The 576,716-nt window shown below is 31.1% G+C and overlaps 33 protein-coding genes, 4 long non-coding RNA genes and 1 pseudogene across 78 annotated transcripts; 14 read left to right on the plus strand and 24 right to left on the minus strand.

The window, feature by feature from the left end:
* Nucleotides 1–31,503: 31,503 nt before the first annotated feature.
* LOC116766143 (low-density lipoprotein receptor-related protein 6) lies at nucleotides 31,504–43,388 on the plus strand. The gene is made up of 23 exons (XM_032655842.2): nucleotides 31,504–31,819; nucleotides 31,889–32,112; nucleotides 32,344–32,534; nucleotides 32,604–32,894; nucleotides 32,977–33,158; nucleotides 33,332–33,561; nucleotides 34,012–34,182; nucleotides 34,472–34,705; nucleotides 34,989–35,130; nucleotides 35,517–35,678; nucleotides 36,073–36,217; nucleotides 36,558–36,685; nucleotides 37,019–37,172; nucleotides 37,464–37,738; nucleotides 37,957–38,190; nucleotides 38,332–38,470; nucleotides 38,811–39,086; nucleotides 39,283–39,468; nucleotides 39,806–40,159; nucleotides 40,427–40,579; nucleotides 40,945–41,056; nucleotides 41,340–41,536; nucleotides 41,991–43,388. Exons 1-23 carry the CDS (start codon nucleotides 31,729–31,731, stop codon nucleotides 42,280–42,282), a joined length of 4,563 nt encoding a protein of 1,520 aa, XP_032511733.2. The 5' UTR covers nucleotides 31,504–31,728; the 3' UTR covers nucleotides 42,283–43,388.
* Nucleotides 43,389–47,233: 3,845 nt separating this feature from the next.
* Nucleotides 47,234–49,308, plus strand: LOC116766259 (dolichyl-phosphate beta-glucosyltransferase). Its single transcript, XM_032656062.2, has 6 exons — nucleotides 47,234–47,598; nucleotides 47,664–47,838; nucleotides 47,919–48,127; nucleotides 48,300–48,514; nucleotides 48,773–48,910; nucleotides 49,025–49,308. The coding sequence occupies exons 1-6, from the start codon at nucleotides 47,527–47,529 to the stop codon at nucleotides 49,218–49,220; spliced, it is 1,005 nt and encodes a 334-aa protein (XP_032511953.2). The 5' UTR covers nucleotides 47,234–47,526; the 3' UTR covers nucleotides 49,221–49,308.
* A 59-nt stretch (nucleotides 49,309–49,367) lies between these two features.
* LOC116766258 (programmed cell death protein 6) lies at nucleotides 49,368–51,877 on the minus strand. 3 transcript variants are annotated; one of them, XM_032656060.2, is made up of 6 exons: nucleotides 51,721–51,877; nucleotides 51,531–51,591; nucleotides 51,329–51,435; nucleotides 50,663–50,931; nucleotides 50,493–50,588; nucleotides 49,368–50,066 (listed from the first exon to the last, which is right to left on the minus strand). In XM_032656060.2, the coding sequence occupies exons 2-6, from the start codon at nucleotides 51,584–51,586 to the stop codon at nucleotides 50,055–50,057; spliced, it is 540 nt and encodes a 179-aa protein (XP_032511951.1). In that variant the 5' UTR covers nucleotides 51,587–51,591; nucleotides 51,721–51,877; the 3' UTR covers nucleotides 49,368–50,054. The 3 variants fall into 3 exon arrangements, with proteins under 3 accessions (XP_032511951.1, XP_061378798.1, XP_032511952.1); XM_061522814.1 differs by having other exon boundaries at nucleotides 51,738–51,855; XM_032656061.2 differs by having other exon boundaries at nucleotides 49,368–50,588.
* Nucleotides 51,878–52,199: 322 nt separating this feature from the next.
* Nucleotides 52,200–54,434, plus strand: LOC116766458 (uncharacterized). Of its 2 annotated transcripts, none has more exons than XM_061522827.1 (2): nucleotides 52,200–52,337; nucleotides 52,627–54,434. In XM_061522827.1, exon 2 carries the CDS (start codon nucleotides 52,845–52,847, stop codon nucleotides 54,009–54,011), a length of 1,167 nt encoding a protein of 388 aa, XP_061378811.1. In that variant the 5' UTR covers nucleotides 52,200–52,337; nucleotides 52,627–52,844; the 3' UTR covers nucleotides 54,012–54,434. The 2 variants fall into 2 exon arrangements, with proteins under 2 accessions (XP_061378811.1, XP_032512193.1); XM_032656302.2 differs by having other exon boundaries at nucleotides 52,202–52,337; nucleotides 52,672–54,434.
* Nucleotides 54,435–55,020: 586 nt separating this feature from the next.
* On the minus strand, nucleotides 55,021–56,280 carry LOC116766269 (large ribosomal subunit protein uL15). The gene is made up of 5 exons (XM_032656074.2): nucleotides 56,186–56,280; nucleotides 55,951–56,014; nucleotides 55,583–55,680; nucleotides 55,355–55,507; nucleotides 55,021–55,185 (listed from the first exon to the last, which is right to left on the minus strand). The coding sequence occupies exons 1-5, from the start codon at nucleotides 56,186–56,188 to the stop codon at nucleotides 55,057–55,059; spliced, it is 447 nt and encodes a 148-aa protein (XP_032511965.1). The 5' UTR covers nucleotides 56,189–56,280; the 3' UTR covers nucleotides 55,021–55,056.
* A 903-nt stretch (nucleotides 56,281–57,183) lies between these two features.
* Nucleotides 57,184–62,359, plus strand: LOC116766268 (protein SPT2 homolog). 2 transcript variants are annotated; one of them, XM_061522835.1, is made up of 9 exons: nucleotides 57,184–57,392; nucleotides 57,683–57,856; nucleotides 57,959–58,181; nucleotides 58,832–58,942; nucleotides 59,627–59,935; nucleotides 60,113–61,018; nucleotides 61,119–61,239; nucleotides 61,420–61,508; nucleotides 61,586–62,359. In XM_061522835.1, exons 1-9 carry the CDS (start codon nucleotides 57,333–57,335, stop codon nucleotides 61,672–61,674), a joined length of 2,082 nt encoding a protein of 693 aa, XP_061378819.1. In that variant the 5' UTR covers nucleotides 57,184–57,332; the 3' UTR covers nucleotides 61,675–62,359. The 2 variants fall into 2 exon arrangements, with proteins under 2 accessions (XP_061378819.1, XP_061378820.1); XM_061522836.1 differs by lacking the exon at nucleotides 57,184–57,392 and having other exon boundaries at nucleotides 57,736–57,871.
* Nucleotides 62,360–63,122: 763 nt separating this feature from the next.
* On the plus strand, nucleotides 63,123–66,724 carry LOC116766492 (7-methylguanosine phosphate-specific 5'-nucleotidase). 3 transcript variants are annotated; one of them, XM_032656355.2, is made up of 6 exons: nucleotides 63,123–63,225; nucleotides 63,517–63,718; nucleotides 63,802–63,961; nucleotides 64,054–64,116; nucleotides 64,607–64,736; nucleotides 65,171–66,724. In XM_032656355.2, the coding sequence occupies exons 1-6, from the start codon at nucleotides 63,175–63,177 to the stop codon at nucleotides 65,504–65,506; spliced, it is 942 nt and encodes a 313-aa protein (XP_032512246.1). In that variant the 5' UTR covers nucleotides 63,123–63,174; the 3' UTR covers nucleotides 65,507–66,724. The 3 variants fall into 3 exon arrangements, with proteins under 3 accessions (XP_032512246.1, XP_061378768.1, XP_032512247.1); XM_061522784.1 differs by lacking the exon at nucleotides 63,123–63,225 and adding an exon at nucleotides 63,232–63,390 and having other exon boundaries at nucleotides 63,483–63,718; XM_032656356.2 differs by lacking the exon at nucleotides 63,123–63,225 and adding an exon at nucleotides 63,232–63,390.
* LOC116766491 (phospholipid-transporting ATPase VD) lies at nucleotides 66,440–99,742 on the minus strand. Of its 2 annotated transcripts, none has more exons than XM_032656352.2 (16): nucleotides 98,560–99,742; nucleotides 76,118–76,322; nucleotides 74,853–75,674; nucleotides 74,127–74,266; nucleotides 73,672–73,807; nucleotides 72,997–73,203; nucleotides 72,385–72,607; nucleotides 72,040–72,284; nucleotides 71,598–71,807; nucleotides 71,134–71,224; nucleotides 70,692–70,843; nucleotides 70,256–70,379; nucleotides 69,755–70,017; nucleotides 68,835–69,022; nucleotides 68,410–68,541; nucleotides 66,440–68,334 (listed from the first exon to the last, which is right to left on the minus strand). In XM_032656352.2, exons 1-16 carry the CDS (start codon nucleotides 99,366–99,368, stop codon nucleotides 68,277–68,279), a joined length of 4,005 nt encoding a protein of 1,334 aa, XP_032512243.1. In that variant the 5' UTR covers nucleotides 99,369–99,742; the 3' UTR covers nucleotides 66,440–68,276. The 2 variants fall into 2 exon arrangements, with proteins under 2 accessions (XP_032512243.1, XP_032512242.1); XM_032656351.2 differs by having other exon boundaries at nucleotides 73,672–73,816.
* Nucleotides 99,743–100,107: 365 nt separating this feature from the next.
* On the plus strand, nucleotides 100,108–101,990 carry LOC116766142 (rab GDP dissociation inhibitor alpha). Its single transcript, XM_032655841.2, has one exon. It carries the CDS (start codon nucleotides 100,237–100,239, stop codon nucleotides 101,566–101,568), a length of 1,332 nt encoding a protein of 443 aa, XP_032511732.2. The 5' UTR covers nucleotides 100,108–100,236; the 3' UTR covers nucleotides 101,569–101,990.
* A 151-nt stretch (nucleotides 101,991–102,141) lies between these two features.
* LOC116766141 (beta-alanine-activating enzyme) lies at nucleotides 102,142–106,044 on the minus strand. Its single transcript, XM_032655840.2, has 6 exons — nucleotides 105,634–106,044; nucleotides 104,695–105,530; nucleotides 103,746–104,613; nucleotides 103,338–103,653; nucleotides 102,721–102,984; nucleotides 102,142–102,596 (listed from the first exon to the last, which is right to left on the minus strand). Exons 1-6 carry the CDS (start codon nucleotides 105,861–105,863, stop codon nucleotides 102,210–102,212), a joined length of 2,901 nt encoding a protein of 966 aa, XP_032511731.2. The 5' UTR covers nucleotides 105,864–106,044; the 3' UTR covers nucleotides 102,142–102,209.
* A 3,138-nt stretch (nucleotides 106,045–109,182) lies between these two features.
* LOC116766183 (protein kinase C-binding protein NELL1-like) lies at nucleotides 109,183–144,153 on the plus strand. Of its 3 annotated transcripts, none has more exons than XM_032655922.2 (18): nucleotides 109,183–109,319; nucleotides 125,636–125,743; nucleotides 134,197–134,347; nucleotides 135,432–135,708; nucleotides 135,800–135,955; nucleotides 136,037–136,165; nucleotides 136,271–136,364; nucleotides 136,746–136,937; nucleotides 137,175–137,294; nucleotides 137,527–137,666; nucleotides 138,657–138,777; nucleotides 139,229–139,468; nucleotides 139,765–139,872; nucleotides 140,260–140,402; nucleotides 140,886–141,035; nucleotides 141,357–141,527; nucleotides 142,232–142,281; nucleotides 143,142–144,153. In XM_032655922.2, the coding sequence occupies exons 1-18, from the start codon at nucleotides 109,256–109,258 to the stop codon at nucleotides 143,242–143,244; spliced, it is 2,517 nt and encodes an 838-aa protein (XP_032511813.1). In that variant the 5' UTR covers nucleotides 109,183–109,255; the 3' UTR covers nucleotides 143,245–144,153. The 3 variants fall into 3 exon arrangements, with proteins under 3 accessions (XP_032511813.1, XP_032511815.1, XP_032511816.1); XM_032655924.2 differs by having other exon boundaries at nucleotides 142,232–142,252; XM_032655925.2 differs by lacking the exon at nucleotides 142,232–142,281.
* Nucleotides 144,142–146,807, minus strand: LOC116766185 (tetraspanin-9-like). Its single transcript, XM_032655927.2, has 6 exons — nucleotides 146,659–146,807; nucleotides 146,332–146,526; nucleotides 145,303–145,479; nucleotides 145,035–145,127; nucleotides 144,616–144,735; nucleotides 144,142–144,440 (listed from the first exon to the last, which is right to left on the minus strand). The coding sequence occupies exons 1-6, from the start codon at nucleotides 146,704–146,706 to the stop codon at nucleotides 144,303–144,305; spliced, it is 771 nt and encodes a 256-aa protein (XP_032511818.1). The 5' UTR covers nucleotides 146,707–146,807; the 3' UTR covers nucleotides 144,142–144,302.
* A 1,129-nt stretch (nucleotides 146,808–147,936) lies between these two features.
* On the plus strand, nucleotides 147,937–155,468 carry LOC116766321 (uncharacterized; annotated as a pseudogene).
* Nucleotides 155,454–159,176, minus strand: LOC116766586 (tetraspanin-9-like). 5 transcript variants are annotated; one of them, XM_032656493.2, is made up of 6 exons: nucleotides 159,028–159,176; nucleotides 157,372–157,456; nucleotides 156,987–157,178; nucleotides 156,445–156,699; nucleotides 155,922–156,053; nucleotides 155,454–155,674 (listed from the first exon to the last, which is right to left on the minus strand). In XM_032656493.2, exons 2-6 carry the CDS (start codon nucleotides 157,447–157,449, stop codon nucleotides 155,627–155,629), a joined length of 705 nt encoding a protein of 234 aa, XP_032512384.1. In that variant the 5' UTR covers nucleotides 157,450–157,456; nucleotides 159,028–159,176; the 3' UTR covers nucleotides 155,454–155,626. The 5 variants fall into 5 exon arrangements, with proteins under 5 accessions (XP_032512384.1, XP_032512387.1, XP_032512381.2 ...); XM_032656496.2 differs by having other exon boundaries at nucleotides 157,372–157,451; nucleotides 159,028–159,174; XM_032656490.2 differs by lacking the exon at nucleotides 159,028–159,176 and adding an exon at nucleotides 157,834–158,914.
* A 264-nt stretch (nucleotides 159,177–159,440) lies between these two features.
* LOC116766139 (tudor domain-containing protein 3) lies at nucleotides 159,441–165,225 on the minus strand. Its single transcript, XM_061522698.1, is given in 9 exon segments — nucleotides 159,441–161,695; nucleotides 161,914–162,028; nucleotides 162,288–162,907; nucleotides 162,910–163,432; nucleotides 163,434–163,496; nucleotides 163,675–163,856; nucleotides 164,408–164,798; nucleotides 164,907–164,991; nucleotides 165,084–165,225. Coding segments are annotated over 9 exon segments (2,058 nt in total). The 5' UTR covers nucleotides 165,119–165,225; the 3' UTR covers nucleotides 159,441–161,651.
* A 189-nt stretch (nucleotides 165,226–165,414) lies between these two features.
* LOC116766140 (copper transport protein ATOX1) lies at nucleotides 165,415–166,283 on the plus strand. Its single transcript, XM_032655839.2, has 2 exons — nucleotides 165,415–165,593; nucleotides 165,763–166,283. The coding sequence occupies exons 1-2, from the start codon at nucleotides 165,585–165,587 to the stop codon at nucleotides 165,970–165,972; spliced, it is 219 nt and encodes a 72-aa protein (XP_032511730.1). The 5' UTR covers nucleotides 165,415–165,584; the 3' UTR covers nucleotides 165,973–166,283.
* LOC116766138 (POC1 centriolar protein homolog A) lies at nucleotides 166,245–168,772 on the minus strand. Of its 2 annotated transcripts, XM_061522700.1 has the most exons (7): nucleotides 168,483–168,772; nucleotides 168,181–168,399; nucleotides 167,779–168,104; nucleotides 167,625–167,709; nucleotides 167,422–167,541; nucleotides 167,251–167,349; nucleotides 166,245–167,112 (listed from the first exon to the last, which is right to left on the minus strand). In XM_061522700.1, the coding sequence occupies exons 1-7, from the start codon at nucleotides 168,615–168,617 to the stop codon at nucleotides 167,029–167,031; spliced, it is 1,068 nt and encodes a 355-aa protein (XP_061378684.1). In that variant the 5' UTR covers nucleotides 168,618–168,772; the 3' UTR covers nucleotides 166,245–167,028. The 2 variants fall into 2 exon arrangements, with proteins under 2 accessions (XP_061378684.1, XP_061378683.1); XM_061522699.1 differs by having other exon boundaries at nucleotides 167,251–167,541.
* Nucleotides 168,773–169,640: 868 nt separating this feature from the next.
* LOC116766177 (exportin-5) lies at nucleotides 169,641–178,806 on the plus strand. 4 transcript variants are annotated; one of them, XM_061522801.1, is made up of 20 exons: nucleotides 169,641–169,707; nucleotides 169,923–169,985; nucleotides 170,131–170,276; nucleotides 170,722–170,881; nucleotides 170,963–171,181; nucleotides 171,268–171,438; nucleotides 171,553–171,717; nucleotides 171,836–171,964; nucleotides 172,140–172,382; nucleotides 172,804–172,910; nucleotides 173,113–173,254; nucleotides 173,573–173,756; nucleotides 173,996–174,159; nucleotides 174,624–175,307; nucleotides 175,463–175,691; nucleotides 176,058–176,206; nucleotides 176,493–176,648; nucleotides 177,033–177,287; nucleotides 177,564–177,737; nucleotides 178,292–178,806. In XM_061522801.1, the coding sequence occupies exons 3-20, from the start codon at nucleotides 170,146–170,148 to the stop codon at nucleotides 178,442–178,444; spliced, it is 3,615 nt and encodes a 1,204-aa protein (XP_061378785.1). In that variant the 5' UTR covers nucleotides 169,641–169,707; nucleotides 169,923–169,985; nucleotides 170,131–170,145; the 3' UTR covers nucleotides 178,445–178,806. The 4 variants fall into 4 exon arrangements, with proteins under 4 accessions (XP_061378785.1, XP_061378784.1, XP_061378786.1 ...); XM_061522800.1 differs by having other exon boundaries at nucleotides 169,649–169,707; nucleotides 169,926–169,985; XM_061522802.1 differs by lacking the exon at nucleotides 169,641–169,707 and adding an exon at nucleotides 169,733–169,772 and having other exon boundaries at nucleotides 169,926–169,985.
* A 417-nt stretch (nucleotides 178,807–179,223) lies between these two features.
* LOC116766192 (leucine--tRNA ligase, cytoplasmic) lies at nucleotides 179,224–184,702 on the minus strand. Its single transcript, XM_032655945.2, has 12 exons — nucleotides 184,518–184,702; nucleotides 184,197–184,406; nucleotides 183,750–184,121; nucleotides 183,133–183,377; nucleotides 182,078–182,976; nucleotides 181,756–182,014; nucleotides 181,315–181,679; nucleotides 180,864–181,132; nucleotides 180,441–180,695; nucleotides 180,161–180,370; nucleotides 179,650–179,887; nucleotides 179,224–179,455 (listed from the first exon to the last, which is right to left on the minus strand). The coding sequence occupies exons 1-12, from the start codon at nucleotides 184,518–184,520 to the stop codon at nucleotides 179,247–179,249; spliced, it is 3,534 nt and encodes a 1,177-aa protein (XP_032511836.2). The 5' UTR covers nucleotides 184,521–184,702; the 3' UTR covers nucleotides 179,224–179,246.
* Nucleotides 184,703–185,891: 1,189 nt separating this feature from the next.
* LOC116766245 (recombination repair protein 1) lies at nucleotides 185,892–190,371 on the plus strand. Its single transcript, XM_032656038.2, has 6 exons — nucleotides 185,892–186,051; nucleotides 186,644–187,484; nucleotides 187,559–187,699; nucleotides 188,828–189,391; nucleotides 189,548–189,725; nucleotides 189,916–190,371. Exons 1-6 carry the CDS (start codon nucleotides 186,025–186,027, stop codon nucleotides 190,055–190,057), a joined length of 1,893 nt encoding a protein of 630 aa, XP_032511929.2. The 5' UTR covers nucleotides 185,892–186,024; the 3' UTR covers nucleotides 190,058–190,371.
* A 6,573-nt stretch (nucleotides 190,372–196,944) lies between these two features.
* Nucleotides 196,945–199,491, minus strand: LOC116766403 (histone PARylation factor 1). 2 transcript variants are annotated; one of them, XM_061522946.1, is made up of 6 exons: nucleotides 199,154–199,491; nucleotides 198,612–199,063; nucleotides 198,214–198,362; nucleotides 197,910–198,139; nucleotides 197,344–197,597; nucleotides 196,945–197,107 (listed from the first exon to the last, which is right to left on the minus strand). In XM_061522946.1, the coding sequence occupies exons 1-6, from the start codon at nucleotides 199,290–199,292 to the stop codon at nucleotides 197,048–197,050; spliced, it is 1,284 nt and encodes a 427-aa protein (XP_061378930.1). In that variant the 5' UTR covers nucleotides 199,293–199,491; the 3' UTR covers nucleotides 196,945–197,047. The 2 variants fall into 2 exon arrangements, with proteins under 2 accessions (XP_061378930.1, XP_061378929.1); XM_061522945.1 differs by having other exon boundaries at nucleotides 198,612–199,490.
* A 307-nt stretch (nucleotides 199,492–199,798) lies between these two features.
* Nucleotides 199,799–208,220, plus strand: LOC116766620 (uncharacterized). Its single transcript, XM_032656533.2, has 2 exons — nucleotides 199,799–200,185; nucleotides 205,207–208,220. Exon 2 carries the CDS (start codon nucleotides 205,229–205,231, stop codon nucleotides 206,093–206,095), a length of 867 nt encoding a protein of 288 aa, XP_032512424.1. The 5' UTR covers nucleotides 199,799–200,185; nucleotides 205,207–205,228; the 3' UTR covers nucleotides 206,096–208,220.
* LOC116766621 (uncharacterized) lies at nucleotides 204,162–209,490 on the minus strand. The gene is made up of 2 exons (XR_009752931.1): nucleotides 209,428–209,490; nucleotides 204,162–204,549 (listed from the first exon to the last, which is right to left on the minus strand). It is a non-coding gene; the product is annotated as an uncharacterized LOC116766621 (long non-coding RNA).
* On the minus strand, nucleotides 207,628–209,198 carry LOC133319253 (uncharacterized). Its single transcript, XR_009752930.1, has 2 exons — nucleotides 209,064–209,198; nucleotides 207,628–207,696 (listed from the first exon to the last, which is right to left on the minus strand). It is a non-coding gene; the product is annotated as an uncharacterized LOC133319253 (long non-coding RNA).
* On the plus strand, nucleotides 209,088–218,732 carry LOC116766619 (rab proteins geranylgeranyltransferase component A 1). Its single transcript, XM_032656532.2, has 9 exons — nucleotides 209,088–209,249; nucleotides 210,146–210,344; nucleotides 210,607–210,733; nucleotides 211,038–211,281; nucleotides 211,501–211,723; nucleotides 212,604–212,953; nucleotides 214,084–214,199; nucleotides 214,978–215,100; nucleotides 217,891–218,732. Exons 1-9 carry the CDS (start codon nucleotides 209,201–209,203, stop codon nucleotides 218,023–218,025), a joined length of 1,566 nt encoding a protein of 521 aa, XP_032512423.1. The 5' UTR covers nucleotides 209,088–209,200; the 3' UTR covers nucleotides 218,026–218,732.
* LOC133319252 (uncharacterized) lies at nucleotides 211,059–212,143 on the minus strand. The gene is made up of 2 exons (XR_009752929.1): nucleotides 211,938–212,143; nucleotides 211,059–211,774 (listed from the first exon to the last, which is right to left on the minus strand). It is a non-coding gene; the product is annotated as an uncharacterized LOC133319252 (long non-coding RNA).
* Nucleotides 218,733–219,202: 470 nt separating the features above from the next.
* Nucleotides 219,203–221,293, minus strand: LOC116766442 (inosine-5'-monophosphate dehydrogenase). Its single transcript, XM_032656282.2, has one exon. It carries the CDS (start codon nucleotides 220,970–220,972, stop codon nucleotides 219,437–219,439), a length of 1,536 nt encoding a protein of 511 aa, XP_032512173.2. The 5' UTR covers nucleotides 220,973–221,293; the 3' UTR covers nucleotides 219,203–219,436.
* Nucleotides 221,294–223,347: 2,054 nt separating this feature from the next.
* LOC116766402 (GATA zinc finger domain-containing protein 14-like) lies at nucleotides 223,348–224,386 on the minus strand. The gene is given in 2 exon segments (XM_061522904.1): nucleotides 223,348–223,496; nucleotides 223,499–224,386. Coding segments are annotated over 2 exon segments (927 nt in total). The 5' UTR covers nucleotides 224,312–224,386; the 3' UTR covers nucleotides 223,348–223,382.
* A 3,124-nt stretch (nucleotides 224,387–227,510) lies between these two features.
* LOC133319247 (uncharacterized histidine-rich protein DDB_G0274557-like) lies at nucleotides 227,511–228,600 on the minus strand. The gene has a single exon (XM_061522963.1). It carries the CDS (start codon nucleotides 228,526–228,528, stop codon nucleotides 227,593–227,595), a length of 936 nt encoding a protein of 311 aa, XP_061378947.1. The 5' UTR covers nucleotides 228,529–228,600; the 3' UTR covers nucleotides 227,511–227,592.
* Nucleotides 228,601–229,591: 991 nt separating this feature from the next.
* On the minus strand, nucleotides 229,592–230,458 carry LOC116766401 (putative uncharacterized protein DDB_G0282499). The gene has a single exon (XM_061522896.1). The coding sequence runs from the start codon at nucleotides 230,456–230,458 to the stop codon at nucleotides 229,592–229,594; it is 867 nt and encodes a 288-aa protein (XP_061378880.1).
* Nucleotides 230,459–231,236: 778 nt separating this feature from the next.
* LOC133319261 (uncharacterized) lies at nucleotides 231,237–232,781 on the plus strand. Its single transcript, XR_009752939.1, has 2 exons — nucleotides 231,237–231,324; nucleotides 232,431–232,781. It is a non-coding gene; the product is annotated as an uncharacterized LOC133319261 (long non-coding RNA).
* On the minus strand, nucleotides 232,623–396,767 carry LOC116766156 (CD151 antigen-like). Its single transcript, XM_032655879.2, has 9 exons — nucleotides 396,623–396,767; nucleotides 367,514–367,533; nucleotides 343,890–343,912; nucleotides 263,210–263,337; nucleotides 240,920–241,129; nucleotides 237,742–237,933; nucleotides 237,012–237,185; nucleotides 235,440–235,589; nucleotides 232,623–235,144 (listed from the first exon to the last, which is right to left on the minus strand). Exons 5-9 carry the CDS (start codon nucleotides 241,055–241,057, stop codon nucleotides 235,001–235,003), a joined length of 798 nt encoding a protein of 265 aa, XP_032511770.2. The 5' UTR covers nucleotides 241,058–241,129; nucleotides 263,210–263,337; nucleotides 343,890–343,912; nucleotides 367,514–367,533; nucleotides 396,623–396,767; the 3' UTR covers nucleotides 232,623–235,000.
* Nucleotides 241,285–250,362, minus strand: LOC116766155 (sorting nexin lst-4). Of its 3 annotated transcripts, XM_061523015.1 has the most exons (4): nucleotides 250,198–250,362; nucleotides 245,162–245,296; nucleotides 244,555–244,658; nucleotides 241,285–243,342 (listed from the first exon to the last, which is right to left on the minus strand). In XM_061523015.1, exon 4 carries the CDS (start codon nucleotides 243,325–243,327, stop codon nucleotides 241,657–241,659), a length of 1,671 nt encoding a protein of 556 aa, XP_061378999.1. In that variant the 5' UTR covers nucleotides 243,328–243,342; nucleotides 244,555–244,658; nucleotides 245,162–245,296; nucleotides 250,198–250,362; the 3' UTR covers nucleotides 241,285–241,656. The 3 variants fall into 3 exon arrangements, with proteins under 3 accessions (XP_061378999.1, XP_032511769.1, XP_032511767.1); XM_032655878.2 differs by lacking the exons at nucleotides 244,555–244,658; nucleotides 245,162–245,296; XM_032655876.2 differs by lacking the exons at nucleotides 244,555–244,658; nucleotides 245,162–245,296; nucleotides 250,198–250,362 and adding an exon at nucleotides 243,978–244,163.
* A 28,031-nt stretch (nucleotides 396,768–424,798) lies between the features above and the next one.
* Nucleotides 424,799–427,355, minus strand: LOC116766397 (ornithine decarboxylase 2-like). Its single transcript, XM_061522816.1, has 9 exons — nucleotides 427,159–427,355; nucleotides 426,968–427,085; nucleotides 426,720–426,851; nucleotides 426,512–426,632; nucleotides 426,231–426,404; nucleotides 425,798–425,929; nucleotides 425,626–425,727; nucleotides 425,276–425,496; nucleotides 424,799–425,196 (listed from the first exon to the last, which is right to left on the minus strand). The coding sequence occupies exons 1-9, from the start codon at nucleotides 427,340–427,342 to the stop codon at nucleotides 425,058–425,060; spliced, it is 1,323 nt and encodes a 440-aa protein (XP_061378800.1). The 5' UTR covers nucleotides 427,343–427,355; the 3' UTR covers nucleotides 424,799–425,057.
* Nucleotides 427,356–431,141: 3,786 nt separating this feature from the next.
* On the minus strand, nucleotides 431,142–433,932 carry LOC133319219 (ornithine decarboxylase 2-like). The gene is made up of 10 exons (XM_061522819.1): nucleotides 433,878–433,932; nucleotides 433,506–433,704; nucleotides 433,315–433,432; nucleotides 433,067–433,198; nucleotides 432,859–432,979; nucleotides 432,580–432,753; nucleotides 432,147–432,278; nucleotides 431,974–432,075; nucleotides 431,624–431,844; nucleotides 431,142–431,544 (listed from the first exon to the last, which is right to left on the minus strand). The coding sequence occupies exons 2-10, from the start codon at nucleotides 433,687–433,689 to the stop codon at nucleotides 431,406–431,408; spliced, it is 1,323 nt and encodes a 440-aa protein (XP_061378803.1). The 5' UTR covers nucleotides 433,690–433,704; nucleotides 433,878–433,932; the 3' UTR covers nucleotides 431,142–431,405.
* A 3,503-nt stretch (nucleotides 433,933–437,435) lies between these two features.
* On the minus strand, nucleotides 437,436–440,238 carry LOC133319218 (ornithine decarboxylase 2-like). The gene is made up of 10 exons (XM_061522815.1): nucleotides 440,168–440,238; nucleotides 439,796–439,994; nucleotides 439,605–439,722; nucleotides 439,357–439,488; nucleotides 439,149–439,269; nucleotides 438,868–439,041; nucleotides 438,435–438,566; nucleotides 438,262–438,363; nucleotides 437,912–438,132; nucleotides 437,436–437,833 (listed from the first exon to the last, which is right to left on the minus strand). The coding sequence occupies exons 2-10, from the start codon at nucleotides 439,977–439,979 to the stop codon at nucleotides 437,695–437,697; spliced, it is 1,323 nt and encodes a 440-aa protein (XP_061378799.1). The 5' UTR covers nucleotides 439,980–439,994; nucleotides 440,168–440,238; the 3' UTR covers nucleotides 437,436–437,694.
* A 4,597-nt stretch (nucleotides 440,239–444,835) lies between these two features.
* On the minus strand, nucleotides 444,836–505,721 carry LOC116766576 (ornithine decarboxylase 2-like). Of its 5 annotated transcripts, XM_061522881.1 has the most exons (11): nucleotides 505,064–505,721; nucleotides 447,576–447,624; nucleotides 447,204–447,402; nucleotides 447,013–447,130; nucleotides 446,765–446,896; nucleotides 446,557–446,677; nucleotides 446,272–446,445; nucleotides 445,839–445,970; nucleotides 445,668–445,769; nucleotides 445,318–445,538; nucleotides 444,836–445,238 (listed from the first exon to the last, which is right to left on the minus strand). In XM_061522881.1, the coding sequence occupies exons 3-11, from the start codon at nucleotides 447,385–447,387 to the stop codon at nucleotides 445,100–445,102; spliced, it is 1,323 nt and encodes a 440-aa protein (XP_061378865.1). In that variant the 5' UTR covers nucleotides 447,388–447,402; nucleotides 447,576–447,624; nucleotides 505,064–505,721; the 3' UTR covers nucleotides 444,836–445,099. The 5 variants fall into 5 exon arrangements, with proteins under 5 accessions (XP_061378865.1, XP_061378863.1, XP_061378864.1 ...); XM_061522879.1 differs by lacking the exons at nucleotides 444,836–445,238; nucleotides 445,318–445,538; nucleotides 445,668–445,769; ... (5 more) ...; nucleotides 447,204–447,402; nucleotides 447,576–447,624 and adding exons at nucleotides 452,006–452,294; nucleotides 452,375–452,595; nucleotides 453,227–453,328; ... (4 more) ...; nucleotides 454,688–454,805; nucleotides 454,891–455,088 and having other exon boundaries at nucleotides 505,064–505,715; XM_061522880.1 differs by lacking the exons at nucleotides 444,836–445,238; nucleotides 445,318–445,538; nucleotides 445,668–445,769; ... (6 more) ...; nucleotides 447,576–447,624; nucleotides 505,064–505,721 and adding exons at nucleotides 452,006–452,294; nucleotides 452,375–452,595; nucleotides 453,227–453,328; ... (5 more) ...; nucleotides 454,891–455,088; nucleotides 459,596–459,916.
* A 45,015-nt stretch (nucleotides 505,722–550,736) lies between these two features.
* On the minus strand, nucleotides 550,737–563,297 carry LOC116766206 (troponin I). Of its 18 annotated transcripts, XR_009752919.1 has the most exons (12): nucleotides 563,177–563,276; nucleotides 562,100–562,139; nucleotides 560,882–560,899; nucleotides 560,373–560,501; nucleotides 560,168–560,291; nucleotides 558,659–558,759; nucleotides 556,485–556,528; nucleotides 555,711–555,852; nucleotides 554,811–554,828; nucleotides 553,353–553,394; nucleotides 550,946–551,359; nucleotides 550,737–550,873 (listed from the first exon to the last, which is right to left on the minus strand). XR_009752919.1 is itself a non-coding variant. In XM_061522923.1 (11 exons), the coding sequence occupies exons 2-11, from the start codon at nucleotides 562,112–562,114 to the stop codon at nucleotides 551,309–551,311; spliced, it is 684 nt and encodes a 227-aa protein (XP_061378907.1). In that variant the 5' UTR covers nucleotides 562,115–562,139; nucleotides 563,177–563,285; the 3' UTR covers nucleotides 550,737–551,308. The 18 variants fall into 18 exon arrangements, 17 of the variants coding, with proteins under 17 accessions (XP_061378907.1, XP_061378909.1, XP_061378908.1 ...); XM_061522923.1 differs by lacking the exon at nucleotides 558,659–558,759 and adding an exon at nucleotides 559,908–560,008 and having other exon boundaries at nucleotides 550,737–551,359; nucleotides 563,177–563,285; XM_061522925.1 differs by lacking the exon at nucleotides 558,659–558,759 and adding an exon at nucleotides 558,960–559,060 and having other exon boundaries at nucleotides 550,737–551,359; nucleotides 563,177–563,284.
* Between the last annotated feature and the right edge of the window lie 13,419 nt (nucleotides 563,298–576,716).

Genomic DNA, 576,716 nt, shown 5'->3' on the forward strand with positions numbered 1-576,716 from the left:
AAAGTTTTCAAAGATAATCTAAAATAAATACATCTAGAGTAAAATCCCATAAATTTTATATGAACTCACGTCTAATAAATTAAGATCTGTGAGTAATGAAATTTTACCGTCTTAACATAAATTTTATATCTTTTTTCTAGAAGATATCTTCATTATTTTAAAATATTTCTTATACTTAATGTAAAATAAAATTTATGATTTTGTAAAAAAAATATATATTTTTTATTGCATTTTCCCCTTATTGGCATATATAAAAAATAATTTGATTTATATTACATAGCTGTAATTTTTAACGTATCTTACAAACAAAGCCATTAATTCTCACATAGCTGTATAGATAGGAAGTGAGTATCGCTTAAAGTTCACCTCATATTTATTCCACATCTCTCCCGGAAAAGGAAACTATACGTACCGACTCAAAACCTCAGCGTTGCTGTATTCGAAGCCTACTTCCTGCGCAGTTTAAAATTCATATTTGAAAACCAATGTCACAGCTGTCCTAAAAATATATAATTCTTTATCTGTATTGTATATGAATAACATTTAAATAACAATAATGTATAATATTAGTCCGTTATTTACTTAAGTTTTATAAATCATTTCATTGCAATTAACGATATTCTAATAGAATATAAGTAAAATTAATAGGTTCATACATTTTCATATTCTATTAAATTTATTCAACTAAACCTCAATATTTAGATAAATTATCTTTATCGATGTCCCGGCATCAAGTTAGTGTTCTTAATTAAATATTTAGCTCTGGACTCAGATTAAGACGCGGCAAAGAATTATTCTAGAAAATACGAATAAATATGTACGAAATTGCAAATTTTTTTGTTTATAAAAATAAAATAAAAAAACAATTGTATACAGATGTATTGTTATTTTATAAATCGAATCGCATTTACTTTGATATTTATACGATTAACTTAACACTTTATCAGTCAAGTTAAGATTTGGCATATTTTTTTTATAAGAATACAACATTTCAATAACGTAACTCAGTTCATAAAATAAAATGATTACAAAACAAAACAGAATAATCCCGCGGTACGCTAGCGACTGTTTGCTGACTCAGGAACTCGGCACTAATTTGTCACCCCTCATTACGTTATCTTACTAACATTTCGTGATATTTTAGTTCCTGTTGTTTCCGTTTTAGTGTATTTGAGCTGTAAAAAGGTTTTCCATGTCGCGTTATGATTTATGTTATAGCTCTGCCCGCTGGGAATATAAACGCAGCTTCATATTCTCTATCGTAGATTTTTAGATGTTTTATAGTTTATTATTTAGTAAATATATTACTTTAAATCATGATTACGTTAAAGCAACATTGTATGTGAAAATGCTAGTTTAATATTCTATATTAAAATTTACGCCAGAGAATGATATACACATATTGCATCAAATAAATTGTGAACACAGACATAATTGTTAACGAATTGCTGTTATGAATGCCCTAAAATAAACTGTTATTATAAAATATTTATTTGAAGAGATACAATCAATTATCAAATTTAACATTTGAAATTTATTTTATATAAAGAATTCCGTTCAAATAACGTTAAAAGATAAAGTATTTGTACAATTTTTATATCAAAGAAAAATATATGTACATATCGAACTATCTCTATTTGTTAACATTATTGTTTGAGACCAATAAATAGCTATACCGTTAACATTTTAATTACATTCAGTTGACTTTATTAAAACGCCTCACTACGTGACAGATTTAAAAGACTATGCCTTGTAATACATTTAATCTATTCAAACCTGTTATTCGTTAAAATTAGAAAACAGACTAGTCCATGTCCGGACTAGTCTATAACTAACATCCACAATATATGTGAGACAACAGTCTAAGGAAATCAAATCATGTATGGAATATTCAACGTTTAAATCTGATACGTTTTCAGTACACGTATGATAAGTTTTATTCACAACTCCCTGTTGCATACTCACATGAATACAGTTGGCGTTGCATAACAATACACGAAACATTTAAAAACGCACCTGCACTGGCTCGTATTTATACTGTTTTTTATTTGATCGGTTTGCGGATGATGACATTTATGTATATATTTTTTTATAATTGTATAAAAGCCATTACCTTCTTGCTGCTTTAGAAATGCCAAATTTTCTTTATTCTTTCCTGTTCCTGAACATTTATTTGAATTATAATGAAAGAAGGTCCTTTAAAAAGTAATATTATGCTTTGTAGAGCGCTTTTATTCTTTATTAATATTTTGTTCATATATTAATGAGTAAAGATGTAATATGAAATAGACAGGACAAATTTTAAATTTTTTTACGCTTTCAATGAAGAATATTTTAATATATCCATGCCATTTTAGGACTTACTTGATTTGATACTTTAGAAACAATTCCCATGATATAACCTTTTACAAAATAAGGAGACTTTGTTTCTTGTTCAATAAACAGTTAATAAATTTCAAGGATCCTAATAGAGCCATTTCAATCGGCACACTCCTAATCCTTTCTGCATAAAATGTCATTAAATTAAATACGCAATTCCAATAAGTGCTTCGTCTTGAAATAAATCTATATATTTTGTTCGACTGAGCAATAAATTTGGTTAGAAAAGACTGGGAGTATTTCGATTGATGCCATATATCTTTTTGCCAAAATTAATGCATAGTTTAGACATTCCATTGACCGTGACGGGCATGGCAAAGACGATCCAAAATCACACATTTTATTCCTTAGGGACAATTGAAGTCGGGTTTATTGACACTTTAACTGTACTGACATAGCAAAATATAATATTTTTACATGCTTTCTTTATATTGTGTCCAAACGCAATTTCCACGAAAATCAAAGATTTCTTTACATTAGTAAAAATCTATGAACAACACGTCATAGCACTGTATATGTTACTTTATTTTATTGACTATAATTTTTTTTATCATTTCACGTCATTTAAAAGCCACCGTAATGTCAGATAGTCAACAAGAAGCAACTAGTGGCCGTAAAAATTATTTAAAATGTCTCATTGTTCTGCTAAAAGTTTTTATACAAAAATTTGCATATATTCTATCGGTGAAAGAAACTGAAATTGTGTCAATTTAAATTCAGTATAACATTAAAAATATTATGTCTTAGAAAAATGTTACAACTATAACGTTAGACGTTCTGTTATACTATAAGACTGAACGGAGGTCTTGATTCGATCTGAAAATAGTGCAACAACAAAAATTAATATCCATCAATTATCAGTAATACTAAATCGTTGACTATATATTACCTATACGTGTTTAATTAATTCATCATATAGCTTATCTTTACTCAATTATTGTAAGGTTACACACTTTAATGCGTCCGCATTAACAGTTCAGAAAGTGCAAACTAGTTCAAAAGCAAAGTTTTCTAATTACTTTAATGCAGCACGCGTTCCTACATAATGTTTTAATATATCTTTCAGTATACTTGGATGCACAAAGTTGTTAAATGTGTATTTATGTTCCCACAAGGTAAAGCATTGCTATGACACTAATGTCGCAAAACAATTAGATAAAGAATTGTGTTTCGTTCTCGTCTGAAATTACAAGCAAAAACTATTTGCGGTTTACTTTAACATTAAAATGGTTTAAACAAGATATATATATATATAAATAGTTATATCACCATAATGTTCTGTTGCACTTTTTTAAAAACAAAAACATGAATTTGAATTGAAAAAGTTATAAAATAAAATTAATTTCATAAAAAGTTCTCTGAGGGATGAATGAAGGTAAAAATTACATTAACTTGCTGGCCGTAATGGAACTATTACAGAAGTTATTCTAAAGGTCTCAAATTTTACATTTTAATAATAAACATCACCTTGCTATTTACTCTAAGCTTCACACAAGTCGAAAAATTATATACAGACCAACATTTTTAAGACAAATTCAGAAAATGCTTTACAATTTCAACAAGTAACATGCGTTGAATAGAAACAAATGTATACTTTCACGTATTTCAATAAGCAGGTTTTAAATAAATACACAACCGTATTCGTATTAAAGATCATAAATTATGTTCTCATTTTCAATAGCGGCGCCTCGAAACTGGGTCGTAACGGCAGGTGGGAAGTTGGACATTTCATACTGACTTGAACAATACAGAAATATATTTTTACTTCAATAATCACTAATATTACTTTGTGTTTAATAATAAGAAACCTAAAGTTGCGGCATATTAAAGACCTAATAAAATACGATGGCACAAAAAAAACGATCTGTATTCGCCATGTTGGATTTCGTTATTTCGCGTAGCCTGTAGGTTTATGATAAATCCCGCGGTACCTCATTCGCAAATCGTTTGATCCTCTCAATCTCCGTGACAACGGGGATATGGTAACGTCTATAAAACCTTTCATTCTAGCATGACTATTATATAAACATGTAAACGCAATACGATCTCATTAAATAATAAATTTTCATTTAAAACTATACAATTCCTTTGAAGAAATTTTCACAACTAAAATATTTACTTAAAAGTTTCTCCAGAAGTACTAAACTTGAACAAATTTCGGTTGCAAAATGAGAAACTCTTTATTCTGAGAAATGTATTGTTTCTAGGAATAATTTAAAACGCATTCTTGGACGAAAATAAAACAAAATGAAATATAGCTACTCACTGCGCAACTATAAAACTGAAATTTGGTTAGAATACTCTCACCATAGGAACAACCAATATTTATATAATAAAATCTCTTCCGTATAATAAACAGGTCAATTAGAACTAATTTGTATAGATTAAAAAACGTTTACAATCCTAAAATAATACCTGTTTATTTGTTGATATGTAACACAAACAGACGTACAATAGTTTCTGTATTGACAATTATGAGGGACTCTTTGTGAAAAGTCCCTTTGCCACGTTAATACATTAATTTCGTTCGCGGCGCTGGCTGCCAACTATCCCCGTGTCTATTGCCACATATGGTTAACTTGATAAACGATGGAACCTAGCGCCTTTAATATCTCCACTACATTTATGTGTAACATCCATACCGAATTTATGAGCCCTGTTGGACAGATTGTGTCTTTCAATCAATACTTATTAAATTTACTGTATGTGTATTTATTTTCGACGTTCATTTATAATATTTTATTTAGCAAATTTTTATTCGTTATTGAGTTTTTCATATGAATAAAGTTTTAAACGACCTATTTTTGTACACTTTAATAACGTTTCAACATTATTTTTCTTATTTATTATCTCTAATATCATTTCTGTAACTGTATGATTTTCTTTTTTAGTAATAATTACGTCTGGAGAGTATTCGTGTTAGTAAAAATGTTGCAGAGCGGCATGCCAGGAATATTTATGACCTGACAATTATACGAGCCACGTACTTTTGCTTACCACGAATATTAGAAAGTTGGAAATATGACAAAAGAATATATAAAATGTAAGACGTTGTACATAACCTAGTACAAAAGACACGCGGAACAATAAGAGAAGTTGCCAAGAATTGCCTTCGTACCGCACTGAAATTGTAACCAGAAATGGAATGCAAATATTGAAAACGGGAGCTATGCAGTAAAAGCTTTTTATGCGGCAGCACGCTTGAACTAAAACACCTCCTACCTACTGTTATTCATTCCCTCCATTAAACATTCATTTTTATAATGCGAACAAACGATTTGCGAAAAGACATACCGATTTTACAATTTTAAGATCATATAAAAATGCTTTCAGCTGCAAACAATGTTAAATATCGAATGATTCGCCAGCTATAGAAAATTAATTCACTTTTATATTGACTAAACTTAATGCGAGATGGACAATTAATGTTGGAACTTAATTATTGTGAGTTAAAACATAGTTAAATAACTTTGAAAGAAATTAAACAATTTGATCCATGTGTAAGATGGAAAATAATAGCTAATAAAAACAGTATAATTCAATGAATTGTGCTATATGTTTGAAAAATAGAATCTTATATTCATTATGTTTTTTTCGTCTTCATTGTATTTTTATTTATATACAAGGAAACATCATAACTAATTGATGTGATGAGTCTCGTCATATTATAAGTTTGTACCGAGTGAACGTTATTTATCACAAAAAGTTTTCCATCAATGAAACCAGAATGACGGAAGTCAGTCAATCAGAAAACCCGAAAGTAAATGAAACTAATATTTTTCGAATATACTACTCGTGCTTTATTTATTGTTAAAACTACATACTCCCGACGTTTCGGTTACTTTTCAGCAACCGTGATCACGGGCTGGCGAGATGTGAATGTCTGTCCAACTGACAGACATTCATTTAAATGAATAAAACTCGCGAAAGTCTCGGATCTCATTAACACGAAAGTAACTTAGAGGAACAATGTAAAACATCGATATTCGTATACTCTATAGTGAAAACTTTACGTTTCAAGCAAGTCGTTTGTTGTACTGCAGTTATTCGAGGGTGAAACGATTTTATTTTTATAACGACGATTATCTGCTTTCGATATTAGATTTTGATAGCATAATATGTCAAAGTTCATTAATTACATACGTAAGTTCTGTATACTATTTATTATATACTGATGTCTGATGAAAAGAAGTTGAATTTATAACTACGATATGACAACGTCTTGGTTATGACTTAAAAATAATTATGTATGTCAGACATAGTGAGTCATAAAAGTAAAGATTACCAAATTTTATATACCCTAAGAGGGCTACGAATATTTCTAACTTCATAATGAAGGAACAATCTAAACCTATAGCTGTATTAAACATTTTTAATTAATTTAATATTGTGATGATGTACCATGAATAAAGTAAATCATATACATTGAAAATTTATCTTTTGTTGTATGTACCTATTGTACTGATTATTGTACTGGTTTCTGAACAAAAATTCGATAATTTCAAAAATTTCTTTATTGTACCTCGGATTTTCTGAATTTCTTTTTTGAAATTAATAACTTAATACTACTTCAACATACAAATATTAAATGTATATCATAAGATATTACAAAATAATGGTTAAAAAATTATTAAATAATATCACAAATAATTCAAGTTGTATATACAATACCGCATTTTATAACACTCGACTTGATCTGATTTATTTTATACAAAGACCTCGAAATGTTGGACTCGAAATTTAAAATTATTTATATGTAAAGGTTTTTTTTTTTAATTTGTATCTCATATCAATTCCAGTGCAATGAGAAATAAACATTGGTATTACTATGAAAGAACGTTACAATTTATATCTCGTAAGATTTTATATAAATGCGTTTTGTGTTCCGTTGAATAAGAAAAACTCGAGGCGATAATTCTATCACCGATTCTTAGATTCGCTTTAAATTCTCTCGAAGAGAAACCATGGAAAGATATGAGCTACAAATTTAGACCCGTGTCTTCGCAACCGTCACATGTCTGCCAGATTTATACCTACCTAAAAGAAAATGTCGTTGGCAGCGAACGCTTTTATTGAAATTGGGTGCATTACCATAATAATATTAGAGGGATTGGCAGCCATCGGCGAAGTGTAAAATCTTAGTATACTACCCCCTGTTATCTCCTCAAAGTGCCGTAATTTACATACATTTCTCCTTTCGTACCATTGTGCAGAATTCAATTACCCAATCTTTTATATTTCGAGCTTTGTTACATATCATTTCGGTATTGGCTTCTCCAATCTGAACGATGAGATGCTAAATTGTTACGTATTCTGACATTTTATATAATCCTATCCGGGTTTCTTTTATCTGGGATTTACTATATTTAGATGTTCTGTAAAGAAATCGGAATATTTCTTCCTTAGAGGTAATTTATTGCTTTTCATGATTTATAAAATATAACTTTTACCCGCGATTTCATTCTCTTTTCTATATTTTATGAGAGGAATTGTTGGTCTTGTAAGAAAATGAATATTCCCTTACGGCAGACTCTTTATAATACTTCTACTTCAAAAGAAAGCATGAAAACTAAATATGAAGAAAGTTTCTTAATTAATTATGAACAATCCGCTAGTGTTCTAGTTTTTATTAGATGAAAAAACAAACAAGCACACATTAATTTTATAGATAAATATTTTCATATGTTTAACACTCGCGTTAAAAACAGTCCTATGATACAGAATCGTAGGATATTGTTCTGTAATATTTAGAAATTAAAAAGTCTTCTTCTTAATATATATATATAAATATATAATATAATTGACAAACTTATTGAATCCACGTTATCTGAGTAAATGTTAAGTTTAAAATTTTAAAAGTATATCTGTAGGTGTTACAAAAGTTTTCTTAATAACAAAATCAGAAGAATCCAAATGAAGAAAATAGTTATTAGGGTTTGTCATATTTAAAATTCAAATTTTATTAAAAAAAAAAAACCAGAATGGTTCATTACACATCTCCGAAAAGTTGTCAGCTTGAGTAAGGAACATAACGATGAAAAACTATAGAGAAGCAAAATATGTTAATGCCACAAGGAAATCACAATAGGCCAAAAAACAAGCGGGAACGGAATGCGATCGTATTTCATAGAGGTCTGGTCCACGTCACGCCCTCTCCATCCCTCCATTACTCATAACCAACCAAAAGGAGACGGAAAAAAGAATAAACACAACTTACAATGGAACAAATGGCAACACTTTACGTGTCTCACAATTTAAACGTCCTCGGAAAAATGGGATCCTAGGTAATGTAACTATTTGTCTTCGTTAAACACATTATTTATGATATGAAAAAAACCCGTAATATTTAAGGGATGTGGATGTCTCGGTTACACACATCGTCAAGTTTTCATTTAATGCTATCAATTAAATATATATTATAAATATACATTCGGTATAATGTTATAACGACCCCAATAAGTTTAAATCTAAATTAGTGCGCTATTGTTACATCGTGAGGGTATTTTCAATTAATTTCTACAAAAAGAGCAATTCGATCTAAACACAGCGGCTTCACACGTTAAAGCTATATATCATATTTCTAAATTTGTATTTATAAAATGACATACAATTGACACTAATCAAATTTAATGAGACATAATCTTAAACTAAAGATAGACCTAAATAAATCATACAAATCTTCCATGTAACATCCGCATAATAAAAAATTTATCACAATAAGTTCGGGATAATGACACCTCTTTTTCGATGCATAAAATAATCATACTGAATACGAAGAAAGCATATTATAAAGGTAGAAGTAAAATAGTGAACTGATAAAGGTTCACTCACGGGACTATAATAAATACATAACCTAAAAATTATAAGTAAGGTTATAATTTAAGGATATCATTTTTTTAATCCAGAACAATTTTATTATGAAAGCACAATAATAAATTACTTAAAAATGTAGTTTGGTCAAACAAAACAAGGCAAAATGCCAAAAGCGAACATGCGATATCTTTTGTATTGTATAACAATATAAAGTTGCAGACGATATTATAAACCCTTAGTGTTCTTACAGTGCAATGTAAGCTGCAGCGGCTGCAAAGTTATGTTTGTCTCGAGTTGTCCGGCTCGGTGACAAAGAAACAATAGCTGACCCGGATATTTGAAGTAAAGTAGGCAAGTCTTGTTTTTGGCTACAGCTTCCCAACTGGCTAACAAGCCCGGGATTATGATCAAAAACTCTTTGCTAAAGCTCAATATTCTCGGATTCTCACTATTGATTTTTACATTTAATACAGCATTTTAACTTTAAAGAAATATAATCATCAATCTAAAATATACAATAAAAACGTTATATTACGTAAATACGTAACTTAAAATAACCTCAAAATGTTTCAAAAATTTAACTTACAATTATTTACATCTGAACTCAACTGTAAAAACAATCAGATGACATGCAAGAACTAAACAACAATAGCGTCAGTCTACAAAACATTGTTACGTCGTGTTTTAGAATTCCAATGAGATTTTGTATGCCTCAACTAGACCGTTCGCACAGAAGCTCTGAGAACCGAAAATTAAAAGCCGTCACTTGCACGGATCGAGAAGGTTAGTGAAATAAATTAACTATCGTGTTCCGTTGTGCTGTTCCATTTTCTTAATAGAATTGATTACAAAGCAAGGATGTATGTTGAAATTGAAATAGCTAAACTGATCTCTACAATTACAAGTGATTTTGAATTATTATTGATTTAATAAATTTAATAAATGCAACTCCTAGTAAAGAATTATTTGATAAAAGTTCAAACGTCAGCTCTCCATGAAAGTTAATGGGCGCTATTAGAATTGATCCTATCTCATTATATTAATTTTAATTGTAATCCCAAATCAGTTAATTGATATCTCTCAAAACTCAAAACCAGAATAGTATAGGGTTTCATATTATCGAAACAAACTGTTAAACTCAAAACCGGAATAAAAGTTGCCTTAGAAATAATTAAGAAATAATTTTCATGAATTACAAATATGAAGTCAATACTTATCGCGTCCTGTCTACTATGTAGGAAAATGTTAAAAACTTTTAATCCAATTAACGTCCACACTAGTTTTAAATGTTATCCCATAACAATAGACTTCTTTTCTCTGTCTTATACCCTTCTCTGTACTAATTTTATTTAAAGAAATATTTTTTTAAATACCTTATGTTTTAGTTGTAGGTACAAACCACTAAATTAATTCAAACATCTATTTACACCAAAAAGACAAACAACTTTTAATTATATTTACATATTTTGAGTATTATATTTCTCTATAATATTTTAGCTAAAATATTAAGACTTTTATATGTTCGAAGTGTGCTTGTATACTGCAATTCTTATTGCTCGTAATGTTGCCAGCCGCTCGCCAAATGGTGCCAACAAACACAAAAAATAATGTTGTCTCATATTAGATATCGAATATAATCTAACAATGTCATTGAGTTTCAAAAACTGAGAAAAATTTAATTTCTTATCTATGATCAGGATTATAGTTGAAGATATTGTTATTTAAATATTCTTATCTCTTTATTTAGGAATTCGGATCTTAATTCTAAATTCTATCCCTTAACATACACTTCAAATTAATTATTAATAGCAGAGATAATCCTTTACATATTAATTTTGTTTCCTTCAGTCAGGTTTGGGGTTTCCTTTCGGCATATGACCTTATAAATATTAATTTATTTTGGTATACCATGTAGTTCTCATCGCTATCTACTGGGACCGAATAAAAGAAATAAGGTAAAACACAGAAATGTTCTTAAAATTATTGGCCTACAAGATTCATGTATGTAGACATTATAATTATTCTGTCTGTGAAAAACTTAATTATGATCAAACTTTTGATGAAAAAGATGCTTTATAGAATTTTCCGATTTCGTAAATTAATATTTAAAAAACAACAGTAAAGCATCCCAAAAAGCTTTCCTAAGTACTAGAGAATTAAGAACGTTTGACTTGTTTACAATTTTTTTTATAACTTATATATGACAGTAAAAATAAGTAAAATAATACTATAAGAGCGAAATAAAGATTTCATATCTATAAAAATTTAAGACTCTTGTTTTGTCTTGGAGCCAAGTCACGCGTCGCTGACCCACTGCTTCAAAAAGCTCCGGATCATGACATATTTCCCCTCTTGACGACTTCCAGACTTGTTAGAGAGCAATTTCGTTCAGATGGCGACTCATTTAGTTTATGTTGGACATCTGTTATATTTACGAATCACAAGCTTTGTTCTTAGAAATCGTATTTCAAACGAAGTGATTCTAAAACAATCACGGTTGATTTCATTTAAGTTATTTTGCTATTTAAATGTACATACGTGGATCACTGACCACTTACGTAATTAGTCTTCACATATTCCATATTTGGAATGTATTCCATCTAAATGTTTTAAATAAATAATAAAAACGAAAACCATAAAAACTGTATTTAACATAAAACGAATTAACAGTAAAAGAATGTTATTCCCGTATTATTCATGGAGATCACAAAGTGATATTTCAACTCGGGAACAAAGAGATTTGAAGTGAATATTGTACACTATTTTAATATCTTGGACGTATTGTGTCATTGATTGCTTTCTTGGATTTATATTTAACATTGTATTCAGCAACATTTAATAATGTTGTAATATAAACATTGTCAGAGTTTCAATATATAATTCATTAAATAGCCTAATGCCGTTTCATGAAACAGATGGGGTTTAATATAAGAAATTTATTTACAAAAAATCAATATTTAATCTGAAACATTCATAAAGCCTTTTGATAAAATTGACATCCTAAAACCCAAATTACTTATTCATTTTAAATGCAAATATTGAAGCTGAAGTCTTAGGATTGAAATCATTTCGAAATACGAGGAATAATCTCCATTAAATATTGTAGAGGTACAGTCTATAGGCTTGGATACATTTACATGATTCCACTCTTAAAATGTCTATATACGGGAGGTATATTCAACATCACTATGAAAATATATATTACGGATTCGTGTGACAAATATGTTTAATAATTAAAATCATAACAGTTTTATAATATAAAAAATAATAAAAATCTTAAACAACCAAACAAACACAGTGAAACGTAGAAATGAAAGGAGTATCGTCTTTGCATTTCATAATGGTTATTCAAAGGCCGTTATTGAAATTGCAAGCATTGAAAGAGTGCTTTGATGAAGAGAAAGGCATTGGAGCCTTACAAATTGCAATTCGTATTGTGTTCATTTTGCCACCTTTTAACTAAAGGTACAATTTAGAATTCAAAATAACATCAATACTATTTGATTACCTTTGTTGAAAATGTTTCTTTAGATTTATAACAGTATATATTATATTGGTTAAGAAATATCATAAATCTTTGCAAATATTATAATATTGAGGATTATAAGAATGTTGAAAAATATCGTGCACTCACACGTCTACCCAAGTCACTACAATAGATTAGTCACTGGTCATTAACATAGCAGTCGCATTTTTTTTGTTTAAAAACAAACATTTACAATTGTCAATACTTTCAAAAAGCGAAATATTGAATAAAAAATTAAAGACCATCGCCATGACCCAACTGATATATGGTTGATATATGATTTAGTGAGTGACGTTGCTGGCCGTTACCATTATCTCGCCGTGGGCACTAAACGATTCCCTCAACCGCACCACCTACGTGAGATTAGATATAGGTCACACATAAGATTAGATATAGGTCACAAATAATGTGTTTTTAAAGATATGTAATGTACATAAAGAAAATTTACGTAGTTTTCCTAAAAACTTTGGTTATCAGTTCACTTCACTTTATAACTGCTTTGAGAAATATATTGATAAATAAATATAAAAGTAAAGAATAGAAGAATTCAGAGACGAAATCAATCATAGACCATGCAATGCACGTGATATCGAGTTGTAGTCGCATTGATATTTACGCGATCGTACTTATTCTAGGCGATGAAATAATTGTTAATAATTTTAAATTACCGTCATATGGAAGTAATGGTTTAATAATTTCTAACATTACTTTCGAATGTTTATAGTTAAATCAATTACACTATATCTCACATAATATAATATTTTAAAGGATTATCGGCTGTTAATTAACTGCAGGATAAAATTTTGTAATTAAAAAAAGTATTCGATCGAAACGGCTTAAATATTAATTTTGTTATTTCAACTTCAGTATCCCTACTGTTTTTGCAATTAAATAAATCGAATCGACGTAAAAAACTTTCCATAAAATGTCATCGGTGAGATTTAAACCGGACTTGAGCTTTATAAAATGAAACTACAAAATGGAGTTAAAGGGATGAAGTTGTTGGCTAGTTTTCAAGAATAGCCAGTGATTTGAAGTTGACAATAAATCAGGTTATGTACAAGTTCCTCGCCACTTTGTTTCTAATCCAGAACTAACAAATACTCACATAACGAAAGTATAAACTCAATCATAGTATACCCTTTGACGCCACAGCGACAGGTTTATGATTAATGTTGGACCGATAGTTCAGCCTAAAATATTGTGAAGCTAAAATTATATAAATAAAAAAAAGGTAATAAAAGTAAAAAACATCATAAAGATAATAATACGATCAAAAAGAGGAACCCTAATACTCAATTAAGTCAATCAGATAAAGCATAATTGTTTCAGGACGAACAAAGAGTTTTATTCATTTATCCTTATTTTTTGATGTTGTTATTGTTATCAAATCCTCTAATACAGCAAAATGAAATGAACGTTAGCTCAATCAATTCAAAATCCGTACGTTAAGTCACATTTGTACACGTGACACGTAGCGTGGCCCGAACAGAGTCTTTTTTAAATTATAATCCGTTACGCGTGGGTGAATTTTATTCCCGTGTTCACGCGTACTTCGACCGACGTAATTTGTTCAAGTTTTAAATATTCACATTTACTGGAGCTTATTCTTATTGTCTTCATTTACATAATGTTATATTTTGCATGAACTGCCAAAGTTTGTATTTGACTTGCTTCTTTCTAACTTTTCGATTTTGTTTCTATAACAATTTAAATTCAGTTTCTTTGTGGCATCAATATTGAAACGTTGCTTTTAATATTATTATTTAACTTAATTTACTGATCGCTGCTGGACCCATAATCTTTAGCATGAAATATATATTTTTAATTAACTTCTCCTTCAAAGAGTGTTGGTTTTCATTTCCCTTTCTCGCAAATGTGAAACCGGTAGCGGTAATCAGAAAAAATATGACACAAAAATCCAAGCATCCTGTCTTGCAACCCGAAAGTTCCGTATCAAAACAAAAGTCAAGCGTTCCCAATTTTATGGCAACAGTTGTGTTGATTTATTATGTAATCACTTATTAAAATTAGTACTGAGACGAATCCTTTTAACTTTAGAATATTATCTCGATACACCGACGTAATTCTTGCTTAATTCACTAAACCCGTATAAGGTATTTTAACCATGGCCATTTAACAATAGGTCTAATATTGTAAGATATATATTTTATATGTTCAATAAAATTTCGTGCCAGATTATATTATTCAAGGTCAAAAAAAAGTACGTGAAAATATTACGAGAAATAAAAGGATAGTAAAAAGTTTATCTTTAGATTCCATTGACTCGTTTCATCACTAGTTTAAGTGGAAGCAGATATCAGGATATTATATTATTTCTTACTTGATAACTCCTTACAATTCTAAGAACAAAGATCTTAACAGATGGACGGGCGGACAGAGGACACAATAAATGTAACTGTTTTTGCCAAACGACGAAAAGAATCCTTGAAATATACTAACAATGAAACGACTATCTTATTCATTATGAAATACTGCCTTATATAGTTGCAAATTGTAAAATACCTTAAAAGTGTAGTTTATATGAAAAAGGTAGGTACGTGTTAAAATTTTAAGAAAAATCTGTTAACGAGTAATGTTTTCTACTCTTCATTATTTTGTCTTAAATATATTTATTCTTAATTAATTGAACAAATCTCCTGACGATTAAAATGTATTACATTTTTGTGTAAAAGAAAAGAAAAACAAAGGAGGAAGATATACTTATTTAATTAAAATTATTTTATACTATATTATAAAAGAAATTGCTATTATATTTTGTTAAAAGCTTTGAGCATTTTGTTAATTAATTAAAACTAGTTTTGAAAAGTTATTTATGACAAAAAAAACTTTCGAATTTAAAAGTCCGAGCATGTTAAAAATAAATTACTCTATATTGATTGTTATAAACAACTTACACCGATTAAAACACCTACCCACATACATTATAGACAGCTTTTCTCACAGATATGGTATTTCCACGGTGTTCACTTTAGCTGGAATTCAGTGACATATCTTTATCAAGCTGAGAAGAACATATCTCGTCTGCCCGTGATCACGGTTCCTGCAAAGTAACCGAAACTTCGTTGGTACGCAGCTTTTATATATAATAAAATACGAGAAGTAATCCGAATAATATTCCATTAGTTTCATTTAAATGATTACTCGCGAAAGTCTTAGATCACATTAGCTGGGAAGAAGTTTTCATTGGAAATTAATTAATCAAATTAAATTATTTTTACAATTTTCGATACATAATTTTTATATTTAAATGTAGATAAATTAATATTGACATGCAAAAAAACATAAAGCAAAATATTTCCTGATAATTTTCAACGTTAGCCTAATCTTTTAAATTCACATATCCACTCGAGATACTATGCCTCTTTTTCTAATTTTGATGCTGTCTCTGGTAGCTGATTACTTTATTATAACTACTCTATTACATATATGAATATATGTGTGTGTCTGTGTATACTACTTGACGACCGTTGAAACAAAGTTAGACCGTTAAAGACAAAATTTAAATTTTACACTTGGAAAACTGTATTTCCGTTCTATCAACATATGTACGTGTTACAATTCCAACAGCGCGAAGGTTTGTAAGCGAAAATTTTTATACTTCATTTATTTAACTGCAAATTCATAATTCTAAGCGAATACTAAGATCCTATAGGTTTTGATCCTCTTGAAAGCTTTGGAATAAACGGCCGTGAACAGCATATAGAGCTGTCACATGGATCTACAAAATGTTAAATTCAGCTCAATACCTTTGAGTGTTTCTGAGAAACGAGGTCTCCAGGTGGACAACAAAGCTAGGGTAAATATTTTTTGTTTTTATATTAAAATAAATACAAGTACATTAAATGGTTTCTGGTAAATTTTCATTTAAATACTAATCGAAACCCGTTTTTGTTATATTGTATATTATCTGTCACTTGTATCTGTCACAATATTTTATGTTTACTAGGTATATTTTAATTTCAAAGGTCTTTGCTTAGAAAACAGTAAATTGGTGACGTGTGGATGTCTTTGCTTTATTCAATTTAACCGCACTTCAGTCAAATATTAATTTTTAGACATAATGGATTATATATTTTTTATAAAAATAAAAAATCTTACAGACTTTCATTGTTATTAAAACAAATGACCTATTTCTTCGAAGTTATCTTCTTTCTAATATAGTTGTTCGTCTTTTTGTAATATATAATTATAGAAAACGTATAAAATCATAAGTACATTTATAATTTTATACTTAATATGAGCACAGCATAACGTTTTATTATAGACTTGATAAAAATATGACATTGATAAAGATGTAACAAAAACTGGAAGCAATATATGTATGTATGTGTATACGTGCGTGCGTGTGTGTGTGTGTGTAAGTGCGTGCGTGTGTGTGTGTGTACGTGCGTTTGTGGATTCGTATTTCTATCCCTTTAAATATAAAAATAATCCTCAATTAAGCATGAATTTATCCATTAAGATTTATTTTCTCATCCTTGATATTGATAGTCCGAATAAAGTAAAACTTTCCGGTAACTCTATAAGCAGCGCGACCATCTATTCGTAGCTGTTTTAGAATATGAGGATATAGCTTTTGAATATGAATGAGAGTTGTAAAACTTTGTGCACCGTATCTATTTATTTATAGTGAAAGTCTTTGCGTCACGCTTGATAACTTTGAAATGCAAATGTATTTAAATTTTTGTCTCAATTCAATCGAAACAGACAAAAAAAATTAATAAACTATCGGACAGGAGATACAGAAATGTGACAGAAACAAAATTTAAACGTCCAAACTATTCAGGATAAGGGCTTATTTAAAAAAAAAACTGAACACTACATATAATAACAGGAATCAAATCTCCGTTCTAAGTGATCTCGAATTTCAGTCGATTTGACAACACAGTTATGGTACCCGTGATTAAACGACCAAGAAAATCCATTTTTTTTCTTTATAAAAGAGTGAATGTACATTCTGACATTAATTTTCGATATTTTTAGTTGAACTTCATCGGCTTTTAATTTACCTTTTAACGGATTATTGGATACTTAAGCGTCTACAGATATAATTTTTGAACTAACTCTATTACAAACCATTCATATACATATAAAAACGTGTAAAGTAAACTTATACTACAAAATAATCTAGTTCTGTTTATAGGTTTTCATTTTCACATACCTGAAGCGACTAACAGTTCACTGCTTCATGCCGAGATAAAATATGCTCGAATGTGAAATTTTGGAATGTTTTCCATCGAAATCGCTGAAATATATAAAGGTGTACAAAAAAGTTCCCGCCGTTTTAATGAAAATGGCGCGGCGAAGAGTGTCCGTTTGCTTTCGCAGAAGATAACCGGCCTAAAAAGATAGTTGGACATTCAAGAACAACGTAACCTAAAAATATCATTGATTTTATATTGGTAAAATATAATTTTTACAAGTTGAAAATGTCGAAATTTGAGCCAAGTAAGGGTCATTTACGGGAAATATTAGTTTTCTTCCTTAATTTAAAGAGATCTATAATAGATCGCTCGTTGAAGCATATGGTGAGGGTGCTTTGAGTGGGAGAACGTGTCGTGAGTAGATTTAAAAGTTTAAAAACGGTGATTCTGACATAGAAGACAAAGATCGCAGTGGAAGGCCAAACATTTACGAGTATGCAGAATTGGAGGAAATTATTGCAGGAAGATTCATTTCAAACATAAAAGGAACTTGCTCTAACATTAGAAGTCACACAGCAAGCATGCTCACATCGTATAAAATCATTAGGAATGATTCATAAACAAGGAAACTGGGTTCCGTAGGAATTATAGCCGAAAGATATTGAATTCCAATTATGCTTAAATGAAATACTGCTAACTAGACATAAAAAAGGTTTTTTACATCGTATCGTAACTGGTGATGAGAAGTGAATATATTATGACAGTCCAAAAAGAAGAAAATCATGGGGATTACTTGGCCACGCGTCAACATCAACAGCAAAACCGAATATTCACGGAAAAAAACTTATGCTGGTATTTGGTGGGATCGGCTAGGTGTAGTGTATTATGAGTTGCTTAATCCAAGCAAAACAATCACTGTCCTCTACCTCTATCGAACATAATGAAATTGAGCCGAGCTCTGAAGGAAAAATGCCCTCAATACTATATTCTAGACACGAAAAAATTGTTCTCCTGCATGACAATGCTCGTACACATGTTGCGGCTCCCATGAAAAAGTATTTGGAAACACTTGATTGGGAAGTGTTATCCCACCCGCCATATTTACCAGACATTGCACCGTCCGATTATCACCTGTTCCGATCCATGGCACATGCTCTGTCGGCGCAGCGGTTCACATCTTATGAGGATACCAATATTTGGGTTGATTCGTAGATAGCCTCAAAAGAGAAGGAGTTCTTCAGTCGTGGGATTCGAATGCTGCCTAAGAGATGGGAAAAAGTAGTTGCAAGTGATGGGCAATATTTTAAATTAATTTATATTACCGTTCTTTTTTAATAAATATTAAATTTTTGATAAAAAACGCCGCAAACTTATTTGTACTCCTAAGAAATAGCTTTCTTGTTTTCAACTTCCTCGTCTCCACTGAAATGTAGATCTAATAAAAAATATATTATAACATATAGAAAATCTTATAGACAAAAACTAAACCAGTCCATTAGATTTCATCGTGAACATTTGACATTATCCAGAATTTTATACTACTAATATTATAAATACGAAAAATCTCTTTTAATAGTAATGTAGACTAATGTTTTACTCATTTTGTTTGGAAATAATTTATTCTTAATTCATTTAACAAATCTCCTGACGATTAAAATGTATTACATTTTCGCATAAAAGCAAAATAAAGCAAGAGACAAGGTTCCGTATTTAAATAAAAATATTCTTAACTACCTTATTTCACTAAAAGCTTTAAACATTTTTGTACTTAATTAAACCGATTATTGTTAGTAATTTATAATAAAAAATAAAACTTTTTATATTTAATATTTCAAATATGTAAGTGAATTTTCCATATGTTATAATAAAAATAAATAACGTACCTATATCCATCGAAGACACCGATGTTATCTTGTTATAGCGCCATAGTGTTCGTCTGACCTGAGATTCTATTACTTGAATTAGTTGAAATAAAAAGATAATTACTTGTTATAATTACTGCTACACTTATAGATATTTATTTTTTTATATTTAGATGTAGACAAAGTATTTTTAATTATACATCAACTTTTATTAAACTTATCAACGGTTTACCGTCCGACTGACCATACCGTTTCATTGGGATCTTCATTCACAAGTCTTAATTAACGCAATCGTACTGTCAGTATTTAATTTGACTATTAAGATGGTTTTAGGCACAACATACCCCCTCGTTGCTTACACCCTGAACATGAACATAAAAGACATATCTGGTTAACCTGGAATTCTTTTGAAACGAAAAAAAAACCGAATGTAAAGGTAAATGTTTTTAAAAACAACGCTAGAAATCATAAAAGTCATTTAAGGCAGCGACGCCACATCCTTTGAAAGGATTCCACGAATTCGTACGAGGGGAAGTGACGTCAGTTTGCATTGCTCGCCATCTTTAACGAATTTTCAACAAGACCCTCGTAAAATGTTTGTACATATGTCCAGAATGTTTCTATTATGTGTATTTCTATCCCAGATATCTTTTTAACACATTTCAGATGTCATTTAAGATGGGTTAACATAAATATTTTGTACATAAACTCAATACACAATGAATATTCAGAAGATTAAAAAATAACAATATTGAATTGAACTTGGGGCAAGATATGAAATTATTGACATATTACAAAACAAAACACTGGGAAATTTGAGTCTGACTTAAAATCTGAGGTGAGGAAATGAAAAATAACATTTACATACATATAAACTATAAGATAAATATTGAAAATACTTAGCGTATGTAAGGGAAACTAAACTAAATCTAACTAAGTATTATAAACATGTATTACGTACGAAACATATCCCATTTCACATTCAGACTAACGTAAATATAATAATTTGTGAAGACCTTTCGCTAATGTTTCAAAAACTTTTAGGTCAACGTAGTACCGTGGCGATGTAAGCTTGAGGTGAACATATTGATGTACCGTTTACATCAACATAGGTCCTCAATTGAACATAATTTGTTAGTAAGTTTATAATCGATTAAAATTATTTTATAGCAATATTATCAGAAATTTATTATTATTTCATCTGTCCTATATTACACTGCTTCATGACTCTGTGCCAATGGGAATTCTCCGATAGGTTTTGATCCCTTTGCTAACGTCAAAATATGCGAAATAAACGGAGCATGAACAGCTTTATCTTTAGTAGCAGCAGACCTGAGTATTTGATATTAATTTCGGATCGTTACCTCTGAGTGTTTCTAGGAAACAGGGTTTTGATGGACGGACAACAAAGTGATCCGATGCGATTATTTTGATAACCACAGACTTTTTAAATATACAAACAATTTTTTTACAATCTATATATAGATTGTAAGTGATTTCCACCTATATATTGAATCATCACGACATCTCTGGAACTATAGGCGTAGCGACTTGAAATTTGGTAGGAAAATATTTTGTGGAGTCAAAAAAAAATATCAATGATGTATGGATTTGTGTCAAACATGATAAACAAATAATAAGTATTATCCATTATTAATGAGATCTAAGACTTTCGCGAGAATTCGTTTAAATGAAACTAATATTTTTCGGATTACTACGCGTATTTTATATTAAAAACTACAGACTCCCACTTTTCGGTTATTTTGCAGCAACCGTAATCACGGGCAGACGAGATGTGAATGTCTGGCAGTTGGTCTTGTTACTTATCATCTACTGCCAACGATTTCTTAATTTTCTGGCGTACCACTTCTGGCGTACTACATCCCAATTTCAATAGAGAAGATGGCTGGAATCTATGCAACACCTGAGACCCCCTTCTTAAAAATATAAAATCCCATGCCCGTCGCCACACCGCAGGACCTCGTGACACCGTAAACGCATTCAGCCGGCATCCAGAGTGGTACGCCAGAAATTTAATATATCGTTGACAGTAGATGATAAATAACAGGACCAACAGACAGACGTTCACATCTCGTCCGCTCGTGATCACGGTTGCTGCATAAGTAACCGAAACATGGCAGTATGTAGTTAAAAATAACAAAAATACGCTTATTAATCCGAAAAATATAGGTTACATTTCATTGAAAACTTTTTTTTAATTTGTTAATTTATCGGTCTATTTATTGGACATTAAATCTTATTAATATTTATTTTAGTTTATTGTTTTGTAAATATACTTATGAATTATATTGGTTGAATATTCTTTGTAAATATTATTGTTGATAATATTTATTTTTTTTTTGTCAATATTCGAATTATTTTAGGTATTAAATTGAAATAAATTAATTATTTGTGAATACGTAACCTGAGTATGCTCATATTTTAGAAGCTCGCTTTAAATAAATGACATTTATTTTGACACTTTTTTTGTATCAAAATAAAAATATAATCAGACAGCTGTCACGATGTGGAATTAAATCATTTATTTCTTGGTAAAATTTTATCTAATTAGTTTTTCTATTTCAACACATACATTTTGTATTCATTACATTTACATTTTGTTATTTTCCCCATTTAATTTATCATCTTGATTTTAATAATTTAACTTATGAAGTAATTATCGGAACATTCATTTGATCTCCATTCAATAATTATATCGTGATACTTAATTAAATTTAGAAACATCTGTTTATTTTCTAAATTTGATTAAACATAATATTTTTGATTGGATTTGTCAAAACATTGAAAATTGATACATTTATTTATCATTTATTTATCGTTATGATGATAATTTTATATTTTTAACTATTTTTCATTTAAATTCCATCACTATATCAACTTAAATTCTAATAAAATTTTGTTTATTTACGTTTTATAATGATTATTCACCAATTGATATTGAGATTCCTCTAAAAGTTGCACGTATTCTTGGTGATAGCACGCGTCTTTTTTCTTCAATATCTTATATATTATATGGCACTATGTCAAAAAGTGCTTTTATTAGAAATCAGATCGTGATTCATGTATCCAACAACTGGCAGAGGTTCAATTATTTTACTCAGCAAGCATCTGGTAAGCCTTATGGTACTAAACGTTTGTACTTCGAGGACACGTCGAAGCCTTATACACAAGAATCTCTTTGTGAAGTTAAAGCGACCACAGAGTTGTTTCCATATCAGTTTCAAGTATATCAAGATGGCTGTCTCAGGGCTACGTTTGGTGAAGCATTAGATGGAATTAATAGATTCAGGCTTACTGGAAACTACAACAACAGTCATTATGACGTTTCAGTTCCATTATTTGAACCAATATTACTCAACCATCAAACAATCTTAATCGAAATCTTAAAACATAGACCGAAGATGTAAAAAATTCGTCTTCCTCTCAATTAACTTCTGACACAACGTTCTTGAGAAGTGATTGATGTACTTTTATAACTGAATTATCAATACGATCAGAAAGTGGAACAAAATGAACAAAAAGATTTCCTACCGCAATCACAGCTAAACAATTGAGAAAAGCTGCTTCAAAATATACAAAACTCCATAGAGCAGCGGCTAGAAAGTATAATGAAAGTCATCCTGAAATCTTAAAACAAGCCACTCAAACGTATCGTCAAACTCATCTTGATGTTGTAAAAAAAAAATTATAAGACTTACAAGAAAAAAAATCCACAAGTTTAACGAGCAGCTACTGCCATATATCATGAAAAGAGATAAAAAAATAAATTATTGCCCTGGACTTCTAAACATTCGTCCGGTTTTAAGTACGATAGTATAATAAATTATTAGAATGATAAAATTATCAATCGTGGTCCACGTTCTCCTTGCCAATCGTGTCGTGTTCTGAAATGGAAATATGAAACTCAAGAAAAAAATCCTGAACCCTTACACAGCCTTTTGATTCAAAAGCATCCGATATCAGAACATTTTCTGAAAAATTCCCGTAAGGATAATGGATGTTTCCAATTGACATCGTTTGGAGCCAATTTGGTAAGACAAGGAAATTTTATGTAAACTTTCAAAGTTCAAGAACAGGTTTATCACAAAATAGGCAGCTTGAGGTCTGAACCTAACCAGAAGCCTTTTTTTCTTTAAATATACTTTGTTGGTTATGTATAATGTAAAAGACATCCTTTGAGGAATTTATCCTGACGTTTATCCAGAGTTAGTTCATCAACTGCAGAAGTTGTTATATCAGCATAACAAATATCTCCAAGATTTCAAGACTAAAATACGTTCAATTCCTAAAGCTCAAAAAGACTACAAAGTAATAATTAATGCTGATATAAAACCGGCTGACAACATAAGGGCTGTTTGAATGCTCCTCAGGCAAAAGAAGGTGCAGTTCCCATTGATGGATAGAATTTCTAAGAAAGGTCTCTTTTTTGGACAATACTTTGTTATTCACACAGTAGAGACAATTAATTGATGCGAATCTGTGAAACACAACGCTCTTATAATGCTTTACAATATTGTCTGATGTCTGTTATGTTAAAAATGGAGATCAACATATCTAAATGTGATGAGACGACTAAACTGCCTCTCGATAAGAGAGTATCCGCTTCAGAATTTTACAGATATAGGATTATGGCGCGTGAGAATGAAGTGTGTTATTTATTTAGATTTCGCAAACTTTTAAATCATTTTTTAATTGACATGTCTGCAAAGGTTGAGACTGAACTTAACTTAACTTAACTTCACTATATTTGTAACAACCAAAAAACACTGAGGAGTGAGGAATACGTTCACTTGAAAGATGCTTTGTCAAAAAATAATGAACAATTATTATCAACGATGGGAAAGTTGGTTGTGTTGCCTTAGGTTTCAGTAGGTCATATCTTTGGTGACACGAGGTGTCACATGTACACCATAGAATGACAAAAACGTGGACTCCCTCATGTTCATATTCTATTATGGTTAGAAGAAAAAATGACACCAGAGTTTATTGACCAAATTATTTGCGCTGAGTTACCTGATCCAGAGATAAATCCAGACCTTTATCAAGTTATTACAACTATGGTTCACGGTCCATGTGGATCTTTCAATTTAAATTCACCCTGTATGGTTGATGGTAGCTGTACAAAAAAATTCCCCAAGGCATTTTTAAAAGAAACTCAAACAGGAAAGGACGGATATCCCAAGTATCGTATACAATCCACGATATACGATACCAGCAGACAGATGAATTAATTTAAAACTTAATGGAGTTGAAATCGACAACTGATGGATAGTGCCGTACAATCCCGTTCTAACCCATAACTTTGGGATTCAAATTAATTGATAGTTATAACTCTGTAAAATCCATAAAATACATCTCTAAGTATGTAAATAAAGGATCTGACCAAGCATCGTGTACCGTTCAGGATTTTGATGAGGTGACGAAATAGCAGGCGGAGCGTACATCAGCAGCTCTGAAGCAGTCTGGCGAATATTTGGTGTTTTAGTATCATGACAGGTTCCCTGCGGGAATGCAACTTGGTGTACATCTTGAAAATGGTCAAAGAATTTATTTTACTAAGCAAGATGTGGTTGACAAAGTATTTAAAGGAGAAAAAAAGGTAAGGTTATTTCAGGTTATTTAGAAGTCAAAAAAGATCAAGTCTTAGGTAGAGTTTATACCGTACATCCAGGAAATACTGAAAGTTATCACCTGCGTCTTCTGTCACTTGAGATTCGAGGTCCTACATTACTTTTTTGCTTTAAAAATTGACGATGGAGTTATTCATCCAACATTTCAAGCAGCATATAGAGCATTTGTTCTTCTAGAAGATGGTGCTGATTGGTATCACACTTTGGATGAAGCTTGCATCTCTGATTCGCCCTAAAAGATCCGTGAGCTGTTTGCTATTATGTTAGTTTTTTATTATGTTGACTACTCATAAAAATTATGGGAGAAGTATCGAGATTATTTTTCGGAATATATTAAAAGAGAGAAGAACGAGACGGTGGAAATGGTGAGCTGTTACTTAACGTTATTTACAACAAATGTCTCATACTACTTGAGGATATTGTTAAATCAATGTCTGAAATAACACTTCATCAGCTCGGTTTCCACTCTACTATCCGACTTGGAAAGTTTATTGACACTAATCGTAAATATTTGCATGAATTGGCTTACAACACGTCTATTGAAATAGAGTTGTAGTAGAAACTGTTCCTAAATTAAATCTAGAACAAGAAAAAGTTTGAAATGAAATTTTAAATTCGATTGCATCGGATTCTGGGCAGTTGATTTTCTGGATGCCCCAGGTGATACTGGAAAAACGTTTTTTAATAAATTAGCTGCTTTCGAAGATCAGGAGGTAAAAAAAATAACTATAGCCGTTGCTTCTTCAGGAATTTCTTGCGACTTTGATAGACGGAGATAAAACAGCTCACTCAGCCTTTAAATAACCAGTCAATTTAGGTTATTCTAAGTCTCCAGTTTGTAACATCTCTTCAACATCTCTCTTCATATCAGTCTTCAAGTCAAGGTCTTACACAAAAATGTCTTAAAGCCTGATTTTCACCGGAAAATATGAAGGAAATGTTTATCAAGTTTTCAATCTTGTTTAGTGTTTATTGATTGGATAGATTTATAAACTGAAAAATTATTTATATAATAAACAACATATTTTAATAGTTTTCAGGTTTATTGTAAAGCTAAAACTTTGAACAATGTGTTTTCTGAATTTGAATATACGTTTTTAATATACAAAATTAGTGTTAAAAAAAAAATTAAAACTGAAAATAATAACAGTATAAAAATAATAAGTAATAACTATGTAAAGCATACTTCATAGATTTAAATATAATAAGTGTTTATTTAGGATTAGTTAATAAAGAAAAGATTAGTCAAATTACTGTCTTTTTTATATCACGACGGAGTATTGATTGATGCCTAGGTTTAAGTTGTTCACATCCGATCTATATTTATATGGTTTTGATATGTGTAACAAATTCTAAACCTGATGGCATTGATACTCACGTCGATCAATGACGTAGACCGTGTAACATAATGGGAACGCATTGTACGAAGCAATACCTCCATGGCGATGTGGAAAGCTGTGTTATTTATTGTTTTAAATCATATAATTGATAAGACCCCCAGTGGTCAGTCAGTGTGCTTATTTTGAAAATCCGTTCATGATAAATAATTAGATAATTAGATCACACAATTAATATTACTTTTATTTGGCAGGAATTCTATATCACACGAAGCGGGCGGGTAACGACTAGTATACGTATATCGTTTATAATATCTTTGACTCGTAAATTATGTTATATTTGCAATATTTAAAATTTCAAAGGTCTTTGTTTAGAAAAACCTAAACTGTTCACGTATGAATGATATTTTTTGTTTATTTCTGCATTTTCTCCCAACATCTACACTTGCATAAATTCAATCCGTTGATACAAGTTCATTTGATAGCGAGCAAAATTTCCTAACCATTGTTTGTACAATAATAATAACAAAACATCTATTCATTTATTTCAATTATCGAGATTCAAATTTGTACAACATTTAGAAATAAAATCCCGATTCAATAAACATAATGGGTATTCTAATAACCACACCAAAAGAGAGACAAATATATGAGGTCGGTGAAATTCTCATCAACGAACAATTAATTAAATCATCATCAGCATCATTGACATTGACTTAGTTTAATATGAACAGGACACGAACGACCTCAATTACACCGAACTCATAGTCAAACTACCAATCCAATTTAACGTTCTCACTAGTCCCATATGATAATTTTTAATTACAGTTGTATGCATTAGTCTCACAAGACTGAAGAGAAAACAACAAGAAGATACAACAGACAATACAGATACATAGAACAATATATTATCCCGTTCATATGTATGAAATACAAGTATCTTATTTCATTTTCGCTCCTAACCAGAATACCGGTTTGGGTAAATAGTACCCACTTCGTTAGATACGTCTACCTTGCACTAATATCACTGGTAAATCAAGATATCTATAAAATATAAAACAATATATATGATATAATGAATAATTACAAATCAATTGAGAAGGTAAATTGTACCTTTAGGACACATTTAGGACAGGATTTGAGTAATAAAATACTTCTTTATCTTTAAAAATGTCAGGCTAGTAGCACTTATTACTGTTAGAGGTAAAAAAAAATCGGGGTTTTGCAACTATCTGTGTTAATTAATGTGCGTAATGTTGTTGAAAATAGTATTGTTTATTTTCCAATGGAGATGTTTTAATTTTCAAACTATATACTTATTCATGAAGTATAAAAGTAAATAATAAGGTACAGACAGAGCGGAATACGCTTAGATGTAGCGTAATACATAAATATAACAATAGAAATCTTTATTATAAATATTATTACACCAAAGTTATTAAATTCGGGGTCTATACAGTTGCGAAATTCAATTACGCTTATTACTTTATAATATTAGTCAATTTTTTTAACACTGTTTAATATAGAAATAACATGAATTACTATATTCTAAGTATTTGTATAATATGTAATTAAAAATCGTTTAAAAACTCAACCTAAGGTGGGTAATTATAAGTCTACTTTAAATTTGCTTTTTAAATGTGTAAGAAGATTTTTTTTTATAATATCAAAATAATCCTAAATCAAAAAGTTATTTAGCCATTAGGATTTTATTAAAACTTCATCCTTGATATTGATAGTCTGAATAAAGTAAAACTTTCCGGTAACTCTATAAGCAGCGCGACCATCTATTCGTAGCTGTTTTAGAATATGAGGATATAGCCTTTGAATATGAATGAGAGTTGTAAAACTTTGTGCACCGTATCTATTTATTTATAGTGAAAGTCTTTGCGTCACGCTTGACAACTTTGAAATGCAAATGTATTTAAATTTTTGTGTCAATTAAGTTGAAACAGACGAATAAATGAAATGAAATGGCTATAAGCTATCGAAGAGAAGATGCACGGATGGAGCAGAAACAAAATTTAAAAGTGCCTTGCCTACTACTTACACTATATCACTTTTTTTGCGAGTTTTATTAATTTAACTAATAACTTTAGAACTCACACAAACAGCCTAATAATCTTTTTATACTTTTTATGTGCCCAAAATTTACCACAAATTGTCTCAGTATAAAAACAAAATTTGTTTATTTCAATGATAACTCATTTTCACCAAAAATTCTGAAGCAGAAAGACAGTAACAAGTAGTAAAAGGGGTTCCTAATTCTACTTTTTATTTTACAGTTCTTTTATTTTTCCAATTCCAAATCCCTTACTTTGCTGTTTTTCGTTGTGGCATCTAAATTCGGTTCATTTATCTTCACCACAAAAAAAATTAGAAAGGTAGAAATGTTCCTCAATATGTCAAGCGAGGACAAAAATTAAAACTACAATAAACAGCGACATGGAGCAATATGATACAGGAGTCAAAGGATGCAATTTTTCCAGCCTTATTAAGCTATAAGCAGGGAATAATATGATTGTAATTTTTATTATAAATGCTAAATGAGTTACTATTTAAGAAGTCCTTAATGCATATCTAAGGCGACGTTTGCAAAACTTCTTAAGTATGTTAATATTATAAGTAAGCTATGTTTATTTTGAGAGCTTATACGGATAAAGCCAGAGAAATTTCACTAATTCATACGAAATTCCAAAGTTAACGAACTGAATATTATTGGCCTTCTTTGTATACTTAGCATTATGCAGAGTAAAATACCGTATTGTGTAAACATAGTAATACCCCTGAGTTTTGTGTGAGAGAAATGTCACTATTCCTCAGAGAGAGCGAATTCTTCAGCTTTGTTGTTTTTATTCGTATTTCAATGGCTTTAACCTTCTTAATGCAAGCTATTTATGAAAAGGACTTATGAAGTAATGAAACGTTAAAACAACATTTAATCTGACGTCTTAATTGGAAACAGTGAAAAGTAGAAAATTATTTTACTACTTCCATAAAATTTATACATAAAACTGTTTATAATTAAATACTTTATTATGAACGATAATCAAACTGGCCGAATAAAATAACCGTTCAGATTCATGAAAAAAATATAGGAAAAAAGCAGTTTTTTTTTACTATTCACAACCTCCTTCAGATTTATACAAGTCCATATATTGTCTAATATTTATTTATTTTTCCCTCCTAAAGGGACGCATAGGAAGAAGTGTAATCAATCATTAATCAATTAAAATTAAAATGTAATTATAAGACAAAGTTCATGAGTTGTAACGACAACGATCGTTATAGTAAGTTTCTTAAGATTTCTCTTTTTCTTTTTGATATATTAATCTGCACACGTTACTAAACAGAAGATAAGCAATTTTCTTAAAAATTATGCGTTCGGAACGTATAAAGAGGCTATAAATACATCCGCTTTGTACATGTGGAGTGTATATATCCAAACAAGACCTATGGGATTCCTTTTTTACTATACTATCTTCTGCAATAACTTTGTTAGAAAGGACTTTGCAACTGGGGCAAGAGAGAACCCAATAATGTGCCTACAAAAGTTTGTACGAAAACCATTGGTTGGCCAACACTATCAATAGTCTGTCTGATATGACTACCGTCAATTTGGGGATACATGTATTAAAAAAATCGTAGATATTGCTTATTTATCCATAAACTTTCACCTTTATAATATGTAAGTACTAAGTACGTGAATACGTTTTAAGATTAAGAATTAAGGAGCTAGAAAAGACTTATAAGTTGTCTAAGTGCCTGTTTTTCTGACTGGTAAGACAAAATCAACCTATAACATAAAATTTTAAGCTGCTTGACAAAAATATAAGAAATGACATTCTTGTTTACGCCAAATGTTGTAGTAGGACTGTCTTTGCACATTGATAAATCAAGCAGTAGCTTTCAAATCAAATGCTTTACTTTTTACATATTTTGTAGGTTTGTAATATGTCAAAGTTTCATATATATAACGTATTACAATTTCACATAAAAACTAACGTTTCGCTAATTCTCTCAACCACTATAATAAATAAAAACTTTAGCCTTCTGATGTAGTGAGGTTAACATTTGGATGCAATTATGGGTATATATGTTATACGAAACTAGCTCGGGGTCTTTGTCAAAATATTTACCTTTTCCCAGTGAAACATTTATCCTGGAAACCAAATGACTTCGATTTTTCTATATTAAAACAGATTTTTTGAAATAAAAAACATATTTCTTTAGAAAATGAAACCGTTATTTCTGTTTCAAACCACCTAGTGGACTCTATTCGGAGTAAAAAATAAATCTAAGATTTTAATAATGAAAAATAGGATGACGTAAAAATATGAAGCGACAGAAAAAGTATTAGAGAGAGGAAAATATGTAAACATTGAACTTTTTAAAAATAAAATATTAGTGCTATGGAGTATTTTAAGGAACAATGACAAACCATAAGATCCATGATATTTAGCCCGAGGCTAAGGTTTATACTTTAAAATGTTGCAGAAATAAGCTGCCACAAGAGCAAACTTTGTATAGGAAGAGATGCTTGCTTTTTTTGCATGCATGGCATGTTCTAAGATCCGGAAGCTCTTTTTAATTTATTAACTTATCTAAAGATGTAAAAGAATATTCTTTTAAAAATCGGATATTTCTTTTCTAGTTTTATGGGTGCATAATAGTTTTTAATTATTGTTGTACATAGCTTAAAGATATATCTTTTTTTTGTTATGGCAACTTCATTTAACTCAATCTTAGCATTCAAATATTTTTTATCTGTGCGAACAAACTACTTTGTTGATTTTATATAAAGATCTAAATCTAAATATTAAATTACAAGTTTTTTATGCCGAAACAATGATTTCACAGCTTTTATCTAATGGTTAACTTTGTTATTGAATTTGTTGCTCGTGTAATACCTGTCTGTGCCTTAAAAGTTACGGTGCAATATTAGTTTTAACTCATGAGGTGTTCCGCGAACAGTTTTTATTTGTTTTCATTATGACGAAACGCCGAAGAATAGTTCAAGCTGACAAAATAATACAAAATGTTATTAACGTATTTTGTTTATTGATGTTCCTACAGTTAAAAGGTAAATTTATATCTTTAGATATAGACATTTCAATCAGAGATAATAATAAACACAAGCGTTTCTCACCAGGTTACTATTCAACCACAAATAATCCTGTGTTGTTATATTCTACTGCATCTGACATTCGAGTTGCAAACACTTCAAAATTGGGGAAAATAAACGTTATAATAAAAGGCCTAGAGCAAGGCTCTGCTGTAGACTTTCTCCATAAAAAAAATACAATATGCTGGTCAGATCAGACTGCGGAATTGATACAATGTATGGAATACAACGACACCCATTCAGGAGAGAAGGTGAGGTTTAGTTTCTATTGGGTTCCTGAGCCTTCATTTAGAAACCAATTAATTTACATTATATATGAAAAGTTAACTAAAAATGTATTATAAAAATATTCTATTATAATACTGAATTAAAACAATGATAAACATCATAAAAAAAATTTAAATTTGTTGAAGAGCATCTATGTAGTTCTATTTAACATTAATATTATAGCAAACAATTTAACACAATCCTTACTATTTCAGATAAGAATAGTTTCAGAAGGTATAATTACTCCTACTGGTATTGCATTAGATTGGTACACTAATAAAATGTACTGGACGGACGGTGAAACTAATAAAATTGAAGTGATTTGTATTGAAAATAAATATAGGAAAGTACTATTTTGGTCAGATGTCGACCTTGCAAGAGCTATTGCTCTCGTTCCAACAGAAGGGTAAGCAGATGAGTCATTTTTAATAACAATAAATATGTTTTCAAAATATTATATATGAGTTTCTTCTAGGCTTATGTTCTGGACCGATTGGGGAGAAATACCTAAAATAGAAAGGGCTGGTATGAACGGTGATCCGGCCACAAGGAAAGTTATAGTGAAGGATAATATATTTTGGCCGAACGGAATCACAGTGGATTATAACAACAATTTAATATACTGGGTTGACACTAAGTTACAATTTGTTGATGTAATGGGTTTCAATGGTGAGAATCGGAAACGGGTTGTTAAAGATGGCTTGAAGCATCCTTATGCTTTGGCTTATTTTGATAATAAACTTTATTGGACCGATTGGAAGAAATGGTGAGTTTTGAATTATAAATGTATTTAGAAACTTATAAATTTGATCGGGAAATACAATTAACATCACATACAACTTCCACAGGTCCATATATACATATGACATAGCTGCAAATAGTTCTCTTAAAGAAATTATAAAATCCGACCATGTGCCGGTAGACATCAAGGTGTACGATGAGAGTCGGCAAGTGATACCTAATGGAGAGTACCCTTGTAAAAACAATGAGAAATGTTCACATCTGTGCCTTCTAGCTCCTAATTCACCTGGTAGGATGATGAATTTATTTACCATGAAAACATGTTCTTTAAGAATATTTTTGGCAATAACTTTTTATAGAATGTATCACTTGTTACTTGCTTATTACAAACTAATCAGGATCTGTTATGTGAAACGCATATCTACACCTATATATTTTTTCAATATAACTTCATGGTCACAGGCTATGTGTGCAGCTGTCCAACCGGCGTAAAGTTAAGGGAAGGCAGCAACACAACCTGCTACAATGGACCGCAGTCATTGCTGTTGGTGGCTCAGAGATCGATCATATCAAAAATATCCCTCGACTCACCGGACTACACGCCTTACTCGTTACCATTGAAAGATCTTAAGAGAGCTCTTACAGTTGATTTTGATCCCAAAACTGAATATATATATTGGGCTGACAGCATGGTATAGTAGCAATAAAATTATTAATAAACATAATGAACATCAATCAAGTTTTATTTGTAAGAATTAATTATTCATTAAGATGTACACACTAATTAACAACTCAGTGCAGATAAAGAAATGATCAGGTAAAATTTAAATTGACTGAGTTTTTTTAGTAAAAGAAACATATACATGTATGTTTTTATCTTTGTATTCGTTTTGATAATGATGAAAAAACCTCATAATCCCTACATTTACTTTGATGTTGGTGGGCTTATGTACCATTTGTTCTAAAGCTTACTAATAACTTATTGTATTATAGTAGAAAAAAAATTACTAAATCTTATATAAAGTCTTTATATTGATGTGATGCAGATTTAAAGAGAGAGAACAATAATTATTCATTGTTATGATATTTTTTATCTATGTTATCTATTATTTTTACTCTATGCCCTATATTTATTATTACAGTCCAAGACAATATCTCGAGCTCGTCTGGATGGCAGCGACCAATCAATAGTGATCCATTGTAGCGGTGTACCGGATAGTATAGCCATAGATCCGCTAGCTAGGAATATTTACTGGACTGATCCTATATCTGACACTATAACTGTGGCCAGGCTGGATGGACAAGCTAGAAAAGTAAGATAAATAAATATTAACAAATAACTACATCAAAATAAAATTTAGCTTTAAAATTATACATTATTGTAGCACTTAGAAAGAGGTATGTAAATGTCTTTTTTTTATTTGAACTGAAGTTTAGGCTAAGGACAAAAAAAGAAAACTTATATGTTTTGTGATAACGATTTTTAGGTATCTAACAATATTGAAAAATTCCAAAATCAATTATTATCTATGGTCATAGTTGACAATCGTTCGATGTTTAAATATTCTATATTATTATTGTCACTTCGGTTCTCATTGCCAGGTTATAATTCACGACGAGCTTTACGATCCTCGCGCGATCGCCCTACATCCGGTGGCCGGGTGGATGTTCTGGTCCGATTGGAACGAGAAGAAACCTAAAATAGAACGAGCCAACCTCGACGGCACAGGACGGGTGTTGCTAGTCTCCGAAAAACTGATTTGGCCAAATGGCATCGCTCTGGATACGGAAAAAAATAAACTGTACTGGGGTGACGCGAGAACACATAAAATAGAGGTTGATTGATTATCCTACTGCCATTTTAAATTGCCTTTTATGGCAAAAGCTACTGAACGGATATTGATGAATCTTTTCAAGGATGTAGTTTAAACATCTGAATAACATAAACATAGCTTATATTTTTTTAACTTCTTCAAGTCACTGGAGGGAGACGGCTTGAGAGGTGTGTTTTGTATAAAGTCACGTATACCAGACTATAGATGGCGCTGATAATTTTTTTGCTATATCTAATTAATTTAAGTTTTATTACCATTTTTGATACAATAACTTTTTTTCATAGGTCTGTAATATGGACGGGTCCGGAAGGCGTGAGCTTCATGGGAGTGACATTCTTCATATATTTGGACTCACCCTTCTGGGTGATAATCTGTACTGGACTGATATGCAGCGACGCACATTGGATAGGATCAACAAGGAAACTGGTAATTATAGCATTTTAATTTTATGAGCAGTTTTGATTAACTTCTATACCATATACTATGAAACTAACACTTCAATATGAGTCACATTGTCTATGGTCAATACATGTCTCTGTTATCTAACAAGGAATAACCGGATATCTAAAATAAAAACCGATACAATATATTTTTATTTATTTTCTATGATGTTCAATAATTACAGGTAGAGTCTATTATATTGGAGACTCTCACAGGGCATGAGAAGAACATAACCGACATTCCTCTCTGAAACATAATTATGTAAACCACAATATTCTTATACATTAAGTTACCTTACCAGAAGAAAGAAATAACTTATATATAATGGGTGAAAAGAATATATAATACTAATCAATAATGGCAACTTTTAGGGTCGTCACGTCAGTCGGTGGTGGAGCAAATGGCGAACATGATGGGTGTGCGTGCCGTCCGTTTGGGTCCGCTGGCCAGCCGGAACCCATGCTCGGCTGAACACGTCTGCTCACACCTGTGCTTCAACCGACCCGACACACACGTGTGCGCCTGCCCTATCGGTAAATATATTCATCACCACCGCCCTAGGGGCCTAGAGGATCACCTATATCTGGGCATAGCTCATGATTGATTACAATGACTCAAAATATTATAATTAAATTAACCCTAATAGATCTCTACAACCACTTTCCTAAATAAATGGTACAATGAAAATAGTTATACACCTTTAGTAGGAGATAAAACTAATATTTTTCGAATTTACTAGCTAGCATGTAATATGTTGCTACATAGTAACCGAATCCTCGGAGGTAATGTAGTTGTACAATAATAGAAAACGCGTCGTACATCCGGAAATATTATTTTTATTTAAACGAATACTCGCGGAAGTCTTAGAGCTCACAATAGAATATCGTTCGAAGTTCGTTTAATCTGAATCATTCATTGTGTTTGAAGGTCTGGAGCTGGGAAGCGACAGGAAGACTTGCATAGAACCAGAAGCGTTCCTCTTGTACAGCAGGAAAAACATCATCGGACTTATAAGTATCGACAATGAGAACAACGACGCGGTGCTACCTATAAAGGAGCTGAAGGAAGTCAGGTACAACCGAATATCAACCTTAACGCTATATATATAAAGTCATTCGACTCTTGTGGTCAATGTAAAAATTTGTGAGGCATGGATGTTTGTTGTTCTTTCAATCAAATATTACTGAACAGATTTCGATGAGATTTTTCATCTATGCCACTCGAACCTCAACATAACATACGTTTAATAAAACCTCCGTATATTTCCCACGCCACAAGGAGCTCAATAGATGGCGCTGTCAGCTGGTTTCTATATCTGCTTTAGGAATACATTTTTAATTCCATCTTCACGCGGAAGAAGTCCTGTTCATAAACTAGTATCGAATAATTCTTATTAATACGTTTGTTTTCAGTGCCCTAGCAGTAGACGTGTCCGGTTCCAAGTTATACTGGTCAGACAGCAAAACAAAAACAATAAACCGATGTAATATAAACGGATCCAATATGGAGAAGATATTAGAGTTCATGGGTCTTGTTGAAGGTAATTTTTTTCTCATAGATATATATATATATATATATAAATTACAAAATCTATATGAAACGACGCTAATTATGAATAAGAGTGATCTTTTCTTTTGTTTTGATACTTCTGGCTTCATAGATTTTTAGCCATAAAAAAACTATAAAATATTGAAACATGTATTGTATGAACAAAGCAACATGACCTCTAATAACATCAATACCTGACTTATATCCCATATTACTCCGTGTCGTTACCAAAACAGCTGGCATTAATTTAGCTCTGACATATTTTAAAGAAACAATATCCAACTAACCACGAGTGCAGTTGGCAAATCATATATGTATGTATCAGGTGTCGCGATAGACTGGTCGGCTCAGAACATCTACTGGACGGACACGGCGGCGCATCGCATCGAAGTGGCCAGACTAGACGGGTCCAGCAGACGGGCGATCATGTGGCAGGGGCTGAAGAAACCTAAGAGCATCGCACTCGATCCGCGGAAGGGGTGAAAATAACTAGCACTATATAAAGTCGTCCGTTTGAGCTGCCTGATCCCGAGAACTGCTTGGACATCCGGTTGATAGAGAAATTTCCGTCCGCTTGAAAAGATTCGATTATAAAAGCTCACAAAATTCGTATCAATGCAGATTTAATTGATCTCCCTTTGTTATATCTTTACTATAATTATAAAAAAATATTAAAAATAACCAAAATATATGCTATTAATTTTAACATTTCAAATATGGCGTAACGTATTTAATTGTATAATTTATATATATTTTTTTTAATTTTTCAGCTACATGTACTGGTCGGAGCTGGGATCCAAGACTATCAAACGGGCCACAATGGACGGGTCTTCCCCTATAGTTCTGTTCGAGCAGGTCGTTAAAGTCCACGCGCTCGCCATAGACTACGAGAAGAGAGCCATCTACTGGGCGGCACTGGACTCTATGGTCATTGAATACGCATTCCTGAACGGAACCGGGAGGAAGGTGCTAGTCGATAACATACCCATGCCGTACGCGCTGGCTCTGTACAACGACCGGGTGTTCTGGGGAGACTGGAATACAGGTGCGATATAGAATATACATATACAATTAGTTCTGTCAATGAGAAAAAATAACTTAAAATATAATTTTTAAGAAATATAAATTAAAATGAAACTAATATTTTTCGGATTTACTACGCGTGCTATATTTTTGTTAAAACTACATACTTCCAACGTTTCGGTTACTCTTCAGCGTCTATATACTATGATTATACAGCATTGACATAAAACAATTTTCCAGGTCTCGTGGAGGTGGCGAAGAAATCGGACGGATCAAGTCGTAGGACCATTCATACACAGTTGGATTATATATCAGATTTGAAGGTTTACCACAGGGGCAGGGACAACCTGTCCAACCAATGCGGGGTGGACAACGGGGGCTGCTCGCATTTATGCTTACCTTTGACGAACAACGACTATAGATGCGCTTGTCCGACGCATTACAGGCTCAACAGAGACAATCTCACGTGTTCCGGTAATGAGCCTCGTCACGTGTACAGTTATTATTGGAAATATTCATGAAATTTAATATTTTAGGGAATTAAAGATCAATTTGAACTGCTAAACTAATAGTAATCTCTTCCTGTATATGTATAATGTTATTGTATGCTTCCAGAGCCTGAAGAGTTCTTGTTGTACGCTCAGAAGAACGCCGTGGGTCGGCTACTAGCTGCCAACAGCGAGTGTAGTGACGCCTTCATCCCTCTGACGGGGCTCCGGAACGTGAAAGCGATCGAGTACGACCCCATCAGCAGGTTGGCTATAGGGAATAATCCTATTTATATATATAATAACAATTAGCCCGAGACGATAAACACCAGTTCCAAGAATACTTCCTTATAAAACTAGTTACATACCGCGGGCGCGTATTTAATCCGAAATCGACACAATCGATTCACTCAACTGTAATGAAACGTTAATGCCCGTACTAAGATTTTTATCAGATATCCTTAGAAGAGAGTATATTAATTATTATGGCAAGTACATTCTTTTATATAAGAACCTTCAAGTAGCACAAATATTAGTCGAACACATGATTGGTCGGTAAAGCCGTTCGAAGTAGGGGTCTCGTATATATGGATATAAAATTTTCAGACATCTCTATTGGATGGACGAAGAAAATCACTCAATACGAAGAGTTCCCATATCTTATTCTGCGACATCAGCAGTCACGGACTCTACGAACGTCGTGTCCGATCTATCGAGACCCTTCCACATGGCGTTGGACGTGCTAGGAAGGACTCTGTACTGGACTTGTCTCAACACAGACTCCATCAACGCCACCTCCATAGAAAACAACTCGTCATCCGGCGTCATAATACGAGGAGACAATATGATGCCCAGATATTTAGCGTTCCATCAAACGAAAAGGTAAGCGGAATAATATGCAGCTTGGTAAATGATTTAGAGAGAACTAAATATACTAAATCAAACATTATAAGGAACATGTGAAGCACGAAACGTGAAGTGACTTGTATGGAGAAAAAAATATGTAATAATTATAAAAAGGCTTCAGGAAGATCATTAATATACCTAATAATTAATAATATATGTCACAATATTTCAGGTTACTGTTCTGGAGCGACGCTGGTCTGGGCGGTATATTTCGGTCGTTGGTGGACGGGTCGGAGCGCGCACAGTTGGTTCGTGTGGACAACGTGACCGCCCTCGCTCTGGACATGGGCGGTGCATCCGCCCTGTACTGGGCTGTGGGAAGACAGATACACGCCGTGGACATTGATGGCTCCAACAGGTATGTCCGGATACTGGGATAGTAGTATTCAAACGAAATTTTCTGTATCAGGTATGGTGCTAGTGTTTTTAATTATAAACAACTAGGGACTCATTCATTCGTCTTAATAAAGTAATATCTACACCCGCTGATTAAATAAATAGAAGCTTTAGAATTTTACCAATGTTTGTGGGATGGCGGATGTCGAAAAAAACATCCAAGTCGTCTTAAAACAATATAAGGCGGACCACCATCAGATATAATAAAAAAAACATTATTTACAAAACACAACTAACTAAAGTATTTGATTAATTTAATAAGAGCTAAGTATAAAAATATATATTCTTTGTATCCACAGACGAGTCATCTGGCAGGGCGGGGCTGTGGGTGCTCTGGCTGCGTACGGCGGCGCGCTATACCTCGGCGGCGAGCGTGTCCCGAGCCGGCTGCCGTTACACCGGCGCGACGCTCCCGCGACGCCGCTCGCCCACGTGCAGCGGATACTGTCCGCGGTCAGTGTACACCGCGTCCCACGCGACCACCCCTGCTATGGAGCGTGCGGCGGAGCCCCGGCCACTTGCGGCAGGGACGGGGTCTGCGGCTGCGGCCTGAGCTGCTCCGCCCGGAGACACTGTGACCCTGATCACTTCCTGTGCGGTCGAGACAACGGACCCACCACTAATAGCGTACAGTGTATACCCATGGAGTGGAAGTAAGGGAACCTAAATATATACATACGTTTATACTTGTGAGCTCGTAAAAATAACAATATCGGAGTCACAATCGTCATGCGGAATATAAAAAGTTATTTAAAGCATTATACAAATATTATTATTTTTAAATCTACAGTTTTACAATATAGAAAACAAAACGTAATTTATTATTTAAAAAAAAGTCTAAATTCAAAAAATATATTTTTCATCATCATTGTACAGACTATGTCTGTTATGATTGATTATTTTTAATCTGTTGCATGAAGGTGTGACGGTCAACGCGACTGTCTCGACGGGTCGGATGAATCTCAGTGTGACAGCTGTGCGGGGCTCCACTGCGCGGACGGGTCCTGCGCCCCCGCACTCGGCGGCTGTCTCACGGGCGCGTACTGCACACACGCACTACCAGACGCCTTCCGGTACACCAGAATCTATTCACCATGCACACACATTACACATCTTAAACATGACTCAGATCTTATTAATTGCATCATTCCTTACTTGAATCGTGTATCGTAATTTAATTGGTAGTCTTAAAGTCCAGGCGATATTAACAGACAGATAACACGATAATTTGTTTCTGATGGCGACAGATTCCATATTGGATATTATAATTTAGCTAAGAATACTTTAAATCTGAATTTTTAAAGTCAATTTCGCCTATCACAGGGCGCACAAAACTTAAAACACAGATTAATAACCACCACCTAACTTTCAATAAAGCTCCGTACTATTTTAGTAATTTAAAACGTAATTTGTAATATCAATTATATAATACGCATAGTTGTGACGACCGTCTTTGTCTGCCGGCCGGTCTACTGTGTGACGGCCGCTCTCACTGTGAGGACGAATCAGACGAAGCCCCCGCCGCGTGTGGATACGTTCACAAAGATCAGGTGTGAAATACAATTGCTGCATATTATTAACATTTATATATTTTCTTGATATAATCTCCAATTGGTAATAAAACCTCCTTTTATAATTTCTCGTGATATGTCGAAAAAGGTTTTATTTCAACTCAAATGATATGTAAATAAACCAACTAATGAACACCTCAGAGTGTTGTTGTGTGCATCATAGATACCGTGTATGTGCAATGTTGTCACTGTTTAAAATATCAATAGTTATTATCTATCAACAGAAAAATAACATTGTTTTTTAAAAATGTCTTATCTGTAGATGGTGTCGGTGGGTGCGAGTGGTCAGTCGCACGCGTTAGTAGTGTGCGGATCGGTGGTAGGGGCGGCGGTGGTGGTGGCCGCTCTGTGGGCGGGCGTCAGGCGGTACTCCAGGGCAGGGCGACACCAGCCTCACCAGAGAACACTCGCACTCAACAAGCCAGCCACCCGACCCAGGACAGATGCGCCGTCATCCGAGTCAGTACATATAAAATACATTAAACATCCACTTGTATGAAAAGTGGTGCTATATAATGAAAAATCAAGGAAACTTGCACTTTGTATATTCTAAAACACACTAAAAATAATCTGTGTGGATTTTGATGAAACTTTCCAGTAATGTATCTTAAACATCAGAACAACAAATACGATATAATGTATCTCTTTGCTCCGTGTAGTTTAAACGTGGACACATCACGACAGTTGTATGTAGTATCAAGTCACGTGACACAAACGGTACGTGGCGCTGACGTTTGGTCAATGTCTATCGCAATTTCTGTATGAACGCAATACTAATTGAAACGCAGAAACAAACGCGGACAAAACTAGTTATACATATTCATATATATATAATATGTTACGGAAAAAAACTCATCTAAAATAAACTAAGTCAAAAGACAAAACAATTGAAACTAATCATTCCTTTTATTAGTTCGTTTCTCAGATTGAGCGCGATGGGCACTGCTTCGGGATGCGGATCCGGCTCGGGCTCGGGCTCGGGCTCGGGCTGGGGCTCGGACAGTCTTTGCGGACGATACCCGCGACCTACCGCCAACCCTCCGCCCAGTCCGGCCACGGCCTCAGGAGGGAGACGACGCGCCTACAGGAACTATAGGGCTTCGAATAGGCCTCCGCCACCAACACCGGCCTCCACTGACGCGAACGAATCAGAGAACGAACACGCGAGGGCGCCACCACCCTCGCCGGCGCCCTTGCTATACTAGATAGAATTATTTAATAATTTTCATATTGAAAACACAACCCTCATAGAAACAATACACGTGTAGCTACGGGAACTTTATACAATAACTACATGGACAGCACTCACTTAGACTTTTAACCGAATAATGTAACTTTATTAATACATATAACTGTATACGGACTGGTAAAACATAGTCAAAGGATAACATTCACCGCACATGAATATTCTATATTGAATTTAAGTCGCCCTACAACGATACAAATACATATCTCTCGTGATTGTTTAAAAATTAGCATAAGACATGCGTCTCATGACTGTTATATAAAAATAGATTTATGAAGAGTAAATTTATTTCATATACTAAGTAAGTTAGCAAAGGATTACTTTTAACTGACGAGGAATTGACAATTTACTGTAATTTAAAAAATGTAAGCCGCATTTGACTTGAGTAACTTATGATTATGTAAAGTTCTTAATATTATCTGAATGTTTGCTTCTCTATTGTTTTTTGTAATATGTGGCTAAGCTAATCACAATCCCAGCTCATTAATTTAATTAATTAATTAATATTTTTTTTGGTTGGTACGTTACTATAAAGTATAAATACTACATTGTTATGAAGATTAAAACGATTTTCATATATGTGTTGCCATCTAATAAATATAAAATGTAAATTTCAACTTGGTGCTATCCCACTGTTCGTGCCTCAGTAACATAGTTAGTGACGTGTAAATAAAAGCTTTATACGATGTAAATAAGGTTGCAATTAGTTTGTAGCATAAATATGAAAAATTTTCAGCCGACACTCAGTTATAATAAATTTAGTATAAGTAACAAATTATTGTTGATATAATTATAAAGCTGTTTGCACACGGTTAATTCCTTAAGTATGAGTGGGTTAATCAAGCAATATTCCTAATTAAGGCAAAATACAGAGTCGAATTATTTCAAATGTTGTATATAGCTAAGTGATGTCCGTAGACTTGGACTTTTTAATGATAATGATTTAGTTTAAGACTAAATGTAAATTATTTTCTCTTATTTCTTTTTTTTTTTGGATGACACTATAACATACTAATTATGACTGAATTGAACCTTTTTTAGTAATAAAACTTTTGTACCTGTTAATTTTTTTTCTCAAAACAGTTCCATTTATCTATGCATATAATAAAATCGTTCACGGGGTCTATTCTGTACGTTGAAAATAAATGAGAATAAATCCCTATAGGGGTATTCATCATTCATTCATTCATTCATTCAGCCAAAAATATAATTTTGGAAATTTTTGTCTGTCTGTTGTAAACTTATAACTTAAAAATTACTGGACGAATTTCAATAAAATTTTATATGGGGGTTGCTGATCACCTGATGCAACATTTAGGGTACCTTTTACCGCGGGGAAATGCGTCATTCCCATGGGAATATTTATAACTACTTTGAAGCAAACTTATGTAAAGTTACTTGCATTGAACACTTAATGGGTTTAATAATGACATATTGTATTTAATTAATGTACTAATTTCCGTGGAAAAATTCAATCCAATCGGCCCAGTGGTTTGAGTTTTTATACCAATGGCAGCGCCACCTACCGGAATCAGTTGTAATCATACCGAAAGCTAATTAAATACATATACAAGATAATTAAATCATATACAAGGTGGTTAAAATCTTACAAAAGATGCAAGTTTTAAATTGTATTAAACAGGAATTAAAAATCGATAGACAGTTATACACCACAGCGAAGTAAACAAATTTATATTTTGAGACCACGCCGACTACAGTGTCACCTACCGGGTCTAATAGTATAGCATATAGAACTAACTCAAAACTGCTACTTACATAGATGAAACTTCAACCAAATCAGCCCAGCTGTTTAATACCTTACATACCAATAGCAGCGCCACCTAGCGGGTCAACTGTAATCGTCCCGAAAACTAAACAAATACTTATAGGTACATACGAATTACCAACATAATTACGCCCGTTACTCCTAGGCCTTACCAATGATTAGCAAATCACTATTTGAAAGTTCTACGTACCGTGCGTCCACGTACACAGTACGTACGTACGTACGTACGTGAACTTGTATGTGGAAATTTTGTATTAAGGTACTTTTTCTACGCGAACAAAGTCGCGGGCACAGTTAGTTTTTAAATATAAACATAAATATAAAATAAGAACAACTATACGTTCGATTACAAATGTTTATAATTAAGGGTTCTAACTGCAAATAATACGTTATTTTAAAAAACAAAAGGGGGAATTTATACAAATAGTGATAATTTGTATTTCGTACCCAGAAGCGGTAGTGCAACGCTAATAAAATATATTTTAAAAATCGTGACGTAAGGTTTTACAAAATATTTTATACCTTAAAAAAAAGTGTAAGATTATAAGTTTTCTAACAAGTGATTTAATCGTAAGAGAATAGATTTGTCCTCGTAGAATTCTCTAAAAAAAGGGCTTTCAAAACCTGCTTATTCGAATAAAATACTAAAAATTATTTAATGAAGTCTAAGACTTTTGCGAGTGTTCATTTAAATGAATACTAGAGAAAGTTTTAGACCTCATCATATCAACCGAAACGCCGGGAGTATGTTGTTCTTTAAAAATAATAAAAAACGCGTAATAATCCGAAAATATTAGTTTCATTAAAGAAAATTAATTTAAAATTATAAGAGTATTTCTTTTTATATGGAGTTAATTAAACCTATTAATGACTCTGACAATTGTTGTACAAATCGAATCGTTATTGTAATGTGAATGAGCGAGTTCTTGTTTGAGACTCCTGGTGAATCCCACATCGATAAAATTAATCTTATGTCTTGAATATTCTTTCAAAATTTATTTAAAATGCTGGCTATGCAGTCCCTGGCCAAATTATTAAACGCACTGCAATTACATGCAAAATATTAATTACCGAGTGATGTCGTATCATTTTATTGTTTTAAAATTATCTGTTTGATATTTTAATATTATTTGATACATGACTGATTAATTCAACATAAATAAAACAGCATTGATTTAGAAAATCATATTTTTATTTTTATTTAATCATTATATCACCTTTAGCCGCTATCAAAGCTTTACTGCGCGGCACGCCATCAATGCAAGACAGCACTGTCTCCTGCATTTGTGGATGATGTTTCCACACATGAATAATCTTTTCTAGGAGCTGGGTTTTGTTGATGATGAAGTCCTTAGTCACTTCTCTTTTCATAAGCTCCCGCACCTTTTCTATTGAATTCATATCGGAGCTATTACCCGACCAATCCAACAGAGGGATATTCTTTTCTGCCAAAAAAGCTTTAACTGACCGAGCAGTGTGACAGGGAGCCCCATCTTGCATGAAATTCCCCATTTGAAAACCTTTCTCTGAGCTGCGGAACCAACCGATTTTCTAAAACTTCTTTTTACTGGTCTTGCCTTATTATTCCTTGCACGACGTACAGACGTTCAGTGCCCTTGCCGCTGATGACTGACCAAATCATCACTTTGGTAGGATGTTTGACTGTTGGAATGACGCAGTCAGGATGAAACTTTTCTCTAGGACACATACCGAGGCACATACCGAGCTTTATTCTGTAATATTTCGAATGTGCTTTCGTCACTGAAGCAGACCTGTCAATAACAGAAAAAAATATAACTCCAGAAGTGCACACCTTTGTCTTGCCATTGTTTGGCTCACTTCAGTCGCTTTGCTTTCATTGCAGCTGTTAACTTGGGCTTGGCTTCCTGGCGGGGCGTCAGGCTTTAATCTAATTCCTTCAATTTTCTTCGAATGGTCCGTTCAGAGGCATTTACGCTAGCATCCTGGAGTTGTGATTTTATCACCCTTGTAGTAGCAAATCTGTTTTCTAGACAAATTTTCTTCAAACATTTCTCTAACCGTGGAGTGAAAATTGGTTTTCTACCGCATCTTTTCTTTCTTTTCGGGCTTAATTCCTCCCCCGACTCAATTAACTTTTTTATGCGTCGTACACTAGCTTCAGAAACTTTCAATCTGCGTGATATTTCCCGGTTCGAAAATGTTTTCCCATTTATAAGAGGAATCGCTTTTTTACGCGGTGAAAGGTCGCCCTTTGTACCCATAATAAAAATAGTCCAATATTTATTTTAAAACACTAATAAACCAATAAATTTATGGTAAAAAACTGTTAAACAAACAATCACAGTCTATAAATCCAGAAAGTCCGTACCTGACACAATTTCGATCGCGACCGGAACAGATTTGTACTTGTTTACGATCATGTATCGCTTAATTTTTTTTTTTTGTAAATGTTTTTACGGCTTATGTATCACTTTTTCGACGCAGTGTTACCATATGCTAAAAATAAATACACATAGATTTTCTAAAACAAACCTTTTAAATATAAATCAATAATAAGTAGATAAAATACATAACTACTGCAAAAAAGCTCTTATGAAACATGAAATTATTAAAAACAATACAATGCGTCTATTAATTTGGCAAGGGACTGTAAAATCGTTGTATATGAGATTTCAAAGGAGGAGGAATTAGCGTGAATTGAGAAATTTTCAAGTCACTTATAAATCATGATGAATAATGTAAAGTAAGTAGTTCGTAAAATCGATAAGGGCTTAGTTACACAGAATTTAAATAATATATTTTATAATTATAGTATTGCTAAGTATGCAACATCAGGATGGAATAACTGTAGAAGTAACTTTAAATTAACTTTTTGGTATATCTGTTGCTAAAACTTTTACTTTGACCGCTGAATATTATGGAACAACGGAAAAAAAATTAAAGAAGTTATGCAATTTCCTATTATTTTGATTAGTTTTTATGCTATATTTGTTCCTATTTTATGTGTGACGGATTTGCTTGGTAAAAATAAATTATTTAAACCATAACCAAAAACTACAGGCAGAGTTTAACTCAAATAACTTTTCAACTCACTAATCATCTACTATTCTCTAATCATTTCTCACAAGTCAAAGACGTGCTGTTGTTATTTGTCAAAACGACATTTGACAAGTAACAACAAGGCACTTTGATAAGATCCGTTAAGACTTAACTTTGTCGGTGTGATAAAATATAAGATATTGAAATGTTATACACTTATTTTTAAGAAAAACCCGTAAAACTAAATATTTTAAGTACTTAAGCGTATTTTCCTTAACTACATACACATCTATTTTTCATGAATTTGACTTTTATAGCATCGTAATCTATGGAATTAACATTACGTGGTAGTTTAAGCCAATAAAAATAAACCAAATATATTGAATGTAATCAAATATGGAATTCCTTTCAATCTTATACTCTTTAATAATCTACGGACTTTTAGCAGTGGTTGCACTGCTTCTTATTGTAAGTTGATAACTCTTTTATTTCCTATGTGTATGTACCAATAAGTAATATTGAGGTGTTTTCAGTTGGTCCTGGTCATTTTTATTACAACTTCTCCATATCCAATTGTTGAACGTTTCAAAGAAGAAGAATATTACTATGACCCTGTTTCGAAACAAAAAAATAAATTTCCTAGTATTGAGACTCCTCACAGCGTGAATCTTAGTGTAATTGTACCCGCTTACAATGAAGAAGAAAGATGTTAGTATTGTACATATGAGTATATATTAAAAAAAAAAAACATTTTTTCAAATTAATTCTATTAATCAATTTATTTTCAGTGACCCCTATGTTGGATGAAGCTTTAGAGTTTTTAGAAAATAGGGTTAAAGAACATCCTTCATATAAATATGAGATTATTGTTGTGAGCGACGGCAGCACAGATAACACAGTGAAACTAGTTCAAAGTTACGTTGAAAAATATGGTAGTGACAAACTGAGATGCTTAGATTTAATGAAGAATAGAGGAAAAGGTGGTGCCGTGAGATTGGTAAATTAAGTTATGAATAATCATTAGTCATATTTATTAATTACCTAATAAGGATATTTTTTTTTCTAATTAAAAATTAATTATGTGGACCAAATGTGGTATCCATTAACCTGTCACACCAGTAGATCTAAAGATAAGATTAAAGCATGAAACAAGATTATTTCATCTACAGGGTGTACAAAGTGCGAGAGGAGCTGTTATACTATTTGCAGATGCGGATGGTGCATCAAAATTTGAAGATTTAACTAAACTGGAATTAGCTCTTAAGAATATTACTAAATTGGACCCCATAACACAATCCCTGGAAATAACTGACAAACTAGCTGTGATTATCGGTTCGAGAGCACATTTAGAAAAGGATTCCCTTGTACAGAGAAGTATATTTAGGTAATAAAAAATATCATCAATTATAAATACTGAATGAGATCTAAGATTTTCGCGAGTTTTATTCATTTAAATGAAACTAGTATTTTTCGGATAAACTACGCGTGATTTATTTTTGTTAAAAACTACATACTCTCGACGTTTCGTTTACTTTTCAGCAACCGTGATCACGCGTAGTTTATCCGAAAAATACTAGTTTCATTTAAATGTATAAATACTGAATTATATAAATTATTTAATTTAACAATTTCTTCTCTATAGGAACATTTTGATGTACGGATTCCATTTCCTAGTATGGTTATTTACCGTCAAGGGTATTAAGGACACACAGTGCGGTTTTAAACTGTTCACCAGAAAAACGGCACAAATGACCTTTCAAAGTCTACATGTTAATAGATGGTAAGACAAACGATTATTTATGGTATAATTATTATTATAAAACATCCTAATGAAAACAATTTCCCCGAAATTCACTCCACAATGTGGAAATTCATTCAAAATTTTTATATGCAGGGCATTTGATGTAGAACTACTGTATATAGCACAACAACTTAGAATTCCTGTAGTCGAAGTTCCGATTACATGGACTGAAATCGATGGCTCCAAAATAACACCAGTCATATCTTGGATCCAAATGGGATGTGACCTCACAATGATTTGGATAAAATACACAATCGGTGCTTGGAAGATCAAATACGAAACAAACTAAATAAGCACAACATTTAAATAGATTTAAAATATCGCATTTTATTTATATATCTTCCGTTTTATTACTAAGAAATATTATATGAAAGATATGGATTTTATTTATTAATAATTAATTCATAGGACCTAAAATAAAATTAAAAAACGAACACCATGTAGATATTTTATTAAGGAAACAGTATACAACCTAACAGATGTTATATATAAACAGAATAATATAACAATCACAATAAAAGTCTACTTGGTAAAAAATTAAAACAAGATTTTTTCTAGTTATACCATAGACAATATTCATCAAAGATATATGGACTACGTGTATACAGTGGAGCATCAAGGTTCATTGTTTGAGCTCAATTTCGAATGAGCAAGGAGTTTGAATGACGTGTACTTTTTTTTTAATTATTCAATAAAATCATTAAAAATTTAATATACAATTTGGCAATTTTGAATTTATAGAAATAGAACTAATATTATAAAATAAAAAAAACTAATTCCAGATTAATGCAATTATTAACAGAACAGAGGAATGTGATAAACATAAATAAAATAAAATAATAGTTTAAATGACAATAGTAAAAACTTAAATGCGAATAAACGATTCAACTACTTCAGGATTACATATCATGTATCATGCAAAAGTGGTTTCATAGCATGGTTCAGAGTTTACAGGATTACTGTAAATTGCATAAAAATTTAAATATTAAATTTGCACATGTGGCATGGAGATTCCAAAAAAAAAATCAGAATCGTTTGAGAAATCACTACTTATGCATTAACAAAATTAATTCATCGTTTTGGCCATTTATTTACCTTTCGGAGGAAATCTGGCAACTGAAGTCTACGGCCAACACTGGACGGAAGAGAAATACGCGGTTAGATCTTATAGGGTTATTCACATTAAACAAATCTCCTAGACTATGTTAGACATGCATTCGTTCGTTTCTCAGACATTACTGTGTGCGTTTTTAGTTGAAGTAACATTTAGTCTTAACGCTTTAGCCAAGAAAGTTATGTCTCAAATCTTCTTATATATAATTATTCTCATATTACCGTAACCTTAAATATGTTTGCATCTCATACAAGCAACATGAATATAAATCCTATGTAATATATTAAAATACAATTATAAAAATACAAATTTTTGAAACGAAACTTTGCTTTTAAAGCAAAGCATAATATGTCTATACATTCAATAGCTTATAAAAATACAATAAACACAGAGCCATAGCAAAGTACAAGTAGAAAATGTCTTATGTATGCGAGACACCATTTATACCTTTAAGCCGAAGACCATCTTAAGAAACTGCTCGTAATGTATAGTTATAACTCCATCTTGATCTGTGTCATATTGACGAAACGATGATGTCAGCATCTAAAAAATGAGAAAAATAATTGAAACAGGACTACATAAGAAGAAAATATACTTAAAACACTCGTTGAACTTACGTATAAAGTGACACAAGCCTGGATGAAATCATCAAAGAGTATTGTACCTCTGCCAAAACGATCAAATTTCTGTACCATTGTACTGACGACATCATCTGATAATCGATAGCCGAATGCACTAAGCGCATTCTTGAGTTCATCCTTGTCGATATTACCAGAATTATCACGGTCGAATGAACGGAAACAGTTCTGCCAGTCACTCACATATTTCCATAGGGCTCCAAAATCATCAAATGTTATTGCGCCTCTATTGTGTTTATCAAACATTCCTGTGATATGATAAAACATATGTGAATAGGTAATATATAGAGTAAGTACCTTAACTAAAACTTAATTTTATCCTTAATAACACCAATTAATAAAATATTTATTTTATTGGAAATTTATTTTTCTCTTATCAGTATATCTTATGATTCATAACTGCCTCTTAATAACAACGATTCATCATTCACTATAATACGAACTGGAAATTTCTAGTACAAAAACATATTTTGAATGATATAAAGGAAGTTATACATGTGAAACCACAATACTGTACTTTGATTAATAATAGTAAGATTGCAAATGGTAGTAATAAATTAATAACATTTTATCAAAATTTACTATCAAGTAATATTCTTATAAAGTATACATATATGTTTACATAGTCAAATAACTGCAACTTACCTATCATAAGCCTTACAGTTTCTGGATTAAATGGATTCCAAGTTCCATTTGATAAAGCTTGTTGTAATTCATCTGCAGATATGTAGCCACTCCTATCCTTATCGACTCTGTATAAAAATGTTGGTATATATATATATTAGTTCTCAAAACAAAGTATAGAAAAAAGTGATTCGAAATATGTAGAAAAGTTACATCGATATACCTCCTGAAAATATCCCAAAGGAATTCTCTACTTGGCATTGGTGATTGGAATGCCATTTTCTCTGAAACAATAAAAAAAAATGTCTTGTTTTAAGCTGATGTTTAAATTTGGATATTACTTTTAATAAAGTAGTATTGTATTATTTTATTCCAAAAAATATAATTAATAACAATATGCGTTTTATATATACCCGATAATTTCACTGACTCGAGAACTACAGATCACAGTAAAGTATAAAAAAATTAACTTCTCCAATTTTTTTTTAAATTAAACACAAAGCAAACAACAACTAACTAGTTGCAGATCTTCGTTCTGGTTTTACAGTAACAAACAGACATCAGTATTTTCCCACACGTCAAGGATAAAAGAAAACCGTTTGGAAATCAGGAGAATACAAAAATGTATTTAACAAAATAAATTATAAATTATAAATTTCATGACTATACAAACTATAAAAATACAATATTATATATCATAAATATCAAGCGCTAAAAACGATTATAAAATAATATTAAAAATAAAAACATATGAGTTAGATTGATATCGGTTTGGAAGACATATAAGAAAATTATATATAATTTTCTGGATTTAAAGTACAAATTAATAATTAATTTCTAATAAGGAGTATATTTCTTAACATTTGGCTGAAAGGTTGTTGACATTCCGTTATTATTCTTTAAAAAAAAGGACAAGACATTTATCATATTTTCTTTGATACTAAAATGGCGGATGTCTCAAGCGACGACCGAAAAGTAAAGTTAACAAAAAATGGCAAAGTTGTTAAAAGACGGTTGCGAAATCCAGAAGGTAATTTAAAGGTTTAATATCTAAATTTTATAGAATCTATCTTTCACCATGTACCATTCATTATTCTCTTATATCCTTTGTTTAGTTTCCAAGTGTGTTTTGTATTTTTGACTCTTACTACATTTTAGATACGTAAGACTATTTCAATGTAATATTTGTTTTGAACTAAGATTACAGTTTAATTTTAACAATTCCTGTTATACGAAATTTAAGTGTTTCTGTACAATTGACAAGAGGTTTTTATATATACATATATATTGCAAATGCTCATTATTAATTTTGTTCGCAGTGAATAAAATTAGAGAAATTTAAGTATTATTATGAACATTTTCAGAATGGCATAAACAAAAACAAAAACGTTTGCGAATAGCTGGACTAGAATACATAAATGCTAATGGTAAAGTCGTTCCACCGAAACAGCCAGGGCCCGATTGCAATTGCCGCCGAAAATGCTTTCAAAAAGTCCCAGAAGACATTCGTCTCAAAACTTTTCAGGGTTTTTATTCCATGAAGACCCACGACGAACAGAATGCTTACCTCTTCGGTCTAATGAGACAGGTTGATGTAAAACGGAAAAGAGTCAAATCAAGTAGTAGACGTACCTGTACCTTCGAATACTTTATAAGGGTGAAAGGACGAGAAACCCAAGTATGTCAGACAGCTTTTAAAAACATCCATGCCATCACAGAGAGGAAAGTTAGAGTTTTATGCAAGAAGATGGATGATGGAGTCATGTTTCCCAGTGACAATCGAGGAAAAAATAGTCACAGAAGGTCTGGCGAGGTCCGGCTCCCTAAAGGTGTCATTGACCAAATTAAAACTCATATTTACTCAATTGTGCACACCCATAGGTTAAAAGATTTTATCAGGCTCGACAAAATTGCAGGTTTAGAAATTAATATATCAAAAATGTGGAAAGATTACATAAAGACATTTGATCCTGAAAATATTTCAGCTACTATGCCCAAATCTAAAAGAAGTCTGGAAGGTCAGAGTGAGCAAACACAGACAGCTCAACATGTACATCCCCAAGAACCTTTCGGTTCCATTGCCACATACTCTGGAAGTGGACACCTCGTTAATATAGGTGACAACTATTTTGAAAGTCAATATCAAACTGCTTCAGCTACTTCCAATGCATCAAACTTCTACCCTGCCCAAAATGGCTCTCAAGGGATGGGAATAATTTTGCAATCAACTGTCACTAGAACTACTCAACCGACAGCATTTATTTTACTCCAAACAAAACCTGAACCTCAACAAGAGAATTCTATTGCTATCAGCAACACTCCATATAACCAGAATGAGTTTATGATGCAAGATAAAGTAGATAAAAGCCTGATTACAGATAAAAAAATAAAAAAGGAAAGAAAAAGAGGTCCACTTGTGAAACAATGGAGATACACAAATATATTCCATGATGAAATAAATGGTGCAGCATTAGCGGCGATTAAAACACGACTCGGTATGTATTATGCTGAGAGTGACGCCGCAAGGAAAAAAGCCAAGGCTCGCCCCCAAGAAACTGTTCAGACACAAACCCCTGACCAGAATCACGTGCGGACGGAAAACCTTATAAGGACCGACAATCAGATGAGGACCGATGTCACATTTGTCACACCGATCAGGCCTTCACATGAACCTATGAGACCCATTGTGACAATATACACATAGTAGCTAACGAGTCTACATAAAATTACATAGACTGATAAGACTCAAATCCTCAAACTGACATCATGTTGTATGAAGTAATTTTGTGTTTTAGCCACATAGAGTAGATTGCCATTTACTGAAGCTTTTAATTATTAACATTATATACTGAACAAGTGATGATGTTAGCGACAGACCAGTGGTTTGTGCCGGTTTAACTAATTTAGTTTAAGTAACAATTAACAGTCACTATATTTAAGATACTTCTACTTGATTTATTTATATTATTGGTAGTAAAAATCATGACATTTTTATATTATGGATTAAGATCAAATAGCAGTTATTTAAAATTAAACATTTACTGTGTTAAATAATTTTAATTATTATTATCATTATAAGGAAATAGTGTATTTTTATTTAATATTTTAAGTAAAATGCTAAAAAGTATTAATGTATTTCATTGCCCTTGTCTGTTGAATCAAAAAACAAATATAATTTCTTAATAAGTGTTCCAGTTAATTATTTGATTTTAAAACATAAGGAGAATTTATAAACAATTAGAAAAGCAATTAGTTTGAAGTTTGAATATAAATTATAAGTATAATACAGTTTACTAAGTAGTATCGAAAGTTCATTTTTTTATTTCTAACATTGTTCAATGTAATAAGTTTTTAGATGAGCAAGAATCCACATCACACCTACCTTTGAAAGATTTAAATTATTTCTGCTCAAGTGCTGGCTAGCCCTTTAATGAAAAGCATAGAGAGTATAATTTAGATATTTTTTATTAAAGTACTGGCTATATGAATAACTTGGCTTTCTGAATTAAAGAGGAAATATTTCAATCTTCTGTATGTTGTTGAATATACAATTTCAGAACATGCTTATACAGTAAATTCTGGAAACCATATTTACAAGTGTTTATATACATTAGTAATAAAGAGTATGTATACATTTTAGTATAGCATAGTAATTTTTGACAATTTTAATACATTGCCATCTGCATCATCTGAATGGGTGAATGATAAATACATTTGGAGTTTTTTTAGAACTTTATTTTACACTTAAATTACGCGGACAATACACACACTCCTCCGGCAGCTTTGATCTTCTGCTCAGCTGTCTTTGAGAAGAACTTGGCCTTAACAATGACGGGTTGCTTGGGTAGTTTACCCTTGCCGAGAAGCTTGTAGTATCCCTGGAATAAAAACATATTAATCATTAACAGTAGAAAATTAAAATTATGGAATATTATTCATATTTTTGTTAACACTTTTCCTCTTAATAGATTATTAATAATAAATTACAGTATCTTTAATGGTTCAAAATACTTATACATTATTATTTATCATAGAAAAAGTACTCACAGCTTTGACAATGTTGATGACGGGGACTTTGCCATCAGTAGCATTGGCGTACTTGAGTCTAGACTGCTCAGACACTAGTGTCCACAGTTTGTCCAAGTTGAGAACAGGGCAGAATTCCTTGTTCCTTCTCAAGTGGTAGTTTCTCATACCAAGCTGGAAAAATAATAACAATAATAAAGTTTTAGTTTTAAATTTCGTATTAATTTAGGTAAAAAGTGAAGTTATTACCTTGCCAAAGTATCCAGGATGATATTTGTCCATGTTAATTCTGTGGTGGTGCTCACCTCCAGCGTTACCGCGACCTCCAGGATGCTTGCGGTGCTTACCTGTAATGTAATCACCATTTAACAATGTTTATACTGAACATATTTCTATTCATAACCATAATTCAAACAAAATTTAAATGCCGGCTTATATATAGAACAAAACAATAATAAAAGGCATTATACAATGTTCTTCATTTAATGAATATAAAACATATAAAATGAAAACAATATCCCAAAAACCGCGCTTCTCTTTTGATCCTGACAGAAAATGTGTTGTAGAATTTATGTTTTAATTTTTTTATATATATAGCAATTAAAAAGTTTACTAACCAATGCGTCCGTGTCCATGGCTCACATGTCCTCTTAACTTCCTAGTCTTCTTCTTGGAGGTGGCCTGCAGAACGACAAAAAGGTTAACATTCTCGTATTAAAAACCTTTATGGAATGGAAATATTTTGATCGGCAACACATAATTCACTACAATTACACAAAACTGCAAAATTTTTTAAATATGTTTGATGGATTGTTAAGAAAATTTCAGATAAACACGATTATAAACACCAACCATATTTCCTGCTTTCAACAAGAACTTTACAAAAGGAAAGAAAGATGTCAAATTGCGCCAAGTGTCATAAAATAATTGTTGCCATAAGTGAATTTATTATTTTGGTATATACACATGAGAAACCTATTAATGCAAATATAGATACAATTCAAATTCTAATTTAAGTATAAAATACTAAAATAAAAAAAAACTTATCAGAATAGTAAGATGCTAAAAATAAAGATACATTTTAAATTAATATACTCTACAGACATAGAAATACGAGTCGTTATTTTATATCTTCAAACGCATATATAAATTTTTTAAATACTCTCATCCATTAAAATGCAGTACTTCAAGCTGCTTTAAAATATATTTTTAATAAATGAACTTAAGTATGTATATTACGTTCCAATTTTTTTTTATTTACAAAATCATGATTATTCCTTTTTTTTACAATTCATTACTTTATTAACATTAATATTTCATTTATATGTATTCAGTATAACTGGATGGATATTTATTTCGTGTCTATCCCGCGTGTACTCATAGTGACTGATGTTATGTAGCTGAAAATAAGGTGGGAGCAATAGATATTTTCTAGGTTACTAGTTACTTACTATAACTTAGTTCACTTTATTCGCCATTCTAAATAACATATAAGAATATGTATCTCATACTTCATTGAGAGCCCACTTGTTGAAGTGTAAATTAGCCTTTTGTTAATAATATTAAGTACTCATGCAAGTCCATTTTATTTTATTTTATTAATATTCGAAGTTCAGTTTATTCAAAGTCAATCAATATATAGATATGTACTTATCTTATAATTGTAATCTTTCTTTTAAATGAAAATTGTTTTTGAAAAGTTAAATATTGTTATGGATGAATAGTAGTAGATATAGACGTTTATATTAAGTTAATATTATAAAAATCGGCAACGACATTTGCGGATTTCGGTTTTTTTTGTTACGGTTAACTTCACTTGTAATTGACATAATTTAATGGGGTAGTAGTCTGTGGTCAGTACGTTTCCAGAAAATGGTCGGATTGTGTGTCGAGCCCTGACACGTATTTAGTCAAAACTCGTAAATAAATGTTGGAAAAGTTTGTGGTCATGATATATTGATTGAACCCACCTTTCTAGAAATATTGAGAAACATTGAAAATGGAGTTCCGTGAGACGCTTTTAGCCGCTCAACGAAATCAACAACAAAAGTCATCTGTTGTAAGTTTTGGTTCTTATATTACGACTTATTAGCATTTTTCAAACGATTGATAAATACTTATTTTGAAGTACTTTTGAGTTTTAATTCAGTGTATTTTCTGTTGAACCTGAAGTATTTTCAAATATAGTTCTCAGCCCATGAAATAAAAGTACGATTGTTACTTTTATCCTTGTGCGACAATTAAATGACCAACAATTATAATAATATGCTATCTGTGTACAGTGTTTTATTCATTTGCAGGTCAATTGTTAACATTTTTACAATAACTATTGTCTCTCTAAAATTTCAGGGTAACACATATTATAAAGCACGTTTTGACCCTCCAAAGAAAGAAAATAAGCCGAGAGATAAACTTTCAGCTAATATACAAAAATTTTTGGCGAAAAAAGAAGAAGAAGAGAGACAGAAACAATTAGAAGCACAAAGAAAACGAGAGGAGCTTCTAGCTATGAGAGACCCCAAGGTTAAAAAATCTTAAGTACATATTATTCTACAAACAAAATGTATTTCATTAACAATATTATGGTGAAGCAGGGTTTTTAATAACTTTATACAAATATTATAGGCTTTAAGAAAAATACAGAAAACATTGAAAGTTATAAAGTCTGCAAATAAGTCGGTACTAGCAGATGCTATTGACAGGGAACATACAGCCGTTACCCTGGAGGGTCCAGAGCAGCCTGACCAAGATGACTATGGATATGAGTCTCAGGAAGCAGCTGCCTTATATGAGAAAATGATGCAAAAATATAGTAAACTGCCGGAACAACCAAAATTTTCATCTAGCGGTAAGTGTTGTATTGTCAGACCTCACAAATATTATTCTCTTGACGTAATTGTTGGAAGGTTGGCTTTCTGTTATCTGTAGGTTGGATAAATAAACATAGGATAATATTAACATAGTACATAAAGATGAAAATATTGTAAAAATGGCACGGTGTCAGTTAATTATTAGAGAATTTTACATCAACTAATTATTTGCATTCACAATCCAGCTTTCCCACACTTTTGACCACAAACCGACACCTTTGACCACAGGATGTTTTTATTATATGAATGATTGTTGGCACATTTTATTATATAAGGTAATTTTTATATAAAAGCCTAATGATTTAATAAGTATCTTTTCTCTGAAGTATAAAATAGGCATTAAGGGTAATAAATTTTTATAACTCTCTAATCACAAATTTTAAAACAGCACTATCAGTACTTACATATTATGTTCTCGTAAACACCATTGTTTTTGGACCTCAGTTTTCACTTAAAGTGCTAAAAAATAAGGATCACACATTATGGTGTTTCCATTTACATTGAAAAAATTATCACCCTAACCGACTTTAGGTATACATAATTCTAATTGTACTACTTAGTCATAATTTTTGCATGTTTTATAATGTTATAAACTGGTTTTTTTTAATAACAAATATAAAATTTTCAGGTAACAATGTAAATAAAGACATAAATGGTACTCGGGAAAGAGTGAAACATGCTCTCCGTCATGAAGATGATCCAGTCCCTCATAAGAGACGACGAAGAACTGAAAATGGAGGTAACAATAGTTGATAACAGAATAAAAATTGTTCAATAGTACTATTTATTCAGGTCACTGTCCATTTTAAAGTTATCTGGTGCATCTGTATTTAAATTGTTTGTTAACATCACTCTGTAAGATCTACTTATTAGTAAAACGATATATTGTGACTGAAACACGTCTTTGTTTTGTATGTATTTAAATTATTTGAACTTAGAGCACCAAGACATTCAGTGTTTTAAGACAAAATGAATTTTTGACTTCATTTTGATCTTTGTGTTAATATTTTTCACATATATTTTTCACTAAAGACAGTCGAACCCGAACTGTCCATTATGTGCTTGATATCCGTAGATCAACTTTAAGGCTTTCTATGTAATATCTAAACCGAATAAGGTCTTCTCGATGACTCACTGTATCCTCAGAAATAAATGTGCTTAAATAATTTATCAGGTTGTTGTATTCTAAAATTTAAATTTGCTTACTAGACAGGAGAATTTTCAGTTTTAATAATGTTCGTATTATTTTTACAATTGAAATCTGTTTTTATTATTGCATAAAAAATAACTTAAATACAGGTTACATTTGAATTGCAAATATTAAAGTTGGTTGTTAACTGATGTACTTAAAAATATTTTGAGTCTTACCATACTTTATAACTTTTACTGTAAAAATTACGTTGCTCATAAATTATTATTGCAGACAGAGAACTCAGTCCGCCGCAGAGATACGAACCAGAGCCAAAGAGAGATGAAAAATCTGACAGACCCAAAATAAAGAAACCCGCCCCACCACCAATGGATTTCAATCAGTTGTTGAAACTAGCCGAGCAAAAGAAGAGCGAGCCGATTGAATTGGCAACAAAGAAGGTTGCATCAGAGCCAGAGCCAGAGCGGCCAATGACCAAGAAACAGAAACGAGAATACGAAGAGGAAATGGCGAGGCGACAGCGGAAACAGATGAGATTGGAAGCTGAAAAATCAGGAGGACGGAAAGTTAGCCACGGAACTGGTAAGAAGACTTGTGTGGAACATATTTTGTGTATCAGTAATCACGATAATAGTGAAAGAGAATATTGACAAAAGAGGTTTAATTTCATTGATTGAGAATTAAATTAAATTGTATAAATAACTTATTATTAATATCTATAGAAATATGGGAATTTATTCTGCTTTTAAAATTTTTTAGTTGTAAAGGAAGAAAAAGCATCAGAGAGAGACAGAAAACCACAGCCTCCTGGACTTGGTCGAATCCCAAAATTAAGTGACAAATTGTCAAGTACTACAAGAACTGAAGTTAAAACACATGACAAGGAAAGAGAAAAAGATAGACGTAGTAGCGATAGAGACAGAGGGCGAGAAGAATTAGTGAGAAGAGAAAGAGAAAGGGCTAGAGAAGATGCACTACGAAAGGATAAAGAAAGATGTAGGGAAGACGCCATAAAGAAAGATAAAAGTAAAGTAGACAAAGAAAAGATAGAACGAGACAAATTAAGATTAGACAAAGAAAGATTAGATAAATTAAAAGCTGAGAGAGAAAGAATTGACAGGGAAATGGAAAGATTAAATAGAGATAGAGAAAAATTAGAGAAAACAAAAGCGAAGCTAGAGACGAAAACTGTAGATAGAGATAGGCATTTAGATAGATCAAAGTTAGGTTCCAAAGAACGAGATGTTAAGAAGAGTATAGATTTGAAATCACAAAACACATACAGGATAGACAAAAACTGTAATGAAAAGAGACCAGTGCAGCAAAGAAATAGCGACAACAAAATGAATGGTCAGAGTTCACAGGGAAAACCAGTGCCAAAACTAGGTAAGGAACAAAATGTAAATAGGTATGATATTAAAGATAAAGCTTTACTTAAACAGAGACCAGTGAATGGTGTTCCAAGGACGGGGGAGGCGAGTAGGGGCTTACAGAGACAAGCTGATGAGAAACGACCAAATGTCAACGGAAAAGTTGCTCCAAAGATGACAAACAGTTTTGATTTCGATAAACATGTCAATTCACTTGGTAAGAATGGCACTAAATATACAGTCGGTGATGTTAAGAGGAAGCCAAATCCTAATGATATAAAGAAGAAACAGAAACGTAAGTACACAGACAATATAAAATATATTATATATTATAGACAGATAATATAAAATATATTGAAGTAATCTTCAAGCTTATTGAAATGTAATATTTTCAGGTCGAATGGTGGACTCAGATTCTGAATATGACTCCGAGATGGACGACTTCATTGATGATGGAGATGAGAACATGGATTACTCCAAACACATCAAAGAAATATTTGGTTATGATAAATCTAAGTGAGTTATATTACTACCATACTGTTGACTATATATATATATATATAATTAGTAATATGTGAAGCGGCCCCAAGAAAATTAATAAATTGAAAGACATGTGCCCATTAAATTATTTGATATAAATACTTTTTTATGACAATGAAGAAGTTTTTAATGTTTTTTAATATTTTCTCTTTCTAGATACCGAGACATGGATGACGATGATGATCCGATGATGGAATCTAGTTTTGCCCGACAACAAAGAGAGGAATATATAAGCAAGAAAATTGGTAATATTATAATTTAGGTCTGCATGATATAAATAAAGTATGATTTAACATTTATTAATAATGACATATAATTTAAGGTATCATGGAAGATTTAGAAGATATGAGAATGGAGGCAATGGAAAAAAGCAAAAAGAAGAAATCCAGGCGGCTGAGCGATGATGACTGATCAGAATTGATTCAAAATACATTGGACCAATAGATTTTCTTTGATAATTTTGTACGCCTCAAAATGTACATATGATACATTTATAAAGCTGAAATTACTTTTGTTCTGACAGCACCAAGCAAGGAACTAATAACTAATCTGTTGCTTAATGAGCTATAAAGAATGAATTAAAATATTATAGTCGCCCTGTTGTAAACTTTTTGTATAATAATCGTTGATAAGCATAATCATGAATGACCTACAGTATGGGTTTGCACAAATGTAACATATGTTATAGATACATTACAAAATAAAACTGCCCCCTTATTATACATCATTAGTTTATTGTAATGTTTTAATTTTTTTGGTTTGCGAGTTGTAAATAAAATTAAATTATTTGTGATAAACATATTAGTGTAAGGAATAAGGTTTTACTGCTCAGCAATGTAATAAAGATGTGCGGAATAATATTTTGTTGAATATAAATTTACCTTCATTTACACTAAATGCATTTTGCTGAATTCTTAACTTTATTAATTATGGACACTTAATATTTGCTTTATGTATAATAATATTTAGATTTAAAAGTATGTATTAAGAAAATTATTTCATTAAGAGGTAAAACAATTTAAAATATATGGGAATGAAAAATATAATATAAACAAAAAAAATAATGATTAATAAATTTATTACGAGCATATAACAAGTTTCTTTTTATTTTTTGTTACCAACTAAGAGAGTAATTGTCTTCTTTATTAAGATAATTGGGCATTACTATTTCACAATAACTCTGGCCTCTGTACGAACTATAGAGAATTTTGTCGACATTTTTAATCTATATAATTTTGCAATTATCCCCGAACAACTAACTTAAAACTTCTGATAAGAATGATAATAAAATGGTGACCAACTAACTACCTACTCGTTTTTATCGAGTCAGTAACATATTACTCACTTATACTCAAAAATTTCCTTTTTACTCTTTTGTAGATGATCAAGTATTTAAGAGAGTATTAAATCCACATTCGACTCTATACATACAATTGTTTTCTTTTATTAATTATTTGTATAACAAGCTAGACTTCGCACGATTCTTATTATTTTTATATGCACTTCTGAATTAAAAGTTATTACTTATTATACATAAAAGAATTATCTTTTTCCAAAAACTTAAATTTATATAGACGGGGGGATTTAATTAAAATAGATTACCAGTAACAAAAATATATAAACTGCAATAATAAAAAATAAGATTATAATTACTCTTTTACCCGTATCTATTTTCCTTTTTTCTTATGAGTTAGTTATATCTATTCATTTATTTGTATTGTCTAAGATCATCAAATAAAAGTATCCATCCAAAATTATTAAAAAAAAAATGGCTGATATTATTAAAAATTTACATTTTATATATTAATATTAACCATGGACTAATACTTTTTCTTTATTTCAGAAATACTAATTACTGTATATATTCTACGGCAGTTCATATTTCCGTTTAGATACCTTTATAGAATTCCAATGTCAAATATGTCAAGATTTATGTGTGAACTTATTTTGCAACACAGAAAAGTACGTAGCTAGCGTAGCCTCGTAGGTGTAAAATAAGAACGTGTATTTTTGAAGAATTGAAATTGTAAAAATAATTAGTGAGAGTAATTTTTAACTAAGGATCTAACACTTAAATAAATTATATAGCTCATTTTATTTATATAAATTTTTAGAGAAATAAATAAGGTAAATGTCACCAATTTTGAAATCATAAGAACGCTTATTAATTTATTTCGACTTTAAGATTTCATAATAACGGGAGTAAATTTATTTTTCAGCTCCCTTAATAATATTGAAAATATTTCATTTTAGTTAACTATGAAAATGTTAACAAGTATTGACGATATACCTGAACTGTGCAAGGAGAATGTATACATTAAAGACAAAGAAAGTTTATTAAAGAATATCAACAAGATCATTGCTGAAGGCCATAAGAAATTGCAAATTTTGACGGATTTCGATCACACATTAACAAGGCATGATGTGGATGGTGTACCCGTGCTTACTAGTTTTGGTGACTATACAATACACACACAAAAATGACTTATATAATCTAGTGATAATGTACATTTCATGAGTTTTTTTAATATTTTTTAGGAATGTTTAAGGAGTGTCCCTCAGTACCCCAAAAGTACAAAGATGATGAAACAATGTTAGCCAATAAATATAAACCAATTGAAGTAGATGCTAATATGAGCATTGAAGATAAAGTGAAACACATGAAAGACTGGTACATGGCCTCACATAATTTAATGAAGTATGTATAAATATAATACAGCCGATATAAATGTTAAGAAGATGTATATTTATATTTAAAAACGAAACTTATATATATATATTTTATTTCAGGGGTCTTAAGTTTCCTAGGAATGAACTTATGGATATTGGTCATAAGATGGTTGGATGTTTCCGGTAAATAACATTTTATATTTCTGTTACAACTTTTATAGGATACATGCTGTTTTACTACGTAATACAACACCATGTATTTAAAAATTTAATTAATGTCTCTTCTGCTGAAACTATGAGAAAAATATAGTTATTTCCATTAACAAAAGTTCCTTTATCCTAATTCAAATGTTTGGGTATTGTAATGTGTGTAAAACTAGAAAAATATTAAAGATGTACCAATTGTGAGTTTTAAATTTAACTTTAGCCATAATTAAATCTGAAATGCTGTTCTGTGCTTCATGTAGCAATTTTAAACATAATTTTTTTTGGGTTTTATGACATCCAATTTCTTCTGATTGAGTAACAATAAAAAAAAGGTTTAAAGCATTATATACATACATTTGAAATTTTACTAAACAAATAACTTATATATTTTTAAATTTCAATTAAATTCAAGAGAATGAAGGTAGAACTGCAGTTTAATATATTATTCCCTTTTAATTTTTTAAAGGAAAGGTGTCAATGATTTGATTTCTTGGAGCGAGTGTCACCAGGTGCCTGTGCTAGTGTTCTCAGCTGGTCTCGGCGAGTGTGTCGTCGCTGCTCTTCAGGCCGCTAAATTCTTACTACCTAATGTCAAGGTTTGTATTAAACACATTGTTTTTTGACATTTCCTCCAACAATAGTTTTATTCCCAAGGGTTTTCAATGTTTTTTTATGTCATTTTTACTCATTTCTGATGCATATTGAACCAGCTCTTGAATGTGTATTCTGCTGTGAGGTTTATCATTTACTTTGGTAGTTTTCAGTGGATTTTGTAACTGAGATAAAATGGGGAACTTTTGTTGCTTATATTACATTAAATATATTTAGATAATTTAAAGGTTTGAAAGTATTCAATGTTACAAGTTTTCTTGACGGAACGATTCAGTGCGCATGGTTGGAAGTTCTCTCCCGAGTACACTTGGGGGCACTTAATTTGAAAACATTGTTATTGTTACTGTAAAGAGTTTTTCTTATTGAGACCATCAAAAGTGACCAGTTTTTGTTGCACTAATATAGTCTTTTGTTCCAGGTGATATCCAATTTTCTTGCAATGGATGAAAATGATAACATAGTTGGCATTCAAGGTGAAATAATACATACTTATAATAAAAATGAAACAGCTATAAAACATACAGAATATTACGGTATGGTTAAGGAGAGGAATAACGTTCTGTTAATGGGCGACAATATCGGTGACGCGGGTATGGCAGAGGGGATGGAGCATTGTGATGTAGTCATCAAAATAGGATTCCTCGGCAGAAACACAGAAGCCAATCTACAGAACTATGTGTGCACGTTTGATATAGTCGTTGTTAACGAACATACTATGGATATAGCCAATGCAATATTAAAACTAGTGCTGTGAATTTTATATTATTCTTATATTATATATTTTAGTGTTGTTGATTTAAAACGTTCATTTTTTATTTTTTTTTTGTTAAATAGGTTTTATTGATAATCTGATCTAACTTATACTCGTGGAGGAAAATGCATGTCCAAGGTATTTGATACCCTAGGAAGCATCGTTTAAAGTGATTTTTTGATAGTATGTAGTATTGTCTGCAGTCAACTTTTTTTTCATTAATATGTCAAGAAACAAGTACAAACAACTTTTTTTTTGTTATGAAATACTATTTCAAATTTTTATGTACATTTCTCATTTATAAGTATAACTTATTTTGAGATTACGGTTTCTTTGTGGTTTTAAAATTTTCTGTTGAATTGATATTTGTAAGGTAATAAATAATTGTCTGAACATATTTTAACTAAACTTGAAAATGTTTTTGGTACTTAGCCTTAGTACTGGTTCCTTTAAATGAAAAATGTGCTTTACTTTTTTTATAACTTTTTTTTTTTATTAAAATTGTAATGGGATATTCTTTGTCGGAATAAAAAAATATTCATTATTATACAAACTCTATGTTGACTTTTTATCTGATCTTGTCCTCTGTTTTAAGATTGATGCAAAAGTATGTAACGTTACAGCTTATCAATGGATCAACCGATTTTGATGCAGTTTATGTAATTTGAAACCAATTTAATTGCAGTGGTTTCTAGTCGTATTTAGTTGATATTGATTCAGCATTGTAAAAGTATCAGCTCTGTATAAATACCCGTTGGTGCTTTACATGACAGCTTAATCTTTATATGATGAACAATGCCTAGTTATATTCTGTTTGATAAAAATAGTTATATATAGTTCAATGTTGACATTTCAAATGACAGTTCCTTTGATGCAGGTTTGGCGTTTTTGTATATATTATTTAAAACTAATAGACAGGAAAATAAAACAAGGATGAAAAAAGAAATTTAGTATCTTGTTATTATTAAAAACATGTATGTATGTATGCATGTATGAATATAAATGTATTTTCTAGTCACCGCTGTGATTGTTTGTATTCTCTGTAATTTAAAGTTGGCCGTGTGATAACATTGCAATATATATCTGTGTCATAGATTAGCAAAGCATGCCACTGGTATAAAGATATCAAAACTATCCCGTTACATTGTTTTCTGTGATAATGTGCACGATTCCTCTGTTATATAACATTTCTATATAATGCAATATAATTGTTTATTTGAATTTTTAATGTTTTCCCCCTGAAAATATTATATTCTATAAATGTATAGGCTGTACCCTGATGAGGCCTGTGCCAACATCAAACGGTCTCCCTTACAGAAACTGATTCGTTACATTTTTATCAATGACACCAATGATTTATAAGGGCATTATAAATATTCTGTAGTATTGTCATATATGACTTTTAGATCACAACTTAAGATATGACGAAATACTATTCGTTGGTAAGACTAGAAATAAATTAATTATATATTGCGTCAAATTTAAACTGTAATTTTTAACATAATTACTTTTATATAAATGCCATTTTGATCATCGCCATGATTTTAGATATAAATTAATTTGTATTTCAATCTCTATAATATATTTATTTAAAGACTGAATCATAAATGCCTTTGTCTGTTAAACATAGGAATATTAAAAAGAGACTTATGGCAAGATCTACGTCTCGGACGAGCTAGTTTGTCGGAATGACTGGAAAATACATAGTACATCATATCCACCAGTTTAGTTTAAAATCAACAAATTAAAAGCTCTAAATAAACAACAGTCTTAGAACATACAAGGTATTTACAAGAATATTTATTAAATATAAAAATATCCTACTGTACATATAACAATTATTATCAATGTAGAAATATATATCTGTTATGTATGTACAACTAGAAACAGTATTAAAAATAGTCAAATCTTTAGGAATCTACATCTAGGCAGTGTCGAGAGAAATACACAGGCACGGGCACTACACAAGGCACTTGTAAAGAGAGTTAAACAAATATATATATAAGACGTTACAGTTCGACAGACGAAAACAAAAAGCGTCATAAATAACCAGACTATTAAATGTAGCTGGAATGTATGCTGACCTCAAGAAGGGTGTATTTCTCATCTTAAATCCACATCCGGTTACTTCAAGATGATAATGACAAAAGGCAGATTTTAGTAACACATAACTTTTGGTTTTGAATTTTACGTTGTTTTAATCTGTGGCAAGACAAATGTAGATAACGAAGACGTTCCAACGAAGCACCGGATATGAACGAATAATGTAAGGTCTAGACACCACCAGTCACCGACAAGGCAAGTACGTTAAAAGCTATGACACGAAGGAAGCCAAATGTCTAATTCATAAAAATATAATTTCATTAATTTAATATTATATGTGATACTAACGAACAACACCGACGAGCTCGTCTGGAACCGGCGACTGACGCCGGAACTCGGACTTAGGGTCGGCGAGGCGTCGGTAAAGAATAAGTACCATTGAACGTTGAACACATTAGACCGTAAGGAGTTCTACTAACACATACATTGGCAGATCCATCGGACGCGCGGCTCCGAGGCGCCGTCCATAGGCTCGCTAATAAAATACTCGATATAAAAGTCGCCGACAATGGAAGGCTCGGCCCGGGTCCGACTAACAAACCGACGCATTGGTCCCGCGGTATCGTATAAAAGCACAATATATTATCACTACAATTACAATACATTAGTTTCTAACGACAGATCACAGCCTAGTGGTTAATGTCAGAGGTGTTGGAGGCCGTCCCCCGCGTCACGTGATGGCCGTCACGTCCGGCTGAGTCTTCTGCAGCCCGTCCTCGTCCGTGGCTCTGGAACAGGTTTACGAACACTATGAATATCAACAACATTATTGAAATGCGTGGCGAATTGTGTGTGTACGTTACCTGTAAACGTGTGCGGAGGCGGAGGGCGTGTGGTAGTGTGCGGCGTACGGCCGGGCCCGCCGCCGCCTGGCGAGCACGGCCCGCCCGAGAGCACCCGGACGAACGGAGTTACGGATCGCGTGCCATGTTAATCTGGAATATATACAAATATGTATTAACATCCATATAATAATGAGCTCCCTTCCAACCTCTAGAGTATAGATTACCTTGAGTGAACAGGTCGAGATATGAAGTTAAAATAAGACAGACAAAACCAAGATCAACAAACGCCATTTAATACAAACTGTGGGACTATGGACGTGGTAAAGTAATGTAACTTTTAACGAGAATTTTCTTGAAGTTGGAGAGGGGGGAGGAGGGGGAGTGTCGGTACTCCGTATTTTATTTAGTTTAGTCTGAGCTAGCGGCTGATGTAGTGACCATACCTGGGCGCCAACGCCGCCACCGTAGTGACGATGACGACCAGCCAGTAGACTGGGTCGACGAAGGCGTGATGCATCACGAAGTATGTGGAGGGTAGCTTGAAGCAGGAAACACACACCGTCTGGTAGACCAGGGTCAGCAGGAAGAACGAGCCCAGGGAACCCGTCAGGGCCAGCAGGTGGATCACAGTCTGAGGGGTCACATGACATACATATATAAGGGACCTTCATAATATATTATCATGTATAATGTATACAGTCTGGGGCCGCCTCAAACAAGACTATGTGACGTGTTAAAGGTACTTTCTTTTTTAATTTATCTGTCGTATTGAATAAAGCTAAAACAAGAAACACTATTGTAAGAACACTTTATGGAGTGTCAATCTTGGCACGAATAAGAAGAGCTTCGGTGGGATACAAAATCTATGCAAACCGACGCTCATTCAAAAGCGGCCTTTGCCTTACGCTTGTATGTACCCCCACATTGCTTCGTAGACACAAATCCGTCTCAATATCTCAATACACCCCCCACGTGCTGCACCCGTGCTTTGGTTGAGGTTTCCCGTACAGTGAGAAGCTTTAGTGCCGTGGCTTTAATAGCGAAAACTCATTGAAATGTTTTGTCAACATCTTTCTGTAGTGCTGTATCTAACGACTCACGAGTGTAACACACCACACTTTCTAAAACTTACAAGTTTCTTAAAAAATAGCTGCATGTAATATACAAACGACAAACTTTACAACGTCCACTTATTTGACGGAATCTAAATCCGATCCAAATGTGTCATGGCAACTTTTTTTTTAATTCCCCAATCTTTAATCCCATATATAAAACCTTCACAGAGAAAAAAAACAAATAATATTGTATTAACCCACTGTCATAGTTATAATTGTAGATACGGAATATTATATCAATATCTAACCCAGCTCCTGGTCTCTATGGCGACGTACACCAGCATGATGACGAGGCAGCAGGTCATGTTACAGAGGCCGAACAGCCAGAGGTCTACGTCCGAGTCCCAGTAGGCCTGTTTGGCGGTGAAGAAGATCACGACGCTGATGTACACCGACTCCGCCAACACCAGCCAGTACGAGTGAGCCCTGTAGGACAGGCCGCGGCGACACGCGCTGTACAGCCCCGGCCGCTCCGACAGCAGGCCGCTGGGAGCTACGCGGTCGTACGCACCTGGGATGTACATACATATGTCTGACGTCACTACATAAAGCACCTACTTCAGTTGAAATACATTGAGACTGAGATTTCCATTGAGTTCTTATTCTACATATAATATTATAGTAGAGAATACACAAATAAGTTAACTAGTAGGTATGTATCTGATATCTACATAGGATGTATGTATATAAGTGTCAGTCTGGCACGAGTCTAGGATCTCGTCCGTGTATATGTTCGTTTACACATATACCTATGACTATGGGCGGGAAGGCTGTGAAGGCGAGGTTGTACGCCATGAGGTGGAGTTGGTCGATCATCACGGACGAGGAGTAGCCGCAGTACAACTGGTACCAGAACACGAGGAACACGAACGTCTGTAACATTACACGGCTTATACAGGTGTGAGAGATAACGACCGAGTGGAAGAACGGAAGAGATGTTAAAATGCGGCGAAATATAGTACTATACCGATACAAGTTAGCAAAAATATTATTTGGGGTCACTTGCAGAATAATTTACACTCGTATTACGCGCACACACAAATATACATATATATATGTATACATGTTTGAATCGTAATTGGGTGATACAAACAGTATTTTATTAGAAATATGTTATATCACTAATATATTTTAGATGACTTTAGCCGGCACTTCGATGTAATACAGAATGAATTGAATACTGACAGCGTTCTTAAGGAAGAAGTAGAGTATCATCCTGGCGAGCCTGTCGTAACACCAATGACCGTGGACGAGCAGCAGGCGCTCCACGAACTTGAAGCGGGGGAGGGCGAAGTCCGAGGCCATCACCGCCTGGCGACCCTCCTGACCTGAGAGACCTGGGGCACACACAAACATCATCAGCTCATGAAGAACACGGCTGGAGGTAGATCTCCTGGAAACTCTGTCGCCATATCCGGTCTTAGGGCTTCTAATTACATACAACATGAATAGGAAGATATTACGTAATGTGATTTTGTAATGGTAATTTTTATTTAAATAATCTTTATTCGTATCAGATCTACATTAGATTGCGATATATTTTTATACTATTATAATGTACATGAGACTATTTAATAATACCTCCGTCACAGATGACGTGTTTGTATGTCTCCTTTCGTTCACTTACCAACACCAACATCGGCTGTCTGAATCATAGACACATCATTGGCACCGTCCCCTATAGCTAGCGTCGTAACTCCGAGTTCTTCTTTAACAGCCTGTTAAGTTTAAACTATTTGTAATTTTTTAAGTATATTTATAATTCACTAAAATAGTTAATGCCTGAAACATGCGAGGACTGAGCAAAACCCAACAATTAAAAAAGTATCTACTACTAGGTACTGCGCGAACTGTACACACATGCACGCTCACACGGATGTCACATACATGTATAAGGACCCACGCACATGTATGCATACACACTACCGCACACATCGACAGTCGTGTACGGTGACTCACACACACAGACACAGACCAACCTTGACGACAGAAGCCTTCTACATGTATGAGGACACGCGCACATGCATGAATACACATACAACTACACTCTCTTATAGTCGTGTACGGTGACTGACACACACACAGACCAACCTTGACGATATAAGCCTTCTGTAGCGGCGTGGCCCGACAGCAGAGTACGGCGGAGCAGCGCCTGGCCAGTGAGAGGAAGGGCGCCACCAGGCCGGAGCGGCGGTCGAGGATGTAGGTGAGGGTGCGGCCGTCCACCACCAGCGCGCGACCACCGCCGCCCTCCACCGCGCCGCCCTCCAGGTAACTCTTGATAGTGGACTCGGCGTGCTCCTGATGGACGTTATAGGAGCTTATAAAAGGTGTACTAAATCTTTATAGCTAGTTCTGTAATCTATGAAATTGATATTCTGAAATAAAAAACCTCTATGTGGGCCATTTTTTAATGTCTATGTTTGATTGTTTCTTTTTTCTCGAATATTCTCCTGTTTTATCATGTGCTGTAAGACTAACCAAATAGTATTTAATTGGTATGTAATTGTTAGAATGTACCACAGCCCCTAACCTTGTCCCTCGACATGAGATGCAGCAGTCTGTCGCTCTGTGAGAACAAAGCCGCTGAGTAAGCTATGTTGATGGCCGTCTCCGGCTTGTCTCCGGTCAGAACCCATACCACGATACCAGCGTCGAGTAACGCCCGAACAGTGCGTGGAACGTCCTCCTGAAGACGATCCTCGACCCCCGTCGCCCCTACTAAGGTTAGCGCGCTCTCTAACCTTGCCAGCGACTCTCGCATGCGTTTTTCTCGACCTGGAATTTCGATTGACATTTTGTTTACGAACAATTTTCTCGAATCTAAAATACTGACAGTATTATTTATATAGTTCTTGGGATACTTTTTTTATATTACCTTCGCCAATTTCGCTGGCCCTGGTGTGTCCAGCCAGCCATTCCTCCCACAGAGCGGGTTGCATCGTTCGTTTTGCCATGACCAGTGTGCGAAGACCCGCTCGTGAGTACTCCAGTAATAGCGACTTGGTTCTTTCCAAGGCGGCCGCTTCTGCAGATCCGGCTCTCATGGGCGCCAGTGCTCCCAACACCATACTATCCGCTCCTTTCACGTATAAAACTACCTGTAACATTAATGTACTTTTTGTAACTAAAATATATCTTCTGAGTTTACGTAGTGAATGCTACCGGCTTGGCGAGGAAAGAAAATACTCATAATAAGGATCTACGGATTCGAACCCGGGACATCCACGGCATAGAACATTTGTTGAATAATGAACTTGTTTTAAATCGATTATTGATATACATGTGAGGGAAATTATCACAGGCTGACTTTATTACTGGTTTATTTGATTTGTACGTTTTATTACCTGGGGAGTGATTTTTAATTTAATTTAGCTAAGATGTAGTCATTTTTCATAGAGGATAGTGGACGAAATGTTTTAAAACCTTGGGTTAGAGCAAGAAAGATACGAGGAAGCAGTTAGTCTATGTATCTTTACAATGCCATTACCTGTCCTGTAGGTGTTCTCAGGGCGACGGACATACATTTCCTGTTGGAGTCGAATTGTTGGACCCTGACCACCTTCAGCTTGGACAGTTCCCCTCGTATCCCCAGCTCCACTTCATCCACCGACCGTCCTCTTAACTCGTAACCGTAGGCTAAGGCCGCCTCCGCTAAGGCCAACTCATCCGGACTCTCAGCCTCGAAACGCGCCAGCTATATTCATTCCATCAATTTATTTTACATGCAAATTAATTCGCGTTTTTAACAAGCACTCCTAAGACGAATGTGTTTCAATTAGTGCGATTAAAGCTGCGATATTAATATTATGAACTTGCAAGTGTTACAGCGCGCTGTGCGGATGTTTTATGTACTTTCACGGAAAAACTTCTGAACAGATTTTGATGAAACTTTCCAGTGATGTAGGTTAGGTCTTAGAGAATATCTAGGTTTATAATTTATAAAAAAAATAGTGGGTCTTATATGAAAAAAAATCACATATGTTATATGATGGCGCCGCCAGTTGGTTGCCATATCTATTTTATTTCAGTAAATAAAAGCTATTTCTGGAACCAATTTCGAAGACGAAAAACTAGTATCTAATGAATAAACAAAATATTGGATCCAAGTAAAGCTAGCTATCAAAATATAGCTTTATAAAGTATGGTTAATGTTGTTTTTCACCTGTATTTCAGCCGACGTGCTCGGCTCGCTGATGCTGTCTTCCCGACTGCTGAACGGTAGTTTGGGAAGGCGGAGACGCAGCGGGGAGGTGGTGGAGGGCGGCGGGGACGGCGTTGTGGACCGAGATTCAGTTAATCTAGCGTACCTCCAAACCAATCGTATTTAAATGTAGACGGTTTTTTTTTTTAATTTAGTTCCAAAGCGTAAGCGTTCATGCAACCTCGTCGATAAATTTCGAACCGCGCCAAGATAAATGAAATTTTGGTTCGAATTTCACGTATTATATATATATTGAGAGTTGTATAACTTTTATTGCGGTATCTCTAAAATATTAACCCTCATAAAACGTCGTCGATGTATTTTGAACGGCGCCAAGAGGAACGGGTTGTGTTCCATTTTCAAATACAGTATATATAGCAGCTGTAAAGCGATTTGAACGTTCAATCGATACTCACTTATCGTTTGATCGGAGCGTTCCGTTCCTCGTCGGCTTGCGCACGTGCTCGCTGCTCGTGCTCATCTGCATAGCGTCCACGTGAGGCTGGCTCACCACCACCGTGTTGCAAACAGCCAGGATCAAGAGGAACTCGGAGACCTTTGTTTTAAATATAGAACGAAATTTGAGTATCGAACATATTTTGTATAAGACAAAGGTGATGTTTTTTAAATTTCCATTCTCATACCAGCATTATACTTTATACCGTTTAAAAAATATATACTTTAATAAAAAAAAAAGATTACTTTTATTAAAGATTCATTTTATTCCAGTGCAATTTTATCGATTTCCGTATATTTTGGTAATTACGAAAAAACAATTTCATGGCAATACGTGAGGTACAATCATGACGCATCTGCTTTGTTCTTGTAATCTTCGTTTAAAATTTTAAAGGCCCCGATAATATTAGTATGAGTTCTTTATATTATTGTTTAAAATAAACCGTCTTCGCCTTTAATTGTGATAATTATCAGTATTGAGTATCACCTTACACTTCCATTTTAAAAGATATTTGTTAGTAATACATTCCCATTATCGGCTTCGTGGCCATTTTGTGTAAAAAATTATACTATGGCTGTAATATTCGTGTTTACTCATTAATTGTCGATGTTTGTAACAATAAGAAGTTTTTCTAATGTAACTTGTACGATTTTACAATTAAAAGAGATGTTGCTATATAAACTACCTTATGCGTGTGTTGAGGGTCGTTGCTGTCTAGAAGATGTTGAAGCAATCTTCTGTTGGGTGAGACTTTTGTTATCGGAGTGACGATGGGCGGTAAGGAGCTGGAGGGCGCGGCATCTGGCCCGGGCGGATGGTCGTAGTCAACCCCGCCGACCGTACACCGCCTGAAGACCATCTTATTCTCGGTCAAGGTGCCGGTCTTGTCGCTGAACAAATAACTGACCTGCCCCAACTCCTCCGTTATGTTCAACGCCCGGCACTCAGTCCGCGTGTTTGTAACCGAATCATACATCTCAACGTCCTGATGTATGTGGTAGACTTGCAACAGCTTCGTCATTTCTATAGTAACGTATAGCGACACCGGTATCATCACTTGAAGGACTATGATGTACGTCCAAAATATCAGCAGGCCTTCGTAAGCTGGTTTCTCTGCGTACGGTATGAAAGGCGTGTATTTCATGACGGCTGGGTTGTAGAAGTCCAACCACACTTTACAGCCAACAGCACCAGCACAGCAGAGAAACAGCAACACCAGAACACACCAGATAACATCGGTATTCATTTTTTTCTCTAACTTGGAACATTTGTATCTCGGCCCGCCGTTGTTGAGCATGGCCTTTGTTTCATGTCCCGCGTACACGACGATGCCTTCAATGTAATCCGTGTTCTTGATTGTGCATTCTCTCAGCAGGAGGTTATCAGAGTTTAGCGGAACTCGAGTACCGTCCGGGTGTGATATAGTCCCGTTGAACCTATAAATCTTCGTGGACGGCCGCTCCACCTCCACGGAGCTACGGAATTTCATAGGGGAAAACTCCAATCGCTGAAAAGTAAAATACGAAATTTTCTTCAACTCAAATAATAATGAGAAGTGACGGTAACATGAGCAAGAGTATATATACAGGTTATTTTTATTGTAGTCATTAAGACGGGGTCTAGAAAGTTTTCTGATGACACATTTGTCGCGGTGACGATTACCGCGATGGCTTAAACGCAGCTTGATGACGCGAAGTTGTAGTGACAATATTTAAACTGATGTTAAACACAGAGCCGGTCGACGGTTCAATGATCATCTAGTTTACGGGCTACATCCCACGCGGTATTGTTAGAAAACATACCGCGATTCTGTTACTAAATATAATAAAATTATCACAATGAACGAACAGCGACAAATTTGTATGATTACATGAAAGTAAATCAACGATAAAGACGAGTGGAGTCTGTCTAAAATTCTATAGTCCTAATGGAGCTAAACAAAATCCTCACCTTGTCTTTGAACCCAGGAGCTACCATACGTTGTTTGAGATTCGTTTCACCGTCCAGGTTGCAGGTGTCAAGGTAGCACAGCCCTGACTGGTTCGAGGAGTGCAGCAGGACCATGTCCGCTGGCACTGCCTCGTTGTTGGACAGATGAACCAGGTCTCCAACTCGAACATCCCGCCATTTGACACGAACGTATCTCTCAACCGATCTACCAAGAAAAATATCATTGAATACACTAAACGATTTAAAAAAACCTATATTTACATTTTTATATTCGAGTTTAATGTCGGCAGCGTGTAGTACAGGCTTAATTTATCCAAACAAAGAAAGTATAAAATTATTCTCTCGAAAGAAGATCGCATTATAATTTTTGTACGCACATTCGGTTTATTCTACATTTTAATGTTTTTTTTTTTAGATGGAAGTAATTTGTTTACTAACATGATTTAAGGCTTTATTGTTATATATGTATACTAGGTACTAGCCCCGGCTACGCACGGGATCTTTACAAAATATATAAAATAGCCTATTTAATTTTGAGAATGATTAAACTTATATTATGATAACTTTCAAATGGTACGAACGATTTAAATGATTTAAAAACTAATTTACAGATACTGATGTAGGCTTGAAAACGAAGTAATTTATATTGATAAAATTTAATACCCTGTTTATGTAAATAGCTTTTCAATAAACGCTTTAGGAATGCCAATTTTTAAAAGTTGTAAAATGAAACTAGTATTATTCGGATATACTACGCGGATTTTATTATTCAAAAACTACATAATCCCAAAATCGAGGTGTGAATGTCTGTGCCCGTGATCACGGTTGCTGCAAAGTAACCGAAGCGTCGGGATTATGTAGTTTTTAAATAATAAAATCCGCGTAGTAAATCCGAATAATACTAGTTTCATTTAAATGAATACTCGCGAAAATCTTAGATCTCATTAAGTTGTAAAATGGATATAGTATGTTATCCTTAACGTATAAACATACGCCACTGCAGACTTTTCTGTAGGTCTATATAAGATACACAATTCCACCATATATTATTTTGTTATATCTCAAAGACAGCGTTTTCGTTAAAAGATATCAAATGGCTCACGTTTTCCCAACATCTTAAACAAATATCGTTAATGCACACCCAAGTAAATACAAAAAACTTAACAAATTATATACTAAAACCTTCCTCGAGAATCACGCTATCGAGTGGTGTTAACTACTTATTAATCGGTGCAGTAGTTTTTCCGTTAATCGCGAACAGACAGACAGACAGACAGACGCGGCGAGGGACTTAATTTTATAATATGTATTGATATATAACTTCGCCGTGAACCACCGACCAAACTCAATTTATAAAATATTTTAAAATCACATGCTTAAAATAATCTGATATATCTCGTTAAAAAAAAATGCAGTCTTTTAAAGGTTAAACATACAAAATATTAATATTTTCCTTAAACTTGAATCAAATGTATTTAGTAAATACCCAAATGGTATTCACTCGACCAGTTCTTTGAACTGTTAAAAGCTTTTAGAATTATTGAAGGTATGTGGAAACAGTTTTCTTTTGAAATTCCTAGGGCAAGAGAACACTCGAGGTTTATCTAAGTATGAGTTAGTGTTAGCCACCTGAGATGAATCAGAGTTGTAAATTGATATAGTTTATTCATGAGCTGCTTACATACACTGCGAGAATTAATATTTAACAGAGATTATTCTAGATCGTGAGTAGAAAAATACATTTCTCATTGTATGAAACACAAACTTAGGTATAAAGTTATTATAATTTCTTAACCGACTGTGCGAGACGAGGTTATGTTTGTTATGTTATCGTCAGTGTACCGAAGTCAAGAGTGCCTGGATGAAGATAAATATCGTGAACCAGCAGGTTACAGAGGTCGCAAAAGAAAGCGAGTAACAATTATTGCGATGCTTATAATGCTCACACACTTTCAGTTGCGTTTAAATTCAAATAAAATGGATTTATTAAATTTTTTACCAGTTTTTCAAACACTATTAAGAAGATATTGAAAATCCTATATACAATGATGTACATGTGTGTGTGTATACACATACACATATAGAATATATACTGTATATCCGAAAGTTATTATCTTAGGGACTCAAGTATATTAATAAACGTAGCAGATGAACATCTCTATTGATTTACTCTCCTGATAAATAACACGTGGGGTATAGTGTTCAGATAAAGTCAGTAGCTACTTAAAACATATTACGTATACATACATGTATGTTTATAAGTTTTAACATAATAAAGTAGAATATATAAAAAAAATGAAATTTTTGTTTCGACTAATTTTTAAATTTCGACCAGAAATAAATAATTAAAAAAAATATAATAACGAAGGTTGAGGGCCGTTTGTTTTCAATATTTGATGAATTCAACTTTCTCGAACTGGGTCGTATTCAATGTCAAAGAACAAAGGAATCTTGAATCGAAAGTGTCTTCCCAATACAGCTAGCCATCTTGTTTGTTATTAACAAAATGGTGAAATGGAAAGCGAAAACCAATCACTATTTGTTTACGGTACGTGACGTGGGAGATTTAGCTATATTGTTCCTAACATTTACTTTCATTGCTTTTGTTCCATTGTTTATACATGAATGGCTGATTTGATAGTTTACAACTAGGTTCCATTTTTAAATAGCTATAGATTTGAGATTATTTTTTTTGACATAAAACCTTTTTTGATTCACGTTTATTCGAACGTAATAAATAATTCATTATGAATACAGGTTGACGGAGCTTTACTGCGGGTTTACTATTGGACGAGAAAATGAAGCGGTCAGTTTGATTGGCAAACAAAAATGTAGATTAAAGCGTACACAATAACGATCAATTCGCATAGATCTGATGGATATGCGACAGCAAAAAATATAAGGTAATATTGAAACTGAAAACAACAAGTTCAAGTACGTCCATGACTATAAATAATTATACGTCTAAGAGACAAAAACTCGTATTTTATACAGCTATTATCTGAATGATACAAGAATTTGATCTGATGATCATGATTCGATCAAAACACGAGGCTCGTAAACATGGTTCGCGAATCGGACGTGAATTATTTACAAACAGAAACACCGAAATATCTATGGAATATTTTCGACAATAAACCTCTTTGGTATAAATAAATATCAAACACTCGAAAAGGTAAACCGTGGGACGCTTCATAAAAAAAAAACATTGTACATTTTTAATACCAACCCAATCACTGTCAGACCGCGACCTTCGAGTTTCATTATGGCATCGATAATTTGCTTCTAATATCCGTATTTAAAATTGTATGCTTACATATACTTCCAATAAATAACAACATGGAACCGATCTAATGAAGTTTATATTTTGATTGGATGAGCACTCCTCGTGAACACGAACAGCTTAAGGGCAACCATTTAATATTTAAGACCAAAATTATATTTACTGCCTTGGCTTTCGTATAACAGAATTATATATGATGTTGAAACTATTTATAGAGCACTAAGAGTATTAATTGATGTTTAAAATTGATTATCGTTAATTAAAGATGTTAACAATAACTGGCCAAGTGCGAGTCGGACTTAGGATTCCACACCGCTTAGAAAAAATAACAAAATAAAAATGCACCCGTTTAATGGGAGACCTTAATTTTACCCTTCAGTTTAATCGATGTCAAAGAAGGAGGTGTTTTATTTTTCAATTCGACTGCCTGCGATCCAATAACTCCGTAATTTATGAACTGAACGGAGTATTTTTATTATAATGAAATAATCCCAAAGGTGGTCTATGATTAAGAAAGTTCTTACTTTCCTTCTCATCTTTCTGATAGTGATGTGTGAGAGAAATCAACCTGAAGAAGGACGTGGAATACTTCGGAATACCAAAAAAACAAAAAGTTGTGCTTAGTAAATTTATTTTTATTTTTTTAGATGTGTGATTAAAGGAGGTTTAAATAGTGATAATATTCTTTGTTGTAGCGGGAACAGAATATATATTAAAAATAAAACTGGTCAACTGACACGGTTCATGAGATAAATTCAAGTGATAGACGGATGGTCAGTGGAGCCTAAGGTCGGATTAAATACAAAACTAGGACGGAACCCTAATTGAAATGCAGTTTAATGATGCCTTTCTTAATAATCACCATAATTAACTGTTTATAAATACTGTTTTTGTTTTTATATCGAATTATAGCTAACAATAGTATGTACAAATCCTTTATATTTTCTTGTATTTTTGTTATAAATGTTATAAGTTAGGTTCATTCAACAGGTACTCGCGTGTCGTTCGACGGATATCATCGTAATGTGACGTCTGATGTTGGATTTGACCGATCACTTACAGTTACTCAATGGAACAAAACTTTGCAATTTATATACAATATATATATATATATATATATGTGTGTGTGTGTTTCATTATGTTCCCTATAATAATATATTTAGTCCCGCATAAATACATATCCTTGGTATATATCTCAATTAGCATAAAGTGACGTATTAAGAACAGTAATAATCTTTACAACCAGTTACCATAGTCACACTAAACACAACGCGTTTACCGTTTTTCATTCAATAACTTAAAATATAACGTGCGAACAGCGAAGATTGACGAATGAAACACTGGTAAAGTTCAGTCTATAGTGTCCGCGAAGACATACAGTTGTTATCGTTAACACTGGTTTTCATTACGAACTATTCTAAATAACTACTACTATGAATTGATATGAATAAAAAACAGCAAAATGTATTCTAGTTTGAAAATACGAAATCGTGGTATGGGATGATTGTAACAAGTCGGAATGCACTTTCTCTGTATTAAATCTAACTCAATCGAATCATATCTGATCAATTTGTAGGAACGATGATTTTGACGTCAGTGTCTCTCGGTCAGAACCTACAATGTGAAGGTCAAAGCATTCACTAACGGCCTCACCTCCAGCATCTGAACGATAGTTATATTGAATATTTAGATCTCAAATAATCATTTAAGACTTGGAATACCAGAGACAATTATTTTAGCTTGACATTTCCATACCGTATGTTATGCTTTAAACTACAATGTTCGTCTTAACCTTTGGCCTGTTTTCAAAAACGGTGGCCTTGTGAGTGACCTTGATATATATAGATTTATATATAGCAATGTTTAGTAGACGACAAAAAATATAATACAATTTCCTCACAACCAGTAGAAGGGTAATTTATTTATGATAAATAACAGGAAACATTATTAATATTGAAATAAGTTATAAAATTATTTATTGCACTTAATTAGAAGTATTTAAAACGAAATATTTTGATGATTGAAGACATTTATATATATATATTTATTTATTTATATATTTAAAAAATATATATATAAATTTATATATTATGAGTGTCAATCCGTCCACTGGGCATAATTAAACAAGTCCACAATTTAAAATATATTAAACAACGCAAAGAAAACAGGTTTTTAAAATTCACGCTAACTTTTGTATATGTAAAAAATAGCAACAAAAATTTTGTCTTGAATATTTATAGAGACAGTGAAAACGATTGGTGTGATGACAGATTTACATACATATTTTAGTTTCACTTAAATAAATTATTAATTTTATTATTTTTTTATTGGTAAAAATAATACTTTACAATACTATACAAACATGTCCATTTCTGACATTCTAACGAAAATTTATTAAAGCATAAATAAAGAAAAAAAAAACAAAAATAAAAGTATATTATGAGTTTTTTTTAATATAAGATATGTTACTTGAATTCCAGTTGAATTAAACGTCATTAAATTTTATTTTAAGTTTAACACCCAGATTCCAGAGCAGCACTGGATTAAAAAAAAAATTAAATACCGAACAAGAACTATAAACGAAAAATGTTGTTTGAATGCATGTTGCAAACATAATAAAAATGGTACTTTTCATTGCTGTTTATCGCGATTTCGCGCCTTTGTAATGCAATATATAATTCTACGAATATTTAAAAAAAATATCAAAATATGATAAATAAATGAACTTATATAAATATGCGACCAAATATTTTAAAAAGGTCATTGAAATAGCTAAAATAATATTGCATTTCTCTTACATAGGTTGTATGTTAAAACTTATTAGTTATTACCCGTAAAAAAAAAAAAACGAAACAAGTCTCATTGAACGCCAAGACGGGTATTTTTTGATATCTTCTTTTAACTTTGTTCCCTTAAATATAGATGTATTATATTATATAATTTCAGTTTAGTATATCAGTGTAACATCAATACAGTGTTATAGTTACGCCTTCCTAGACACATATAATAAATCGTTGTGTGACGGATGCCATGTGAATGAACCATATAACCTCTTTCGTAGTTTCTCTATACTAAAATGGTATATATATATTACTGATAAGGGGATTCCCCGGGCACAGAAATAAAATATTTATTATCCTACACCTTATCTGTAGACTATAAACTAATGTAATACATTAAAATAATTAGATCATTCTATGGAATTCTAATTAAATTGTATATATAAAATAATATAGAAAACCTTTTTTGTCACTGAAATATTGTGAGACAAAGAAAAAGTTACATTAAAAAAAATAGGAAGTGATTTAATTTGTTACGTGATTGAATGGAAAAAAAAGTTATTCTGTATAAAAGAGATATTACATATTATTTTCTATAATATAATTCAATTTGTTAAAAATGAATGTAAAGTTTACTCACAGATTAATATCAGTGTTACACGTTAAATTTAACGTTTAACCATTAGTAGTTAATGAAACAGAATTGTAAATGAACCTTGACCTAAACATAATTCAGGTGGTTCCCATAGCGGTCAGGAAGTAAGTCAAGGATTTGGAACTAGTTAATCCGTTAAATTTGACTTTAACACTGTGGGATATTAAGCGGTTGGTTTTTACGTCACTAATATTTATTTATATATCTTTAACATTTATTAATTTGACATATTTACAGGCATATATACGTATGTACTATGTTACAATTTATATATATAAGTACATATATATATATATATATATATATATATATATATATATATATATATATATATATATATATATATATATATATATATATATGTGTGTGTGTGTGTGTGTGTGTATATATAAAATAAACTAATATGTACGTCTTCGATTGGATTTGTTTTAAAATCTTGGTTAACAAAACGACCTGATAGTATTTGTTAATTACAAAAGCCAGCTATTAATATATAATATAAACACGCCTTTCCATGGAGGCATATTTTTTTAAAGCCAGGACTTATTTTAAATACAAGAAATTTATGCATGAGCATTACGCTTGTTATAATTTTACATCGTCAAGCTAAACATGAAGTGTATCCCCATTCTCATACAAACTTGCTTAATACTGCACGTATTTACTTTGACGGCGCTAACCTAAATTATGCTAAAAAAAAAAAGTAGTTTTAAAACGATACAAAAGCATGAACTATACACAAATTCGGTTAATACTTTTTTTTTTTTTTGTAACGTTTTAATGGCTTTTTCACTCTGTGCACATTGGGTTAACCGTCACGCGATTGTCCGAACTCCGAAACACTTAAAATTTTTTGGGAATTCAGTTTTCAAATTATATTCCATAGCAGTAATTGAGAATTCTGTTATATGACAACAAACGTCTGTTTTTGTTGTCCAAATAATCGTTTATCAAATCACAAATCTATCCGAGTTTCAATATAAACATTCTATGTTTGAAACGTAAAAGAATTTTTCTTTACACTACACTCCACTCCACTGGTATGTAGTACAGGACAGAATTACAATTTGAAAAAAAATATTCAAAGACAAAATATTAAATATTTATTATAATACATATATTATTTCCATCTTTATACCTTTACAAACTGATTTGACAGATTATTATTTGTTGTTTGATCTTACGTTCCTACATATATTTGTGTGTGTTAGTTGATGACGTATGTGTGCACGCCCACGGGCAGACCCAATACACACATGCTCAACGTCACCATTACAACCCACACACTCGTTGTGCTTTATATTAATATATATATAATATAACAAAGTCGGTTTTGTTTCACGACCTAGTTATTATTTATAAATCAACCTGGCTGTATCGTAAGTAATATACATTCTGATATAATACCTGAACGTTTATAATTACATACACACACGTCCACGCGCACACACACACACACACACACATATAACAAACATCATTAAGTACATAACATAACATTATAACAAGTGCCATAACCAAAAAATAGCCAATAATTTTTAATAATTTATTACTGTATTTATTGTAGACCAAGGACTACTGACTAGTGAGTACTTCGCTCGTTTAACGTTATTCCTAAGTGTGTACTATCCAAGATCCGCAGAGGACATTGCATATTTCACGTACATAAATTATATTATTAATAAGAATTTTATATTTCAAATTATTCTCGTAGACGTCGTTTTTATGTTTTGTAAAAAGGTCGCATATGAAGCAAAAATAATAGTTCTAAGATTACAAGTAATGAATCCTGGTGTTACATTGAAAACATTGAAAAATAAACTAAAAAACGAGACATACACAACAGTTTAATTATTTCAGAAAACCGACAGACTGTGTGTTGCGTGTGAGTCACGAATATTCACGGGCGTACAATATGTTTGTTTTAATATATCATGTTTCTTGTAATGAAGAAAATTTCATGAAAAAGTAATTTGTACTTTAAAACGTCAGATAAAATACGGTTTTTATGTAAATATACATATAGGAACGTGTCAAATCTTGGATCTTGTTAACGTAATCAGTAGAACCAAGTGTGATTTCAATAAACACATCAATCTTATAGCACGTTGAGACATAAAACTATGAGAATAATCGAAATACGTTACCAATAGTACATCCAGTAAATTGTATTGAATTTTTTCTTCGTCATGACTGTATCAATTGTACATTATTTACGACAATCTAACAATGTGTCCAACTTCAATAACGCGAAATTGATCAAAACCAATTGCTACAAATATATCGGACCGAAGAGGAAATATAACACAAGACGTTTAAGAAAAGTAAACATAACATATTCTTGAGAATATTAATGATAATATAGATAATTATATATAATTAACATATATCACTAACTGCAAAATCCAAATTGCGACCTCTAGGAAATCGTGTGGAGCCTCTTCACAAATCCAGCTATCGTGCCCAAACTGGAGTGGCGAGTAAATCACCCAATACATTCCAACCGTCCTATAGACACGAAGGTTAATTGGGTAGAGCGGCTACGACGCGGTATCCCGGACGAATCAGGTTCTAACCCCGTTGGTGACGGTCAATGTTACAGTTTAAATCCGTTAATTGAATTACAGTTTGATTAGACTAGAATGTACCATTAAATAGGCTTCAATCTGTTGTACATTATCAAAAATTTGTATGAATTCAAACAATTTCTACATTAAACTGACTCGTAAAATATTTTTCCCTGTCACACACTTATGACTAATAAGAACTTTCACTCGGGACCGAGTCGTTGTATATCGTAAAACGTGATATTTATTTTCGAGTATCTTTTAACGACATTAATCTTAATGTCTTATAATAAAACGGTAGTTAATGTAATCAATTATCTCATACAAATATCGGAATTGTTTTGACATCATTCTAATATCAGAGTTACTAGGAGGTAGATTTTGTCGAGTCGTTAAACTACCGTTATCTATTCGCTTTCATATTTGTATATATCAGCGATATGGTAAAACTCGTCTCAGTTTAAAACTGTGACGGATGAACCGCGATCAATATATTCGGACTATAGTTGAATATATTTTTAAACAATTATTCAGATACAACCTTTTTTTAAATTTATCTTTTAGTTATGTATTAACAATTAAAAATATATAATATTTGAGTGAATTGTATTTCTTGTTTTATATTAAATGATATATGTAACAACCCACGCAAATAAAGGGCTGTTATAAGTCCTGTGTCGACGTCTGTATGTCTGTCTGTAGCATCGTAGCTCTCAAACGGATCAACCGATTTCGATAAGTTTTTGTTCATTTACCAACAGGTTCTTGTGACGTGGGTCCAGTGGTGTTATAGTATAAGTTCTTCTCAAAAATAGAAATATGAAAAATTTCTATAGACAATAATTAGGTTTGAGAGTTTTAAATGAGTAGAAATAATAACTAATTTCACTATAGTCCACATACATATGTATATGATGCTTTTGATATTTACGAATAAAAATCCGTCGTACCATATCTGGTATATGGAGCGTTACTTGCCTTAACTTTCTAGTATCACGTAAGCAACTAAATGCAAACCCAGACCTACTGACTCCACGAGTGTCCACAGTTCGTGACTCATGTACGGACGTCGTCACACAAATTTATACTACATTCATTACACGGATTCGCTTGATATAACAAGTTTATGTTTAGGTTATATTTTGTAGAAATTAATGGAAATGAACTATCTGCCATACTTTTATCAAGTATTCAGTTTTAGCAAGGTTACTACGTACTTAAAATACATGTTTTCATACGTTTAACTTATCATGTGACCTAGTGTAGAATATTTTTTTAAATATCATGAATATTTGTGTGCGTGTGTGTGTTTTAGATATTTTTGATAGAAAAGTATAAAAACGCAAATGGACTTATAATTTTTTATTAATAGCGCCCAATTTGTTTGGCTGACCGCGTTTCGTTTTCGTATAAAATCTTACAATTATATGAGAGAACAAGAATAATTAAGACAAAACTAACGGAGATTTTTCATATGATATTCTTATTGTTAGATAAACTTAAGTATATACAATTCAATCATTTAATTTCCTTTCTTTATACGTACTTCTACTGTACGTGTGTACGTCACTGAACTCCTAAACGGCTGGACCGATTTGAATGAATTTTTCGTATGCATTTGGGTGGCGCCCCACATGGTTTAGATTCACAAATCAGACTGGCAATCCGTATCTAGGTTATTTAAAATGAAAAAGCAGCAACGTAGGCTATATATATTGTTTTAACACGCTTTATACATTTCTCTCTGAGCACAACTCTGATGTTCAAACGGACGGTGCCAAAAATATTACATTTATATATATCATAGACAAAATCTAATTTAAGTAAGTCTAATCTTCGATTCCTCGTTTTCTGTTCTAAAATATTAAAAGTTCTGCTAGTGGACTGTCCTATTGAAGACAGTTCAGTGGCAATATTTAAGTAAACATATTAAAATATTTCATGAAAAACATGAATTGTTACTGCACTACTAAATTTATAGAAATTTTATATAGATATATATGAAGTTACAGATAATTTGTTTTTATGACACCTTTTTGTATGGAAGAAGTGAAGCCCAACAAGTTATGCCAATGGCGTTTCAGTCTATTGATACTCATTAGTCTGTACCTACATAAAAACTGTTTTAAGAATATATGTATATATATATATATATATATATATATATAAAAGTATTTATTTCTGGCGACGACCTTATCAAAAACAAAACTCGTCACCCGCTGTGTGAACGACCAAATAAATATGCACAAATAGTTCGTTTCTTGAAACGTAGCCTTATTTGAGTGTCAGAATATTATTTTTATTATAAAAAATCAACGTAAACCCAGCCGGATATAAATTTATATAAAACGAGAGCAAAACATCAGGAAGTAACGAAAGCGTCCTCGACTTTATCTCAACGGCACGTCGGAAAAACTATAACAATAAAGCGCTTTAAACAATACTTTTCATAACAGATAAAGCGCAATCGAGCGCTGTAACAACAAATCTTCAGTCAGAGATAAGTTGTATAGTGCCCCAACCGGCTTCAATGTCGACCTACAGTTGTCACAACTCGAAACTAATTATCATACAATAAAGGCACAATAAAACTAATAAAAAATCAATTAAATTCCGATAATATTTATCAACATATATAATAGTCTGAGCTACACAAATATAGATCTCCGTACATACAATTTCAAATTGTATAAGCAATTTCTGTTCTTATATGCGGTAGTTTGAAACGCTCTGGATCTCTGCCAATGTTATTCCACCTCTACATCATAATGCAGTTTTGCGTTATCTGAATTGTACAAACGAATTTTAAAGGTCAAACGCGGGTTGGAAATAGTTCGGCATAACATCGATATCATTCGTTATATTTAATATCAACATGTAATAAGTAACTCTGTTCTTATTATTGTCAGCTAAAAAGGCCTTCGTAGCCTATTAAGATCATTAAACTAAATAACTAAATGTCTGGTTCACTCGCGGACCAATAATAATGATTTAGACATATTATTAAGAAGAATGACAGGAATTATTCTTTTATTGTGTAGTCATTTAATTTATTATATTATATATAAGTATGCATAATTTCAAATAGAAAATATATAGCGGGATCTGAACCTGTTAGATCCGGAGTATTACTTTGAAGCCGCTCTACCAACTAAGCTGTCGTGCCTTGACGTATTTTTAGGAATTTAATGACATTGATTTGAACATGTTGTAATGTAATAGCTTTTTAATACACTTCAAATACTTCTGCTACTTATTATAGATAGATATCTATCTATCTATCTATCTATGTATCTATTTAGACGTATTATCTAGATATACACATCCCGGATTGCAGATAGCTGTACATATTACGCGTGCCAAAAACGTAAAATACAAGTCCACGATATTGAATTCTAAATATAAACATCCTCTTAGAAATAATAATGTCTTCACAAAGTCAATACATGGATGGCAATTGAAAAACTAATTGGCGCAGATTGAAGGTGACACACACATAAAGGCTGGTTACATTATGATGAGGCTCTCGCATATAGCTATTAAATTAATTACAGAACTTAATATACATACAAACATAATGTAGACAAAACTATTATTACATAATGAAACTATTTTGTTTTAATTTGAATAGATGATTTTTCAAACACGATATCATTAAAATGAAATTTATACAAATTGCAGATGCAGATAAAGTACCAACACTTTATATAAACCCTATACTATATGTTCATTAAGATATATTTGCATATAAATAAGTTGTTATTGAGCAATTAAATTCATAAGCGAAAATAAATTTGTCAGAAACAGCTGATCGTAAAATTTATGAAAGAAGGATAACACAAGTATGTACGACATGAGATGTGTTTGTACATACATACATATTAATCGCTGTAATATAGCAATCAAACCGAAAAACCACAAAAACTTTGCATCGACCAGATTTTGTTTTTCATATATTTAAAATATGATGAATAATTATTGTCTATCGAGAAAGGAAATAAACAGAAAAATTACAATGACAATTTTACAACCACCGGTCGACTTTATTTTTATATAGTAAACTTTTATTATTATATAAAATTGATAAGATACTAATAATCTTTGTTTATTAGAAATAACAATTGACTTATCATTAAAAAAAAACACAATTAGACCTTTCAAGGAGATTGAAATGAATGCATAACTATCACACAGTCTGCTTATTACAAGTTCGCATCGTCACTCAATACGGAACGTTAATAGTTTTTCATTAATTCCTCGCAGTATAGTAGGTTATTTAATCAGTAACGTGAAACGTCTCGGATGCGGTGTTACGGTACAAAACCTGGAATAAGCATACTTTGACTTGTAAGATACGATGAGGAGAAAGTTCTGTTGAATACAGAAGTAGAATAATAACAACGTTGTTACATTTCAAAGAAATTAAACCTTATCAATGATTCAAACAATCGTCGGCTTTTCGAGTCCGGTGTCCGGTTACAGCGACCTCACATATAAAACATTTAAATGCACAATCAATAGGTTTAAAGTTGGGAATATTTGGTGTCGCGGCTCGACTGGTACAAGACAGATTTTATGAATGAAGCTTTCTGTTCTCTTAGACGTAACATTTACGTTCGAAATACAATAAACCTTTGTATATTAATATTATATATTACATAAAATTATATGTTATGATCATAAAGGGTCTGTTTGTTTGAATACTGTGATACTAATTCAGGGAATTCACAAACCGCGAGGATATTAGTTTTTTTTTTAACTAGATTCCATTGAAGCGTGTCGCTGCTTCTCTATATGAAACAATTACAACATCACAGCCGTAACCTTTGAAGCACGTACAGGATATAATGAATGCGAATTGATTAGCAGACTAAGTCTGTTAGAGGCAATTAACGCTTCAGCCCTCACAGTCAGAGCTGGCTATTGGTCAGGTATTACCAACTATTACCGCCCGATAACAAATATAAAGAAATATCGTTGCTCTAATTAACCTGTTTGGAAGTCAACGACTAAGCCGGAACCTAAATACATTAGGGAATTCCCGTTCGGACCCTCTCACTTTTATCGTCATGACGGATTGGTCGCAGGTGCAATATATAGTATCGGCTTCACCCACTTCAAAATAATTACATTTTACTAAACTTATAAATATTTTTTATTAATGTAAATATAATATCACGATTTCAAATATAAGTATATACATGTATATACGTAATGTTGGGATTTTTCGTATTTATTAACCAGGATGTATGTGAAATAATAGATAGTGATATCAAAAAGGAAAATTACTTCTTAACTAAATTAAACATATATATTTTTATATTTCTTAACAATTCTACTGGAACGGATATTGAGTGGAAAAAACGATGTCTTTTTAAGATAAAAAAAGTTCTATACTTTTCTTTATAATGATTATCTTATCAAAGACTATTCGGTTCATACAAAGTAATTTTATCTTTTCATGAATATTATTTTAAAATGTGATAATTGGTTGTGTTGATTATTTTACTGTTATTATACAGAAACGTCTCTATAATGACATGTTCATGTCACAGTCATTATAAACGTGGCAGCCATGTATGTACTCAAAACACTTTGAGAGCAACAGCTATAGAACTCTATAAGATCACTTGCAGGTAATGATTGGCAATTTGCCATAATTTAGTTACGTTAACATTACTCTTACGTTACTATAAACCGCTCACATTCCGCTTATAAATTTTGTCTATTTTAAATCTGACCTATATTGCTAACAGTAATTTATTCTAGATGTTGTTTTAAATATAGACGGTTCAAGCGTCGCATTTTCGTATATTGAATTTGAAAATGTTATAAAACTTTTTAATTATTAGTTATGTAATTTGTAATGGTGAATTTCAAAGGATTCGAACGTTGTTCTGCCTTTCATATAAAGTAAAATGATCATAGCATTCCATCTAAATTTTGTCTTGCAGTTATTCAAAAATGATTAATGACTTATGTATTCAAGGTTTTTTTTGTGTGCTAATGTTTGACCTTAAAAATCATTTGAGCTGGTATCAACAACGACAGAAAAAGATTCAAGGGTTTTGGATTCAGTATACACAACAACGTACTCTATCAACGTAACGTAATCAGTCCATAATAATTCTGGGAATATCTAATTATGGAAATAACATCATAAAAACCACAAGATACAATTTTAATAGATGTAATAAATTAATAATTACTGTGAATCGGGAAATCATAAAAAAAATACAGTCAATTATAATAAAATATTAATAAATAATAAAAATAGTGTAAAAGCAAACAACTTGTTCTTAATTCAAACCATTTCATGAACCTTCAACTTAAAGTCCGGCCTCGTTCAAGCTCACACTAACCTCTGCCTACATCCTGTATAAACGGCTCCAATGTTTAAACACGATATCCGACACGCTCACCTCCATTATACGTCTAATCACTTAGTGGTTAAATCAAATAGATATTAATTAATTGTTCTAATAACTATTTGATGACTAAATACATTATAAAACATCACATCAGTACATTAAAATGGCTTAAACTGAGTTCTATACACGCTGTATATATATCTATGTATTATAAATGCGACCGAAAAATTCGTTTATTTCTCTTTTATACTTATACTTCGTTAATATTCAGGACGAATTTAATGTTTGCGATCTTTGAAATGTGATTTTAAATTAGTTAAAACCAAAAAAATAAATTAAATCATATAAGTATAAAAATATATAAAACAACTCCTACTATTATAATTTCACATATATCATTAGAAAAACAGATTTCGATTCAAGTTTATCTTAATGCTTGTACCATAGTGCAGCCTTTGATTTTTTTATCACACTCATATACTATAGTGTATTTTTGATCAGTTGTTTAGTTAAATTGTATGTAGCACTTTATAGAAGCAATTCGTATTTAATGGCATCGAAACTAAACGGAACTGCTTCTCGGAGCTCCGAATATAAAACGTGAATACAATGACGCGATGACCTCAAGAGCCTCAAGTCACACGCGCTGGGCCACTTTACTGTCCAAAGGACACGCTTTCACCTCTCCCATGTATTAGAATTTTCATTTATATAACACCAATAACATTTAAATGAAACTGATATAATTTCGGATATACTACGCGGATTTTATTATTCTAAAACTACGTAAACCCGACGTTTCGGTTACTTTTCAGCAACCGTGGTCACGGACAGACGAGATGTGAATGTCTGCCAATAACTTTTATTGCTTATATTTAATAGACATCACTTATGATATAAATTTTAAACATTACCAATATCAAGTGAGACGTATGAAATCTCAAGACGTAGTCGGATTCAGTTAGAGGAAATGTATATCCTTGTATTTAAAAATGCCTGTTTCTATACAAATTATATGCATGAAATATAAACTACTTATACCTAGAAATAATATTGGGTCATTGTTTTATAAACATACAGTACAGATATATAATTATATAACAATTTTGTTCTGTACGAATTTCATTAGATAATAATAATAATTACGTCACACGTGTCTAACAATAAGATGTTTTAAAATGTTTACGTAGTGAAGGAATCCTTGCAATAGTGGTAATATATTTTTCTTACGTAAAACACCTTGTTCCTTCCACAGATGCTATTGATTGGTATTAATTTACATTAATTACTATAAATCGATTGCTTTTTATTTTCTTACATCACAATAATATCTCGTTTTATTGTAATTTATAGAGTAGCTTCGGTATAACTTATTTGCATGTATGGAGATGGAATATGTTGGCGTCCATTGATGTGAATACAAATTTCAATTTTATTACTTAGAACATAAAGTTGATTTTTATTACGATTCGATTACGCAATGTTATATATATACTTATTATATATGTAGGGGATGTATTTTATATATTTAAATAAATTTTAATTCTTCAAATAAGCATATATACAAACGGTCTAATGATTCAAAAAGTTTCTTTTACATTCTGAAATGCAATGCAACTTGTGTTTTTGAATAATCAAACTCATTTTAAATAAAAAACATATGTTTTATAATTATTTTAAATACAATAGTGTATTCCGATTTCCAAAGACGAATACACGAGTAATTTTGAATATATTTAGATAAAGTAAATATAAAATCAAAATATATATTAAATTTATATTTACAAAATCAATGTTTCAAACATAAGCTGTCCATATAAAACGTAGAAGTTATTACAATGAACTAGTTTCGTGGCTAGAAAACAAAATGCAATTTTTGATCAGTGTTGCCACCTGCATATTTCTCTTTCAATTTTGGGGTAATTTCAACACAAATTTTAGTTTCATATCTTATGAGGTTTACAAGATTATGGATAATGTAATTAGAGACGAGAATCTATAAGCAATTTTATAGAAAATGTAATGATTAATATTATATGGAATAAATGTTTGGTTAAGATAATGCGATAATGACAAGGTACTATGTTTAACAGCGACCTGCAACCCCTACCCCGAGTTTTCACGTCGAAAATAAATAATCAACTAAATCCTCACACATGTTAATAAAAACATTTGTTATGAATGAAAAACTCGACCCTGCCCGTTTAGTATGACGGTACGCACTCGTGGTAAGATTGCAGGTTACTTAACCAGAACACAAACAGTACTGTTACATCACAGTTTAATCCGATTTCTGTTAAATGAGATTATGCCACGTACATCTTTTGCCAGCATTCTTTAGACAGGGAGTTCGCGGTATTTTTCCTGTAATTTCTTATTTATATTGCATTTTCCTTATAATTAATATCTACTATATTTTGCTATGTTAGTGTTCATATTTCCTGTAGGAAAATCCTTATTTTTGTAAGCAAAGGTTTAGATTTGGTTCCAATCATACAAATGGTGGACATATTTCTAGTAAAATATTCTTCTTATAAATGCCATAATGCAATTAAAAGGATGTAAAGAAAGCGTTAAATTATTTGCTTTATTCTATACAAGTCATAAAAACATCCGACATTTTAAAACACAAGTCATCATTTGTGCTAATGCCCTAACACTGAGGTTATAAACGACTGCCAGTAATTAACATTATTAAAAAAAAAAAAAGAAACGATGAAAAAAAATATTCAGCTTCGACAGATTATAAAATAAATAAATAAATGACAGTTTGATGGCGTGTTTTTGTTTTTTATGTTTCACGAGTTCCAAACAACGCCCACGTGTGACCTTGACCAACGAACCATTTCGATGGCCACATAGCCATTCCGAAATTTTAAATATTAACGCCCATAATCAATGTTGGCACTTCACACATTTATGTATCAACTATGCATGGAGGGCGGAGAGGCTAGTTAATAATTCAAGATATTGCTCTATAATAATGGGTTTCCTACCGTCCTTGGAAAACCAGCGCAAGCCATAGAAATCTTTTTCTATAGGAAAATAAAAATATACTAATATTCAAAAATAAGTTATTGTGCACCCGTTATCGCACGCTTGGATGAACAATGTGTTCGGACGGATGATTGTGAAATAATGCTTAAAATACTTCGTATCGTGTAAATTTAATATCATTATTAATATATATATATTATATAATGTATTCACATTTTATGTATTCCCTTCCACTAGCATTCCACTACTTACTGTATGAACAGTCCACCTTACTCAAATACTTAGAGACACATTTCTATGATTTTAAATTATTTTTTTTTAACACCCACGCTTATTTTTTTATTGGTAGGTAGGTATTTTTTTATTGGTAATAGTATGTTTACAAAGCTTTAGAGTACGTCTTGAAGGATTATTTACGGTTTGTTTAGAACAATGTTGCAAGTCACTGATTGATAAAAAAAAAATTGTTTAGAGCTCTTACAATAAATATTATCTTTCCAGCTTACAGTGGATTTATGACCGGATGTATTAAGTCACTCGCTGATATATATTTGACATATTTCATACCAATCATATTTGTACATCATTACACTAAAGACTTAATCGACTGACACGTCTACAGTTTCCAATATTACCGTTGTAGCTGCAACGGTAAAGACACGTAAGAAAAAAAAAAAAAACATTCACAATGAAAACTCTCCTAAAAAATAATACACGTTCTTTATTTTGATTATTTTGTAAATAATAATACAAACACGAACCAGTGTTCGTGTAAAATTGATTACAGCAAGAATAATTTATAGAGCCAATCTTTGAATCAATGGAACTAGTTACTATAACCTTTGTACTTAATATTTATTAATGCATTTTCTTTACTTCCGTGGTTCTCGTGTCATTGTCAATATTTAATACAGCGACTTATTAAACGCGTGGACTTTCCTGAATGCTTAATTAAGTTTCGTTGTATTGGTTGTTCGTAACACTTCAATATGTTTGATAATGACTGACGGGTTGTAACTTGCATGTAACCTCGTGTCTACAATCTTATCTTAAATCTATACAAATATCATTATCGTTGTAATCTAAGCCTTTAGGTTTGGTACGAAAGACTGTTACTGAGGTGGTGTATTCACCGCTTACGTCAATTTTATGAACAAAAATGTCAAAAATTGCCTTTTATATAGATAACACGTTATATTACTTGTGGTTTTAGAATCAAAGGGACTATACTTTAATCTAATCTAATATTTATAACTAAATACAAATAAATCACTGTAACTTCCAATGAGTCATAGAATATTCATTAACTCCTGTATATATGAAATTAAAACTCGTTTCTTGGAAAAGAATCGCATTTCCAGTAAAAGTATGACAAGTTTTTGAAATACTAAGGTTTAGGTTCGCGTGTTATGTGTACCTTATGTGTAATAATTTTCATTAGAACACTATCCGCTTGTCATAGTAACTATTTAATCAACTTATATGGGTTCACATCATTTTTTGGCTGCAATAACTTATATGTCATAGTAAAATTTGTACATATATATAAATATTATAAATATACCAGACAATTATATTAAAAAAATATAGCTTTTTTAAGTTATCTACTCGTAAAAATCGTAACAAATTATTATATTATACATTAGTTATAGACTGATATAAGCTTACGAATAATCCTACGTATAATGAGGTCATTGACAGTGGTCTTAAATTCATTCATATTAATGGTTTCTCGTCTCACAATATGTTAGTACGTTGTAATCGAGAAACTATAAAAATCGTGTTTACTTTACTTTTTGTAACTAACCTGGACCTTGGATATATATTTGCTTTGGTACAAAATGTAATAGTGTTATAAACGCAACAACCTTATAAATTCTTTCAACGAATACGGTTTTTTCTTAATTTCGATTATTGAATGGCGCTAATGTAAATAGATTAATTATACATCTTAAAAATATGATTATAATTAACATGTATTAGTGTATAATCTGTCGAACTTTAAATTAAAAACTCATTCAATATTGGATTTATATGACAATTCATTACCACTAATAATAATAAAAAAAAAACAAATGTTCCATAAAGTCTTAGTCATAATGTTTATGACATCCGACTAACGAAACTAGCACATTCGGATCCGGCCTTCAAAATTTTACACGCACTTAATCCAATACAAGCAAACTAGTATGTTTGAAGGATTATCATATATGGATTTGACGTAAACAATTTTGTATACACAGAAAACGTCGAGCCATTTTATAACGTCAACATAAAGAAAGGTATTTCAGTAGTTCTTTGAAAAAAATTACTAATTACATTAAAAATTAATTAATAAAGTATTAGCAAGTTATAGGAAAAGTCGCAAAAAATCCTTTTATATACATTGGGTAAATAAAAATGTAAGGATTTCTTTTTTAATATTTTCTGTTATCTGTACATTGTCATATATTGCACGAAGTGTTAGAATATGTTTATAACCCGGGATTTACACTGGCGTACGATTCGCGAGACGAGGCACGAGCACATGGTGACAGTATAAATAGGCGATCGAGAGTGTAAATTATCGTTCTTATTACTAGCGCATAGAGACTAAAATCGTTTGTAATTAATACTCTCAAGCAACTATTTAAACTGTCACCTTGCGTTTCGGCTCGTGCCTTGTCTCGCGACTCGTACGCTAGCGTAAATTCCGGGTTAGATTTACCGATAGACGCTATAAAAGCTTTGTAAAAGATAACCTATAAGTACTGTATGAGATCCGTGTTATATATATATAAGTAGTGAAAGTTTGAGGTAGAACATAAGATATATCAATAAATTGCTTGGTTATGCAAATTAGAACGCTCTTACTAGACTGGAAACATGATAGAGAAAACCTTTAAGACAAGTTTGTGTCGTCACACTTCATACGGAACGTTTCCAGTATTTCTTTCAAAGTCTCACGGTCTCACGCTCATGGCAGTATTATATTAGGAACGGTTCGTATGTATTGGCACTATGAAAACTTGTGGTAACGTTACTGATACAGAATAGTACCTATTACGATTTGCTTAGATAGGACTTTAATTAAGCGGATAGTAATTATAACATTCACTAACAAATATTTACAAATATTTTGCAATACTTTAGTTTATAAAAAGATTTAAGGGATTAAGTAGTAGCTCAAGTCTGTGGATTCAGTCACATGTTGAAGCCACAGAACTAAAGGAAGACCTTTAAAATATATGTAAAAATGGCGCGAAACGGTTCGTTGTGTTTTTAAATACAGAACATATAACATTTTTTTTTACATTTTATCGTTAAAGTAAATTAAATAATTATTTACCCATTAGGCTTATCAACTTTATCAATAACGTATTTAAAAGATACCAACTATTTACAAATTACTTCCAACTTTTATAGATGATGAACGATTAATAACTTTAATAGTTAATAACTCGATTAAAACTCGCAGTAAATAATATTTAAAAAGATCATACGTCACAAACAATACAGACATGAATAATATCATAGTGTGATTTGGAAGCCTGTATTAATAATCATGTACAAGAGCAGCCATTTTAAAATGTAACTCAATACAAATAAGGTTGTATTTACAATGTTGGTATATTGTAAGTTCTTAAAAGTAAAGATTCTTGTGCAATATATTTTTCATTCTTTAATATTTCCTATGTGGTGTTTAGAAGAAACTTTGTATTCTGTTTTAAGTGAAATTCAAACAATAAGTGACAAAGACTTAAAAATAATACAAGAGAATAGAAAGGAAAATTGTTTGTAAGTACTCACTTTTTGTAAACCCTGCAGAATGAATTATTGATCCTCTTATCGGAGAGATGTCTCCGACGGTCTTCGAACAAGTCCTTTATAGCGGTCACTCCGAGCACAAACAACACTGGTAGCATCGCAACTTCCTTGCCAAAAGCGTTGATGGCCGGCACCCAATTTAATAACACAATAAATATAAAGTAAACATTGGCAATCCTATGAAACTGTTCGAATAAGTTTTTTGGTAAGAAGGAGAGCAATGTGTATTTAGTAGTCCTGATTTTGTTGTTGCACCTTTGTCCATTCGGGTGATCTTTAGGTGGTGTCTTGTCTGGTACCAGATGGTTTGGGATAACAATGAGATGTCTGTTATCAACAGCCGGTTGTTGGCGGCGCATGAGCCAGAACACAGCTCTACGCCACGGCGCTACCACTGAGGCTCGCCGGAGGGTGTAAATGGAGTCCGACCTCGAAGCCTGGCGGGAGTGATGACCTTTCACCGACGATAGCCGTGGCTGAGCACTTGTTGGAACTGGTTCCCGATGACCTGGTGGTAGTATAAAGTCAGTGCGACTACCGGTCCGACTGTGGCCGGGGCCGGGGGCAGCGCGCTGGCCTTCTCCAATCTGTCCGTGTGACAGAGCGCGCTGGTGCCCTCGCATTGCCGATTTGAGTGGCGGCCGTGTGCTGGTCGGTCCGGCCAACATTGGCTGTCCTCCATGACTGATGGATCTCGAGTGTCCTTTCACTTTCGGAAAAAGGTATGTTTGTTCTGGCGCCCCTGGCAAACTCGGTACCGAAGGAGTTTCTCCACTTCCTTCTGTTGACATTTTTATTCATTTGAAGGTCTTTCAGCTCCTTTTCCGGTCTCATTTAAAATCTCGGTATCTAACACACCTGAATGTTTATTATTTTTCTGCCGATGCTCTCAATATAACTTGGAAGAATGTTTCGTAAACCTGTAGCATATGGTTTGAAATCATCTGATCATTATTTCACACATTCCTAACGTTCGACTTCGCAAATACACTCAAACTGTCATTCGAATTTAAAAGCAATAAAATTAAATTCATTGTATTCGTATAAAGAAGTTGGAATAACAGTGACCGTCTCGAAAAATACAATCATATGGGAAGTGTGCACAAGACAAACTCAAAAATAAGCAAATAGTCCAACCGACTGACTGACACAACTGACAATGACACGATCACAATTTTTAGTGAGGTTGTCAATGCACTGAAGTTGTCAAAGATGCAAGTGTGAATGTCACACCCTCGAAAACTAAAGTACTTACTACACTTATAGTCATAAATACTAATAAAAAAGTTACCTCACATTTTTGTATATAATATATGCTGTGTTGTTTTGTTGCAAATTTATAAAAAGTTTTTATAACAAAAAATAATTATTTAAGTTTTTTGTATTGAAATTAAAAAATATATCTTTAAGATTATCAAATAGCAAATCCTTTAAAAAAATATATAATTTTGGTATGTCACATATAAACATGATCTATGTTATGTAAAAGTAATTTTAATCTGTGTACTTTTGCAAAATTTAATAATGTTGGCATTACCTAAAAATCAACTCGTCGACGTCACCGTGTCCGACATAATCGGTTTCTTTAACTCCCGACATTTTGACGTTTTCCTCTAATATTTTATCTTACAAGAACTAGTTAAAACACATCAAACAACTATGGATGAAGAATATGACGCGATCGTTTTGGGTACCGGCCTTAAGGAATGCATTCTAAGTGGAATGTTATCGGTGTCGGGAAAAAAGGTTTTACACATTGATCGTAATAAGTACTACGGTGGTGAATCGGCATCAATTACTCCATTAGAAGAATTGTTCGCGAAGTTTAACGCACCTGCACCTGATGAGACCTACGGCCGAGGTCGCGATTGGAATGTCGACTTGATTCCAAAATTTCTGATGGCCAATGGCTTATTGGTAAAACTACTGATCCATACGGGCGTCACCCGGTATTTGGAGTTTAAATCTGTAGAAGGGAGTTATGTATACAAAGGTGGTAAGATATCAAAAGTGCCGGTCGATCAAAAGGAGGCGTTGGCTTCTGATCTGATGGGAATGTTCGAAAAGAGGCGTTTCCGAAACTTCTTAATTTATGTTCAAGATTTTCAGGAGGAAGACAGTAAGACCTGGAAAGACTTCGACCCCAGTACAGCTAATATGCAATCCCTCTATGACAAGTTTGGTCTAGATAGGAACACGCAAGATTTTACTGGCCATGCACTGGCTCTTTATCTGGATGATAATTATTTGCAGCAGCCGGCCATCCAGACTATCCGTCGCATAAAGTTGTATTCTGATTCCCTTGCCCGGTATGGAAAGTCTCCCTATCTATATCCAATGTATGGATTGGGTGAACTACCTCAAGGTTTTGCACGGCTTTCAGCCATTTATGGAGGCACCTACATGTTGGATAAGCCCATTGATGAGATAGTTCTTGGGGAAGGAGGTAAAGTCATTGGTGTACGTTCTGGCAATGAAATCGCCAAATGTAAACAAGTCTACTGTGACCCCAGTTATGTTCCTGAGAGGATTCACAAAAAAGGAAAAGTTATTCGGTGCATATGCTTGTTAGATCATCCCATTACCAACACAAAAGATGCTTTGTCTACCCAGATTATCATTCCTCAGAAGCAAGTAGGAAGAAATTCCGACATCTATGTTTCCTTGGTTTCTTACACCCACCAGGTGGCTGCTAAGGGTTGGTTTATTGCTATGGTTTCGACCACTGTTGAGACTAATGACCCAGAGAGTGAAATAAAACCTGGTCTAGACCTGTTGGGTCCAATTAGACAAAAATTTGTCTCCGTGTCTGACTATTATGAGTCTACTGATGATGGAAGTCAAAGTCAAATCTTTATTTCAGAATCATATGATGCGACTACGCACTTTGAAACCACTTGCTTAGATGTCCTAAAAATTTACAAACGCGGTACTGGAGAAGATTTTGATTTCTCTAAAGTGAAACTGGAATTGGGCGAAGAGGAGCAGTAATAATTGTTCTCATTTGTATATTGCTTGTTGAAATTCATATTTGTTTATAACGGCGAACATGTTCATTAGGGTTTCGGAAATTATGAATTTGCGCTTAATTATTTTGCCGCAGAGTTAGTTCAGTAGAATGCTCTGTAATGCGATACTCCCAGCATCTATTATTTTTACCAAACTCCAAACGTAAGAATTGTTATCTATAGGATATTTTCATCTTCTAAGGATGCTTTTATAATGTTTTAAGATTTCAAAGGCATGTAATGATCTGCACAATGAGGTGTTCAGTTAAACTGCATTTTGATGCATTCCATTCTGGTATTTGATCAACTTGTAACCATATCATAATAAGTAAAATGTCAATGTACGAGTGCTCATTATACTCTCAATGTTCTGTGTAAGATCATGAATAAAGTTCATTATAAAAATACAGGTCTTTAGATAATATACCTCACATTTCTATGAAGTGGTAAGAAAAATAAGAACATTCAAGTTTATACTCTAATAAATTCACATTGGCATAAACTAAATTTAATCTGAGCGCAAATAATTATGGTAATTAAAAAAAAAAACAACGAATAAGTGAAAACAATCAACAACGGTATTTTTTATTTATATGTGTCGTTATACTTAAATAATTTAAACAGTCATATATTCATAACATATTTGATGCAGAATACGTGATCGTTTCTACATCCGATAAATATATAATCGCCATAAATTGCTGGTGTCGAAAACGTTTCATTGGGGAGTTTATACTCTGTGAGTGTTATGCCAGTGTCTGAATCTAAAATACACAATGTCCCGTTATTGGCAGCTGTCAATAGTAACTTGTCGCTCAATATTCGCGGGGTTGCGTATATAGGTGACGATAATTCCGCCTTCCACTGCAAACTCGGCTGAAAATTCTTAACGATTAAACTGTATACTTTGTTATCGTGACAGCCAAATGTCATTTGCCATTTGAGTTTATCTAATTCCTTGATACAAATCGATGAAAATATATTCCCTTTTGCACCTTGATACTTCCAAATCTGTAAATAATTTTTTTTTTGTATTTTACATCACATTTTTAAAAAATGGTGTCGTCTTTATCATTATATTATTACTTAAATACGTAACAACAGTTATATTATATCTAAATTAATTCAAGCTCACTTTAATTCCTTTCTCCACGGTCCGACAGTGTATGGTACCGTTAACTTCGGCGATGATAACGTATTTATCACCGTCATACAGCGCAGGCGCTGCGAACACCGGACTACTAAGTGTACCCCTCCACACTATAGACTTAGTCTCTGTATTAATACTAGCATAGACGGCAGATAATGTACCCAATAGTATGAACTTATTCTTAGCCAGCATCAAATCGGCCGATATAGCTTTATCGGATACTTCGATCACGTCCTTTACATGCCCTGACTGAAAAAAAATTAAGTTACAATATAGTTAGTTTACTTACGACAAATATTCATTAAATTTACAGTTCAGAATAATACAAGGCTAAGAGAAAGGAAACGTATATTTAATTTCCGTACAATAACAATAGGAGCGTGACTCGCAATATTTAGAATAGGCATTATTTCAAGAGGATAATTTTTGTTTTTGTAACAAATTAAAAAACAAAAATCCAGTAAGAATCGTAAATGAAGTAGACATTAAACAGGTAATAGACGACAAGCACCGAGTATATGATACAATTTAAATATTAATGAGTCTTTGATATCACTTTAGGAATTTTGATTACGGCGTAATAAAATATCTGTAAGACTTACGTTAATATCAATGCATCGTACTTTACCGTCGTACGACGCTATGTACAGGCAGCCCTTGCAACATACGCCTTTGCTCTTTATCATAGAGCCAATATTTATTCGCCATTTTTCTTTACACGATTCTAAAGTAAAGCAAATAATGGTTCCGTCGTAGGAGCCCACCACACCACAAGGAGTTGACAGCGGCGCTTCATTATAACAGACCACTGACGCTTCAACTCTAGATTTCAGTTTTATACTTCCTTGACAAGTTCCGCTGATGGCATCAATGACAACAATCATTCCCGAATGACTCCCAACCGTTATGTATAGATTGCTGGAATATTTTAAAAATATATGTAAATAAAATATGTGTATACAGTTAATACTGTAGTCAATGGAAAGTAACAAAAGATATTAAAAGCTTACAATTTATGTTGGAATAAAGTAGGGGAAGCATCAACACATTTACCAGTGTCAAACGTCCAAAGCAAAATAAATTCCATTGGATTTTGGGAATTCATAATTTTCACAGTCTTTTTTTGGCTCCCCGATGCTATGCTCTCGGTGTAGGAGGCTGACCTTAGCCTCTTTTTGGATTTAATTTCCTTAAGGCCTAATTCTTGCGAGGCTAATTGCATAATGTCATCTATTTTACGATTATGTGATAACAAATAAGGCAGTATGAATTTTCCAAATTGAGGGCATGCCAGGGATAACTTATTGCACATTGAAACGGCCAAGAAGGAAGTACCCCCAACGGAAAAGAAATCGCTTTCCTTGACCTGATCATAAGTAAAGTTTTTGCTCAGTGTAGCTTTCAGTTCTTTTAAAAACAAAACTCTTAAAGAGTCCAACGTTGGAAGAGTCTGTGGTGACTTTTCAAACATTTGTTGTAATATTTTTTTTGAAATCTTTCCATGAGGATTCGTTGGTATGCTATCAACTTTAATAATTTTATCAGGCCAATGTTTTTCCTCTAGTTTACATTTAAGGAAGTCCGACAGCTCTTGACTGTTTAATGTTTCTGATGCAAAGTACACAACCAACAGCATAGGTTTGGGCAGCCAGATGCAGGAACATGACTTCACTCTGGGACACATCATAATTGTTGTCTGAATTTCCTGTAAGCTAACTTTTTGGCCAAACCTCTTGATAACATCATCTGTACGCCCTCTATAGTAAATCGTACCATTTCTCACTTCGCCAATGTCTCCAGTATCAATGAATTTCAATGAATTTGTCTCTTCAGTTCCAACGGATTTATTTAAAATCAAACATTTCCTGGTCTTGCTAACTGAAATTATTATTATAATAAAAACATATTTTTTTGATAGTTATAAAGATAAATTACTTAATAAAATAAACTTTTAGTTACCTAAAACAATTTTTCCAGTGTTTTTATTTTTGTTAGTGGGTTCAACAATTATTTCCGTTTCCGAGAGACAGTTACCTAAGGGTATTTCTCTGTCATTAAGTATTCTGTTCAGGTCTAGTTCTGCAGCACAGGCCCAGCATGACATTTCTGTGACTCCATACAACATAAATATTCTTGTCTTATTAGCAATATCCTTTAGCTCTCTTAATCTGTTGATGCCACTAAGAGGCTCTCCGCCCAAAGCTAACACTCTAAGTGTAGAGTTGGCACTAAATATTTTATTTTTTATATCAGCATTTGAGTTTTGAAAGAATTTTGATGGTGTTGTCTGCCAGAATGTAACAGAATCCTCACAATTGTCTCCGAAAAGAATGTCTGCTTTCTCTGGAGCTATAAGAAGAGATGCTCCATTCACACATGCTAGAAGTATTTCTATCATCGATGGATCAAAAGTTAATGGAGTGGAGAAATATATAACATCAGAGGAATTTATTTCAAACATCCTTGTGAGATCGTCTATGTTTGGCTGGATACATTGTATGGGCACCTGAATGTGTTTTGGTTCTCCAGTACTGCCAGATGTTGTTGCTATGTAAGAATGATCAGGGGTATATTTATAACTGTGATAAGAGCCTCTATCCTCCAAATTATAGAAACTCACTTCTAAATTAAAAATTGTTATAGTTTTTTCTGGTTCCTTGCCACAGACATTGAAAATGGTATTTTTTTCTATTTCTTTAATTGTTATCAAAATCTTAATGTTGACACTATTCACTACGGATTGAATGTCTTGTGATGGGTTTAAAAACATAAAAGTTGTACTGCATTTATGAGCTCTGAAACATATTTAGATTAATATTATTAATGATCCCGATTGTTTCAATAACAATGTTTATTTGCATATATTTGTTTACGTATCACAACACGTAAAAAACTTACGCAGCAATAACGCAAGGGATAATAATATTTCTATCTGAAACAAGCCCTATGACACCTCTTGAAAACTTAAGTTGTTGTAGGTTTTGAGATATATATTCACATGCCCCATATATCTCGGAATAAGTGTAGTGTCGATATATTCCATTATCATAAATTCTTAAGGCTATTTTAGATGGATATCTAGCACAAGTTTGAAGAAAAACATCATAGTACCCGTTTTTACGTTTCATGAGAAATAATGTTAAAAGTCGTACTGAAGAAGATATACAGATTAAAATTTATGTTATAAAAAGTTTATTTAAATAATTTATGCAACTTTCATTGTTATTTATAACAGGTATTTGAAATACAAGATATATTGAAAACACAATTTGTTAAATTTTCAAAATGTTTGTTTTTATTTTCGAAATTTGACATCTTAATGTCATCGTTTATTGTCTATGATATGTATATTTTTAATAAGTACAAATCAATCAAAGGTACGATCATATCCAGAAAAATGCAAATGCTAGGTGCATGCATGTATAGATAATCCTCATTAAATAAATATTTTCATTAAGACTAACAAAATGAGAGAAATGTTGTAAATATTACTGTATTTTGTTATGATTGTGGCTATCGTGTGTCAGCCTTTTAGTAACATTTATTAAGAATTTAAGATAGACAACAATGTTTTTCGGTTTTAAAATACATGTTTAAATATTGGAAACGGTATAAAGTTTTTTAATACTTATTTCTCTGTAATTTATAATTCAAATTGAAGGAAAATACTCTCGGGAGAATATCCAGATTGCCACTAATTAGAATGTATATAACTTTTAATTTTATAAACAGTGTCCTAACATGATAAACTTTAATTTTAATTTAATTTAATTTATTTTTTGTTAATACATTTAACGTATATACAATTATATTATATTCACACTATATACAAAAATAATTAAAAGTTTTTAAAAAACATTTTTCTTGAAGCATCTTACTAAATAAAGATTATTCTTATTAAAATCAAAAGTATTTTTTTGTTTACTTAATGCATTATAATTATAAACATTCGTAATTTTAACATTTAATACCTAAAAATACTTTTAAATATATCTATAATCGCATTCCTATCAACTTTATTAATATTGCTGGATCTACTTTTGAAAACTTTTTGAATATGCAAATAGAAAGAAATTTATCATACAGCATTTTACATCTTGATACATAAATAAAATTAGAAAATGATATTAAAAAAGCATAAATATATTTCGAGTTATGAAAGTATAATAACCTTCTTTTACGTATCTGAAGCGTGGTAATGGGTTATGACGTTGAGAAGAGTTGGTCTTTCTGCAAGGAACTACCTACGTATAAGCCAAGCTCCATTTAATTCGGGACAGCAGTTTAGCCAAGAACATGTTGAGCGACAAACAGGCAGAATTCATTTCTAATTGATTAGATTAGAATGGATGCTTCATTTGGGTCATCTTTGATTAAACACACATCTCATTATAACTTTAGGTGTTTAATGATGACGTTAGAAACTTCTATGACGTGGATATTTATTTGTCCTTTAATAAAAAAAAAAAAAGAATAAACCAAGGTTTAAAGACAAATAATATATTGTAATAATATTTACTAGTAGTAGACTATGTAAGGGTAATTAAAAGCCTTAACAAAACAGGAAGTTTTGGTCGAGAATTTTCCGATAATTTTAATTACCCTTATCAATTTTTTTCCCTCTACTTAATAGCTTGTGGTGTTTGAATGTGCGTGCTTAATTTCATATGCTTTATACCTATTCCTTCGTTATTTTTACGCTATCACGAAGAGTGTATCAATAATAACAAAATAAAACGAGAAAATATTAAGGTGGAACAACAAGGGCTACAAGAGAAGATTGTACTTACAGTTACTTTATAGTAAGAGAAGACAAAGTGTTAACAAAATTTTTTATAACAATAAGCAGAACAATTTAGCGTTAAGTCCTGTTAAGTTATAAAGTAATACGTCTCCAAGTGTAAATGAGAAATTTAGATTTCTTGTAAATGCTTCCTATAGAGGGTTATAAGAATTTAAATGAAACTAGTGTTATTCGGATTTACTACGCGGATTTTATTATTTAAAAACTACATAATCCCGACGTTTCGGTTACTTTGCAGCAACCGTGATCACGGGCAGACGAGGTATAAGAATTGTCTTGAATATTAACTTATCAAAATATTTCATTGCTCATGTTTTTTCAGTATATGTTTTCATTTAAAGTTAGTAAAGATGAAAGTTGTAAGGATGGAGATATCTTGTAACTTTAATAGGAGTTTGTGGGGTCAACACTCCGATTTAAAATGGAGAGACTTTGACACTGTGAGTCAAGAGGTAGAGTACGGGAACTTATACTAAGAGTTAGCACCCTTATAACTTTTTAATAGCAATGGACATCGATAACAATTGTTAAGAAATTTTATCGGTCTCTGCAATTGTGCATTTTATTTTTGCCATGTTATTAAATTTCTTCAACACTTATGTAAGGGGAAGAGTAATAGTTAAGTTTCCGATTTAATATATTTTTATATTTTCGCGTTGGTGGTTCGCCAACTTTTGTAATATTTTACAAGTTAGACCATAAATTAATATAATGGCGCGATTATAATTATAAACTGAAAAAAAGTAATAATTGTGTTAAATTTCATTATGTTATTTAACACAAGAGAACCTATTGTAATATTATGATATCTATAAAACATAATATAATATAATATATAAATATATATCGTACAATTTTCTGTATAATGTAGAAATGTTTTTTAAAAAATAAATTCGTTTCTATTACTTTCCAAGAGTATTTGCAGCAGGCCATAAATAACTACAAATTGACTTTAGCGAGCATTTTAAAACCGCTGTAAAAATTATTCCAAGTAAGTAGTTGCATCAACAGTCAACTGCCAGCTTGGTTTGATTAATCTGAACGCTTTAATGTGCCCGCTCTACTTCCACCTCGCTAGTCGTAAAGTTATGCTGGATTATTGCCATTTATACCTTAAGTAAGAAATATTTACGACTATTTTTTAGGAATACTTTTTAATGAAATGAAACAAGATAGGCGTTTATTTTAATTAAGGAGACGATCGAATACTGCATAGCATAAAGCCATCGGTAGTGAATTATACTTTTCAATTATATATACTGTCATTCAATAAATAAATTTGCTAAGGTATAAGATACAGTGTCAAAATAGGATAGTGTCAAGTTAATATCTTCGTATGGACTTGAAGTTATCTTAATCTTGGACGACTGTAACTCAGCCGGCACACAAAATAAAGTTGCGCAGGCCTCTGCGGCGGTGATGACCTAAAATGTATTCGGCAAATGAACAGTCCCAATCAATTAGGGGCGGTCAGCGATCCGATCGGAAAGAGGGCAGCGCGGGCGCTCTCACAGAAAACTTGGGAAAATGGAAATGGTGGTGCGGAGGACAGAGGGGGTTCAGGGGTGAGGGGTTCGAGGCGAGTGAGGGGTGGGGGTCTGCCGGAGGGTGCGTGAGGCGCGCGCGTGCATCGATCGCGCGGGGCGGCTGGAACACGTACGGCTCAGTCCGCCGGGGCGGCCGGCGAGAGCGCGCGTGTGATGCGCTGTCGCTGAGATGGCCGGCGCTCGGGCGCTCGTGGCCGTCTGCTGCTGCTGGTGGTGGCTGACCAACGCAGCCGGTGAGTTCACTACATCTATATACAAATCATACACTTTATAGAGATATTCCCCGCTATCAGCTGATCGTGGCCGCTGAATGAAAGAGACGAGTTCTCCTCGTTTATCGCTCGTACTATGTATATCGAGTGAGGGGTGTGACGATCAGCTGTTCTGTAAATCTTTTTCAGTGAATGTTGTCGTGTGTAATTATACAAATGAGGTTTTGTTAGATGCCTTATCCGTGATCACCGCACGCCGTGTGATCTTTTCGAGGGTCCAAGTTCGTTAAGATGCACCTCATGTTTATATCGATTTTTGATAGTTAGATATATTTTTTTCAGGATTATGTTCTAAAAATATATATTATTTCGATCATCGATAAAACCTGAAAAATATCAATATCTAAGATAGCCAATAGCGGTTCGATGTAGTTAGTCGGTTGAGTAATTTCATACGGATATAACCAAAGTCGGAATTCAGAATTGAGTTACATAAGTAGCCGGTGTGTGAAGCTTGTTGGCGCACACCGGGTCGTCTGCTGGTATGTCCCGACCGCGACCACTACTAAACAAACTCATTACGTCATTACATCTGAGTAAATATTGATTATCATCACGCCACTTTAATCGCGATAGAACAGGAGCATCCGCACCTGCCCGCGTCTTATCGTTGCGTTCATAAATATGTTTTTAACATATATATTTTTAAATCGAATGCATTCAATAGTAATGATTATTTAATATAAATATTCATGCGTTAATTTAGACTCTTTTTTAGAGTATTTGGAATAATGAGTTCGTTATAAACGTAATTAATACATTTAGAATGTACTTATATCTTATCAGTTTCGCCAATTCAATGTGGCGCGAGATCTGAACACGCTGTAGATTTAGAAGATAAAAGAAATTAAATATATACGTATTTATATAGTAATGTAAATTTATATATATAGAAGTTAAACTATTTATTTTTAATATGTAAACATAAAAATGATTCTCATCTTATGTAATATTGGTAACAGAATAATTGGTAACAGCTTTGAGTGAATTATCATAAATATTATTTCATGGTCCCTGAAGTTGTGAATTTAGGTCTCCTAATAAAGAGTTCAACGCGTAGCGCTTTTGGCGTTACAGACCTCTAATATTTCTAATTTTTTTTTCTTTATAATATATAATTACATCATTCAAAGCTAGCTTCTATACAACCTTAGATATATTCGCTTTACATGATATAATTTATTTATTACTTCAACACATTTAGTCTATTAAAAAATCTATTAAAATAATAATATTTACAAGTCCAAAGTAATCAACGTGTTTCGCGAGTTGTCCCGTATCAATTCGGGGTTGTCACTTCCAGACGTTTGTCAAGTCGGGTCATCGAACTCCGAACCTATATGTAGGACAGGCCATTTAGCGTCTTAATGGCCTGTCCGGGCTAGCTTGTTGGCTTACAACAAACGCGATTCTATGACTTGCCTATCAAATACACGAAAGGGTTAAAAGACTTTCTCAAAAATAATCTCACTCACACTTTAATTGGTCCTTTTTCGTAATTTAGCATGAAGCTGTTTTTTGTATCATTTATACATAATATTATCTATATATTCTTTATTATGTATTGATATTAAAACAAAAAATATAGGGATTTTTGAATTGATAGACAGGTTTACCGAACTTACTTACTTTTGTACTAAATAGATTTATAGTGAATAGTATTTGAATCAAATGGAATAATATTTTTTATGTTAAATAAAAAAAAAATAATGAAAGAAACGTAAGTAAATAATGGGCAATATTAACATGTTTAAGTCGAAAACATTCTATGTCATACATGTAGGGCGGAGGTGGTACTGTTTTTAGGTCATGTAGCTGAGACTCATTTGGAAGTCGGCCAGCACCTGCAGGTACCATCGAGCTGTAGGACTGATTACCCCATTGTACATTATTAAGACCTATAAGTAATATAATCCGTAATTAATGAACATATTATTGAACGTTACTTTTAAACTTAATTTAATATTAATTCCTTAATGATTCTAATAATGGAAAATAATTTATAAATTGTACAAAATTACTATAAGGAAACTTTAGGAGCTAAATAACTATGTATAGTGTCAAAAAAATTCCACGGATTTTGTTACATCTGTTTATAATTTAGGACTGTTGAACTCATTCATATAAATATTAAATGGCTCATGGGTTTGCGGTTGTATGTAGCATGTTGTCCCTCCCGAGAAACGATCGCGCCCGCCTTATATAAGGTACTCCTCATTGAAATTATATAGCTGTACCCCGCTCTCGTCGCATACAAAATTTATATTCCATTACCGTCTCATCGGCATAATTTTCTTATTCAAAGAAAATTTCTCCTTTATCTAAGATGTTTTTTAAAGTATGACGATTTAGATTAGTATTGGATTTCTGCTCTTTTTATCCGTCGTTATGATTGGGTAAAGAAGCTACTTCCTGGGAGCTCATGAATAAAATTAAATATTGATATAATAATAAACGTATAATTTACGTAAATCTATAACACCGTGTTTATGGTTTGGAGTTAAATTAACTCAGTGTTATAGATTCAGTGACTTCCGATATATACTGTAATGAAAAATATTTAATAACATAAAATTGAAACGAATTATCTTCTAACATATTTCGTAGGGATTGGTGAGCTTGAATTAAATACAAATCCTCTATATCTCGTAACAAACTTATCTGAGTACATCCTTAAAGTAAATTTTAGTCATAAAATCTTGTATGCTTATTATTATTACATGTGTGTTACATAAGAACGCAGCATCACGATAAATACAGGGCGTCTTCAGTTTTTCATTCATAAAATTTATCATATTAAAGTTTTAACGCTGGTTATAAAATAAAAAACGGCAAACGCTTCGTATGCAGTGTGACAGTGCGTATTTGCATACTCGTGGCAAGGATAGTGGATGTTTCTACTGACTACAAACGATTAAACGAACAGCGTCCCATGAATTGTCCGCATATCTTATCAAATAAATCTGTTTAAGAATTAATCCGGTGTACGATAACAAATTTAACTACTGCACAGTAAGACTCGGGTCACACAAAACGTTTTGAAGATACATAAAAATCTTTAAAATTATTAGTTGGAATAATAGTTGGACCTTTTCTTCCATGTAAGAAAAAAACTAAAAATAATTTTTATCACATGTCTTATAAGTGGTAGCAATTCCTTTAAAATACTTTATTATTATTTTTATATCATAAATATTATAATGAGATTGTAAAATGAAGGTCGTCAGTGATCTTTCAGTAAATATTGATAGTCGAGATGTTATCTAAAATCAAATCAAACATTTAGTTTGACTTCAGCGAGCATATATTTTGTTAATAGGTTTATTTTGCGTTTGAATGTTATTAATTTTTTAATTAATGAGATCTGAGACTATCGCGAGTATTCATTTTAATAAATCCAATACTTTCGGATTACCACGCGTTATTCTATTATTTTAAATCTAGTCCTCCCGACTTTTCGGTTACTTTGCAGCAACCGTGGTCAGGGGCAGACGAGATGATATCTCATTTTTTATTTAAATTTTTAATTAGGTGAATCAAAGTCATTATTTTAAGTGTAGATGTGATAACTATTCTCGAAATATGTAGAATTGAAGTATTTAGTAGAGTATTGAATTAAAAAATATATACGGTTGTTGTAGACACAAAATAAATGAACATAATTAAATTTTTGTAACACATATCAAACAGTATAACTCTAATTTAGATGTTTTTATATATTATAACTTTTCTCATATTATTCTGACGCAATTTCCTGGAAAAATCCACCCGTGGGAAGGTCCGAAGCAAAATAAACACAAATATAATAAAATCGTATCTCCCGCCATTGAACTATTGACTGTTGACACGCGTTCTGTTGTTACTGGGAGTAAAAATTTAGCCAATAAAATTTAATAAATAGAAGATACATTGAATGATTGTTGAATAAATAAATAAATGAGCGAATGAATGACTTTATAACAATACTATTTATAGGCGTGTCCGTAGTTTAAGGTAAAACCGACTCTCAGAAGATGAACTTGTAACGACTGACTAAATAAATTCCCGTAATTCATAAACCTTGAAACATATTGGCGTTAGACGTCCTATAATAGATCAACGTATATAAAATAGCTTTTATAGTAGCAATGGGAGACAGTAAAACAAACATAATCGAGGAAAATCATTGCTGGCAAGTAAATATGGTAGAGTCATAATATTTTTTATTGCAGTTATAAAATTCTGTTTCGTTAGTTAGAGACGTGTTCGTGTATCGACTAATCAAGGTACAATGTTGGTTGTAATTTAAATTTCCAAGTGTCTTTACACTCCTTAAATCTGGTTTTGAAATCAAATATATTTATTATATATATATATATCATATATTTTATTTAATAATTAATGTCATTGTAGCATAAGATTATATGTGATATCATAATTCTATTAATTACAGTGGATTTAATAAAAACATTCTAACGGATTTGTTAAGAATCAATTATTATAGTCGAGAAAATAATTTTTTTTATAATTTACTTAATTTTTTATCATTATTAGAATAAAAAATTGTACATTTCTGTAGTTAAAATTAAATTGACGTGTTTTTCTTTCTTGAATACGTGCATGATATTAACATATATATTAGAAAAAGCATTTACAAATAAAGAAACTATCAATACGGTCAAGATTTTTTTTTTAATATCACTTACAAGTCTACCTTCTGAAAACGTTGACATGAGATAAATAAAATGACAGGGAAAAGCATTATAACATTATCGAATAAATATTTTTAAATTGAATGTTATCACGTATTCGCATACATTTTCATAGCTTTTAATAACAGTGAAAAGGTTATCTACCTTTGGAAAGCACCTGTTTTCGTTATGAGAGCTTTGAATGAAAGTAATAGCTTTGGTTATGCACAAAGCGATACATTTGCATGCAATAAATGAATTGAAATATTAGCATGCATGGTACAGTGCTTTAGTGAGGCAATCCTTAAAAGTATTACCAATATTTTGTTACTTCACTGTACATATAATCGTTATTAAGAAAAAAATAATTTACTAAGGATTTATTTATTCGTTTATTTTGTAAAATAGAACGTTTTCTTGGACTAATTCTATGTAATTCTCTTGTGCGAATATCGGTTATGTTGTGTAAGAATAGTTCGCGTGCCGCCAGCCCCGCCCTCGTCCAATGTCTTCGAACTTTCTATGTATTGAAATGATGATATAATATTATTTTTTTTATATTTTTTATTAAGTAATACATATTCAGTATTAAAAAAGTATAGCAAAAGGCAAATTTTCTTCAACACATCAAAAATTTTTATGAATATTAAGCCACTGTGTCAGCGATATTTTTTTAATCTGAGCATTATAAGAACGAGTAGAACAAATAATGAAGTCAAAGCTTACTCACCGCTTCGCCAAATATTAATATATTTTTGTGGACTCGGGGGAAAATATAAAAGCGCGTTTGCCGGTCGGGAACTCAAATAGGGGTGAAGATTGAATAAAGCTATGTATACATTATTATATCTGTACGAATGTACTATGAAAATTCATGACTAAAAACGTTTTGTTCTGAGTGGATTAGCTTAAAACATTGTATATTTATATCATTTTTATAATAGCATCATTTAATATATAAGAATATAGTAACTGTTCGTCTTTTAGTTTATCTTAATGTATTAAGTTTCCTCATAAACTACAAAAACTTACCCCTTGTTATTTTTATAACAAGTTCTTCTTTCTTTAAGAAGATACCGAGAGATGGAAAGAAAATTAAAAATAAATTTTTAGCTATTTTAAAGTATTAAAAACGATACATAACGGGACAATATTTCTAATTGGACTAAAATTTTAAAGTTTTCCATGAAACTGCAACAAAAGATCTCATTTAAATAAAACTTCATAATATTCCTGACATGCTCAAAACATTTCTATTAAACATTTTAACTAAATAAATTATATTGACGAAAATTTTAGTATTCTTAGGATTTTCTACTATCGTTATTATTTAAGCTCTTTTTAAATAAAAATATATGTATAGTTTACTTAAATGATATTGTTTTTTATTAGCTTTTTTTTTTACTGACTGCAACATACCATGTACAATTTATACCGCAACACTTCATATTGTATCCGGGCGAGTGATGTTTGCTGAAACACTAGAAAAAAAATATATATTCAAATCCATGCTGACCGGGACCGTTCGTGCAATTTTATTCAGTCCTTGGCATTGACACATTGATTAGTTTAGTGTATCTCTACATAAATAAAACATCGCCATAATGTTTTCGATTTCCATGATGGGAAGGAATAAATATATTTTGTTTTCCCAGTAACAGGTATAAGTCATATAAAAATGACGTCATTATTTAGCAATTCAGCATTTTTTTAGCATATTTTTTACACGTCTATCCTTGGTTCTATGTCGTGGCTCTGTGTGTGAGATAATCAATGAATGTTACATTTTTATATGACTGTTTTTTAATGTGTTAAGTACGTCTAATCTGCTTCAACTTATAATTTCTAAAGCCTTGAAATTGTTGCTCTTGCTTTAAGGATTAACACATAGGTGTTATATCGAAATAAACCTTTTTTTTCTGTTTAATTAAATAATAATCTATAACTTTTATGTCGAACACACAACTTAATTTAAAGCGTATTAAAAATTGGACTCCAATGTTATTACTAGCAATAGTTTTTGAAAAAAATAACAAAAAATATTCTTAACTTATGTATTTAGGATTTTTCTGGCTTGTATACAAATATTTTAAAATTCTATATAAATATAAAAAAATATCATGTTAGGTCCCTTTTTCTGTAAACATATTATTACACACATCGGGTTCATAGAAGTCTAGTATAGTTGTACTAACTACTACTAGTATAGTTGAACTAACTAGATTTATATTAGATTTGGAGCACAACGAACTTTATTGCAGCAGTTTTTTTTTTCAATACAATTTATCTACTGTGACATATACTCGTAGTACTTACCCAGAGTATATATAAAGGTTGTTTGTGGCTATCTACAGACAGACTTTTATTCTGACACACCTCTTTAGCCTCATTTAGAGTACATAATGTTTCGTATTTGTTCGCCCCTAACCTGTCCATTAGAAGATGATTGTAGTCTTAAAAAACATATATGTTATTAAAAATTCAAACAGACCCTTACTACTACTATTCACTCGATAGAGTTTTTTTTTATTTGTAACAATTATTCCATTGCATTCAAAGGACAATATTCGAATTCATATTTAAAAGTACATAGGGATACTAAGAACGGAAGGGAATTTCCATTCACAGCGTTTCTTTCTATTTATAAAAAAAATATAAAATATTTTATTGGTATTTTTAAAATTTGGTAAATTATTTCTTTTTGAATTTTATAATATTCCTTTTTGAGCTATATTATAGCATAGAACTTCTTTGCCGTTTCGGAATCGATTATCTAGTTTACTAACACCTAGTCCATTTATTTTGTACTCTATATCTCATATGTATTGCCTCATTATTCAAAGCCAGCTTTGGTACTTGTAGTCGTATTACTAAATAATAATAATTATCTATGCTGGTTTTAAGCACTATATTCAATTTATTTAATTATTTGACGTGTGACTCAATCATCCACACAGTACATTTGATTCATTAATTGTCACATATCAATAACAATATTTTAAAAATGAATTGTTGGAAATATTTATGGAAAGCTACCACGTCCCAGTAACACCGTTTCAGATGTCAGGACCGTCTCTACGTCTATGTCTTTATTGCTCCTGAAGCTTTTCTTGCTATTTATTCTTCAAAATAGACTCAAGTTCTAATAGTAATGATATGTTACTTAGTAAATAAAAAAAAATATGAAATAATATTAGATATGCATAAGCGAAATTTTATTGAGAAGGCTGTTAAAGAAGTCTATATATAAATAATTTTTGATTTAAAATTAATTTTTAAACACTATTTACGCTATTTCCGGGAGTTTTTTTTATATTTTTTGTTGCACTGTTATTTTTAATCCATTTTTATATAACTTTATATTTTACGATAATTTACTCGTAAATCATTTCCATTCCCTAAATTCTTGACGAGGAACGTAATAGTATAGAATTCTAGAAAATCCGTTCCATATTTAAAAATATATCTTACTATTTTGGAATGAGAACTGATGCAATTGGTCAAAATCAAAGATGAGAAGGGGATTGTATCTAGTGAGATGTGCGGAGACGGGTGCAGGTGTCGCATCTAGCGCAATGCGGCTCCCGCAATCTATTTTGACCTCATTCACGTTCACGGTCACAAATTATATAAACTTTAAATCATATACCAAGAACTAGTATTTCTTAACCGCACCCACTCCTCGAATACAGTTGTTTAAGTTTTACGGTGACTTGGGCGAATTTGAAATGCAAAATTTTATACCGTTTTTTTTTTTATAATACCCACTAAAATTTGTTATGACTTAATAAATTTGCGCTTCTTTAGTGCTCGTTTATAGTACATATAATTCTTATAGCTAGGCAAATTTCTTAAAAGAAAATACATGTATTTACATTAATTTCAAACTTTATAGTTTCTGACATATAATTGAGTTTCGGTTGTATAAGAATAACATATTTTAATTTGCTGCCAGAGTCAATTTATAAACCACTTACACGATTATCGCTTTGAATATTGTTAATCCTATTGAAGCCTTACTATTCTACGAACTTTATTTACATTATTTTCGATATCAATAAACGCTGTTTATTGACCAAAATATTATAGACTTTAGTAATATTAATATTTTACTAAAATTTTATCTTGTACAAGATAATAAATAGAAAATTGAAGTAAATAGAATATTTTTCCTGCTATGATCGGTCAAAAATCTTTAAATCTTGAAATTCATATATATGTCTAAATGATAATAGAAAGTTATCTTTATTAGTGTAATCCAACCCCATTGCATTCGGTGGTTGCCCGGCGACGAAGCCACGTGCTTCCAAAACTAACAAAAATCGATCACCGGCCGCTACGTACCACGTCGGTTACAGGTCTACCTTTGGTTATGAATACTTCATACTACCTTACAAACGCCTTTAATTATGAACGCCCACCCCGCAATTATGTCTTCTTTACATAGCGTAAATTGTTTATTAACAAACACAACCCCCAAGAGACCTCGCTCATTAATAAACGACAGACCACATACATACTATGTTCTGTTTTATGACTACGTGACTAAAACTTTGGGCATATTAAAAAGAGTACAAAGAACTCTGTTTGAGAAAAACTTTGTTTATAGAACATATTTTATAATAAGCTTCAAAATGTTGAAATTTATAAACATATTTTTTTCCAAAAATTGTGATATGCGTCTCGATTTCGAGAAGGAATATTTTTGTTTTATGTTTTAAAATGGCTTCTTGCTGTAGTTTGTGGACATGAAAGTCTAAACTGAGAAACTACTACTAGAGGTGAAAACCATTTTTAGTTCTTTTGCTGGCGACAACGAAAAGGGCTCTCACGACTGCAGTGACTGTGACTTTCAGCAATTTCAAAGTTCCCAAATATGAAGAGATGCGCTAAACCACTTTTACTTTTAAGCTTCTTCCCCAAATGACTTTCGCTTCACTTTAACTGGAATTGGATAAGCCAAAAGTTAAGTTACTGTTAGATTTACATGGACAAAGACTGTTTATAAGTTATTTTAACTTGTTTTATTTGTTAATTAGTTTCCTAACCCAGGCGCAGTTAAGATTAGTACAATATAACATTAATATACAGAATATCGTTTTTAATTTTGCATATTTCCATCTCTTCCACGGTTCATTATTTTCTACTTTGTGTATTTACCTTATTCGAGTGCGTCTGTTTGTACGTTCATACGTATCCTAACATCGTCGGTATAGGAAGCGGCGTCTTGACAATAGCACACGTGCGATACCTTATCTCGTGTTTGCTCTGGATTAGACACGGGCCCAGTCTCATTGCCAAGTTCAAAGTGTCAAACTTTGTACACTTAAACATATCCAACCATAACAGTTAATATTAATTTTATATTCTCATTCCCATATTCATTATAAATCCTTGAGATTTTATTACATTTGTCTTTCTCAGCTTCTATAGCTTGTGAAACACTGAAACCGAATGTACTGAATTAGAAATACTATGTAAATAACCGTAATATATATCACTTTACTAAATGCAAAATAAATCCCGATTCAAAACATATCAGTCACGAGAATGATGAATAAAAAGGTTGTGTTTGATTTCAATAAAAATACCTTTGGCGCCGGCAATCGAATAAATCAGTTTTCCCAGCCATTGGTCACTGTTATCAACATGGTAACGTGCATTATGCAGCCATGCGGACATGATCTGTTATCTGCATACGTGCAAATATAAAGCTATAATATTTCATACGGTTCTTGGCCACCGGATGTTTTTTACAGGCGGCAAAGGGTAAGCGAAGGACGATTTGATATCAGACATTCAAATGGTATGTCCGAGCTTAGAAGCATTATGGCAATGTTATCTATGTATTACACTATTCACTTTTTTTAATGTGTTACATTGACTTGTAACCAGGATAACTATTGAAAGTGGATTTAAAGTATGTATAATCTAATTGGCGAATGATATCACATTTAGAACAGTATTTCGGTAAGTATTCCAAGTGGGGTATATGGGTACTGTAGAGCACGGGGAGTGCAGTGGCGCGTGTCCACCACCTGTCATTACACCGGTTCAATCCCACCCTCCCCGGCGCCTCATTAACGGACTTTATATTCCAAAATCCCGAACCAAACACATTCATCATTCCAAGATTTACCCGAATAATGAATACTATTTAAATAATTCAATCGTTTGTGGCGTCTTTTATTCATATTGTGACGATAGTTACAAGTTTGAAATATTGACTTGTGTAACTACGCTTCGTATTTATATTGACTTCTGTAGTTGTGCTATTTATAAATATATATGTAAATAAATCGTATAAAAGTAGTTTTAATATCTGATGTTATGAAATGCTTTCATTTAAATTAATTAGTTTCAAAGCCCGTGACTACTGAAGCCGTATAAATCAGAATTAACGGGTTATAAGGTCATTTATTTTACATTTAATACTTTTTACGTTATCTTAACAAATAAATAAAATTGAGAAATTAATCGTACCAACAAAACTATTAAATATTAAGCAATTTTTTATAACCGCTTATTGTAATAATTCCTTCTTTAATAGAATTGATGACTAAAACTAGTATCACTGAGGGCTTGGATTAACTAAGAGACTTTTACATAAATAAAATCGATTCCGTGATAAATTTGTGCAAGCAAAATTATTCACATCATTCATATCAAGATATAAATATCATAACATTCAGACAATGGTGTTTACAATAATGGTGTATCCTCTGCGAGTATAAACGTTAGTGATGTACTTTATTGTGTTATCGACGATAATTTTTATCAAACCGTCATCAAAACGCCTCGATACCTATGACTCACCTCCCTGTTAAATAAATGAGATGCTCGCTTATTTCGTAACATCGCGTGATAGTCATACGACACTATAATGTTCCGTGAACTAAATATTACATTTGTCTTTCGATTTTTTTCTCGGTATTTGGTTTAAAATGTGTAATTGTTTATAAATGTATATTATGCTGGCTTCGTTGTTGTCGATAGCGGTTTTTTCTTCTTGAATTTTTATATAATCCAGAGGACCTTCTATCCATTTCAAAGATTGCGTATTTATCGTAAATATATATACCTATATATATTGAATGACCTGAAAATTAATTTAAAAAAAATTATATAGCTGACGGTTTATTTTCGACACATCAAAAATTTAACGTATAAAGGCAGTTATGTTGACTTCTAGAAGTCGTTTGAATAAAAATTTGTAATATTGTGGTGCGACATGTCAGGCGGGCAGGCGGGCGGTTCGGCGTGACATATGCCGCGAGCGACCCCTCTGATAGCTCTTTACAATTAGTTATAACATAAGGTCCTACGTCACATTCCTTTTATTCAAGGTAAAGCATGTCATAATTTAAGTTCAGATGTCTTTTTAATATGAACATAAAATTATATATTGAAGTATATAACTTATATACGTTAAGGAAGTTCTTATGAAGAGACATATATATTTTTGTCTCTATTTTCTTTAAGTAACAGAATATTTTATTATAGCCATTTTGTGCTTTATAAATAATTATTAACATACAATGTATTTAAGAATTCAAAAATATTTTTCAAACAAGTTAGCATAAAAGGTATATTAACCCCACTTTCGCCGATTAGGCACTTTTTCTCGCCTTTCGAACAACGGATAGGGGGCTTTTATAAGCGTGGTTTGTATGAGCAAATGTTTTAGAATTCTAAAGTATCAGTGTCGGGAGGGGAACTGGCTAACGGTATTTCTTAAGTTATTACGATTCGGTCAATCCAGTTTGATATTGCGTCATAATTTACTTATTATAAGTTCAACATTGCCGAGAGCGAATTGAATGAATTCTCATTTTTATTAGTAACCGGATACCAAGAGCTTTACCGTGGACATCAATGATTTGAAAAAATGTTTGAGTTTCAATGGGCTTTGGATATTCATTATCAAATGACCAGCATATGTTAAATTGGGTTCATCGACAGGTTTCACACGCGTGCCGTCTCGAGTTCCAAAAGGACTTCAATTAATTGATATTAACCCTTGTGTCCAGTCCGCTCGTGTGTAAAAGGGCTGTTCATTACACAGGGCATCGGATTGCAATACCTTGTCATGCAAATTGAATTAATTGAGTATTTTCGGTTCCCTGTTAAACTTTAAAGGCTTAATTACGCCAGATACGAATGTGTTAAAAACTTTAATGAACTAGTCATTAAAAATAACAAAAAATCTTTCTCTTTTGATCAGATCAGCACCGTTTTATGTTACGCAAAAAGCTTTAAATCGATTTTTATAACTCTGAATGATAAGCATTTGCAGCACCCTCTGTTGTACGAATAAATCGTATCTTAAACAATAAACTCTTATAAAGCATTTTCGTGTAAGCATAGTACTAAATATGGCTTGGTATATTACTTTTCTCGCTTTCCCCTTAAGGGAAATATTTATTGCAGCCGCAGATGGGATCACATGTGTATAATTTTATTTCAATTACTTATGAGAATATATTGAATGTCATATTTTTCAGAATTGACTGACGTTAAATACCCAACATTTTGCTAAAAGATATTTTTTTTTGACATAATTCACAATTTTCGTAGACAGTTGGAATAGTTATATAAAGAATGCTTGCGTGAGTTGGATACAGATTTTTAGTACGCTTAATATTTTGGTATTTAGAAAGGTCATGGCCCCTTTCACTAATAAGTAAAATATTTTAGGTATGTCATAAATATTTTTTATTATGTGATAAAATTTATATGATTGTTTATTTTTATAGCATATTAGTAGGTTAACTATTATATAATATATTTTGCTGTAAGGGAACTTTTAGTTTTATTCATTATTTTGTTGCTAATAAAAGGACTAAGGTCAAAGAACAAAAAAATATAGGACGAGGGTCTTCTTTAAATTCATGGAAAAGGCTTAACGAAGCTTAGCTCGTTACGCTTCGGTGCATTGACGTTTGAATATTTTACTTTCGTATTACTAAAGTCACAGTTTATAAATATAAAAAAAAAAAGAAATAAAAGCAATGGTCCTTTAATTCGGGGATCATTAGCGAAATGATATACGAGTGATCCACACCCTAAATTCTAGAGGCTTTCAACTACACTCGAATGGGTAATTAATTTAAGGAATTAACAGTGAATAACTGAAATTGTTCCGTCTCGTCGAACCGCTTACGCGAAAACCGTAATAGTCTGTAATTACGGACGTAGACAATTTGTTTGATTAATTGCTTCGCATATTATATAAAATACGCTTTGATAGTGATGATATCATTTTTGGGGTAAAGTGTAATGAAATTGATGGTTATAAATTAATTACTGCATAAAATGGCAAGCACTGTTTTAATTATCACCCTCATACTTGTTAATCCATTCATAACTTATGAAATTTAACACGGTATTGCATTTATAAGTCTTATATTGGTAAGAATATTTTCCTTATAATTTGTTTCCCTTGCAAGTAGGTTATTCTCGTTTTTCTTTTGATGGAAATCTCTCTCAAGACGAAGATTACTTTTGAAGTAAAAGATATAATTCAGCTGCCTCGAGACTTGAGTGTCCCTACAGTCATTAAACTCAGTTAGCTATAAGTAGAAAATGTATAAAATTGTCTATTTTATAACATTGTACTGAGTTCGTCTGGAACTGCACAATTGCAACATAGTACTTAAGTATATTGCGTTGTAACATGCCCCATAAAACCTGTTAAGGCTTTCAAATTCATGACTCATAGATAAGACCGTAGCTTTAAGGTGAATTAATTGGGTAGTATTTTCAGTATTTTAAAAGGATTTTTCATTTCCAATACAACCATTTACGGTAGAATCTTTTATAGTCTTTACGAAGCAGTATCACGAACAACTTTTCATTACTTAGTTCAATAGAAAAAATATAGTGGAATATATTTGAAATTACTTTAAAAAGAGCATTAACTTTGAAAACAAAGAGAAAATGGTTTCTAAAGAAATATAGATCACAAAATATGTTACAAAACATCTTCTCGCTTTGAACAAGACTTTCAGTTCGCGGACAATACATTAAAAGTGAAAATAGGGCATTCATTTGCAGCGGAGTTTGTTTTATTTTTTTCAGTACATAATATAAGTTAAAGCTAGGCTAGACAATCGAGCTGGGAGCTAGTTTACGAGGCTATACGACACACACCGCCCGGAGACAGACGCGGCGGCGACGAGGCAATCACCAGGGTTGACACTCACATAAACCATTCTATAAATTAGATCGTTATCACATAAAAACTTTTTTTTCGTCTATTGTAACTAATTTAACTACTTGACTATAATCTGTTACATTAGCAAAGATGCAGTTAATATGGAACATATTTGGGTATACATTTTATGTGCATATTAAGTGATAGTTTTGTAAACGAAAAATAATTAAGATAATATATTTTTTTAAAAATTTTGGGAAGTCTGATAAAAGTCTAGATTAATTAATTAAATTTTTGGGAAAATCTTTCGCGTCCGTCTGTTGTAAACGATGACCCTTAAATCTTTTGTTGGAAGCGTCAAGAATTAGGGTCGACTGGCGACAAGAGATCTCGACATAACAGATGCTTTATAATTGAAGTCAGTATTACGCTACTCCAATTTAGTTTTCTGAACATTATATAGGTTGATATTTTTAACTGACTTCCAAAAAGTTCTTTCACATTCCACCGCATACTTTCATATGTGCTCAAATGTTCAAGCATTCATTAATATATAAATACATATTGATAAATTTGTATATTATAAAATGAAGTATTTATTTAATTTTCTACACCCTGTTACAGATATTATTAAAATATAAATAATGGAAGACACCGATATTTTCCAATATTAATCAAACAGCTTTGCTACCCTATGCTAAATGAATTTAAAAAAAAAGTTATGTCAGTTATTATATAAAGTTAAAAGAAGACTTTTTTTTTGTTAAGTTTAAATAAAAGCAAATATTGTAAAACGTCAAATTTAACTTCTGAATCGTTCGTAGCTTGTATCAGTCTACGCGGCTACGATGTAGCGCTACGCATTATGAAAACTGATTTATTTATTTTTTCAGGGTTATAGTAACTCAGTAGTTATAGCTGTTCTGAGATGTTTGTAAAGATATGTTTGTATTGTATACTATAGAGTCGACCTACAATGTAATAGGCTCAATGTACTCCAAGGTCGGACACAGTTAAACCTAATATTTACCGTTACGATAGATCGATACTGGATGTCTCTGAAAATAGTTCATTCTCCAAATGTATTGATTAAGCCAAACTGGGACATTATGTATAAACAACAGTTTATTGAGGAAAAGGAGAATGTAGTAAATGGTATTATACAGTAACATAATATTTATGTTTTACTATAAACGTATTAAATATATATTAAACGTTTTATTAATTATATCAACGGATTAAATTAGTAATGAATGGAGATTACGGAAAGCTTAAGTATAGCTGAATATCACGTCGTTTGATTATAAATATATTACGTATATTGTAATAAAGAAAGTAAGATATATTCATAACGCTCAAAGAATATATATGTTTTTATGAAACGTGATTCTGCCTTCTAGAGTACAGTGTTGATATAATGTATGTATATCGAATGTATTTTATTGTTCCAGCCACCGAGCTAGACTTGTTGGCTGCGCTGTCGCTGCACAACACTACGCGAACCGGAGTCAGCGCTGCTCCTGGCATGCAGCCTCAACGGACCGCGTACGCCCTTGACGGTTAGTTGATTATATTGGAATTAAAATTGTTATTACTATACTATAGAAAATCACTGTAAAAATTTACATTTACATTAAAATAAGAATCTTCTGCGCTTTTTATTAAAAGAAAAATATTTTTGTAAATTTTTATGTTAAGTGTGTACAAATAAAGTTAATTACCACCAGAACTTCAAATCCTTTTACAAATTAAAATTTTCCTGTAATTAAGGGAGAAGCGAAAGCTTTACTGGCAATACTATAAAAGCTTGTGAAATTCAATCCCATAATATGCGATTGTATGCAATAAAGTGCACATAGTACGAGCGAGGCACGATACATTTTAAATGCAGTATCATTTGTATCCACAGTCTAATGGACGGTGGCACGCCTCCCTTACCTTTAATGACTTTGTAATCAAGTAACTAGACTTAGTAATCAGTCACTTGTGGCATTCTATGACGTTTTTCAACACGATTACCTTTTATTTGTTTTTTTTTTTTAATTAGTTTTTGTCAATGAATATGTTCGCGTATATATTTGAGGTTGAATATGAGTGTATTTTATTATGAGAACCATTTATCTACTGAACTTCTTATTAATTTGAGATACAAATTTATGCTTATACTCAAGCTACGAAATCATTCAGCTGTTTTTGTTAAAAATAAGTCAAAGGCTACCGACTAAATGCAACTTTAAAAAGAGGTTTTATCTAATTTTTTTTTACATTAAAGTAAGATAGATCTTATTTTACTTTTTTCTTTCTTTTATTTTATTTTAAATGAATTGTTCTTATAAACGTTGCATGTTTCGTAGCAGTTTAGATTTTTCATTAACAAGTACAAACACCATTACTAATTTTAATCATAATAGTGCAATGTCGTTAGTCAAAATTCTCACATGTCACAAAGAACATATTTTAGTAAGCTCATAAAATACCTTAAGAGGATTTTTTATGTGATGGAAAGATTATACTTCCAAGCAGAATGAAAAAAATTATAGACATTTTGACTAAATTAATATTTATAATCTGTTGTCAATTTGTTAACAAAACCTCGACAACGATAATTTAAATAGCATTAGTCTTCTTATTAAGATTTTTGTTGTACAAGTTTTTTATTACTTGCTTTCTCGTTCTTTCTGTAAATACGAAAAGTTGTAACTCACATTTAATATTAACTTGTATAAAATTTTCGAAACAACCCTTTTTTTTGTTAAATAGAAAAACTTTATGTCTTATGAAAGTACTTAAAAAACACAGACTTTGCTGTGACAATTTTGTATGATAAAAAAAAGTATTTCGTAATCGAAATAAGGACATTAACACCCAGTCTAATTTGCCCGTCATATTAATATTATTCAATATATTTAACAAATTATTCTGTTGGCATCCCTGATTATTATCCTTACTTAAATATCATATTATACAAATCTGTTCCTATTAGAAGGTTTCTTTACTCTGATATTATAATAATGTTATCTTCCTCGTTCTTTTGTTAAAATTATGTTTTTTTTTTTTACTTCCGGACATCAAAAGAGGGAGTTCCCTTACTTTATTTATAAAACATATCAAAGATGTAAGGAAATTGATAGATGTAAAGCATTCTGCTGAATATACCGCATTCACATTCAATACTCCTGACGTTTTGACAGCATGATAGTTCTTTTTTGGCCATTTGTAAAATGCACGCAGACAACCACTAACTTGGAAAGTAGTAGGTAGTTTTTTCTTTAAAAAATTTCCCCCAGCTTTAAGTAAAAAAATATTAAATTCTCCTTTCCAAGTGAGATATATTTTCAGTATCTAGTACGATTTTGACGAGGACAATTGATTGTAATCTATAAGACCGTACATTGAAACAGTCCCATTACCAATAAAGTCGTTGTAATCCGACCGGCAAATATGCCATGAGCCATCCCTTGCCGTGTCGTAATCGCCGCAACCAGTGATTAAAGCGCTGTAAGGGACGAAAATCTGTTACATTTAGACAGGGTTCACCATGTCATTTAATTTATTTATACATTTAATTTATATCTACGTATGAATATAGAGATCTATATGTAGACATACGAATTTCGAAAATCAAATATTTTTACGATAAAGTAATTCTTTTTAACCATTTTTTTTTATAAAGTATACAAAATATATAAGCGTATTTATTTAATTTTGCAAAATAATTCTATATTGTAAAATATTTGAAATTCAATATTGATAAATTTAAATTGTATTAATATATGAAAGTAACGAGCCCTGAGCACACCTCAAACGTTAACGCGCCATTAGCTGAGATGTGTAATCTCTGCTGATTGTAGGAGGGTATTCGCCCTAATTTCTAACGTGGGTTGTATGCCCCTAGTGTCAAACGCTAAGCTCCTATTGTCGGCATGGTGTGAAGACAGGTTGACTGTGACATCTGGACCAATCATACAATCTGGTTCATACCTTGTATTCAGTTTACGGATAACAATTAGATATTTCAAAAGAAAATACTGATCTACTTTCAGTAGAACCGGAGAGTTTATTTATATATACATACTAGATACCAGCCCCGGCTACGCACGGGCTTTTTACAAAAAATATAAAATAACCTATTTAATTTTGAGAATTATGAAACTTATATTATGATAACTTTCAAATGGTACGCCCGATTTAAATGATTTAAAAAGTTATTTACAGATACTGATGTAGGCTGGAAAACGAAGTAATTTATTTTGATAAAATTTAAAACCGTATTTATGTAAATAGCTTTCCAATGAACGCTTTAGGAATGCCAATTTTTAAAAGTTGTAAAACGGATATAGTATGTTATTCTTAAGGTATAGACATATACACAATCCCACCATATATTATTTTGTTATATCTCAGAGACTTTGGGCAGCGTTTTCGTTAAAATATCTCAGACGGCTCATGTTTTCTTGACATCTTTAACAAATATCGTTAATATATATCCAAGTTAATACAAAAATTTAGCAACTTATATACTAAAACCTTCTTCGAGAATCACGCTGTCGAGTGGTTAAAACTACTTGTTAATAGGTGCAGTAATTTTTCCGTTAATTGCGAACAGACAGACAGATAGACCTGGTGAGGGACTCTGTTTTATAATATGTATTGATATTAAAAAAGACAACTTGGGTTCCTTTCATTTAAAACCATTCGCTATTACATAAGAAGAAAAACTTCACTTTACTTTAAAAAGTTAATGGAATTCAAAACAAATATTCTCGACGTTTCATTACAATATCGTATTATTAATTGAGTTCTTTTTTTGGTGGTAAAAGCTGTCATCGACATACGAAGTCAGACACGCGATAAATGTTGTTTTGCGAGTGTCAAAGACAACCGAATGAATCTATTGTTGTGACAGGCGCATGGCACGAGATATCCGAACCACAAATAATATATATACTTAATCCTTACATTTAGGGATGGAATATAATAAATTTCTAAGGAATTATTTGCAACGAATTAAAAGTAAATCTATTATAGAAATAGGAACGTTCAAATTTACAGAAACTATCTGTTTTTATGGTGTAATAATTGTTTAGATTGTGAAATATTTATTGTAATAAAACAAAACAACGTATTAGTTTAGCCGCTATGAGTGACGTTAGCGCTTTCTCGGTTCGTTCAACACATCAGAAGCCATCGGTCAACGTGGCTTGGCTACGTCACTGGACTGAAGTGATTTTGTTTAATGATCCGACATAATGCTAATGCAGGGTTTGTGTTAAAAATATTATTCTAATTAATCAAATTAAATAATAAGATAGTAATATATAAAATATTTAAATTGCCTATTTGAAAAAAAAATCAATTAGATATTTCAAGTTAAATTTCATATTACATTTATAAGCCAAATAAAAATAAATTAATATAAATGTAATGCATATTATTAGAGTGCAACTGCATTTGATATATATGAGACCCTATAACAGTGTGGACACATCACAAAGGACGGACGATAAATAAAATCACGGCGGGGTGCCATTGAAAATGTTTAGGAAATGCTCCGCAAATATTTGTATATATATAAATTTGACAAGGGTGATTTAATGAAACTAAAACATCGGGGTCGTTTATGAATTGTGACAAACGATTATTGCATTCACTCTCGCCACTAAATAAAAGTAAGTTGCGATTTGAACGATTTCCGATCCTATAAATCCAGTTATTTTCTAAATTACTTATATTCAAGTAGGATTATTTATAGTGTTATATTATCATATATAATATACGTTTTGTATATTACGTTACATAAAGACTATTCAAATAATAAAGTCCTTAAAATATAATTTTTTTATTTAGCAGAACAAACTTCATTTAGAGATCTTCTTATAATTACTAGTTTTATAATTGAATATCGGAAAAAGATTTGGCTAAAATTTGTCATGGATATACGTGATTTTAAATAAAAATATCAATAAACTAATTATAGGTCTTCTATAAAGAAGACAAACTTATAAAACATGACAAAGAAATAACTCTATATTTTAAAAAATTATAACAAAGTAATCTCAGCCTCAAATCTTTCGGCGCTTGGATAGAAAAAAGATTTTGAATCATAAAAAGGAGGCATTCCACTCCTCCAATTTATTAAAAAAAATATAATTTACTCTGCCAAAACAAGATAACGGAATTCAATTTTGATGCAAAGTGAAATTTGAATTTAATACCATGGGGTGAGGGTTAACAGAGCACGCAAAAAATAACTCAAAGATTTATTTATCTTCCCTCATACCATCGTAAGGCAATTAAACAGCTGTTTTTACGAAGGCATCGCGTGTTTTCTCGTCATAAAAGGTCTCATGACCAAGATTTGCATATTTTAATACTGAAATATACCAGGACAAAATAAAAGGAAATCAAAAATATCTAGAAAGGAAATGTTCATACATCTTGGTGAAATTAATTTGCTACAGTAATTCCTCGAATATTTTTATTGTATAGGTCTGTAGAGCTTCAAATACTGTACCTTACATTGAAATTAAACTCAAAACTAGTTTACTACTTTAATCCAAAAACGATCATTTTTTTATGATGTACATAACTACATATGTATGCTTCAAAATGACTTCAAAAAATGAGAGCCTCCTTTTTGAAGTCGGATAAAAATATGATATTTATTAATACATTAATTTTATTTACTTAGACTTAGTATTTTTATGAAATTTTTTTTTTTTTTGCTTTTAAATTTAAGAGAATGTAACAATACGTTTTTTAATATTTTTTCATTGGCCTCAGTAATTATGAGAATATTAAATTCAAAAAAAATTTAATTAGCAATCATGCTATAAGTTTTTTTCTATATGAGTTAACTACAAAACAGTGAAGTAATATTTGAAATTTGACGATTTCAAATTGGTGGTGAAAATTTTTCGTATCATTGAAAACATTAAAAACTCCCTCTGCTAGTGAGGGGTCGATGCACTGTACCGTCTACGGAGTTAACGTCATCTCTCTCGGCTACAAACTTTCTTATATAATTCACTGCTCGACGTTTTATATTCTTTGGAAAACTTATCTAGAAAAATTTTATTAGGATATTTAAAAGTTACTACTTATTTACACTGCTTTATCTTCGAGGTTACGTACTTGGTGCATAATGGCTTTGAGATAGCTTTTAAACAAATATCATGACAGTTTTGTTTACGGTGTCCTTAAATCTAAGCTTAACACCAATTAATTTTATTTCCACTCCGATTTTTTCCCCTTCTACGCCATTAACCTCCCGCTACGATGGCTCTGCCACGTGTGATTTCATTATCCAGTAACCCTCCTTTAAAGTTCTTTGTATTGCGCACTTCCACGGTTTTCGAGTTACTTGAATATTCTTTATTACTTTAGTTAAATCACTTTTGTTCTATTATATTGAAACAGTTTTGATTCGACATTTTGTTTGAGCTTGTAAATACATATATTAGCAGTTTTACAGTATATATATCTGGTAATAAAAAAAATATATCCATGATCTTTATGCCATCACTGCATACCACAAGTTAATATCATAAAACTATGTACATACCGCCAAAGATTTCTTAATTTGGTAGACGACAAATAACAAGACTAACTGACAGACATCCATCTCGTCTGTCCGTAATCACGTTTTCTGCTAACTAACCGAAACATCGGTATTATGTAGTTAAAAAATAATAAAAAAATGCGTAGTATTTTTTGTTAAAAAATAACGTTTTTGTAACGTTAACAATTGGAAAAGATTTTTATATCAATTATGTGACTGATAATAAAGTAATTTTTATGTGCAATGTTTTAATAATTTTTATATAAATGAATTATTATCTTTTGTTTTCAGTAAAGGTTGTTATAGCAAATAATTCTATAAGTAATAAGATCACATTTGTTGTTTTTGGATGCTAAGTATTTATTAAGATAATGAGATCATTTTCGGACTCGACTGTTTCTGAACTCGTGTACATTCTTTTAACTTTTTGGACGCTTTTTTTTAAGCTGTTTTAAATATAGAACAACTACATAAGATTTATATATTTAAAATACCACCTTTAAGGTAAAAGAGCAAAACTCGCACGAAAACGCGAAGTAAAGGCATTTTTTAACCCCGGAGTACAATAAAGTAATCATATTTCATTTTAAATAAAAGCAAACAGTATTAAAAAACACACCTTCGTATTTATATGCAAAATAATATTTTCAATAAATAGAAAGGAATTCTGGAAAAATTATATTATAACACTTACGATTTACTTTATATATATATATATATATATATATATACCTTAAGTCATTTATTCAAACTGTTAATATATGTAAAGAGTCATTCAACCAGTAGTTCATATTAGTAAGAGAATAAATCAATAAACATGATTACTAAGTTTCATTTCCATGATTCAAAAGCTTTTTAACTATGGGGTTTTCCAATAGGGACGCTTGAACTTTGACAGCTGATTGCGGCCATGTTGTTTGAGTGACAGCTGTCAAATGCAGTGTGTTATATTCATTCCGTCCTCCCAAACCACCATGGCAGGTTACAGTGTCGAGCAGCACGTGCAAATCATAAAATTGTTTTATGAAAATGGGTCTTCAGTTCGAGCAACGTTCCGCGCACTTCGCCCGTTTTACGGTCGCGATGATCGTCCTGCCGAGTCGACTATCCGTCGATTGGTGGACAAATTCGAGTCAACCGGGTCAGTTAACAATCAGCCGGTTCCCGTGCGTCAACGTAACGCGAGATCTGCCGAGAATATCGCCGCTGTGCGCGACAGTGTCCTCGAAAACCCGCGGCAGTCAATTCCGCGTCGCGCACAGGAACTCGGCCTTTCGCAGACGACAACTTGGCGAATTTTGCGTTGTGACTTGAGCCTGCACCCGTACAAGATCCAGCTGACCCAAGAGCTCAAGGTTAATGACCATAGACAGCGCCGTGTGTTCGCTGACTGGGCATTAGAGCAGTTGGAAGTTGACGCCGATTTTGGCAAAAAAATCATCTTCAGCGACGAGGCGCATTTTTGGATGAATGGCTATGTCAACAAGCAAAATTGCCGTATTTGGGACGAGACCAATCCACACGAGGTTCACCAAGTGGCAATGCACCCGCAGAAAGTGACTGTTTGGTGCGGATTTTGGGCCGGAGGCGTGATTGGTCCGTATTTTTTCGAAAACGATAATGGTGTGGCCGTCACCGTCAATGGTGAGCGATACCGGTCGATGATAACCAACTTCTTTTGGCCTGAAATCGAGAATATGGATCTGGACAACATGTGGTTTCAACAGGACGGCGCTACGTGCCACACAGCACACGCTACGATGGAAGTTCTGCACGAGCAATTTCTGGACATGGTCATCTCGCGCGGAGGCGACGTGAACTGGCCACCGAGATCGTGCGATTTGACCCCGCTGGACTTTTTCTTGTGGGGTTTTCTTAAGTCGCAGGTCTATGCCAACAAGCCGCAAACCACCGATGCCCTCAAAGTCAACATACGCCACGCCATCGATCAAATACAGCCCGATTTGTGCGCCAGAGTCATCGAAAATTGGACCTTTCGTGTGCGCGCCACCAACCGAAGCCGTGGCGGTCATTTGAATGATGTCATATTCCATACATAATGGGGTCGATAGACCTTCCAAATAAAAAAAAATTTCGCAAATATCTTTCCTACATGTATTTTTTTTTGCATTTCAAAGATCAAGCGCCCTTAATGGAAAACCCTATATTACACGTTGGCTTCGAGCCAATCATTCTCTGAATCTAGAGCCGTAACGAAAAGGTCGTAATCGTAGCGAGCTCTGAACTCACTGATTATATCGAAATTTATTGCTCTGCATAGCTGTAATTATTGCGTTCTAAATAAATACTTGAATACATAATCCATATTTAGACTACCGGACCTGTTTTCATGGAATAAAACTTTTTCATACTACCACAATACTGATTTCTCTATACGAGTATTGTTGTATATGACAGATCTTTGTTAAAATAGCAATTAATTTTGTTCAGGGGACTCGCGGTCGCTGCAGGTGGAAGGTACGGCCTTCGACCACGCCATGGAGCTTCTGCGACGATCGCCAGAGTTCACAGTCCTAGCCGCTCTTCGACAGGAGCCGGCTAACTCGGGAACAATTCTATCCTTCTCTCACGGATACAACAGGTACAGAGCCTTGACATAAACTTGGTCGCATACTATTAGTTATATTCCATACCTACACGATAACCAATTTTTCAGATGCTAAATGAACGCTATGATACTATAGAAAATATTATAAATCGATTTATGTCGATCGATGATCTATAGATCTCAAAGGTTCGATGTGGTCCGTTCGGCGAAGGTAGAAAGTCGATATGAGCTGCGGGCGCGTGCGGCGCCCAGCTAGTGGATGTCCGTCAAACTCATCAGCCTAAGGGATTCGGCCACTGTCACCGGTAAGTTCTAGATCTCAACATCGCTGCGCGTGCACGCATGTGTTTTGTATTGACATTCGTGCGCGCGCATAGGGGAGAATCATGTATCTTGGAATGTCCTGTGCCTCGGAATGCCCTCCTCGATCCATCCGTTAACCTAATTGCGCTCACTGCTCTGCATGTCCGTATGTGTTCACGGGCGGTCGACCTGCATGTCTCCGTGTCTTATCCGCCGTCGTCCGTCTTGTGTTCTGTGTCTTGACGTGTTTTGTTCTATATTTGTCTGTCTAACTGTCCCCTTATAACCCATTTATCAATATATACCTGGATGTTGTTGTTGCTATATCGCTACGGGCCCTCGCCCTCAACAGTACTTCAGCGTCGGGCTCCGCACTTGCATTCCAAGCGACATGGGATTCAGTAATTGTGCCATTCAGTAATTCATTCTACAATGATTAGGGTTTAATATTTGTAAATCGTTTTTTGGATATGTCAGCGGGACGGTCGACGGTCGGCACAGAATCTCCCTCCAGAATTTCTATCTACGATGAATCTTGTAGATCGCGCAGTTCCTAAGGCAAACTCTGTCAGAACAAATTATGAGAACCGAACGCGATTCGTTCCGAGGTACATGGCCCCCTTCCCGACCGAGCGATATTGAGATGTAGAGCGAGCCGAGGTCCGCTCGCGGCCGGTCTATTCCCGTCTGCCGTCCGAGTATATATGTTCTTTGAAATGTTTATGTGTACCTCGGAACTGTTCGCTCGGAGGGAGGTTCCGAGAACGCGGCGACGGGTTCTGTCACTCAATTGCGTCGGGGCCTTGTATTACAGGTATCTGGAGTTGCAGTCAAGTGGTCGTCGAGATGAGGTGCGTCTTCATTACGTGGAGGCAGGTGGCGTAACGGCCCGAGTGGAGACCTTCCCGTTTCGACTCGCGGATGGCGCATGGCATCGGGTGGCACTTGCTGTCTCAGGGGCGCAAGCAACTCTGCTCGTTGACTGTCACCCGCTATATCGACGATTAATACCACCACCAGACCGGAATTTTACACAACCACAACTCTCATTGTGGGTAGGACAGAGAAATAGCAAGCATTCTTTATTTAAGGTTAGTGTGTATATTATAAGACTTGTTTTAAATGTCTGTTATATCTTATGTTGTAACATAAAATGTGGTAAATATAAAATAAAATATTCAGGGAACCCTTCAAGATGTTAGATTGGTGAGTGGGCCTCACGGCTATTTGGTACAGTGTCCGGGACTGGACTCTGAATGCCCTACTTGCGGGCAGTTCTCACTGCTACAAGCCACTGTACAGGAACTAACTTCACATATCCATGACCTTTCACTAAAGGTATTCTTTTATTTCAAATGTAATATAAATATATTTATATTCCAGTAAAGTATCCAATTCTAAGTATATCTTACTGTTTAGCTTGTTGGCGCCGAAGCAAGACTGGCGCGTTTAGAACAATGTGATTGCCAAAAATCGTGTTACTCTAATGGGACAGTGCACGCAGATGGTGCAACTTGGCAAAAAGACTGCAATCGCTGCTCTTGCGTGGTAAAATTATAAAAAAAAATAAAAAAAAAAACATATCATGTAGACGTTTTTATTATTATAGCACGATTAACGAAATAATGTTATTGTTCTCTAAATTTATTATAGCATGGTGAAATAACGTGCAGGCCAGTAGAATGCGACAGAGCGGAATGTAAAAATCCAGTGTTACATCCAGGAGAATGCTGTCCCACGTGTCTGAGTAAGCGATAATTTATAAAATTCGATAAAAAAAGTAGAGGAGATATTTTTCATTAAAAACTGATAAAGATATTATTTTTGTTTAATGTTTAAGTATAATTATTCGTTAAGATATAATATAATCCAATGGATTGAAAACATTCTTGACGACTTATGTAGTAAAATAAATACTATAAAGTGTATCGAGACAATCGTTGTCAAATTCATGTCTAACATTCTGTGCTTACCTCCAATAAAGTACGGAGGAGTACCTTTCTAATTTTTACGATATATTCAAACGATTCAAGTATCTAAAAACAATTACTAGCGAAACGCAACTAAAAATTTTCGATACATACAAATATTTTCAAGTAGATATGAATAAGATACTATGTTTCAACAGGACAGTGCCTCCTAAAGGGCACGCTTTATGAACACGGCGAGCGATTCGCTCCCAAAGAGTGCGCGGAGTGTGTTTGTCACGACGGTAATATGCAATGCGCACGCGTCGATCCCGACACAGCCTGCCCACCGCTACCCTGCGACGCCCCGGACCAGTTTACTGTACCCGGGGAGTGTTGCAAGTTCTGCCCTGGTGAGAAAAGATTATAAATAAATAGTATATGTATATATTATGATAACTTTTTATTTATGAAAATTAAATTTTTAGTTATTTAGATCAGTTGCTCCTTTTATGCATTACATAGAGACTATGAAAATGTAAAACTTCATATTTTTATACACATATATAAAATAGTTATAATAATCAGTTAATTACAAATTACAATAAATTTTACCATGAAATGTACAATGACCTTTTTTAACGTTAAAGGTGTGGACTACTGTAGTATGGGACATTCGTGCGATGAAAATGCTACTTGTATGAATCTTAATACAAAGTACACTTGTAAATGCAATCAAGGATTCCAAGGGGATGGAATCACATGTGAAGGTAATGTTTTATTCAAAATATACGTAACATATAATTCATGTCAATATATATCAAGTCGAACTCTCCCAAACGACTCCGTTGAACAGAGTTTTTATCGTTATTTTATAAAGTTTTGTTGAATGAAAGACAAAAATCTTTGCATCTGTCATGGATGTTACATGTGGAGGTATTAATATGTCCATTACAAAAACTGATCCTTACATTACACTGATGTTTGTTTTGCGTGATATAGATGTAGATGAATGTCAAGCGGCTGGTGGTCTTTACGGTCACCACTGTCATTCCAACACTCGTTGTGTGAACGTCGTAGGAGGGTACGTGTGTCAATGTCTTCCGGGATACACCAGGAGGGATAAATTCAACTGTGTTGAGGTAAACTAGTTTATAGACAAGAAATAATAACAATATTGTGTCCAAGTGGATGGTCTTCTAGCAATATTGAGAATGAATTAAAAATTTAAATTAGAAAGCAAGATTCGATTCAAAGCAGGATTCGAACCTGCGACCTCCGGTTCCGGTTACTGTCTCAATCAAGTTAGAGTTAAATATATAGAATTATTATTTTACAAACTCGAGTCTGAACACGATAACTTAATTGGTAAATCAGCTGGAACGCAATATTCCGGAGAGTCGAAGTTGGAAACCTGCTCGTGGCGATGAATTTTTCATTCTATATTTTCTAATTTTAATCTTAGTTTAAGCTCTACATTGCTTTATTGTTCAAAATATAACTATAGGACTAGAGACTATTTGTTTTTAGATATTTTACGTACTACCATAAGAATTATAATTTTTATATAAAATTTAAGGGAAACTGTAAACGATCGCTTTTGTTCATCTGCAATGGAAAGGATGTTGTAGAACAAATTGTCAATTTAATGCATTATAAAGAGAATTCCTGAACGAAATCCTTCTATATCCCCATAAAAGATTTTTAATAACACTTTTTTATGAAAATCATTTTACCTTATATCCAATAAGTGTTACTCCTGTCTCATTCGAATCAATCTATGGCCATTACTTGCTGTACGTAGACTTCTTCAAACTTCACCAAATGTTGCTATTCTCGAGAGCCCTCATCCAGCTATAGAAGCCGTATTAACTTTCTCAAATCATCGGTCCCTCGTTCTTCAGAGCTATCTACACTACTTGTCCCTAAACGCTATCTCATCCTTAGCACACTTTTGTTTTATAAGTTACGTCGTACATATATCGTCTGGCGATTTCACCGACTCATAACCAATTCATTACAATTCTGCCCGCGGTATCCACGACATTAATTTCCTGGCGGATCAATTTATTTCAAATTTGGATCACTTTATGGTATCAACTAAAATAAAGTAGGCAACATCTCTATTCTAGGTGGACGAGTGTTTGAGTGACACACATGGATGCGATCCTCACGCCGAGTGCAGTAACACGCCTGGTTCATACACCTGTCTGTGTAGGGAGGGATACTCCGGAGACGGTTATACATGTACACGTGAGTCCATCAATCATAGAAATACAAACAGTATTGAATATAACGTATAATAACAATTGAACACATCCAAGCTTTAATTTTGAATTGATTCATCGGACGTTTATTGGCAAAGTAAATAAAATTGTTTGTTAAATTACATGGTCATAGAAGTCAAGCTGGGTATCCAATATTAGAACACTCTATCAACAGGTAGTAGGGTAAATAGTATACAGATATTTTACTCAAAAAGTAATAATATAATATTATCTCTATCAGACTGTGTATTGACAAGCGATATTTCAACCATCAAATTAAAACATAAAACTAATTCGTATTGCACTATCTCAGCATTCCTTTAATAAAGGACGTTATTGAAAGATTTGATCACTTTTAATATTCACTAAATACAATTTAAATAATTGATAAGGTAATCAAATCATCCCAATTCACACATACTCTTTACCTATTCCAGCTATATGTAGCGGAGGTTGTCTAAACGGCGGTGTATGTGCCAGTCCGGAGCACTGCGCGTGCGCACGCGGTTTCGCTGGCGCTCGTTGCGAGCGGGACGTTGACGAATGCTTGCGTGCGGCTCACCCCGCAGCGCCGAGAGCTTGCGTGCCGCGAGCCGCGTGCGTCAACACCCCTGGCTCATACTACTGCGTCTGCAAGAACGGCTATAGAAGAGACCCCCATAGAGATCACTGCGAAGGTACATGCGTTATACAAACTGTAGACATCTGTATTAATGCAAAGACCACATATATATGGTATAACTTTTTATATAAATAATTTTAGAATTTTAAAGTAAAGTAAATCGTGTTGAAGAAATTAAGAGATAGAGAGCTACAGTCACACGATAAAATATAGAATACATACTAAACTCTTCCCTTTTAAAATCTTGTTAAGAAACAATATTACATAGATCCAGAAAATATAACATAATGAAAAAATATATTGCATTATAATATTATAAAGAGTCCATAGAAATAATATTTATTTTTTTAGATGTTGATGAATGTGCTGAAGGCTTTCATACCTGTCATCCAAGCGCACGGTGTGTTAACACGGACGGAGGATTCAGATGTGAATGTGATACAGAAAATTGTGAATTGAGTAAGTCTATTAGGGCTCAAAATTGCTCATTTGATGATTTATTTTAAAAATATTAGTCATAAATTGTGAAAGTAAACATATTTAGTACTTCACTATTCCTATTTTTTACTAAGCTGTTGTTTGACTTACAATGTGTGTTTGTACAGCGAGGAATTTGCCTTAATATATTACCAGTGTACACGAGTGAAACAGCTGTGCCAAATTTCGTTTTCTAGTTTTAACATCGATGGGTTTATATTACTGTTACAAAACATATCATTAGAACTACGAAAACCGAAATTATATAGCCTAAGTTTTTATTTAATAAAATTAATGCTTCCTGCATCAAAATATAACATAGAGTTCTTTATTGTGCATTTGTTATGAGTGACTCGTTTACTTCCCAAGGTTGTTCATGGCAAGGCCGCATCGTGTCTGACGGCGGGCGGTGGTCGGAAGGCGGTGGATGTCGGGCATGTTCGTGTGCCAGTGGGGTGGCTACCTGCGAGGATGCTGTGTGCGCCTGTGACACGGACAACACGTCGCTAACTGTGAGTTGAGAAATTAAGGAAGTATCTGTTATATGATTATGACGAAAAATAAATGCATCACTTACAAAGTATATAAGCACATAAGGACACTAAAACTATTAAGATAAAGACTACTGTCAAAAAGTTCATTAGTGAATTTGATGGAACTGTTCCCTATGTTATTAAAACCATAAGAATACATCGCGTTTCAGTTCTCTGCTTGGTACTGTACTTGGTTATGTACTGGTAAACATTTTCGCTACTTATCAAATATATTGTTACAAGTGGCGCCCTCCATGCTGTACTAATTAGGATATACTATAATCCTTAGAATTGTTTTTATGACTGATAGTAATTAATTACAACACTGAACCATTATAATTTTGTAATGGCAACAAGTGTCAACCTGTATTTGAAAACTATAAGGTATAAATAGTGGCTTTAGTCATTTTGTAAGACATTACTCGAAGTAGCGCCGAACAATATGTAATCTTCGTTCTGTAGTTCCAGAGCTCGGAGTCTATTCCCCTGGCTCCGTCGTCCTGCTGTCCTCACTGCGATTCTCGGTATCACTGCCGTCACCAGGAAATGCACCACGTAACCTTCCGTAGCGGCGAACGCTGGCTCTACCAGTGCCAGATTTGTGAATGCCTCGTACGTTCTAAATTGATAGCTACACTTTTTCTGTGATTCAATTTTTTTTTATTCATATTAAGTTTAAGGGTTTTTTTCGTCCGTTTGAGCTTAAATATAAAGAATAATCAAATGCTAAATTATAACAATCTGAAGAAAAAGTACCTTGAACGTTAGCGAAAATTTTTTTAAGTGTACTTAATGTTTAATTAATATTAGGATTTTTTTATAAATTCCCTGAACATCATTAATGTATTTATGAATGAACCCCAAAAAATATATATCTCCTAAGTTGTTCCTTAGAGACGTTATTCAATAAATAAGAATAAAAATCCCTTCCAGCTGGGTGAGGTGGACTGCTGGGAGCCCGAGTGCGAGGATGGTGGAGGGTGCTGCGCCTTTGACACGGGGGAAGCCCCGGGGAGCAAGACCCGGGGCGAAGGGGAGACCTGGCGCACGCCCCACCGCCTCGAGCTCGCGGGCTGCGCGCCACCACACTGCCCCACGTGCCAGGTACGTGAGCACGGACAAACGCAAACAACTAACAAAAATTCTTTCACCACGCACATTCTATAATGAAAAAGTCTAATAAGTTCTAATTTCCAAAACCATACCGTGTATATGTATTTGCTAATATAGTGACTAAACAGACCTGGCAAAAATCAGCTTCCGTGACCTTATATCTCAGAAGCCAACATCAATAATAAAGTATAGAGAATAAATATTTTAGGTGCCTTTTTACGGTTTTGGGTGAATAAGAGACATTTGTCACCTATCAATGTACCTAAAACAGAAGTGATTTGTCAGACTTCTCACTACAGGGATAAATTATTATGTGAATGAATTAGGTCTTCGCGAAACTATTCGTCGTCAAAAGTTATACATTTTCTTCTTAAAAAAGTAAAGGCTAAAATACAATTAGCCTTTTTTTAAACCCTTAAATTGTTAAACTTTTTCAACACTCAACATTTCCCCTTGACCATCAGAATGTTTTACACAATGCCTTCGCGTTTAACTAAACTAAGCAGAATAACCCCATAAAATAACCAAATGTCTGATTTACAGTTTTCAAAGGTAAGTAACGCTTTACCGCAATCCGGCTCATTCGGATTTTACCGAAATAAATCGCTTGCAATCAATCCGCTTAATCAACGACTAACCAAGCCGTGGCCGAGTTCGCTTGGTGTGAAAGTGAACACTGTTTTCGCTTGTTGCAGGGCGGGCAGTGTGCTACTTTGGTGAGCAATCTCGCGTGTTGTGTGCATCGGTAACCATCCCCACTCTTCTTACTCATTCATACGCTATATTAACATTTATTTGTGCTATATCTTCGGCTTAATTTACCATGCGACGGAAGTTAAATTGACCAAAACCCTTAAAGCTCTATTTAAACAATATTATATATATTAGCAACATATTAGTCATATCATTGTCTGAAGTCATAATATCTAATTAATTATAAGATCTTGAATCTAAATTTAAATCTTAGTTTCAAGCAGAAATATAAAAACAAAGTAATGGAAAATATCTAAAGAGCCGTTGCTAAAGAAAAAGGAAAGGCCAGTATAAAAACAGTACGAGTAATAGAGCTTTATAAATTCTTTAATTCAGTGGTCAGCTGCTAAATAAAGTCATTTCGCAAAGCTTCACTTCGCTTGTTGCTTCATAATAATATTTAAATCGTATATTCTGTTTCAATATATAGGAACATTTCATTGCATGCGAATCTTTCCTATTCATTACGCATGCCATTTTTATTATCAAAAAACTTACCTTTAAAAATGTTTTGAGCATGGATCTGTATTTAAAATTTTATTCAATTACTATCTTATATATATAGATATTTTAAGATATTTTTGTTAAATTGAAAAGTCACATTTAGTTCGATTCAACTATAATTCCCAAAATCTAATTTTGAGTATATTGTATCAGTAATAAATAGTTATAAATAGTAAATCTATTCAAAATAACTATATAGCTCTGTATCGTCACTTAATTCTAGTCAAGCTAGTAGTTACTGAACGATTTTTATAAAAGCATATACACGTATATGCTAGAGGGTAGTAGCAATGTGTGTAGTTGATAGTGAACTCCTGTGTGCGGTGTGTGAGTGTGTGGTTGACGCAGAGCTCGGCGCGACGCGGCGGCGGCGGCAGCCCTGGCCCTGGCGGCGCTGTGGTGGGGCCGCGCCCCACGACCTCACCGCAAGCACCGCGGCGCGCGGCGCTAGAGCCGCCCTGAGCGACCACGCACACCATATTTATTCTAGATAGACCTAATGTTAACCAATTGACGCGGGCGCGCCCCGCTCCCGGCCTTAACTGAGCGAGCGGCGCGCCCGCGCCCCACGCCGCCCGACGCACCGTTCCGCCATCGGAGGTTCATCCTCGTCATAGCAATATTATAGTAATCGTGTAGATCATAGAAGCGTGCCGCGACCCGCGAGCGGTGCCTGTCGGCCGGCCTGGCCTCGGTCCGTCGCGTCTGAATGCGTGCGAGGTCTAGTGCTAGTCCTGTAGTGCCTGTGCCCGAGTGACTGTGGCGACGGACCGACGCGTCGCCCCCACCGCATCTGTAATCTTCGAATTCTAAATTATTGACTAGGATCGCTTATAATTATTATCTTAGACATGTAACGTGTAGCTATTGTTGTGAGTATGGTATAGTGCCGCCGCGTCGGGGGCGGGCGCGTGTTGCGAACTCGCGGGCGGCCGCGGGTCGTCGCTCCCCGGCCTAATGTTCCAAATCTCGATAGTCCTGTAGATATTAAGTTTCTTAGGTAAGCCCGCGCACGCCCGCGCATGCCCGCGCGTTCGCGCCCCTGTTGTAATATTTTTTTCTTAATATATTATAGTTTCTGTTTGTCTTTATATATAGAGAACGTTTTCATGAATATTTTGAAAATAACCAAAAATAGGTACCAAATATAGAAGAGATATGATTGTTTCTTAAATTCAAAAAGCATTTTGATGCTTGCATGTTGTATTGTGTTCAAAAAATTACGATTAAAAAGATATCCTAATCATTTCGTTTCAATGAGTCGTCCCACCCATAGGTTAAGATAAATATTGTTACTATATCAATTATCTGGTCAATAATAATAAAATGTATGACAATAAACAATTACTTATATCCAAAACTGTATATTTCATTAGAATTAAGTATAAAAATCGTACAAATAATTTTAGTTACCCTAGTTTTATCAGAAGTACTTACAATTTGCATGTTTATAAATATCTAATGTGTGCATGTTAAAAGTTGTAAATAACTAATAAGGGGAAGACTGTGTTAAGGGGCAGGTGGGGCGAGGGGTACTATCGGGGGGGCTGGGAGGTAGGCGATACGAAGCGGCTGCTGCTTAACACCCAAACTTCGCTCCGTTACACCCGTGACCATAGTATACACAGTCGCGAAAAGTGCTACCGCCTAGAAAACATTCAATTTGTTAATACAACCTTTTAATAAAATATAATTAATTCCATCAAATTACAAACAATCCATCAACAGTATATATATGTGCTCGAATAAATAGACGTTCAAAATTAATGAATGGTATTGAAAATAAACTTAAATTACATATAATATATCATATACAAGATACCTTAACCAAAATAATGGCGCAAGCTAGCACGGCAAGAGAGTTAGCGTACATGCGGAGTTCAGCTCGCGCTGGTCTTAGACATCCCCGATTGTATAACGGTATTTCACAATGGTCGGTATTCTATAAAAAATAATATACTATTATATTGTTTATTTCATCAAAAATATTTTCCTAGAGTGGAATACGGCTATCAATTTATTTTATTATTACGACGCATAGACAACAGATTCATAGAATTCCTATGAAAACTTTTTGCTGTTTTTCATTCATTTACGTCGATATCATACTATCAAATGCAAGGAGTTATGAATGATAATCTGAAGACCTAACTTTACCTGGCAATCGCAATAAAGTTTCAGAAACGGTAGCCGGTTGAATACAACTCGTCCGCTTGTGTATAGTAAAGTAGCTATCCTTACCTTTCCTATCCCAACACGTCCGCAGCATGCGAGGGGCAGTGTATTGCGATGAAGATACCAGTCGGTATGAGAATTGACACCGCAGCATTTTAACTAAACATTTTTAATACGTTTACACTTTAGCAAATAATTAAAATTGACATATTTTTTGTCTTTAATGATTTTTTTTTTCAAAACATGTCTATCTTACAAGCTTATAGTTAAAAATAAGACAGATGCAATAAAAATTTTAATAATTCACTGTGAACCAACTCGAAGCAATACCAACCTCTAATTGCATCGAAGCAAACGCACTTCTAACAGCTATGTCAACTGGTTCAAACGCCATTGTCCTCAACATTGTAGTGTTTAAGGTGTGCTGTTCCCTAACAGCACGGGATAGACCCATAATAGAAGAAATCCCTATGGATAGCAGCATCAGACCCGACGTCACGAGTATCATCAACTGAAATAATGTCTTTCATATACTAAACAAGGAGGTGATCAGAAACAGACATTTTAAATACATATAAGAATCAAAGATATTTCTTTTTGCCTCAAAACTATAGAGAAGCATAAAGCAGTTTTTTATATTTAATGTATCCGAACCTAGGAATGTCAAAACGAAAATGGAGAAAATTTAAATTAGAGCTGTCATTCATAAATGGTACAAAAAATCCCCAGCAAAGATAAGTAAAGGATATCCTGACATGTTTACGTGAGGAAAAGTTCTATATGTTCTTCCTAGTGAGTACAGGATACGTAGATGAAACTACGGACATCTTATAAACAGCATTCTTACGATTCTAGAATACACTTGTACGTGAGAAAGGTCAGAGTCAAGCATTTTAATTTACAAGCAAAAAGCAGTTATTTCATAATTCGAGAGAAAAACAATGAGATTAGCATTTTTAACAGCTGATGTTGATCCATAAGACTTAAAAGTAAATCTCCTTATCGACGAAATCAAAAGTAAAATTGTGAAATTTCAAAGGTTATGGTGATTTTTTTTTTTGTAATAATAGGAGAAATAATTAAGTTTGATTATTAAGAATGCAAAGGATAAAAAAGATAAAGCCCTTCTAAGTCTGCTTTTACGAAATCAAGCATTTGTAAAGAGTGAATTGCAGCATATAAAAGAATGACTTATATTTACTGACCAATATTTTATTTTTACTACTAATACAAATAACAGAGTAATTATTATGTATTTTTTTCTTCAGTCTTTTATTTTTAAGGTTTCTACTATATGCTTATTATTAGGAGAAGTTCATTCTTTGAGATTCTTAAATATATAAGGATGAAATTGGTTACTTACGCTTGCCAAAAGCGATATGGACCTAGGATGGTACGGCACGAGGGTGCACAGCCAACATGTGGGAAGACATAACAGAGCTCCGGAGATAAACAGCACACTGGATCCCAGCTCGACGCCAAGATCAGTGGTCCAGAAGTAGTAGGAGATACGCATGAGACTCCAGGTTGCTGAACCGCCGAGAATAGCACCGCCACTCTAATAATTTATTAATTACCAAAAAACCTATTTGTTAAATCTGTTTAAACGAAATAATTTCCCTTTAACTAACAAATTATATTAATGTCATTATATATTCTACGTGTGTTCATTAATAATGTAATATCTTACAAGCAGTAGACCAGCACAAACAAATAATACTAATGAGCTGCTCTTCATGATGCTAATATTTCTGTTTCCTTTTTAATTGATATAGTTTTTATTAAAAAATGTACGTCAATATATGACTTTACCTGACACGACCGTTTATTTTTTTTTTTAATAATTGTTTCATTTGTTTCAAATTTATTCATAATATCATATATGAAGATTATTATAGTTTTAAAAAACACAAAAGTATATAAAAATAAATATATTAAATACAAATATTTGAATAAAATAACAATCATTCAGCTTATCTAATTTGATATTTCCGTGTCCTCAGGTTGAGATCTATGTGTACTTGTTTGCAATTCGGTCCTCGTTAAGTTACGTTCTTACAAATACTGCTATGCATTCACTTCACCTTATGCAATAAAAAATAAGACGATTTTTTTTATCATCCAATTTTACTAAAAAAAACTAAAACTCAAAACTAGGTTCAATGTACCAAATTAAAATGTAAGAAAAAATTTTTCCACTAGTTGTATATTTTCGGAAACTATTACGATTCGAGTTTTGGTATTTCATAACCCTTTTTCCATCGTTCCCAATTTCCCAGTTTCCAAAAGGGCGAATGTAGTTAATAATGTGAAATTAATTCAATGAAAACTTGTCGGTTTTTCTTAATATTTATTTTACTTATATTTAAGTTTTAAATTAATTAAACAATTTTAACAAATAGTTGGATGGCCTATAAGGACATAGGTACGTATATGTTATTTAAATTAGTATAAATAAAAATAGTGAATTTCATACATTTTTCAGTCACAATGCATTCCTGTATTTAGTCACTTGCACAATGAGACTAGTATGATTATGTGCGTGTGTATGTGTGTGTCCAGCAGTTCGATAAAAAATTTATTTTAATTTAAACAAATTTAATTAGATGTCGTGTGTTTCGAAGGATTGTAACATGATAACATATTTTTTTTTTTTATAAAATCCCCCTTTTTAAAAGACGTTTTAAGTTGACTATTCTAATATAAACGATAAATTTCGCAGACGCAAAATCATAAAGTTAAGATAAAACAATAACATGAGAGTAAACTTTTTACGCTTTTTATGGTTTCTAAGCTTGCCTTATCCCTAAAGTAATTTACGAAGAATAAAATATACAAAATAAGTTTTTATATTTGTTAAGCCAAAAGAATAGTATGTGAATGTCATTTTTTAGAGTTATTAGTTGAAATGTCTACGATGAAAAACAGATTTTTTTATTAAATCTCAATTTTCATATAGTAATTATATAAATATTCCGAACATCGATAAGGAAAGAAATGACAAGTTTTGAGTAATATTATACCAATTTTTTATATAAAATATTATTTAAGCTGTTTTAGAGATGCATCCACTGAGAGAGAGAGCGTGTGACCATTTGCTAGAACATCCGTTACTACGCACTCCACCACCCGAACCCGAGCGACCGCGGCCGCCTCGCGTACGGAAACCAAGAGAATTTAAACTTGTTAGTTACTTAATAAAATGTTATATATATATATTAGAAATAAAACTTGCTTATACTCTATAAAACGTTTCAGCCGCCAAGGTTTCCCTTGCTCTCTAAAGATTTTTATGCAACATGGTGTAATCATCAAAAAGAGGTTCGTAAAACTTTTCTCCAGTATCAACATGGTTCTGTTATGAGAAATATTTAAATATTTCAGCTCCAAATGTCCAAGCACAAAGTGGACGATCATCCGCCGGAACTTTTTCCCGAATTATATTTGAAGCCTCGAAGGCTCAACTACTACGCTCGTCAGCTGGAAGAAAATATGAACGTTAACAAAGAACTGCTGAAACGAATCAATCTCATACAAAGGACTGGGGTATGATCAAGTCGATGAAACTTAGGAATATTATCTATACTTATAACAAATCTGTAGAGAGCTCAATTCTGTACATGAAATATATTTTCAAAATTACTAACAGGGGGTGATTAGTGATCGATACTGATGCCAAAAATGTAATCTGTAAAAATTTTGACTGTATGTTCTTTATAGAAACAAAAACTACTCACGGATTTTAACGAGACCTGGTACAATTATTTTTCATAATCCTGGGCAGGTTATAGTATACTTTTCGTCACGCTACAATCAATAGGAACAGAGCAGTGAAGGGAAATGTTGGGAAAACGGGAGAAATTGTTTAATTTTTTAAACTTTCGTCTCGTGTGCAGCCTTAATGGTTAAAGCTACATAGAAATGATGTATGATGAAAAAATTGTACATAAAATAGTATAAAAAATATCCCACAACAGCATATGTCTCTCTTTTGTGGTTGACTTACAATAACACGTATAACTCCCGATAGCGTAACAGTTCGGAGCTTTCTGATTATATTTGTTTACTCTTACGTTTATAATACTCTCACTTATCCCTAATTAAAAAAAAATACATTATTACCTACCTATTCAATAAAAAAGAATTATAGAAATCGGTATAGAAAAAACAAACTTATATATGAAATACGCTAATAAGCCATCGCGCGTGAATACTGAATAATGCTATAAGGTTTATTTTTGCGTAACTGTTGCCGCGATCGACGCGGCTCCCAGCAGTAAGGTATAAAAAGGCGGGAGGCAAGCGCAAGCTTCATTCAATATGCGGCTGTTGATGAGTTCAGAGCGTTCGACTTTATTGACAGACAATAATTGATATAGGGTTTTCCATTAAGGGCGCTTGATCTTTGAAATGCAAAAAAAATACATGTAGGAAAGATATTTGCGAAATTTTTTTTTTATTTGGAAGGTCTATCGACCCCGTTATGTATGGAATATGACATCATTCAAATGACCGCCACAGCTTCGGTTGGTGGCGCGCACACGAAAGGTCCAATTTTCGATGACTCTGGCGCACAAATCGGGCTGTATTTGATCGATGGCGTGGCGTATGTTGACTTTGAGGGCATCGGTGGTTTGCGGCTTGTTGGCATAGACCTGCGACTTAAGAAAACCCCACAAGAAAAAGTCCAGCGGGGTCAAATCGCACGATCTCGGTGGCCAGTTCACGTCGCCTCCGCGCGAGATGACCATGTCCAGAAATTGCTCGTGCAGAACTTCCATCGTAGCGTGTGCTGTGTGGCACGTAGCGCCGTCCTGTTGAAACCACATGTTGTCCAGATCCATATTCTCGATTTCAGGCCAAAAGAAGTTGGTTATCATCGACCGGTATCGCTCACCATTGACGGTGACGGCCACACCATTATCGTTTTCGAAAAAATACGGACCAATCACGCCTCCGGCCCAAAATCCGCACCAAACAGTCACTTTCTGCGGGTGCATTGCCACTTGGTGAACCTCGTGTGGATTGGTCTCGTCCCAAATACGGCAATTTTGCTTGTTGACATAGCCATTCATCCAAAAATGCGCCTCGTCGCTGAAGATGATTTTTTTGCCAAAATCGGCGTCAACTTCCAACTGCTCTAATGCCCAGTCAGCGAACACACGGCGCTGTCTATGGTCATTAACCTTGAGCTCTTGGGTCAGCTGGATCTTGTACGGGTGCAGGCTCTGCGTCTGCGAAAGGCCGAGTTCCTGTGCGCGACGCGGAATTGACTGCCGCGGGTTTTCGAGGACACTGTCGCGCACAGCGGCGTTATTCTCGGCAGATCTCGCGTTACGTTGACGCACGGGAACCGGCTGATTGTTAACTGACCCGGTTGACTCGAATTTGTCCACCAATCGACGGATAGTCGACTCGGCAGGACGATCATCGCGACCGTAAAACGGGCGAAGTGCGCGGAACGTTGCTCGAACTGAAGACCCATTTTCATAAAACAATTTTATGATTTGCACGTGCTGCTCGACACTGTCACCTGCCATAGTGGTTTGGGAGGACGGAATGAATATAACACACTGCATTTGACAGCTGTCACTCAAACAACATGGCCGCAATCAGCTGTCAAAGTTCAAGCGTCCCTATTGGAAAACCCTATATATAAACGTGCTTATCAGCGCGACTTTTATTCTTTATATAGTTTATTTTTATTTCTTTTGTTGTTATTTTATAAAATAGGTTTAGTTGTTTTGGTAGTGTTTAAATATTCGTTCAAATTCTTCTTCTTCTTCTTCTTGAGGGTGCTTCTTGAGGGTCAAGCACCGCATGACCGCTGTGATATTATCGCAAGAGTTTTTCATTTAAAATTAAAATCAATGATACATCTACTTTTAATGGTAATACCAAAGGTAACGTTTTTGGAGAAGTATTGTGTTATATGTATGTATAGTGTTTTGTTGTTTCAAAAATGCGGTTTACCTCACGCACATATTTTGCTTTGGTTAAAAGATAAGGTTCGACCTAATGATGTAGACAGTTCAATCAGTGCTGAAATTCCAGATCCGATCGAAGATCCCCTGTTATACGACATTTTTAAAACTTCATGATTAGAACTCGTGGTCCATGTAGTGCGTTTAACGAGATGCTCCTTGCTTGCAAGACGGTCGTTGCACTAAAAGATATCCAAAAGCATTAGTGGATTAAACTGTAACGGGACATGATTAATACCCATTATATCGTCGCCGTTCAAGAGGCAATTGTGGTTTTACTGTTGAAAATCGAGTGTCTGGACAAGAGGTTCCTTTTGATAATATGTGGTAGTTCTGTATTCGCCTGTGTTGTCTAGAGCATTTCAAGCTCACATAAATGTAGAAATGTGAAATGGTGTAGAGTCAATAAAATATATTTGTAAGTATATTAACAAGGGCAGTGACCAAGCTACGTTTGCGTTGAGATATGAACACGTTGAAGTTACTAGATTTCAGTTAGTCAGACATATCAGCTCTTCAAAAGCTGTGTGGCGGATATTAAATTTTAACATTCACGAAAGATATCCACCTGTGACCCATCTGGATGTGCATCTTAAAGGCCATCAACGTATATATTTCAACGCCGAAAATGTTACAGAACGATTAGAGAACCCTAGACAAACAACTTTATTAGCATTCTTTTGACTTTGCAAAACTGATAATTTTGCAAAATCTCTTTTGTACTAGGAAATTCCATCGAATTTTACCTACGATAAGCAAAGAGGCCTCTTTAACCGTAGACGCCGTGGCAGGCCTGTAGAAGGCGAATCATATATTCTCAAAGAACATGTTCTTTGTGGAGTGCATACCGTTCATCCTAACAACGCTGAGTGTTTCTACTAGAGATTATTATTACAAACAGTGCGAGGACCAACATCATTATAGATTTGAAAAAAACAGACGATGTTGTTTATCCAACTTATCATTGACCCTTGCCAAGCGCGTCATTTGCTTGAAAATGATCAGCATTGGGCTGACGCTTTAGCAGAATCCTGTCTTAGTGATAGTCCCGACGGTTACGATATTTATTTGTAACATTACTCGCATTTTGTAATTTGTCAGATCCGTTCGATTATGGGAAAAATAAAAGAAAACTTTGCAGAAGACTTTTCTTCGAAATATATCTCACAATGATGAAGGCGCAACTAAAGATAATTTCCGTGTCTTGCCATAAATCGTGCCTATTGTGCTCTTCAGGAAGACTTAACAGCAGTAGGCGGTAAATCTTATATCGTCGGGTTACAGTAACGTAACATATATTAAAAAGGGACAATGCTAGGCTATGTAAAGGTAAATTTAACTCCTCGCAATGACCAGGCATCTAGATTAATAAATACTAACTAATACACAAGGGGAAAGCAAAGTTTATAGTTTAATAAATAGAATGGTGAATGAACCAGAAGCCACTAATTACCCAAAAGAGTTTTTAAATTCTTTAAATTTGCCTTATTCTTATGAAATTTGTTTAAAAATTGGCATTCCGATTATTCTGCTCCGAAATTTAAGACCACCGGAACTTTGCAATGGAATTCGGCTAAAAGTAACCCACTTGCAACAAAATGTAATCGAAGCTCAAATTTTAACAGGTTACGGTGCAGAAGAAACCGTTTTTATTCCCAGAATTAACATTTTCCATTCCAATTTAAAAGAACGCAATTCTCAGTATCGGTGTGTTCTACAATGACAATTAATAAGGCTCATGAGTAGACTTCTCGTGTTGCTGGAGTAGATCTCGGTGTCAGTTGCTTCTCGCATGGTCAGTTATACGTCGCTCTTTCTCGGGCTAGCAGTTCTAGAATTCTTTATGTTCACGTGCCGAATGGGTCAGCTTTCAACATAGTTTACCCGCAAGCTTTGCGCTAAAGTATGTTCGTTCCATAGTTACTTAAGCCTCATCTGAAAGTGATCTAAACAATATTAGCAATACATTAAGTTAATAACAAACAAGGAGTTACACGCTGACGGAGTCGCGGGCACAGCTATTAATAATAATATTCTGCGGTTCCTTATATTTTTAAACAGTATTGTGAATTGACATATTATATTGCCCTACTAAAATACGAAAGTTAATCTGTCTGTTACATCAAAACCAAAACTGGAACCATGAGGAAGGACATATGCTACTTTTTCACGAAAAACGACGGAAACGCGGACAAAGTCGCGGGCAAAAGCTAGTATCAAATAAAAGTTTGTAAGTTTTGTACAATAAATAAACCTATTTTAGGGTTTTGTGGATGGCTGATACCCCCGAGCCTACCGACACATACAATAAGCTGTTGTGCAAACAAAGACAACGTGTCTTGGATGAAATACGAAACAAAACTATATTTTTATTCGAGACTTCTTATAGCGGTTTGTGTAAACTTTATCGAGAATGTTTGACAAAAAGTTACGCTAATATTATAATTTAAGTCGAAAAATATTTATCTATATTTTTTTTTTTACTTTAGAGATCGGAACAACTCTCACAAGAGAACTGGAAAATGCTTGGCAGGACACAAAGCATAAACTCTTTTGGGTGCATCGTAGGTATTTCTTACTAATATATTTAGTTATATATTGAAATTGAAATTAAGATGATACTTTAAAATTTTCAGGCTTCCATTTATACTTTTTAAAACTGAGAAAATTGATCGTGATATCAGAGATCCTGCTTTCGACAAACCACCAAATGTAACACGTACAAAGTAAGATTATTTAAATAAATATATTGTTTGATATAAAAATAATCAATGAATAACAGACTATTTATTACTATACGGAACCTTATTAACTCTTATGATATGTCGTGTGGTATGTTATGTCTTAGTATACATCTGCTTACCAGATAAATAGGTGAAAAATATGTATTCCTTCCAATGATTAATACGAGTATATACATGTATATGTATTTTTTTGATTTTGACCATTAAACTCGATATCCTTGAGAAAAAATATAGCAAAAAGCTAGTTAATTACATTTTCCTAGTCCATTAATATTACGAATGCATGTATAATCATATACCTCTTGCGTTTATTTTTAAATCACATTTTGTGATCGGGAGCGAAGTTCTTGGTAATATCTGGTCATTGATTTCAACTTTTCAGAGTATCTTTGGAAATTTGGGTTGTTGGAGGCTCAAAGATCGGACGTGTGATTGCTGAATTATTTAACGACATTGCACCTAAAACTTGTCAGTTATTCCTTAGTCTTTTAAAAGGCGATTCTAGAGGACACGCGTACATGGGGACCAGGTTTTTCAGGTATACAGTTAAACTTAGCGAAATCGAAAATTTCCTTTCCAATTTTTCCTTCCTATGTCTGTCACGGTTATGTAATATGTTCAGGGTTGTATTACATGTTGTTGCATTCTTTAATTTAAACTCCAAACTTGACTTGTTTTTTATCTTTTTTCCTGATGTACAGTATCCATATAAGTGCGACAGGCATAACTATAGAAAAACCGAAATCTAACGTAATCTATTAGTTTAAAATAAAAACACTTCCCTGTTTCGTCAAAACTGGACGAAATTTAAGGATGAACATTATGTTTAAGTCTATCTATAAAATACGCTGTACCTGGGAATTAGTTTAGATATCAATAAAGAATATTTAAATAATGATTTTTCATTCGTTTGTATGTTTCATAAATGATTCTAGTTTCTTATATCTTAAATAAAGTTTTATTGATGTTACTGCTTTTATTATATTACATGGAGGAAATTAAGCCAAATAATTAAGGAAACCGGTGATTAATCTTAGAGTTGTACCCAATCTATACTGTCGTGGAGGTGACGTCGTCAAAGACAATGGTTTTGGTTGTTTTTTACCAGAAGGTGAAGTAGAATTGATGACAGCTGAGAACTTTAAATTAAAACACACCGTACCAGGTACTATTATTATTATTATTTATTTGATAAAACATTATTTGTCTTACTACTTTTTACCCGTTGTGTTTTTATTCACTTATATCACATGATATGATAACAGGAGTAATGTCTATGGCAGTCACCACAGACAATGAAGTTTGCGGACAGTTTAATATAATCTTCAAACCTCTACCTCAATTTGACGGAAAAAATGTCGTCTTTGGAAGAGTAAGTTATGCGTAACGTTTCGCATAAGAAGTTATATAAATTGATATTTTTTTTCATTATTTAGATTATCGCGGGTCCAACTCAAGCCCTCGAGCGCATCAGTGCTTTAGGATTGCCACTCGGCACAACCACCTCCGACTGTGTTATACGCAACTGTGGCTGGTTCACACGTAGCGGACAATACAGAGATGGCAACCCCAATACTATCAAGTTTCCGCCGAGGAGAAAAGCTAAAAAGTAGTATTATGGAATCAGGAATCTTAATTGTCTTAATCCCATTTTTACAAATAAATCATTTAAATCTTGATGTATATATAATTTTAATTTGATACAATTTTAATAAAGCGTTATATTTTTACTATTTTATGGATACAAATTAAAACAATTTTATTGAAAATCAGTATAATTTTTATTTTAAATGTTTATCTACATTTAGAAAATAAATTAACTAATGTAATACATAATGCGAGGCCAGAATGACTGACGCTCGCATAAGACAATCAACTGACAGTCAATAATTGACATTAATGTTCAAGTCGTAACAGATACGCTGTAATGTCACTCTATTTTAACGAACAAACCACAGGAAAATATAAGCGCCAGCACCTGGATGTGCAAAGAAAAGCATTATTAAACCAAAAAGTTTAACCATAATTAACAACACAAAAACAACTTCCGAGTCTATGCATAACTAGTGGTAGGAATAAGAATATTTTTTCCAAATATAAATGTCTCACGAGACGCTATTCTATTCTTTGGTAGATTTTTAAGTTTATTGTGTAATTATTCTTTAGAATTTCTAAAAATTACACATATCCAAATTTATTTCTTGTTAAAATATTTAATTCCATACCATAATTAAAGCCACCACAACGGCGACCGTGCCGACATAGGCCGCATCCTCCCTTAATAAGTCTACAGTCTTATTAAAACAACCATCCATGTACATCGTAGTTGGATTCTGTGAATACTTGCAGTCTCGTCTCTGAAATTTTTAATCCGACTTTTATAATACATCAGACAGATGTTAAACGAAAAACGAAATTGCACATTGTTAACCGTGATAATGATAATGAGAACTCGTGATACGGCGTTTTTTTTTATTTTTTTACGTTCATAGGAACATTAATTAAATCCGTGAATCCGTTACCTTCTAAGAGGTGGTAGACCAAACATGAAATGAGTTGAGCTTTTTTAGTTAAGCCTTAATAAGAAATGTAATTAGGTTTTAAAAGTACTTAAACATGTATGAAAGTAATAATAAGAAATGCTTAGTTTAATAAATTTTACGCCCTCGTTTATAAATGGAAATGTCTAATGTATGTAAATTGAACTATCATTTTCAATTTGTGGTGATAGTTTGTATCAGTTCTGACCTGTCCAGGATAAACTTCAACACAGCAGCTGTCAGGGACGTTGTCATTCCAGTCCTTGTAGCTCTTGACGCCGCAACATTGCAGTTTGGTCTGCGTTTCGTCCCAAGCGCGCGTGTACTCACGACGAGTACCGTAGTTGGGGATGGACGCGTGCATCTCTCGCTCCAAAGTCGAGAGCACCTTGACCCTGAACACGAACAGAAGGATCCCGCCCACCAGCATCACCACGAAGATTATGAACACTAGAATATAATACTGGAAGAAATAATACAATACATTTAGCACTATACTTCCTATGGATGTTTATCTTTTGAGTTCTGACTTTGTTTTATTAATTAGTGGACGATGACTTTCATAAATTTGTAAAGTCGACGTTCTACTTGATCGTAAACGGTTATCGTAAAAGACGTCTTTCCTTTATAAAATCCTTCAATAGATCATATATCTTACATATTTATACGACGGAGCTCTATAACTATGTGAAATTCCTGCTGTAGGTAGAACATTCAGATAGCCATAAGATATTTAAAAGTGAAACGTACCGTTAGCAACATACACTTGACTTCTTTAGCGGCGCCGCAACAACCCAGGAAGGATAGGATCATAACAGCAGCTCCCATCGCCACCACAACAGCAACTGACGCTATGAACATATTGTTGCTCATGAGCGTACTAGGGAAGGATCGCGACACCCAGATCCAAACTCCAATACCCAGAGCTAGCACACCCCCCAGCTGAGTAAATTAAATAGAAAATAAATAATTACTGACAACATTTCATTATTATTAGTCACGGGCTATACTTTTATTACTTATTATATGTTAAATTATTGTTAAGATGTTATGTTATCGAAAACTTCTATTTGACGTTCGGAAATAATGTGTCCATTGAGTGAAACCGAATGATTAATTTAGTGTATTAACTTACAAATGTTAAAATATTCATTGCCACCAATGAGATCTTCATACAACGACCACAGCTATCCATCGCACCGCCCATCGCCATGGCTACTCTGAAATTAAATATTGATAATCATAAAAGTTAAAATTGCTGTTACAAAAGTCATACGCAAAAATAATAAATAAAGTTAACTTCTTCTTATTTCGTTTTATATCTAAATATTATTAGTTTTATCTATCATAAACCTTAAGGATTCTATTTCTTAATTGACATAATTTAGATTTGATTTTCCTGATATCACCTTGAAAGTAAATGATTTCGACGTAAGACTAATATACACATTAAATTGTTCACACCAAGATTGGCTAACATGCGTCTTGATGTTATATATCGTAGAAAATATAAACTTGTTTCAACATTGTTATTATATTTTTTGACTTTTAAACATACATTATGTGCAAACAATCTCGAATGCCACGCTTTTCTTACCTCCAATGTGCATGACTTTGTTTACTCTGTGCTCTCACATTTCGGGGATTAACATGTAGTCCTCTAATAAAAACGTCATTCATTTTAGATTTACTTATAACATAACTTGGTTTAGATTATGCGTGTAAATGCTTCGGCTATCAATATAACAAAGACCAGTTTATAATACTATCGAGGGTAGATGAACAAAATAATATTGTCATTTAACAAAACAGTCCAAGATCATAATTAAATCAATTCTGTGTGAATGACGTGAGAAGGTTAAGGATACAAATATGACAAGTAAACTTATAGTTCAAGAATTTTTGGATTATATTGTTTTTATATATTTGTTTATTATGATGCTATTTGTTTTTCGAAAACTCTCGTGCTTTATATGATAAGATAAACATTTGAAATAGAGAACAAAGCTAAAAAGTAATGTGGTGATTTGTAAGAACGAATTGTAATTTGAAGATTACCAAGAGAATTGTGTAACGATCTCAAGAAGATACAGCGTGTGCACTCTAAAAACCTTTACGTTTACACCATCCATTAAACTGACAGGTTTATTATATTTACTAAACTAACCATAAACCAAATAGGTTAATGAAATATAGGCCCGGTAATCAATTTCAATTATTAAATCATCCTATACCATGTTATCTGAAACACGGTCAATTTAATCGTGAACACAAGTTACAACCTACATATTATATAGCATGTACATTTTATATTACAGTATTTATGAAGTTGATCTAAGTGTTAAGAAGCTCCAGCGATCCACACAGCAGCTGGCATTGTTTTGTACTTCATTGTTTTGTACTTCATTTTTCTGAATCGCAGCGATATGTGTGTCACGAACCAATAGTAATGCTTAGTGCATACATTATGTTACATATTACGCTAACGCACCTGCGGACGTTCGCTTCAAGGCAGCTCCGATATAACGCAAGGTCCATTTGGTCCCTTCTCTAGATGATATCTAAGTGAAAGTTGCATCAGATCGTGCACATTCATAGTAAATAGACTTTAATGTTGTAATAAACGGTGTCACTATCATAGCAAATCTATGATACTACTATTTTTAAGCGATTAACACCGGTCGCGCGTCATAAACATATTTGGTACATTAGTCGTTGTTGTATTCGCATATAAATAAAGATTTTGTTAAAATATCAACATTCCATTGTATAAAATAACGATCAGTCTCACCTTTATGTAATAAAGTTGCAAATAAACGATCCTCCAAGTTTCACTTATCATTACTCCCACAGCTAACGTAACTTTGGCGCGAGTTCATTGACAAGTGGCCCCGAACAAGTCAGCCGCTGACGAGGCGGTCTTAACAACTGGTTCGAGTAACAGCTCGCGAGTCAAACGAGAAACTCCCCACCAAAGACATCGGTACTACGACTCGTATAGTATTCTTTAAGTACTGACCACTAGTTCACTTCCAGATTAACCTACTTATTGTTAGATTAGTCGTTTTAATAACTTCAATTTAAAATATATATTTCTGCTGGATTAATCTTTATTTATAGATAATCAATGATTTTATTTAAGGGTAATAGGACAATGAAAGGCGGTTATTACTTATATATTTTTTACGTAATGAAAATAATGTGTTAATTAAAATGTATTTTATTGGCCTTCAAGTTATAAACTGTTAGTTGAACATAACATCAGTATAAATGTATCGAAAGCTTTACACAAACTAACAAATTATTGATACTTGAGCTTTGGTCATTATCTAACATCCTAATAAATTAGGTTTAGACCTCTGTGGAGGCGGTATCTACTTTAACAGAAAATCATTGCCAACATATTATTAAAAAAAAAAAAAAAACATAATTCGTATCGACATATCTACATACGTTGTTAAATAAACCGTGATTTACGTCTATACAATCTTTACAATAGATAAGTTAAAGGAAACAAACTATATTTTGGTAAAAAATAAAACAAAATATATTTTATATATTATACACTTTGCGCTAGAAATATAACAAAATACACTTATACAAGCTACACTACCGTTACTGTTACATACATGACCTGACAATAAATTAATTAATGAACATTAAAACTAATTCCAGTTTAATACAATCGATGATTAAACAAATTACTGTGCAGGGTTAGCGGATGCTAGTTCGCTTGGATCTTTGTCACTTATCCTTGCCCGCTATAATCACCATAGAGATGGTCCCAGACCTTTCATAAGCCACACCTGCAGATACATTTAGTGGTAACAAAAGTAAAGCACACGAGGAACAACACTTAGAGCTTGTAATTAAAATCTGTCTGTAACAAGTTTGCACAGAATCTCACGAGTTTGCACGAGTATTCACGACATTGCACGAGTTTGCATAAACATCAACAACAGTAAATCTTGCATTCAGATCTAAAATTACAGTCGTTTTTGTATATTCGTCATACATTAAAAGTTAACAACATATTTCGAATGATATACCTCACGTGTCCGACATTCTGTCGTTATGAGGTTGTTCAAATAGAGATGATGGCAATCAAATTGAATCCATACTTCCTAGCTTCTCAACATACCCACGTGTGAACATGTTGAACGCTATTTTCGTTACTGTCAGAACGAGTTAATCACATCAAAGGAAACAATCCGTCGCATAATATCCGTAACATTACCACAGCACATTTAATGTTTATAGTTGAAAAACTAATATTAAAATTTGAGCTAACACTATTATTATGTTTTTTATGCAATTGAGCTTACCAACACAATAGCTCTTCACACTAAACCATCGATTATAATGTAAGATAAATAGACAATTATCACATATGTTTTAGAGAAAATATAACATACAACACCATGTACGAGGAAATGCCTGTTGAACACGCTGTATAGTAACCAGATATGAGGTCTGCTGCACAGTAAAATGTTTGATTTGTACCAATAAGTTTTTATTATGCCGATGTTAATGAACACCTTATATAAGATTATTCCAGAAATTTTGACTTATTGGACATTTTTCTTATTTTTTTTTTTTTTTTTGTTGATAAAATCAAGTTGATTAATAACGTGAGTGAAAGCCTTTGAGCTGTCATCATCATTATCTCTGAGGAAACATTATTAATAAGTGTTAATGCACATTGCTTAGGAAACTCATTTCTAGGATGACGGCGCCTTAGTCGGGAGAATATTATGATTCACTTTCTTCGCACAAACCTGCGCAAGGCAATCAGATAGTATGGGAAAATTCTCGTTGATTTAGATTAATAGAACTTGGCAAGATAAAATGTCGCGTACTTGTAACTAAATAACGAAATTCGTATATCACCGCAGCTCAGGCGGTGTGGAGACACAGTTGACCGTTTGGCTATTGGAACTTCTATTTCTCGGAATGACAAAAATGGGCTTAATTTTTCCGTTTCCGTTAGCTAAGGAACAATTGTATGCCAGCCCAGATCTGCATCCGTCTTGTTTCATTTATGATAACAGCATCAAGGCCCTAAAACTGCACGAATTTTATAATTCGAGTCACCAATCGTTTGCAATACAAATAATTTCGTTGTTGAATACAATTTTTTTTTTTTTGTCAAATAACAACCAACATTACACTGACTCGAATACATCGACGTCGGAAAAATCACGAGACAATGAAAAAAACTACAACCTCAGTTCAACAAGTGAATGGTACGAGAGCATTACATTATATGAATTAAAATTACAGACGTTCCGCCGACAGGAAGACTTTTGTCCCCTAATACGTGTCAACTCGAACGAAAACTTATGGTAGGGGCGTCGGCTGACGTCACCGGCCGGCTGGCGGGAGGCGGGGGCGCCGCGCCGCCGCCGCGTGGTACTACGGCCGCCGCGCGAATACGCCGCGGGAGAAGCCGCCCGCTCCTGATGAGGAACAGGGATCATGAGTATCACCGTCTCCAGAAGAGTGGGCTTCATATATATTCGAAGATATTATACTTAGACTACAACATTGGCTTTATATTGGGGTGACTAAAATTAATTCGAATGTAAATAAAAGTAGTATAAATACAAGCATTCACTTAGTTGAAATAATAAAAATAAATTCAATATAACTTACTTACTTCATTGAGTTTACTTACCCTGGTTAGGATAAGGTAAACAGTTAGATTTGAGTACTTCCTCATGATTCCCGTACGCACAAAACTTCACCACAACAGTGTTCGCTGATATACCCGTTATTTCCGCTTCGTAAAACTGAAACGAATATTAATATTAAATATATTTTTATTACAATAAACTATAATGCAATAAAACAATGCCAACGAAACAAGATAGTAAAAGTAAACACACATATAGAAACAAGAAATATAGATCTCAATTATTATTATGAATTTACATCTAGAGATAAACAGCTCGCTTTAAGTTAAATAAGAAACTCAGGTAATTTTGATGTAATAAAAAAAAACACTTAAAAAAATTGTAGGTAGTTTGTAATTTAAACGTTAAAACTCACGTTATTGTCTTCCCAGTAGAGAGCCAGACATCTGTCGCCGACCTTCCAGTTGATATCCGCCACGCCAAGCATCGCCCGAGCCTGTTCATTGACAGCTGCGTTCTGGAAGCCTAACAGAGAACCAGGCAAGAATGGTCCGCCGGTACGAAGACCGCTGTACTCCTGACGGGTCCCATAGTTATACTGGCGGCCGTTGTAACCCTGGTTCATATAGTTCATATTAGAATACATTGGATTCTGTTGTTCCATGTAGCCATTCGGCTGTTGTTGCTGTTGTCGCCGCTGGTAGTGTTCGGGATACGTCATATCATTATTCCGCCTGAATGGTGGTATTTCTTGCACATTTTGGTTAGGAATATAGGCTTGTTTCTGGCTATAGAGCTCTGGGTGCGCCTGGTAGCCCCTGCCTGGCGACAATTCCTCGTTAGGCCTAGCTTGATTCGATAGTAGATTTAGATTTGCCGTGGCCTCGATCAAGTTGTCCATGGGGTTCATGTTGTTTCTATAGTTTTGCTGCTGGTTCACATGGTTGTCATTGAAGTTCGTGTCGTGCCGCATATTGATTTCGGGATACTGGTTAGGATGGTTGTGATAAGCGTTATTGTAATGTAAATTAAATTATTTGCCTGCTGCTGCTGTTGATGCTTATTCTTCTCTTCTAATTTCTTCTGGAACCTCGGTGGTTTCTCGTTCTGGGTTTGATATTTTCTTTCCTCTCTATGTGAATTGTGATAGTTATCATAGGAGTGATGTCCTCTATCCGACCGATGTCTCGGACCATCATATCTTGAACCGTGCGAGCGACTGTTTTTATTATTATTTCTTTCCCTACTGTTGTAACTCCTCTCGCCCCTATCTTCTGATGGCGTGTTATATTCGCGACGATTATTCTTATCTTTGTCTGGTACATTTGGTAATTTATCTTCTAAGAAGTCAAAGAGTGATACTTTTCCAGAAGGTTTAACAGGAACTGCATCTTCGTCATTAGACTCCTTGTTACGACCTTTTCTTTTAGAGGAATCAGCTTCCTTTGCCTTATCTTTACTTCTGTTTTCTGAATTATCCCTTTTCTGCAATATTCTCAATGCTTTATCAAGATTATTCTTAGTGTACTTCAGAGCATTTTCAGCTTGCTCTTCAGAAAACACCGGCATCAACAATCTTCTGCACATTTGCATCTAATAGTGGTTTAGTACCACCACCAAACACCTGGAATTTTAACAAATTTAGTTCAAACTTATTAATATAAATATTAATCATAGGACTTTGTTTTCCCGTTTGTTAATTGGAATGAGCCTAAAATAATTTTTATTCTATAGGCTGGAGAACTGAATCCAAATGCTTTATCCAAGAATAGAACCCACAGCTGTAAATAAAGAAGACTAACCTTCTTTACTCCTGACATCCTCTGAGCTTCCGCAATAGCTCCTTTCCTTTGAGCCTCAAACTCAGCATTGTCCTGTTTTGATGAATCTTGTATGCTTTTAAATTGTTTATCAATCGGCAATGCCTCCAATCTCTGTCCGAATGGTATCCATGGCGGTGGACCACCATCTACACCGATGCCACCTGAAGTTTAAAGAATAATCACCTTTTAAAAATCACGTTTAGTATTCTCAACTCAAATTATCTGAAGGGAAGTTAAATATTACATTGATAACTGATATTTATTAAGATGGAATATATAAAGATATATTATTTTGTGTTAGAAGGAATGGAGAAGACAAAAAAATATATCCAAGCCTGTATTTAGTGGTTCTGTTATATATAACTACATCTAAGTAATACTTGATTATTTTTACTTTTTTTTTAATGTAGATATCAAAGAAACAGTTTTTAATAAAATATATATATATATATATATTTATATACTTTGACAGTTGGAACAGTTGTTACATAGACGCTGATTGTGAATTATTTTCAATAAACATCTATACTACTTCCACAGACATATAATTTGTATAAACTATTTAACCCTCATAATTATGTTAAAAAGTGCATATTAAAATTGTACTTAAAATATTGTAAGGCATTAATTAATAAGGTGTTTTCTTATTAGAGTTGTTTAAATTATTATTAAAGAGTTATTTAAATTATTATTAAAGTTATTTAAAACTTACCTCTAGTATGTTTAGCTAGACTTCTATTAAGTTCCCATTTCTCTATCATGTGAGTAACTTTGCCACCGAGCACGGTGATGACATCCGGTGTTAGCCAGATAACTCCATGACACACTTCCAACTCTTCATTATTTATTAACAATTTGGTGCCAGGGGGAGTATTAACATTGAGATTTGATATGGGACTTGTTTCCAAACCTATACATGTTGTCTTCCCATCATGCAGAGTCAGTTTTAGCATTCGTGGGGCTGATGTTGATTCTTCATTAGCTTTTGGTGCAGCAACATTTCTTATCTTTTGTATTTGTACAACTATTGGTTTCTCTAATTTTGATGGATCTTTAGGAAAATCCTCGGGAAATGCTCCATCCCCAATATCTCTTAAATCAAACTGAAATAGCAAAGAATTCAATTAAGTATTCCACACGTCCAATGTGTGGGAAGATCGATTGTCTTTAGACGTGAAATATACGTTAATAATAATTTTTACTCTACTCACATCTATAGCTCTCCTACTTAAAATATTTACATCTTCTATTTGTCCGTTTTCGGTTATAATATCTATACCTTCTTCACTCAAATGCCTAAAAGTAGTAAAGTAGTAACACCGAAATATTAAAAAAACAAACATTATAATTTAAAATAATACTGTAATTATTTTCAAAGTGTTAATTACCAGCCCAGCTCTATTAGGTCCTCTCTGAGTGTCATGTTTTCATTTGTATAAGGAATAAATAACCAAATTTTGTATTTTAAATCCTTAAAGACACACCGTACTCCACTTGCTTAATTGTCAAACTTTCAGACAGTCTTTTTATAAAACCCGACAGAGCGGCAGAGTATACAAAATAAATAGACCATAATAGATCTTATGTTCAACGAATTTAAAATAAATACGCATTTTTGTTAAAATGAAATTATTAATACCATTACACAGTAAAAATTCAGGCTTAGTTGCAATTTTTTATCGAGTAGTCATTTAGTTAAAAGGTCAATGAACTTATGACTTACGTGTTCAGTATACGCCACTTTCTTACGTACCTACTACCTCCTTTCAAAGTCTAGATAACTTTTATCTTATAAGATAACGTAAAAAAATATCCAATATAGGTTCAAACAGACTAAATATTGCAAATTTTTCTTCGGTAGTTCCACCTGCTGCAAATAATAAATAACAATGTCTTCGGTAAGATCAAATTAATATCTGTTAATTTTGACACTTTGTTTTGCTTTGCTCTTTATGAAAGATTAACAATCTTTTATTCAAATACTACACAATTCCTTTATTCATAACATAGAATAATCAGTGACATATTAAATTCGAGTTATAGTGCAATAATATATTTTTTTTGCAGACACATATTTTTAACGTAGAAATGACTTGCGAGGGCTGCTCGGGTGCCGTCGAGAGAGTATTGAACAGATTAAAAGGGCAAGGAGTTGATGACATCTCAATCTCTCTTCCAGAACAAAAAGTATCTGTTACATCAACTCTCAGCGCCGATCAGCTGCTTGAAGTTATAAAGAAAACTGGAAAAAAGACAGCATATGTTGGAACGCAGTAAAATTTATTGTCATACTTGACTATGGTTAATGTACATAATGTACAACATGTAAATTATAAAATATTGTTATGGATCCATGTTTATGATTTTAAAGAATATTGAATTATTACCATTATTATTAATATTGTAACTAAGGAGTCATCAGATTATACTAGGTATAAAGATAATTTTATAATGTTAAAGCCAGTTTTAGTGTTATCATTTATCTATGTCAGCTTTATTAATATAAAGTCATATAAAGGAGGTCTTTGTCATAAATATATGAAACAGTATTTATTTTAATAAATATTTATTTTTATATATAAATTTTATTCATTGCATTTGAAATTAATTTATTGTTTATCAATTGGGATTCACGGCTTCCTCCAATGTGTTGAGTCGTAAATCAACAAGATCTACCGCTTCGTGTAACGCATTAAGATGATCTACAATCGCATTCACAGTGGGCAAAACATCAGCACAATCGCACTCCTTTAATTTGTTAACACCACTGATGTAAGTTTCATTCTCAACTTGTTTCTTTCTCTTACAGAACGGCTCACTAGTCTCTTTGTGACTTAGAATTTTAAAACCACTATTCAATGGGAAGCTTCGTTTACGACCTACCCATTCAATAGTACCACTTGTATAACATACATCGTCATCTCCTAGTTTGATCATACCAAAGATGTCTTCATCATTATGGAATTGAATCGACTTGTCGACAATTGATGGAATTGTATATGTAGCCGGTGTAGGAGGTTGACGAGGAATATGGCTGATATGCCCCACACTGTATGACGAACATTCACTAGATTGACAATCCCCGTGAAATTGAGAATTTGAGTTGTTTCTTACGACATTTGAAGCAGTTCTTGTCACATTCACTTGATTATCGCCAGGTTCTATCATAGTACTGTTTGCATTAGGTGCATCTTGGAAGCTGATGCTTCTTACAGAATCATGAGGATCATTATCAATGTGGACAAAAGTTTTCACAGGATACTTAGTGTTGTGATAGCACTGATACCACATCTTCACACCCTATTACGTTGATAAATAGTTAGTTATTTATATCTAGTTACTAAGCCCACAATTCTCCCTGAATTCAAGCTTGTTAAAAGCTAGATTATATTCAAATATCACAGTTTCCAATTGTCCCTAAACAAAAGGCCAAATGTCAATACTTTAATGATTATTAGAATGTACAGAACAGCTTTACTATGCTTAATATAAACTACATTAAGGCTAAGGCTATCTCTTTTGAACCAAAACTCTCGTTCTACTGGTCGAACTAACTTTAGAGGTCTGTGATCTGGGAGTCGATAATTGATTTTGTCCGACATTTTCTTTTGTTTGATTTGAAAGTTCAGTGAATTTAGTCTTCCAAATAAAGACCTGAAAAGACAAGAATATATGATATTTGCTAAGTGTATATTTAAACTTTAATAATATATGTCTTCTACAAACCAGCTTGTCATCACCAGCAGAGGTAAATTTTTGTCCACTAGGAGAGAATGCTACGGCATTGATCGGCCCAGAGTGTCCCGTTAATGTAAATATTGGATGACCTTCCAGCAGGTCAAGAATCTTGAAATATAAAGCATTATTAATATTAAATTATTTTGTGCTCAATTATAGTGCGAAAAACTTTCTGATGTTAATTCTTTTACCTTCATAGTCCCGTCTTTACTGGAAGTTAATATATAACTTCCGCTCGGATGAAAGGCAAGCTGTGTGACAGCATCATTGTGTATACTAAAATTTAAAAGGATGTTTTATTAATTGTAATATTATAAATATAAAGTGATTTAAAATGTTAGTTACCTGTAGAATTGTACAAGATTGTGTGTCCTAACATCATACAATTTAATATTTCCCTTAGAAGTACCAATAGCCACATAGCAACTCGATGGATGCCAGGCCAAATGTAACCCATGTGCGCTCTGATCTTTATATGTATTTATACATACACCAGTTTCTATGTTCCACAATTTTGTTGTTTTATCATCAGAACATGATGCTATCAGTGATCCATCTTGAGAGATGCGAGCCCGACGAACCCAATTTGTGTGACCAACAAATGAAGCCAAAAATTTTTGTTTCTCACTCGACCACAACTTAACAATTTTATCATCTGATGCTGTTATTATCTATAATGAAAAATGATTAAAATAAAATAATTTGAAAAAGTATTTTCACGAAATGTATTTTTTTCTTAAATCATGCCTTTGTTCCGTCGGGACTAAATTGAACGGATCGCACAGTCTGAGAATGCGCTTTAAATGTACCAGTACTTCCTGTTACAGTTGGTACCCAAAGACGAACAGTTTTGTCTCGAGAGGCGGAAGCCATATATTTTCCCGTTGGAGAAAATGTTACATCCATAACAGCTTCATCGTGGCCTTGGAATCTGTAACTTCGCATCGTCCCACGTAAATCCCATAACTACAAATAAATTGTATGATATAGTTAAAATATATAATCATATAAAAACAACCCTTGTAGTAAGGCATTGTTCGTTGTATTACCAATATGCTATTATCTAAAGAGCCACTTGCTAACTGTTGTTCGTTAGGATTGTAAAATAATGATGTTATACTTTTGCGATGCCCTTTAAGTTGTTTTTCTAAAGAAGGTTCAAGAGACATATAATTATTTTCCATCGCAGTTCACTATTCTATATAATTCCAAAACCACTTTTACACTTCTTATTATTTCAATAATTATAATTGTATAAAAACATATATTTTTACAATAAAATCGCAGTTATTAAAAATTCAAATTAACAAATTTGAAATTTGTGTACCGACGTACTGTCATAACAATATTTGATAGATACTATAGACGATTTTTTTTTATTTTAAAGAATTCAATTATATTTGAGTTTATAAAAACAAAATATATACGTAAATAAAAAATTCATGTGAACATAAACACAATACTCAAAAAAGATAAAAACGGTTCTATTTAGGTTTGAGCATAAGGCTTAATTTGATAGAATGAATTATTAGCTTAATTTGTTATTTAAATTTAAAATTAGCTTAATTTGTTACTCAAGCTTTAATTTATTAGAATCCGTTTATAATATTATGGGAAAAATCTATTTAGAAACTTTACAAACTATTAAAAAAAGCAAATGTTTAAAAACTCTTAACAAAATGTATATAAGGAGTATTAAATTGCAAGAAAAATTAAGTAAGTTTAATAATTTTACAAGTATTCGATCACTACTAAAAATTCAAATTAGGACATTTATTGTTTTGGACTAGGAGTCATCGATTTTATTTTAATAAGACTATGTATCAAAACAAAAAAAAAATGGTTTGTAATTGTTCACTAAAGCCTTTTCAGTAAATATGAATCTTACATCGGATTTTGTTAACTGAACTAATGGGAATTATTACACCGTACACCCCATATTTGTAGATTTATCCTTTAAGAATTTATTGCTATATTATTCTTTTAAATTTTTTAATTTATTATAATAAGCAATTACAACAACAAGTCTTTATTTATTTCTCGTATATAATTTTATATATGAGCTAGTTATTACACTTATATTTTTTCTTTAATTGAAGTTACATATTTATAAAAACGATTAAAAAAAATTGTAAAGAACAGAATGTTAAGAATTTTTTTAATCGAAACCATAATAAACCGCATTTCATAATTTAATGTGCATGTGCTCATGACATTAAAAATAATTTGGTGGTCTATGGAAATATTTTCCGATTCGTCTCTGTATCACACGAGGTATTTCTTGTTTTGAATTTAATTTTTGATTCTTTCGTTTTGTTTTAAGGACATGAAAACCCAATGTATGCCCTAAAACATACCTTTTCTAAAATTAATTGCATTGATAATTCTTTGACTTTATTAACATATTGAAGTCACATACCGGGTGCATGCAAAATTGTTTAGGTTTTTTGTCCATAAAACCTTGAAATTATTTGCAAAATTTGTTTCAGCAGTAAAAAGCAAGGACAATGAAGTGAAAATATTGTATGGGATTCTATCTTACATAGAAGTAGGTGAGTTCAGAAATCATAACAACAGCAGCTGTTTTTATTTTCATAAGATGCTCGAGTATTTCATCACGACAATGTATTTTTTTCTTTGTTAAAAACCATTTACTTTGACTTGAATTTGTTCTAATAATAGTAATATCATTTTAAGCGTTAAGAAGCTACAATGAACTCAGTAGGATTTGGAGAAAGGGAAGTGGCTTTAATAGCTGATGAATTAAGTCATGCTGTAGAGCTCACTCTTAATCCGACAGCCAATCAAGACGCCAGGAAACAGGCCTACACAGTATGTGAAAGGTATTGAAGATATAACATTAGAAAAAAATATATTTAGAAGAGATAAATATACATATATACATATTTTGGTATACAAATTTATATTAATCTCTAAGTCAATTATGAAATTTTAAAGCAATTAAGTTGCTAATCTAGAAATTTGTAATATAAATCGCCAACTAATTTTGTTAATTTGAAATAGTTTTATTACATTGTTGAGGAATCTTAATAACCGTGGGTATGTTTACATACCTTAATGTATAATGCAATATAAATATTGCATCATTTTTTCTTGTTTATTAGAGAGAGAGAGAGAAGTTGTTTCCTTATTATTATTTAATGTATATACTAAATAACTGATATTTGTATATTTTTTTACCTGTATATTTATATTTACCAATATATGCTTATATAATTATATAATTCTAAGGATATTTATTAAATTATTTTGTTATTTATATTACAGCTTCAAAGAAAATTCACCATGGTGTGCCCAAGCAGGTTTACTTCTGGCAAGTGGAACTCAATACTCACCAGTTGTAAAACATTTTGGTCTTCAACTCTTGGAGCACACCGTTAAATATAGATGGACCCAGATTACACAACCAGAAAAGATATTTATTAAGGTTAATTATAAAAATTTTCTATTAAAATTTGATAAAGGTGTCATATCAAACTTTGTATTACTTTAATGTTTTCATCTGTAGGAAAATTCCATGAAACTTCTCTCAATGGGCGGCTGGGAGACAGGTCATTTGAATGATGCATTAGCTCGTGTGATAGTCGAGATGATAAAGAGGGAATGGCCACAACAATGGCCAACACTTCTAGCTGAACTTAGTGACGCCTGTACTAGAGGACATTTGCACACGCAAATAGTCTTACATGTATTCCTGAGGCTAGTTGAGGATGTAGCAACATTACAGGTATAAGCTCAAAGCCACAAAAAAAAAACCTTTATAAGTATATACATAAAAAATGTTAATTTAATTTATTTTAATATTGTGATTAGACTTTAGAACAACACCAACGTCGTAAGGATATATACCAGGCTCTGACGAGCAATATGGCGGAAATATTCTCATTCTTCATGAGACTCATAGAACTACACGTACAAGAGTTTAGAGAGAAGACTGCAGCTGGTGATTATGCTGCAGCGGCAAGCAATGGCAGGGTTGTTCAGGTCAGAGAAATATATATATAAATATATATTTGATAATTTTTTTATATAAATATAACTATGCAACTATTTTTAGCAACCCTTATAAATGTATACATTGGATAAGTTTACTTGCAGGTTGTACTACTGACTCTCACAGGATTTGTGGAATGGGTTTCGACAAACCATGTAGTGACAAATAATGGAAGGTTACTACAAATCTTATGTATATTGCTCAGCGATGATGTCTTCCAACTACCAGCTGCTGAATGCTTACTACAAATTGTTAATAGAAAAGGCTCGGTTAGTTTATTTGTATTTAATACTCAATAAACATTTAGTAACACCGACATATATATATATATATATATATATATATATATATATATATATTTGTAAAATAATGATTTACTTATTATAGACAAAGGAGCGGAAACCGCTCATGATATTATTTAGTGAAGACGCAATCTCTTGCATCCATCGCGCCGCCGTGCAGAGTATCAACGCGGCAGATGAAGTACATTACTTGTTCCTAAAGAAGCTCTCACAGGTACCTTATTCACATTCATTATATAAAAACATTATTAGCTATACATTTTTCTATAAAATACTTTTATAAACATTGAACTAGATTGTTATGTATGTTGCCAACATACGCGGAAAATAATTCGAAGGGTAGATGGTGACATTTAAGTGTTCAAACAAATTTGTCTTTACAATTCCAGGTTCTCGCTGGTCTTGCGCAACAACTGACCTCAATGTGGAACTGTGCCACAAACGTGGACTCGTGGTTGCCCCTTCTCCTTGAGACGATGCTGCTTCTAACGTCACACCCCTCGCACACATTGGCTCACACAGCTAACTCAGTGTGGCTCGCCTTCCTTAAACATGATCAGATATCAAAACTGCCACATGTACTGGCCATGGTGCCGAGGTGGTTACAAGCGGCCACACCTAAGATATTGAAGGTATGTGCTATACAATTTGTAAGATATATAATGTTATATCTTTGACTGAGATATATAATGTTATATTCTTATTCAAACAAGAATTTTTTTTTGTTGGTAACATTTGTCTATATATTAAAAATAATCATAACCAACAAAATTAATAATAGACAATATTTTATTTATAACACATATTCTTTCATTCATTTTTCACAGCGGCACCCAGTAAATATAATTGAACGTAAAAAAAGTATTGTAGTAAATTACTGTCAGAGAAAAGAATTGAAAAATACCTAATAATTTGTCAGTTTCAATGTTTGTTAAATAGGAATATTTACTCATTATATAAGTGTTACCACACTTTATACACTCAATGCCAACATTATGCCTCCATAGCTTAATATAAATAATGTTTGTCTCTACATATAATATAATGTTTAAGGTGTGGTCCCCTCGTGAATCTGTCGGCTGTGCGTGTGACTACGACAGCGATCACGAGTTCGCAGTGTTCTTCAGTCGCGCAAGAACTGAGATGCTAGAGAGCTTCAGGTAATATCAATACTTCAAACGTATTGGTCTCTATCTATTATTAATAATCTATAAGGATGAATAATTTGTGCAAAATATCATATTTTTTATGTTCTGTATTGTAAATTAAATATTAAAGTAATATGAATATTATTGGCATTCTAAGATCATAATTTAGAAATTTTATTTATCATATATTGATGCTATATATCCACGTTTCCAGATACTGTATGACCGCAGCGCCTTTGGTGACTTGGTCTTATGTTGAGCAATGGACGAACACGGCGTTAGACAAGGTGGACTCGTGTCCGCTACAGTGTGACGTCATGCACCCGCTACACGTGGAGTGGGAGGCTCTCGCACAGGTATGAAGATTTACCGGTAGCAAAAATAAAAATTAATATATATATATTATTTAGTTATGTATAAATAAAATTAAGAGAATCAGAGCATTAAATGACGTGTTTTTAGGTATAGTGATTGTATAGTTAGTGAAATACTAGCAATAAATGTGAGTTGTGTTGTTTGATAGAAATAACCACTTAGTGAAATTCTTTTGTTTCACCTATTGTTCATACATTGTTTGCTTTTCTTATTGTTACTTTTTTCTGTATAAAAGATAAATAATATATTTAAAGCGTAGTTTCTTATAAAGTTAATAGTATATAACGATTATCCTCCAGGTCCTGGACGTGGTCCTATCTCGGCTGCTTCTGGCGGAGCCTCGGCCCAATGTGTCGGAGGGTCTTCGCGTCCTCCAGCGCTGTGTGTCCTGTGAGCCCCGGGCGCCTCTCATTCTCTCGCTGCTGTTATCTTTCATATCAGCCCTGTTTGTGTTCCTGAGCTGCGCGTACAGTCAGATGGCAGGTCTGTCTTTGTCATGATTTATTTTGCTCGTTCTGATTGTTTTTTGCCACACTTTCTGTTACACTCACAATTCAATAATTCTTCGATATATCAATATTAAAACTGTCTTTTGAAATTATATTTTTTGGACTAAGTACATGAGAGGAATCGTTCAAGGACTATGTAATAGTAAATCTAGGTTTATGTTCTGTATAGTGTAGTAAGTTAGTGACAGATAATATAAATGACGTTATGTGAAGGTCCGGGGGTCGGGTCAGCGGGCGCGGAGCTTCTACCACGTGTTTTGGACAAGATATTCGCGTCGCTCGTGTACGAGGGGACGCCGCCTGAAGATCGTAGTTCACGGAACGTAAAGAACGTGAGGCGACACGCCGCGGGGTTGTTGGTCAAACTCGGTTCCAAGGTCAGTGACGCCTCGCAGATTATTAATTGTTAGCGCCATGTTGCTGTTCTGACATTAATCATGGGTCCCTGATTTAATATCAAATAAAGAATAAAACTCCATCGACACTAGTAAGACTCGAACCTGCGACCTCTGGAACGTCTCGTCCCAGCTGACTCACAGATGAAGCCGTCTTCATTCAGCGTTCTTCCTTAGTCTCATTATTACTTACTTAATATTTAACTAAGTATCACGAGAAACGCTTATTTAAAAATTATGATCTGGAGTGAAAATAATTGTCTGTTGTATAGTCACAGACTGTCATCGAGCCGGCCCAAAGGAACCGTGACGTCAGAATTATGTGTAAACCGAGAACGTTAGTTTTTTTTTAAATAAAATAATTCAGAGCGTCAGGAGAGCTCATAGCTTATCCGATGGGAATAGAATATATTTTTGGTTTAATGTATGTATTAACGTCATTCCAGTACCCGCTGCTGCTGCTGCCGGTGTTCGGTCGTCTCCACGAGCTGACCCGCGCCGCGCTCTCCCGCCCCGACCTCAGCGCCATGGAGAGCGTCACGCTGCAGGAGGCACTGCTGTTGGTCTCCAACCATTTCTGTTGCTACGAACGACAGAGTGCTCTTGTCGCTCAAGTGATGGGCGACTGTCGCGACCGGTGGGCCGCTTTAGCCGAACACATCCAGTCCGCGGCGGGGCTGGCGCGGCTCATAGGGCTGGACGCGCCGCCCACGGACGACCCTGAGCGCGCGACCGCTCGCCGGACCTTACTTCACGCCCTCACCCTCACGCTCGGTGTCGTAAAAAGAACTCAAGTGCCGGCCGATCCGGACAAGGCGGCTCGCGGGGGCTTTGGCGCTGGCGTGACGGCTTCGGGGAATCCAGTGTGGAGGAACCCGTGCGGGGTGCACGTGCTGCCTCTGTTCCCCGGAGTGCTGGCGTTGGCTCGCTCGCTGCACGAGCTGCACTCGCCTCACGCGGCCTCCCTGCGGCACGCGGGTCACGCCCGGGCGTTGTTGCCGCCGCCGGCGGAGCGCCGCAACCTCCTAGGGCTGCGGGACGACGCGCCGTCCTCGCCCACCGGACAGCCGGCCTCACCGACCTCACCACAGGACCGTATGCAGAATCTTCTTCATACGCTACATGACAATGTGAGTAATCTCCTCTGGTTTGTTTAAACGGAATATGGATGTGAATTACTTGTGACAAGTATCATATCGCTCGAGTGTAGGGAACGTGTCACTCTATTGCTCTGCCATTGAGTCTATCTACCTATGTGTCTATATATAGTCCGTGTTCCGCCCAGGTGTGTCAGCTGGTGGGCGCGGCGGCCTCGTCTCTGGGTCGTGAGTTGTACAGCTGTGCAGGTCTGGCGCGCGTGGTGGCGGGGTCTCTGCTGGGGGCTCCGGAGCGTCTGCCCGAGCACTGGCTCCGCCGGGTGCTGCGAGCCGCTCTCAGACCACTCCTCCTGCACTGCCCGCCGGCTCACTACAGGGACGTGGCGCTGCCGCTGTTACAACATCTAGCTCCTATCAGTGTGTACCTAATACCAAATAACCTAACTTATAATACTTACAAAAGACTTACTTATAATACTTACAAAAGACTTACAAAAAACTTAACCGCATCACTAAGCAGGAGTAACCAAGCGTTGGTCCTGTAGCAAAACTGTAAAATGTTTTTTGACCGTTCGATCTAGTATAATGTTAGGTTTTCATATCATGTTACAATAAGTCCGTGTTCCTGAGTAACAATCTCATATACATTCTGCTCGTAGAGAGGTGTTTCAACAGCATTAGTGATTATATAAAATATATAAATAATTTGTATGTATTTCAATTAACATATCATTCCAGCTGTATTATTATCGTTTGTCTTAACCAGCTTGTCGCTGTTTACAGTGTTGGTACATTTAAATCAGCGCTGGGACTACGTGACGTCGTTATATGAATCAGGGAAGTTAGAAGAAGAGGGGGGCAGTGAGTCACAGGAGGTGCTGGAAGATATGCTGGTTAGACATCTCACTAGGGAACACCTTGATCTACTGAAGGTCGGTTATAATACTGACAATATATAAATATATATATATATATTTATATATAACCTTAATTGTTAATTTTTTTTCCTTATTCAATACAATTTATGTTCGGTGTATAGTTGGAATGAGTGAAATATAAAAACTACGCCAGTGCACATTACAAGTAAAACTATGTTTTCGGATTTGCTTGGCATCTTTTAAGTCATAAATAAATGTATATGTTTTTTTTATACCAAGTTAATGATTTTTGGAAAATAATGGAAGGAATCCGTGCTAATGATCTTTTGATCGCTTGCAGGTTTGTTTAGTGGAGGGCGGTGTCACCGCTGAGAGTACGGATATGGAGGATGAAACCGTAACACCAGTGAATCCTGGCCGCGCTCCGGAACAAGTTTCCGAGTTAGGAGGGATCATTATATCGGATCCCATAGCGGGACCCGCGGTCTTACACACAGTGAGTGATGTTGTGCATATTTTTTATTATTATAGAGGCTGTATTCATATAAAGCTAAGGAATATGATTAATTTTATAAACAAAAATGTGTCTGACAGAGAAAAGAGATGACATTTTACCTACTATTTTATTAAGTCATTGAAAATCTATAAGATCTAAGTTTGAATATTATTTGGACTATAACTCTACTTGTGTATAACAGATGTTCCTTGAACTGAAAAGGACGAAGATATTGATTCATAGAACTCGTATTGACACACGACAGCAACAAAATCGTTTTGTGTTTAGTTTTCCACAAATTTAAATTCAACTGATAGCAGAAGTAAATATTTGTCCAACCTGTAATATGTTACAGTATAAAAGATTTCATTAAAACATTTTCAGATTCTCCGCGCCCTCACTTGGAACGATTCCACTTCGTCTCTTCGCGCGTGTTCGCTGGCACTACCCGCTCTACGAGCGGCCTTGGCCGGTAGAGGGGCGGAGTCCCTGCCGGGGGGCGGAGGCTCGCTGGGCGGCGGCGGCGCAGCTCTAGGCGCCGGCGAGGCTGCAGGCGCTTTGGCCGCCGTTCTACACGCGCTCAGACTACACGGACAGCATGAAGCGAATCAGGCTGCTCTACTGGCCCTCGCTGTCCAGGTATTCGTGTTAAATATTCATTATATACAAGTCTTATATATTCCATACCAAGTGGTTGTGCATACGTCATAAACACCACGCGTTTATATATAAATCATGTAGTGTTTCAGATTGATTAAATATATATATTTTTTAAATATGAACAGAATTTATATACGTACTTAAAATATTAAGTATTATTTTATGTGTCAATCAATTGATCAAAATTAAATATCTGTCATCAAACATTATGTATGAATATATATATGGTTTTGATTGCATATATATTATATTCAGACCTACGAGGCGCTCCGCCCCGTGTACCCCGAGGTGTCGTCAGTGTTGTGTGCTATCCCCGGAGTGGAGCCAGTGGACGTGCAACGCCTGGACGACAAACTGGCCGCTCCCCCTCTCAGGCCCGCCAAGGTCGACAAGAGCAAGAGGGACCTGTTCAAGAAGATCGCCTCCAGGGTAACAAACAAACACACACATATATCATATACTACATTATAACCTCAGGTAGACAATAAATACTCTAAACGACCAATTTTATTTTTCCTTAGGAAAGGAGAATATGCAACGATTTAAGCCAAAGGCGTCCCTAAAATCAAAACGTATATGTTTCTGTATATTTAAATATGTATTCTGGATGGTTGATTTTATTTATTTCATGCCAACAAATCTAAATGTACACCTTGTAAATAACAACCTACATTTATAATCTCTGAAAATAACTTACAATAAGTAGATTTTATTCCGGAATGCTTTTCAATCGGAAACAGAACTTAATAGTTTAGATTTTATATTTAGTCAAAAACCCGTTTCCGATGTCGCATTTTACTAAGAAAAAATATGTTTGGGGTCTCATTATAACTATACTTGTATTCTAAAAGAAAAGACGTGGTAGATCTGAGTTACACTTAATTGAATATCTTAACGTGTATGAGAATTTTTGACATAGTTACATAATTCACTATTTGAGTTTTTACAAGTGATAATTGTATTAAAATGAATATCCTTCACAGTTGATAGGAAGAAACGTCGGACAACTGTTCAAGAAGGAGGTCTTCATACTGGATCTACCTACGATGAACATACAGAGAGACAAACCTCGCAGCGCCTTGGACACGGACGGGGCGGGACTAGAAAATCTTTTCAATACAAACGCTCCAACCTAGCAGGAAACGGCCTATGTAGTAATTAATATTAAAGAGGCGGAGCCACGCGAACTCTTTGTATATGATTTTAAGTATCCAAGATACGATGAATTATAACATTATTAACTGAATTACTGTGTCACGAACACAGTTAGGACTGAAGTTATTTTTAAGTTTTTTTTTTTTATTCTTTGTATAGAATAATTTTAAACATCCATCGGCAGTGAGACCTCGTGTCTATGGTATATATTTTTTATTGCTTCTCATAGCTCGATTCGCGTGGACTCCTTTTGCATGACAGTGCAAGCCATATCCTACTCGCTATTAAAACGTTCTACTGTGAATAATAACCGTTTATATGTTAATAAATTATATTATTAAAATATCTTTTTTATTTGTATCGTCGCACAGATAATATCCATTATTTGTGGACGTACTTAAAAAAAACTCCAGTTAGTCCGGTCCAGTCCAGTTAAGCTTGTTAAATCAGGAATTGTGTTAATCTTTAGCCTAAACAGGTTAAGTAAAAGGGGATTCACGAATGTGGAAAATAATAAACGAGATGTGAATGAAAAGTAACCGAAACGTAGCATATCCGATATATATTAGTTTCATTGAAATGAATAAAACTCGCGAAAGTATTAGATCTCATTAAATAAACAAGATTTTAATAGTGTTAAATAGAATGTAATTAACGTACGTAGCCGCTATACGCCAAATGTCATTAAAAAAAGCGTATATATAAGGAATATTTTTTAATTTTATTCTCTCATCAGGATAATAATAATGAAAGATGGACGCAAATAAATAAATAGATTTATTTTTAGTTGTCGTATGTGTACAGCAGTTGGTTGCCGACATTAATATTGGTTCCGTTATTAACCAGTTCAATTATGTTCTTGTCAACGTCAACATTGAACGCAGAGCCGGCTCCCAACACAACACACTTGGTGACGTAATCCCCTATGACGGGAATCTTTCGTGGTCCGAGGACCGGGTCCTTGTATCGCCAAATTTTAAGCGCATCCATATCTATAAGAAAATATTATTATAATTATTTATTAAAAATAAACGGTAGCTGGCATGGACTTCACCTAAATAGTACAAAAAATATTATAATAATGACTTTACAAACAAAACTTGTCACAAAGTCGCTACTCTGTACATTTTTGTATTGCTACCATTATTATTATAACGAATTATGTTTTATTTAGGGATTGTCTTACCTCGTATCCCCTTGACTTGTTTCGCCAACTTCTCCTTAAGGGAATCAAGTGTTTCCCCCTCCCCTAACTTCAGGCTAACTGTGAACAGACCCGAGCGCTGGTCGGGGTTCAGTAACACGACGTCCGCCGCCGGGGTCACATGTGTGAAGAAGCTGGCGTGAGGTGACCCGGGAGCGCATTCAGTACGAGTCCGTTCTGGAGCGTCCTCATCTACCAATTTAATTTCTATGTACTCTAGCTGTGAATTTGTTAATAAAAATATCGTTATTTATTCACTTAATGCAGCGACAAAAAGAAACTACAAAGACGATTATAGTAATACAGATTCATCCCTTTGAGATCTTTGACAGTGACTCTTTAACATTAGCATTTATTAATTGATTTTAAAAAAATATATCCTTATTTATACACAATATAATCAATAAACATTCCAATTAATAATACAAAAATAATTTAAAGAATTACTATGAAAAGAAAAGGAGAAAATACATGTACTTTGATAAAGGCTTACATCGAGGGTATCTCTTAAATACTGTGCATTATCCTGTAGTACAGCCGCTTCATCAAACGCCAATCCCACGCGGAGAGCTTCAAGGCCAATACGCTCTATGTTCTCTCTGGTCGCCTGAACGAAAGGCATAACCCTCTTCATATACTTTTTCAGATCATTTATTTCTGCTAACTTGCTGGATATTGTTTTGTTATCGGGAAGACCATTTGGCTGTAACAATATTTTTTTATTAAAAATATTACAAATATGTAGTAACCATGGTTATAAGTCAGATACTTACTCCATGCATTTCTTTAAGTGTGCTCAAAATAATATGTTGCCATTTAGGATATTCCTTGGCCACCCATATAACAGCTTTGTTCGGTTTAGGCTCCTGTTTGACGACTTCTCCTTTCTTTGGTTTTTTGACAGCACAATGATTTTTGAGATAAACTCGGAAGGAGTGAGCCGCTTCCATGAGATAGTTGCTCGCTTTCACTGCTATCTCATCCACTTCTCCAGCAACTGGCCATCTTTCATGAAGAATGCTACCTTTCTGTTAGCAGAGAAGAAAATATTTTATGCCAAAATAAAATTATTAAAAAAAAATCAAATATGTAATGTCATATAAGACGAGCAGGATTACAATCATAAATTCATTCAAGTTTCAGCTCAAAATAACTCTAATGTTAAAAAAACATATATATATGACAGTATAACTTACATTACCAAGTAGTTCCCAAACATGTTCAGCGACATGCGGGCATATTGGTGAAATGAGTTTCGCCTGGGTGCTAATGTACTGTGTTATAAGGCTCTCGTGCATGCCTCCCTCGGAACACAACTCCCTATATTTATCTCTGGCAGCCTGAAGCTCAAAGAAACCAGTTTTCAAGGCCTCCTTGAACAGCAGTTTGTTGTAGTTATCATCAGTCTGAATAATTTTTGTGTTCATTTCACTGACAAAAACTTTATCATGGAAATTGTACTCTCCTGAAAACATAGAACATAAATGATTTAAGCATTTTGGAGACATGGTGGAATAAACTATGGTTATTGGATTTCCTTAATATATTTTGTTCCACTACCTCTCAACCTAGGTTTCGATTGTCATAACATAATCAAACTTAACTAAATAGATTCAGTATAAATTATTATTTAATAATACTATCTACCTGTCCTGAAGTTTGATTTAGTGACCATGACCTCCTTCACCCATTCAATAAAAGTGTAAAGTCTTAAAATAGCGGCATCGGCTGTACTTTCAACAAAGTTAGCATCTTCAACGGAGTCTCCGGCGTCAGCTAGAGTCAGTCTCATTCCATCGGCACTGAATTTGTCGATACTCTCAGATAGTGTTAAGAAGTTTCCGTCAGATTTGGACATTTTTGCTGAATTTAACATGAGGTGACCATTTGCTCGGATCCCTTTTGGCCATTTGTCTTCTTCTTTCTCCCACATTGCACAGTGATTGTAAATATAGAACGTCAGATGATTCTGAATGAGATCCTTTCCGGACACTCTGAGGTCTACTGGGTACCTGAAACATTTAACGACCATTAAAATTCCTTACTTATTTGTTTACAAAGCTTGCAGGACAATTAGTGCCAACTTACCAGAATTGGAAAGACTTCTTCATCAGATCTAATTTATTTTTAGATATTTTCGTGTTCTTAGGTATGGGAGCGTCTTTGAAGAAAATATAATCCCAAACTTCAATCGACATCTCTTCGGGTTTAATTTTCAAATCATTTTCGACATTACCCCTAAAGCTGTCGCCTTGCAGATAATGGGATATAGTGTAGTACGCGTTGTATATAGTCGAGTCGGAGAGCGATTCGATGACCCATTGCGTGTCCCACGGCAATTTGGTGCCTAGAAAAAGCTACACATTAATTTTAGAATTCAACGGAATATGTAACTATTTCAACCACGTACCGAGACCGTAGGTACGGGAACAAGCATACTCGTGAAGCCATTTAAGAGTAGCCTGGAAGTTTTTCCTCACTTCATCGTGATACGTGTTCATTGCGGCCAAAGCTTTTTCTGCTTGGCCCTTCCATTCTGCATTACCATAATCCAAATACCATTGATTGCAAAGTGCGACAACGCATTCGTCACCGGATCTGGAAATGATTGTCTTTTCCGGTTCGTAATAGATTACAGCGGAGTTATCATCTATCAGCCTCTGTTGCAATTTTTTCTTCACATCCTGAATTTTCTCGCCTTTGTAATCACCGACCAGTAGCACGCCGTCGTAAAATCCTTTCAGGTACGCCATTTCTTTGGCCTGGGTCAGTTTATCTTTGTCATTTTGACTTTGGATTTTAAGTTTATCATATAGGAACACGGCTGTGAGGTTACCGAATTCAGGTATTTCTAATATGGAGACAGGCTTAAATGGCATGACCATATAGTCTTGGATGCCGTACTTTTCTCTGAACGGGGCTTTCTTTTGTAGGTCAACCAATGCGGCGTAATCATCGGGAGAATCAGACGGCACGCTGGTAACGATTCCCGTTCCTTTATCCTCCTTAATTGTTAACATCGGAAGCGAGTAAATTTTCTGATAGCAAGTAAATGGTGATTTCAAGGCCACACCTAATAGATCGAGCCCTACAATTTCAGCAATGATTTTATATTCGCCATCTTTTTCGGTAAATCCTTGATACGACATGTTCCGAGCTGCTCGTCTTGTACATATGAACACACCGTGTTTGACAGTTTCAAATGCAATATACTTAATTTCAGGATGGACCCAACAGTTTGTCTGGCCATACATGGTCTCAGGCCGGAGTGTTGCCGCTACAAAGCTTAAGGTTTTACCCTGAAATTGTCTAAACAAATTTACACCAATTTTAATAACATCAATTTTAATAAATAAAATAAATCCACAAATGCTCATAGACTAAACAACTGGTACTAAACTTGTCCATCTTGATATATTCGTAGTGAATATTACAATTTCTACTTAATAAAATCTTAAAACTTACTTTAAAACTTCAGGAAAAGGCTCCAAAACTTCCATTTTAATAAGTGTATATTCCTGTGGCCCAGCTCCTTCGCCAGTACTTCTGTCATGGTCCATGCAAGGTTGCTTATCTAGCGGAGAAAATATAGTATAGCGTTTGCCATACATAATCTTATTCCGTTGTTTCAGATGATGAAATTGCCACCTGATGAATGAATCATAGAATGGATTCACATCTGTTGTTATGAATTTTCTACGCCAGTCAACCTATAATGAAAACATTATAATTTTAATATCACAATGTGATGGGGTTTGCTTAACTTTAATTAATATCTGGTTGTTAAAGTAATTAAAACAAAGTTATGTATTCGTTAACTTGCTCGGTATTGTAAATAATAATATTATGTCAAGTAAAATGAAGGTAGATTATAATATTATGTTAGGCTCTGTTATTCAGTCTTGCTTCTTAGCACAATATATATAAGTTTTAATATAGCTTTATATGATACAGTACTGGAGGTTGCAGAAAAAAGATATAATTTCTACTCATATCAATGAAATTCTCGTTTAATCTCAATAAAATTACTCTAACATTGTTTTGGTTTGTTAATTATTTGGAAACTCCTCAAGTTCACTCACATGGATTCCCATCCTTTTTAAGTCAGCTACGGCACGAGGTGGGAAGTACTCCAGCCAGTAACTCTCATTAGCAAACTCCTTAATTTCCTCCTCGGGAACTCCAATGCTCTGCATGATCTGCCACTGATACTTTGCAGCTCCTGTCTTAGCCACGGCTTTGCTTTTTTTGCCCTTACTTTTATCTTTAGGGACTATATCCCCTTGTTCCTTTTCTTCTACAATTTCGTCATCGGGAAAGATTGGTGGGCATCCATATAATGCCATTTCTCTTTTAAGCTTATCAGCGCATGCTTTGATAGGCATTCCGGTGCAGTGGAAACCAAATGGAAAAAGAACCTTCCTCCCTTTTAACCTGTAGTACCTGGTGGCAAACTGATAAACAATGAATAAGCTAGCGTTAATTTAATTTGAAAAGACAATTTTGTAACTTCTCTTAATGATTCATACCTCACATTTTGATAATGAAAATGTGTGTCCGAGGTGTAAACGTCCGTTCATATATGGATAAGGAAAGGTGCACAAAAACTTCTCATAGTCTTTTCCGTCATCCGGCGCTTCCATATCGAAAATTTTTTCTCGATCCCATCGCTCCTGAACTTTCTTTTCAATCTCTTGGAGATATTCAACCTTAAAGGTTCCTTTGCGGTCAAGGGTTGCCTACAATATTAAGAAAAAAATCCATAGATAAATTCATCACGATTTATAAGAAATTGTGTTTAAAATCAAATTGTATAACCTAGGTTTATACCATATTGCATTATATTTTACCATTTAAAGTATTCTGACTTAGATGTCTCGAAGATGAAATACGCAAGGTAGAAAATTAACTATATATTCATTAAAGTTATGAATTAAGCATTAAATCTTTTTTTTCTTTTAAACTCTTGAAAGCGGAAACCTTCGGTTTCAATAAAAATTTTGAAACCTGCAACGTGCAATTAACTTGAATACGTTATGACTTTTGACTGTTGACACTGACATTTGCATGCCAAATTATACAGAAAAATCAACAATCACACACAGAGGGAAAACACTTTCATACTATGAAAGTTCCTATTTTACATAATTCTCTGTGTATGAAATTCATAGGTATATAGTAGTGTACAATGAAACTATTAAAAAAAATCCAACAATTGTCAAACAGCAAGTAATAAAAGCTGGAAACAATTATTATGTCAAGGAATATATTTAGCTTTTTTAAATGATGAAAAAATTATTTAAAGATCATTAATCTACTGACAAACTTAATTCATCTAAACTCATGAAATGTATAGCAGCTGAAAGATTATTGCAAGCATTTTGAAGATAATTTAAGTAAATCTGTATAGGCAATTGTTATTTAATCAATTCTTTGACTGTCGATTGTTTAAACTTTAACACAAAAAGTTACAAAAGGTTGAAAAAAATTAAATACTTTTTTAATTTAGTTCTACTTTAAAATTATTGAATTACCAAAGATTAAAATAAAACAAACAATTATATATTAATATCTAAAAATCTTTATTTTGCAAAAATAATAACAATAACGGTATTTATTATCTACTATAACTTGAAAGAATTCAATCAGTATGACAGTTTCATTTCATTTAATACTCATGCACGGGTAAAATTCAATATACAAAAATTCAAACAAAAAAATTTACGGAATCAGAATATTTTAAAATAAACAATCACTTACAGTACTGGAAAGATTTGTCATGAGTCCATGTCATTTGTCCTTAATCGGAGCGACCATTAAATTTCGTTTCTAGTCCAACTTCAGCTTTTAGTCTAGGTGAATTGTAAAAATATCAAATTCATTGGCATTATATTTTCTGAAAGAACATAAAAAGAACAGTTTTTCATCTTAATAGAATAAATACTTTTTATTAGAATTAAATACAGTTCATATAGTGGTTATTGGTATTTAAGTTTTTTACTTTTTAAATAAATCTATCGCTATTGTTATTAATTTTTTTTTAGTTTGGTTAATCAATATTAGTTTGAAGTTTATTTTACAGCTTAAAAAATACAAATTTTTATAAAGTCTCTATACAAAGGATAAAAACTTGTTTTTTTTTTGTTATGTATTAGAAGCAATGTATTTTTGCCAATGGCCAACAGTTAAATATGTGACACAAAATTGGCGGCATTTGTTGCGTTGTCTGTCATTGTCATTTTACCGGAAACTTCGCTTATGACCCCCTTTGGAAGACGCGCTAAGACGCGAGTGCCGGCTTAACAATTTGTTGTAATTTTTAAAATTCTGTGATTATTTGTATAATTTGTCTTCAAAATGGCGCCACGTACAGCTAAGGCTAAGGTAAGCTTTAAATTATTTAACACAATACACGCAAAAGTCAACAGAATAAACTGGTTTGCATTGTTATCGACTCTCTATATTGCACTTCAATATCTATTCGTCATTTTGATAGTTGTTTAATGGCTAATTTTGATTCTATATGTATATTAAAAAGTATAATATTTTTTTATGCGATTTATTAATGTTTTATGGCGCTAATAAATTTTTGATTATTTTAAATTGCGCTAATATTGTTATCACCGCGTGCTTTAAGCGTTGAATGCATATTCTTACAGTCCGTTGAAAATTAAAATTATGCATAGTGTACTCGATTCGAATTAAACATCGATAGTTTCCCCATCACAAGATCTTATTTAATTTACCCCTTAGAATAAAATACATTGACGATAGTTTATAATCTTTTTAACTCTAATGGCGCAATTTTAAAATTTGTAGTTCTGAAATTTTCTAACATTTAAAATTTCGATAATTTCTGCTTATAAGTGTGAAGAACATCTCTTGAAACACTATAAGAACTGACTATTTATGAAATAATTGCGAATTTTTATTTTATTTATTAAATAGTTTATACAGGAATTTAATCCCTTTCCAGAAAAATGCTGATGTTAAAGTTTCTGAGGGTGAAGTTCCAAAAAAAGGTAGAGGGAAAGCTAAAAATGTGACAGAACAAGAACAAGTTGTCCCTGAAGTTGTTATTGATAAAAATCCCTCAGTAGAAAAAAAAACAAAAAGGGGTAAAAATGCAGTTGTTGAAAACAATGATGAGGCACAAATTATAGTCAAAGATGCACCACCAGCTAAAAAGGGAAGGAAGAAGGCTGTTGAGGAACCCATTCCTGAATCAAACTCTCTAAATGGAGATAACTCGGATGAAAACGAGCCAGCAGTTCAATCGGATGATAACGAACAGAATGAAGAACATTCTGAATCAAATGATAATGCTGAAGACACTCAAGCCAGTGCAGGCAAAGGTAGGAAAAAAGTTAACAAGAAAGAACCTATAGAAAAAGAGGTTAAACCTAAAGAAACTGGCAGAGGAAAGAAAAATGTGAAGCAAGAAAATATTACAGCAAAGAAAGATGCAGAAGAAAAACCTAAAGCTAGAGGGAGAGGACGTAAAGTACAGCCCAAGGCAGAAGACGTTCAAGATAATGATGAAGTAGAAGTTAAACCTAAAGGTAGAAAGAAGGCTCAACCAAAAGTAGTTGAAAAAGTACAGAAAGCTGATGATGAAGATGATGAACAAGAAGAAATACCAGATGAAGAAGCTGAAGAAGAGAAGCCAGTTGAAGAAGTAAAGAAGAAAGGTCGGAAGAATGCTGACAAAAAGACAACACCGAAAGAAGACTCCGAACAAAAAGATGATGAAGTTAAAGAACAAATGCCAGTCAGCAAAAGTCGGAAGGGTGCTAAGAAAGATGAAAAAGCAAAAGGTATGCCATTATCTATAAGAAAAATTTAAAAACTAACTTATATTTATCAATTACACAGCAACTTAATATTTTAGGAGACACAAAAGACGATGATAAAGATGATGTAGCAGAATCCAAACCGGTTAAAGGGAAACGTGGTCAAAAGAAAGCTGAAGCCAGCGAGCTACAAGATACGGGGGAACCGATAAACAAACGTCGCCGTAAAGATGACAAGGGTAACTAATAGTTGTTTATTAATATGGGGTTTTCCAATAGGGACGCTTGAACTTTGACAGCTGATTGCGGCCATGTTGTTTGAGTGACAGCTGTCAAATGCAGTGTGTTATATTCATTCCGTCCTCCCAAACCACCATGGCAGGTTACAGTGTCGAGCAGCACGTGCAAATCATAAAATTGTTTTATGAAAATGGGTCTTCAGTTCGAGCAACGTTCCGCGCACTTCGCCCGTTTTACGGTCGCGATAATCGTCCTGCCGAGTCGACTATCCGTCGATTGGTGGACAAATTCGAGTCAACCGGGTCAGTTAACAATCAGCCGGTTCCCGTGCGTCAACGTAACGCGAGATCTGCCGAGAATATCGCCGCTGTGCTCGACAGTGTCCTCGAAAACCCGACGCAGTCAATTCCGCGTCGCGCACAGGAACTCGGCCTTTCGCAGACGACAATTTGGCGAATTTTGCGTTGTGACTTGAGCCTGCACCCCCTATAGTTGTTTATTAATACATTGACATTGTTTGGTATTATTATGATTAGGTGTGTTTCTTTAATATTATGAATAAAAGGTTTACAAAATTATGCCGTTTAGTTATTTATGTTGAAACCTCTTCAATTGGCCATTATATATTTTTAATCTGTCTACTTCATTCAAGCCACTACTTACAGCTAGATCATATTAATGTAGATTATACAGCGATTTACACAATATTACATTTTTTTAATCTGTTTTCATATTAATAAGGTTTCTTATGCTAGATTTTGTTTTCAATGGGACTGTACTAATAAAAATATTTTATTATAATTTTCTCTATATTTATTGGACGTATTCGGTTGTGATATGGTTTTACTGCATGTTATACTTAACATAATTAGTTGTTAATACATTTTGCATTTCCTTAAACCCGTCACTGCATGAGGCTGTATATGATCTCTTGAGAATAATATAATTGAATTGTTCCTACATTATGCATCTATTGTTGAGAAGTCTGCTTTAACTGTGTAAGTAATATTACTGAAGGTTATTTTATTGTTATGGTGGAGTATGTTATAACCAAATCTAACGTTTCAATGTATGTTATGTTTCTATATGTGGATGGTCGTGTAAAGTAAATGTGACGTTGTTTTCAGCCACCGAGGACAATAAAAAGAAAACTAAAGCCGCAACGGACTATGAATCTATTGATTTCTCTAACAAATCACAGACGTCTCAGGGTAAAGAGTGGAATTTTAAAATAGCCAATTGGAACGTGGACGGCATTAGGGCTTGGATGGGAAAAGGCGGATTGGACTACCTTAAATACGAAAAACCGGATATATTGTGTCTACAGGAAACGAAATGCGCTCTAGATAAATTGCCGTACGAAGTGAAAAATATACCCGGATATCACGCGTACTGGCTGTCTAGTGATAAAGATGGCTACGCCGGCGTAGGAATTTACACTACAAAGTTAGCTATGAATGTACAATACGGTTTACAAAACGAGGAATTGGATTCCGAAGGTCGGATAATAACGGCTGAGTACGAACAATTCTACTTAATATGCACGTACGTACCTAACGCGGGACGAAAATTAGTTTCACTACCCAAGAGATTAAAGTGGAACGACGAGTTCAGGGAACACGTTAAGGCGCTGGACGAAAAGAAACCTGTCATTATATGCGGTGACATGAACGTGGCTCACAACGAAATAGGTACGGCTGTTCACGTATTAAGTGACACTGAGAGTATTAATAATACGCCATTTTTGTGTGCAATTAAATATTGTTATCAATAGACAACACGTATTAAGGCGCCTAAGCCTTGACCTTGAATTTTAATTTTTTTTTTGACTATGAATATTTCAACAGATCTAACGAATCCAAAAACGAATAAGAAGAACGCCGGCTTCACGGAGGAGGAACGAGCTGGTATGACGGAGCTGCTCGGGGACGGATTCGTAGACACGTTCAGACATTTTCATCCTGAGAAAGTCGCTTATACGTTCTGGAGTTACATGGCCAATAGTAGAGCTAAGAACGTCGGATGGTAAGCTAACTTCGTATACAATGAAACTAATGGTTAGTAGTAGTAATAGTGACCGGAACACCGCAGTGTGTACAAAAACAGAATAACGCGCAGCACAACGGGAATATTAGTTTTATTTGAATTAATAGTATTCGTATTCTCTGTAAGACTCTTTATAGTCATTGTTTATACTCATTTCGTTCCGTTCCAGGCGTTTGGACTACTTCATCGTGTCAGAGAGACTTTTACCGTCTATATGCGACAGTTCGATCCGCGGCGAGGTGTATGGGAGTGACCACTGTCCTATAGCACTCTACCTACACTTAACGAGCGCCGACAAACCCAAGGAATAGACGGAACCCAACTGGCGTGGATGCATCAAGCGGGACGTCCTTGCAAACTGTAAAATATACGAATCTTGAAATTGTACTAATTTTCATATAAATAATAAATTATATATTTTTTTGTGACGTCTACGATCAACGAAGGACTACATGTGTTTATGTAACAGTTTATGTGTGTGCAGCACGAGGATGTGATCGGATGACTCGTGTCTGATAATTCATATTCCGAAGTATTATTTGATTACTGTGACTCTGAATATTTCGTCACGAGACTATTTTGTAACCATGACCCGGAAATAAAGATATATGTACATTACACACAACTTTATTATGGCCACCCTAACGGTGTTTGTTGGAATTGTAACGAATAATAATATTATGGGTAAACGTGAGTTAATGGTATCAATAAATAAAAGTTTTTATTTTCTCGTCGTAAAATTCAATTACAAATATTTTGATGAATGTTTAAACTATCGACAAATTGGATGATTACTTCTGTGTACCAAAAATATCGAAATAGAGAAAATAATTAACTCAAAACATAATAAACGCTTGATAAGACACCGTTATCATAATAGCTGACATCGTTAGCAACACTAGACAAATATGTTTTTTGTGATAATTTAAAGCTTTGCCTTAAAAGAATTAAAAAATAAACGAAAACAACTTATAATAAACATTTGTCAAAGGATTACGTTACAGTGCTTGAAAAAGGCAACAAAAAGGTTTTACTTCTGAAATAGACAATATAATATATATTAGTTTTAAGAACATCATCATTTTCTGGCACGGGAGACTAGTCTACTGTCCAATTTTATAACTAAAGACCTACATTAAATAGTTCCAATATAAACCCACACTAAAAAAAAGTAGGTATTAGCAACAGGTGCGCACACGTGTTATGGTTTACTTTTTACGTTTAGGCAAAATAGCCAAATATTTTTGTTTTAAAAGGCAATATTTGTGCAAATTTTAACTACAGAGTGGTGGCAGAGCCTAGGAGCTTTCTTTCCTGGATTTGTAAAAATTCGTACTGGACTCGATTCATTAGTCTTGAAAAACGTATAGATTAATTTATATCAGACTAGGAGGCTGTTTTGCTTCCAAAAAAAGCCCACTTAAAACTTGGTCGTCAGAACTCGGAGTAAAAGCTTCTATATCGAGTATCGTTTTTTGACTTATTCAACTATACATAAAAACGTACCTAGGAAAAAGGCCTCAACTATATTGGGACAGAAAAACTTTCACAAATTTTTTTACTCTTTTTCAAATACATATATGGTAGTAATGCTATGAAAAGATTTTTTTTTATCCAGTGACATCTTCATATATATATTTCTACTGTAGGTACGTGTGTATATCACTGAACTTCCTCCAAAAGAGCTGGACTGATTTGAATGAATTTTTCGTAAGCATTTGGGTGGCGCCCCACATGCTTTAGATTTACAAATCAGACTGGCTGTCTGTATCTAGGTTATTGAAAATGAAGAGGCTGCAACGTAACCTACGTATACAATAAGTATTGTTTTATCTCACTATATACATTTCTCATTGGGCACAACTCTGATGTTCACACGGACGGATTCGTGGTCACAAACTATTCCTTTATATATATTCGGCCGTTATAAGGGAAGTTTTTTTAAATTTTATTGCAGTCTCTTATCATAGAAAAGCGACAATCTGTCCTTACTTTTCTTACCGGAGATTAGTATAGACTTCAAATTTAATTGTGATAAAAGTATGAGATTTACGTCATGGAAGATATTTGTTGCCCTTGTTCTGATAGCCTCAGGAAGGGATTTGTTGATTTTGTCAATTGGTTTTGATTTTTTAAAAATCTTAAGCCATTTCGAAGTGTGTTTTGTCATCGACAGAACAGTGAATATTCTAAGAAACAGTTTGGGAATGCATCGATTGTAAAAGAGTATTGATTCTGTCATCACCCTTTTTGTCCTGAGGGAAGGATGTCTTTAATACTAAGACTAACGAGATTTAAAATAATCTACTGCCTGAATCTTAGGTTCACAAACCATCGATATTGGGTAACTTAAAAGACAACTAGGTGCCTATATATGGGTTTTCCAATAGGGACGCTTGAACTTTGACAGCTGATTGCGGCCATGTTGTTTGAGTGACAGCTGTCAAATGCAGTGTGTATTTCATTCCGTCCTCCCAAACCACCATGGCAGGTTACAGTGTCGAGCAGCACGTGCAAATCATAAAATTGTTTTATGAAAATGGGTCTTCAGTTCGAGCAACGTTCCGCGCACTTCGCCCGTTTTACGGTCGCGATGATCGTCCTGCCGAGTCGACTATCCGTCGATTGGTGGACACAATTCGAGTCAACCGGGTCAGTTAACAATCAGCCGGTTCCCGTGCGTCAACGTAACGCGAGATCTGCCGAGAATATCGCCGCTGTGCGCGAACAGTGTCCTCGAAAACCCGCGGCAGTCAATTCCGCGTCGCGCACAGGAACTCGGCCTTTCGCAGACGACAACTTGGCGAATTTTGCGTTGTGATTGAGCCTGCACCCGTACAAGATCCAGCTGACCCAAGAGCTCAAGGTTAATGACCATAAACAGCGCCGGTGTTCGTTGACGCATAGAGCAGTTGGAAGTTGACGCCGATTTTGGCAAAAAAATCATCTCAGCGACGAGCGCATTTTTGGATGAATGGCTATGTCAACAAGCAAAATTGCCGTATTTGGGACGAGACCAATCCACACGAGGTTCACCAAGTGGCAATGCACCGCAGAAAGTGACTGTTTGGTGCGGATTTGGGCCGGAGGCGTGATTGGTCCGTATTTTTTCGAAAACGATAATGGTGTGGCCGTCACCGTCAATGGTGAGCGATACCGGTCGATGATAACCAACTTCTTTTGGCCTGAAATCGAGAATATGGATCTGGACAAATGTGGTTTCAACAGGACGGCGCTACGTGCCACACAGCACACGCTACGATGGAAGTTCTGCACGAGCAATTTCTGGACATGGTCATCTCGCGCGGAGGCGACGTGAACTGGCCACCGAGATCGTGCGATTTGACCCCGCTGGACTTTTTCTTGTGGGGTTTTCTTAAGTCGCAGGTCTATGCCAACAAGCCGCAAACCACCGATGCCCTCAAAGTCAACATACGCCACGCCATCGATCAAATACAGCCCGATTTGTGCGCCAGAGTCATCGAAAATTGGACCTTTCGTATGCGCGCCACCAACCGAAGCCGTGGCGGTCATTTGAATGATGTCATATTCCTACATAATGGGGTCGATAGACCTTCCAAATAAAAAAAAAAATTCGCAAATATCTTTCCTACATGTATTTTTTTTTGCATTTCAAAGATCAAGCGCCCTTAATGGAAAACCTATATCTTGTACCAGCCAGGGCCCGATCTAGCTATTTAGCCCTTCCGGGCAAAGATATTATTTGCTGCCCTAACATTCATCAAAACATACAAGTACCTATACGAAAGTTGATAAGTGTTTTTATGTTAGTACCTAAGTATACTCGCACAACCTATGTATACCTTTTAAAGATTCCTCACAGAAAGTACTGAATGGACTGTACTAAAGTACAGAATGAATAATTTTATTTATATATTTATTTATCTTTCAACTTGATCGTCATCATCAACCTATTGCAGCTCACTTCTGCGTAGAGCTCTTTCCCTCTGTCTCATGGTAATCATGCCTATTTATGATGTCCTCAACATCCTATACCTAACTAAAGGAATTACTATTTGTCATCAAAATCGTTTCAGAAGTTAAGACCAAGCGATTTAATTGTTTATTATGTTCAAGCTGTTTAAATATATTTAAGTTAAGGGTCCGCATAAAAAGACACAACAACATTTATTTACAAATTTTATTCAGATAAAAAAAAATTAAGTGTGTTACTACAGTACTACAGTACTAATCAGTAATTTATTGAAATAAAGAAATTGCGAAAATTTTGTAATTTTGTTCGTTGTTTTTGTTCTGTAAAATCTTGAATAATATTAAATGAATTAATATTGCCCGTAAAACTTATGTTCTTTTGAAATCATGGCTAATCCGCATAATCTTGCTTGTGTCATGGTGGATCGGAGGTAGTTCTTAATTATTTTTAATTTGGAAAAACTTCTTTCACCACTAGCAACTGTTACTGGTAAAGTTAAAAGGATCCTGAGCGCAATACATACTGATATTTGGACTAAATGTTAAACCTGTTGCAAACTTCAAAATCTCTTGAGGATATAAATTATTGTCTTAAAACATACAAAGGACTGATAACTCCTCACAAAGTACTAATGCATTTATATCGCTTGAGTTCTCATGAGTTAAATAGCCTCCAGCTGTTCGTACAATGTTTTAACAATTCATCTTTCTGGCGTTCTCTCAAGGCACAGATGTTATATAAAAAAGCAAAGTGTTTACTGTGCTCAGAAATCTGGGAAATCTTATTTCTAATGAGTTTATTGCTGTATTCATTATATGGAAACAGACTTCATTCTATATTTTTGACGGGACTCAATTATTGGTTCGTCAACACACTCATAAGAAAATTGTTTCTTCTCGGATCGTGCACGAGGTCTAAGATCATTTTTAAAGTCTTACACCTCGCAATCAATTTCAGAAGCTAAGACTTTGGCGTAAAATACTCATCTGAACGTGAGTTTTCAAAGAAATGTTTTGTATTTTTAAGTAATTTAATAACGGAAACTAAATCAAATTCTTTATTTCGCATTAACTTGCTAACAGGATTTATACGATTCAAAGGTTCGTACCGAACTATAATAGGACATAAAAATTTAAACTGTTCAATTTGGTTCAATAAACTCGGAATTTCGTTTCGTGTGGAAGTATCAATATCTATGTTTTGGTAAGCACTAAACAATGCATCGTAAACTTGTCTTATTTGATGTCTTGGTGGCTTTATTCCTTCAATTCGACTTTCCCATCTCTTGTCACTAAATGGTTTAAGTGTTTACATTCTTCAAAAGAATTGATTTCCTTAATGTTGAAGAGGAAAATATATATATATATTGCACAGTATTTAAAAAAATATAGCTTCCACTGAGGACTTTGCCATGTCGTTTACTACTAAGTTTAAAAATGACTACTGCAATGATAGGCTAATAATTCGATCGAAATAAAATTTGAGCAAAAGTAAAAAAGTAAATAAGGATTCTACTGTTATTTTTTTTTACCTGATTGGATTCTACTGTTATTTTTTTTTACCTGATTGATAAAAATAAATCTAAAAAATCACGAGGAACTGGTAACTTACGCCCCAAAAATATGCTGTCTGTATCTGATTTATCTAATGTTGTGACTTAAATTTTGTTAAAACTATCTAGTTCTTATACGAGTACCTCCAAAATATCGAACGCAAGTATCGTAACCAGATATACTTATTGTTAGTATTGGAATGAAAGTATGTATAGATATGAGTACTTTATGCGGATCCCAAATTGAAGTAGGTTGGAAGGTATGATGATGGTACGGAAGGCTAAGGGCAAATTCCCGGCTTCCCCCACCCCTAGATCGGGCCCTGGTACCAGCAAGGATTGCAACGTTTTTTAACTCCCTATACTTTATAGATGCTTTTAAACTTTATTTGTATTTAATACCTTTCCGAATATTTAATGAAATATAAAGTTTATAGGCACGATTGAATACAACAGCCTCAAAGAATCATTGGGCCGGCGCCTGAGGGCTCAGATAGTTCACTTTTAGTTTTTAACTTTTAAGCGTAGGGCAACCAAAGGGCGTAATTTAAATATTAAATTACGTAGTTTCGTTCTCACAAAAAGTCTAATATAGGTTTCTCAATAAAATATAAAAAAGGAACAATTTAAAACAACTCGGTTAAAAAGCGGTATATAATTCTCCTATAATAACCAATAACTAGCGGAACATATGGAGATCAATCAGATACTTTGGCTTCGTGAAAATCTTAATTTGAGCGAGGTTTGTTCATAGATCCTTTATAAATCGTTAAATATTAAAGTCTCGTATACATTATAAGGCGCAAACAAGACCACGGTGTGTGACACTCGAAGAAGTAGGTAGTCAGGTGCACCCAGTTCAAATATAAACGGTAGGGTACCTATTGAAAATATTAAATATTTAGAGTAATGAGGGCTGAGACCAATTGCTTAAATAATATAATTTGGTTAGAAAATACACAACTACTTCCTTACACACTTAACACATTAGTCCATGTAAATTTAAAGTGTGAAGCCTTTTATTATACATCACCATATTAAGTAATTAAACGAAGGAAGTGGAAAGATATAGTAAAGCAATGAAGAAACGACAAAGCGTCGACAACCTTTCAGGGACACGACCTTCGAATTGAAGAAGACGAAAAAAAAGATTACACTTCATTGTTTCCAGAATCAATTCTTTCGAGAATGCTTCTACTTATACTTTACACTTTACAACATTGAAGGGATTATTTTGAGTTCCTTTTTTGAAAGTCAGTCAAATCATTATTGACATTTGAGATATAAGGCTCTAGTGTAAAATAATAAGTCTTTGAAACAGAAAACGGATTGAATTAAAATATTAACTCTTAGATTCCATCATTTTATTTTTATTACTCATTTTGTATATTTTGTTTACTTCTCTGATCTTTGCTTATTTTCTCCTAAAATAAATCATTTTATGTAACCGTGTCGCCGAAAAATTATACCTGAATGTATAATTGCGATACTTCACGATTATTTTCATGAAATTTTATTTAAATTTTTACTAAGAGTATTTCATGTCTAAAAATATTTTGTGCTATATCAAAATTACCCAAAATATCGGGTTTTCATAAAATTAAAATAATACACTGACAGACTGAAGGATTAAAATACCTAACCTTAAAACGTTAATTACTTTGACTTTGAAAGGGATAGGAAATAATATCTAGCGAAGGTTTGAAATATATTTAACACAATATAAAACATTAAACTTATTAATCAACGGCACTTCGCTTTGTAACAATCACAGTCACACACCGGCGGCACATTTTATTTTGATTCACTCAATATTGACATGTCCGGACCTTTACGACGATGTTTCATATGGACCTAAAAATGTATTCAACATTTTTATTACGATAGATTGAAGGTTAAAAGCAATTTAACATTCTTGTTTTGACAAAAAAATTATAAAAATTGGATTGCACTTTTATTTACAACAACAATAGATATGTGAAAAAGATTTGCGGATGAATTAACAATAGTATTCGAAAACTCTTGCTGATACTGATACACGTAAATATATTTTTTTTATATAAAAATTATTTATAATATTTGTGAATTACCTGAACAATTTTGCTAAATTCTTCTCTGTTCAATAGTGTGTATGCCACTTCCAAGTTCCTCAAAGCGCTGTTTTCAAGTTCCTTTATACCGGAACAGAATAACGCGACACCAGCCTCAAGACCGGTACCAAAGTCACATTCATCCATCGCTATACTGGCAAATGTTATCACAGGTTGTAATTCAGAAAGGATTTTATCCTTCTGTTCTTGAGATTTCGCTTCCTTTAAACTCTTGAACATTTTCTTAATATTATCTGGAAGAATCTTTTATTTTAGTTCTAGATATTATCAGCAGAAAATAAATTTCAGACTTATAATAATATTCCTTTGTTTCAATATAAAGAGTGTTGATGGATATAAAGTTATTCTATAATCTAGATAGGTATAGACAATAAGGATAAATTCGTTCTATGCAGTCTTCATAATTTTCCCAGTTATATTTCTTAAATTTTTACAGACATTTTGTCACACTGTATTTATCAAAATGGTTGGAATAATTTTGTTCTTTCTTATGTGTAGATAATATCAAATTTATATATATATATATATATTAAATTGCTACTTACTATCACTTTCAACCAATTTTCTATAACCCAACTGTGTTTTTTTATTATAAGGCACCACTATGCCGGCGTGATGAAATGTTCGGCAGACGGTTTTCTGCATCCTCTTTTTAATATTGTATTCATCCAAAGAGTATTTTTTTTCTTCGGCCCATTTCTTCAGTTTATCAATCAGTTTCTGACAAGCTACAGCAATGAATGGAGATGTTTTCTTTTCATTTTGCAAATACCAGCTACAGAATATTGTTTTCAATCAGAAAAGTTATATAAGCTCTTTGATTTTCATTTATTATATATTTATACATACTATACTGCTCCAAATATATTTTCAGAAATCGGTGTTATTGTGCAGTCTACTGAGCTATCATTCCTTGCTAAGAACACCGGTTTTTCTTTTGGGTCATCTCTGAAATAGCCGATGTGGAATTCACTTTTGCCTTTTTTCTTCAGAACAGCCTAGAGAAATAAAAATTATTTATATAGATATACAAAGAATTATTTCTCATATAAAAAGTCTATGCCAGAAGTCCATTCATTTTGGAACACATAGAATTTCAACAAAACTTTATTGTAGTATACCTACAATTATATAATAAATGATTTTGGGAATATTAAAAATGTAAAAAAAAAATAATACATTAACAGACACATTATATCAGAAGTCCATAAATAAAAACATATATAAGTAATTGAAAAATCACTAACCTGAAATTCGGGGACATCATAAAAAAACCTCCAATGCACCAAGTATAAGTCTTTATCCTCCAATATAGGTAATTTGCCCAAAAACAATTCATACGGACCAATAAGTTGTAGATTAACACCAGACAATAACTTTTCAATAGATTCCATTTCAGAAAGAAATTCATAAAAGGAATAGAAGTCTTCTGGCATATCAACTAAGAAGCAGTTCTTGATGACTGATTTATCCGCATCTTTATCATGATAGGAAATGCTATCTGACTTGATGAGGTATTTATTACTATCATCAGTCTTCTCAGATGCCGATGTAAGTTCCCCCTTACTCTCTTCAAGGCCTCTTTCAATACTTGTTTTGGGTTTCTCCTCTGAATTTATATTATCTTTCAAGTCTAAAGTGTTTTTAGCGATACCTTCTAGTTTTTTAGCTTCACCTAATGTTTCAGTTACTAAATTATCTGAAATAGTACTCTCGTCATCATTTTGTATTGTTGCTTCATGTTTGTTATTTTTCGTTTTACGGTAAGGTTCAAAGCGATTGTTGGTACCTTTTTTGCCAGTTTTAGTCTTTGAGGGAGGTGGATGTTTAAATTGTTTGTGATGCTCAGGGTTCTTCTGATAACAACTGACCCCGTATTTGCATGTTCTTCTTGTATCTTTCAGAGAGTCCTGGTATTCTTCTGACATTTTTTATTATCTTTTATAAAATTATACTTTTCTGAACCATTAACTGTATTTCAAACTTTAAGTTTACCAATTTTATATTTGGAGTTTATTTCCTATTATAACTTTATTGTATAATGATTTTAAAAAATATGAACGGACCAATTATAATAATAACGTCGTGGCCTTCCTTTGCAGATATTATTAAGACTGACAATTATTGACAGACACTAGACAGTTTCACTGATGGATTTACGGATGACTGAACTCAAAATCGCAATAGTGTTGTGCAATACTTTTATAAATAAATAAGTAAAAATGTTTAGCATTGCGTTTTATATAACTTTTAAAATTTGTATTTATTTAATTCTAAATATATATGTCAAAATCAATATAATATGTCAAAGATTTCTTTTTACCTCGTTACTCAGAATAACGATAATGGACATCACTAGGGCACCAAAAATCTGTATCTCTCTGGCACAGATTATATAGAAATATCAAATTAAATTTAATAATTTACATTTTAGTGAAGTAGTGTCATAGTAAGGTGGTGGTTTCAGAAATATGTTTTATAAAGTGGAATTTAAACATTTACTACCATAGTGAACTAAATAGAGTAATCTTTTTAAATTAAAGTGTAAATAAAAAGTCTTGTTTCGTATATGTTGTTATTTTTCTAAGAACATTATTTTATAAGAGACATTTCTAATGAAATTATCGATGAAAATTTGTATGTATATTAAAAAATTCGGCGCGCGTTGATCTGTTGCTTCAGTTATGATCATATGTGTTTATTATTTCAAATGAATAGGTGGTTAAAATATATTTATCTACCAAGGACATGATTATACTAAATTCCAGTCTCGCAAGATATTTGACAATTTCTTCAGGCTTCGGATTATGCTCTTTATGTGGTAAATATTAATTAATATTTAAGTACTTAAATCTTAACTTTAACACAATCCGAAATTTAATGTGACAGAATATTTTTAGTACTCAAGGCAAAAAAAAAATACATGATTTTTATGATGTCCTGGCCAGTAATAAAAGTTCCTTTAAAGTTACTTGCAAAAGAATGTGTAAAGGATATCAAAAGATCTATTCAATGTACTACAAATTCTGTCATTGTATTTTTCAATAATTTGTATTTTTATTCAAAAGATCTCTTTAATTAACAAATATTTTTTGACAGTCAATTATATTTTTATGGTTTAAAAAAATTATTGAATGAATAATTTTATAAGCAAAGAACATATAAAGTTAAGCCTGAGTAGCAAGTTTTAAATTTCGCATTCAACCTTTTCATTGTCTTCTTTTGTAGTATTGCTTTTTGGAACTATAACAATCTTCTATATCCACCAAACTCAAAGACATGACACGAAAATAAATTTCTTTATGCATTAAAAATATAGATTTCTAGAAAAATTCCTTATATCAAGATTATCTTATATAGTATACCATAAGGTATGGTATAATAATTTTCTGTATATATATATGATTCAAATTCTTAGTCAACAATCATACACTGTTGTTTGAAACCAAAATAATGTTATATATCAAATATATATGTATGTATTGTACATAAGTTTGTTATTTCTTGATTAGTTTATTACTCTACCTGTGCTCTATATTTAGTTCCATTGTGTGCACACTGAGCCACAGAACTTCAAACATTATAATAATAACATATAGAGTGCTGTTTTTGTCCATCACTGTCAGGAATTATATATGTAATAATATTATAAAGGTTTTAATACAGATTTCTGCTTTTCATAGAATATAAAAAAATTACTGGCGAAAAACAATTTTAATCTATATTGATGAATTAAAAATAAACATATTTTTCATTTGAAATTTCGTTAATTTAACTGTTACTAATTTAAAAGAATTTCTTGTATTTGGATGTACTTACTAAGCTATTGAAGAGTTCTAGATTGCTATTATATTAGTCAACAATTATGCTATATTTTTTTTAATTCTTATCTCTTCGCCTGCTGTGGACCTTTTATAGTATTTTTTTCTTTTTGTATTATTATCAATTCGATTGGGCTAACATTCTGAGCTTGGATCGTTCATGATGAAAAAAATATTAAACCTTACATACTTTAATTAAAAAACCTTTATAACTCTCTTATTAGATTAATATCTCATTCTAGCTTATAAAATATTGATGATGTTGCCATCGCATATTTTTATTTCGTTATCGTACCACATTTATTACTGAACAAATAAACATAATATAACTGTGTGTTTTAGTTTAATTAAAAATGGTATTTAAATTTCAGGGTTATATTTTTCGTGAAAATTTGGAGGCTATATATATATATAAAGATGGAGGCTACACAGCCTCCAAATTTTCAGATTTATATATGTATATATATATTTTTTTAAAGTATTCATTGATGAAATAAATTACGATTTTTTTGTGTGAATATTTTGCGTCTTTGCCAATCTGTGAAGTGAGAACTCTACCATTTTGATAATTCGTCGTTCGACGCTCTAACAAAACAGTTTAGCTTTTTGGTTTATATCAACATCCATATAAAAGATTCCATTGATTTTTATTGTCTTCTAAACATCTCGATATGTTCCAGATTGGTTACAAAAACGAATATATAATAACTCGTATCTGTATTAGGTATTTAATGACCTGGAATTTACAAATCAATTAATCGATTTTAACGAGTATAAATTCGTTAAACCGTAAAGAAAATCTGTTGAAAAGGCCAACATTTTCAATATTTATTTATATCGTACGTGTTAGCTTAGTACCGAAATTATTTGGGAGAGCAAAAAAACCTTTTTTGTTCCCTGTTGCCTCAACCGAAAGAGAGGCTATTAAGCTATTCATGTAGATAATAGGGTAAACAATAATTTATAGTACCTTTAACGCTTTAAATTATACATTTTATTGCTCTTTTTGTAATTTATTATCTTTTGAGTGTCTATTTTGAAGGGTCAATTAAGTGTTTAAATATAATTTGGATAGCAAAAGCCTAAAAAAAAACCACTTAAGACTCAGTAATCGTCTTTTAATTAGAGTAGTGAAATACGCCATGAGTCCAAATCATTCAGGAGCTTACAAAAAGACGCATAGGTACGATAAAGAATTAGTGAAGATTTTCCAACGAAACTAGATAAATTTTGTAAATACATAAACCTTTTCTTTTATATTATGTAAACAAAAATAACTGATACGTATTTGTCCTTATCACTCATCACGTAATCATGTCGAAATCCTTTGTCTTATGTAGAAGAAATACTCGTTACGTTTAAGGTATATTTACTCCATGGATATAGTACTTGATTACTATGTATTACTATTACTATATTATTAAAAGAATATGTCGGCTTTATCCTTTACATAAATAAATATTACTTACGCAATATTTCATAATTTATATAGTTCTAGATGATTTGGCTAAATAAATATTATCCCTATACATTTAAAGGATAATTATATTCAAGATATTTTTTTCCGTCCATCGTTTTGTTTCGATTATACATCCTTATTAATTTTCTTTTGTCTTATCATTTCCGCCTCGGCATACATTGATCGGATACGAATTTCTAGGGATGGGCATACGAGTACATTTTGTTTTCAAGGAGCGACGTCCAGAAATAGTATAAACGTGCATTAATGTCGATTATAATCTCAATAGTAAAATTGATAATCCTGTACCCCGAGCCAAAATATACAGCGGCGCCATTATATAATGAACTTAATTAAAAATTATATATATATATATATATATATATATATATATATATATGATTTAATTTCACTTTGTACTTGTTCGGTTTCATATATTTTTCTGTATGGATAATACTATGCACGAGCTATTTACAATAGCGTGGTATAAATATACCGCCGGGAAGATTCCGGTTCGCCATCTATTGTTTTGGAATAGGTGTTTGATTACTAGACTGTCTTTGAGGGACTAACTTACTTCCAATGATACATATAGTATAAAAATCTATTCAAGTTATACGTAGATAGTACTTTGAAATTATTTTTATGGAGTAACTACACCTATTTATAGGTGCCTTCCTATATTTAAAATTAATATTAATATTTAGTAAGTCCATTAAGATTTCTACTCGTAATAATTATATAATTAATAAACATTTATCAAAGCGCATGATAATCAACATCCCCGAAGTAAACTGAGATGTAAAATAGTTGCATTTAATATGCAAATTCGAGATGCGAAGTAGTTGTTCTTGTATTTATAGTACTTTTTTTTAATTTGAGAACAGCTTTTTTTCATTCTTTTTAAAATAACCTCCGGTCTTGTATTGTTGAAAATTCATTTTCACCTTGTTGTTAAAGTTTCTTGAATAACACCTATTCAGTGTTGTCTAAAATTTTTTTAAATTTCTATAATGAAAGATATTGAAGTATGATTAAATAACTAAGTTCGTAGTTCCTATATATATATATATAAAAATAGTCGTCAATGAATTATCTCTTAACTAATAGGTATCAAAAAGCATTTTTAACGTGATTTATTAAAATTGGTTGGTATACGAGAGAAGTGAATACGAATAATCTGTTTTTCAATATTTAGTTTTGATATACTTTAAAGGAAGTTTTATTATTTGAGGTTAGAAAATAAGAAATCTTGGATTTGCTCTATATTGAATCTTGAATATTTAAACAGTCTTGAATTGTACACTATACATTGGAAAGGCTTTTTTGAGCATATAAGAGGTGCTTATTAACCAGAGAAAGTGTTCTCTTCGTGAGGGTTGAGAATAGCAAGAGTGAGGGTAGCTTCATAGATACCAACATGCTTCTTTATTTATTATATTTGGTAAAGATATTTCGTATATATTCAGGACACGTTGGAATGTTATATCCGGTGGAGCAAAAATTAAAAAACTGTATGGTATGTCTACAATCATATATTTATTGGTGGATGGTTATCGTCGGCTGTAGTCAAAATAGTTTTGAAAAAATAACAATTACATTCCACCTTAAATGAGTACATTCTGAACATATTTTTTTTACAGTTACTAGGTCATAAAAACATTTAAGACATATAAACTTAGTTCTTTCAGAATGTACAAAAACAACTGATTTTGTAAAGCCAGTCCCATGGACCGATCTGTTGTGTGATATTTAATTTAATTTGTATCAAATATACTTTCGATATGGCGATGACCAAAGGTTTATCATGCCTTGAAACCAGACATCTGTTTGGGAAATTATATCATTCAGTGAAGACGAGCTTGGTTCTCATCACATCCACAAATCACACATCGTCCATTGTTCCTGCGAAATAAAACAAGCGACGTGTTCTTTGAACTTAGCCAAACTGCTATATCTTATTAAAGAATAAAAAAATTTGGAAAAAATTAATTTGAAGATACATTTTGACATATTAAATATATTAATTTTTTCGGTTATAAAATGTGCAAAGATTTTTGTTTAAATAATAAGAGCAACCTCACTTTAATTATAGATATTTATGAATATTAATCGACTTACAACTAACTATATTAATGACATTCCTTTCTATATAATACAATGTATAAAAATATCATAATTATTTCTCACGCTTAGAATGTAATAAATAAAAATGGAGGATCCAGACGAGAACGTTAAACATGAGATATGCAGTGTCCCAGATATGTCGGTCGGGGCTGGGCGGTGAGCGGAAATCGCTAAGCGACAACATTGTTGTTCGGTTTCCCAGTTACAGCCTCGCTACGGCTCACGAGAAAATATACAACAAAAATATCGATATTCAAACAAATTTTTTCTGTATTTCGTAAACACTATACCGACTTATCAGTTTTTGTGTTTATAGGCTACACTTCAGAGCTTATCTCGATAGGTACTACATATATCTAAAAGCTCGTATACGACACCAATAATTTGAGATTTGATAAGATTTCACTGAATTTACTGATCGATTTTCTTTTACAGGCAATGAATACTTGACCACGCCATGGAACATCAAGATGGATGGGCCGGCGAGAAGACCACAGCTGATAATAGCACCGAGCGATCGCAAGCTGAACGCGATCGTGTGCGAGTCGAGTTCTATGCGACATACGACGTCATGACCGGCGTGCGAATAGCCGCTACCCTGGGCGGCTTCTTCGCGCTAATGGTTTTCCTCATCGTTTATAAGAGCCGAAGTAAATCGGTGAAAGCCTTGAACGATCCAAAGTTAGTTGAATTAGCCGAAGCCGTGGTCGCAGAGGAGCAGGCCGTGGAGGAAGAACGACAGTTGACAGCGGCGATAGAGGAGGCGCTTTCGGAGCGCGCTCGTTCACGGCCATCTCTCGGAGGCGAGCCTCAGTGGCCGCGAACAGCGAGATTCGCGTCGTACGGCGGCGGCTATGGTAGTCTGCTAGCGCCCCCGCGGAGACTTTCCACTTTACGCGGCGATTCACTCCCCGGATCAGCGTTGAGGTTTCACGAGAGACGGTCGTCTGGATCTCGTGACAGACGCTTGAGTTCCGCGACTTGTTCTAGTTCCGGGAGTTCTTATTTGGAGAGACGCGGTTCATCGGTGGTGTGCGCTCTGCCGGAGAGACGTCTGTCGCCGTGTCCGAGCGAGCGGTTGGCTCCTCTGGCGTCCGCGGGCAGCGTGGGACCTTCATTTGCGATGGAGTGCGACCTGGTGTCCGTCGGTGCGGATTCGGTGTTCGCGGAGGACGATGACTCCACGAGCGATGAGGTGGAACAGTTCTCTACGGACAGCGGTGGAACCGATCCCGTAGCTTCCGAATGCACGGAACTGGCCAGCAGACCGGCGCTACCTCTGCGCATGGACCGCGCCTCTCACTCTCGTGAAACGTTATTCTAGTCAGTGGCGCTTGTCGCTCTGTTAAGTGTTATAGAAACATTAAAATGTCGACTTTTTTGTTAGACGACATGTCCTGTAGTATACCCGTCATATCAGAACGTCTACGATCGTATAAGTGTTCGTTGCATTTAATCGCGGTACTCTTATTATTATTCATGTTTTACGATGGCTTAATGTCTTGAATCCAGTGGAAATTTTGCATTTTTATTTTTATTATGTTATTGATGGGAAGTCCTGCGTCATGCTGTTACGTTACACAGGAAGGTCGATATTTTAATGTTATTTGTATTGTGTAAATAGTTTGTTTTGTTAATACAGTCATGTAACGCAATGTTGATGTTCTCAAGTCATGAAAACATGTAAAATGTGATCTGGGCTGTTAGTTTATAGCTCGTTGGAAACTGAATGCTTTACAGCTATTGCTTGAGGATGAATTTATAGTTTATGCTGTAAAATTTGTATTCAGTTTCTACAAAGAAACTGTCTCGCTTATCTGTCCCCCTCATCAGGATTATATATATACAAAATGACATACAAATATATATATATATGTATATATATTGTTTTGCGTTGTTTCGCATTTTTTTTTCTCCGGCGATACGAAATTGTCACGTCTTTATCGCTCCAACTATTATTGGTTTATATTACCAATGCATAAATTACACACGCTTCATTCAGGAATCTGTGATTTTTCGATGTATTTACACTGCTCGAGGGACTAACACTTTCTTCATTTTTAGTTCATAATAAAAATGTGCATCTCAAATATAGGAAAGATATTCAAATTTCATTTCGTCATCATCGTTAAGAATGCTGGTTTGTTAGTGCATGATCGAAAAAAAAAAAAACTTAAGAACGACGTCACCGTTTAGTGTTCTTTTTAAAAATTAGGTAATATAAAGAACTGCCGAATTAGTCTTTAAAAGGCGCATTATTTATGTATTTATTAATAAAACAGTAGGACCAGCGCACATTTGTATTTTTCAACCCTGTATAAGTTGCTAGTTAGTTATTGTTTAACGAAAACTCTTTTCCTCCACAGGCTGTACTAAAGATATGCAGGGATTCATTCGAAAGGATTTTCTTATGGAAAATTTAAGCTATTGACGCTAAACTGGATACTTCAAATAGACGGTACAGAATAGGACGTTTCACTTTATATGTCACAGCTGCGATAAAAATGTAAATTAGCAAGTTGTTATACGGCTCCGAATATTTCTAAAGATTTCCGTCGTCGCGTCGTACTCGACGAGCGCTGACAGCAGAATCCGCTAGTCATATTCGTGGGAAGTTGTTTATTTAATGTTAATTACTGATCTGTTTCCAGTAGGGATGTTAAGAGCGTCGAGTGTTGTGTTTAGTGAGGTTTATTGGGCTTACGATTGTTCTCTTACTTCGATATACAATTGTAGCGAAGCTCTTTGAAGTTGTCGAAGATTTTATTTCAAATTCGATCTCGACCAGTCGCGATGTGTGATTTTTTTTTCCCCAATCTAGTCAAATGTGTAACTTTAACATTTTTGTACCTCGAGCTCACGAGAGCCACATTAGTGTTAGGGCTCGTTCCGTTAAGCATAAACTCGTCCTGGGATATTCCTTAACTGTCGACAACCAAAGATTGTTATTGAGCATATTGAAGGATTTAATGTAACTGGTTTTTTGAAGCATGTACGAACTTTTTCATAGTGATCGTATAAAGTAGATAGAACTAACTCGGTAGGGTAGTCGTCGAGTCAATTTTAAAATATGTATTTTTTACTAGTGTCTCAAATAAACCACACAGAAATAGGGCTCATGTCCTTTCAATAACGAAACTTAGAGGCGGCCTAAAATAATATTGCTTATAACTATCGTAACCAATACACGGATATCACTTTAAACAAACTGCCACTCTTATTATTTAATGATAATGATTGTAACGCACACGGGGTTTTATTGATTCAAGTGTGCTGTACCCGTCTACCGCGGGCCCAGTAGATTAACTAACACAGAACGTTTTTATTACGAATTAGATTTACGTGTTAGTTCATGTAACTGTTCGTTGCTCGAATAAAAATGAGCTCCTAGTAGTCTGTAATATGTTGAAATGTATGTAAAAAAAATTGTAAATATAAAACGCAACTCAGATGTCGTTTCATTTCATGATCGCATTTTTGGTTTCCTAAATAAACACTGGCTGATCATAAAACTATAATAAAGTTAAATACGACTCAATAATAGTTACGCCAAACCGCCAAGCGGGCTAGAAGTCACAAGTGACGCTCATGGGAAGTTACATACTTTTACTAGGTATATAGATAATGGTCTCAGCGCTGTGAAGTGCTGTTTTAAAATAGAATAATTATTTTTGGTTAACAGTGACCTTAACGACAAACATTAATCGTTCCAAGTATAAATCATATTCTGAACAGTGTAAAACCAATTTTCATATGAATTAGCAAAAGCTAACAATTATAATTTTTTTAATGAATATATTGTTGGAGTTCATGCTAACAATATTTAAGTATGCATTTAACATCATAGCATAGGTATATTATGACCTAAAATTAGGAGAGCATGTACAAAGATACATGCTGAGGGATGTACTATGTTTTTGTATCGACAACAAATATTAAAAAAAAATTAAAAGTATTTTATCCAAAAAAGGGATATTATATGATAAGTAACAAACACAAACTATCTTAAATGAGTTTCCAGGTAACGAGGATATTAAATATTTACGTTTAAGTTTAGTTAAATATTGTAAGATTTATATGCAAAAATAATGTTAGAATTTAATATAAATATTTTTAGTTAGGTAACACTTTCTTCAAAATGAAATGCCATATGTTCATATAATAAGAGATTAAACAATTTCATAGTCATTATAATGTAAACTGTAATTTGTAATAATTGTTATTTATAAAAAGACAATAAATATTTTAATCAAATAAATTAATATAGTTTAGAACGCATACTAGCCACTTACTATTGTCACTGTCAGTTGTCATAAGACAGCAGTCAGAGAAAGTAAAAAATCCTTTGTACAGTTGCGACTTGGAGCCCATTTTTCAATTATTTATAAATCTGAAAATATATTAGCTGCTAAAGAATTGAAGATCAAAAATGGACGACGATTTACCTACAGACTTCCAAGTCATCGTCGTGGGGACGGGTATGGCATAAGTTTTTTTATATATTACACCGGGCGTGATGGCGATGGATAGCCTACTTTTTTATCGATCTAAGCTTTTTCTCATTCGGCGGTCATGCAATGTTGGATTCGTGACTCTTTTCTTTCTGCAAATGCAACGATTTCAATAAAAAACCTTTAAATAAAACGTAATACTTACTTATTATGTTCCATATGGCCGAAAATCACTGAATATATGTTAATATGTCGTCTCAATTGTTACACTGAGTCATTAATGAAACATTCGTCTAGTCTGCGCTGAATGAGTTTTATCGTGATGATAGTATGAAAATCTATTTTAAATGACAAAAATGCTTTAATTAATTTTCTTACTCTGTAGTTTATAATAAATGGACTTGTTTTATAAAAAGTTTTAATATTCAAGAACAAAAAATTATCAATTTTCATCTCAAAAGTCAAGTTTATCAATAGTATAAAGTGTATGAAATTACATTGATTCAACAATTATCATATTGGTTGAACAGTCCAATAAGATTAGTTAAAGTATGTGATGATTATGTTATAACAATTCAATATATTTGAAGTTTAAGCTTAAACAAACATATATATATATATATATACATATTTATATATATATGTATATATGTATATATATATATATAAATAAATAAATTCTAATTCAATTAAAATTCTTACTTTGTCTGATCTCAATTTTCAAGTATGTAAATATTGCATCTATAAAACAATTCTGCTTGTTAATTTTATATAATAAAATGTGTGAATAGATTTAAAAGGTTATACCTCATGGTCATAGAAATGCTAGGAAGACTAGGCAGTAGTTATGTTCATGACTATAATTCTATAGCATATAAATCTATGGAGATTTATATCTTTTTAAGGATGAATAATGTTTGTAGGCATGGTTGAGTCCATCGTAGCTGCAGCGTGCAGTCGAATAGGCAAAAATGTGCTACATCTAGACTCGAGTGACCACTATGGGGGTCTTTGGGCCTCATATAATTTTGAGGGTCTTCAGAAATTTATTAAGGAAATTAACTCGGACCCAAACAGGCAACTCCAGGTGTACAACTTGATTGAAAAGTGGTATATTGATAAGTAAGTCTGTCGCTATGTGGAATATCTCTTTTAATTTTCTATAATATGTAACAAATGATGTAGCTTTAATAAATTAATATTAGCATTATCTTGCTGATTTTAATTTTCATATAAGAAATATAAAATTACCTTTAATCTGATGAGTAAGTTACCTTATCAGCATTTTTTTTTAAAGTTATCATTTTAATATACATGAAGATCGCAAAGAAAAAGGTTTAATATCCTCAATTGTTATTTTTAAATGGAATTCTATTTTATAAAGAGACTCACCTCAAGAGGAAACGAAACAAGAGACTGAAGATGAAAAGACTGAGCCCCCCAAGAAGATATGGAGCCAAGCCGACTTTGCTTCCGAGTACAGGAAGTTTAATATTGACATGACACCAAAGGTTATAATACATTTTCAATTAGATTTCAATATATGTTTTTTTTTACAAGAACACGGTCATGTTATGTCAATCTGTATAATTCGTATCAATGTAAGATTTTCTATCACATTGTATAATATACGGATTTCTATCTTGGAGCAGTTCCAAGTCGTGCATTCTTTTAACAAATCAAATTTCCTTAGAATTTTTTTTTTTGCATCTGAATATGTAGACAAAAATATGCGAAATTCCTACTAACGCAATCGTTTTGTATAGGCTAAATTAAGATTTCGATGAATCAGTGAAAGATAAATTCTTGGTACAGCTGCTGTTTTCCCGCGGGCCGTTAGTGGAGCTCCTAATATCTTCGAATATTGCTCGTTATGCTGAGTTCCGTTGCGTGACACGTGTTCTCACTTGGCTCAATGACAAGTTGAATCCTGTCCCCTGTTCCCGGGCTGACGTGTTCGCTACGGAGGCTGTCAGCATCGTGGAGAAGAGGATGCTCATGAAAATGCTCACTTCCATCGTAGGGTACAATGAAGAAGAGATGGACAATGAATTTAAGGGTACGTACTATTAGCTCATTGGGTACTGATTCAGAACGGTTTATGAATTAACCAACCGGTTCCGATACTGAATCTTTTCCCAGTTTCTTCCTGGGACATAGTTTATTTTCTACAATTTAAAGTCATCTTAGACCTAAAATGAAATAAGCCGATTTTCTGTGGATCTCGTGAACGACAATTTTGCATTGACGTTTTAATTGCATACGTATTGTCTATCAGATTGGACCGACAAATCCTTCAAGGACTACCTGACTCACAAGGGTCTGACACCGAATCTGATCCACTACGTGTTGTACGCTATCGCCGGCGGTTCTGACGCTATGCCGTGTCTGGAGGGTGTTAGGGAATGCAAGAAGTTCCTGATGAGTCTCGGCCGCTATGGGAACACGCCGTTCCTTTGGCCGATGTACGGCAGCGGGGAACTGCCTCAGGGCTTCTGTCGGTGAGCATTCGATATTGATTATTGGGTGGTTTGTGCCAACTTGAAGATACGCTAAAATTTACCACAATATTATATTAATAATACTAAGATGTTCGTATTTCAACAACACTTAGGGATTGTAGTTTAGGTTTCCATATAAAAACTTTATTTTTTTGGAGAAGAATTTTTTTTTTAGACTAATTCACGGTTAAATTCCTAAAGATATTACATATACCTGGTCTGACACAGCCAATGCGCAGTTAGTTCCAATAATTTTCAAGTGAGTATTTATGTACCGAAAGCAGTTTCTGTTTTACGATCGGTATTTATCGTTTGAAGTGACGGACGATAAAAATTATATCTACTTTTCCACGTCTCGCATGATTGTAATTTTAATGGCGTCATGAGTCACAGCTAGCCACGATACGTGTAAGCTGCTTAGCCTACTGTACCAAAATAATACGAGACGAATAAATTTATATAGACTGTGGTTTGTTTTTGTTTTCTATTGTCGTATTTAAAGGTTACTTCCCGTTGCCCAAGACATTACTATATAATAATAAAAATTAAAATTAAAAACTAATTAGACTGTTTTAAACAAATATACGAAGTTAATAATAAAATGTTTTTACATTTCCACTTTAAAAAAAAAACCGTACAAAGTAACCATGAAAGTGCTGCGGTGATAGTTCATCGACCCAGATGTGCATCGTTTCGCGGATTCTAAAATAAGTTGACTTTCTACAGTTGCGTTTGTGCACTGACATTTTGTTATGCAATTAATTAATTTTATACACTACGTTTTATATTTTATTTGCATGAAACGAAATTCTGTTACTTTGTATGAGATCTAATAAATAGAACAGCAGTAAATGTGTATAACATTGGTATAATTTTCAAGATTATGCGCGGTATTCGGCGGCGTGTATTGCTTGAATCGTCCGATAGATTCGGTCGAGACTAAGACGGGTGACGAAGGGAAAGAGATCGTGGTCATCGGCAGCAAGGCCAAGAACTTGAATTGCGATCATCTAGTCATCGGTATAAACGAGTGTCCCAAGGATCTACTGTCCTCGGAGCCGAGCGAGAGCTCGGATATATCCAAGGCTATATTCATTACCAATGGCACTATAATGCCAAGCGAGAAAGAACCGCTGACCCTACTGAGATTCCCGCCGCTAGATGAAGGTGACAACCCTGTTACTGTTCTTGAAGTCGGACCAGCCACCGGCTCCTGCCCTAAAGGCCTCTGTGAGTACATTTAATTTTGAACTAAAGATTTATATCCACGTGTACTTTTATTGAATGACGCTCTTTGAATTTTTTTCCAAGACTGAGATCCAAGCAATAAGGTCGTATAAAAGAAACCTTTTTTTCTAAGTATATATCAATCTGTATATAAAATAACAAAACAGTTTTTTTTGTCGCTGTTCATACATTTTTTAGTACCGACCGAAAGCCATTTGAGACTTTTTTGACCCGAATTCCTTAAACAGCTCCTGACTTGTGAGTCATTGACTGCTAAATTGATGTAACTTTAAAACGACAGACGTTATGAATGTGACGGCTTATATCACGAAAACAAAGATTCGCGTGTTCGATTCTTGAATTAATATTTAGTTTGTTTACTTATGTAAAAAATTAAGCCCTTTTTATAGCACATCACTGGCAGCATATATTAAACCAACGATGTACGATTAAAAAGTTTGATTCATCGCGTTCGATTTTTAAACAACCCAGAGCAATGACCCCGATATGACTGTGTATTTTACAGTGTATTTTACAGTGTATTGTACTCTATACTTAAATATGTCTGCCATCATAATAAACAATTTTTATTATGATTTTCTTAGGCTTCTAAACTTGTAATTCAATTTTTTTAGTATTATGAACCAAATAGTTCGCAAATATTAGATCGCATAATATTGAATTTTTGTGATTATAGTCCCATTTTGTTGTAAAGTTGATTACTCGAATAAACGTTGTTTCTGTATAAGCAATCTATTTTGGCATTTGTTACCTTGTTACAAATTTGTACTGAAATGATTTTTTTCACTTCAAAACTTTCAATTCTGTTCAAATATAAATTTATAGATAGAGCTATTTAAAAAATACGAAAATTTTATTATTATTTTCCGTTCCCTTAATTTTCAATTTACTGTATAAGAGACGTCCAGCTTGCATATGATGATAATTTCCAATCTAATACATCTTTTTCAGAAATTACATATATCAGTATTAAAATACAATAACATTCACAACAACGGACTATTTACAAAACGAAGACGCTATTTAAAACTAGTTTATAAAAATATATCTATATAAAAATTCCTTACGCTATAAATGTTAACTGCTTAGTTAATTGTTACCAAATGTTCCAGTCGCCGTTTACTTCATAACGAACAAGGTTAAGGATGCCGAGAGTGATCTCATGAAGTACGCGGAGAAGATCTTCGACATGACTGGAGACCAGACCAAGGCTGGAGACAAGCCGACGGTAGGACACACTGATGTTATTCGGCGGAATCTTTGTATGATGCGTGCATGTTTGTTACCAACTAAGGCAAAAATATGGCTCAAACATCAGAGAAGAGTATAAGCTATCATTGCCTTTAAAAATCCATATAAATTAACTTTGAGGGCTCGATATAATTTGTATTTAATATAAAGTCACGTGAGAGATAATAGATGGCGCTGTCGTTTAGAAACTATATATATTTTGTTTCTAGTTAAAATCAACTCGGATCACGCTAAACAAGGGGAATGGAAACTTAGTATGACTGGTAAAATTTTTTAGAGTCGTAACCCTTGCTGAATATTAACAGATTGTCTCGCAAATAGTTTTAAAAATTAAAAAGTCTATTTTATTTGTCACAGTGATCAATAGAGTTTTTTTTTTTAGAAATGTTTATGCCTTAGTGCCTTGTAAGTTAAGCTCAACCTGTTTCACAGATAGTGTCCGTGGCGTGTTACTTGTAAGATATTTAAAAGAAACAATGTGTGTAACTATGTTATACCGACTGTTATCAATTTAATGTTAGTAATATTTTTATTAAGTGTTAAAAGTCTTGACCGTTGAAAACCTATCAGAATAGATTCATAATTTAGTTATTTCACTAAATACTGTCATTACGAAAGATTAAGAGTAAATCTTGGTAACATTTCCTTAAAATACCTTACTTATTTGAACTTTTAATTTAAATATTTTAGTTAATTATATAGTAACATTTATGTACTAATATAATAATAATAAAATCCTGTTTTAAATATTCCAGTGCCTGTGGTCTCTGTTCTACAACGTGAAGGATGTGAGCGCGGGAGTACGTGACGGTGTTGAGACGGTCCACGTGTGTGCCGGACCAGACGCCGGGCTGGACTTCGACCGCGCCGTACTCCAGGTTATAATTGGTCGATATTAATGTGATGCGTGAGACTATCGGTCCGTTTAGCAGTATTTGGTCGACGATTGGCTGATATTGATGCGTACCATCATATGATTGGTCGTTATACGGCACTGCGTTGGGAAACGATTGGTAGACAGTAATGTTTGGCTGCACCTGATTGGTCAGATGGTATTAATTTTCCCATTGCTGATTCTTTTGACGTTGGAGAGATTGAAGATGCGGAAAATAATAGCCATCAAATTATATGAAAGAGATATTAATTATTATTGCAAATTCTAACAAGCTGTATTCGAGGACTATGTTATATGTATCAAAAAGATTTGTTTCTGAGGCTAAGTTGTTAAAGAATGACATTTAATATTGGATTTTCAACTACTGGTGATCGCTTCATGGAAATTCCTAGCCAAATATACAGTTCATTATTGGTCGTAATTCAGTGTTGCATGATATGGTATCAGGTATGTGGGGAGGTAAAATTAAATGGAATTTGGTGCACTTCTTCATCACGAGAGGACGTACCCCAATTTTTTTTGTTGTTGATATAAACAATAATAAGTATCTGATCGGTTTACCGATTCTGTGCTGATAATCCTACTACGGCGGTAACGGTATTGAACTCTGTAATCTGCATTAGCTGAGGAATGTAATATTTTTTTTCAAACTTAGAGAGTAATTTAAATTATTATAATTAATTCATCAAAAATAACATACAAATTTAGGTATTTCAGTCTCGGTTACATTACATTTTAGAAGGCTAAGGTCTGACATGGCTGAGACTTGGATAAATGTATTGAGGTTGGTGGACATGTTTGTTAATGATATAGTCATTGATTTTTGTTAGGTTGGTAGAATTGATTCTTATTACTATGACACAACAGAACTAAAAAATTAATTATCTCTGATTTTCTCTACGGACAACTTATAAATTTTTTGTTATATAAAATCAATATTAACTTATTTGAAGAAGAATAGAAAAATATTTTTTCTGACACCATCTGCCATTGAATCTGTTGCTTCAATGTTTGTAAAAAATCGAGTTTTTCCTGGTAGTAATTTCTATGAGATGTTTGTTGTGAGATTGACTGCTTTCTTCATTCATGCATCTTATTGCTTGCAATGATTTTGTTTGAAATTAATTTTTCATTATTCTAATTGTAAAAATTCTCTACTTCGACATCATTTTTCTTGATATTCTGAACAAGTGTATTTGAATACAACTATTACTATAAACTCCATTGAAAAGGAACTGCTTATATGATTTAGAAATTTTATCATATACTAGATGTTGATGCGGTTTTGTCCACAAACTACCTATGAGATTCGCCTTATCATAATTATAAAATTTAATTCGGTTTGTAGAGATCCTCGGTTAAATCCTAACTTTGTTAAACCATGGAACTACCTTAGAAAAATTACATGACTCAGATTAAACAAATAATTTTTATTTACCTTCAATGGAAGGAGTAATGGTGTAACAAACGGTTATAAGTGAATTGAGAACTTCCTTTTTATAAATCAGTTAAGAAGTAGCATTTGTTACTTCTTAAGGCATCACAGACTTGCAAATGATATTCGGTGATTAGGTATTGTATTTGAGTATACTATTAGTATGTTATATATTCTATTTATAAGTACAGATGACACACACACAGACACATACACACATACATACATACATATATATATATATGTATAAAACAATCTCTAGTTTTCCTTTGTAACAATAATAATTGGTTTTACCACGATTATAGAACATATATTGTCATTTGTATATAATTTTATAAAACTTAAATTTATTAAAATATATTTAAATATTCTCAAAGTGAAGCACTTATTACGTGATAACAAGCAAATCGATATTAAATCGTTTTCATTAAGACAATAATTCAATAGTGATATAATATAAATGTATATTAACTATTGATAACAAAGATCTGATACAGGGAGAATATTGATAGAATTCATCAAAGTCAACATTAACAAATAAATATATCATTGTCAGTACATTTTACTATGATAAAAAAATTTATAAGATTTAAATACATTTTTTCGTAACTATGTTTTTCTTTAAAAAATCATTTTGAATGAATATCACACGTTATATTTAATGAACATGTTTCCTGATTTGTTAGACACGTACACTTGAAGACCAATCTATAGATTAAAGGTTATTCGAAATTGAAGTAATATAAAATCGAAAATAAGCTGTCGCTAGATTTGACGCTAAATTTAGTAGAACAAGTTTGAATCTAAAACTCGTTTTATATATATACATATATATATATATATAATTAACAATTTATACATAGATTAAAAAGTTCTGCCATATTTATTTATTTTTATATTAGTTTTAAATGATTTTATATATGAATTGCATAACATAACACAAATAAGAAAGATCCTAGTAAGTAAGCTAGACCAACACGCGCAAGTGACATGATTATTAAATATTGCGCAACTAAATTGTTGTTATGTTTATTTCGACAATAGGTCGCGACACAAGAATCTAAACAACGACGATCACAATGTTATACGTTGCCATGCTCACATTAAAGATAAAGATTTAAATGACCACATACAGCGAGATTAAATAATCACATTGTTTATTATAGATTTCTATAATTTTGTATCGTAATAAGTAAATTACTTGTTCATGTAAAAACATATGTTTTAACATTTTTTTGTGGAGTCCTCATAGTATGTTAAATTATTATTGTTGTTTAAAATTTGTTATGTCTTCGGTGGAGTTTGTATTAAAATGCATTTTGGGGTTATGTTATATAGGCGGAACAAATCTTCAAGAAGATCTGCCCGGGCGAGGAGTTCTTGCCCCGCGCCCCGGATCCTGAAGACATCGTCTTCGAGGATGACGTCACTCACGGGCCGGAGTTCCGCGGCGACGAAGGAGACAAAGAGTAAAGATCTAGATAATACAGCACGTCTTACAGTTATAGATTTAGCGTTTTAACTATTTCAAGGTCAATTCGATGCCTGCTGAAAATATGTGTTTACAATACTTGTAGCATTTAGATCATTGTACGCAGCTTACATCGATTATAACATATCTGAATAGTGTAGACATTTTAACTGAATATATATTGATCTCCTGTAAACACGTGCTGGTTAGCTGTAAGGTGTAATCCAACTAAGATTTTATAAGCTTTCGCTTCGATTAATGCATTCCGGCTGGTGTGGAAGGTTTGGGATACGGGACGTGCTAATATTTCGCGCGGGTTGCATTTGTTTTTTGTATTCATAGTTTTTGTATGACATTGAAAATTCTCATAACGAATTTTATTTTTATATGATGCTGGGTTATCTTGACGCGTCGCAAGAGAAACTTTAAGCTTGATTGATTGGATATTTTTTTATAAAAATTATTAATAAGTGCAATATTGATGTATCAATTGTTTTATATAATATTTTTAATATAAAAATGATGGCGGTTGGTAGAGGTCGTGCGACGTGATGTTGGCACACCAGTCATAGGCATAAAATGTATCACATACTAATTTTTTTTGTATTATTAAGTTATTTAGCACTCTCAATCGTATTTATTGTCAAATAAACTTTGCATGATGATGCAACTGCATATGATAATTCCATTAAATTGTGATTATTAGAAATTGTTGTATTTTTATTGAATTACTGTTCAGATCCTTTTAGTGCAAAATAACAAATCCATTTAACTAAGTAGTTCATGAAGCCTTGCAATACACGTGGCAATTACTTCGTGTGATACCAACGAGGTCAATGCTATTAGAACAGACTTATTTTATTAATGTCATTATAACCTCAAAACTATAATCGAATTAATATTTAAAAATGGAATGTTTTAGTCTTTTCGTGACTGTCATATATTTTACCTTGGAATTTAAAATTAGAATTTACATAATAAAACTTAAGATGGCTGTCTATGCATAATTTATCTCAGGATAACCAGATTTAAATTGAAACTTCTTGAAGAACAAAATAATAGAATAAATAAGACGTTGGATGAAGAAATATACAAATATTATGATTTTTTTTTTAATTAATACATTTCAGTTTTATTTTGATTAACTGTATTTTTAGGTTTTGAATAAAAGAAAAAGAATTCAGTGTTATTGTTAACTTTATTTAAAAAGACATTTGACTTACATTTACATAGAAACATGTGAAAACAGATAAATTGGAATACTCGGTAAGCAATAATTACATCTTCTGTATATCTTAATATTTAAGTACACAAAATAATTAACATTATATTCCATATATCTTTATATAGGTCTTAAAAATGCTGTATATTATCACATACAAAACAATGTTGTACAAATATATTATGGTGATTTTAGAACAGACGTTTTTCGTATGAGAATAGACCGTGCACATTCCCTTCCAGCTGCGCCGAATATGTTCTCTTCATAAATCTCAGATCTCCTGAGTAGCTCATCTCTCGTAACATAGATACAGAACGAGCACCAATATCTTGGCAGCTGTGTTGCATGCCTGCCTTCAGATATGGCAGGAATCTAAGAACGGAGCCCTTGTCCACTATACTACCACTCACACCTTGTGCTACTCTATGCTTATCAGATTTCTTATGGAAGTAACGGCTCATGGCTGATCCCTTCCCTTCTTTGTTCTCCATGGCTTCTAAACTGCCCATACCTCTGTATTTCTTAAGCCTTACGCCATCAGAGAAGAAGTAGTCCCCTGGGGCCTCTGAAGTGCCAGCAAGCAGGGATCCCATCATAACAGTTGAAGCACCTAAAGCAAGAGATTTAACGATATGGCCAACAGATTGTATACCACCATCTGCAATTACGGGCACATTGAACTGTCTGGCATAAGATGATACTTGGTAAACAGCTGTAGCTTGCGGACAACCACATGCCATAACCTCTTGGGTTATACAGATAGAACCACTTCCCATTCCCACTCTCAGTGCATCAGCACCAGCTTCAATGAGGTTCTTTGCCTGCATCCTTGTAACCACATTACCACCAATTACTTGAATTTCAGGATAACTCTTTTTAATATGCTTGATCATATCTATTTGGAAACTCGAGTTACCTTGTGAGGAATCAAGAACAATGACATCTACTCCATTATTCACAAGCAGATCGAGGCGTTCTTTATCCGACTCCCGTGTACCAATGGCTGCTCCTACTAGCAATTGTTTGTTGGAATCTTTGGAAGCGTTGGGGTAACTCCGTGCCTTTTTAAGATCCGTTCTCGCAATCAACGCCACAAGTTCACCGTGTCCATTTATAATGGGCAGTTTGCCTTTTTTACTTTTCTCAAGTATGTAATTAGCATCTTGCAATGTTACACCAGACTGAGCTGTTATCATTTCGTTAATGGGTGTCATGACTTCTTTAAGACTCAGTTCTGGTGAACCTTCCCTGAAATCAATATCTCTAGAAGTAACTATACCAATGAGAAAACCACCAAGCTTTCCATTTTCTGTTATGGGAAAACCAGTGAAACCATGTTTCTTTTTCGCATCTAACACATCAGCAACTGTATTGTTCGGTCCCATGCACACGGGGTCTCTGATAAAGCCATGTTTGTATTTCTTCACCTTATGCACTTCATTTGCTTGATATTCGGGAGTACAATTATGATGAATAATTCCGATACCACCACAAAGGGCCATTGCTATGGCCATGTCAGATTCAGTCACAGTGTCCATTGGCGTCGAAACCAAGGGAGCCTTGATGTTGATCTTCTTAGTGAGAGGAGAAGTCAAATCTACCTCTTCAGCAGTGAAATCTATATATCCCGGAAGCAACAGGAAATCATTGTAGGTAAGTCCTTCGCTATTCGCGAATATTTCTTTTGCAGACAGACCATCCCTCAAATCACCTTCTATATTTGACATGATTTTAGATGGAATTTATGTGAAGAACAAATTAATTATATAAATTTATTTAATTTACGTATCGCGCACTTTCAAATCACAGGTGGTACATTAAATTACATTAATACACGTGGTGAGACTATAGTTGAAATGTAAGCTATATTTCAATAAAACAATTAACTAAAAGATGGCAAATATGTTGTTTAAGTATTTAAATATATTTTTAAAGAAAGCACGTCCAGACTATAGTTATAGTCTAGCCGGCTTCTTGAAAACGTTGAAGACGAGAGGAGCTAACAACGTGTGTCAATAATTCAAATCACAAATCGTCGACCGTAGTAGTTTTTTTTTTTTACTTTGATTAAACACAGGTGTTGCCAGGTTTGGTGTAAAAAATATCATTATTTGTATATATAAAGATCAGATAAAAAGTGAAAATAATATTGATATACTTTATTTTATAAATATTTAAATATATTTTACAAATTAAGCTTAAATATATTAGAGATATATTAAATGTAGTTCAATGATTTTCCGTAACTTTAGATATAAACAGTTTCAAAATGTTTTAAGTTTATAGATACCGAAAATTTATGCTTTTTTGATATCAGCAATCAGTTGCTACTCGACCATAATGACTCAGATATTTCAAGTTTAATAGTAGAATAGAAATGTCACTATATATACTATATATATTTTATATTAACGTATTTCTAAAACATTTTATATAAAAAAATCTTTGTACACTTCCCCGTATAAATTTTGTGCAAGTTATATGATCACCCGTCCTGCAAATGTCTTAAAAAGTGATAAAAAGTCTTCGCTTCACTTTCATCTTCACTCAATAAATTATATTGTTTTACTTAGAAAAGTAAAATATTAATCAACAAAATCGTAGCTAGATATTCGTTTTTAGTTTAAATATATTTAAAACTATTGAAATTATGCCAAAGTCGAATTGCGATTGCGAACTAAAGTAATTATCAAAACATATAGACTTTTTTGCAGTATATCTATTTGAAAAAAGTACTATGTACTGAAACTAGATATCTGTCGAAAGAAGTCAGCATTCGATTTGTAAAAGCTGTGAAAATAAAAATTCGAGCTGTCATTTTGATCAAACAAAAGTCAAATCATTTATAATTATGATAAACTTTTTGGTTGGTTTGTTACCAAAGTTTTCGAATATTTCTTCGAAAGTGAAAAATTTAATAACTATTAAATTTAAATATTTACAATGCTCGAGCCTGATTTATAATTGACTTATTGTGTCTGTTTTAATTTTTACCTGTTGTGACATTTATTTAGTTACGGGTTTGGTCATAACTTTTAGTGAATATCAATACTTAGGAAAATTAATATTTTCCAAAAATATTTTTAACGTTTTCGTAAATTTATATTATTAGTTTTGGATATATTACCAAAGTTATAAAGGATTTTTAATTTCATGTCTTTCTGACATCTTTCCACTGTTGTTACTCGAAATGTAAATTGAATCTATTACAGTTTTATAATTGGATTTTATTGTTCTACAGTCAAAAATAACTTTTTCCTAAATGTAGCTGAAATATCAATCTCATACCTACGGCTTCTTCAAAATGAAGTGAATTTTTTCAGAAGTGTCTCATAAAAAATGAGAGATTTATTTTTGAGATGTGGATTTTTTAATCAGTGTTATTTAAAGCTATAATTTCTGTTAACTAGCTTTACAAATGCACTTAGTTTCTTGTTATTTTATTTTCGCACTCTAGACTTCAGATAAATGATTTGTTGAATGTTGAATATTTTTCTATTTTATTGGATAAATAAGCGAGTCAGAATAAATTTTGAATAGTTTATAAAAAGTTCTGCTTTTTTTAACAAACCGACAATTCTATTCAACACTAACATATACAATTTGGATGTCTAATTTAAAATCAAATCGTCATACAACACCGGTGTAGGTTAAAAACAACATTTAGTTCTGGAAGCTAACATTATCTGCGTTGTATAATAAACACTAATTACTTTATAAGTTGCAATTTTCCTCAAGTAAAGTTTGAGTACCGGTTCATATTTTTTTTGTGTTGATATTTTTTATGACATATCAAATGACAATTAAATGACAAAGGTTAAATGACAATTTACTTAACGTAAAAATCCCGGATGTAGACCTCAATAATTATATCTTATTATATATTAATTTTACGTTTCTATTTAAAAGCTTAATTGATAATTTTTGCAATAATTATGGCACATTTATATTTACGTATTAACTTATATTCACAACATACAATGATAAGATAAACTTTGACATCGGAGAAACGATATAAGTTATAAATTAGGGTAAAACTGGTTAGACACACATTTGAAAAAAAATTAATGCTTTGATTTCCTGCATCAAATTAAAAACAACATTCGAGTTTACGTTTATTTGACATGTAATATAAACTTATTCGTCTTTTAATCTTATATCTATTTGAAACTCGTCATTATTCTCTGCTGGCTTAGAATCAACTTCTCTTTTTGGGGCTCCCGTGTATATTTTGTCCCCAGTATATATATACCATCAGGGTTTAGTGGTACAAAGAACGGAGAATCATTGTCAGGCTTTTTGGTCGTCTGTTGGTTGGGTCTTTCTGTTGACAGCGACGTTGCTGGAGTGTATTCTGTAGGTCTGGACGTAGGATTACTTGGTGATGAATTGTGATTATTATTAGGATATACATTTTGGTTATTTCCATAGTCAGGTGTCCCTGGGTTGTTGTAATTTTGATCTTTTTGGTTCGGATTATTATTAGGATATACATTTTGGTTATAATTAGGGTTTATATGTGCGTTGTTGTTATTTCCATAGTTAGGTGTCCCTGGGTTGTTGTAATTTTGATCTTTCTGGTTCGGATTATTATATCCGTTGTCGTTACCATTATTATAACCCGGTGAGTTTTGGTTTGGTCCATTATATCCAGGTTGATGGCGGGGGTCGTTATAAGTGTTGCCTCCGTTATTTTGATGGTTTCCATTATTATAGCCGTTATGATAATTATTATTAGGTCGGTTCCCGTTGTATTGAGGTCCTTGTCCATTATTATTATTTGTCGGTCTAAATCCATTATCATGAGACCCCTGATGCGATGGGTTTTCGACTACAACTATGACGGTTTTATCACCAGATTCTGGTGGAGGGTAATTTTGTGGCGGTTTTGGTGTTCTGTGATGCCCGCCGATGTGAAAATCGAAATTGAACCCTCCCAGAATTGACTTAGCCGTATCATGAACACGATCGTGAGCTGTATGTATGATGTCCTTCAATACACTCAAATGTCCGTTACAGTTGACAAAGATCGTCAAAAATAAAAATAATTTCAGTTTCACGTCCATTTTGCACTTTATATTTGTTCTTCACTGACACAATGTATAGCGAGTAGATCGTGCGGTCAACTGATTCGCCTCATCTTTAATTATATACATGTATGTATATAGGAAACCAGTTCTTCATAATAACTATGCATGATGATCTGAAGATAATTATTAATAACAGACCAACCGAACGTCTAACAATGTCATTGAATTTTTAATTTTAAATAATTTAATAGAAATCGTCAACAATGTTAATGTTTTTAGATAAAAAATTTATCAATTGAATATTATTCTCTCATGTTGATAATAATACTACGTGATAATTTTAAATCATTCTTCATATTCTAATTTCAAAAAATCAATATATATATATTACAAGAGCGTTCTTTAAAATTTGTGCTTTAAGTTATACAGTCAAAATAAAATAGAATTTGTATAGTAATTCACTGGGACAGCGTTATACATGATTTATTTATAAGATAAGTATTAATTAACGATGCACATTAATCAAAACCTCCTCTGATATCGATATCTTCACTATTGTTTTCGCTTGTGGGACTTTCCTGGATGTCAACAGGCTTGGCTCCTTCTTCATTTTGGAAAATTTCATTAAGAGAATTTGTGAGGTTCTCTTTATCATAACGGATTGTTTGGTTTACCGGAAATAATTCTTGGGTTTCTGTTGTTGCAATGGATGAATGATTTGGATGCACTTTCAACGGTCTTTGCGTTTCCTCGGTTTTCCCGGTATAATAGGTTTTTTCAAACACTTCTTTGTTTTAGATATATCTGCTTCATTCAAAATTTTATCTCGCATATCTCTTTGTACATGAGACATGTTCGGCCTGTATCTCATGGCTATCAATTTGTTTATCATTTCATTATTTATTTGTTGTATGAGTGCGGAATTGTAGGGGGTTATTCTTTCGTTAAACCGGTTGTATGGGAACTGGTAAGGGAGACTCGATATCAAATTCTTTCTATTTATATCCTGGCTAGGGTTTAATGCTCCTGTGGGATGGTTCATGAACGAGTTTGGACGCAAATAAAAATTGTTATTTACCAACACGGGCGGTCGCATAACTTGCGATTCAGCTGATCGGAACAGAAAAATACAAATGATACTAAATGATTTAACCTTCATTTTTTTTATTAAATTGTTTTACACCGTATATTTGATACGCAAATCACCGTAGAAAATATCACATACGTTGAGATATTAAAATATAAGGCACTTTTCTTGAACGATATGTAATTATGACACAAGCAAAACAGTCGGCGTTTTAAAATCGCTTCCTAAAGTGGGTATTCGTAAAACTTTTTTTTTAAAGTGTACGTATTGGATTTTGAAGTTACTCTAGCAAAGCTTTTATATTTAATTGGTTGCATGTTTTTTCCTTCTTTTTGAATCTCATAAATGAATACGATGAATATTTAAGCGAAAATAAATAAGGATTCTGACGGAATTATAATTGAGAATCTTCGATTCAATTAAATAAAATTGTTATAATTGTAAATGTTTAAACAAACTTATTATCAAGCGTGAGATAGAATTTAATTGTTTTATGAATAAAATTAAAATTAGTTCAGCACGTATTTCTCCGAGTCTCCTTATTGGTATGTTCATGACTAACAACTACGCTCATAGTTCGAGAATGAAGTAGGTAATTATTGATGAGAATAATTAAAATTTCTTAAAGACATATAGTTTAAGTTTGCGCGTTTATACGAAACACCAAGTTGAAAAATCGTTACGCTACTGAAGCACGCGCCTAATGTTACCTACATTGAAACACTTAAAACTTTACTACGTCGTTACCAGGACAATGTTCAACAGTCTGGAACACTAATGATGGATGAAATGATAGAGTATGTGAAGTGTCTAAAACTGTCCCGACATCGCTTTCCGTCCATCGGAAGCTCTGAAATCATCTTTAAGACTCTCCGTTGCTATCGAGGATGGCCAATGGTGGTCATTGGAATAGCCGGGAAAGTCGCTATTCATGGATCAGCCCTTCGTAATACAACAGTTCTGCCCAGCACGTGAATATGAGTTATTTATTTTTCAGTTTACTTTAATGAACCTTACTGATAAAATTCTATGTCTGCAGCTAAAGCTGGAACTTTTGACGAGCGGCATATTTTGAGGGCCACAAGTCTCTACAGTTTCCTAACAAATCCATAGCTGCCCAACACTATCCATACACTACTAGAATGTTTTAGATTTTGCTTATGCAGAGGTTAGATATGGCTTGGATCGCATGATCCAATTTAGGTTTGGCCACCTTACTTATATCTACCATTGTGATTATTTTCATTTATTTATACAGTCTCCCTAGCAAGTAAGAAAAGTATTTGCCAATAATGTTCATTGATGTTTTTTTTATTTAAGATTTTTATTTGTTTATAATTGTTAAAATAGATCTTCTTAATAATAGAATATATTTAACATATATAATATCTTAAAGCCTATTTAATCCGAAACAAAATGATGTAATTATTTCAGCCATAAATGTTTACTTATACAAGTAGGTATTATTTAAAACAGTATGCATTATGTGTGAGATGACTGTATATCGCCTCAATCAATTTTCAACTAACATCGCATGCAAACGAATAAACTAACTTTTAATTTATTAATAAACGTCAAAATATTAGTTCTCTGATTAATTTAAATTCAAAATCAGTGCAATATATTAATTGCATCATAATAATGTTAATACGTGAGGGTAAAAGAAAATATAATAAGGAAACAAACAAAATGTCAAATAATAATGTATTTTTGAAAAGTTTAAATTTAGAATTAATTTAATTTTTTTTTTTTTATTTAACGAACAGTCCAGCAAGCTAGTAACAAAACAGGCAATGAGATAATAATATAATGAGGATAGACTTGCTTCGGAAGTAAAGAAATGAACAAGTACCAATAAATAAAATCAATATCCTTGTAACAGACAAACACAAAGCCGGATAAGAGATTTTTGAAAACATTCGCCGTTTTCTTCTAATCAAGGAAATTTAAAATTATTTTCAAGTAACGGGTACGAAAAATTGGTCACAATTACAACACAAAAATAATTTAAGTAGTATTTACATCGTGATTTTACAGACTATATATATATATATATATGTATATATATATATACATAATAATATAATAATAATAATAAATAAGTATATATGTATATGAAAATAAAATATATAGGTAAATAAAATACCGTTGTATGCAGATAATAGTAATATAACATTTATTTGACACTTAAATTTGCCCTTTAAAAAAATTCTTAAAACCAAATATATTTTCAATCCTTAAATCTGACGTCTAATTCGTAATTTTCATCGCCATCTGAAGGTTTCTGTTCCGTGTCTTTGGTCGGTGCTCCTTCTATGTATATTTTATCTCCAGTATAAATGTACTCATGGTGACCTGGCGCCAGTCCTGACGGTCCATCATCAGGTTTCTTTGTGGTTAATTTCATTACATATTCTGTTGTGGTCACTGGTGCTGTTGTAGCCGGTGTCGGTTCTGTTGTGAACGCTGTAGGCTTGACATTGTTCGTGTTCATGTTTTGATCATGGCTATTATAATTTGTTGAGTTTACATTGTTGTAGTTGTTATATTCATATGGATGAGGTTTTCCTTGGTAGTTGTGAGAGTCATGTCCATTGATTCCATTTGGCGTTTCATCATACTCTGATGAATGATGATGTGGTGGTGGTCCAGGTGGATGATGATGGTGTGGTGGCCCCGGTGGATGATGATGATGTGGAGGTCCTTGTGGATGATGATGAGGAGGTGGCCCTGGTGGATGATGATGAGGAGGTGGCCCTGGTGGATGATGATGAGGAGGTGGCCCTGGTGGATGATGATGAGGAGGTGGCCCTGGTGGATTATGATGTGGTGGCGGCCCTGGTGGACGATGATGTGGTGGTGGCCCTGGTGGATGATGATGTGGTGGTGGCCCTTTTGGATGATGATGTGGTGGTGGTCCGGGTGGACGATGATGTGGTGGTTGCCCTTGGTGATAATGGTGATGATCATGATGATGATGAGGAGGTGGCCCTGGAGGGTGATTTGATTGATCCTGAGGCGCTCCTGGCTGTAGTTGTGGTTGGTTTTGTGATTCACGATTTGCTCCTATATCATTATTGTATTTATAATCATTGGAATTTCCCTTATATCCATTACACTTGATAACTATCATTAATAGCAATAACACATTATATATAGCTTTCATCTTGCCACTTAATAATAAAGTCTGATAACACAACAACACGATACGTCTCGATACTGCAATCAACTGACGAAACAAACAGCATTTATTAATATATATACGTAATAAAAAAAAAACCAGTTTCAATGGGTAAAAACCAAAAACTTCGGATGTCAAGAACCTAATTGAATGTTTTTGTTTTATGTCGTAAGACATGCGGATGGTTATCTACAGTTCACGTATAAACATGGGAGGTTTCTTTGTATTTTTTTTTAAGGAGAACCAATCTAAACTTTTCATAAATTTAAACTTTGTGTTCGACTACAATCTCCAATTGTAAAGAACATTTTTCACGACTATGAACGTAATGCGACTTGGTATTAATTCAAATTACGTGAATGCCAATTTTTTAGCTTTATTTATTATTAAATAAAACGAAATGTATGTTATACATCTTTTTGGTATTCAATATTTATTTCGTGCTCATTAATTCTAACATAGCAAAAGCATCTAAAATTATTTTCATACAGTAGAAACATTGGTGCAAACTAACAAGAAGAAATTAAAGTAACGAAAAAGGTTTAGCCTTTTGTTTATTTAAAATTAGAATAAATTATATCTAGAACAGAAACAAAATTACAGTAGTAGTAGTAGTAAAAAAAAAAATGAAATTAAGAAAACTTGTAATTAGTGTTTAGGGGACGCAATTCAAATTGCCTCGTGCTGTTGTTCATAAAAATAATTTATATACACACACTCACTCATACTCACTCATACTCAGAAATTAATATTTAAGTCAATAAATATGTTAATTTAAGTTTAAAACACCGTTCTCCTAATGTGCTCTTTTCAAAAAGATATAAAAAAATAATTTTAATTGCACCGTCAGTTTATGATAAGATAGTATTCTTTACAAATATTTTTACCACATTTTTATACAATTTTTCTGCAAAATAATCCTGGAGGTCATATAGATTTGTGCTTCCTTCATAATATATAATGAATACTAGATAAAAACGGTTGTGGAAGTAATGTTAGTTTTTAAATACTATGTATATGTAGTATATAGTAAGTACTAATACTCAAGTCAATTCAATGGATCTTTATTAAACCTTACATCTATTTTAAAATCTTCTTCATCGTTATCTGAAGGTTTCTGTTCCGTGTCTTTGGTCGGTGCTCCTCCTATGTATATTTTATCTCCAGTATAAATGTACTCATGGTGACCTGGCGCCAGTCCTGACGGTCCATCGTCAGGTTTCTTTGTGGTTAATTTCATTACATATTCTGTTGTGGTCACTGGTGCTGTTGTAACCGGTGTTGGTTCTGTTGTGAACGCTGTAGGCTTGACATTATTCTTGTTCATGTTTTGATAGTAAATATAATTAACTTCAACATTTTCCTTGTTGTAATCGTTCCAAGAATTCGGTATTTCTTGGCCAATCATTAATGGATTAACTACATATCCGGGGTTATGGTTATAAACTAATGGTATGTTTTGGTTTTGTCCATAATATCCGGGTTTAGTATTCTCTCCGTTATTCTGAATGTAGCCACTGTGGTCGTTATATTTATATTCGTGACTATTTCCGTTGTGTTGGTAATTACCTTGTTCATTGCCATTGTAGAATGGTCTTAGTAAATTGTCATTAGCATTGTTATGCATCGATTCTTCAACTATCACTAAGACAACTTCGTCATTCGACCCTTGCCTTGACGGATAAAGATTTGGTTGAGAATAAAAGTTTTCTGATAGTGATATTGGTAAATAGCTCTCTGGTTTTCCCGATGAATAGTGGTAATCTTGCGATATCGGCTTGTTGTTCGGTACGTTTCCATTAAAATGAACGTCGATACTTCCATAAACCTGTGCATTATTCGAATATGCGCAACAGTTTATAATAAAGTTCAGTAGAAATAATATTTTGAAGTAAGTCTCTATTTTGCACTCCATTATGTTAGATTTGCTTCCTAGTGACACAGCGTTCGCTAGAGGATCTTGCTCTCAAATGAACTACCGTATGGCGACTTTTGCGAATATTCATATGGCTATAAAACAAGTTTCAACAGTCATTCCTATAGTCAATATTTAAACACGTAAAATACTTCAATGAAAATCAAACATGAAGATCAAATATGAAGATCGTAATTTTGTATCAATCCAAATTAAATTGTAGTATATACTTAGGAATTTACTAATGTAATATGATTACTGTAAGCTCGTCTCTTTGATGAGTTCACAGACATTTTTTCGTGTTTATATTAATGATTTGAAACGTATTGATTGTGAAAGTATATTAAAGAATAAGAATATTTTTTTTTGTAATATTCTGACCAGAGTGTAATGTCCTTATTAACAACTGGCCTTGTAAATATTTAAATATTTTTTTGATCTTAAAATAATCAAGTGTTTTTTACAAGAAAAGCGTGTTAAACGAAAATGGGCTAATTTTGGTTAGTCTCTAACATATCTAATGACTGAAGAATTGCTAAGTTCTATTACTTATTGACTTAAGGTAATTTAAATTCTGAAAAGTTAGGAACCTTGTCCTTCCTGTCTCTGTCTATAAGGAATCTGTCTCTACTCTTTCCCTTGCTGTCTATAAAGATAACCGTGTTCTTTTGGTGGCGGTAAAGTAAAGATCAGCTTCGTATTTTTTTTTATCTGACGTGATGTTTTGTTTTCGCAACACAGCTATAAAAATTCATAACAATATTGATTAAAAAACGATGTCGAATATCAACAACCGGGGCATAAAAAAAGTAAAAAAAAAATTGTATTTAATAAAACGATTTTTAACTGTACTTTGTGAATAATTTGTAAGTTTAGGTTCTATTCCTCATTAATATTTTTATACGAGAGGTATTTGACTTGTTAGTGTAATCAGTACTTGAGACTTTTTAACTTCGAAGTTGTTCCGTTATTTTAAGTTTCTCTTGGCCGTTAATACCTTAATAATATTTTCTAACATTTTTTTTCTTCTTCCAAACTTGTAATTCCTTGTGTTGTCCAAGTTATTTACAGTATGAATCGTTACAATAGCACATATTTTATTGAAACAGAGAAACCATGACTTTCAATGTTCATAAAATTCAAAGTAATCAGAAAGTTGTTTGAGTTTCGAGCTGTTTTTCAGTTTAGCTGATACACTATTTCAGCGTTTGTAACAAAAGAATTTCTAAAAACAAAAATTTGTTTTGTAACTTATTTGTTTAATAAATTCAAAGTCAAAAGTATCGATAAATATAAAAAATTCGGCTTTGAGTCCTCACTAAACCCCATATTATTTTTTTAAAAAGTTTTTTTTAAGATTTTCAAAAGTTAATATTCTCTGACCATCTTTTTGGTCAACATTTAAAATGGTGAGTAATGGGTTTATATGTATTAAATAACGTCTCTTTACAATGTCTATTCGCTTGACTATATCTCTATAATAGCTAAAATAATAAATGATTTGCTTTTTACGAACTTTTTAAGTGTCACACACTTTTAAATTTCTCCTAACTTTGACTATAACTCGCTGGTACAGGCGAGTCGAGGATAAATTAATTGGCTGAGAAGATGTCAAATTGCCATAAATTAGAGACCATTGCTGGATTGCATGACGTCAAACGTCTCTAGCCGGAATCTAAATAGAACCTGTATATCAATGAGAGAGTATTTTAATTCTGATATATTATTCGAATTTGTGATGAACAATAAAGACGGAATTTATTAAAAAAATTTAAGCATAAAAATTCATTAATCTGATATATATATCATGGTAATAGTTAAAGGTAGGGGTTCCCAAATTTATTTTGTCTATCGCACACTTTGAGAATAAATTAATTTTTATCGTCCTTCAACTACACAAAGACCCCTATAACTTATGCAAGCTAAATAAGACGCAGACCCACATAATATAACATACCTACATTTTTTCTAGGTCTCTTACAACCCCATAGGCCTGTAGCGAACATAAGGGGGCGTCATCGTCCACCTTATAGACTGGTTTAAGGTGAAGTTAATAATATTGGAATTCATAGAAACATTCAGGAACGAAAAATCTTGCAATGCGATGGTTACTGTTTAGTTAGAGTTAACACGCAATAAAGAATACAAAAAAAAACCCAACACATATATTTTAAAATAATTTTATTTCCAAATCAACTATAAGCAAGTTTGAAACATAATAAAAAGTTCAACTTTAGATGAACGCAATATTTAACTATTTGATTGTTCTGAATGTTCTAGAAAATATAACATTAAATTTTTTCAGGTTAACCTGAAGTCTGAACCTATTTTTAAAAAACTAAATCTGGTATAACGTCGGACGGTAACAAGATTATTTTTATTCATTAACAGATAACATAATATTTTCATGCTGGGTACTTCCAATATGTTCCATATAGTAACGATTGTGTTTAAATTTAAAAAAATTCAATACAATGGTCTAATGTTTTAAGTACAAGCAAATATATAACTTTTTTAAATAAATTTAATTAATTTTATTCTAAATCATATACATTAATTGTTAATATTAAAGAAAAAATAAATAAATTAAAAATTAATATTTTTAATATCTTACATTAATAAGGCACTTTTTAACTTTGGTTACAATATTAGGAGATATTCTGACTAATTTTATTATTAAAACAACATGTACAGCTAAATACAATCTTATTATTAATTAGGTTTCCTCATTGTTTCTTTCTAAATAACATTTCTAATTAGTGTTTTAATTAACATCAGTTTTAATATAATTTTTAATTACAGGAAACACTGAATATACAAATTTCTGTACAAATTGTACGTGGTACAACATACTGCACTTTTTTTTTTACATAAAATGTGCTTGATTTATTGTACTCAGATTCTAATTAGGTACCTATTGATGTGCAATAATGTTGTGTATTTCATATATATATCATGTGTGTATGAATATATATATATAAACAAAGTTCACTATGAGGGTTTTTAAAAAAACGTAAATGTAAGTAAAAGGCTATAATTTCTGAGAGTTGCCAGATACATGAATGAAGTACATAATATGTTAAGTTAATGGCAAATTTCGAATAAGTCTGGGTAAGATTATTTTTTTTTAATTGTTAAAGTAGTTTTTTTATTTAATACAATTGTACGGAATAATTATTTTGATGTATTTTAAAGAAACAGTGAAGTTTTAGGGTAGCAATGTTCTGAAGTACATTTAAAGAAACAAGAAATATGTAAATATGTTAGCGGAGTGCTGTCTTAGTAAAAATTTAGTTAAATCTTTTGCTAGTTGATTAATTTATATTTATATCACGAATATAAACTTATAGAATATCATAACCATTTCACACTTAATACATTAAGTATATATATAAATTCGGCCACGTTTTCTAAGATACGCTACATTCAAACAATTATAAAACTTAATGTATTGTAACATTTTGAACACGAACAATTTATCAGTTAAGAGATTATTATACAGATCTTCAGTCACCCTTTGATAACATGGATACAACTTTGCAGAAAAATTAAAATACACTTCATTTTCATTATGTCAAAAATCAAATATCTGAGAGCTGTATGTATTACCATAGACACAGACTGAACCTTTATATATAAATAAAAAATAATAAATGAGTAATGTTAAGAGAGATAAGAAGGCACAAAAATAAAAGTTGATAGTAAAAAAATAAATTTAATATAAAAGATATAATTTATTTAATACTTTAACAGTAAAAAAAATCTCCTAAACGGTCATCCTGAAATATATATTTTTAAGTTAAGCTTAAGAAAGTAAAATTAATGTTAAAATCGATTGTAACACAAACATAAAAATTTTATATAATTTTCTTGTATAAGTTTAAAATTTATTTACTTTAGTAAAACAAATTGTTACACCAAATCAGCAACAATGTTGAACTCGTTGTTAAAACAAGGTCTTCGAATAAATATAAGTACTAGTTAAAAAGTTGTTACATGCTAATATATAAGGTCCGTAGATTAGTCTATTATTTATGTCTATGGTATACATGGGTCTTAATGTCATTGTCAGTGTCAAATGTGCCGGTGTAGTAGCCGGCACGTAACTTGGCAATTTTTGCGAAGTGGCAAGTTTGCTTATGTACACTTAGTGCAACAAAATGTGATAACTTTTGATGGGTATCAATAACAAAAACATTTTAAGTGCTCGCAAGTGTACTCGGGAGAAACATTCAATCACAAGCACGATCATACTATGACATCTAAAAATCGCTTTCTGTGCATCTATCGTCTTACGCCAAGTTAGGTGACGGCTACTATAACAGATTAAATACTGACATTATCACTGATAGTGGATATGGTTTTCTTTTCCTTTTCGGGGTTAGAATGTAGGGGGCAAGGAGTTCGTACGCTTCTTTTACTCTGTGGTCGTTGGGGTTTGCAGCCTCGTTGCGGGTTCTTGGGTGTGGGACGTTTAGTTGTGTCACCTGCCGGTTTATCGAACACCTTGCTGTTCTTTGAAGCCGCAGGCTGAGGCCGGGGTCAGTCAATCACGTGTTTGATTCTTACGTAAAGAATACACGAGAAGAAGAAGCCGAAGATCGGTATAACTGACATACCGACTCCGACGGCGGCTAATATTATAAGATTGTCGCGTATGTGATTTGTAAAGTGGTCGATGCAACCCTGGAAATATTTTCTTACGTTTTAGAGTTGAATATCATAATAGTTTTGAATTTATAATTTGTAAGCAAAGTTGAACGTTACACTTTTATTAAAGTTATATAACAATAAAAAAACAGTACCAAAAGTGGTAAAAGAACATTCTGAATAGTCTGTCTTTTTGCATCTGTGGTCTATAACTAGTCAATATTATTAATTACTGTATTTTATTTCTTTGCAGCAGTGAACTATATATGTAGGTAATTATAAAACTAACACTTTTCACTCGTGTATCTTAAATGTTTCTATGTATACATACATTATAGTATATATTGGATGGGTGGTCCCTAGCGCCACAGCGGCTGGTTGGTGTCTTGCAGCAGGACTCCGGCACTAAGAGGCGAGGGTCGTGTTCGTGCCACACGCTCTTACGCCAGTCGTCATAACGAAACGCGCCGCAACACTTAAACTATACACACATATCCCTTTTACTTTTTTATAAAATATATGCTTCGAAATCTTGTCGGCATAATTTTAAATATATTTGTTTTATACGAAAAAGAAATTTTACAAGACCATCAGTGTTACCAACTTTAAAATGATTAACAGTAGCAAAATGTTATGCCGGCCACAGACTTTACTCCTGAATTGCACAAGTATACTGTAACGTGTATTGGAAGAAAACAAATTTCCGATATGCACAAGCTCCTGAAAAAGATTCAAATTTCAATTCCCAACTTGTGCAACTTTGCGTTTTCCTAAGTATACATGAACGTGTGGTAGCGGTTTGCATTTCGCGCAAGTTTCGGTCTTGTTTTAGCCACTGACACGTGCACGTCATTTTCGCGCCAAAATGAACGAGACTACCATGAGGCACTAGTCCGCGATATAATAGAGGAATTTATAAATACAGGATTAAGGCATGTCGTTGGCAAATAAAGAGTATAAAATTCCACCACAGAAACAAAAATGTTGCTTACTAGGTTAATTGCTCAATACTAAAAGGTGGAAACGAACGCGAACCGTGAAATAGTTGTTAAAAAAAATAAATGCATTACGTACGGACCATCGTTAAGGAAAGAAATATATTTGAAGATTCAATGCTATCCGGAGCGGGTACCTGCGATGTGTGTACGTCTAATTTATTTCGTTAACAGACTGATGTTCGAATAATGCTCTCTTTTTAATAACTAGTCTTTAGTGTTCGGAAACAGTTTCAGATTTGTTTTTCATTGTTCAGCGTTACAACCAGTAAAATCCTACGAAATGGCGCAAGCCGGTATCTATAGTTTTCGAATAAAAGTCGATACTTAAATGTTGCCATAACAAAATTACAATGGTTCAGTATTATAATTTATTATCATCAGTCGTAAAAATAATTCTAAGGATTATAGTATATTATAATTAGTACGACACGGAGGATGCCACCTGTAACGTCAGTGTACGTAATTCAATGTCTATTCTGAATTTTCAGTTGTTTTGTCGCTAAAATATAGCCAACTACTTGCATTGCGTCATCCATACTATAAGTATGTCGGCGCATGTACGCACGCTTGAACAAGTATCACTGAAATAACATTTGTGCTAGCATACTAGAGCCGTTTGTGGTCACTTCTGAAATACGTGCATTTGTGCAAGTCTGGACTCACTCAAGTATACTGTAACGTGTGTGGCCGGCATTATATTTACTCAATTCACTGTGTGCTATGTATGCAGTGCACGTTAAAATTTTTAACATTAATTAAATTGCATTATTTAATAATATATTTAATGTTTTCTACCTTCACATTTTTTGTGATATTAAAAACTTAGCGTCCGCTCTGTTGTTAAGTACCTAACTTATAAAACTATTTTATTTATTATAAGCAATGTAATTTATAATATGTAATACCTCTGTTTGCATTGTGTCAACGGCGTTAGTGACGTCAGTGTCCAGCGCGTAGTTTGATATGAAAGTGTTATTTAATTGCGACCTGAGCTCATGCTCCACTTCGACCTGATAGTAATACGCGAGTCCTCCTGCACCAGCCTCCAGGATAAACGTTATTAGCAGGAAATATGTATACTGGAATAGTAACATCAATAAACATATTATACATATAGTTATAGTTTATATTAAAAGCAGTTATTTTATTTAAAAAATAAACAGTACTGTAATTATTTGCAAAAATAAATATTATATGAAGATAATTCAAAGAGAATCTGTTTTCTTACATAAATAAAGGAGGTCAATTGTACTTTATTTATGTAGACATATTTGAATTTTTTCATAAATACTGGTTTACTATAAAAAAGAAAACCAATTTCTTAAACTGTTCTTTTTTAATCTTATATTGATTGGATGCGTAACAGCCGTGATAATTATGGAAAATATTTAACATTTTTTTCTCACGCTTGCACATGGTATATATTTTTTTTTCTGACACGGGTCTATAATGTAATTAGTCACCAGTTACGGTTTAAGATAATAAGGTCGGGCTTAGTCATAATGTAATTAACTTACGAGAAGTCGGAAATTACCCAGTATGGATTATATAATAAATGTTATGAAATTTTTCACCACTTATGAAGAGTTCCATTCTTATTTAAACGTTTTGAAATCTTTTCTCAATTAAACTTACACACAGCAAACTGGTTCTATTCTCAGTCTTGAGGCCGCAGCATCCCAGAGCACACAGCGGAAGGCCCAGCGCCCCCGCTATTATTAAAAGATAAGCTATTGCCTGGTATGTGAATGTCGGCAGTAAGGTCACGAACCGATGCCTCGATGTCACCGTCCACGCACCTACCAATAACACACCCGCTCCTGCAAACTGATGTTATGACGTAATAATAACTACCCTTAAAACGATTACTTACACCTCTAAATTATACGAGTGCTATCTTATTAGCAATAGTTTATATTACGTAGTTCCTCAATAAAATATATACCTATATTGTCGTTATATCCCAAAAGCGACGTCGTGAAATATTAAATGTCATTATACGGTCCTGTTTTTTATTTAATATTAAAATGTTTATTACAATATTCACACGACAACAAAACTGTTGACGGGAAATTATCGATCTATATCAAAATCAATTCTCTAAAATATGTTCTTTGAGTGTTAAGGTATTCCTTAAACAAAAATAAAACTCTTTTAAGTCAATCAACAAAATATTGTCGTCCACTTACGTTACAAATTATAGTATGGCGTCTATAACTTCTTTTAAACTGAAATAATTTGCTGAATTTAATTGTACTTATATAAATGTTAATAATTTGCTCGATATTTGTTTATTGCTAAGATCTTTGGGTTATTGTTCTAAGAAAATATGAACAAGATATAACAAACGATGTTATGAAAAATAACAGTCATGAATCATGATGTTTTAATAATTGTGAAGTCAAAGCAGGTCAGTAGTTAAAGGAAAGTCACGTGCACGCTGCCTAAGTACCAATATTGAAATCGCAATCGTTGAGATAATTGCTAAACATTAAACAACAAAATTGAGAAAAGAAACCTCTACTACTAACTTATAGAATAGATATTGTAAGGAACCGATTATCTAAAAAAAATCTTTATACTTGATAGCATCCTAATAGTGAAATTTCTTTATCACCTGGCCATGTCACATAAGATTTTACTTAAAATTAATGACGTTCGAACGCTTTTGACTTACTGAAGTTTTTTTTAACAAAGAGTACAATGAAAATTCTGGAATTAAAGGTACAGGTAGAATAAGATTATAAAGATCAGCGCAGATGCAATTATAAACGTAATTGTCATTTGGTTTTTGAAGTACATTCAGCATGCTCATTCCTAGTTTATTGAATGAGAAACGGCAAACGCTTCGTATGTAGTGCCGATGGAAACATAAAATAAGTAAGTGTACATTAATATTAAAGGCAGCTGTCGTATGCGAGTGTCCCCTTTTTTAAATCACCTTTAATAACCTGTTTTTATTATCAACTAAATTTGCAAATACAATAAATAGTATTAAAATCTGATCTCTCTATATCTTTACCTACTTATAATGTGACATAACCGTCATTTCATTTTCAACATAGCTTCGTTTATAAAAATGTATATATGTACAAGGTTGAATCGATTATTTCTTTATATTAACTTTATTTTATTTTTCCGATTATCAGATATATTCTTCTAAATCTAATAAAGGGGAATTGTGTGTTCAATTATTTTTGATTAAAAGGTTAATTGGATGGCACCAAAAAGGTATCTAGATCTAGGACGAAATACATAATTAAAAATTTTGGCTCTAGATCTAGGACGAAATACATAATTAAAAATGTTGGCTCCAATTTTTTACCAAACAATTATATGTAAGCAATTTTAGCAGATTTCAATAATACGGGTTATGCGACTTATAAAAAAAAACTATTTTTCTTGATAATTACGTATGAATTATTAAGTCAAAGCATTCCTATTCTGAGTCCCAAAAATTACAGCTCTTTTTATGTGAATTGCATAATAAAGGCGGTTATAACAGACGGTAAGAGGCAGCGTCGGTAAAGTCCTTGACCCTAGTATCATAGTTTAGAAGACACGTCATACTCGCTAAGATAATGTTTGTCGTTGACAATTCTAATAGGGTTATCTCATTTGTCTAACCGATTGCGGCGACGCCGAAAACAAGGATTATCTTTTTAATAAAAAGGAATTTCAGTACATTTGTAGTTAGCATTACAACACACTAATCGATATTAATAAATGTTAAATGAGTCCTTTCACATGGTACAATGCAAAGTGTTTTTTCTTTCTTCCAAACCCATGAAGTGCAAAATAAAATGGTTGAAATACAATAAGTTTAATGTCAAAATTATATTATTCAGGTCAAAGTCCTGTCAAATGATAAATCATTGTAAAATATAAAATAGTTTACGAACTTTTTAATTTACAAATTTTTAAGAATTCATTTTATTTTTTTTATTTAGTTTTATTTTAACGGAGAAATTTAAAGATTTTATAAAAAGTTTCACCTGTACACAAAAATATTATATAATAATTATAATATCCTGAAGTTTGATACAAAAAAACTACTTTGTATTGCATAATATTAAATTACTTAACCAACCGGAATCATATTGTTGATAATTATATCCTCAAAAGAATAAATTTACATTTGATGTTGTTTTTAAACTTTATTTTTTTTACTAAAACAGAGCACCATCTCTGCTTCATGAATTCAAAATTTTTAATGTGATGTAAAATGTTTCTTTTACGTCGTTTCAGACGAATATTGAACTAAGCAGCTGTTTATAAGTTGATTGTAAACACCAATAGATAAATAGTAAATAATATTACCGGAAGTAATTATTATAGATCATAGTGCATGATGAATTTATAATTTCCTCTAAGACAAATAAATGTTTGTAAGCAAGTAACACTTTCGTTGTATGAAGCTGCTAACACGTCTAAATGGCTTCATAAATTAAGACGACAGTGTTAAATAATTATAGGAGTTAACAAAAGTACTGAATAGTAAATGTTGATTGCGAGATAATCATAAAACAATTTTTGTGCTGTCAAATTGACAGTGACAATTATTTTTGTGATTTAGATTTTTTTTTAATATTTAAATTTTAAGCGAAAAAATTATTCCCCTTACTATAAAAACATTAAAAATTACCATAAAGTAAACGCATGCTTCAATTATTAAATATATTTTATAAAGAATTCCCCTCTTAAACGGGCTCATAAATACAACAAATCCTCAAATACTTTCAATAAACAAAGCGTTATTCAGCCAGCACGGCGTGATTATATTAGGATAGCTACAATAATTTAAACAACTCACCAAATATATAACATTGAATATATGTAGAACACATTTGAGGAAGTTGACACTACAACAGTCGGCATCCCTGGATTTTCGTGGCTTGACTTTTTTCTTTTTCGCCAGTAGTGCGTTTGCATCGTTTTTTTCTTTTGCCATTATATTCCACTTTCCTATTCTCTTGATACAGCATATGTGATTCAGATTTGATAAGTTTTTTTATCCCCAATCCTGAAATATAACATTAACTTATGATACTCTCTGTATGTTAATAAAATTAAGGGTGTAGCAACTTCTTATTTATATCAATGATTACTCGGAGCCAAGAGTTTGAGCAAAAAAGTAATTAATTAAGTAATATATTTAATGAATGAAAACACAATACCAAAGATTTACATTTTATTAGCAGCCTTAATAAAAAAAAAATGGAATATTACAACACTTAGGCTAAAAAGAAAAAAAATACAGAATGTCTCAAAATATTTGACGAATAATTAGTAAAAATAAAGTTTGTATACAAGTGATATAAAATATTACATCATGGAAATTGTAATAGCAAAGTATATACAGAACATTAGTATATAAAAATTAATCAGCTTTGTGTACTATTAGCATTATTTAAATTCAGTCACATACATCACATAATTCATCAAGTCCTTAAAATCCTTGGGATTATATACAACATTATAAAACAGTATATTTAGTTAATGTTAATGGCAACTATCCATTTTTATTTCTAGTCATACGTATATTTCTCACTATTCTTGGAACTGTTGTAGTGTTGTTTCCAATTTATCAACTATCTTCTTATAAAATGTTATTTGCTGCTTGAGAAATTTCTGCATTGTTGCATTTAAATCGACCGTCCTCTCCGACTTGAAGTGGTTTATTTCGGCAAGAAGGGCATATGATATGACATTATTTCTTCTAAACACTTCATTTAATTGTTCCCTTTCCATTTTATTTTCAGCTCTCAATCTCTCACACTCTTTTTTCTTCTGCACAGCTGCTTTGTGATTTGCTAATACATCAGGAAATGAGCCAACTATACCTTTGTAAAGATGAAATTTATCACCGAGTGGTTCGAAATCATATTTTGGTTGTTCCTCATACATTCTGCCTATTTCAATGTAGGCCCCGCCAGCCATTTTGATAGCTGAAGTTAGTTTTGAAGTAGAAACTATTGTGCCTTCATCTAAACTTAGTGCATTTCCTAAGTTGTAAAAAGCCTCTCCTACTTTTTGACAATCGCTCTTATAAGGCCCTTGGAATCGTTTTGTTTGTGCTATACACATATTTGTCAGAGATTTAACAGAACTATCCATGCTATTCATGAAAATGTGGCATTGTTCCGTGATGTGGTCTACTTGTGATTGAAGTAAAGCTTTTTCAGGTACAACTAATGATATACAGTAGTTAAGTCCTAATAAATTATCTCTCTCCGCTTGTCTTTTACCAGCCTTCCAACGTTTTTCATCTGTGCAAGTTAGGAAATGTTGCCAGACCTCCGATCTGGATAGTACTGGATGTTTACACATCCAATCCACAAACTCCTGTAACTGAACTCTTCTCCTCTCAATCAATTGTTCGTCATATCTTCCAGAGATCTGTTTGTCAGGTAAAGGTGGGATTGGGATGAGTGTAAATTTCTCCTGCAATCTCTCATGAAGCCAGTCAAAATGCTTATATCTTCTGGATACTTGAATATTATTAAAGGAGGGAGTCAATTGATATGCTATGAAGCTCTTAATACCCTTAAATTTGGATTCCTTTTTTGGTGATGCAACAGTTACATTATATGGTTGTGGTATGGGCGACCAAATATATGCATCCCCTTCTTGTTCTATGTATATTTTATCAGCATCTGGTACTTCAACATTTAAAGTACCTAAAAGGTAACTCTCACCGCTGACTTTAGATGATGGTGCAAATTTATTTTTTCTCACTGTGCCAACTGATGAGCCAAAGGTAGATGAGTTGTCGTCCATCTGATGGTTGAGATCACTAATTGGCATTCCCGGTAATGGTGTAAGAGGTTGATTCACTGCCTGCTTTGATTGCTGTGGGCCAGGTCCAATTTCTGAATATGTGTCATCCTCCCAATCATCATCCCAGCCCTCGTCATGTGAAGCCGCCCTTTGATAATTATTGTCGCCAGCACTGTATTGGTGATCTCCCCAATCATCTGCAGCCTGATCGTATCTTGGTGCTGGAGGAGCCATTTTTGTGGGTGCAGACTCATCTGGTGTTACTTTTCTCACATATGCAGCAGGAAATAAACCAGTTTCACCTCTGGAATTTCGCCCCTCCCACCAGCCTTCCCCTATATCTGTATTTATAAGTGTCAGTATTTCTCCAGAGGTGATAGACATCTCGGTTGTGCCTGGTTCACCAGTAAAGTCATACAAAGCCTGTACTTGGGTCGACATTTTGGACCCTTGAACCTAAAACAACATAAAAACATTAGTGATACATGAAGTAATAAAATTGTGGTTTATCTAATCTTATCTATTAAAGGAGCAAGTATTTGCAAAGGTGTGATAAACGTTCTGCTTGCTGGGTGGTTTTTATGTGATGCTTAAAGTATTTTTTATTTGAATTGGTAACGTTCCATGTTCCAAGGAATATTTCATAGAAACAATTTTATTAATACTAATAATATAAGACACCTGAATAAGACGGAATAAGAAGTCGATACTTTGTTTCTAAATTTTCACATTCCAATCAACATAATATCTTACAAATGAACACAATTCCTTGTCTTTTTAATAAAAGAAGTAAGTATTGAATATTACGTATTTGTCAAAGACATTCTTTCAACTGTAATGTTACAATTACTTAAAACTACGCTGGAAACGGTAATTAATAGTTTTCTAAAAATATATTCACGTAAAGCAAAATAGTATCAAGTTTATTGTTTTGTAAGATAATCTAAATTCTTGTTTTGTGATGGATATACATGACGTCAAGGTTTTAGAACAATGTTTTACAGTTTCCGACTAAATCCGTTAAAATATTCACATTATTTAAAAGATGCTACGTAACAAAGGTAATAAAGTCAAAATAATATGTTACTTACGTTTATTAACAAAAACCACTAATTTCAAGGCGGATACTACTTATACAGTCATCTGAATGACAGATTGATTCGCAAGAATTTGTTTTCATTGATACCACTGTTTTCCTTTACGTGGCAAACGACAACTACAATGACCCATTCTCATTGGCCAGAATGTAGAAATTTTTTTCTCCGCCAATGACAAGCCGTGTATTTTAAATCAATGCGAACGTTGCGCTACAAACCATAAACTCATGAAAATAACGCCTACTTTGCTAGCGTTGTACATAGTTATAGAAATTTGAGCGAGATGGCGTTAATAAGAAAGTGAATATAAAATAATCATTACTAACATTTACAATTCGAATGTTAGTCGTGAAGTCGTTTTTGTTAATTATTATTTATTAGTATTCAAGGAGTTTCTATTAAATCTGTCTAGATTACACTTCTCTCTGATTCTAATATAATAGAATAAATAATCATCGCGATTTCTGCTCCTAAATTCCGTTGAAAATGTGCCGAAATGTATCCACTTAATAATTTTAAATTTATCGGATGTTACTAGAATTTACAGTCGGATGTGGAACTGTTTTCTTACCTCCAATTATTTTGCTGAGATTTCGATGACCATGTGTGCACGCTGCACTGTGATAACCACTTTACAAACGATTTTGGTGTCTTAATTTTTATTTTTGAAGTAATCTTAAAAAAATTGTATTTTTTATAAGAGTATGATTCTTTAGTGAATCTATATAGTCACCTTATTTTTAAATTATAATTAATGGTATCATATAGTGACAGCTGTCCAGTTATTTTGAATATAGTGTCACAGACGAATTAACATATACATTTGCATATGATTACCATTAGGTTAATATTTTTAGTTAAATAACGTATTAAAACAAATATGGGTGTTCAAATAAACAAATATTTTAAATCTTTGAGACTTCTATATATTTTTATATTTCTTTTTCTTATATGTTTCATGAAAAATAAATATTAATTTGTCATTTTATTCAATAATAATTTTTTTAAATTTATTTTATATATTTTCTTAATTAATTTTTGAGATAATGTGTAGGAAATTGATGAATTAAAAATATGTTATTACACTACATACCATTTCGTACATAGTGCCAAATTTCTCTATATTCACTATCTTATGTAATCTTAGTGTCATAAAATAAACTTACTACAACACTTACAAACAACAATACAAACATTATACATTAATGCCGATTAAGTTGTGGGATAATAAATATCGGTACCAGAATAAGTGATCATCAATGAACAAAGAGCCTCATCAAGGCCTGCAAATAATTGGTCCAGTATCCGAAAATCTGAAACAACATGAATATTTTTTCAAGGATGTATGCGTGTATCATGTATGTATATGACTTATGTGTGTGTAATCTCACGGTCACACATAATATAATCCATTATTGAGATTCGAGAAACATTTTGGTTTGCTAATAGCCTATCACTAATACAGTTTATCAAGCAGATAGCACAATGTCTATCGCTCTGAAATGGAATTGAAGGCAAGTTTTTATAAAGGTTGTATTTTTTTAGGGTTCCGTAGTCAAATAACAAAAAACGGAACCTTTATAGATTCGTCATGTCTGTCTGTCCGTCCGTATGTCACAGCCATTTACTTCCGAAACTGTTAGGACTACATAGTTGAAACTTTGTAGGTTGATGTATTCTGATAACCGTTATTCGAATTTTGAATAAAAATTATTAAATTTAAAAATTAAAGGGATATACATGGAACTGATTCAAAAATTTTTTTTTTCGTCTAACCTATACGTGATGGGTGTCTATGGATAGGGCAATAAAAAAACATTAAGGTTCCGAAAACTATTTTTCGTCAAAATAATTGTTTGAAAGACAGACGCTTCCAAAGTGGAAAAATAAGTGTTCCCCCCTCTAACTTTTAAAATAAAAAAGTGAGAACCTAAAAAAAAAATATATGCTGTAGATACTAGATTTCAATGGAAATTGTCAACAAAAATTAGTTTGAACAAGATATCATTATTAGATTTTAAGAAACAATACATTTTCAAAAAACGCATATACAACTTTGTCGTTCATACAAACACTATGTAACACCAAGGTTTTTTTTATAGAACATCAATCAAACGCACTACAATAACTTTAATATTATGTCATCTACTTGCTGCTACAGAACCCTTCATGGGCGAGTCCGACTCGCACTTGTTTAATTTTTTTTAAAGCATGGACCTGTTTTTTAAAAAAATATCGAAGAGAAAACCTAAAAAATATTCTAAAACAAGCGTATTTTCTAAAAGTATCCGCTAGTCAGATGTCGTCGCCAGATGTACATTGAGACGCTCCAAATCTTTTAGTTGGATGTTTGCCAAATTTTAAAAATCCGTACAAAACATTCTCGATTCATTCCCCGATACGTAATGTAAATACATGTGCTGTTGGTAGCTCTTATTGCTTATTTTTTAGGCAATATTACTATGATATTTAAAGTATTTGTAAAAACACAATAATGTAATGTTGCCATTTTAAAAATAAATTCGGTTGATGTTTATGACATACTTTCGATGATCAATGGGTTTAATTAAATCGTACTTAAAAAAAAACTGAAATCCTCTTAGTTAAGTAAAATTTGTATAGGTTAACAAAAACTATAATTGTTTTGGTTTTACTTCGTCAATTGGTAATTTGTTTCAAAGATTAAAAAATATTCATAAAATAAAAACGAAATTAAGCAAGTCGTGATATATTTACTGGACTATAGTGTTGCACTAAGGAATAATAATTGTAGGGAATCCTTATTAAATTATATTGAAAATTTAAAATTGTGAAATTTTAGCTCAATTTTGTCGGTTGCACCTGTATCTTATCGTTATCTGAAGGCCAAAGAGGTGTGATTTTAAATATGTTTACATAATTTTTACATTTTCATATCCGATTGAATATGAAAGCAGAAGTCTAAGCTTTTTGATGGTAAAGAAAAGTTCGTTGTAGGAGGAATAAAGAAACGCCACATGAATGGAAAATGCATGTATATGTAAATTGTTTGGAAATGAATAGCTCGATTTGCCATTCTAAGGGACCATGTACTTATATAATATTAACTTCAGCAGGATTCTTTCAAACCTCTTACGGCTTTTAATACCTACACATCACTTGAAAAACATACCGTAGAGAGGAATTATTTTAACTTTTAATGGGATATCAACAACGTTAGTGTAATTTGTGTAAAAAATACAGTTGATTCGAATTTGACCTGATTAATTACGGGCTTGAAACTTTTTTAACTTAAAAACAAAAGAGAAAATGTATAAAACTAGCTTTAAAAGTTTCTGGTATACATCTTTATTCTGTTGGGAGATTTAAAGAGAGCTTGGGAAATAGTATAACAAAACAGCTAATACAGTTAGATCTTTTCAGGTCGAAGAAGTAAAATAAATTCACATAGGACAGAACTTAAATAAATTCTACTTTATAGTCAATGCAGATTGACAATTGAAATAAGTTAAGAAAGAAATTGAATTCTTCAATAGTATGAAAATAAGTAACTTAACAACTTTTAGTAAAATCAATGTCATTTGGACGTTAAAAAATTTTTTTTTTTTTTTTATAATTCATGTGTGTTTTATAAAATACAATATATTAAATCGAATGTGACATAATTGTATTCAGTTGTAGTATTAATTAAATCTTTGTTTCACTTAACGTCAATATTACTTTAATGAATTTATTTTGACAATTACTATGATTTATCAATAAAAAATGTCACAGGTTTGATTTCCGTAATTTTCGATTGTCACGTATAATTGTTTGTAACTATATCAGGACAATTGAAAATTAATTTTTCAATAGCAGAAGCTGGTTCATTTGTTTGTTAAAGTAAATGTCAAGTAGTTACTCAAAACTATATGAAAGCAGTTCGCTTGAAATGAAGTTTATTTTTCTGTCTTTTTTGTTAAGACTTGCGGTTTTTGTCAAAATACTTTTTCGTTTACGGGATTTTATTTCGAAGAGTGAACTAATTGTGTGGGCATTGAACTGGTGATTGAAAGGTATTGAGGAAACCTAGTTTAAAATGTATTTTCTCGTAATACAAACTCATTCTAATGAGATTTAAACCTTTCGCGAGTATTTATTTAAATATAACTAATATTTTTCGGATTGTACTACGAGACGGGATGTCGTCTGCCGGTGATCACGGTTGCTGCAATGTAACCGAAAAATCGGGAGTATGTAGTTTTTTAAAATAATAAAATACGCCTATAACCCGAAAAACATTAGTATTATTCAAACTCATTTTTTTAAGCAAATTTTTCGATTTTATTTAATGAAAAAATTTTTTTTGCTAAATAAATGTGAGTGTTATAATCATCATGATATCGTTTTACTTGTTCGGTGAGATCAGCGACAAATGATTTGAAGGAACAACGTGGCAAGAAGCTAACTCCAGTATATGGAGTTGGCGTGATCTGTTTGCTTATACTAAGTTCGCATAATCACCCTACATACGAAGAGTTCGCCGTCTCACGTTAAGCGTTACGTTATTATGTCGTGTAACAATGAAAACTTTGAATAACCATACTTTTTCGAATTTTATATTTTGTATACATGTTGTCACAGTATAAATGGAATAGTTTATAATTCCTTATTTTTAAAATCATACAAAATATTAAGTTCTACGTCTTATACAAAGTAATTAAAATCAACAATGATAAATATTGAAACTGACTAGGAAGATTGAAGTTAAGAGATCAATTAGTTTACGAGTTTGAGTTACGGTTGGTTCGGTTTTAATTATGCATTGCTCAGTAGCATTGTTAACTATTGATCGAACGCAAAGTATAAATGTTTAGTGCGCGTTTTAAATAGTGCGTGACAAGTTGATTATTTTATCTGTTATCACGATATAACTCTTTGTGATCCCTATATAGTAACGCATCCTTTTGTGGACGATCTATAGAACCTCCTTCGTGGCCTCTTTTGTTTTTCAATTAAAATAATAATTTGTCATAATTAGTAATATTACTTGAATGTTGTTAGTATTGTATTGTGTATCTAAGTGTATTCTATTTCGTATATATACATTTATTTAAAACGAAAAAGATTTATACCACCACCTTCCAGGTCTTGTAAAACCGACGTTGATCTGTCAAGAAAGTGCTAGGTACTCTTTCGGAGTGCATTTCTGTCTGCTTCCTTTCCTTTTCGTTCTAATATATAGAAACATGTACAGGGAGATTTAGTTGTAGGACCGTGCGTGTATAGCAGTAGTTGTTTACACGCATCATGCGTGATAATGAACGATTTCCTGCTCAAGGTTTAACCTGAGAGCTGTGACATGGGGTCTATAAGGGTCAGGTTCACAGACCAAGATCACCTCCTTCATGAACAAGGTCGGAGAGAACCTCGACAGAATAATGTAAACTCCTTTTAGACATAAGAATAAATTCTATATAATAAAGCCAATTGACACAACAATGTATGATGTATTCGTCTCGATGAGATTAAAAAAAAAAGCATCGATCTTATATGAAATTAAAACTTAGTAAAGTTATATTTTTATTTTCGAAAAAAAAAAAACCGAAACCGTATTTTTGTTTCCCTCATATAATATAAAAGTATAGTATTTATTGTTATTATTCGTATTGGCCTTAAATAGTGAATCCTTGTTTTATACTCGCTTATAGTTAGTGTTACATCAACTGTGTGACTTCATACAAGGTTGACTGTTACAAACTGAATACTAACAAACCATTTAATGGAAATGCAATATATGTTTTATGCCAAACGTATTATGGTTTGTTTTAGAACAACCGTTTATTTATTATCTGCTAGCGAATTGAGTAATGCAAATAATATTTTTTTACGTTAACAATAAGGTCATTAAAATAATAAGATCAATGCAAGATTTTTTTTCCGTTTTAAGGTACATTTCTCTATTATAATTCTTTTTTATCGATTACTTTTTAAAAATTATTGTTTTTTTTTAGATTTAAGTATTAAACATACCTACTGTATAGTTGTATGTTGAAATTATAGACGAAAAATAATACGTAAGTAATTGTATTTTTTTTTAATTCAAATAAATTTTATTTGTATTGTATAAATATTTTTCGCGTCGAACCTGTTGATAATTTTAATAATATATGTCGCATATTGTGCATTGTTAATTATGGAGCAAATATAGATATATATATTACCTAATTAAGTCTATAAACCATCATTAACTTACTTATATATACAACATCACATGACAGTTAACTAGAAGACACAGAACACAAACAAAATCACAGATTATTAGGAAATGTTTTCGATATAACTTATTAATAGACGCGACAGAGAATTTCGCGCCAAATATACGTAGTACCAGTACAAAGGTGACATTGAAACTGATCGTTTGATAAACTCAATACTATACAGCTCGTATAATGCGTCTTTGTGACTTTAATGTTTTCCTTATAGTTACATTACTGTTCGATTTGAGTTCCCATTACATTAGCTTTACCTACTGCGTATACAGATTCGTCTGTGATTCTTTCTCAATAAACAAATAGGCAAACAAATCTACATGACGTCATATTATTTTTGTCAACATGTTTAAGTAAGTTTCAAACACACCTTACCAAGGTAATGAGTTTATGACTCACTTTCATTCGCACGTTATATGAAGAATGAATATTTTTTTTTATATGCTTGTTTCCTATTTACATCGTGATAACCTAGTAACCCTCTTAGTAATCACTATACGTTTTGAATAATTAATTTTACATTTAAATAACAATAATAGCGAGCGGAAATTATTTCGTGGTTAAAAAACAACAAATTATCGTCAAGACTGGCTGATAACCGCGACATGGTTAGATTTTTATAACGATATTAAAATCCTTCATGCAAGAAAATTCACAATAATGAAGTGAGAATAAAAGTACTAATATTTTTTTTTTTATATTTAATAGCATTTTATATTAACTGGATATACTGCAATAATTACATATTTTTTTTAAATAAAAGTATAAAACTAAATTTGAATTAATATAAGAATATATTGTATAATGTAATTTAGAAGTAGTTCAGATGTATAATATATAATTAATTGATATAGATTTTCACTGATAGTATTCCAACTAATTATATTTTTAAATTTAATTCGGTTACAGATAGACAATGTTGATAAATTAATTTTCAGTTACATGTAATATTTGAATCTTTAGTAACGCTGTTGGCAAGGAATCTTCTCATATTTTGCCAGCATTGTTAAAAGCATCGAAACTTTTGATAGTTTAGCGACAATTTGGTATAGGTAAAGAGATACCTCGACAAGGGGCAGTGGTCACAGTACGAGGGGCACAGCTCCAGGTATTATTCTATATGTTTAGGATAAGGAAGTAGATGTAAACAAAATATTAAGTGAAAAACCGTATTCGTTATATTAATATACTTCGGATATACTACGCGGATTTTAGCCGAAATATATTAGTTTCATTTAAATGAATTAAACTCGCGAAAGTCTTAGATCTCAGTATTCGTTATAATTTGTACATCATAACAATAAAACTAATACATTTTCGGATATACTACGCGGATTTTATTATTTTAAAACTACATAATCCCGACGTTTCGGTTACTTTTCAGCAACCGTGATCACGGGCAATAATAAAATCCGCGTAGTATATCCTAAAATATATTAGTTTCATTTAAATGAATAATACTCGCGAAAGTCTTAGATCTCATTATCATAACAATATTTTCTTTTGATTTGGATTTGTACAAGCGATCCATGACCGAAGGGAAGTGGAAGAGATTTGGATTAATTCAACAACACAAGAAAACTAGCCAATTGTTAAGATCAAATAAGCGTAGAATTTCTCCGTGTCAGGCGGGTGTGGAAGCTTGAGTGACAGCAGCTTGTACAATCACAGATAACCGCCTCAAAGACACGGAACACGTGTAATATATTTAAAATAAAACTTATCACTGTATCCTTACTTTAAGTTTTTAATCGTCACACTACATTTTATATTAAAATTATCTTATGAACGACAAACGTGAAACGCCCTGTGTGTAGTGTTAGGACTTATATGCAAATTTGTGGTTGGTTTGTATTGGTTTGTAGAGTGCATTAATTATTGTTTAAACACAATGAGTACCTTAATAATAAAATAGTTGTTAACTTTGTGATATACATTTTTTTAAATAGAAACACCATCGCAGTTCGCTTTAATTCATTGTTACTCAGATCGACTGATGTTACTGTATCTACACAATACAAATATCAATGTACAATTACTGAGGTAATTATTCATTGATTGTCTTCACATGACACACGCGGAAAGAATGGTAACTATATACATATATGTACATAGACAGTTATATATATATATATATATATATATATATATATATATGTCTAGGATATATTTGATCCTTATTTTACGAATATTAAAAACTATAAATTTACTTATTTTTTACCCGTACACTACATTTACTTGCAGGGATTTTTTTGTATGCATTCCATTGATTCCAAAAATAATATTAAGAATTATCCGACGAGTGTTCCTCGAGTGTATCCAGATAGAGTTAAACAAGTGCCAGAAGTATTTTAAGTATTTGTTTATTTTAAGATTTCATTTACATTTCTGTTACACTATGAGTACTGTTACACTATAAGTATGTTTGTACGTTGGCACTTGTATGTGTACATCAGCTCAAGTTATTTAAGATCGTTATAATAGCTTGAATATTTTTTTTTATAGAAAATGTACAATTAAAGTATTGGTCACATTATAAAGAACGTGTAATCTTCGGAGTATTACATTCCAGTTCTACATAACTATATTTAATAGAATATTTATAGTAACACGACAATATAATTACTTGTTTAGTAAAAAACCTTTACTCTAAACATAAAGTTATCCAATGGCAGAATCGAGTTAGTCTTTCAATAAAACCTTACCTTTAGTGGAATAGTGGAATATTCTTTATTTATCTATGATATATTTAGATAAATTACTCGAATAAAATGTCTTTCTTGTCAGTCATAGTCATACTTCCAAATATCCGGTTTTATTTTTCATTTGCCTTAATTGAGATCGGATTAGTGATTGGGGAGCTTTAGTATCGATTGCTGCGTTAACTTCAATAGGATTCAAAGAAATTTATATTTTCAAATCATTCGGTACATTCGTTAGATATAAAAGTCGTACATCCAATCAAAGAACAAAATGACTGTTTAATTTATTATCTGGGTTTCACTAAAAATTAGGATGACGTATATTTTATATGATAACCATAAATTGTTTGAGAAAAACCTAGTGAAAGAAAAAAAATAAGTATGATCCTTGCTTTATTATTTTTCTCCCACAGACTAAATATGTGTTGTTTCGAATAAAACTCAAATTCATACGTCAGGAACAATCTTTTTGTATGGATGAATTAAGCTTTATGTTTTTTAATTTATTTGACGATGCCGGGGGATTTCGTGGATAAGCTCTGAATGAGGGGGAGTAACAACAGACGAAGTCGTATTAATGTTAAACGTAAAATTTTGCCCGTGTCTGTATTCATACATACATAATTACAAGACCATTGTATTATTTCACAACGCTAAAACATATTTAGTGAATTTAATTATAATCTGTAGTGTCAAAAGTAACGAATAAACAAACATTCATACTTAAAAAGAATCTATATTTAAATACACAATAACAAATGTGGCCTTTGACATTATATATGTAGGATTTAAAACCACTACATTGTTTTTAAAAAAGAATGACGTCAGCATAACTGACGTCACTAATGACTTAGATCTTGATTATAAAGACGTAAGCAATACATATATATATATATATAGAAAATAGTATATTTTTTAATCTTTAACTAAAAACTATAAGTAAGAAATGGATAATTTACTTTTAATTAATTTTTAATACTTCCAATTGTGTTCTTCATTGCTCCAAGTGGAAATGCACTCAAGCCGGCTTAGTGTTACAGAGTGCTTTGAAAGAGCCAATTATCAGAAATTAAATAAGCTCTGAGATATGTGAACTAGTTATGTAAATATCAAACAGATTTTTCTGATATGTGGCTTTAATAAATATCTTTTCGGGTTTTGTTCATGTGAACAGAAAATGCGACGAAAGTTTTATAATTTAAAAGTGATATAATTAGTAAATTGGGGTTTAGAAATATAAGGATTATATTAAAGGTTTTGCTTTATTAACTGATACTTTGAAACAGACACAAATATTAAAATATTAAATATAAATATAAAATAAAATATTAAAATATAAATATAAAATATTAGATTCAATTAAATGAGTAATAAACAAAACTAATATTTTCTTCGTAGACGTAAGGTTTTCTTTAAGAAAAAAATTCAACGGTCTTTGGATTGAAATTGTAGTCTTCTTTTTTTTAATTCCCATTGTTAACCCGACAAGGTCGTAATCCAGTAAGCCTTGGAAAAAGATTCGACGAAAAAAAATATTTGCATATTGCATTAAAATATAACTTATGTTTTCAGAATGTGTTTTTTAAAATATTTAATAATTATGAGTCAGATCTCAAATATTAAATCGAGAATGCTATAAATTTGGATCTCTGCCATATTTAATAAATTGAAATATGAGTGTGTTTCTTTTTCGACGGCTCTAGTAATGTTGCCAGATAAAACGTTAAACTAAATATATTTATTTATCTGTATGTCTAGTGTAAAAACTCCTTAGGATTTATTACATATTACAGTTTTTTCTTTCTCTTGTCAATTTTTAATGAGCAAATAAAGTATAAAAGGGTTTTCCTAAAAATAAGTTGTAACGTGACATCTGTCCTCGAAAGGTTTTGACGTCGCATTAAGTGGTAGGTAAGTATAACGTATTTGCCTATCTAATTTTATTTAACTAGTAAAAAACTTTTATTTTTTTTATTATTTATTATCTTCGACATACATTTGTTTATGTACCAAAACATTTTGTTTTTTTTTTTTTAATAATCCATAGATGCATTTTAATAACGTTTAAATCTTTCTTTGATAATTTGTGATTCGGCATCTTTAAATATTTAATTTAATGAAAAACTTGTTTTATTATTTTGTCTGAAATTCGACATTGAAAAAGTCAATTGCTTTTAATTTTTAATATTGATATAGTCAGCATAGTTACACTAATAAAAAAGAAAAATTATAATATGCTTACTAATTAAATATTTATGAAAATTATTTGAGGATGATAAACTATGTACATAATATAACCTTCTGAAGCTGGAACAAAGAAAATTATTTTTCGGGATTCAAGGTGAAAGCCTCACGGGCACTGAATAATTTTGTACGGAATAATGCTTTAATTTGCTATTTATTTGTTGTTTTTCAAAATAAAATTACCATGATATCAACACACTGAAAATCATTGACTTCTTTAAATCAAACCTTGAAAGTCTTTAGCATACAAGTACATCATATTTTCCACTTGTATAATTTTAATAGTATATAAGCTGAGTACAAATAAAATCGGCAAATAAAAATTAAAAACTAAACTTTACAAAACATTTCAATATTGTACACTTGTTTGAATAGATTCAAGACAACGGGTAGGATGAACAAAATTTATTTGAGCCGCCCCTACTACTGTAATAGATTTTATTTTAATATCAGAGATGTGGGCAAGTAAAATATGAAGGAGTCATTAATCAAAACAATAGTAAGGGGTTTTTGTAACTGAGTGTCCGCATCAGTCGGTTGTCGTCGCCGGTTCCGGATTAAGACGCCATCTTAAGCTGGATGTTTGCCAAATGTAACAAATCGGGATATTAATTTCATTCAGAATGGTGAAGACTGTAAATGATATAAAGTAAATATTTGTTACAAGAAAATAAGATGCATTTTTTAAACAACTATTGACTTTATAACGAATAAAAAGGTTTAAAATTTTTCACAACCTTATCAAAATTTGCATACAGAGTTACAAACAAATAGAAATGTCTGAAGTATTTTCGTTTTAATACGAGTATAAAAACGCTGGTTTATTAATGAAGTCAGGCGTATTCATAACATGGCTAAATAGAAAGTCTTAATGGAGATTCGAAAATACAGAGACTAATGAATGGGAAGAAAATATCAACGAAATACAGCCTTCTCTAATTAGTGCACAACTACACACAAAAGAGTTTCCTCGTAAATGAAGTTTAAAAGCAGATATTTAATTTGTATGCATTTTGTAAGCTAATTATGAAGTGGGACATAGACAGAAAATCTATTCAAGACAGTATTTACGACTAATCACCTACGTCATTGCGGACCTTATAATTAAATATTGTAATTTTATAGTATGTGATATTACCATATAAAATTATTACACAGACAGATATCCAGATATAAAAATACTTTTTTTATTTGTAGGAACAGATAAAAAATATACATTATGACAAAATCCTTTGCCTTAATGCATTTAAAAGCAAAACTAAATGTTAATTACGCTTTTATGTTAATTCATGACGTATTCGTGTCATGGGAAGTTACAGCTTCAGGTGGGTGTGGATATAAGTGTCATGTTGCGATGCTATTATTAATAATAGGTTTTTATGTATCTCTATTTTTTTTTTATGTTTTACTAAAAAGGTATGTCTAGAGCATGCAAAATTAAGAAAACATATCAATTATATAAAATGTCTGTTTTGTATTAATGGATATATTTGATTTGTTTTCTTTAAGGAAATTTTGAGTTAAAAATTGATTTAAAAAATCTAAATAAAAAGAATTGGATAAGGATTTGCTAATTAAATAAACGTGACGAGCGGGTAGGAGGGCAATTTGAACGTGATAATAGGGCGGTCGCAAGTTCGATTCCTGCTGTTATAGTGTTTAATGTCCTCCTCTTAATACTACGTATTAATAATGTAACAAAGCAAAAAAGAAATGTCATGGGTATCAATATTGACAATTAATTCCCTTTCCGTAGATGAAGCATCGTGTCCATTGATATCGTAATTGGTATATTATTGAAAGACTGATATATATACTGTGTACTTTGACTCAAAGAAAGACATTTTTCTTAGCTATTGTGTTATTTATTTGTTATATTATAAAACAAAGAACTTTTAGAATAAATAATTTTACTGCTGCTTCATGTAAGATCAATTCTTTACAATACAAATTAGTTAAGAATATGACTAATATTTTCGATTTACTTCGCGTTATTTATTACTTTAAAAAAACTAAATATTCTCGATGTTTCGGTTCTTTTGCAGCAATCGTGATCACGGGCAGGCGACATGACATAACGCGTAGGGATCCGAAAATATTAGTAAATTAAGAGAATACTCGCGAAAGTCTTAGATCTCATTACATTAATTACGAGTTATTAATGAAGAATTATTATATATTAAAAGTAATTTTGAATACCATTTATTTTTTTACTATATGTTGTATTTTTGATGAATGCTATCAGTGAAAATGCAGGTTTGGTTTAGCCATTGACCATTAGTCACTGAGCTGTAAAACTCATGCTTTTTAGCAGGCGCTCTCCGTTCAAAGAAGTTGTTTTAATCTAAGTGAGAAGTACCCACCGCTTCTATGATTGATTACTATTTTGTGTTTTCCCGAAGGAAATTTAATATCATTTATATATACAATGTTACAAAAGATTGCACTAGAATATGAGAATCTATACAAAAACTACATAATTTTACAAAAATTTAGTTTTTAAACTAAGAATATCAATGAAACATGTTATATTTTCTGTTGCATTTCTGATTTTTAGTTTAAAATAGCCATGAATATTATTTTTCAAATTTCAATTTGAACAACAGTGAATGTATTTGTGTTAATAAATAACTAAAATAATGGATTTAATAGTAAAATTCAAACAAGCAAGAGTTGTCCGAGATTAGATTTAGTACCGTCTAACAGTTGTAAATTTTATTCCGTTGCAAATAAAATTGAATTGTGTCACAAATGCAATTATGATGGATACTAATTAATTAGTGAGCTCAATGCGTGATGCACTAATGGATTTCGAATTGCAATTGATTTTAGTTCAGGATAGTCGTATTTGAGGTAATCTTCACGAGATAAATATCGTTTTACGTAATGCATTGTTATCTTAACCAAGTTAAATTATTCCAAAGACAAATAATTGTTAGAGCAAAACAATCTAATTGATTTTCCTTAATTTCTCTAGTTATTTCAACTTCATCCTAATTTGATTATATTCATTGTTGTAGTTTTCGTTTGATGCGTGAATAAAAAGACCGGTGTTGTTTGAAAGATATTAATAAGTGCGAGGATCTTCTTTAAATATAATGTTAAATTATGTAAAATTTTAAATAATAATATTTTTAAAGACATTTTCTTCTATCTGCATTAGTTAAGGTATGTATTCACAAAAGTATAAATGTCTTAGATTATTTTATCAAGAACAACAATATAGAATAAACAATACAACTATTTGGTTGATTAAAGGAATATAATATTAAACTCTCGAATAGTTTCGTTTTCAAATAAAATTAAATTTCTTGAATTAAAACCGAGTATAAAATGTAAGATGCGATTCAAAGTTTAAAAGTTCACAAAGTTTCTTTTATAGTTAGAGCTAAGAAGGGAAATGTTTATCGGAAGAGTATAGTTTTGAATTAGTTAAATGTTATTCGAGTTGATTTTGTTGCACAAACCTCGTAATTAAGTATAAAAGTTGATCAATGATATAATTTAATGAATGAAAAACTAACTCATACAAAATTATGGCTTTATATGTTTTTTTTTTTTAAACTATGACTTCATTGAAACTGGAATCGTGGAATATTCTGCCAATGTCAGCGTTTTTATTTGTTGGACGAATTATAATCTTGGGTACTGCGTGGAGAAAACAAGAAAGAGTTTGACGAATGATATAGAGGCGTTTATTTAATTATTATTGTTATTATTATTATTGAAAAAGACTTTAGTTAATATAAGTATACATAGAATTCATTTGTATTATAATTAAAATGCCAATGTCAAAATGTCAAAGTCAATGTCAAGTGAGGCAACTTTATCTTTTGTGTAGTTCTAGGTGCTGCTTAAAATATAACTGGAGTCTTTTAAAAAGAATCGCCATTATTCAATTAGACATTGTTTTATAATAACGCTTCTTGTTGTCTCCACACAATATTCAAAATTATATTATAAAATAAGTTCATTCAATAAAATTGTTGACATTGGCAAAATTTTCCACATTTCCAGTGTGAATAAAGCTGGCTTTATAGATACCAAAAAATTTATAGATACCAAAAATAGATATAAGATACCAAAAAGAAAAAGTGAAGCAACAAACACAATTCATAAAATTTCAACTTCAAATGAAACAAATATTCTATATCACAATAATTAAATGTACCAAATGCATTCACCCTAAAAACTATACTACTTATTAACAAAAGAACAAAATAAAAAATGTTTACTGGAACAATTTACTTGTATAAGCTTTTACTTATCTTGTGCCGTAAGTAGGTCAGATATATTATATAATGTTGAAACGGTTATTCCCGACTCATTGACCTGAAATTTTGCATATAAATTTTCTTGGCTGGCTTGCAGCTTGGCTGACAATGTATGGTTAGCTCACTCGCGTCACTCCTAATCCAGTATAGCGAAATGCCAAAGCTGGATTTAAATAATACATATTTTATGTTTATTATTTATTAGAAACCCGCCGCAGCTTTGCACGGTTTGTTTACAGAAAATAAGAGAGCTTTCAGTACAGTCAAGTCAGTGCAAAAGATTTGGAGTTTGTTGCGAACAAACAGACAGACTGGTAGACATTAGAAGCTGAGGACTTTGGTGGGGACGATTTTATTAATACAGTATTTACGTAAATACGTTTTAGATTATCATGTTATATAAAACAAACCAAAACGTATTTACCACAGGTTTTTTTTAAATATAAAGTTATATTTTTTAATTGTATTTTAAAATCTTTCACATATGTGCTTAACCAAAAAAAGCGTTAAGAATATAAAAAATGGAACACTATTATTTAGTTGTTACCTTATTCATGAACCAATGCTATAAAAAAAATTATGATTAGAATAATTGAAATAATAAAAATAATATTTTTCTAAACTAATAAGTTTCATAGGGAAAGCAAACAATAATACTTGAAATTTTAACGAGAAAACTTTAAGCGCAATAAGAACTGTCTCAGTTACCATTGAGGGAAATTATAGACCAGCGTTTACTCTGCGTGAGTGAAATTATTGGAACATATCGGAACGTTCATTCGCGGAAAATGAATCGAAGGCAGCTCTTGTCGGTTCGTTTCAAATTTGGTTAGTTAGAGAGAGGAGCTTGGACGGTGGAGGTGAGCGTTTAACGCGCGTTGCATAGGGGCATTGGTTTAAGCAAACCTATACGTGGTCGGAAGTCCCACGCACTGTCGAAGCTCCTCTCCTGCAACGCGATGGAACCGGCACCCGCACAGTGAACCCATGGAATGCTAAGAGGATTCGACTCTCTGTTTAACAGCATTGTTATAAGGAGTAGGATTCTTGGAAGAAAACATTAAAAACTTTATTCAAGAAATTGAGAAAGTTTTTTAAGTACTTTACCTCTGTGTATTTTTCATCTTATATTTATCTTGTTTTTATGTTAGCGGAATTCAAGTGGGACCAGTAGTATTTTATTTATTGTAATATTTTATTCTAAAGATATGGTTGTAAAATAAAACTTTCCTGTTAAGAACTAGAAAAAAGTCTAAAAACCCAGACATGATGTTGAAAAATGTTTAAAACATTGGCAATTTTGAATAAATTTTTGCCAAACTGGAATTTACCTACGACTTGTTGCTCGTACTCGCTGCAATATAGGTTCAGTGGCGCGAAAATATGAACGGAAACATTAAACGAGTTGTGAACTATCTCGAATACTAAAAATCTAGATTTTCTACCCATTCATAATATTTTTTGCAACATAGAACAAAAAAGCAAAAAAGGTACAATGTACATATTTATTTCTTGTACGTCAAATACCTTTAGTTATGACGTGATTATGTTATTAGAGTTTGGACTATTTTTATCACATGCAAATTATATTTTGTAAAACAATCTATACAAGCACAGTTGACTATGCACATGTTCCACTTTTAGGAACATTAATTTAACGAGTCTGTCTGCTGCAATATGGTTTTGGCTAGGCAGTGACGAATACTGACAAAAAAAATAATTATATGCAATACAATCGTAGAATTTAACATATAGTGTAAACAAAAATGTTTGCCTCGGTAGATTTTAATATCTAAGTATTATATAACAATGTTGAGTAACTCTTTGTTTGAACTACGTCTAACATATCTTCCATAGGGTGATGTCTTCCAAGTTCCAAATTGCGTTACGCAATACATTAATAACTACCCACAACTAGGTGGAAAAATTTAAAAACTAGCCTATATATTAATCTCAATTCTCATAAGTTAATATCGCATTTTATATCATAGTTATAATTATTTAAGCATCAATGCCGCAAAACACTTTAGTATCATAAATCATTTATCGTAATCGGTTAACCTATCGTTAAACTATCATATTGTAGTTTATCACTTTATCCTCTTCTTTCTTGCATTAAATTAAATTACCATATAACTTTAAATTATTTTTTACATTCTTGTAATAAGCTTATTTTGTTATAAAACAGGACACAACTTTGAATCGTCTTTGGAACCACATTTCCTTTACATGGAACATTGTCATTTAAGCCATGTCACTTACTTGAATGCAGCTTTCTAACTAAATGATGGGCTTAAATTTAGAGTTAGCTTTTATCTGTATTTTGTGACATTTTCCTATAAAAATATATTTATATTAAAATTTCGTCCTTAAAGAATACCAGTGCATTTGTTTCATATCATGCCAAAATTAAATATAGGAGTAATTTTAAAGTAAAAAAAAAAAAAATTTATATGATATTTTTGTTGTAATGTTAGGTTTCAGGTAATTAATAGGTACACGGAGTTCCAAAAATTGAACTTAAATATTTTATTAACACAATTGTTATATTTTGTTCACAGTTTTAGAAATAACTTCGAGTTGCTAATTTAGATATTGAATTAAAAATCAAGACATTTTGACACTTGTTAAAAATATTTCGTTCTGTAGTTAAGTAATAAAAAAAAGCACTTTAATTTTTCATTCTTAACTAGTAATTTTTTGCGAAAAAAAGTTTTATCCTCATCTCATCTGTGGAAAATAATTTTAATCACTTATCCGTCCGTTGGTGCCTCACATTTTTTTTTACTCACGGCAAAGTGCAGCCAGTAAAGTTCAGAAGCTATATTTTTAATTTCTTATATTTTACACAGTCCTAAAAAAAGAGATACCAATATGTTAATGATTTAAATTTACTTTACTTATAATTAGGTATTTTTTAAATTAATTGTTAGTGTTTTTCTGTAACACTTCATAGAAGTAATACATTATTCTAGTTTTACTAAACAAACATCCGCTAATTAATGTGTGACGTCATTATAGGGCTTGGTTCGTTTAAATGTTACTTTTATATCACGATATACGAAGAGTCAAATCCTTATTTATATTTTGTTCATGGCTAAGGCAGAATATTAAATGTTGTCAAAATTCATAACAGATAGACTGGGTAAATACTCTAGAACCCACTGTTTGAGGATCATGGAGGATTTGTTGGCCTATAAATCCTGGGCGGAATTTCTAAGTACAGCAAAATTTTTATTTTCGGCTGATGGATAGACAAACATTAAAATACAATCTTAAATAAGTAGGTCAATTATATATATATACATATTTGACGAGTATAACGCTTTTAGGTAAATAAACAGTTAAGAAAACGATATATGACATTATTACGTAATGTTTTCATTAGACTAGTTTTGGTGACAAGAAATTTTAAATAAGTGCATAAATGTAAAATGAAAAGAAAACCATTTAAAATTGGTCCAATACATTAATATAATTCATTATATTTTCGAAGAGCAATGCAATGGAGAAGCTTAAGAGAAGTTGAATTATTTGGTGCCACCTAATATATTCTGCTGGCTGCCAACGACAGGGCATCGACCAGTAATAGAGTAAGTTAAAATATGTCAAAGGACACGGGAATTGAATCTGGAATAAAATATCAATGAGACTGGGTATATACAACACAGTGTTCCAAACGAATAATAAACATCCTAATGCATCAAGTCGCGGTAGCTTGGGGTGACCTGAGTTGAATTCCCTCGATGCTCTTACTGTGTAAAATAGCAACTTACAGAGACATTGTCGTCTTGCGGTGTGTTAAATCACTTCTCCATATTTTCTTGCGCAACCTTAAAGGTAAGGGTGTAGAACTTTAAAATGGTCCAGGATTTAAAATCTACAAATATAGAATCTGCTGAATCTGAAACAAAAAAATATTTTTATGAACTATTAACAATGTACTCTGTCTAGTCTGGTGGGAGTTATTTGAGTTTAAATAAATCACGTAGTCGTGATGATGATAGTTGAAACTTGAAAGCAGATGTTTATTTCTTGTTTCCTAAATAAACAATCAGTTTGAAAAATCCGTGCTTCATTTTTTTTATATATTTAAATAACTATAGCTTAATCAACAAGACTCAGCCCGCAAGATATGTGATTTTCTACGAAACAATATATCATAACATTATACTCCTAATAGTGAAATTTTATATGTATTTATACATATGTTAATATGTTTGTTTACCCAGTGAAAAGTGATGAAAAATTTTTGAATCAGATTTTATTTATGCCGTTCGAAGATTTTTATCACAAAAATGTCTTAAATAAATTAAATAAAAGGAATAAATAAGCAACTTGTGTTAATTATATAAAGGGAAAAGATGGTGAACGCTTAGAATATATTTATTAAGTCTTCACATATTATACGGTTAATGCATTATTACAAATATATATATATGTGTTGTATTGCTTTAAACTATTTAAAATATTTTTTTTCTCATTAAATTTTTACAACATCTTTAATAATGTCATGAAAATTTAATTTATATACTTGATCATGATAATTTTATATATTACATAGGGTTTCTAAGCAAGATGTGAAATAATGTCTATTCTATTAACAACCCTCAACATCGTATTAGGCGACAGCTGTAGTTTGTACTACAATATTGGTAATTGTTATATAATAATTCTGTTTAATCCATTATTAATTGAGAACAGAAGAAAATTATACTGAGTGTTGCCAGATTTCTTACTATTATTTGCTGTTATAATTAAAATTGTGTATTCGTTTTAGAATTTTATTTTTTAACATAAATAACACTATACTTTTCAAATTTATTTCGCGTATTTTTTTCATTTTATCCGGTGTATCGATTACTTTGCATTGAAATGATGAAAAAAATATTTCCATTTAAATGTGCACTTGGAATCTTATCTTTTCTTAGATTTCATCTAATATATATTTTTTTATACATTTATATTAAATGAGAAAATTATATACTTAAATTGTTTGGAAATTAATAAGGATGTTGGTTATAAACTTTTGGGTAGATATGAAAGTTAATTTTTTTAATGTTACCAGTTTATAATCTGTTTACGTCGAACTTGTAAATTCTTAATTAGAATAAAAATTCAAATAAAAACTCAATTATGTACAATATATATTAACACAATACACACACAGTTAGTTTTTCAGTACTTTAATGTTAAGTAAAAGGAGAATTAGTTTTCAAACCTGTGTTTATGATAAAAGCTAAACATACAAACAAAATACATGACGTTGAAATTTTTTTTTCCACTAAAATATAAATCCAGTGTGGGCAGCAGGCCGTAAGCTTAATCTTATGGAATGATTTATTACTTCAAAGAAAATTAAAAAATGTAAAACACATTTACAATTAATAAATGTTTAATTTTCTTTATAAAATAAGGTCTAAATTTTTGAAGAAACAAAAATACATGAAGAGTATTAGAAGATTAGGATTTCTCGGTCGTAAGATAGATAATATAGGTCGTACTCCATCCTTAGAAGGAATAGTAGATAGCTTTTTAAACGATCTTAACAAGGTCGGCAACCAAACGATTAGTAACGTCAAAAAAGCTTGGATCCAAGATAATTATCTAACACCACGTTTGAATTGGCCTTTTCTCGTCTATGGTTTTAATAAAACCCTTTTGTCAATGTTAGATGCAATCGTCATAAACGTGTTGAAATTGTGGCTCGAGCTTGCGCTGTCGGCTGATCCTTCAGCGTTATTCAGGGATCGCAATAATTTTGAGATAAATCTAAAAAGACAATCGGAGCTCTATAAACAACTAAGTTTTCGACAGACATATTCTAGGGAAATCCCAAGATGAGATTACATCACTCCCAAAGACAAAGATGCCCTAAAACTAGAATAGGACTTCAATTTCATAAAAATTTATGATAGGGACACAAAGTAATAGTGTAGGGTTAGCATCAAGTAGGAAGGCCAAACATATGGGTATATAAAATTTAGGTTTTTTATCCAGCAAGACTGGAATTCTAAATCTAAGATCCATGCGATGAGCTTAGTAATGCAGAACGAGTTGCTACACATAAGAGATTTTTGCATCACATTAACACTAAAATGGCGCACTTTAATTCATGATTGGTCGCTAGCACTGCTAAAATTTTGTCTCAATACGTTCTAGATGACTCTTCCAGATCAGAGTAGTTTAGTAAGATGGGGTAAAGGTACCGAAAAAACTTGCTACATCTGCGGGGAGGCAGTTAAAACTGCTAAGCATTAGCTAGTGCGTTGTAGGGTACTCCTGGTTAGCGGCCAATACTCGCGTCGTCACGATAGGGTTTTAGAAATCATACGTGAAGTGGTTAGTCTTTCAGTGGCCAGAGCGCAAAAAGGAATAACCACAAACAAGCTATCAACAGCGTTTGTGAGAGTAGGTACTAGGCCTACAAAATCAAACGTCAAGCCTTATTCTATTATTAAAGCGGCTTGGGATTGGACTATAATGATGGATACCTATGGAAAGCAATATAACGTCCCACAGGATATTTGTGCTTCGACGTCCAGAACAGACATATTTTAATATTTGCAAATTTTAAAGCGCGTTGTGCTAATAGAGCATACGGTTCCTTGAGAAACCAATACCCCGAAAAACTATGCCATCAAGAAGTATTACGAGGTCACTAACGAACTCACTAAGAAGATGTTCGTTGTAAATTTGAACAAGGTAGAAGTGGAAGAGAGAGGTATAATAGCTATATCTTTCTACAACCTACTAAAAGACTTGGGCCTGTCCAGAACTAGCAACAGTTCGTTCTTGGAACATTCGTCGAAGGCAGTGCTAGTATAGGGTTTTCCATTAAGGGCGCTTGATCTTTGAAATGCAAAAAGAAATACATGTAGGAAAGATATTTGCGAAATTTTTTTTTTATTTGGAAGGTCTATTGACCCCATTATGTATGGAATATGACATCATTCAAATGACCGCCACGGCTTCGGTTGGTGGCGCGCACACGAAAGGTCCAATTTTCGATGACTCTGGCGCACAAATCGGGCTGTATTTGATCGATGGCGTGGCGTATGTTGACTTTGAGGGCATCGGTGGTTTGCGGCTTGTTGGCATAGACCTGCGACTTAAGAAAACCCCACAAGAAAAAGTCCAGCGGGGTCAAATCGCACGATCTCGGTGGCCAGTTCACGTCGCCTCCGCGCGAGATGACCATGTCCAGAAATTGCTCGTGCAGAACTTCCATCGTAGCGTGTGCTGTGTGGCACGTAGCGCCGTCCTGTTGAAACCACATGTTGTCCAGATCCATATTCTCGATTTCAGGCCAAAAGAAGTTGGTTATCATCGACCGGTATCGCTCACCATTGACGGTGACGGCCACACCATTATCGTTTTCGAAAAAATACGGACCAATCACGCCTCCGGCCCAAAATCCGCACCAAACAGTCACTTTCTGCGGGTGCATTGCCACTTGGTGAACCTCGTGTGGATTGGTCTCGTCCCAAATACGGCAATTTTGCTTGTTGACATAGCCATTCATCCAAAAATGCGCCTCGTCGCTGAAGATGATTTTTTTGCCAAAATCGGCGTCAACTTCCAACTGCTCTAATGCCCAGTCAGCGAACACACGGCGCTGTCTATGGTCATTAACCTTGAGCTCTTGGGTCAGCTGGATCTTGTACGGGTGCAGGCTCAAGTCACAACGCAAAATTCGCCAAGTTGTCGTCTGCGAAAGGCCGAGTTCCTGTGCGCGACGCGGAATTGACTGCCGCGGGTTTTCGAGGACACTGTCGCGCACAACGGCGATATTCTCGGCAGATCTCGCGTTACGTTGACGCACGGGAACCGGCTGATTGTTAACTGACCCGGTTGACTCGAATTTATCCACCAATCGACGGATAGTCGACTCGGCAGGACGATCATCGCGACCGTAAAACGGGCGAAGTGCGCGGAACGTTGCTCGAACTGAAGACCCATTTTCATAAAACAATTTTATGATTTGCACGTGCTGCTCGACACTGTAACCTGCCATGGTGGTTTGGGAGGACGGAATGAATATAACACACTGCATTTGACAGCTGTCACTCAAACAACATGGCCGCAATCAGCTGTCAAAGTTCAAGCGTCCCAATTGGAAAACCCCATATATTTGTTTCAATTTTGGTTGGGCAGAGAGATGAGCTTGGACGGTGGAGGTGAGTGCTTAACGCGCATTAAATTGGGGCCCCTTAAACATACACCTGGGTCACAAGTTCCAGGCACTGTGGAAGCTCCTTTCCCTGCAACGCTATGGACCCGGCACCCGCACGGTGAATCCCTGGAATGCTGAGAGTTTTCGTCTCAATCATCTATTTAACTTTTTTATGAAGTTTGTTAAATAACTTATTTTATAAAGATTTGTTAATCTGTGATTAATTTAGAATTTGACGAAGCGTGTGCAAATAATGTGTGCGTGTGCAAATAATGCGTGTGATATAAAAATAATAATAAAATGTAATAACATCGGCACAAGTCAAGTGATTATAAAATTTTAGAAAGTTCACTTGAATTCAGTGCCCATCAATGAAATCACAAACTTGTTCAATAAAATACAAATATATAAAAATGAAAAATATGTTGGGAAATGTACGTTTTGATTTATTCATCAATCACTTTAAGTAGCGCAGTGAGTGCTGCTACGAACTCAGTTGCCCGGCGTAGCACATTAAAAAACAATTTATAATTCATATGTCTGTATTTAAAGGATTTACGGTCCTAACTATATGTCCAGATCGTTATGATATGGATCAATTTAGTGTTTCTCTCAAATTTTTATCCATATAACATATACAATTCTAATGTTACTTCTGTGATGAAAAATCGTCACTGATAGGTAAGAATTTTGTCCCACATATTTATTTACTGTTAATCGGGACGTTACTTTTTTGTTTATTATTGTATCAGTTTCTTAAATAAACATCATTGTTAATTTTAGATCTAAAAAAATTGTGAAAATATTTTGGAATTTTGAGTACCACGATTATGGATTTACAAGAAAAATGTTAATATTACGTGAATATTTTTTTTTGATTATAATAATTTAACACACATATTTAAAATCATTAACATAACATTATATTATAACAATCCTATTTAAAATTTCATTATTTTATTTCATTAATCAATTTTATAACGAATGAACTTATTACCGATTATTTTTTTTTATAAAAAAACACTCAGCAGGCGAGCACGTTTAACCGCATTTGTCCGTGGCGCGCGGGTGAAACTTTCCAACCCCGATGAGTTCGTTTTGAGCAGCGTAAGCACTCTGTACGCCAACATCGCTGTTGTGTACCTGTTCAGCATTTACAGCTCCTACTCTTAGTTGTTGCCCAAGGTCAGTGTGAGGGGTTCGCCCATTACTTTCGGGTCTAAACCACGTAGTGTAATGTTTTATTAACAAGGACCTATGTACTACCCAGTTCAATTACTATATGAATTCTCCTTTATACAATTTTTTTTTTGCAATACTATAATGTTTATTAAAATGATATTCAGCCTCATCTGACCGTATAAAACAGAGAGCAACGTACGGTTTTATAAAACTCAGACAGAGCGCCTCTCTAGAGGCCTCGTTGTATCAAAAGCGACTGCATTTTTAGGTCATACTGTGTGACGAGCAAAGTAATATTGGTTCAATCGTTTTCATTCAGGTAGTTTTGAAAAATACAGGTTTCATGCGAAAAGGTGAATATTCTCTCTACTGTATTTCTGTACATATCTGACAAATCAAAAATGTTATTAGGGGCTAAGCTTCCTGTTAACACTTGAGGCAAAAGATTTTTATACTTTACAAATTATATTATATTAAATGAAATCTAAATATTTTTTTTCTCAATATAATATAGTAATAAATGAGCGAACTGAAATCGAACAGAATATTTCCAGCCAGAAATATTTTTTGTTTTGTAATAAAAATATAACGACAGAGTAAATAAATTATAAAGACAATAAAAATTTTATTTTTATAAGTTTTAACGATATTTATTTCATAAATTTTTAAAGGATAAGGGTAAAATTGTATAAGACATTCATGAAATTAACAAATTAGTAGGAAAAAAATATTTCTACGTAACAAACTGCAGCTATATGGGATGTTTAATGACCATTGTGTCTTTAAAATTACAACAATTTTTATACGTGAATATTCTTAGTTTTTTGTTTTGTATGTTATAATAAAAATAACTAGGTATGTTTTTGGTAGTTCCCAAATTTTACTTATTAACTGTTTTACAGTTTAAGACAAAATATTTCACCTTATATACAACAATTAAATTTAAAAACATGTATAACACTTTTAAAATACAGCTAAGCTTTTGTGATCTTTTACACTAGATTAAAGTCAATTAAATTATAAAAAAAACCAGTCCATATGAGGTTAGTCGCGCTTTTAACGTGTTTTTGATAATGAAATAAATGAATAAAATATTTTTATTTTTAATATCTGATGAATTTTATTTTTTTTTGTTCTTCAGTTTTTAAAAGGAGCGCTCATGTGCAAATAGTCATGAGAGAGCAGCTTCTATATGTGTCAGTTGCAAATGTTGGTTTGCTCTACAAAAGTACATTTAAAAATGTCCATAAGTACCCAATAGAAAAATACAATCCTATTTCTTTTTGTGGGATTACCAAAATAGGAGTGCAAATTTACAATATTAATAAAAAACCTTTCAAATGCCGTACTTAGTAATTAGGTATGTTACTGATGTGAGTACCAAGCATCTTTTTTGGAAAAACATAAAATGAAAATTTAATTTCAACGAATTTTTAAGAACAAGAATAAATTCAGGGTTATCAAAATAGGCTTTTGATCGCAACTGCGAGAACTTTTAATAAGTTAACGACGTTTTGTTAATACGGTGATAATGTTTCTGAAAAAGAAATGAGATTTGAAAAAAGAGTCACTCAAGTAGGTAAAGCTATCAGCCAATAGATGAAAAAGAATTACCTTCTAAATATATGTATATAATATATTACAATTATAAAGTATGGTTATTTGAGTTATGTAACATAAGATATGATTAAAACGCGAAATTAGTTCCTTACAATGACTTATTTTACGACATTTTCACTAACAAATGTCGTAAACATGTCACTGGAAATTTCCACAACAAGATTAACTTGCAGCGTGGTTTCGTAAAACCACATGTGTTTACTTTTTAAAATTTAATTATAAATAGAAACAAATATAGTCTACGATAAAAATAGTACAGAAGTGTAAAAAATTTTAACAGAAATGATATTATAATAAAATATATATTTTGAGGGCAATGCTAACATAATACTTGTATTGTAATAATGCCATGAAGGGGTGTCTCAAGTGCTAATTAGTAAATGTCATGTTGCTCTCTAATGATTATTTTTTTCAAGATTTTCCATACAGAGTTATAGATTCAATTATGAAAGACAATTTTATACTCTATTTGAAACTACATATGGAGGGCTACATTTTTTTCTACTAAAAGAGGGCCATCTTCTAGAATCTAGGTAAAAAAATACCTTTGATAGAGTAGAATAAAATTATATAATTTTTCATTTACATAGATACGCAAAATTATTCAAACTCATAAAACAAAAATATGAAATAACAACAAAAAAATGACAGATATTACAAGAACTTGGTTATCTTTTTTTGTATGGTACACATTAGAAGTTCTTTGGTTTAATAATAGCATATTGTAAGTGCTCATTATTCTGTTGTTTTCTTGGATTGATTCTTTCATTGTAACGGTTGGTTATAGTTAATATGAAAGCAAAATTCTCAAAACTTTCAGCAAAAGCTGTTAAAAAATAGTAATCCTGCTTTCTTGTGATTTACTTTCGTAATACTGAGGTATACAATGTAACGTTGTGTTCAGGAGACTATAACATTTTAAGCGCTTTCATAAAAATATAATTGAGAAAAAGTCTCTTGTGACGTTTTATAAAATCTGTTATAATAATTGCCGTGATCCAATATCCTACTTATACGAATCAAGCATTAATTTACTTACTTATTTTTTGTTAACATTTTAAATAGTTTAAATAGACTTAACATATAACACAGGATTAAGTTCTAAATATAAGGAAATAAAATTTATTTTAAAATAGTGTTTTACATACATTTTATCATATAGGGACTTATCTTTTCTGATTTATAGTTATATATTTTTTTTATAGAAATTGGATTGCTTTTGACGAATATGGAAAATAAAGGTTTTCATAAAGTTTTTCATAAAGCATATTACTTAAAGTTTCTACAAAAAGAAATTAAAAGATGTGGTTTGAAAGTAAATGTGGCATTACTCCTTCAGGGTAAAATTAATAATATAAATTAATTTCGAGTATTGGTCAATATATTTATTTACCACCCAGATTTTTAATTGAATAACACAGTTCACGTTGCATATAAGGACTAAAAGTAGGCAAGTAACATATAAGAGAAAAAGATACATTATGAAAGGGAATTAGCGAATATAATATTTATATTGTTTCCTGTAGCAATAGGATTAAAAATGGCTATCTCCAGTTTTTTCCCAATCTCCCCCGTTAATAGGAAACTGGCTAATCCAGATAAAGCTTAGAGTTGCTTTGAAAAGAGGTTTCATACTGTTTTTGTCTTATAAAAGTATATTTAAAAAGAAACAATTGATTTAAAAGTAAAAGCTTTCACTTTTACTATGGGTGATCTTTACAGACTACTTATCTTTATAAAATTTAAATAGGAACAACATAATAATTATATATAAATAATGAATAAAATTACTGTAATATTTTAAAAGTATTTAAGAAAATTATTGCTGACTGGCTGATTGATTGGGGGAACCAAAAATTATTTAAATCTGTTGGGTTCAAAAAGTATGAAGTCGAATACCATAAGAACATACCTAAGAAAATGTACGATCTTTACAATGTTTTTTCTACTTCTTCAATGCTGTTTTAAAATAACATCCGATATTCTTAATATAGCTCAATGAAGAAATATTCTCTTAATTCGTATATTAAATAGATATATCCAAAGTTGAAATGAAATAGCAAATAGCGAAGTGAATACATAGATTTTGCCATGTGCTTTGATAGCTCTGATGTGATTTCAAGTATATTTCAGAATGTATTCATAGAGAATAAATTCTATGAAATATCATTCATACTATGAATTAAAACGGAACAATCGTTTGAAATCTAATTATAACGCTAAAATGGAATTGGTCAGTCGATGTTTGTGAATGTGTTCAGAATTGCGAATAAATATTATTTTTATATTAATGAGATCTAAGATTTTCGCGAGTATTCATTTTAATGAAACTAGTATTATTCGGATTTACTACGCGGATTTTATTATTTCAAAACTACATAATCCCGACGTTTCGGTTACTTTGCAGCAACCGTGATCACGGGCAGACGAGGTGTCGAAACGTCGGGATTATGTAGTTTTGAAATAATAAAATCCGCGTAGTAAATCCGAATAATACTAGTTTCATTTATTTTTATATTGATTAAATATTTATTTTTTTGATACTCAAACAGATACAGATGACAAGGTTGCTAATGAATAAGATTTTCGACATCCGATCTGACCCATCTACATAATATTTCCTACTGATTTCAACATTATAGACTATGTATTTTTTGGCTCAAGATAAAGAAATTTTATTACAGCTCTTGGTACTTGTGAAATTTATAACTATAATATTATACGTTTAAACTTGGTCCGTGATATATAAAAAATATTCCTCCTTTATGAAAATTATAATAATAACATATTAAATAATATTTCTTGATTGAATTGAAGCTATTTATATAAAATATACTTTCGCTTACATTTAATATGTAAGTGTTATTTAATGAGAAATAATTAACTAAGCTTCTTTTTATTTACTGTAAACAACAAACACTTATTACAAATATTCTCTAATATCTTTATGTAAATTTCCGAAAAAAAATAAGGTGTTATACAATAAATAACTTTAGCGAGAAATTTAGGCAGTTTGCCAAATTCTCGTGTTAATGTCCATACACCTCTGCGGGTTGCGACGATCAAGGCTAAGCGAGTCTAAGCTGCTACGTAAATAATAATAAGACAAAGATACGATTACAAAACGAGTTCGAAATCGTTACAAAGAAATGGAAACATAAAAGTAATGATCAATTTATTGATGGAATTGTTTCGACTGAATTAAAATCTTAAATTCAAGCAAACATTCTTATATTATTATTGAATCCTGTTGAACACTTAAAGTAAGTTTTCGTAATTAGATGTTAAGATATTGGAAACGCGCTAGAAGTTATATTATTGCTGAGATAGTTTGAATTCTTCTAAATCGAACTCACCTATATTATATTAAGTGAAGCGAAAGAATGTGGTATTAAGCCGGGTATTTTAGTCCTTCGAGACGGTATTTTATTTCGAATATTCAAACATTTTGTGACTGAATTAATAGGGTGGTTTCACTGAACTTTCACCAGTTCCCTTATTTAATGTTTTATAAGTTCCATTAGTACTACGTGTAGATCATTATGTGTTTATGCCTCTATATGTCCGCTGTGTGTCTTTACTTTACTGTAGGTCTTTACTTTATAACAGTACACTGTGACGAGCAATATTAACAAGGATTCCGATTTTAAAGAATTTCTACGACTTTGTGTAATGATTTTGATTTGAATAGTGATTTTTAAACGATAAAAAAAGTTATCTTTGGAATTTATCATAAAGCAAAATACTAGTTTCATTTAAATGAATAAAACTCGCGAAAATCTTAGATCTCATTAAATAATAATATCCTAACAATTGTTTGACGAACGCAGATGTTTAAATAAAGCAAGCCGCGTGTTTTTCATTTAATGTAACAAGTCGTATTAACTATGCTTTTTCCTGTATGTTTATATTAGTGCTAATTAAAGTTAATTAGTTGCTATTTCTATCATTGTTATACACAATACAAAAATGTGTTATAGTGTACGGACATATAGTTGATTGATTCTGGCTTTGATTGAATATTATCTTCTGATAAGACACGGAAATAGGCCTGTCATATTCATGAACGGAAATAGGCCTGTGTAATCAGAATGTACTTGTCTCAGTGATTTGTTTGTAATAGGGGCTGTATTTGGAAGATTTAGGTAAGCAAATTCATCTATTTTTGATGTTATTTTTAAATAAATCACTTAAGTAGTTCCTTTAATACAAAATAGTTTAATATGAATGGAAAAATAATATACGTATTTTCTTTGTTTAATTCCAAATAATAATATCAATTGTGACGACAGCACTAGACTTCTTAACAATTATCTATTTGTAGGAATGTATGTATATACACGTTGTTTATACTTTATAATATCTCGTATCTAATCTTAGTGCAATAGTATTTAGTTTCTATTGTACAATATAGTCCGGTCAATTTAGACATTCGAAGTTACATAAAGTCCCAACAAGCTGAATTTCTGTGAAGTTGTTTAAAACATAATTATAAACAATGTCTCCAAGTTCCCCATCATTCCCGTTTAAGGAAAAAATTTTATTCAAGGTCAAAGGTCAAAAAAATTAGTTTTTCGCGATTTTCAGCAAAACGGTAAGTTTTATCATAAAAGTATATCGGACAAAAATTGTAGATCATAAAATTATCTATAAAAAATGTAGCAATACTTTTTTTCTTACGAGCCACCGTTTCTGAGGTATAACGATTCAAAAAGTTATAAAAGTTGTTATCGTTATAATATGCACACGTTTCCACGCCACCTATGAGGTAGTGTACTTAGCGCGTTTTATTTAACGTGGTTTCCCCAGTAGGCCTCCTCCACGGGTCAGTTGTGATCCTGTTTAATGTAAAACTATTGCAAAATAACGGAAATTTTCAAAGATTGGGAAAGATAAAAGCGATGTAAATTTAAAAAAAGTGTTGAAGTTTATTTGTCTTATTCGTAAGTTTCAAATTCTTGTTCTTCTTCTTGATCTTCTTCTTGTTCTTCTCCTCCTGCTTCTTTGTCATCTTCATTTTGGATGCAAGTAAATTGCGCCAATAGTGATGTATCGCATGATACTTCGTCGGAGTCAAACGAATCCTCCATTGTTTGTGTTTCAATATTAGAGCACGACCGGCCTTGACAATTTGTGCATGCCAAAGAACAAAACAGTCCGATATTTTTGCAACCACATTTAGCACTGCATAACTTTTTGCAGTTGCAAAAAATAGTGTTCAGCAGTTTTTCCGGCGCAGGTGGAAGTAAAGTTTGAACTGGCTCTAATATATTGTTGACCAACTTCCAATCCCAGTCTGTAGGGTCTAGCTGATTACCAAGCCACACTTGAACTTGGTAATATACTCGAAAAAGATGTTGGTGAGCAGCAACTGAGGTTGGAGGAAGACAAGCTAATTGAACTTGTTTTTTATTTTTAGTATTTTTAACAAAACATGCATATCGATGCTTATCTAAACTGGTAGTTTTTTTAGGAGCTCCATACATAGAAAGAAGAAAGCGGATGCCGTATCTAAGTAAAGTAAGTATCTAGTTTTTACAAAAATAAAGCACGCGTAGTTTATCCGAAAAATATTAGTTACATTTAAACGAATAAAACTCGCGAAAATCTTAAATCTCATTCTGTGGTCAAGTTACTGCAGCTCAAACATGGGCTGACTCGACCGGGGAAGTACCATCCTTTCACAGAAGATCGGCGTGAAGTAGTCTTTAATAGCTGCGTTTCGGCCAATGAGTGAGAGAGCCGATTGACCTTTCCCTTTTCCCAATCTTTCCTATCCCTTAACTTTTCCCTCCTTTTCCCTCTTTTCCTTCCCCTCTTCTGTTATCGAGGGTGGCAACACATCCGTAAATCTATGTTGCGGATCTCCATGGGCGTTTTATAAAAATTTTATAAAAAATAATATTAAGGAGACGTAATAAACATTTACAAACATGTATATTTATGTTTCTTTTTTTTAATTATTAATTAATGTCTTTTGTAGCTATTTTGACTCATTAATTTAGATTATAATTATCAATTTGCTTTCGAGAATTTTAAGACACTCTGTTTTGAGGAATGTCATTATAAGATGTTAATACTGAAGTTGGATCTTATTAAGAAATGAAAAAAAATAAAATTTATCATATAATTCTCTATTTTTAATTGTATTTTAACTGTACTTAACATATTTTCGATGATTTTTTCTTAATAACTATTCCTAATTAAGCTGGGACCCATAATTATATTAGGATGAAATTGTGATAATTGTGTAAAGGGCTGAAAAAGAGAATTACAAGTTTTCTTCTCTTCTGATTTTTTTAAATAGCTTTTGTACGTGACAAATTAGGTTACGATTTAAAAATCAAAACCCACGTGAATATTTAACCGTCATATTGTAACAGATGTGCCACCTATTATGTTTTCTAACGAATATTCTTATTTCTGTTTTTAATTTTAAATTTAGTTTTTATATAAATTTTATAGCCATGTTGAACTCATAATTAAATTAATATTTTAATAAAATGCTTACTATACCGACTCTAGTCAGGACATGATAGTTTAGTTCGTAAAGTAACTGACAAGCGATCTCCCGGAGGCTGGAGGTTCAATATCCACTCGTGTCTATAAATGTTTCATATATAGACTAATTTGAAGTTTGATTTACTTTCACATACATTTAATGGAAAGCTGTTAATATGAAATTACAAACAGAAAATTCAATTTTAATATACATTACACACAGATTAAAGGTTTAACCCAAAGTATAAATTTGTATTATTTATTAGTTTGGTTTAAAATAAAAATTATTGTTAGTCATATTTATTAGAAACTTAGACATAACATAAAAAAGGAACAAGATTGTTTTTATGCCAAGTGGTAATAACCAATAATTTTTGTATAAACGTGACTGTCCTCCTCAAGGCTAGTCATGGGTTTGTCCCACCGGACTGCCTGCCCTCCCCGTGTTGCTCTGAAAGCCAATGGAGCAATAGCAACAGTTAAATCGAAAAAAAACAACATTAAATTCAGCATAAATCGTTTAACTGTATGAAACTCTCAAGAAATACAAAGATATCTTGAAGCGTTGAAGTTGTATAATAGATTATCATTGAACCTATCGAGAAGTGACGTCACTCTTATAAAGATAATGTAATCTCTATTAATCCTTGACATAAATTATATTTAATATAATTATAAAAAAAAATTGAAGCAAAATAATAAGATAATAATACCGAGCTGACTGCCTGCTTACATAGAATCTGAAACAAAACAATGTTATTAAAACATCTAACACCTACAAAGATCCTGAAGTATTAATTGAACTACTCGGAATTCATGTCCAGAACATTTATATTATAAAATTCAACTAATTATATTATTGATTATATTAATAAAAAAAAACTTACTAAAAATATATTTAAGACGAAATTAATTATGGTAATCATGATATTGAAATACTGAAACGAGCAATAGCTTTTAAAATTTGAAGGTTGTATATATGGTAGAATGATAGTCAAGATCAAAGCAAGCTTGAATATTCTGGATTAAGTCACAATATTTAATTACAAATAAAACCGTGTTCAATAGATGAAATCATTATTGCAATAAACTTGAACATTCGTGTTCACAATCGAGCAAATAAAATAACTCACACTCTAAATGCATGGTCTCCGTGACTATTGTTTATATTATCTCATTGAATTGGAATGTAAATTTGATACACTAAAAAGGTATTTGCTATGAACTACCTCTTTAATTTTCATACAAAGCGATTTTCATAAAAAAAAAAATTTGAAGGCCAAGAATAATATGATGAAAATATTTTTTAAATGTGTAATATAAGTGTACCATTCTTTACATGTAAATTTACGTATGTGTATATAAATGTAAGGAATCTTTTGTGAATATTTCAGTGTGTGCTTTATTCTAAGAATAATTTACTTTTAAATAATAAATCCATATTCTAAATCAACATTATATTTATTCTAGACGCCATTTTTTATCAGTGTCGTTCGAAATTAATAAATAAGTTAAATTATATAATGAATCATGTGTTGCAAAGGAAAAAAGTATTTTCCTCAAACGGATATATGCGAAGCTGACGATGTTTTTCATTAAATAAATCGACCCTCATTAAACAGAAACTTTATATTTCATGGATAAAAACAACACCGAATAAAATTTTGGATTTAATGAATATTTAGCAACGGTTTCAGCCTGTATGTCTATAACCAACTGTAAATAAGAGAACGAAAGAATACCGACGAAAGTTTTCTTGTATTGGAGATAACAGTTTTTCTTTATACTGGATGTTCGTAATTTATACTGATAATGTACGAGTAGTTCCTCAACTAACTGTGAAGGAAAAATACGTCGCATAGAATTGAAAAACTAACATCGCAAACGGGATGTTACATATCGAACTTCCTTATTACGTATCAATGTAGTAGAAAATCTTATTTTATATATTAGAATAATTTTGACGATTTTTTTATCTGGTTATACAATAAAAACGAATCCACAATTGTTTCAGTACATTTAAGTAAAAAAGAAAACTTAATAAGAAAGCGTAAGGCAAATGATTGGATAAATTTTTATCATAAAATAATATCATATAATTTTTTTTTAATACTCGAAATTTTCTGCGTAGTTATAAGGTTTTCTTTAATGTCAAATCAAAGGGCAATCTAGATTGAGTAACAAAAGCAATATGCTATCACACCTTTCAGAGAGTTTCACACACAGGAAGCCAACATTGCGCGACGATCGTAATCAAGCTCTCGCATTCCTGATATCTCGACATTTAGTCAGTATGTGAAATATTTCAGAATCCATCATGTTTACTGAAATAGTGTTCAAACCTTACAAAAGATGAGGACGAAAATGATCAGTAATTTTAAAGCGTCTCTTGACATTTATCTGATTGAGACATTAATAGTGTGCCTTAATAGCGTTGTGTTTCGAACATTTATAAGTTTTAAAAGAAATAGACAAATTAAATCTATAAATGAAAAATTTAATTACATTTTAGCATAAAATAAAATAATAAAATAATATTTATATAAAATTGTCGGTATCGGTATATGAATACGTAATATCAAAAGTCAGATAAAAGTTTAAATATCATTTATTCTGTTTGTTATGACCATTCCAGTCGTTTACTCCCACTGGGTATTGGTATAAAAGCTTCCACAACTTACAAAAGGGCACACGCTCGACAACTCTTTGAACTCGCTATACAACGTTAGTATGAACTAGTCGTTGCTTGTATGTAGAGCAGTTATTAAAATGTGTTCAGTCAGTGCAATTATTTTTATCTTACTTATTTCACAATACCACATTATTGTTTCAGGTATTGAGAGTGAGATAAATTGGCAAAATAACATTTCAGGATTTCATATTAAGCAATTAAAACGCACTGTTTCTATAACTTAGTAATATAAATACACTGACATCTAAAAAGTATCGTGAATATCGAAAGCGTATCGTTCTGAAAAGTATCTTGAGTCGTTTTTCCTACCTCTGTCATGAAATCCACATAATATATCTATAAAATCTCAGTCTGTGCTATGTTTTATATCTGGCGATTTAGCTAAGTTCCTTAAGTAGTTTTGATACAAAGTAGGAACATCTATTCATATCTATAAATAATTCTGGATCGAGTACTAGTAACTTAAACCTCTAAAGGATTTTGCTATAATTATAAAACCTCATTAATTTTTTTTGTAAGTTTTGAAATAAAAACTCTTTAGTGGAACTAAAAATATTTTTGCAATAAAACTTTTAACAATTGTTTTAAATATTAAATGATATTCCTTTTTATTACACGTTGTGTTCAAAGTTTATTCAAACTTATTTATGGTTTCGTTTATTATAAATTCGTTTTATATTCGTTTTATTCGTTTATTAAAAATATTTATGGTTTCGTGAAAAATACTTTTTTGAGGTTTCTTGGTAACTTTCCATAATATTTTTTAGGATTCTTTAGAAGGAATAGCAGATAGCTTTTTAAATGATCTTAACAAGTTTGATAACCAACCGATTAGTAACGTCAAAAAAGTTTGGATCTATGATAATTACCTAACTTCACGTTTAAATTGGCCTTTCCTCGTCTATGATTTTAATAAAACCCTTTTGTCAAAGTTAGATGCAATCCTCATAAACGTGTTAAACTTGTGGCTCGGGTTCGCGCTAACGGCTGATTCATCAGCTTTATTCGGGGATCTCAATAGTTTTGGGATGAGCCTAAAAAGGCCATTGGGGCTCTATAAACACCTAAGAGTTTCCAAGATATATATCCTGGGGAGGATCCATGATGAAGTCGTTACATCGCTCCCAAAATACAAAGATGTCCCAGAGCTAGAGTCACGTCTTCAATTCCATATGCAGTTTATGATAGGAGCACAAAGTAACAGAGTAGGGTTAGGATCAAGTAAGAAGGCCCAAGATACGGATATATTGAAGTCTTTTATTCGGCAAGACGAGATCGCTAAATAAAAAATCCATGAAATGAATTTAGATATGCAGAACGAATGTTTAGACATAAGAGATTTTTGTTTCCCATTAGCACAAAAATGGTGCACCTTAATTCATGATTGGACGCCAGCATTGCCAAAATTGTATATCAATGCGTTCAAATGACTCTCCCGTCGGAGTAATTTAGTAAGACGAGGTAAAGGTACCGAAAAAACTTGCCATATCTGTGGCAAGGCAGTTGAAACTGCTAAGCATATGTTGGTGGGATCTAAGGCACTCCTGGATAGCGGTCAAATACTCGCGTCGTCACGATAAGGTTCTGGAAATCATACGTGAAGCAGTTAGTCTTTCGGTAGCCAGAGCGTAAAGGGAAATAACCATAAACGAGCGATCAGTAGGTTTTATGAAAGAAGGCACTAGGGCTATGAAATCAAACGTCAAGCCTTACTCTATCTTTAAAGCGGCTTCGGATTGGACTATAATGATGGATACGTATGAGAAACAATACAAAATCCTAGAGGACACTTGTGCGTCGTCCTCCAGTCCAGACATATTTATGTATTTGCGAATTTTTTGTTATAATAGAGCTTACGGTTCATTGGAAAAATAAACTCCCCAAAGACCATGCAATCAAGGTCACTAAATATTTCGAGCTCACAAACAAACTCACTCGAAATAGGTTCGTCGTGGATTTGTACGCAGTAAAAGTGGGAGCGAGAGGTATAACGGCTAAATCCCTCTACAACTTACTAAAAGACTTGGGCCTATCCAGAACTAATATCAATTCATTCTTGGAACGTACTTCGAAGGCAGCCCTAGTAGGTTCTTTTCAAATATGGTTAGGCAGAGAGAGGAGCCTGGACGATGGAGATGAGCGTTTAACGCGCGTTAGATAGGGGCACCTTAAACCTACACCTGGGTCGGAAGTCCCATTCACTGTCGAAACTCCTCTCATTGCAACACGATGGACCCGGCACCCGCACGGTGAATACATTGAATGCTAAGCGGTTTCGTCTCGTCTCCAAATGGTAAAATGGAAACTTATCCGTCTATTATTTTGTTACGAGGCTGTGTCTCATGAACCCTGATAGTTAATTCTCACGAAAGATGAATATCTGTCGCCACTGTAACAACTACTAAAACAAAAAATAAATATTCATGGGGCCTTCACAGAACAATGATGACGACTTTGCCAGTTTTTCAAAGCGATATACACTTTGGCAGCATGATACAGACATTTTAAAATCACGTATTTTTGCATTTGATTATTTTCTGTTTTATATCAACCAGCAACAGAGTCGGTTCGGGTCTTCGTTGAATTATGTTATTTGTATCTGTAAATAAATTTTAACTTAGATACTCGTTATTATTACAATAAAAGTAAACGTATCCACGAAAATCTTGTGACGGTGTATTGTAAACTTAAATTCTTTATTATCTTAAAAGTCTCCCGTTTGTATAATTCATATGAAGCGATATCTGGATTTTTCAACACATTTAAAATTAATTGGAGAAACGTAAATAGAAATATCATAGAGCAATATGCCCGCATACCTCAGGTGTATATCATCCTATAAGCTGATACATTTTTGAATACAATGTTCAACACTAATGAAAATTGCATTGCTTATTTACATGTGTATTATTTTTGACTGTACACATTGAATTCGATTGTTTTATATTTTTATTTATTTTTTGTTTTAAAAAACTGCGACGTTTGACAAAATAGAGTTTACTTTCTAAATCACGTTATTCTACTGTTGGGTTAGGAAAATCCTTTTTTATTATTTGAGGCTGCGATTACAATGATCACTTCGACCTTCAATATTATTTTTGTAATTTTTAAAATAATTTCAATAGTTACATGGAATTGATGTCAGTAATCTAATTAAGAAGTATATTATTGTTAATATTAAGAATAGGGTTTTATTAATTTTATAGAATTAACTTTTAAATTTACTTCTCCTTATACTGACTGAAAATCACAAAAATATTATTATAATTATTGTTCGTCTTTTTATGTATATAGAAGAGCAAGATATCAAAGAAACAGTGCTTAGTTTCTGTGAACTGAGAGCTCGTAAAAAGTAATGCCTTTGTAAGAACGATATATCCCGGTTTCTGCTTTCACTTAAACAAAATACAAGGATTATGTGTTATTCAATATATTTCAAAATAAATATAAATTTATCCAGTCATTTCTTCGACTCATCGTACTTGTAAAAAAAATATAAATACTTTGATTCATTATTGATAAAGTTGCATAATTTTATTTAAAAATTCAAATAATATAATCATAATTGGAATCCTACTCTTTACATATGTGTAAGAACAAGTCAATTAATAATAATGAGATCTAAGATTTTCACGAGTATTCATTTAAATGAAACTAGTATTTTTCGGATAAACTACGCGTGATTTATTTTTGTAAAAAACTACATAGTCCCGACGTTTGGGTTACTTTACAGCAACCGTGATCACGGGCAGACGAGATGTATGTAGTTTTTTACAAAAATAAATTACGCGTAATTCATCCGAAAAATACTAGTTTCATTCAATTAATAATATTTATTTTAGCACATATTCTTATTTGAAACTTATGTTTTTAAAACCTAATTCCAATAATTTTTTCTCTTATTAGCCTGCATTTAATCCAATGAATCTCAAGATTAAGGAAAAAGGGCGAGTTGTACTTTTTGTTGAAGCCCATACTTTATTGGGTTCAAAAGTACTTAAGTCGGTTATATTATAGAAGTGGCTTTAAAAAGAAATACTCGAAGAAAACTTTAAAATACGTAATGTAATATTACTTTGAGAATATTCTAAGTTCTTACTTCTTATTGAAGATAGTCTTAGTTTAAGAACTTGCTACACCTTAAACAGGAAATACTTTAACCCGCAAACAGATAGCTGCTGAGTATTACTGGATGCATAAATAATTGCTTGTTTCAAAACTATTTTTTAACTTTATAGCATATACAGTTTCCTATAGGTATTCTAAAGAGTGTAATTATTTTTGTTTTTCATTACTAATCATTTAATTTGATACCCATATCTTGGGACAGCAAAAAAGTAATTAGTTCGTCACATTAGAGCTTGCGTTATATTAGACTAAGATTGATGATTTCGTAATTTTCTCAGAGAACCCTTTATTTTAATATCCATGTTACGGAGCACAAAAATTACTGTTTTGTCATGTCAAACATTCCGCCAGATTATAATGGATTTCTCGGATAATAAGGAGTAATATTTTCTTAATAAATTTCATATTTTTTATTGAATGACAAAAAGCATTGAAACCAAAAGCTCTTCAACAGGATCTTCCAAAAATTTGGAAGTTGATAACGGTTATGTGATCTTACCTATATGTATCTGTTAAATTAGTGGTCATTTTAGTCTGTTTTTCCAAATGAACATGGTCGGATCCCGCGTTTAACAACACGTGCAAAATATCAAATTGATTTTGTCAAAATATCTGTTCTGTTAGGGCCACATACCGTGCGTTATCACAAATTTCGGTTGCCATAGTTATCCTACCGCGACAAGTATTTGCGATGTGGTGACTAAATTCGAGTCCACTAGTTGGTTATCCTTCATGAAGGTGATGAAAATCCTTCACTGTATTCGTGAGATTCGACTTAGCTAGATAGTCACCATATGTTAAATTTTAATAGTATGTTACAATAATTATTATTGTTGGTACAATGTGTTATTACAGTGATAACAATGTATTGTTACAATGTCTTTATGTTATACTATTTAAAAAGGTTCATGTATGTGTTTTTTTATTATTATTGTTATTTTAAAATTACGAGTTATATAACGGAATCGAATCCAGTATTAATCTTGAAACTTATGAATAAGTCTGAATATTTAATTTTTTATATTATAAATACACTACATCTTCATAATGAGATAAAAAAGCGATTAATGGATAATTTTTCTTCGTCCATCTATATTAATTAAAATTTTTAAAGTGTTTCAGTGTTAGGGTCACATATATGTGAAGGAAGCTAAAAATTCTTCACTGGTAAGATTTTCTGTACCATGAATTTCCTTTGATTTTACTATTATACAATAAAATTTGTTACAATTTATATTAAAAAAAAAGTTTTATTTTGATATTTAGTAACAAACATGAATAGTCATATTTAAAATAAGAGTTACTTTTGAAGTGTTCTGTAACGGATCTTAAGTTACGATATCCTCCAAAATAATATATATTTTTATTGTTATTATATTTAAAAGTAATTTTTAAATAAAAAAATCCTTAAAAAATCCGATGATATTGTTTAACGCTGTGGAAGATGGAACGCGCGAAGAAAGGGTCGTAATCGCTCGCAAGATTAACTGAAATAACTTTACATAGGTACATGTTACAAACGTTTTCGAGGGTTTTTCACTTCAATCTTAACGTAGCGACAATGTTCATTTATTTTTCTTTTACTTACAAGTTACAGGTCATAAAGTGGCTTGAATTTAATGATAATGGTGTTTGGTTTATATATTTTATTTTTGATGGTTCCTAAATTTTGATTTTACAATATCTCTGGTTTGTTTAAATAAAACTAATATTTTCGGATATACTACGCGTGCTTTATTTTTATAAAAAAACTACGTACAAGGGTTAAAGAACACATCCCAGACATCACAAATAGGTGCACGTCGAAGTCAGTAGTGTGTGAACACACAATGGACAAACCAGGCCACTACATTCGGTTTGATAAACCACAAATCCTAGCTCGTGACGACAGGTACATACCGAGGTTAATCCGCAAGGCTATTGAAACTAAAAAACATCTCAATTTCAATATAGTAGATGGCTGGAATTTATCCAACACCAAGGACCCCCTCTTTAAAAATATAAAATTCCATGTCCGTGACCACACCGCAGGACCTCATGATACCGTAAGCGCATTCTGCTGGCATCCAGAGCGGTACACCAGAAAATTAAGAAATCGATGGCGGTAGATGATAAATAACAGGACCAACTTACAGACATTCACATCTCGTCTGCCCGTGATCACGTTTGCTGAAAAGTAACTGAAACGTCGGGAGTATGTAGTTTTTTACTAAAATAAAGCACGCGTAGTATATCCGAATAATATTCGTTTCATTTAAATAAATAAAATTCGCAAAAGTCTTAGATCTCATCTCTGGTTTGTACCGGAAATATGATAAAACTAGATAAGAAATAAGTAGAATAAAATTACTCAATAAACCGGATTTTATTCATTTTTTATTTTTTATTGGCTGTGTTTTGGTTTTTGATTTTTGGTTCTCGCAGTTAGTTAACTGAATTCGATAATAAATTACAGTTTATATTTTAACTTTAAAAAGGGGTTTATAGGTTCGTTTATTGATTTACTCTTTGCGTTCCGGCTTATTTAAATCAAACCAGAGGTTTTTGCAAAACAGAGTTACGAACTAACACAGAAAAAATATAAATTTCTGTTGCTAAATTTCACTACACAGTTGAAATAACGTTCACTAAGTAATCAATGTGATAAGAATGTATATCTTTATACCGATCTCGGGGAACGATGGCCCTCATTAAATCCTCCCCTTCTCATTAACTTCAATTCAAGAAATGAAACGTTTGCATAATAAACTTTTGAATATTTTTTATGATCCATAAAAAAATACTCATGGGTAATATATATATAAATTGAACTTCGCCTTAAATAATTTGTTTTAATGACATAATTTTATCACTATTATTATTTTTTATTTTATCATAATATATGAAACTATAATTTAATGGCATGTCATCTCGTATTTTTTGACTCTCTTTGACTTTTCAACCGAACAAACGATTATTATGATATTTTTAAATAAATTATTGAAGAAAATAAAGGATCATAGAAGTTGTAAAGCCTTTGTCCGACCAGTCGCAAGGAATATAAATATAATTTCTTTGTGGAGGCAAACAGCGGCAAGATCTGTTCGCGTACAATGACATCAAAAGCGAGAACTTCTCTTTATCGTGTATCACTGGATCCTTGTTTTAATGACTAATTAGGATATTTATTTTATTATATTTTAAAGCAATAATTGAACACAAGAACATGCTTACGTATACAGTAGCCGGTAGGTCTTATATTATATGAAAGGAATTAATCTGATAATATAGGTCCCTCTTCATTAAATGGTAAGTGTTATTTTAAAATAAATAAATAGACGCGTACTTAAAAATTTTATAAAATACTTTGTACAACTAAAACTGTTCGATATTATAATATGAGAGTCGCCTCTCCCGGGGCGACGAGGAATTCGACACTGGACTCCGGCGACCGAGTATTAGTAACCTAATATAGCCTCACGTTATTATTTTTGTAGAGGTTAATATATATAAATATATATCTACTAATAATTTAAGAAATTTTAAAGTGTCAAGCATTCAATTTGTCAAGAACCATAAAAAAAATGTTATATCAATACCTCATACTCCAGGACAATAAAAATAATTTATATGTGAATACTCTTAAACATTAAAAGAAGGTATGTCTATTAAAATTAGAGGTAGTTAGGAGATTACCTGAGAATGAATATAAAGAAAAAAACTAGATAATCACTTATTTTATTATTTATTTAATACAAGCACTCATCATTTAGTTCCCTAAGAGTAATTAAAAAATTTTATAATTTGTTTACCTTCTGTAGGGTGAAAATATACTTTAGATTAAATTTAATTTTTAAGAGTTTACAGTTCACTAAAGTTACTACCGATAGTTTTGACCTTATTTACAAAATAATGTTTTTTTATTATTAAAAAATTACAAAAGAATATTTATAATAAGTCCGCTAAGACGGATAATGATAGAAGTATAAATCGATCTTACCGCGTCTTTGTAACGAGATAAAAAAAATACCCTTTTCTAGGATAACACTGGGAACAAGGTGATAACGAATAGAGCAAAGACTTGAATTTACTTATTACCTCTGAAGAAAAAAGGCATTTGATTTCTTTATTCTATTAGATATTTTCTTCTAAGACATTCGTTTTATTATCTTATTAAGTCGTTGCAGGTTAAAAATAGCGTACTGTCGTCATATTAATTATTTTCACAAACGATACCCTATCCCTATTGGAAACCATTTCCAAAATGCAAGAAGCTATAAGTTTAAAGGTCAGGTTTTAGGGATAAAACATTACAAGGAAGGAAAGATATGGAAATTGAAAAAATAAAAATATATGTTCTTTAAAACTTTACTCGTACTTACTCTTTAACAAGTTTTGCAAATTGTAATAAAGGGGGTGATGACGAAATATTCGTAGAATAATTGATAAGAATAATAAATCCTCTCGTTTTTTTAGTGTGAAATATTTTGTTGTTAGTGTTTCTGATAGGTAAGGAACATATTTTTGGATACTGTGAGAAAGTCTGTACATATACTTTCTGATCGTTAATTTCTTAGCTATTTTAAAAACAAAATCTATGGAAGACAATAAAAAAAAACATATAATATTTTCTGTAGGAAAATACAATGAAATTGCCTATTAAAGAAATGCTTAACGAGATGAGATTTTGTTTTAGAGTAATATCCTGGATGTTACAACTACAAGATACATTTTGAAATAGATGCATTATTCATGTATTCAAATGCGAGGTTCTTGTTTTTTGCCTTTCTTTGAAAATGTGTTCGTTTTCAAAGACATTTATTTATTGTGACTTCCAGCAGTCCAAAAATAAAAAATAATTATTTATCTTATCTTAGGATATTAGTCGTATATAAGGATGTAGATAATATTAGTTATTGTTTTCATGTTATAGGATAACAGACGAACACATGACAGGTTATCACTTGAATCTTGGATAATTATGTGTTTTTGTGGGTTAACACAAAACAGGAAGGATTATTGGTTATCATACGAAATCCATATACTTTGGATCTGTTACCAATTTATATAACGGTTTTGAGTAAAAAAATCCTCACTTTTCTTCGAAAAAAATTTGAGGATTCATTTACCTCGTTACTTGGTATTCAAAAGACGGCCATTTCTCGAATAGAGTCGTTATCTTAAAATTATGCGACGAAATTTTTAAAGTAGAAAACCAAAAAAGCACGGCATGCTCTTATAAAAATAATTGTTTTAATAAAACCTTCGTGTTATCATACGCGAAAGTATCTAACAAGAAAAAAAATGTACTTAGAACATGTTTTCGACTTAGTCGAAAATTACTGTGACTATTATGATTTGTAGCGTCTAAATATTTTCTTGTAATTTGCTTACAAATTATAAACAAATTTTCAACTTCATTTTTAACAACGTTTATTCTTACTATACAGCGCTCAAAAGTTCAACGTGCTCTCAGAGATTTCAGTTTTATAAAAGACATTGATATTAATATGATAATTTACGAGTATAAAGTGTGTCACTAACTTGATTCATTTTTAGCTTCATGAAAAATTGCTTTATACATTTTATTCATAGACGCGATTTTTAAGAAGAATTTATATTTAACAGCATTTCTTATTCAAATAAGGTATTTTTTTCAATTCATTGATCCATTATCTATTCACTTAAAAATTTATTGTTACAGTATAAAATACACAACAAGGTATTTTACTTAATTTAATTACCATGGCCTGAAGAGAAGTGTGAAGTTTTACTCTCAAATATGCGTGTTTTGAAATGGAGAAGAGCTTTAGAAAGGACAGAAATATTAGTCCATTCATAACTCAAAAAGAATTTCGAAAGTTACCAAGTTTTATAATATTTTAGTCGTTTTATCTATTTTACATAGAAAACTTGGAGTTTTTAAAGTACTATTAAGGTTATGTTGACTAGCTTTTCATTATTTTCAATAGAACTTCCGAGCCATACAGCCCAGAAAGAGCACATTTTCTTATTTGTCTATTTTAAATTCAATTATCACAAGGATTCTATAAGTTATTTATTGTGTTTAATAAACAATAACTTTTAAACATTTAAATCGGGTTGAAGGTAGTATGTGCAGACAAATATAACATTGTAAGTTTATTTAAAGATAAAACAAAAGCGATGTGTAGATCTCTTTTCTGAACAGTCTTGCATTTTTTATTTTTTATTTTAAGTTATTTTTTTGTCTGAAAAAGAATTGTTCTTTTTATTGCTTTTATAAGAAAGTGTTGCATATGTTATCGATGCATAACAATAAAAGAGTCTTTTGGGGGTATTCTTTGCATATTTACATTATAGTTATTGTTTTAGATTATAATTTTTTATTTATTAAAAAAAATTAATAAGCCAAATTTTATGAAGAGAATGAGACGTTTCAATTTAATTATTGTGAGAAAACTAAAAATATTTAGTAACATAAATGGCCGAGTCTAAAATATATTAATAAATTAGAACAGAATAGTATTTATACTCTTTAGAGCCAAGTTATACAGTCACCAAAAACTTAATATGGAGCAAGGAAATACGGATGTTGTAACAGATGTTTAAGAGTCTAAAGAATGTGTCCGGTCAAAGGATGAAAATTTTCAACTTGTATACGTCCTTTATTTTAATAACATAGAATGAATTCTCTTCCAACACAATGATCCTCTAAATAACTCCTCATAATTATGTTAATTTATGTGTTTCAAGTTACTTGAAATGACAAATACATGAACTATATGGATAGTAAGTTGACACCAATTTTTTTTACAGATATTATTACAAACTGAAGTGAAATTCTTCTTTTTTGTTATCGAACTAAAAAATCTAATATTCATTTTGTAACTAAGTGAAAAAATATTATATAGTTTTCTCAATTATATTTTGTTAAATTCCATGTATAAAAATAGTGACGAAAATTATGTTAAAACCAGCTTGTATAGGATGTTAGGATGTAATTGTATAATTAGATAAAAATGCGATGTGTAAAACATACCAGTTACAAAAACGATTAGCTTATACCTAAAAAAAAATTGTTATATAATAAATCACCCTATTACCCTGTCTATATTTTTTAAGGAAGAGGACGTGTAAACGTTAATAATTTTATTTTATTTTGAAATAAACGCTTTGAGATGAAATATAATGTTAAAGAAATCACTGGCCGTAATTAATATGAGCTTTAATGAGATCTAAGATTTTCGCGAGTATTCATTTAAATGAAACTAGTATTATTCGGATTTACTACGCGGATTTTATTATTTAAAAACTACATAATTTGTTGGTCCTTGTTATTTATCATCTACCGGTAGATGATAAATAACAAGGACCAACAAATCAACTGACAGACATTCACACCTCGTCTGCCCGTGATCACGGTTGCTGCAAAGTAACCGAAACGTCGGGATTATGTAGTTTTTAAATAATAAAATCCGCGTAGTAAATCCGAATAATACTAGTTTCATTTAAATGAGCTTTAATACTTGATTCTTTAAATAAAAATTCTTATACTGACCAAAATTTTATCGTAAATAACAGAACATCATTACCACAGCGGACATGAAAGCATTTTTTTATGTGAAAATAATTTTTACTGTAATGTCAATGAGGACGTGAACAGCACAATGGAATTCGTATCTGTATAATAAAATAATCAATCCATGTTCTCACTCAGAGACGTCATCGTTAAAGTAAAGTAAAAAAACGTCAGCCACATCTGAAAATATGTTTTTATGTCTGAAATATGATTTCTATATACAATTGTTAGTTCGGATTTGAGAGTTTTAATACATTTCTTGAAAATCTCAATTCGTTTAGAGATGCTTAGATTTTCTTATTTTGATCTTATTTATATCGTTATTTTGAGGAAGTATTTTTTTTTATTATATCATTCAATCCTAGATCCCTAGCTAGATTTAGGATTTAAGAAACTTGATCTGGAAATATCAAGTGAAAGCAACAAGGTTTCAAGCATGAAAAATATGTAAATTCTCACCAAAAAACCGATACATAAAAGCTTCTTTTACACATTCAATAATAAAGTAATTTTACTGTTATTTTAAAAGAATATGTCAAATAAGTGCTCTGTACGTTTATTTAATATGATAATAGAATTTATGTATAACAATTTTTCATGTACGACTGTGATAGTTTTTGAAATTATTATAATATAATAACTTAACAAATAAAAAACATGTTTACAACTGCAGTCGTCAGGTTTAGAGTTTATTGTGGGCCCAAAGAGATGAGATAGCGTGAACCTTCATAAAATGCTGTTAATTTTGGCTGTCGCAAAAATATTGATGTAGTAATATTTATGTACTGATAATTATTCCCAATAAAATAAAAAATAATAATAATTTTAACCTAAAATAGACATTAATAGAAGGTTGAACTTTAATAACTGTTGAATACTACCTGTGAAATGAGTTTTATGTTAATACCAATATATATTACAAAGTTATTTAACTTTAAAATTGCATTTCATGTTTTAGCGGATGTGAATTTAAGTTGTTATTTGTATAATCTTTTGAGTAACAAAGAATCTTGAATATTTTGCTTTATTTATACCGCTTTAATCTGCTATGCGGGCTATTTACTTTGAAAACAAAGACAATTTGTGAATCCTCAAAAACTATACTCTATAGCTTATGTTACTTAATAAAGCATAATTGTAATAAAAAATATATATTTTACTTTGCATATATTATATACATTTATTTTTGGTGTATAAATATAATTTGCGATGTTAATTTCATATAAATAAGAGGAAAAATTTTATGTGATAATTAATACAGCACATTTCCAAGAGATCTGTTTAATATAATGAAACACTTCGACCCTCCTAAAACCCGTTCAAGCGAAATTACGGATCGATGGAACTGGAGTTAAACAAGTTGGGTTCTACTATCATCTTACAAGGTGGTTTATGTAATACAAATGTTAGCCTACATGACTTAAATAATATATTTCAAAGAAAAGAAAAATTAACTTTGACATAACTGCACAAGTAAGAAACTCATATATAATAAATCCGTGAAATATCCGAAATATGTAACTTTACTATTATCAAAATAATTGTTTTTTTAAAATAATAGGTAATCCAAAAATTATATATGCCAGAGCATCAGTAGAAATAACATTGATTTATTAAATTGTAAACGTCTGGCTTATTACCGAGGGGGGACCTGAGATGGCGTTACCATCGCAATTGATTATATTGGTAAACGTGTTATTGATTTGTTAATTCAACATTGACGTATAACAATTAATCGCCAACCCGTCTTGAGCAAGCGTGGTGATTAACGCTCTAACCTTCTCCATGTCAGAAGAGGCCTTTGCTCAGCAGTGGGCTCCGATAGGCTGATGATGATGATGATGATGTATAACAATTGTCAGCAAATTTTTGACAGGTGACATCTGACAAGTTTATCTATGACAGCTAGTTGGTTGAAGAGACGTCTTGTTTCCTCCACACAATACTCAAGATTATAATTCATCCAACAAATAAAAACATTGTCATTAGCAAAATATTCCGCGATTTCAGCGCGAATAAGGCCACAGTTAAAAAAAGGGGGCAGTATTGTAATGGTACACTTACGAGATCATTGCGTTTCTAATCTAAAATAATTTTTGTAATGTTTTTGAATTCGTTATAATAAATGTGTTTATTGTTTTGGTGTAAAGTTATAGTATAGTAATATAAGAATATATGTCTGTTTATTTCGAGTTAAACCTACCACAATGGTGACTACGACGACATATGTTAGTACCGGGAAAAGCACAATTCATCACAAATCTATATTAGAAAATATATATACATACAAAGATTGTTTTCAAGCTGAGTGACGGTAGTAGGGCATAGTTCTGGATTAAAACTCTTATCTTCCTTGGTTCGACCGAGGTTCTGCCCGGTGAATAATTTAATAGTTTCTTGATTGTCTTCCAAAAATAAGAAAAGGTCTCCAAAAAAAAAAACATCATGAAAGTTTTGTTTGACATCATGAAATCTAAGATTTTACCATGTTCATATATAGAATTAAGTTTTTCGAATACTGTACGCGTTTTTTCATTATTTTATATCTAGATTTTTCACACACACTTTCAAATTGTCTACCCGTGATCACGCTTGCTGAAATGTATTCGAAACGTCGGGAAAATATATATAAAAAAATAATTAAAACAGGTAATGTCCTAAAAACGTAGTTTAAATTAAGTTTTCTCTAAATTAATTAATAGGGAGCCTTAAACCTATACCTGGGTCGCAAGTCCCAGGCACTGTTAAAGCTCCTCTCCATGCAACGCCATGGATCGGCACTCGCATGGTGAATCCATGGAATGCTAAGAAGTTTCGTCTCGTCTCTTTATTTTGGTTTGATTCATCAAAACCATATAGCTATAAAAATATCGAAGTTATTTTTTAAACATTTTCAGGGTTCAAATGACAGTTCAATAAATCTAAGAGTTTAATACTTAACTGTTTAATTACCAAAAGAAGTATATATTTACAAAAAGAGGCGAAACATGAAATTATTACAATGTTTTGGTTAATTGAAATCAGACGAAATGAAAAGTAATTAGTACTGGAAAATGATTTAAATGTTAACTGTATTGTTACGATATAACTATAATAAAAAGGTTCTTTACTTTAAGCACATGGTATTTAAAGCATCCAAATTTGTTATAAAAATGTTAGAAATAAGTGAATCATAATTGTTATTAATGTTATATTTACTTTCAGCTATCATAAACTGTGTTACGAATTATTGAACTCTAAAATGTAGAGTCTTTCATTTACGGTACGTATTTTTTTTATTTACAAAAGTTCTAAGTTCACAAAGAACCACACCAGTTATTCTAAGAAGTCAAGAGTGCTGCAATGCTTATGTAGAACTTTCAAAATATGCTTTCACGATTTCTTTGGGACAAAATAAACATTGAAAGTCATCACAATCCCTTACAGAACAAAAAGTTAGGTTTCAAGAAACATAACATTATTTGTCGTCACGACAATTTCATTCTATTTAAACAATATTTCATATATAGAATAATATTTTATATACATTTTCAAACGTAGTTATAGGTTTATGCATATATGTATATATATATGTACATTTAATATATATTCAAAAAAATTGGTCTAGTTTCATGAATGGTTTCAGGAATGTGCAAGTGAGACTATTATAACATACTAAAAAATCATCGACTACAAAATGAGAATGATATGGGAATTTATTTTCGGTCCGCCTATCGGAGTATGGAAAACATAATGAATAAAATCATTCAGATGACAGACGCATGTCCAGAACAGATCACAATATTTATTTAAATCCCTGATGAAAACACGCAAATAGTGCGGTACACTGGTACGAATTACTGAGCGGATTGATGACACCTATGACGTATTTTGTTTAGTAATGATAGTAAAAGTTTCATATTTGAAGAAAATAAAAGTTCAAATTACAAGTTCAAAATAACACAAAGGGTATCAACGACTGCATCTGAAAGGGCTTAGGATCTTATTTTTATATAGTGTAATCTAGTGTAATCTCGGAGGACTTTATCGAACATCTCAAACCACAGTCCTATTAGGAGTAAAAACCCAAGGGTTTAAAATTTTATATTCATGGGTAGCGTCCAAGTCTTCATCGGAGGACAAGAATGTTTAGAATTTCCCGATATTATAGTTATTGGTGTTTGACCTTTTGACAATTATATTTTGGGTTCATTTTCAAATTCTGCTTAACCTTGCAGTTGTTAATGTGACTGATATCGAGTGTACTAATTCCCTGTTGTGGAGCTCTAGTCTGTTAGCTCATCATAGGGTGTTACTCAATGTTACTTAGGAGCTTAGACAATTAGCTATAGAAAATATTTTATATTATACGACAGTAAACTACTCTAAGCTAACTCATACTGGGGTGGAACATAAAAGAAGATAATTAAAAAACTCTGTTTTTCATCTGCTGATTATAAAATATATATTTTTTTTACGAAATAATAATACATATTTTTTAAAGAACAACGGAGCATGTACTCTCACGGACACTACGTGATGTTGCATAATATAATCCTATAAGCGGGTGTTTATTTTCTGTCTGCTAAGTAAATAATCTGTCAACGCTTCAATCATGACATTTTATAACACTCCTGTTATTTTATAACACACACATTGTAATAAGTGTGCTTCTATACACTATCGTATCTTATGGAAATGTGTGTCAAGTATGTGCTGTGCTGTAAGTGTGCTTTTACTTTATCAGTTATAATTCATAGAAAAGTAGATAAAACTTTATTGTGTTGGAATGTTGAAGTTGAAGAATAAAAATTTAAATAATATTTCTAGACTTAAAATATTTTTTATAATATAAAGTGAGGAAATTAAAAAGCGGTATAAGAAATAATTTACGCAATTAAAATATGTTCTTTAGGAGGCTTTGTGAATACAACATCAACGAACAATATATACAGAGATGGTAACTACAATTATAATAATATTTTTCTTCTATTTATAATTTATATGTCGAAGTCTTATGAAGCGACAGCTGTGAATCATAACACTATATGAATCATTGTCATTCAATTAATTGTATTGTTATTTGAGTATAACAGAAAACTATTCTGAGTGTTGTCAGGGGCGAGACGAAACCTCTCAGCATTCAATGGTTTCACCGTGCGGGTTCCGGGTCCATCGCGTTGCAGGGAGAGGAGCTTCAACAGTGCCTGGGACTCGCGACCCAGGTATAAGTTTAAGGGGGGCTCCTATCTAACGCGCATTAATCGCTCACTTCCACCGTTCAACCTTTTTTCTCTACCTAACCAAATTTGAAAAGAACCTACTAGGGCTGCCTTCGAAGTACTAGTAACTTACTAGTAAAAATTGATATTAGTTCTAGATAGGTCCAAGTTGTAGAGAGATTCAGCCGTTACATATATCGCTCCCACTTCTACCGAAGCTCTATTATCATAACGCGTTTTAAAATTCGCGAATACATAAATATGTTTGGTCTGGAGGCCGACGCACAAGTATCCTCTGGTATTTTTTATTGTTTCTCATACGTATCCATCATTATAGTCACTTAGCTTTTATCAATGTATGACGAATTATTCAATATTATAAAAAAAATAATTTTTATAGTAAGATTTTAAAGCGAGCAAGACACTTGGTTATAAATTGTTTTAAAGTTAATATGGATGTTTATTTAAAAGAATAAGAGTAAGTAAGGATGTTCCGGTTTGATTTAAAGCCACTCCACACGCCACAGTTTGACATCAGTTTACAAAAAAAAATGGATTCTATGAAATTAAACTAAACTTTTTAAAATGAAATTACAAAAATATTTTATATTTCTAAGATTAAAAGACAAAGTTGATGAGAGACGACCCAAACATGTAATTGATTAGGAAAAGTAGTAGTATATTGCATAAGTTAGATTAACAAGGTTAAGCAAAAGTAATAGCCAGAGGTAATGAGAAATAAAGGAGATGACTGTAGTTGTTTTTAAGCGTTCTACATAAATTATATCTCGATTATCTACACACTTATGTTAACTCTGTTTAATACAAGATGATTCATGTAAAATATAACTTATGATAATTTTTTTTATTATTGTCATACATATTTATAGTATTTTTAACCATTAAATTTTGTACACTATAAATATTATATTTTGTGGAGTGCAACAAATTTATTAGCGATTTAATTGTGGCGATTTTTTTGATTGGAATAGTTTTTATGAGAACAAATCGATTTAGGATACTGGAAGTGACATTTCAATATTTGGTAATTAAATAACAATTAATAAAAATGTTTTTCATGTTGTGGACTGTAAATTTGAATTTATAAGTCGCCTTCTAAGTGGCAGGGCAGTGGATGCTGTTACACGAAATTAGTTCCAATATGTACCACATTAAAATACAATTTCTTATTCCAATACCTCTGTATAATGATTACATAAATGTCTCGCAGATCAATAGACCCGTTTGAGGTTTCTGTTACATAATTACTATATATATATATATATATAACAGAACATATTATAATATAGAAATATAAAGTGACAATGTTCAATTGTTTTCTCTATTTCCATATCATCTTCAAAATTATATATTTTGTGCAAACATGTTACAAGCTACTGCTAATGAAGCAGCTTTTAAATAATTCAATCACCCGGTTCATCAGTTTTATATAAGATTACATCCCTTGTAACATTCAAGTCATCGTCTTTATGAGGTTTCATTAAATTTCCTGCGGTCCCCTTCATCAGACCCGACTTGGTTAGAATAAGACTAAGTCAGGATAATCCCTTTTCGATAAAAAAATATTCTGAAAATGATTATTAATTGCATTACGTAACACATACTGTTTATTTTAAGGCTTCATAAGGATGGAGCCTTAAAATAAACGTTTATAAGGATGAAGGTTGATTAAAAAAAACCTCAGTTAGATCTTATTATGTTATCTACCTGCAAGTAAAAGTGCCTTCAAAATCGATCGAGTTTTTCCAGAAATCCACTAGAATAAACAGGTAGACAAATTGAAAGACGAAACACTTCCATACACTTATCCCATACACGTCATTTTTATTTTTAATATAGATAAAACACAGGTTAGAAAATGCTATCGATTGTATTATTTATAATAATGTAAACTTAGAAGTTTTTAAAACAAAGAAAAGCGAAAGTATACGTATACCAAAATATTTATGTTTTGCCGTATTCGTCTGTCTATTTTATAATGTCATCTAATCTTTGATAAAATAACTGAGCTGAATTCGAGGTGACTTTAACAGAGAACTATAAAGTATCTTTATTTGATTAGATCAATGTTTGACAACAAGCAATGTTAATGACATTCACTTGATTTGTTTTTTGTATCATCTCTTAATATTATCACACCGGGGAATTAATATTAGTTTATTCAAAAAAAAAAGGAAAACATAAATTATATCCAAAGAAATGTAAGAAAAAAATAATTCAAACAAGAAAAATATGTAACCCTAATGAAATTTATAGATTTAACGACATCGGTCAGACGTCGTTTAAAAATAATAAAGCTAAGACAAAATATTCCTCTTAATGACGCTCCAAACTGAATTACTCAATATTTTTTTTAATGTTTTCTGTCTGTATTATGTGGAAGGCAACGTACATTTTTAATTACTCAGATAGTGCGCATCTGTAGAGGCCGTTGTATCAACATCCAGAGCATTTTTAGGTCATACTGTGTGACGAGCAAAGTAATAATGATTCAATCGTGTACAATCAGGTGGTTATTCAAAAATAATGTTTAGATTTTGTACATCGTATAAATATTCCGGTAAAATAAATTTTATGAATATTATATCATAAATATTAAGAAATTCCCCCAAATATGAAACTCTTGTCTCCCTAAAGTTATATTGAGAAAGGGGTGCAAAGGGTGTTTATGCTGTCTCGTAAACTTAATGAAATTAAACTTTTCAATTGACTAGGCGCAAAAACGTGATGTTCACACGAACGAAATCGTTGACAAGCGCAATTGACAAAGAACATAGAGATTTAGAAACAACTAAACATTGGTAATTGTTGTTTAGCCACTGACTGAGGTTTTGTATTTAAAATTTTAAACATTCCCGTAGAAAGGGATAAGTAAAAAATTTAAAATAATACATATATGTTACGTTCAAAGATCGAACACGTTCAGTACGTGGAAAAATAGCTCACAACGCATTGTGGTCACAGTATAAAATCCATAAAGAGAAATTAATGTTGTGGCCCCAATGAAAACGCTCGCGACGGGTCGCGCCAATCACAGAAACACCTAATAGCGAAATTCGTGTCGTGGCTGACATGCTATTCGATCTGAATGCTTTGTGGCAATGAACTTTTATGATATATTACTGCCTTAGATAAATATATATACAAATATATATATATATATATATATATATATATATATATATATATATATATATTTATTTCTATACTTCTAAGCGACGTGTAAACGACAAATTTGAGGACACATCACAAATGTTAATTAAGTTGGTTTCAGAAAGTGTAAAAACACTACGTGCATAAATTCTATCGAGTGTACTTTCCTTGTTTACTAACTGGTAGAGACCTTATTGATTAATGTCCATAACAACACATAAAATATTCCTGGGTGCTGCACGCCCTCTATCAATTTCAGGAAATATAAATAAAACATTTTTTAAATTTTCGATCTTTGCGCATATAAATTATAACAGATATATTAAGAACTTTATTTAAAGTATACCCAATTAATGTTAGAATATAAATACCGCTAAGCAAATAATTGTAAGGCAGTAGATACACCATGATATATATATATGAATAATAACAACTCAAGACGGGGTGTACCAATTTAGAAGAAAATTATTTAGGATCTACTTTATCAAAAGAGACGGACATATGTATATAGTTTTCATCCTGTTTGATTGAAAAAGAGAAGTCTGCTTATTTACTGCCTCTGCAGTGGAACAGAGTTCGCCCGATCAGCCATCTATAGCTATATCAGTTTCGGACGGAGACGAGGTTGCGGATGAAAACTAGTTTTCTATAAATCTTTCCGAAGATGAGACAAGTTACAAACATTGAGGAGGAAATTGATGAAGCAGCAATTTAAAGGTTAATAGCTTAATGGTATATTGAGTTCATAATAATTTGAAAAGGTTCCTTTGTTGCAAAGTACCCCATGGACAGCTAATTAAATTGAGAGACGACCAATATAGTTATAGGTTCAAAGATGTTTTAAATTCGAAGTTTATCTTAAAACGATGTTACTTGCAGCGTTTACCACTCAACCCGGATGATATTATTGTAAAACTTTGAAGGAGTGTGTCGTCAGATTCCATTAAAACTCTTTACAACTACGAGATTGTGCGAACTTTACTAAAACGGTTGAAATCATATTGAAAACATCTTTCATAATTCATTATTATTAATTATATTTGATCCGACTTTTACAAAGGCCAGTTCTGGAGTTTCTCAAGGTTCACAAACTGACATTTAAAATTTATAAAAAGCATGATTAATTATCAATATCCCGTAATGCTTTTGGAATATGGAATCCATAATTAATGACTGTTATTATATTATATGGAAATGAAAATAATATGTATTCGAAAATAATATTTCTTCGATTATTTGAATTCAAAATTTCATCATTGTTAAAAACCTTAAGTATTTATGTACACTCTTTAGTGATTATTAACCTAAATTTATAAAAATCTTTATATCATTGCGAAAAAATAAATGAAATAGGTTAAAAGTGACAATCGTAACAAAAAATGGAAGCAAGAATAGGAATCATTTTATTTTGGACTCGATTTTATTGACTGCTTAAGTGCTTAAGTGCTCTAGTGGTTTTACAGGCACAAAGTCTCAGTGGAAACTCAATTATAGGGTTAGATGTTCCATTTAGATTCGAGAATTATTTAAATTGCTTGAAAATTTTGCAAAAGTAACTTTATAACAGCTCGTATATGTACTCACTCAACCGTGAATACTATCATTAAACAGTAAGGCACTAAGATACGAATTATCATTTTCAAATTCAACTGCCGTTCCTTAGTTGGGCGACGGAAACTAGTTCTAAGTAAAGAAATCAGGGTTGAGACCAGTTTCCTACGACAGAGTTTATAGCTCGAAGACGTTTCTTAATCTTATATTAAAATACATTAGTATGTTATATAACTTTTTACTATTCGGCAAGCAAACCGCTAGTTTACAATCAAATAAGTTTGGTTATAAATTGTAATCGAAACCTTTCACATCCTCAGATTAATTATGTAACAGCCATTATGAAAACTCCTATTGTTTGTTATATAAAATAGAACTATGATATACTTGGGGACAGCCCTTGCAGGCGGAATATTATCTTATGTTGCAATTAGTAAGTGATGTAAGTATCAGAAATGTTAAGGTTTCTTATAGAACAAATTTAAGTTAGTTACTATCTTTTCGTTTCATGCTATCACCCACGAATGTGTGTCTTAAATTATGTGCAATCTCGTCTTGTCTCTAATTATATGTATCTAAATAACAGGAATCCTATTGATTCTTCAGTCTCTTGAGACCAGTCCGTGTATTGCAACCACAGCAGCTCTAATATTTGGCTAAATACTATGTACGCTCAAGTTGTATATTTTATCAGTGGAGTAGCGTCAAAACCCTTAAAGCTATTTAAAATTAAATATTGCAACAGACGGCAAGAATTCCCTTCAATTTGTATTGTTCGAGTAACTGAAAAAGTATCAATTTTAAGTTTTTTTTTTATATAACCATGAATCAACAAGTGAAGAAGTTTTTTTTTGGTAAACCTGTATATAGAAAGTCTTAATGATCACTCTTATCAATACTATCAAATCTATTCCATCAATTACGACATAAGTTACAAAATTATAATTTTGTGTGATATGATATTTTATAACGAATAATAATAAAACATGGAACTAATAACTCAACTCATACTAGTGCTATTCGTAAAACTTTGTACGAGTAGAATTTAATAAGGAGGAAGTTTAATCGGACTTCATTTTAAATGCCTTCACGAGACACGATTCCCTTCTTTGAGATGCTATATTAAACTGGAAGTTCTTTGGTAGTAGTTTTACGAATTTCAAAAACTCATTATTCAGTTGTTTACGTGAATACCTCTATTGTCAGAGCTAAGATTCATTATTTAAAGAGGAAAACTATCAAGTTTCATTAAAATCTCCTTATAAATAGAAGTCGGTATTTATTTTTCAAATATGCGCATAAAATGTTACATCGTATTCCGGACAGTGTGACATTCAAAGTACTTTCACAGAAAGTAATTGTGCAAGTTCTCCTGCGACTTTTTATATAATCTATTATATTCTTTGTTTGCAAATAATCTATTTCAAGTGCTTCATTTGCAGAACATAAAACAAATTTGCGCTAATATTTAAGTTAGAATATGAATTGGAACTTATATAATGAAAATTTCATTGACATGTTCGGGATTCGAACCTGATGCCAATGACGATTAATTGTTATTATACATTTGCTAACTCAAATCTAATTTCAATAGCTATGAAGTTGTGTAAAATAAGACAGGTATTATATTTATGCGAAACTAATATTTAGTAGTTATTAATGACATCTGTCTTATTTATTACCAAGAAAAAATCAAGTCTATATTAAACCGGAGGGTGCAATTACTAACGGTAATTAATATAAAAAATATACGAAAATTAAAATTTTAAAAAGAGTAATCCTTGTCTTTATTTATAATATTATTGTCCGATAGTTGTAAATTATGCTACTCATTAAATAAAAAACTTATTTAATTTATAAGTATATTTCAGGCTTAGTGTCAGAATTATTTAATTAAAAGAAAACTTATTTCACTCATGAAAATGAATTGCTGACATTGCCATGTGCTATGAAAGCTTTAATTTGCATGCTATGAATAAAATTTTGAGCCATCATTTAAAATCCAATTAATATGCTAAAACAAAAATCATAATAAGTGTATGCTCACACTTACACAGAGATTTTTTAAGAATCGCTAAAATTTCAACAAGTACATTATATTTTAACAAAGACATTCATGATGAAGTTATAAAATAAATTTCCATTGTTTTGGTTTTTGTACCGATGGAAGTGGTTTACATCAATACGTACAGTTATCTGGTAAAAAAACACACAAATATGTATAATTTTATGTAATATCACATCATTTCGACTTCATAAAGATTATTTTTATAGGAAAACGTTTGTTAATAATCAAATTTTTATCTGATGATGATGATGATGAAATTTTATCAATGAAAAATCAAACATGATAACAAGCAGCTATTTGCATAAAAAATGTTGAATAAATAATAATAAAATTGAAGATGCAAGAATATTGTTTTCAACAGTCGTCATATCGGAATGTGTTCACAGTTTAGAGCAAGTATTGATTAAGGCAGATTTTAATAGATAAGTTTTGCTTTATGACATTAAGTTAGTCAAAGTTAATTTAAACCTTGTTTCTCAGTTCTTCGCTGTGGTTGAAACTCATTTGGTTTTGATGATAGTTACGTCATGTATGTATGTCGTCTCGGAAGATACCAGGGTAAGTACCCCCTTCTCACAAAAGATCGGCGTGAAGCAGTCGTCTTTAATGGCTGCGCTTCGTCCGAAGAGTGAGAGAGCGGGTTGCCCTTTGCCTTTTCCCTCCCTTTCCCACTTTTAGCATAAAAAAAAGTTAAACAAAATATGTCATCAAAAAGCTGAATAGATAAAAAACTACGTAACTTGTTAATGAACGAAACTGTTAACTAGGACAAGTAAACACTTATCCTAGTTACTTCTATGTATGGAAGGGGTCAGCTTTATATTACCTGATCGATTTAACGAAGGGTATTATTTAAGAAAAGTTACGTTTTTAATATATTTCATTCTCTTGTGACACAAGCAGTACGTAATATAAAAATGACTTTTTATTAATGAAATAAATTTGTAACTATGCCATATTAAGTTTATATAGTAATATGATTAATCTTACAAGTATTCGATTCGTGTGCTAGTTAATTGGAATAACACAGTGTAAAATAATAAGTAAGCTAAATGATTTAGACGTAAATAAGCATATTATAAAGTTTGACAAATAATAATAAATCCTACCCTTCATAATTATAAAAGAAAGGTTGAAAAATATCAAAAAGTCGATTATTTACAGTAATGTATTAACGCTTTAACTGGAAAAATAATACAAAAATATGAACATAATTTATACTGGAGAAGAAATAGTCAGACTTTTCTTAGTTTTTTCCCTTCAACTCTTTAACGTGTGACCACAAAGTGCTTGTTGTTTTTTGATATTGTTTTAATGTGACTATTTATTTCAAAATTATTCTATTTATTTAAATTAACCATAATCAGAACTAATTAATCAGAGATTACACAGTTAAGCCTTAGCATTTAGTCAGATTTAAACTGACTTCATCTCTGGGCTCTTTGCCAAATCCTATTAATAAATTTGTTTTCCTTAGAATCGAAAATTTTCAGTATTCCATGGATTCACCGCTCGGGTGCCGGGTTCATGGCGTTGCAGGGAGAGGAGCTATAACAGAACCTGGGACTTGGGACCCATGTGTAAGTTTAAGAGGCCCCTATCTAACGTACGTTACACGCATGTTACACGCTCACCTCCACCGTCCAAGCTCCTCTTTCTACCTAAAAAAATTTAAAACGAACCTACTACGGCTGCCTTCGAATTACGTCCTAAGAATGAATTGATTTTAATTCACGAAAGGCCCAAGACTTTTATAGAGAGATTTAGCTGTTATACCTCTCGCCCCCACTTCTAGCGAGTACAAATCTATGATGAACTAATTCCTAGTGAGTTCGTAATACTTATTTACCTTGATGGCATGTTCTTTGGGGATGTTGGTTTCTCAAGGAACCGTAAGTTCTATTAGCACAGCAAGCTCTAAAATTGGCAAATTCAGAAATATGTTTGGTCTGGAAATATAGAATACAGAATACAGAAATATGCTCTGGGATTTTATATTGTTTTCATTCTTACCCATAATTATAGTCCTGTCTGTAGCCGCTTTAATGATAGAGTCAGGCTTGACGTTTAATTTTGTAGCCCTAGTGACTTCTCTCACAAAAGACACTGATAACTTGTTTGTGGTTATTTTTTTTTGCGCTCTGGCTACCGAAAGACTAACCGCTTCGCGTATGATTTCTAGAACCCTATCGTGATGACGCGAGTGTTGGCCGCTACCTAGGAGTATATAGTACATCCCCCCAGTAAATGCAGATGTAGTAAGTGTTTCGGTACCTTTACCCCATCTTACTAAATTCCTCTGATCTGGAGGAGTCATCAGAAATGCATTGAGATAAAATATTAGTACTGGCGACCAATCATGAATTAAAGTGTGCCATTTTAGTGCTGATGGGATGCAAAAATCATCTATGTGTAGCCACCCGTTCTCCATTTTTAAGCTCAGTGCGTGGATCTTATATTAAGAATTCTCTTGTTGCCGAATAAAGGTATTTAATATTTACTTTGAAAAAGTTATAGGTATATTTTATTTGAATTATGAATCACTTAAATACTACATAAAATAACAAAATTAGAAAAAATAACACATACATTTTGTAATGTAAAATTTATTTATCCTTACCTGAAGACTAAAAAACTGGAATAGTGCATAATACTGGAATTTCCGTGTTCTTAGATTTCTATTAAAACTTTGATCTCTTTTCAGAACTCTGATAGCATTTTCTATGAATAAAATGTTTAAAAAAATCTTTTATATAAATTCACAATATGATAGTAATAGATTTTCTAAAGATAATATTCAGGTTTCTTTTCCTTAGAAAAGTACTTAAAGTTTGATATTTATATTTTAAAATGAAAAATATTTTTCGTATATACTACGCCATTTTATTATTATATTTTATATTTTAAAAAGTGTCTGTCGGTAAATCTTGATACTTATCATTGATAATGATTTCTTTACTTTCTCCGTAATCAAGCCACAGTCGCAATCAAGTTTACATACCGGGTGTATGTAAACTTTTGTTATAAATGATTAGTACTCTTAATCAGTCTCAAGAATTGGTTCGCATTATTATGTGTTTTTTTTAAACCTTCTTAACCATAGCCTATACTGTCGGTAACTACTTTTACAAATGGTAATATGGCATGTTGTCGCACGGAAGAGAAAAATTTTATAAATATATTATCCGTATAACCCTCAAATTATATTGTATTTATCATATATACCGGATTTATTTCAAATTCATTATTTTAAAGAGAGGACGCCAGCCTCGCTGACGTCACTAATGTCACTTGTTTCAGTACGTTCCAGATATTTTAAAAAGAAACTTCAATTCTTCTAAATGTTCTTGTATTTCTCGAAGGTTCTTCATAATCACATTCTTTATGATTCGCACTCGCTGAACTCTGCCGTCCGCTGTCGTGCGTCCAGACGTCATATTTATACCTGAATTCAAACATAGTTCTATTCTCCTTTCAAACAGTCTTTGATTTCGTTTTTCTTTTAACAATAGTAACGACGACCAATAAGTTGTTATAATTATTGATGACAGCCTTAAGTTATTTTCATGTAGGATCCGTCATTGAAGCTGATAGCGCCGATATATATATTATTTCTGTTTGAATAAATAATCAAATACAAATTGATACTACAATTCTACACAAGATTTTTAAATTCTCAGTTTACTCATAAAAGTAATTAACAAAACCCTTGAGACCACAAAACCACAAAAGGCCTCAACATTTTAACCATAATCACAAGCAAAAAGGGTAACTCCCAGGAGGTTTTACATTTCAATGTGATAATTTTTATTCATTAAATTCAACATCACAATTCCACCTCATCGCGGTTTTTATTTAACTCACAAAAAATCTTTATCATAAGATGTCGCTCCTTCTTAATATAATTACTAAAGTATATCTTTACATTAATACTTCAAATGTAGGACTAAATTCATAGTTGACGAGTTAAAATTTTTATGAAAAGATTAAAAATTAAATTTTTGAGGCAAATTCAAATGGATATGTCTTTTTGTAGTAATTCAGATTTAGATTTCCTATAAAAGTTTAAGGATAAATTATGTCATGTTCATATAATGTTAATTTAAATAATGAATCCTCTGTCATATCACTTAAAGAGAGTGTCAGTTAAATTATTCAGACAAAACTCAAAACACAAATCTACATCATACCCGTACATCCATTTAAATTGCCTAATTACTTTCGAAACACGTTAAAACGATTTTGAGGAACAATGTTCAAGGAATCGTATTAATGTTACCATAATTATTCATTCAGTATTTCTTTATGAACATTCTAAGAAATATATTACGTATTTTTAACTAATTGTAAGTATATTTTACTGAAATATTAATGAATTACTAGATTCATTTAATTCTGTTTAATATATTATCAATTTATTCTTGGAATGAACTTTGAAGGCAGCCCTAGTAGGTTCTTTTCAAATTTGGTTAGGTAGAGAGAGGAGCTTGGACGGTGGAGGTGAGCGTTTAACGCGCGTTGCATAGGGGCATTGGTTTAAGGAAACCTATACGTGGCCGCAAGTCCCAGGCACTGTTGAAGCTCCTCCTCCTGCAACGCGATGGAACCGGCACATACGCGGTGAATCCATTGAATGCTAAGAGGTTTCGCCTCATAATACGAGTGTTTAGCTTATTCTACCCTTCTCCATTTCTTAAGATTAGATAACACTATTTTACAAGTGTCAATTAAGAATATGAAACTAGAAATTTGAAGGTATAATACATTTATTTTCATAGTAACCAATTCTTCTCCGTCTTTATTAGTGACACTCATTTTGACGTAGCTTAATATATATTTGTTTCTTCATAATATACAGTTTATCAATTAGTTTATATGTACATGGGTGTGCAGATTTTTAATGAAAAGATTATACATTATGATTATAAATTTGATGATTTTATTGCATACGTAAATAAATACTTATTTTACAATATAATTATTTTATAACGTTTGTGTAAAACATCAACGTTAATGTAATAAATAACATTTTTCATTTCATTTTATTTATACTCATTAAAAATATATTTCTTGTACACAGTACATTCGTCTTAAATATTATTCAAATAGCAGCTTTACTTTATTCAGCTCCTATCGTTCCAGACTAGTAAAGACAAAGGTCTTTTTCAAGATATTTTTGAAAAGAATTTCAACAAAAAGATTTTGTCCCTGATCTAAAGTCTACTTGTTACTCGGGAAAATTATATAAAAGGTATAAAACAAAACAGCAATAAAAAAATCGAAGGATTAGCAATGAAATAACAAAAAAATTTAATACTATGTATTTACTTGTAAATTAATAAATATAACAACAACATTTAAAATCGTTGATAAAATCTTATTAAAAGACGTTCTTTGGATTTAGAGATCCAATGAATTACGTTACAAAGAATTCAAAGATATAATATTATAATATATATTTTTTGGGAAACTACGTTAATAACCATGGTTTCATAAAATCCTGAACCGAAATATTACATTAGTTAATTAATTTACCTCGAACATACACTATAGGTATATTAATCATACAATTTTGTAATGCACTCATATTTTATTCATCAATATTAATCGAGTTCTGAAATTTGATTTTTTTTTTATAAAAATAGTAAGTTCGTCTTATTTATTTTTTAATACTACAGTTACAATATAGTTGCCAACTACATTAACGAGCAATGTCCACCTCAAAATCTTCAAGCTATCAAAAACAAAAAAAAAATCTTCGAGATAAATGAGGAGGAAAACGCGAATTAATAAAAAGTAATCATATAGTTAAAGTCCTAGGCAACAATCATCTTAGTCATCAACTAGCTTGAGTGTTAAGATCAATTTTAAAATTAATTCAAGGAATTTTTTCACACACCGCAGAATATCTGGGCCTGTCCAGAAGTAACATCAGTTCTACCTTGGAACGTGCGTCAAATGCAGCCCTAGTAGGTTCTTTTCAAATATGGTTAGGTAGAGAGAGAAGCTTGGACGGTGGAGTTGAGCGTTTAGCGCGCGTTAGATAGGGGCCCCTTAAACCTACGCCTGGGTCGCAAGTCTCAGGCACTGTTGAAGCTCCTCTCCCTGCAACGCGATGGCCCCGGCACCCGCATGGTGAATCCTTGGAATGCTAAGAGGTTTCATTTCGTTTCTTCTCTCTTGCAATCTATATCTGAGAGATTGTGGTGATTTCTATCTTTGCATATAAAAAAGTTGATTTACTTTCTTTTTTCCGTATTATAATTAAAATGTCAGACTTAGTTTCTTTTATGCATTCTATAAAACTAACATGTAAAAATTATATTTATAAAAATATAATAATATTTGTTCCCGTTCTTGGTGTGCATAATTTTGGATAAGTTTTGAAATTATATACTATAATTATATCGCGTAATGTTCAAAAACGTTAAAAAGATTTCAATGGAAACAGTTTTGGGGTTTATTACGGATTTAAGTTGCAAAAAGTAAAACTTTTTTCGGCAATTTCTATAAACTCTGAACGTAGACACTTTTCAATTTAAAGGTTACGCGATCGAAGCCGTTAATATACTTGAAAAGATATTCTTCTTTCTTTATTACCTAAATTACTATTATGCAAATATTTTAAAAGATATTTTTGAATAATTATTTTTATTTAATTTTAGATTTCGTATCATTAGCTGGATTTTTGAATTTGAAATGAGATTAAAACTTGCCGAATACGGAAAAGAATTTTGAATATTTTTCAGTTTCCAGGGGGATTTCCAACTTAAAACTTATTTTCGCTATGATTTATGATAAAGAATTTATAAATAAATTTTGGAGATCATATGAATATATTTCGATTAAAGATATTTGGTTATTCCAAAAAAATATAGTTGAGAGCTATACGATAATTATCGAAATGGACAAAAATGTCCGGATTAGTAGTTTTTATAGATAAAATTTATTGGGTCCAATAAGAATTAAATTGCTATAATCGCTTCATTGCTATTATATTGCTATTATAGCAGAATGCTAAGATATATACTTGGGATAAATTTATACAAGCAACACAATACATATTATATTTTAAGTCTGGATAAATATTTGGATGAAAGTGATTTTTTATAAAATTATCAACAATATCAATTATTAAGGAGTATTAATATATTTATGTACTTATTTAAAATAATTAAAATTTATAAATAATGTATATGGTCGCGTTTGTGGAATCCGAAGTCTGTTGATTATATTTACAAAGTTATATGATGAGTTATAACTTCAAATGCATTTGTAATCATGATATACTACCTTAATTTATATGTTTTTAAAATCCAATACTTATGTCTTTAAAAAGGGCAAATATTGTGGACTGCGATTCATTCAATCGATTGCATTAACTGAGAAAACATTGTGAACTGAAACTCTTGAAGTTTGAATATAAATCTTTCACTGCGAAGTCTGCGTTATTATTCTTAAACAAATAAGAAATGGATCGCAAAAATAGTCCCGAGCACGCTACTCCGACAAACACATATATTCATCGTAAAGCAGCAAATTGATTGCATTATTATCATTAACCAATAATACGAGGTCATCCTTTAGCGGGATTTCAATATCATTAATAGAATCAATGGAACAGAATTAATGGATTTAATAGAATTAATGAAACTTAATTTAGTTAATGCGTGATTTAGTTAACGCATGAATATTTAAATTTGTTACATAATATCATATAGATGGGACACAGTTTTTGGTTGATAAAGTGAACAATTGTTTCATAGCAATTATTATACTATGTTAAATGTATTAAAGAGGAATGTAATGTTTGCAGTCGTTAGCGATACTAAGTAATTTGGGTTACAATGATTGTGCACCAGCTGTTATTAATATAAACGATAGGCTGGTGTAATTAAGGAATTAATGAAACGTTTACTGAATAGTGATTTTATTATAATTAAAATAAATAACTGTTTTTGTTTTATCTTGCACAATTATATTCTATATAATGATGTTACGTGTAGTTATAAATATCGAAAGTAGTGAAAATTCTAATTTAATAACAATTAATTCATTGTCAGAGACTGGGATGCGATATTCTGTTTGTCTCAGATTTGAGTTCTGTATGGTATCGTAAGGCATCAAGGGTTTGATTTGTCAAACTAAAAACGAAGCATTTCCAGTTTTTCCTTCAGAAGCCTACATAGTTACTGTCATTTGGATTTCTGAACAATAAACTGGTTAATGGTCCCTATTTATCTTGACAATGCAAAAAGGGTACTGTTTGTGACAGTGGCTTTGTCTACGAAAATATATAAGGAATGAGGAAATAAGCGTATGATGAATTCATGAGTAGTACCTTAGTCTAGTGACTAGAGGAAAATATATTATATAATAAAATTGATTAAATAAAATTTAGGTAGAAATTCTAAGATATTTAACGTACCAACTCAAATTAGAGGATATTTGTGGGTTATTTGATCAATGCGGGTCAAACAGAATAAGATGCCAAATAACATACTTCATATTATACACACTGATCCCTTATTATCCCGTCGAGATCGATGTAATTGAATTTTATATGTATATATAATTTTATTCCTGAAGAATTGTTATCTATTTTCATTTGGTTTCTTCAACTATTATAAAGCAACTAATTATAAGTATTTGAAGAGAGATGTTCTTCGTTCTATCAGAAAGTTCACCTTGGATAAGGGAACCGGTTTAAAGTTTAATATCAGTAGACAAAGCGGACAAAGTCAACGTTAAAAGCTTTGAATTTCAAACGAAGTCTTTTCTAGCATGTTTTGTTTTTGAGATCTTTCAAAGATAAATATTGTCTGAGAAAATAAGTCAAAAATTCCGATATATATTTAACATGTTTTCTTGTGACTCATAAAATATTTTATTTGTTTGTTAGCAACGAATTTAAAGGACACATAAAGGAAAATAACTATATACGTATGAGAACATCATTGCGATTTTTAATTAAAATTTATTTCTTGATACAATAATGTACTCTTTACGCTCCTAATGTCTTTAAAACTTTAAAGGTCCTAACAGGTTACTTTTGTTTTTGCAATAACCGTTCTCGGTCTTATATTCCACAGCTTATTTATTATTTTGGGATCATTATGGTCTTAGAAATAACTCTGTGTCGTCATAAAGATAATGCGCATAATAATAATACCTCTTTTGTCCTCTTAAAGTCTTACGGTCTTTGGTATGGTTTTTGCTATATTAATTAATTAATTTATTTTTAAAAGTATATATAATCTACGATCGCGCTTATTTTTATTGCTAAATTCTTAACTCAAATTCCCAATAATATAAATAATAGGAATGTAAAATCAGTAAATTTTATGTTTTTATTTTTAAAGAATTAATATTAATTTATTAAATTATATTTCAAATTAAAATCAGTCAAAAAATCATGCAAAGCGTATACTCGTATGTGGACTGAAAATAAAACCACGATGAGATATATTTAATTGGAGACATGCAATTAGTATTTTATGTAATATATTATTAAAATACTATTAAAACCTTTTTAAAAATAAAATAACAAAGAGATAATAACATTTAATTGAATCGATTACTTTTTATTTCTGAATTTATTCAAAATATAAACTTTTAATTAACATTAACAAATGAATATTTAATATTATTTCTTGCACCCTTAATTAAACTTATTTATAAATTAATTTTTAATTAAATCTCAATAATTTTATTTAAAATTACAATTTTAATTCGATAATTGTCTTATTAGTTAGTTGCTTGCAAAATAATCGAAACGTCGGGAGTATTTAGTTTTAACAAAAAATAATGCACGCGTAAAAATAAAATATCCGACAAGTATTAGTTTCATTTAAATGTATAATAAAAGTTATATTCAGTACAAATGCTTGGCACAAGGAAATACTCATTTTATTGAACGTTTCTACTGAAATAATTCACTTGCTCTTAGTAAATCGGCTAACTTACAACTTAAAGTTTCCTATGATTTTATATTTGGCTTATTCATAGTTCCTTCATTCAAATGTATATATATGATAGCATTGTTTAAACGTCATTACTGTTTGAGATGTAATTTAATACTAGCTTAAATTTTCATTGTTTATGTGAATGGTCTTCAGGACTCTGAGTACCTTTGTTGTGATTTCTAGCTTATTTAATATTTAAATAGCTTCTGCATAGACATAGACCGTCTGGTATATCTGAAAAAAAAAGTTATCTCGAATATACTTCGATTTTACTCCGAGAAGAACAGATGAAAATGACGTCTGCCCGTCACTACAGTTGCTGCTGAGTGACCTAAACGTCGGGATTATGTAGTTGTTCAATAATAAAAAAAGTTTAATAGAAAAATCTTAGTTTTACTGAAATAAATACACGCCAAATTTTTGATATCATTATGGTATATCTGGTTACCAATTAAAAACTATTTTTATGGTCAGATTACATATGTATGTATTTTTTACTATCGAAATATATTTTTTCCACATTTACATTTAAAGCATCCTTTTTGTTAAGATAATGAAAAAAATGGAATTACATGCCATGTATAATATTTTCCTGTAACAGATATTGGCGTTGTTTCATGTTATAAATTCTGTTCTTGTTTTCAGGAAAATGATATACGACATTCCATATTTTATGACTTAATATGTTAAGTAAAATTATTAATTGCTTTTTTATTTTTTTAGAATATTGTTTAAATATAATATTTAATAATTCTACAGCTCTGAAGAATTTGATTTCAATGCTTTGTGAATTTTAACTAAAGAATTTTTTTAAATTTCAAACGTTGCATTTGAGTAAGAACTAAGGAAGAATGTTCAAATCATTTTACATCTCAGAAATATTCATTATAAATTGCAGTATAGAAAAATTCGTTACAAAAACCCTTAACCATTATATTCTCATCTTTTTATATTGCCACATAGTTTATACGTATTAAAGGTCAATTTTGATTGTAGCATTTACGTTGTCTAGAGTATTATTATAAAGGAAAAACACAACTATGATTTTCTTATTTTACTTTTCATCTCCTGTACTTGTACGTGTATTCACGATAACTGGGAAGTCGTAGAAACTTGCGTATAAAATAACTTAGAAAAACGCGACGCAGAATTTTAAAAAATCATAGCTCTTACGAGTATTTCAAATGCGTTCTCGCAGAAGTCTCAGATATCAGTGATACGAAGCTTTTAAAAAATTATTTATTTTTGTACCTGCTTTGTTATAGTTAATTTTTTAAAGTTTATCGAATGTAATTTGGTTTGTTCGTTAAGAGACGTAATTAAATAGGAGTAAATAATATAACACGTCTATAACCTTTTTTGAGTAAGTTGAAACGTAATAATTTTTTTTTTTAATTTTCAAGCTTTCAGTACAAGCAACCTATCAACGGAAACCAATTGTTACTACAGTTATTTATTTAAGTTATAGTTTTTTATCCTAATTTCTTGTAACTTTATATAAGATGCTATTAACATAAGAATACAATTTTTCTCTTCAATTATATATTTATTCAGTTACAGTTGTCTTTCATAAAAATAATGAGAAAAAAAAAGACCTTACAACAAACTAATAATATAAAATCATACAAAACGGTTAATGATTTCTTATTTATTATAATATATTATAATATATTGCTTAATTTATCATAATATATTGCTTCAAACGTATTTATAGTACTATAAATTCTCCAATACAAAAAAACTTTTACATATTTAGAACGTTATGTAATCCGTATCGTCCTTTAGATAAGATGAATATGTTTTCTTGTATCACATGACAAATTGTTATGTTATGCTCTTGGGCTCTGAAATTACAGATAAATTTTACATGTTACTTTATCATGGTTATATGAAACATTGTAAAGTAATAAGATCAAAAAACTACTAAATAAAATTAATGTTAATATTATATCTTTGATTTTAAGTAGGTATACCTTTTAGTTTAAAAAATTTATGATATTGGTAGTATAAAAAAACTATGAGCTTATTGTTTTTTTTCTCAAAATCTGTATTTAAATTAAATTTACGAAAACATAATATGTACACCCGAATATTCGGCCTGCCTTGAACTACTTCTATTTATTTATACATATAAATTCAAGTAAGTTCCATCTGTTTAAAAGGAATACGACTTATACTGAATTTTAAATCTTAACTAAGTACACTGGCTGCAGCCCCAATTCTACTTGTTATGACCGTTGTATAGTTCATAGCTAAAAAACGAGTAATGAGAGCTCAATATCTTGTGATGAAATAACAAAAAATCTTGTAAATTAAATTCAAATGTTCGCATTCAGAATCAAAAAAAATAATAGTCCCACTCTCCAAACATCCTTCCGGCTATATGATTCTGTTTGCTGGAATAATTTATATATTATAACAGAACGGGTACTTTAATTTTTGGAGCGTTATGGATGAATAGATAACAATCAACAAAGGTTGTGATTCGTGATTTATTATTACAAATCTTACATATTTTCACGTTGAAAAATATATAAAGATTTCGATGACAAAAGGAAGAAAAGAAATTGGTTTGTTGTTGAGAGCAAAGGAATACGGGATGAAAAAAAATCTGAAGTTCCTCGGATTGTTTGGCTTTTTCTTTTATCTATGGCCGATCAAAATGTTTCTAGTCAAATACGGAATCGGCGTAACATGAAGCCCATAAAACTGAAAATATTTTTATATTATAATGTAATATACTTTTTATTACTTAAAAAAAACTGTAATAAATAATATTATCAAGTGTTAGATTAGTTGATGAAAAATTCTTTACAGTATTATGTGCCGAGATTATTTAATTGCTGGTTGATATGTGATATTATAAATTTTTCAACTAAGATAGTATATTAAAATAGCAGTAAGAACTTATAATATTTTAGAGTCTGTATCGTTTTACAAGGTTTTAGACTTTTACCGAATTCTTGATTTTGAAATTTTCTTGATTTCTTGATTTTGAACTATATTGCAATGGATTGAAATTATAAAATGAATAGATTTTTCTTCAAATACCATTTTTTTTTATTTGTTATTTAATACAGCTCCATTGCTTGCATTTCCTAATGTGAGTGTTTTTAACTTTACTAGTCGTAAAAATTTTATAATTTTGTTCATGATTTCTCTCGACTAGTTATGGTTATGAAAATTTTACCTAAAATTAAACAATATTAAAGATTGAATATATTTCCCGTCTGCCTTAGATCTATTAGTGGCTTTTTGTCACATATAGAGGATCTGATCAAACTATTACTTGAATGCTTCCCTTTGTTATAAAATATAATAAGAGCCTTAGCTTTATAAGTTTCGTTCACAAAAGATCCTTTAGATCTCTGAGATCACAGTATATTAAACATCTGCGTTACAGATTATTGGAACATAGACGGTATCTTTAATAACAATGTCTATAAGTTTTTGTTATTGTGGGTGTGTTAGTGTGGGTTAGGTATTATTATTATTATTATTTAATTATTATTCAATATATAATTTATAATTATACCTAACCCACACTGTGCTAAGATAATTAAAACAAAAAAATGGCGCTAAAAATGTTGTAAATTGTTTGACATAGCTGGGCTTAAAACTTCTATTAAATCGTACGAGCCACCATTTTGTGAAATAATACTGACGCGACGTCAGCAGCACGTGTTTCCATGGTTTTAGCTTATACATACGTCATTTTTAATTTAACTAGTTAGTGTCAGAACAGCTCTAAACTACATCAACGCTTAAAAGTTTTATGTTACAAAACAAAATTTGTATATTTTGGCCTAGATATAGTTTAACAAGAGAGCCTAAAATTATAATAAAGACAAGACAACACTATTTGTGTAATTGGTAAGTTTATTTTCTGTATCTATGATGTATATTTGTTTCTTGTGTAGTAGTTAGGCGTTGAAACAACGTTTTTTATAAATTTGTTATTATTTAATACTATTGCAATATAAATTTATGTATGATTTAACTGTTTGATTTTTTTTGTATAATACGTTTTTAATACAAAATAATGTATTTCCTAACCAATAGAAGAAGCTCTGTAACTTATTATGGATAAAACATAAATGAAAAAACCTTGGAAAAATATTTTCCTTGAACCGATGCTTGCGTAGTCTGTGTTGTTTTTCGTTTTATAAATCCGCTCTCATTTTAGCTGAAACATAATGTGTGATATACAGAAACATTACGAAACGAGATTTATTATGAAATTTTTGCTTTACTGAATGTTTTATACTTTAAGTATTCATGTAATAGAATTACTTGTTACACTTCTTAGATCAGCGTTTGTAAGAACACGTGTAGCTTTAACATTTCGATTACTATCCAAACGTGTTAATAATATTTCGGCATGCGTTAGGAAACTTTGATCACGCATTCATCTCGTGTCCCTGTGATCAGTCGACCAAAGTATCAATGAGTACACTTATGTTAACAATAGTTATGGTTTAAGTAATTTTTTTAAAATGTATTTGTCTTGCATGTAAACCAATGAAATTACAAAAAAGATGTTAGATATTAAATTAACGTAGCATCTAAAGAAAGCTTCTATTTTGGATATGGAAAAATGAATGTTCAGATTATTTATCTTTAAAAAAAATTTAATCATCCGCAACATATTCATGATAACATTTATAATAATATTATATATAACTATATATATATAAAAGCTAGATAACACTATCAATGTCTTTTATTTTTATTTGTTATAATCAGTTCAGCCGTTTTCTCCCCCTGGGAGCGTGTATAAAAGCTTCCACGTCTTATAAAAGGCCACAAACTCGACAACTCTTTTGAACTCGCTAAATAATGTTAGCTTGGAATAGTCCTTTTAAAACTTTCACTGTAATGAAAACTAGAGCCTTAATTAAAATGTATGTGTTAAATTAAAATTTTAAAAGAATTATGTTATTTTTATAAGTCCCGTTAAGAGATCATTAAGACTTCCCTAATCTTATGTAGTCGAAGTTAATATTAATAATATATGAATTTTTTTTCTTTTGGAATGTAGTGGCAGCCTTAGTATTGGTACCCCGACAACATGCTTATAAATTTTTGTTTACGATGTGTATTACCTTAATTTCTTAATTTTAGTATAATTCCTCAAAGATTTTTTAAAATTTTTATAAAATTTTGTCCAAGATCAGGATTAACAAAACGTAAAAATAGTTTCAGCAAAAAATGCTTCACTAAACCAACTATCGGCAGTTCCAACTTTTAGAAAGCTAATCTTTTTGAATTTGTAAGATTTCGTAGATGTTAAGAACGATTGCTTCTAATACATGAAATATTTAATATTTAATATATGTACACCGTTATAAATAGATAAATGGTATTTTTATGATATTTTGTAAAAGCTAATCTTTTATCATTAGATATTTCTTTAAAATATGTAATCACTATGAATTATATTTGAGCACTTTTAAATATAGAATATATTTCGTCTTTATTATAGGTCAAAGGTAAAATTTAATCAAGCGGAAGGTGAGAATGACTCTTAAAGATATAACAAAGAAAAGGTTTTCATTTTCCCCTAAGGAAGGACTCCATGGTTTTATAAAAATTACTGCCGTGAGATTTGTGGTAAAATGCTTTTTTTTTAATAAGTAATAGAAACTTTTTAAGCAGAAGACAAACATTTTAAAAATATGCCTAGTGACAGTTAGTCTTAATTAAACTCCATTTTAACTTTAAAATATATGAATATGAAGAGCCATCAGAGCCACAATGCTAGAGAATTTTGGAGAGTTGATATTTATATGCAAAATAAACAATATATTAAAGGGAGTTTCCCAAATAATGTTTTATCTAATTATAAATTAATTAGACCAAAAAAAATATAGTATTATTCACATTTACTTTAATTTTTTGTCCAAATTATAGGATCACTGCTGTAGATTCAATCTTCAGAATATAAGGACACGTCTTTCAGACGTCTCTTGTCCGCAAGGGAGTTGGGGGATGGGGAGTAGGTAGCTGCTATGACAACGAGTGGTTTAGGATGCAATGTCGCAGTTTCGAAAAATACCTTTGAGATCGTCTTGAAGTTTGTGGTTCGATTGCAGGAAGATGAGGATGAGAAACATGAGATGATATTCTATTTTCTTTATACTAAATATCTTTCCTTTACACACCTTAGCCTTGACACAGAAATGGGTTTTTCTAAAATATATAAGATATTAAAAAAAATACACACATACGTCCATACATGCGGATATATTTGTCAGCCAGAATTTCGAAATCATTTTAACATATAAAACCTTTGTATATTTAATTTCAGGTATATAATAAGTTTAAAAAAGATTATGTAAAGGTTTATAAATTCTTATTTAACTTACTGGTGCTAATTTATTTAATACGTTATTTTTCTTCAATCTAAAGATTAGTATGTGTTATATCAATAAATGCGTAATGTAAAGAAAAATAGTAAATGTTACTTTTTGGTAAAGCCCATAATAAGGTTCAAAAGAATAAACTTGAGCCGGCAGCAAGAATAGAATATTTTAAAATATTATTGAAATTATTGAAGTTGAATCTTATATAAAAATACCATTAATTCTTATTTAGTTTTGAGACCTTGTCCATGTTTACAAGGAGCTGTGGTCAACTGGTTACAGCTAAAATAAGTACTATTAACAGCCGGGCAGTGATAAGAAAAGATAAAAAAAAATAACTTCTAACGATCAAGAAGAAAAATTATTAATGATTTAAAAATCACTTACAACTAATAATTTAACTTCTTCTTTTACATTTAAATTTAATTTTTCAATACATGAAGGTTATGTAATTTAACATTTAAATTTCGTTTTTTAATACATAAAAGTCATGTTATGTGACTTCCTTTGACGAGAGGATTGTTTTTTGTTAAAATACTGTTTATAAAAAAAGGAAAAGTATATTTGAAGCTTAACAAAATACACAAGTTTTCTTCGAGATCATATTTATCAAATAATTTTCATAAAATATTTAGATTTTGTTTTTTATTTTTGAATATATAGAAACCGTTAATTAATAGTGTCTTCATGATTAAGTCTCGGAATTTTTACCTTCACCGTGGCACAACACTGAACTAATTGGTTGAGCGTATTAGACCCTCCGGTATATTGGATTAAGTTTGGTGTTTTATTTCTCGTATTCTTTTTACGTTGGCTGCAATTCGATACCCGTATCATGGGAGGACACAAAGAGTAAAAATAACATATATTCAAGATGGCATCACTAGCCTTGGATTATCATCGAAGATAATTAAAGGTGTATGCAAAATGGTAACCTTTAAGTCAATTTCTAAAATCTCTTGGCTTGTGGGAGGTACATATGTATAAGATACAACTATATCTTTTAATAATGCCATACAACGCCGTCTTTGCTTACATATTCCCCTTTGTCGTTGATTTCAAGCCAAGAAATAAAACGTTTGTACAATATTCTTCTGAACCGTCTATGTAAATTTCTTAATTTGGTATTTGATCATGTTAATTATGTTTGTTTGTTACAAACTTTACGTTTTATATCAGAACCACATTATTAATTGCTAATTAATTTATACTCCAAAATTAATATTTAATGTAGTAATTCTAGTTGAAATACTTTTAAAGAGTTTTTGTTTTCTTTTTCGTAACTTCAAATTTTATATCATCTTCGCATTTTAGGATAATGAGAAGAAACCTCTTAGCAATCAATGTATTCACCGTGCAGGTGCCGGGTCCATCGCGTTGCAGGGAGAGGTGCTTCAACAGTGCCTGGGACTTGCGACTCAGGTGTAGGTTTAAGGGACCCCTAACTAACGCGCGTTAAACGCTCACCTCCACTGTCCAAGCTCCTCTCCCCACCTAACCATATTTGAAAAGAACCTACTAGGGCTGCCTTCGAAGTACGTTCCAAGAACGAATTGATGTGAGTTCTGGACAGGCCCAAGTCTTTTAGTAGGTTGTAGAGAGATTTAGCCGTTATACCTTTGGCTCCCACTTCTACCGCGTATAAATCCACGACCAACCTATTTCGAGTGAGATTGTTTGTGAGCTCTAATAACAATATTTTTTAGTATTCCAAAAAGATAATTCTAAAATTGTTTGGTTAATTCACAACAGTCATTAATTAATTTAATATAACCTCATCTGACACGATATGGAATTGTATTCCGCAAATAATAATCTCAGTATCTTAATAGTAATAGAATAAAAGTAGCAAGTGGTATGTTACAAATATTTGTTTCATGATTAATAGGCGAAGTTGTAATGAAATAGTTCGTGGTTTGTTTATCTACTTTGATATTATGAATTTTACGATGTGTTTACGCTACGAAGTAGAATAGGTATCAATTTACTAGCAATTTTTTTATCCTACATTATTAATGTATGCGTTATGAATTTCAGCCCTAGTCTACTGTGGTTTAATTTTATAAAAATCTTGTTCTTATCTTCAAACCGCAGCGCCAACAATCTGTTATTCAAATGCTTCTTTTAGTCTTTGCCAACAAATTAATCATTTTATATTTTTATTCGGAAGTTCTATATGATATTTAAAATGTAGGCCTGTTGAATTTAAAGGTATTTTACATGGTGTCCAATATAACAGATTAACTAGATCATTGGTTAGGTCACTAAATCTTAAAATATATTTATATAAAGAAGTGACAGAGAGCCGGTAAGTATGGAGCATTTGCTTAATACATGGGACAGTTGTATTTTTTTGTCGCAATAATATTTCTTTACTCAATAAGGATATTGATAAAAATTTGGTATTGTATATCATGTCTTCTTATTTCATTTTCGATTAATTTATTATTAGGAGACGGGAATAAAACATAAAAAAATATAATTATTATGAGGTTTAATAAAATATGATTATTTGGTTAAAATTGTCTTTTTCTAGGCTTAACATTTTTTAGGGATTTTTTCATCCAAATTTAGTAATAATTGTATTCTGGACTCTAATATAATAAAATATTATAGGGAATCTCCCCTACCTACCTAGTACTTTCCTATTTACCGTCTGGTCGGTGACTATTTATCAGCTATAGTTGTTAACATATACGTATTTACTTCACAAAAAGGGATGTCATATGAGGATCCTAAAAATAACCATAAATTTATACTCAAAGAGGACAGTAATCGTTTTTTTTTATAGACTTTTATATTATATAAAAAATGCACAGAATTCTCTGTGACGCAGTATCTCCTAATAAAAAAAAGTTTTTCTTAATTTTAAAATATTTTGTTACATAAACTTATCTTTATCTTTTATTTCTCTGTGTTAACTTAAAGCATTCTTTCATATGAATATTTTTTAAGAATGTAAAATCTTTATAGCTCACCGTACTTGTTAATATCACTTCAATTTTAATAGATTCTAAAGTTTAATTAAAACATTGACTAGACACCATCTTAAGCTGCATTAATTATATTTTCAATTACACTTGAGCTGAGTAAATGAATTCCAGTTTTATTTATTTTACGTTCGTAATATTTTGTAATTGAAACTTACCCGTTTCATATTGAAAGATCGAGCATTTTTGGAGCAGACGTCCCGTTTTACGATAATGTAATATATTTTTTACCACTGTAAATTTGAAAAAAAAAAAACAATGCAATACCAATATCGCTGCCAACAAAATGGGATGTCATATACTTTTTCAAACTCTTCAGCATGGATATAAAGTTAGTAGTAGATAGAAATAGGTTAATGGAAAAAATATTTTAGTTTTTAAGATTTTATTTAAAATACTAGTTATCAGTGTTATCACAACCTTTTCCTTGTCAATAGATCAGATATTAGAAAAGTAAACCATAGATCGTAGCTTACGCAAAGTGAACATGTCAGAGTGTGAATATTATTTGCAATCATTAAAAGATTACGCGCCCACGTTTTCATTGCCTTGATTCATTTCCATTTATTTCAAACACTCCACGGTATTTCTCGTTCGAAGTTTTCTGCAAATATTATGCAGTTCTACATAATATTTTAACCAAACTTGTAAAACACAGCCGAATGTAAGTCAAATTGTTAAGAAAATATTGCAACATATTTTCAAGCGGAAACTGAAAAACGTTTTAAAATCAAATTTATAAACCGCAAGGGCCTTAGATATTGTGATAGACCATTGTACGTTCAAAAAATTGAGGAAAACATTTTCAGGTATAGTGAAAATTACTGTGAAATTTTAAGAATATGTAGATATTCAAAGTGGTTACAAAATTGTCTTCCAAGAACAACTAGATAACCAAAATAATGATGCTTAATGCTAAGATTTTCTAAGTTTTCTTATCTGTCTTTAATTCTATGAAATAAAACGAAAATTTACCCTGAAGTACATTACTTAAACTGAGGTGATATTTTTTTTTTTTTTACAAATAGTGATTTATGTAGAATGATAAGAAAAAGTCAATTCAATGTATAAAATTAAATTCCTATCTTTTTTCCACTTAGCTCGAAATAAAAAAAGATAAAAAAAATCTTAACTTTCACTTTATTACTAGCATATATGACACGACAAAGTATTTTCGATTTATTAAATTACAATAATTACTTTGTTGCAGAATTGCTGCTCTTGGACTATAAGTTAGGGAAATGACTTGAAAGAAAGTAATTATTTTTGCATTCCTTTCGTCTTCGACATTAAAATAAAGACCAAAATTGTGTAAAATGTTGGAACCTTAGATTTTAACGTTTGTCAAAATGTATTTTCTATCTTAAAAATAGTTGTTAACGAACATGTCAAATAAATTAATCACAAATCTCAAATTTCGTTATACGTCGGCGCAACATGATTTTGAATATAGTCAAAGATAAAATACGATACACTGAGTACAATGGATGTCAAAGTCATAACAGTGTCGAGAGTTTGATATATACACCAAGAGCCAGGATGATCATTTACGACTCGTGATAGGCACGTTGAATATCAATTTTTTTGTGTAATTACGTAGACTTACGTAGACTATATATAGTTGAATTTGGAATCCGATTAATATTAAAGTACCCTTAATTATTCTCTATTATACTAGCTATCTAATAATGGTAGTTCTGTCAAAATCGGTATAGTAGTTTCAGAAATTAAAGAAAGGCAATCAAACATATTAAAAAATGTGAAAGAAGTTATTAACATATTATAAATAGACACTACATTAATTTTTTTATGTATTATTTGTAAATGAATTCAGAATATATATCATATATCATATACATAGAATAAAAATATCGTAATAAAAATAGAATTAAAATTTTCTTATATTTCAATAAAACTATTGTGTTATTAACACGAACTGAAAATAATAATTGTATAAAGCTATAACTAGTCTAATTTAAAATTCAATACTGAAAGATAAAAGAGTCGTTAAGAATTTAAACAAAGTTTCGAGCGAATGATTAATGTGAAAAATAGCACGTAACATAATTAAGATAAAATTTCTTTTTATTTTTATAAAAATAAATCTGACAAAGTTTATAATAAATTTATTAAAACAGAAAATCAAAAATTAACGAAACGATATCGGTTAACAGATTCGTCATTGCAGATACTCCCTCTTTGCTGACGTCATAAAGATTTCACGAAAAAATTAAACAAACGCAGACGTTGAATTGATGCAAGCCGATTTAGACCGTATACATGAATGGTTTTGCAAAAACAGGATGTTAATTAATATTTCAAAATGACAGCATATACGGTTTACGAGGAAAAGAAAGGTCTGGGTAATCAAGTTATTGTATCAATGATGAAAAGATCGTACTTGTATCCGAAATTCGTCACTTGGGCGTAATTCTCTATTCTAAACTAAGTTTCATCCCTCATTACGACACAATGGTCAACAAGACCACTAGAATGTTGGGGTTCATAAAACGCAACACCAAAGAATTTAAACGAACAACCTTTAAAAACATATTATTTAATGCGTTAGTTAGGAGCGTACTTGAATTCGGTAGCGTTGTATGGAATTAAAAGTGTGCACTACATTCGAACGGTATAGAAACTGTTCAGAGGACTTTCACCAGGCATCTTGCCCACTATGCGACCGGTATCGGTAGCAGATGCTCTTATAACGATAGGCTTTCCTTTTGTGCACGCTGCAAAGTCGAAGGACGTATGGTGGATTTAATGTTCCTACAGAATATAGTTACGGGTTCTTCTTATTGTCAGGATCTGCTTGAGCGTATTCGAATTAATGTCCCCAAAATTAATGTTCGAAGTAGATATGTATCGTTTTTTAATATTCTTAGGTTTACAACTAGGCTAGTAATGCAATCCCCAGTCGTGAGATTAATGGAAGTATAAAATAGTTGGTGGAAAGAACTGGGCTTCATCATCATCATCATCATCATCAGCCTATTGGAAGCCAGGAAGGAAGCGTTAATCACCACGCTTGCTCAAGACGGGTTGGCGATAATTCGAAATTATAAGTCCAGGTTTTCTCACGATGTTTTCCTTCACCGTCTGTCAGTGGTGTCTAAATACTGTTAGAAAGTACATATGACTAAGAAAAATCACATTGGTACTTGTCAGGTTTCGAACCCGCGCCTTCACGCATGACAGACGGTCCCATAACCTCCAGGCCACCACGAAAAGAACTGGGCTTAGATATCTTTAATGATAATCCTTGACGATTTAGGTATAAGACAATATTATAATCTATTAATAATTAGTTAAATTGCATGCAAGTTTAAGTTTATGTACATACGTTTTATTTTTGTACTTCACTATTTTTAAATGTGTTTTTTTTGTTATGTTTTTCATTACGATTATTAAATTATTATATTGTTAGTAACACGTGTTGTGTAAACGTTGAGCTTGTCTGTAATAAATATTAACAACAGGATTAGGCAACACTATTATTATATTATGATAAATGTTTGTGTTTATATTGTTGATGAGCCTTTAAATAAATTAATAAATAAAATAAATAATGTTTTATTTGTATCATGTTATTATTTGTTTTAAAACAATTTTTTCACAGGAATTATTTTTAACTTCTTGAATTTTTTTATACTCAAAAAGGTTTAAATGTATACGTACATAGCTGTCACGTATGCGACGATCAACTGAGCAAAACAAAAATCTTACCTGAACTCTTTGGTATATTGTATTTAATATTATTAATAATTTGTATTTTGTTTCAAAAACAAGAACGAATTTTTGAAGATTTTTTTTTTTACTTTAGCTTAATACAAAGATTCTCACGTGTATTCATTTAAACGAAATTAAGTTTTTTAGATTATTCTCTTTTTTCTTATTATTTTATAACTACATGAACTCGACTTTTTGGTACATTTACAGTACCCGTGATCACAGGTAGATGAGATAAAAGTGTCTGTTAGTTAGTCTTGTTATTTATCATCAAACGCTAACGATATCTTAATTTTCTCGCCTATTACTCTGGATTCACGCTTATGCGCTTACTGTGTCTTGAGATCTTGCAGTGTGGTCAAGTGCCTGCATGTATGTATTTGTAAGACAGGTACATATATAGTTAATCCTGGGGCAATTAAAATTAAAATAACATTATAATTTCAACAGAGAAGATGATTGGAACTTATCTACCACCTGGGACCTCTTATCAAAAATATAAAATCCCATGTCCATCCGGAGACATGTGTTTAAGTATATATATATTAGGGCGTAGTAAAATATGGCATAAAAATGGTAGAGCATGGATAAAATATCACATATGGGTAATATTACTAACTCTGTGGAATGGACAGTTTTTGTGATAATCAGAAGATCTCTGGTACTACACAAAAAATATGATAGTAAAAAATATGTTAGTACTGCTATTGTAATACGGAGGCAGTTGTCTTGATTTATCTAAAATAAACCTTTATGTTAATAGGTTTCATAAATGTTTCCTTTACTGCTGAATATGTTGAATAAGGTTTTGCTACTTTTCTTGTAACGTCTGGCTAGCGGTCCCTCATACCCTACATAACTAACTGTTTATAATATAGGATACATAACAATAAAAAACACTTCTAGGTTCAGAAGTCATTAATTTTATATACATTTATAAACACAATTCTGATTTGTGAATTAAATTTTCATATTACGAGTACGTCATGTTATTACTTTTTGTTTAAAAACGTGGTTTGCATTTAAAAAAAAAAAACTTGGAACGTCATCACTAAATTGATTGAAATTTATTTTTCAGTTTCCATATAAAACTAGAAAATTTCTTTCGTATTCATATAACTTACATAATTCAATGAAAAATGTCATTTTAAAATCAGGAGAATAGCCTAAACTTACGTAATGGTTAAATATAAAATTCTTTTTACTTAAGTAATAAATTGATAGAACACTACAATTGGGTTAAAAGCTACGAGTATATACTCGGACTTATAGTGTACAAATTTAATTGCAAATTATTCACAATCTTATAATAATTTGATTAAATCTGATTTAATCAACTTTGATTGGCAATTTTTTCTATATAGTATTGAAAATATCTCAATACTTGGTCATTATTTTGAATCCACATTGAGTTTTTTTTGTGAAAGAGTACATACATTTTACAATGAGCAACGTTATTAAATAATGACATTGGCCCACAAAATCTGTGCAAATATAATATAACAAATAAAATTTTGTATTCAGGATACTTGAAACTTCATTTTAAATTTTTCAATAAAATAAATATACATAGGAATGAAAAATAACATGCGAAATGTAAGTTCGGATGCGGTCATCAATCACTTTAAGTGGTAGAGCAGTGAGTGCTGTATATGAACTCTGTGTGCCGCTGTACCGCATTAAAATAACATTTATAATACGAATGTCTGGGTATACAAGAAAGGTTAGTTATAAAACGGACAAATTTGTCGATTTTATTACTAAAAGATCTTATGTTTTTTTTTTTCAAATTCGTTATTACGGTTATCTTAGACGGGATAAAATCATTGATAATAATAACATAGCATGAAAAAAACCATCAAAGTAGTTTACACCTCAAAGTAAAATATAACAATTTATCTTAAGTTTAAAATATCCATGAATTATATAGAAAGGTTTTTATTAAATTTTTATACGAAAAATCCACAAAAAAATGGTACTTTGGACTATAGAATTATAAAGGTATTTTTGAATTTTTATGTCGAAAAGCTATCGCTATGATCAAAATTTAAAAGGCAACTATATCGCAAAAATATTTTCCAAATTAATTCCATGTCGATGTCATCTCTGATCATCGATTAAGGTTTCAAAATATAAATGACGTGTAGTTTTAAAATAATTATAAAATTTTAAACATTGTAATATTCGGAACGTTTTTAACTCTTTAATAATAGCTTTTAATTTCTTTATTTAACCTTTTCTTCAATAATATGTGCTTGTCTGTCTATTAAATTATTCTATATAAAAATAGGGATAGAAACTTTAATTCGTGGAAGGCACTTGTTTGAATCGATTTTTCAGTATGGATTTCCTCATGGGCAGAGGTGAGACGTTAAAAGCTAGCCGTTGGCATCATATCAAACAGTTCCTAGGGATACGTCGCAATATATAGGTTACAGAGTTTACAAATACAGACAAGTTGTGTCCATTAATTTAACGGTTCAATGCCACTTGAGAACACGAGATCATTAACAGCTATTTTTTAAAGGGATCCAAATTTAGAAGTTTATCGGAATGCATCAGCTCAGAAATGACAGCAACACTCCATGTAAGGGTGGATTAACGTTTTAGATACTAGAAATATTTATTCTAGTGCCGCTCATTGACTTGAACTCATAAACCTCATAGAGCTGACCGTACCATAACTAGTATCCTGGAATTCAAGCAGGACTTAAACACTTGTATTTTTTGATAAATACACGGTATTTTTGTATTATGTATAATTTTTATTATATCCATAGAGTTGCAAAAAAGTTTGATGGGACTTTATCGGTTTTTGACACTTAAAATGACTTATTGTATATAACACATTAAAAAAATTTGTGATCTTCTACTTACAAACCGAAGTTTAAAATATTTTTTGTAAATTTTATCTGTCGGTACTATGTAGCAACGTGTATTTTTAATTATTCGGATAGATCGCGTCTGTAGAGACCGCGTCTGTATTATAAGCGAGTGCATTTTTAGGTCAGATTATGTTACCAGCTAAGTGATAATGCTTTAATTGTTTTTGTCTCGATGGTTAGGAAGTAACTTGTTCTTACAAGTTTTACATAGTATGTTTCACTTTTTAAATATTGATGTTGCATTTAAATAAATAAAAAATATACTTTTAATTTTTATTATTCAACTGGCTAAAATGAAAGAAAAAGTATGTTTTTAATGGCCAGGCACAAATTATAACACTAATATTATTTAACGTTTATTTAATAAATAGTTTTAGATAACTTAAACAATAGTAACTATTAGATTTACTTTATTTTATTCTTGTGACTTATTATTGGATCTAATTGCATATTGTATCATTAAAAAATGGAAGCTAAAATTAATCCTTTCTGGTTTTAAAAACGACATTCGTTAAAATAAAAAAAGCCAAAAAGCGTTTTAATATGTAATAAAATTTATAAATGAGGGTTTTTCTCTTTCGAATTTATAATTGGGATGACAAAAAGCCTCATTACATTTTTTAAAGCTACAGTTTATTGAGTTTACAAGTACTTAAATCGGTTTATAGCTGACTATTATATGTATATCATTACAATTATATTGAGGGTTGACAAATTTAGGTTCAAGAGTTATAGAAATTGGAAGCCTTTTATAAACCATGTAAAATTATAATTCGTATAAAGACAACTTGACTAAGATTCAAGATATATTTTTCACAGATAGAGCCACTGGAAAATTACTGTATTAATTCATTACATTGCTTTTGTGATTTTTTAAATAAGAAATAAAAATAATTTTAATAAAATATGCTATAAAAAAATTAACGCTTTTTTATGTTGGACTTCTAAAATATTGGTTTTTATTTCGTCCTACATTGTGTCTTTGTATGTGTTCGCTGATGACTTCATCCGATTTAATGATTCGTATTTCGTTGGAAAGTGTTTTATGTATTTGATATCAAAATTATACCTTTCAAATAGTTCGATTAAAAATAGAAAGACGCTTTAAATTTTGATATAAAACTAATTCATTGTTTCTCAATTAATACTCTGGGTTCATTTACGTAAAGGTGTATTTATATACGATATGAAAGTTGCCAGAATAATCTTTGGAAACATTTAGTTTCTACAACAGTTAGTTTTTAAATTTATCATTATGAAACTAATTTTCTTAAAACAATATTTTTAGTTACTTTTGCTCGCCCATTATTTGATTGGTCACAAAATCTATGGATACTCTTTTTAATTAATGAAAAATTTATTTCCTAACAAACTATTTAGATTCCTAATCAGCAATAAAGTTTAAAACTTATTTTTCGTAATTTTTTTGATTGTTTTGAGGTTAATTGATTGCTTTGAAGTTGTTTAAATAATTTGATAATTTATTAAATTAACGACACAAAAAATATATATTCTATTCATAAATGGAAATTTCATATTCAAAATTCAATAATTTAAGTATTAACTTGCAGTTTAATTGACCTAGACACGTATTTTCATGGTACGTACGTGTGTAATAACAACGTTAAATATAAACAAAAAAGGCCTTTAAATATTTTGAATTAAGTTTTTGTATAAGTGGTTTTGGTAATATTTTAAATAATTGTTATGAATGATTCTTGAAGCGCTTGTCTTATTTTATTTGTGGATCATCAATATTGTAGTCGAATTATTTTAAAGAGTCTTGTTTATGTTTTATATAACATTATTCAACACAAACCTGTCACGATTAACAGATGTCATGATTAAAAAATCTAGATGTTAATGGAATTAAAAAAAGAAGAAGGTTATTAAATTTGACACTTTATTTTTATATGTTTTAGCTAATATATATTAACGTGGTGTGTTTGTAAATCGACTAAAAAGTTATATAGTCATTATTTAATAATTTCTATCTAACTTAATCAAATTATTTTTTACTTTGTAGTGTGTACATTTATATTTTTACTTTTTATTTTCCTCTGTGAAGTAGGTTTTTTTTTATAATAATATTAAATTATAATATAATAAAACTGCCAGGTCTTTTATAGCTAAAACTAAATTATAAATGCAAATAAACGGAAACGTTCTTTGAAACCTTCACTTATGTTGGTATATATATATTATATGACTTAATTAAAAAATATATAATGACAGCAATAATAAAGTTAAATTTTTATCGAACTAATATTGAGCTGCCAATATCGTCTCAAGTGCTAACTCATGTCATGTTGCTTTCTCATTATTCTGGATGTTACAAATTTTTCAGTAAAAATATTATAACAATGACAAATTGTTACATTATATTCACAACGAATTAAAAATATATATTCTTTATAAAAAGCCACTGAGAAGCAACTTCAAAAAGTTGGATCAAGGCTCAAACTTTAAATTACTCAATGATCAGTTTCTAAAGTAAGACAAATTATGTAACATCTGATTTAGTCAACATTCTCATAGATTTTTCGAAAGTATTCCCATTAAAGACCATCGTAATATAATTTTGAAAGTATGAATCATAATATATTTTTAATATTAAATTAATGTTATTAAAGAATAGTTTGTCTTATTTTTACACTATTTAATTTAATTGTAAATTTTACTCGATAACTTTCTAAAAATGTGCACACATTTAGGATTTTGTATGACCAACTCCATCAAGGCATATTAATTGGATTTTAAACGGCAGTTCGAAAATTATTCACGGCATGCAAATTAAAGCTTTCCCAGCACATGCCACTGTTTTCCATGGTTTTTTATTTGTATATGCTCAAAATATAACACTTTAAAATTTTCAGGTCATTTTAAATGAAAAATCATATATTTTGATCAATTGAATACTAAATTAAAAATCTATACAATATATTGATTTTTTATGTTTATGTAGATTACGCTACAATTAAAATTTAAAAATTTGCTAAACTATTTGTGCAACGGTTATGATGTTATATAAACAAATTTTAATAAGAGAAGGTGTTTAATTCCGCTCTTGTGTTGCACGCCTTTATGAGAACTTGATTGTTTTTTTGTAATGCTCTATTAAAGTAAAAGTAGTTTGATGAAAATTCTTATATTCCAAAACCCATTACGTTGTGGTTTACCTTAATTAAATCTTAATCGAATAGCAATATCTAATATTAATAATTTGAATTGTTTTATATGACATGGTATTGTTTTTACCACGTATGAATTATAAAGATATTAGATATCATTGTGTAATAATAATTCATTATTAATAAAATATGTTTATTTTTGATTTTTTATATTACAGTATTATTAACACAATATAAAGATTGTTTATGGTGAAGAGGCCAACGAACAGATGGCCTACCTGATGGGAAGTAGTTACCGTCGCCCATGGATACCCGCACCATGGTGTGGCGGATATGTTGCCACCATTAAGGTGAAGTGAATGATGTACAGATGCTGATGGTCCAATAACAATCTTGTCAAAGAGCAGTGGCCCTTGGTCTGAACTGAGAGTCGAGTTTTGTTTTTCGTTGGCACAGGGTACAGAAGGGCCCCCGATCTGACTCGCAGTTGTACAGTCTCCCTAGACCCTATAATTATGTAACACTCTCACACCCTCAAACCTCAAACTCTCACACTCTCACACCTCCAAACAGACTTATGCTAATACAGAACAGAAGGAAATCGCACACATTAACATTCCAGGAGAGGAAAGGGTGGGAACAAAAAAAGGGCATCCGGCTCTCTCACTCATCGGACGAAACACGTCGATCTTATATGAGAAAGATATAAAGATAAAATAATTTTGAGTATTCATTTTATTATTATATTTTCTTTACAGTGTTCGAAACGCGATACGATAGTATGATCGAGATGTTAGTGTTTAATTCATAATATTTATTTTATGTTCCTTGACTTTACTTGAGATTGGGATTATATAATAACATTGTCTTCGACATTGGAGCATCTTTCTGTATTATATTTGTTGAACCAAAATAAGGCAAAATCTCAACATTATTATTGTTGATACAGTTTTTTAATGAAAGTATAAAATAAAAATTACTTACCTGAAACCATAAAAAAAGATAAATTATTAAAAGTGTTTTTTCAAATAAAATAAAAATTGAAATTTTATCTTTTTACAAATCTTCAACTTAATGAGAAAGTTTGGAGTCCAGACTAAGTTTAAAATTAATTTGGGTGAGCTTTGATTTTTTACAATTCAAGACTTCAATGTTAGAATTTTCACTCATGATTATTAAATATCAAAGAGGTGACCGAAATATAACAATGTAGTGTCTACTTCGTATAAAATACTTCATCTGATCTCTAAAGAATAGAAAGAATGAGATAATATTAGTATCCAAAAAGAAGTTCGTCAAAGAAGAAAAAGCTAAAAGTCTGTTTTAATTTTTATCAAACAATTTGAAGTTGACGTGAAGTGAGACCTTCACCCCTTTTTAGGTCGGTTAATAATATTGCACAATATTTATAACAAAATATGTTTTCCACAAGCTTTTTTTATGTATTTTACTCAGACTCAGATAATTGTATAAACTCGTATAGAACTTGTATAGAACTCATACATAGAAACTATTAATGCATTTGGTTTTGTCACATTCTATGAAAGCATAAAAGATATCTATGAATAAATTTTAAATTATCGTTTAAGACCATATTTATATGCTTAAATAGAAATGTTCATATGAGAATAATGTATAGTCATAATACATATCTTTTGAACAAAGTGAATTAATTATATATATATATATATATAAAAAACAAATACATTTTTGTGTAATAACCGTTTAAGATATTTTCTTATAAATTGTAAGACAATTATATAGTTATCTCTAATTATAATGATATGTAAGATTTTCACGTGTACATATTTAAATGAAACTAACTTTTTCGGATCCTACGAAATTTTTTATTTGTGTCAGACACTTTCATCTCGTCTGGCAGTGATCACGGCTGCTGCAAAGGAACTGAGACGTCGGTATTATTTTATATAAAACTTCAAAAGAAACTTCAAGTATCCGAAAAACTTAGTTTCATTTAAATGTGTGTGTAATAAGTATACATTGATATAGTTTGTAAAAAATGTATAAAACGTATGACCAAATCAAGAAGTTAATTGTTCAGCTTAAGTCGTCATCCCACTGGTTAAAGATGTTTCGTCATTTGTTTTTGAATTTGGACGTTAAATATTAAGTGATTCAAAATCATGAGATGGTTTTGGAAGAATCTAAAAATAATTATATTTATTACAAGAGTTTAAAAATGGGATTGTCACCGAGGCATAGTAATAAAAAAAAAAGTGAAATTCCTTATTTTTAAGCAGGTTCTTCGATAAATTGTTAGTTGAATATTTTTATTCTAATAACCACATGTTATGAAATAAAAAAATATATAGGAACCTGCCCCTTATCAGAATTATTTCCTTGTTCGATAGTGGCGTAGGTTAACGGGCGAGGAGAAAATAATTAACACTTGACGTGTAAGCGACGTTATAATTCAAATAATTAATTAACACACACAACAATCAACTAAATACAATAACCAAGGTTCAGTTACAAAGTTCGGACTCAATATTAATCGAAATCACATGACAACGTGGCGTATGCGCCTCATACGACCGGACTAATTCACCGATTCAAGCACGATACCGCCAGTCCCCTGAGTCTCGTCAAGCGGACTGTCACTTGAAGGCCTCTATCCTTCCGTTAGTGACATTTCCTTAGCTAAATCGCTAAAACTACCCGCAATCTATCGTAAAAATAATGAATTTAGTCTCTAAAATTACTAATGCGTCGTCAAATATGTAAAACTTTTTTGTGTTTGTTTGTTTGTTATGTGTTTACGATAGACGTAACAGTTTTAAGTAAAACCGACAATTTTAATTAAAGCTTCTCCTATCTAGCTACAATCCACCTTTACATTACTTCATTAACAGAAGTTGATAAAAGGGTGTTGTTTTACAAAACTAACAACTACTAATTGGCGACATGACTCCACATTTTGTTTATACTCTAACAACATTTATATCAACAAGCTGCTATTTGTGGATACTAATTAATTAAATTTAAACTTTATGTACAACGATATCATTAGTTAGTTATGTAAACGCCTAATTTTTAATGATACCTCATATGGTTTGTTCAAAGGTAAAGGATCAACAGAATTTCAGATTAATATCAGGTAGTTATTAGTATAGAAGTAGAAGAAGAAGTAATAATATAAAGAAATATCTATTCACTTCATGAAAACATGATCATAATATGCTTAGATTTTTAATGATGTAAATTAGTAATAGTTAACATATTTTTTTTTATAAATTTAATACTACGAATTTTGTAAATAAATATAAATTAAAAAAATTCAATACTAAAATAATAAAGGCTAGAAATAAAAATTACACCAAAGCAAAAAAAGTCTCTAAGGGTTGCCTTTTTACTTGTAAATTATATCTGAAATGCCGAGGTATTGTGTGACTTTTCCCTCTCAAGGGATTTGTTAATTACCTTTTGAATAAAATAAGAATTGTGTAACTTTTTGTGGAAAGGTGGTCATAATAAATAGTGTAGCACAATATCATAATTAAAATGTATAACATTATACAATTTTTAAATATAAAAAAATATTAAAACAAAATACTAATTACTTAGGTGGTAGAGCCTAGCTGTGGTCTGCTGACGATCACTTCTGCCCATCAAGTAGGCTTTCTGCTCGTTTGCCACCTTTCACATAAAAAAATCATAATTGAAAGTGATTAACTGTATTTTTGTGTACTTATTTATTAATTATTATCGTACGGGGAGATTTTTTTTCTCTAAGATGTCATTTTTCTAGCAGTATTTCTATTTAATTTTTTTGAGAAAATTGTTAAAGCTGAAATATACGCGATAGTATTGTTTTTAAGGCAAAGTAAGCTGAGGTTGGATAGCAATATCTTAAAATATGAAAGAACCATTTAAAATTATACCTACAAGTGATTAAATAGCTTTATTCACAGCCAAAAGTTAGCTCCTACAGATTCGAGCGATCGTGAAAGCTTTTCAACACTACGGTATTAGTTTCCCTTTTTATTATATTTATAAAATTTTATTTAATTTTACCGTTTTTTATTATATTGATTAAAATTAGAGATTTTACTAGAAGTAGAATTTTCTTTAAGATCAAATAAATGTTGTGACTTAAAACTGGGTATACTTTTTATTTAATTTATTATGGTATAAAGGTTAAGGCTCAATGAGCCTTTATACAAAGTTAATTAGCAGAAAAAGCTGCTAGCAGAAGCTGGTTAGATATATGAATGACGTTTTTGTTACCACATGTTTTTATCTTTCCCCTAGTAAAATGCACTGAAAAGAGTGAGTGTATATATATTGCGTTTGAGTTCTTTCCACTAAAACTATATCCCCAGCTGCCGGTAACTTCCTTTCACCCGGTCTACTAATATTTAGGTAAATAATTTAAACGTCCTTGCCAAATTTTATTTAAATATAAATAACATAGATAATTGCTAATATTTTTTTATATTTTCAGAAAAATGGTCAATATTAGGCAGCTTTATTGTTTACATTAGGATCTTGTATAATAAATTAAACAATTGTAATGAAAAAGTAACATAAATAATTTTATGTAAATATACATATGTGTACTCAATGTAGGTAAGTTATTGATTTTACTATTGAAAATTAAGGAATACAGAAGAATAACACGTTTAATGATAAGACGATATACATACATAATGTAACTAAAACAGCCATTGCCACTTTAGAATTCAGGTTTGTGAATAATGCAATATTCATACATTTTTTTCGTTTCCTTAACAGAACTATGTGTAGGAAAAAACAAGTGACGGAAAATAAACAAATCACTCAATCCAAAACGATAACAAACAAGACTAAATTACTATCACATTTACTTGTCAAATTATTATTTCAAAATCGATTATAAATATTCATTAAGATTATTAGTTTTAGGCTGGTTTTAGTTTAGGGTAATAACATAAAGACGAACAACACTGCTTTTATTTTTTTAAGGATTTTTTTTGTGTAAACTATTCTAAGACCGAAAAGCTTTTCCACATAAACTCCTTTGTTTGCCAAGAAAAATTTTCGAAGTTGGACTTGAAACGTACAATACATAAAATTTTAATAGAATTTTGTGATCCTCTGAGATACAGTGAAAATGTTTTATGTCAATAAAGTTCCAGTGTGCTCGAAGATTTCTTATCCACAATATTTGTGTTTGAATTGAAATTATTCATCAAAGAAAATTTATCTTTTGAAATAGTTAATGCAAAACAACAAGTAATTAATTACGTTTAAATGAATAAATCTAACGTTTTTCTTACATACTGAATAAATGCTGTATATTATATAATATTATATCGAAAAATAAAATACAGTGTTACTTGATATTAAAATAACGTGATCTACTCTTCTATATTGTTTTCTCTTTGTAAAGCTTCATACGGCTTCTGTGTAATTAAAACTCTCATTTGAGTCGTAAAGTCAACTAATATTACTGCTATTTCTGTTGTAAGCTAAAATTATTTTTAGATAGAATTCTATTCGCTCTCGAGAATTGAGCGAACATATAAATTTTCTTTGTAATACAGTTCTATCAAAACATATTAATTAAAACAGAACAATAAATCAAATTATTGCAAAACCTTCATCAGTATTGCAAAGAAATGAAACATAAATATTCTGTAGTGATAACGAAGATTCAAACAGACAAAATAACTGACAGATACTGTCATTTCGCTTCCCCGTTAACTGTAACATATAAAATTTCGATTTAATCCAAAATATACGGTTTAATTTGAATCCTGCATAAAAACTTTGTGATATCTTCTTATTAAGTACAAATTTTTACCTGTGACTTTTGACTGAAATTTGACTGACAGAGAAATTTATAGGGTTTTTTAAAATAATAGATATAAAACCAATCGACAGTGACATCTACTCCGAGTGAATTAATACTATAAATAAATGAAACGAAGCTGTTTTTGGATAACTCCCGTTTCTATTATTTTATTTCTACATTTTTCCATATATTTAGACAACATTTCAGTAGTCTTGATCACGGGGGAAGTGACGAGGCCATCACATTTGGAAAATGTAGAGATGAATCAATAAAAAACGTGTAGTTATTCGAAATTATTAGTTCTACATAAGTTCACATATAAGAGTGTACACGTGAAATCATGGTATCACACAGTCCAGATAAAACCTCTCAGCATTCCATGGATTTATCGTGCGGGTGCCGGTCCATCGCGTTGTAGGGACAGAAACTTCAACATTGTCTGTGACTTGCGACCCAGGTGTAGGTTTAACTATCTAACGCGCGTTAAACGCTCACCTCTACCGTTCAAGCTCCTCTACTAGTACTACATACTATATTAATATTAGAAATATGAGGACAAATATTACTATCTTTCGTAATATAATGTATAGCTACATTACTATTTTAGTCTATTAATACTACAGACATCCATACAACCATAATTCTATACTCCGTACGTCCACAAACACTTTCGCCAATGGTAAGGTTTTTACACAAACAGCGTTTTCCTTGAAGCGATTGTTCAAAAAAAGGGCTTCTAATTTCTTAGGAGAGGATTAAGTTTTATTCAAAGTTTTTAAACATAATAAATAGAAAATTGAGATATGTATTTATATTTTAATAAAAATCCTCTAATTTAATTAAATAAAATGTACTCTACAAACACTGATACAAATAACGTTCAAAGTGTTTAAGGATTAAGGATATATTAAGGATAGTCTCACTCGAGCCGTTACAGGAATCGGACCTCTTCAAAGTAAGGGATTCATCAAACCGTCTACCTACAAGAGTCAGATCCTGACAACATTTAAGAAAATATAGGCATTGGTGATGTCAGTTATGCTGACGTAACTCTTTTAAAAAACGACAAATCGGTTATAGTATATTTACTAATTGTGATATAAGTCGTCACCATTCTACCATCGCTCTAGTCACCGTAGGGTTGGATTTCATCCATATCACCTAGATGCGTTTAGTTGCAAGGCTGTACGTGTAGGATGTGTAGAATGTGGAATGATCTTCCAGCCGAGGTTTTCCCAGAGAGCTACATTATGGGGTCTTTCAAACATCAAGTGTTCAGGTGGCTCCTTCACAAAAAATGTTGGCAACGCATCCACAGCATCCCTTATGTTGCAGATGTTCATGGCCGACGGTGATTACTTTCCATCAGGTAGACCGTCTGCCCGTTTGGGTCATATAAGAAAAAGTTCTAGTTACAATTTCTTATTGATTTATTTTATCTGCTCCCCCATTTAGTTCGCTTCATTATAAATAAATATATTACTGATTTCATTTTAATTTAAATGTAATCTTGACATAAGGCACTCGAAAATGTAAGGCTGTCACGTTCAGTTACGTGCTATCAGAATGAACCCGTCGGAATGATTCATTTGTAATAAAGGTTTTATCTGAAAATCTTAATTCCGTTCTTATTTTAATTTTTTTGTTATCTATTACGTAATATATGTTTGTTTTTCATAATTTTCTAAGGCATACATTTGTATGCTGCGTTTAAGTCATTGTTGTTCGTATTAATAATATCCTAGTGATTTTATCTGGCTCATCTTTTTTATTATCTATTTGTATATATTTATATAAAGTTCAATATATATCAAGTAAAGAGCAACAAATTTAAGGACAGGAATTTCCAATGCGTGTTCCACGAAACTCCGGTTCAAGTAAAGGCTGAAGAAACAATATACCTTTATTATTCAAAAAACTTTGAGGCGTTTAAAAGAATTATAGGGAAACGCTTTGAGGGTTGACCCAAATTTAAATCACTCCTTTTTTTTCGCAAATTCACTTAACTGTGAACGTAAGTCATAAAGAAATTTAATTTTATTTGATGTACATGAAAATTTTATATTAACTGAAGCTAAAATTTGTGCGAAGTTTTTCAATTAAAACGGTTTTTGTTTATTTGTAAACGCACACGGTAATATTGTTGTCAAAATCGCCACAAAGTTTTTAAAGAGATTTGAAGATAATGTTTACTTACAATAAAGCATATTGATTCACTGTTATTTAAGGTTTCATTGAGTTGGTTTTAAATTTGTATTCTAAAAACATTTCAATTCGAAATTTATATAATAAATAGAAATTATAATGGTTTCTATATAAACGATTTTGTATCCTTTGTGGTTTCCTCATCCACAATACCTCTAAATTTTATTAAACTTTATTAAGATCTAAAAAAATTAAACAATTTATCCATTATAATTATTAAAACAGATTTTAACTTGGTTATCGTGATTTATTTGAGCTCAATTACTTTGTGTCCATCAACTCAAGGCAAGTCAAGTCTATCGCTTTGTCCTAAACCGTGGCACTGCTCACATACTGTAGTGTGCTTATAGCCTTAGACCATGTTTTCATCGTTGTACTCTAAACAAACCGAATCCGCTTCTAATCAGTAGTATTAATTGACCTATAATGTGCGATGATTCAAAAGCGAAAAACTATTATTGCCCCGTTTGTCGCGACGATGTTAAGTTGTATTAAGCATACAGGAGCCAATTAGCATTAATTCAAGAACTATAAAAAATTTTTGTTGTTGTAACGATGTTCGTAAATTTTGTTGAAAAAAAATATATTTTGAATACCTTTGGACTATTTACTCAATTAATTAATTTTGTTTTCAATGAAAGTATTTTGGAAATTTGATGGGTATAAAATATGTTACGACATCTCGGTATGACGAGCTTATCTCAAGAAATAAATTTGATTAAGATTTCAACAAACAATATTATTTTTAGGCATGTTTTTGATTTAAAAAGCAATACGTAATTTGAGTAAACGTAAAACGAAACTCTATTATTCATGTCATGAAACCGCTAGCACCAAAACTGGCTTTACGCAAATGTTAGTATTGCTTTAAATCTAAATTTATAGTACATACGTTCAAGTATACAAAATCTAATTACAAATAGCTTTAAATCCTACATAAATGTTACAATTGTCAATGTAAAAGAGGTAACTATTAAGGGTAATTTATAAAATACTTAACATCTGCAGTCGTTTGCGATACTTAGTGATTTGGGCCGCAATGCTCATGGACCGGCTGTTATTAATACTAACGCAGGCTGCTGTAATTACAGAATTAATGTAACGTTAGCTGAAGAGTGATTTCGTAGTATCGTTAGTAATATTGTAAGTAATCATCTGTATTGGCTAGAATACATTTTAGTATATTGAGCTATTAGGTATATTTCCAATTATATTTTATTAGGTATATCAAGATGTAATGTATAAAAAAGATTACTTTCCTGTAGTATTGTTGTAACGAAACAATAGGCAGGAACGCTTAAAAAAATTAACTACAAAAAACCACATAAAAAGAAATTATTAATACATTTAAACTGAGCTCATTAAGAAGTATAGTTATGTAATTTTAATAAAATTTGTAAAAAATCTTTTCACGATATTTCAAAATCAATGCGGTTCTTTCAATATTTCTGAAATATTTCAGTGTAATGTTTTAATATATGAAAATTGAAACTTAAACGACAACTTTTTTGATCTTACTAATGAGATCATGCTACTTATCCCCGATTCTTGTAATTGTTTTTTTGGGTTAATAGTTTTTTAAGAAATATACGATGTTTAATGCAAGTCTTTACTTTATTTCGAAAGAACATTTTCAGTATTTTTTGAGCTGAAACAGAGAGCAACCATAGTTAAAAAGGGATCTGAGGCTGTTTTTGCAAAATACTCTCTGTGAGAACTAACTTTTTATATATTTTATGTTCCCTATCAATAGAAAAATTACCTTTCAAGAACAACTTTCATATGCTTTTTATGGTATATTTTACTGTCCATCTGCTGCAAATAGTTTTTTATTAGAGACATTGGCAATTGATTAAATTTGTAACACAAAGGGGGCAAAATATTGGGGTTACTATATAAAATTTTACAGTTTAATGTGTGTTTTAATATTGATAGAGATAGAACCGAAGTACTTTTATTGATTCTTTTAACTTCTAACCAATATGTAACTTAATATTGACAAACTGTATCTTGCAACTCGTAGGATACCTGCATCTAAAAAAAGTTTAAAGCCGATATGGTCAGCTTTAGGTATGGATTTTACTTTCTAACTAATAATGTTGGGAATTTTAATATTAACAACTATAAATCAGTCTTTTTTGTATACAAGTAAAATTGAGTAACTTTTCCGTAAACTGACGCCGATCTAAAAGTGTAAACATTTTAAAATCAATGCTTCTACTGTTGTAGGATCGGCTTAAATTTGTAACATAAAATTATTGCGCTGTTAAATTCACATTTAACCATACACTTTTGTTATTAAAATAATCGTGAATGTTCAAGACTCGATAAATTTTAAAACTAATAATCTTTTTAGTCATTTCATAACATTTATTCAATGTTATTTCGTTAAATTTCGATTTATTCCAATATTAAAATTATTTTATGTTACTTAAATATTGTAAGGTTTTTTTTGCGATTAAATAAAATCCTTTTTTTCTCATTCGGGTATTATGGAATGAATTCTAAATTTAAACCCATCTAGAAAAAAACAATTATGATTCGTAGTGCAGATATAATAGCATCTAAGTTTTCTTGTATGGTTTAGTCGGATTAAATAGGTTTCAAGGTCACTCACCACAAGTAGCAGTAATTGTATTAGAATTAATAATATTTGACCTCTTCAATAAGACATGTAATTAAATAGAACTAATTGATCTGCTATGTTGATTGCTTTTTTGGATCCCCTGGGACTAAAAGCAATCAAAGAAAAACTATTTGGAATTAAGTGGATCACGAAATTCTCCAGATAGTTATCTACTATCCAATTAATAACATCAATTAGAAAGTTTTGTTTCTATCATCAAATAAAAGAAACCAATTACGACAAAGGTTAGATAATAAATATTTTCATTTCAGTAAATTTAAGTTTTGAATTATATATGTTTAGTATATATAAGTTGTGGTGGCCTGGAGGTTAACGGACCGCCTCACATGCATGAAGGCGTGGGTAGGAAACCTGGCAAGTATTTATGTGATTTTTCCGAGTCATATGTACTTTATTAGAATATTTATTCACCACTGACAGACGGTGAAGGAAAACATCGTGAGGAAACCTTTACTTATAGTTTCAAATTATAAATTTGAAATCGCCTATCCACCTTTAGCAAGTGTGGTGATTAATGCTCTCACCTTCTCCATGTGAGTATTTTAGTCTATAATATATTTGAAAGAATATGCAAGAAATTATATGGCTGGCGCTATGACAGATATGGTCTTGACAAACTATTATGTTTTTTTTCTGTGTTTCAGAACCTTGTTTGGATTCGTTTTTTGGTATGTCATACCCTTGTTAGATAAATAAAAATTAAATAATATTTTTTTATCGGTTAACCAACGGGTTACTTAAGATTATTCCATATTTTGCGAATATAGTAACGTTGATAGCTATTTTGGCTATAAAATAGCCATCAACGTTAGTTTATTCGCAATAAACTAACGTTGATGGCTATTGTTCTTTGACTTCCTATATATTTTTTGTTTTTAAATTTTAATTCAATGAAAAATTACGAACCTGATTCCTCACTTTCCCAGAATCTGTAACAAAAGCGAAGAATGGGATGATTATCATACAAAAATCTTCAATACTTGAATGTAGTTAGCACAAAATATAATCATTTACAAATGATTTTCGATACGTATTAAGATAACCTCACTAAACAAAATACATTCAGGATCATAAATAGGAATGATTATAAAAGAAGATAGTGAAAATAATCATAATTTGAACAGAAAAAAATGGGAACACTTACACTTTAATGAACTACTTATAGGTTTTAAGATTTTATTTTGATTTCCCGAAATTAGTGTTGTGGTTGTATGGACTAACTATATCAGTAGGTTTGAGTGGAAAACCATATTTTTTTTAACAAAGAATGCGACAGCAATATGATTTATACATTGTTATTGTTACAGAATATTTTTTTAAATTCCAGTCTTATAAACAAAGCCTTGGTTATTATCCATAAGTCTGTAATCTCATTTACTTTCACCCTTAAGAGGTTAAATAAATTCGAAAACAATATCCTTGTCTTATACACCTTAAGATATACATTAGTAGAAACCAAATTTCTAAAAACGACAAAAAAGAAGAAGAATGGCAAAGTATATAAAGTAAGATCTCTTTTTTGAAAATAATTGCGCGAAAGTATAGAAAATGATTTACATTTCTAACTTATTTGTAGTATAAATATAAAAGTAGTTTTTATGCCAAAAAAGGCAAGTTTATTTCAATGATATAATAATAAAATACTTTTTTTACATCAGCTTTCTACGATCACCGTAGTACAGTCGAAAATTAAAAACCAATAAATATAAGATTTACCAATATATATATATATATCATACAGTTAAAAAGAACATCCTAATATAAATATCGTGGATTGACACAACAAGATATTAATTTGTTTTAAAAGAGTAAAACAACGGTCAAAATATGACGAAAGACGAGGAGGGAGGAAGTAAAATAATTTCTGATTTCAAACGCGTGTATCATCTTCATGACGTTTTTTATAGTTAATTTCCTAATTGGTGAGTAGATCAAGCAGTAGAGATATGATTAAAAATAAGTAGAAAACTTTGAGAACGAAACAAAAAAGAAATGAAATTGGTTTGTTCTTGATTATAAAGGGTGTATGAAAATATTTTCCGTCTTTCATGGAATTTTCGTAAGCATTTTATAGGATTCAGTTTTCTTTTTATTAAACGAATAAATAAAATTTATTGATATCAACTATTCCTTCATATACGATTATAAGTCAGTTAATTTTTAATCACTGAACATGTTTAAAGGTAAAATAGTAGCAATCACTTTCGCAACATTCTATTTACAAGTTCTGGTAGTTTAATTAGTTTCTTAAGGTAATGAACTTTTTTAGTTCTTCACAGTAATCTTTTATTATATTGACCTTGCTGTAAAATTTTTATTGTTCTATTTGTGGTATAAAATAATTTTATAAGAGGGTAAAATTTACTTTAACAAATGCATTAACATTAAAATAACCTTCAATATTGATTATACCCGATTTATTAATACAAATGAACAAGATTAAAAACGTTGATAAAATTCATTCAAGTTGTATATTATACTTATATATGTATATATTAGTATTACTATAATCATTATAATGTTATAAAGATAAAACAAAAGTAAAATTTTTTACAACATAATTCTATTTGCTCTTAGATCTATTAGTTTTAGTCACATATTGAAGTGGTAATCAAACGATGTCTCGTAATTACAAGGAGAAGATTAAATGTCTTGCGTTGCTTTGCTACTCTTAAAGTAAATATAATATGTACTCACAAAGGCTCTTAGACAATAGGTCTCTTAGGTCTTTGAGTCTTTGGTGAATTAAATATCTTATCTACAAAAGATAGTATCTTAATATTTTTTTTTCTTACTAAAAATTTTCTTTAAATATTATAGCTGGGATCACAGTAACAGAATTGATGGTGCTAGAGTTAAGAGAACATGATTTGCCAAGTAACGAAAGGTTGATAAATTTGTGATTATAAAATACTTCACTTAATGTCAAGATGAATATACACGAAGAGTTAATTCTTTTTGGAAATTTTAATACTCTGAAAGATATAAGCAAATGAACGACTGCGTTAATAGATAATAGTCGTCTACATCGGTTATCCTCGTAATTTTCTTTATAAGCCTAAGAAACGCTTGGCAGTTGAAAATTTATGTGGAAAGCCAGGCTTGTAGTGGGTATTACAGTCAGTAGTAGTCAGAGCAGTGCTGAAGAATTTGGAAGTTGGGTCATAATTATGATTTATGAATTCATAAAAAAAAACATAATTCATCTGCATTAGAAATTATTCTGATTTAATTCTAAGACCGTCATTTGTCAAATGACGGTCTTAGAATTAAATTATGATTATTTTTATTAAGGGACATTAAATTTTGTCAGTCTTGGTTCTTAAAGACGCTTTAATATCAAATATCAGAAAATTGAAATTCTTACATATCAAAGTAATTCCATAGCTCAGTTTGGATAACACATAAACGGAGAGTGTGATGAAAAAAGTATATAACACATAATTTTCCTTACAACGACATTTGCTTAGCCTGTGTTGTTTCTCATTTAATAAATGTTTAAATTTATTGTAAATATCATCTATAAAAAAAACATTACTGATCAAGAAATTTTCAAAAATATAGTATAAGTTTACCAAAACTAAAAAAAATGTACAATGTTGCAATTATGTTTTAGATCTCTTTAAGTATAGAAATGACATTTGCTATGAAAATATTTTTCAAATATTTTTTTTCCGATGACTTCGTGGCACTTGATGTTAAATTTATCCCAGTTACACTACTGCTATTAAAAAAAGTTAATTCTATTTTATCTAAACAATATATTAGGAACCTACACATAATACATAAATTTTAAGGTATTATAGATGATACAATTTCGATATTACATTAACTTAAAAACAGTTTTTGGAATATTCACATTATTAGCTAATAAATATGCAGATATTTTTCTTATTCTTCATAAAATATGTGAAGGTAATATTAAAAAAGGGGGTGATGTTCATTCTTTCAGATTTTAATTTGTAACGCTGGTTGGAAGACTCTGAGGTGATGCGTGACTGGCCAGGTTATTTTTTATAGTTTTAACAGATACCTTAAGCTTTTTATTGTTGTTATGTGACTTAATAATCAAAGCTAAGGTTATTTAAAATCATCATCTCTAAACTGTTAAACTAACTTTTTCGTATTACTTCTGATAAACCATTTTCCATATTTCGCAATAAGTATTCGATACGAATCTGCAGCACATTTTTTAAATTAGAGCAATAAAAATATCCTACCACTAATAATCACTTTAAAAAATATCAACATTTGTACAAGATCTATAAATATAATGATATTTGTTCAGTGACTTGGTGTACATTACCTACATTTAAAAAAGACTATAAAATATAGTGGTTCATACTAAAAATATTTTGTATAGAAGATTATATTTAAATGAGGTATACGTGCGGTAACTAATTATATGTTCTATCTACAATTTCATCATGCTGAAGGTAGAAAAGGTCTCAAGAAATGTATGACAGAAAAGGTTTTAATTCATTGTGCCTATGAAGGGCATTTTTGTTATTTTTGGAATGCGGACGTAAACTATAAATATAATATAAACTTTGGGGAAATGATATAAGCATTTTTATGAGAATACAATTTAGTTATAAACCTCAAAAATTTAGAGTTTGCGTTCCCTGCACTAAGAAGATTTTTTAAAGATAATCTTTTTAAAAGGAAAAACTATTTTTAAATAAAGACCACCAAATGGACAGTCTCGTAAAATACCACTGGCGCTCTAGGCTTATCTAAAATTTAGATTTTGCATTCAAATGCAACCTTTTTTTTTTTCTTGATGACGCAGGGAAACTCTTTTATTCAAATGCAACCTAAAATATAGAAACGCATAAAAGACTCTGGCTTGTAAAGGAACACACAAAAGTAACTTTCATCAACCATGCACAGAACACATATGTCAAATGTGAACTACAAGTGGTTATTGAAAAAATGTATTGTCGGGTTATTGAAAAAATATATTGGGTACTTAATGGAGAAGTGAGTATCACAACTGAATATCAGTACGTTTTGTTATTAAAATCACTGTGCATTCTGCCAGACCAACAACACGATTTATGTACTGCTTTTAAGTTTTTTTAAGTTTTGTTAAGAAATAAAACTGCACTTTAAAATTAAAACACCCATTAAAATGATTGTATAAAAGCGGCAACATATTGTGAGAGGCGTTAAAACGTTTTTCAGGCCCGGATTCTCATTATAAGCTTTTCATAAGATGTATAGCATCCTGAAACAAATTTTGTTATAAAACTTATTTAGTGTCACAAATAAAAAAAAAAGCTAAAAACGCGATCTAAGACTTTCGCGAGTATTATTCATTTAAATGAAACTAATATATTTTCGGATATACTACGCGGATTTTATTATTTCAAAACCACATAACCCCGACGTTTCGGTTACTTTTCAGCAACCGTGATCACGGGCAGACGAGATGTGAATGTCTCTGTCTGTCTTTTTAAAATAATAAATCCGCGTAGTATATCCAAAAATGTATTAGTTTCATTTAAAAAAATCAAAAAAAAGTATCTCAAGAATATACCAAAAATATTACTTATAAAATCTATATATGTATAGGATAGCCAACGTTTATTGCCTTTGCTTAGCTTCTGGGAACTGAAGAGCTCGTAAAAAGTAATGGCTTCGGAAAAACAAGATATTACAGTTTCCCCTTAAAATAACATCTTAAGAAAAGTACATGTATATTTATCATAAGAAACAGTAAGAAAGTGATTTGCAACAAAATAAAAAAAAAAACTAAATTAATAATATTCCAAATATATATTTGTATAATAACGTGTGATGTAATAAATAATATAAACAATAATATTTCGTCAAAATCCATAAAAATGGAGAAAGAGCGAATTATAGTTTACAGTATACCTATAGGTGAGAATGTATAATACGTAAATCTCACGGAAAAGTTACTTTACTTTTAAATTTTTTTAACAATTACAAAAGCTTTAAGATCGATATTGTTTTAGACTTTATGACAACTTCAGTGTTGTCTTGAATATTGTGACAGACTCACTTCTTTTTTATGGCGCAAAAAAGTTACTTATGTTCAATAGTAGACTACATTTAAATTTGTTATTAATTTAAATCGATACCTAAATCTCGAAAAGACACATTATTATTATTTCAATAATAATTTTAAACAACAACAACCAGATAGAAAATTTCGAACTAAAACATGAACGTGGAGATGCTATTGTATATAATTTGGTAACAAAGTAATAGTCTTTAAGTGAAGAGACAGCCGCCAATGTCTTATAGTAGAGGAGTGTCTTACAGCAATAAGAAAAACAACCAACTGAATAAGAACTTTGAAGTGGGTTTTGTGACGTCTTTTAAAACAAATAATAAATAATTAGTTTAAGTATTCGTATCTAAAATTGTTCCAAACTTTCAATAATTTAACGGTAGAATTGATGGCTGAATAACTTTTGAATAACATTGTGAAAACGCAATAACAGGAACAAGTACTTCCTGCATTTATTTGTTCCTATATTTATTTTTAGTTTTCACAATAACTTATTTAACAATAATACTTTTAGTAGCAACATTTTTTATATAAAATTGTAGTAAAGGTATTTCTATTTTGTATTTTTCTCGATAAATAGTTTTATTAATATTGAACCGTGTTTAAAATTTAAATTATAATACATTTTAATTACTGATATCGAAAGATTCACTTCTTAGAACTTCCTAATACATACCAAACTAAGTTGTTCTGCATAGGAATGAGGTAAAACTACGCTGATTGAATAAATCTTTTAAACGCATTTCATTTATGTAAATCATACATATATAAAAAAAACCTTTTTATAAAAATATAAGTGTCCAAGGAGCACATTTGACTTTATTTATTAAGTTTCATAGGAACCTTTTATTTTTAGAAAATTTGCAATGAACAATTATCCTTAATAACCGAACTGATCCCAAACCATTCCCTCTAGAATTCTAAATCGCCAATTAAGAACTTTACAACATAAAGTTAGGGACGAGCGAGCTAATAATGTTTTGTGAACTATAGTCGCAATTTCAATGAGCATTATACATCTTGTTCAAATTAATTTTAATTTAATGTAACTATCATTTTATTCATATAGAATAAAAAAAATGTAATACATAAAAAAGAGAAGACTTTTTTTACACGTTTTATTTTCATAATATTTTTGTAAGGATAACAAATTATTGTAACTAAAAATATAATTACAATAAAAGTAACACTTTACCTTATTTTCATTTCTCTTCACTGAAATAAGTTGTCATACTAGTTGGGTGAATGAGCATAGAAAAAATAAGGTAAAGAACATTGTAGTATACAACAATGCGGAAGATAAGAGTAAAAAAGGAAATGTAATCTCTTACCATATAAATTGCCATCACAACTGTTACTTTAATTAAGGCATACAAGAAACATGATATATTAATATGTAAAAGTTTTCGGCTTCCAAGCCAAAATACTGTAATGGTACAAATGAAACTAATAAGCTACAGTTTAACTGGAAGTTCTCAATATAATTTAATTTATGTTATAATTTTATATATAAATATATATATTTTTACTATGACTACAACTTATTTTTGTCCCAAAAATTTTTGGTAAAGTAGTTAATTTAAACATACACTTCCAGCATGTTTTCTGGTGCATATAAAAATATTAGATCAATTAAATCAGGGGATGGTATTCTAAAATTATAATTATTTTTAATTTCATAAATTATATCAATCCCAATATATTCGAAGCAAATTGTAATTAAAGACCTCATACAACTTAACCAAAACAATATCTCTTAAATATTACAAATGGCTATTTAAAAGTTCTATTTATAATAAACAATATTTAATGAATAAATGAAAAGTAAATTTTGTATTTTTATTACATTTTTGTAATAAAAATTGTATTATTTAGAAATATTTAAAACATAAGGATAAATTATTGAAAATTATTGCAATAAACAAATTAGTACCACTATTCTCCGATAAGCCGGCGCGCAGCCGTATATACTATATACGGCTATATATATACGATACTATATATATACGATAGATACCATCTAGCTCATTAATAAAAGTAATGTAATTTTTTAAGATGTTTTATAATTTTAACTACCAGAAGTAGATTTCAAGTCATCAACTGAAATGACCATCAGATTTTTCCCTCATTATTTTTATTATTTATTTGAATTAAATATATCTAGTCATACAGCTTGGATGAGCGCCTGTATTGGATGTAATATGATTCTACCCAACCAAACAATATCATCAAAACTTTGTGCGTTCAAAAATATATAATTTCAACCAGTTCAGGTGCTTGCCTCCTAATTGAGTTCCAAGATTCTTTCCGAAGAAACATACTTACACGAACAGAACGTGTCCAAAGAAGGTTGAATAAGACTTTCTGGAAACTTTTTTTCCATAAATACATATACGATCGTATAACTGGAATAAAATACGAATTCAATATCATCATTGAATTCAGCAAATTAATTATATTTAAAAGTATAGAATATTTCAATGGAGTGGCCCTTAAAAAGCTTTATTAATTAAAAGGCTCTTCACTGTAACTGTATCATTCACTACCAAACACCTCGGCCTATATTTGTTACATACCTTACATAAGGTAGACAGATTCATTTAACAGATCACATTTTGAGTGTAACAATTTATTCTGATTAATAGATTTAATTCTATTGAAGAAAAAAACAAGTTAACAGGCTTCCAAAAAAATTCAATCTGATTAAGTACCATGGAATCCAATCGTTGATAACTTGGCAAGATTGATTGAGAATCTCGGGGGAGACATTAAGACTCATAAAAGAAATAGTCTCTTCTGATGACTGGATGCAAGTTTGGTAAGATACAATATTTGAAGAGCCTTTGTTACGTATTATGGTCTTACGGTTTTAATAATATTTTTTATGAAATAACGTTGAAATTTTGTTCCTCAGTTTCATGTTGCATAAAAGTGCTGGTGTTGTTGTATTACTACCATGGAAATTGTAAATTTATAGATAAAAAAAAATATGCTTCGAAATGAATGCTTGAAACGTCAGAAATATAATACCGTTCAACTACACACTACACGTCGGGCCATTATATATAAAAAACCAAACACAACCCCAAAGAATATTTTAAACAAGTGTGGCGCTTTAATATATTAGTCGGGTAAAAGTTTAAAACGATGTTTATTTAAAAATTTTCGGAGTTAATCAGTAAGTACTATATTTCGTAATACTTTACGCCAGCTTTGTGAATTAAGGTCGATTATAAAATAAATAACATGCTAGAAGTGCAAATATACTTATGCTATGTATAGTCCTTTTTTTCTATTCTTTATTATATATATAATTTTTTTTCTTGAATATATTGTTAGTATGATCAATATCCAAAGGTACATCTTAAGATAAGGCTTTTGTTACAGGAAAACAGTAAAAATTTGTGTAATTTATCGGAGCTTTACTTAATGAATTATAAATGAGCGGACTGCTATTAAAATTCCTTTGTAATTCACGTCTAAATGGATTTTAAGATATTTTAATAAAATACCGAAATATTTTAAGTTAAAAGTTTTATTAAATATATATTTTTTTGGTTTTTAAAAATTTTGAAGTAATTTGAGATTAAGAAAATACTATTTTACCCTCAAATTAATTTCAAAATTTAGGAAGGGTATATTTAGGGTCCTTTTCTTATTTATATAATATTACGATATAAAAATATTTACGATATAAGAAAGTCACAAGACCAAAGTAAAATATATAAAATATTATTTGAATTCCGTATACCTGAAAGATAGTAGTAACATATTTAATTTACGAATACATAAGACCTCAAAATGTTTTTCAGAAACCTAGATTTTGATTTATTCATAAATCTCTACAAGTGGCAGCCCAGTGAGTGCTGTTACGCGAACTCAGTTCCTCGCTGTACTATATTGAAATAGAATTGTACTATTTTTACCTACTATCAAATAATTATTTATTACCAATAGTTGAAATTTGTATTTCTTATACTTAATGATCTGCTTTACATCGATTACTTGTTTATAATGGAACAGCTATGAACTAATAGCTATATAAAACTATTTGGTTAATACCAATTATTTCACGGATTTTTTTTTGTTTTTCTTTTGATCATATGATTTTTTATTTACCGTGAACTTGTTATTAAATCAACAAGAGTATATAGTTTACTATTTGGAATAAACTTTGGAATAAAAGTACGTTATTATATACCATGATAAAATGGAAGTTTGGATTTTTCTAAATTCAAAGTATAAGAAGAATCGCATTTTCAAACAAAACCAAAATTAATATTTAAATATAGTTGAATAATCTAAAAAAAGTAAATTTTACTGAAACTCGTATCTTTTTTAGTGATAATATTGGTAATTATTGTCAGTTTAAAAATTCTTTCACATAAAATGTCATATACCTGCCTAATTCTCCCAAACTTCTGCTGTCGCTTATAATTGGCCCCTTCTAGTTCGATCTTGTTATTAACAATAAAAGAGGTTCACTACACATAGTTTTTATAATTGGTAACCAACACTTAAATAACCGGAAGGTTTTGTTATTTGCATTTACATAAGGTTATTTTAAACACCTAAGTGTTAATGAAATTCATAAGTATTTTCTTTCCCTTTTTGTGTCTTTTTTAAACAGACTCAACTCAAGATGAAATAATCACAACTAATTCGTACCTTGTGATTTTAAGAATAAAAAATAACATTGTATGAGAACGAGGCTATGCATTATATTTTTAAAAAAAGTAAAAAAAAATATGTCATATTGTCCATCATAGCATACAGTTAGAAACTAAGACCGAAACGTTTGTTTTTGTTAATGGTATCCGTCCACATTATGTAAATAGCAATGTACATTTTTAATAACTCAAATAGAGCACTTCTGTAGAGGCCTCCTTTGTAGCCAAAGGCAAGAACATATCTAGGTAAAATTTTGTTATTAGTAAAGGAATAATGTGTCAATAGTTATTATTCAGATCATTATATGAAAATATACTTAATGATTATAAAGGTATATGTAAATATAGCTATGAGTAACTTAAAAGGCACGCTATTTTGTTTATTACTTGTTTTTTAAGTTTCCGAAGATAAAGGTATATTAAAAGTACCGGACTACGAAAATTTTTCATTTTTGTTGAGGAAGATGTGAAAAAGATTTATACTAAACATCTTTTTTTTTTTTAAAGTTAGTTTGATTAGGATATAAAGAAGTGTCACAGAAAATTATAAAATTATAATAAGTTTAAAATTCAAATGTATTTTTTTATTTATAGTGGGTATAGGTATACGATGTCGATTATTAAAATGCTTATTTATAAAAAAATATCTCCAAAAATCCCGTGATCACGGATGTTTACGGAACGACGTGAATATGTAGTTTAAAATGATAAAGAACGCGATAGTGCATTCGAAAATATTAGTTTTATTTAAATGAATTCTCCCGATAGCCTTAGGTATTATAATATCCACAAGACTATTTAAAGTTAAGGTAAAGTCTAGGAAGAAAAATTATTTCTTAAAAAGGGAAAGGAAGCAGCGTTCTGTATTTTTATAGCAACGCTTTATAGAGTTCATAAGTACTTAAATCGGTTTATAGCTGACGAGAGCCTTGTGGAGAGCCAATTATATTGAGAAAAGACCGATTTGAGTACAGGGATTACTTAAACTGGAAGATTTTCTTTAGGCATATTAAATCCTAATTTGTACAAAAGCAACTTGACCAGGACAATAAATATTTTTTATAGTCAAGAAGTTATTTTTGATAGTCGAGTATCTATTAGTATTACTGTTCTTGATATATCTTTTTCTGGTAACGTTTTTATATAAAAATAAAAAGCCTTTGCCTTATCGTTTTAAATCTTTGAATTAATGTGATCAAAAATAGCTCTACAGTAATATAAAATAAAAGTTTTATTGGTTTGTAACACAAAGTAACACAAGTAACATACTTGTCATAGGATTCATTACGTTTCGGATTCAACATGTGAATCTGTTGTCATATAATTCGATTTGAAAAAGCAAGTCTGGGTAAACACAAATTTATGTTATGGCTTCAGAGACCTTTTAGTCTATGACATTTAGAGTTGAAACAGCACATCAATAAATTGCTTCTCTTTAAATATTACTGCATTTATTACCAGATAAATTAATAACGGTGTACTTCATAACTATATTCCATAATTGTACTTGTATTTGTACTGCTTTTCTATGGATATCTAGTATTATTTGAATTGAATTTAAATACCTTTTGATTGAAGAATAATATAAATTTTCTAATATATTTTTTAAGCAATATTATAAAACTTTTGTTTGAAATAAATATTAAATCGACGGAGCAATTAGTAGTAATTATCCTTACAAAGTGTTGCTTTTTATACTTTTAATGATTATAGCTTTCATCACTGTTTTATTAATTGGACCAAAAGTTGGCTAACAGTATCAAAATTATAGGGGGAGTAAAATAGATTTAGTTAACTATAGCTATAAAGAAGATGTGATTTAAAAACCTAAAGATTTATTTAAGAGCATCTCTATGAAATTTAGATGGCTTTTATGTTATAATTATTTTGAGATTTTTAATATCCGTTTAATAATTTGTTATTACGATTTATACTGTTCTTCTGAAATATTTTTTTATTGGAAATGTATTGGAAAAAACATATTATTGATTTTTTAGATACAATCGATTATTTTAAGTAAATAGTGGACTTTTTGAAATTAATATCAGTTATTTACTTCACAAGAGCTTCTCCGTGGTTTAAGTCATGGAATTATGAACATAATATTTCTAAATAATAACATTTATTTTAATTTTCGGAAAATGTCACTCTCTCTCCACTCTCGATTTTTTAACAAATTTATAAACCTTTAATACAGATGTTTAGAGTTATTTCTAAGAAAATATTATCAGTTTAATTTGTGTTCGACTAATAAATGACAATGTACAACCTAAAGGCTTTAAATTTGTATGTGACTGAAAAGTCATAAACTTTACAGAGCCTACAAGCGTTGCAAGAAATGTAAACAACAAAAAATAAATGTTAAACTATTATTATTAAATATTTCTAACATCTTTAAACTATGAAGCTTATTTAGTTTAGACTTATTGCGAGAAAATCATTTAGAATTTCCTTTAGCAATTTATCCCATAAAAATATTTTAAAATATTCCCAACAGTTATTTTTCAATTCTTTATCTTTGATCATAATCTCCTTTCATTACTTTTTAGTTGATTCATGGTCTTATAAAATGATAATAAAAATCTTTCGTAGTTTAGAACAGGTGCATATACATAAATATGTTTCCATTATTTCAGGTTTGTATAACATATTGCACAACTTTCCTGCCAGTTTTATTGGGGTCGGATAAAGCAACGAAAATAAATTTTGCTTTTTGTTAACGTATATAACACGGGCTACAAATAAAAGTGACATAAATTTTTATGTAACTACTAAAAGACAAACTATTACTATTAGTAAAAGGCAAACTATTCTTTCGCTAGGAACCTTAAAAATTTGAAATCTGTATAGCCAGGTAATGTCGTGCGATATCTACAAAATCTCCTATTCATCCACGGCATTTATTTTTGACATGGCAGTCCAGAGAAAATCTATGACCCTTACAGATGCATCAAAAGCTCCCTCCAACTTATTTCGAATAACCGGCGGTTACATGAAATTTCATACTATGAGATAACGCCTTAATTTATACATGAGAATAGGAGTCCTAAGAAATTGCAGACAATCAGATAGACCACCAGCAAAGCGATTCCTAAAGTGGTGCCGTTGTGTCAGTTGATGTATGGAATTCTTCGTGTCATTTCTCTTTCACCGTATTTCGGAATATTATCAATTAATTCTAAAATGTTTTACAAGATTCTCCTTTTATAGATAATGAACATAACTTCCTTATACAATTATTTTTCTAATTAATGTGGAGGTTGATAAGTACGCGAAACTATTAAAATATATATTAAAGGAACAGAAATGCCGGCCCAAAACACGTATCACAACGAGCGAGTCAGCGTCTAAGCGTGGAACTAGAATATTACCGATTTTAAATACATAATAAAATATTGTTTTGCAAATATTTTATGGTAAAACATCTTTAAGATTAGATACGCTGGTAAATTTTTATTATAAAACCATAAAAAAGTGAATGGTTATAAGTGGAAGCAAGAATAGGGATGGTTTTATTTTCGGGTCTCAACTTCATGGATGGAACGGGCTCTAGTTGTTTAGGAGTCACAAAGTGTTAGTGGAAAGGCAATTATATGGTTGGTTGGCTGTTCGTTAAACGTTTCAGTCAGCAATAATTTTAATTGGTATAAATTTTATAAAGCCACTTTACTACGGTTTAACACCGTTTAAGTGTTTTTCTTTAATAATATCTTACGTACGAATATTTATAAATTAAAAATCTTGAAGCTATCGATCTTTACTTTGATGATGGAAATTCATACTAAGGGTATAGAAAAACGAATGGACATTCCTTTCGCACAATTGGGCTAAATTATATCATATTATATTTAAAATGATTTAATATTAATTAACAAAGATTTAATTATGATTCTTTCATTAAACTGACAAGTTATATTCATACATTGTATTTGAAACGATTTGTTAATTATGTATCATTAAACAACTGTTATACATAGTACTGTAGTATTAAGTTATGAGACACATAAGTATGGTTGTAAATTGTAATTAAAACCAGTTGCGTCCTTCAAATTAATTACGATACAACAATTAAAATGACCTGAATCTGAGTGAAGTGAATTATATCGGTGATTAAATTAGCGACAGTACTTATATAGACAGATGCTGTGTCACTTTACTATAGTTATTTATATAAGCAAATTAAAAAAAATAACCTGTTTCCGCAAGTAACGTCATATATTATGGTTTTAAGGTAATCCTTAAAACTCATGTAAAATTGAACTAAAAAGGTTTTTCAATTTCAGTAGAATAATTAAGTTATATACAATTTAATATCTTTAGTTCTAAAATATGTTCATACAATATATATCCTAGAATAGATAGAACATACAGCCCGAAGACAAGTTTTGCTGATGAATATTTATTTAAATATGAATGTTGTTTTATTTGATGTTAAACCAACAATTGAAGATATGATAACAAACACGAATTATTGATATTGCTTTATTTTTTCTTACAAACAAACCTCTTTTACAGTTATTTCAGTATACATCAGATTTTCATGTGTTTTTTGTTTTGCATCATATGCAAAACTATACTGTTGATGTTTCTGTTTAAATTGAAAAGTCGTCCAAACAAAAAATAGTATAGACATTGAGTTGAAACAATACTTATTGTATGTTAATTGCTAAGCTTAATTTATTTTATTGTTTACTAACTTATCATTAAAATGAAACTAATGTATTTCGGATATACAACACGGATTTTATTATTTTAAAACTACATAATCCCGACGTTTCGGTTACTTTTCAGCAACCGTGATTACGGGCAGGCGAGATGTGAATGTCTCTGTCTGTAGTTTTAAAATAATAAAATCCGCGAAGTATATCCGAAATATATTAGTTTCATTTAAATGAATAAAACCCGCGAAAGTCTTAGATCTCATATCACTTATTATTAATCAAACACAAAAAATAGAAAACTTATGCAAATTTAGTTTAAGAGTTATTTAATTGAACTGACTAAAATATACAAGTCAGAATTAACAATAAAATCTATAATAATCCCAAAAAATTAAGCAAATCCATAATTATAGTAGCAACAGTGCGGTACTGTTGCTACTTTTAACAAAACAGTTTAAAAATCTGCATTTTAAACAAGTCTATACTAACAAATAAGTTTGAAAATCGTTCTTTACAAGGAGCTTGGAAAGTTTAGGAGTTAAAATAGATTTTGACGACAGGACAATTGAACATAGTTATGAAAGTTTGTTCGTTTATTTGAAATGATATATTAAACTCGAAGTTTAATAGAAGATGCGCATTTTTTTAGGAGTTGTTGTATTGTTCATTATAATTAATTGTTCTGTTTTAGCCAGCGGACCTGATTACTTGATAAAAACAGGAAAATCTCACCAGTTTTCCAGTGAAAGCTCCCAAAAAAACGACCGCCCACCTTTCATCTCGTAATTTATGTCCTTAATACTGAGGCCTACAATGTGGCATTTTGTTCTCCATTGTGTTACATTTTAAGTACTTTTATACAAAATAATTGAGAAAATTCTTTTGTGTCAGAATAATTATCTCCTCGTTTATCGCCGGAAGGTATATTCTTTACTGTGATGTTATTTTATATTTATTTACACGCCGCATGATTTTTTTTTCAATTATTATTTTACTATTAAGATAATGTACTTAATTTAACTTAAGAAATTAACATTCACTATTAACTCTAAAGGTTTATTTTACATACGAAGGAAATGAGTTTCAGAGTAAATTTTTTTTTAATTCTTTATACTTCTCGTTTGATTGTTGTAAATGTACTTATAAACGCACTTATTTTATTAAGTAGAAGGTCTTCGATTGGATAGCTTTAACTGTACTTATGTGGAAGTTGCTATCATGTGGATATTACGTAAATTCTAAATATTTTCAATGATTTTTTAAATTATAATAAATTACTCTTTCTCTTCCATATAATATTACGAAAGTCAATGATTCTGCGGATCTGTTGAGTCTACTGAGCTCTCATATGTGGTAAATTTATAAGTAAAATTTGTTTTTAGCATTTTCTTCCAGAATCTGATCTCAGGATTACAAGGTTGATGTAATAAAAAGGATTGCTCCAAAAATTAATTTTCCTGTCTCCTTTTTGTAAAATGTAGTTAATGTTTTTGTTATAATAATTATATTAAATTAAAAAACAACAAGTTGATAGGAAATTTTGCAGTTGAAAACACAGTAAAGTATAATTACTAGTCTGAATCCAATGTAAGCAGAGGCATTTTATAATATTATGTATTTTTGTTTCATGAAAAGTTATTCAAATTATATGCATTGCATTTCATGTGTGAAAAATAAACTCAAATATGTAATGCCTACAAATCCGTCTCGGAATTCGATTTAAATACGAAACAAAAACTTAATTGAAACATATAAGAAATTATTTTAAATATTTCATTATAGGAGGCATTAAAATGTAATATATCCAGTAGTGGAATCTCAAAAAAATATCCTAATACAAAATAAAAAAATCTCTCCTAAATAAAATATTATTATTTTAAATAATTAAATAACCTCTTTTACTATTTTAATGATAATTAATATAAGTATAAATATTAAGAAGCTATTGGACATAAAACTCTCTTAATTACTAATTATCTATAAAAATAGATTATTTCTTTAATTGTGAGTCATATATTATATTTTAATGGAATATATTTTAAAAAATTAATAAGTTACGAAGAAGGAAACAACAAAAACCGCATTTTATTATGCAATCGTATTGTTTATTCGTTTTATATCAAGTTACCAATTAAACAGATTCACAATATTTATACAATGGAACCACAGATAATATTACGATCTTTTCAAAGAGTTATCGCATTCTCAGTTTGTAATTAACAAAATCTTTGACGACGCGTAGTTGAACAATTCCTCATTATTACGACCGAAATTTACGAATAAAAAGGTAAATATCAAGTTTTTAACTTTAAGACAATTATTTTCTTTAATTTTTTTATATAATACACAGCATTCCTTATCATAAATTGCGTAATTTTATTTGAGCAGATGGATAAATAGATCGATTACTTTATTTTAAATTAGCATTTCAAACAACGAAAGTTTCACAACTGTTCCAATTATATATTATAATCATTTATTATAAAGGAATTGTATTTTATGTTTAGATATAAAATTCAACAATAATTCCGAATTGAACTTATTTAAATAGATCAAAATGTTACAATATTGAAATATATTTTGTATTTTCTACTGAAAGTACATTTTTATCCTAATGAAGTAACTGGTGAATTTTAAAGAATACTATGTTTAAAAATATAAACATGCAAGATATTTTTTTCTTTCACATGAAAATGAATTAAACAATAAATTTTCAACAAAAGAACTAGATAATTCATGAATGACATTATAATGGTTAAAGAAATACTTTTTTGTATAAAGTTATTTCATAATATTAATAAATGTACTCGACTGTATTGTATGGTACTTTTTTTATTTAATACCTTATCCGTTGCAGTCACCTTTGAGTTATAAAATAATATTCTGCTTCAAGTATATTTTATACATATTCTTCAGAATGGAAGAATCAAATTCAACTTCCATATAAAATTGTATTAAGTTTTATATCACACAATATTGGCACTGTCAATCACAAGCAAAATAGATTTTATATAACAGCAGTTAAGCGTTTTGTATGAAGAGGGTGCAGAAGTTTTAATAGATAGATAGATATTTCAATTTACAAATTTTACTAATAGGTTTTCCAGAATATTCCAGAATATTCCAGAATATTGAGTTCCAATGTTGTACACGCTCTTGTGTACTTTTTTACTTAAAATTTATAAGACTCTATATTGTTAGACATAAATTTTTACACTACTCCCACTAAGATGTTTATTGCTCAACAACTCGTAACAGAATCCCCAGTCCAGCACTTACATCCTATTTATAATATTCAAGGGTAACATATTTAGGTGAGGGTAAGTTACAATATCATACAAAGGGCGCAAGTTTCCCTCGTAAGAGTTTCCATTAAATAATAAAAAACTAAACATTACGTAAAACATGCTATGGCTCTAATTAAACATTATAAAATAAATTGTGAAGTATTTGGACAACTAAATTACTGTACAGAAACATTATTAATATTAATTTACATTATTATAACAAATCTATAGATGGCGCTAGTTCACTATCATAAGAATTCCCATTTAATATCAGAATACAAATAACGTTATGCGTAGAATTATAAAGTACATCACAATATAAATTATTATAAATAATTATTACTAACAATACATATAAATAAAAAATATTTTCTGTAGAGGTATAAATTATTTTACAAAAAATATTTCTTAATTTCAGTAATGCTGCTGGTCTTTTAAGGACACTTTTATGTCCACCATTAGAACTTACTGTGCCCGTATATGCTGATTGCTGACACTGAGAGAGAAATTCACATGATGATATGAAAAAGTAGAAGATTTGAGTTCATAGACTAAAAAAGATACCGATCAATTTCAGTGAAAAGATGAAAGTAAACATGGAAACGTTAAATTATGAAGCTAGCAACGTGGAAAAAATATGTAGCGTAAGCTTTTTATCGACGTCATCAATCACTTCAGACAAACAGAAATATTTGTCTAGAAAAACAGTATCGACATGGATGGAAGTATTTAGAGTGTGACCTTTATCCATTCCGAGAGAATGAAAATAAATTCATTCCATATTGCAGTCACCGTTTTTCACTGAATTGTAAATATTTAATATAGGGTTTTCCATTAAGGGCGCTTGATCTTTCTTTTCTTCCATCGTAGCGTGTGCTGTGTGGCACGTAGCGCCGTCCTGTTGAAACCACATGTTGTCCAGATCCATATTCTCGATTTCAGGCCAAAAGAAGTTGGTTATCATCGACCGGTATCGCTCACCATTGACGGTGACGGCCACACCATTATCGTTTTCGAAAAAATACGGACCAATCACGCCTCCGGCCCAAAATCCGCACCAAACAGTCACTTTCTGCGGGTGCATTGCCACTTGGTAAACCTCGTGTGGATTGGTCTCGTCTCAAATACGGCAATTTTGCTTGTTGACATAGCCATTCATCCAAAAATGCGCCTCGTCGCTGAAGATGATTTTTTTGCCAAAATCGGCGTCAACTTCCAACTGCTCTAATGCCCAGTCAGCGAACACACGGCGCTGTCTATGGTCATTAACCTTGAGCTCTTGGGTCAGCTGGATCTTGTACGGGTGCAGGCTCAAGTCACAACGCAAAATTCGCCAAGTTGTCGTCTGCGAAAGGCCGAGTTCCTGTGCGCGACGCGGAATTGACTGCCGCGGGTTTTCGAGGACACTGTCGCGCACAGCGGCGATATTTTGGGCAGATCTCGCGTTACGTTGACGCACGGGAACCGGCTGATTGTTAACTGACCCGGTTGACTCGAATTTGTCCACCAATCGACGGATAGTCGACTCGGCAGGACGATCATCGCGACCGTAAAACGGGCGAAGTGCGCGGAACGTTGCTCGAACTGAAGACCCATTTTCATAAAACAATTTTATGATTTGCACGTGCTGCTCGACACTGTAACCTGCCATGGTGGTTTGGGAGGACGGAATGAATATAACACACTGCATTTGACAGCTGTCACTCAAACAACATGGCCGCAATCAGCTGTCAAAGTTCAAGCGTCCCTATTGGAAAACCCCATATATGATCATCTCTACACAATCTTTGCAGCGGATACTGAATTTAATTATTTATTTTAAGGACTGTATCAGTTTGTAGGTTTTAATCACATTTTCTAATATGTTTCTGTTTGTTTTTCTTTTTGTTTTAGTAAATGTTGACCCAAAAAGCTTGTTAATTTCATGAACGTCACTAGTGTGCTTTAAAGTAAGCATAAATGTTTTGTACTTATATAGATTAGATTACTTAAAATTAAAGAATAGCAAATTTTCAACAAATCTCTCCAGTTTTAATGTTCGAAACTGCTTATAAGAACTGAATTATAATACTTTGAATTTTTTTTCTACAGCATTGTTTTGAAAAAAATAAATAAATAAAATGAAATCACTTTGGGGTCTCATCCAAATTTAAGTCATCTTTTTTTATCAGATCCATTTCAGCGTGAACATAAAATCTTTTCAAAAAGAAGATAACGAGATAAAAATTTTCTTCATTCAACTAACATATTTTTAAGGTTAATTAATAATTTTTGACGCATTCTTCAAAATTTTTACAGTTTTGATGTTTACAAATTTGTCATAAAATGGTTTACAACAAATAGTGTTATAGGAAAACATTTCAGAATAATGAAAATGGAGACGATAAATGGCGAGCGGGTCGGATAAGTTTTCAAGGTGGTTATGAAACATGATCTCCGTGACAAGTTAAACAAATTTGAAAATACGTGTGGCACTCGGAGACTGCCGCGGTAAAGCTATTGCATAGCATTTTTTATCAACTTAAGCAATTATAATTATATATTTATTTTATTTTGGCCGAAATTTTTTTTCTCGTGGACGAAGACAAAAAGCACCTAGCGTTGTGTGTGAAAGAGAGAGAATTAGTTGTGAGCAGTTAGCAGCTAGTAAACCTTCATACGTATAGTCGCACGCACACATACACCGAGCCGAAGTTTGCCGAACTGAAACGACGTTCGACGATAGGTGTTAGTAATTTTCGTTACGGAATTTCTGGATTCGGTCTCCACGCTCTAGACCTGCGATAGAAATAATGCAATAGCTTAAAAAATAATTGCTGTTTTTAATTAACTTTTAAGTTAGTAAATTGTTTTAGCGATGATTCGTCATAATATCATAAAAAAAGTTCTATATAGCATTGTTTAAAGCAAACATTTTCAAATTTTGCTTATTCTCTGTGCGAGATTTATTATGATATTATAAAACCATAAACGTATAAAACGTGAGAACTGTCACAATCATTCGTCTTTCATTGTTGATAGTATGATTGTATATTAATTTAAATATCAGAAGTATAAAAAATATTTATTATTTTTAAAAAAGTGGAATACTTTTAATTTTGCAAATTAATGATCAAATTTTTCTTAGACTTTTAATGACTATAGAGGACGACTAGTGTACGTAACTCAGACAAGATATATTATGAAGCTCATCGAGTGGATTTTTTCATACTTAGAACAGCTTAGTCATAATCTAATCCCATCCACTTAAAAGTGATAATACGTATCATGTCACTCTTGTGTATGGAAGTAGTATCTATAAATCTGTAAATATTAATTTGGAATAAGTGAATAATTTTATCTTTAGTTCACTTTTTCTTTTATAATATATAGGAGATAGGAGATACTATTATAATATTAAAGTGATTGATGAAAACAGAATAGTATGAAACTAGTTAAAGTTTCTCACTAGTCGCATAGTCTCAATTTATAAAATTCTAGCTCAATAAGATTGCATTAAAATGTAATATTTTATTTCTTCTCGCGTTATTTCTATGATTACACCTAAATTAACTTATTCGTACATCATTTTAAATATAACAATGTATCTACTTTAATGTCACTTTAATCTTTTTGCTTCCTTATATACTCTTTATGTATATAAGTTAAAATTATAAGATCTTGGGAACCATCTAACATCAGATGGACAGTTTGCTTATTAGTTAAATTATTTGTTTTAAAAAATTATTGTGTTTAACTCAGTCTAAACCGCTAGTAATTAATCACTACTGTACAAACAAATTGACAAAAAATGTTGGATAGCCATGAATAAGATTACCTTGGTCTGTTTAATAGAAAGTTTACCTTAAACGAGCAGATCAGGTTGGAACCTGTTGAATCTAGGTGAAAGATGATTCGCTAGACTGCTGAAAATCCAGTCCGACTTTGTGTTCGGAAACTCTTCAAGATGTAAAATACTTAAAAAAATCTATAGATGGTAAAATACAAATCGAGTCTATAAAAGAACTCTGAAAAGATAAAAGGTATAAAGTCTGAACTAGACATAACAGTCAAAGTCTAAAGTATTATTAAATAATAAATTTAGTTTGATTGAACGGCAATATTGGCCATAGCGAAACCAATTAAACTCTACCTAAAAAAATAACGTAAATGAAATCGAGAATTTTTAGAAAGCAAGCGTAGATTATTAATAAATAGTAAATTATAAACGTCAAATTAATTATGAAAGTTAAAAGCTAATATATACGATGACCGTACAAAAAAAACATAACAGACAAGCCGACAATCATCTTACGACGGTAAATAAAACATTCCACTTTCAAATTCAAAATAATATATGTTTGAGATCAAAACATAATTATTTAATTTTTTGGATATTTATTTTAAAAAATGTTTTATTTTTTTATTTTACGTGAACAGTGATAAAGTTAATTTTATTATTCATATATTAAAAAAATAATACTGATATAAGGAAGGCAATTGTTTTGTTTCTTATAGTTAATATACCTTAACAAAGAGAAGGGACAAAACAAGTATAGAATTTACTGGAATCAAATTTAACGATGTAATGATAAATACCTCATTGAAAAAAACTCTATTTAAGTATCATAACATTTTTCTACGTTATGTAGTTGTCTTGAACTTCGGAATTGGACTCCGATAGAAATTTATAAGACATCTGTGTCGGAGTAACTTGATTTTATATCAAATACAACTGCTATGCCATGTTTCTTCAACTATACAAAATTCGGAGCATATTAACGTCTTTTCTGTTGTTACTTTTAATTAAAATCTTTAAGTAGAATTTGAAATTGCTTGAACGAGTAAAAACATTCATACGTACAAGCATACAATCATCCTCGCAGATTTTCTCATGTATAATATGAGGGTGATGCTCATATATATAATATTTATCTTTCTATTGTATACTCGTACATATCACTATCACTCGTATATAAACAGTATCATTCTTCATCTTTATTTTCTTTATACCTAATGAAATTCAAGTAGTTTTATAAAAGGACAAATTTTGCTTCAATTTGATATTCATAAAAAAAAATATTTTGCATATGGACAACTTTTTAATGATTTTCAATTCATTATTATTTATAATCTTATTGTACTCTCATAAATTTTTTAAAAGTATTTAAGTAAGTAAGATCTAAAGTAAGATTTTTTTGTAAAGGCATATATGTATGTATAAAAAAGAAAGATATTTTAATGGCCTTATTAGGCAACTTGGGGCTAGAAGCAATCAAAGAAAATTCGTTTGGATTTATTTGGTCAACTTCTTCTTAGTAACAAATTTTAATAATTCCTAGCATAAAATGATCAAAACTTTACACTTTGCACTTAATTGGGGAAGAAAGATCTTTAGATATTTTTCCAACCTTTCAGAATTAATTTATCTACAACAAGATAACTTAAATAAATAAACATTTAAAATCAATCGGTTCTGTTTAAATGTTGTTATTTTTACAAAATACCATGAACCCCTTAAAAATATGTATTTTTTTTTAAATTTTCTAAGCTGTAAAACCATTCAACTGTCATTTTTTTTTTAAATCAATCAGGAAATTTACTCCAAACAAAATATATTACTGCTAAGAGGAAAACGTATCCTTATAACGCTTGACAAATTGTGCCGTTATGTTCATGTGTTTCGGAGTTTGAAATGTGTTTTATTTTGGAGTTGCAGAGCATCTGCTCGGTCAAATTAAAATATGACCCAACATAAAAAAGACAATGTATATAAGAGAATTCGGTGCATAAAACAAAGGTTATCAATTTATCGAGATAAGTATTGCTTTCAATATTTTATATAGATTTAAAATGAAAATATTCTTTTAGAAATAAAAAAATAACGAACCAAATTCCCAGTTGTGGAATCTGAAACAGAAAATTATTGAAAACATTAAAAGCGTAGAAACAAAAAAAAAATTATCATCCAGAAACAAGTTCAGTATTCTGTTATTTATAAGGAACCCATTATAAACTTCTAAAAAAAGATTTAACCACCATCTTATATTATATGTATGTATCTTAATACAAAACATCCCTTAGAGACGAAACCTGTCAACATTCCATGGATTCACCGTGCGGTGAACAAGTAGGAAGGCCAAAGATACGGATATATTAAAGACCTTTATTCGGCAAAACGAGAATTCTAAATACAAGATTCATGCAATGAGCTTAGACATGCAGAATTAGTGGCTACACATGAGAGATTTTTGTATCCCATTAGCACTAAAATGACGCACTTTCGTGTTTCGTGATTGTGATTGTGATTCGTGATTGGTCGCCAACACTGCTAAAATTTTACTTCAATGCGTTCCAGATGACTCTCCTAGATGAGAATAATTTAGTAAGATGGAGCAAAGGTACCGAAAAAACTTGTTACATCTGCGGGGAGGCATTTGGAAATGCTAAGCATTTGCTGGTGGGATGTAGGGTACTCCTAGATAGCGGTCAATATTCCCGTCGTCACGATAGGATTTTAAAAATCATACGTCAAGCGGTTAGTCTATCGGTAGCAAGAGCGCAAAAAGAAATAACCACGAACCAACGATCAAAAGGTTTTGTGAGAGAAAGCACGAGGTATAACAGCCAAATCTCTCTACAACATGCTAAAAGACTTGGGCCTATCCGGAACTTATATCAGTTCATTCTTGGCACGTACTTCGAAGGCAGCCCTAGTAGGTTCTTTTCAGAATTGGTTAGGTAGAGAGAGGAGCTTGCAAGGTCTAGGTGAGCTTTTAACGCGCGTTAGTTAGGGGCCCCTTAAATCTACACCTGGATCGCAAGTCCCAGGCTCCTATGGAAGCTCGTCTCCCTGCAATGCGATGGACCCGGCACCCGCACGGTGAATCCATGGAATGCTGAGACGTTTCGTCTCTCTATAGGCTATTAATATTGCTGCTAACAGTTGTTATGGCTTCAGCGTCTATATATTCTGAGTTGTTTTTACAGTTTTGTTAGCAGTTTGATTTATTAAGAAAATTATGTTCGGTTTTTCTCAGGAGCCTATAAAAGATGTTTTTGATAATGGAAAAAGTAATATCCACACCTTCATTGTTCTTGATATACTAGTATTCTAAACAGTTAAATCATTGACTTTCTGTCATTATAATTAATTTCATATTACCATTTGCTTTAATTTTCAGGATTACCATTCAGATTAACTTTTACAACATACACATATTTGAATATAGACAGAGAAAACCAATTATATATTACTATGCTAATACTATTTTAGTTTACACCTCACTTCCGAGATTATTTCGCTGAACAATCTAAAAGCTTTCAATTAGCGAAGACTTATTGCTGATTATTACAATTTTAATTGAATTGATTCTGTAACAGTATTGATTATTGTTTGTAGTTCAAAAAGCCGTTAGTATATATTCATATTAGAAGAAAGTAAAACGTCTAGTATGTTAACTTTTACATAAAGCTGTTTTTAAAGTGTGAAAATTAATACATTTTTTTAAATGTTGACACTGAAATTTAAACGAAGTATATTATGTAGAAGATTGTGCAAGATTTCAGTTAAGATACAAAATTTTTCTTACGAATAACGTAAGAAAGAAAATTGTTTTCATTAAATTGAAATACGATGAATACTTACGTTTTTGTATGGTTCAAAAATACTTTTTGTTAAATTTGATATTAATAAATGTATTAAATATGTAATTTAAGGTTTTGCTTATTACACTTTTTCATAAACACTATGTAATTTTAAGATTTGTTTAAATAACTCAACCATTGCAGTTATCTGGTAGTTATCTGGTAGGTATCTGGTAGTAGTATCTATAGACAGCTGTTACAGTAATTATCTATCTAAAAAATTTAAAAATTAAACCTTTTTTTTTAACATCAATACTTTGAACATCTTCGAATAATATAGAAATAGTAAAAGCAGAACTGAATTATTGTTTCTTACTCAAAACTAATAGAATTTTAAATTTGTTTTGATTTATTATAACTACACCTTTCCTAAGAAAGTATACGATACAAAATACGTAAAATTATTTCAAATAAAATGGCAAGCAGTGGCAAATAAATACGTTATATCAAAAGTCAGATAAAAGTTTCAATATCATTTATTCTGTTTGTTATGACCATTCCAGTCGTTTACTCCCACTGGGTATTGGTATAAAAGCTTCCACAACTTACAAAAGGGCACACGCTCGACAACTCTTTGAACTCGCTATACAATGTTAGTATGAATTAGTCTTTGTACTGCTTTTGTTAAAATAAAACCTTAGAATCTTTTAATAATGTGAGAACAAGGGACACGAGTTCTTTAATCTTACCAGAGTACTAAGCGGCAGATAAAATAAATTTTTAGGCCTTTTTTTTAATTTACAATTTAATATAAGGTTACTTGAATTTATCAGGAAACTATTATGATGAACGGATGTTTTAATGAAGCTAGCAAAAAGAAGTTAGTATAATATTAATAAAATTAGCATTTGGTACTTTTGAAAATTATTGCTATCTGTATTAATCTTCGAATCTTAGTTTGACATGATGTTATTCTGTTATATAACTTTTTTTTTTTATAATATGGCCTTCATCTGCGCAAAAAAGTGCACAGTATATTCTTTCTGTGTGTTATATAACTTTAATTATTGTTTCTTTTAATATTAAATTATTCAGTGCTTTTCTAAAGTACCAGTAATATACACAGGAATTTACTTCAATCAAACAATGAGTTTCAATATAAAATATCTTTAACAACATCCTCAAAAAATGTTTATCATATTGAAGAGAAAAGAAAAATTAAATTATATTTCTTTATATAAATGTGTTTTTTTGGCCATCAAAACTCTTTTTTAAATGAATGATTACTTTTAATTTATTAGGATAATATTTAAATAGTAAGGTATTTTTAGAAATTCACTGCATATCCTTATTTAAATATAATAAAGTGAAAGTGAGGAAAAGTCTCAAAAATATGAAAAAAAAGTTTTTATATTGTGTTAATAGTTTCGTCGTTTTATGAAAATTTATTTTTTATACAATTATTTTAGAGCAGACTATTGAAAATTTGAAATGTTAGTTTTTATTACTACCAAATTCACAATAGGCGCTCATGATGTCTCAACTTAAAAGGTTGAGGTAAACAATTTAAAAGAAGTCCTTGTTATCTTAATAGTAATTAACTAAATATTCAAAAGTGTGAATGTCTTAGTCAATAACAGTCAATAAACAGCGGAACAATTTAAAAAATAAATGTACGTGTTATTTAATTTCTAAATAAGATATAATCAAATATTTTTATAGAAAATTAATAATGATTATAATCATAGAGGTAGACTAACACTGCTGAGACACGTGACATCGGTTCCAGCCAAATTGAAAAACAAGAAGTCTTGCGACGAAAACGTGTCCAATATTAAATGAACCATTTAAACTACAAATAGTTAACTTATTTACTTAAATATTAATATGAAAGTTTTGTATGTATTTTTTAAGTATAAGTTAAAAATAATTAAGTGTTAATTTGACATTAATGTATTCTGTCATAATTTAAGAATTGATTTAACAAAGTAGGACATATTGAAATATCACCAAGAAAATATAAAATGTTATATTATTTTATTTTGGTGTATTGAATTTTATTTGTTATTAAAAAATATAATTTTCTCCACAGAACTTGGCTACCATAAAGATACGAATTTTGTTGCCAACTTCTCATAGTCTTATTTGGAAAATGTTGAACTTGTCTTTTGTTTTAACTTTTATGTTTTTGATGAGATTGGTATGAGTTCGACATACAAGATTTTTCACTTTATAACATGTTAATCAACTGAACTATATTATTAAATATAATAATATCAAAAATATTAAAGCCATCTAGTGCTATACAAAACACGATATACATCCCTTGTCGCTGTTATGAAATTATAGTAAAGTTTTTTTTTAATACTAACATTCTAAAAATACAATTCAATGCCATTAGTTCATCATCAGTCTCAAATCACTTAAGTATCGCCTGTTACTGAACATACCATTATGCCTCTCCCAAAATTTGCCACGCCGCCCAGCCTTGTGTTATCTGAAGCCACACTTTCCAGATCCCACCGCATTGTCCAAGTCGTCGATACAAGTATGTGGTTGCCACTTTTAAGACCTTTAGGCGCTCTTAATCAGCACTCCTTCGAATATACGTGTTCAGCTCTACCATTTAAGTTTATTAACTCGCATGGTTATGTAGATTACTTTCGTTTTTTTAAGGATATGTTAATTTTAGATTCCGCCATTTATCAAAACTCAGTCCTTTGTCCTTTCAGTGACTAAGTTTTTTTATAAGCCCCCATAATTAACGACGATATCTCTGAAATATATGAGATCACTGACACCGCCTTTCCTTCTAATGCTTTTTTTTCGTAAATATATATAAGATCGGAAAAATAACTTTTTGTCTCTAAACAATTACTATAACTTAAAAAAAGGTCTCTGGTTGTTACGGATACGGCTATTATATTAAAAAATACAACTCCTTAAGATTAAAAGGTGATATAATAATAATAATGCATAACTAAAAATAATATATTCCTTTACAGCCAAATAAATTTTTATCATTTGTTTTTAAAATAATTTTGTTGAGAAATAAAACTGTATTTCATACAAAAATCCATTAACACGATTGTATGAACGCAACTACATAATGAAAGAGACGTTGAAATATTTTAAGCCCGTGTTGTCATTGTAAGCTTTTAATAATATGTACAATGAAAAGAACAAAAAGGATTTCGTATTAACATTAACTCATATCTCAAAGAAAAATTGTTAGCTGTCACTGTTTATATTATTATATTAATTTAATTTGGTCTAAATCTCATCTTAGTACAATTGCTTACTTTCCCGGAATTTTTATTATCGGTAGATTATTATGGTCATTTATCCCATTTTTTTTTATAAATCGTATACGACTCGCGAGCTTTTTAAAGTTATATAGCTTTAGTCATATTTTACAAGGCTTTTGAAACTAAATATTTAAGCCAGCAGTTTTTTTCATCCTTGCTTTTACTATTTGTATAGGTAAGTAACTTTAAAGCTAATCGGGTAAATTTCGTATCTTTGTTTTTTTGTAGAAAATTTTTTATTTTTTTCTAAGGTTTATTATTTATAATTTAAGTGGGATTTGATCATATATTTTTTATTAATTGTAGGATGCTGAGCATTGAAAGGCATTTGTTTATATTGATAGAAATCCTTTGATTTGGTTACGATATAGTAAGTTGTATGCTAACAGATTATTTGAGTTATTTGGTGGAATATGTTGAAGATAAACCTAAACCTTATAATTAAATTAAGCATGAATGGTTAATTTAAATTGAATATAATTATTAATTTACTAATTAATAATTATAAAAAATTTCAATTATAGTCAATGTTTACAAATAAAATATCTTCCAGATATATTGTCAAATGTTAAATAGTGATACTTAAAAATTTTCAACTGTTATTACAAATAAAACTGAATAAAATATTCGGGTCTATTTTTATTTATATAACAGATAACACAAAAATTTCCGGAAGAAATAAAATTAAAGGAAAACAATAGATGTTATTGTTCTGATCGAAGCACTCGAATTGGTATACGTGTAACATTTTCATTCAATTAATCTGTTTTCATTTCAGCAACCAATTTATAAAGCGATAATATTTTGAATTTAATAGTAGTAACGTTTTGAAATAACTAGGTTAACTTTCATTAGTTTTATTTTTTCGTAAATCAACAGTTGTTCTATTAAATTGTTTATTATTGAATTTAATTAACGACAAAGTCTTTTTTTTTTATTTACAATATCATATATTTTTAATTCAAATAATCAATTTTAAATCATATTATAATTCATTAAGAGAAGGAAATTCAAGAGATAATAGTCAGTATGTATTACGGAGGTTTTCTTGAATTGAATTTTTTTAAGCTATTTCAAGGCTACGAATTTCTTCCATCTAACAGTAACGAAGTTTATTCGAAAATAATTTAACAAACCAAGCTGTTAAGCATCAGGTATTAAATCATTTTATGCAATTTATAAGTTATTTAACCGCAGAATTGATGACTGCATTAGTTCAAATTTTGCCAAATCTAAATGCAACTCGAAACAGTTCAGGCAAATATAAAATGAGAAAAGAATACTATAGAATTTTCTGAAATAAGTTTATTCTCTGACTAACTAATTTATAAAAAAAATATTTTATTTCACATCAAAGTGTTCTTTCTGCTCTTCAAAGGTAGCGACTTAATAGGTCTGGTTTATTCTACATAATTTTTATATTTAAATGATACAGCAACGACGATTGAAGAAGTTTTTAAAATTGAAAGTAATGAAAAAGTTTAAATATTAACTTTCAAAAGTTTTTTCAAAGTTGCACCTCTAATTACATCTTTTTTTATTCCTGTTGGCTAATTTATGTCAAAGTGAGGTAGAATAATGGAGTTATTGCCCTTAATTGCAAAAGATTAATCAAAGCAACTAATTTAATCTATATGTTAATACACAATTCTAAATTTGTAGCAAAGGTTGGCTAATTTTCTTGCTTTGATCTTGCTTCTTGCTTTCATTTTATTGATGTAATATGTTCTATCATTTTCAATGACAATAATAACGTTTTTAATATATTTTGTTGTGAACATACTATATTTCATAACAGTTTGTATTTTTTATTTAATGTAATAAAGAATTCAAATCGCATTGAAAATCTCTCAATTTTGTAAAATATAAAACATAATAAACCTGAAACTTCTAATAATCTCATAGATTTCGATTCAATCAATTGATACTAAAAGCATATTTATAATACACATACGTATTGTTTGTATTCTCTTGTAGAAATATGTTCTGGGAAACAATATATAACTAGTGCATTGTCATTAAAAAAATATTCTTTCGCCTTTCAAAATATACATACGTAAGCTTTTTTGTTTGACACTCAATCACTTTCTAACATTTTAACCAATGGTGACGATATTATTAATCGTATAATCAAAAATATGTAGTGTTTTAAGTGGGCTATTCTATCGAACTAAAAATACTTTCCCTGTGGGAAAAACTCCAGTTAAATTTAATCTATTTACGGAGTTTCTCGTGTGTCAGGCTTAGCACATTGTTTATATAACAAGGTAGGTTACGGTTCTAAAATACTATTCCCTGCATAAAAGGATTGTTTTTTTTTTCTTCTTGACAGTTTATAGCACATACCATTGAAAGAAAAATTATATAAAAAAAAACCTATCTAGTTTTGTTTCCGACGTATATTAATAATATAAGTAAGTATATTAATAATATACAGACGTTATTTAATATTATAGGAAAAAAGTATTATATACACTTCTGTTTCAATGTAATCCAACATACATATAATATATAGTCTGAATTTTAACTGTCGGTAATAGAAAAGTTTAATTGGTATATTTGATTATAAACATACTAATAAATCTGCATTGTGACTTCTTACCATTTTTATTATATTTAAGAATAAGTAAGGCATAGATGAATATAGTTAGTGGTTTTTGTATGTGATCTGGTTTAATATTATGATTTTGACGTCTGACTTTGCGGTTCGAATGGGAAATAGGTTCAAATTGAATAGTGTTGGCCCACAATGCAGTCACGTAATTACTTTATTCTTTAGTTTATAAAAAAATAATTTATTCTACTAAAAAAAAAGCGTCAGTGATTTTTTTGTTTTATTCAACAAAATCCTTCTTATGTCTTATCTTTAACTCGCAGCGCTAACAGTTTGTTATTCAACGCTTCTGGTAGTTCTGACCAACATATTAACGATGTTGTTTACTTGTTAAGAAACATTAAAAGATGAATAAAATTTCGGTTTGTGGGAATTAATATAATTGTTTTGGAAGTGATTACCCGGAACAAACAATACATATACGAAATAGATAAATGTCATCGCTCAATCATTTGATTATATTTATATACATAAAAAGACTAAATCAACCAAGTTATAGAGTCATAAAAAAGTATTTAGAAAAAATAATATTGAAACCTAGCCTTTTATATATTCTGGTAAAAGTAGTTTATCTTGAAAATTTAAACATATGTAATATAATGTAACTTTTTAAAAATAGTATTAAATGTAAAAATAGTAGTAAATTTTTGTCGTTATATATCTTCTAGAAAATGACGGACAAGTAAAGAGGTTTAAAAATTAATTCATAAATGATTTAATTTTTATATGTGTAAAAGAAGCACAAAAGAATATGTAAAAATAATTTTAAAAGAAATCTCAGCAAAACGATAAATTTATGTTTAAAATAGCAAAAGATTTAAAAAGTATAGGAGATCATAAATTTGGGGACGCTATTTTTTCTGTTGGTATATTATAACTTACAGAAATATAATTTATCAAACACTTACGTATTAAGAAATTGAAATAGTTATCACAAAATCATAACAATTATTTTTTTTGTTTTAAATTTCTAATGTCTCTACTTTGAAAGGACACTTGATTATTGCTGGCGTTTCGATATTTTTTTCTATCGGATGTTTGTTATTGAGAAACTTTGTAATGTATTAGTTTTCGCAATGTATTTTAGAATTTAAAACTAAAGCTGTTAAAACGTAAGCCAAAATCGTCGTTTTAATTGTGTCATAATTGTATTTTGACGTCTAACGTGTTTGAGACCTGAGATGCCTGTAGACGTCAGTCAAAGATTTTAAAATTTTATTTTTGATAGTTATTTTGCTACTAGTAAAGATTTTTTATAATGTTGTTGTCAAGACCTCGCGTATAGTAAGTTACAATAACGTATGCATTAAGTAGAAAAAAAAAACATCTATCAAAAACTGTGCTTATTAACATTGAATTAATGTATTGCAATTTCTTCAAAAATTTGAGAATTTATTGTAATCCATGTAGTTATTATATATAAAGATCTTAGTAACCATATATTATTTTGCACTCTATGAATGAAATAAGTATGTTTCTTTTTCGGATAGCTCCAAAACTGATACTATATACACAGAAAATGTTGAGAAAATGAAAACGGCTTAGTGTATAATGTTGCCAATACTTTTATGGTTTTCGTAGTTATTTCCGTTCCTCTCTATACATCATTTCTGAGAAAAGCAGTGGGCCCATTATGTTTTAGGGGTCTTTTTCAATGGCATTTTAGTAAGCTTTCACCGCATCTTCAGGGCCGTAAAACGAATACCTCAAATTTTATATTTAGATTTTGGGAATAAATTAAAGTTGCAGGGCACCAGTTCAGAACTATATGGCAGATGACTCATTATCTTGCCATAGTAAAATATTCAACAGCCTGTTTTGCGGAGTACGCTGAAGCATTGTCATGACGAAGGAAGGTTTTTCTTCGAGGGGGCTCCTGACGATTTTTTTCTAAGACAACAGGTAAAACTGCGATTCATATAACAGTCTGCATTAACTGTTCTTCCATTTTTACACACAACTGACGCCAAATGATCTTTTCAATCAAAGAATGATTCAACCATCTTTTTGATTGAATTCTTCCTTTTTCTAACTTAATTGAATGATCCCTGAAAGGAAACACCCACTGAGCTGATTGTCTTTTGGATTCGGGTTCGTAGCAATATATCTAGCTTTCATCACCTGTGATAGTGGCAAATACAGTATTTGAGTCACCACCGTTGTACTTATCTAACATTCGCCGACCCCAGTCTATGCGAAGGTGTTTCTGGTCGTTGGTGAAAGCATAGGGAATCCATCTGGTACCAAGCTTGCGGACGCCTAAATGTTCGTGTAATATTTTTTGAACTTGACTCATACCAATGCCTCATACCCATGCCTAGTCTTGAGTGTATCTGCTGATAGGTCTATCTTCCCCTGCCATGCGCCGCACAGCACTGATGTTATCTTCAGTAGTCGCGTTTAAAGGACGTCCCTCACGCGCATCATCATTAAGATTGCTACGTCTACTCTTCAACTCGTTGAACCAATTGTAAATAGTGGTACCATATGATAGCTTTGTTGTTAAGTAAGCCCACAACAAAAGTCATAATAAATCATTGACCGAAAATTTTCACGTGTTATAATAGTTTTAGATTGGCCGTCAAATCAAAAAAACAAATGACAAATGAATCCAATATAATACATTAGGTTACCAAGGATTTCTAAAATTGAAATACAAAAAAAGTTTTCAATACCAATGTTCCTAACTGGCCAGTTCTAAACATTCTCAGTGTTACCCACGTATATAGGCCACTGATAATTTAATAATAATTTTGTAGGACGAAAACAAAAATTTACTTCTGGAGAGCTTTTCGATAAAAAGCTCAGAAAAAAATACTAAACTGAATTGATATAATCAAGACAGAAGTTCAGATGTTTATGCAAACAGTGATAAAGATGGATAAATCCCAATCAATTCCTATGCTTGCAATCAATGTCCAAGTTATTTCAACAGAAGCAAACACTATCTATATATTAGCATGCAGCTTCCAATTTACACTGTTCAAGATGCCATAGTACACTTGCAAATTGATTTGTTGGTTTAAAATTCTAATTTTATTGTGTTTTTCCGAATGATGTATGTATGAACAAATTACGTCAAATATATTAAAAGACCCTGTGGAATGTAGAAAAACCGTAAGATATACGTAAATTTATATAAGACATTAATAGACGAAGAATTAATATAACTGAAAAGTACATACTACATAATACAAATACACAATACAAATTATAAAGTAAAATAATACATTGTTTAATAAACATCTATAAATTTATTTAATCATCCAAAATGATTGTGAATCCATTACCAACATCTCGTTTTTAATATGATTACTCTACGTGCACAATGAAGTAGATTTAGCGAATTATAATAAAACTATTTGTATTTTTGACGCTAAAATTAATGTTTTGGTTTTCTATAAAGTAAATTAAATGTTTCTGATAATTGAGAAGAATATTATTCACCTATTAAAGAAACACGTATCGATTAAGTAAAATTCCTTTATTCGATAGAACCCCAGTAAAACAAGGCTGATGGCGTTATCGATATGCTTTTCTATAAACCGGATTACGTTGGGAAATAAAGGAGGGATGCACGCTGAAATAAATGAATTATTCATTTATTAAAATGTGAGGTTTCGTTATTGCCTTTTCTTGATACTTGTTCATTGTAACATAAAATTATTAATCATATACGAGTCAAAGTTAAATCAAATTATCTTCGCTCATAGCGCACATTAATTGAAACAAATATTGAGCATCTTTAAACAATAACCGTTCTGACGATAACAAATCAACATTGCTATTGATATATATGTAGTGTTGGCTTTTGTTGCCTCTAATTTATATAACATATACTATATAGTGTCAGACCTTCAAACGGTGCTGATATTATTTGGAAATAATTACTTATAGATGCCAATGTAAAAAGCCTGGTAATTGGGTGGAACTCAAAAGACCATAGGAATATCGCAAAAAAAAAAACTTGAATGAATTAAAATATAAAAAGTATAACAGGCCATCCTACCGTAATAGTTACTCTAAGAAATTTCAATTTAATCCTTTATTATCATCACCTCATTGAGCACATCAATCCGGATAAAAAAAAATGAGTGATTCAATTTAAGAAAAAAAAATTACATTACAAATATCAATGGTAAGTGTCGACACGAAGCAATTGCTATTCACAATGGATCAAAAATTGATTACGTAAATAAACATATATATATTTATACTATGGCTTCATTCGCACTGGAATCGTGGAATATTTTGCCAATGTCAACGTTTCTTTTGATGGACAAATTATAATCTTGAGTACTATGTGGAGAAAAACATATAGTTTTTGCCATAAACACAATAAGCCCGTTTTTATGTCTTCATATGTCAAACAGAGAACTCAGAGTCAGTTTATAATTGTTAAAGAAGTTAGTATATCTAAATAAAGACAATAGATTTAAATAAAAAACCACTTTTACTGTTTATATATAAGTTTGCTACTTTTAAGCATTTAAATTTTATACTTATAACATAAAAAATATATCTGTGAAAAAATTAAAATATTTCATTGCCAAATAGAATAAAATATGTCTGTGACATAAAAACTTTCTATATCAAAAATATATCCATATATGTATGTTTATGACTAATTATTATTTCTTTTTGTATTATTTCATTCCGCTTAAACCAATACCAATGAAAATGTAAGTAAGAGTGTTAAATTCAAGCATATTTTTCACTTTAAAATGATACTATCTATTATAATAGATCACGTTTATAGCTCTTGGCAGATTTGGTTATAAATTAACTCGAATATGATTTATTGCATGAGTTACCAGAAATATATTGAAAACCTCTCTAGAAAATGCGAACCTATAAAATAATTTACATCTTTTGAATTCCTAAGACCTTATAACTATTAAAGTGTCGGTAACTTTACTGCGGCTCTTGTATGACAAATATCGTGTTATATCTGTATATATGTCATTTTCAATAAAAGGTTAAATGAATCTAATATATTAGATTTCCTTTTCTTTCCAACGATTATTCTCTAGAAATAATTGAAATATTTTATGATCTGAAAAATGGCTTTACTTTTTTAAAACGTAACAAAACTTCACAAATTATTCAACATGCTTTGCAATGTTATTTATAATGAAAAAAATATTTTTTTTATCAGGGAAGACTATTAATACATAAACCATATCCATTATTTCTTGATATAAAACCTTACAGTAGACTTAGAAAATACAATAGACAATTCATTGCGGTAAATACAACTTTCATTAAAATATTCGTGCTATTTTTCTCTGAAAGCAGCTGCTCTCGTGAAACTCACTTCAATTAATAGGCTCTTAAGTTTAATTAAATCATCGACTACCCGACACCTTGGCCTAAATTTGTTACATTTTTAATTTAAATAATTTCAAAATTATTTCATCTAATATTTCATTTTATAACAATACTAAAAAATATTTCTAAAAGGATTTAAGCTATAGGTTATGTAAAATAATTAAAACAGTGATTCTTCAGGGTTCATCACTTTCATAACTTTTGTTGGCTATTTTTATGAAAAAAAAAACTGTTAATGATGAAAACTTTCCATTGTACGTTTAATTAATATCAATTCGCTTCAACTTTATTTCTAAGAAATTGCTACCGTGTGTCTAAAATATCTGTTTTAATATACATTGGCCTTTTTGACCTGGTTTCTCGAGAAAGCACCTTGGCTACACAAACTCCATCTCCAAGCATAAAACTCCTGTTTAATGATTTAATTTAAATTTCACCTTGTAATTATGTAAATGTATCAAGTTAAAATTAACAATTCATATATTTTCTTAGAATCAACAGTAAAGAAAAATGAATTACTTACATGTATTTTTCAAATATATTTTTCACCAGAAAGCTATATGATATATCTCTTATACATATATATATATATATATATATATATATATATATATAATAATAAACGTGACTCGATTTCGCCATCCCTTGCAATTAATTAACAATAAGTAATTACTAATTTGGGGATTGAATAATGGGAACAGATCTCACTAATGTATTAAAGATTTTTCAGATTTAATAACGTACCAGTTATATTTTGCAACACTAACGATATATTGTTCTTAGATAAGTTACATTTTTCTTGTTATTCTTTGTCCACGTAAAACTTCTAGTATCATTATCCTCCTTAGTGAGTGCAGCATTACTCATAAATTACTGCATCCCTTTTTTATACTCATAATATATAAAACATTAAAAAAATCCGTTTTCATATCCTAAAAAAAACCTGTTAAATTCTATGAGAAATTAAATTGTTTACTCCTTAACTAATTCTTAGATGCTTATAATCAAAGATTGCGAACTATTGAGTTTTATATATTAATAAAAGAAGGTAGCAGTTTTGTCTAAACTAAACTATATCCGGCCCTCAACCTCCTTTACTATACTATTTTCTAAACCGATATAAAATAAAGTCTTGTTGTAAATAATTGTTCGTGTCATTATTTTTCTTCACTAAAGTACTTTTAACTTTTATTTTAAGATATTTATAAAATTATGGTTCTTTTAATTTAACGCTTAATTAACAATGTTTTATTCTGAATTACAATTTTTTGAACAAAATCTCATTCTGACGCTGAACATAAAATTATCCGAATGTTACAGAGATAAGTATTTGTTATATTATAATTAGAAAACAATATCACAAGAATTTGAAGAGACCTTTAAAATAAACATTCGAAATTTGATTTAAATTATTTATTATAATTCTCTTTACCTGAACAAATAAAGTTCAGAACTTTTCTTTAATATAATTTATAATAAATAATGTAGCAGTATTGAAATTAAGGTACTAAGTTACATAGTCAGTTATTATTTTGTAATGCTAGTTAATTATCACTTTACAGTATTAAATTTTTTCTTTAATTGTAATGGGTTTTGGTTGCGCGTAGAATCCTTTCAAAAGTACGCGAATGTCATAGAATTATGTCACACAAATTATCATTCGACAAGTTGTATAAAAATATGATCTTTATACTTTATTACAGAAAATATATTGTTATCGTGTTTATATACAATAAAACAGAACACTGCTGGCTATAAGTATATAAAGCAATGAAATTTATTAGAAAATACAATAACTTGCAAAAGGAAAGGAAAACAAAAAATATTTAAATTCACTTTATCATTCCGTCTCAATACCCAGGAATCTGGTCTTTGTTATAACTAATCAACTAATATTCTTGGAGCAAAATTAAAATTAACTTTAAAATAATTAAATCATTCTTAACGATAGTCGTCTTAAGTAAAACTGGTATTAGAAATTCATTTCGTTATAATTTAAGTATTTTGAAATCGAGATAATGTATAGTACAGGTAAGTGTTTTAATAAATTTATATTACATAAAAATTTTTGCCAGTTTATATTTTTTTTTGACGTCGCTTAACAGTTCAATAAGTGAATTAGAAAAATTCTGACATTAAATGCTCAATCACCTTTGAACATTCGCAATGTAAAAAAATAATTTTAAGTAAAATAACCGACTTCAAAAATAACTAAACACCAAATCTACATTAGTTTCAAAAATTGTGTTCCTTTATGTAAATAAATAAAAATAATTTTTATTTATTTTCAGATATTATTTAATACCTAACTCAATATATACAATTTCTTAATATCTAATCACCTTTTCAGAAATACAGCACGACGTCTTCAAGTCTCGACCGAAAACGTGAGGAAAGACTAACTTTAAAGAGTTGATTTTCTAATTTTTTTTATTACCCAAAATTGTTTTTATTTACCTCATTTTTAAACGATCCCTTTATAAAAACTAACTTGGTGACCATAAAACCACATGGGGGATACAACCTTTTAGATATAAAAATAATTTCTTAAATTTGTCCCGGAGTATACAAGAAATCAAGGAACATACAAAAAAAAGATCCCGAAGAATTGAGAATCTCTTCCTCTTTTCGAGTCTGTTTATAGCAAGATTACGAAATCTGTCCTTTGACTGTGAAGGTCAAACATAATACATTTTCATATTTTCGTTTCTGGAAAGAATGAGTATGACGCATGAGGATGATTCTTCTCTATGTTGAAGAATGCGATGATGAAACGGTGACTGGCTACTTTGTCGATTAATTCCTTAGAATATTATCTATTCTATAGACAATAGGTCGCTTACACAAAAGCAACCTAACATATGTGCTCAAAATATTTAAGAATATAAATCGTCTGTTCTAAGAGGCTCATTTTTTATACATAATACTGTCGCAGTCAAAAATTCAAGAAGAAGATCAAGTAGAACAGAAACAACTGTAGGGTAAAAATATTAGGAACATAAGAACAATTTGAAGGCATGCCATGTTCTTAAACACCTATTACACATTTAAATATTTTTTTTACCCTTATTCAAAACAAATACTTATTTATACAATGATCTTTTTTGTCGAAACCGTGTATATGGTTAAAATTTTCCAAACAATCAATTAAAAGGCAGATGTATGTAAATGTGTACCAACAAATAAAAGGATAGTTATTTCAATTTCAACTAAAGTATTAAAACAAGTTTTGTATTATGTGGTAAAAATTTTTAGGGCGAATAATTCCTTTTCGAGATAAATATTTCAATTCAATTTATTATGTATGTGATAGTTTATATCGGAGACGTAGATAAGGAGTAAATTCTATCGAAAAATTTGTTCAATATTTATTCTTGTTGGTTAATAAATTATAAAAATTGGTAATAAAGATCAACATTTTCACTGTAGAAACATCGGTCTACAAAATATGTTATTACAAATTACTCCATATCATTACTTAATATCAAAGTGGAAACTCAAAGGATGAAACAAAACAGATATTTGTAAATAGGTTGTAACTTTAGATCAAAATTTTAAGTCCGGTCAAATTAGACTAAAACAAAGGGATCAGGTTACAAAATATCCAACTTGGCTGAATATTGGTTGGATTGTTCAATACACTATTATAAAGGAAATGTGAAAAGTCCTCATCCATCCGGCACATGCATAAAATTTTTTCTCGGGGTCAAAGGTAACAAAAAAAACCGTATATTTATAGTTTATCTACAGTTATTCAATAGTTTCAAATTAAAGAAAATCACAAAAGATAAGTGGAATAGGCCTAACGTGGAAACCAAATTAAAAATCCGCTCTAAGTACACTACCTCAAAGGTAGCGTGGAAATTTGTGCATATTATGACGATTACAACTCTTTCAACTTTTTGAATCGTTGTATCTCAAAATAGGTGGCTCTTAGGAAAAAAAATATTTAAACATATTTTATAGCTAATTATCTGATCTACAATTTTTTTCTGAGCTAATTTTATGATAAAACTTACCGTTCTGCTGAAAATCGCGAAAAAACCTTTGCCCCGAATAATTTTTTTTTGTGCTAGTACAAAAAAAAATTATTCGGGGCAATTGGGGATCGATGAGGATTTCTCACATTTTTTTTATAATAAATAGTGTTTTGAATAATCCTACCAATATTCAGCCAAGTCGGATTTTTTGTAACCTTGGATGTCTAAATTGATCGGACTATATTGTCATATCATTAATTAATATAAAGTTTAATAATTAATATCAAAAAAGTATAAATTATGAGTTTATTATTATTTATTTCAACAATATGAAAAACTCACCTAAGTAACTTATTTACAGACTTCATCAAAATCTTATATATTTTTCTGTAGCATATAGCTTTATCCACGTAAAAATAGTTTTGATTTGTTTGAAAAGCGTGGATTATAATGAATCATATCGCTTATCCTAAGCTGCAAAATTAAAATGAAAAAGATTTTCAGAAGCGACAAATTAAGATTAAGAATGAATTGTTACCTTCATATTTTACACAAATAGCTGTTGTGACACTAGTTACACATTAAAGTGATACAAATACTGATATGCTGTTTAGTATAGCTGGGAATAAATAATGAGACAAATATTATTTAATTTGACATATTTTCATAATTTTAACTGGATTAATCACAGGGATTATCTAAGTTTTTATTTTATTTTTCATAACAAAAGATAACGTTTAAACATACAAATGGGGTCAAAGTTTAATATCGGTAGACAAAGAGAACAATGTAGATGCTTGAAGGGTAAATTTTTAAACGAGGTCTCTTTTCTGAACAGTGTTTTGTAAAGCTTTAAATTACTTACAAAATTTACAAATTATAAATACGTTGGTTGGATAGTTACAATCATAACAACATTCTGGTGATTGAATGTTAAAGGTCTTTTCAGTTGTTTTGTCCATAACTGTTGTACAGCTGACGAAAAGTTGTATTTATATAATACCAGATATTTTTAAAAATCCTAGCACGCCCTCTCCTGGTATTACATATTAAAGGAAATTCGGAAGGAAATTTTCGATTAACTTGCTCCTTGGCTTTAATATGTCAAAATATAGCGACGTTTTATCAATTCATAGTAGTACTATAACTGTTCAAAGAATTTCATAAGGATTTATGGCTCTTTACAATAAATTTGGCAAAATTTTAAAATATCCATAGCCACATACACAATTTTGAAAAAAATATTTGTAAACTTAGTTTGGTTTTTTATTTATTTTTGAGTGACTAATTATAGGAAGCAAAATGTTATGAAGGGATTGAAAAGTATTGTTTTATTGATAATAAAAGAAAACTTAATTAAGTGATGAAATTATATTATAAATTATAAAATTTGTGAGTGTACATCGTCAGACACTTACATATTATTATACAAAGTGAATGAGACGATACGACAATAAATGAACGAACGCATACCTTACTACTACCGAACCACTCTACACACAAAAAGTTATTTAAGTAACATTTATTTGAGTTACTAAACAATATTTTTCCATTAAACATATTTTTATAAACTACGTTTGTTATAACAAAGACAACGCAATAAAGACTTTAATTAGGTAGCTTACCCCCTTTGCTACTACTAATACTGTAAATACAATGTAACGTTCTTCTGATCATGGGGAGAGTATTTAAATTTTTATTAAAAAAATGGAATTTTGAAAAAAACACTCCTACTTGATGGTATTTCTTCATATCACCAATGTAATATTTTTAAATTTTCGTCACCTGTGCGCTCTTTTAAACGCATCGCGTGCGCCTATGGTTATTGGTTATATATACCCACAGATTTTCAGGATAATTTATACAAAATTCGCCGTCATATTTTTGTGCATGTGGCCTAAGTGACAGCGAATATATAAAATTAGACACTCACTTTGTGTCAGTCATATTTTGTAGTGAATTTCAATACATAAGATCTTTTTTTTGCAGCCTCGGAATAAATCGAAATGATTTTAGTTTATGGAGAATGTCAGGGCAACTCAAATTTAGCAATTTGCACATACCGGAAGGAGTATGAAAACTACTTGCACTAATTATAAAAGTAGTCTAGAGGTAACGGGAAAATCAATCAAGCGATGGATGAGTGAGGGATTATAATACGAGTATCCGGAATTCGTTGTTTTGTGCGAAATATTTTGCTAAGATTGTTATTGTTTTCGGATAAATGATGCACATATCAAAACCTAAGATATTTAATTGGAGGATGTCTCCAAATGTGATTACTTTAATTAATTGTGTATAAAAATACGTAGATATATTAGTACTCACATTGCCTACAAATTAAATGGCTTCTGGGACTTCATTCGCAACATGTATCACGTGACACTTTTCTGTTGCCGCTTCATCACAGTTCCATTTTTATTTTTCGTGCTATTAAGTTAGTTTAAAAATATATTTTTTTGTTCCCTTCAACGTCGTCATTAATTTTATAGCCTGAAAAACTCTTTTTGTTCGAATATTGAAATTGTTTTCATTTATTGTCTCTATTCTATCTATACTATATACTGATTACAAGGTTCGCGTTATACCGGAAGAGTTTACTGTTATGTCTGGTCACAGAAAAGTTCTGAACTATGACAGCGCCGCTGTATCGAAAAACGAAACATCAGGCACGGAACAACCGAAGTTATAATAGAGTTTTGAGAAAGTTTGAAGCATACCAACAAGTTTCTGGCTGATCATTTCGGACTGACAACATTGTTTGATATTTCTAATTTGTTTACCTGCCATGTAATTGCTATCCCTTGTCATTAATATAATATAGGTAATAATAGTATAGTTAAATAGCATATTAGAGTACTAACAAAAAGGTATAAACAACTAAATGAAAAGGCTTATATATGTTGAATGTCTTTCTCATCTCGAAGCTCGCTTGTGTTAGGTTTAATAAGCAAGATATTACTGTTCAATGAAAACATTTTAATTACAATCGTTAGACTTCCACATAGTGTGAAAAAGTGATGTTTCTTCACATAAATGTTGCTTGTTATCAGTTTAATAAAACGAATAAAGGTCTGCGAGAATTATTTGGTAGAAGAAAAAATAGGAAATTTAACTTTTTGTTTTATTTATTACCAAATCATTGAGTTTTATAAAATTAATCTAGCTTTTGGCTAGTTAGTTGTTTTTTCAGCTTATAATTCAAAATAAAAATTTTGGGATTTTATTTCCCAAATATATATTTTAGACTTATTATGTTATTTAGTAATATGAGTAACGTTTATTCCTTTCAACCCCAATTATTATAATATATACAATAAGTTGAAAAACTGCTGAGAAACTGAGATGCTTGCAGAAAAATAACACTTATTATTTTAAAACAGACCAGGGTCAGTGCCAAAATCTGATAAAATTTAATATTGTCTATGCCGTTACTGCTTTTTCAAAAATATTGTTTTTGTGGCAATTTAACTTAATATTTTTTAACAACATTAAACAAAGCAAAAAAACATTTTTAGCAACATTGATAATAATCAAAATAAACTTGGTAAAAATTGTGACACAATAATGGATAAGACAATGATGAGGTATTAAAATTAAAAAGGCATATTTAAAAATTATAAAAATAAAAATTACGGAACTACTTTTGGGTAATGTCGAAGACGAAAGTGAAAATTCAATACACCAGATTTTATTGTTGCTCATAAAGTATTAAATTTTTTATTTAGTAGTTTAACTTTGTTAAGTTGAAATATCACACCCAAACACTTAAAATATAAAATATGACAGTACTTCTTTTATCCATACAAAGCATATACACACCCATTCACTCCTTTATAAATAATAAATAAAAAAAAATGTAACTAAATAGTATTACTAGTAGGTAAAATTAATAGTCGTAAAATAAGTAAATGGAACAACCAGTGTACCCTTTACTTCACACATTAATTACACCTTGTTAAGGAATGTAATAAAATATTTTTAATGTCTACCCACGTTAACAATTTAAAAAAAAAGTAAGAATAAGAAAGATTTAAGTAAACATAGCTGATACTTAATTAGTAAATTAGTGATATATTTTTATAATGTATCCTTTTTTATCAATTTATAGTTTAGTTCTGAGAAGTTGTAGTAGTTTAATGAGTAGTAAGTAGATTAAGTTGTTAAGCACACTACGAAACTGGTGCACATGAAAAACTCTATAATGAGTTTGTGATGGCACCTTTAATAATTGTTGTTCATGTGTATCCGTTTTAAGAAAAATAAATGAATAAAAAATAAAAAGTAGCGGAAATGACGTCGTTGGTGGTGAACGCACTATATTTTCATATTTAATTTATTTCTTATTACTATTTATGTAATTTTGTTAGTATTATCATAAAATTAAAATGTTTTCATATACTATTCTATAGGAGGTCACAATTTTCAAACTTTAATTTAAAAATAAAATTTCTATAATTTTTAGAGAAGACAGAAACTGAAATTACTCCTTGTAATGAACATTCAACTTTCAAGTAGTTCTAGTTTTTTATGGTTGTTTATTTATGTGTATTAAGACCGTAGAATTTCGTATACCGTATTAAATAACACGTATAAGAAGAGTCACTGGTCTATGAAAGTTGAGTAAAACATTATTGGATTTAATCAACCATTTAAACGATTATTACAATAAAAGTAAAGGCCAGTATGATGTGATATTTTCATTTATATTCCATATATGCCTCTTGGGTACCAGGAAACACAGTGTAAATTAAAAGAAGTGATTCGAGTGTACTATATTTTATCGAAAAAACAAACTTTCTTATAACTTATTTATGGACAAACTAATGCTGAATACATTTGTTAGTAGAGTTCGAAAGTTCATGCTTTATGACATCTGAGTCACAAAGTTTTAATGAAAGATTGGTAATAATAAACACACAAAAAAAATCTGACAAAATGAAAAAATAGTAAAGAGAGAAAAAATTTATATTTACTGTATTTATAATATGCGTATATCTTTATATAGTGACGTCTATCCGAAACTAAAGGTCGAAGGCTATCTTACGAGCTGAAGAGAAGTTTATTTCGCTTAAGACTAATATCTTAGGCGCAACAGTTAGATTACTCTCTTATTCTTCATTCTCAATCAGCACGGGAGGTAAAACAAGTCCTACAGTCCCCGAGAACAACGATAGTCACTAATGGTCATATGAATAGTCCGCTCGGATGCCGCTCTTTAAAAAACTAAAGTATGATCGACTCAATTAACATCTAAAAAAAATCAAAACAAAAAAATTATTGCAATTATGTCCTTTATTGAAAACGTATTTTGGTTATCTTTGATTATATTATTGGGACCAAACTATTTAAGCAAATAAAAAAAACATGATACTTATTCAATACAAAGATTTTATTTGATATAATAGAACAATTAAAAAGTAAAAAAAAATCCAGCGTATTATAAAAAACGATGCAAGCACTCTCCTAAAATCATTTCGTTCATTTGGTGAATTGAAATCAATGACTGAAGAAAATGTATTTTGTGCTATCGTGAGTATAAAGTGATTTATTGGATTTTTATGATATTTAAGAACTTTGATGTAGAAAAACGTTTCTGGAAATCCTTGTTAAATAAATTGTTAAGAATATATTGGGGATTTTAAAAAATAAATTTGTGATTCTAAGAATTAATAAAAATAACTTAAGATTTAAAATAACTGACGGACAGTGAAGGAAAACATCGTGAGGAAACCTGGTCTTATAATTTCAAATTATAAGATTGAACCCGTCTTGAGCAAGCGTGGTGATTAATGCTCTAACCTTCTCCATGTGAGAAGAGGCCTTTGCTCAGCAGTGGGCCCCTATAGGTTGATAATGAAATGAAACTTAAGAGTACAAATACTCTTATAGTAGGTAGTGCAAAGAGCACAATCAGATATGTGCACTTTGCTATATGTACTCGTAGTTCTATTGAACAATTATGTTGTATATGCTTTGCTTTTTTTATTATTTGTTTCAAATTGAGTTTCTTAATTCGATCACATTGTTCTCCCAATATTTATGATTTTCATGATGATAATTTTGGAATATTTTATTCTTGTTTGCAAAAAGCCAATTACAATTTACGTCAAACAATAATAAATCATTATTAACCTAACATTTCAAAGCGGTTTTGCTATTTTTAGAAACCAAAACCACTTTAACTTTAAATAGAGCATGTAACATTTACTAAACACCGATCAATCGAATGTACATTTTCGATGTTTAGTTTATATTGTATTATGAATAAATATAACAAAATAAATAACTACTTTTAAAAACAACAATTTTTTTCGGCTGTGCTATTGTTGTTATATTATTTTTTGGCTGTAATATTATTTTTCATTTACTTCCAACGACAGGACCAATTGACAGACATTTTCATCTCGTCTGTCCGTGATCACGGTTGCAAAGTAACCGAAACATCAGGGGTATATAGTTTAAAATAGTAAAAAAAAACGCGTATTACATCCAATAATATCAGTTTTATTTAAAATTTAAATGAATACTTGTGAAAGTTACTATATCATCACGAATACTTACGTTTTTTTTACAATCCCTTCCATATTAGAAAAATACTTTATATGTCGTTAAATTGTTTCGTGTTTTATTTAAGTACATAAAACTTATTAAGCTCCACATGACTATGTAAAAACATCGCTTTATTTATGAACTCATTTTCAAAATATTTTTTTTATCTCAAGTGACTTAATAAAACAAAAATGTATAGGGTATTTCATACGAAGTTAAACTTTAAGGCATTTTTAAAATGTTCTAATTATGTCAGCTCGAAAATCATTTCATTTATATAGTTTTATAGCTTTAGATTAAAAGATAAGTGAAATAAAATTTCACAATATCTTAAATAAATAACAGAAAAACCATAAATATCAAAACATAACTCAATCATAACTCCAGACGGAGAAGTAGTTTTATGCGTATTTTAATTTTAAACAGATTTTTTCTGGACTAAATCATAAAATGTCTCAAAATATCTGATATATCATACCAAAACGAGAAGTTTTATTAATTTTTCGACCTTTTATCGCTCTAAAAAAGGAGAAGTTAAAGTCACTTACTTATTATTAACAAAAACATACAAACCAACAAAAAATGAAATCTAAATTACTATTTATACAATTGAATTGCACCTTATATACTGACTCTAAAGTAGCCTTATAATATTTTCAAAGCATATAACTTTTCAAGCAATTCCAATATCCAAGTTTATATATAAAAAATCGTTCCTTTAATTTTAGTTGAGTTATCGTTACAACCAGCTTATCAGTTTTAAATTATTATCTTATTATACAAGACGCTTCACTTTAATCCTAAGTAGTTTCATCAACCTAGGATTTACATGAAAGTAATCAGACACCCAATTTTAACTTAATTACCAAAGTTTATTATTAAATGTAGAGTTTTTTATTAACCATTTATTATTTATTAATGCATAATGGAGTTTGCTCTTCACAAAATAACTTAAGTGGCAAACATTTTAACCGACTAACAAAACGAAAAAAAAAAAACAAATTATGATTTAAATTCTTATAAAGTACTTCGAGTACTTCTCTCATTAAGGTAACCAAAATTCACGTCTTGAGATGTAAAATAATAGTAATAGCTATAGAGAAAATTATGCAAGCAAATTGCAATCCATTTTTTATAGCGATCGTAAAGATACATTTAGTATAACGAAAGAAATATTTTACTGTCTTTCGGTATATCGATTTGCTCTCAGATGTTAATATGAGTGTTATGTCGAACAAACATTGTATTTTTTAATAAAGTATTTTAATCAAATTTCACCAAGAAGTTAAGGAACATCGTTTGCACAAAAAAATATTGTTGTTAACAAACTTATAAAGGGATATTAAAATTATAAAGAAGACATAAAATACAATCAAGGTAAAATACTTAAATTCTGCCAATAAGTTTTTGTTAAAAAAAAATAATATTATTATTTTACTTATGTCAAAAAAGTAAAAAGAACTATAAACATTGTAATCGATTTTTGATTCACAACATTCGTATAAAACAACATTATGAAAATCCACATACTAAGTGAATTGTAGTGCAGAATTCTTGTAAGCACAATAATAAATATTACTATGAACGATTTCTCTGTCGCAGCTTAAAATGGAATAGACAACTTTTCATTACAAAACTTGTAAGTTTCTTTTCTGAATGAGGCAATAATAAGTCACAAGCGATATCGATGTCTCTAGAAAGTGGATTAGGAATACAAACATCTAAATTTCATTTTGGATGGAATTTAGTTTTTATACATAATTATATTTAGCCGTAGACCGTCAAGTAGACCGTCTGCTCGTTTGCCACCTTTCACATAAAACCAAGTGAACCATCAAATTGTGAATTAATATTTTTATTTGCCCAGTAATATTATTAATCACGGGATAAAGGCAAGTCTCGTTGATAGTAATATTAGTAAAAACGTAGCAGTGTCCCAGTGCATGTTCCGTATGTGTAGTTTATTGAAATCGTCAATCAAAAGGTTGAAATGCAATTATAAAGTCATGCAGTTTTTCAAGTCCTTATTGACCTCTATTTTCCTGGTGACGTCATGTTTTTATGTTTCAAGAGCACCAAAGGTGGAAGTAAGAGGGAAATTTAATTGAAAAATCCAATCTGAAATACCCAGCCCGGTGTGTGATATGTATTGTTTCAATATTCTGTTATTATATTCATTCTAGTTATGTATATAATAAATAAAAGAGAATGTTTAAAATTTATCCACGTATCTTAATATGGGTTTTCATGGTATCCTAAGTAATGCCAATTTAAAATTTTCATTTGTAGACGATAGAATGCCTTGTAAGTCCAACAATCGTTGAACGAAATACGTTGAAACCGTTGGTGTTAACTTGATGACAAAACTCTGGCTAAGAATACGGGACTTCGTGTTCGTAACAACGTTTTAACGGTACGAAAAGATTAACACTTAGAACACAGCATTGTGAGTACAATCATTAACCCTCTGGCTTAAAAACTGCTGTTGTTTGATACTGTACCATCCAAAAGTTATAAGTAACAGTATCTGAGATTAACATATTTTATTGTTAAATTTATAAAGAATAAAACAAATGTTAAAGATCAAAATTTCATGTTCTTTTCACTATCTTCTTGTTATAAACTTGGTTTCCATTCATACAATTCATATTAATTTAATTCATCCCTTAAAACTTATTATTTATTCACGGCCAAGTGAATTTGGATTTGTCATGGTAATTCAGGCTTTGAATCCTTGTAACTTCGGAGTTGGTATTGGTATGATAATCTAATTCAATGGAACTTCCATTTCAAACAAGTATAAGAGAATCTGTTGGTTAATCTAGCGTGTAATTCATTACACTATATACTAAATAAACCCAAGACTTGTTTGAACAGTGACAATATGTGTATGGATGTAAACATACATGGATCTTTGTTACACTTTTAAGCAATCTGATAAGACTGGTAGATTGATTCTAAAATTTTATAATGATAGAACCTGCATAAGAGAATTCAGAGCTATTTGCTTTATATTATTATTATGACGAAAAAGTAGGTAAATTGTTTATTCAATATACTTAACTATTTATTCAAATAAAAAAATATTATTATGAAATCAAGTGACTTTAAATAAATTAGATAATCATACAATATAACTTAAGGTAAGAGTAAAGTAAGGATCGAAGTTACAACATACCGTTGATTCATAGTCAGGATTACTGATCTTCGTAACCAAATTGAATAATTTCAAGAGAGATAAGTGCATATAAATTTTTACAGACGAGACTAAGGCTTTCAAGATTTACATTTAAATGTATGTCTAGACCTCTTATTTGGCTGTCTTATGTTTTTTTATATATTACAAAATTACTCCACAAAAATAATATCGTCTATATTATTGGTCTTAAATATGTTAATTAATACCTTGTCATATGACCCAGAGAAGATCGACACTTTATCCAGTCTTCAATCCAATGTGAGATCGCAACAGTTATGGCTTAGCTCACAAATCGTAAATTGTGGGCGAGCGCTTTTGTACCTTCAACCTTCTATTTGCGATTAATACAAAACTTTTAGATTAGAAACTTATTTGTTAATATCTAGTTTCATTTTATTATTAAAAATGTATATTTTAAAGTGGTTTTTGTTTTGAAAAAATCTTTCTATATAACTAGATTTTACCTGCAATTTCTCTTGGATTTCATATAGTTTTTTGTCCATCGCTTTTTCCCCGGATAATAAGAATTTTACTTATACACATATTATGATATCTCTCAAGAAGTCTTTTTTTTCGGAGATTGATGTATTTTTCAACACTAAATGAATAACAATATTTGTAGTATATTAAACATTTTATCAAGATTCTGATAACATAACTTTTGTCACAAAATAAAGGAAATTGTTCATAAATATTGTCTTTGAAAGCACATGTTTTAAATAAACTTTGTTTAACAGAAACACAAAATTATCCAAAAATATAATATAAAACATATTTTCGGATAATAGCTGGTGGCGGGAGCTTATAAATGATATATTTTGAAATACAATGCATATTCAATCATATGAAAAGGGTTAATCTTTAAAGCCCATTGTAGTGATCATTCGGAGTTGGCTTAATCAAGGGCTAAGCTTGTAGGATCCGAGCGGTTCAGAATGGCTCCCGGGCTATTTTCGTCATGCACGTGTTGTGTAATAAACATATTTATGCGAAAGGTATCGATAATTACCTATATAAAAAAATATCCAATACTTATTATATATTTCTTTTTGTTATTTTACTTTGAATAATATTTCAAAGTTTTATTGTTAATCTGTATTTATAAACTGCTGAGGCATTTGTTTTTGTGTTTATACTTAACAATTTTTATCTCTTCCTTGACTAGTTAAAATAATATATAACATTTTTAAATAACATATGATTTGACAGTTAACTACTCTAAAATGTATTAAAAATAAATTTTTTGCTAATATTAAAGCTATCGATGCAAAATAAATATTTATAATTTAAGATAACATTAAAAAAAAAAATAAGTAGGTAGTAAATTAAAAATTTTATAAACAAATTAATGGGTGATAATCATTAAATTTGGTGGAAACAAAATAATTATTATTCTTTTATTCCTGGTTAGTAAATAGTTTTAAGATGTAAGTTATATACTTAAAAGATTTTTATTTACATAGACGACATATTCGTCTTACATCATTAAAAACAAGATTGTGGAAACCACTGAAATGAAAACTTATGAATATCACCTAAAAGGCCATGAAACAACAGCAGACCTACTTCTGCGGGTGCTTCAAATAGTCTTACGATGTCAGAGTTCTTGTTACTTTCCAAGTCAAGAGTGCTATGCTATTTCACTTCCCATGCCAATGCTTTATTGACCTCAATTCAATAAATGCTGTTCGCCAAAAGACTAACTAGGCCGGTTGTAGTATAAATACATTAAGTAGGGTACTAAGAAGGCAACAGAGCAATTATAGCTTGGAATAAGAATAACTCCATGTATGGCCATCGGTATCTTAACATGTTACGAAACGAATGAGTGTGGATAAAAATAAAATATTGAAGCTATTTAACTCTTATAAGCCAAGTATAAGATATATTTAAATAGAAATCTAACATTAGACCGGAAATGTATTTAGAATGATATCATCTTTTAATACTGATTCAACCGAGATTGTTATATATATAGGAAGAATGAATTTGGTAAAATATGTGAATGGAAAAAAAATATATTTAAAAACCTAAATCTTGAAATACAATTTAAACATAATTGTATGTATTTGTATAATATACTAGTTCCTTCTGATAAATCTGACAGTTCAAATAGTTAATATAGCTTTATAATATATATCTATCCCTGTAGTATGACATCACGTCCGTTAAAATTTCAAAGACTAGTAAGATATAGTGGCTAGATTTATAAATTTTATATTTTGTTCCCTTAGAAGTTTAGAGTTCCTTTAGAGGTTTATCTGAACACATTGAATAAATATTCCATATACTCACCGTGCGGTATTGCTAGAAGCTAAGATTATAAATTTTAATATTAAGTCATCGTAGAATTTAAAATATAAACGACAAAATGTAATAAGAATTGCGAAAGTAATTTAAAGAGTTATCAAATACATTTAAATCTTACCATAAATAAATCCCATCTACTATTAAAATCTTACAACACTAATAAGTAACAGTTCACAAGTAATTTCACTAATACATTTTAAATTATTTAGATTTATTTGAACCACATATAAAGCACGAACATAAAGCGTCACATAAACAAATCGTGTTTAGTTTATATCTCTATCAAACACGTCATTTTGCCACGAAAGTTGATAGCGTACTGACTACTGTGTGGCAATAAAGTTAAGCCATTACTATGCTACAACCCTCGAATTCCGACTAGACGGAATCTTTAAATACGTGGACATTTTGCCGTACATTGCTATTTTCTTTGAGAAACTTGATTAATAAATTGGTGGTAGTAAGAAAATCCGCAATGAATATTTCATTACCAAAGAGGATGAAAGTTCTGTAATTATTACATTTACTTGTGTGACTGAAAATTTGTCGCAAGACTATTTTCTTAAACTTGAGATCAGTGGCCAATGATAATAGGGTATGAAAGTAGCAGAATTATTTAGATAAGGTAGATATATAGCATATATTTGTGAAGCAATAAAATTTAAAAAGATAATTTAATAAACGAAAAAATCCTTAAATTTTCATTTGGAGAACATCTAAATATCTTTTATTCGCAAGTATTATTATTTCATTAATTATTATTAGATCAAACAATTCGATTGAAACGGCATGAAAGCTAATCACGGGATATAGGCGACCCTCCTGTAAATTGCACTCGACAACAGTAAGTATTTCTTTAATCTTAAATCTTGTCCGAGGAATTCTATTCTATCGAGACTGTTTCGAATCGAATCTAACGGTAAGCCGCAATTTTAGAAGGATTGCAATTTTTTCACTTATTTTATATCGGGTGTTTAAAGTGTTGACGTTTATATTATACTTTCAGTTATTCAATATCAAACTTTCAGTTTACATTTGTGTTAACCTTGCTAGCATTAGATTGATTAAATATTAAAAAAAAAAAAAAAATCAACATGAATGAAATTATTATTCTGAAAATAGTTTCGCGTTCGACCTCTAACGCTTAATTTTCGTATATTTAAATAAAACTGTAGGAATAAATAGAAGCAACTTTACTTTTTTCTGTAAATTTCTTTATATATTTTTAAGTCCGCAAGCCCCAGAGAGGTTACAGTTGAAATGAAACAAATGTACAAATTCAGAGAGGATTTAACACAATCCCACCGTTTTGAGCTTCAGTCAACTTTTGTTTCGTTCTAGAAATAAATAAATTTCAGTCAAAAGACAATTGTATTTTTCTTTTAATTTCATATCGGTTTTCTAACGTTTTATATTATAAGTTCTATAAGAATTTGTTTTGTGTTGTTATACTTCAAAATTTGATTGATTGAGTAAAAATAAAATATAACCATTTAAAGTTTTGTTTTAAAATTTTGGATTCCTTATTGTTATTGTGATTACAAATCATCTTGTATTGCAATCACGTTTAAACCAAAACGAGTCGACTATTGAACACATAAAGTATGCTGTCTTTGTTCTGGTAGTAATATAAACTTGAGCTACGTCAGCAGACGAGCAACATTTGCTACTAAGAGCAGTTTAAACTTTGGTACAAGACCACAGACTTTAAAACTCTCGCAATACAAAGGGACTGTCAAAAGTTTTTACATAGCTTTCAAGCCAGTAAAAAGAAAATAAAAATATAATTGAAATTTTGGAGGTCTTTTAACAAAACATAGACTTGGCATATAAGTTTTTTGAAAACTTTGAAATGTTATCATTTAGTGTTATTATTTTTGAAATGTTATCTTTTTATGAGTGAATAATTATTTCTTATCGCATATTGTACACCTTTTCTTGCATGTGTTATTGCTCAAGTTTCTTTCCAACTAGCATCACACACCATTTATAGCTGTACAAAATACTTCAGGAAGCAATTTAAAGGATTTTTTTTTTCAGTTTTATAACTTCATCACCTTAAATAAGAAAAAATATAGTTTTATATTTAGTAATAATCCGAAACATGTTATTCTTACTATACAGTACAAGAGGCTGTTTCCCTTAGTACCTATTTCACAGAGATCTGACATAGATTAGTGACGTGACAGGCTAATCGCTTTGGCAACCGATCCAGATATGAAAATCAAATAATCCAGAGCCTAAGGACTTAGTTTTGTACAAATACATGAGATATTTTCATTTTTACAACTATATCATTAATTATAAGTAAACATTGTGTATAATGTTATTTTATTATAACAATTTTTATATTTTATAGTAGATTGCATTTATTTAACCGTTTAAAATCTTATTGCTCAGTCTTCTACTGTTCAGTTTTCTAACATCCCTATGTTAGAGGAAAGCAGTAGAATTAAAAAGTTGAGTCAACAAAAATTATAAATATAGTTAGGTTTAACAAGGCACAAGTGATGTACTGCTATTGCAGACATCTATAGGCTACTGTCACCGGTTAACAACACTCGGTTCGCACTCCTATTTGCCACCAACGGTTTTGAAAGTGATCAGAACGAGCTGTTACTGTGACACATTAAAAGCTATGATGTTTGACGAACATGACCTACGAAACTCTATTAGACGTTATTTGATTTTAATTTTAATTAGTTGAATAGATTGTTTTTTGTTGAACCAGAACATTTAATTATAAAAAGAAAATAATTTTATCACAAGTATTAAAACAGTTAATGTTTTTAAAATAAGATCATATAATAATTATGTCGGTACTCGATATATATAAAAATCTTTGAAATAATTTGAAGTGGTGTTTAAAATTTATTGAAAATAATAGATACTTCTAGTCAAAAATAACCACGACATTTTTTTAGTCCTTTCGAAATTTGGTAAAGTATATAAGTGTAAAACGAATTAAATTTCTCTTTTTTTAAGTAATTGATTGTATTTCTTTTTGTTAGAAGTTCTTGGAAATAAAAAAAACTTGCTTCTTGCTGCACTACATTTTTATCCAAATCTCCACAAGTGCAACCACGCATATTTTTATTATTAAAAATAAGTACCCCTTCAAATATATATTTCATTCATAAATCTTAGCACATTATGGTCATTGTTGAAAAAAGTGCAACGTCTGTATGTTAGGTGCCCAAATTTGGACTAACCATGCTGAAGTTCGTTGTAAAAAAAATGTGTGTGTTTCATATCAATTAAGCAAATCCGAATGCTTTTAAAATATTATGCAATTCTTAGAGTAAATCACTTAATTATTTTAATATATCAATAAACAAATAGAATTTTGACTAATACGTCTACCACTAAAATAAACGCTTAACAGAAGGGCATATAATGGAATGTTCTATTTGTGAACTTTTCTATAGCTTAAAATATATTTTAAGTGTTTTTTATAACTTATCAGAGCTAAATTTAAATAAGAATTTCAAAAATGTTCCTTCCAAAATAAGCTTTCTGACGCTACTTATGTAGTATTGTAGCGAGTTTGTAGCTTTCATCGTTAAACTGAAAAATTTATTATGAATATTAAAATTTTTTTGCACTTTGGAGCGAAGAATGAATAGAAAAATTCGTTTATAACCGCATAGTTATTTAGATGGAGGTTAAAAGTTCTAGAGATATTTTTCTTTGTATTAATTTGGCTTCCAACTACGATTATCGCATTGTTTAACAGCTTTGTAAATAAAGATAAAACAAAAAATGTGTAATTCCTAAAATAATGGTCCCTAGTCACACATTTTTAGTTAAAAACAAAAGAACATATTTATATAAATAAATATAATGTACTTAGACTTCACAGGCGTGCTATGTAAAAGGCCAATATGCAGCTATTGCTAATGACGAATAAATTATTGAACGAATAATGTTATGGAAGGAAACACACATTAATAAATCATATATTGTCAATATGATTGTATTTATTTAAGGATGCATTAGCTTAGCTAACTTATACAGGTACGGGTTAAGTTCTTATGATATAAAGCTACTGCAACAAACAAACGAAATCTATGTTCCAATTTAATTTCTAACATAATTTTTAGGCTTAAGTAAAAGCATTTTTTCTGATGTGACTGGTGTACATATTTATTTTTATTTGTTAATTCTTAAAAAAAAAAGTCGAAGACTAACGCGTAGGCATTAGGAAACATTAAAAAAAACGCCAATAAATATCAGCAGTGTATGCTATATATAAATTTATGGAACAAATGAGACGAAACCTCTTAGCATTCAATGGATTCACCGTGCGGGTGCCGGGTCCATTGCGTTGCAGGGAGTGGAGCTTCAACAGTGCCTGGGACTTGCGACCCAGGTGTAGGTTTAAGGGGCCCCTAACTAACGCGCGTTAAACGCTCACCTCCACTGTCCAAGCTCCTCTCCCTACCTAACCATATTTGAAAAGAACCTACTAGGGCTGCCTTCGAAGTACGTTCCAAGAACGAATTGATGTGAGTTCTGGACAGGCCCAAGTCTTTTAGCAGGTTGTAGAGAGATTTAGCCGTTATACCTCTCGCTCCCACTTCTACCGCGTATAAATCCACGACGAACCTATTTCGAGTGAGTTCGTTTGTGAGCTCGTAATATTTGTTGACCTTGATGGTATGGTCTTTGGGGATGTTGGTTTCCCAAGGAACCGTAAGCTCTATCATCACAACGCGCTTTAAGATTCGCGAATACATAAATATGTCTGGTCTGGAGGCCGACGCACAAATATCCTCGGGGATTTTGTATTGTTTTTCATACGTATCCATCATTATAGTCCAATCCGTAGCCGCTTTAAGGATGGAGTAAGGCTTAACATTTGTTTTTATAGCCCTAGTGCCCTCTCTCACAAAACCTACTGATCGCTCGTTTGTGGTTATTTCCTTTTGCGCTCTGGCTACCGAAAGACTAACCGCTTCACGTATGATTTCTAGAACCCTATCGTGACGACGCGAGTATTGACCGCTATCGAGGAGTACCCTACATCCCACTAACAAGTGCCTAGCAGATCCAACTGCCTTCCCACAGATATAGCAAGTCTTTTCGGTACCTTTACCCCATCTCACTAAATTACTTTGATCTGGGAGAGTCATCTGGAACGCAATGAGATAGAATTTTAGCAATGCTGGCGACCAATCATGGATTAAGGTGCGCCATTTTAGTGCTAATGGGATGCAAAAATCTCCTATGTCTAACCACTCGTTCTGCATTTCTAAACTTATTGCATGGATCTTATATTTATCATTCTCGTCTTGCCGAATAAAAGACTTCAATATATCCGTATCTTGGACCTTCCTACTTGACCCTAACCCTACTCTGTTACTTTGCGCTCCTATCATAAACTGCTTGTGGAATTGAAGCCTTGACTCTAGCTCTGGGGCATCTTTGTCTTTTGGGAGCGATGTAACGACGTCATCCTGGGATTTCCCCAGGATGTATCTCTTGGAAACTCTCAGGTGTTTGTAGAGCTCCGATGGCCTTTTTAGACTCATCCCAAAACTATTGCGATCCCTAAATAAAGCCGATGAATCAGCCGTTAGCGCGAGCCCGAGCCACAACTTCAACATCTTTATGACGCCTGCATCTAACTTTGACAGAAGGGTTTTACTGAAATCATAAATGAGGAAAGGCCAATTTAAACGTGAAGTTAGGTAATTATCATAGATCCAAGCTTTTTTAACGTTACTGATCTGTTGGCTATCTACCTTGTTGAGATCGTTTAAAAAGCTATCTACTATACCTTCTAAAGATGGAGTACGACCTATATTATCAATCTTCCGACCGAGAAATTTAAATGGTGCATTTTCTGTAACCGTAGAAATGCATTGACCGCCTAACGATAATCCCGGATCGTATGAGGTGTATCTTGTACTCCGCCTACCGAGACACAGACAGTGACATTTACATGGTTTTGTCCTCAATCCATCGGTCCACTCACAGAATCTATCCACTTCATCTAATAGTACTTGACAGTGTTTGGGGTTACGTGTCAGTATTGCGAGATCGTCAGCGAAGGCTAAAGTTCATAGGAATTTGCTATGAAAAATATTAAAATTATCGGTAATTTACAAAATAAGGTTTTTTTTCCATTATAATAACTTTAAAGAATAGTATGTTTTTTTATGTTCAAATTGTTGAATAACTAACCTCTCATGTTATATATTCTTCATAAGAAGTTAAAAAAGTAAAATAAAACAAAATGTAATCAGGTGAAATTACTTTTAACGAGTGGTTTTAGTCACTTTTAACACTTTTATATTCTAGGAATAAAATTATCTCTATCTTCTCACCATTTTTAAGTAGTTCATACTTTTAAATTGATACTATAGTGAAATATTCCCTTTACTCTAAGTTTAGTAAGGATCTTAACTAGGGATTAAGCAAATTGTTAAAGTGTATACCAATAGCATTAAAAATATTGAAAGATTTAATTATGCTATTTTTGTTAGACATTATGATTATACTTTCTAAATCTCATATTTTATTAATTTATTCCCTATCGATAATTCTGTTAAAGAGATCGTAGATTCTCTAGAGTATCTACACTTTTACACTAGAGTTTTCGGATATACTATAATTTTACTATAATATTCGACATAAAGGGAAAATAAAATAAATTTAATACACGTATACGTCTTATATACTGTGATGGGCAATGGTATTGTTTCGGAACCGCAGTGGATTGTTTTAAAATACTGCGTGTGGTTTTCATAAACAGTTAACTGTTTTCATCAAAATATTATTTTATTAATTTAATATCTATTACGTAGCAATTTCCTTTGGATACAATACTGCAAAATATTAATATATGATTAGTTATGAGGCTTCTGTGGTTTTGTCTACTCTTAGTAATTTATTAATTTTAATGTGGAATTAAGACTTGAGATATATATAACATATTCAGTTTTTATTTTTTTATTTCTAACGTATTTCCCCATGTATTTCCTACGATAAACGACTATGATTCTAAGATATTCTGAAAAAAAAAACAAAAGTCATCTTAACATATCAGATTTGGACGTATATCCAACAACTTAGAATACTCAGATCTTTTTAAAAAAAGAAGCAATCTTAATAATGTAAACTATAAAGTTAGAAAACTCTTTTTTTGTTTCTGCATTACTTGAAATTTATTTGTACATTTTAGATTTACTCTACGGAACAAATGGTATTTAATATTTCATAGAGAAAATATAAAAGAAATGTTCAACTACAAGAATAACGTGCCACGTACGGAGCGTCGTGTAACATGTAATAGATCGTGACAAAAAAAAAAATACGTTAAATATTAGATAGATACGTTAGTCTAAAATAGAAAATGTATGTATTTTGAATGTCATACCTGTGATATCTTTTTCTTCAATTTAGAATAAACATTAAAAGAGTAGATCCGGCACAATACGAAACTACTGGTCCGGAACAGATTTTAAGATTAAAAATTTTATGTGATTTGAGTCATAAATTTGAACATATGTCCAGTGGACAAAAGCAGTTGATATAGCTAGTTTAGCTTGATGTTATAAGACTAACAATTTGAATATTTTAATTTAATTTATTGCTGTGGCATTATCTATTATGACTTTCCTCTAAAATTGATATCATCATTTGGCAAACAAAGCGTTTCTTTATGTCAAATTACAACTTTTGTAGTTATTTCGATTAAGGCTGTGAAATTTTTGGTGTATGCTTTCATTGTTGGTAGTATAATTTCATTTATAAATTTATTTATTTGTCAGAAAGTGCGCTAAAAAATCTCGTAATAAATATTATGTATCAAGAAATTCTAAAAAGTATAAGTCATTATAAAGCAGAATAAAAAAAAATGTAATTTCAATTCTTACAGTTAATTATTATTAAGATATGCACTGGTTTACTTGTGAAAACTTAAGATCAAAACAAAAGTAACAGGTCGATATTATTTATGTGCCTTAACTTAATAAATTTTTCTTTAATCGTAATAGACGTGATAAAACTAACTATATTTGTATTCTAAGTTGCAAAATTTATGTCCTTGAAGCTATATACAAAATGTAAAAGACAACATTATAAAAAAATTGAATAAAAAGAAATAAAATTTAAGACACGTAGGAAACGTACTTTGTGTTACTATCGTGACCTTCAATGAATCCTGGCGAGAGATGCTGTCGGAAAAATTTATTATATGGCCGAAGCACAATTTATCCATTTTTTTTTTATAATAACACTCGAACGTTTTCTGGTAAATAAAAAATATATTTACCTAACCAACTTATATCCCAAAAAATACTTCAAATAATTAATTTATAAAGAAGGTTTTTAATTTTATTTTTTTATTTCCAAGCGACTTTTCCTTTTATAGGAAATAATCATGCAGACAATAGTAATGAGAGCACTAATAAAAATAATTAATTATTACAAATTAAAGTTTACCCGTACTCAAAATATTGTTATTAACAAAGTTATAAAATATTATCAAACATGTTATATACTGTATTAACTTATAATTGCTTTATATTGCACAGGTGATAGAATTAGCATGCAAGGCTCAATTTCGCATGAGGTATAGTTTACGACGCCCTTTGATAGGAAACCAAAGCAGATTGCTCTGTTCTGATTGGAATTGACTATCCGTTTGGATACTAGCTACCTTCATTAACTATCTGAATTGAGATATAAAAACAAAATGCCCATTTACGTGAAAGTAAATTGTGTGATTTTTGTTTCATCAAAATTATGTATACTGTAAGAAAATAATGATCAATGATGGTTAAATTCCATTAGTTTGTGTTATTTTAATATACTAATATAAAAACATTAAAAAGATACAACGCTTATTCGATGTTATTCTCTTTAAATTTTGCGACCAGTTATTAATAACAAGATCCACACTCTCTATGGAAACTTCTTCACTAACAGTCGTATGGATTGTTTTAGAGACTTAACGTTTATAACGTTTAGAACAAAGGTTACTCTCTAAAGCTGACCATAATTCATAATCCAGTGAATTTGATTGGCCCAAAAAGACGGCCGATCTTCAGGTCTATTTAAGATCAAAACGATCGTTTTTGACCAGGGTTGGGTGGATCGAGCTTTATGACTTGGAGTTTTATTACTTTCTAGGATGACCATTCTTACATATTGAACATTGCATTGATAGGGAATTTAACCAACTTTTCAAGAATGGTATCTTGATAAACTTATGCCGCCTTTCGGACACCTTTTTATAATATTATATTATTATGTAAATACATATGTAATGCTCACGTTATATTCTGTTGATGAATTGGGAAGCTTTCGGTCGCTTTTTTCGTATGAACACTATAAGAGTGACCATATTTTTTCTTTCACAAACGGAGAAGATTTCATTCTTCAATATTCCGATGCACAAAAATTTAATTAATACCCAACTTATGGAGGATTCAACAAATTGTACTTGGGTTATCAATGCCTATTTTACATAATGCAGTCACAGCTCTTCACAATGAGTTCTCTGTATCAATGCATTCTATATTAATATAACAAAAAAATTTACTACATATTGCAGCGAAAAAAAAACGGAATAGGAAACTATTTTCTTATTACTTTAAAAAGAAACTAATTATTTTTAGGTATTTTTTTATTTTTGAAAATATGATATTAATACTCTAAAAAGCATATAGGATAAGGAAAACATTTTCACATACAAAATAACAAATCGTTAATAACGCGTCAGCTCTTCAACCTATTTTCTCTTTCGTTACTGCATATTGACGGGTTTCCGATCAATTTGCAAGTCAGCGGTAGGCGTGATTGTAAAATTGTTTCGGCTATATGTACATTAGAGTATGCGGTATAAATTCAACCTCTCTTCACTGCAACATGTTAAATTAATAAATGGGCAGGTAAAAGAAATATTCATATTTCTGCACATTGTGTTACAAAAAATCAAGAAATAAAATATTAAATAAAAATAATTCTTTGATTTTTTATTTTAGAAACTTTTACGTGCTTTGGGACAACTTTAATTTAAAGATGGCATATAGATTATAACAGAACACATAAATGAAAATAGGTTTATTTAATAAGTTGGGTTTTTACTCACTGATTATGTTGAGTATGCTTTTACACAAAATATGCTATTACCTACCAATTATTATAATTACAACTTTGAAAAATAATTTATATATTTTCTAATAACAAGTAATATAATATACGTTGCTTTAAAACTGAACAGGACTAATTAACTGATACAAAACAGAGGCGTCTCTAGACTAGTAAATTTAATTTGCCTCTTCGATTTTACGTTACTTAATCGGGGTCTGTTACTTTTTGCAACGGTTTCTACTTCGAGTGATTCTTCAACCTTTTGTGAGAAAACCAATTTCTTTACCATCACGTATTAAAAACGAAAGTGTTAAACCTTTGTGAACCTTGAAATAATTTTATAGATATATTACATTATTTTATCGAGATTCAATTACTTTGATTTTAAACAATCTCTAAACAAATATTTTTATAACAAAAGTAATCAGATAGTTTGTAATGTGTGACAAATAATATTCAAATATCCTCTACTCCCGGAATAAATGGTGATTTTATCATATAATATAAATTTGAAATGAAGTCCAACCAGATATATTTTCTATTATAAACTCAATTAAGATGGCTTTAATTAATTCTGTTACGGCATTCTCCTGTTCAGTCTGTTAATTAACAGTTCAGCCACAATTCCCTATAGCCCACCTTGAAATTTATTAAGAACAAATTATATACATATTTTACAATCCAATATCTTATAAGTACCTGTAATGGAGGAAATAATTAATTTCCTGTAAAGCTTATTGGAAAAAATATAGGAGCTAAATGTATGTGTGTAATGTGTTATAAAATAATAAAATTTATTTTATTTTTAAAGTGTAACTAATAAGCCGGCTAAAAATATTTTGTACAGCTATCGCATGTAGTATTACAACCGTCTACGGAGTAGAGTTAAAGTGGATACCATCGTTACTACTTTTTTTTACCTCTATTAGCTGTTTTTTTAGTTATACATTCAAGAACTAGACAGGTAATTCCCTGAAATTTATAATTAATAAAAGAGATATATTATTTGTAAAAAAACCATTTTTAACAATTACAAAAACATATACATTCGAAAACAAATATAATGGAATTACAAATCAAAATGAGGTAAACTTGCTAATTTCAATTTTGTCTAACCGATTTGTCAATGACCGTAAGCTTTTAACAAGGTATTAATTTATTAGAGACATTTAATATCTTTGAATATTATATAAAATTTTATTTGGTTAAATTTATGAAAAATTATTGAAATAAATTAAATATGGGTTTTTAGTAGAAAGTTAATATAATTTTATAACCAAAAAAATATGTAAGATAAAATGAACTTTAGCAAATGTTTCAATTAACATGAAGAATAAAAACACATCAAATAGTTTATGTATGTTATTGGTACAAATACAATAACAAAATAGCACAACAAGACAATCAAAAACGAAACGCCTTTAGAAAACTCTATGTTTTCATCTAGAGAGAAATGAAGTCCCCTTCAAAAAGTCAGACCAAGGCCTAAAAAAATAGGCCATCTTGTAAAGAAATAGTCAAGGGCATGATTTGCGATTTCTTCACTTCTGGTTTTCTACAGTACTTTAAGCAAAATACTTATAAACAAACTTAGGGAAAGGGAATTATTTTAATTTCATTGAACACATGTAGTTATTACTACATTAAACTAATTTTCAAAATTAGCCTATCGCTTGATTTTAATCCACATTACATACATTTTTGAAGTCAGTTAAAAATATAAATTACTCAATCATCTTCAATATTCACTTACAAACAAAAATATATGAAAATTTATAAACTTTTCTGTTGCTCTTCAATTTTTAAAAAAATGCTTATTAGGCAACGATTGCCTGTCAACATAATTTCTTAGTAAACAGCTAAAATAATCAATATAATAATTGAAAATTCTGAATTATTATTATCGTTTTTCTCTATATGTCAGTTATATCGAGGGAGTTTGTTAATACTGGTCCACACACGTTTTAAGGACTAAGCAGGTGTTTGTAATGAATATTATAAAATATGAGGTGAATAATATTTTACAAAAAAATATATTGTCATATTCTCTTACTACGTAATGTCAAAAGTAATTAATTAACACACAGGAGTAGATTTTTTAAAAACATAACAAAATGTGAAAAAAATATAAAAGAGGGAAATGTAAATTTCTTTAATTTTAAATACAATTATGTATTTTATTGAAATTGGTAAAAAAGACGTAAAAGGTTAAGTATGGGTGTATTGTTACAAAAAGAAAGCATCTTCACCTCTCTTGTCTCACATAATCTCACAAATGTTTTGTTAAAGCATCCTATTACTCTCCTGGTACACTCATTATCTTTGTCAATAAGAAGAACGCCCTGCTCTACTAACTCAAAACTCTATGAAAGAGTATGTAATATTATATTTAGCTCTATTATCTCATTTGCTTCACTTTAACAGGTTGATCGTAAACGTGATTTCACTATTAGTTAATCGTTGTTTTATCAAAGCTCGCTAACAAATGATCTCTGCCGTTTATATTATTTTTTACAGTGTAAAAAACTTCACGAAAACTCTAAATTAAATTATAAATATTTAATACACTGAATATTTGGTATAAAATATATATTGTTTGAAAATAAGGCAGATTTTAAGAAGATTGTATAATATTTTTTTTATACAAATGACAATATTATTTAATATTTCTTTTTCACGTAGTTGGTTTACCTTTTAATTTTAATTACTACCATTTTTATAAATGCTTTATTAATTTGTCTACTTTAATCTTTCTTTTTATAACGCAATGCCTTTAACATCATCGGCTTAAAATTTTCGTATTGTTTAAGATATGTCAAAGCACTGCTGTCCAACTTACAATTTGATCTGAAAGAAAACAAATCATTTGAGTGGAAAATGCTTATTGAATCAAGTTTACGTTCATTTGTTTCATTATTGGGAGGGTCATTCTATTGTCAATGGTAATGAAGGTCTAAAAGGGAACCCGATATTAAGTCTTCACGTTGATGTATTTAAATTTATACTATAAATATTTAACAAGTGGAAAAATAGTCGGATACTTTTGTAAAAATGTTCACAAATGTTTTATTTGTTTCTTGTTATCGATAGGATTTGAAATATATAAATTCACATATGTGTTTGTTTGCTTAGGATGTCACAAGAAATATCATTTTTGTATGTTAAGAGAATGAAAATGGTTTTACACATTTTGGTATACTTCGTTTTCAAAAACAAAAGAAAGACGTCACTCATCCCAACCATCGACTGGGCTAAAAATATATATCGGATTTTATTATAAATTCATTATTTTAAAGACAGGACGCCAGCCTCGCTGACGTCACTAATGTCACTTGTTTCAGTATGTTCCAGATATTTTAAAATGGAACTTCAATTCTTCTAAATGTTCTTGTATTTCTCGAAGGTTCTTTATGCTCCGCACTCGCTGAACTCTGCAGTCCCCTGTTGTGCGTCCAGACGTCATATTTAAACCAGAATTCAAACATAGTTCTATTCTCTTTGATTTCGTTTTACTTTTAACAATAGTAACGACGACCAATAAGTTGTTATAATAATTGATGCCAGTTATTTCCATGTTGCATCCGTCATTGAAGCTGCTTGCGCCGATACGGCCATTCTGGCAGGCGGTGCGTGCTCTGCACCTGCCTGGTGATGTGTTCTCTCTTGCTTAGCTTTCGTAATGTTCTCGTACCCGTTGCAGGTCTCGTAGAGTAGATGGGCCGGGTTCAAGAATTGATGCTTCATCATCCGAAGTCATGCCGATACGGTTATACTGATGCGTGCTCTGCATTGTTTTCTGTGATAACAGAGAGATACTTATGTAGTCTAGGTACTTCCACAGTAAACCTAGATAACTTTATATTGTTATAGTTATGGTTAACAAATTTGTTGTGGTCGTATGGGTTACGTTGTTTATTACGACTCATCGTGAGACGAAATCATAATATCACGTCCAATTATTTAATCTACTTATGGCTTTGGGGCATCACACGAACATTCATAACATATGTCATAGGACGTCTCCATCCGCCTAAAACTTTTTTTTTTTTTTTTTCTTTCTTTCTTTCTTTATTTGTTTGGCGTAAGACGTCTCCACCCGTGAACATTTTTTTTTTTTTTTTTTTTTTTTTTTCTCGTAAGACGTCCACCCGTCTACATATTTTTTTTTCCTTTATTTGTTTGGCGTAAGACGTCTCCACCCGTGTACAATAATTTTTAATTTTCTTATTTTTTTTTTTTTCGTAAGACGTCCACCCGTCTACAATATTATTTTTTAGTAATTTTTTTTTTTTTTGTTATGGTTCGGATCCGCACGCCAAATGCATCTTTTATAGTAATATATCTCAAACTAAGTGTTAGACAATCACATTGCTAGCAATGATTAATGGTAATGCGTTTGAATGAAGCAATTTGAACAAAATGAAATACGCTCACCGGATAACTATTAGGTAGGCGAACCGTCCACCTAACTGCTTGCTTAGTAATTCTGTGTCGTCCCTCAGATGCTGTGAAGTCTCATCGTAGCTGGTCATGTGCCACATTCGTAGCTGGTCATGTGCCACATTTCGAAGTCATCCATTGTTTAAAATCACTTTACAAGATATTAATCATTCTCAATTATTTTCTGGATTTTGTATAGTTAACAAAATTTTAAATATAGGGATATCCGATTTCTGGGGTTATATTTTTATTATTACAATATCTCCCTTCTGGAATCTTTTAATCGTAGCTCGACCTCTCAAAAACCTAGCTTTGTATCTTCTCTCCGCCTCGACCATCCTGTTTTGAATGTGTTGGTGTATTACTTCGATTTAAACGGACTGATTGTTGAATTGTAATCTAAACTGTCAAAGCATAATTGACTTGTTTGTATGTGCAAAACATCGGCAAGGATACTAAATTTTCCACATGTATTCTTATCACGTAATAAATCTGCTCCGGTTAATATATCAGTAGTCGTTTCAAAACCTGGAAGATTTGTTTTCTACACCCAGAGATTTCATTTGCAATTGATTCTTGTATAACGCACCACTGCGATCTTGCATTTTATTTAAGAGTACATTTACCAGTTGGTATTAAATTAAAATTCGGCGTGATCTCCTTATTCCCGTCGGAAACACGATTCAAACGCATGACTTTATACTCAAGTCTTCCCAAGGCCTCCCTACGTCATCTCATGGTATTCTTAAGGATACAGCAAGGACCTGTGGTTAGCTCAAGAGTAACACGCGATTAGTTCAGAGGTACGCTTTCCACATCTGTGGTGTAGACTTGTCTTCTCACGGCTCCACAAGGCATCCCTACGGAATCTCATGGTTCTCTTATGGATACATCAAGGACCCGTGGTTAGCTCAAAGGTAACACGTGATTAGCTCAGAGGTCACGCTCTCCAGATCGGTGGTGTATAATTGTCTTGTCACGGTACCACAAGCCTTCCCTACAGAATCTCATGGTTCTCTTCAGAATACATCATGGACACGAGGTTAGCTCAAAGGATAATAACAAATGTTAGCTATGGTCTCACGTAATGCCTCTTGTGTAGATGTTGCAACTAACCAATCGTCTGCACACTTTCTAGCTAACTCCTTTAAAAAAAACTTTAATTCTAATGTCGTAGTTACTGATTTGGTACGTATTTACAGCCGTAAAGATGCGTTTGAATCAATCCCGAACACACACACTATCACCGGGATCAAAAGATGATAAAATTAATATGATCTTGTTAGTAATTTTAATCGTATCCCTTGTTTTTTTAGTAGCAAACGTTCGGTCACGCTCTGCATTGTTGACATCATTTGCATAAAAGACTGAGGAGCGTTCTTCATTACGCAAGTTCTCCGGATGATTATTTTCTTGAGCTGGATCAGGATTTACAAATACACTAAGACCGGCAGTAACTGATCACAGGAGCGATCCCACTTCTGATATCGGATTTTATTATAAATTCATTATTTTAAAGACAGGACGCCAGCCTCGCTGACGTCACTAATGTCACTTGTTTCAGTATGTTCCAGATATTTTAAAATGGAACTTCAATTCTTCTAAATGTTCTTGTATTTCTCGAAGGTTCTTTATGCTCCGCACTCGCTGAACTCTGCAGTCCCCTGTTGTGCGTCCAGACGTCATATTTAAACCAGAATTCAAACATAGTTCTATTCTCTTTGATTTCGTTTTACTTTTAACAATAGTAACGACGACCAATAAGTTGTTATAATAATTGATGCCAGTTATTTCCATGTTGCATCCGTCATTGAAGCTGCTTGCGCCGATATATATATATTCAATCTCTCAAATTGCACTCGAAATGATCGTAAGAAGTTAATTTTACGTTTTAAATAATACTAATATATTTTGGTACCAAATATATATACCCAGTTTCATCAAACTCTGTTTGTTAAATCTAAACGATGCATTTACTAATGATACTTTAAAAATATAATTGTTTGTCAAAATATTTACGTCTCACGATGAAAAATTAACATTGACTTATTAAATGTCACGTTAAGACCCAGTTTCACCAAACAATGTTAAATAAACGATTAAGGCCTAAGGATTAAGGATTTGATGGACTGTTAGATGTATCGAGCATCCCACCACTCACGAATGTCTGTTTAAATGTCTTAACAAGGCATTATATTAATTCCTGCTCTAGAAGTCCGTCAAATTTCTGATGGACTGTTAATGATCTTTTGTAGCCATAGCAACGCAATATTTGACATTGGAAATTAGGTATACTCTTTTTTCACACATAACTTGAACAAAATTTATGCCAATAAATTCACAACACGATTTTGACAAGTTACGCCAAGTGAACTGGAAAGAAATCTTTTTGTGTACCATTTATAACCAATCAACGAGTATAAAATTTGGTCACATTAGCTAGTAATTGACATATCAATGGTTATATGCGATCAAGGGATGAAGTTGTGCATCGCAGGAAACATTCAACGCAATTACTTCAATTTGGTCGTCTCAAAACAAAAACAAATAATTTGGTAGTAGGTCATATAACGTGACATTTAATAATGCTTTGTTAATTTTTCATCTTGGGACGTAAATATTTTGACAGACAATTATATTTTTGAAGGTTCGTTAATAAATGCCTCGTTTAGATTCAACAAAGTTTGGAAATTGGGACTTAATCTTTTTTGATTAAAATTTTACAGATAATTTAATTTTGACACGATTTAATACACGTTACATGCACAATTACGGATCAAAAATTTATGGGGTTTTTCAGAAAATGTTGAAAATGCTGTTTCTTTTCTTTTTGAAATGCTAAGTAAACTTAAAGAGAATATTGCTTTCTATTTTGAAATTACATTTAACCAGTAAACTTTTACATCGTTGACATTTATTTAAACTTGATAAAGAAGTTTTGATCACCAGAGAATTGAAGGTTAAATCTCTAGTTTTAATTTAATTACAATTTATTGCTGCTCGTTAAAAGTGTATCATAACTTGACGAATTAAAGATGATAATAATTTTGGGGAAAAAATATTTTGAAAATTATATATTATTAATATTTAGGACGATATTTTTTATACACAAAGCCCTGAATCTCATACTTTATAATTATGAATCCCATTTTGATGGCCATAATTAATTAAGTTACACCGGATCCTTTGCTTAAGTTAATTAATAAACCTTTCTCAAATAATTCAGAAGCTTTACTTAATAAATATTTATAATTTGTTATTTCTCTTGTAAATACGATGATGAATTTTTATAAAAAACAAAGAGATTTTAGTATTGTTATAATTTTTTATTGTTAAAATTATTGTAAATAATAAGTCGCGCCGAGAGTCTAGTCGTAGAAAAATATTATTCGTTCATTATAATTGTTTCCAAATGGCCTGCTTCGTCGATGTAAATAATTTTAGTATTACATCAGGTGATTAGTTTTGTTCAAGTACCCACAATTGTAATACAGAATTTATCATAAAAAAGTCCAAGCATAATCATACTGAATTCATTCTACATTGGTCGCTCTTAGGAGCCACAGTGGTAGAATCTCTGCTATAGAATTCTTGACATTAATTGTCAGGATTTGTTGGCACTAAACAAGTATCATTTTGAGTAAAGACTATATTTACTTCAAAATTCCGTCCTTCGTCATCTGTTCTGAACGCCCAGACTCCAAGGCCTCTTAAGGGACTAGGGTTTTGGACTGGTTTCCACGAGGATCTCCTCGCTCTCACAAATATATTATTTTATAAAATAAACATAATTTTAGGTTTAAAATTTTTCCATTCTTCTTTAAATTCGTTAGCTATTATGTCAATAATGTATAACAATGCATATTATAGTGCGATCTGCTAATCAGGTAGGTGGTATAGATACTTCACCTATTCATTGCGAGTATAATACTACTACATCTCCTGAGGTTTAAATGATCATTATTAATCGGCTCTTATACAATGCATGTTGCCTATTGTTAGGTAGCATTGCGTTGGAATCTGTATAGCAGTAAATTAAAACTGATCAAATTATGTTACATTAGGCATTTTCAGTTTATGGAAATATTCTTCATATATTAATTTTAATGTCGTATTAATGACTGGCTAAAACGATTTCCCAATTCTTTTCTGTATTGCATGTTAAATCGTAGTTAAAATGTACGATATATATGTCTAGTAGTTAATGTTTTTTCATCTACTGCCATATTACTAAATCTACTCTTGAGTGAGTTAGCTGACAAGCTATTCTAAGACGCTAAAAAATCAATCAAAATAAGGTACTTAAGATTCAATAGTTGATTAGACTGGTTGTTCTGAAGTAGAATATTGTTCTACTGAACTATATTAAGTTAAACATAGTGAAATTATTGTAACTAGAAACGAAGTGATTAATAATTACAAAGTTTACGTGATAATATGCAGTTGTAATAAATAAACTTCAGACTACGATAATCTTGTTCTTATCTGCTTAATGAGGTTGTAATTTCCTATTGAAAATATAATCAAAAGTACGAAGTTCAAAAACTTAGTTTTAAATTTATAAGTTGTTCTTAAGTGTCATTTAAATATTTTTTGGACTCAAATGAATTTAATTAGTTAAGCGCAATTATTTATATAAATACGCCTGATCAAAATTCACATTTTATCGATGTAATTATGTGTATAATTATTGAATTTTTTTGCGCGAAAGCTGACTTGTATTCAGCCATTAAACAATAGTTTTTTTATTATATAATTTATTAGACCGAGATATGGTTCCCTTTTTTGTAATAATTACAGTCACCTTTAGAATTCTTGTACTTTCACTATATGATTTGTTTAATTTCAACAATTAAAATTCAACATCAATATAACGAAAGGAAAGTTTTCTGTAACGAATTTTATTTCTTTTAACTCTTGTTTTAGTTGGTGGAAAGATTGTTACAGTGTTATTTATTTTGTACTTTAATATACAAGATAATTATAATAAAGAACACTAACAAAAATTAATGAAACCATTGTAGAAATTATCAGCTTATCATTTGAAATATAGCCAATATAAGTTTTCAAATGTTACAAATTTACTAAAAACCCTCTATCAGTCTTTAATGTTAGAATTTAATCACAATATTTTATCGCAATAAATTTACCACAAATCGTTGCCAAGATATCGAATGTTGGGCATGGCAATATTGTAATTAATACATTAAAGCAAAATATAATTTAGCTACACGTACTGACCATAATCAAAAATAATGGCATAACTTCTCAAAATACAAATAAGGTAATATAGTTAAATCTCTATAGAAACTGAAAGAACAAAGTTTATATGAAATCATTTATGTTAACTGTGAAAAAGCCATTAAATTTAAAATATTTTTTTCTCATTTTTTTCTCGCTTCGCTCGAAAGAAGCTGTCGATGACGGTTGATTGAGCTGACAGACAACTGGCCGATCGAAAAAAACCCGACTCGATAGGACATTCGGTTCCCGGGATCATATCCATGGATGAATGACTTAAGTCGCCAGTATAGCGTTCCACTTGCTTCGCTCACTTCATTCAATAATAATAAAAAATTACAAAAATCATCACATAATATGACATAAAAGTTGGTCATTTTTTAAGTTTTATAATGAACATTGTGTTTTTTTGTAAGATATTCCTTTTTAAAAAAAATAACCTTCCGCAATGTATTTAATTACCTAAAAAATGTTTTCAAATAGATCTACCTTAATTTTTTTCTTAGCAGTCAACAATTTCTACGACATAAATTAAGAAAAATAACTATCAGACCACCTTATTATTCAAAGGGTAGAAGAAGTTGCAATTAAAATAACTTTTAAGTACACCTATATTCACTATAATAAAAACAAACGCCGGAAACATAGAAAATTTCCACAAGTTGTCTAAAATATGAAATCGACAGCTGCAAACAGATTCCGCTAATGTATATTTCTCATTCTTTATATGTAGCCATAATATTCATAGATTACTATATTGTTTGACAATAAAAGTAAGTGAATTCTGTTTGCATATATTACAAGATTTCTAAAGTAGATATAGCTCGTATAAAACTTTATTCTAACTATATTTTATAAGAAATAAACATGCAAATATGGGATGGTTTTAATAATTTTGCCTAGACAAAAAAAAAAAAAAACTTTAGTTTGGAAAAATGTGTTCTGACAAATTAAATTGATATAAAGTTAAACTTTTAATGAAACTAAATTTATTTGAAATAAAAATAAATATTGACGCAGATGTTTGAAATTATATATTTTTTTTTTGCTAAAAAGATGTAATTAAAGGTCACATTATTACATAATGATGTAAAAGTCTCAGTTATCATCACGTCCACTTTCATTCTAAACATAGGTGTAATAAAAAAGCCACGATCGCAGAATCTGACAGAATTCATAAAATTATACTAAACTTAACGAAAGCTTAGTGACATAGAACTTTCTTAATGCTGACATCAGTGTAACAGAAAATGCAGCTCTTCGCATGACAGGTCTGCATTTCATAGTTACTGCCTAGAATTGAGGTCGGAATTTGGTGTAAAGGCAATTAAAGTAGGTTTAATTTTTAATTTCCACATATCTATTTATGACTTAGTAAAGATTTTTTTGTTATAGTTAATATATAAAGTGACTGTTATATGTTATAGATAAAACCACTGGCACCTATAAGCTAAATAATTTAAAATGGAAGTTTATTATAGAAACCAATTAATGTTTAGTTATATATATGTCATGAGCACCTCTATTCTGTATCTCTCTTTAACTGATGCATGTTATAAAAAAATGTAAGAAATACTAATCAAGTTTTTATTAACTGTACCAGTAACCTTTAAAAAAAAATTACTTAATTTAAAATAGTGTTATGGATAAAACATAAACATTAAACAATAATGAGATCTAAGATGTTCGCGAGTTTTATTCATTTTAATGAAACTAATATTTTTCGGATAAACTACGAGTGATTTATTTTTGTAAAAAACTGCATACTCATGACGTTTCGGTTACTTTTCAGCAACCGTGATCACGGGCAGACGAGATGTGACGCGTAGTTTTTCCGAAAAATTAGTTTCGTTAAACAATAATCCAAAAATGAAGTCAGTTTTTCTATCTCATACACTACAGTTTTTTTATTTATTTTGTTTAAAGGTAGTCTTCTTCATCTTTTGATGTGATCAATCCTGTTGAGTTTTAAGTTTTTCAAAGGTTTATATCACTCCCACCACGTTTTCACCGTTCCCTTAGTTTTCGTATTAAAACTTTGTCAAACAAACTTTTTTCTTAGTACCATTCCCAATCCCATACTATTGAACCATGGAGAATGAAAGTTTTGTGTTTTAATATCTTTTAAAATATATATTAGTGACTGGATGGTACTAAAATAAGTATGTAATTTATGTATTTTTGTAAAATATATATACATATTTTGTCAAGTGTTAATGCGCGAATTATCATGATTGCGTAAGAAACAGTCTTTGTATATAGGTACATTGTATATAGGTACGAAGGAAGATGAGCTTAGTTATTTGAATTGTTCGTTACGCATGAATATTAAGAGACTCCGGATTCGTTCATTAAATTATTCATAAGGATATTTCTGCATTTTGATGACAGGCTCTTATATAACAAACTTAATAAATTCATGCATTGGAGTAAAAAAATAATAATATTTAGTAAAAAAAATCAACGTTTGTATAACAAAATAACAGTAGTGTAGTCCCTTGGAGATAATTAGTATGAAATTATAAGTAAAAACCTTTCAAAAGTGACAACTTTACTATCATGATCTAATACAAGATATACGAATACCCACCCACTGTAAGTAATCCTAGCGTGGCTCTCTCGGACTCTTATATTTTTATCTACTGTCACAACCACTCTTATGAAATAAAAAAATGGTTAAGCGTTTATGGCAAAACAATCGATGCAAAACTTCCGATCCCTCTTCGTTGACCAAGAGATGACCGGCTTATTGGAATAACTTTGATGCAACCCAATTTCGTTACCCTTCAACACAGCTTGTGGTCTTTCAGGAGATTTTAATGTTCATCGTTAAGATTGCCTGTTTCATATAAACTGAGTAAACACTCTGGAAGTGAGGGGCGGAATTTTATTTTGTTGCTTTTCCAAACTGGTAAAGGAAGCTCCAATTGCCCAGAAATTCTGCTGACAATAGATTCAGACAGATAGACCTTTGAAGTTTCAGCCCTATTAAGGACTTCTATAAAACAAATATCTCTTTAAGTTTGTATCTAATCATCAATCACCTGATTGCAAGCTTCACGATGATAGGTTAATGTGGTGGTACAAGTCATTGGGATAAGATGAGATATTTTTTGAATCCTATCTTTTGCCTCAGGGTTACTCCTCTACTGGAGACCCAATTATTTGCTTGAAATCTGTAACTGTCTATTTATTAATTTGTCTCATGGGAAACATACAGCGTGTATTAAAATAGATTATCTTGTACGATCCTATCAACTACCAGAACAGTTGCCACTATTGTTTTTGAACACGGAATGTTTAAATTACAAATATTTATATTAAGAGAAGATACAAAGTGAACAAAGAGAATAGGATAGACATAAATAACCAGAGATTGTTAAACATAAATTTTTAGGTTTTTATAAACAATATTCACATATTCAGGGAAAAAACAAGCATTCAAATAAATAAAAATAAATAAATGGAAATTTACTTTTAAAACTACAAATAGAATTTTAAATATTAGGATTGAAAATGTTATTATATAAACGATAGTAATTACAGCCAGAACTTACGAGGAATCGGTTTTCTTTTTAATTGGTTGTATAAAGTGGAACATAAAAAGTATGATAAGACGTGACGTTGTACCATGGCAACATAGGTGAATTCTGTTCAATACGTTTTCCGAACCAATAAAATTGTTTTAAATCTTATATCAAATTATATGTCTCTTTTGCCTTCTGCTCTTTATAAAAAAAAGCTTATGTAAAATATTTTTAAAATATTGTTATGTTACTTCAGGGAATGAAATAGTTTATCCCTTTCACCGACATACTAATTAGAGGAAATGCTTGACCATAGTTCAAGCCTGAATGTAGTCAGACTTAGAAGCCCAAGAATACGGCATATCTTTCTAGAGTAGATATTCGAAACAACCAAAGTCTGATGTTAATTCTAAAAAGAGAGTATATCACCAACTAGCAAAGTCTACAAAAGGACATATTAAAAAACTTATCTCGAACGTAACTATAGTTAAGCTCGAATTTTATTACTTCCTCGAGCTGAATATGATGGCAAATTAGGAAATGACAATGCAATACTGTTCTCTTCAATTTGATTCCTGGATTTCAATTACTTCCATACTCTGCTAGATTATAAGACGTTGAATTATGAACGGACATGAAATACAATAAATTGTTATGCATAAATATTACTACAATTAAGTAAGAAAACTGAACTAAAATATAGTATTATTTATGAACATTTTAAACTTATACAATGCCTTTGTATAAGAACCTATATTGACTAATTATGCTGGGAACTCAATTGCAAGAAATTCAATAGCAGCTACATAAATTATTAGTGAAGCAAGAACTACACTTAACTTGGGTCTCGCTGAAAGCATAGTATGCTGATCAAGCCACGTTCAGTTAGTTTATATAACTCATGTTTAACTAATCCGACATATTTGATAACCTAAAGTTAGTATTGTATGAATTAGTGCACTAATAAGATTTTTTTTTGGAATATTCCAGTATCCTAGGCCTATACAACTCCGCTTTCTGAAGTAGAATCTTAAGATTCTTTCAGCGTAAGATGGGGCAGACGTGGTCTTGAAAACTAATTTTTGAAATCAACCTTATTTGTTGTTGTAGTTGTCCTGAAATTTTTAAAGGTATTTTATTAAGTTAAAGTTCTTTTCATTAGAAGTTTCATGTCTTGAAATGTAGCTCAGTGCCAAGACCGTGTATTTCAAAACTCTAGATAATTTAAATCCTTATTTTTTGTCAAATCACCATGCTCTCTTTTAAAATTAAAGAAGTGACCATGCTATTTAAAAAAAAGAATTAAACTCGGAGAATGAGATCTAAGATTTTCGCAAATTTTATTCATTTAAATGAAACTTGTATTTTTCGGATACAATACGCGTGATTTATTTTTGTAAAAAAACTACGAGTATATACTCCCGACGAAAAAGTAACCGAAACATCGGGAGTATGTAGTTTTTTTACAAAAATAAATCACGCGTAGTTTATCCGAAAAATACTAGTTTCATTTAAACTCGGAGAAAGTGATGCCCTCAATCTTCTAAACCTATTTCGCTTAAGATCTAAAATGAGACGAATAATATTAAAATAAAACTAATATTTTTCGTATTTACTACGCGAATTTTATTATTTTAAAAACTACACGACCCCGATGTTTTGGTTACTTTTCAGCAACCGTGATCATGGGCAGGCGAGATGTGAACGAAAAAATATTAGTTTTATTTTAATGAGACGAATATTTTTTATGGAAGAATCATACATTGTACATAACCTTTGGCTTCCTCAAGGATTTTACTAAAATGAGAGACAAATTCCTATCAAATTATTAATTTATATTTCACTATATGAACACAACAGGTTGAGGCTGAACTTGAAGAATGTGTTTTTTTTTTAATTTATTCTATTATCTCTTACTCTATAATTAAGCTAATTAAAATTTAAAAAAAAATTAATACATCCACCCCCATAAATGTAAATATAAAAATATGTATATATTTAAATAACTTATACGTGAAACCAGCGTGAAATCTTGTTTTGGTTTTTATTTTATCAAAGTAATAAAACAAAAAATAATGATAAATAAGAAAGTTTTAAATTTTCAATTGTATTGAAAAAATTTATATCATAATATTTGTAGAGATATCTTAACTATTAGGTCTTTAAATCATAACTTACGTCTTCCCCAGGGATTAGATTATGTGATAAATTTGTCGAGAGTGGCTAAGCAATATTCATACCTCAGTTTATGAGAAACACCCGCTCTAAACGTGCTGTTGTCTGGCACATAAACTTTGGTGTCAGTACAGATATACCAACCTATTAATGAATTTATACAAACAGATGACGTATATAGACATTATTAATTTCAATTTTATAAAATAAATAACAGATAATAATAGATAACAGAATGTATTTTTTTCAGTTTTTGAAAACAAAAGAACATTTTATTGTTTAAACCAAAGTCAAGGCATTTCTTTATAAGATTCTTTGTTTCAAAGTAAAATAAAATATTTTTATTTTATTATTAACAAGTTGTTTGACCACAATAAGATTTCGCATTATCTTAGTTTTGACCAAGCAAAAATATTTTTTTTAATAATTAAGAGTACCTAAAAACTGTAAGAAATATTTTTCAAGCGTGGTTATTGAAATCATATAAATAAAGTCCATCGCAAAAAAAATAAAATAAAGTGACGATTCTGTACTAATATAATTTTTACTTTTTTTTTTTTTTTGATGAAGCAGGGAAACTCTTTTTACGAGCCGTCTCACCGGCCTTGGTGGGGCCGGAGAGGATGTGTGAGACTCGACCTGGGCAGGTCCCTACTCACTAAAACCACTGCGAAAGCCATCGGCCGCTATGTTGGTGCACCCCGGATCTGTCAGCGACAGGGCACACCAGCGACTGGCCGGTCCTGGCAAAGACCGGACTTACTCCCTCGGAGAAATATAATTTTTACTGTACTTATGACATGTATTATACAATATTTATTATAAAAGTGAAGTGCTGTAAAATACAAGTCTAATTCATTACTTGTGACTGTCAGAACCTATACAAATTCAATAGAAAAGCTGTAGATGTGGAATTTATTTCTTAAAGCGTAAGTAACAAATTATTTGATGCATCAATTTAAAAGAATGAAATTGATTTCATGTAATTGTTTAAAGTATATTGTTCAGTTAATTTTTTTTAACTTTATAATATTTGTTACAACTTAATAGGGCACTATAAATTTATTTATATAGAACGCACCTTCTCACGTCAATAACATCTTTGAGAATTTATAACAGGAACACTTATCCGCGGTAACAAATAGTCGTCATCATCTGGTCAATGCTACAGTTCGTTCATTCGCCGTTAACGTAATACAAAAAAGAACGAAAATGAAATAAAAATATCGATTAAAATCAACAAGTATTTCTAAAAACTTTGTTAGAATAAAAACTTGAAAGGTCTTTGACGAGATCATATGTAACGTATATAATGAAACTGGCCGGTCCCTGTCTCTTTTGCCAAAATAGTTGTTGAAAACTCAATGAGTCCTTTCAAATAACTGTTGAAAGGATACACTGACTTTTTAGATTGCAAGTATAACAAAATCTTACATAACATTTTAATTTTCTATAAAATAATCCATTTATTTAATTCAAAAATATTTCATAATTAAATTTTCAGATTTAAAATTATTTATTTATTTAATTAAAAAAAGAAAATATATATAGACTTCTGCACATTATCGTTCCTTTAGCTATAATAGCCATATTTGATCTATAGCCACGAACTTACTTTTAAACAATATTTATATTATTTATGTACAGTTAGTCGAAACCTTACCGGAATAATTATGTTATTATAATAAAGGTTGCTATAAACATTGAGAGAATAAAAAAATATAGTTTCTAAGATGGGTTTCTATAAAAACAACTTAACAACTTTGTTTAGATTTGAAAAAATATTATTGATTTACGAAAAAAATATATGTTATATTAATATCATACATTACGTAACTAAACGAACTAAAATGGAAAGGAACATGCCTACCTTAACTACAAAGTTTTCTGTTAATTTCAAGAACTCAAATACAAAAGGTAAATTGTCCTCGGCCCAGCCTTGTTTCTTCTAAGAGAATTAATTTCTTTTTAAACAGATAATTATAAAACGGTATAAGTCTTGATATACGAGAACCGCCTATATAACAATAAAAAAAAGTTACATTTATGAAATCTGTATATATTTGAAAATAGGGAGATATCAATATTTCTTTCTGGTACTGCGGATTTGTTACTCCGGAAAAACACTGCACTACACTACTACTACTGCACTATCTAGGTAGGAAGAGTAGCCAGGGTAACTATCGTTCTTACGTAATTAGAACTGATACTGAGGTATTGAGGTAGATAGGGTAACAAGTCTCACAAGAGCTGATTATGGAAGATATTTTGGGTGTCTCTCTAGTGCATAGACATTTCTGTAGTCTACGGAACAATACTTGTGCCCGTACAGCCTGGACGCCCTCAAGGTCTTTTGGCGGGCCAGTACCAGTCACAGCTAGTAGTATGTTCAGTCACAAAACAGTGTTCAGAGCTCACTAATTTGATAGTCTGTAAAATATTCCCTTATCCTAATTAAATTAATAAATTACCATCCCCTGACATTTTCTTAATTCGAATTTTATTTTATATTTTTTTATGTGAAAAATAAAATATAAAATCTCTCAAAATTTCCATATAACCCTTAATTATATTATTATTAGAATATATAATAAAATCTTGTAAAAATATTTAATGATGGACCTTAAATATATAATATTAATGTAATGTATAAAAGATATTGCGGTGCTTCATTTCAAGCATTGAAAAAGGGTTTTCATATTGAAACAACCTTATTGAGGCTGTAAACTGCGAACTAACCAGGTTTAGCTAAAAAATGTGTCAGATATCTGATTTCGAAGTTTAGTTATAATTGACAATAAAAATCGTTATTACTATTATGACATTGATTTATTCAAACATACAATACTTCATGAACATAATTTATTAGGAAATGCCAGTGAAAGGTAATTCCTGTTTATCATTTTTATTTTAATTTCCATTCTGTTAAGAACAAAATCACTTTTATATGAAAAACTGAATGGCATTTATAACAACTTATTTTTCTATTATTATGTTATACTAAATATTTTTATATTTTATCAAAGAATAATTAGAAACTTTTACAATATTTTTTTTTTTTTTTTTTTAAGCCTTCAAAGTATAATTTGAATCCATAACTTTCGATTGAGTGACAAGTGGTGGCAAGCTAGATGGAAGTGGTTCTGAAATGTCTTGTTTGAAGAAGTCATCTGAATCAAACACTTCTGACTCCTTTATTTTATCACTGAAAAAGAAATTAATCATATTAAAACATAGAGTATTTTATAATTTACACGTGTTACGTAGTGATTTAAAGTACATACCACAATTTCTGTGAAATAACACTTCGGATACGCGGTTCTGGTAACGAAGAAAAATCGGAGGCGAGAGTCATGGTATAAGCTCCTTGGTTGGGGAAAACGAGCCAATCATCAATAGTACAAGGTGGTAACATAACTTCAACGTTCTCCATCACACGATCCACTGAGTCACATGATGGACCCCATAAAATAACTGGTTCACATTGTTCGCCTTCCTTACATTGCTTGAAATTAATTAAAAAATATATATTAATATTATATATGTTTTAATGATACGATAACGCTACTGATGTTTTGAAAACAGACTTAATGGAGTTGCATATTCAAAGTACATACATAAAATTGAAACAAACCTTATACCGCCTGACGGTGTGCCACGGTTCATTGTACCGCAAACAACCAAACAATCCGTCATTCAAATACAACATATTTATAGAAGAGTCACCAACTTGTACCTAAAAACATTAGTGAGTCATAAAAGGTTTTCCTATATTTTTTTTATAAAAGAATTATTGTTCTCATTACCTGTCGCACTGTGTTAATATTGCAATATAAAGTAAATGCTTTATCGCACAGGTAACGTCCTGGTTCAGAGATCACTTGGATATCTGGATCAGGAAAGAGTTCATCCAAAGCCTTATTTATGAGCTTAGACACCTATAAAAAGATTATTAATATATTTTTAGAGATACCTATTTTTGGAGATAGAAATATATGTACGTATATTTAAAAGATAACTACAATCAACATCTTACACCATAGGTAAAAATCTTTCTACAAACCCATCAATTAAAATATACATTCACTGTACAATTTTTCAAACATATAATAAAATCACACCGTAGCAATTCAACAAACAAAAAAATATCGAAATTATTTACTGTGTAAGGGCAGTTGGATCATAATAAGTAACTAGATTCATATTTTTTTAACTACACGCAGAAACATGACCGGGTACCTCGTCTATTCTATCGATTTTATCGCTCATATATCCTCCTCCAATATCAACAATTTCCATTTTCCGTCCCGCCTTAGCCTCATGCTCGAACAATAGCTTAGCCTGTTGAAGTCCCATCACATAGCTGTCTGGTGATGTGCAACCACTTCCTACATGGAAAGCTACCCCAACCACCTATAACAGAAATTATATTATATATATATATATGGTCTTTCATAAATTATGATATATATGTATATAATATGTAAAGTATACATGTAAAAACAGTTTTAATAATTCACCCGGATATTGAGCGCTGCAGCTTCTTCTAGTAAATCAATAGCTTCTGTTTCAAAATCGCAACCGAATTTTTTTCCTAAATCGTAAACACTGTCGGCGTGAACTCTTATACGCAGTAATAAGCTGCAATAAAAAAATATTTCATATTTCACCTATAAAAGTAATAAAACAATATTAATGTATTTATTTCATTGAAGGTAAAAAAATTACTTTGCCTCTGGCCAATACTGTTTTATTTTTTTTAGTTCGCAAATGTTGTCGAAAGTAGCGTGTTTAATCCCGGACTGTCTTGCATATGAGATCCACTCCGGTGTTTTTGTCGGAACTGCTAAAATTATGCTCCTGATTGGAAAAAAACTGTATTATTGGCGTTTATGTAGATTATACTCGTAGAATTTGTCACCCAGATGGGGAAAAAAATTCAAGTTTTGACGAAAATATGCTTTAACCCTACTTACTGTGGCGATACTTTGAGTTTTAATATTCTATATATTTCACCCGGTGAAGCACAATCGAAGCCAACACCGAGTGCAGCGGCTAACTTTAACATCATGCAACTGTCGTTCGATTTCACGGCTAAAACATTTTAAGTGTAAATTGTATTATGATATAATTTTAAAACAATTAAAAAGCGAAAAAAATACACCACCATAAAACATTTTGATCCTTGGCATCATTTTTCTGAAATGCTGTATGAACTGGTAAGCCTTGTCCATATCAAATATATAGAAGGGCTCCTTCTGAAGTCCACTTTCTATCATAGCTCTAGCTACATCTTCAGCAGTATTGTTTTCCAATACCAAAGCCTTTGAGACTCTCTTTTCATACACCATTTTTAATATTAAAACCTGTATTTTATTAGGAATAAATCTATCAACCATAGAAAATATATAAAAAGATATCGTTAGTATAATATTTAAAAAATATAATTGGTGTTTGTAAAATAATATAAAAGTATTAAAAAACATAATATAAAAAAAATAAAGAAATGTAATATTTTATTCATTATTATGTATTCTCACCTGAGCCCCTTCGAATAACAACGCTTATACCTGCCAACTCACGTTTGGACTGTGCAATACACGATTGGTTTATAAATAAAGGAAACATTTATCATATTACTTTATGGCGTGATAACATAATAAGATTAATTTAAAATCAAACTGGTGGAATCTGATAATGAGTCTAACTATAATTATGTATTTCAGCCAGGATTTAAAGTGCTTAAAAAGGCAACGATATTTTTTTACTGTACCGACTACCTATTAAATTTGGTCCAAAACAATTTTTGCGACAATACATTAATTTAAAAAAAAAATATTTGCTACCCCTAAAATCCATAGGTATTACAAAAAGAGTATTGAAAAACAGCATTTTTTAATTTAAACGATGTTCTAAGAGAGATTCAATATTTTTGTTATAATAATATCAAGTATTAAATACACGGAAGGCTATACGCATGTTTGAAATTGTATTTAGGAATATACATAAACTATTATTTTATAATATTCCATGACTGGGACTGTATGCAATAAACAAAGAGCCTATGAACCCAAGAAATAAAAATATTAAATTTTATAATTAAATTAACACAATATTTCAGATTTTGTTGACTGTACCACTAAGACATTACTGTTACGTAAATTATGTATGCATTTAATAAATGCCACATCTTTTCCGCGATTTTTTTTGATTGCAATAAGATCAGAACGCCGTGATTACAGGTAAATAAAATTTTATTTTTTTATAATCTAAAACACCATTATTATAATGATAATCTCTTTTTACTAGATTACTTTTAACATCTAGAACACATTTAGAGCGGACACTATCTCTACATCAGTAATATCACAAGGTTGCACGTTTACATACAAAGAAAGTACACGTATATAGGATAAGGTACTATGCTCATAAGTTGTCTCAATCTAAACTTATTTAACTCAAAAGATCCATCGACCGAGATTTATTTGTTCCATTTGAAATATGTCAAGAGAATAAAAATTTTCATTACTAAATTTGAAGCTAAACGTAAGTAGAACATATTTATATAATAAATTTTCTTTCAGAACCCAAATTTTGCGAAAACAAAATTTAAATATCATTACTTATATGACATTTTTGCTTACATTAAAACAAAGATTGAAAACTAAATTTCAATTACATTTCTGAATCTATAGGAACAAAAGAATAGAAGAACAGACAAATAATAAATGGAGGAGGAGCTCTTTATTCAAATCAATCGATCTATGACAACTTAGACTCAATAAAGGATACGAATCTCTACGTCTTACGTTACCTAGTTCATAACGAAAAGGATAAGAAACTCGATGAGAGATATCACTGGATCCCATAAGTACTTACATATAGTCAACGTCAGAAACATACTACAAAAATCTGTAAATTATTTAAAATAAAACGCATCCAATAGAGACAGTGATGGAGTACCAGAAAAATCAATCAGCAAAACTCTACATAGTACAAAACGATCAGTGAGCACAGCATTCACTTTTTAGAGATACGATGCCTGGAAAGTTTACTTTCATTTCCCAACAATAGTCCAACAGACTAGTCACTCTAAACATGGTAAAGAGTGATGAACTATTTAGGACATTACCTCTCCGCTGGAAGGGCCGAGGCAACAGCCCGCCTTCGATGACTTAGTGAAAGCGATGAATGACTAGTGAACAGTCAATTAATCAGTTGGGATAAAAGACGCCTACATTCTTGTCCACCTACACTCATTTATCTGCACTAAAAGTGAGATATTTCATTGATACAAGGTCACACTCTGTTACACCTTCATACCTTCAGTAATGTGGAACTCGAGCATTTTGCTTTCGCTTTCCCCCTCTTTACTTTACCCTACCCTAAACTGTAGAGGAAATAAATAAATTTATGCACGTTCGTTCATTCGCCGTTAACGTAATCCAAAATAGAACGAAAATGAAATAAAAATATCGTTTAAAATCAACAAGTATTTCTAAAACCTTTGTTAGAATCAAAACTTGAAAGGTCTATGACGAGATCATATGTAACGTATATAATGAAACTGGCCGGTCCCTGTCTCTTTTGCCAAAATAGTTGTTGAAAACTCAATGTATCCTTTCAAATAACTGTTGAAAGGATACATTGAGTTTGTAGATTGCAAGTATAACAAAATCCTGAGATAATCAGGTAATGTATACCTGATTATTTCAGAATCTTACATGACATTTTAATTTTCTATAAAATAATCCATTTATTTAATTCAAAAATATTTCATAATTAAATTTTTTATTAAATTTTTTATTAAATTTTCAGATTTAAAATGATTTATTTATTTAATTAAAAAAAGGAAAAATTTTCATATTAATATTCACTTCTGCACATTATCGTTCCTTTAGCTATAATAGCCATATTTGATCGATAGCCACGAACTTACTTTTAAACAATATTTATATTATTTATGTACAGTTAGTCGAAACCTTGCCGGAATAATTATGTTATTATAATAAAGGTTGCTATAAACATTGAGCGAATAAAAAAATATAGTTTCTAAGATGGGTTTCTATAAAAACAACTTAACAACTTTGTTTAGATTTGAAAAAATATTATTGATTTACGAAAAAAATATATGTTATATTAATATCATACATAACGTAACTAAACGAACTAAAATGGAAAGGAACATGCCTACCTTAACTACAAAGTTTTCTGTTAATTTCAAGAACTCAAATACAAAAGGTAAATTGTCCTCGGCCCAGCCTTGTTTCTTCTAAGGGAATTAATTTCTTTTTAAACAGATAATTATAAAACGGTATAAGTCTTGCTATTCGACAACCTCCTATATAACAATAAAAAAAGTTACACTTTTGAAATCTGTATGTATTTGAAAATAGGGAGATATCAATATTTCCTTCTGGTGCTGCGGATTTGTAACTCCGGAAAAACACTGCACTAAACTACTACTACTGCACTATCTAGGTAGGAAGAGTAGCCAGGGTAACTATCGTTCTTGCGTAATTAGAACTGATACTGAGGTATTGAGGTAGATACCGTAACAAGTCTCACAAGAGCTGATTATGGAAGATATTTTGGGTGTCTCTCTAGTACATAGACATTTCTGTAGTCTACGGAACAATACTTGTGCCCGTACAGCCTGGACGCCCTCAAGGTCTTTTGGCGGGCCAGTACCAGTCACAGCTAGTAGTATGTTCAGTCACAAAACAGTGGTCAGAGCTCACTAATTTGGTAGTCTTTAAAATATTCCTGTATCCAAATTAAATTAATAAATTACCATCCCCTGACATTTCATTAATTCGAATTTTACTTTATCCTAAAATATTATATTTTATATTTTTTTATGTGAAAAATAAAATATAAAATCTCTCAAAACTTCCACATAACCCTTTATTATATTATTATTAGAATATATAATAAAATCTTATATAAATATTTAGTGATGGACCTTAAATATACAATATTAATGTAATGTATAAAAGATATTGCGGTGCTTCATTTCAAGTATTGAAAAGGGGTTTTCATATTGAAACAACCTTATTGAGGCTGTAAACTGCGAACTAACCAGGTTTAGCTAAAAAATGTGTCAGATATCCGATTTCGAAGTTTAGTTATAATTGACAATAAAAATCGTTATTACTATTATGACATTGATTTATTTAAACATACAATACTTCATGAACATAATTTATTAGGAAATGCCAGTCAAAGGTAATTCCTGTTTATCATTTTTATTATAATTTCCATTCTGTTAAGAACAAAATCACTTTTATAAGAAAAACTGAATGGCATTTATAACAACTTATTTTTCTATTATTATGTTATACTAAATATTTTTATATTTTATCAAAGAATAATTAAAAACTTTTACAATATTTTTTAAATTTAATATTTTTTTTAAGCCTTCAACGTATAATTTGAATCCATAACTTTCGATTGAATGACAAGTGGTGGCAAGCTAGATGGAAGTGGTTCTGAAATGTCTTGTTTGAAGAAGTCATCTGAATCAAACACTTTTGATTCCTTTATTTTTTCACTGAAAAAGAAATTAATAATATTAAAACATAGAGTATTTTATAATTTATACGTGTTACGCATTAATTTAAAGTACATACCACAATTTCTGTGAAATAACACTTCGGATACGCGGTTCTGGTAACGAAGAAAAATCGGAGGCGAGAGTCATGGTATAAGCTCCTTGGTTGGGGAAAACGAGCCAATCATCAACAGTACAAGGTGGTAACATAACTTCGACGTTCTCCATCACACGATCCACTGAGTCACATGATGGACCCCATAAAATAACTGGTTCACATTGTTCGCCTTCCTTACATTGCTTGAAATTAATTAAAAAATATACATTAATATTATATATGTTTTAATGATACGATAATGCTACTGATGTTTTGAAAACAGACTTAATGGAGTTGCATATTCAAAGTACATACATAAAATTGAAACAAACCTTATACCGCCTGACGGTGTGCCACGGTTCATTGTACCGCAAACAACCAAACAATCCGTCATTCAAATACAACATATTTATAGAAGAGTCACCAACTTGTACCTAAAAACATTAGTGAGTCATAAAAGGTTTTCCTATATTTTTTTTACAAAAGAATTTTTAGTTCTTATTACCTGTCGCACTGTGTTAATATTGCAATATAAAGTAAATGCTTTATCGCACAGGTAACGTCCTGGTTCAGAGATCACTTGGATATCTGGATCAGGAAAGAGTTCATCCAAAGCCTTATTTATGAGCTTAGACACCTATAAAAAGATTATTAATATATTTTTAGAGATACCTATTTTTGGAGATAGAAATATATGTACGTATATTTAAAAGATAACTACAATCAACATCTTACACCATAGGTAAAAATCTTTCTACAAACCCATCAATTAAAATATACATTCACTGTACAATTTTTCAAACATATAATAAAATCACACCGTAGCAATTCAACAAACAAAAAAATATCGAAATTATTTACTGTGTAAGGGCAGTTGGATCATAATAAGTAACTAGATTCATATTTTTTTAACTACACGCAGAAACATGACCGGGTACCTCGTCTATTCTATCGATTTTATCGCTCATATATCCTCCTCCAATATCAACAATTTCCATTTTCCGTCCCGCCTTAGCCTCATGCTCGAACAATAGCTTAGCCTGTTGAAGTCCCATCACATAGCTGTCTGGTGATGTGCAACCACTTCCTACATGGAAAGCTACCCCAACCACCTATAACAGAAATTATATTATATATATATATGGTCTTTCATAAATTATGATATATATGTATATAATATGTAAAGTATACATGTAAAAACAGTTTTAATAATTCACCCGGATATTGAGCGCTGCAGCTTCTTCTAGTAAATCAATAGCTTCTGTTTCAAAATCGCAACCGAATTTTTTTCCTAAATCGTAAACACTGTCGGCGTGAACTCTTATACGCAGTAATAAGCTGCAATAAAAAAATATTTCATATTTCACCTATAAAAGTAATAAAACAATATTAATGTATTTATTTCATTGAAGGTAAAAAAATTACTTTGCCTCTGGCCAATACTGTTTTATTTTTTTTAGTTCGCAAATGTTGTCGAAAGTAGCGTGTTTAATCCCGGACTGTCTTGCATATGAGATCCACTCCGGTGTTTTTGTCGGAACTGCTAAAATTATGCTCCTGATTGGAAAAAAACTGTATTATTGGCGTTTATGTAGATTATACTCGTAGAATTTGTCACCCAGATGGGGAAAAAAATTCAAGTTTTGACGAAAATATGCTTTAACCCTACTTACTGTGGCGATACTTTGAGTTTTAATATTCTATATATTTCACCCGGTGAAGCACAATCGAAGCCAACACCGAGTGCAGCGGCTAACTTTAACATCATGCAACTGTCGTTCGATTTCACGGCTAAAACATTTTAAGTGTAAATTGTATTATGATATAATTTTAAAACAATTAAAAAGCGAAAAAAATACACCACCATAAAACATTTTGATCCTTGGCATCATTTTTCTGAAATGTTGTATGAACTGGTAAGCCTTGTCCATATCAAATATATAGAAGGGCTCCTTCTGAAGTCCACTTTCTATCATAGCTCTAGCTACATCTTCAGCGGTATTGTTTTCCAATACCAAAGCCTTTGAGACTCTCTTTTCATACACCATTTTTCAAATTAAAACCTGTATTTTATTAGGAATAAATCTATGAACCATACTTAATATATAAAAAGATATCGTTAGTATAATATTTAAAAAATATAATTGGTGTTTGTAAAATAATATAAAAGTATAAAAAATATAATATAAAAAAAATAAAGAAATGTAATATTTTATTCATTATTATGTATACTCACCTGTGCCCCTTCGAATAACAACGCTTATACCTGCCAACTCACGTTTGGACTGTGCAATACACGATTGGTTTATAAATAAAGGAAACATTTATCATATTACTTTATGGCGTGATAACATAATAAGATTAATTTAAAATCAAACTGGTGGAATCTGATAATGAGTCTAACTATAATTATGTATTTCAGCCAGGATTTAAAGTGCTTAAAAAGGCAACGATATTTTTTTACTGTACCGACTACCTATTAAATTTGGTCCAAAACAATTTTTGCGACAATACATTAATTTAAAAAAAAAATATTTGCTACCCCTAAAATCCATAGGTATTACAAAAAGAGTATTGAAAAACAGCATTTTTTAATTTAAACGATGTTCTAAGAGAGATTCAATATTTTTGTTATAATAATATCAAGTATTAAATACACGGAAGGCTATACGCATGTTTGAAATTGTATTTAGGAATATACATAAACTATTATTTTATAATATTCCATGACTGGGACTGTATGCAATAAACAAAGAGCCTATGAACCCAAGAAATAAAAATATTAAATTTTATAATTAAATTAACACAATATTTCAGATTTTGTTGACTGTACCACTAAGACATTACTGTTACGTAAATTATGTATGCATTTAATAAATGCCACATCTTTTCCGCGATTTTTTTTGATTGCAATAAGATCAGAACGCCGTGATTACAGGTAAATAAAATTTTATTTTTTTATAATCTAAAACACCATTATTATAATGATAATCTCTTTTTACTAGATTACTTTTAACATCTAGAACACATTTAGAGCGGACACTATCTCTACATCAGTAATATCACAAGGTTGCACGTTTACATACAAAGAAAGTACACGTATATAGGATAAGGTACTATGCTCATAAGTTGTCTCAATCTAAACTTATTTAACTCAAAAGATCCATCGACCGAGATTTATTTGTTCCATTTGAAATATGTCAAGAGAATAAAAATTTTCATTACTAAATTTGAAGCTAAACGTAAGTAGAACATATTTATATAATAATTTTCTTTCAGAACCCAAATTTTGCGAAAACAAAATTTAAATATCATTACTTATATGACATTTTTGCTTACATTAAAACAAAGATTGAAAACTAAATTTCAATTACATTTCTGAATCTATAGGAACAAAAGAATAGAAGAACAGACAAATAATAAATGGAGGAGGAGCTCTTTATTCAAATCAATCGATCTATGACAACTTAGACTCAATAAAGGATACGAATCTCTACGTCTTACGTTACCTAGTTCATAACGAAAAGGATAAGAAACTCGATGAGAGATATCACTGGATCCCATAAGTACTTACATATAGTCAACGTCAGAAACATACTACAAAAATCTGTAAATTATTTAAAATAAAACGCATCCAATAGAGACAGTGATGGAGTACCAGAAAAATCAATCAGCAAAACTCTACATAGTACAAAACGATCAGTGAGCACAGCATTCACTTTTTAGAGATACGATGCCTGGAAAGTTTACTTTCATTTCCCAACAATAGTCCAACAGACTAGTCACTCTAAACATGGTAAAGAGTGATGAACTATTTAGGACATTACCTCTCCGCTGGAAGGGCCGAGGCAACAGCCCGCCTTCGATGACTTAGTGAAAGCGATGAATGACTAGTGAACAGTCAATTAATCAGTTGGGATAAAAGACGCCTACATTCTTGTCCACCTACACTCATTTATCTGCACTAAAAGTGAGATATTTCATTGATACAAGGTCACACTCTGTTACACCTTCATACCTTCAGTAATGTGGAACTCGAGCATTTTGCTTTCGCTTTCCCCCCTCTTTACTTTACCCTACCCTAAACTGTAGAGGAAATAAATAAATTTATGCACGTTCGTACATTCGCCGTTAACGTAATCCAAAATAGAACGAAAATGAAATAAAAATATCGTTTAAAATCAACAAGTATTTCTAAAAACTTTGTTAGAATAAAAACTTGAAAGGTCTATGACGAGATCATATGTAACGTATATAATGAAACTGGCCGGTCCCTGTCTCTTTTGCCAAAATAGTTGTTGAAAACTCAATGACTCCTTTCAAATAACTGTTGAAAGGATACATTGAGTTTTTAGATTGCAAGTATAGCAAAATCCTGAGATAATCACGTAATGTATACCTGATTATCTTAGGATCGTACATAACATTTTAATTTTCTATAAAATAATCCATTTATTTAATTCAAAAATATTTCATAATTAAATTTTCAGATTTAAAATGATTTATTTATTTAATTAAAAAAAGAAAATATATATAGACTTCTGCATATTATCGTTCCTTTAACTATAATAGCCATATTTGATTGATAGCCACGAACTTACTTTTAAACAATATTTATATTATTTATGTACAGTTAGTCGAAACCTTACCGGAATAATTGTGTTATTATAATAAAGGTTGCTAGAAACATTGAGCGAATAAAAAAATATAGTTTCTAAGATGGGTTTCCATAAAAACAACTTAACAACTTTGTATAGATTTGAAAAAATATTATTGATTTACGAAAAAAAAAAATATTATATTAATGTAATACATTACGTAACTAAACGAACTAAAATGGAAAGGAACATGCCTACTTTAACTACAAAGTTTTCTGTTTTAATTTCAAGAACTCAAATACAAAAGGTAAATTGTCCTCGGCCCAGCCTTGTTTCTTCTAAGGGAATTAATTTCTTTTTAAACAGATAATTATGAAACGGTATAAGTCTTGATATACGAGAACCTCCTATATAACAATAAAAAAAAGTTACATTTTTGAAATCTGTATATATTTGAAAATAGGTAAATATCAATATTTCCTTCTGGTGCTGCGGATTTGTAACTCCGGAAAAACACTGCACTACACTACTACTACTGCACTATCTAGGTTGGAAGAGTAGCTAGGGTAACTATCGTTCTTGCGTAATTAGAACTGATACTGAGGTATTGAGGTAGATACGGTAACAAGTCTCACAAGAGCTGATTATGGAAGATATTTTGGGTGTCTCTCTGAACATAGACATTTCTGTAGTCTACGGAACAATACTTGTGCCCGTACAGCCTGGACGCCCTCAAGGTCTTTTGGCGGGCCAGTACCAGTCACAGCTAGTAGTATGTTCAGTCACAAAACAGTGGTCAGAGCTCACTAATTTGATAGTCTGTAAAATATTCCCTTATCCTAATTAAATTAATAAATTACCATCCCCTGACATTTTCTTAATTCGAATTTTATTTTATATTTTTTTATGTGAAAAATAAAATATAAAATCTCTCAAAATGTCCACATAACCCTTTATTATATTATTATTAGAATATATAATAAAATCTTGTAAAAATATTTAATGATGGACCTTAAATATATAATATTAATGTAATGTATAAAAGATATTGCGGTGCTTCATTTCAAGCATTGAAAAAGGGTTTTCATATTGAAACAACCTTATTGAGGCTGTAAACTGCGAACTAACCAGGTTTAGCTAAAAAATGTGTCAGATATCTGATTTCGAAGTTTAGTTATAATTGACAATAAAAATCGTTATTACTATTATGACATTGATTTATTCAAACATACAATACTTCATGAACATAATTTATTAGGAAATGCCAGTGAAAGGTAATTCCTGTTTATCATTTTTATTTTAATTTCCATTCTGTTAAGAACAAAATCACTTTTATATGAAAAACTGAATGGCATTTATAACAACTTATTTTTCTATTATTATGTTATACTAAATATTTTTATATTTTATCAAAGAATAATTAGAAACTTTTACAATATTTTTTATTTTTTTTTTTTAAGCCTTCAAAGTATAATTTGAATCCATAACTTTCGATTGAGTGACAAGTGGTGGCAAGCTAGATGGAAGTGGTTCTGAAATGTCTTGTTTGAAGAAGTCATCTGAATCAAACACTTCTGACTCCTTTATTTTTTCACTGAAAAATAAATAATAATATTAAAACATAGAGTATTTTATAATTTACACGTGTTACGCAGTGATTTAAAGTACATACCACAATTTCTGTGAAATAACACTTCGGATACGCGGTTCTGGTAACGAAGAAAAATCGGAGGCGAGAGTCATGGTATAAGCTCCTTGGTTGGGGAAAACGAGCCAATCATCAATAGTACAAGGTGGTAACATAACTTCGACGTTCTCCATCACACGATCCACTGAGTCACATGATGGACCCCATAAAATAACTGGTTCACATTGTTCGCCTTCCTTACATTGCTTGAAATTAATTAAAAAATATATATTAATATTATATATGTTTTAATGATACGATAACGCTATTGATGTTTTGAAAACAGACTTAATGGAGTTGCATATTCAAAGTACATACATAAAATTGAAACAAACCTTATACCGCCTGACGGTGTGCCACGGTTCATTGTACCGCAAACAACCAAACAATCCGTCATTCAAATACAACATATTTATAGAAGAGTCACCAACTTGTACCTAAAAACATTAGTGAGTCATAAAAGGTTTTCCTATATTTTTTTTATAAAAGAATTATTAGTTCTCATTACCTGTCGCACTGTGTTAATATTGCAATATAAAGTAAATGCTTTATCGCACAGGTAACGTCCTGGTTCAGAGATCACTTGGATATCTGGATCAGGAAAGAGTTCATCCAAAGCCTTATTTATGAGCTTAGACACCTATAAAAAGATTATTAATATATTTTTAGAGATACCTATTTTTGGAGATAGAAATATATGTACGTATATTTAAAAGATAACTACAATCAACATCTTACACCATAGGTAAAAATCTTTCTACAAACCCATCAATTAAAATATACATTCACTGTACAATTTTTCAAACATATAATAAAATCACACCGTAGCAATTCAACAAACAAAAAAATATCGAAATTATTTACTGTGTAAGGGCAGTTGGATCATAATAAGTAACTAGATTCATATTTTTTTAACTACACGCAGAAACATGACCGGGTACCTCGTCTATTCTATCGATTTTATCGCTCATATATCCTCCTCCAATATCAACAATTTCCATTTTCCGTCCCGCCTTAGCCTCATGCTCGAACAATAGCTTAGCCTGTTGAAGTCCCATCACATAGCTGTCTGGTGATGTGCAACCACTTCCTACATGGAAAGCTACCCCAACCACCTATAACAGAAATTATATTATATATATATATATGGTCTTTCATAAATTATGATATATATGTATATAATATGTAAAGTATACATGTAAAAACAGTTTTAATAATTTACCCGGATATTGAGCGCTGCAGCTTCTTCTAGTAAATCAATAGCTTCTGTTTCAAAATCGCAACCGAATTTTTTTCCTAAATCGTAAACACTGTCGGCGTGAACTCTTATACGCAGTAATAAGCTGCAATAAAAAAATATTTCATATTTCACCTATAAAAGTAATAAAACAATATTAATGTATTTATTTCATTGAAGGTAAAAAAATTACTTTGCCTCTGGCCAATACTGTTTTATTTTTTTTAGTTCGCAAATGTTGTCGAAAGTAGCGTGTTTAATCCCGGACTGTCTTGCATATGAGATCCACTCCGGTGTTTTTGTCGGAACTGCTAAAATTATGCTCCTGATTGGAAAAAAACTGTATTATTGGCGTTTATGTAGATTATACTCGTAGAATTTGTCACCCAGATGGGGAAAAAAATTCAAGTTTTGACGAAAATATGCTTTAACCCTACTTACTGTGGCGATACTTTGAGTTTTAATATTCTATATATTTCACCCGGTGAAGCACAATCGAAGCCAACACCGAGTGCAGCGGCTAACTTTAACATCATGCAACTGTCGTTCGATTTCACGGCTAAAACATTTTAAGTGTAAATTGTATTATGATATAATTTTAAAACAATTAAAAAGCGAAAAAAATACACCACCATAAAACATTTTGATCCTTGGCATCATTTTTCTGAAATGTTGTATGAACTGGTAAGCCTTGTCCATATCAAATATATAGAAGGGCTCCTTCTGAAGTCCACTTTCTATCATAGCTCTAGCTACATCTTCAGCGGTATTGTTTTCCAATACCAAAGCCTTTGAGACTCTCTTTTCATACACCATTTTTCAAATTAAAACCTGTATTTTATTAGGAATAAATCTATGAACCATACTTAATATATAAAAAGATATCGTTAGTATAATATTTAAAAAATATAATTGGTGTTTGTAAAATAATATAAAAGTATAAAAAATATAATATAAAAAAAATAAAGAAATGTAATATTTTATTCATTATTATGTATACTCACCTGTGCCCCTTCGAATAACAACGCTTATACCTGCCAACTCACGTTTGGACTGTGCAATACACGATTGGTTTATAAATAAAGGAAACATTTATCATATATTTACTTTATGGCGTGATAATATAATAAGATTAATTTAAAATCAAACTGGTGGAATCTGATAATGAGTCTAACTATAATTATGTATTTCAGCCAGGATTTAAAGTGCTTAAAAAGGCAACGATATTTTTTTACTGTACCGACTACCTATTAAATTTGTTCCAAAACAATTTTTGCGACAATACATTAATTTAAAAAAAAATTGATTTTGCTACCCCTAAAATCCATAGGTATTACAAAAAGAGTATTGAAAAACTGTATTTTTTAATTTAAACGATGTTCTAAGAGAGATTCAATATTTTTGTTATAATAATATCAAGTATTAAATACACGGAAGGCTATAGGCATGTTTGAAATTGTATTTAGGAATAGACATAAAATATTATTTTCCATTATTATTTCCATTCCATGACTGGGACTGTATGCTATAAACAAAGTGCCTATGAACCCAAGAAATAAAAATATTAAATTTTATAATTAAATTTACACAATATTTCAGATTTTGTTGACTGTACCACTAAGACATTACTGTTACGTAAATTATGTATGCATTTAATAAATGCCACATCTTTTCCGCGATTTTTTTTGATTGCAATAAGATCAGCATACATTATTACAGGTTAATAAAATTTTATTTTTTTATAATCTAAAACACCATAATTATAATGATAATGTCTTTTTACTAGATTACTTTTTACATCTAGAACACATTTAGAGCGGATACTATCTCTACATCAGTATTATCACAAGGTTGCACGTTTACATACAAAGAAGGTACACGTATATAGGATAAGGTACTATGCTCATAAGTTGTCTCAATCTAAATTTATTTAACTCAAAAGATCCATCGACCGAGATTTATTTGTTCCATTTGAAATATGTCAAGAGAACAAAAATTTTCATTATTAAATTTGAAGCTAAACGTAAGTAGAACATATTTATATAATAAATTTTCTTTCAGAACCCAAATTTTGCGAAAACAAAATTTAAATATCATCACTTATATGACATTTTTGCTTACATTAAAACAAAGATTGAAAACTAAATTTTAATTACATTTTTGAATCTATAGGAACAAAAGAATAGAAGAACAGACAAATAATAAATGGAGAAGGAGCTCTTTATACAAATCAATCGATCTATGACAACTTAGACTCAATAAAGGATACGAATCTCTACGTCTTACGTTACCTAGTTCATAACGAAAAGGATAAGAAACTCGATGAGAGATATCACTGGATCCCATAAGTACTTACATATAGTCAACGTCAGAAACATACTACAAAAATCTGTAAATTATTTAAAATAAAACGCATCCAATAGAGACAATGATGGAGTACCAGAAAAATCAATCAGCAAAACTCTACATAGTACAAAACGACCAGTGAGCACAGCATTCACTTTTTAGAGATACGATGCCTGGAAAGTTTTCTTTCATTTCCCAACAATAGTCCAACAGATTAGTCACTCTAAACATGGTAAAGAGTGATGAACTATTTAGGACATTACCTCTCCGCTGGAAGGGCCGAGGCAACAGCCCGCCTTCGATGACTTAGTGAAAGCGATGAATGACTAGTGAACAGTCAATTAATCAGTTGCGATAAAAGACGTCTACATTCTTGTCCACCTACACTCATTTATCTGCACTAAAAGTGAGATATTTCATTGATACAAGGTCACACTCTGTTACACCTTCATACCTTCAGTAATGTGGAACTCGAGCATTTTGCTTTCGCTCTCCCCCCTCTTTACTTTACCCTACCCTAAAGTGTAGAGGAAATAAATAAATTTATGCACGTTATTCCGGCAACGTTCTTAAGTCTGAAGACGGGATGTTGCCTCATGCCCTGATGCTCCATCCCTTCCATGACGTCCAAACCCAAGATCGGTTCCCCTAGAGCGAGCATCGAACTCCATCATCCATTAAAGATCCTAATTTTGCTTTTTGTTTGATAAGTCTACATATGACACTATTTTATTAATATTGAGCAATAAAGGATATAATTTTATTAAAATTAACATGCAACTGCAAAACTCTTCAAGAACATTTTTATGTTTTTATAAAGAAAGGAAAGTATATAATTTAAATTTTCTTCTCAGCGGCAAACTATATATTATTTATGCAACATACCCGTTTATAGTGCAATCGTGTGGTCCAGTGCTCACATGTGGTGCAAATCATCAAGTTTTATTACAACTGTCAAGAAGAGGTCAGAAGGTTCACGTGTCCGGCGTAGATCAGCAGGCTTCCGAAGAGGATAGCAATCACCGTCGCCTAGTCACCGTTGTTCTGCCGCCAGGTATTCACAGTCTATAGGGAAGTTAGGTACATTCCTATTATCTACAAACAGGGACGTAGTTCAACGTCACCAAATTAACACACCTCACTGTCAAGGTAGGATAACCCCTAGCCCGTTGTTCATAATGGGCCACCAAACTCATATAAATAAAGTCCATCGAAAAAAATAAAAAATAAAATAACGAATCTGTACTAATATAATTTTTACTGTACTTATGACATGTATTATACAATATTTATTATAAAAGTAAAATGCTGTAAAGTACAAGTCTAATTCATTACTTGTGACTGTCAGAACCTATACAAATTCGATAGAAAAGCTGTAGATGTGGAATTTATTTCTTAAAGCGTAAGTAAGAAATTATTTGATCCATCAATTTTAAAGAATGAAATTGATTTCATATAATTGTTTAAAGTATATTGTTCAGTTAATTTTTTTTAACTTTATATTATTTGTTACAACTTAATAGGGCACTATAAATTTATTTAAATAGAACGCACCTTCTCACGGTGCTAACATCTTCGAGAATTTTTAACAGGAACACTTATCCGCGGTAACAAATAGTCGTCATCATCTGGTCAATGCTACAGTTCGTTCGTTCGCCGTAAACGTAATCCAAAATAGAACGAAAATAAAATAAAAATATTGTTTAAAATCAACAAGTATTTCTAAAAACTTTGTTAGAATAAAAACTTGAAAGGTCTATGACAAGATCGTATGTAACGTATATAATGAAACTGGCCGGTCCCTGTCTGTTTTGCCAAAATAGTTGTTGAAAACTCAATGTATCCTTTCAAATAACTGTTGAAAGGATACATTGAGTTATTAGATTGCAAGTATAACAAAATCCTGAGATAATCAGATAATGTATATCTGATTATCTTAGGATCGTACATAACATTTTAATTTTGTATAAAATAATCCAATTATTTAATTCAAAAAAAAATCATAATTAAATTTTCAGATTTAAAATTATTTATTTATTTAATTAAAAAAAGAAAATACATAAAGACTTCTGCACATTATCGTTCCTTTAGCTATGATAGCCATATTTGATTGATAGCCACGAACTTACTTTTAAACAATATTTATATTATTTATGTACAGTTAGTCGAAACCTTACCGTAATAATTATGTTATTACAATATAGGTTGCTATAAAAATTGAGCAAATAAAAAAATATAGTTTCTAAGAAGGGTTTCTATAAAAACAACTTAACAACCTTATTTAGATTTGAAAAAATATTATGGATTTACGAAAAAAAATTATATTATATTAATATAATACATTACGTAACTAAACGAACTAAAATGGAAAGGAACATGCCTACCTTAACTACAAAGTTTTCTGTTAATTTCAAGAACTCAATTACAAAAGGTAAATTGTCCTCGGCCCAGCCTTGTTTCTTCTAAGGGAATTTATTTCTTTTTAAACAGATAATTATGAAACGGTATAAGTCTTGATATACGAGAACCGCCTATATAACAATAAAAAAAAATTACATTTTTGAAATCTGTATATATTTGAAAATAGGTAAATATCAATATTTCCTTCTGGTTCTGCGGATTTGTAACTCCGGAAAAACACTGCACTAAACTACTACTACTGCACTATCTAGGTTGGAAGAGTAGCCAGGGTAACTATCGTCCTTGCGTAATTAGAACTGATACTGAGGTATTGAGGTAGATACGGTAACAAGTCTCACAAGAGCTGATTATGGAAAATAATTTGGGTGTCTCTCTAGTACATAGACATTTCTGTAGTCTACGGAACAATACTTATGCCCGCGCTTTTGGCGGGCCCGTCTTTTGGCGGGCCAGTACCACTCACAGCTAGTAGTATGTTCAGTCACAAAACAGTGGTCAGAGCTCACTAATTTGATAGTCTGTAAAATATTCCTGTATCCAAATTAAATTAATAAATTACCATCCCCTGACATTTTCTTAATTCGAACTGTACTTTACCCTAAAATATTATATTTTTTATGTGAAAAATAAAATAAAAAATCCTCAAAATTTCCATATAACCCTTAATTATATTATTATTAAAGTATATAATAAAATCTTGTAAAAATATTTAATGATGGACCTTAATATACAATATTAATGTAATGTATAAAAGATATTGCGCTGCTTCATTTCAAGCATTGAAAAAGGGTTTTCATATTGAAACAACCTTATTGAGGCTGTAAACTGCGATCTAACCAGGTTTAACTAAAAAATGTGTCAGATATCTGATTTCGAAGTCTAGTTATAATTGACAATAAAAATCGTTATTACTATTATGACATTGATTTATTTAAACATACAATACTTCATGAACATAATTTATTAGGAAATGCCAGTCAAAGGTAATTCCTGTTTATCATTTTTATTATAATTTCCATTCTGTTAAGAACAAAATCACTTTTATAAGAAAAACCGAATGGCATTTATAACAACTTATTTTTCTATTATTATGTTATACTAAATATTTTTATGTTTTATCAAAGAATAATTAACAACTTTTACAATATTTTTTAAATTTAATATTCTTTTTAAGCCTTCAAAGTATAATTTGAATCCATAACTTTCGATTGAATGACAAGTGGTGGCAAGCTAGATGGAAGTGGTTCTGAAATGTCTTGTTTGAAGAAGTCATCTGAATCAAACACTTCTGACTCCTTTATTTTTTCACTGAAAAAGAAATTAATAATATTAAAACATAGAGTATTTTATAATTTATACGTGTTACGCATTAATTTAAAGTACATACCACAATTTCTGTGAAATAACACTTCGGATACGCGGTTCTGGTAACGAAGAAAAATCGGAGGCGAGAGTCATGGTATAAGCTCCTTGGTTGGGGAAAACGAGCCAATCATCAACAGTACAAGGTGGTAACATAACTTCAACGTTCTCCATCACACGATCCACTGAGTCACACGATGGACCCCATAAAATAACTGGTTCACATTGTTCGCCTTCCTTACATTGCTTGAAATTAATTAAAAAATATATATTAATATTATATATGTTTTAATGAAACGATAATGCTACTGATGTTTTGAAAACAGACTTAATGGAGTTGCATATTCAAAGTACATACATAAAATTGAAACAAACCTTATACCGCCTGACGGTGTGCCACGGTTCATTGTACCGCAAACAACCAAACAATCCGTCATTCAAATACAACATATTTATAGAAGAGTCACCAACTTGTACCTAAAAACATTAGTGAGTCATAAAAGGCTTTCCTATTTTTTTTATAAAAGAATTATTAGTTCTCATTACCTGTCGCACTGTGTTAATATTGCAATATAAAGTAAATGCTTTATCGCACAGGTAACGTCCTGGTTCAGAGATCACTTGGATATCTGGATCAGGAAAGAGTTCATCCAAAGCCTTATTTATGAGCTTAGACACCTATAAAAAGATTATTAATATATTTTTAGAGATACCTATTTTTGGAGATAGAAATATATGTACGTATATTTAAAAGATAACTACAATCAACATCTTAGGCCATCGGTAAAAATCTTTCTACAAACCCATCAATTAAAATATGCATTCACTGTACAATTTTTCAAACATATAATAAAATCACACCGTAGCAATTCAACAAACAAAAAAATATCAAAATTGTTTACTGTGTAAGGGCAGTTGGATCATAATAAGTAACTATTTTCATATTTTTTTAACTACACGCAGAAACATGACCGGGTACCTCGTCTATTCTATCGATTTTATCGCTCATATATCCTCCTCCAATATCAACAATTTCCATTTTCCGTCCCGCCTTAGCCTCATGCTCGAACAATAGCTTAGCCTGTTGAAGTCCCATCACATAGCTGTCTGGTGATGTACAACCACTTCCTACATGGAAAGCTACCCCAACCACCTATAACAAAAATTATATTATATATATATATATATATGGTCTTTCATAAATTATGATATATATGTATATTATATGTATAGTATAGATGTAAAAACAGTTTTAATAATTTACCCGGATATTGAGCGCTGCAGCTTCTTCTAGTAAATCAATAGCTTCTGTTTCAAAATCGCAACCGAATTTTTTTCCTAAATCGTAAACACTGTCGGCGTGAACTCTTATACGCAGTAATAAGCTGCAATAAAAAAATATTTCATATTTCACCTATAAAAGTAATAAAACAATATTAATGTATTTATTTCATTGAAGGTAAAAAAATTACTTTGCCTCTGGCCAATACTGTTTTATTTTTTTTAGTTCGCAAATGTTGTCGAAAGTAGCGTGTTTAATCCCGGACTGTCTTGCATATGAGATCCACTCCGGTGTTTTTGTCGGAACTGCTAAAATTATGCTCCTGATTGGAAAAAAACTGTATTAATATTGTTTGTGTAGATTATACTTGTAGAATTTGTCACCCAGATGGTAAAAAAAAATCAAGTTTTGACGAAAATATGCTTTAGCCCTACTTACTGTGGCGATACTTTGAGTTTTAATATTCTATATATTTCACCCGGTGAAGCACAATCGAAGCCAACACCGAGTGCAGCGGCTAACTTTAACATCATGCAACTATCGTTCGATTTCACGGCTAAAACATTTTAAGTGTAAATTGTATTATGATATAATTTTAAAACAATTAAAAAGCGAAAAAAATACACCACCATAAAACATTTTGATCCTTGGCATCATTTTTCTGAAATGCTGTATGAACTGGTAAGCCTTGTCCATATCAAATATATAGAAGGGCTCCTTCTGAAGTCCACTTTCTATCATAGCTCTAGCTACATCTTCAGCGGTATTGTTTTCCAATACCAAAGCCTTTGAGACTCTCTTTTCATACACCATTTTTCAAATTAAAACCTGTATTTTATTAAGAAGAAATCTATGAACCATACATAATATATAAAAAGATATCGTTAGTATAATATTTAAAAAATATAATTGGTGTTTGTAAAATAATATAAAAGTATAAAAAAATATAATATAAAAAAATAAAGAAATGTAATATTTTATTCATTATTATGTATTCTCACCTGTGCCCCTTCGAATAACAGCGCCTATACCTGCCAACTCACGTTTGGACTGTGCAATACACGATTGGTTTATAAATAAAGGAAACATTTATCATATATTTACTTTATGGCGTGATAATAAAATAAGATTAATTTAAAATCAAACTGGTGGAATCTGATAATGAGTGTAACTATAATTATGTATTTCAGCCAGGATTTAAAGTGCTTAAAAAGGCAACGATATTTTTTTACTGTACCGACTACCTATTAAATTTGTTCCAAAACAATTTTTGCGACAATACATTAATTTAAAAAAAAATTGATTTGCTACGCCTAAAATCCATAGGTATTACAAAAAGAGTATTGAAAAACAGCATTTTTTAATTTAAACGATGTTCTAAGAGAGATTCAATATTTTTGTTATAATAATATCAAGTATTAAATACACGGAAGGCTATACGCATGTTTGAAATTGTATTTAGGAATAGACATAAACTATTATTTTCCATTATTATTTCCATTCCATGACTGGGACTGTATGCTATAAACAAAGTGCCTATGAACCCAAGAAATAAAAATATTAAATTTTATAATTAAATTTACACAATATTTAAGATTTTGTTGACTGTACCACTAAGACATTACTGTTACGTAAATTATGTATGCATTTAATAAATGCCACATCTTTTCCGCGATTTTTTTTGATTGCAATAATATCAGCATACATTATTACAGGTTAATAAAATTTTATTTTTTTATAATCTAAAACACCATAATTATAATGATAATCTCTTTTTACTAGATTACTTTTAACATCTAGAACACATTTAGAGCGGACACTATCTCTACATCAGTATTATCACAAGGTTGCACGTTTACATACAAAGAAGGTACACGTATATAGGGTATGGTACTATGCTCATAAGTTGTCTCAATCTAAATTTATTTAACTCAAAAGATCCATCGACCGAGATTTGTTTGTTCCATTTGAAATATGTCAAGAGAATAAAAATTTTCATTATTAAATTTGAAGCTAAACGTAAGTAGAACATATTTATATAATAAATTGTCTTTCAGAACCCAAATTTTGCGAAAACAAAATTTAAATATCATCACTTATATGACATTTTTGCTTACATTATAACAAAGATTGAAAACTAAATTTTAATTACATTTCTGAATCTATAGGAACAAAAGAATAGAAGAACAGACAAATAATAAATGGAGGAGGAGCTCTTTATTCAAATCAATCAATCTATGACAACTTGGACTCAATAAAGGATACGAATCTCTACGTCTTACGTTACCTAGTTCATGACGAAAAGGATAAGAAACTCGATGAGAGATATCACTGGATCCCATAAGTACTTACATATAGTCAACGTCAGGAACATACTACAAAAATCTGCAAATTATTTAAAATAAAACGCCTCCAATAGAGACAATGATGGAGTACAAGGATGATGGAGTGAAAAGATGGCGACAAAGTCACTACAGGCGCCGCCGCCAAACAAAAAAGCGGTCTTTACCAACGTGGTAAACACCTGCGGGCACATCTGTGTCCGTACCTGTTTACGCACCCGTGCCGCTTAAAACGCCCTCCTCGCCGCGGCTACACATAAGAACTAACAGGGGCTGGAATGACATATGCAGTCTCCTAAACAGTAAAAACATAAAATACTTATCCGCTCAAACCACGGCGGTAGGGTTCAAGATCTTTACTATAAACCCGGCTGACCATCGAGCCCTATTGGCGATACTGCGTTTAAACAAAATTTAATACTCTATGCCTTCCCGGAGGAAATTAGGCTCACGGTTATTAGCAAGGGTCTCCCCGCGGAGATGTCTGTCGATATTATTAAAGAGGACTTCGTAGTAAAGCCTCAGATAGATATATTTTAGTGCAAGAGTCCTTCTTGAAACCATGTAAACGAAACCCACGGATTGGGAATTACAACATTATTAGAAACGAACGCGTTTCCGGCAGAGGTGGCACAGTTATTTTCTACAGAAGGGCTCTTCACTTCATACCCCTCGATCCTCACCAACTACAAAACATCCAAGCGTCAATCTATCAGGTGAGGATGACAGGCTATCAGCCCATCATACTAGCATCCGTTTACTTATCCACATCTAAAAGATTCGAGGAGAGAGACCTTTAGTCACTCCTCTCGTTAGGAAACTCGGTCATTCTGGCAGGATCTTAAATGCAAGCACCCTAAATGGAACTGGTAGATAAGATAGACTACTGCTCCTCTTAATCCAACGCAATACACCTTCTATGACGGCTTACATGGCAGACCTTACGTGCTCAACATAGCCCTCCTAAAGAAAGTGCAACTCCAGTTGCATTCGATCGAAGCGCTATCCGAGCTAGATTCAGACCAAAGACTAGTACTAATCCAGCTAGGACCCTCCCAAATCGCGGCAACCCAAACTAAAAATATTGTAGATTGGAAGTTGAAATAGCACCTACAATGAGACTCTTCACATATATCCCAAATCTCTGACTACATAGTCCCAGCAGAAGAAGACCGCGAAGACCGCCATGTCCCAAGTCACCAATCACACTACCCAAGCGATAGACGATTCGACGAGGCGGATTACGGTGTCCCAGAGGGATCGTCGTGAACTGCCTCTGGACATTAGGGAAATAATGAGAAAAAAAAATGCCGCCCCTAGTGACCATGACGCAACAGGGACAGATAATAACCGAAGAACGCTACATAATCTCCAAAGGCAAGTGAGAGATGCACTCGCTTCCTTTCGAGAGGACGGCTTGGACAGAAAACTCTCATCGCTCTCTCCATGTGCTGCGAAAAAAAAATTTGTGCACAGCAACAGTCGCACCCTGGTACATCAGCAACTCTGATCTTCATAGGGACCCCCAACTCCTTACGATAGCAAAACATTTAAAGATGATCTCATAGAGATTTTTCGAGACCGCGACGGTACATACTAATCCCTTAATAGTCAAAGCGTGCGACTATTCCCTGTCTCCCAACTCCTCGATAGGAAAGAGGCACCCTAAAAACTACTCAAAATTACCACTTCAACACACACCGCCTTCGCCGGCGAAGACAAGGTCGCTTGTCATACACGTCGCTCAGTTTTTCTGCCGTTGGGGGGCGTCATGCAGTCCCACCACCCGATGCCACCCTTCTAGAGGCTCCCTTCCGGGCCGTTCAGACCCGAATTTAACGGTTAAATCCCATTGGGCCACCCACCACTCTCGGTGACGTTGTCAAAGCCATCAGGGCTAACAGCTATAGTCAAGTCGAAAATCAAGAAAAAAATGGGAGAAGGCATAGTCTTCGTAAGGAATGATTCTCGTTGTGAGGTGTCAGCCCTATTTGAAATGAGTAGTTTTCAAATTGTACCCACATTCAATTCATTAATGTTATGTGACTAATGGCTGTTTGTTCATCACGAATATTGACATCGCAATATTATTTGTTCTTAATTTCAGAGTTAAATTCATAACGTAGCAATAAATAACTGCAATTTGTATTAGTCAATTGTTTTTTTTTTATAATTCTGCTTTTAAACGTTAAAATAATATTTATAAAATAGGCAGGTATTTAAAATTAACACCTGCTAGTAGTTTGTGTAATTTTATCAAGTAATATAATTTGTTTTATTTTGTATATAAAATTATATACGTATCCTATAAAAACATCTGTATACAATTAACTAAAAATGTGGGAAGTAGTAATTATAAGGAAATCCTCAGTGGAAAAAATCCGAGATTGGTTTATTTATTGTATATTACATTGTCGTTTACGATAATTTCAATGAAATGCAAAATTATTAAATGATTACAACATTTTAAATTATTATAGTTTAATTATTATTAAGCTTTAACCACAACTTAACAATTAGAAAAAAAAAATCCTCTAATAAAATATATTTTCCTTAAATATCCAAGAAAATCCGTTAAGTCCTTTTGCCTCTGAAAACAGAGCAAATAAAATAAAACTCGTTCAATTGAGCTACGTAAAGTTTCTACTATTTTATTTTGGAATACGAGTCATAAATACATATATCATTGGAAGATTTCATTTATTTATCTTTAATATGAAACAACATTTTTAAATTTTGAGAACAAAGTGTAAAGAAAATATTGCATGATTTTTTATATTTTTATAATTTCTTAAAAGAGCAACCACACATGGGCGATAGCAATAAACATTTGCAAATGCCCTGTCTTCATTGCAATACTTAGTAAACGCTGTTTCCATAAATGACTTGCAATAAGAAATCAATGAGAATTTTCCACATTCTCAATAATTCATTACCATTGACTTATGTCATACATAACATTAACCTACTTTAATATTACGTTATTTGTATCTTTCTTAGTAAGAAAAATTCATTATAAGTAAATTTTATTGTAACTTTAATATTACCAATAATGTGCTTTTAGGCCAAATTGAGAGGAAAACAATACAGAAGGCTAAATAGATAAATTTATTGTTAATGAATGACATAAAATATAAATGGTTAATGTTATTTATTAGTATATTATTATTATTCGCTTCCTCTGTTAGTTTCATTAAAATCATTATCGTTGTGGTTAATTCATTTTAAAGGCTCCTTTTTCAAACCGCCAAAGTGTAATTCGTTTGCAATATTTTGGAGTGAACAATTATTGACGGCAAAGTGGGTGGAAGTGGCGTGGCGATGTTCTGTTCCAGGAAGTCATCAAGACCCAAAACTTTAGAATCCTTTAGGATGTTACTAAAAAAAATACACAAAACATAAAAATTATAAACTCAAAAAAGAAAAATATCACAATTTTTTAACATTATAATACATACAACAATTCCTGTGATATAACACTTCGTATATGCGGTTCTGGTAAAGTGGAAAACCTAGACGCCATAGTCATGCTATAAGCCCCTCTACTCGGAAACACGAGCCAATCGTAAATCGTACAAGCTGGCAACATTATAACAAGGTTGTCAAGTACGCGATCAATTGGATGACAGGTTGGACCCCATAATACAGTAGGTTTTAATTGTTCGCCCTCAGAGTGTACCTAAATGAAATAGCATTATAATTTTGTATATTAAAATTTTAATATTAAGGTTGTTTTATATTTCTATTTTCAATTATTATTTGTATTATATAAAAAAATGTTAGTATAACAACTGAAATAGGAAAGTAATTAAATAAAGAAAAATGTTTTGCAGTTTGTATTATTAACTTTTTCACTGCATGAATAATATATCTTTAGTTGTTTAGAGCATTTTAGTTACACTTCATACATGCATATATCAAATTTTACTATTATTTTTTTGTTTTTTTGATACCCACTCAAAAGCTACTAATAAACCTGTTTTTTGAATACATATTTTAAATTAATACACTCGTAGTTACGTTTGAATTTAATTTAAACAATTTGTTGAACTTAAAATATATACAATTTATTTCCTTGCATTTATCTTTGTATGTATCAAACCAAACATATAATAAATTTTACTTTTTAGTAAGAATTGAATAATACTTGGCTATCAGCACAATTCCTGGTAAGAAGAAATCGAGCATTAGATGATTAGCGTCCTATCTCAGTAAAAGCCTCTTCACTCTTCCTTTCAAGACCTCAAAATTGTAAGTTAGATGGATTCAAACAAACAGAGATAAAACAGAGGTAAAATATTTATACACACCCGAAACCGTTTGACGGTGTGCCATGGTTCATTGTACCTCAAACAACCAAACACTCCGTCATTTAAATACAGCATATTAATAGAAGAGTCACCAACTTGTACCTAAAAATATAAAAAGGTCATATAAGGTGATCCTATCTATGTATAGGAGGTTTTACTATCAAATTCTAAATTCTCATTACCGGTCGCACTGTGTTAATATTGCAATATAAAGTAAATGAGTTATCGCACAGATACCGTCCGGGCTCAGCGATCACTTGGACCTCTGGGTCCGGGAATAATTCCTCTATAGCATTGTTTATCAGTTTAGATACCTATAAATGGTAAAAATGCAAATGTTAAAATAATTTGTAAGTCAAAATAGTATTATTTGTGTACCATCAACATAATATTTAAGACGCCAAACAAATGTCAAATTGATTCGCTTTTATTATATTTATTTAATGTTTTCTTCTAACAACTAGAAGATACTGACAATCATAAATTAGAAAAATCTGAATAGTTAAACAATTTAACCGTGTCTAAGTATCATAGACAAGTTATTTTGTTTTGAAAAATACAGACACAAATGTAATATGATACCTTGTCAATCCTATCAGTTTTATCACTTAAGAATCCGCCTCCGACATCAACAATTTTCATTTTTCGTCCCGCCTTAGCCTCATGCTCGAACAGTTGTTTAACTTGTTGAAGTCCTAAGACATAGCTGTCCGGTGATGAACAACCACTTCCTACGTGGAATGCTATCCCAACCACCTATAGTAAAAATTATATTCTATATATATGGCCTTTCATAAAGTTTGATGCAAAAATTTAGACAGTTTTTATACTGTAATATTGAGTGCAGCAGCTTCTTCTAGTAAATCAATAGCTTCTGTTTCAAAATCGCAACCGAACTTCTTCCCTAAATCGTAAACACTGTCGCTATGTACTCTAATCCGCAGTAACAATCTGCAAAATTAATAGGTTTACCGAAATGAAACACTTATGTTTACACAATTGAATTAATTTGATATCATAAGTTACCTCTAAGTATTTTTACCATAAAATAAAATATTAATTATAAATAGGAACAGCATAAAGTATTAAAAAAGTAAAATAAATTTATAAGCCTTACAAATAGGACTTCTGTGAATTTATTAAAGTAAGACATAAGAGTTTATTACTTTGCATCGGGCCAGAATTGTTTTATTTTATTTAGTTCGCACAAATTGTCAAAAGTGGTGTGTTTAATCCCGCATTGTCTTGCATATAACATCCACTCTGGACTTTTTGTTGGCATTGCAAAAACGATACTCCTGTGGAAAAAGTCACGTTTATTGCCTAACCCAGCAGAAACATTTCATTGATAATATTTTGTCACATTTTTTATTTGTATATGTTTATCAAATCAAATGTTTTGTAGTTGATTAAATAGTTTTCAATCATAAAAAAATCTCATCATATTGTAAATGTACATACAGTGGCGATACTCTGAGTTTCAATACTTTATGTATTTCACCCGGTGAAGCACAATCGAAGCCAAGGCCAAGTGAGGCTGCTAGTTTTAACATAAAGTCACTATCATTCGATTTGACCGCTGAAAAAATATCGAGAATGAATATGCGATGTTAAATAACTTTTTGCATTTATGTAAATAAACAAAATTATTATAAATACACCACCATAAAATATTTTTATCCTTGGCATCATATTTTTAAAGTATTGTACGCGTTGATAAGCCTTGTCCATATCAAATATATAAAAAGGATCCTTCTGAAGTCCCCCTTCTATCATAGCTCGGGAGACATCCTCGGCAGTATTGTTTTCCAATACTAATGCCTTCGAAACCCTCTTTTCAATAACCATTTTTGTGAAAAAACCTAAATTGAAATAGATTTTATATATCAAATATATGTTATTCATATACTCTTTTAGTGTTACAGAGGGGGCAGACGGTAACTTTTTACTGTCTCTCAAAAAATCTGTAAGCTAGCGTAGCTGCATATACATATATTGTCGCACTAAGAATGATAGGACTGTGATATGAAATAATAAATATTGTTTAAAAAAAAAACAGGAATTAACGCTATGATATATTCTTTACCTTGTAACACGGTCATGGAACTAGGGCAGCTTGTAAACATGGCCAATTCAACATGACCGAGGCAAAGTAATAGAGTTAATCCTCGTTTTTAAATATTGTAATTTTAATCATGCACCGCGAAAATCTATAAGTTATTAAAATTTTTGGAGTTGATAGGATATTTTCAGCACATCTTCTCCGAAACTGATTCAGTGCCTTGGTCGAGTAAGCATAAGTATAAGCTGCAGTCTAATTAGACTTTCAGTCTTTAAATATAATAAAAAATCTGGTTAAAATATGGACAAAAACACTATAATAATAAATCAAAGGTAGCAAATATAAATACAACGTTTATTTTCACCTCAGGCCCCTTATGTGAGTGTTTATAAACTTATTGGACTACACAAACGAAACGCGGCTTATAGTTAAACAATGTTGCAAAAATAGAAAATAAGGATATTGAATTAAGTACTTATGAAATATGAGTTCAAAAAAGTAACAATAAATATACCTGGGCAGACTGTACAAGACAACGATGACTTTTCATTGAACTGAATAGCTGAGAGTTATGTTTTATAAGACGATGCCTCTGCACTGGTAATGAGATTATTAAGGGAAATAATGTTTTCATATTATTGCGACGTGATTTTAAAAGTATGACTAAAAATATGTGAAAAAAACAATGTTTAAACATAGTGTTTTTTAATAATGAGGATAGAAAAAGAGCCGCATACACTTATTGTTAAATTTTTCATATTTACATTTGTAAAATCGCCCCGGCAAATGTGCTTTTACCATATTTTTTTATGAATTATCTTTTATCTTGGACCAAATGTTTAACATAAAATCGTTTAAGATGGGTTACATTCTAAAAATGTTTGCTTTCGAAATGTTTTGGGTTTGAAACTATAGACTTAAATATTCTGACTCCAAGCCAAATTTTGTTCCACTTAAATATTAAACAAACAAATCAAATCTCATATAATCATCCATAAAGACCTTTCCATGTACGTTTAAGTAAATAACAAGATATTAAGACCTGATGGCCTAATTGATAAAACAATTGGAAAGCTGTATTTTTTTCATGACTTCTCATAACAGGTTTAAGCTAAGTATCCCAACCAAAGACAAACTTCTCCAGTATTTTTAACAACAAAAACCAGTTTTTAAAACAAGTTTTCTTTTAAAACCGTTAGTCTTTTTAATCCTTCTTTGCCTATTGAGAGCTTCATCTTAAATATTGCTTTATTTATAATGAATATTCTTTTGCAACAAAGTTAAAAAAAACTGCATGTTACACTTGTAAAAAGTACTAACGGATATGAGCATCTAAGCGGCATCCGTGTTAAGTAATGTGAAAAATGCCGGGAACATTTCCTTTCTGATAATATTACGAAATTTTATGATTGATACATGATATCTCCAAAATATTAAATAAGATCCGCATTTAAATCCGAAAATATGAAACATGGGTATACGATTTTTTAAACATGGCCAGGTTTTGATATTCCCCAAGGAAAGCGATAACGTGGCCGCCGTAAGCAGACCTGGCGGCGGACGATCATTGCAGATGCCAAAAACATCGGAAGGACCTGGAGCGACATGAAAAGCGAAGCTCAGGACCGAACGAGATTACGGCCTACTGTTCACGCCCTCTGCCCCACCTAGGAGACATAGGACTAAGACGAAGAAGAAGAAGAAGTTTTTGATATACATATCCTCATCAACTTGAAGCTAAAATTAAGATAAGACGTTCAAATGTTTGACATTATTATAAATTATTACAACAATGAGACTAAAATATATCTAAATCTAAAACTCCGTGGATCAATAAAAGTTCTAACTATTTACATGAAACATGGATACAACTTTTCATACATATATTGCATGTTACAATACAACCCTCTGGGGATTACGAGTAAAGTGAAAGGCTCCCGGCAGGAAGTACAATCCAACATGCCGACGAAAATTGGCCACATCAACTGAAATTATGTTTAATTTTCGTGTTGTCTTCTAACCTATTAATTTTCCATCATAATTACGATTTTCAAATGGTAAATATGAAAATAGAAGCTCCATAACAGTGAATATGTCTATTGTACTATAATCATGTGGATGAGTTGAAGAGTTTAGAAGAACATAGGATATGTAACACATATTTTTAAAATAACCTCAATTTTCTTAAAAAATTGTTTTACTTTTTTCCGTTCAAAATTTTCCAGGGCGGCAGTTAAAGGGTTTCCGTTATTTAAATCTTAGCCAAAAACAGAAGAGAAATAAACTTGTGAAGTTAAGACACCAAAATTTTTCCAAGGTTTGATTATTTTATACAAACGTAATTAGTTTATCATTAAACATATGAGTTCCATGCAAAAAAAATCATATTTGCCATTTTAGAATAAAAGTATTTTGCAATTTCATAGACTAGAATGAATGACGATTATTAGTGATATTTATTTTTTTACACACATAAAAATTTTTGCAAATTGATAGTGACCTTAAACTTCTTGCTCTCATTGCATTGATGTTATTTCGAAAATACCAATAAACAGTTTTTATTTTAAATTTAATTGATTCATCAATCGTATTTTAATAAAACCTAGCTTACAGACAATTTAGAAGGTCTATTAAAACAAATAATCTTACGTAATAACTTACATATATTGATAAATCTATTATTGTATCATTTGTATTATGATAAGATATAATTCTTCAAGATAATAGATGCAAATAATGATATAGACTTTATAACGTGCTGTTTGAAATCCTAAAGGTCGCAGCATGTTTTTTACTTACGACCTCTTCAGTAAAATAAACATGATCCTAAAATTATTTATTGAAAATTAAAAATGTGATATTAAAGAAATAATATACAATGAGGCAGATTCGCTCGATATAGGGATATTTAAATATTATATATATATATATATATATTAAACTCTTTCATTTACTGCAAGTGAAATGTAGTTCTGAGAGCTTTAAAAATCTTACTCGTAATACTTATAAGACTATTTATGATGTTTGGAATACCGAAGCACGTAGAAAATATAAACACTGCTGGTAATCAAACTAGTAATTTTCCTCATACCCTAGCTTTAGGCTATAAACGTAAAGTCAATTCGAATTGCTTTGTAACGTAGAATATTCAAATAAATACAGAAAACATTGTTTGTTGAAAACTTATTATTTTTTAATATCTCATGTATTAATGTTTTAACCCAATTTTATTGAAAACCGATATATATATATAAACTCAACTAAAATTTGTATTACAAAATAGCATCAATAACATATTTATTTGACGCTAAAATCGTACATTGTAAAAATGAAAAGAGTAAAACAGAAACATGAAAGATGAAATTAATTTATTACCAGGTATTTTATATTGTAACAGATATAAAAGTTTGATAAATGTTTCCTTATTCTAAGAATTTATTTTTAAGATTTTACATTGAAATTCCGCTATATAACAACGGTGAAAAATAAAATAAAAAGTGAAAGGTAAATAAAATAGTGAAACCGGTCAATATATGAAAGGTAAATAAAATAGTTTAAAAAATATGCCGAAACATATTTCCCTGTGTACTTTATTTAAATGAGGATGAGAGCTATGATGCGACCTGTATAAGATTTAATAAAATCGCGACAACTCTTAAAGGAACTTAATGTCGACTAAACTCCTAGCCAGTTCAAGAACATTCAAATATTAGTACAAATATAAAAGATGTGCATACTATCGCGCATGGCTTGTTAAGATTAAATGAGATATCCATCCCCGTTTTATCACTTCATGACATAATATGAAATTATACAATCTTATTCAATTATTATGTCTCTTAGGATTGTCATTATTAAGAATTTTTAAGACGTAGTCAATTATAAAACTGTTATAATTTTTAAAAACTAATATTTGTACTATGTATAATTTTCACTAAAGATTACTGTAATTATTCACTTTATCAAAGCGTAATAAAGGTTGGGGATTCATTATTTTCAAGTCAACAGTTCCGAGGCCGCGGCTCGCGAGTCAGCTGGAATTATTATTTTCTTAAATGCGCCAGTTAATTTTCAAAGTACCCTCTTAAATACAATAACTGTGTCTTATCAAAGTTACTAATTTATTACTTTCTATGAAGAACAATAAGTTCCTATTAAATAGTTAGTTATAGATGTATTGTTGTTCTGAAAACATTGCTTTTGGTTAATGTTTTGAACGCACGCGGACACATGAAAATATAAATTTATATCATGAAATAAAAAAAAAACTAGTATTGTCTATGGAGATTAAGATCTCATGCACTTACCTCACACCGATAATCAGACTGCTGAGATTCCTCTTAATTTACACCATAAGTCATTTATTCATAAAATAAAATGTTCGGATTCAGATACTTTAGATGCACTTCACTAAGCATTCCTGTTTGTCGTTAAAACTGACGGGACCACCATTTAAATAAACAACGCGTGCGAAGTGCAAATGCAATCATTCAGGATTGGGGAGCCCTCACACAATAGATGAAACAAGATGGCGTCTCAGACCAGATTGTCATCTGGAAGCTATTGACACCTAAAACTTTCTTTGTCACTTCCAAAAAGACAACATGATTTATTAATAAAGTTAAAGAAAATCTTAACTTCACTTTTGGTCCCATAATTAAAAAATCATTGAAGGCTTAAAAACTACATAAATCTAAACTTTTACATGATACCGCGACTAAATCAACAAAATATTTTATTTATTATAATAATTCAATAAACTTTTACAACTACATGACGAATAATGAAAAAATTCTTCATAAAATTTAACCATCTGAAAGAAAAGTTGAAAATTATAGTTTAATACGTCAATTTCAACATCAAAATCCTTGGAGTGATGTTTGATACTTGTAAGTTTCCGAACGATAATGGATAAAGACAAATAAATATAAATTTATAATACAGTAAAGTTCCTATAAAGAATTGATAAGAGGATAATTTACATATTAATGAAATAGCAAAGTTGGCAATAATACGTTATATTACAATATATGTATTTATATAAAATTCTTCCTTTATTAAGAGACTGACTAACAGACAACTCAAAGCCGAAACTACTGGTCGGTTGGGGGGAATGAGCTAGACTAAGAGAGGATTTTTGAACCCCCGAAGGGTGAGAAAAAGTTGGTAAATTAAAAAAAAATCTTAATGTATTCACGTGAAACTTTGTATTTAGGATTTACCAGTAAAGTAAGTGAGGATTTTCAAATTCACCCCCTAAGAGAAAGAAAAATCAATTTACCCCCCATTAATTGGATTATTAAAAAAAATATTTCTTAATGGATACACTTGAAACTTTGTATGTTGGTTCCACCAGTGAAGTAAGTGGGCATTATGAAAGGATTTTTTGATTTTTTTATGTCACCAAGCTGTACCTCATAATTCATGATAGCCAGATAGTTGAAAATTTTACAGATGATGTATTTTTGTTGACACTATAACAATATCATCAGCCTCTCGGTTACCGCTGCTGAGCAAAGACCTCTCTCACATGGATAAGTTTAGAGCACTTATCACGACGTTTGCTCAAGGCGGATTGGTGATTTTAAACTTATTATTTGAAATTTAAGTCCGGGTTTCCTCACGATGTTTTAACACACCTCCTGTCAGTGGTGTCTAAATATTCTTAAAAAGTACATAAAACTCGGAAAAAATCACATTGGAGCTTTCTAGGTTTTGAATCCGTATCCTCATGCACTAGTGGTGGGCCTAGTCTCTTGGCCAATCATCTTGTACAATATACGAGATATGCTTACTTTCTGTCCTGATTTTTATAGCCATTGAAAAAGATAAGTGAGTATAAATCACCCAAACTTAACCGCAGAGCTCATTCTTTTAATTTTTGAGGAGTTCTCTGGAATATATTTCACATTTATGATCACAATTTTACCAAATTTTCATAGGACATTAAATTTGTTTGTAATATTATTGGTCTTTTGTTAAGTGTCAGATCTATTAGGACTTTGGAATATATTTAAGGATATGCTGTCGAAAGATTAAAAAGATCAAGTCTATAGAAACAAAGATGTTGATAATATTGGGAGTGAGGTGTACAACAAATGCCTGTAAGTAGGTGGTCATCCACTTAAGGAATATGAGCTACCACAACCAACACGCCACTCGATTAAGGCAACATTATGTTATTAAAAAATACCAATTACAATACAGAATTTGTGGAATTTATTCGTTAACGACCATAAATAAAGTTTAAATATAGAACAAATATAAGCATATTATAAATAATATTAGCACCAATGCAGGACAACGTTTCTGTCTATATGCGCTAGGTGGTACTTTAAAAACCTACCTAATTAAATTTTTAGATCAATTGGATCAGTGTATATTGCACTAGCTATCGCTTCATCGGGTATACCTTGCACATCGCTGGAGGGTGGTCGAACTGCGCATGCATGTTTTAAGATACCTCTGGACTTGACTTCAAGTAAGTTCTAATAATCGATCGATGTTAGTTCTGGCCAATGCCTTTTAGTACGTTGTAGAGAGATTTAGCTGTTATACCTCCCGCTCCCACTTCTACCGCGTAGAAATTAACGACGAACCTATTTCTAGTGAGTTCTTTAGTGAGCTTATTGAATTTAATTATCGACCTTGATGGCATGGTCTTTGAGAATATTGGTTTCCCAAGGAACATTTATTGTTTAAAAGGAAATCCTGTAAGACCTTTTCCATCTATCTTTCAGCCTATACACAGTATGTGTATTGGTTGGAAATAGGCCTCCCAAAAACATCCCCAACGGTGTCAACAGGTTCCAGCGACCCCTTCCTCCTGTACAAATTATTTTGTATTTTTTTTTTACACTATGAATTTGTTTTTTTTTTCGCCTTTTCTAAATCTGTATGTGTACTAATATTATAAAGATAAGTAATTCGATGTTTTTAATGTTTGTTTACACATTTATTCGATAGACCATGGTAAATGCCATAAAAAATTAAAAACCCAAATTCTGCCGGAAGTCATTTTTCCATTCCACTCGGACGAAGTCGCGGGATAAAGCTAGTTAATATCTCATTTTGTTTCATTGTTCTAGATGAACATATATGTACTAGGTTCTACTGTCGTAATGAGAGTGTTAATCCAATCTTAAAAATACAATACTAGGATTAAATCACTATGACGTCTTAATTACTTTTTTTTATTCATGTTTACATTGATATAAAACTCCAAGATATACTGTTAATTATCATTACGTTGCTTATATTTAACGCCAAAAATAAATACAAATATTAAAAATTATCATCAGTTAAGATAAAGAAATGCAATTCATTAAATTCAATAAAAGAAAAATGGCAACAATATTGTGTAAAATGAAATCTAACACTTTCGCGAGTATTCATCTAAATAAAAGTAATATTTTCGGATTACTACATACTCCCGAAGTTTCGGTTACTTTGCAGCAACCGTGATTACTAGCAGACGAGAGCAGACATCTAGACAAGAGATGAAGAAGTTAAGAATAATTAATCATTTCCTAATTAAAAATACCAGTAATCCTAAGGGTAGATGACACAAACTTAAAAATAACAAAAAGAAATGAAATTTTTTGACACCTTTAACAAAGAAAAAACACTATTAATAAGAAAAAACCATAGTCAAGTTAAAAATTGATATTATTTAGATAGTTTGCAGAAGGTTCTATAAAAATACATTTTATTCTTAAATGTATATTTATAATATTATAGCACAACCGACAAGCGTTGCGTTGTCATATCAAGAGTATCTGTCACATCAATGATCTGGGTGCGGGTATAAAGAAATAGAGTATAGATTTAAAAAAATTGTTTGCAATAGATAAAACTGACTTACATGAAAAATATTTTAAAAGTAAATTTTTTTAAGTTAATTTAAAAAAAAAGTAAAAAATTACTAGTTTAAGAAACTTCTACGTTATGTCAAAAAACATAAGGGACGTGAAATGAATCAACAAAACTGTTACCAAGTCATTTCGTGATCCAGAAAATAGGGACTAATTTTTGTTTAAAGATTATTATTAATACCGTCTTTTATATATATATTTAAATTGTTATATAATATATCAAAGTTTACAAAACATAAGAAAATAGGTACTAGTTAAGTAAACAGTATTAAAAACTCAACAAAAGCAAATTGTTTTGGGCAGCTCGGTCTAAGCAATAAATGTGTCTTTAAACTCAATTAGGACTAAAGAATTGACATTGCCTTTGTACACTTTAGTTTAAATTAAAACTAGTGAATAATAAGAAACTGGTAGGTAATTTTAGTATTTAAATAGATTTAATATATAAGAAAATGATTGTTATGGAATATTCATTTTTTTTATCTAAAATAAATTTTAATCATATTTTAAAATACACAAACAAACGGAGTTTGCTATCATTGCAACCTACGACACAAACTGAACTTCTTTGTAAAATTTCACATTTTGGAAAGAAAAAAAAAATTCTATCCTTTTCAAGATAAGTCTTGCGGTTTCCGAACTGTCTTATAATATTTGAATTCAATGTTATTTTGGCCTACTTCGTCGTTATAATCTAGTTCAGTTTTTCTTTATTTGAGATATAAGATTTTATTACAAAATAATAGCAATAAGCAGATTACACTTATCTCATTTAGTTACTAAAAATAATTCCAGATTTTGAGAGAGTAGAATTGCAGTTGAGTTCAGTTGAATATTGTTTTATAAAATTTTTAATAGTTATCAAGATAAATCTTGTTTTCATAATACATTGACACACAATTTTATGCTTTTTTCTTAAATTTTGAAGAAAAAATAACATATTTTGAAAACAAGTATTTATGTATAATAATTTTATTATAGTTTTGTTTCTAAAAGTAATTGAGTTAAGACCACCTTCCTCATTTTCATTTTAACTTCCATTTAGAGTACATTTGAAGCAAACTGTAATAAGTAGAAAAGTAAACACAATAAATACAAAGAATTCCTTTATTTTTCCTTTTCGTATATCATCAATCTTTTCCGAATCAAAGCAAAAATCTTAATGGAATATCATTAATCAATACAAGCTCTCGGCCTATCAATATGATAACTATAGAATCCTGCTAATTGCCTGTATTACGAAATATTTATTTAAAAAATAATTATTATATATTATCTTGTAATAAGTACTATTCTTATACAAATAAATACTTATATTTTGTAAAAACTTCTTTTACTTTGCATATTTATTTCCATAGATATGTAAGAGCACTCTAAGAAGTTTTAAGCTGCTATGAAATTTATACTGTCTCAGACTAAATAATATCAAAAGGTACTTAAACTAACAAGACGGTCTATCAACAAAAACTTACACTAAATACAATATTACCATTTTTGCTATTTTCATATCACACACAAAAAATGCTTTTTATTCACTTCAAATTTTGATTAAGATATTTCAGTTATTATTTCATTTTCATAAATTACTTAAGTAAAGTTAACCTAGAAAATTATTAATATATTATATTACTCTACGTTCTTTGTGTTAAGCAACAGATAAAAATCCAAAGGCCAGATAGTTTCGGTGTATATATTTCAATCCTTTGAGACTTTCCTGTTTCATTAAACCACTTTACCGTCACAATGCTCGGGTAATTAAACGTATTCTCCACTTTACGAGCACTGATTACTTCTCCAACCAATTTGATGCAAATGTGTTGAATGCCAGTGCCACCACTTTTTTGGTACCGTCTGGTGGCGCCAGCGTAATGGCGGCTGGCTGGAAATATTTTCAAAACTACCGTCTGCAATACGTTATCTATGAAGTCTCTAATTAGTAATATTTCTATGGCTACCCACATTATACGCATAATTCACGAAAAAACGATATAACATTTGTATCCTAACAATATATTTTTCAAATTTCACAATACCACAACGCAGTACATGAGAAAATAGGTAGTTGTTAAATTATTGGGTTTTTTGATAAATATAATATTTTTAAACAAAACTTTATAAATGAAACTAGTATTCGGATTTACTACGCGGATTTTATTATTTAAAAAACTACCTCGAGGACCTCGTCTGCCCGTGATCACGGTTGCTGCAAAGTAACCGAAACGTCGGGATTATGTAGTTTTTTAAATAATAAAATCCGCGTAGTAAATCCGAATAATACTAGTTTCATTTAAATAAATACTCGCGAAAATCTTAGATCTCAAAACTTTATAATTTTAATCTACGAGGGTGACCGGAACATCATTAGCATTTAATCACTAACAGACAATTTCATCTTACCGTAGCGTAAACGCATTTATTACAAAGCAATCAAAATGCTGGGTCAAAATGAAAACGTTTAAGGTTAGTTAAGTCCAAAAAAACATTTTTATTTAAATAAAAATTTGCTAAATGGAGAAAAATATAAGTGCTATTATAAATAACGAAACTGTGACAAATTGTTACTAGAATATTATTTGTTCTCTTTCTTTAATTAACCTAGTAATGTAGAAACGTCATCCAATGTAAATTGTAATAAAATGTATAAAAATTTAAATATATACTAAGATAAAAACAAATAAATTATGATCATTATCTTTAAAAAGATTTTTTCCTGTTGTTTAGTATAATAAATACTTTCATGTATAATCAAGTTCTTTTCTTGATACCAATGTTAGAAATTGATTACTCTTTAATTTTGGTCCTTCACTGTTTTATTGACATATCAAAGGACAGAATAGCTTTATAAAAATAATCAAGAATTTTAAGAACTCCTTTCAAAAACAAGTGTAGTTAGCATAGAGACAAGACACATTTCGTATTCAATATAATAGTTCCCGCAAAATATCAGATTGGATAAATAATGGGGTTGTTTGCGATATTGTTACATTATACTTATTTACACAACGCCTGAGTGGAAAAACACTTAAAGAAAGAAAATTGAAACCAAGGGAAATTTATTCTCAATTTATAAAGTACTATATATATAATACAATACAGTACTATATATACAATATAATACAATAATCACATCAATCAATATATCTATTTCATATTTTCGACTTGGTCAGAAAACTTTTTTTCTATTAAAAATGGTATAAGAGAGGAAGTGTGACAATGTCCTTATTTTTTTTTAAGATGAAAATCTTATAAACGCTTAAATAAAAAATAACAAAATCAAGAGCCAGATGAAATCAAGTCAATGACGTGAAATTTTTGCTATTCTTCGTTCTGTCAATAGGAGTTGCTTAAAATATTCAAAACAGACATCAGGGGCCAATTTTTTGTTATTGACTATCGTGGCGCCGATAATATACCTTAAAACCTTCCATTTGCTCTCTGGGAAGTTCGATTAGTATATAATTAAACAAATAAATCTACGGCTGGGGGAAGTCAGCCTTGACAGGGAATCGACGTTGTTTGAATTTTAAGATTTAATACACATGTAGAATCTTTGTCTCACAACACGACATGTGGAAATTATCCAATATTTTGACGAAGCAGGGATAGTAATAATTCGGTTCCGGCATTTACATTTTCTATGGTAGCTAATTATTAACCGATTTACTATGCACAATTGGGTAAAATTTTGAATATTAAAATTCAATGACAACCAGCTTTTGCAACCGTGTTTATCTATAAAATGTATTTACAAAATGAGAGCAAAATTTTATTACTATTAATGCTTTTGAGCTTATTAGCAAAGAACTTATTTTGCAAAGTGGTAAATAATTTATTTATAATATATCTTCAAAGTAAAGTTGACCATCAGAAAATTGCTAGAGGACCATAATTTAGCGTAAAAATTAATCTAAAAGGAGATTCGTAAATGACCTATTTATACACAGCAGTATCGCATGCAATTGAGTCATTTGTACATGTATATCTTCTACTAATAATAATAAATTCTTGTAAAAGTCACTGCGGGGATCAAGATTACTCGAGGATGGTTTTTGTAACCATTAGGGATGTGGAGTTAATCGAGATGGCGCCATATGGGCATCTCGTCTAGAACTGACAACTCGATAAAAAACTATCTTATTGATATGAAGCTACGGGATATATTCTTCACTATATTAAATAACCCATAATGCCACATAAACCGATTTTGTTAGATGATATACTTATTTCGTTTCCTTACTTATCGTCAATAATGGGCGAAAGTTTATATTAAAAATTAAACTGTGTTTGTTAACCAATTCTTTATATCAAAAAGAGTTTATAAGATGCAGGAGGAAAATCAAGAAACCAATATTACTTACGCATATTATTTCCTACATTCCTTGTTCTTTCAGGATTTTCCAGATTCTTTTATGTCCTACCATATTAAATACTTTCTGGTATTCTGTATTATTATTTGGTGTACGAGCGCAAAACACCTGTCTCTGTCTTCTTTTATTTTACTAAAAGTATCTCTGCTTTTTAAAAACCCAATTTGAATCAGCTTTGGGATTTTCAAAGTTGGTGTTAAATTTTGCTATTAATATTGTGATATCTTGTGCTGTGTCAAAGGCTTTCTGTATTATAAAGTATAGAATTCTTCGACATTATATTCGATTGTCATTTCTGTTGTTGCATTAGCTTGTAGGATAGATATGTTACGGTCTTGTTTTTATATGTAATTTTATCCTTCTGTTGTAATAGATGATGCTTTGCTTGCGGTGTTATCCTAATTGCAACTATTGAAAGATAATGTGTAAATTACCAATCTTTTAGGTTCTTAAAGTTTGCACGTATTTTATCTTACACTTTTCTTTGTAATCTTCACTATTAAAAACAAACACAAAAGGCCTCGGACTTCAAAAGTTTTACAGGTACTTTGTAAAATGATTGCTTTAAATTTTAACCAGTTATATTATCTTCACAGACTTACGACATTTCACACATATGTGTCTATAATTATGATTGAAAACCCAATTTTTAGATAATTTTTTTTGAGGTGAAAATTTTCTCCTTCTGTAATAAATAATGACAATGTTTTAATATATATTTTTGACCCAGGTAAGGTTATCGTGCTTTTACCGCACAGTACTTAAAGTTATGTATATTATAATTTGTTACGTTTGTGAATGAAGTCATAACAAATGTAAATAAATTGTGTATATTATTGAAAAAAAGTTTTGTACACAGAATTGATAGGTTTGACAGAAAGATATGTCAACGTCTAGTTATTGCTCGCAAAATCTAAAATATTTCTTTTTTGAGTTTAGATAATAATAGCATACTTGAATTATATAGGGAGACAAGGGAGCCCTTAAGTAACAATTTATGTTATTTACAAAAAAAAAAATATCTATAACATCATTTTCTTATCTTTTATTATACCTTTACATAGATAAAAGCATTTTTTTTTTTGTTTCTGTATATGTATCGTAATGTTTATGTAAATTTATTACTGTTTTTTTAATGTTATTGAGTACATTTGATTGCCTTAACCAGACTGAATATTATATGTAATTCAAATTTCATAGCGTTTTATATTTTATTTTACTGTTTCTAAAGGAATATTTTACAATATCAAAGGTTTCTTGATTTAATTAGTAGAGGACGTGTTCATTTTTACAAAAAAAATTAAAAAGAGATGGGACTGATAATGGTGACATAAATTAAACTCACGTATCTTGTAAATATACCAAAAGAAAACATATTTTCCTTAACTTCATCGTTATCAAATTAATTTAATGTTTTTAAACAACTCCCGCAACTTAAAATTAAAGTTCTCGTTAAAATGTTAATGTAATATACTACTTAGTTTGATCCTCTAAATTAAATGCAATCAACACGCTTGACACACGTAAAACCTACAAACTATACAGAGAAACTTATTCTCTTTATTTCCCAAAACGTTAAGATTCTTACGTGCCTCGAATGACAAGGAATATAAATAGCCTATTACTGCCGCTGTGATTTAAAAGCAATCGGGATCTACATCTAGCTTCTAATCGATAACGGTTCATTCGGACAACATAAAATATTCGTTTTATAGTAATAGAAAAGTATCTATTTTCGTAAAGATTATGGTTATAAAGTTTATTTTCCTACTTTTCCTCTTGCATTTTCTATTTCTCTTGGTCAACTTTAATTCTTTATAAAAAAATCTTTACTACAAGAAACTAGAACGAGAAAGTTTTCTGACATCAACACTCCATGTTTAACTAACTTTTATAACTATAGTTTAAAAATAAAACATTTTATGAATAATAAATTATATTTGTGTGTTAAAAAATATCTTATTATATTATTGAACCACCTCATTAAAAACAACAAGTAAATAGTAATAATAACCTAGAATAAAAAACTAATTTAAGATTTTCAGAAATTTATACATTTCCTATGTGTTCTTTAATTAAGAAAACATGTTCCGATGTGGGCTTCGGTTCAGTTAATATTAAGAATAGAAAAACTAATCAGTCAGCTAAGAAAAGATATGAAAAGGAACATTCTTCCATAATTTTAATTATATATTAGATTGTTATTTTAGAATTATTTTTTTTTGTTAATAAATGTAATACGCCATGTGAATCCAAATTAAAATTATATTTATTTATACATTTTAAACAACTCTAGCATAATTTAGGAGTAGTTACGCTCACTACGTGGTTAAGTGCTCGGAATTATTCCAAAGAGCACAAATATGTATGTTTCAAGAGACATTGAATTTTATCCAAAGGCATTTCAAGCATTTTTATTTATTAATCCATTTATTTAGATATTATTGAATTTGATTTAAAAAAATTCTCTATTCTATTTTTTTGACGGAACATTCAATAATACAAACGTACTCATTTGATTGTCCGTAGGTTGCAAGGAATCGTTATTTGAATATTTAGATGGTATTGATATTTCATAATGATCTTGCAAAATGTGGGCATATTGAATATGTAGTAAATTTTCTTAGCTGCCTTTTCTGTATGTGTTTAAGAGCGTCTTCAATATTTGGGTATTCCAAACGGTGGACTGAAGAATCTTTCTATATTAATCTATATTAAATTTTATGAAAAATAAAATGTATACTGTTCACGGTTGATTCGTATTTTATTGTGATAAAAATGTTTACAGAGAGCCAATATGAATTAAAAGACAAAGAACATACCGGATAGCCGTCTACGACAACAACGGAAAAGAACGTTAATGTACTGAAGGAAATAGTGTTAGAAATATTGTTTGGAACTTATCCACTGGCTTCTGCATTTCGATGTTCATGAATGTCGTCGAGAAAATCTTTCTAAAATTGCTCTATTCCGACCAAAAATAGTACCGCATGAACATTTCTTACGAACTGTTGTACTCATCGAGATCACTGAAATTTCCTTAATTAATTAACTTGCGAGTAGTGAATATATACAAGTAGGTTTTTGCGTTTAATCATTACACTTCTCTATGTATTTATTTCATATAAAGTGAATTAATTATACTTGTTCCTTCAAACCCATTATTTAAGAACAAATTATACAACATTTTTATTTTCCTTATAAGTGATAAAACAATGTTGACTGTAAAAGGAATGATTAAATTACATATATTTTTTTAAATCTCATGCTTTAAGTCCTTATAACTTTCACTCAAAGTTATATAACCTAGACAATTTTTCATTAAAATTATATTTAAATATTTATCTTTGTCTAATTAACGATATGTTTAGAATAAACAAAGAATCAATAATTTTAGACCGCAAAACGGTTTCTATTCTTCAACTTACCACTACTCGTATTTAAGAAACTTTTCAGAACCTTTAATCACTAAAATAGCAGACGAGTTTTATATGGTTCTTTTAATTAGACATACTTATATAAGGTTTCATTCAATATTAAATAGCAAATATTAAATAAAGATTCATTTATACAATAAAAGTGTGCAACAAACTGTGAATAAAACTATAAAAAAGATAACCTGTTTTTTTTTCTATTTGCATAAGTTTTTACGTATAAGGTACCTAATACCTTTTTTTCCTTATATACCTACAAAGTGGACAATTCTCCCTGTAGGAAAAGACTCGCGGATTAACATTTCCATTTTATTTCCTCTCCTCAATTCGAGTACTACCAAGAATCCTGCGACATTACAGCCAGCATTTTCTAATAACATCATTTCAACCACATAATTTACTTCTGTTTTACTAGCTTAAAAACTAGGTACATATTAGATTAATATAGGAATCTTTAAGCAACAAAGACTCAATTCGAACTCAAAGAATTGAAACAACTCTTTTTAAATAATCAGTATAAATGTGTTCAAATACGTAATAAGGTTCTCATTACTCTTGTGACTAGGAGCACAAACACAAATAGCAGCGCTTTAATATTTTGTAATGACAATCCTGTAATACAAAATATGACAGAGGGAAAATTTATTATGCAGTGAAACTTCTGCTCAGCCACGTAATGTGCTGTAGAATTCCTTTAAAAAGCTGGCTCAAATATTTTTCTATTTTTATGTAAGCCGCAAACTATTTTAAATATGTTATTTACTATACTCACAGTTGATAAAATTGGTAAAGGAGTTTGCAAGTACAATATACCGCAAAAAATAATGGTTTTGAACTTTTGAACTAGATCATTAATTCATGTACTTGGCTTATTTAGAAGCTTTTCAATAGCATGAACAACAGATTAAGAAGTTAATTCTAAGTATAATATTTAGTTGAGGCATTTAAATTTTTTTTTTTTGAAGATAAGAGATAAAAAGGTATATTTTAGATTTGGAGACAAAGTGGGATTTTAGAAAACTATGTTTTATTTACATTGCTTCTATAAAATAATAATTTTATAAAGAAATTTTATAAAATTTAAATAATAATAGCATGAAGTTTGAAACGGTTTATTAGGAAACACTTTAGTAAGTTTCCTTGTAGTTTTTTCTTCCGTAATATGAACAACAATAACTAGTCTCGTGTAACAATTTGAAAAGAAAAAGTATGAATATAATCGAAATTACTAAAATGTTATGAATGATTCAAATAATATTCTAATAATAGTCCATTACATGAACTTAATTTCAAATAAGTAATGTGTTGGTCATCGCGTTAGATTCTGAAGTGAAAGGTAAAAGAAAGATTTATTTATATTAGTTAATGAAACCCGTGCTATGATTAGAGTGAATAGAAAAGATAAGATGAACTAAGAAAACAGGACTGTGATATCCCGGATGGTATTTTCTTCAACTCAAACTTTAATATAAACATTAGTAGTGTATATACACAGTCTATATAGCTTTTGACATAAATGAAAATATCATAGCAAAACAAATTTTTTTCTCTTAAAAGCTCTTCAACAAACTAATGAAATAATTCCAACGTTCTAACTCTCATCAAATTATTGAAACAGTCTCAAACGCCGAGAAACTCCGTTTAAGTTCTCATGCTTGCACTCACAGTTGTGAGAAACATTAAAACTGTCTGCAATGAATTAATTAATATGCAAGCATTTAACTAACTGTTTTTTAAATTTGAAATACTATAAAAAGGATTTATTAATTCAATTTAATGACATAAAACCTTCTCTGAAAATATTCAGTGACATTATAACATATTAAGTATGGAAAAAACGATGGTTTCGGAACAATTTCTAAACTAACAGCTCATTAGGGAATTGTGGTAACATATGTTGACGTTTGTCAGAATACATGTATCCGAATAGCAGCGGGATGACAAGTGAAAGATTGCAATGTAGTGGAATATACTGTAACAAAAATTTCCATTGTACAATTGTATTGAAGAATTTAAAGTCCAATATATTTTTCTAAATGTGGACATTTTCACAACATTCATACTTTTTTAATTATTTTACAGATTTATTCGTTGGTTTTAGATAGTATCGGATAACCGATGATAATCGAATAAATGTAACACAGAGCACAGTTAAAATTAAGATGAATGAATAAGTCGAAATATTTATTTGCAAGAAAGAAACCAAATGAGCAGACGGAATACCTGACGGGAGGTAGTTACCGTCGCTCATGGATACGGATACAACACGGAGTTATGGACGGGGTTGAAAGGGAAGAAAGAAGGGAAGCTCAGGGTCCAATTAAGCTGAGTTGAGGAAGCTGAGGGTCTAAAATAATTATTCTGTCAAAGAGAATTACCCTTGGTCTGACTGTGAGTCAAGTTTTGTGTGTTGCTAGCGCGAGGTAGTTAAGGTCTCTCAATAGGACCCGCAATTGTAGGGGCTTCCTGAACACCTTATTAATAAAACACGCTTAATACCTCAAAACACATTTAGGCTGTTGTAGAACAAAAGATAATTTTACACGTCAATAAAGGAAAGGAAAGAGTGGAAAAAAGAAGATCCAGGAAGAGGAAAGGGTGGAAAAAAGGAAAGGGCAACCGGCTCTCGTAATCAGAGGATGAAACACGTCCATTGAAGACTACTTCACGCTGATCTTCTGTGAAAGGGTGTTACTTCCCCGATTGAGCCAGTAAATGTTCAAGCTGTGGTAACTTGACCACAACTTGTCTTTACCACCTTAGATAACTTGAAAAATCACCGCCAAGAATCTTCGGTATATTAAAATAATAAGTATAAATAACATAATATAGTTCGTACTTTAGAAGGAATAGCACATAGCTTTTTAAATGATCTTAACGAGGTAGATAGCCAACAGATCAGTAACGTCAAAAAAGCTTGGATCGACGACAACTACCTGACTTCACGTTTAAATTGGCCTTTCCTTATCTATGATTTTAATAAAATCCTTTCCTTAGAATTAGATGCAGACGTCATAAAGATGTTGAAATTGTGTTTATTCGCCTCTCAGAAACTTGTTTGTTTGAAGAAAAAGTAACTTATGTAGGTTTATCCTTTCAGGGACGGTGTTATATGTAGAATGTTTTCTTTTAAATTAAGAAATTGTATATATGTATATACATGCACAGAGAGGGTGCTCTCACAAAAAATCGACGTGAGCTAGCCTTCAACGCCTGCGTTCATCTGATGAGTGAGAGAGCCGGTTGCCCTTTCCCCGTTTCCACTCTTTCCAGCTCTCTCCCTATTCCAACCTTTTCCTCCTTCCTCATTAATCAAGGCTGGCAACGCATCTGCAACATAAAAAATGTTGCAGATGTCCATGGGCGACGATGGCTACTGCCTATTAAGTAGGCCATCTGCTCTTTTGCCACCTTTCTCATAAATAAATCTACATAAATCCTTTTGTATAAATAAACAGGTCTTATATTTCTTTTTGCATAAAAGATTTTAATTCAGTATACTTGAACATTTTCATTAAAACTATGTAACATTAATTTTTAAATCAACCTCTTCTTATAGAGAAAGATCTTTTAAACAAGGTTTATTAAAACTAAAAATATATTTTAGTATCAAAAATTTACCACAGCTTGATTTTCTGCTCAAATGAACTTCTTTTGTCTGAGGTTCAAACACACTAGATTTATCTATCTATTATACAAAATTATATAACCTCAGACAAATAAGGTTTTCGAATTTAATATTCGTTATTATAATCCACTCCTAGTTTATTGAAGCTGTTAAAATAATGGTTGCTTTTCAAAGGTATAATTACTATTAACATAAACTTGACGTGCTTATCAAATTCTAGCACCCTGTTAATTTTAAAGACTTTAATTCCTAATAAGAAACCTCAAGTAATATAAACATATCTTCATATTATTTAAATAATATAGTAACAACCGCTTTCCACGGAGAGTGGGAAAAGAACATACCCAGTCATAAATGGATTTTGTTTTTCTATTTAAAGTTATCAACCATACCATCTGTAACTATACTAAAAATCTTTTTAGTATCTTGCTTATTAAGTGCTAAACATGCCTAATTATCATGAAGTATTTGGTAATGATCTCCAATGCTTTTGAGGCGATGAAGACGATAAAAATAGACAGAAAAGTCCAAATAATTCTCTGTAAACCTATGGATAATATAAGTTATTATTCACACATAGGAATGACAATAATTAGACTCACAGAAGGCACCAAAAATAAGAAAATTTAATCTGTATTAGCGATATATTAAGGATATAAACTAGCAACAGCGTGCGTTCCAAGTCGAGGTAAACCTTAACTAATTTAGTGTGGCCGGCCGGCTGCTCCAGCGCAGGTAAAGATATTACAAAATTCATTAGCTAATAAGCCAGGCTAGTGCGATAATTAAGTGACAAAGACCAACCATACCTTTTGCTAAGAAGTTTTGTCTCATTTAAAACGACTGCCCGGAGAGTCGGATTGACGTTGGAAAGACAGATGACGCTAGAAATACAACCTAGGGTAACGGCCTAGCGAGTCCAGCCCGTTATTTATCCCGCTAAAAGTTAAATAAATAAAAATACTCCTGGGACAGTCCGAGAAGGAGGGGGGTCGAAGGATCTGTCCACAGGTCGATATAAACGACGAAAACGGCGCGAATACGGACTTGAAATTCCATACGTGCGGGAAAAATTACAAGAGACGGGCCTGGTATATCAAACATCTGAAAACACATAACGGTGCTGAAGAAGAGCAATGGTAGGAAAGTTCTTCAACTTTCACTTCAGGTAGAGTTGGCCCTCATGTATCCCATGGTAATGGTTTACCACTGGAAATATGATGGAATGGTTTACCACTACTGGAAATTATTGACATCCGGAAATGTCTTAATATTCCAAATATAAAACAATCGACTTGGAAAGTTCACGATGACAATTTAGCGCTCCTGTTAGAGCATCCGTGTTCGAAGCAGGAATTCAACTCGCAAATAGAAACTTCCTAAAATACTGTTTACGACTGCTTTAACGAGTAATATCCACCTCAAAATCCAATGAATGCTAAGAAGTTTTGTCTCAATTTAAATACATACATGCAAAAGGAGCCTACAAGTATAAAGGCATAAAGGCATTGTATGCAATGCCTGTTTTATTTCTCATATTAAAGTTATTATTTATAATCACATAAAATTGATACATGAAATAGGTTTCGATCTCATCCAACTCCATACATAATCAGTTTTTGCCGTAGATGAGATAAAGATGTATTAGAAATTTATAAATTGATTTTTAATACTTTTTATAGATTTTATGGCGGTATTTATTTTTTCATATATTTAATGTTAGAGATCTGTACTGACCTTATTATCAAAGTTATATTTTTCTATATAAATATGGAGAGGACTTAAAAAAAAAGTATCGCAACCCAAAGAAAAGTTAAATTTGAAGGTCGCTTAAAATACTTGTCCTTTACAAGGAACTCTTAAATGAAAGTTATTTTCTTTCTCAGTAGGTCCAGCCTTCAGAAACATCCATTTATTTGAAATTCCTTAATGATAAGGGTTTTGTCTAAACTTTTGTTGGTATTTTCTTTCAGAGGGCTATTTTTCTATTTATATAATATATTTAATTGTTTTACATTACTCTAGGATCTTCATTGTATTTAGTATTTTCATGTGCAGCTGATATGCAAATTGTAATAGATAGGTACATGTATAATTTTAAGAAGTTGTTAAATATGAATAAGCCCTTAATCCGAAATTTTACTTCGTGTAGTATTTGGTAGGTATGCGAAATGACTTAAAACTGCATGATTCCATAAAAAAAGCAATACATATTTTATTTATATTTCTATGACGTAATAATGGATTAAGTATATCACACGTAAAAGTTATTTCATATTCATATTAATTAATACGTACCACAAGTTTATACGTACTAGCAATCTATCTAATCAACTTACGAGTATAATAAATGTACGATCTTACGGCGCTTGAGTATGTAATAATTCTTATAGTTACGAGTTAAGTAGTTAACAGTACAGTCGAAGAAAATAAACTGATTTATGAGCGGTTTTAATAGAGATAGTTTGACCGAAATCTGTGTACAACAAACAAGATTGCCTTTTAAATATGTAGAGGACGAAATAGCAGATGTAACAAATATACACCCCGTATATTGACAATTGTAGTGACTTACCATCAATTATCACATTTTCATCTTCACCCCTTTATATCATAACAAAATCTATTGGACGTGAAAGTTAAAAACATTTAATAATATCAAACTTTATAAAAAAACGTTTTTCTTTAAATATTTTATGTATATTCTTGAAAAACATAAATTTAATTTGTGAAAAAAAATTTTTAGATACCCTGGGAAAGTATATCTATTTAGGTAAGAAGAAAATAAATAGGTACAACATTCCAATTTATTCCGTCCCTGTATAAATTACTGCGAAACCTAATATACTGCAAACTTTCCCTTATCAAATTCCACATTTACATTGCATGGAATCGTCCCATATTTTTATTTCCATAATTATATAGCACATTTTCTATCAATATATAAATAACATATTGAGTTTTATCCTGCCGTCGCTGAGATGGTATAAATATTAGACCTAAGTTATATTTTAATAATTTAAAAGGTATATATAATTTCGTAATATATATGGCTCTTTATACACACACACACATATATATATCTATTGTACGTGTTACGACACTGAACTCCTACCAAACGGCTGGATCGATTTAGATGGTCTAAATCACTTTATAACTAATAAAATATTTATGCTAATTTAAAATCTGACGCTCGGTGTAAGCCTAGTGACCGTATCCATATAATAACTAAGATTTGAAATATTAGTATCAATTGATTAACACATTAAGGGTTTCAACTTTTCGAAAGTCCGTATTGATCCTAGAAAGTTATACGAAAAGATAAAGTATAATGTTACATATTTTTTATAGAAACAAGAAAAAACAAATGAATTGATTTGCCCGAACTTTTATTTGAAACCCAAAGTATTTCTATCTATACCCAGTAGAAATGATATTTTTCAAATACAGAATACATATGTCACACCCATAGAAGGAAAGTATAATAAGATATTAATGTGACATGTTTAGGATAAAAAAAACGAAGACATTATAATACGTTGTGTAAAATTATAAGATAAGTTTAATATTTCTAGTAAAAAATGTAAGAGTTCTGTTTCAAAATGTTCAGTTACTTATTAGACGAGCTCAAAGCATAAAAAAGATAGAAAACTATTTTTATAACGTATCCCAATTATCGATAAAACCTCAAACACTTTACACATTCTAAGTGTACCTAAATGTATAACATTTAAGCTGAGGCGGTAACCTTTTATGTCTTATCTCAACATTTATTACTTCAGTCAATTACCCTTTATCTTTAAACTAAATTACTTTTGTTAGGGTAATGCTTTTGACTCACTTTAATTACAAATTAACCTTTACACAAATTATATATAATAAATAGTAATGCTGTACCTAAGTGAAAAAAAAATACGATAAATTAAAAAAAATTAAAATATTCGTTTTACCAATAGGTTTTCAATATTCTTTGAAATTGTATGACATTATTTTTTGTTTTAGTTTTAGTTTAGTTTTAATTTAACTTAATTTTCTTTATACATTGAATTATAAAAAAATTATTAAAAATGTCCTTTTGAATCTGTGCATGTAATATTATGTAATACTTGATGTAATGATTTTTATCTTCGTTAGTGCATATGTAGGATTAAACTATATTTTTCTGATATACTATGTGATTTTATTATGAATTTTCCAAACTTTTTATAATTTTACCCCAATTGTAATAAAGGGCACACAAGGTGAAAGTATCTGACAATTAATCTTGTCTAAGTGTTTATTATTTAAGCTCATGTCAAATGACTACACCATGATATATAATGTGGTTAAGTTATTTCATTCATTTCATTAATTACATTCATTTCATTCATTTCATTTGTCATCTCTTTATTTCTGAAAACATAATATAAAGTATAAATCGGAGATAAAGTCTGTATTATAGTTTTCCCCTTAATCGAACAAACTAAGTTGTAGAAGAGGAAATGTGTTTCTTCGAAAACTTTCAAACTACTCGGACAGAATCCCGAGTATCAGCAAATAAAATAATAACTTTAAAATGGTGACTGGTTATTATGAATTTAGAGATAGTACTAAGGGTATAACTAAAGTAATTTTAGTAACAAAGCTAATTTATTTAGAGTTACAACTTCTTTACAATTTTTGCCCTATATTATATTATACATTTTGAGTAGAGTGAATATAAAAACATTTGAGTAATTCTAAATTGGTATAAAAATTATAAAGTTACATTATGGGTCAAGTATTCTGATATCAAAAAATCTAATTTTTATAATAAAATAGACTGAACTATAAGAATTGTAACTAAACACTACTTTCTTAATTCAAAGCACTAATTAAAAAGGTTGTTTTTTTTTTCGTTTTATTTTCAATTTTAGATATAACCAGTATTTTTATCAGTAAAGGCCACTTACTACTTTGACTCTCGTATAATATTTTGCAATTTATTTTTTATCAGAAACAAATGCAAAGATAATTGCTGTTGCATATTTGCTTACGTATAGTTTGTTTTTTTTTTTTAAATAGGATATTATTATATTTCACTCTATTTAAAAAATTAAATAATCATTTTATACATTAGTTGTGAGATACTATTTTAAGTCAGTAGAATGCACCCCGAATTTTCACATAGTTCAAGGAGCACAAAATCTCCGATTCCTGGCTGTGTGAAAGAAGCCTTTAGAATTACAAAAATACATAGACACCGTAACTGCATACATTGTGTTTTATTGGTCTTTCATAGAATAAAGTCCCTTCATATAGTCTTGTTAGTGTAGACGAGTTGCCTAATTAATATTTTTCTATTAACTGTAATTATAAAGCATATTTAGAAAACCTAATATAATATTTTAAAATACGAGAATTCTGGTACTTGTGTATTTTTGCTAAAAAAATTCTTGTGGCTTTGTCTCGGTTAAAAATATTTCTAATTGTATTCTATACTAGAAATCAATTCTTAGACTACACCAACATTTTATAAGCTCGTACAAATTATATCAGACTAAAGAATCTGAACGTATTCGGATTTTATTAAAAATATTAGTCTACTTAGATTCGTTAACCTTAATCTGAGGAATGTGAAATAAACATGCTATCTATAAATTGCTGTTCGTTATCCGAGTTGTGAGATGCTATAACCCAAATTAATACATTTTAAGATCTATTAAAGTGACAAACGATTTAACGCCCTACTTAAAGATTTAATTGGCCTTACTCTGGAGATGAAATGATATTTAGCGTAAAAAATTTAATGAACGGACTGGAAAAAGGGAACACTAAAAAAGCTAAAATAATCTTGTAACAAAGGAAGCATTCTTCAACAGATATTTTACATATATTTCAGTGCTTAGTATTTTAGACATATGTTTTCTTTATAAATCATCATCGTTTCTAGATAAATGAAATACTTTTTGCAAACTGATGGATTCAAATTTCAAATAATGGACATTTTTATTAATATTCATTTGTTGTTCTTTAAGTTGTGTTACTTATTTGTATTAGAGAAAAACTTCTTAGCATTCAATGAATTCATCGTGCGGATGTTGGGTCCATCGCGTTACAGGGGGAGGAGCTTCAACAGTTCCTGGGTCTTGAGTCCCTGGTGTAGGTTTAAGGGGCCTCTACCTAATGCGCGTTAAACGCTCACCTTCACCGGCCAACCTCCTCTCCCTACCGAACCAAATTTGAAAAGAGCCTACTAGGACTGCCTTCGAAATACGTTCCAAAAACGAATTGACGTTAGTTCTGGGCAGGCCCAAGTCTTTAAGTAGTTTGTAAAGAGATTTAGCTGTTATACCTCTCACGCTCACTTTTACCGCGTACAAATGTAACTTATTCCTAGTGACTTCGTTAGTAAGCTCGTAATAATTGTTGACCTTGATGTACCGGAACCCTAACCGTACCCCTACTCTGTTACTTAGTGCTACTATCATTAACTGCTTATGGAATTGAAGTCTTGACTCTAACTCTAGGGCCTCTTTGTGTTTTGGGAGTGGTATAACGACGACATTGTGGGATTTCCCCAGGATATATCTCTTGGAATCTTTTAGACGTTTATAGAGCTCCGATGGCCTTTTAGATTCATCACAAAACTGTTGCGATTCTTGATTTAAACGTGCAGTTAGATAATTATCGTAGATCCAAGTTTTTTTGACGTTACTTATCGATTAACCATTTACCTTATTGAGATCGTTTAAAAGCTATCTACCATTCTTTTTAAGGATGGAATACAAGATATGTTATCAACCTTACGACCGAGAAATTCAAATGGTACATTTTCTGTAACCGTAGAAAATCTCGGATCGTATGAAGTACAAAGTAACATACTATTTCAGAAAAAATGTATCAATTTGGTTGTATTTAAATAAAAAAAAAAAACATTCTTAAAGTAAAGTGATGTCGAAACAACAAATACTTTATTTCTGGTCTAATTAATAGCCAACATATTTTCTCAGAGAACCATAATATATGAAAAACAGAAAGTTTCTTAATATTTGTTATGAAAGACATTTTATATTATTGCATCAAATATCATCACAAAAGTTTAAACATTTAAAAGTTAATAAAAATAATGTATGTAAGTAGTAAAAAATATTTACCTCCTACAGTCCCGTTATATGTCAATTTTATTGTACGACATCAGCGGCCTTTCTCTATACATTCAAATAAGCATACCCTACCCTATGTATAAGACTGTCGATCAATATTATTGTTCACAAAGAGTTATAGTTACATTAAGATTTGTTACTAATGCCATATATCAGAAGTAAACAAAAATATTATCGACCGATAGGAAGTATTATCCACTTAGGTGCATTTTTTTTTATGTGTGTAAAAACTATGCAAGTAAAAATACTGGTAACCTGATTCGTTTAACAACTCATTAAGGTAAATTGATTTAAAAGAGTGCTTATTTTAGCTAGTTTATAGTTTAAATATTTTATAGATATTCTATCTTGATAAGTTTATGAGAGCAGGTGAATACGGTATATTTATCTAAATAGTGACTTCATTAGAGTTGTATGGAAACTAATAGAGTATAGAAGTGAACTATATGTTGGTGAAACTAAATACGATCATACAGTCCGAGTACCCTACCCCAAATTTTTATGCAGACTGCTGTACGATATCATTATTCGTGTATTCGTGATGCTTGAGGCCGCTGCACCCTTATCCTAGCTAAAAGAGCCATCTTTGTAAAAAAATACAAAAAACAAACTAATAGATCGCTGTGAAAGATACTATATGACTTTATAATTAATGAGATTGAACATAAACTAATAAGATTTTAAAGCTTATTTAAAACAAAGAGTCTATTATATACATTATTTGTCATTCGGAACTCATCATAAAGGTATGTATATACAGATCGATTTATATTCCCTTACATGAATTCTAGGCAAGCAGGAAATAAAAACCACCTGAAAATGTGTTCCATAACAAATCTTTTTCACTTCACCTAAATCATATACGTAATGCGAGATTATTTCTAGTCTATTAAAAAGAAATGTGATCTGAAGCACTTAATAAATTAAAGTAATAACATTTGCAACACTCGTTAAAAAAGATATTTAAGGTAAAAGTGCTGAATAACCTCGAATATTTAGAGATCATGTTTAACATTATGAATTGTCCGAAAGATTTCCTTCAAATTATGTGAATAGATAATAAGTGTTTAATGAATTATTTTACTTTTTGATATATTGTTTTGTTTCTAATAGATATGCAATGAATATTTACATAATAAATAAGATCTTAATTAAATCACCGAATGTCCGTTTAATGGGATTTAATAAATTGAGACTTCTTTAATTATTTTTATGATACTGATATCGAATCTTTCAAATCCTTACCCTATTTGTTTGCTTAATCAAACTTGATCGTCTCAAAGCAGTTTAAACCGGAATATTAAAAAGCATTTGAATATGTTTTTTTTTTTTGACATCATTACTGAGACTTTTATTGAATGTCAAATAAATAAGAAAATAAGAAATTGTAATACAATGACAATAGTGGGGTGAACATATACATATATAAATAAAATAAGGTTCTTTAAACTGAACACAATTACACACAATTACACAATTTAAATCATTGATCACATATCACCAATAGCTCAGAGCACTTGCAAGACTAAGTAAGAGATATTTGTCATTTGTGCCTGTCGCTGTAAGTCCTGTTTTCTTTGCCAGCGTCACGAGAGACGATTCCCTCCTTAATCAGCTGATGGGATCATAGTCGGACTATCTGCTCTAGCAAGTGCCTTTAAATTTACTTTAATGATGGACATAACAAATGCAAGTGATTGAAAAATCTATCAATGAAAGTAAAGCTAGGTATAAAATGAAATACAATTGTTAATACTAAAATTAAAGAAAATTATTTCGACTTCTTCGTTTAAAAAACAATTGGTAACAATAACTCGTATTGTTAAAGTATGCATGTGTTAGGATACTGTTCTATATTTATACAATGTTTATTGAATATACTATTTTTATATAAATTATCATTTAAAGATTAATAATCGAATAGTGAGGTAAGACTTACAAAAGTGTTGCGTCGTCAATAATATATCAAACCAGTGCTAAGTATACAATTATATTGAAATCAGCTTTGTTATATAACTGTTATATGTATAAATAACACTTAAAAATATATTTATTGTATTTAAAATATTATCTGATTTAATACTGAAGGAATTATTATTAAAGAGTAAGAGTAAGACTAAGGTACAAAAGCGGTTCGTCGCCAGTAACGTGTCAAATGTGTTTAGTATACCTTTAAATTGGAACCCGCTTTCAAATACCATTTACCAAAACATTACTATTATTATTTTTATATTATTTAGTTATTTATAAAATGTATATTTCAATATATACTTTGTAACAATTTAAAAGTAAACATCTTGAATATCGAGTGGTGTGGGTAAAACCTATAAAACATAGCCCTTCACTGAGGCAAGTCAGTTCTCACGTCGGACACCAACAAGGGACAGACCTTCAAGCGAAAAGTTCTGGATATAGTGAAAACCATTTGGCGAAATACATAGACGAGATAAGTGTATTTTATTGTATAGCTTTTCTTTATAAAAAACAATAGTTTGTTAAATGTTAATATGTACAGTAAATAAATGTTATTATGTGTTTAACGAATTATTTTATTTGAAATATGTATGTAAATTTAGCTTTTCTTATAAAATATTTTAACTATTTTCCAACACATGCATTTTCCTAGTTTTGTTACGATTTTTTTTGGCTTATTTAACGAGGACATGATATGTGAATCTTTACTTATGAAACATTATGATATCTGTATATTACCTTCAGTCTATTCCGAAACTAATTCTAGTCTAAAACGAAACATTGTGAAAAGTACTATATATTTTTTTTTTCACTTTTCAGATTATAAAAACTTTTTTCTTCACTTACGTATAACATATATCTTATTTGATGATTATGAGGTTATTTAGAAGCAAAAATAATTTACTATATATATTAAAAATAAAAACAGTTAAACTTTAAAAATGATGAGGTTCCAAATATATATAATATAGTAAATATAGACATGTGTATTTTATCCACGCATAGAATACGATATGTTTATAAATAAATATGTTGTAAGACCTTTGTGTATTATTTATTATCTTATGCTTCAGAAGTATGATACGGAGTCTAGTTCCTCATGCAATAATTCTAAAATACTTTATATTCATAGTAAAATTTTTCAACGTTAGAAAAGTTAAACGAACTGGATTTTAAAAGAAACAATGTGACTGAAACTTTTTTTTTATTTTTCTCTGATTTTGAAAAGATCGAAGATCGTCATTTGTCTGGCTATTTATTAATTTACATGGACATACTAGTAAAGTATGACACTTCGGCGTTAAGATTACAATACGATTTTATGTTTATGAAGCTGCACCAAGTTTATCTATAATACCAATTATATTCATGTAACGTGGCAGGACAGAATAGATATCTTCATTTAATCTTAACTTCATAATGAAGTTTTAAGAAACAACGATTTTTATAAGCACTGAATATTGATTCTAACCCAGACGAATAATTCCTTAATAAATCAAACAAAGTGTTAAGTATCTAAAGTATCTTCAAATTGTAAATTTCAACTTTGATTAAATTATTTCTGTAAAAAAAAAATAACAATTTGTGAGACTATTTTAATCTTGTAATAATAAAATCGATATCAGACTAAAAACTGAGAATGGACGTCGGGTCTCTGGAATACGAGACTATTTATATTGCTTAACTTAAATTGCAAGCACGTAGAAAATATATAAATTTTAAAAATGCATTATTGTCTTTCCTGGGACATATCTTTCCGAGTAATCTTTTTACAGTCAGCAATAAATGATATACGAGGGGTTATAAACGACGCTGACTATGCTTTTGGAACCATTGCAGCAACAAATTCTTTCACATTGTTTTATTGATGTCCGCTTGATTTATGATCTAATGATAGAATGGTTAAAATTGGTAAATTATTAAAAATAACCATGTCTCAATCATATCAAATGTTTTGCATAAATTTTTTTCTGATGGCACAATTATGAAGAACGTGATTAGGAATCAGGAAAATTCACATTATCTACTTCATCCCAGTCAAACGAATTTTTAAGTGCCACTGTTAATTCAAAACTCAAACAAATAAAAATAAAAAAAATTTCACTATATTTGGTAATAAAAAGTCGACCAAAATTTTATAAACTCTGCTTCTTTCAATACAAAATATTTCTACTAGACTTACTAAACATGTATGAAAAACGTATTTAAAAGTCTGTATAAAGTTCTAACAAAAATTATTTAAGGTTCAATAAGTATCCTTGCATATTATATATCTTTAAAAAATATTATAATAATATAAAACCAGGTGCTAGTAATTTAATAAACAGTAATTAATTACGAATACTTGAACAATCCGTATCCTACTGAGAGCTATGATAAGAACTCTATAGTCTTGAATTTGATGAGCTCTAAGACTTTCACGACTATTCATTTATATAAAACTAATTATACTATAACCATGATCATGGTTCCAGTAAAGTAACCGAAACTTCGGCAGTATGTAGTTTTTTCAAATAATAAAATACGCGTAGTATAATCCCAAAAATATTATTTTTATTTAATATTGAATATGACTATACACTTCAAAGAAATATTAGGAAATTCAGAAAATTATTATATTTAATAAACAAATTTAGAAATAGTATTTTCATAAACAAGTTTCATGATTGCCGGAACTCTTTATTATTGAGATTTATTCTTTTTCATTTTATATTTATAGACACTGGTTTAGTATTGTACTAAGTGAATGATATTAGTTTCTATATTAAGAAGATATTTTTGTGTTTATGGTAGAGCCTAACGCAGTTAGTGATCTCAAACTAGTATTTGGGAACACTCGATTATATTAAAACTCATTTACCTTGAATAAAACCACTGTAGTATTAACTAGAAATTTGTTTATTCCTTTCTCTTAAAAATAATCTTAAAGAGGAGTAGAAATTAAATTTCTTAAAATAATAGCAATCAAAAAATTACTAATCTTTAACTTATACTCAATTATTTAGTAAGCATTTCCATTTTATTATTCTTTTGTTCTGTAAAATGAAACATATAAAGCAAGTATATTTAGGTTGGAAGGAAATGAGCTCAATATTTTCACGATTTTTCGTTCGCATATAAATTATTCTGAAACCTAATACACTGATTATTATTATTTTTTTGTAAGGAATCTCACTTTTATATTTGTTGAATTTATTTAACACATTTGAAAAAAGTGTCATTTATTTTAAGCTAATTATTTCTTCGTTTCTTCCTTACTATCTATATCTCCGATATATCTCCGATTAATGCATTTATATGCCCGAGTATATATATATGTAATTGGCTTATTAAATTAATTAATATATATCCCATATATCGTTAGTTGATAAGAAAAGAAAACTACAAAATAATGAATGACATTGTAGAGAAATCAAGATTCGATCAGAGGTTATTTAATTTTTGTCCACATTAAAATATTATATAAATAAGTCTGCCAACTAGGTTATATAAATATGTACCTTCAAATTTGTAAATATATTTATTTTATTAATGCCACAGTTTAATTTTAAAGTGTACATATATTCTTAATATAATAAAACCTCATTGATCAAAAATTACTGTACTGATTTGTTATCGACGTACTCAATCTGTGTCGACATTGACACTAATAGATCGCTCTAACATAAACTGAGAGTTATAGTTTGAAAAAGTGCAAGTTTTTTAATATTATTTTACTCTAGCGTTGATTGGAAGTTGTCTTTCTTAAAAATTTGGCTTTAAATATTTGGGTATGCGTAATAATTTTGCGAATACTCATATTTCTTGATTTAAAATGCCTAGTTTTTGCAAAGGTATTTTATCAGTAACAGTATTTTAAGCTTTCTCAAAATAAAGGATTTTGACTTTACTACTATTAGTTATATTTAAATGAAAGATGTTATTACGGAAACTGATTATCATTTTTGTGATAAGCGACAAATAACCAGACGCCTTAAATAATTGAAAAGACTTAATAAATCTATAATAGCTAATAATATAAATATTAAGTTTCATTACGCTTTTAAAGATTCATATCTTAGACTGAGACTACAGACTAGACTTAGACTACATAGTCTAGACTTTCAAAACATAGTATGGAGAGAAAATAGTGAAAGTATTAAGAAATAAAAGAAAAGACGTGAAAAAAAATTGTCTTCCTCTCGCACTGTATCGTTGAACGAATCATATTGCAAATTAATTTGTGCTAATAATAGTTTTTTTTAATTAAATTCAATAACATGTATGATTTTTATTCGAAAGCTAGAGAACATCAAACAAACTGTCCAGATTTCGTATTCCTATAAAAGATTCTACATAATCTGAGTAAAGAACCTTCCTAAATGTGATATACATATATCTTCTAGTTGTACATAAACCGTTAAAAAACATAAACATGTGAGAATTATATTAAACATTTAAATATCCCTACGTGATTTTTATTCTTTATACGATATACATAATGTTAAAATATGAGCTCGCACATGTATATGTAAAAGTATCGGCTGAATATAATAAAGTCTCTACATAAGCTTTGGCAAAAGGGTGTCCATTCGTTTTTTATAAAAAAAAATTATGGCACATACTATATATTTTTAATGAAAATTTATAAGAATTTTCCCATAACTCTTCACTATTTATGTTCTATAAAAATATGGCAACGAAATCCAGTCTCAGTTGACTTTGTCATTAAAGTCTGCTAACCTCTTTGCGCTCTAGAATAAATTCCGTAGAAAATGTTTTATTTACATCACTTAAGAAAATTAAAAACTATATATTTTTATAACTATTTGTTCAAGTTGACAGACTTTGTGAAGAACAATAAGAAAGATAAAGAATTTTGAAATTAAGTTGAATAAATCCAATGGTATTGGATGTTAGATCTAAGTATAAGTTTAAAGATATTTGATCTTTACTTTCAGAACTACCAATACTAATACAAAAATACGCTTGGAAATATGTAACGTTATAGTTATTGGGATATTTTTTATATATATATTTTTTATTCTTCCTAAATATAAAAAAACATATGTGTCACAGGGTGGGACGTATGGCAGTGATGTACATTTTTTTATCTCTAAAGAAATTACCTCACTGAAGCAACCGAAACATCGGGTTCATGTAGATATATAATAATAAAATACGCGCAGTATTCGAAAAAACTTAGTTTCATTTAAATGTGTACAAGCGTAAATCTTTAATATATTTGTTTTAACTAGAGATTGCTAACAATATACACCAGTTTTGAGAAAATTTCTACTCACCGAGGACTGACCTAATTTTAATGTTTTTTTTTTTTATGTAGACTTGAACCTATTTATTGATAAAAGACAAACTCATGTTTAATCTAATACAATAGTTATACTTCGCGACGTCTTCAATCTCTTTTAATTTGAACGACTTGCAGTTAAAGAGAAACTCACATCGTTTTCTCCGAAGTCACTAACTTGATAATTAATGAGATCTAAGATTTTCGCGAGTATTCATTTAAATGAAACTAGTGTTATTTGGATTTACTACGCGGATTTTATTATTTAAAAACTACATAATCCCGACGTTTCGGTTACTTTGCAGCAACCGTGATCACGGGCAGACGAGGTGTGAATGTCTGTCAGTTGGTCCTTGTTATTTATCATCTACCGCCATCGATTTCTTAATTTGCTGGCGTACCGCTCTGGATGCCGGCAGAATGCGCTTACGGTGTCTTGAGGTCCTGCGGTGTGGTTACGGACATGGGATTTTATATTTTTAAGAACGGGGTCCCAGGTGTTTGAAAGATTCCAGCCATCTTCTCTATTGAAATTGGGATGTTTTTTAATTTCAATAGCCTCGCGAATTAATCTCGGTATATACTTGTCTTCCCGAGCGAGAATTTGAGGTTTATCAAACCGAATGTAGTGGCCTGGTTTGTCCATTGTGTGTTCACACACTGCTGACTTCGACGTGCGCCTGTTTTTGATGTCTGAGATGTGTTCTTTAACCCTAGTACCGATGCTCCTCGGACACACACAACACAACACATCTCAGACATCAAAAACAGGCGCGCGTCGAAGTCAGCAGTGTGTGAACACACAATGGACAAACCAGGCCACTACATTCGGTTTGATAAACCTCAAATCCTCGCTCGGGAAGACAAGTATATACCGAGATTAATTCGCGAGGCTATTGAAATTAAAAAACATCCCAATTTCAATAGAGAAGATGGCTGGAATCTTTCAAACACCTGGGACCCCGTTCTTAAAAATATAAAATCCCATGTCCGTAACCACACCGCAGGACCTCAAGACACCGTAAGCGCATTCTGCCGGCATCCAGAGCGGTACGCCAGCAAATTAAGAAATCGATGGCGGTAGATGATAAATAACAAGGACCAACTGACAGACATTCACACCTCGTCTGCCCGTGATCACGGTTGCTGCAAAGTAACCGAAACGTCGGGATTATGTAGTTTTTAAATAATAAAATCCGCGTAGTAAATCCGAATAACACTAGTTTCATTTAAATGAATACTCGCGAAAATCTTAGATCTCATTATGTGAACCAGTACGGACTGGAAATCGCAAACAGAATACGCCGGTTGGAGTACCTCAAGACAAAGAAAGCTAAATTGTTACCATCCTTGAATTTCCTCAAGAGATGCCGGGATCACGACATCATACCAACATGTGTCAAAATATCACCAAAAAAAGACATCAAACATAGCAGCAGGATACTCCATCAGGCAAGTAAACGGTTACTTTGTCATCTTATTAGACAACATCGGTCGGATGCACGGCAGTTAGATTTTCAAATTGATGTTCTGAGTCATGAAATACAAAAATGTTTGTCAAAGACAGATTGGCAAAAATGTTTTGATATTATTAATAAACGTGAACAATTCACGTATAATCAATCTAAAAATAATAAAATTAATAAATTTAAAAAATTAACGGAAAAAATTAAAAGTAGTAATAATTATGGCAATAATTATAATATTAATTTAAGTCGGGCAACACAAACATCGGTAACTGTTGTCAATCTGTCAAAACAAACTTTAGATAAAGAAACCATTGAGATCCTTAAAAAAGGATTGAATTTTGCACCAGTACCAACAAAATTACCGTTCGAAGACATTATCTGTAACGTTGAGGAATGTCTTCATAAAAATCATGTCACGAGAGAAGAGTCTGAAGCAATCCGACAGGATGTTTCGTATGTTCTGCGCCGGAGCAAATTGCCTCGACAAAATATCTCTCGTCAAGAATCGGTTGCACTCAAACAACTTCGCAACAATGAAGACCTGACTGTCCTCCGTGCAGATAAAGGGAACGCGACCGTAATAATGGATACGAGTGATTATGATAATAAAATAATCGAAATACTTTCAGATAATTCTATTTATAAAAAAGTTAACAAAGACCCGACAACTAAAGTTTTAACAGAAACAAAATTGTTAATAAATAAATACAGTTCAAAACTTAATCTTGATATCAAATCACTCGTACCATCGTGTGCAAAACCTCCAAAACTGTATGGGTTACCTAAAATCCATAAACAGGATGTTCCATTACGCCCAATAGTAAGCCAGATTGACTCACCAACTTATAAACTGGCTAAATTTCTTTCAAAGATATTATCACCACTCCGGGGCCACACAAAGTCATTCGTTAAGGATTCCTACCAGTTTGTCAAAGATTTAAAACACCTAAAATTGAGCGACAATGACAGTATGGTCAGTTTCGATGTACAGTCATTATTCACTAGTATACCTGTTCTTGACTGCATTGAGATTGTAAGAGGTAAGTTAAAGGATAACAATATGCCTATAGAATATGCAGAGCTATTAAAGCATTGCCTAACATTGGCTACCTCATGTGGAAGGATGAATTCTACATACAAGTAGATGGAGTTGCAATGGGTTCACCGGTTTCCCCCGTTGTCGCTGACATATTCATGGAGGACTTCGAGGTGCGAGCCCTTTGCTCTCCTCCTATAAGACCTTTAATTTATAAACGGTATGTAGATGACACCTTCACAATATTAAATAAAAATAAAACATCTGCTTTTCTGAACCATCTTAATTCTATCAATAGTACGATTCAGTTTACTATAGAATTGGAGGCAAATAATTCTTTAGCTTTCCTTGATATACTTGTTGTTAGGAATCCTGACAATACTTTGGGACATTCTGTTTATAGGAAACCCACACATACGGACAGGTACCTCAATGGTTACTCACACCACCACCCTATCCAGTTAGCTACCGTTGGCAAATCTTTGTTACAGAGAGCCCAACATCTTTGTGATGCTGACCACCTAGAGGCCGAGCTGCAGCATGTAAAACATGCTCTCACTATCAACAACCTGCCCGTGCCTCGCCAGCATCGCAAGAAGCACCTGAAGCCACCCATAGTTGAACGACAACCTGCGATACTACCATATGTGAAGGGAGTTACTGACAGAATAGGCAACATCTTGAAGAAGGTTTCTATTAAAACTATTTACAAACCACATAAGAAAGTGAGCCAATTCTTGAGACCAATCAAGAGTAACATTCCTTTGCAACAAGCGGGTGTATACAAACTCGATTGTGACTGTGGCTTGTCATACATTGGACAGACGAAGAGGAGCATCGGTACTAGGGTTAAAGAACACATCTCAGACATCAAAAACAGGCGCGCGTCGAAGTCAGCAGTGTGTGAACACACAATGGACAAACCAGGCCACTACATTCGGTTTGATAAACCTCAAATTCTCGCTCGGGAAGACAAGTATATACCGAGATTAATTCGCGAGGCTATTGAAATTAAAAAACATCCCAATTTCAATAGAGAAGATGGCTGGAATCTTTCAAACACCTGGGACCCCGTTCTTAAAAATATAAAATCCCATGTCCGTAACCACACCGCAGGACCTCAAGACACCGTAAGCGCATTCTGCCGGCATCCAGAGCAGTACGCCAGAAAATTAAGAAATCAATAGCGGTAGATGATAAATAAGAAGGACCGATTGACAGACATTCACACCTCGTCTGCCCGTGATCACGGTTGCTGCAAAGTAACCGAAACGTCGGGATTATGTAGTTTTTAAATAATAAAATCCGCGTAGTAAATCCGAATAACACTAGTTTCATTTAACTTGATAATTTTTTCTAAGTGAATGGTGTGTTTAAAACTGAAATTTCGAAAATATTGTTATTAAACATGTTATATTATATAATAGCTACAATAAATAAGCCTTTTGTCAGTCGTTACAGCATATTTTGATATTTTTTTAACTTTTTTTTAAATGCTTGCAATACAATTAGTGACTGAAGTCCAATAGAAAATATTATTATAAATTTGTGTCTGCTACTCCCTTAGCTTTACGTATACAGAACAAAAATAAGATAACTAAGGAATCAAAAAGATCGTTTTTATATGTATTCTCCTACAAAAACCAAAAATGTTACATAATACAAGACGGATAACCTAACTTCGTTGGAATGGTTAGACGAGATACCTAATGAGTGCCATGTGGGCCCAAAGTTAATAAGGGACCAGAGACAATTAAGTTAGGGATATGTGTAGAATAAATTAAATCACTTTTTGATTAATCGGTTACGTTTAAATATATCTATGAGTCTAATAAACCTCAATTTACGTATTTCAGGGTCCAATTTTCATGTATTTCACGCATTCATTTAAGATCTCTTTTTAGTATTTTTATCTTAAATCTGGTGAATAGTCAATGTCTATATTAGTTTATACTCTGTCTATTGTTTTTGGAAAAACAATAGTATTCGTTTAAAAATAATAATTTTGTAAAGTAATTTATTAAAATTAAGTAAGAAAAAACACAAATTTACAATTGTATATGAGAAAACTTGTATGCTCACAAAACAAAAAGGTATGCATAGAAAAAATAAAAATAAAATATATAAAGAATTTACACACAAAAATTTCAGTTGTACATATTTCTAAATAAATTTTAATTGCCACATAACAAAAGTACTGAACGAAACCAATATAAATAAAATTTGTTTACCTAATCCTACACAAAAAAAAAAGAACTTATTCAAGATCTACCGTGGTAATTTTATATTAACAATAATATTAAACGTTTTCCCAAACCAGAGCTCTCGACAAATCGATGAGTATACCTGTAGCGGTTAACGATTTTCCTTCCAACTATATATGTTAAAGAACCACAGAACCCTTATCTGTCCTCTATTGACCTTTCCTGAAACCAGCCTTGAATAATCACTTAACTTATAAATCTCTTTAATACTTGGGACTGTACTCATATAATTATATTTCGTTTTCAAAGACACTCTCTTTTATAAAAAAAAAGTCACACGTAAATAATATATCGTTTAAAAAGTTGTTAAAAGTTGTTAATTGTTCTATTAACATAAATACAAATTATAATGTAATTAAAAATACAATTATAAAGTCTAGTTTAATAGACAATATATAATTTTCCTTACTTAAAAATGTACAGAAACTAACAAGTTACATCACAACAGAAGATAAATAAATCCTAAGTAATATAAGGTATAAAAGAAGGATTTCCAATTCAGTCTTTGGTATCTTCAATTATTAAATCATATAAAAATGAATCGTAAATTACTGAAGATATTGTTCTCATGTGTGTCTGCTGCCACTTTGTATTTCTCTTATACAATGTGGCATCAGAGACGTTAAATCTTTGTATTTGTTATTAATATATACAGTTCTATGAAGTCCGTACGATAGCCTGCTTATATTTTCTTCTTCTTTGTCGAATATTGTTCACTTATATTTTATAAGCTCCGAACATTATTCATCACTAAATACAAATACTAATACTCATCGTTTATTATTAGTTTGGTGAAACTTACTGTTCCATTTTACAAAGCACGCAGAAATAGGAAGAAATGTGACACAAGTAGAACGAAATAATCTGTTTGGAACATGTGGATGTTAAATAAAGTTTGAAAGTATGAAATTAAAATTTTCTATTTTCTGCATTGAATCTAAAATAGCAAGATAACAGCAAACCAAGTAAACATGCACATATTTCTTTATTGCTATTTTTCTTTTCATAAACTAGTAAACAGATTCCTAAGGGAAATATAAAAAGCGTCGGCGATATTCGATCAAATAAAATGTTTGAACTGTTCCATCCACTAAACTTGTATTTATAAGATTATTATTAAGATGTAATATATATGTCGGTGTAGAAATCACTTTGACGTTCTTGAAAAGAGTGACGTCAACATAACTGACGTCACCGATGACTTTATTCTTTAATGTCGTCAGGATTTCAAACTATTGAAAGTAACCTCGTAGACGATTTGACAAACACCTTACTTCGAAGAGATCCGATCCCTGCAACGTCATGAGCGAGACCCCCTTGTAATCCGTACTATCGCCTCTATTTAACGCAGGTGGTTATGCGGGTGACACCTGATAATTTCAACTACCCTCAATTATTGATTATTCAAATAAAAGGAATTACGCCGATATATAATTATTGAAAAATTTTAAATACTGTATGTAACAAGAAACTATTAGGCATTAAATAATTATTTTTATTTAATGTCGACTTGAATTTATAGCTTTTATTGTAAGGATTAATTTATTATTAAGTAGAGTGTGATGTTTCTGACTTGTATATAAAAAATAAAAACATATAGTGGCTTCGACTTTGTTACAGGAGAATTAAATTTTTACTTTAAAATATATATACAAAATATATCTCCTGCACTTCTTGCAGCCGTACTAAATTCGATTCAATTTGGAATATTACATATTTGATTTCGGTTTCACGTTAAAAATCATATACAGTTAACTTTTTGTTTCCTCCTTAAAGCGGCAAACACCTAAAACTTAAGACCTTGTAAAAACACACACATGATTTAAAATGTATTCCTATGATATTCGACTTAACTAAAATTTTTATCACATTCAATATTAGATATTTTACTTACGTATACATGGCCTTCATTTCCAGTACACGGTACGAATCACGGGACAATTTTTAAGCATTTTAAATAATACTGTACAATATATCCGATATTGTATAGAATTAAGAAATTAAGTCGAGGCGAAACAAGCAGTTACAAAATTCTTGCTACAGTTTTTATCCCAGTTGCTAAAATAGTTACTCATTTTCTCCATGGGACTTAATCCATTAGCTGATTTTTATTGTATAAGTTGATTAGAATAACAAGGCATTAAGCTACAAACATGCAAAATGTCTTCAAATTCGGAGGTGCAGACTTTGAGCGGTGCAATAACTCACACACACTAATATAGATACTTATGATTTCAGTTCTCTATTTTAATATAAATTTATAAGATATAAATAATAAAGTAATTAAATAAATATTAATCTAGAACGAAAACACACACGAACAAAAAACAAGCTGGAAATTATATAACATTTTTTTAAATAATCTTCAATCTTTTTCCATAGCTTTATTTATCTTTTCTTACTTTCTATAATTCTAGGAATTACGCTAGCATTATAAAATCTGGTTCGCTTTTCAGAAAAGGAATTGAAATTCAAATGACTCGTTTGAACGACAGCACGTTTACATTCGATATAAATATTCAATGCAATTGCGTAACGTAATAAATATAAAAAAAATTGATGTAGTATATTGCATTAGATCTCTTTGTCACTAGTTATGCATATAAGATAGTTCTATATTATATAATAAAATCAATACGATTTCTATCACATTATTTTTAAATAGTTATAAGATTTTTTTTTTTAATTTATTCAATAAAAACTTTAAATAATTATAGGTATAAATCAATTTAAAACCGTTGTGGTTTCACTTCCGAAAATATTCCATTAAAAAAACAATTTTTTGAATGGGTAATCAAAAATAGAACTGGCTTATAACATTTGTAGTATTTTTTTTCATAAAGAATATAGTTTAAAAGTAACATTCCATTGAACCGGGTAGGATTTTTATTAAAGGGAATTTTCATGAAAATATGAATTTCCATTATGAATAATTCAATAGCTGCGTGATCCGCAGTCAATATTCAGGCGTAACGAACATAATTTCAAATAACTAAGCATCTTTCAATTCCAACCAACATATAGGATATACCTATATATTATACTTTAGTAAGTAAAACAAGGCGCTAGTTGCGTTTTCTGTAGGCAAAAATTGTTTTTAATAGACATTTGCACACACTATATTTCCACTTGTATTAGTTTAAAAACATATTTTTTTTCTCAAAAAAATAAAAAACAACATTTAAGCTCTTATTTAAGTTATAGTTTTTAAGCTTACAGGCTCTTTACACTTTGATTATATAAAAATAATCTTAACACAAATGAATTCTTTAAAACCATACCGCCTCACTAACAGTGTCAGTTATCTCAATACTCAAACTAGTGGCTTAAAAACTAAATTAAAGACAGAATATTGTTTATTTTATAACAATTGTCAGAGTTATTTTATAAAAAAAAATTAATACAGCGAGAATAACTGAAGAATTTTTTTTTTTTAATTTCATAACATCTTTATCTAATATAATATTTTTTTAATGAATTAATGGCACACTTAAACACGGGTCATGTTATAGATATCAGGTTCGATCGTTCATAAAGAAATTTTTTTTTAGATGTTTTACAACTCTCAGAACTATAAACTTGAGACTGTGTACTCTAACGTGTCGCAAGAGACTTCAGTATCAAAAGGTCACTTCATGCCTGGCTTCAAAAACATCAAAAAAAAACTCCGCTATCCGTTTATGTTACTCGTTTTGATTATGTATTCCTTTGTTCCGTCGCATATGAAAATTCGCTAGTTAATAAAAGAATGAACTATTCTACTTGTTTTTATAATTTCATCTCAAAGCAAGGCAGCTTCTTTGGACAATATAACATTTCAAGTGGAAAGAATTTTTATGTCTTTCACGATAGGTCTCGTGGTTTCTCAACTTATAAAGAATATTTAAATTCAAAGTTACTCTGACCTAGTTAAATGTCGAGTTCAATTCTTCTTTGTTCAAAATGCAAAAAATATTTTGAAATAAAAGTCAACGGATTATACTTATCTTTTAAAAAGTACAAACCTTTTCTTTCCCAAGATTTCTACAAGTAATTATATATAACATATTGAAAAAAGTATTTTTACATTCTACATCATACTTAATTGTAACTGAATTTTTCATGAAAAGTAAAAAGTCAATGATTTTTTTTTGTTTCAATAGACTTTTTACGTTTCAGGAAAATTCTGAGGTCACAAATCATCAACAGAACAATCTATTAAAACACTGTCTTAAATCTGTTTCTTTATCTTTCAGAAATCAAATAAATCTTGAAAACGTATCAAAATGGATTTTAATATATTTGTGAAAGAAATGACAACGACGAGCATAAGATTTTAATTTTGTAAAATTATAAGAACTATCGTAAAATTCTTAATTTATTGATATCTGTCTTATTTTAATTTCGAATTTTATCTTAAGAAAAATTTAACCAATTTGTATTCGTTGCTTTTTCTTAGAATGTTTATACATTTAATGGAAACTATTACTTTGTTTTTTGCTCCACGTTTCATTAAACTTTTCCAAATTAAACTAAAAATATTAGTGTAACCTTATATTCTTATCCACCAATCAATACAAGATTTCGGGACTGTCAATATTAGAACAAATGTATCATTTTAATTGCTTAAAATATTACTAATAATGTAAATCACTGAATATTAGTAAAGTAGTTTTTTTTAAAACTTTTTTGTTATTATGTAAAATATATGTTAATTAACTTAATACAGGACAGAATAAAATAAAAGAAAGTTATACTGACTGACGGTGTCAGCCAAGTGTACATGTAAATTGACCTTATATTAAACATATATAATGTAATATTAATATATGATACTGAAAGTAATAGCTTCAATAGGTATATATCGGCGCAAGCAGCTTCAACGACGGATGCAACATGGAAATAACTGGCACCAATTATTATAACACCTTATTGGTCGTCGTTACTATTGTTAAAAGTAAAACGAAATCAAAGAGAATAGAACTATGTTTGAATTCTGGTTTAAATATGACGTCTGGACGCACGACAGGGGACTGCAGAGTTCAGCGAGTGCGGAGCATAAAGAACCTTCGAGAAATACAAGAACATTTAGAAGAATTGAAGTTTCATTTTAAAATATCTGGAACTTACTGAAACAAGTGACATTAGAGACGTCAGCGAGGCTGGCGTCCTGTCTTTAAAACAATGAATTTGTAATAAATCCGATATCAGAAGTGGGATCGCTCCTGTGATCAGTTACTGCCGGTCTTAGTGTATTTGTAAATCCTGATCCAGCTCAAGAAAATAATCATCCGGAGAACTTGCGTAATGAAGAACGCTCCTCAGTCTTTCATGCAAATGATGTCAACAATGCAGAGCGTGACCGAACGTCTGTACCCAAAAAACAAGGGATACGATTAAAATTACTAACAAGATCATATTAATTTTATCATCTTTTGATCCCGGTGATAGTGTGTGTGTGTTCGGGATTGATTCAAACGCATCTTTACGGCTGTAAATACGTACCAAATCAGTAACTACGACATTCGAATTAAAGTCTTTTAAAGGAGTGAGCTAGAAAGTGTGCATACGATTGGTTAGTTGCAACATCTACACAAGAGGCATTACGTGAGACCATAGCTAACATTTGTTATTATCGTTTGAGCTAACCTCGTGTCCATGATGTATTCTCAAGAGAACCATGAGATTCTGTAGGGAAGGCTTGTGGTACCGTGACAAGACAATTATACACCACCGATCTGGAGAGCGTGACCTCTGAGCTAATCACGTGTTACCCTTGAGCTAACCACGGGTCCTTGATGTATCCATAAGAGAACCATGAGATTCCGTAGGGATGCCTTGTGGAGCCGTGAGAAGACAAGTCTACACCACAGATGTGGAAAGCGTACCTCTGAACTAATCGCGTGTTACTCTTGAGCTAACCACAGGTCCTTGCTGTATCCTTAAGAATACCATGAGATGACGTAGGGAGGCCTTGGGAAGACTTGAGTATAAAGGTACACACTCGATCTATAAGAACTTGCATGATTTTAATATCAAACTACTGAGACCATTGCTTTATTTAAATACGACAATAGACATACTCTTCATAGTAATATTTGCAACATGTCTGGTTAACACACGGCAGTGCCTCTACAAAAACGATGCTGTAATTCAAACGAAAGCATACTCGACTCCAAAATCCTGATCAAATACATCTATTGCGAATATAACTAATTTCTGTTCCTTTTCTGCTAACCGTGGTCATGCGTTTGAATCGTGTTTCCGACGGGAATAAGGAGATCACGCCGAATTTTAATTTAATACCAACTGGTAAATGTACTCTTAAATAAAATGCAAGATCGCAGTGGTGCGTTATACAAGAATCAATTGCAAATGAAATCTCTGGGTGTAGAAAACAAATCGTAAACTATTTGCGTGGATTGAGATCGGACCTTACTATTTCAATGAATAGTTAAATAGTTATTAATGTAGAAATAATTTTCTATAGTTCCAGGTTTTGAAACGACTACTGATATATTAACCGGAGCAGATTTATTACGTGATAAGAATACATGTGGAAAATTTAGTATCCTTGCCGATGTTTTGCACATACGAACAAGTCAATTATGCTTTGATAGTTTAGATTACAATTCAACAATCAGTCCGTTTAAATCGAAGTAATGCACCAACACATTCAAAACAGGATGGTCGAGGCGGAGAGAAGATACAAAGCTAGGTTTTTGAGAGGTCGAGCTACGATTAAAAGATTCCAGAAGGGAGATATTGTAATAATAAAAATATAACCCCAGAAAACGGATATCCCTATATTTAAAATTTTGTGAACTATACAAAATCCAGAAAATAATTGAGAATGATTAATATCTTGTAAAGTGATTTTAGACAATGGATGACTTCGAAATGTGGAACATGACCAGCTACGAATATGGCACATGACCAGCTACGATGAGACTTCACAGCATCTGAGGGACGACACAGAATTACTAAGCAAGCTGTTAGGTGGACGGTTCGCCTACCTAATAGTTATCCGGTGAGCGTATTTCATTTTGTTCAAATTGCTTCATTCAAACGCATTACCATTAATCATTGCTAGCAATGTGATTGTCTAACACTTAGTTTGAGATATATTACTATAAAAGATGCATTTGGCGTGCGGATCCGAACCATAACAAAAAAAAAAATTAATAAAAAAAATAAAAATAATAATAATAATAATAATTAATAAAAAATAATATTGTAGACGGGTGGAGACGTCTTACGAAAAAAAAAAAAAAAAAAAATTAATAAAAATAAAAATAAAAATAAAAAAATATTGTACACGGGTGGAGACGTCTTACGCCAAACAAATAAAGAAAGAAAAAAAAAAAAAAATGTTGTAGGCGGATGGAGACGTCCTATGACATATGTTATGAATGTTCGTGTGACGCCCCAAAGCCATAAGTAGATTAAATAATTGGACCTGATATTATGATTTCGTCTCACGATGAGTCGTAATAAACAACGTAACCCATACGACAACAACAAATTTGTTAACCATAACTATAACAATATAAAGTTATCTAGGTTTACTGTGGAAGTACCTAGACTACATAAGTATCTCTCTGTTATCACAGAAAACAATGCAGAGCACGCATCAGTATAACCGTATCGGCATGACTTCGGACGATGAAGCATCAATTCTTGAACCTGGCCCATACTCTACGAGACCTGCAACGGGTACGAGAACATAACGAAAGCTAAGCAGGAGAGAACACATCACCAGGCAGGTGCAGAGCACGCACCGCCTGCCAGAATGGCCGTATCGGCGCAAGCAGCTTCAACGACGGATGCAACATGGAAATAACTGGCACCAATTATTATAACACCTTATTGGTCGTCGTTACTATTGTTAAAAGTAAAAGGAAATCAAAGAGAATAGAACTATGTTTGAATTCTGGTTTAAATATGACGTCTGGACGCACGACAGGGGACTGCAGAGTTCAGCGAGTGCGGAGCATAAAGAACCTTCGAGAAATACAAGAACATTTAGAAGAATTGAAGTTTCATTTTAAAATATCTGGAACTTACTGAAACAAGTGACATTAGAGACGTCAGCGAGGCTGGCGTCCTGTCTTTAAAACAATGAATTTGTAATAAATCCGATATATATTATATAACAGCTGAGCTTATAAAAAGGAATTTATAGTATAGAATACAATTTATACGAAATTGACACATCGAGATGCTTTCAATTCTTTTAATCATTAATCAATGTTAATTTCGATTTGATTCGATTGTATAGCTTTTCCTGTTCTTTTTTTTAATTTAATCCAAAAAGATTATCCACCTTCCTCATCTTTTCTGTGTCCTTCAAAATGTTTTCCAAACATCGTCACAATGGTAATTGTAAAAGAGAAAATACTTCTTTATAAAACAATTTTGCTTTATGAGCGATAGAATTGTATTTAGAAATACATATGACTAACAGGTGAATTAATTTTAATATGATGTGAAAACGTTTTAAAAGAAGTTATCAAATTTCACTGTTAAAGTTAAAACTATTATAAAATAAAATTGGTAGTCAAAGCAAAACTACATTTTTATTTAAATAATAATTATATACTAACGGAGATAAAACCATTTGAAATGATAAAAACGGAAACGACATGACATCCTGTGACAGACTTGTTGAATACCGAATAAAATAATTTTATATTATCTCATCGTAGTATTTAATTGTGAATATATATATTTTATTTCATATTTATTGTCAAATCTAACTGGTTTTTACTAAAAATAAATTCAAAAGCTTTTTTTTTATAATTGAATTTTTATAATATAAAAATATGTTGTCTTTTACATCAGTCGCAGAAAAAAATATTATTATTTAATTTTTTTATTCTTCAACGCTGTGTTTTTGTTAAAAAAATATTGAGGAAAAAGATTTATAATAGACACTGAAACCTTAAAATAGACAGATAAGTTTTTAGAAAAAAAAGTCTGAACTTTTAAACATTATTTTAAGTCATATTTTTATATTGTATTACATTGTACATGTTTGTGAATCTATCTTAAAATATGAATTTTCAAAATTGTTGCCACTAGATTTTATTTATTTGAAAATACTACATTTTTTATGTATTTGCTTACACACTGCTCATAATATCGGATTTATTACCTTTTACTTCATTTAATTATATATATATATATATATATATATATATATATATATGTGTGTGTGTATATATATATAAATACAGGATCTTATAATGAAGAATGGAGCAACCAAAATTAATACTCATATATTTCAATATTCCCAATCCAGGTAAATTATACATTTGAATAACCATTTGCAATTGACAAGATATTTCCATTATTCAATGTTTAAAAAGTTCGCTTTTTTAAATTTATATCGCCTTTTCATTTTCAACTACAAGTATAAAAAATATTAATTGTTATTTTTAAAAACCAATTAATTTTTACATGGTAAATACAAGCTGAACGGAATTGTAGGCGGAAGAAATTAATTGAATTAATTGGTGTAGCAGTGGATAGCGATGAATGAAAACGTAATACATTCTTGAAACACGTTTCAAGCTCAAAAAATCAACCTTGGACTTCTTTTCATTTAAAACTCTAACTCACGTGTTACAGAACCAAAACTTTTTTAATATAATAACAAACTGATCATACCATGTTTACTAGCCATAAATACAGCAAGGCGACATCATTAAAGATGCTATAAATTACGTGGAGTAATAAATCACTCTCATTAGTGCTATTTCTACTGGTATACGTCTAATATTTATGTTTAAGAAATATGAAAAGACAGACAGAATGACCGAGGTGGAACATCATATATCTAATACGAATAGAAAAGTACGGCCTTTTCAGAAGATTCCAATATAATTTCATTCAATCTCTTTTATCTTTCCTACATTTATAATTACAGAAGCAATGGCGACAACATACTTGGAACAACATCTGCAGGCATTATTTCCGCTAAGTGAATCACATCTCATTTTATGACCTTCCCATTATCGTATTAGTAACAAAAAAAATATTGAAGGTTTTCAAAAATGTTTGCGAATATTTGCGTCTGAAACCTATATTGATATTGTCTAATAATATTCTTTATATTTAATATATTTTGAATAAAATTCATTTTGAAAGTCAAGGGCAACGTCACAATTTCTTAATCCATACGTGATTCAAAAGGCGATCGAACATTGAGTTTACAGATAACTGATAAGCACGAAAATCGATTGTTCAAACTCCAGAAAGCATTAGTCAGTGTAACATTTCTTAATCGGACCTTATAAAACCCTTGAACGTGAGCGGGAGAGACATTCGAAACTTCGATAGAACCAACAACATATTTTAACTTGTTTTTGTCACTAGCAACAAGGAAATAGCTCGCGTTTCTATTCTATACAAATAAATTCTTCACATTTAGAATCCTGATAATAATAATATTATGAGTATAAACTCATAAGGATCTGAACGTGGGTTTTGTTACGAGTGATGTTATTTTATAACATTCCAATAAGTGATTCAAAAATACTGGAGTATTGAGAAAGAAGTAAATCAATTACAATATAAAAATAACAAACTAATTAGCAGAGGACTGTTTTATTTAATTATATTAAAATTAACGGTCGGCACTGAAGGTAATAATATTTTTTATTTACAGTATTAATATTTTTTATTTCATTCAATTCAATTGATGATTTTTTTACATTAGTAAAGATGATTTTTCCTTATTTTTTCTTATTAAAATAATAAATTAATTTGTGGTATATGTTGAAATGTAGGACCGGGACTGATCAACTAAATTAACAACAATCAACACGCTTGAACGTGAAACCTACAAACTGTACAGAGAAACTATTTCCCAAAACGCTGAGATTCCTACTTGTCACGAATGACAAGGAATATAAATAGCCTATTATTACCGCTGTGATTTAAAAGGAATCGGGATCAACATCTAGCTTCTAATCGATAGTGGTTCATTTGGATCACGTTGATTAAAATACAACATCCTTTACTATATTCATAGCAAGAATTTGCGAAAACATTATTTTAATAATGTTTCCTTACAATTTCATATTGTGGACAAATTACTTTTAAATTTAAACTCATAATATTTTTATTTGCTACATTTTTATTCAACCGATAGATAACTTTATGACATAACCGAAAATTAATCAACTACGTATTAAATGTATAATGTAATACAGATTTCTACACAAAAAAAAATATTACTTTACAAGGGTGATACTTTAAGTTCACCTAACTTTAATTCTACTAAACGTATTTTCTTTACAGTAGCAAATTCATGCAAAAAAATAAACACTTACAAATGTAATATACACTTCTTTCGATCACGCTCAGGAGCCGTATTTGGGAGTTTATCACTCTAACAACGCTTTGACTAGCACTTGGTAGGCTATAACCTGATGAGCCGACCACAAGAAAATACCTTTTATACTTTCAAGTACAACCGTCTCGATCGGTATCCAACAGTGAAGTGACGCGAGTGAGCGATCGAGTTCCGTTTTTAAAGAACATACCATACTCAAAGAATTCAATAATACCCTCCTTTACAAAAATAAATCGGTAAAACATTTCCTTTAAATCGATATAAGTTAAGTAGTCATAATTTAATACATTTAGAAGTTATTATAAATATTAACGTCATTTAACAAACAAAATGTTATATTTCCATATCAAGGATTAAGATGTCGGTAACAACTCGGCCATCCGCCAATTTACGAGTCCCTCGTAAATTACAGAAGAGAAAGAGACAACATGTATGCACATTTCCAGTCAAATAAATTTTGTTACTCTACGACCTATACAAAATTAAACATATTCTCAGAAACACTCCATTTACCATTTATAAACGATATTCAGAGAATTGGGAAGACCCAACTGCTACGACAACAAGTTCGATCCGAATAAAATATACAACAATTAACTAGTCCAAACAATGATATGATGTGACTTCCATCTAGCACGACCGATCCATGACTCACATCGGCTACCCAAATTCAAACCGATGCATGACAATGATCAGCAACACAAATCCAAACTGATCCACGACCACGACCAGTTACTTCAATCCAAACCGATCCATGACGACGATCAGTTACTTCAATCCAAACCGATCCATGACGACGATCAGCCACTCAAACTTAAATTTATCCATGACAACGACCAGCCACCTAAATCCAAACTGATCCATGACGACGACCAGTTATCTTATATAAACTGATCCATGACCTTGACCAGTTATCTAAACTGATCCATGACCTTGACCAGTTATCTAAACTAAACTGACCCATGACCTTGACCAGTTATCTCAACTAAACTGATCCATGACCTTGACCAGTTATCTAATCTAAACTGATCCATGACCTTGACCAGTTACCTAATCTAAACTGATCCATGACCTTGACCAGTTACCTAATCTAAACTGATCCATGACCTTGACCAGTTATCTAAACTAAACTGATCCATGACCTTGACCAGTTATCTCAACTAAACTGATCCATGACCTTGACCAATTATCTAATCTAAACTGATCCATGACCTTGACCAGTTACCTAATCTAAACTGATCCATGACCTTGACCAGTTATCTAAACTGATCCATGACAATGATCAGTTACTTAAATCAATTCTATCTTTGCTCGTTGGTTGCGCTGATGGTCGCCTGGCGTGACAGCACAGCAGTCAGGATCGCAGGCGAAGTGCGCTGCCTCGAAGTTCTGGATCGCCGCGATCTAGTAGACTGCCCGCGGTCGTCGCGCTCACGAGCCACACGCGTCTCGCCTTGCCTTCGGCTGCCACGCGTGCTCTGCGAACGCCTCTTGCTACGCGGCGACTGGCGCCCCGTGAAGAATCGCTAGCAAGCGATCCGACCCTTTCCTTTAGTTTGGGCATCGTCCTCGAGCAGAGTAACGACATTAAGAGGATAAGATTTACATAAAACGTATTAGTTTATAGGTTAAAATATTAACGTAAACGGCATTTAAATCATTTCCTAATGTAATGTTCAGTAGGTAACAATTCCTCACGTTTCTCTTGGGCGGGTAGGATCACACCAAGATTTAAAATAAAAACTCGATGCTATCCCACTTCTGAGATGTAATATACACTTCTTTCGATCACGCTCAGGAGCCGTATTTGGGAGTTTATCACTCTAACAACGCTTTGACTAGCACTTGGTAGGCTATAACCTGATGAGCCGACCACAAGAAAACACCTTTTATACTTTCAAGCACAACCGTCTCGATCGGTATCCAACAGTGAAGTGACGCGAGTGAGCGATCGAGTTCCGTTTTTAAAGAACATACCATACTCAAAGAATTCAATAATACCCTCCTTTACAAAAATAAATCGGTAAAACATTTCCTTTAAATCGATATAAGTTAAGTAGTCATAATTTAATACATTTAGAAGTTATTATAAATATTAACGTCATTTAACAAACAAAATGTTATATTTCCATATCAAGGATTAAGATGTCGGTACCACAAATAAATAAAAATACATGAATAAAATACATGATACTTGTATGACTGACATATAAGTTATTGATTCATTAGATTTTAATGTCAACTATAAAGAAAACCCTAAAGTATTACTTTTATGATAAGTAATGCTTGTAAGCATTACAAAGATTCAGCAATGACCAAATTAGTGTTGCAATTAAAACTATACTAAATTAAAGTATTAAATAATCGGACGGAAAATTTTGTTTGCGCTGACAAAGAAACGTATTTAAGCGGATTTTGTAAATATATGGTAAAACGTATGACCAACTTTTGTATAAAATTTTATATTCTACACGACAAAATAAGAGAATTTTTATTTTAAAGACAGCCATTCCATAATGAATCTGTTGGCTTAATTTCAAATTAACACGGTTTGACTTTTTTTTACTTCTTTATTTTGTGAATTCATGTAAAAATATCACATCTAGTATAAAGTGCAATCGTAACAGTATATAATTATTGAAGTTATGAACTCATTTCATTTGCTTTTAAATTAGGAGTCTACATCTTACGTCGGCCTCGATTCTATTTTCATGTATATGGATAAGGCTTTATTATAATATAATACTTATGAAAAATAATCAGTCATGTTTAAAATAAAACATTTTTCCTTTTTTAGAAAAAAAAATGTTGTTGCTTTAACATTTACTTGATAAATATAACATGCCTGCGATTAGTAAAGGAAATTTAGTAATTAATTTATGTTTTTAGCAAGCAGAGCATTTCGGATTTGTTATGCTTACTGGATAAATAAGTGTCCGGAGTTATTCCAACGAGCGCAGATATATTCGAGAGATTCACAAATGATATCTCAGTGTTTTAATTGAAATACTGTTTGTTCATTTATTCATTATGATATTTACATTTCAAATGACTAATTCATTGATGTTCATACACGTATCTGTTAAACGTAACTTATTTAAATTATAGCAGCATTTATTCATTAAAACGAAATAAACTATCTGTCTTTAGTCAATACCGAAAAATAGATACAGTCTTCCTTTCAAGTTCATTTATATATATATATTTGTGAGCTTTGTGTTCTTCAAAATGCAAAAGTAGCATGACTGAAAATAAAACAACGCTATCTGCCTAATTTCTATTTTTTTTTAATTCGTTGATATTCAATAAAGTATATTTTATCTCACTTTCACTCCAGTTATTACCAGTAACGGATGTTAACTCTTTGTATAATCAGCATAATTTAAAGTAATATAAAAAAGAAACTAATTCCAGTTCAAAATATACTCACAATATGCAAACCATCGCGTTGAGTGTAATTAAAGACATGTCTAGAATTAACAAAGAACTAACAAGCAGACTGCAAACTGTTTCCGTCTTCTAACTAACTATTTAACAAACACTCCAGAATCGTTAATCTCACTGCGAGTAGACGAGTTTTATTAAGTTCTCTTCATTGGAGGCATTTTTTAAAGTTTGATTTAGTATTAAATGACCAACACTTAATCTAGATAGAATGTTTCTTTTAAATAATTAAACTTGTATCAATGGAAGGATATAACTAATTGTTTATTTTGCTGTTTGAATTGGTTTGTTATTTTTTTTTTTTTGCATTTTTCTACTTCACGAAACAAACACTAAACTATTTCATTCGGTTAAATTTTTCGTAATTTAAAAAAGACATATTTCTTATTATCACATTAAAATATTGGGAATGATTTATCTCCGTGAGTGTAGTCAATGAGCTTCTAAAATTTTCTTGAATTTTATTTTTAATGTAACTTTTTTACTTTTAACATGTTCCTATATATACAAAAATTTTATGATTCCCGAACGGTTTTCTTTCTGATAATTATAAAATTGAATTCATGTAAATATAATTTTATTTAAGTGGGTTTCTAATAAATTTTTGCTACGGTTAGTTGTTCAAAATAACATTCAATAATAATTTCACACACAACAGCATAATTAAAAATGATAAAAGACAGTAGAATTGTTAATAGAACGATATATTGTATTAAAAATTTCGTTCGACATATTTACAGAAAACTATAAATATTTCGTCGCATATTCATAAGTAATATTAGTGATTGAGCACGTTCTTTGATAAATTCCGTATCCCTTCACTAGCTTGACCTAGATACGAAGCAATAATTAAGAGGCATGATCTTGAATGTAATTTTCCAAGAGCTGAAATTGTCAAGAAATCATTTTCTCATCCACTACATTCATATACTCTATTGTTTTCTTTATAGATAATAATTGAAATATCTTTTCCTTTTTATCTTTACGCATTGTAATAAAAGTAATTCATAAATTAAGAAATAAATAAACACATATTTGTACAATATTTTAATAATTGTATCTCGAATGGTAACTATTAGTATTTTTGTTGGACAATGTTAATTTTTTTTCTGAATTTGTTTGGAAGTCAGCCAATGTATTCTGCTTTTCTTATATAACTGCAACAGACAGTTTGTTGGTGAAACTGAAGTTAGTTTTTCAACGAGAAAACAAACCAATATATGAACAATTTGGACACATTGCTTTCCTCTCATACCGATATTGACACCTAATATTAGATGGAATACTTAGATTTTGTTAGTATTTATAAGTATCAGATTATTGTAAGTAAGATATGTATATTCGGGAAGCTAAATAGAAGTAAGCAATATATGTAACCCTTGTATATAATTTAAATGAAACTAGTATTATTCGGATATACTACGCGGATTTTATTATTTAAAAAACTACATAATCCCGACGTTAGGTGATAAATAACAAGGACCAACCGACAGACATTCACGTCTCGTCTGCCCGTGATCACGGTTGCTGTAAAGTAACCGAAACGTCGGGATTATGTAATTTTTTAAATAATAAAATCCGCGTAGTATATCCGAATAATACTAGTTTCATTTAAATTAATAAAACTCGCGAAAATCTTAGATCTCACCTTGTATATAATACTTGTGTTTTAAGCACTTTTATCCTCGGTTAGAGACAATATGTATAACAAGGTGATAGTAAACTTAAGTTCGTTTCTTTTAATATATAAATTTTCATTAGAAAATATATAGTTTTTTTCTGGTATAAGATTATTTGGCACGTATAATATAGGTGTTTTTATCAATGGAACAAAGTAATTATATAATTAAAAAAAATTAATTAATCAACTAAATTTGTTACTATATAACATTGGTCTAATTCATCATATATAACAAACAGCACATGAAAAGCAGCTTTAAAATATTTAGTAATGACAATCCTGTAATGCTAAATATGACAGAGAGAAAATTTATTATGCAATGAAACTTCTGCTCAGCCACGTTATGCTCTCAACGTTTATATTACAAAACTTCCTCAAAAATAATTTTCCATTTGTATGCAATCCACATACCTTTGTAAACATATTAAACACCTTAATAAGCCACTATCTTAATGTAATGTTGATATAAAGTTAACCAAAAAATCAGATTTTCTAACCGAGGGGAAATGAGGAAATAAGGAAATTCTTACTTACTTATTTAATATAAAAGAACTATTATACTAATATGTTTTTGTCATTATTTCAAAAGTGCGTCAATTTAAGAGTTTTAAAAAAATATCATAGAAATAATAACTCATTTTAAGATTAAATCAGCTGCTAGGTATTACTTATATTGCAGTTTCCAAGTAATTTTCTTTTACAATAAAAATTATATAGCTTTAGAACATTATTAAATATGTTTCAAAAGGTCTTGGAAGACAACTCTACAGCATACTGTTATGTCTATAAACCCCAAAATCACTTACTAATAACAATTTTTTATATTAAATTATTATTATACTCAAAATAACGGCTACATCTATTTTTTAATATTATCTGTTACAAATAATTTAAAATATATACGAAATAATTTATTAGAAAACACAATTATGTATTCTAGAGGAGATTGGGCAACACATCTATATCGACTTATGTCAGAATATATTCAAAAAGCAGATAGGGAGCTGACACGTAAAAGATTGCAATGCAGTGGAACATGTTCTAACAAGCGTGAAAGTGCAAAATATTTAAAAAGCATTTCCTTTGATCTTGGTAGTTAATAGATAGTTTGATATGCAATAAATTTTATAAGTTGCAGATTTTTTCATTAGTTCTGTTTTTACAAAAACTATAAAAATTTTAACTTTCTTTAGGTCATAATTTTAAATAATCTTTTAATCCTTTTGGTCGAAATAATGTTTTTGGATCAAAAATCACACATTATATATACCGTTAAAAATAAAATGAAATAGGCTTCAAAAAAATTTATGAAAAAAGTAATGTTTTAAAAAAGGTAATATATATAGCAAAGGAATATATCCTATAGGTTTATAAAATTAAAACCCAAATAAAACTTGTTCCTATTCTTGGGATTTAATCTAAAATTTTAGAACAATTTTACTTAAGGTACAATCACCTTTAGGTTTTAACTGACCAATTAGAGAATAAATACTATTTGGGGAAATTAATATAAAACAAGATATGATAAAAAAAATATTACATATGGAATACATAATAAATAACGCTAAAGGTTGAGTACAAGAACCGTGTAAACCACAAATATCCCAAAGCACTTTCCCATACCAAAATAATTTATTTATTACTCTTTCAGACGATATAAGCTAATTTCACCACGATATTGGCCTTGGCTGCTCCGCTAAGCTCCTTGTTCTTTACCCCCACCCAGTTACCCGGTTGTAATTTGACATGTGATACAAAGTATTAAAAAAATTAGACAAAAAAAATTAAAGTTTCACTTTGATATTGATATAATATATATTATGGATTTATGAACGATAATAGTATGTGTATATTTGAGCAGATAGATAGTATTTGTTTTGAAATAATAATTAAAATAAATGGTATAATTCCGTTTTTTTAAATGCCTTAAAGATTACGACCTTAAAGTCCAACTTCATACTAAAATTCAACCTACAAGCAGAAGAAAAATTACAACTACTTTTCTCTAGATTGCTCTCATTTATATCTACACGCCTCAAATTGCAGCGAATAAAAATAGTTAATTACGCTCTCATTACAACGAGATTTAAAAGATGTCCTGTGAATAAAAATTCTCTGGCTACGGAAAGTAAGAGGCTCCTTCTGAGCATAAGTGTAGTGAGAAGTTATATATATAAACGCTTTATAAAGTGTAATATGTATTTATGTCATTACAAACTTAAGCTAATAAATAACTACGCTATAATACTTATAATATAAGTGTAAGTAGTTCTAAAGTGCTATTAAAATATTATCATTATAGGAAGTCTTATTCAACTATTTAACAATTTAAATAGTATAATTATTTAAAGCAAATTTAATGTTTAAAATGAAACTATTAAATGAATTGTTAAAATTATGTTTTCTTTTGTAAAAAATCAATTCGTGGGCAAATAATAAATTTAAGGAAAGATTTTTTTTAAAGCAAACTTATTATTTATCATTGCTTATATTGAATAAAACGCATGAAGAAATAGCACGTCTTAGAAAGATTTGTAGTACTTATAACTGCAGTGTTTATTTACTTCTATAATATTATTCAATAATAGGAAATTGTTTAACAGTTCCTCGGTGTTTATTAAATGTTAGATATCAAACACGAGAATACATACTTTTTTTAATATTAAAGTTTTTCAAATATCTTTATAGGGAATAAAAGTTTTTCAACACCCATATAATTTTTATTTTGTATTATATATTCCTGTTAGCCCTTCGGCTTTGACAGCGTCATTGTTTACGTTCATAAGCAATTTCTTAAAATAATACATAATTTTATAACGTTTCAATGTAATATTGTAATATTTGAGAATCCAGATAAATTTATTTCCTGTTCGTTTATATCATTTTTGATTGTTTTTTAAAGGTATTTAATAAGAATTTATAACAGGGCCCAAGTTTATGGATAGTAAAACTATATTTCATTGTATGATTAAAAGATTGTTAGATTTCATTCACAATTCCACTTGAGTTTTCAGAAACCCAGCTGTTATAAATAATTCAATACATTTATGACTGCTTTTGAAGCTCATACAGTAATGTCCTGCGTTCAAAGTTACTTTAACTAATCTAATTGAATGACATGCTCTTCAACTACTTGATCGTTATTTTAGTTTCAAAGACGCTAACTTTAGCTTTGACAAATTTATATAAGCAAAACCTATGTTTGAGAATGGAACAGGATCTATGTAACAAATCTACATATTATTTAAGTTAAATAATGACAACCACCTTTCTAGAGGGAATAAGGTTTTTTTTTATGCAAAAGGTGGCAAACGAGCAGACGGCAGTAGTTGATAGGCAGTAGTGACCGTCGCCCATGAACATTTGCAACGTAGATGTTGCGAATGCGTTGCCAACCTTGGTTGTTGTTGAATTGGAGGGGTGAGAATAAGGAGATAACAAGAAAGGGTGAGAACAGGGAAAAGGGAACCGGCTCTCTCACTTATCAAATGAAACGCATGCATTAAAGGCTACTTCACGGCGATCTTCTGTAAGAGTGTGGTACTTCCGCGGTCGAGCCAGCCCATATTCGATAATAAATTGACCACAGCTAGGCTCTAAGACCTAAGAAATTATAAGCTGGAGACATATAATTTCTTTGTTAAAATATTGTTACTCTTAAGTAATAAAACTGAAAATCCTGACAATACTTTAGGACATACTGTTTATAGGAAACATGTACGTAGGTATCTCAATAATAAGTTACACCACCACCCTAACCACACAAGAAAGTGAGCCAATTCTTGAGACCTATTAAGAGTACCATTCCTTTAAAACAACCATTCCTTTACAACAATTCCTTGTGACTGTCTCTTGTCATACATTCTACAGACAAAGAGGAGCTTCGGTACAAGGGTGAAAGAAAATGTCTCAGACATTAAAATAGACGCTCGTCTAAATCAGCAGTGTGTGAACAAACAATGGACAAACCAGGCCACTACATTCGGTTTGATAAACCACAGATCCTCAGTCGTGAAGATAGGTACATACCTAAACTAATCCGCGAGGCTATTGAAATTAAAAAAATCCCAATTTCAATAGAGAGGATGGCTGGAATCTATCCAAGAGCAGGAACTCCTTCATTAAAAACATAAAATCCCATGTTTGAGACCTCACCGCAAGACCTCGAGACACAGGGCATTTTGGAGACATCCAGAGCAGCACCCCAGAAAATTAAGAAATCATTGGCGGTAGATGATAAATAACAATACCAACTGACATACATTCACAACTCGTAATCACGGTTTGCTGCAAAGTAACCAAAACATCGGGAAGTATGTCGTTAAAAATAATTATAAACGCGTAGCAAATCAAAAAATATTCGTTTTATTTCAATGAATACTCTCGAAAATCTTGGATCTCATAATACTCTTAAGTAAATTAAACTCGACTCCTGGATGAGAAGCCTAAAAACCTTTTTATTTTCTGATTCTTCCTGTACATACACATGTTCAGTAGGTTATACCACTGAATATTTATACATTATTGAACGCCTCCTAAATGACTGAATCGATTTTTTTGTATGCATTTAGGTGATTCCCCGGATGGTTTAGATTCACAAATAAGCCCGGCAGATGGCGCCGCAGTCGGTATCTACATTATATAAAATAATGCTACTAATAAAATAATATAGGCTACTAATTATATATATAATGTTTTAACATATTTCTTACATTTCCCTCTGAGAGCAACTCTTATGTTCACGCTGACGGAGTCAGGGGCAAAAACAAGTTTTATATAATTATCTAGAGTATCATAAATTTAAAAGCCTTCCAGTGAAATCCTATTTTATTTTAACGAGTTTATTTATAATCCCATAAAATGTGGAACATAATCACTTCGATTTTATTGTTTAATTTGATTATCAGCTTCGATTATCAAGTTTTATATATTTATACACAAATATAAGTCGGTCACATCTCTTATTTTGTTTTTTGGTCTAGAATAATTTTCTTATTTATATTAAATTTCTGTTGGAAGTACAATTGTTTTTAGTGTTTTTAACTGTGAAGTCAGACTCCCTACTACTATTAGAAGTATATTGTAGTCCTTACAAAAACTATCAAGTCGTGCTCTCCGTAAATAACTTGTTCGTTAAGACTCTTAAATAAAATTACTTTCTTTCGTACTTGCAAGGTTGGACCAAACTGTTATTTGAAATACTTCAATGACAAGGGACTTTTGTTAAGTTTTGGTGACATGGATTCTTAGTAGTCTATTTCCTTATGTAAATGTCAATAAAATAATTAATGTGAATTTTTGCTAAAAACTTTTTTCGTTAAAATAAAGTCAAAAATGAATTCAATCAGTCAATTTTTAAAAAGATATATGAGAAAAAATATGTTTCTTTATATAGTTTTAAGTAACTTTGTACCTTGTTGGCAATAGTAGCAGCCTTTACATTTTGATGCTCAATGGCGAACAAACGAATGTTACTAATAGTGTATCCACTTTATAGTTATACTTTTATGGTTAGAAAACAGACAAACAATACATTTATGTAATTTTTGTTCATATTTTAAAACTACGTTAAAGTCAGTGACAATAACAATGAATGTGGTTTTGTTTTGTCTAGGGTAACCTCTCTTACAAAGTTTGACTTAAAGTAGCTTATAGGAATGCAATTTTATGAAAGACGAAATTGTTGGAGTAAAGTCTTCTAACAGAACAGGGGAAATTAAGTATTGCTACTGCTATTTTATTAGGAGCAACATTTTCTTATGTAGATCACTGAAATTTCTCCCCTTAAGAGTGTCTATCGGCTCTTTGTCATAGTATGAGTATTATGTAATCGAGAACACTAAAATATCGAAATATAGAGATTTCATACCATATAAAATCTTATACAGCTACTACGTATTTCATCTGTATTTTTCATAAAGAGATTACTATTAATTTGGATCATATAAAGTTATTGAGGAATCCGATAAGTAATACTCGTAAGTGTTATTACAAAACCCAAATGATAGATATTCGAATTCTTTTCCCGTTTGCATATAATACCGCTAAAACATATTATACTGAAACTTTTCTTTATTAAAACACAAATATATTTCGTGGTATTATCCCAACATATACCAGAAAATTTACCAATTTCAGCATTTCTTTTACAAGAAAATGTATCCTAATTATCTGAAAAAGTCTAACACTTTAACTGTTTGTACGCTTATACTTTTTATGTACACTTATAGTAAATAACTTTGGTATAATATAACACTTGGCTTTCTTTAATTACGTATTTATCTTTTTTTAAATGCCTTTGTTTAATTATCTAGACTTAACTTAGTGAGGAAAGATTACGATAAAAATGTTTTAAAATTTATCTTTATCTAGTTGAATTAAATAAAGTGTATGATATCGTGACCATTTTTATCGATTTGTAGATTTGTAATAAAACAACGTCCTCTTAAAACCTAAATAGCTTGTCTTTTCTTGTTTCTTCATCCTTTCCAAAATCAAAATCATTGTTAAAAATGCCATGTTACTGATTATAAAATATTGAGTAATTAAATCTGTGAAAATACTAAGATGTTTAACTTGGCGAAGGTTATTATAAATAACATTATTTCCATCTTTTATAAAACAACTTTAATATCATACAAAACACTCACTTTGTACACAAGGATCTCTTATATTTCTACATCAAAATTCATAGTATACATAATGGTTGTATAAACTAAGATTGGGATAAAAGAAGAAGTAAGAATAGAGGATTAAGTTTTTTAATCAAAGTAATTAGTGTTTAACAACTTGTCACCGCTCTAATCCTTATCTTAAGTATTAAATTGTAAATAATATAATTGTTCTCAAAGTTTTAATATCTATTACCGTCGTTAACCTTTCGTATTCCAATATAAAGGAACGCATTAAACAACGATTAAGAATTCGTATAACATAAAAATTTGCTACATAACCTACATACAGCCTTTATACGATAGCAAACTTCCTCACTGGAGCATATTTATGCCCTCATTATAGCAGATAAACCTGTGACAAGCATGAATGTTGGGAACACCATTGTGATAGTGCATGATGAATATTTAAATATTCCTCCACAACATCCTCACAAAAATGTTTATAGGTTAATGTCAGTTAAAATCACTTTAATTTGTGACACAATACAATACAATACAATTTCAAGTGTGAATTAATTTAAAGTTTAAATTTAAATTACTTTAAAATGTAACAAAATGATCTATAGAAAAAAAATATATTTTTTCATAAAAGTAGAATATATGACCCATTGTTTATCTGTTTTGCGTTTTAGAAATCAAAAAACGTGTGCACAGGAAGATAAATATGTAAGTTATATTCTTAAAAGTCGTGGTGACCTGGAAGTTAACGGTCCGCCTCTCATACCTGACGGCGCAGGTTCGAAACCTGGCAGGTACTAATGTGATCTTTTCCGAATCATATGTATTTTCTAAGAGTATTTAAATACCACTGATGGACGGTGAAGGGAAACTTCGTGAGGAAACCAGGTATTATAATTTCAAATTATAAGAGTGAAATCGCCAACTCGTCTTGAGCAAGCGTGGTGATTATTACTCTAACCTTCTCCATGTGAGAAGACGCCTTTTCTTAGCAATGAGCTCCTATAGGCTGATGATGATGATGATGATTCATAAGAGCACAAAACTAAAATATATTTATTCGTATGAAATTAATAATTTAGTTTCATTAATAATTATACTATACCATATTTTTAATTTCAGAATCAACAAAAAAGCAACAACTAGTTCGCAGCGATAACGTGGTCTAAAGTAGGCCATGGTGGACCAAACCATCCCTCACAGAAGTATTATCTTCCTCCTTAACCAACAAACACAACATTCCCACTCACAAGTGATCAAAGTCGACCTCGACTTCAGCTTCAGTCATGGACGAAACAGAAATTTCAAGCTATCCCCTTTCTCGATGGGGAGATATCACCGGAGTAGATAAGAAGGGTAAACCCAGAATTCCACCACCAGTCACACGAGGAAATCAGTAAAGGTTCCGTGTCCAAGGCGACAGGGTCTTGGACTTTATTCCGAGCCACTCTAAGGGAAGACCAAGTAGGACCTATCGGAGTCTGCCAGGAACTACTCCCGAGCCAGGTTCGTCACCATGAGAGACAGATCTGCCGTAGTTGCTTAGTAACAAATACCTCAAATGCACACATAGCTCTAAGTTATATTTGTTTGTAAATCAAAAAATAATTATTTTATTATTTATTTATTTCAGTAATTCAACAGTGCTTAAAATGAGAACATTATATCATTCATAGGACAAACAAAGAGGAGCATCGGTAAAATGGTGAAAGAACACATTTCAGATATCGGGCAAGCCGCTGTAGCGGGGGCAAGGTCCGTTCTAGAGGAGTGGCTCAATAGGAGCCACAGCGCCCTCAGCTTCCGCCTGACGCAGGTACTTACCGGACACGGGTGTTTCGGGAAGTACCTTTGTAGCATAGGCCGGAAGCAGACGTCCCAGTGCCACCATTGTGGTGACGGCCGCAACGATACGGCGCTGCATACGTTGGCGGAGTGCCCAGCTTGGGCCGAGCAGCGAAGTGATTTGGTCGCGGCTATAGGTGATGTGGGAAATCTCTCGCTTCCGACTGTAGTGTGTGCTATGGTAGGGAGCGAATCAGGGTGGTATGCCGTCGCCACCTTTTGCGAGGCTGTGATGATCGCAAAGGAGGTGGCGAAAAAAGAGAGAGAGGCTCCCTTCTATCTCCCCTCCCGCAGCAGACGCATTGGGTGCCGAAGGGTGGCCGAATTCCGGCCACCGTAGAGCGCGGCCTGTGGACGGTAGATTCGGGGCATCGTATCGTTCGAAAACAGTTGCAGGCTTCGAGGCGGCGGCGTATGTTCCGCGCGCCTCACAGTTGAGTCCAATGGCCGAGTGATGACCGCAGAGTGGCTGACGGGGCCTACCTGACCATCTGGTGGGTCAATACTTGTTGGGGACCCCCCCCCGGCGACGAATGCTTCGGCGATACCCACCCCTCGGACATATGGGTACATGAGGAACACGGGTTGGTTTTCAGTCAGTAAGAGTCTGACAGTCCCCTTCGCCCGTCCCCGAGGGCGGCGGGGCTCCATGAGGATTTTCCAACCCGAAACCAAAAAAAAAAAGAAAACATTTCAGACATCAAAAATAGGCGCGCGTCTAAGTCAGCAGTGTGTGAACACACAATGGACAAACCAGGCCATTACATTAGGTTTGATAAATCACAAGTCCTCGCTCGGAAAGACAGATATAAATCGAGGTTAATCCGCGAGGCTATTGAAATTAAAAAACATCCCAATTTCAATAGAGAAGGTGACTGGAATATCCAACACCTGGGACCCTCTCCTTAAAAATATAAAATCCCATGTCCGTGACCACACCGCAGGACTTCATAACACCGTAAGCGCATTTTGCCCACATCCAGAGCGGCACGCCAGCAAATTAAGAAATCGATGGCGGTAGATAATAAATGACAAGGACCGATTGACAGACATTCACATCTCGTCTGCCCGTGATCACGGTTGCTGAAAAGTTACCAAAACGTCGGGATTATTTAGTTTAAAGTAATAAAAAAACGCGTAGTAAATCCGAAAAGGTATTAGTTTTACTATAAAATTTTACTAAATAATACTCAGACCAATATAGGATTACGTTGTTATTATAAAATATAAGTTTTTGAAAACATAAGTGTTAATTAATTACAAAAGTAATCAGTAATTCTGTCAGTTTGGATTTGTTTTTATGATGATTGCTGTGCATGTGAGCATGTATGTGTGTATGAGTGTATAGGTCTGTATGTGAACATTTTTGTGTTTTTATAATGAATTAAGATGTAGTGTCCCTTATATTTTTTTTTAAATCATGTTTCATTAATTTAAATAAATCTAAATGAGATAATTAATAAATATTTTTTAAAGAAGAAAAGATAAAAAGATCGTTGCTCTCAGCTTGGATTATGAATACCATCCTGACGCTAGTAGACAAATACACTGTCCTGGATCCAAGTGTTTCAACGGGTTAACTGGTTGGGGAGAGGGTGTAAAGCTAAAGGTTTAAATACTCGAGTATAACACGTCTGTACCGCCGGTACATCGGACGACATGAGGTGGCCCATGAGATGTCTAAAACGATCAACTCGCCACCCGAAAAGACCCACGTCCCCAAAGTGTAGTGCTTCAGTAGAGATGAGAATCCAGAAGCCAGTACTAAATCACTAAAACCCGACACGGGCTCCTGCCAATAATCCTTTTTCATCTACTTTCTCACCACAGGCTTGGTCGGTACGGTTATAACTCTCTGTAAAAACCTCGTTGTCTTCGGGTATCACAAATTGTTCTATCACAACAAGTTGGCGGAGGAAGTGTTCATAAATCTGTCTTAAGTACATCTCCCTGACTTTCCTTATTATTGCAAAATATCCTAATGCATTAACTTTATCAGAAAAGACTTTAAATAGAAAACAGAAAATACAACCGATTAATCATCTTTATTCTATTAGTGTCTGAGTACAAGATGTATTATCTTTCTTATTTTCTTGTAATTTTTTCATTTTTATTAAGTTCATTTATCAAGATTCTATCAAGAAAAACGTTAATTTGTTCCAAATTATTATTCCCTTCTCTGGTTTTATCTCCAACTACAATCTAGTAGAATTATTATCTTTTTTGTATTTTTATTATTGATATATATATATATATGTATAAATATATATTAAATAAATTCTCATTAACACATAAAAACGATATTTATATAAAAATATCGTTTTTAAGTGTTTAGGATAAAGTTTTAGGACAATTAATTAATATTAATTGAAGTTTTAACACAAACATCGTTTTAGTCAACATTTTTATTCCAAACTTTTGTGATAGTTATTCATTTTTCATCACAGAAAATATTATATGAAACCTAATTTACTATGCAATATTTGTACAGAGTGAGGTAATTCAATGTTCATATTTATTTAATATGTATTTTTTTTTTTTTGAGATTTAAAAATTATACTAAAACTTTTGGATTCCTTTAATTTTAAAGTAAAGTAATTTTTTATATTTATACAACTATGCAGGATAAAGAGATCTAATACTTCCGCGAGCATTCATTGAAATGAAAATAATATTTTTCGGATTACTACGCGTATTTTATCATTTTAAAAACTACATACTCCTGACGTTTCGGTTACTTTGCGACGACCGCGATCACGGGGACATCTCGCCTGCTCTTTTATTTATGTTTTTTTATTCCTAAATATATTATAATGGTTTGGTGTTAATAATATAACGTCTACGTTACTTACTTGAGAACGAACCTTATATAGTAAGATTATAATAATTCTTCCAAGGGTATAAATAAAATTAATTATAACAAAAAAAAAATTTGTTTGTGGTAAAAGTTGTCATAGATATGAGTATAAAAATGTTTTCTTCATTAATATTTCAAATTAATATTTCAAAATGAAAATATATTTTAAGGATAAAGGTTAAGAGTCCTGCTATATAAGAATTTAATTTCAGTAATGACTACTGACTGCATTACACTACTACTTCCTTAATTACATAAGTATTGTTTCTAGTTTTTCGTTCAGAATGTACAAAGTGTTGTAGTGATTAGACTGCTGTTTATACCTGAAGTGGTTTGATGTGGTCAAAAACTCTATCTAAATAGATTGCAACATCTTAAAGAATGTTAACCGATCTCTATACTTAGTATATAATACGAGAAAAAAAAGAGTTGGGAGTCCAACGACAAAATAATTTATTTGAGTTGGAAGACATTGAGTACGTGCTATATTCTATTTTCCGATCTTACACACACACAGAACCAAATATACTACATACTCCCTGTTTTCTGCAATATATTTATATGTTTGTTTACTTACAGGAGTCACTACTAATTTTAAAAGATATTTAATATATTGAAGTGGGCAGTTATATTCAATTTTCTTAAATTAAAACAAATTTGAGTGAAACTAGCTCAGACATTAAACAAACATAACCAATTATTCCAAGACTGTCGTTTATATATAAGATAAGAACACATTCATACTATACTTAGTTTAAGGTAAAAACAAAAAAACGAAATAACATAGTTTCAATACATTTTTAACTTCTCTTATCTAATGAACACCTACAATAGCATTAAAGTAAGAAATGTAATATTAGTATCAATCGGTGTTCTAAAGTCATACGGGTTTTGATTGATTAAGCAAAAGTTATACTTCATGGCCCAGGACTGAGAGGAACACTGAATAGCTATTGCTATAGACTATAGAGATTGTAGACAGTCCAATCACCATACAGAGATGTATATGTACCAATCAGTCCAAACCATAGAAAAATATTGACCGTAAATGTATAATAAAGGGATAAATATTTGTGCTCGCATTATAACCTAATTTCATAATTATTTCTAATACATGAATGTACATAATATGTGTTTATAACCAATACAATACATTTTTGAATGAGTCAAAAACTATATTAATTACAAATCAACCTCAGTATTATTTTAATTGAATCATTGTTTTCTAATTCTTAGCGTTCGGGAGTTTTTAAATAATTTCAAAACCTAATAATCGTATCCAAAGCTTCAAATAGATTATAAAATATAGGGGAGTGTATAATAATTATCAGAAAAAGCTAGAACATCTTACTTCTTCTAAGTTAAAATACATGTTAAATTTAGGCTAAGTCAGTTCGCTTTTATATCAAATTCTATTGATACAGTCCATTACTTTTACTTTTAAAGTAAATGACTTTTGTATCAGAAATTACTGTTAGCTTACTATAATTACAAACTGAAGTTTATTTCTGGGATGTAAATATGTTATACAAAATAAAAGAAGACCAAAGAATGAGAGAAAATTACGAGGAAGATATTTTTACATCAATTATTCTGAGAAACTATTGCAAATACTAAATTGTCAAACTATTTATAATCGTCAATGCTTATTACTACGACTAAATCTATTGCGAAAAATGTTTAACATAAGTAATGTATTTTCATTGATCTGAAACATCTGTGAAAAAATAATGTTAAAGAATTATTATATTAAATCTAAGTTTACACAGAAGCTTTCCTTCTTTCTTTTATGTTGCTTGTAAACTGAAAAAATTAAACTACATGATTGCTGTAAATTAAATTGTCAAGATTCTAAAAATTGATGATTAACTCAAACCATTCAAACCTTGCTTAATTGAGTATCATTAGACCTCGGACTTGGGTTGCACGTGTGGATCTTTGTAATTTATATTGGATGATTTGAATTCGTGGCACGTAGGAAAAACGTTAACAAATCTTTTTAAATTATCTACCTTTAGAAATTGTTGGGATACGAGATTTTATTAGCCTAATTAATACATCCTATCTAAATTACAAACGACGGAACAAACTACACAATGTGCAGTTATTACATTGGCCTAAACCGGTTGATAAATTCGATTTAAGGAATAATATATTGATGTATTAATAATATAAAGGAAACAAACTGAGAAGATTCAAAACTATAGAAGCTTATTTATCGAATAATTCTCATTGCCATACTCCTTTTAACAGTACTCTTCTTTAAATATATAATTCTATGATTCAGTGTTTATTATAGAATAACATCGTTATTCCTAAATAAATAAAATACTTTTAACAAACTCGCATTTAGATATGCGAATCTTTACCAAGTTATGAATGTTTGTTTCTTTCGTTTTTATTTGACAAACCTTTTAAAGTCTTCTTTGTGTCCACTAATAAGTGGACCCTTAAGACACTTAAAATAGCTTTTATTAATAATATATATATATAAATATACATAACTAAATTGTATTAAAATTACCTACCTAAAAAATTACCTACCTACTAAATTGTATTAAAATTAACTACCTACCTTATTCCTGAAACAACCAATGAGTTTTTTTTTTATTTAAATAAAGTTTTAAATAGAGTTTTACAACACCACATACATTTCTAAATTCATATATGCCTCTTTTATCGCTCTGACATTTTTCTAGCCTGACGATAAAAACACGCACTAAAAATATTTTTGAAGTTATCTAAAAACAACAATAAATATACAATTGTTTTAATATAAAGTCAAAAAAATGTTTTTTCAGTGAGCCATGATAGAGTGTGGTGTACAAAAATTTGTTATACTTGACCTAAATTATATTTCATATTATTATTTTATCCTAATAATAACTACAAAAGAATCTTTGCTAGAAATAAAAAAGAAGGCATTGTGATTGGACATGATTTAGAGTAGGTACTCATCCATTCGAGCCCATATTAATATGAACCAGATACTTCGAATAAGGAAAACGTCATAAATGCAATCATTCCGACACAGGTTTGCCCATATCTCACTCTAACGTTAATAGCCCACGTTAATACAATAATGTGCCAAGGTTTATACACAGAAAACTGTTAGCGCTCGCTTGTGGCGTGACGATGACATAGAATAATTTTACTGAGCACGATATTTATTAAAATGATTGACTAAACGACACCATTAGCGCGTACACTAGCAAGAATTACTAGAAAAATATGCCCTAAAAAGACAAGAAGAAATACTATAAATAAAAAAGTTTCCCTCCAAAAATTTATTTAGGCTTAAATAAATATGTTTTTCAGTTTTGCCCGCGATTTAAGTATTTTAATGAAAAGTTATTTATTGGAACGTCGATCTAGACTGAGACAATGTCGAAGTAAATTTGAAGAAATATTTATCTCTAATGTGCACGCACGAAATTCTTAGACATCATTCAGCATTACTTTTATAGACATTCGTTAATAAGTTTATGAAACATTTTCAACAATACTTATTTACGCAAAACGTAATAAGACATTAATTCGTTCATAAAGTCTGGCGATAGGAAACAAAAATAACAAAGGACCTTAATCGTTGTTAGAATACAAGATATAATATTTTCTTTATTTTCTTGTTAACTTTTCTAGCATCCTTTGTAAGGACATGATATATTGAACCTTACTTGTGAAAAATCATCTCATTTATATGAGGAATTATTTATTACCTTCCTATTTTTTGTTCCCAAAGCCAAAGCATTTACTTCAAATACTTTTTTTAAAATATGTGATATCTTAACATATAATTCTGATAGCTATTTCTGATTAATGAAGTGGGCAAATTAAATAATATTAATTTATTATGGAAACAAACTAGTAAAAAATCGAATCAGTCAAATATTTGTACGAATAACAATATTTTTCTGAAGCTAGATATGTAATTCCATCTGTATTTCTTTAGCAAAACCTGTGGACAAATATTTATATTTATGTTTTACTATCTACATTAATATATTCGATTAAAATAAATAAAAGATATTTTATGAGAACTATTCAGAGTAGGAGTCTACGTCGATTAAAAAAATAGTAATTTGAATTTTATATAATTCAAAACACAAAATTTGCATTGAATTAAAAATTAATTTTAGAACAAAGATTTAAAATTCTCTAATTGTATTGGTGAGTTAAATTATAATAAAAACATCTCATTAATTTGTCTGACTTTTTTAAAAATTAATACCCACACACACACAAACACACACACACGCATAAATTTAATAATTTTTAAGTTTGGTCAGCCAAATTAATATGAGAAAATAGCAGCGTTAATGTAGATTATATACTATATTGATGTATGAAGATAATTAAATATAATATATTAAATTTTCTGTCTAGATAATACTGTAGGTTCTAAACAAAAGCAGCCTTTTCGAAAAAACACTATTCATTATAAAAATATATAATGATATCTAAGACTTTCGCGAGTTTTATTCATTTAAATGAAACTAATATATTTCGGATGTACTTCGCGAATTTTATTATTTAAAACTACATAATAATCCCGACGTTTCGGTTACTTTTCATCAACCGTGATCACGGGCAGACGAGATGTGAGTGTCTATCAGTTGGTCCTGTTATTTATCATCTACCGCCATCGATTTCTAAATTTTCTGGCGTACCGCTCTGGATGCCGGCAGAATGCGCTTACGGTGTCGCGAGGTCCTGCGTTGTGATCACGGACATGGGATTTTATATTTTTAAGCATGGGGTCACAAAATTGTGATTGTGGGTCGATTGTGATTGTGGCATATCATACATTGGACAAACAAAAAGGAACGTCGGTACAAGGGTGAAAGAACACATCTCAGATATCAAAAAATTGACGCATCTCGAAGTCAGCAGTGTGTGAACGCACAATGAACAAACCAGGCCACTACATTTGTTTGATAAACCACAAATCCTAGCTCGTGAAGACAGGTACATATCGAGGTTAATCCGCGAGGCTATTAAAATAAAAAACATCCGAATCTCAATAGAGAAGATGGCTGGAATCTATCCAACACCTGGGACCCCCTCCTTAAAAATATAAAACCCCATGTCCGTGACCACACCGCAGGATCTGGCGATACTGTAAGCGCATTCTGCCGCCATCCACAGCGGTACGCCAGAAAATTAAGAAATCGATGGCGGCAGATGATAAATAATAAGGACCGACCGACAGACATTCACATCTCGTCTGCCCGTGATCACGGTTGCTGAAAAGTAACTGAAACGTCGAGATTATATAGTTTTAAAGTAATAAAATTCACGTAGTATATCCGAAATATATTAGTTTCAATTAAATAAAAATATATTTCACCACAGAACATGATGCGCAAGTCTTGTTTGAATTCTTATCACAAAAATAATTTTTTTAATGAAATTATTGTTTGTTATCCCTTTATTTATATTTATATAATTATCGTAAACTTTATGACGAAACAAAAGATGTATTGTATTATAAGAATGATGTGAAATAACAACATCCTCCTGCCCAACATTCACACATTTGCTTTATTACGTATGTCCTGATTACATTAAGTTCCATTATACGTCAATACAATGTAAGTGTTTATTTTATTCACAGTAATTTTCATATAAAAAAATATGAATTTTCTTCCCCGAAGAGCCATTAATCAAAAATGAACCTGTATTCCATCGACGAACTCCATCTGACTCGAATTTGACACTAGGTTATTTTTCTGAAATAAATAGCAAGAAACAGAATATATATATTAATATAATTTTGGGGCTTATATAAATAAAAAATTATATCAAAACAAAGGCTGCTCTATTGGGTATTTGGATAATAATAATCAATGGAATTTTTGTTTTTATAATTTATTTTTAATAATATTTTTATTGCTTCGATTCCATGATATTCTAATTAATTAATAAATAATCAAATTAAATAAAGAAAGTTATGTTAAGTACACAAACTATATACATGTTCAATTTACATAGATTGTTACATGACTATGTACCTAAAGCTATAACTTTGTTATGTTTCATTTACTAGTTTTGAAAGGAAATTCGTTGGCGTGAATTTCGAAACTGCTCAAAAAGATATCTATAGAATGTATAAAACAATAGACATGCCAACCAACCAGCACGTCACGGCCACGTGACTTTATACATAATACATTTTATATGCCGGGATGTCGAGGGCACTACGCAAAATTTTGGAATAAATAATAAGTCATTGTATTCTGAAGTCTTAACTACATAACTAGAATTTAATCCGAATTCTTTAAGTTATTGCTGTTTTAAAGAGCGACTTAATTCCATAGACATAAACATCTTCACAAACTTTTACATTTATAATATTGATATGATAAACGTTATAAAATATATAACAAAGTATGAATCCCCTCATATTGCAGGTTTAGCGTCGGTTGAGTTACACTTAGGGTGTCTCTTATGTAGGTTAATATAAATATTTCAATTATGTTACATAAATCAAATAACCATTGTTAATACTATAATATACTCGTATATACTTAGAAGGCAATGCTTTTCACCTATCACCTGATAGCTGGGTATTTAAAATGCTTAAAGATCAGTTTAAGTTACTTAAGTTTCTATAGTTTATCAGACTAATGATACTAAAGTAGAGTATTGTATTGTATGTTATCGAATTAATTAAAGTGAAATATAGTAACATTATTTTGATTAGAAAGGAGAAAGATTTTAATTCTACGTGCAAATAACAATTAGTATTTAAAAAATTGTTAAAGCTTTAGAAAATAATCATAAAATTTATAGTAGTTTTTTTGGTGTGTTTTCATTGCATTTTTGTTGTCAAAATACTTTTATAATATACTAGTAAAACCAATAAAACCAACAAAACATCAATTTTGTAAGTTTAAGGTATAAAAACGAACATAGATGGAAGATAATCAAAATTCCAACTGTTGTATTATTAAAAATAAACAACACAAAATTAACTATTCAACCTTAGCCTTAAATGTTATCTATACTATCGTTATTTCGTCTGCAGGTAACTTAATTACATCTTATAAATCTCAAATAAAGTTGAATTTCATTTCATTAAGTATGGTAATTATAGAAAGCCGTGGGGAATATGTTACAAAACTAATTAACCTTAAACTTTCAAGGCATTTTACCGTAGCATTAAATGTTAAGATAAGACAGAAGGATAAGTACTCGGTTTAATTTAGTTATAATTAGACACAGCTAATTGTTGAAACCTTTTTAATTATATTAACGCAGTATGTAATACTGTGAATAATTTTTAATGTGCGTTAGTTTCAGAATTAGAAACGTATAGTTGACTTGGCGAACTCTGCTCCTCCTTTAAGGCAGTAAATAAGAAGCTTTTGTATTATTTTTTTTCGATAGGATGAAAAGTATCCTATGTCATTTTCCTAGTTCTAAGCTATTTCTCCATCAATCTTCAGCCAAACCCGTAGAGCCATTCTTGTGTTATAAATAGTGTGAATAACGCGACTTTCTTTTATTTACAAAGATTCTAACGATACTGCCTTAGTAGTATTATTACACCAAATAAATTCATTAATGAAAATGATGTTTTAGATATTATAACGGCCTAGGTACATCTCAAATTTTAGTTAATAACAAAGGTGTAGATAGTAAATATAGTAAGGAAGGAACTTTGAATACCCGTAAGTAAATTTATAGACAGCGGGTAAAATAAATATAATTTAAGCTATTGTGTATATAGCATAAACTTATAATATCAATATGAAACATGTGTTTTTATTTAAATAAGTGAAAAACTGGATCATATTTTAACTGTAATGTATGGAATAAATTCAGCAAATATAAAAAAATAATTTATTACAAGAAAGTTTGCGGAATTTTAGGTTGTAGAATAATTTATAAAGGAACGGAAAATTGGAAATATTTGTGCTCATTTCCTTCCAGCGCTCACGGAGGAAAAGCCACCCGGAATAGCTTATAAATTTAAAAATAAGTAAAATTTTTGTGGCATTATCTAAACTAACATATTAATGTTAATTTATTATAAAATCGAACTTGACATTTTAAAATTTTAATATAAAGATTTTTTCTTTTATGACAGAGATGATTAAAAGAATAGGATTAACGTTTGAATAATTATTTTACTCTAACTTCCCTGGCTCAGATATAATACATGGACAAGATATAAGCACTTGTTGCACTAAATATTATTTATAATTTTGCGAAACGACCAAACGAATATATCAATATAAAGTAAATATATTTAATATGCTAGACACCTGTCTAAACTTGATGACAGCTCAGTACACCATATCACACACAGATGTACGCGGTACAGATAGTTAAAGTATTCGGAATTATATATTTTTTTTTAATTATGATTGGTTAATAATTTTTTAAAACATTATATTAACCTTACCAATAAAATATCTTTAGATTACCCAAATGTGAGGTTAATAATCGCAGAACAGGAATTTATAAAAAAACATGTTTTTACATCTGACAATTTTAAATATAAAATATATTAATCAGATGTTAATGATATTTATATCATTGAAGAAAGCCATTTTAATAGACAGTTCATTAAATCTTACAACAATCCTGTCCACCTTAGAGCAATACATAATTCCTTGATTGATAAATTTACCATGATTGTTTTTAAGAGTTTATTGTTATTTATAACTAATTTTACCCTCGACTTTGTCCGCATAAAATATAGACTTGGGGAAGCATATTTTTTTTATATTGCTATATTTTGTATAGATAATGTGGAGGCCTATAGGTTAATGCCCCGCGTCTCGTGCATGAGGGTGTGGATTTGAAACCTGGCAAGTACCGATGTGATTTTTTCCGAGTTATGTGTACTTTCTAAGTGTAATTAGACACCAATGACAGGCGGTGAAACCTGGACTTGTAATTTCAAAATATAAATTCGAAATAACCAATCGGGTGGGCAAGCGTGGAGATTAATGCTCTAACCTTCTCCATGTGAGAAGAAGCCTTTGCTCATCAGTGGGCACCGACAGGCTGATGATGAAGTTGCTATACTTAGACTATAAACAGCGTCATTTTATTATTAAAAAAAAATACTTTACAAGTATAATTCTATACACATGATACTTGGCTTATGGTCATTGGGCATTAAAGCATACATGATCCTAGGATTGCTCACACGGAACAACATATTTGATATTTAATATAACCACATATTTCTGTCACATAAAAATCTCCACTACATAGACAGCGACACATTTAAATTTTATTATATGTGATGATGAACTTATAAGTCGGTTAAATATAAATTGAAAACACAAATTAACATATACCTACTAAAAACATATGACATGTCATTAGTTTTAAGTAGAGCACAAGCTTTTGTATAATAAGAATTTGTCAAAGCTGACCCTTCCTTCATAATACCTCATTTTAAGTCCTTTATTTTAAGTCCTTTATAAATACAGAAAGTGTTACTGTGACGACAGAGACAATAATATTAATGGCACATAAACAGTGCATAATCAAAAAAGTATCGACTCATGCTCGCCTTAAATAACTTGTCCCTTACAAGGAACCCTTAAATAGAAAAAAACTTTCTTTCGTGATAGCAAGATTGGGCCCAGGCTTCTATTTGACATTCTTGAATGACGAGGGACTTTTTGTTAAGTTTAATTGAATTTTTTTTCTATATCCTTATTTACATGGAGCTTTGCTTAAAATACGAATTATGAAAGTAATCATTTGCTAAAAACTCTTTCATTTAAAGTGATGTCAATATTGCTTTCAAAAATTCAATTCTTAAATTGTTTGGACCTTCATCGTATTATCTCCACAGAGTATTCACGATTACAATTAGTTCAACAAATAAACACGTGGACATTGGCAAGATTTTATACGATTACAGTTCTAATGAAGCCCTAGCTAAAATAAAAAATTATATATTTTACCAATTAACACGTTCGTTTCCAATCATTTTTTAATCACATAATCTAGAAAAAAAAGTGAACATTATTTTCTCTTATTAGATAACTTATATATGATACCAGACTGTTATTGTGGTATTGTAATACAAAATTAAAAAATATATATATAATGGAGAAAGGAAAAAAACATATTTACATCTTTAATTCCATTCAAGTTATATTCATTTATTATTATACAACTACAATTTTCTTTAGTATATAAGTAGCAACACTTTTACAGTGAAGCTTTCATTGCTAAGATTAAATTTTATCATCTATTTATCTATCGTATGTCGAATTACAGCTAGCCTCAGAATGGGGACAAAGTGCATGGCACAGAACGAAGTCATTATCCTGGTAAAAGTTACTCTAAAACGATATATTTGTGTATTTTAATAAATACTTTATATAATTTACTGTGTTAAGTTTTTCAAAAATTTGGACGTGGAGGCGTTGGATAGTATTATAAGATTCATAATATAAGTCCAGTAAATAAACTATTTATTCAGTACCGTTACATGCAAATGAAATTAAAATATAGTTGAATTTATAGTGTACTACTAATATTCAATTAGTTTTATTTAAACCTATTCAGTTAATAAAAAAATGTTATTATGATGCCTGCAATCTGACTCCTATAAAACATTGATTATTTTTATGAAAATCTTTAGAAGTTAATTTTAATTTAAACTCTACGGTAAAATTATGAAATAAATATATCAACATTACAACAATTTTTGAAAAAATAATATCTTTGAAAAAGATTATGATCAATAAAGTTATTTCATTTCAAACTAAATAATATCAAGATCGGAAGTAATATTACTTATCTAAATATTTTGCACTTTCACGCTTGTTAGAAAATATTCCACTGCATTGCAATATTTTACGTGTCAGCTCCCTATCTGCTATTTGAATATATAACGTTAGCCCATATATGCGAGTATGTATATACTATATACATATTCCTATATATTGATGAATATCCTCTAGTAACCTGCTAACTGTAGAAATAAATAATGGTGTGTGCAAATAAACACGTTGTAATATTTGAAACGAAAATGTTATAATGCATTTTATTTAAATGAAACCAATATTTTTCGGATATAAAGGTGTAGTATATCCGAAAAATATTAGTTTCATTTAAATGAATAAAAGTCGCGAAAGTCTAAAATCTCATAATGCATATTATTAACTATATTTAGATGTAGTTTTTTAGTATAATTCTTTTAATAAGAACTTAATATATTTTCAATAATAATTAGATATGATTTCAAAGTTTTTATACACTCTGAGTGCAATCTTCAACATTTAAACGGGATCTCTCGACGGATATAAACTACTTTAATAATTGGGTTAGAGCTAGACGGGTCGAAATGGTTTATCGCTGTGAGAAAAATGGATTAAGAGAACTATCTATTTGTATTAATATAATATTTTTATTTATATTAAAAAATAAATGTACATCGCCGGGACAACATCACTGTATGGATAAAATATCGTATTACGACTGACCTCTCTGTCTCCGCAGAACGACCAACAAGCCGTGTAAATCAGAAGATTCCTGATACCACTCGAGCAATGGAATTTGATTGCTATCCTAACATCGGGGCAATCATGTAGTCTTAGGTATAGGTTATAGGTTTTAATATGTAATTCTTATTATAGTATACATATAAGTAAGTAACAGAGTTTTCCTGGAACCTCTGGTTGCTACCCTATATAATTAAAATCTTTTAATAAATAAAATTAAATAAATAAATATAGTACTAAACATTTGTCTCTAACAAGAATTTAATCTATTATTATCAAATATCAGATTCCAGTTGTTTTATTGATTATTTTTCTGTACACTGTAAAATGTGTCGTTAAAATTTTCTTTAGTATATTATGCATTAAAACCTATATTTCATGTCGTACACTTTAATTTCACAACATACTTAACTAAATAATATATTTACAAAAGGTATGTAAATTTCTCGCAGATGGAAAATTATTTGAGGCAGCTTTGAAATGAATTACATCACTCATTACGCTGCTGTTCAGAAATTGCTTTGCATAATAAATTGTCTACGTCACATAAAGTATTAGAGATCTTTCTAAAATATTTAATATCTGCTGTTTGTATACAAACATTATTAAAACCATGTTTATTATATTTAAATAATATTCTGCTGCTACTTTAAACAAGTTCTCATTTAATTCTTTTAGGTATATCAATTTAATGACTTGACATAAGCCACAATATCTGGTTTTACACTATAAATCAATAGATTTTTAAGAAAAACATGCAGTGGTGTTGCTTACAGATAAAAATTAAACATGTATTTAATTTTATTACCATATTCTTGTTACTGAATTTATATTCATATCTAAATTTCGCTAACTTGGTATTTGGGAATGACACGGTTAACTTTGTTGGATATTAAATTATAATATATAATATTAACATTAATTGTAGAAAATTGTTTCTATAGAATATGCATACAAAATAAAACAATCAAAACTTTCCTCCCAATATTCGCATAACTATTACCATTTTGAATTATGAGCATAATGTTAAATTTAAAGTTTGAAATATTTATTCCACATCGTTCGGAACTGCTAACAGTAGCAATAACTTATTTAGAGTCTCATTCAAATTCAACCACGTTCTAATACAATTCTAGTTCCGAATGACGGCCGTAGTGACGCTTAATAGTTCCGAGACTAAGTTATTTATATTCAATTTAAAATAATGGCTGCAAAAATTTGAATTATTTAGCCTTATACAATAAAACAATCAATAATCCTGACGTTTTATCCAACAAGGCAATTACAAAAAAATGTAAAGGATATATTATATATGTATTCTTTTAATTGATAAATTTACGAGACATGTGGAGAATTTTATGGAGAAAATGTTATCGATTTAGTTTGTTATTGACAATGACATCATTCTTATATAACAATGACGTCAGATATTAAAGACAAAACATAGCAACAATTGCACATGTATTTATTTGTATTAGAATGCAGTTGATAATAATTTTCTTATTTACTTACTATATAAAAAATATCTAATTTAACTACTGGCCACTGAATGCTAAGTAAACCTTATAGAGAACTTTCTCTAATGAAGAGAACTAAATAAAACACGTCTGCTGGCAGAGAGATTAACGATTCTGGAGTGGTTTTTAAATACTTAGTTAGAAGACCGAAACAGTTTGCAGTTTGCTTGTTAGTTCTTTGTTAATTCGAGACATGTCTTTTAATCACACTCAACGTGAAGGTTTGAATTACTTCCAACATCATGGACCAGCGTCAGTGTATAGTTTGATTCTATATTGAACAACTAAACAAAACGCGTATACTTCAAATTACACATAAATAAAAATAATTTTATACGAGTATCCTTTAAAAATGTATGTACGCTCTTCTGCATCATTCTGACCACTTTACCATCCAGGAAGCATGACTACTCTTCGTTTATGCTTGTATTGCTTTAAATTTAAATAAAATTTCATATTAAAGTCGGTACCCACAAGCATAACATTTATTAGACATATTTTAAAGTGTATGATAAAATTAATTTATTTAATATATGAAACAGGGATTTGTTTTAATTATAACTTTATTATTATATCTACTTACGTACATCGAACCAAAGTTCACGTATCAACAAGATTCCCAAATAAAAGCAATACATGAAGTTCACATCCTGTATTGATCTTATTCTTTATTATTTTCCTTGCATATCACTTTTTTATAACACAAGTACAAGAATATTCAATAGTGTAAAAGTATAAATGATAATTTTTAAGTATAAAATAACTTTGTCTGAAAAATACGACCTACACTGTCATGCAAAATATTTTCTTAAATAATTTATTGAGTTATAAATTTTCTACAAAAGTTGGTTGTACGTTTGTAAATTCTCTCTACAAAGCCGCTTAAATGCATTTCTCTTTCTGCGGAAACCAATTTTCTTGTCGGAATATTAAATGAATAAAATGTGTATAAATTTGAAGTGTAATAAATAATATTCTATCTGACAAGATCTTTGCATATTTATAATTAAATTTACTTACACCAGACTATTTAGATTATAAAATGGATCACTAAATTCATGTAATCTTTTATATCGCCCAAGTATCAGCAATTTCAAATTTAGTGCAAGTAAGTATAATTAATAAGATGCCATTCGCTTCAGTAATGTTCTTGAAACTAAAAAATTGCGTGAATTTCCTTGTTTGTTACAGTACAAAAATTAAAAGTTGAGGATAAATTACGAAACAATAATAGATATTTTGTGTTAGAATCTCTACTTCAGTTTTCTTTTAATTCATTGTGTTTTTTTTCTGATTTTGAAATAAAGATATCAAATATATATGTTCCCACTAGCACAATTAAAATTTACTCCTGTACTATTTCATAAGATTCTTTTTTTACTTTTACTAATATCGTTTTTTTATAAGGCCAGACACTGAACATAGTGGTATTTATGGTAATCTAACTTAAAAATTGAGAATAATGCTTCCTTGGCGTCGATTTTCCTTCTTAAAATGTTTTCCACTCAGACATGGAGCAAATAAGAATAAAGTCACAATTTCGCAAACAACCCTTTTATTTATATTATACTTTGTATTGGCAGCACCATTGTATTAATACGAATTGTATTTATGTTTTATGAACAACCAGTCTTATTATGTAATTCTTCTTTTTTATTGTCCCTTTTTTTAAGTTCTTTATAGTTACTATAATACTTTCGGTTCATTGAACATTACACAAGAACATGATATTGATGTATTGTCACCAAAGGATACAAAATAACCCACACAACAATAATACACAATTACTTAATTGGGCGTGAGAAACAAAAATTTCGTGGGACAAATTTAACCGTTTCTCATCTTAAAACAATGCCTGGAACTGTACAAACCTTTCTACAGTCCTTGCAACATGAATCTTTACCTCATAGGCCAATGTTAGATATCACACAATAAGTTAGTCAAATAACCTAATGCCATCTTGTAGCTTTTTGTTTAATCATCTAGTATTGGTCTTTATATCACATAAAAAAATTGAATTATGTTGTGTCTAATTTTGTTGTATTTTGTATTCAGATTAATTAAAAAACTCCATATATTTTAAATACTATTTTAGGAAATGAACATAAGTCACAGTTTTAGTATTAGTGAGCCAAGAAATTGTATTGATTTAATTAGAATTAATAATTAATGATATTCCATTAAGATGTTTAGTTTGGTTAGGAAAATATAGATTGTATTCATATATACTGAGAAGAAACAGAGAAATCGTTCAAATAATTTGTATCATAATTTCTGAAAAGGTACATGCTTTGGATCAAAGGTACATCACTTAATAAAAATTATTTGAAGAATAAGTCGAGATACTAATGAGAAAAGTGTACCGTAATTTTTGAATTTGAATCTTACTCAATGTGACCTTTTACATAACGTTTCATCTACATATTTAGCGATCGGTTTCGGATTGGAATATAATGATGGATACGTATGAGAAACAATACAAAATCCCAGAGAATATTTGGTCATCGGCCTCCAGACCAGACAAATTTATGTATTAGCGAATTTTAAAGCGCGTTATGTTAATAAAGCTTACGGTTCCTTGGGAAACCAACATCTCCAAAGACCATGCCATCACGGTTAATAAGTATTACGAGCTCACTAACGAACTCATTAGGAATTGGTTCCTCGTAGATTTGTACGCGGTAGAAGTGGAAGCGAGAGGTATAACAGCTAAATCTCTCTAACACCTACGACAAGACGTGGGCCGGTCCAGAACTAACATCAATTCATTCTACGAATTTACTTCGAAAGCAGCCCTAGTAGCTTGATTTCAAATTGGGTTCGGTAGAGAAAGGAGCTTGGACGGCGCGGTGGAGGTGAGCGTTTAACAAGCGGGAGACAGGGGTCCCTTACATCTACACTTGGGTCGCGAGTCCCAGGCATTGTTGAAACTCTTAAAAATTAGAAAGAGATGTCAATTGTCATCACGTTTATAAATAAGGCAATGATTTTATTTTTTTATTATATTTCACTTTAATAATATTAGTTATAAAAAAGAGTCTCAAGCAAAGAAGAACTAAACTTGACTAGAAGTCAAATTGCTCGAAAACCCTTTTAAAATATTTTTTATTCGTGTAACTTTCAAAGATATCACAAAGGGTAAAATTGCCCTTAAAGTTGCAGGGTTTGGAAAGGTTTATAAAATATTTTCAATTTCAAATACTTCAGTGCCAATGGATTTTATTTGGTTAGGTAAAAGCAAACTTCAAATATATTAGTATTTTATGTTAAATTTAATAAACAAACTAAGTTACTTAATGACCTCAAACTTAATATAAATTTATATATCGGATTTAATAGAAATTCGTTGTTTTTAAAAAGAGATACGTCAGCATTGCTGACGTCATCAATATCACTTCATTCGGCACGTTCCATGCTATTTTAAAATGAAAATATTTCTTGAAGGTTCTATATTTTTCAACGGTCCTCACTCACTGAACTCCGTTGTCGTGCATTCAAACGTCGTATTTATACCTAAATTCAAAAAGAGTTCTTTTCTCCTTTTAAACAATGTTTGATTTCGTGTTACTTATAACAATAATTACGCATGCCAATAAGTTTTTATAATAATTGATCACAGCTACAAGTTCTTGTTACGTAGCATTCGTTCTTATATATGATATAAATTATAAATCGATTATAAATAAAGCGTTCTGTAATTCTGTAAGTAATTATAAAGCATTTTAACGCTATAACATAAATAAAAACGTATTTTTTTTTTGTTGATAGCGTGGTTCCTTTAAAATATTTCTTGGCAGCACTCCAAGCTGTACCCGCCTTTAAACTTTGAGCGTCGTTTATGTTCAAAAGGTGTCCAGCAAGATGTTTGACACATAATGTAGCACATTTATAAATAATTCAACAATTTAAGTGTTTTATATACCTATATTTTTCTCAATTTGCAAAATATAATATACTTAATAAAATATAAGGTTCAAATTTATACTTAACGTGTGTACTCTTTCAGTAACAATACATATTTCCAAAAAAAGCTTAAAAATAGAAACGGTAATTCCGTTTTTTTTTATTTAGTATTAAAACTTATCTTTTAATACGTCCCATGAACTAGAAAAATAAAATTTAAAAAAACTACTACCCGCAGACAATGGTTAATATCTCTATATTTTTCACTTCGATGTTTTGAAAGGCCTACATTGAAACCTACTATTCCAACACCATTGTCTCCATCGATATTCTTCAGTACTTACGGCTATATTAAACCTTTAATAACACATTGCTCGATGTACGATGACTTCTACTTATTTTTATAATAAGTCTTTTTCGAAACCGTGTTTATTTTCCGAAATTAAACACTATTGTATTAGAAGATTCATTTCATGAAATATGTGAAAGTGACTATACTCTAAACTCATAAACGAACATTGTACTGTAAGCAAAAATTTACGAATAAAAAAAAATTAAACTCAGCATGTTTTTTGAAAATTCTAATTTGTGTTTAGAGTACCTATTGTAATATTTTTTATACTTCATATTGCCTAGTTATGGAGTTTAAGTGAATTTTCAATTCCTACGTCTCGTTTAAAATCGGAGGTGGCGAAGCTATTTGAAATTATGTTCGTTATGCATGAATATTGACATCTGATCACGCAGCTTTTCGATTATCCCTGATTGTAATTCCGTATTTGATGAAAATTCCTTTCAATAGCAATCCTTAACAAATATCAATATAATTCTATATTCAGGCACTTTAATTAATAAAGAAAAGTTTGTACAATTGATATAGGAAGTTCTTTTATTAAAATTGACAATATCTATGTATAACTAATGCTCTTGAACACTTACGGAAAATGTTATTTTTAATTATAATTGCTATGAACAAGACTCAGTTTTTATTGCTAATTAAAAATACATACTAATTGATTTTATCCAATATTAAAAAATAGTCTCATGTTATTAGGTTAGACAAAATTATATTTCAGACTTGAGCATACAATATTCAACATTTTGTAATACTTTCAAATGAAGCAGGCCCTGTTATAAACAATAGCGCCCCTGTGCCCCGGGCTGGGGTCGGGCTGGTAACCCGGCTCCTGTGAAAGCCCGGCGTCGTCGGGGCGGTCCTAATTGCCGGGATCGCCCCCTTTCTCCGAGGGAGTAAGTCCGGTCTTTGCCAGGACCGGCCAGTCGCTGGTGTGCCCTGTCGCTGACAGATCCGGGGTGCACCAACATAGCGGCCGATGGCTTTCGCAGTGGTTTTAGTGAGTAGGGACCTGCCCAGGTCGAGTCTCACACATCCTCTCCGGCCCCACCAAGGCCGGTGAGACGGCTCGTAAAAAGAGTTTCCCTGCGTCATCAAAAAAAAAAAAAAAAAAAGGCCCTGTTATAAAGCTACATCTTTATATAAAATATTTACTTTGGACATATACGTGATATCGTTCAGAACGAGTGATTTGAATTTCAATGACTTTTCTCAAAAACGAGTAAAATTTTATCATGATAACATCATTCATATAGATAAATATAAAATTGACAGAAATAGATTTGTATGCTAAAAGATTTTTTAATGTACTGTTTAGTCAGCTATAATAGTTTTTAAAGCCCGACGCAAAAGATGGTGTTATAAGATAAACGTCGATGTCTGTCTGTGTATTATCTTGTCTTTATAATTGCATCTCTGAAACAGACCGAGCAATCACTGCAGTTTTTTTTTCATTTGACATCCATTTTCCTTCCAATTATTTTTATTTAGGATCAATTAACATAACTCATATGAAAAAGCTTCAGATTAGATGTTTAACAAAATGATGTAAGGTATTTTTGATGAATATTTACAGTCCTCGAGGCAGGAGGTTTTCCAATAAAATTAAATTTACTTATATAAAAATTTATGAATTATTTGATATTTATTATTATTATTATATCATGTCCAAATAATTGTTGTTCAAGTTAAATACTTGAACAAATAAACCTATTTTTTTTATAAATATTCTATTTATATCAAAGTTAATTAGTTTAACTGAAAGAATGTACATTTTTGTGTCCGTTGTATTCAATCATTCTAGGATCCGATTAAGATGATATTTCGATTCTATTGGATTTAAATAAACCAGTGAAATTTAAAAACTTTACACTTGCAACACTGACCGTTACAAAATGCGTTATTGATTGCCAGTATGGCTTTAATCTTTTTGTCTCTAGCCATAGAAACATGGGTAATAAATTAAATCTGACATTACAAGTGTTAAAAAAATATTTATTTTCCTAATAAGCTATTTTAAGTTCTCCTATGTCTTTTGTGATTTTATATATATTTTAAAATTATTAAAATCTTTCAAAGAATTCTTACTATTAAAATCTAAGATAGCTATTCATATGGTTAATATTCACTCAGATAACATTTTTGGTATACCACTTTAAACTTAATTTATTATATTTCAAAACATTCACCTCTCTTTTGGTCCGGAAGGAAAATAATATGTAAGCATATATATTCTAATAGCAACGGTTATCCTTTATTAAGTTTTTTAAATAATCTGACAAGATGGTGGACCTTATAATTTGTTTCAGATGAAAGAATTCAAAGATATTTGGCATTTTGACAGCACTCCAAGCTGTAACCGCCCTTAAACTTTGAGCGTCGTTTATATTCAAAAGGTGTCCAGCAAGATGTTTAACACATAATGTAGCACATTAATCAATAATACAACAATTGAAGTGTTTCATATAACATCCATTATAATAAAGAAGATGAAAATTTTATCTCGTAAATCATGTTGATGAAGATCATGGCCAGTGACGTTCGCAAAGAAAACTCCACGTATTCTTCTCATCTATATATTTACGACTATATACTTACATGTATTCTTATTATAGACAGAAAAAAGGCTACTCTAATCTATGTGTCATAGATAACAAAGAAAACCTATATTACTTTAAGTATGATATAAATAATAACTTAAGTTATCATGGAAGAATGGTTTCACAAGCGATTAATGACTAATTCAATTAGTTTATTAAAGCTCTGGTTTGGGCAAATAGACAAATTTATTTGGTTATATAAAATTACCATAGTTTAGGTAATTTGAGCTGATTTTTAGCGTGCGACTGAGTCAATGTATTGTACAATATTAATATGAATTTTAAATCAGAATGAGGTTGATAGATTACTTTAGTTCGTCACTGCGATTGTGTCTAACAGTACACAAATTATACACATAAAATTATATATATATACAATATAATGTTATCGAAGAATTTTTTTATTTGTGTTTTTTATATACATATGTATATGTTTTTGTATTTTTTTACAGTACTTACATAAACCATGAAAATAAAAATAGGCTTAATATTTTTTATTAAAATAAATTATATTATATAATTATATATATTAAACCAAAAAATATTATAATACAAAAAAAGTCTTACCCAGATTTACTGCCTTAATATAATGTTCTTATATATGGTTTATTTATTATCGATGCCCAATCCGAAAATATACAGTAAAATATAATGTGTAAAAGCAACGATATCCCAACCTATTGTTATAGAGATGGTCGTAATTAGTTTTATAGCTATTTTATTTAAATGAACTATTGATTTTGATTTACCTCAAACATACTCAAACAAATACATTTATATTTATACAAACTTGATTGTGAAGATCATTAATGAGAATGATTTTTTTCAAGATTTTTTATGATCACTTACTTTGTTTCACATTATAAATGTAGTTACTTTTCATATTTATGACTTTTATTGTGATATTTTATTCATTAGGAAAAAAATATTTACTAATATTTTTTTTATTATTACCATCCTTGGTTTTCGCTTTAAAATAAAATCTGATGTAAAATAATAATAAAAACAGTACAGTCAAAAGTTATTCGACATAAAAATAACCAAAACAAAATAAACAATAAACTCTATATATAAAACAATTAATACAAATTTACATTTAAATAAGTTACGGCTTCATATAATCAATATTAATCATTGCGTTGCAATGCGCTTTACAAATATTTAATAGCCGAATGCGGTGTTCAGAATTAACCGCTGTCATGAATTTAATATAACTAGCAAAACTATTCGCAGAGGTTTCATTTCCAAATTATTGACAAAAAAGGTTATAGTTATGCTTCCCAATTAATTTTAATATATTTCCATTCTGTTTGTGTTTTTCAAAATGTGAATCTTATAAATAAATTAATTTAATTATTATACAAAATATATCCGTAAGTAGTTCTTCAAATGATTCTGAGTAATTTTATTTGTTATTTAAAAATATGAGTATTCGTAAGTCGAGTACTTCAATACACTGTAATAGACAATAACTAAGAAAATCTTTGAGTTCAGCAATCCGAAGGTATGTGACAAAAAGTTTGTACAGTAGTTATTGTTTCATAAGGCTCATTTTATTTAAAATATGTAATAAATTTATAATTACCTCGTATTAATTTTGTTTTTTTGCCAACCTTGACTGTTGTGAAAAAGAAACGGGAGGGAATAAGGAAATGGCAAGAAAGGGTGGGAACGGGGAAAGGACAACCGGCTCTTTCGCTCATCGGACGAAACGCAGCCACTAAAGGCTACTTCATTCCGATCTTCTGTGAGAGGGTGGTACTTCCCCGGCCGAGCCAGACCATATTCGAGCAATAACTTGACCACAGCTAGGCTCTACCGTCTAAAAATATGTTTGACTTCTATGAATACGTTGTTAATTAATAGTTTTAATAGAGATTACTTTTTATATTTTCTTTGTTTTTTGTATTTAAAAGGTCTTGTCAATAAGAAATATGATGTCATAACATACCCGTCAAAGTTCTTTACAAGCTTTCCCTATTTTATTACTAAAGTAATGCTACAGTAGACCTATAACTTCTTGACTGTCTAGTCTTATAAATCTATTGTATTCATGTCTGAGGCCTTATAACGATCTTTGATATTTAAATTAAAATTTTCTGAAAGAAGCATGTTATATGTACATTCGTGAATGAGATTTCCATTTCAAACAGTTCTCAAAGTAAAGATCCGGAATGTTTTCTCTATTGCATCTCGCATCAGTTGAAAATATGTATTTACTTTGTGCAAACATAACAGAATCTATATCCTTTGACTAAATCCAACCGTTCTGGTGGAAATTATTTATTGAATATTCATTTCTTTTTATTATTTATTTCCATTTCACTGATATCATTTATCGACTATTTAAATTTTAATTCAAATAATATTTTAATTATTGTACATACAAATATGTTTATTTTAAAAAGTGTCTGTACACAATATTCTATTAATGATTATTTTCAGTTTCAAGTATGTATCGTGACAAAGATTATAATTGCGTATAATGTTTATTTTTTTTATTTTTGCAACACTTCATGATACAGTTAGAGTAAATGAAAAAAATATTATTTAGTTTTTTTTTTAAACAAAGAAGTGATTTTAAAAATGTATAAAATATTTGAGTTTTCTAATAAGATGACAAAGTAACCGTTTACTTTCCTGTCTTTATGTTTGATGTCTTTTTTAGGTGATATTTTGACACATGTTGGTATGATGTCGTGATCCCGGCATCTCTTGAAGAAATTCAAGGATGGTAATAATTTAGCTTTCTTCGTCTTGAGGTACTTCAACCGGCGTATTTTGTTTGCGATTTCCAGTCCGTGCTGGTTCATATAATGAGATCTAAGATTTTCGCGAGTTTTATTCATTTATATGAAACTAATATTTTTCGGATAAACTACGCGTCATTTATTTTTGTAAAAATTTACATCATACTCCCGAGGTTTCGGTTACTATTCAGCAACCGCTATCACGGGCAGACGAGATGTCTGCCCGTGATCACATCACATCACATACAAAAATAAATCACGCCTAGTTTATCCGAAAAATATTAGTTTCATTTATTTGAGTTTTTCCAAAATTGTGATTAATTGTTAATTTCAATTCTCTGTTAATCAGAATATAACTTTTTTATATTTCTTTATTACAATATACTGGTATCCGTAATCTGACGGACAAAGACGAATTTTATCAAGGATTGATATCTTAATTGTTGTTTGAAGACGTTATATATTAGTTTTCTTATTTTCTTGGTAACTGTTCCAGCAACCTTTATACAGACGTGATGAATCGATCCAAACGATTCATATCTTAATTATTTAAAAGGAATATTTTCATGTTCTTGCCTTTTGTTCCATTATGTTAGGAACACATTACTTAACATACTTACATTCACAGCGATTAACAATTTGTATATATTTTTATTCAATGACTTTAAAGTATCTTTTATTTTATCAATCACAGAAAATAAAATAAATACGAAGTATATTTTTATTAAATAAATTTTCAAATAGATAACTACTGTGATACCTGGTTTCATTAGTTTTTACGTCCAGTAATATACATTGTTTCAAACGGAGCAATGTATGTACCTAAATTTCGTCTACAAATCAAGTTGAATTTACATAAATTTAAATGCATATAGACAGCAAAAGCAAATATCAGAAACAGTTTCGTATCTTAGTCTCTACAAACATACTATGTATTTTCAAAATACGAGCAATGTTAAAGACGTGACAGAGGTCATCGCTTAACGTGACAGAGGTCATCGTAAATCCTTGATATAATAAATAGTTCTTATGACTGAAAAAAAATATATAATTTAACTTCTTGGCACGTAGATTTTCGATTAAAAGAATGGAGTTCTTTTAATACTACTGAAAAAAAATATGGATCGTTAATTTTAAAACATTACTTAGTGTAATCCCAATGAGTGTGAAAGGAATCAATATTGTAGATAATCTATACTTTAACCCAGTAAAGCCTTAATCAATGCTATCTATTTAGTGATAAAAAGTCAAGTATATATCAGTATGAAAGCTAAACTTCATATACTTCACATTTTTTAAGATTGTGGCCAAAGGTTGTACATAAAATATCCGACCAAATTTGTTTTATGGTTTATGTATCGTCATAAAGCTTTGTTTGTGAAGATATTTATGGCTTTTATTTTATAACTCTTCAATAATAATTTATTATAACAATATGACTTACACAAATATAGTAAGAATCGCTTGAAGCACCGAAGAGTACATTAAATAAGTAATAGAGTATTTAATGAAAACGACTAAACACAACAACGGCATTTCTAACAGTTGTTGTTTTTTTCATTAACACATTAAACAAAAAAATTAATTTTCAAACTATAACTTCAATTTCATTCTACCGTAAGTTGATTTTTGTGTTTTATCAACATTTTTAGATTGTCAAAGAAACATTTTGAATACCATAAAAGTGTTTAAGATTATAATAACATATAAGGCATTTACAATACAATGTCTCGGATGTAATGATTATACAAAAATATTATTCTAATAAAATGATTTTAAAGTCATTATCACATGATAATTATAAGAAATATACCTTTTTTGTCTAAACTTACTTACCTTACCTTACCTTAAATTGCTCAACTTTGCCTTCTTCCATAAGGACATCCTTATATCGAAATCATAACCATGTTGTATCGTTTTAGTATTTTAGTAATATTTTGTATTATTTATTATGGACAAACGCAGAGCGTTTCTTAGAGACTAATTTATAAGTCAGACTTATTTTATTATATAACATAAATTAGTCTGAGTAGCTAAGTGACAGTAATAAAAGTAAATAGTCTTATATTGAAATAATCCAAAGGATGATTGGATTGGTTTAGGTGCAATTTAAAATTCAAATAAAGTTGCCAACTTTATGTAGCAGTAAGGGAAGAGCATATATTTTAATATACATACTTATTTTTTGCATTAATTTTATATTTTCATTTAGGTACAGAATGACAATAATATATTTTAGAGTTATGTATTATTCCATTATATTTAATTTTTTTTCAAGCTCCTAATGTTGAGTTGATTTTGTGACTACTAAAATAGCGACCGATAAGCCTAAGTCTGTGCTATTCCTGATTTTACTTAGAATAAAAGATTAATGAATAAATAAATGATTTGAAAACGTTTCAATAAAATCACTCATTGTAAAGTGGAAGTTAATTTTAGAACAACACGGATATTGAATAAATATGTTCCACTTGAATGGTTCAAGCTAGCGAAAGGAAATAGAAATTCCGTACAATGTAACGAGTTCTATGTTGTGTCTTCACAAAGTAAACATCCCGGATAAGGATCCTAAGGACTTTGAGAACTATTTCTTAAGGAAAACACACATTCACAAATGTAGACATTACATAGTACCATAAGTTATATCTTTAATAAATTAAACTATTTTGTTTAAAGCCATAACGATTGAATTTAGATTTTTTAATTGCAAATGACTATAAAGCCACAATGACTGAAATTACATCAATATTCTTGTGATAGATATATAAGTATAAACTTGTGAATAATAAATTTTTACAATATTCATGTTATCATGTTCTATGCACGAATAAAGAGTTGTCAAAGAAAGTTTTTAATTAATCGAAATTATATTCAATTAATAAATTATCACTAAAACTATAGGGTTTTCCAATAGGGACGCTTTAACTTTGACAGCTGATTGCGGCCATGTTGTTTGAGTGACAGCTGTCAAATGCAGTGTGTTATATTCATTCCGTCCTCCCAAACCACCATGGCAGGTTACAGTGTCGAGCAGCACGTGCAAATCATAAAATTGTTTTATGAAAATGGGTCTTCAGTTCGAGCAACGTTCCGCGCACTTCGCCCGTTTTACGGTCGCGATGATCGTCCTGCCGAGTCGACTATCCGTCGATTGGTGGACAAATTCGAGTCAACCGGGTCAGTTAACAATCAGCCGGTTCCCGTGCGTCAACGTAACGCGAGATCTGCCGAGAATATCGCCGCTGTGCGCGACAGTGTCCTCGAAAACCCGCGGCAGTCAATTCCGCGTCGCGCACAGGAACTCGGCCTTTCGCAGACGACAACTTGGCGAATTTTGCGTTGTGACTTGAGCCTGCACCCGTACAAGATCCAGCTGACCCAAGAGCTCAAGGTTAATGACCATAGACAGCGCCGTGTGTTCGCTGACTGGGCATTAGAGCAGTTGGAAGTTGACGCCGATTTTGGCAAAAAAATCATCTTCAGCGACGAGGCGCATTTTTGGATGAATGGCTATGTCAACAAGCAAAATTGCCGTATTTGGGACGAGAGCAATCCACACGAGGTTCACCAAGTGGCAATGCACCCGCAGAAAGTGACTGTTTGGTGCGGATTTTGGGCCGGAGGCGTGATTGGTCCGTATTTTTTCGAAAACGATAATAAGACAAATAAATGTAAAACATGAACAAGTTACTTCAAGACGCCAGCTGATATTAAGTTTTCCTTTACTTTAAATTTTTTTTCTTAAATTTATTTGAATACTATTAAAGCGGCTTCGGATTGTACATTAATGATGGACACGTATGAGAAGCAATATAAGATCCCAGAGGATATTTGTGCGTCGGCCTCTAGACCGGACATATTTTTATATTCGCGAATTTAAAAGCGCGTTGTACTCATAGAGCTAGCGATTCCTTGGGAAACCAACATCCCCAAAGACCATGCCATCAAGGTCAACAAGTATTACGAGCTCACTAAGAATATGTTCGTTGTAAATTTGTACGCGGTAAAAGTAGGGGCGAGAGGTATAACAGCCAAATCTCTCTACAACTTGCTAAAAGACTTAGGCCTGCCAAGAACTTACATCAGTTCATTCTTGGAACGTGAGTCGAAGGCAGCCGTAGCAGGTTCGTTTCATATTTGGTTAGGTAGAGAGAGGAGCTTGGACAGAGAAGATGAGCGTTTAACGTGCGTTAGATAGGGGCCCCTTAAACCTACACCTGGGCCGCAAGTCCCAGGCACTGTTGAAGCTCCTCTCCCTGCAACGCGATGGAACCGGCACCAGCACGGTGAATACATGGAATGCTGAGAGGTTTCGTCTCTCTTTGTTTATAAATTTTATAAAGGGAAATAAACTTAAACTGTCACATCACTTAGGCAGTGTAAATTCTTTTATATTTACAAAATATCAAATTAAAGTGATCAATTAACTATGGCTATGCTATGAGAAAATAGCTAAAATTTATATTAGTAAGCCACAAGTTCTATGTTTGATATATTTATGTATAAGGTTCAATAATTGGTTGTAGACAATTGTTTTGGAAGACAGCCAACAAAACTCCAAAGCTCTTTGTTATCTTAACATAACAGCGGTCTATCACTTCGAACTAGAATTTTCTTGTTATTCCTTTCGAACAAGTATATTTATTTTTTTATAAGAAGAAAATTTAATTGATCCATTCAATTAAATATAGATTTTAACTTCCAACTATTATAGGACGAAATGAAACTTGTTAGAAAACAAAGAAGAAATCTTACACCGCATTATCGAACAAGTGCCTCTGGGTAGTCATTTCATCCTCCCAATCTCTTTGAACAGCGAAGCAGTTAGAATAGGAATGGGCGACAAATATATTGGATTTTACCAAATGTTAACAGGAGTATAAGTAAAATAGAGAACCTTAAAAATACCTTTGTATTTAAAATATTGTTTTGAAATTACTTGCTAATGAAGTTTCTACGTTTTCACTATACAATTAGACTAAATATTTTCCGTTTTTCGTTTTTATTCAAGCTACATAGTTTAGGTTGGCATATATAGTTGGTGTTAAAGATTTAATTCGGTCCAAAGTAATAAATTTAAGTAATAGCTTTAATATTCTATACAGAGCTATGAATAACTCCATTACATCGCGAAAAAAATTTGAAAAGTTTAAAATGTCCTGAATGATTAGCATATAAGAAAAGGTCAGTTGTTTTTTTTTTATCGTCATCAAATAATTTAAATTATTGGGAAACTGAACTTCTTAGTTTCTGCAATTCTTTGAATAATCTTAATTAATAGAATGCTTAATCCTATTAATTATAAAACAGATTGCCGAAATGTCGATACCCAACTAATATAATTAATTTATCGTTGTAAGAACAAACCTGGGTTCGAAACCTGGCAAGTACCAATGTGATCTTTCCGAGTCATATGTACTTTCTAAGAGTATTTAGACACCACTGACGGACGGTGAAGGAAAACATCGTGAGGAAACCTGGTCTTATAATTTCAAATTATAAGATTGAAATCGCCAACCCGTCTTGAGCAAGCGTAGTGATTAATTCTCTAACCGTCTCCATGTGAGAAGAGGCCTTTGCTCAGTAGTGGGCACTGATAGGCTGATGATGATGAAAAACGAAAGTAGAATACAATTATCATTCATTTTGTTTAACATATTATAATGAAGATAAAATCACTGAGACATCAATTTTGACGAATAATATTGTAGAGTGTGAAAGACGAAACCCCTCAGCATTTCATGGATCCACCGTGCGAGTGCCGGGTCCATCGCGTTGCAGGGAGAGGAGCTTCCACAGGAGCCAGGGACTTGCGATCCAGGTGTAGGTTTAAGAGGCCCCTATCTAACGCGCATTAAACGCTCGCCTCCACTGTCCAAGCTCCTCTCTCTACCTAACCAAATTTGAAACGAACCTGCTAGGGCTGCCTTCGAAGTAAGTTCCAAGAATGAATTTACGTTGGTTCTGGATAGGTCCAAGCCTTTTAATACTTTGTAGAGAGATTTAACTGTTATACCTCTCGCTCCGACTTTTACCTCAAAACTACGACGAACTTATTCCTAATGAGTTCGTTAGTGAGATAGTAATACTTATTGACCTTTATGTCATGGTCTTTGGTAATATTGGTTTCCCAAGGAACCGTAAGCTCCATCAATACGCGCTTTAAAATTCGCGAATAACCTCTGGGATTTTGTATTATTTCTCATAAGTATCCATCATTATGTAATTAAAAAAAATTGATGAATTTCTAATACATGTCATATAAAATAAATATTAAAAAGTGCTACAAAATTTTAGCTTCATGCTTCATGAAGCATTAAAAAAGCAAAAAAATTTTGGTCAGTTTGTGTGACTATTCTATTTTTATGTATTTTTGTATCTTACTTATCCATAATATAATATATTCGTTTATCTTAAATAGTTTTGTCTCTTTTATTATTTACAACATAAAATCTACGTGTCATGAGAACATTGTTGGCTATTTATAGATGATCTAATAATATTGAAAATTTATACGAAGGATCGTGACACATATGAAGTACCTATTCTACTCCCACTTCTAATACAATACAAACGAAAATTAATGTAAACATAATTTATTATAAAATATTAACATAACAAAATTTTATATTTATACAAATATATAAAGTTCATGTAACTTATAGATTTGATGTAGTTCCGTGGAGATGTCCTATCAAGAAAAATATTATTTTCATGCTGAAAAATAAGAATAGTATTAGAATATCACATCGTATTTAAGATATATATTATAAAATATTGACATCTTACCTTTTGGTGCTGGAAAGAGAAAAAAATACATATAAATAAAAATTATTAATTATCATTCAATTACTATAGAACTATTGTAAAGGTTATATTTCCAATTACAAAACAAAGTGACAGTTATTGTTGCATTTCTCAATTAGTTATGGGATATTATTACTTTACTGTTTTACAATGGCTATTGCTAAAGACCGTGCAAAGTGGAGGAGTTTGAGCAGGAAGGTAGACCCTGGCTAAAGCTAGGATAAATTGCCAGGAAGAAGAAGAAGAATGGCATAAAAAAATCAAGATAATAACAGAAATTGAGAAAAAGTGTCTCCGTTTTTTTTCCTTTTCAGGGATGTAAATAAAAAAAAAGTATAGTGAAATTTATTTTAAAAAATTACCTTCGGCCGCTGGTGTCGCAGGTGCCTCTCCTTCCTGTGAAGTTACGATAAATATTAGCTCACTAAAAATGAAGGAAATCGATAATAAAAATTTATTTGTTATTTTTAAAGTTATAGATGCTTCAGATGTAGAGAGAATGTTGATTGCCAAACATCTGTTGCACAAGAAACCACTCATTAATTGGCAATACGGCAAAGCTTAGTTGAAAAATCTCTATGTCACTACAATTAATATCCCTGGCATGTTAGACCATCGCTTAAATGCTTTTTAGATAGTGGCAGAAGCTTTATAGAGTTACAAATTTATATTTTATTATTGCATATGAAAGTGCTTAGTCAGATCTTATAATCTCTACAATTTCGAAAAAAAAAAAATATTTTTAAATTTAATTCTCAATTAACAGAGTCACTAAAATATGGATGTTCAATAAGCAATTTGTTACAATGAAATGTTCAAATTTCAAGAGACGTATCCAATTTAATTCATGAATATTCATTATGTTAAAGTATCGTTTAATTTGGTGATTTATTGTTTTATACAAAGTCTTTTATTGATTCTGTTAATGCTGTGGCAAAATTAAATTGTAATTTGTCTTTTGTGTAATAAAATTAAGGTGAATTGAAAGTTGTGTATATATTTTTGTTGTTGTTTTTACTGGTGACATGTAGAACTATTGTCTAATAGCCAACTAATGAAGCATAACTTATTATGGGGTTAAAGTTATGCAAACTCAGTAGATCAGTAGTAATAGTCATGCTTGATGTATTTTATATAAAACTTACCGTAGGCTGACGTAACGACAAAAAAAATTCAAACTTTCGTATCAAATACATGTTTCAACGATAGACAATTTTCTTACTTGTGAATTTTGATATGTGTCTCACTTATTTACAGGCAAACAATGCTATAGAGGGTGCTATTGATTGACTTTCTGCAAAAAATCTTATTCAAAGCGAACTTATCTGCCACAAAACTAAGGCAACCAACTGGCCTAGCTCAGCGGATTAGCTAGTTAAAGTAACGTTAAAGAGGCCACATATGCTGCAGAACCGACGGCCTTTGGTGGCAGATTGGTTCTTAAATGGATATCGTAAACCGGTTAATAGTGTAAGAAGCTCTATAGATAGGCAAGACTATCTTTTACATAGGTAGCGGGCAGAGATTGGAGATGAAAAGCTGAAGAGGCGTCCAGCTAAGTGGCGAGTTACGGGAGAGGCCTATCAGTCCAGCAGTAGAGTGATTAAGGCCGATAATGATTATAGTAAATTTTTTTATATAGTATTTAAAAAGTATAAGTCAAGAAACTTTTGGATTACTATTATAATTTATATTATCCATCACTTTTCCATGTTTCTTACATTTTTACGGTCAATTTATTTATACCTACCGGTTGTAAAAAATCCCGATAAAGAAGTCACTTATACTTTGAGGAACAAACATTTAGGGAAAAACTGTACATATAATACTACACAAACACTCCTTAAACTAATATCTATATATTATCAATAATGAATATTACGATTTTTTTAAATAAAAATAGATGCATTAAATCAAATATAAAGATTTTTTGTGTAAGACTATTCAAAGGAGATGTCCTCTTATATAAAATATATAAATATATTGTTTGATGTTATAAAATAGGAAGACACAAAGGTATTTTCATGATAAATGTAGTTTCATTCTATTAACGACATCATTAAATTACAACCCTTCAAACAACAAATATGAGTGAGGATAATTGTGCAGGATAATTAAAGGTACACAAGGCAAATGATGTAATCACATGTAATTTAATACAGAATTTAAATTTATTAAAGTATTATTAACTTACAAAACATTATTTTAATAAATAATTATATTTGTTTTGGTATCAGAGGTGTTTCAATGTAATGGAGGAATATGATCAGGGATTCTCCAAAAAGGGGAGATACGATCAAGTGTGACTTCAAGTCGAGATATTACGTCACAAATAGTTTTTTTTTGTTTTTGGGGAAACACTTCATGCCTCAACCTCCTCCTCCTTTACCTTCTGATCGCCTGGCTTGCCCTTGGACCAGTCTGGTTTTTTCTGTGGAAACAAAACACCAGTGAGACAAGATTCATATCTACAAGTTCATTGACAGCAACAAACTATTCAATCAAATTCAAATACACGCTGTCAACGAAATAATTTACACCGTCGTACACGCATCAATAACACGTCAAACTTTCAATGTACACAGCCTTATTGTGTTTTATTTGTTGCATAAATAGTGTAAAAACACAACTTGGCTGTTTACAAAAATCAGAAGACTTTATGTACAAAAACTTAACTATTTAAGCCGCATCACAATAAGTTGCACGACAACCCGAATACATAAGAATAAAAAAGAAAAGTATTATACAAGGTATATGTTTTTTGTACAACTGAGTGCGACACTTTTTATGTGCCTGAACTATAAATAGTGAAAACTAATTATAAATCATATTACAGTTTGAGAAAAACGTGGAGTTAAATAAACATTTTCGGTTTTATATAGCCACGTAAGATGGAACGCGCAGTTGTAAAATCGGTATCTCTTAAATTAAAAACAACTTTATTAAAAAATATATTAAATTATACAACCCAATGTTCAAATGAAAATGTTACAAAACATTTTTAGTATATAAAATTTATAATATAAATAAGTCATTTAACTAGTTATAATTTGTTTTCACTTCTAAACTTAAATAATCACTGCAATATTTCAGTTATTCTATTCTATAGTGCTTTGTGCATTCGCCTTATGGGACGTGATATTAAAAAGGTAAAATTACGTATAACAAAATATAATATACATATCGTAACAATGAATTAAACGTGAAGAAAAATAAAAACATAATTTTTCTTAATCACTTGTTTCATGATCAAAAAAGAAGTTTGTCTCAGTGCTTTCATAAGACAAAACGGAGATACCTTTGAAGGTTTACAAGATGTTTAGAAATAGATAGAAGAATACAGCCAATAAAATTAACGAATGAAGTAATAAATCCATACATCGTTTGAGATGCATTAAGCGTGGAGACGCTGTTTGGGAAAAGCCTATACCAATCCAAATAGTAAGCATACTTTTGAAGTAGGTAACCAGAGATACTGTTAACCATCTGAACAATTGTTTCTATATTAGCTTTGTTAATTAAAGCTATATATAGAAACATGTATAGCTGATATATTCAAATAGTTAACAAATAAAGACAACGATATGTACAAGAAATTTTGAAAAAATATCATATCGACACACGATAGACTTCAGTACACTCCAATTTAAGAAAACTCATTAAGTGCGTTTTTCACACGCTCCAAAGATAATTCAGAAACTTGACAATCATAGACGATATTGTCAATATTATCTCAAATATATGAATATCAAACAGCCAATTACCATTACGAATGGTTTGATCTAAGCTGTGCTAACATGCTACTCGTGTCTCTAAATAAAACTTTTTACTTTTACTGTCGTGTTACCTTCGCGGGAGCAGGGGCCTGTAAATATTATGGACTTTTAAATATATTTCGCCTAAAAACACGTTGAACGTCCTGTTAAGAAATATCAAATTACACAAAAGTATCCTAAGAAAATGTGAATGTTACTTATTGCTGTAATAAATAATTAATCAATGTGATATATAATGTTGTTAGTAAAAGATGTGACAAGATTAGCAAGGACAAGAATCCTGAGCGAATGCAAAGTCAGGTCAATATGCGAAGCTGTGATTGTTTGATATTAAAGTTGTCCGCTAAAGCTTTGGAGTTCCAATTCAAACACAAGATACAAAGGGAAGCTTATATACGCGCTCATAAATTGTCTCACCTCGTCTCCCTGAATATTGGATTCATGGGATTATAAACAACTACCAAAATAATTACAAATAGTTTATTAAAATATATTGATAATTAAAATTAAACAATTTATCCGGGATATGATGGAAAATGGGTAGAAGGTAATGACGCTAAAATCACTTCTTTCCGATAGCCCAATCAGCTTTCTCTGCCTTCTTGGCCTGTTGGATAGGATCAACAGTTGTATTTCATTGTTTTAACTATTCTTAGATTCTATGAAATCTCTACATTTTAAACTAAACTCTATCATCTGTTGTCATTCAGATTAAAGGAAAGAAGGTTAGTATCTATCTAGTACCTAAGTATATGTAACAGTTGAAAATGAAGAATTTCATACATACTAAAATTAAAATTAAAACCTATATATAACATGAAATAATAATAGAACGAATAAGAGAAAAAATATGTTAATAAGCTAAAAAAAATATTAAGAACAGAAAATATTGATGATAATCAAATTATAAAAATAGATCTTATTAATTCATTAAAATAGTAATAATTAAATGAAATAAATATAAAAATTACCTCTTTGTCTTCTTCTTCAAGGGTGAATTCCTTCTTTTTGACGACCTTCAATTGGTTACGGAAATTGAACTCAGCGGCCTTCTTCTGAAGCTTAGCGAATTTGTTCTCGTACTTGGACACCTTCTTCAGTGTTGGTTTAACGCTGATATCATAAATAGGAATTAAATAATGGTTATAAAGACATATAAATATTGATATGTTTATATGATGCATTTTGAGAAGCTTACGAGGAAGCGTGTCAAACCTATGAAGCCTTCATATATCAACCTTTAATATATCTTTATTAAAAAGATGGAATGACTATCAATCAATAATTTTTTTCAGCATGAGAGCTTTTCTTATTAATATTACCTGTATACACAAAAACTTCGCGGAACCCGATAATAATGCAAAATTATTTCAAAAATAATATTTTGAAATCAATAGGAATTGGTCCCCGACATTTCATTACTTCCCAAGAATTCTATTGAATCGTCTGAATAGTTAATAATAAATGTGGGATAGGAAAGTCATCATTCAATTGGTATCCCTTTTCCGATTTTGCCTTATTTTGCATAACTAAATATATAAATTATATTCAAGATCATAAAGATTACATATCATAACATACTACGGTCATTTTCGTTATTTTATCCTAAGCTAAACACTATATTCACTTTTTACTCAAATTCATAAAAATCAGCATTCGTTTATCATTGCATATCATTAATATATTTTTAATAGCTTCTATCAAAGTGAGAATATTCAAATATATATAAATAAATGGATACTTACAACTTGCCTCTGAGGTCATTTACTTGAGAGTTCAGGTCTGCGATCTGATAATTTGGAATAAGTTTATTAACATTATATAAGAAATATATTTTAAAATACAATAATACATACAGAACATCTAAATTGATGTATGGGAAGTAGATGTGAACGAGGAAAAATAAAAAATTTAAACAAATACAGTAATATGTAAGGGAAAAGTATTAAAGAAAACTAGACAAGTTTAAAACTAATATGAAAATAGTCCAATAAATCATAGTCAAAATATATGAAAATAGGTTTCCATAGATTGAGAGGATAACACTTGAAAGCAAATAAAGACTAGAAGCAAAACTAACATGCAGTTGACTTAAAATAAACAAGAAACAAACAATTAAAGCAGTGGTATTGAAAGAGAAAAAACAACAAAAGAATAAAATTATTATGATAATAGCACAGAATAAGATAGGTAGAGAGCTGAGCGTAGATTAGGCAGTGTTATTTGCGAGCTGTAGAACAGTTTTACAATGTAAGTATATACATCAATAACATATATATATGATATTGAACCCAATTTGTTGTATGCCTGTGCTCTTCACCTAAAATGTATCTTACTCCTGTTTCCATCTGCTTTATTACGTGCATAACCTACAATGTGCGATGTGGTAACTGGTCATCTACAGCACCTGTCGCCTAATATAATAAACTACCAACCACATGTGCGAAATATAATACATGTGCAAATAAGAATAGCGCTGCAATATTTCACATCTTTGAATGTGATGATTCACGGGGAATTGAAAACAAAATTAAAAAAAAATGCAACATTAACTTCAATGAACAGTCGTTATCTATGAACCAATCTTAATAGTCTGTATAAATATAGTGTTTTGATAATACTTAATATCAAAGCAGTAATATATTGAGCGCTACGTATATTCGTTTACTTTAATGTACATATTGTAATACATAAATTCACACATCAATATACTAATTACGTTTGTCGCAAGTGTGTGTTGCATTTTGACGGTGCAAAATCGATCAACCTTAAAATGTGAGTATAAATGTTCGGTGATTTTGTATTTTGAATTGAATGTGAACACCATGACTCAAAAATATTACGAATATGTATCTAATTGAGAGCACCAACTTTACAGAATCGCTAGGAAAGGAAGGGATATCATAAACCACAGCATGGCACTTTCAATTCTATTAACACTCGCTGACCAACAATTGCATACGGGTCCCACAAATGGTCACATATATCTTAACAACCGAACACCCAAACCAATCGCGCGTAGTGACACGACATACATGAAATGTTGGAGATTTGGAACAAGAAGTTTCACTTACACTTACATGCACTTGCGTGTGCTAATAAAGGAACTGATCCATAGTTCCAATTTATTAACGGTAATCTACTACTACTTGTCATAAAAAGAGAAAATTCAGTAGGGCCACTAAGCTCGCCACCACACATGAAGCGTTAAACGGTCAAATGCAGAGACGGTTGGCAGGTACTCGATTAAGGCTCCAGCTTCCAGCAGTATAAAATAATTAAAGTGCCATACTATCGGGAATACATTAATTAGGATCTGAAGCTCTTTGTTACTCATTAATATTGTTGTAGGTCATGCAACAGCAAAATTATAACCACCGAAATAATTAAATTTATCCGATAATATTGAAAATCATTATATTGTTATCACTATACTTTCCGAAAATAAATGTTCTCTTATCGAAGTATTTACTAGATTTCATGAATCAATGAAGACTTGATAAATGTTATGCGACATGCAATATTAGCGTTACCCGTAAATAATGAATGACTGCAGTGTTCACTACGCCAATGACTTTAAAAGGCGTTAGTGTAGTTAATCGTGTAAGCTCATTGTCGGATGAAGCCGCCCCGGGAGGCGGCAGGGATCGATTTTGCACCTCTCCCCTTACCATGGCTGGCAAACCCAAGCCGTGAGGAGTCCCCGCGACAACCCTCTTTTTAAATGACCAGGTACACACCTGATCTCCGAGTACACCACTAACCCGCGCCTCGACCGTTATTTACAATCCAACAGCAAAACAACCGAAAACTTACAAAGCATTATATCAATGTGTAAAAACGAATTGTCACACGCGCACGTTTATTACATTATCCATGACTGTGATATTCACAATGGTCATAAAGTATTGGTCAATACCTCATAATCTCTTTTCCTGACTTCGTGTTCCAAATCCCACTTCTGGCCCTCACACACATACATGCGGTCATAATACTCCTGTATTATACTCTTGAGCTTTTCTATAGAAAAAGGAAAGATAGATTATTTAGCCGGCACAATGAGCATGGGCATCTGTGTAAGTGACCTGCGATTGTCGACGGAGCGACGTGTGCATGTGTGCGGTGAGCCGTAAAACTATCATGTCAAAGTCGTAAGAAAACTAAATCAATATCAACTCATATCACGTCATATGCATTCCCAATCCTAAAATGCAGTTTACCTCCATTTTCTTAATTTCGATTGCTCGTTCTAGTTCAAATTTATCCCCCTCAAGGTTGTATATCCTATGCCAGTACATTTGACATATCGTCTGCAGTTCCGCTAAAGAAAAACAATCATATTTTAAAGTAAAATAAAATTTTGAAAATATCTGGTTTTTCCTTTTAGATTTCGTGAGTGTAGGTCCTGGTCCTATACGTCTGAATATGGAAGCGCAAGCGAAGCTACATGAGAAATATAAATGGGCATCTGATGGACTATTTGCAATAATATTATTTAACTGTTAACTAAATTAGGGCGACTTTTCTACATCAATGTATAGAACGGAACGATGTTATTTCAGCGAATTCAAATCTATATTTGTTATCCAAATTAGTCAAAATTATTAAATCCTCTTAGCTTCCTAATTTATACATTATAAGTTCGCTGCAAAAACAAAACAGTATTTTCTAGTCACATTGTCGGCATGAACTACTAAAACGCAGAGCGTAGCATAAATTGCCTATTGTCCAAAGCAGATCAGACCTCAAATGCTCTGCGGGCAACTTCCATCTCGTGATCGTACTTCTCCTCTTCGAGTTTCGCGATACGCTGATGATAACCGGTAATGATGCTCGTGAGAGCCGCTATAACATCAACCACCAGTTACTCCGCTATTAATACTACCGTAACCTTTCCCTCAGTATCAGTAGAAGAGCGATGATATAAATAATGTAAGTAAAAGACAAAATAGAAAGTTTATAAAGTAAGGCAGTAATTGGCACGAAATGTTCATTGCCTACGTTTTAAAAGAAAGACTTAACAGAAGGATCAGCAAGGGATCTTATAATCCGATGTTAAAAAATCGAAGGAGAAACAACACGTCACTTAGCAGCGTTAAATGAAAAAGATTTGTAAGTTTTGTAAGTTTGTCAAGAAAGAGGGTCCCCGGCGAGGCTCATTTAACTACCTCCATATCTTTTCTTTTAACGATGTATTCCAGATCAAACTTTTCATCTTCAAGCTTGCCGATGCGGGTGTGATATTCTTTGCAAACCCTCGAAAGAGCATCTACAATGCGAATAATTATATTACAGGGTAAATGTGTGGCAATTACAAGTCTCCGTTAATCGCCTTCTTGTACAGTGTATAAGGATCCTATTTACATCGCAGATTCGATGTGATGGGGCGAGTTCACAAAATCTATATGCAAACATCTACAGTATTTACCTTCGTTAGCATCGTCAACGTTCTTGGGTTTACCGCACCTCTCCTCAATGATACGCCTCCTCTCAGCGGCTTTGCGTTCCTGTTCTTTCTTCAATTCCTCAGCTGCTTTTTTACGCAGGAGCAACTGTTGTAATAATTTTTTATATGCATGTATATTCCAAAAAATATCCCTGTTAATATTAAAAATTATTAAAAAATTACTTACCCTAAGTTTCTTCTTTCTCTCAGGAGTCATGAAACCTTTCTTTGCCTTCTTGGCCTTGGAGGCTTCCTCCATGCGCTTGCGCACCTCAGCGCGCTTGCGGTCGATCTCGGCCTGTTTGGCCTTCTTCGCCTGGAGATAGTTCGTGTAATAATCATTTTGATATGTAATGAGTCAGTTTTGTAAATGTTAATAAATTAATCAAAAATGTTTCACTATATTGTGGATCCCGTTGAGTGTTATATCCTATATCCTTTATGAGACTACGAAAATAACAAAGTGATTAAAAATATATGTATAAATAATCTCAGTAGGTATGGCACCGTATCGTATCGTAAAAATAGTTTTTTGGAATTTAATATTTTGTTAATCTACTATATCGTACGATGAAATATTTAAATTCTAAATTCTTATTAATCGTGTTTTTATATTTTAATGTTATATGTATTTTGTTTGTGTTTCTATTATTATTTATAGTATTTCTTCTTTATTCGTGTTCTCCTTCACTTTACCTCCTCGAGACGCTTTTTCTGTAAAAGGAAAAGAATTTATTAGTTTTTTGCTTGTTTACTAACGGTTCTATTAATCTGTGTTTAGACTGAAGCATTTGCAAAATAATTAATATCTCAGAATCTATTTTCTGTAATGATTATTTATTAGGTATACGAATATTACGCTTGTTTTGCTCTGGCAGTGCTGCGTGAGATAGTGACTTAGCTGATATTAATACATGACAATCCTTATAAGATATTAAAATGCTTTTAATATGAATATCAATAAATATATATAAAATATTAATGCAAACGACACTATAATTCGGTCTTCGATTAACACGAAATTGTGACTCATTCAAATATAACAAACGTAATAAAAAAGTAACCGATGAACAAATTAATTTAAAACACCGAAAAACTCCATAACAAATATATTAAATAAAAACAAAATATTCGTTGGACTAGACATTAAAATTTCATTAAATTTTCAATTTGAATTAATTTATTTAAAAAGCATTTCTAATATTATTATAAGGACTGCGTTGATTAATTATTATAACATAAAATATTTTTTCATTTCATTTTGTTATAAATTTACTTTGAATAAATATTTACTTTTTAAAAAGAGATATTTAACAGTTTAATAAATAAGTACATATATTGTGTAAGCCTCGTGTGATGTGCATTGAGATCGTTATAGTTAAAATTGTAATAAGATATTAAATTAACTAGTAAAAGCCATTATTTCGGAGCCTTACAACGGAACCAAAACTTACTTTACTCTACATATAGAATGTTTATTTAGCTCTGTAAAAACTGTGGTTTGTTCATCATTAATGTATAATTCAAAAAAGGTACACAAAAGGTACACAAAAGGTACTCAAATTTCTGTGCATAGTCATGAAGTTTATTTTTTACATAAAATAAATATATAGATATGTAACTTCATCTTTTTTGTATATTAGGTGAATGTTAATTAGGTTAGATAATTACCTGAGTCTCGAGAAGATATAGGACTCAATACTGTAGTTGTCATCAGAAAACACGATGAAATCCCAAGTAGGACGGCAGGAGATGAGCGGGTAGAATGAAAAAAAATATTCATTTAATTTCCAAGATTCAATAGATGAAATAAAATTTTGACATAATAAAATATTACCTGTATTTATTACTTAAATGTCAAATTATTTCAAAAAGTAAAAATTAAAATAAAGTAAATTGATTTTCATACCTCACTTCGTCATCCGCCATTTTGTGTAACTGTCCTTTAGTGGTCCTGAAAAATCAAGAAATTTTCAAGGTCATCAAGTATTTTTCAAAGATTCTGATAAATATTTATGCTATCAAAATCTTAATGAAAAGAGGTATCAAAGAAAGGAGTGTGTCTTCCACAAAACAAATCTTTATATTTACGCCTTATTTATAAAGTTAATTTCATCACAATTTAAAGTGCTATTTTAAAAAAGCCATTCCTCTGGAATAGTTATTTCGTGCTCAAATTATCTCACATAAACGTCACATACATATGTTACTTGAAACTTTTTGGATCATCGCCAAATACCTGACGCCAATGATATTTGATATTTCCTCCAATAACTCTTTCTTTGGTCATTACTTTAAAGCTAAAAATAAATCCGAAATATGTAAGTTTGCAAATCTTGACCTAATTATGACCGGGAAAGATATTTTTATTTAACACATCTAGGATTCTTTTAAATAATATCCGTAGGCGTGTTGCTCGGGTAAACTCGTAGGTCATCGGAATATTTCGGACGCGACTGAAATAGGTTGCCTTGCACTCTTGCGCATCCTAATTTGGTCGCCGGCCACCCGACTTACGTTACAAACTTTTCGGACGCACAGCTGTTTGGACGTGTTAATTTAGAAATCGAATTAAACTTATGTATAACAAAAACTTTTTACTGCTATTTAATTAATCAAAACTTTTTTCATCTATTCAAAAGTTTCATACGATTTGAAACAGATAATTGTTATTTTTTAATTGATAATAAACAAAATTATTAAATATTTTCATTCATCCAACGCGTATTGATATACTAAACTTTTAAGATTTAAGACTAATGATATATTCATACTATAAATTCAATTAGGTTATATTCATTGATAAATCCCGAATCTGGATCCACTTCATCACGTTACAGCTAAATATATCTGTGACGTCCGAAAAATTAGTTACAAAATACAGTTACAGCACTTTCTTTATCAAAAAAAAATCCAGCACTAAGTCATGCCACTATTATATAGCACTTCACTTATTCACTCAATTAGTTAGTATAATATCACAGAACTCACCTAGCGCAAGATAAAGAAGATGGCCCTACGGATGTTCAGCCAACACGAGTCGCAGTTGCTGACTGGCGGTAGGCGGGCGGCATGGTGCGGCGGGCGAAGCGTGGGCGCAGACCAACCTGCCCCCGCTTCCCCTCACCACAGCCAGCGCCCAGCCAACACCTACTCCTGAAGCTCCCCTGCTTACAGCACAGACATTTTTAGAGCAGTGTCGTTTTGACACCAACACAGAAATAACTAGCAAGCTCTGGTTCGCAAAATCGGATACTTCATAAACAAACGCCAGTCTTTATTGACGATTATAATATTACACAGATTTATATGATGATAGCTTTAGTGTTATGGTTTTATGTTCCTGAATATTATGCTATGTGAATTATATTACAAGCCATCGCCGTGTTACAATACCTATATAGGAAATGTTGGACAAACAATTATAAATAAAATCAAAGAACTTTGAGTAAAGTCTTCCAAAAATTATCCATCTCAAAAACACTGAATAAATCAACGTAGTTGTCACAGATAGCTGCAAGAAGGAATAATTACACCAAAATGGCAAAGGAATCTGAATTTATTTCAATCAAGGACTATATTTTCGCATATTATAATTTAGCTCATAATAACTTGATAAGATTGTGCTACTTATGATTACGACAGTATTTTAATTTGAAAACAGATAACTTGTATTTGGAAATCTCTTTTTTGATGTCATTGAAAAATCAATAACAACCATATGGCCCTATAAGTTATATATCTTTGATGATGTTGCTTAGTAATTCATTTCCACCTGTGATTCTGACCTGTTACTTTTTTAAACATACTCTTACAAATTATAAGTAATATTAGTAAAACAAAAACATATAATTTTTAATAAATATCAAGTTCTGTGTATATAATTGTAGTGAATATTCAAAGTTCTTCTGCAAACAGTCCAAGCATCAACATTAATTTAACGGTAAAGCCGTAGTTACACAACTACCCGTTAAACATTTGTTTAGGAAAAGGTAGTTTCTGTACTACTTGAATACGTGATGAGAATACTAAAATAATGCTTTATTTATCAGTTCTCGCATCTCTTGACAACAACTTTTGTATTTTAGCTTGCAAATATTAAATACAGCATCGATTGTTTCATTATTATTAAAAATTATACTATAAATATGTAAAAAAAACAACGAAATTTTTCACTAGACTTTATACCCTTAAAATTTTATTCATATGAACCATTTAGTTGGTTAAGATTTATAAAGAATTCAAAATAGTTCCACATCTTTTGCCTTTGATTATCATTATTATATTCAAAACAACTTTCCCCTATCATCATCATGATCTAATAAATAAACATTTTAATACTTAAAAACCGAATAAAATTAAAATTTGAAAACTAGCGTTTGAACTTCTCTGAGACTAAAGATATGCAATAACCTTATATGGCATACCCTTTGTGATAGAGATAGTTCGTAAAATTTTCCCTCCCTTACTGCTTTTTCAGATCTCTTAACATTTTTACAACCTCACATAAATAGAATTTGTGCTCGGGTTGAAAATGGTGAAAGCGTTTCAAGAACTACAATGTTGTGAGGGACGGAAAATTCGAGGGTGAACATTTTTACCACTTCTCGTGTTTAAGAGTACTTAAACAAAAAAAAACGTAGTATTCTCAATAATACTTCGAAGTCCATTACATAAATATGTGTCCAATATATGTAATCTGTAAAAAATATTTTTTTACAAAACAACTTATGGAATATATTCAAAAAATTAATAAATATTTCTTCATTGTTTTCTCTTTGAATTTCTTTTTTCTCCTCTTAAAAAAATATATACAGGAAAAAAAAATATTGTTCGACAAAGAAGTTATATAATAAATACTGTCCTTAAACATATTTTATATCACCGCGACATTCTATTCTCGTCTTAATTTAAATCATATTTGCTTAACTTGTAATGATCATAATAGTCATACATAATCTTAAACCTCACTAGCAAACAGACGTAGTAAGAGTTACACCGAGACCTTTACAATGAATTTTTAGGCATTGGAATGTATTTTGGTACTTCGTGTATTTTAACGATTGGCATTGTTCCATACAAACGAACAAATACGTATTTATTAAGTACATTTCAATTAACTATTGATAATAAATAAAACCAAACGTATAACATTTATTTTATATGAAAATTATTTTAATTTTACTATCATCGTGTCTTTTGTGTGTTTATTTTATACCCCCTACTAGTCTGCTACGTTCAGTAGAAAATTTTCCAGTTATAGTATTAAAATAGGAAACAAAACAGAGGTTTTAAGACTAAGTGAGATACATCTCTTAAGTTGCAAAGTGACGGGTCCACGAGTCAGTCGACAGGGCATCGCATAACGAAAATCTAACCGCAAGCCCTTATAAATATTACATGAACTCTGATCTGTTTAAGGATTTAGTTGGAAGTGGAACATTGGAACGTATGAAGGAAAGTGAAATGATATAACGTGTATTATTGAAAAGCAACAGTATAAGAAATAAATTGAGTAGAGTTAATTATGGATTCCTTCAGGACCGCTTCCTTTACATTAATTTACAATTTTTATGAAAAATATTACTCCTGATTGTGTTGGTGATGTCATTGAAGACGATTGTCATACAATTGTTGAATGTTTTTTGAACGAGTCGTATAGATTCCGAAGATTTTATCAATGTAATTTTATTTTAAATGTTGGTGAAGTTAAAGGAAATCAGGTCATTCTAATTTCACATGAGGCTATCGTAGCGCCCTAGGGCGATGTGTAGACTTGTAAAACTATGATTGAGGTGGTCTTAACGCTTAATCTTGAACCAATCTCTAGGTAGTAAGCAGGTGTAATTTTTCGCGAATTTATCGAGTTATATAGTCGTCCGAATGACTTCACTTCTCAAAAAGTATACTTCGTTAATATAGGGTGTCCCAAAATTAACGCAAGATTGCCTTAATTTTGATTAAAGATAATCTTGCGTTAATTTTCGGACACCCTATATTAACATTTCGGTATATTATTCATTTTACGAAAATATTACTTCATATGTTATAAGTTTTCGTTTATTTCCATCAATATACAGAATTAATTAAGAATTCTTTGAAATAAAGAAACAATACACCCTATTATTACAGTCTCAATTATTCGCTTCGTTTACGCAGACTTAAGAATGTTGCTAACATTATTTTTATATAGTGTAACCCCGTTTTATTACTATTTTCTTTTTTTTCTGGTTCTGTTTATGAATTCTATGACATGAGTTTTATCAAAATTGTAGTATAATTTGTGATATATAGATATTATGAAAGTAATGAAATGTAAAAAACAAATTATGAAGTATCTAAATCGTATGTATAGAGCTGTTTAGTAGAAATTTTAAAAGTCAAGTTGTAAAAATAAAAAAATAATAAACGTATGTACACATGCTTTTATTAGATATTATGAACAAATTGTTTTTTCATAAAAGAAAAATCTGAAATCATAAAAATATGTGCTTCTAAAAAGATAGATACATCTTTTCTAAAACTTATATCGTAGCTCCTAATTAAGGGAAAAAAGTTTTAAACACAAAAGTCCTTTGACGGTAAATAAGTTCCGAATCAGACATAACTTAGGGACATATTAAATTTACCTTTCATTGTTACTTATAATTTAACAAGTAAAACATACTATAAAAAGTTCAAAGCAAAAATATTATCAACCACTAAAAATACTTTTCTAGATTATATACTTTACCTTGTTATATGTAACTAATATTTAATTTATCACTCAAGCCAAAGCCAAATTTATTCTTAAACTGAAGAAATTGTTGGCTTAATAGCAAAAGAAAGTGCGTTTTAAAACTGTATCAACATTTGGCAGTAGACGCTTCAGCCTCACCCAGCATTGATGCACGAAAAAATAATTGGAAATACGACATTCTGAGCTTTAAACAATGTTACAATATGCACATAATATGACAATGTAACGAACATTCAAGACTTCAAACCATATTTAAACCGCAAAACTCTTTCAATAGTCCAACTTTCAATGAATTAGAGTGTTGACTTAAACAAAACATATTTTACTTCAAGTATGTGCAATGTTCATTTTATTTCCATATACATTACCAGCATTCCATTGCTTCTTTGAAATTATGCTTACCATAATATTAATATTATTTTATCCTTCCTAGTTACAAATATATAAAACCATTTATCCGAACACATTAGCTATTCTAAATTATAATGAAATGCGAAACGTACGTTGTCCGAAACTTTCAGAGTATTCAGCATATCTCCCACATTCAAATTCGTTGTTATATGAGAATGAATTTAAAAAAAAATGCTTTTAAACTAATAACAGTTTAAAATATATATATGTAAATTTCCTTAATTCATTTACTAACTAGCAAGCACTGTGTATCACAGATCCCTGTAAAACTATTTATACTACCCTTATTTAGGTGCACGAAAGTTTAATTGTCTGTATTTTTTCTTAAGAATATAACAATACAATGAATTAAGAGGTGTGTAATAATGTTTTCATATATTTTAATATGTGCTCCGTGTAAAACAGAAACTAGCTCGGGACGACCTCATTCTCTAACCCGTAGCTATTTCTAGCGACGCGGAGCGAAATTAAATAGTTTTTGTAACTCGCCCACCTTCGTAATTACTCGTACTGGTTACAAAATACATACAATTTTGTCCTTTTCATACGTCCGTTCAATTGAACTTATTTCATCCAAACGCAATCAAACAAATAGGATAAGCAATTTCTCTTAAAATAAAAATGATATAACGAATTTCCTACCATACTGTTAACACGATAAAACAAAATCTATTATTAGCACACACAATTCTTGCTTCGGAACAACTGCTTGTCTTTATAAATAAAATGATATCTCCTAAAACCAGCAGCGTAATATCTGAACGCTTCCATTGTATCAAATTACACCGAGATCTTCTAACTCCAGTATATTTACAAGGGAAAATTTATTAGAATCCCAATTGGGTACGCAGCTAGTTGATATTTCTGAATAAAACAATCTTGTTACACCAAACAAGGCATTAGAAGGTATTACATGTTGAAACTAGAATTACATCGAGACCTTCCTCTAGACAGAAATCATTCTCTTCATATGATTAATAGACGGAGATCAAAATATTCTGTTTATATATTCGATGTTTATAGTACACCATACAGTTAGTATTTAAAATAGACCTTGTAACGTATGTAAGACATATAGAAAATATGGCTGTAATTTTGTACAAATTTATATGAAAAATAATAAAATATCTGTTACGTACAAACATAAAATTAAAATAAAGTAAAATAATACATTTTAGTGATAAAAATATAGAGAAATATGTATACTTTATTAACTACAAAAAGACTAGTTAATAAACGGCAAAATATTAATGTGTCAGCAGTTATTATATATTACTCCTCACATCCTACTAAGTTCAAACTGTGCAAATTCTAGATACGTTAGTAACTATTAAAGAAGACAAACGAAACTCTGAACTGATGACTTCCTGTAATATACATTTTAACGTAGCGACTAGTAGATAAAGTAAGACTTATGAATGTATTCTTTAGTGGTACGTATTTTGTTATCTGAATCAATTGGGAAAAACTTTAAATTCCAACTGAAAACAAAACTGTATTATGTCATATGTGAATCCAATGTTAGAAATATTTATAGAAATAAATCTAATTTAAGACTTTTAAATTATTTTTTATTATTTAATTATTCTAAAATAAAATTAACTTAAATTAAATGTCGCTTTCATAGTAATGCTCCCTACTGTACGAATTGTGTATTAATTAAAACAGAGCCATCTAGTTGCAGCAGTAGACACATTTGTTTATATAAATATAAAGCCGATGTCTATATAGTGTGTATGGATGGTGTTAGATGGCGCTAATTTTAATTATTTTAGAAAACACATTTGAGTAATCAATTTTTTATTACAGAATAAATAAACATTACAACTAAGGTCTAATTTACCTTAAACATAACTCTTTTTATATATTGTCTGATATATTATTTAAATACCATTATTAAGACAATCACAGTAGAAATATACTGTTTAATAAAACATCCAAAAAATAATACATAAATTAGGTATTGATCGTATTAAAATATATTTTGAATATTTTAAAAATTATACATACTAAAATTCATATTATCTTTCCCAATACCTGTCACTTTTAGGGTATATCTTTGAATTTCACTTTCTTAATGAATCGTCGCGTCGCCCGCCCTATCGCCGTTAGGGCGATAGACCCTAGGTACACCAAAACAGAGATTCCTTTTTATAAAGCCAACTTAATAAACATAACCTTGGGAAATACTTGATGAATTTAATAATAATAAAAAAAAATCCCAAAAAAAACACATTTGTCAAATCTCAGACAGAAGCGCGAGCAAAATTCCACAAGATATAGCCAAAAATTTTGCAAATCACGATTTTTTACGCTATACGAAAACCGAAACATAAATACATATTTTATTTAAATTAAAACAAAAATAAATATTTTAATGAAAGTCCGATAACAACGATTAATTATACAAAACAAATCCAATATCTATGAAAACATGAACGAAACATACAAAGAGAAATGAAAGAACATAAGATAAAAATAATGTTAATATGGAATTAAAAATATAAATTATTCTCTATTACAATGTAAAATATATAATTTAGTTTATATAAATATACCTATTTTTATGACTTAATGAATATAATAAACAATGTTTTTATTTTTTTTAATCTTTTACAGGTATACATTTAAGGAACTTATGAGAGCTTTACTAACTGCTCCCTAAAAACCTTTATAAATAATATCGAGTTAAAGCTTTGTAAGACCTAGTAACTGGTATAAAATATTTTTTTTAATCTGCATATACTATTAGTACGCATAACAAACTCAATCAAAACTTAATAAAGGAAAAAAATAATATGTATAATGTAATAATTATATCATAAAAACTATAAATTTTTTATAAACAATAAGAATTATTTTTTATTTTATTTTATTAATACAATATAAAATGAGAGTTTCAGCAACGGACTGGACTGTTAGTGACAATATAGTTAAAAAAAACTTAATGATTTACTTTTAACAAACATAGTAATTAATCAATATCGCCAAATTTAATGTAATTTTAGTTCAGTGATAGTATCTGAAATTATAGTTTGAAGTAATAAAAATAAATATATATATCGTAAAAATTTATTAACTTACAAAGTAGTAAAATAACCTAATTATATTATAATATTTGTAGTATCATTCAATATCATTCTCTCAAACGTAATAAATAAAATCTAAAGTTGAATGACTTAAATGTTGAAATTTAAAAATCTAACAATTCCAGAGTTCCGTACTCCAAAGAAAGTGTAGCTTTATGGCAGGGGAAATCTATGACGTCATATTTCTAGGCTGCGTGTGCAGAGTTCTGTATTCGGGTCACCTATTTTAGGTTGCACTTAATGTCAAAAGTTAAGTATAGCTTTAACAAAATCCTTTGTTACCGATGCGTTAAGTACACTTCACTATAATCACTACAACAATCCCTAGAAAATAATTAAGTTATATTTAATATTCATATCATTACTATTCAGTTACGAATCCAGTTTTAGTGAATACTTCAGGAACATCAATGTTACTTGCGAGTTGATGACAAACTATGGCTTAAAACAAACGAGTACAAGGAATGCCTCTCCCATTAGTACAATGGCAACAAAGTAGAATACTAGTAGTGAACATGATACATATAATAGACATTCTGTGAGAAAATATAAGTTGATTATAATCTTCATTGAACCTATTAATATATAATTTTCGTGATTCTTAAACGTCACAAAATTTTAATCTTATCAAATTTTATAATCACATAATTAGTTTTATCTAATCTCGTTCGATGAGTCCAACCTCTCCCCTCACCCCCTACACCCCCTGCCCCCCTCTCACACCCCATCACCAAACCTATTTCAGAATGAAACTGACCTAATTTCTTCTCTGCAATCCCCCTCCGCACTGTCTGACGTCATACACTACTCGAGAAACGACAAGTGCATATCCCAATTTCCATAAACACAGCACTTTAGTGGCAATAACAAAATATATAAGACTTATAATCCCGTGGCAAATTATAGTCGGTTAAACCACTGCTGTCCCGAGCTGGTTGTTATGGAGTCAAAAACTGGGTCACCCCGGGTTGCAGGTCTATTCATGAATCGAAGCTCCCAGTGACGCGGTTTCATTCTTACAAGTTAGTTAATCGATCCCTAAACAACATGCACGCATGAATCAATTTGCAAAACATATGTTTCTAAATGTTATTCAACTAATATTGCACGAGTTATTACAATATAAATATAATTAATATTCTCGATTTAACTTTTAACGGTTGCGATTTAACTTACCAATTCGAATCAAATCTTTCGGTTTCAGCCCTTTCTGTGTCTTTGTTTTCGGATTTAAATGATTTTACCTATTCATTAATATATATATTAGTGTTGCTAGAGCAATGGATATATTAGAAGATTTCTAACTTGCACAATTTTATAATAGAATACAAATAATTTGTTTTAATATTTATTACGACTTACTTTCCATGGTTCTGTTTTTTGTTGCTAACACAGAGTTTATATTTAAAACAAGCCTATTCTGTACAAATATATATTTATATATAGGTTGAATGGTTTTCGGGATGGATTAAGAAAAGTACTCCTTCCCATTAATCATAACAAAAACTTGCTTTTTACTAACAGCAGTGATGAAAAACAAATTTTTTAAAGTCAGTTGCTATCAGATTAGAAAGAAATACAAAAATGTAGGTCAAAAAATATTTAATTATATAGGGACGATCCAGTTACGGAACTATTAGAACGGCCATCGGTTAAAAATAACGTAACTTAAAACAAAACCAACAGCTTCAACCTCAAATAATGCCTAATATGTTTAATGTACAGCCGGAGGTCGCAGCCTTCGATGTGACGTAAAACACTGCCTTGGAACGAACAATCATTGCACGCACCTTAAACTAAATTTATATACCGTATGAAAGTTAATGGCTGGACTGTTTACATCCCATCGTATGAATTACATTATAAACACGCCCTTATATATCTTGTAACTAAACTAACCAGAATCTTAAAACTGATTACAAACAAATAACAGTATTTAATTAATTTGTTTGAAGCTAATTAGTTAATATGTTTGATTTCAATTAATTAATTATTACCGATGCGTTATTATTATAACTATATATATGAAATGTATGATTGATAGATAAGGTCAAAGGAGAGCTGAGGGTAGCTCCATGAACCGGGCACGGCCTTGTAGTGACTGAATGATGGGGAACCATTCACTCGCGATCTATGAATGTAAAGCAAATGTACAGCTTACATACATTTGTTAGAATTAATTTTCTTATTAAACAATATTACATGAAAAATTTATATTCTCTTATATTTTTATCTAATATTCAGTAATATAATTCCTATCTTAAGCGCTAGGAACGACAATTTTTTTTTTATTGCATTGCAATTTGCATTGCATTACACACGAGTCGCAATAGGATGAAATCTATAACACACTTTTGTACAACTCAATAATTATATTGACTTTTGTAAATTTTAATATATACGTACATTAAAATTCAAAACAATCCCGTGTAAATAAGATAGATTTACTTATTTCATGCAAACTATATTACTTTCAGTAGCAAAAAGCTTGACTCTGAAACTTTATAGTCAAATCTGTAGACGTCAAAAAATATTAAAAATTTGACAGAAAATCTTATATGAGAAGCAAAAATTCAAAATAAATGTTTAGTTTCAATAAAATAAAGTGTATACTATGTCACTATATATACACTATATAATAATTTTACAAGTAATTCATATTAAATCCTAAGTATTTTAGTTCTTTATCAATATTTATACGAACGCATTGTCTGTGTGTCACTAGCTAAATGTCATACGGGCAGTCGATACACTTGTTGCTGACCGGGTCAGGGGGGTAACTCTGGGGGGAGGGCGGGAGTTCAACGACCCCCTGCAGGCTATTTCAGGAACCTGCATAGGTTCAAAGTTCGAAGGTCACGTGGAGATAAATTTAGATCAGCATTTATATTTTGTATGTAGTATTGAATTAACTTTTATGATATCTGTTTAAATATTGATGAAATCTTGACGTTAAATTCCATATTTTATAATTAAGGTGCTACGTATGAAAAAAAAAATCGTTTTAAATACGAAATTATTTATATTTATAGATAATTTGTAATTATGAATTACAGTAATAAATAACATAACATAATTTTATTTCCATTGTAACATAGCTTTAATATGAAATTAAATTCAAACTATCTTTTAAACACATATGATTATTTTCTTTATATTTTGTTAGATAAAAGCAAAAAAACCATTACATTCAATACGATAATTGCAACTGAAGTCATCCAAAGCTGTCATTAATAACGTTTAATAGCAATCGCAACGGACGCAAACAACACTAATATGAAATAAACATAAACTGTTCCTATGTCAACCAACAATTAATACCATGAATAAGGTCTAGAAGTTATTATAACTTGGTAACAGTGATGGTGAATTGCATAATGTTGTGACGTAAGGGGGGCACGATTCTATCGCCCATTCATGGAACGCACACACACAGCTGCATGCACACACACATATAGGGGTATTGTGATGATTGTGACGTCATATCGGGCCGACCAATCGGAGCGCAGGTCCATTCAAGCCTAACTCCTGAAGGGAATTTCGTCGGATGAAGCCTCCAGTCGGCGGACGAACGCCATGGTGAGCCATTGATATGTTGGTCTTAGTTATGGTTTACTATAAAGTTGTATGGTATGTTCCCGTGATGTGGTCGCATGAGGTGAGTTATAGAATTTATGCTACTATAGTTATAAGTGCTGATATAGACGCACGTGTAGCTACGACTACGCTACGGTGCTACAACGCCTACGCGCTGTCTGCTCGTAGCAGACTCGCCCACGCAAAGTCTGACTTAACTTAGTCTACGTAGCTCGAGCTTAGTATCAGATTTCGTTGTATAAATAACAAAATTTCGGTTAAAGAAGTGTGGAAACTGAAATTTTTTCGTCTCTTTAATCTCATAAGTAACGAATAGAGATCATCTCAAAAATAAAAATAACAATTAAAAAGATATGTAAAATAAAAAAAATATGTTTTTCAATTCTCCGTTTAAATACAATATGTAACAAGCAATAGAGAAAATTGGATAAATCCTTAACGAAAGGTTAACATTGAAGGTTATACGATCATTTTATATTGGTACTTATTACTTAAATATGCATAAAACTTAATTATCTTTAAAAAATCACCTGTTTTGATGGTTCAGTCATATACATACAATAACTATCAATGTAGACTCTATATTTTAATTGTTTGAGAATAAATTTTAACAAATTTATAATTTTGTATAAAGATCTTTATTTTTCATTAATCTAAAAATCCCTGTAATGAATTTTCATAACCAAATACAATTTCATTCGATTTAACTTTCTTGTATTACAAAATTTAAAGTATAAATGATTTAGTTTTATATCAGTGTCCAGTCCAAAACAGACGCATCTTATTTAATATGAATCCACAATCACAGTGACCAATCCATTATAGACTTACTTTTCTATAACGAGAAGAAAGGTTTTGAATTTTATTCCTGTGAATGTATTTCTTAATAATTACATGTATTATATAGTATTGAATTTTTAATATTGCTCTCGTAAAACAGAAAAATTTCAAAGCTGGTGTTAAGAGACATTTGTTTTGGGTCCACCTTTACATGAACAAGTTTAAACATAGCATGCGTTATTGTTGACGATTACTTCACCGTAATGTCGTTTCAGGGATTCGTTAGAGTTGTCTAGGACTTGTAACGATTACAATGAAGTACCAGATGTGTATGCGTGTAGTGAAAGTTTCTTTGTGCGCGTTGATGTCTTTTATCGCATATTTTTATAATGACAGAAGCTTTAATAGAATCTATATATATATATATATATATATATATATATATATATATATATATATATATATATATATATATATAGAGAGAGAGAGAGATATATATATATATATATATAATGTGTTATACCTACATGTATTCCAACATTATCTCATAATCCTTAATTGCGTAGAACTGAAATGAAATAAATAATTCATATTATATTTATATATATATATAAATTACGTATAATAATAATATATATGTTACATTGGAATATTTTATTTATTTTTTGGGATACAAAGAAACGATATGCAGGCAATCATTCGTACGAGGGGGTGCGGTTGTTGGGGGTGTGTAGCGGGAGAGGTAGCAGGGGGGGGCAGATATGACGTCAGAGCTCTCCTGTGACGTCACGGGAAAATGCCACACCCGCCTTTCACGTCATAGCACAGAACACAGCTGGAAAACGAGAAACTCACAACGAAAATAACAGTAGATAAATATCTAATCATACGAAATACATAATTCTTAACATCAAACGAAAATCTGTTTAAAAAATAAAAAATAAAACATTTTAATAAATTAAATAAACAAATAATTTAATTAATAAATCTTTGTTACATTGACTCTAACGTAATAATAACTCATGAATCAATTTAACATTCATACATCAAGTCGTATAATAACGTACATATTGTAATAGAACGTTTTAAATTCATTCGGTATCCCCGTGCAAGGCTGTGTGGGTTCTACGTCACGGGCTCAGTGAGCTGAAGGCTGTACGAGCGAGACGGGAACACTGACCCACTTACCTGACCCCGCTAGCCTTAGACCTTCTATTTTTAATCTGAAGGTCGAATATTTATAGACCGGAGAGTAACGTAATTAATTGACGATATTTCCACAAATAATGTTATTACGTTTTCTATTTATTTTTTTATATTAAAATGCATTATATTTTATTATGATGACGTCATAAAACAGTTTTTCTTTATTTTAAAATTTAAATTGAATCTCATTAAAACGGTTAATCCCAATAACAATAATGGTTATTGTATTATATTAGTTAGTATTTATTATATCGTATATATTATAAACTGATTTAAATTAATACATCTTTTACATTCCATACAAGTTACAACAAAGCTTCAACGTGAAATAAAGTACATACTAAACAAAGATATGTATTGATTCACCTGAATCAAGTAATATCGAGTACATATTAATTTATAGACAAACAATGAATAATAATAATAAAAAAAAATAATAATACTTACAATATATTTAATTATAAAACAATTTATTATAAATAATATAAAAGTAACGTCGTTAAGTCCGGTCGGACGGACGGTGTCTGTTCGCCGGACACAACTTCCGAGGCTTCGGTGTCGGATATCTAATCTATTACCCCCCCACCCCCGGCGTTACACCACCACCTAGACATCCTTTTTAATTGTATCGATTCTATATAGATTGATTTCATTAAGTTGATTATAATTATCTGACTAGGGGCTACTTAATATGCTATTAAAATATTAC

This window comes from Danaus plexippus, chromosome 15 (assembly GCF_018135715.1).
Source record: "Danaus plexippus chromosome 15, MEX_DaPlex, whole genome shotgun sequence".
Lineage (NCBI taxonomy): Eukaryota > Metazoa > Arthropoda > Insecta > Lepidoptera > Nymphalidae > Danaus > Danaus plexippus.

What these genes read in the sequence shown, in the direction of transcription:
- LOC116766620 (XM_032656533.2), top strand. Translation starts at nt 205,229, where the DNA reads ATGGAACATCAAGATGGATGGGCCGGCGAGAAGACCACAGCTGATAAT.
- LOC116766586 (XM_032656490.2), bottom strand. Translation starts at nt 157,916, where the DNA reads ATGAATGACGTTTTTATTAGAGGACTACATGTTAATCCCCGAAATGTG. An exon ending in CAAAGTCATGCACATTGGAG is followed by an intron (nt 157,457 to 157,833) that starts GTAAGAAAAGCG and finishes ATTTAATTTCAG; the next exon opens with AGTAGCCATGGCGATGGGCG. An exon ending in TCAAGTGTATGTTGCTAACG is followed by an intron (nt 156,700 to 156,986) that starts GTACGTTTCACT and finishes TATTTCTTCCAG; the next exon opens with TATTATATTCTAGTGTTCAT.
- LOC116766403 (XM_061522945.1), bottom strand. Translation starts at nt 199,292, where the DNA reads ATGTCAGAAGAATACCAGGACTCTCTGAAAGATACAAGAAGAACATGC. An exon ending in AAAATTGGTTGAAAGTGATA is followed by an intron (nt 197,598 to 197,909) that starts GTAAGTAGCAAT and finishes AGATTCTTCCAG; the next exon opens with ATAATATTAAGAAAATGTTC. An exon ending in AATTTAGCAAAATTGTTCAG is followed by an intron (nt 197,108 to 197,343) that starts GTAATTCACAAA and finishes ATACATTTTTAG; the next exon opens with GTCCATATGAAACATCGTCG.
- LOC116766458 (XM_032656302.2), top strand. Translation starts at nt 52,253, where the DNA reads ATGGCGGATGTCTCAAGCGACGACCGAAAAGTAAAGTTAACAAAAAAT. An exon ending in ACGGTTGCGAAATCCAGAAG is followed by an intron (nt 52,338 to 52,671) that starts GTAATTTAAAGG and finishes GAACATTTTCAG; the next exon opens with AATGGCATAAACAAAAACAA.
- LOC116766576 (XM_061522878.1), bottom strand. Translation starts at nt 455,352, where the DNA reads ATGTTTACAAGCTGCCCTAGTTCCATGACCGTGTTACAAG. An exon ending in TTCCATGACCGTGTTACAAG is followed by an intron (nt 455,089 to 455,312) that starts GTAAAGAATATA and finishes ATTTCAATTTAG; the next exon opens with GTTTTTTCACAAAAATGGTT. An exon ending in AAGGATAAAAATATTTTATG is followed by an intron (nt 454,806 to 454,890) that starts GTGGTGTATTTA and finishes ATATTTTTTCAG; the next exon opens with CGGTCAAATCGAATGATAGT.
- LOC116766619 (XM_032656532.2), top strand. Translation starts at nt 209,201, where the DNA reads ATGGACGACGATTTACCTACAGACTTCCAAGTCATCGTCGTGGGGACG. An exon ending in GAAAAGTGGTATATTGATAA is followed by an intron (nt 210,345 to 210,606) that starts GTAAGTCTGTCG and finishes TATTTTATAAAG; the next exon opens with AGACTCACCTCAAGAGGAAA. An exon ending in GATGGACAATGAATTTAAGG is followed by an intron (nt 211,282 to 211,500) that starts GTACGTACTATT and finishes ATTGTCTATCAG; the next exon opens with ATTGGACCGACAAATCCTTC.
- LOC116766143 (XM_032655842.2), top strand. Translation starts at nt 31,729, where the DNA reads ATGACGAAACGCCGAAGAATAGTTCAAGCTGACAAAATAATACAAAAT. An exon ending in TAGGATCAACAAGGAAACTG is followed by an intron (nt 35,131 to 35,516) that starts GTAATTATAGCA and finishes GGCAACTTTTAG; the next exon opens with GGTCGTCACGTCAGTCGGTG. An exon ending in GCACTACCAGACGCCTTCCG is followed by an intron (nt 40,580 to 40,944) that starts GTACACCAGAAT and finishes TAATACGCATAG; the next exon opens with TTGTGACGACCGTCTTTGTC.
- LOC116766492 (XM_032656355.2), top strand. Translation starts at nt 63,175, where the DNA reads ATGTCAAATATGTCAAGATTTATGTGTGAACTTATTTTGCAACACAGA. An exon ending in TTATTTTGCAACACAGAAAA is followed by an intron (nt 63,226 to 63,516) that starts GTACGTAGCTAG and finishes ATTTCATTTTAG; the next exon opens with TTAACTATGAAAATGTTAAC. An exon ending in GCCTCACATAATTTAATGAA is followed by an intron (nt 63,962 to 64,053) that starts GTATGTATAAAT and finishes ATTTTATTTCAG; the next exon opens with GGGTCTTAAGTTTCCTAGGA.
- LOC116766269 (XM_032656074.2), bottom strand. An exon ending in CCATGGACACGGACGCATTG is followed by an intron (nt 55,681 to 55,950) that starts GTTAGTAAACTT and finishes ATTACATTACAG; the next exon opens with GTAAGCACCGCAAGCATCCT. An exon ending in ATCCTGGATACTTTGGCAAG is followed by an intron (nt 55,508 to 55,582) that starts GTAATAACTTCA and finishes TTATTTTTCCAG; the next exon opens with CTTGGTATGAGAAACTACCA.
- LOC133319219 (XM_061522819.1), bottom strand. Translation starts at nt 433,689, where the DNA reads ATGGTGTATGAAAAGAGAGTCTCAAAGGCTTTGGTATTGGAAAACAAT. An exon ending in ACACCGTCAGGCGGTATAAG is followed by an intron (nt 431,845 to 431,973) that starts GTTTGTTTCAAT and finishes ATTAATTTCAAG; the next exon opens with CAATGTAAGGAAGGCGAACA. An exon ending in GTTATTTCACAGAAATTGTG is followed by an intron (nt 431,545 to 431,623) that starts GTATGTACTTTA and finishes TTTCTTTTTCAG; the next exon opens with TGAAAAAATAAAGGAATCAA.
- LOC116766155 (XM_032655878.2), bottom strand. Translation starts at nt 243,327, where the DNA reads ATGTCGACCCAAGTACAGGCTTTGTATGACTTTACTGGTGAACCAGGC.
- LOC116766245 (XM_032656038.2), top strand. Translation starts at nt 186,025, where the DNA reads ATGGCGCCACGTACAGCTAAGGCTAAG. An exon ending in TCGCCGTAAAGATGACAAGG is followed by an intron (nt 187,700 to 188,827) that starts GTAACTAATAGT and finishes CGTTGTTTTCAG; the next exon opens with CCACCGAGGACAATAAAAAG. An exon ending in AGAGCTAAGAACGTCGGATG is followed by an intron (nt 189,726 to 189,915) that starts GTAAGCTAACTT and finishes GTTCCGTTCCAG; the next exon opens with GCGTTTGGACTACTTCATCG.
- LOC116766142 (XM_032655841.2), top strand. Translation starts at nt 100,237, where the DNA reads ATGGATGAAGAATATGACGCGATCGTTTTGGGTACCGGCCTTAAGGAA.
- LOC116766206 (XM_061522923.1), bottom strand. An exon ending in CGTTGACGATGCTAACGAAG is followed by an intron (nt 560,009 to 560,167) that starts GTAAATACTGTA and finishes TTCGCATTGTAG; the next exon opens with ATGCTCTTTCGAGGGTTTGC. An exon ending in TTAAAAGAAAAGATATGGAG is followed by an intron (nt 556,529 to 559,907) that starts GTAGTTAAATGA and finishes CCAAATTATCAG; the next exon opens with ATCGCAGACCTGAACTCTCA.
- LOC116766401 (XM_061522896.1), bottom strand. Translation starts at nt 230,458, where the DNA reads ATGGAGTGCAAAATAGAGACTTACTTCAAAATATTATTTCTACTGAAC.
- LOC116766442 (XM_032656282.2), bottom strand. Translation starts at nt 220,972, where the DNA reads ATGTCAAATATAGAAGGTGATTTGAGGGATGGTCTGTCTGCAAAAGAA.
- LOC116766259 (XM_032656062.2), top strand. Translation starts at nt 47,527, where the DNA reads ATGGAATTCCTTTCAATCTTATACTCTTTAATAATCTACGGACTTTTA. An exon ending in GTACAGAGAAGTATATTTAG is followed by an intron (nt 48,515 to 48,772) that starts GTAATAAAAAAT and finishes TCTTCTCTATAG; the next exon opens with GAACATTTTGATGTACGGAT. An exon ending in AGTCTACATGTTAATAGATG is followed by an intron (nt 48,911 to 49,024) that starts GTAAGACAAACG and finishes TTTTATATGCAG; the next exon opens with GGCATTTGATGTAGAACTAC.
- LOC116766268 (XM_061522835.1), top strand. Translation starts at nt 57,333, where the DNA reads ATGGAGTTCCGTGAGACGCTTTTAGCCGCTCAACGAAATCAACAACAA. An exon ending in AACAACAAAAGTCATCTGTT is followed by an intron (nt 57,393 to 57,682) that starts GTAAGTTTTGGT and finishes CTAAAATTTCAG; the next exon opens with GGTAACACATATTATAAAGC. An exon ending in ACCAAAATTTTCATCTAGCG is followed by an intron (nt 58,182 to 58,831) that starts GTAAGTGTTGTA and finishes TAAAATTTTCAG; the next exon opens with GTAACAATGTAAATAAAGAC.
- LOC116766141 (XM_032655840.2), bottom strand. Translation starts at nt 105,863, where the DNA reads ATGAAACGTAAAAACGGGTACTATGATGTTTTTCTTCAAACTTGTGCT. An exon ending in CACTGGAAAAATTGTTTTAG is followed by an intron (nt 104,614 to 104,694) that starts GTAACTAAAAGT and finishes TAATAATTTCAG; the next exon opens with TTAGCAAGACCAGGAAATGT. An exon ending in CCGTGGAGAAAGGAATTAAA is followed by an intron (nt 102,597 to 102,720) that starts GTGAGCTTGAAT and finishes AATTATTTACAG; the next exon opens with ATTTGGAAGTATCAAGGTGC.
- LOC116766177 (XM_061522801.1), top strand. Translation starts at nt 170,146, where the DNA reads ATGAACTCAGTAGGATTTGGAGAAAGGGAAGTGGCTTTAATAGCTGAT. An exon ending in CAGAAAAGATATTTATTAAG is followed by an intron (nt 170,882 to 170,962) that starts GTTAATTATAAA and finishes TTTCATCTGTAG; the next exon opens with GAAAATTCCATGAAACTTCT. An exon ending in TGGTCAAACTCGGTTCCAAG is followed by an intron (nt 174,160 to 174,623) that starts GTCAGTGACGCC and finishes ACGTCATTCCAG; the next exon opens with TACCCGCTGCTGCTGCTGCC.
- LOC116766397 (XM_061522816.1), bottom strand. Translation starts at nt 427,342, where the DNA reads ATGGTGTATGAAAAGAGAGTCTCAAAGGCTTTGGTATTGGAAAACAAT. An exon ending in ATATTAACACAGTGCGACAG is followed by an intron (nt 425,728 to 425,797) that starts GTAATGAGAACA and finishes TAATGTTTTTAG; the next exon opens with GTACAAGTTGGTGACTCTTC. An exon ending in ACACCGTCAGGCGGTATAAG is followed by an intron (nt 425,497 to 425,625) that starts GTTTGTTTCAAT and finishes ATTAATTTCAAG; the next exon opens with CAATGTAAGGAAGGCGAACA.
- LOC116766183 (XM_032655922.2), top strand. Translation starts at nt 109,256, where the DNA reads ATGGCCGGCGCTCGGGCGCTCGTGGCCGTCTGCTGCTGCTGGTGGTGG. An exon ending in GGATGGAATCACATGTGAAG is followed by an intron (nt 137,295 to 137,526) that starts GTAATGTTTTAT and finishes TGCGTGATATAG; the next exon opens with ATGTAGATGAATGTCAAGCG. An exon ending in ATAAATTCAACTGTGTTGAG is followed by an intron (nt 137,667 to 138,656) that starts GTAAACTAGTTT and finishes TCTCTATTCTAG; the next exon opens with GTGGACGAGTGTTTGAGTGA.
- LOC116766258 (XM_032656060.2), bottom strand. Translation starts at nt 51,586, where the DNA reads ATGGCATTCCAATCACCAATGCCAAGTAGAGAATTCCTTTGGGATATT. An exon ending in AACTGTAAGGCTTATGATAG is followed by an intron (nt 50,932 to 51,328) that starts GTAAGTTGCAGT and finishes ATCATATCACAG; the next exon opens with GAATGTTTGATAAACACAAT. An exon ending in AGGCTTGTGTCACTTTATAC is followed by an intron (nt 50,589 to 50,662) that starts GTAAGTTCAACG and finishes CTCATTTTTTAG; the next exon opens with ATGCTGACATCATCGTTTCG.
- LOC116766138 (XM_061522699.1), bottom strand. Translation starts at nt 168,617, where the DNA reads ATGGAAAATAATTATATGTCTCTTGAACCTTCTTTAGAAAAACAACTT. An exon ending in AATCTTGTACAATTCTACAG is followed by an intron (nt 167,710 to 167,778) that starts GTAACTAACATT and finishes TTTAAATTTTAG; the next exon opens with TATACACAATGATGCTGTCA. An exon ending in CCAGATCACAGACCTCTAAA is followed by an intron (nt 167,113 to 167,250) that starts GTTAGTTCGACC and finishes CCTTTTGTTTAG; the next exon opens with GGACAATTGGAAACTGTGAT.
- LOC133319247 (XM_061522963.1), bottom strand. Translation starts at nt 228,528, where the DNA reads ATGAAAGCTATATATAATGTGTTATTGCTATTAATGATAGTTATCAAG.
- LOC116766156 (XM_032655879.2), bottom strand. Translation starts at nt 241,057, where the DNA reads ATGGCAAAAGAAAAAAACGATGCAAACGCACTACTGGCGAAAAAGAAA. An exon ending in TTGACACAATGCAAACAGAG is followed by an intron (nt 235,590 to 237,011) that starts GTATTACATATT and finishes ATGTGTGTATAG; the next exon opens with TTTAAGTGTTGCGGCGCGTT. An exon ending in CATCCAATATATACTATAAT is followed by an intron (nt 235,145 to 235,439) that starts GTATGTATACAT and finishes AAATATTTCCAG; the next exon opens with GGTTGCATCGACCACTTTAC.
- LOC133319218 (XM_061522815.1), bottom strand. Translation starts at nt 439,979, where the DNA reads ATGGTGTATGAAAAGAGAGTCTCAAAGGCTTTGGTATTGGAAAACAAT. An exon ending in AAACTCAAAGTATCGCCACA is followed by an intron (nt 439,489 to 439,604) that starts GTAAGTAGGGTT and finishes TTTTCCAATCAG; the next exon opens with GAGCATAATTTTAGCAGTTC. An exon ending in ACACCGTCAGGCGGTATAAG is followed by an intron (nt 438,133 to 438,261) that starts GTTTGTTTCAAT and finishes ATTAATTTCAAG; the next exon opens with CAATGTAAGGAAGGCGAACA.
- LOC116766192 (XM_032655945.2), bottom strand. An exon ending in AAGAAGTCTTTCCAATTCTG is followed by an intron (nt 181,680 to 181,755) that starts GTAAGTTGGCAC and finishes TAAATGTTTCAG; the next exon opens with GTACCCAGTAGACCTCAGAG. An exon ending in TTTGGGAACTACTTGGTAAT is followed by an intron (nt 180,696 to 180,863) that starts GTAAGTTATACT and finishes CTCTGCTAACAG; the next exon opens with AAAGGTAGCATTCTTCATGA.
- LOC116766491 (XM_032656351.2), bottom strand. Translation starts at nt 99,368, where the DNA reads ATGTCAACAGAAGGAAGTGGAGAAACTCCTTCGGTACCGAGTTTGCCA. An exon ending in ACGCTCCGATCAAACGATAA is followed by an intron (nt 73,817 to 74,126) that starts GTGAGTATCGAT and finishes ATTGGTTTGGAG; the next exon opens with GTACGCTAGATTAACTGAAT. An exon ending in GCACGTCGGCTGAAATACAG is followed by an intron (nt 73,204 to 73,671) that starts GTGAAAAACAAC and finishes GAATGAATATAG; the next exon opens with CTGGCGCGTTTCGAGGCTGA.
- LOC116766185 (XM_032655927.2), bottom strand. Translation starts at nt 146,706, where the DNA reads ATGAAGAGCAGCTCATTAGTATTATTTGTTTGTGCTGGTCTACTGCTT. An exon ending in TTGCTTCGATGCAATTAGAG is followed by an intron (nt 145,128 to 145,302) that starts GTTGGTATTGCT and finishes AAAAATGTTTAG; the next exon opens with TTAAAATGCTGCGGTGTCAA. An exon ending in GACGTGTTGGGATAGGAAAG is followed by an intron (nt 144,736 to 145,034) that starts GTAAGGATAGCT and finishes TATTTTTTATAG; the next exon opens with AATACCGACCATTGTGAAAT.